General features: G+C 42.1%; 19 protein-coding genes across 20 annotated transcripts; 10 read left to right on the forward strand and 9 right to left on the reverse strand.

The window, feature by feature from the left end:
• Positions 1–103: 103 nt before the first annotated feature.
• On the forward strand, positions 104–11,955 carry LOC117370638 (rho-related GTP-binding protein RhoC-like). Its single transcript, XM_033966113.2, has 5 exons — positions 104–218; positions 7,262–7,419; positions 9,997–10,117; positions 10,249–10,379; positions 10,918–11,955. The coding sequence occupies exons 2-5, from the start codon at positions 7,264–7,266 to the stop codon at positions 11,089–11,091; spliced, it is 582 nt and encodes a 193-aa protein (XP_033822004.1). The 5' UTR covers positions 104–218; positions 7,262–7,263; the 3' UTR covers positions 11,092–11,955.
• mov10a (Mov10 RISC complex RNA helicase a) lies at positions 11,614–25,070 on the reverse strand. Its single transcript, XM_033966108.2, has 22 exons — positions 24,840–25,070; positions 22,795–22,900; positions 22,555–22,730; positions 22,024–22,265; positions 21,705–21,951; positions 19,764–19,904; positions 19,514–19,676; positions 18,285–18,436; positions 17,397–17,567; positions 16,987–17,134; positions 16,534–16,695; positions 16,108–16,211; positions 15,925–16,022; positions 15,744–15,842; positions 15,568–15,676; positions 15,332–15,449; positions 15,070–15,261; positions 14,933–15,004; positions 13,990–14,115; positions 13,827–13,915; positions 13,629–13,738; positions 11,614–13,540 (listed from the first exon to the last, which is right to left on the reverse strand). Exons 1-22 carry the CDS (start codon positions 24,962–24,964, stop codon positions 13,476–13,478), a joined length of 3,015 nt encoding a protein of 1,004 aa, XP_033821999.1. The 5' UTR covers positions 24,965–25,070; the 3' UTR covers positions 11,614–13,475.
• A 750-nt stretch (positions 25,071–25,820) lies between these two features.
• ncoa5 (nuclear receptor coactivator 5) lies at positions 25,821–35,058 on the forward strand. The gene is made up of 12 exons (XM_033966328.2): positions 25,821–25,922; positions 27,352–27,410; positions 28,896–29,157; positions 29,278–29,385; positions 30,099–30,162; positions 31,290–31,442; positions 31,521–31,633; positions 31,701–31,830; positions 33,312–33,514; positions 33,582–33,786; positions 33,858–33,949; positions 34,021–35,058. The coding sequence occupies exons 3-12, from the start codon at positions 28,989–28,991 to the stop codon at positions 34,569–34,571; spliced, it is 1,788 nt and encodes a 595-aa protein (XP_033822219.1). The 5' UTR covers positions 25,821–25,922; positions 27,352–27,410; positions 28,896–28,988; the 3' UTR covers positions 34,572–35,058.
• A 3,446-nt stretch (positions 35,059–38,504) lies between these two features.
• slc12a5a (solute carrier family 12 member 5a) lies at positions 38,505–190,105 on the reverse strand. Its single transcript, XM_055222141.1, has 25 exons — positions 189,895–190,105; positions 86,884–86,984; positions 86,266–86,403; positions 69,035–69,181; positions 60,602–60,656; positions 58,462–58,592; positions 54,081–54,328; positions 52,572–52,783; positions 50,363–50,530; positions 50,198–50,296; positions 48,628–48,685; positions 48,370–48,544; positions 47,903–48,021; positions 46,557–46,655; positions 45,978–46,097; positions 45,391–45,495; positions 44,792–44,960; positions 44,273–44,468; positions 44,022–44,191; positions 43,691–43,822; positions 43,354–43,461; positions 42,890–43,015; positions 42,148–42,338; positions 40,852–40,985; positions 38,505–39,576 (listed from the first exon to the last, which is right to left on the reverse strand). Exons 1-25 carry the CDS (start codon positions 190,103–190,105, stop codon positions 39,485–39,487), a joined length of 3,504 nt encoding a protein of 1,167 aa, XP_055078116.1. The 3' UTR covers positions 38,505–39,484.
• Positions 190,106–196,455: 6,350 nt separating this feature from the next.
• LOC117370634 (adenosine receptor A3-like) lies at positions 196,456–199,865 on the forward strand. The gene is made up of 2 exons (XM_033966110.2): positions 196,456–196,789; positions 198,959–199,865. Exons 1-2 carry the CDS (start codon positions 196,458–196,460, stop codon positions 199,623–199,625), a joined length of 999 nt encoding a protein of 332 aa, XP_033822001.1. The 5' UTR covers positions 196,456–196,457; the 3' UTR covers positions 199,626–199,865.
• A 2,742-nt stretch (positions 199,866–202,607) lies between these two features.
• LOC129456281 (uncharacterized) lies at positions 202,608–205,586 on the reverse strand. Its single transcript, XM_055222152.1, has 7 exons — positions 205,397–205,586; positions 205,182–205,330; positions 205,035–205,105; positions 204,865–204,951; positions 203,413–203,511; positions 203,201–203,339; positions 202,608–202,845 (listed from the first exon to the last, which is right to left on the reverse strand). The coding sequence occupies exons 1-7, from the start codon at positions 205,499–205,501 to the stop codon at positions 202,824–202,826; spliced, it is 672 nt and encodes a 223-aa protein (XP_055078127.1). The 5' UTR covers positions 205,502–205,586; the 3' UTR covers positions 202,608–202,823.
• A 2,332-nt stretch (positions 205,587–207,918) lies between these two features.
• LOC117370636 (probable N-acetyltransferase CML1) lies at positions 207,919–212,105 on the forward strand. Of its 2 annotated transcripts, none has more exons than XM_033966112.2 (2): positions 207,919–207,972; positions 211,268–212,105. In XM_033966112.2, the coding sequence occupies exon 2, from the start codon at positions 211,280–211,282 to the stop codon at positions 211,949–211,951; it is 672 nt and encodes a 223-aa protein (XP_033822003.1). In that variant the 5' UTR covers positions 207,919–207,972; positions 211,268–211,279; the 3' UTR covers positions 211,952–212,105. The 2 variants fall into 2 exon arrangements, with proteins under 2 accessions (XP_033822003.1, XP_055078126.1); XM_055222151.1 differs by lacking the exon at positions 207,919–207,972 and adding an exon at positions 208,092–208,142.
• Positions 212,106–212,786: 681 nt separating this feature from the next.
• LOC117370796 (probable N-acetyltransferase CML5) lies at positions 212,787–213,470 on the forward strand. The gene has a single exon (XM_033966331.1). The coding sequence runs from the start codon at positions 212,787–212,789 to the stop codon at positions 213,468–213,470; it is 684 nt and encodes a 227-aa protein (XP_033822222.1).
• Positions 213,471–230,155: 16,685 nt separating this feature from the next.
• LOC117370766 (1,25-dihydroxyvitamin D(3) 24-hydroxylase, mitochondrial) lies at positions 230,156–235,705 on the forward strand. The gene is made up of 11 exons (XM_055222145.1): positions 230,156–230,614; positions 230,730–230,920; positions 230,993–231,086; positions 231,536–231,629; positions 231,833–231,924; positions 232,096–232,207; positions 232,596–232,741; positions 233,157–233,323; positions 234,257–234,335; positions 234,543–234,740; positions 235,164–235,705. Exons 1-11 carry the CDS (start codon positions 230,333–230,335, stop codon positions 235,272–235,274), a joined length of 1,566 nt encoding a protein of 521 aa, XP_055078120.1. The 5' UTR covers positions 230,156–230,332; the 3' UTR covers positions 235,275–235,705.
• Positions 235,706–236,864: 1,159 nt separating this feature from the next.
• On the reverse strand, positions 236,865–237,351 carry LOC117370767 (transcription factor HES-5-like). Its single transcript, XM_033966297.2, has 2 exons — positions 237,272–237,351; positions 236,865–237,170 (listed from the first exon to the last, which is right to left on the reverse strand). The coding sequence occupies exons 1-2, from the start codon at positions 237,332–237,334 to the stop codon at positions 236,865–236,867; spliced, it is 369 nt and encodes a 122-aa protein (XP_033822188.1). The 5' UTR covers positions 237,335–237,351.
• Positions 237,352–239,659: 2,308 nt separating this feature from the next.
• LOC117370768 (transcription factor HES-5-like) lies at positions 239,660–240,263 on the reverse strand. The gene is made up of 2 exons (XM_033966299.2): positions 240,184–240,263; positions 239,660–240,082 (listed from the first exon to the last, which is right to left on the reverse strand). Exons 1-2 carry the CDS (start codon positions 240,244–240,246, stop codon positions 239,777–239,779), a joined length of 369 nt encoding a protein of 122 aa, XP_033822190.1. The 5' UTR covers positions 240,247–240,263; the 3' UTR covers positions 239,660–239,776.
• Positions 240,264–243,925: 3,662 nt separating this feature from the next.
• Positions 243,926–244,425, forward strand: LOC117370769 (transcription factor HES-5-like). The gene is made up of 2 exons (XM_033966300.2): positions 243,926–244,005; positions 244,107–244,425. Exons 1-2 carry the CDS (start codon positions 243,943–243,945, stop codon positions 244,410–244,412), a joined length of 369 nt encoding a protein of 122 aa, XP_033822191.1. The 5' UTR covers positions 243,926–243,942; the 3' UTR covers positions 244,413–244,425.
• Positions 244,426–250,067: 5,642 nt separating this feature from the next.
• On the forward strand, positions 250,068–250,567 carry LOC117371324 (transcription factor HES-5-like). The gene is made up of 2 exons (XM_033966980.2): positions 250,068–250,147; positions 250,249–250,567. Exons 1-2 carry the CDS (start codon positions 250,085–250,087, stop codon positions 250,552–250,554), a joined length of 369 nt encoding a protein of 122 aa, XP_033822871.1. The 5' UTR covers positions 250,068–250,084; the 3' UTR covers positions 250,555–250,567.
• A 1,164-nt stretch (positions 250,568–251,731) lies between these two features.
• LOC117370797 (transcription factor HES-5-like) lies at positions 251,732–252,235 on the reverse strand. The gene is made up of 2 exons (XM_033966332.1): positions 252,180–252,235; positions 251,732–252,103 (listed from the first exon to the last, which is right to left on the reverse strand). The coding sequence occupies exons 1-2, from the start codon at positions 252,225–252,227 to the stop codon at positions 251,732–251,734; spliced, it is 420 nt and encodes a 139-aa protein (XP_033822223.1). The 5' UTR covers positions 252,228–252,235.
• A 1,599-nt stretch (positions 252,236–253,834) lies between these two features.
• On the forward strand, positions 253,835–254,587 carry LOC117371258 (transcription factor HES-5-like). Its single transcript, XM_033966898.2, has 2 exons — positions 253,835–254,079; positions 254,186–254,587. Exons 1-2 carry the CDS (start codon positions 254,017–254,019, stop codon positions 254,585–254,587), a joined length of 465 nt encoding a protein of 154 aa, XP_033822789.1. The 5' UTR covers positions 253,835–254,016.
• A 3,143-nt stretch (positions 254,588–257,730) lies between these two features.
• Positions 257,731–258,483, reverse strand: LOC117371248 (transcription factor HES-5-like). The gene is made up of 2 exons (XM_033966887.2): positions 258,239–258,483; positions 257,731–258,132 (listed from the first exon to the last, which is right to left on the reverse strand). Exons 1-2 carry the CDS (start codon positions 258,299–258,301, stop codon positions 257,731–257,733), a joined length of 465 nt encoding a protein of 154 aa, XP_033822778.1. The 5' UTR covers positions 258,302–258,483.
• Positions 258,484–261,338: 2,855 nt separating this feature from the next.
• On the reverse strand, positions 261,339–268,258 carry aldh4a1 (aldehyde dehydrogenase 4 family, member A1). The gene is made up of 16 exons (XM_033966910.2): positions 268,074–268,258; positions 266,746–266,839; positions 266,577–266,669; positions 266,425–266,472; positions 266,184–266,339; positions 265,959–266,108; positions 265,806–265,880; positions 263,871–264,058; positions 263,437–263,510; positions 263,146–263,342; positions 263,018–263,065; positions 262,786–262,938; positions 262,507–262,628; positions 262,262–262,380; positions 262,020–262,178; positions 261,339–261,867 (listed from the first exon to the last, which is right to left on the reverse strand). The coding sequence occupies exons 1-15, from the start codon at positions 268,112–268,114 to the stop codon at positions 262,066–262,068; spliced, it is 1,671 nt and encodes a 556-aa protein (XP_033822801.1). The 5' UTR covers positions 268,115–268,258; the 3' UTR covers positions 261,339–261,867; positions 262,020–262,065.
• A 1,513-nt stretch (positions 268,259–269,771) lies between these two features.
• LOC117370776 (E3 ubiquitin-protein ligase RNF123) lies at positions 269,772–345,694 on the forward strand. Its single transcript, XM_055222140.1, has 40 exons — positions 269,772–269,918; positions 270,744–270,856; positions 271,356–271,437; positions 273,478–273,557; positions 273,677–273,774; positions 273,872–273,926; positions 274,214–274,299; positions 274,383–274,469; positions 274,620–274,687; positions 274,746–274,871; positions 275,034–275,148; positions 275,381–275,485; positions 275,559–275,684; positions 275,757–275,849; positions 275,943–276,016; positions 276,095–276,212; positions 276,299–276,398; positions 276,483–276,544; positions 276,620–276,691; positions 276,801–276,921; positions 278,157–278,258; positions 281,570–281,863; positions 282,647–282,792; positions 285,408–285,491; positions 286,046–286,153; positions 286,248–286,425; positions 287,442–287,516; positions 287,970–288,057; positions 288,299–288,386; positions 288,574–288,658; positions 290,522–290,661; positions 292,688–292,744; positions 292,847–292,978; positions 293,056–293,131; positions 293,462–293,546; positions 317,039–317,250; positions 329,753–329,847; positions 342,738–342,823; positions 344,956–345,041; positions 345,500–345,694. Exons 2-40 carry the CDS (start codon positions 270,775–270,777, stop codon positions 345,511–345,513), a joined length of 3,981 nt encoding a protein of 1,326 aa, XP_055078115.1. The 5' UTR covers positions 269,772–269,918; positions 270,744–270,774; the 3' UTR covers positions 345,514–345,694.
• amigo3 (adhesion molecule with Ig-like domain 3) lies at positions 305,709–308,478 on the reverse strand. Its single transcript, XM_033966310.2, has one exon. The coding sequence runs from the start codon at positions 308,212–308,214 to the stop codon at positions 306,559–306,561; it is 1,656 nt and encodes a 551-aa protein (XP_033822201.1). The 5' UTR covers positions 308,215–308,478; the 3' UTR covers positions 305,709–306,558.
• Positions 345,695–437,530: the final 91,836 nt, after the last annotated feature.

Raw genomic sequence — 437,530 nt, forward strand, 5'->3', positions numbered from 1 at the left:
CAGGAGGAGTGTCCTGTGTCCAGGAGGAGTGTCCTGTGTCCAGGAGGAGTGTCCAGGAGGAGTGTCCTGTGTCCAGGAGGAGTGTCCTGCGCTCCCCGCTCCTCCGCGGTGTAAATGAGCGCATACTGCAGAGAAGTGTCTGTGTTTGTGCCACGAAGAAAAGCAGAAAAACTCACAGGATAAAATCACATCTGAAGTATCGATCCGGCTCGTGAACGGTAACTATGGCGCACACGCGGCTCTCTGCGGCTCTCTGCGGCTCTCTGCGGCTCTGGAGAAGTTTGTGCTCGTTGTGGCTCAGTTGTTTTAGTCTTTGGAGCAGGAGGCGGAGGCTCGTCCAGGATTTGGGTTTTTTCCAGTTTAGATCAGAGTTTAATCCTCGTGACGCTGCGGCTCCGACTCTGGGTTTGAACAAACTGTTGATCCTGACCAGCTCAGGTCCTGAACAGCTCAGGTCCTGAACAGCTCAGGTCCTGACCAGCTCAGGTCCTGACCAGCTCAGGTCCGGGACAGCTCAGGTCCTGACCAGCTCAGGTCCTGGCAGAGGAGAGCTCAGGTCTGTCCTGGTGTGAGTTTTGTGACAGTTGTTGATCTTCTGAGTCTGGTCTGAGCTGTTGTTGTTGTTGTTGTTTCTCAAAGTTAAATCTTTTAGTTTGAACCAGTTTGTTGGATTGTGTTTGTTTTTCTTCTTGTGTTGTTGTCGTCTCTTTATTCCAGTGAACTCCAGTCAGATTCTTTAATGTTGATGCATCTGTTTATTTTGTCTGTAAATCCTCAGTGATGCAGTTTGATTCTTTTGCAAAAGAAAATGTCAATGTTCTGTCTTTGGACACATGTTTTTGAATCGATTTGATCCTGATTCATGAGAAAAACACTGAAAATCACACAATGCAGAATTAAAAGATAAAGTGAGAGACGTCCAGCTCCAAAATGACACTTCTCTATTATTTGAACAGTTCCACATAAATTTAAAACTCCTCGTGTGTGGCTGTGTGCAGAGGGAAACGCTCGTGTTCCTCTGGAGAAGGTTCAGGTCGTGTTCAGGGACAGGGTGGTGCTTCTTCTCTGTTCATGACTTGACTCATTAAACAAACGTGAATCATGGCCGCCTTGTGTTTTAGAGCGGCACGTCCTCGTCTCCGCTGGAAGAAAAGATCTGTCCACCACATGACGCACGACCTCAGACTTTTACAGCGGGAATCTGAGCGTTCAAACTGAAACTGTCCTCACACCAACGAAGGAACCGCGTTTATGTCACTGATCTGCTGTTTGAATCTGGAAATGCTCAAAGACTTTCTGGAATAATTAAATTCAGATTTAAGGTGTTTCCTCAAAGTGCTGAAGAACCTCAGACCCCAAACCCTAAGGCTCGTAGAACAGCAGAGACGCAGAGAGAACATGTCCACTTTATGTTTTTAGATTTTCAAATATTATCTGTGACGTTTCAGGCTTAAAGTTTCTATTTGTGTCAAACGTGTCACCTGCACTGCACATACTCTGAAGTATAAAGGATACAGTGGGGGCGTGGAGGTCACGCAGGGGTCAGAGAGAGTCCAGGACATTCTGCGTCCATCCTGTCCTCACGCAGAAGACGGGGACAAACAGAGACACAACTGAAAACACAATGCACAAAGTGTCATTAGAGAAATGATAAGTACATTTGTTTTTAATCTTGCAGGAAACTGGAGGTCACGGGGCGACTGAGGTCACGGGGCGACTGTGAGGTTACAGGGCGACTGTGAGGTCACGGGGCGACTGAGGTCACGGGGCGACTGTGAGGTTACAGGGCGACTGTGAGGTCACGGGGCGACTGAGGTCACGGGGCGACTGTGAGGTCACAGGGGAGGCCTAATCTGCTTTGGGTGGGACCTCGTTGGTTGGTTTATCTCACACTTGGTCTTAATCATGTGATCTTAACGTGTTTATTTTGGGTTTATAACGTCCAAACACAATGTAAAATGTGTTAAATAACAGGGTAAAGATCATTTTTTAATAATTTGATCCAGATTATGTGTTTTAAACTGCACGTGTGGGTCAAATGTTGTTGTTTTTGCAGTATTTCAGTGTATTTCAGTGTGTTTCAGTGTATTTCAGTGTATTTCAGTGTGTTTCAGTGTGTTTCAGTGTATTTCAGTGTATTTCAGTGTGTTTCAGTGTATTTCAGTGTATTTCAGTGTATTTCAGTGTGTTTCAGTGTGTTTCAGTGTATTTCAGTGTATTTCAGTGTATTTCAGTGTATTTCAGTGTATTTCAGTGTATTTCAGTGTATTTCAGTGTATTTCAGTGTATTTCAGTGTGTTTCAGTGTGTTTCAGTGTATTTCAGTGTATTTCAGTGTATTTCAGTGTATTTCAGTGTATTTCAGTGTGTTTCAGTGTATTTCAGTGTATTTCAGTGTATTTCAGTGTATTTCAGTGTACTTCAGTGTGTTGTCCCTCTGTAAATCTCTCTGTCGTCGCCGGTCGTGTCCCTGTGACGAGCCGCTCTGTGATTCGTGCCCGAGCTGTCAGCGTTAGTCAGATTAGGGTTTGCTGTGCGGGTTTAGACCGAGTGGACAGCTTGTGTCGGCTTGTCTCCGCTGCACCAGGATGTCTGCTCACTTCGCCGTCTTAGCGTTGGACATCTGATGAACTTTAGCCCATTTCTCACAGACTCATGAAGTGGAATGTAAATGTGACTTCAGGTTACAGCGACTTTGTGAATATTAGAGGAGAAAAAGGTCTTAACGTCAGGTGAGGGTTGTGTTTTTGTGATTGATTTGTGTCAGTTGTAAACATTAAATAGTGCGACTTTTCAACTGCACAGCAAAAAATACTAGAACTTTTACTATTACTCATGCTAATTACTGCAAATACAATGACTAGTACCACTAATCTGCACATCACACATCAAATCTGACACTTTTTATGTCAAAAACCCTATTTCCTACAGTTTTATGTTGCTATTTTGATTTCCACTGTCCACTTCTTTATATATTGATCTTACTATCTCGTCAAAACTGTACTTTTATTTGAGAAATGTCCTTTATATCTCCATCTAACTTCATTTCATCCACCCCCAGACCCAGTTTATTTGATAACTGCACCGTCACTTCCTCAGTCTTACAAAACACGACTGTAGGAAAAGCGCAGCCCCTTTTCCGCTTTTTCCAGGCTGTGTTTTTGTGTTTTGTTGATATTAAGTTGTACTAAAGGCCAGCCGCACCTCATGGCTGCGGTCGCACTCCGCTCGGCTCGCTCTGCTCAGCTTGTTGCATAACGACTGGCCCCTAAAGCCTCAGGAAACCTCTGAGAAGGAAGAAAAGAGGTGGTGTTGTTCATTAACGCCGCATTACTCACATAGTTGTACAACGTTGTAGCTCTTTCCCTCGCACATTATTGGTTTTAACGGCGGTGTGTGTGCTGTAACAGGATCCACGTTTAGTTTTACGTGTGTCAGAAGTATTTAAGATAATCACAATTATCCTCAATGAAATCGCCTCGTTATTCTGCTCAGTGACATGTCCCGCTGTAAAAGGAGATTAAACCAAGAGTCAAGAATGTTTTGCACCAGAAACTGATAACAAATGTCTTTTTTTTTCCTCATGGGACACATTTACACACAATTAACCACTTTCTATTTTTAAATCCTTCTTTTCCTCACGCACCGCAGACACTTTCACTTCTGTTTCTCGAAAGCCGCGGATAATTATTTGTCTTAACTTTTGTGGAGGACAGTGATTCATGACTAACACCTCGCGCTGATGAGGGACATTAGGCGTATTAGTGGCGGCCATCTTGACGCCCTCCTCTGTTGTTCCGTGTCATTAGTTTCCATTAGTGGCTTAATCGTCGCGCGGTTTGTTCAAACGTGACGGCGGCGTGTGGTTCTGTCTAGAGCTCGAGTCGTCAGTCCAGGTGTGATCCAGAGGGAAAGTTAAAGCTGTAACTGGACACATTGTTGTAGGAGCGAAGACGTTTAGCTGCTCGTCCAAGCCGCGGCTTGGACGAGCAGCTAAACGTCTTCGCTCCTACAACGATTTGTCGAAGGTTTGAACTTTGAGAGAGTTTAAACGAGAGAGAAATGTGAGAAAATGTTAACGCCTGTGTGAGAAAAGTGTATAAAGTGTGTGGTGAGGGGTTTAACAGACAAAAACAGAGAGAATAACTGTAAAAAGCTGAATAATTTGAGGATTGCGGGTTATTTTTAGAACATAAACCAGGGACAACTGAACACAGACACTGAAAACTGCTTTTGTTTACAGTTTGTATGTAGAGCGAGCCAGGATGCTAATAGATGTGTAGTACTCATCCAGCAGGGATGTCCAAACTATGGCCCAGGGGCTTATTGTGGCCCTCAGATCAGTTTTTATTGGTCCTGAACTGGCCCAACTGACCATAAGCAGCACTTTTAACAGCTAATTGAACTATTTCTCGCAGTATAACCTCAAACGTCACATCGCAGTTTGATACAGACCTGAAATCAATGAGTTTTGAGTTTTATTAACCCACAGCGGCTCGGTCAAAGCTGTGTTTAAAGCACCACGCTGCACCGATCCCCGTCTGTGGCTCCGCTTCGAATATGTTTAGAGAAATGGCCCTCGATAAAAAAATGTTGGGCTCCTCTGACATAAAGAGTTGTCTGAATGTGCTAATTATGAGGCACAGTGCTCACTTAATGTAGCTCAACAGACCTACACACAAACACAAACTCTAAACAAAAGCGGAGTCAGTTTCAGTGTCGTTAGCGCCTCCTTCAGACGGATCTAAGGCAGTGTCCAGCAGGAATCTGACCATAACTGAAGAAGCGGCAAAACATCTTGTCCAGTGACAGATTTAACTTTTGGCTTTTATAAATATTAAACTTTAGTGTTGTTTTTATCAAAGCCAAACTGAGCAGAGTCCTGTTAATCTAAACACTAAAGTATAAAACTGCACTGAACAACTAATTTCACTTAGATTTTTGTAAACTCTGCTTCTGTTACTGTCAAAGTGGAGAATCTGCCACGACCCGCCGCCCACGAGGAAGTGACATGTTTAGTTTTCCAGAGGGAGACTCCACAGAGGGGCTTCAGTCCGACTATGAAACTGTGTCATTTCTGCTTTGTTCACGTCTCAGTTTTTGTCTTGGACTCGTGCGGTGAGAAAAGAACATGAGGAATATGAAGATGTCACAAACCATAACCAGACTTTTCCACAAGAGAAGAAATGTAACTCATATTTCCATAAACTGTGTCTCACACGCCCAGTATTTCCTGGAAGGTTTAAAGTTACGCCAAGTCACACTCATGGAAACGACTTCCCTCACACTCGTCTCTCATGAGTCAATCTGCTGCACTTTTCTTTACTTTTCTCCTCGTCCTCCTCAAACTGAGAGAGAGAATTCATGATATTATATTAGACTTGACCAGTGTTGGCTGTGAAAGTCTCGTTAAATCTGCACTTTATGTGAGAAAATAGTGAAATAATTAATAATGATAAATAAATAATCAGTATATTACATTTAATGAAGCTTAAGCAGAAATTCAAGCCTCGAAAACTCAGCTGCAGCTTCATGTCCAGTCACCACCTCACTCCAGCTCCTCCTCAGTCCACACCAGTGCTCCTCCACCACCTCCTCCTCCTCCACTCCTCCACCTCCTCCACCTCCTCTTCAGCCAATCAAAGCCCAGTCTCTCACACTTAAACGCTCTCACTCAGGTGCTCTCCAGCTCCACTTTGGTTCTCCAGCTCTCGTTTGTCTCGCCCCATTGCCCTCCCCTGACCCCTGACCCCTGACCCCTGAGCTCTCTGACCCTCTCCTGACCTCCACCTGTGTCCAGACTCCGGGTCAAACAGCTCAGTGTCACATTCGCCTCCGCCGGGGTCTTTCTTGGAGTACATTTGTTGCCGTGTCGTGACTCGATGTGTTTTATGAGCTGAAATAAAACTATTGGCTCCAAGTTGAAATATTTGAAGAAAATGAGTGAATATGTGTGGAGTCCGTCCCTCTGGACGTGCAGGACAAATGAAGCTCAGGGATGTTTTTGACATCGATGGAAGTGATAACAGAACCTCAAGTCTTTAGTCGAGTCAGATTCACTCTGGATCTGTCCCACAGTTTTCCCTTTATCCCACTGCAGTTTTACACTTTTCCCTTTGTTTCGCTGCAGTTTTACACTTTTCCCCTTTGTTCCGCTACAGTTTTACAGTTTTCCCTTTGTCCCGCTGCAGTTTTCTCTTTAGCCCACACTTTGTCCAGTCTCGACTCCTGGTGACACTTCTAAACTGCACAGATGAAATGCAGTGAGGCTCATGAGCCGCTTCAGCCTGCAGCTTTCACAGATGAATTTGTCTAATAAGTGTCTGTCCCGGTGAGGAGGAGGAGGAGGAGGAGGAGCGCTGTGAGGAGGAGCGCTGTCAGGAGCGTCTGGCACAAAGTGGATGAGGTGAGGAGCCAAATGAGTTTATGCACAGCTGCTGGGACAGAGCCTCATCCATCACATCCACAGAGGAACCAGAGGAACCAGAGGATCTACTGCATAAACAAACACCACCTTTATTTGTTCTGGCTTTTAGGTCAGTTGTTAAATTCAAACACAGATGCATCAATTTTCACGACAAACACTGAAATGACTTTATAGCACGAGACATATGCTCACAATTTAGCACGCGGCGTCTGAGTAATTACACCGACTGCAGCGTGTTTACTCCACATAATTAAGTCCTTCCTCTGACATTGTTTTGTTTTTAGCCATTTGTTAAAAACTGGAACAAAAGCACCTGGGCCCTGAAGGTGTTTCTTGTGTTTTTTCTGCTTTGGGACCATCACCAGCTGCTACTTCCCAGAATACTTTGCACAACATGGCAGCAGTAAAGGTCCTGGTAGCACATTCCTTCAAGTTCCAGCTTGTTCTCTGCTTCTTTTCGTCTTTGTTCTTGATGGTTTTGCAGGATTTTTGGGGTTTCATTATCGTTGTGTTAAATATCGGAGGTGGACAGGTTATAAAAATGTTGTTTTGCTTCTGTTTGTTGTTGTAAACGTCCAAATACTGGACTTTTGTGGGTAAATTTGCAGTTTGTGATACTTAAACTTCAACTTAAAGACATTTTTATCAATAATATTCAAACTGTTTATTGTGATACGATTAAAAAATACTTAGACTTGTGTCGATATCACCAGGACACAGGTGAATATTTATATGATTCTGAATTTCCTGGGTAAATATTTGCATAAATGATCACACATTTGTCTTGCACATCTGTTATTGTCTCTCTTCTAAAGATCATCTTTGTTTTTGACAGACATGGCGGCCATTCGGAAGAAGCTGGTGATTGTGGGCGATGGAGCGTGTGGGAAAACCTGTCTGCTCATTGTGTTCAGTAAAGACCAGTTTCCTGAAGTCTATGTCCCCACTGTGTTTGAGAACTACATCGCTGACATCGAAGTGGACGGAAAACAGGTCTGTATACTCGAGTACGTTTACACAACGCGCCTCGATATGATTAGATCTGGAGATTTGTGCTAAAACGAACGAGTTTATGCTGAAATCTGTGAGAGGAGCTGTTATAAAGAGCAGAAGAAACGTGTTTGTTTGTGGCATCAACGTCACTAAACCTGAAGTGTTTGGAGTTAATGCACTGAGAAGTTTACATAAAAACTATCTCAAGTTTTTCTTATCACTCAAATAAGACCACACAGTTCAGTTTTGCAGCTGGATTAATAAAAGCCTTCAGTAAATCTAATCTCAGTGAAATACAAGTGTTCAGCTCGACGTTCAGCCTCTTTGTTCTTTGCTGCTGACCACCGCTGGATCACCACATCGCAAAACAGGAAATGACTCTACTTTCCTGCTTCCTGTTCAGACGGGAACAGGAGTGTCTCTTGGCAAAGCCCGGGCCCTTCCCTCACGACCCCCTCACTCCCCGGACTCTGAAACAACACCGGTGGCGTGCGGGACTTTTATGGGCAGGCAGCAGACGTGAGGAGGACGTCAACGTTTCAGCGATAACAGTTTAATACTTTTACACAAACAGTTCACATTAGTGTATTTATATTTGCTTATATTAAATGTGTATGTACTGAGACATTTGGAGTTAAAATAGAGAAGTTTAGTCCTGCTGTACGTAGTTTATTCATATTTTAGACACTCAGTACTATTGTTATTTATGTGATTATCATTATTCATCTGTAAACCACTAGACATGTGACAAATCTACACGTGTGATGCACTTACGACACAAAATGTACATTCATGAACAGACACAGATGCACCAAAACCACGTCTTTCCTGAATCGTCCTGTATTTCCCTGAAGCGGAGCAGGTCCAGAACAGCCACGTTTCCCTCTTCACTCGTGTAAAAGTCGTGTTATTCCACTAACTCGGTCGCTTCATAAACAGAAAAGCTCCAGTCGCACCGTCCAGATCCTAAACGAGCTCAAACTTTGATTAAACGACCGTATCTCTAACTAACATCTAATCGTATAAACATGAAGCTAAAAGAGTAATCTGTTGTCGTCGTTCGATTCTCATGGATCTATAGGATTTATTCAGCTCTGTTTGAAGCTGCTGCGGTCGCTCTAAAACACCCAGCTGACCTCTCTGTGTGTAAAAGCCGTGGTTGTTGAGAGTAGCACAACAAACACTGCGTCAAGCGGCGTTCCAAACCGCGGTGCTGCAGTTCGCTCAGTGTCCAGTAGGGTGTACTAAAGGACACAAGACTTCAACAACGCTTCAAACAGAAAGTGAACCGAAAATGGGATTATTTGGATGTATTTCGTGACCATTTAATTCCTTTTGACACACAGTGGTTTTAATTTCACTGGGTAAGCGCTGGTTGTTGTGATTGCCCTGACCACACACACCACACTTAATGGAGAAACTGTAAAGACGCTTCAGTCTGTGTAAAAGTTTAATAGCTGCTGTGGAAACGTGCAGCCACAGATTTACAGATGTTTCCATCTCGCCTCCAATGAAAGAAAGCACATCCCTGTATCCTCCTGTGGAGACTCAGACTTTTTCCACATCTCTGTCATTGTGTAATTCTGCAAATGGCAAAGATTTAAACAGAAACCCGGATTTCTCTGATGAGTTAAGAGGAACATGAGTGAAGTTCTGTGTTTAGTCTTTCCCTTGTGGCTAAATAACTCTTTGTTGCTCCTTCAGTGAATTGGACGGTGCCTAAAATAGCTGTTTTTTCTTCTCTCTTCTCATTTCCTCCCCACAGACTGCAGCTTATGCTCAGGCCAGTGGGAACATTAGCGCTGTGGCTCGCTCCAGCGCAGAGCCACCTCCCGTCTTCTGCCTCTGCAAACTGCTATTTTAGGATTTTTGACTGACGGTTGTGCTCTGTGGGTTTAGCAGCAGAATATTCCACGCACGTTGTTGTCGTTCGTCTTGAGTCAAACGTGGATGTAACGGCAGAGCAGATGCTGGTTGTGCAGGAGGCATCTGGTTTGATGCAGCTAATCTGCTACTTTGCCTAATTGAATTAATGGGTGGGGTGACGGGATAAAGCTCGTCCTGCAGTTCATTCCCACCACACTGACAACATAACGAGCTTAGGACGCCGCTCAGGTCAGAGCTGCAGCCGTAATGATTCACCGCAGTGGATCACGAGGGGAAATGGTTAATAATATATATATTTTGAGTCGTAAGACACAACCCCAGCTCACCTTTAAATATTGTTTTTATATATAAAGTCTTTATTTTGCTGCACCAGTGAACCAAAACTGAATAAGACACTTGGAATGCAGTTGCTCTTGTCATTTCCGTCGTCCTACATGAGTCTGAAAACTTGAATCACACAAGTGAATCACGAGTCTTTGTGTCTTAATTGCTCCAACAATAGGCCCTGAACAAACAGTTTTTCCTCTTTTCTACACGAGCAGGTCACATAAAAATGAGACTGAGGATTTTTAAATGAATAAAACCATCACTTTTGCTCTTGATAATGTTCCTCATAAACCAAATGCAGTTATGTGAAAAGCGGAGTGTGTAATGTAAAGTTTTATAAGTCTAATGTGTGTGTGGTTCCAGGTGGAGTTGGCGCTGTGGGACACGGCGGGACAGGAGGACTATGACCGGCTCAGACCTCTGTCCTACCCCGACACTGACGTCATCTTAATGTGCTTCTCCATCGACAGCCCTGACAGTTTAGGTGAACGTCATTTTACTTACATAATATTTTAATGTGACTAAAAACTCCTCAGCCTGAAGCTCTGGACGATCCATCACCACAAACTCCATCTCCTTCAGGATTTAACTCTCTTCTCGTTTCCCCCTGGACAGAAAATATTCCAGAAAAATGGACACCCGAGGTCAAACACTTCTGTCCGAACGTCCCGATCATCCTGGTGGGGAACAAGAAAGACCTGAGGAACGACGAGCACACGAGGAGAGAGCTCGCCAAAATGAAGCAGGTACAGGACGTCAGGAGGTTTTACACCATCAAGAGACAAAAGAAAGAGAAAGACGAGAGAGAAACTGACTGTACAGCAAGTTATAAGACAGGAATTTACAGATAACTCTTTTGGAAACAGGTATTTGGAGTGAGAAATAGTAAATAATTGATAAATGATTTTGTGCTTTGGTCAAATAATAAAGTTCTCAGACAGTAGTTCTTTAAATCTAGTCTAAATGTGTTAAAGTTTAGCTCAGTTTCCCTGGACTCGATGGCATAGACATGAGCTGAGAGGTAAAAGCAGCAGTTTTCTGAAAAGGCTGTTCGTGTCAGCTCCACCGCGTCAAAGAGAAGGACCAATAATGGGACATGTGGACAAAGCCGCGTTCAGACTCCACTGTCAGCTGTTTCTATGAGCTCAAATCCAGAACAAAAGGAGCACAAAGTCATCATTTCCACACAGACACGCACACGAGGGCTGAGCTTTGACACCTATCGTGAAGGTTTAGTTTTTACCGGTAAATACAAAAGTTTGACGTCTTTGTTTCTTTCCGCAGGAGCCAGTGAAGCCGGAGGAAGGCAGAGAAATGGCCACGAGGATCGGAGCCGTGAACTGCTTGGAGTGCTCCGCTAAAACTAAAGAAGGAGTGAGAGAAGTGTTTGAGATGGCCACAAGAGCAGCCCTCGAAGTCCGCAAACGCAAGAAGAGAAAGGGCTGCGTGGTTCTGTGAAGAGCCCGGGCCTTTCCATACGACACGTCAATAAGAAAAGGACTGTCCTTTTTACCAAATGACATGTTTGCTCTGTCTCTACAGACTCATGCAGAAGCCATGACACAGGAAATGGACATTGTCTCCAAATGTGCTTAGTTCATGTTGATTTTTTTAAACCGTCTTTGCAAATACTTTTTCTTTATACTTGTAACGAGGCAATGATAGATGCACATGTTTGTTTTTCACCAGCTTTGGCACGAGGTCACGCTAGCTTTCACATATTCATACGTTTTGTCTCTTGAACGATGTTTGTTTGTGCAGCAGTTAATGGAAAAAAAACAGTCTTTTCAGGTGCCTTCTCCTACGTTTGCACATTCTCGGTGTTTTCATAACTGCGGCGAGCTAACGCTTCAAACCACGTCGTACTGTAGCTCCAGCGATGACTGTTCTGTCTCCTCCAAACCCGAGCAAAGCCATACGCTCGGCTCCTGACGCCGTCGACGGAGCTGCGAGTTCATCTTCGTTCCTCCGGCATCAGTGTTTCCTTGACGTTTGCCATGTTTAGTCTGCTCCTGATGAAACTTGTTCTTTTGAGCGCAGCCTCGTCTCGTAACACGTCCCGGCTTCATAAATCGTTATCTGTGTAGTGGACCCAGATGGAAGGATCAGAGCTGTCCAGTGGTGAGACGCAGCCAGAATGAACTCAACTATGCACAAAGGCCGTTACAGAGCGCCGAGGCCTGGCAAAATGTCCCTTGTTTATTCATCGCGAGTGACTGAGTCGAGCTCTTCTTATGCCACAGTGAGTCGAGTGTCACACCCCCAGTTGGAATCTGTTTTGCACGGGAACGGTCGGTCATGGAAATAAAGTTGTTACCCATCGCCATGTGGATATTTCTTGTCAGACGGCATTCTTGAAATATCTCAGAGAAGCCTAGTGGTATTGGAGTGTTTTTCCGGAGTGTTCTTCCCAGTGCCTTCTCTGTCCTGTTGTGCCTTTGTGGACAGACCAGGTGCTCACTTTGGAAACTGGAGATGACTGTTTTTTCAGAGCCATACATTAGTGATGGGGTTATAAGCACATGTCTACTTAAGTTTTTATTCCCATAGTAACTTTTAAATTAGTTGTCCGTATAAAAAGCTAGAGAACCCTGGCATTTATTGGATTTCTGCGACGCTTTACGTGTTTCTCAAAGCGTCATCCTTTCACGTTGTGTAAGAGAAAGGCACAAAAACTCTATTGTCCAAAGTTGACTCGTACCAGACTCAAATATTGACAAAGGTGTGTGCAAATAAGACAACAGTCATGCACATAAGTAAAGACCAGAGACACAGGATTCCACATTGATGATTAATCTGAATATCACTGGAATTAGTTGAGAAATGCATCATGTTTTTGTCCTTGGACTTAAAAAAAACATTTGCTCTAAACGTCTGTGTGATCCCTGAGTCGTCCTGGTTTGATCCACAGTAAAAAAAACAACATTTAATTCTGTCAACTGGACAAAAAGTCGCACGCATAAGACAGACAGATATAAGGCAGTGTCCAGCAGAAATTTGACCAGAAACAACTTCACTCCTGCAACGTTTTGTCCAGTTGACAGATTTTAAACGTTTCTTTTGCTATAATTGGCCTATTTAACCATCTTCTCTTCCATTCAGACAATATTAAGACACATTTCATTAACATCACAGGGTTTTTGAGGGTTAAAACAGACAAGAGCGACGTTTTTTTCACTGTATAAACGAGCGGAGAAAAGGAAAAGACATTTGGCGTTTACCGTTTACCACTGGCACGTGCGGTCGCTGTGTTTTCTTAAGAAAGTTTGACAAATTCATAGAAACTGGGCGTAAACAGGAGAAAACAGGGCGTCGTGAAGGAGCGTTATGTGCAGCAGAACGACAGATACGGAGCACGAGTTTACTCCTGTGCTGTGGAAAACACAATGTGCCACGATTAAAACTTGACCTGATCCTGATGGTGGCGTCGGTGCAGTTCAATGGGATCTTCTTCTCAGTGTTCTACAACTTTATCATCCAGAAGTATTGATAGAAATGTACAAAAAAAGCTTATTCTAATGATGCTTTGTAAACTGAATATGTCGTAGTGGTGGATGTTTGATCCGACAGGCACATTGTTAATAAAATATTTTTGAAACAAGTGATTTTCTGATGTCATTTTAAAAGAAAAACAGCTGAAAAAAGTGTAAGACATGACAGTTATTAAACCACAGCAGGACTCAGAGCTGTGGAGGCTCTTTAAGTTTAAGTTTGTGCAATTAACATAAAATACATTCATTCTTCAGTTTTCATACAAGAAGCTTTTTTTTTTGTAGATTTTCCCATGATACCGTCGTTTGTGGAAGGCAGTGAAATACTAAACAGTCTTAAAGTTGAGCAGATTATTGCTCGTTTTTCCATTCGGGATCTACAAACCGCTGAAGGGCGCTCTCCTCCCCAATGACACCTGCGGAAAAAGAAACGCTTAAAAAAACATATCACTAAAATATAAGTCCGTAAGAGCAAAATGGTGCGTTTGTTTCTTTTGTACGTACGGTCACAGATTTTCAGGCTGGCCAGTCGAGACACAACTTCCTCTTCTCCTTCTGCGTTGTTGAAGTCAAAGCCGGTGTACGCCTTCTCGTTCACGCAGTAACTTATGAATCTGTCCAAAATGAGACGCAGAGTTCAACGTTTTCACACGACTCAACAAACACGTTTTGTCCATTTTCAGCAGGTTCATAATTTCTTACTTGTTCCAGGTGGGGTCTTTGTTTAAAATGACAGGATTTCCCACAACGATGAGCAGAGAGCGCGCTCTGGTCACGGCCACGTTAAATCTCTAGAGTAAAGAAGTAAAACGTTAAAATGAGAAGGTCGTACAAACTTAAACATGAAATGGGATTCTGCTCGTACTTTTTCATTGGAGAGAAATCCGATGTTGAAGTCCTTGTCCATCTTGACGTAGTTGATGCTGCTGCGGACGGTGGACACCATGATGATCTTTCTCTCCTGTCCCTGAAACTCCTCCACAGAACCGACCTGAACAGACGGGATGTTTCAAACTGAAGCAAAACTGAAGCAAAACGCACACGACAGAGCTTTAACGTAGAAAACAAGACACGTGACGCTCCTGAAGGCTCCAGGAAGTAACGAAACATGTCCAACAGGTAAACAAACGCTCCTGTCTAACAAAAAGAATCACTAGTTCTAAGTTTCAGGTCGTTTTCACACGTTAGCGCCCTCTGTGGGTCCACCCTGTACGCACTACATTTAATTATGTTCATTTATTTTTGGGTCAGTGTTATTCACAAACACCGAGGATCATTCACCACAAACATGAGCCACGTGAGAGTCCAGGAGCTGATCAGAAAACGTATTTCTATGACAAACACACTTTAAGCAGACGCCTCACTTCTGCACGTCTCCTGCACATGGGAAATCTTTATTTTTACCTAAACACATCGTAGAGACTGTGTGTGCTGGAGGTGGAGGAGAAATAGCTTTTTGAATGACACACAGACCCAGAGTCATCTGCGCAGACAGACCCAGAGTCACCTGCGCAGACAGACCCAGAGTCACCCGTGTTCACGCCACACTCGCCCTGCTCCAGAGTGCGTGTGGAACTGCCCTGACACTGCCTGTTTTAAGCTCGGAGCTTTTAATGTGGAGCAGAATGTCACTGTTGGGTCACACTGGCCCAAACGACTCAGACCAAATGCACTTTTACTTTGACCTGACAAGAGGCAGCGTGAAAACGACACAAAACTGAAGACAGAATGAACATTTACCACAGAAAACAGCACAATGTCCAGAAAGTGTCCACAAAGTGTTTAACGGGACATTGTAGTTCACAGACCTTCAGCTCTTTGACGTCGCTCCATTGACTCACTGCTTTGACAGAATTCAGGGCTTTTCGGATTTTTTCTACCTGTCAAACACAAACAGCCTCGTGAGAAAAAACGTCATAATTCACTGGGAACAACAAAGACTTACTTGTTTCCTGTAAGGAGCAATAATCCCAATGTCTTTGGCAGAGAGTTTTGGCAAACCCTTTTTCCCTTGTGTTTCAATGAGTTTGACCAGATAATCCATCAGAACTTCAATCTCTGAAACGTTGAAGAAAGACGGACTGTTGGCCTCTCGCTCGTCCTTCCCCATGACCCCGTGGAAGATTATAGGAAACCCCTACAGTGGAATATGCAAAGACCTGTTTTCAGATTCTACATTCACTAAACAAACTCGCAGGGTTCAGTACCTTTTTCGGGAGGTGAGTCCATTTGCAGTAAGTCTCACGCTCCCATTGATCAGCAAACACCTGAAGTTCATTTTCATAAAACATTTCATTTGGGACTTTCAGGATGGCAGCGTGAGACCTGAGTGAAAAAGGGACAAATGCAATCAATATTTTAAAGCGTTATTTACTTTTTTTAATAAAACAAATGCATTTATTTATTTATTTAGTATTTATTTAAGTAGCTGTGTAAAAAATACCTGTAGTTTCTGAGCAGTTTGGTGACAAATCGAGTGTCGAAGTGTCCAGAGTCAGTCGTTTTTTGATACAAATCATTCTGAGTCATGAGTCTTTCAAGCAGAGAAATGCCTGAAAATAAATTGATCAGATTATTAAACAACCAATTTAAGGTTAAAAGTGTTTACTTTTGTCTTACCGAGTCCGTACTGCAGAGCCAAAGGAGAGCGGAGTATTGGCCCGAGCTGTTTGGGGTCCCCCGCGAGGACCAGCTGACCGTCCCCTGGACTGAGGAGACCTTCAGAGGAACATCAGCAACGTTTTAAAACATTTTCACGATATTTCAGAAGTAAAACTGTACCTACGTGTTTTTTAACTACCTGCGATAGAAATGACACACTCGGGCTCCACGGCCTGGCCTCCTTCATCCACAAAAATATACGTGAAATGTCCGACAGGGACTCCACCCGACACGAGTCTTTTCACGAGAATAAAGCAGGAAAACAGTCAATACATTTCAAGAAACATTTGAAAACACGACTCTTAACTAAAACTGAGCCGACCTGCCCGCTGTGATCATCGTCGTGACAAGAATTTTATATTTCATCAAACTTTCTTTCTTTGGAAACACAAATGCGTCTTGGCGTTCATCCCAGTTGCAGTGTTTCTGTGCAAAAAAATAGAAAAATCATGAATCCAACTGCAACAAATAAGGCTTTGCTTTGTAATGATAAGAAAACGCACACCTTTTTCTCAATTTTCATCACTACTGAAGCTATACTCAACAACAAAACTGCAATTTCATAAAACATTTAACCAGTTATTCCCTCGCAAAACAGAACCACGTCAGCTGAGATCGCAGACGCTTCATCTAAACTCTAAATCATTATCCATAACGTACTAAATTACAGGATGTGTGCAAACAAGGAAACGTCGAGCGCTGGCGACATGTAACTCGATTTACTGCTGCGGTCCCAGCTGAGGCTCACCAGAAGCGGTTTGGGGACGGCGTTGGGGTCTCTGTTGCTGGCGTAAAGGCGATACACCTGATGTGGATCCATGTGCACGAACAGTCTCTCACAGAGCAGGTCACAGGCGCTGTTCGACGGAGCACAGGCCAAGATGTGAGCGTCAGGGTGAGCTCTGCTGACCTGACAAAACAAAACACACACGCTTGTACAGGACGTCCCGATCAATGCTCCGGTTTATGAATGTTTTAAATTACGTATCGACAAAAACAAATAGGCTCGTTACAGAGTTTGTTCTGGGGAATTACGAGCTGAAGCAAAAGCATAAGTCAGTCTGGTCTGAACTCGAGCCAGACACTCATTAACTTGAACCAAATCACAGTCATAAAACAATATTTCCTCCACATAAACATCGTCTGTACATCTGCACATGTTTGAATCACACCACAGACAGTGTTTAACGGACAGACGGACCTGATTCATGGCCTCTACCAGAGTGATCGTCTTTCCAGTTCCAGGAGGCCCAAAGACGAGGTGTGGAGCGGGTTTGGAGGAGCCGGCCACGATGCGCTGGACGGCGGCGTACTGCTCTGGGTTGTTTTCCAGCTGACGATTAAACATACTGAACACAAAAGGTGAAAATATACAGCAGAATTATTAATTAACCTGGTAAAAAACGGTTTAATTTCAGTATACTTCTTAAAACTGTTCTGTTTTAGTTTTGCTAAGTCAGAGGATGTGTACATACACTGAGAGTAAACGAGTATTTCCTCTGTGTTAAGACAGTACTTCAGTAGTTATTGTAGTACTGTAAGTGCAGGTTACATACAGAGACTTTAAACTTGTTCAAACTACATCCAGTCACTATTTTCAGCGTGACTCACCTGAGTTTGGGCACAGGGACAGTGCTGAGAGACGCTTTGGTTGGAAACAGCACATCTCCAAGTTTATTCTTCACTGCCAGTTCCACAGCTCGATGTTGCATCTTGATGGGGAAACGGTTGATGGTGAACTCCACATTAAACTTCATGTTGTTGATAAATGTCTGCAGCAATCTAAAACAGCGGGTTAAACTGGGGTTAAACTGGGGTTAAACGCGGGTTAAACAGCGGGTTAAACTGGGGTTAAACTGGGGTTAAACAGCGGGTTAAACAGCGGGTTAAACAGCGGGTTAAACAGCGGGTTAAACTGGGGTTAAACTGGGGTTAAACTGGGGTTAAACTGGGGTTAAACGTGGGTTAAACGTGGGTTAAACGTGGGTTAAACGCGGGTTAAACGCGGGTTAAACGCGGGTTAAACGCGGGTTAAACGCGGGTTAAACGCGGGTTAAACGCGGGTTAAACTGGGGTTAAACGCGGGTTAAACTGGGGTTAAACGCGGGTTAAACGCGGGTTAAACTCAGGTTAAACTGGGGTTAAACTGGGGTTAAACACGGGTTAAACTGGGGTTAAACTGGGGTTAAACTGGGGTTAAACTGGGGTTAAACGCGGGGTAAACTCGGGTTAAACTCGGGGTAAACTCGGGTTAAACGCGGGTTAAACGCGGGTTAAACTGGGGTTAAACTGGGGTTAAACGCGGGTTAAACTCGGGTTAAACTCGGGTTAAACTCGGGTTAAACTCGGGTTAAACTCGGGTTAAACTCGGGTTAAACTCGGGTTAAACTCGGGTTAAACTCCGGTTAAACTCCGGTTAAACTCCGGTTAAACTCCGGTTAAACTCCGGTTAAACTCCGGTTAAGAGGACTGGGACACACAGATGTTCTGGAGTCTTACCTCCTGGAGAAGCCCAGTTTGACTCTCTCCAGCTCCACTCTGTGAACATATCCATTAAACAAAGTGATGGGAGACGCCGTGTCCTCAGACTTGGACACTCTCAGACAGTCTCCTCTGAGGACAGAGGGACGGTTCTCAGCTACTCCCGGAACCTTTAAGAGAATCAAACAGTGGAGCTGTAGGTCTTCAGTCGTTCAGTCAATGGTTAAGGTTTATATGGGACAGAAGTTTATGAGTTTGATGAAGATTTGGTGTTTATAAATAAAAAGGATTCAGACCTATTTCTGTCTTTATATGAATAAATGATTTACTAGTATTTTTTCTGCATAAATGTTTGTTTTTGCAGGTGAAATCTGGGTCAGACACTTTAAGCTTTTTCCACAGGTGAAACCAAGTCAAGTCTCAAGTCTGAGTCAAGTCCCAAGTCAAGTCCAAGCTCTCTCCTCTTTTTAAAATACATTTTACCACCTAAAGAAGTCAGTTAAAAATAGGGATGTAACGACACTATAATTATTGTGATATTTTGCAGAGTCTAACAGAATTGTAGTTATTCCACTTTTTTTTTTTTAAGACCTTAGAGCAAATCATGACTGTCATAATCCAAAGAATTGTGATTTGAAAGTGTTTAATAAAACTTATTTCTTGATGTATTCTGCCCTGAAAGAGCGAAGGGCCATGGTCTGTGTCGTTCCTGTTTTTATCAGAGGAGCCTCGACTCGACTTCACTGTGACAGGCCCCAGTTTTATAATAAAACATCTGTCAGTATCACAGTATTTCAGTTATTGTAAATTCTCTCCTAACATGTTCCAGTTTGTTTCTTTAAAATGAAGCACCAAAGTATCATCTGTATAGAGAAAAGTGTTTTCTTCACGTCGTCTCAAATCACTGAGCTCAAGTCCTGAGTCACTGAAGTCCGAGTTTTATGAAGTCGGGTGTGAAGTCCTCGGAATAGTGACTCGTCCAACTCGTCAAACCTGTCAAAGACTTTCACGTCCTCTGGCTCCTTTTTATTCAACAACTCGACTGACGGGACACGTCTTTAGTCCAATACTAAATGGAACTGTACAGTCTCCATATCTTTTATCTTTGGCCTTTTTAATGGTAAAATGTCTTAAAATAAACTGAATCCAAACTCAACATCATCTAAGCACTGTTTTTTCACACAGTTTAGACCAAATTCTAAATCGTACATTCATTCATTTCAAAAACACATGTGGCTGGTTCTTACTTTGAGCACAAGCAGCTTCTTGTTACTTTTGTCCAGGATCATTGGTTCATTGCGCATGTCGTATTTCCGAATATCCACTTCCATTTGGATCTCCTCGAGGTACAGCAGGAGATGAAAGCGATGATCATAGTTCTTCATCTTCAGAGGGCAGCCTAAGAGATTCCTGCACAGAAAACTCATGTTACAGACTTAGTTTTAAGAGATGCATCATGTGCACGTGTGTAAATAAATATAATGATTGTGCCATTACTTTACAGCCTCCAGTTTCTGCCTCATAGCTGCAGAGAAGTATTCCGAGTCCTCCAGCCTCCGTAAAGCCAAATCCTTTATGTACAGAGGATATTTGTAGTCTCCTAACTTCACTGTTATTGTCCCAGGATGAGTCACAGTGCTGCCGGAAAACATCATAAAGAGGGTTTGTTATGAAGCAAACACAATAAAATAGCAAATAGACTAATTCAGTTTAGGCTTCACATACAGACAGGTCTTTTATAAACTGTAATAACTCTGGAATCGTGCTGCTACGTGTTCTTGTTCTGTCCCTGTTGTGTTCAAAAAGACAGAATTAGTCGTCACGTTACTGTTTGGACAGAGAAGTGGGACTAAATCCTGAGGTCCGGGGTTTAAAGAGTTCGTGCGAGCTGTGGCGGGTTAAACTGGGGTTAAACTGGGGTTAAACTGGGGTTAAACTGGGGTTAAACTGGGGTTAAACTGGGGTTAAACTGGGGTTAAACAGCGGGTTAAACAGCGGGTTAAACAGCGGGTTAAACAGCGGGTTAAACAGCGGGTTAAACAGCGGGTTAAACTCGGGTTAAACTCGGGTTAAACTCGGGTTAAACTCGGGTTAAACTCGGGTTAAACTCGGGTTAAACTCGGGTTAAACTCGGGTTAAACTCGAGTTACTGGTTGGACAGAGAAGCGGGACTAAATCCTGAGGTCCGGGGTTTAAAGAGTTCGTGCGAGCTGTGGCGGGTTAAACTGGGGTTAAACTGGGGTTAAACTGGGGTTAAACTGGGGTTAAACAGCGGGTTAAACAGCGGGTTAAACAGCGGGTTAAACAGCGGGTTAAACAGCGGGTTAAACAGCGGGTTAAACTGGGGTTAAACTCGGGTTAAACTCGGGTTAAACTCGGGTTAAACTCGGGTTAAACTCGGGTTAAACTCGGGTTAAACTCGGGTTAAACTCGAGTTACTGGTTGGACAGAGAAGCGGGACTAAATCCTGAGGTCCGGGGTTTAAAGAGTTCGTGCGAGCTGTGGCTTTGACAGCAGTGTCGTTTTGAGAGTCGTCATTTGGTAAGAAACACGTCTGAAGAGAACGAGATGTGTGCTTCTTACCCGTGAGTGCGACGCTTTAGGATATTTAAGTGTGTGAGTTGAACCGTCGTCGTTTATTGTTGAAAAAGTTGCCTGTACAAAGTATTTTCTGAACAGTGGAGATCGGCTGGTGGATCATGTTATAACGTTCCCTCGTCTAAAACGCGCCTCAAGTGGTTTGAAATATCAGAAATGCCATCATATCATTCATGCATTTTTTTGTGTAATGACAAATTTAAAGCGATAATCAAGGAAGAGGGATGTAATCTACGGGGCGACTGTGAGGTTGTTGTAGGAGCGAAGACGTTTAGCTGCTCGTCCAAGCCGCGGCTTGGACGAGCAGCTAAACGTCTTCACTCCTACAACGATTTGTCGAAGGTTTGAACTTTGAGAGAGTTTAAACGAGAGAGAAATGTGAGAAAATGTTAACGCCTGTGTGAGAAAAGTGTATAAAGTGTGTGGTGAGGGGTTTTACAGACAAAAAACAGAGAGAATAAAGATTTATAAAGGGTTATTTTTAGAACGCGACCCCGGAGATAAACCAGGGAGCACTGTACAAAAGAGCAAAACAAAACAGACAAAACCGAACACTACAACTTCACAAACTCTGCGACTCTGAAGAGGGAACAAGGGGAGGGAGGAGTGTCAAAAATAAAACTAAAATGTTTAATTAATTTAAAGTTTTAACTACCGGTAATGTGTTGTTTTCAGCAAATATGTCACTTTCAAAACAATAAAAACGGTTGATCGAAATGTGTTACGTGTTCATCAGTTTGTATTTTGTGTTAATTGTTATTTGCGTTTCCAATTCTCCTTCTGCAAATATAAAACTCAGGCCCTTAAATGCGACGTTGTGGAGTCCAGAGACGCACTGACCTCTCCGGTGGAACTCCGTCCACAATCACAGTGTCCACAGGTTTGTAGTTCACCGCTTGAAACGGTTTGTACGGCGCCACGGGACCCAGCTCCACAGCCAGAGGCGTTTTGGCGGCGGCTTCGATCTCCCGCACGATGCAGAAAGGCGCCGATCCTGGCAGCTCCGGGCAGAATTCAAAGTACAAAGTGGCAGGAAAATATCCATAGTGGCTTAACCTGTAGAGCACTTTCACTTCGTAGACTTCTCCTGCAAAACAGACAAAAAAAACACGATGAGCAGATTAGCGTATAGTCTGTGTCTGTTAACTTTGTGTCTCACCAGGACAAAGGAAGAGTGGACAGGCTCTGGTCACTCTCCGCTCGTCCTCCAGGGTGAAGCAGCGTATGCGGTGGAGGGCGGTGTAGTACGTGAAGTGGATACAGTCTGTGCCTTTGTTGAAGACGCTGAATTTGACGGTGAACAGCTCTCTCAGATGCTCCACAGTGAAATGAATCTTTCCGTCAGTCGCCGCCGGATCAGACGTGATCTCAATCCCGCCTTTATCGGCCGTCAGCTCCTTTCTACGAGGGGAAAACATTTTATTTTATCTTTTATTTATTTAAAAAAGGGACAATGCACATTAATCGACATCACAAAAAAATGTAAATGTGCCCGAGATGTAACAAGGCAACCTACAATTAAGAGAACATTTCATATCAAAAACATTCAAAGATAAGATCAACAGGTTTGATCATAACCGGAGCAAAGGCTGAAACAGAACTTATCACATCAATAAGTGATCAATTAACGGCTGAGAAGTGATTGTAAAAACGTCCGACGCGTCTTATTCATGAAGTATTCCTGCTCTACCTGTTTGATTTTAGTTTCTGAAGGATTTCGGTCACTATCTTCTTCTTTGGCGTGAGCACAGGTGCGACGGGGGCGGTCCCTAGGGGGGGTTCTGTAGAGACCCGGGGGCCAGAGCTCGGACTCTCGGGGTCTTTGGTCCGACGGGGACTTCTCCACTGGTCACAGTAAACACGGACCTGCCACACACGTCACGTCTCTTCATATTTAAGGACACTTTCACACACAGATGGCACACGTTACCTGAGGCCTGGCGTTTATGTAGATCTGACCCCGTTTTATGTTCACTTTGTTGAATTTGACCAGAGCAAAAAGAACTCGAGAAAAAGTGGAGTCTTTTATTCCTTCCCTGAAAGAGACACAAGAAATAAAATCACTGAAAAACTTTGTACAATCAGACTATGAGCCCCCTTCACACACTCTGTTTCACACACTCTGTTTCACACACTGTTTCACACACTCTGTGTCACACACACTTTTTCACACTCTGCTTCACACACTCTGCTTCACACACTGTTTCAGTCGCTCTGTTTCACACACTCTGCTTCACACAGTCTGCTTCACACACTCTGTTTCACACACTCTGCTTCACACAGTCTGCTTCACACACTCTGTTTCACACACTCTGTTTCACACACTGTTTCACACACTCTGTGTCACACACACTTTTTCACACTCTGCTTCACACACTCTGTTTCACACACTCTGTTTCACACACTGTTTCACACACTCTGTGTCACACACACTTTTTCACACTCTGCTTCACACACTCTGCTTCACACACTGTTTCAGTCGCTCTGTTTCACACTCTGTTTCACTCTTTGTTTCACACACTCTGTTTCACTCTTTGTTTCACACACTCTGTTTCACACACTCTTGTTTCACACTCTGTTTCACTCTTTGTTTCACACACTCTGTTTCACACACTCTGTTTCACTCTTTGTTTCACACACTCTGTTTCACACACTCTTGTTTCACACACTCTGTTTCACTCTTTGTTTCACACACTCTGTTTCACACACTCTTGTTTCACACTCTGTTTCACTCTTTGTTTCACACACTCTGCTTCACACACTCTGTTTCACACACTCTTGTTTCACACACTCTGTTTCACACTCTGTTTCACACACTCTGTTTCACACACTCTGTTTCACACACTCTGTTTCACACACTCTGCTTCACACACTCTGCTTCACACACTCTGCTTCACACACTCTGTTTCACACACTCTGTTTCACACACTCTTGTTTCACACTCTGTTTCACACACTCTGTTTCACACACTCTGCTTCACACACTCTGCTTCACACACTCTGCTTCACACACTCTGTTTCACTCTGTTTCAGTCGCTCTGCTTCACACACTGTTTCACACTGTTTCACACACTGTTTCACACACTGTTTCACACTCTGTTTCACACACTCTGTTTCACACTCTGTTCCACACACTCTTGTTTCACACACACTCTTTCACACACTCTGTTTCACACACTCTGTTTCACTCTGTTTCAGTCACTCTGTTTCACACTCTTTCACACACTCTGTTTCACTCTGTTTCAGTCGCTCTGTTTCACACACTGTTTCACACACTCTGTTTCACTCTGTTTCAGTCACTCTGTTTCACACACTCTTTCACACACTCTGTTTCACTCTGTTTCAGTCGCTCTGTTTCACACACTCTTTCACACACTCTGTTTCACACACTCTGTTTCACACACTCTGTTTCAGTCGCTCTGTTTCACACACTCTGCTTCACACACTCTGTTTCACACACTCTGTTTCAGTCGCTCTGTTTCACACACTCTTTCACACACTCTTGTTTCACACACTGTTTCACACACTCTGCTTCACACTCTGCTTCACACACTCTGTTTCACACACTCTGTTTCAGTCGCTCTGTTTCACACTCTGTTTCACACACTCTGTTTCACACACTGTTTCACACACTCTGCTTCACACTCTGTTTCACACACTCTTTCACACACTCTGTTTCAGTCTGTTTCAGTCGCTCTGTTTCACACTCTGTTTCACACACTCTTATTTCACACTCTGTTTCACACACTCTGTTTCACACACTCTGTTTCACACACTCTGTTTCACTCTTGTTTCACACACTCTGTTTCAGTCGCTCTGTTTCACACACTCTGTTTCACACACTCTGTTTCACTCTGTTTCAGTCGCTCTGTTTCACACACTCTTTCACACACTCTTGTTTCACTCTGTTTCAGTCGCTCTGTTTCACACACTCTTGTTTCACTCTGTTTCAGTCGCTCTGTTTCACTCTTCTCACCTTCCCTTAAACTCTGAGTTGTAAATGTCTCTCAGTTCCTTTTTGTCTGTAATAGAAACTCTGTCTCCGAGAAACTCTATAAAGTCCAGTCCACACTCCAAAGACTCGATTAAAACAGACGGCATGTTCTCCCTGTGCAGGACAAGTACAAAACATTCAGAACATTCAAAACATTCACAACATTCAGTCTGCACACGCTGCTTTTTCCGCGAAATCGAAACACGGAAGTTGATCAGCGCGTGACGGAATCTCACTTCCGGGTTCTCGTGCGTCTGTAACTTTTTGTAAAATCCTCTAAGAGCATCTGTAAAACATCTCACGGACTGCACGCATATTATTATGATTATGTTTAATAAATGTTAATTATGTTTAATAAAAACACATGACGTCATCCTACGCAGTAAAAAGCTCACGCGCGCAGCTCTGCACCGAGCCGCGAAAAGGATCGAGCCAGGGAGCGTCTGCATTTTACGTACCCGACGTAAACTAATAAAATATATTACTTCAGATGTCTGTATATAGTTTTAAAAATATATATATTTAGATGTTGTCATAAACACTACGCAGTGTTTATTTAATGATGTGGATGTGCGCAGCTGCAGCAGAGTTTGAATTCACGTTTTCACAGATACAGTTTTTGATGATTGTTCCTGACCTAATTTCAACAGACCCGAGACAGAGAAACCCCCCCCCCCCGTTTGTGAACTTTGTTCACAAACGATGGCAATAAAAGGATTCTGATCTGATTCTGATCTGATTCTGATTCTGAAACTCTAAAAATGACACAAACAGTGCGTTTATGTATCGACATCATTTATATATTTATATCGCACCGTCCAGCAGGGGGCGGACTGTACATACACACACAGTACGGCAGGGGGCGCACATACACACACAGTACGGCAGGGGGCGCACATACACACACAGTACGGCAGGGGGCGCACATACACACACAGTACGGCAGGGGGCGCTGTGGCCCGCGCGGCTCAGGCGGAAGTTGCAGCTTGTGTTTCATTCAACATAAAGAAAACCGCGCAGAGCCTGGTCTTTCAAGCATTTACAGAAGAAAACACGTAAATGCGGGTGAGTAAAGACTTTGTTCAGCACCAAAATGAACACAAATAATTTATACTCATCATGATTAAGTCATTATTTACACTGAACTTTTGAAATGTCGCCTTCTGTGTCCGACCTCAAAGACGTAAGCTATAAGGAGCTGCTAGGCTAACGGCTAACCACAGCTAACTAGAGCTAACAGCTAACCATAACTAACCACAGCTAACAGCTAACCATAACTAACCACAGCTAACCATAACTAACCAGAGCTAACTAGAGCTAACAGCTAACCATAACTAACCACAGCTGACCATAACTAACCAGAGCTAACTAGAGCTAACCACAGCTGACCAGAGCTAACCACAGTAACTCGAGCTCTAGAGCCGGTTTATCAGACTCACATCACGCTGCATGTTTGTCCTGTTCTCACACAGTCTTAAAGTGTTTAGTCTGTTTACTTTGTTTGAACTGTATTTAAACTGTATTTAAACTATATTTAAGCTGTATTTAAGGTGTATTTAAAGTATATTTAAGCTGTATCTGTGTGTGGATGGACCTTTGTACATAAACACTTCACTCATCGACGCCATGTTGGAAATATTTGGCTGTTTTACCCAGAGACTCCCAGAGAAAACAAACATGAAGAGAAAAAACAAGCTACAGATCTGTTTTTTAACATTTGCGTAACACATGCATTTAATTTGGAGATTCTAGATGAGATTAAGAACAAATAGTTAAACATTAAAATGCTCCAGTCCAGAAGAACATTCATGTTTTTGGTGAGTGGTGGTTTATCAGAAGCTGCAAAGAATAAATAAATGATGCCCCTAACATTTAAAGGATAATGTTCTTGTCTTACCCGTGTGTTTAACCAGGCCTCTGTTTTTAAGACTCTCTCCCTTTTCTCTGTGAAGTTCCTCCGGTCGGGCTGTTTAAGCTTTAATGTTTAGAGCTGCACTTGACTAAAGACAGGCCTTTTCAGTTGATGAAAAAATGGGGCAGGCAAAAACTCTGAAAACTATAACATCTCTATGTATCTGACCCAAAGTGTAAGACACGACTGTGCTGCAGTTCATCCAGAAAAAGTATTAGGAAATAAAGTATTTATATAAAGACAGATGAAACTGTTTTTGTTTCTGTCAAAAATGACAAATCTTCAGCTGACTCGCTCAGTATTTCCTGCTTTTAGCTGTTTGTATAAATTTATGTAACTAATCCTTGACTATTAAAATTTTAGTTTGACTAAGACACGATCGAACGATTAAAAAAAACATCTAAAGGCCCACAGCCCCAGATCAAGTGTTACATAATACAAGACAGTGACAGCGTTAGCATCACTGCACGTCTTACTTCGGTGATTAAAATAACATATTTGTGCGTATAACTTGTTTAGCTGAGGTCGACTGGAGCAGATTACAGGGGAAACACTGAACAGTGACTGCTCTTCTCTCTTCAGACACTGAAAAGACTGAAACTGGACAGAGGCATCGAAGGAGTGTTCTACTAAACACTGAGGTATGCACACGTCACAAAAAGGTGCATTTATATATTGTATTTTATTAATTGATGAGGTTTTTATGCATTGTACTTGTATTGTACTATTGTTTAAAAAAAAACAAAAAAAAAAACTGACATAATGGATTAAGAAATACAGCACAAAAGGTTATTTTAAAAAATACAAACACATGTTCTCAAATCGATTTAAGTTCAGTTTGCAGTTCCAGCTCAAAACTAATGACTGATATTATTGAAGAGGGATTTATGTTACTGCACAAATCATCTCACCTTTTAGTTTCAACTACGTCAGCTCTGGTTAGATTGAGATTTAAGATGTTAAATACCCGTCTCGTTCCTTCAAAAGTGTTCTGACTGATAAATATAAATGTGATGAATATATAAAATCGTAGCAGCTTCTCGGGTCGTTCCACGGCTTTTTTCTGTAACGTTGACATTTCATTTGCTAATTTATCCCTGAAGGATGGACAAAATGTCCATAAATATATTTAACGTTCAATCCAGAGGTCTACTTTTTCTCTCACATTCTTTGGGTCTAATTTCATAAAACTGGAATGGAAAATACACATTTGTATGCTTTCTTCTAGACAAAGTAATTATAAAAGTATCTTCAAATGGCTTGACATTTTGTTGTGTTTTATTTTTATTTTGGGTTGCCTAATTTTTACACCATTAGCAAAATTGCAAGATTAGTTTTTTTTTGTTTCCTTCTACGTTTTAGTTTGTTTTTATTTCATTATTTTTCTTTTTACAATTCACACAGAACCTAACTTCACTTCAAATTTTGGCTGCACAAAACTGTTTCTGTTCTGACAGTCTTCAGTTTCTTGGCTTTTATAAAATGCTTGGTAAATTGTGTTATTTAATATATCCACAGAAGATGTCGATGTTGTGCTTCAGAAGTCGAGTCAAATGTATTTTATACCAGGACGATAACCAAATGGTGATGAAAACTTGCTGTTGGAAATCAGGTTTAATCACATAAAATGTTGGAAAACTTCTGTAGGTTGAACATCAAACTTGTTCAGTTGCTATGACAAAAAAGATTAGAATATTCGAGGTTATAAAATTGAAGTCTTGCACCTGCAGCATTAAACAGCTGCAGTAATAATTAAAGGCCACGTTTGACGTCTAATCCTCAAAGTGTCATTTCCACAGAGCTGTGTGTGACGTCTGATCCACAGACTCTACACTGTTGATGTCTTATACAAAGAGGATTTGTAGCTTTTGTTTATATTTAAAACTTACAGATTTGGGGTAGGAAACGGGCTTCCCCGTTTCCCGTTGTATTTCCACGGAGCACTGGTTAAGTCAAATTGACTGATCAGTGATTTCATTTTAACGTCAATTTCAACAGCCATTTGCTGTTTTCCATTTTTAAAGTTGCGCTGTGCTTAAATTTGCAGTTTGCCTTCATAGCTTTGTGTCCATAATTTTACACATTTGTTCTTCAAGATCTTTGATTTAATTACTGCCATGTTTCAGGACCGGACAGAAATTTAAAGAAGCTTTTTGCGTGAAACCTATTTCCCTGTTTTTGAGTCGAAGACAGAAGATCTTTAGCCTCGGGGTTGAGTCATGTCTCGCAGACGAAGTCGCAGCTCATCACCTCCCGTCCCCTACCACCCGTGCAACAGTAGTGATCCACGAGATCTCGAGAGGCGCATTTTTGTCGGGAATTTGCCAACCTCTGAAATGGACAAGAAGGATTTAGAAGAGATGTTCCGCCCGTATGGAAAGGTTCTCGGTCAGTAATTTAAACACTTCGATTTTCCAGCCTTAAATTTCATCATCATAAATCTACATTTATCAGATTTCTCACAAGAACGAATTTCAGTCAATGTTTTTGAAATGTTTATGGTTTCAGGCGTTTCCCTGTTGCGTGGGTTTGGATTTGTTCAGTTTGATCGTGTTGAGGATGCCGAAGCTGCAAAGGCAGGCCATAAGGGTCGAATATTTAAAGGTTATAAGATAGGTAAGCTTCAACAGTGAATTCAGAAACTGTTCTCTGCCACGAGCACAACATTTACTCGGAAAAGTGTTTTACTGTGTGTCACATCAATTCTGAATCAAAATCCGCCGTATTTTCTGTAACTTTTATGTTTGGCAAATTTATTAAGAAATTTTGGGCTGCATGTTTTAGAAAAAGTGTCTTTTTCTGATAAACTCTGCGATTAGATTTGCAATTTATATTTTGATAATAGAATTCTGTTTTTTTTTTGTTTTGTTTTTTTCATTTTAAGAGGATCCAGAAAAAAAACTGAAATATAAACTAAACTAATACAAGAAATCACATTTCAGAACATGGTTGTACAGATGAAAATGACGGGGTTAGTTAAACAAATATAGTTTTTTGTGGGTGCGATTATTACAGTCACAGTTACAAAAATGTGATTTTCAATATTTGTGCAGCTCTAAAATTTTGATTTGGAAAAAAAGGTGAACTGTTATGTGCAGAGAATTAAATTAATGAAGACTATTCGCTTCCTCAATTTTCTGACGTGTTTTGTGACATTTTCTGGCACCGTTGCTGCATTTGGAACCGTCGGCCATCTTTACATCGTGGAGTTATGACGCCCATTTCACTCGGATGCTGGGAGTTTTGACGCGGCTCCTCAGTTCTGCTACGTGAACAGACAAATGATTTGTATGTCACTGTTTTCATCGTTTGGATTGATTTATTTTCAGATGTAAATATGGCTGTGGAGCGACGAAACCAAAAAGCACAAGCACAGCAGAGCCCCCCACGAAGGTAAAGTTAAGCAGAATGGGTCTGATGGACTTCCATCTCCGTAGATGCACATTTTAACTCGGCCTGTCCTTCAAGCAGCGATATCCACTAAACTACTCGTAACGCGACACAACGGACTTAGTCTTGTTCTTTACTGCACCGTCTATTTTACATTTAAACACCACAACTGTGTTGAAATAAAATGACAATTAAAAGGCACATTTAAGTGGTTTTGTATTCAATGTTTTTGACAGTAATTTAACATCAGCCTGAGCTGAAGTACTAAACCTGAAGGTTTATGCATTAAAATGATGAGACTAAATGGACTCATCGCTGATGAACCGTCATCAAGCAAAGCTGATTTTGAGGTCTTTGCTCACAATAAAATGATTTGAGATCTTGTTTCACAAAAACTTTGCATCCATCAACTTTGTCCAGAATTGATTGATTCCCCACACGTGTGTGCGTGAGAAGAGATGGTCAGTGACAAACCGTGACTTTACTTCTCTGGACTGACCAAACGGCTTCTTCTCAAACTGACCCAAGCTCCGGTTTGTCTTGTGTGTGAAAACAAATCTAAACTAAAGTTGCAGAAAAATGTTCACAAACTGCGGTTTGTTCCTGGATCGGGTCGACCTGCGTTGGAAGGTGAACCTGGTGAAATCGTGGAGGTTGAATTTCATTTTCTGTTTTGGAACTATTGCGCTAAAAAAAAAAGAACAAAAATGAAACATTTTGACATTTTCAAGTCAAATCTACGACTTAATTCTACACACGTTTGTTGACTTGTGTAATTTGACTCGGCTGCAGCGGTGAACGAATCATCTGATGGTTTGACGTGTTAAATGTGTCAGTTTTCATTCCTACTGTTGAGTTTATTTGCAGTGTTCACTTGTTCTAGTTCACACAGTGGCTAATATTTACTGAGCCCAGGACAAAATATTGGTGTTGATGGTTTCGTTTTTAAACACGTATCACTGGACTTTTCCAGAAGAACAATGACTCATGTATGAAGTGAATTTACAGGAATCTCACCTTGAAGGTTCAAAATGCTGTTGCATTTTTTAGTCCCTAAAGAAACACAAATTAGAATAGAAAAGATCACATCTACAACCTTCTTCCTCTAAGTGTTTTCTCCCTCCTCCCAGGCCTCCACCCAGTTCTTATGGAGGGAGAGACCCCCGCCCTCGGTCTCGTTCACCCAATTACAGTCGAGAGGGACGTGAGCCTCGGGACGGCCGCGATGCTCGGGACAGCCGCTCCAGCCGGGACAGTTTCCGCGGCTCTGAGAGCAGAGATAGGTAACACTTCAGATGATTTTTAATGTCAGAAAATCCAACAACACAGACTCATACTTCTGTTCACTTGTGTCATATCAGGGATGAGTATGACCGACATTATCGGGGCGCACCGTCTGAGGACTTTTTTCGTAGAAAAGAGGAGAGTTTCAGGGACTTCAGAGATCCGAGGAATGGACGGCGTGAGCTGGAGGGTACATCAGTTTGTACTTGTACATATGTTGGCGTTGGTACTTTAGTTAAACACAGTTGCTGTGACAGATGATCACATGAGACCAGAGGAGCGACGCCGCAACGAACTCTACAGACAGTATTATGAAGAACTGCAGCGACGCCAGGACTCGGAGCGGCCAGTCGACTGCTCCGTCATTGTGGTCAATAAGGCACAGAAGTAAGTACTAAGAAAAAGAGCGTCCTGCGTCGCCCCCTGCTCGTCTCCACGGTGACATTGTCTGGAATGTTCCCTGTATATGTTTTAGTGTTTTGTCATTACTGTTACCATGACACCTGCGTTCTTACTGTGGTAGTAATACACAGGTCAACTCTACCCCGCGGTCAGCCAGCGGGTCATGTAGCTCCGAGAGGTAAAGGGGCGGGTCCAGACGCTCAGTGAGTGCAGAAAGTGTTCAGACTCATGTTTCACTCTATTTCAGCCATTTGCTAAAATCATTTATTTAAGTTCATTTTTTTCCTCATTAATGTGCAGCACCTCACACTGACAGACACACAACTGTTGATTTTGCAGAATTATTAAAGAAAAAGTGAAATATCACAGGTTACTTTTGACCAGACCATGTGGGTTTTGGTGCGTCTGAGGCTTCTGTCGGTCACTCTGCTCTAAAGCCCCGACTGCTGCAGTGATGCTTGACTTTCTAGAACTTTCTCCCATCTCCCGACTGCATCTCTGGAGCTCAGCCACAGTGATCTTTGGGTTCTTCTTTATCTCTCACCAAAGCTCTTCTCCCCCATTTGCTCAGTTTGGCCGGACGTCCAGCTCTTGGGCGGCTTCTGGTCGTTCCAAACGTCTTCATTTAAGGATCATGGAGGCCTCTCTCTCTTAGAAACCTTAAATGCAGTGGACATGTTTGTATCCTTGAGCAGATCTGTGCCTTTCTGTTCTGTCTGTGAGCTCTTCAGGCTGTTCCTTTGACCTCATGATTCTCATCTGAGCTGCACTGTGAGGTCTGATATAGACGGGGGTGTGGCCTAATCAAGTCCAGTCAGTTTAATCAAACACAGCTGGACTGAAGGAAGGAGTCGAACCATCTGAATGATGATCAGAAGAAATGGACAGAACCCGAGTTAAATACAAGGCCCTGTGATATTTCAGTTTTTCTTTTTTTAATAAATCTGCAAAAATCTCAACCATTTAGTGTTTCTTTGTCCATATGGGGTTCAGTGTGCACATTAATGAGGAAAAAATGAACTTGATGAGCAAATGTCTGCAGTAAAACAGTGAAAAATGTGTCTGAGTCCTTGACCTTCTGTATGTAAGGCACAGTAAACCTCGCCTAACGTTTAACAAACCTGGACAAATCACCTTTGCATTTGCATGTTTTAACTGCAGTAAGAGGGAGACTTCATCCCTCTGCACTTTGAATCAAAGTCCCAAATGAAACAAGCAGAAGCAGCAACAGGGACGAGGAAAAGCACGAGAGGAGCCACAAGAACAGACCAGCTCAACTCTCCTCAAAGCCACATTATCTACAGTCCTATAGTTTTAACACATTGTAACTACAAAAATTATGTTCCAATTACATCTTTATGAGGAAAAGCAGGTGCCGGGCCCTCCTCCTTAGAAGTTACCCACTGTACCTTTAAAGTTACGTGTTCTTGATGAAAGTGTAACGTGTCTTTATGCTGCGCCCTCAGTCGGGAGTACGCTGAGACCGTTGGGAGGAAGGTGCGTGACCTGGGGATGGTGGTGGACCTGATCTTCCTGAACACAGAGGTGTCTCTGACTCAGGCTCTGGAGGATGTGGGACGATCCCGCACTCCCTTCGCCATCATCATTACCCAGCAGCACCAGGTCCATCGCTCCTGCACCGTAAACATCCTGTTTGGGACTCCTCAAGGTGAACACGTCCGGTCCGTGTTTTTGTAAGACGTGTTTTCCTTTTTTAAAATGGTTTATTTTTGCAGAGCATCGTAACATGCCGATGCAAGACGCAATGATGCTGATCGCCCATAACTTTGACACATACAAAGTCGAAAGCCGTGACAAGGAACGTGAAGAAATCGCCCGGAAAGCTGCTAAAATGGCAGATGATGTTCTGCTAAGAGAAGCAGACAGAGAGAGTCACCCAGTGTCTGCTCTCACTCCAATCACACTTCTGTATGAAAACAGGTAAAGATCATAAACTCAGGAGGTCAGGCTTTTATTTTGGAAACTGTTTAAATCTATATTACTGTTTGTAGATTTGTAACCCCAGAGGAGCTGGACATTCTCATTGCATATCTGAAGGACAAAAGGGCCCGACTGGGACGGCCCACTGTAGATACTCTCGCAGGTATGACTTTTTAAACTATTCATCTGCACATGAAATCAGGATAGAAGTGTAAATGTCCCTGTGTCCCACAGCCTCACTGGGAGCTCCTCCTCCTCCTCCTGCTGCGGGACAGCCCCCTCCGAGCCGCCCCCTGTCCTCTGTCCCAGGAGCTTCACCCTCTTCGAGTAACCAGCAGGAGCTGCAGGCGAAAATCCTCAGTCTGTTCACCAACAGCAGCTCCGCCGCGTCTGCGAGTGCTCCCCCTGTAGGCGCAGTACCCTCACAGGGCTACGGCGCCATGGCCCCTTCGTCTCATTCGGCCTCGTCTCAGGCCCCGCCCGGCCCGCACTCCGCACTGGCTCATTCTGCGCCGGCCCAGGGTTACGGCGCTCCGCAGGGCCGTTTGCCTCCGCCTGGGCACAGACCCCCAAACCCTTCAGCTGGGATTAACTTTGACAGCCCCAGTGTGCAGAAAGCTCTGGACACGCTCATGCAGAGCGGACCCTCCCTCAACCACCTGGTGGCTCCAGGAGCTCCACAGCACCCCCCACCCAGACCGGGCCCCGGCATGGGACAGATGGGACAGATGGGACAGATGGGACAGGCGCCCCCGCCCATGTCCATGTACCCTCGGCCGTACTGAGCCCTGGTGTAGACTGTGCTCCTTCTTTGTTCTTCTGAAATCTTAGTTGTGTTTGGGCCTGAATAAGACTAAAGTTTAGTGTTTTATTTTATTTTAAACGTTATAAACTGAACCTTGCACAGATCAGACTTTTGTCCATAAGAGGAAGTGCTGCATGACTTTTGTTTTATAACAGATACTTACCAGCGTTTGTAGTTTAACTGTTGGGTGTTTTTAATTTTTGGAACATTATTAAAAGAAACAAGACAATTAAAAAAATACAAATATACTCCACTGCTGTATTAAAATGGTATTGGTTTATTGCATTTTGTGCTGACAAATCTATAAAATGGAACGGGTATCGCCAGAAGCCATAGATACTGTATAAGCCTTTGAAATGTTAAGATAAAACTACTTTTTCCTCTTTTAATGTACCATGAAACACAATAGAGAATACATGTTTTTATTTGTAATATTTAACTTACACTGACAAAATAAACACCTCCACTAACTGTAGTTATTTACATATAGACCCCCACCCGGCCCTCCACCCGTCACAAAGTACAACACACTCCCACGAAACAAAAAGCACTACAGCTTCACCAGAAAACCAGGTGTTCAAAAGAAAAACAAACTAAATGAGTCAATTCAACAAACTCTAGATGGACTCCACCTGAACTCCACCCAGTGAACACCAGCTCCAGTGAACTCCACCCAGTGAACACCAGCTCCAGTGAACTCCACCAGCTCCAGTGAACTCCACCTACTCCGGTGAACTCCACCCAGTTCGTTTGCTCAGGTTAAATCAGTGATTTTATATTTACTGTTGATACATTTTCCAAATACAGAATATTTAAAGTGTAATTCACTGGAGCTTTGACAGTTTTTCTGTAAATTAAAATACAACACATTTACCATGAAGTGTTTTGATTCTATATTTATATTTAGTGTTAATACAGTGAGTGGCCAGTCCTAAGGTGAGCGTACAAATCATAATACAGTAAATAAATAAATACAGTCTAACTCAAGCAAAATACCTTTAGTACCACAGACACTCAATATTTGAATACACCATGTTCAGGGTAGTTTCATGCACTGAGTTACATAACAGCTGGAGCATGGCTCTGTATGAACAGCACAGACAGTCACCAGATTATTTAACACGCTCCCAGACACACAGTAAATATAGTGCTTGTTCTACTGCTGCTGCCTGGGACCTGTCCTTTGTCCAATTTGTCCTTATACTAAATATATTTGAGTGTTTTTTGACAGACATCCACCTCAGGTAACACGTGTGTTTCAGAGCCCTTTAGTGTCCATGTAAGGATGGAGACTTGGTAATGATCACCGGCAGGTTTGTCTCATGCTACAGTTGTGCAGGCGAACAATCTGATCGGATTGTGGATCAGTGGGAGAGGGGACGTGCTGACCTTTGTCTCATGGGGTCCAGCCAGAGCCACAGCCAGAATTGGAAGCGCAGGTTTATATTCTTTGATCATTTTCCAAAACAACACAGCAATCAAATGTAAAATCCACAGCTGGGTGTGGTGGTGGGTGTGGTGGTGGGTGTGGTGGTGGGTGTGGTGGTGGGGCGGGGGTCGGGGCGGGGGTGGTGGGGGGACGGGGGATGTCGGGGTGATGGGCTCAGGAGGGGTCAGGAGGGGTCAGGGTAGGCTCACCTCACAAATTCAGTAACAAACATTAGAAATGTAACGCTTGTTCTTTTTTGGAAAATTTGTCAAATTTAAAAGTGATGCATGCGTCATTAAATAAACACAGGATGCAAACACAGTCGTTGGTTTGTGGATTGTTTTGGATTATTGCAGTTTAAAACTGCAGCAAATAAACAGGCTTTTTGTTCTCAGATGTGAAGCACTTAAACGCCACCAGAGGTCGGCCTTGGACCGAGTCTACGCTCGAGTTTAGTGCTTCACTGCTCCAGCCCAGAATTTATCAATAGAAAGAATCCAGCCACTTTTGGGACAAATCCTGGTGTTTATGGCCCAAAAGACCAAAGAGAAACGACTCAACACCTTCAGTCACTGAGCAAAACTAAAGTGAGTACAATATTGCACAGAATTGTACAGAACTAAGACTTTCGTCCACAGTGATAAAACAGTGCACAACAAAAGACGAGATTACAGTGAATAAATATTTACAACGTGAGATGACCATATTTAAGATCCATCCATTCACAAAATAAAATCTACGACGTTAAATGAGACTATATGAGCAAGACTCAAGTAGAACAAGGAACAATATAGTCAACCACTCTTTTTTTATTTGCATGAGATTTGTTTTCAAGGTCTAGTCGTGTGTGTGGCTCTCGCTCCTGAGTTTTCCATAAATATATAGAACCCAGACTCTTTTCCACTGAACCTTGAACACTTATGTCATCACTATAGAAACCACTGAAACAAATATTGCCACATAGTGCCATGCAAACAGCGTTTATAAAACATTTATATTTCCATAAATAATATCATTTTCAATAAATTTTTCCAATAAAACATCAGATATCTTTTAATAAATTTAAAAGGCTCAGTTGATGCAGGCAATGTAGTGGAGACGATCTCAAAATAGCTCGAAAATAGTTCAACTTGACGAGAAGCAGTTAAAGTCTTTATAACTTGGCACTCAGAAGTCTGGGAGCGTCTGACAATAAGAGCGAGATTAAAAACTCCAACAGCACATGGATGATACTGTAAAATTGATTTTTTTTTTAATATTTTGAGTATGAATAATTGATGTGATTTGAGATAATCAGGAGCTTCATTAGGACGAATAAACTGAAAGAGGGACGGCCCTCGGGAGGAATATTGCAATGAGGACTTTTAATGTTATTTTAAAACAGAACCCTGTCCAGAAGTCTCAGGCCGAGCGTGTACAGCCTTTTGTTATTCAACCACCTCCTCTGATATGTTTGTCTTTACCCTTTTCACTTGAGCTTCACGTTGTTTTATTTTATTTACAGTACAAAGAAAGATATTGAGACTAGCAGCATTCACAACATATGGTCCAACATTCAAGCAACACTAAAACACTGAATATTGTTTTAAATAGATCTAGAAACTATTCTGTTTTGCTTTTTTATATAGTATATACTGTGTATATATATACGTATTCATTCTATTTATATATCTCTATATACTACAAGTGCAAATGACCAGAAACAGTTTCTCTGATAAAGAAACCAAGAGTTAAATGATTAAAGTGACAGCTGTCCTTGGTCAGTGAGATGATTCAGGATTTATATAATGTACATATACAAAATACAATATAGGCTATGTGTAAAAAAATAAATAACATGATCACATGAGTCCGGATTTTCCACTATTGCACATTTCAGATGCTCTTAATGCCTCTGTGAAAACTCGCTCGCTTGTCCGCAAAGTGACTCGATTCTGATCCCAGTGGAGGATCGAGGGCCTCGCCGAGAGTCGACTGCATAGAGGGCGCTCATGTGGACGCAATGTGTTTCTGAGCTACAGAAGCCATTGTCCTTTCTACGAACCGCCGCCGTCCGTTACTCTGACCGTTTCTACCGTTTGATCAACTTTAACACTTTAGGTCCCGGCCAAACCTTTTAGCGCTCGATTTAAAGCCTCGAAAAAGATTTGAACTTATGGCACATTTAAATTTGGCAAAACCACTTCACATCTTTGAGTCACAATCAAAATTATATATTTCCTATAATATATATATATAACTATGTGTTATTACTATGAATACATATTTGTTCTTTAGATGAAAAAGTTTGTTTTTAAAGTTGATGACGAGCATCAGTCTTTCACATGTCGCACAGTGGAGGAACAGTGCAGGTGCAGAGTGTGATCAGTGACAGAAGCATCCAAAGAAACACAAACAGATCAACTTTAAAAACTGCATTTTGTCTCGTCCTTTCTCAAGCGAAAGGACCGTCTTCTTTCCACGGAACGCAATTTTTTTTTTTTTAGAATGTCACAAAAATACAGTCATACCAAACACCGCGTCAGAGCTTGTACATTATTTACAGTGGTCCACACGAGGGGCTCGTCCTACGACCGTCTCCCCACTTTGTGTCACACCGGCCTTTCCACGAGTAAAACACACGATTCACAGTATAAGTACGTGTCAATCTCTATGAACTAAGCTAGCCTCGGCGTTGTTTTTTGGCACTAACAGTGGCTACGGGAATAAACAGCCACTAAGAAATGAGTAGTAAGAAAACACAGCATTCAACAGAACACATGGATCACACACAGTTAAGAGGACGTCATGCTGAAGGGGGCGGGGCCTGTGGGACGTTAGCGCGGCAGCTCGTTTTTTCACTCACTCTCGAGGAAGGTAAAGTTCTTTCAAGCTGGTGGTCGTGATGAGGGATCGTCTTCAGCCTCGAAACGTCACCACATTAAAGACTATCGGAGGTGTCCATTTACACGGGGAAACCGACCTTAATCTTCCAAACAGACGCCATCCAATTTTTTAAGAAAATAAGACAAGCGTTGGAGAGGTCAGGAAAACAAAAACAACAACCAGTGCCCATGCATACTGTATGTGCTCACACCTCCACCTCGCCACCGCCCGGCGCCGTCTCGGTGTGAGGTACAAAAGGAAAGTTATATAGACCAAAAGAAAAACAAATATAGGTAGTAGCATCTATAAGTCGACCTAGAGCCTACGTTGGTTATAGGAGCTGAATGACTACAGTGTGACGCCGCTGGGGTGCAAAAGCTGAGCGGGGTGAGAGGTCAGGGGTGAGAGGGCAGGGGTGAGAGGGCAGGGGTGAGAGGTCAGGGGTGAGAGGGCAGGGGTGAGAGGGCAGGGGTGAGAGGGCAGGGGTGAGGCGGTCGGCACACAGAGATATGTCGAGAGGATGGGAGGAAGAGGAGGAGGAGAGGATGAGAGAGGAGGAGGGGCTTCAGGGGGGGGCGGGGTCCTGGGCGGCTGGTTTTTCAGGAGTAGATGGTGATGACCTCCCGGCCTCCTCCACGGACCAGGAGCACCCTGTTCAGACCCTCGGTCAGGACTTCAAGGAATTCCATGTCTGAGAAGAGAAGGTTAAGAAAACTGCACAAACATTTCATCAGGAAATAAAAGATGCAGATTGTGTTTTGATGATGCTAATGTTTGATTTTGTTGGTTTTATGAATTATCAGTCGAGTACATTAAACACATTAAACACATTAAACACATTAAACACATTAAACACATTAAACACATTAAACACATTAAACGTCTTTGTTCAAAGTGTTCACCCTCTGGCTCCATCACCACATACATCTCCATTAGCTGCTTGGCTCTGGTGCAACTTTTATGAAAATAAACGATAAACGCCAAACAATTTTGTAGTTGGAGTGAAACTGGAAGTAGCACTGACTTCAAAAGCTTAAAAATTACACAATGTGAGGGACGTCAGGGCGAGGCCTCGTCTGCCGCTCCCTAAACTCAGAGAAGTGATTTATTTGATTTTATTTTCATAAATATATAAACATAAATATTCTCTCTTCTCTTTGTCTCATATCAGATCCACTTTGTTGAGTCACTTCTGATGTTGTTTATTGTGGTGGAGTTTTTATCCAATTATATTTCAGCTGCTTTTGTTGTCAGGCAGATTTCATTTTCCTGGAGCCTTAAACAGAGCAGGCCCCGCCCACAGAGCAGGCCCCGCCCACAGAGCAGGCCCCGCCCACAGAGCAGGCCCCGCCCACAGAGCAGGCCCCGCCCACTGTAACACTGTGACAGATTTTAATAGACAATCAGATTTCGATTCTGCACATCAGGACCAGACAGAAGGTCCTACGTGGACTGGGCGTGTCGTGTGATTGGATAATAAGACGGACAATAAGACGACAGTTTGCAAAACGTCAAATTAAACCTGCAGATCCAACAAATATCACTGTATTTTATATATTTAACCCATAACGGCTGAAGGAGGAGAGACTGATCTTATTTTCCTTTCCTCAGTGCTGCTGAGTCTGTACTGAGGTGATGTCATAATGTGTGAGTGGGACGTCACTGAAGGGTCAAGGGTCAAACGCACGACCCGACACTGATATATATTGTACAGTCGAACGTCCACGTCACACAAACACCCAGGTCTGTGTCAATAATAATGTCGTCCTGTAAATTCGGCTGTAAATTCTTTCTACTCTCTTCTCTTTTGTTTGAAGAAAAGTCGTTTTTTTCCATCTTAGTCGTTTTTTTCATCTTAAATTCTGCGTCAAAGCTCGGGCAGCGTGTTTGTGTTTCTCATCATTTTCCAGATTAAACAAACCACCCGCTCACGTTGGTTCCTTGAGTTTTTTTTTTTGAAGGATACAGTTCTCGTCTCCTGTCCGGTTCCGCGGCGGCCCGGGCATGTTGAGCAGGACGAGCTTGGCCTCAGCGGACTTCTTCATGATGACCTCGTTGAGCCTCAGCGCCGTGTGCATACGTCGGACGTTGGACTGGTTCCTGACGACACAACAGAAAGCGGAGGTGGATCGATTAGCGGCGATTAAAGCCCCGACACTGAGACGTGGTCGACGCGTTCAGTGATTCAAAGGATGAACATTCGCACGATGAGTTTATGTGGACTTCAATACTTACAGGTTTTCCCACTCACTGCAGCGTGAAAAGAGAAACACAAGATTAAACACAAGATTAAACACAAGAAACACACGACACACACTTTGTCTTTTACTCTTTTAGGTTAAACTCGCTGCATCTGTCCAGATAAAGTGACATTTTTAAAGTGTGTGTTCGGGCTCATCTCACAGACCTTCAGCTTCAAACACAAACTTTTACAGGCTTTTAATTATTGGACAGTTTGTTGATTTTGTTGAAGTCTGACTTTATCAAACTTAGCTCCGTGTTTGGAGTCAAAATGTGGACGTAGATTGTTCTTTCACAGCCTCATTACACAAAAAACACACAGGTTTTTCTCCTTGAAGCACAAACTTGTTTTCACCTTCATCTTTCTTGAAACTTTTCCTCTTCCTGAACATTTTGGATCGTTATTTTCAAATATTTGTCAGTTGTCATTAGTTTATGGTCAGTGCACACATTAAATCAGCAGAGACTTATTTTAAAATGACAGTCGTGCCTTTAATTTACCTTCTCATGGGCCACATAAAATGAAAAGGCGGGCGACATTTTGCCCGTGGGCCTTGAGTTTGACACGTGCTCTAGCGTCGCCTCGGTCGTGTTTAACCTCGTCCTGCACAGAGGCTCATCATAAATGTGCTGCCTGTTAAAGTAAAAAGAGTTTGACTCTTTTCTCCTCACACTCATCGTTTGTTTCTCGTGTAAACTCTGGAAAAATGACTCTCCATTTTACAAAAAGAAAACTCAAAATCTTAGTCACTTTTTTCACAGTTTAAAGTTTTTACAGAATCGCAACAAAAATGAGAAAACAGAAGAAGAGAAGAAGAAGAGAAGAAGAAGAGAAGAAGAAGAGAAGAAGAGCGACCAGAGCTGGAGATGAATGAGATTTAAAGTCTCTCCAGAATATGATGTTCCATTAACACGACTCCACCAACGCCACCTCCACCAACGCCACCTCCACCAACGCCACCTCCATTTCCACCACCTCCACCACCTCCACCTCCTCCACCACAGCTGAACACACACTCACGGCTTCATGTTGAAGATGTCTTTGAGGCCCTCGGGTGTAGCTGCTCCAGGAGGTTTCGCTGCTTCTCCGTCACACTTCTCCGTCCAGGTCATCTGGACCTGCGTCCCGGGACTCTGCACCTCCTCGGGGGTGAGCGGGGTGGCCGGGGTGGCGGGGCTGGCGGGCGTGGTGTTGTCGTGGATGAGCTGCACCTGCGCGGGGGAGGACACAGGGGGAGAAGACGACTTTGACTACGGGAGGAGGACAAGCAGGTAAAGCAAGCGGGACGAGAGCGAGAGGTCGAGGCGGGAACGTAGGACATGAGCGTAGGACATGAAGTAGGACATGAACGTAGGACGGGAACGTAGGACATGAGCGTAGGATAAGTTTGAGAGAGAAGAACGTAGGGTATATTTGAGAGAGCAGAGTAAACGTGTTAAGATGTTTGTGGAGAAACGTCTCATGTTCAGCGACAGACAAACTTGTTTAACTCATTTAAAGACGTCGCACATGGAGAATCCCTGATCACTTTTGTCCTCCATGTCCAAAATGAAGGAGGGAATAGAAAGACAGACACACGAGTCACAAACACTGACGTTTAAGCAACTGATGCACCGTCAGATGGATGTTTAGGAATTGTACCAAGTGAAGAAGTTGCAACAAATCATAAAACAGCTTCAGACACTGGACGCCACGTTTGACCTTCACATGAGCTCATTTCCACTGAAAATATTACATATGATTTTAGTGACTCTCTCCGTACCTCCTCCTCGGGCTTCTCCTCTTTGCTGGCGGCCGGGGGCTCCTCCGTCACACTGAGCTGAGTGGTGACCGCGGCCGGGTTCTTACGACGGATCGACCCACGGGACGAGTCAGTGATGCTCTGGATCTGTGCGAGGAAAGAGGCGAGAGGCGGCGTTAAAAGCTTTATGAGTCATGAGAAAATAAAGAAGAAACATGCAGTATTCATCGTCTTCTTTAAATAATCATTCTCAGAGGAAAGGATTTATTTTATTGCGGTCACATACGAGTTTAGTAAATATGAGACCGAAGCCCCCGCGCCGAGTTAAAGCTTCATCTCCAGAGGGATAAAGTGTCATGTTTTATCAAAGCAGCAAAGACGAGTGAGGCCTTCAAGCGCCGTCACGTTTGTTTGTGCGTCTTTGAGCCACGTTATCGACGCATAAACATAACAAATGAAAACAGCAGTAGTGGTCGTAGCCGTACCTCTCGCTCACGCTCGTTCTTAGTCAGGTTGATCTGTTTGAGCATCTGTGACCGCTGCTCCATCACCAGGGTCTTCTCATAAGTGTAGGCTGAGATGTCACTGTCTTGCTGCAGAGACAAACACAGAGTTACAGCCTCTGAAAGCTGAATTCACACCAGCATAAAAGCATTTTGAATAATTGAGGGAAAACTGCAAAATGCATGATGTCCTGGAAAAGGAAAATGTGCAAGTTCAACCATCGAGATCTGGAGAATCTGATGTTTTCATTATGAAATCTAAATCTAAAACGTGCAGTCTGTTTTACTGTGGCATTAAATCTACTCAAAAAGAGCTCACCATTTCTACGACTTCCACCATGGCGTCGATCCGGAGGTGGTACAGGAACGTGGTCAGGTCCTTCTTCATCTGAATGCTGTTGTCATCCATCTGAGCCACAGTGAAGATGCGCATCTTGCACTTCCTCCAAACCTGACGCACAAATGTCGAGTATTTACAAATCCTGTGTTTCCTGTATGTTTTTTATAATAAACTGCACATTCACTCGTCCTAAATCTCTGTCCTTAGACCGTGTTCAGTGACACATTTACGCCGCTGCTCTCCATCAGTGCACTTTGGTCCAGTGCACTTTGGTCCAGTGCTTGTTGTTGTTCTCACAGATGTGTTGTACCTTGTGCTGGCGCAGGAGGAAGGGCAGCAGCATGAGCATCCCTCCATCATGGACGATCCACCACACGTCGATGTGACCCTCGGTGAAGCGCTCGCCGTTGGACGGGAAGGCGGAGATGTTCTTGGGCACGAGCAGAGCCAGGTGAGCCGCCGTGGTTTCTCTGACGAGCTCTGCAAAGTTAAAGTGTCCACGTTTAACATAAGTACATCTGTAAAACAACATGTTTTTACTTTAACCCCGCGGTGACCGACCGATGAAGTTCCTCCAGTGCTGGTGCTCGTCTCCCTGTTTCCAGTTGCGTGGCCAGGACACCAGCACAGCGTTGTGTTTGAGTCCTCCCAGTCCACTGGCCTGGAGCAGGTGGGACGTCGCGTCTCGCAGGTTTGATGAGACGGTCACCTGACTGAAGCCCTTCACCTTCTCTGTCTCCATCAGTTTACGCAGCGCCTGAAAAAGACAAATGTGTCAGAGGAAACATGGATTCTGTCGACAGCAGGACGTTCATCAGCTCGAGTCTCCATGAAATAAAAGTCTGGTCACTGTTAAATTTAAATCACAAGTTGAATTTTCAGGAGGCAGAATCAACAAATCCAAACAGATTCACAGCCCGACGTGAGGAAAAGTCACGTTTGTCCTTTTTGTGCCTCAGGTTTTGCAGATCTTTGGTTGATCTCCATGACGTGTTTAGACCAGCTCTTATCCCATCACCATGTCCAAGGACAGAGAGTACCCGCTCTGCTCGCCGAGTACCCGCTCTGCTCGCCGAGTACCTGCTCTGCTCGCTGTGCCCTGTCGTGGTTCTCCAGGTAGGTTCCCTCCAGTGCGGTGCCCACGATCGTCAGGCCTTTTCCCGCCTTCAGCTGGTTGGTCAACGAGAGCAGACGCGGCTGCTCGATGTTCTGCTCTGAGTCTGTGCTGACCAGGACCAAGAGCTGAGGCCTGAGACGAGAGGAGAGAGAGGAGAGAGAGGAGAACGGGAAGAACGGGGAGAACGGGGAGAACGGGGAGAACGGGGAGGACGGGGAGGACGGGGAGAACAGGGAGAACAGGGAGAACAGGGAGGACGGGGAGAACGGGGAGAACAGGGAGGACGGGGAGAACAGGGAGAACAGGGAGAACAGGGAGAACGGGGAGAACGGGGAGGACGGGGAGAAAATAGAGGGCAGGAGATTGGAAAGGGAGTAAATGAGGCAGAAAGAAGAGTCAAATTAAGACGCCAGAAAAGAAACGGCTGAGCGGCCCAAGTAAAAGTTCTAGTCGGGAAAGAGAGACAGAACAAAATAACACAAATGTGGACGTGTTAATACGACTCACAGACGATTATAGAAATGGAAAAACAAAACAAACAGACGAGTCTTAAATCTCGTACCTCCAGTTCTTGGTGTGAGGTGGACCTTCCTCCAGACGCATCAGAGCGTAACGTGCGGCGCTCAGAGACAGACCGCGGATCCCGTCGCCCCACTCCTTCTCCGCCCTGGAACAAACACACATTTATTTTACAGATCAAAACCATCGCTCGGATTAAAGCTCATGAGATTAGAGAGAAACGAGTAAAACATGAAACTAAAGAGGATCATTGGAAAAGTTTATTTTTCAACTTTAACTTGTCAAAGTTCACACATTTGAGTGTTTACGAAAATGTTTAGGCTTCATCTATAAGAACACACACACACACACACACACACCCCCCACACACACCCCCCCCCACACCCCGACACACACACACACCCACACACCCACCTGGACACACCCCCACTCACACCCACACACACCTACCCCCTCACCCCCACACACACTCACACACACCCCCACCTGGCCACACACACCCCCACACCCCCTCTCACACACACTCACACACCCACACACACCCCCACACACACACCCCCACACCCTCACACACACACCCCCTCACACACACACACTCTAGGCCCTGAGTGCGTCTGTTCCCGCGCTCACCCTGCAAACTCGATATACTTGTAGATGGAGCCGGCGATCACCATGGCGACGATGGCGTAGTACCAGGAGCAGAGGAACATCAGAGTGAGACACAAACTCATCCCCAAAAAGGACAGAGCCCTGAGAAAAGACGAAAAAAGACGAAAAGACGAGACGGGACAGTTTAACCTCGACGGCAGGAGGCGGCGGACGAGCGAGGACAGAACTGGACATTACAAAAATGAAAGTGTTAATTTAGTGTGATTCATTTAGGATCATTGGCACAGAAATGATCCGTTTATTTTCTGTCTTTTGCAGGTTAAGTCCTCAAAATGGCTCCTATAAACAGGAAACGTAAAGTACAGCAAAACTAAAGCTGAAAGGAAAATGTGTGTTTTCTATTTTTTAAAGTTTTTTTTAAACTTGACTATCATCGAACACATTTGATTTAATAAAAGTCACAAGAGGAACATTACACCGTGTGGATCAAAGTGACAGAAGTTTCACTTTGTTTTGGTCATAAATGTTCATAAAACTGACGTGAGGATAATAACTAACTAAAGTTTGACACTGAGACACGTCTGGTCAAGCTGCACTGACCAGTGGTAGAACTTGAAGCGTGGTCTCCAGTTGGGCGTCCTCAGGAGAGTCTGAAGGGCACAGGCCAAGTTCACAAACATGTAGCACATCAGGAAGAACCTGGAGGAGGAGGAGGAGAAGAAGAAGAACAAGGAGAAGGAGAAGGAGAGACGAACATGAACTCAGAGGATGTCTGTGTAAACCTTCAGTCGTCCAGGTCTGATCCATAACAAACAACGAAGTTAAATCTGTCACTGGACAAATCGAGTGAAGACGTTTCACTGCTCAGTTCTTCAGAAGAAGAAGAGACTTGGACGAGCAGAGAAACGTCTTCAGTCCAGTGACAGATTTAACTTTGTTGTTTGCTCTGAACTCAGAGGACATCAGCAACATGAAAGACACAAGAACCATCTCAGACTAGAGGACTAAACCAGGACTAAACCAGGACTAAACCAGGACTGAACCAGGACTAAACCAGGACTGAACCAGGACTAAACCAGGACTAAACCAGGACTGAACCAGGACTGAACCAGGACTAAACCAGGACTAAACCAGGACTGAACCAGGACAGAACCAGGACTAAACCAGGACTAAACCAGGACTGAACCAGGACTGAACCAGGACTAAACCAGGACTAAACCAGGACTGAACCAGGACTGAACCAGGACTAAACCAGGACTAAACCAGGACTAAACCAGGACTGAACCAGGACTAAACCAGGACTAAACCAGGACTAAACCAGGACAGAACCAGGACAGAACCAGGTGAATCATCGTTTGAGTTTTGTTCAGTTTAAATCTCTCTCTTTCTTCCTGTAGATGTGACTCAGACCTCGACTTTGACGATGTTTAAATCCAGACTCAAACTTTTCTCTTTTAATGTTAATTTTCTGATGATTTATATTTTGATTTGTTGTTTTGTGATTTTAATGTCTCATTCTGTAAACACACAAACACACAAACACACAAACACACAAACACTCTGAACACACTGAACACACTGTGGACTTTGTGATGTATAAATAAACTCACCTTGATGTTTCAGTTACTTTTATCTGCAGAAGCACACACAGATCTGTTGGCTAATGTTTAGTTTGTTTTATAATTTTGAGTTAACGCCTTTTGAATAACCGTAAATTCGAGGTTGTGGTGTTTTGTCTCCGTGGAGTTTGTCGTAGCGGCTGATATTTATGAGCATGGACAGAACAGAGCAGCCCACTGGCCTTTCCTGTGACGAGTTAAATCTTGAGTCTTTAAAACTTGGCATTTGCATTGTTTCAGAAGTGGCAGGGGGCTGGCTGCTCTGATATCTGCCACTGCGGGGAGGGAAAGATGGAGCAGAAATAATGAGAGTGTTTGGGCGCTCACATGGAGAGAATGGGAGCCACCGAGTCCAGGGAGGCGATGAGGATGCCACTCTCACAAATACAAGCTGTCAGCAGCAGCGACCATGTGGGCTCGCCATTGGCCTTCCCGTGCCCGAAGATCTGCAACAAGAATACACGCAGTACTTTACAAACACGCGTGAACTGTGGCCTGAGAACATAGAGTAACATTAGGACCGGACGTAATTCAGTTTAATCAGTGTTTTCCATTTGATCTGCCGTTGTTTTCATGTTTATTTGACACTTTACTCATTGTGTTTATGTCTAAAAGTGTCATGAGGATTAAGTTTTAGAGGAATCTGAGCGAGACGTTTGGGGAAATCCAAGCACAAAATCTAAAAATCTTATTATTATTACATCAGTGAAACTTTAATAATAAAATTACATTCAGATTAGTAGAAAAAAGGTTTGTTTAAACAGAAAAATACATAAATCCTGACACAGACTGACCCTCAGCGCCGGCACTATCCCGTCTTTGGCGATGGCCTGGAGGAGGCGGGGAGCTCCGGTCAAACTCTGAAGCCCCGCCCCACACGTCGAGAAGAACGAGCCAATCACGATGACCCACGGAGACGGCCAAGCCAACGTCCCAATCACCAAGTTCCCATGGACCCCCTCACCAAACCTGAAACACAGACGACAACAACGCGCTCCAGAAAAACCATCAGACGCATCAAAGTTATAGGAATAAATAAAACAGCGACGTACTTGTCCCTGAGGACCACGCCCTCGATGCAGGCGCCGAAGAGGATCACACTGGACATGTCTGAGCACGAGCAGCGTTAAGGAACATTTAAACCTCAGGGAAAAGGATTTATGTGGCACGTTTTACTCTGGACGTTTTACTCTGGACGTTTTACTCCGGACGTTTTACTCTGGATGTCTGCAGTGCCACCATCCTGGTTCAGGGCAGGAATAAACAAAACATACACAAAACATACAAGAAACATACACAAAACAAGCACAAAATATACACCAAAACATAAACAAATATACACGATACATAAACGAAATGTACATGAAACATACACAAAATATACACCAAAACATACAAGAAACAAACACAAAAACGTGCACAAAAAAATGCACAAAAAAGGCACAAAATATACACCGAAACATACACAAACATAAACCTACATGCACAAACACACACACACACAAACACACACTTGTGCACTAAACACACACACACACACTTGTGCACTAAACACACACACACACACACTTGTGCACTGAACATACACACACACACACACAAACACACACTTGTGCACTAAACATACACACACACACACACACACACTTGTGCACTGAACACGTTGCTGGACACACAGGTAAACGTCTCCCTCTGAAGCTGTGACATAACTACGTCACCGTCCTGTGATGGAGAAACATCAGTGAATCATGTTTAGAAAAACAGCCCAGTTCAACGACACTGCGACAAACACGACGGCGCTTTATTAACTCGCCGTCGCATCGGCGGCTCACTGATGCGATTAGACGTCTTAATCAAATTGGAAATGGCTTCAATCTGATTATAGAGAGAAACATTGATGATCTAAAATGGCGGCTCACAGAGACTCACTTAAAGAAACACATTATCTCTGAGATGATGAGTGAGGATCAGGTTTTATCTTTGTGTTTTCAGTGAGTGTAGATCAGACTCTGTAAGAACATGTTTGTATTTAGCTCATGATTGAGACTTAACCTCATACAAGTTTATCATTCAGATCATTTATGCACCTTTGACCTGATTTACACTAGTTTTATAAAAGGGTTTTTCACGTTTCACAACACGCTGACCTTTAATTATGACGCTCCTCACAGCCCAATCAGAGCAGCTTTGTTACAGACAATGTTTCCCCTGCAACTGCACTCGACATGTTAGAGGCTTTTTCAGAGCATAAATGTGCTAAAAATGGATGAAAAAGGATGTTCAAAGTGCTATAGTTTGGGCACGATTAAGTAAAAACTGGGAATGTGACACGACAACATCCTGGAGGTGTCAGAAAAGGCTGTTTTGAAAATGCAAAACTGAATATCAGGTGCAAAAAAATGCTCAAAATGCAGCAAAAATAGCTCAAAAAATATAGAAATATGTTGATAGCTTCCACATAAAAGTATAAAGTATATTTCTGTACTTTTGTGTGTATTTGTAAAGTCTTTTCACTGTTATTAGATTCTTAAAAATCACCTTACACAGATTTAAACACATTTCTGTTGCTAAAAAAGGACAATAATTGATTTGTTCCAGCAGGGGGCAGTAGTGAAAGGATGCAGACCGTGGAGGTGGTGGTGATGGCGGCGATGGTCCCGATGGGGATGGACTTCTGAGCGTCACGCAGGTCTCCAGAGCGGTTGGATCCGGCCATGATGCCTGCAGGTTTATGTCAGAGTTAAATCGGACGCCGCCGTGCGAACGTGCGGACGATTAGCGCCGTACCTGTCACCGACGGGAAGTAGATGCCCACCAGCAGCGTGAAGAAGCTGGTGATGTCTGCGAGCACGTAGCGGTTTGAGCTGGTCAGGGGGTCGTCCACGTCCTCCGCTGACTCCATGTTCACTCGGGCGATCAGGTCTCCTTTCTCGTAGTACGTCGGCATCAGGTTCTCTGAGGATAATTATGCACAAAAGGAACAAAATGACCAACTGTGCATCATTTGACTTGATTATTTTTGTTCTGTTGGACTGAATTACATTTAAATTTTGAATAATAACATTAACGTTGTTCATGAGACGTTTTAGCACCAGTAGAGTAACGTTTTTAGGAGAATATTTGTAACATTATCATTTTTTATTTAATATCAGAGCCCTTTATAATATTTGCATTAAAATTCAACAAAAGCCCAATTTCAGCTCAATAATTTTGTATTTAAGTATCTTAGTTTGTATCTAAGTAAAGATGGAACGATAATAAAAACAATAATATCGTTTATCGTGATAAAAGGGGACGCAATAATCGTTCATGGGACATTTTATGTAATTGTGATTATCGGCAACAAAAATAATTGTCTTTATATTTCCAGAATGTGCAGAAAAAAAAAAAAAAAAAAAAAGATTTATCTACAGGGGTGTCAACACTGGGGGGGACAAACGGGTCAATTGTTCCGGGGGCCTAGCGTTTTAGGGGGCCCATAATTGTAAAACTTCTCGACTTGGGTCCCCAAATTTCTGCCGTGATATAATTGTTAATCACAATTATTTTGGCCATGATAATCGTGACACATCAACGTTGTTCATGAGACGTTTTAGCACCAGTAGAGTAACGTTTTTAGGAGAATATTTGTAACATTATCATTTTTTATTTAATATTAGAGCCCTTTATAATCGTTGCATTAAAATTCAACAAAAGCCTAATTTCACCTGAATATTTTTTTATTTAAGTATCTTAGTTTGTATCTAAGTAAAGATGGAACGATAATAAAAACAATATCGTTTATCGTGATAAAAGGGGACGCAATAATCGTTCATGGGACATTTTATGTAATTGTGATTATCGGCAACAAAAATAATTGTCTTTATATTTCCAGAATGTGCAGAAAAAAACAAAAAAAAACAAAAACAAAAAACGATTTATCTACAGGGGCGTCAACACTGGGGGGGGACAAACGGGTCAATTGTTCCGGGGGCCTAGCGTTTTAGGGGGCCCCATAATTGTAAAACTTCTCGACTTGGGTCCCCAAATTTCTGTCGTGATATAATCGTTAATCACAATTATTTTGGCCATGATAATCGTGACACATTAACGTTGTTCATGAGACGTTTTAGCACCAGTAGAGTAACGTTTTTAAAAGAATATTTGTAACATTATCATTTTTTATTTAATATCAGAGCCCTTTATAATCTTTGCATTAAAAGTCTAATTTCACCTGAATAATTTTGTATTTAAATATCTTAGTTTGTATCTAAGTAAAGATGGACAATACTAAAAACAATAATATCGTTAATCGTGATTAAAGAGGAAACAATAATCGTTTGTGTGACATTTTATATAATCATGATAATCAGTAACAAAGATAATCACCGTTATTATTTTCCAGAATGTGCAGAAGAAAAAAATATATATATATATATCCACAGGGGTGTTGACAGAGGGGGGGACAAACAGGTCAATTGTCCCAGGCCCCCAGGGTCTTAGGGGGCCCCAGAATTGTGAGATTCTTAACTCGGGCTCCCAAATTTCTCCCGTGATATAATCGTTAATTGTAAGTATTTTGGCCATGATAAATTTGAATATCGTCCCACGTCTATATCTAAGTGTATCGTCATGTTTTAATTATGCAAACTGACAAAGGACGGCTCTTTGGAGTGTTTAAAGTCTGTCTATGGGTTTAAAAATTCAAAACAAAATATAAATCTTTTGAATGTAAAAAAGTCGTGTAAATGTCGCACACAAAAGGAAGTTGGAATCCACGAAAACAACTTCCCCAGACGTCGAGCTACTTTCAAACTTTGACGCTATTGTGCAAAAACTTGTCAAACTTTCCCGTACACTGTTCTGAGTTATAAAATGTGACACACCAATATCCAAAGTCATTCGAAAAGCGGCGTGAAGCACAATATGGGAACTTTATGTGCAGATGTGAGCGCTTCCCTCGCCTCCAGGATGGGAAAAAATAACAAGTTTTGCATAAATCTGAAAGTAAACTGACCTGACAGGATGCCGCTGGTGACCCCCGGGATACCCTGGATCTGAGTGATGTTATTGGCGACGAAGTACTTGTCGCAGGTGGCGTTCAGGTACGGCGAATCACAGAACATCTGCCAGAGCTGCGTGGTCACCGTCCCGTTGGCCGTCTCCAGCGTCTTGGCACAAACGTCGAAGCCTTTCCACATGAGGGTGCGGTTCCCCAGCAGACACACTCTGCGTTCAACAGGCACAAGGAAGGATTTTTATCTGAAGAACTTTGGAAAAACAGGTACTTTGAGAAATACTTTTATTTACAGAACGATGGGCCTCACACAGAACAGCAGATCAGAAATTAGACGTTTAATTTGTGCTAAACTGGGGAGGACAACGTTAAAAATGTGAACTAAACATCTGCAGAATGAGCTGGGCCACTACTTTGAAACACGTCTCTCCAGTACAGGGCCGGTCCCAGCTTTCAGGGGGCCCTACGCTGAGTTTGTCTCTGGGGCCCCCTCCTGGCTCAGCTGTTGGTGATTCACATTTGACACATTCTGACTCTCATCACTTTGACCAGTTTTTTTGTGTTTATCTGAACAACACCAGACTGAAAACATCCAGAATGTCACAACTACCATAGATTTTTAAAGTTCTAGACAATTTTTCTTCATTTCTTTTGGATTTTAATGTGTTCCAGTTGTTGTTCCAGTTGTGACAGTGTTTCTTACATTTACATTATGTCGGGTCCTTGCTCCGGTGTAAACACAGAGCTGCCCTCACCTCTGCCCGACTCAAAAACAAACACAGCAGCAGATATTTTACGACTATAGATATTAAAAAAATGTGATTGTTTTAGAGGGATATTAAGGCTGTAAACACTCAAGCCCTGTGTCCAATAAAACTTGACATATTATATTATTTTCAATATAAATGTATGGGCACGTGGGGGCCCCCTGCTGGCGTTGGGGCCCCAAACAGCTGCTTAATCTGCTTATAGTCTGGACCGGCCCTGCTCCCATAATACTGTCCAATCCAAGCTCAGGGTTTAGCATCTTAAACTCGTCATTGGTTTAAGATTAATCTACACAAACAAACACAATCCTGACTCGAGCGCAAAGGTGAACACGACCTTCACCGCTCCAGGTCACACTCGTCTTTTGACCTTCACCGCTGCAGGTCACACTCGTCTTTAACCTTCACCACTGCAGGTCACACTCGTCTTTTGACCTTCACCGCTCCAGGTCACACTCGTCTTTTGACCTTCACCGCTGCAGGTCACACTCGTCTTTTGACCTTCACCGCTCCAGGTCACACTCGTCTTTTGACCTTCACCGCTCCAGGTCACACTCGTCTTTTGACCTTCTCCGCTCCAGGTCACACTCGTCTTTTGACCTTCTCCGCTGCAGGTCACACTCGTCTTTTGACCTTCTCCGCTCCAGGTCACACTCGTCTTTTGACCTTCTCCGCTGCAGGTCACACTCGTCTCATCCCATTTGTAACATTTTGCAAACGGGACAAAGGGAAATGCACTTACGGGAACTCTGGCGGGTCGATGGCGGTCTTGATGACTCCGGCGTACACGGCCAGGATGGAGAGGATGACGCAGGCCAGAAACACCAGGGCCAGTTTGTTGACGTATTTTACTCCGACAAACACGACGGTGGCCATGGAGGTCAACAGGATGGTCCCGTACACTCGCATGTTGTTGAGCAGCGCCGCCTCCGCCTCCGGACCCTCCAGACCCTCCAGAGGGAAGATGGCGGCTTTGGGCACGATGTAGATCTGTAAACACGGGGGGTGCGTGTTATCTGGGGCACAGGTCAAAGGTCAGTCTTTTGGTTCATTTAAAGAGTCACATGAATTAAAACTAAAATAAACATAAATGCTCCTTTTTCTGCGTTCTGGATATGAGCTGATGATTGACGTTTTAAATAAATTATAAGGTGATTTAGATTTCCGTATTTTCTGGATGATAAGTGTCACTTTTTCACTTTTTCCGTAGTTTGTCGGGGGGTGAGACTCAAACTCAGATGCGACTTTCAACATTACTGTAATTTAAAAGACGTCTGAGAAAAACAGAACAAAAACGCCCCTAAAAGAAAATAGTTTTGTTAGTTTTTTCTTCTTTATTTTTCTGATTAACTGTTAATATCTTACGTTAAAAAACAGACACGTGTTCAGTTCTGTCTGTGCTTCATGTTTGTGTTATGTAGCGGTCGATTATACATGTTACAGTTCACTTGTTCGACCACTAGATGGCACTGGTGTGTTAGTAATACCTGTAAGAAAATGTACTTGACTCTTTTCTTTTATACATTTCATATTTCATTTCCTCTTTTTATTTCCTCTTCATGTATCAAACCAAAAAGGTGATGATTTGGAACAATATTGTAAATGTTTAGTAAACTACTTCCTGTTTTCCGGTTCAGCCTTTTACGCTAATGTGACCTCTGACCCGACGGAGCACTATTTAAGAAACAGTTGAAAAGTAAAATATAAAGATTTAGTTTCAGCGGTTTGTTTACAGGCCAAAGTGTCTGTATATTTTATAGTTTGTTATATTTGATGTGTTTGAAGTAAAACTACAGTGAACATCAGTGAAAACAACTCTGGTGTTTCTCGTGTTTGTGGACGCACATGTTACGTTAGCGTAGCGTATCTGATTATTGTTTGTTGTCTGTGTGTTAGCGTTAGCGTTAGCGTGCTGTGCTGATATTCAGCCTGTTTGTCTCTATTTTATTATTATTATAACTTGCCTTTAAAGATAAAATGTCTGTCTTAGTCTTGGATTTTGCAAAATAAATATTCCTCAAAAAATGTGACTTATCGTCCAGCGCGACTTATATATGTGGATTTCTTCATTATTTTGCATTTTTTTCAACTGGAGGGACTTAAAAATATGTAAGTAAGTATTTTATTGGGTCATTCTGTTCAAAATCAAACATTATTCACTTGTATAAAGTTGTACATAACATTTCTATCATGACTGAAAGAGTTTAGGCTGAAGTAAAAACGACTTATAACGTCTAACTCTATTTAATAATAACGACGCACAAGAATTACAAGAAAAGCAGAATCAGTTCGACAACAAATGACTCGATATGTAACAAAAGAAAAAGGACAAACCACAGCAGTTCACCTGAATCACTCCTGAGTCCTGTAATGTTCAAAAAGTCGTGTTTTATACTGTACTTCTTTTTAAATGCTTTTATTGTGTAGGAGCTTTTTCATTTATCCTCCAGGTTGTTCCACACACTGACCCCTCGAACACAAACACAACCACGGTTTCACTGGTTCTAGTCTTACTTTTTTTTTAATAATCCTGTTCGTTTAAGATGATTTTGACTCTGTTTGAATAACATCTGTAAAAAGGGGCGGAGTTTATGATGATCTGCCTTAAACATCATCACGACTCAAATCAACATCAGACAATTTTACTCGTTTTAACTGAACAAAAACAGGATTTGTTGGTGAACTTTGGTAACGTTATCCAGTCACTCTAGTGTTACATTCTTCTAATAAAAGTTTGTTTGTGTCGTTGCTCAAGGGCAGTCTGAGGTTGTTTTGAGAGTTGAACTTTGCTCGTTCCTCATCACGTGTTTGGTTTGTACCGAGGGATCAGAAGTGGCAGCTCTGGGCCTTAAGGCTGGTCCTTTAGCCAAGTGTTTCTTTAATAGATTCTGTTCTGGGGACAAGGAAACATCAACAGGAAAAGAACGATGAAAATGGACCGACCTCCGGCTCATGAACCGATGTGGAGCTGAACGGATCTGCAGTTTAACACTTTATTGTATTTGCATAAAATGAGACTGCAGTGAGGTCAGGATTTCACTTTAATGGAAGAAAAGTTTGTACAAATAGAAGTAAACACGCATTTTAAAATATTAAACTGTGTTATAGAAAGAAAGAAGATATTAAACCAAGAGATACACGGGATTATCAGATTATGTGATTCAACTTTAGTTTACACAACGCTCTCCAAGTTGGTCTAAATATTTCTCTGATAAATGTTTAATTTTGTCACGTCCTGGATCTTTTCCTGCTCGGGTAATTTTGCCAAAAGGTATTTTCACGTACAGCACGAAAATCCGGCATTAGCATTTCTGCAGCCGCCGCACACGGCCGACTGAACGCTATTTAAATTCACGTTAATTAAAGAACTCAAGCATGGTAATAATATTTTTAATGAGGTGCCAATCTCTCTCTTCTACTATGGCTAACGCTAAGAATATTCCTACCACATATAAAACGGGAAAGCCCTAATTAGCCCATCAGAATCTGTCATCGTTTCAGATGATTCACGGCTCGCCTGTTACATAACCATGGGAGTTTCTGCGTTTTAATGATCAGCGGGATAATGACTAGGTAGCAGCGTTTATTGACAAGCAGCAGTGGACAGTGGCGTCTCCGTGGCGTCTCTGTTGTGGCTGGGCAGGCTAATGCGATGCTAAAAAGAGGCGTATCACTAGGCAAACAAGTCACCGCAAACAATTCCCACTTCCTAAAATAGAATCTCGGGCTTGTGTTCGTCGGTGGAAAGATTAAACGTATTCAAATGAGCCTTCACCAGATCCGCTCCTCGCTATTCTTCTGGGATTTTTTTTCTTTACAATGGAAAACTAAGCCAGCATTGACCCAGAAGACAGAATTAAACTGTGGGTAGCCATTAGAGGAATCCAGAGGAGCAGATGCAGCAGAGGACTGTGCGGAGCTTCCACTCTCAACTTCAAAAAAAAAAGCTTGTTTTTTGCTGACCGTGTCTTGATCATCCACTAACGCAGCACCAGTGTAATTATCCAGGCAAATGAAGACGTAGGGAGTGATAAATATAATCAGTTTCAAAGAGTTCATGATGAAAATAAGATGAAAGAACATTGTGTGCACCGGACAAAGCGTCGCGAGCTTCACTTAAGCAGTTAATGATCAGACATAACGGCCAAACATAGAGCCGACTCGTACAGCGACGCTCGGGCGAGTTACGCTTCATAAAATAAAGTTAATGGACGGGAAGGACCGGCACAACAGTCGGTACTTAGCACTTGGACGCCGCACTGATCTGTCCTCAGCAGACGTCTGGCTTTGTGGTGAGGACACTCTCCTGATTTTATCTCTTTTATTGAACCGTCTCCAACCAACGAATCGGAAAATCAGAACTGAAAAAACATGCAAAATTCTGCTTTACCTTAAAACATGATCTTTCCCTCATTAGAATCTGTTATATTTCCTCTCTGCCTTCGTCGTCGCTCATATTTGTCTAAAAAGCAGCGACCCACATAGAACTTTACATTTTTACAACATTTAGAACAATATCCCTGAAGATTCCTCTGTATAAACGTCACAACATCCATTTCCACAGTCGAATAATCGTGAACTGGCTCAAACAGAAGCTCTAAACCGTGTCAAGAGCTGAGAGAAGAGGCTTTATGACTCAGACAGATCAGGAATAGCAACAAAATGACACAGGGAATATGTAAATGTTGCGTTTTTGCTGAAAACACTTTGGTCTGTAAATATGTTCCACCCTGATGTTTTCACGCGGCTTCACTGCAGCTTTATCTCTGTAAAACTCATGAAAATCTCATATTTACGGGGCTTTTGTGGTCCAAATAACTAATAGATTAACTGGTGAAATGATCTATTAGCAAAATAAAGGTTTGTAATGATTTTTGTCTGTAGCTTATGTTTATTTTTATGTATTCAAGGAGGGAGAGCGCTCACATTTCCCTTTTTAAATACAGAAAATGTCTGTTAACATGATCTGATTGTGTGTAAATAACAAACTACCTCAGGACTATGAAATGACTCAAACGTTCAGTGGTTTTACGTCGAGAGCAGCCGCCTCGGGAGCCCGGAGCCGCTCATCTTCATTGATCTAAATCCAGGCGGGTTTTTCCCTGTAAAGATCAGAGTCTCACCAGGAGCAGCTCGATGGCTCCCAGGATGTACATGGCCCCGGCATAGGTGGTCCCCAGGTAGAAACAGATCCCCACCGCTCCTCCGAACTCAGGGCCCAGCGAGCGTGAGATCATGTAGTACGAGCCGCCCGCTGCACAAACACAACAGACAGAAGGTCAGCGCAGGGTCGGAGACGAGAGTAACGAGGCTGGTGGACGAAAACAGGAGGAGAGTTTGACCCAAAGTGCTTCTGGAGATAATCTGTCCCGTGTATTTAAAGCAGAGAGTCCATAGCTTTTCCTCATAAATCATTTTGAACTACTTTTCTAATTGTGCGTCCTGTTTTTTTCATCTTCATCCTCCGTTCGCTTTCGAAAAATCTCACCAGTTACTGCATTTCCATCCCCTTGTTTTATGATAATCACGTCCTAAAACATTTTTACCAATATACAATTTACTCCAAAATATCTTTTCATTTAAATTCAATTACTATTAAATTTCACTTATTTTTATTATTTTTTTAATTTATTTTTTTTATCTGAAACGATAGCGCGTCCACGTCTGATTGATAAGTGCTTTTATACTCTGCCCGGCCAAAACAAAAACAGTCAAACGCTAATATTTCCTTGGATCACTTTTAAAAAACGCTCTTACTTTCACTTTTAAACATAACGCTGAGTTCTACCGTTGTTTTTCTTCGTTTAAGTGTCGCCGATCTGGATTATTCAGGACATTTCTTCTAGTTTTTAATGATTCGTTGGACAGTTTTTACCCAATTTTAGTCGTTTTTGCGATCTCAGACAGAAAAAGATGAAGTTTAAGTGTGTTGTCGTAGAAGTAGAAGATGTTTGTCTGCTCGTCCAAGCCGCGGCTTGGACGAGCAGACAAACATCTTCACTTCTACGACGATTTGTCCATTTTACAGATTTAAACTTCGTCTTTTTGCTCTGGACCAGACCTGGATGACTTTTTTTTTGTCCGGGCAGAGTATTTCCCCAAACCCTGGACGCTGGAGCGGCTGTGCACAGAAACAATACCACCCTTCTGCACAAACCTATAATTTCTACTCAGTGGGAAGTTCAGTAACCCTTAATACATAAACCAACAAAACGGAGCATGTCGCACGTTACACAACTCAAGGAGGTGTCGCTTTGTCTTCAGGCGGCGCTGATTAATTAGAAGAACCGCGTCTAGTCGACTATTTAAATCATTTTGGTCATTGTAATAGTCATCTGGACTGAACAGACTTAACAACAGGAGCGAAAAGACGTGTATCACAAATCAAAATGGCAGAAAAAACAGTGTTGATCAATAATAGAGGATTTGTGCATCGTCTTTATCTCGTTAAAAATGTAGAATGTGCAATAGAAACACATGACGTGATGCACAGGCCCAAAAGTCACTGACACTTTTAAATCTTCAATATTTTCTATAATTCTTAAGTTAAACTCAAAAAATTTTAGCAGCAGATAAACTGAACCTAACGAGATTTTTGTCAATAAATACAGTTATAATTGTTCATTTACACTTGAACTTATCACGACTTAAACTCGGAGAAGTAAAAATGATCTAATTTCCAGTTTATGTCTCTTATTTGATCCTCGATGTCACGTTTTAAGTCGTTTATCGTCTGAGGTTTATTCACAAACACATTTTCTTTAAGATCGACCCACAGGAAGAAATCAGGACGAGTCAGGTCTGTGGAGATTCTGCCCCCTGTCTGTGAAAAACACTTATTATTCCTTTAGTGTCATTTACTCTCGGGGCGTCTCTGGTGTTAAAATGTTGAATTTGACCCATGTGACTCAAAGTTCCTCTGCACACTGAGGGTTTGTTCCTCGGTGCTGGATTTGCTCAGATTAATGTGGGAAGAGTCTAAACGCTCTGGAAAAATAAAATTAAAATATTTAGAAACAAAAGAGTTACACATTTTGTTAAACTGTCAGTGACTTTTGAGACGCTCTGTTCATCTCGTGTCAGGTGAACAATCCCAGGCTCAATCTGTTGTATGTTTTGGGCTCATGACGGGTTGTGTGCGACCTCACAACCCCACACACACACACACACACACACACACCCACACACACACCCCCACAGTACAGGAGGAATCCACAGCTCAAAAACAAAACGACGAGTGTGTGGTTCATCTGCTTCACTCACCTGGAACAACTCCATTAGTCGCGATGGCGCTCATGGAGATGGCAGTCAGCATCGTCTAAAAAGAAAAAAACAACACAACATCAGCCTCTAGACAATAACACACACACACACAAACACACACACACACCCCAACACACCCCAACACAAACCCCCCCCCCCACACACACACACACACACACAGTAACACAAACAGTAACAGTAAATTAATCAACTCAAACAGTTTTTTTTCTGTTTTTTTTATTTTTTATTTGTCTTGTCATATTTTTGTGGATAAGATGAAGTTGTTTTTTATTTTTCTAAACATTTGATGTTTTTGTGTCATTTTAGTTCAGCCATTTTGTAAATCACAATCTGTGAGACGAGGAAGTGTTCAGTGTAAATGTTCAGTGTAAATGTTCAGTGTAAATGTTCAGTGTAAATGTTCAGTGGCTTGGATGTTATCTCTAATATTGACTTGGGAGAATAACACGCACACACCCACACCCCCACACACCCCCCCCACACACACACCCCCTCACACACACACACACTTCTTGCCTGAGTGGAGCTGACACACTGCAGACCTCAGAGCCTCAGAGCAGAACAGAAGAGACAGAACTGAAGCACAACAGCAGGAAAAGGCACGAAAAGACACAGTGAACAGACAGGACGAGGAGGAGAAGGAGGAGGAGACAGAGGAGAGGAGGAGACAGAGGGAGAGGAGGAGACAGAGGAAGAGGAGGAGAGGAGGAGCAGACGAGGAGCAGACGAGGAGACAGAACTAAAGCACAACAGCAGGAAGAAGAAAAGACAGTGGCGAACAGACAGGACGAGGAGGAGAAGGAGGAGGAGGTGAGGGGGAGACAGAGGAAGAGGAGGAGACAGAGGAAGAGGAGCAGAGGAGGAGCAGAGGAAGAGCAGAGGAGGAGCAGAGGAGGAGCAGAGGAGGAGCAGAGGAGGAGCAGAGGAGGAGCAGAGGAGGAGCAGAGGAGGAGCAGAGGACGAGGCCTTTACTAGAGCTCGCCCTGATGCAAAACTGTATTTGTTATATTAGTTCACCTAGTGGTTTAAAAATGAAACTACAATCACAATAAAACCTGGTCCACAGATACACACAGACACACACACATACACACAGATACACACAGACACACACACACCCACACAGATACACACAGACACACACACATACACACAAACATACACACACACACACAGATACACACAGAGACACACACACATACACACACACACTCACCCCAACATACACACACAGACACACACCCACACAGACACACACACACACACACACACACCCACACAGACACATCCACACACCCCGTCACACAAACTCAGGAGCAGTGTGTGCAGCAGTGAGGAAGCCCCCTGTCTTTATTTATTGTCTTTACACATGTATCAGACTGAATCTCACTGAGGTGAGTCTCTCTGCTCGTCTAATTGGACAAACACATGGAGTGTGACCTTGGGGCCCCGTGGACAAACCGCAGACCCTGACGTCCCGTCTCTAATGTCCTCATAATGAGATCCACCCACAGCAGATAAGACTCTAATTATTTAAGTGTTTTATCAGACGAGAGCCGCGCACGCGCCGCCGGCCCGCGCACGCGCCGCCGTTAAGATTCAAGCCACACTCCAGCAGCCCTAAAACTGTCTCAGTGTTTTATTTTTTACACTCAGGTTCACGTTGTCCTACTTTTATTTCTCTCATCAACCTCCAGCCGCACAGACAGGAGCGCCGGACGCATCATCAATCACACGAGGAGCAGAGTTTGTCCCTACAGTCTGGAGCAGGTCAGTGAAGGGTTAATGAGGAGGTGCATGAGGAGGTGCATGAGGAGGAGGAGCATGAGGAGGAGGTGTAGAGGAGGTGGTGTAGAGGAGGTGTTTGTGTGAGAATGCACCTGGTTATGTCACAGTGGGGGGTTTTCTTCCCTCTGACCCACAGCCCGGGGCCTGTTTTACTGTCCCACTTTGAGGAGGTGCAGGTGAAGTGACGGAGGCTCAGAGTGACGGAGGTGACGGAGGCTCAGAGTGACGGAGGTGACGGAGGCTCAGAGTGACGGAGGTGACGGAGGCTCAGAGTGACGGAGGTGACGGAGGCTCAGAGTTTATGATGGAGGATAAAATGGCTCTATTCTGCCAAACAGGTCGATCTTTCATTGTTTTTTTTTATTTATTCAGTTTGGTAATTGTGTTTTGATTAGAATTATGCAAATAAATAAATTGCTTTTATATCATCTTTACAGACAGACTCTGGCTGCGCTCGTCTCAATAAAATGTGATGCTTTGTCTCGAATGTTCCGCATCGTGGCATTAATGTTTTTATCGCTGAAATGATTTAAAGCAGCAAACAGTGAACAGTGAACAGTGTCGTCTCTCCACAGATCTGACCCGTGCTGTGAAATATTCGAGGTAAATCAATAATATTTTCATAACATTTTATTATAATAGATATTTATACGTTTTTATATTTTTAATCAGTGTTTTATGTTGCACTTTATCGTCGAAGTTTCTAGTTTGTGAGTTGTGTCACTGACGATGGAAATAAAAGTCTGATTCTGATTCTGATTCTGATGGAAGCAGCAGTTCCAAAGGTTCCACAGAGCAGCTTTAAATAAATGTTTTTATGAGTTCAGTTTTGCTCGTTTGCTTTTACAGAGACAGTCACTTCTATTAAAAAACAAAACAAACCCTTCGTACAGGTGCATGAGCTCAGGGCACAGATCTTTTATTTCATTATAAACCTGTTTTTGGTCTGTTTTTTTTGTCTGTTTTTGGTCTGTTTTTGGTAAAGTGACCTTGCTGGACGTGTGTGTGCTGAATACTGAACCTGCTGCTCTGTGGCTCCAGGTCGGACGTTGCAGATGAGCAAACGTTCAACTCCAGGACAAACTGGGACAGGAGACTCCAGTCAGACAACAGGGGGCGCCAGACCCGCTCCAACGTCTTGAACCAAACTGAATGTGACCTTGAGACTGTGCATCCACTATACGGTGTTTTTCAAGATGAACCATGGTAGCACAAGTAAGCTAGTGTCTATTTATTTGCTTTTTTTTTTTGCCAGGTCGTAAATAAAGAATAAAGAGTAAGACACTTTATGGAAAAGATGCTGCTTTGCCTGAAAGGTTCCACAGTGCAGTGCTCCCTCGTTTATGGCAGTGGTTATGTTCTAAAAATAACCCGCAACAGGCAAAATCCACAAATTATCAGCTTGATTTTTTACATTATTCTCTGTTTTTGTCTGTAAAACCCCTCACCACACACTTTATACACTTTTCTCACACAGGCGTTAACATTTTCTCACATTTCTCTCTCGTTTAAACTCTCTCAAAGTTCAAACCTTCGTAGGCGTCTTTGTCGGTGCAGAACGTTTCATCGACATTGTGGGTTTTGTCGGGGAGAAAACAAATTGCAAACGTACAGCACTTCAGAGTCACACTGAGATCCAACGTTTATGTACTGTATTTTCCAGAGTTTAAGCACCAGCCAAAAATTGCATAATAATGAAAAAAACAACAACATATATTTCACAAATAAATTGCATCTGAGCATAAGTCACATCCCCCGGATAAACTATGAAACAAACATGACTTATAGTTCGGAAAATACGGTAAATTTGGCAAAACAAAATGGTGAACAGTCCCTTAGCCAATCAGGACGCAAAACAAAATTGCACAAAAAAAAAAAAAATAAAAAAATCAGTAAAACAGACGCGAAAGGTCTTCAAATCCACGTCTCACTTTTAGTCTCTTCTTCAAATCCACGTCTCACTTTTAGTCTCTTCTTCAAATCCACGTCTCACTTTTAGTCTCTTCTTCAAATCCACGTCTCACTTTTAGTCTCTTCTTCAAATCCACGTCTCACTTTTAGTCTCTTCTTCAAATCCACGTCTCACTTTTAGTCTCTTCTTCAAATCCACGTCTCACTTTGTCTCTTCTTCAAATCCACGTCTCACTTTTAGTCTCTTCTTCAAATCCACGTCTCACTTTTAGTCTCTTCTTCAAATCCACGTCTCACTTTGTCTCTTCTTCAAATCCACGTCTCACTTTTAGTCTCTTCTTCAAATCCACGTCTCACTTTTAGTCTCTTCTTCAAATCCACGTCTCATTTTTAGTCTCTTCTTCAAATCCACGTCTCACTTTTAGTCTCTTCTTCAAATCCACGTCTCATTTTTAGTCTCTTCTTCAAATCCACGTCTCACTTTTAGTCTCTTCTTCAAATCCACGTCTCACTTTCAGTCTCTTCTTCAAATCCACGTCTCACTTTTAGTCTCTTCTTCAAATCCACGTCTCACTTTTAGTCTCTTCTTCAAATCCACGTCTCACTTGGCCTCCGTTTGACCTTGGCGCTGAGTGAAATTACTTTTGACAGACACCGAGTTCTGCAGAAGCCCCAAGAGCACGTTTCATTAACACGCTTCATTACACAAACGCAGAATACTTTTGTAGTACAACTTCATCAGTTTGCGCGTTACACAGCAGCAGTACATCGCACGACTATTTTCAGAACGCTGTTTTTCATGAAGAAATCCCTCAGGGTGTGTGGCACAAGTGGAGTCAGGTGAAGGAGAGCAAAGATTTTTTAGTTTTTTAAAATAGAAATGAGAACAAAAAGTCACAAAAAAAAAGGGCTAACGGATGAGAGAGATGTCAGGAGAACAAAAACACAAATGTAGCTGCAAAGAATGAAAGAAATAGAGTAAAAATGTGAGAGTTTAAGTCCGACAGGGGGCAGGAGTGTCTGGATCCAAACACTGGAGGTTATAAAGACGACCACACAACAGACCGAATATTAAAGCTCATTTTATCTCCATCTGTGACAAGGCAGCGTTTGTTATTTGTTCTAAAAATACACTCTGAGGCATGTTGGGTGAAGCGCACTCCTCTCTCTGTCGCTTCACGCTTAATGCGGTGATGTGTCAGAGCTGAAACATACACAGGGACATTATTCATATCATAATGTCTCCAGAAAAGAGCTGAGAGTCTCGGTAATGTTCTGTCAAAACGCTGCATGACGGAGTAATAATGGTGTTAAGTGCAGACGAGCGAGAAAAACTGACTCACGGTTTAAGGAGTAAAACAGACGGACTCGCTGTATCCGTCGTTTTCTCCTCAAGAGGAATTTGCAGTTGAAAGTTTCCACTGAACGCATGAAGTCAGGTGTTAAATGCATAGTTAAAGAACGAGAAACTTTCAGTCCACGGCAGATGAGCCAACTGGAACTGAGCTGGACACCGGGCAACGACTGTGACGCGTTTAATCAGCTCTTCAAACCGTGTCGCTGCGAAAACGAGTCAGGGGCAGCGGCCACGACTGGCTCGGTTTCTCGGGATCGTGGTCCAAATGGTGAATCACACAGCCAGGACGAGAAAAAAAAGGCGTCACCCGGATTTAACTGAGCAAACAGGTCCGAGGGTATAGGTACGAGTCAGGTCTAGGTTCAGCTGACACCTGAATAGACTGAATGACCAGGTTATTCCATCAGTGGATTTTTGGGCATATTCCAAGACGACAATGTCAGGATTCATCGAGCTCAAACTGTGACAGAGGATCAGGAGCAGAGACGTCATTTTCACACATGGATCGTCCACCACAGAGTCCAGACCTTAACCCCAGTGAGAATCTTTGTGCTGGAGAAGCTTTGAGCAGCGTCAGACTCGACCATCATCAATGCAACAGGTGAAACATTAAAGCAACAACTGGATGGAAATAAATCTGTGACGTTGGAGAAGGAGGAACGACCAAATATTAGAGTGGGACGTTTGTTTTTTGGTAGCAACTTTTTTTTGGCCAGACAGTGAAGGACCAATTAGGAGGATCTGGACTCTGCTCATGATGCTTCCTGGACGTCCTCGTTAGGAGCATCTACAGCTGGAGGCGGAAGACGAGGTGGAAGTCGAGGTGGAAGTCGAGGTGGAAGTCGAGGTGAGGGGTCGAGGGGCACAGAAGTGATACCACGAGAACATGTTTAAATCTGTACGTGTTGCAGTAACAAATAAAATATAAAATACAGTTGTCCTTCGCTATATCACAGTTCATCTTTCATGGTTAGTCCAATTTTGCATGTTTGTTTTTTTTTTTTCAGCATATGAACGTCATTGTGTCGTGCGTCCTGATTGGCTGTTGGACTGTAGACCATTGTGTCGTGCGTCCTGATTGGCTGTTGGACTGTAGACCATTGTCCATCAGTCTCCTCCGTGCCGTGTCTCCTGTCCAGTACAGAATGTGTTCAGACAAATTTACATAAACGTTGGATCTCAGTGTGACTCTGAAGTGCTGTACGTTTGCGATTTGTTTTCTCCCCGACAAAACCCACAATGTCGATGAAACGTTCTGCACCGACAAAGACGCCTACGAAGGTTTGAACTTTGAGAGAGTTTAAACGAGAGAGAAATGTGAGAAAATGTTAACGCCTGTGTGAGAAAAGTGTATAAAGTGTGTGGTGAGGGGTTTTACAGACAAAAACAGAGAGAATAATGTAAAAAATAAAGCTGATACTTATTTTTAGAACATAACCCCCGCGTTAAACCGGGGAACACTCTAATGCAGGTATTTCTTCCTGATATTTCATCTTTCATCTGCAAAGTTCCAGTGTTTTCTGTAAACTTTTCATATTTGCACGTTCATCTCCATCCGCCCGAGTCTCGTGTCGTATTTATAAAACTCCCTGATACCAGCTTCAGGCCTGAGGAGCTGAAACGCGCTTTTTGCAGAGATTCCTTCGCTCGTGGCTCCCTGACGATGTGAGCGAGGCGGCGTCTGCGCGCACACGTGTGGAGTGAGACGTGAGAGTGAGCGGGGATGCACCCTGAGTCCCCTTAAGGCCCTTAGGTGTGTGTGTGTGTTATGTAAGGAGCTCAGGAGGAGCAGGAGGAGGGAGGTGGGGGTTTCACGCTCCGGCTTATCGCCCCGGGGCCCTGCTATGAGCTCTGTGTGACTGATAAGAGCGTGTGCGTGTGTGTGTGTGTGCGTGTGTGTGTGTGTGCGTGTGCCAGCCAGACCGAAATAGAGTGACAAAATGAAGCGTGCGGCGTGGGGAGGGCGCGGGAGCATACATGTTTGAACACGTGTAGCGGCGTCAGTGTCTGTGTGGGTTTGAGCCGCTGCCAGCTCCACATAAACCTGCTCAGATGTTCAGATGTTCAGATGTTCAGATGTTCAGATGTTCAGATGTTCAGACGTCACACACTTCTGCCTGAACCGCACTGCGCCTCTCTGCTATTTCCAGAACGAAAAAACCCAAACCGTGCTTCAGGAAATGATCTGATTTCCCGTGTAAAAACTCACAGAGAAACTATCAGCAGTGACTTGATTAAAGCCGATTGGTCTCGATGGCGTCACGCAGGTTACGCCGCCGGGGTGCGTTACACATCGGATCTGTGTTAGAGGCGAGCGTCATGAAAACAATTAGTGTTCTTCAAGGTCGTTTTGAGTCATAAAACACACACGCGCACGACTGAAACGTTTTTATTCTGCACTTTTCTGCTTTAATGTTAATTTTATGATGATTATTTGTGCTTATTTATGTTTGGCTTTGTCTGATTTTAACGTCTTTCTCATTCTGTAAAGCTCTTTTTGTACAAATTGTGCTGTACAAATAAACATCCAATAACAGACAAGCAACAACCTTTAACTTCAGAGTAAAAGACGCACGTGTTTGATGAGGTTTTGGAGAAATAGTGTATCAAACGTCCACCTCCTGCGCCGTTAGAAATGATTTTACCCTTTGACCTGATCACACTGAACATTCGCAGCTTCTCAAACGTTCTTGGTTTTGTATTAATTTGCTTTTCTGCTCGTCTTTGGCTCCTGAAGGCCGCTGCTTTAGCTCAGGGACAGTGTGTTATAGCTTAGATTTGGAGAGGGCTGTTCTATAAATACACTGTGAGCTGGAGGAGAGTCTGAGCCACACAAACACACACAAACACACACACACGACACACACCGACACACAGCGAGGAGTGGACATGACACACATTTACAGAACTCAATAAGACGCTGTTGTAGCTTTGATTAAAATAGTCAATTCCAGCTTGTTGCTCCTGACGCGAGGACATGACCGTGACCTAAATGAACCAGAGAAGAGGACGAACGCAGGAGTGTGTGAGGAGTGTGTGAGGAGTGTGTGAGGAGTGTGTGAGGAGTGTGTGAGGAGTGTGTGAGGAGTGTGTGAGGAGTGTGTGAGGAGTGTGTGAGGAGTGTGTGAGGAGTGTGTGAGGGTCCACCTGAGCCACGGTCGTCCTGACACGACCACGGCGACTTTAATCGGGGACGTCACGGCGTGTGCAGCCTCCATTTTGTTCACGGTGACGATAAAGAGTCTTTATCGTCACAAGGAAACGACAGGATTTGTGGCGACACGTAAACTAAACACGATGAGATAATAAACGGCGCATTACGTCTGAGTCTGTTCTTTATGTCTGAGGACACTCACTGTGGAGCAGCACATGAACACGATGATGAAGGTCCCGATGACTCCGCCGATGCCCACCAGCCAGGTCATTCTGAGGAAGAGGATGACCCCGAAGATGTTCTGGATACACGGCAGGTACACGCCCATCAGAGTGCCGAGCTGCGGAGCCTGTGCGAGAAAAGACATTAAAAAAACATTTACGAAACAAGAAGTTACAAGGAAGAAGAGCGAGTTTGTAGAGAAGAAGCTGCAGAGATGAAGATGTGCAGGTTCTGTTTGGGAAATTATGAGAAAAGACACAATTAGGGACAAAAATACGAGAGATCGGATCATAAATGTTTGATAAAAAGTCTTAGTTTCCATATTTACTTCCATCACAGACGCTGGTTTATCGAAACACGTCACAAATAATGAACTTAAACTGTAACTTCCTGCGTTCTCGAGTGTTTAACGTTCACGTTTCAGAAACAGGATAAGTGTCATGCGCCGTTTCGCTCCGAGGCTGAAGCAGAAGTGCACAATTTACTCTGTGCCAGTTACTTTGAGTTTCAATAAAAACAACACAAACACAGGTCCCCCGTGGCGCACAGAGGGACGCCGCTGATCTGACGCCGGTTTTGTGGTAAACCTGCGTGAATTATTCAGTGCAGTTCAAACAGAAACGCAGACGGTCAGAGCTCAGCCGACGGAACGAACGGCACCGCTGGACGCTGCGGATTCAACTTTATTACGACTTTTTAACGCGAACTTCTGCGAAACTGAGGCTATGAAAATCAATCAATCAACGTTTATTTATGAGCACTTTACAACACTCAAGGTGACCAAAGTGCTTTCCAGTAAAATCAAATTAAAACAAGTTAAAATCAAACTAAAACAGTAAAATAGGAGAATAAAATAGAATAAAATACATTAATACAACAAATTATAAATAATGATAATGTGTCACAACTTTACTAAGTGTTAAAGTCTGAATAAATATGTTTTAAGCCTGGATTTAAAAAGACCAAAGTCAGTAATGGTGCACATCAGGAGGACGTTTGTTCCAGAGTTTGTTCCAGCCACAGAGAAGATCACCCCAGTGTTTGGATTTAGTTTTTGGAACTTCCAAAAGGAGTTGATTAGACGACCTCAAGGCCCGGTTTGGATTTCGGACCAACAGTTCAGCCAAGTAGGGCGGGGCAGGGTCATTAAGAACTTTAAAAACAAAAAGTAAAATTTTAAAATCAACTCTAAAAGTAACAGGGAGCCAATGGAGTGAATAAAGGACTGGGGGGATGTGTTGGCGTCTGGATGTGTTGGTTAAAAATCGTGCTGTGAAAAATCATGAAAATATATAATGAGAGAGAAATCAGGACACAGGGAAAACACAGTCACACTGAGGACGTCACACGATTAACTGAGATGCTACGATAAACTGAATTAAGCTGAAGTTGTGCAGATTTAGGCGAGTTCCAGCTCCGTTTCCAGTCGTATTTTGATTTCTCACACAGGAAATTGTGTAAATAATTGAGGAGCTGGACGTGGTGAGGCGGCCTCTGGAGTAATGTGCCATTTTCTCCTTTTTGAGCTCATTTGATGCAGTGCTGCGGTTGAGCGTCGGGTGAATGGGGTTTATCTGTGTCACATTCAGAGCCTCACTCCTGAAGAAAACCATTCCCTGGAGATTTCCTGGTTAATTCACAGGAATCAGTCCAGTTTGTGTTCACCTCATGTGACTTTACAGTAGATGTGTGTGAGTTATGTCTGTGTTAAACCTGAAGGACACAGAACGAGCTGGTGTCAAAGCTCTGCTCACTCTGCACAAGGACGACCAGTGAAGGACAATTATGACCCGTTATGAATTATGATCCAGCTGTGGCCCATTTACAAACAGAAACTCAGAGAAAACGTGTGTGTGACGCAGCGACACGACACTTACACACTCGGGCTCAGTGAGGCTAAACGCAGCATCTACTACAGAGTTTTTCAATCATTTTTCAGTCTCAGCACAGGGTTTTTTTTGTTGTTGTTGAACATTTTCCAATTCAAAGTCCTCACTAAAATGCTTTTGTGATTGTGCCGTGTGTGTTTGCAGAACAGGTGGAGTTTAAAGTTTATTTGATCAGATGAATGAAGTGCGTTATGTCTCAAGGGAGTTTGTCCAGTACTTCAAGCCCAAGAAAAGTACAATTTATATTAGACTGGTCCTATAAAGACGTAACTCTTGTCTGTACACGGTCATAAATGGACATACTGTTCACTAAAACATACGTCTAGTCGCTGAAAAGATGGATTTCATGGTCTCTCATCATCCTGAAAGTCACAGGTTCCAGAGTCGACATGTTAAAATAATTATGTGTCTCATTTTTACTGAGAAACAAGTTTAACTCAACGTTTAAGACACAGAATCAGCACAAGGTTTAAAGGTTTAAGAGGAAAATGAAACAAAAATCACGCTTTCAGTGATCAAACCACAAACAGTTAAAAGCAAAAGTGTTTTAACCCCGCCCATGTCCTCAACGTCCACGCCTTAAATGTGTCAACGATGATTATTTTATTATTTTGTATTATTTTTCAGATCTGTCCCTCAGTCCAGGTCTGATCCGGAGTTAAATCCAAAGTTAAATCTGTCACTGGACAAAACGTTGTAGGAGTGAAGACGTTTGTGCTCGTCCAAGTCGCTTTTTCTGTGCAAAAATGGGGATATTTGAATGTTTTTGTTGGAATACTTTAAGTTTTGAGCTGTGGAGGGGTGAATAAGTCCCTTTTATGGCTAAATATTGGTACATTCTGCCGTAAAACCCAAAGTTAAATCAGATGTTTGTGCTCGTCCAAGTCGCTTCTTCAGCTCAGATCAGATTCAGATCAGAAGTTTTGCGCCTCACGCTTCAACTCAGCTCAAAATGAACATTATTTTGAGACGTCGGCCAATACCCAAAGGCTCACGAGCGTCCCACGGCAAACGGGTGAGAAAGGGTGAACGGTCAGGAGTGTTTTTCCCTCTGACCTGCAGGAGAATCAGCCTGAAGATCACGACTGCAAAAGAAAAACACCTCTGCAGGAGTCGCTGTTGTAGAAATAAGACCTTCTGCAGCTCTGATGAACGAAGAAGCAAAGACAAGAGTTTATTTGTTGCAGGAAATACGTCCGACAGGATCTCCCCCTGACGTCAGACTCAGACTGATGTAAATCTCCAGGTTCATACAGTTTGAGATGATCAGACGACACATTTCAAAGTAAAGACGCGACGCTCGTCCTGAGGTTTGGTCCGACGAGCTCCTGGAGGCTTCATGAGCTCGATCACCTCAGGAGGGAACATGTGGAGTTAGATAAGTCTGAAAAAATAATAATGTGGAGTTAAATACGTCTTTGGTCTGAAACATCTACGTTCACTTACACAAACGCATTTTAACACGATTAGCAAACAAAAGAACAAAAGCGCCGACATGAAAGGTTTTTGACGACCAAACCAAATGAGACACGTGATTTCTAATTTCTATTTTCATTTCCTTTGCAGTAATAGTAGTGGTACAAATACTATTCTCTCTCATTAGTGTATTTTCATATTTATCACAGACTTCGACCTGTTGAACGTCACAGTGGCTCTTCTTCTCTTTGTCCAATCAGAAACTCGCAGATGAAACGTTTATTCATATTTTTACACTGATCAAACACTGGAATATTTTGCACCGGATGAAACAACCACAGAACGTAGGATTAATAAACACAGCCCTGTGAAGAATCATCCTTTTCTTCCAATTCCATAATCGAATCTTTCTGACAAGCGGCCGACACGAAATGAAGAATCGTGTGCGCGTAAAGCCACAGTGCGGGATTTATCTGAAGAGGTTTGGTCCTGCGTTATAATAAACTGTCTGCGCCGAAGAGAGTCCGAGCAGATATAATTATATTCTAATTTTCTGCAGATAAACAAAGAAGCCGCACTCGCCGAACTGTAATTATCACGATTATCAGCGCGGGGACGGGGGAAACGCTGAAGGTTTTACAACGCCAGCGGACGCACCGTTTCTTTAAATAGCACCTTACATAAGGCCCACTCGCTTTTGTTTGCTTCCAACTAACAATAAATTATACGTCTTCTTCTCGCGCCTTTCCAGCGTCGTGTAAACTCGGCCGCACGTGGAGTTTGGCTTTAGTCGCACATACTCAGGGAAACGTCTCTGAGGTAAATGCAGTTATGTTTTATTTGTAATTGTTGCTGCCTGAAGCACATTTTCTCCGTGTTGCATCATGTCGAAAATATGATTTTTCCTGTTTCTTATGTAACAAAGAAAAAACAAAGGAAGTGTCTGTGGTGTCCTGGTTTTGTATTTTGTGTTAAACATCATAAAAATACAACATAAGTGAAGTATTTAGACAGTTATTTATCTTGATTTTGATTTTCTCATGTGTTTTTTTACCGTTGTGTGGTAGTTTCCTCCTTGTGCGACAAACACAGGTCCGTTATTTCACTACGATGTCGTTGGTTTTGCTCCTGCGCTCGGTTTAAGTCTCAGATTTATGTGAAAAAATCGGTTTAAAAAGTGAAGTTTAATAGAGACTCCAGCTCTGTGCTCAAACCGCTCGTCCACACCTCGACCACCGTCCAAACGGCGCCGCGCGGACATCGTGTTCTAGAACTCTCCAACGCACGGCCAGAAAGCAATTACACCGCAGCCAACCGCCATTACGCTCTGTGGAACGGCTGCTAAGGAAGAACCGCCGAAAATACATCAGTGTCACGTCACTCAGAGCTGCAGCAGACACTGGACCACACCAGACCACAACGGACCGCTCTGGACCACACCAGACCGCAACGGACCACACCAGACCACACCAGACCACACCAGACCGCTCTGGACCACACCAGACCGCAACGGACCACACCAGACCACACCAGACCACACCAGACCGCTCTGGACCACACCAGACCACACCAGACCACAACGGACCACACCAGACCGCTCTGGACCACACCAGACCACAACAGACCGCAACGAACCACACCAGACCATGACGGACCAGACCAGACCACACCAAATCAATAATAAACACATAATTTAACAGGACCACGTGGGTTTAGTTTTGATTAGTAAAAAATAAATAATTCTCTTCATTCTCTCGTCGGTTTAAAGTCAGAACTGAACTACAGCCCAAAGAACCGACAATCTGAGACACTGATGATTTTGACTTTACAGTTTAATAGAATAAACTAACAGACTCAAAAGACTCACAGATGAACACGTCTTTGATACTTTGATTTGGCCCAAGTGGACGTGTCCTGTCACGTGGACAGGTTAAGGACATGTTAAGGACAGGTTGTGGACATGTTGTGGACATGTTGTGGACATGTTGTGGACATGTTGTGGACAGGTGTGCTGTGCTCCGTGGGGCTGCAGTATAATGTGCAGCTTTACGGCTCCGTCTCGTCGGGGGGCGTCTCAAGCTGAAGTCGTACTGAGCTTTAATCAAAGATCACGTCAGGGCCTCCACGGGGAGGGGCCGCGGGGGCCGGGGGGGGGGGCGCGGGGGCCCGGGGGAGCGCACCTCGTCCATCTCTGTCGGATCACACACACACACGGTCATGTTTAAGAGCCGTCTCTCGGCGTGTCGTCTCACTCATGTAAATCACCCTGGGCCTCGTGCCCTTCAGTCTGTGGCACTGAGCGTTTTTCATCTGTCGACGTGATACAGATTTAATTCTGTTTAACAGAAGCTTCAAAATGGCTCCTGAGTCTAAAGGAAACAGGAAGAAACAGGAAGAAAAGTCTGACGTGTTAAATGTGTTTGTGATTCCAGCCAAACACAGGCTCTAAATATCAGACTGTTTATTTATTTATTTATTTATTATTGATTGATTTATTCTTTATTTGTCAGGGACCGTGTACAAATTCATTAATCTGAGAAAGAAAAGATGATTTGTACAGATTTATCTCCTGCCTCTGTCCCTCTGCAGGTGAACACACATTAAAACACATTTCATTACAGTTACATTATAAAACAAACAGTTCATCATTGACATCAGCAGAAAAATACAATAAATGTCCCGTGTCCAGTGCAGTGTGTTTCCTTCAGTCCAGACCCATTTAAAAAGTCAGTTCTGTGCAGGTTTTTACAGTAAAAACAGAACAAACAAAAAGACTCATGTGACACGTCTGTTTATCTAAAATGTTCTTTTACAAATTTCCAGTAAAGTTATTCAGATCTACAGTTTCAGAGTCTGGACCTGAGTCTCTGATGGTTTGAAATGAAAAAGCGACAGAGGGAGTTTTTCAATGTAGGTGGAGCTGCATTATTCATATTTTTAACTTTAATTAAAGGGAAACCTCACCTGTTCAGACTGGACTGTCCTTAGATCCTGTGTCCAAACAAAAACTCTACATACGTCTGATAACTGTTCCTCCTAAATAACCTTCAGAACATGAACAGTGCTTTGCTCCTGAGCTCTGACTCTACAGATCCATCCAAATTGTGTCTTAAATGAACATACGACTTCATTTAAACCATCGATCTCCTTCCTCTGCCCCTCAAACTGTGGCTGAACCGTCTGTAATTAAACGTGGACAGGAGCCCGTGGAGCCGCTTCAGGGACGTGGCGAGTATCACACTGTGGACGGTCAGGTGTTACGGCCAATAAGCTCCGCCCGCCATCAGCGCTTTGTAGTGGGCTGTGATAGAGCTGAGGCGGCACGATGAGGAGGTCAGAGAGGAAGAGCAGAGGAAACTCTCAGCATTTACATAATAACACGGTCAAAGTGCAGCCTAAACTTCAGCCGGGGCTCAACAGAACACTCCAGACGCAACGCTCCCAGGATATTTGCATTTTTAAACCATTTATACAGATTTTTTAATGATTGACTGTCGACGGTGAGGTTGTTTTTGCGTTTGCTTTTTATGGAAAAGAACGACGTCATCCCCGCGGCGTTTAAAAGGTGCGAGTCGCAGTGGAAGTGCAGGTGACATTCATCCTCAGAGCGTAGAGTAACCTTGAACCCGGGAAACAGACGAGCGCGAAAGAGGAAGTCTGGAAAGCACTCCACGACTGAAAATAATGATTAGAGATTACACTAATCTGCCCCAAAAAGACGTGTAATGCTATTGAGTCCGACAACAAAACGGCGCTTATGCCTCCGACACGCCGCAGCAGAGGAACATAAGCAAAGTAACCTTCTCCAGTGTGAAAAATGACATTTCCCTCTGTGCTCCCACACAATGAAGCGTAATCAACAGGCCTTGTGCGGCGTACGAGAGCGAGCGGCGTACGAGAGCGAGCGGCGGCCGACAGTGACGAGTTATAATCCAGATGCAACAATAAAATCCTCTGAATTACATAAGAGTTTATTGTGGGTTTACGCGGCGCTCGTGTCACCGACGCTATCTCCCAAATCACATCTTTATGCACTTTTCATGAGCGCGTTTGGAGTTTCTTAAGTGTTCGTGAAGCGTTCTCTGCGGCGGCGGCGGCTCGTTTAGACCGTGGACAGAGCTCAGGAGGGTCAGGGCGAAATGGAGATAAAGATGTGACAATACCACGTTTTGAGTCACAATTCACACATTTGACCCAGAATAGATGCATCGTATGAGCAGCTGTCACGCTCGTAGTCAGTCCAATGTGTCCTGCGGCTAATTACGAAGCGTCTAATAATCAGAAAGAGCGCGGTTAGCATGCTTGTTGTTAGAAATACATGGCAAAACTCCCCTCCGCTAGTAGTGAAAAGTGCTTTTAAACACATTAGGGTGAATAATTAAGCTACACACAAAATAAAAGGTAAGTGAGGAATAACTTTGGACGTCTACAAACCGTTTAGAATCAACTGTTCTGCTTTTGGAAGTGTCTGGGGTGAGGGAAGTCTGGGAGTCGCTGCTTAAACCGCTGCCCCCAACACTGAGCTACAGGGAAGAGGAAGAAAATGGATGGATGTTCTGTTTTTGATGTTTTTAAGACAGAAGTCGTGAAAGTCGTGCGCCCAAACAGACACTTTTTTCCTTCCGCTAATTGGTCAAACCTCTGGAAGGTTCAAAATCGTGATCTGGTGCAAAGAAAATGTCGTATTTCTGCCCACGCCGCGTTCAAGCGCACAAACTGAGAGGAGTTTCACGTGTGGACGAAGCCTAAACACACAGAAACACTGACGTATGCGTTGAATCTGCGTCTCTACAGGGAACAGTCTTCTTGGAAATATATCCATCTCTATTTTCACCCAGTTGCTGTTCCATTTGTTCCGCCGTGGACGTGGATCGCGCCGCCGTCCTGTCCTAATAGATGCATGTTTGTTATTTCTCTCTCGTTGCTGTTTGTTTAATGGGACCATCGCCAGCAGCTCTGAAGATTTCCCCCGAGAGCCGCGCAGAGCCAACAGGTATACAGGCCAGCGCCGAAATGGAAGGGGAACAGCTGCCCACAGCGCCCCCTGGGAGGTGCGGCCCATGCGCACAGTGAAGCGACGGCTCAGGTGTGTTCAGACAGACAACAACGACTCCACAAACACAGATGCACTTCAGGTTAAGGCACCTCTCACCACAAACAACCGACTTTACTGGTGTCCCGTGGGTGCTCCTTCTGTCCTGGCCACCGCTCAGCGCATTTATTTATTTATTTATCCATATTTACAAAGAGAAACCCAATGAGAGCGCTCTGTTTCATGAGTGTCCTGTTGAAAATCCCTTACAAAACAGAAAAACAAGCATAAATATGTGTATAAAACATTAAAAACAGGTGCAGATTTGGGGATAAAAGTTTGTTACCAGTGAAAAAGCGTTAAAGGAAAAGGGCGTCGCGTTAAACTGTTTTATTAAGTTGGGTCTGGGATAAAACAGGTTTCTACTTTAAGATGCTGATAGAGAGTAACATGCTGCAGAGTTACAGAGTGTTTAATGAGCAGAGCAGCCGACCGTGACTTCAATTTGGAAACTAATGAATTAACAGTGTGTTTTTCTAAGGGTCATTTTGTTGATATGGAGAGAAGAGTTTCTTAACAAATAAAGGCGCGAGTAAAACCACGGGCAAGATGGAGGAAAAAGGAGAGTGAGTCAGGAGGTAATATAAACATCAACTGTACATTTGACCCTTGACCCCATTACACATGATCTCATCACCTCAGTAAAGACTCGTCAAGAAACACTTAAGTTCAGGAGCTTTTAAACCAATCAGCAGCACTTCACCATTAAGAGAAGGAAACGAAGTTCACAGATACTGCCAAAAATAAAAACAAACAAAATGCCTCCAAAATGAAACAAGTCTGTCCAATAAACTGCACAATGTCGCCATTTCATATACAACACCAACCACACAATAAAATACAAACTATTCTGTGAAAATAAAGTAAACACAACAGCTAAACAGCAAATAACTGAAAATGTGGCGCAGCTGAGACTGAATAAACTTTAGTGCAGCTTTAACTGAGGCGACTTCAATGCTCCACGTTATTATTCACATTATAAACTCACTTTTCCTCAGTGGAGCTCCGTCTCCCTGCGCGTCGCTGAGCTGCAGGTCCACTCCAGTGTCTCTAAATGTTTTTAAACTTTAGCTTTAAGTGTCGTAGCCGAACAACAACAGAACAATCTGCAGCGTTTGTCAGAAGCTGTGACCACGAGGACCGTTCAGAGTCGCTCGTCTGACGGACAAACCCTTTTCCTCACAGGGACAGGTTAGCTACTGCAGGGGTTAGCCGACCTCTTCTCATAATATCCAGGTTTTTGTGAAAGGCCCGTCTTGAAAATGGCTTTTAGTTTGACATTCTGCAAAGTGCTGCCTTTCACCCTGTGTCCAATGTGTGTGTGTGCGTATGTGTGTGTGTGCGTATGTGTGTGTGTGCGTATGTGTGTGTGTGCGTATGTGTGTGTGCGTATGTGTGTGTGTGCGTATGTGTGTGTGTGCGTATGTGTGTGTGTGCGTGCGTATGTGTGTGCGTATGTGTGTCCAATCACAGGACACGCACACGTCCAGTTCAAGTCGGACCTTCTCACTGAATCAAGATCTGATTGTCAATTAAAACTGCATGTGTCTGTGTCATACAGTGGGCGGGGCCTGCTCTGTGGGCGGGGCCTGCTCTGTTTAAGGCCCCAGGAAAATGAAATCTGCCTGACAACACAAGCAGCTGCAATATAACTGGACAAAAACTCCACGACAATAAACAACATCGGAAGTGACTCAACACAGTGGATATAATATGATATATGTATATATATATATATATATATATATATATATATATATATATATATATATATATATATATATATATATATATATATATATATACACAATTTGGTGGCAACTTTGAAGAAAACATGACATGACACTGAGAAACTTGAGGTTGGATCAAAACATTACTTTTGGTACAACTGTTTTAACACAAAGTCTGGGTCAAGAGGTTTGAATTAACACCAGATGGAGTCTGATTATCAAAGCCAAAAGACGACGACTCCTCGGCTCAGCACAGCTGCCACTTTTACAAATCCAGTCTCTGAAAAGGGCAAACTCGCACGCACTGCTACACTTTGGTATTTTGTGCCCGTCTTTTACGGTAACACGCCGCGTCTACATGTCATTTAAAACTGTATTTCCCTTAAAATCCCCCACATAGAGATCTAAAGGTTCTACGCTTAAACTTATGAACTAAACTCGCCGCTCGGAGGTTGATTGCGGCGCTTATATCTCTACGCTCGGCCGACCAAACGCGGGCTGATGTAGCAAACGCGATTCTGCTCAGGTGCGTTGAAATATTGACGAGCCGAGAGCGGAGCCTCGCGCTCGTCTCTCTGCGGTCACTTTGTCGGCGTGTTCATGCATGTGCCGCGTATGTGTCTGAGAGCAGCTGTATCTGAACAAGCACCATTTCAGTTCCTCTGGGGTTCCCTGGCTGCACCACTTGAAAAAGCGTCTACATGTGTTAATAGAATATTCTAGGTTGAGAGACGGTGGCACAGAGCCCGATGTGTCACTCTGTTTAGTGCCACATTTTGCTTAAGTGTTGTCCGTGATGCACACGTCCCACTGAACGCACAAAGCTCTTATGTCACACCATCATCAGAGCAGCATAACTTAAGCGCTGGTTTTCTACATTCTTTGATGGCGTCGGTGGCAGAACTGTATTACTCGACTGAACTGGACCTTGGATAGTGCAGGACGCTGAATACACACCTTTATACTTCAACAAAGAAAAGAGCAGCTATTGTCCAGCTCAACGAGGCTTTAGATTTCATAAATCCATTTCGCTCTTGGTTGTGGTCATTTATATTTTTTATATTGTATTAACAGGACGTTCTGGTCAAAATGGCACAAAATATTGTGGTTTTGTGTTGAAATCTCGGGGTCTTGTTCACGAGTGAGGGAAGGATGGAGCGTGAGATTGACAGGCGGATCAGTGCAGCGTCTGCAGTGATGCGGTCGCTGTATCGGTCCGTTGTGGTAAAGAAGGAGCTGAGCCGGAAGGCGAAGCTCTCGATTTACCGGTCAATCTACGTTCCTACCCTCACCTATGGTCATGAGCTTTGGGTAATGACCGAAAGGACAAGATCGCGGATACAAGCGGCTGAAATGGGCTTCCTCCGCAGAGTGGCCGGGCGCACCCTTAGGGATAGGGTGAGGAGCTCGGTCACACGGGAGGAGCTCGGAGTAGAGCCACTGCTCCTACATGTTGAGAGGAACCAGCTGAGGTGGCTCGGGCATCTGCTCAGGATGCCTCCTGGACGCCTCCCTAGGGAGGTGTTCTGGGCATGTCCCACCGGGAGGAGGCCCCGGGGAAGACCCAGGACACGCTGGAGGGACTATGTCTCTCTGGCCTGGGAACGCCTTGGGGTCCCACCGGAGGAGCTGGAGGACGTGTCCGGGGTGAGGGAAGTCTGGGAGTCCCTGCTTAGACTGCTGCCCCCGCGACCCGGCCCCGGATAAGCGGAAGAAAATGGATGGATGGATGTGTTGAAATGATTAGCGCTCGTGTTAGTTGCGTTAAATATTTGTGTAATATTTGACGCACAGATTAAACTAAGGGCTTTAAAATAAGATTATGTCTCTGTAGAAGAAAGAACAGGACAATGAGAGATCCTGGTCCTGCCGTGAAGACACCAGGCTCCTCTCATCAGGGTAAATGCAGAGTTTTGATTTCAGCAGGACAGGATCTATCAGAGTTTAGTGAATAACTCTGCACCACAGTCTGACTCTATGACTTTCACGTTAGTTGTTTAGTTAATGTGAACTGTGGAGTAAGATTAAGTTTGTTGTTTGTAAAATCTGCAGTGTGCTCAGCCTGAGGTCTGCACCATACGGTCAATAAGCAGAATAAATACTCCTTATGTAAAATGTACACAGACGTTAACAGGAAAGAGTGAACGAGATAAAGGAGAACAAAATGTGAGCTCAGAGAAAGAGCAGGTTCCACAGAGTTAAACTGGAGCTTAACCCTGTCGCCTCAGAGCTGATCTGACGAGACAGAGTTTGTCAGTTTCTTTTCTGTTGTAGAAAGAACAAGAGCAAAGGCAAAGGATCGTTCTGTAGAGATTTACTGTCTGTTACAGCAAAACAGTCGCGTTAAAGGCAGCGGCCAGCAAAACTCACAGCAGAGGGAAAGAGAGTCTAAGAAAGAGAGTCTAAGAAAGAGAGTCTAAGAAAGAGAGTCTAAGAAAGAGAGTCTAAGAAAGAGAGTCTAAGAAAGTGAGTCTAAGAAAGTGAGTCTAAGAAAGTGAGTCTAAGAAAGAGTCTAAGAAAGAGAGTCTAAGAAAGTGAGTCTAAGAAAGAGAGTCTAAGAAAGAGAGTCTAAGAAAGAGAGTCTAAGAAAGAGAGTCTAAGAAAGAGAGTCTAAGAAAGAGAGTCTAAGAAAGTGAGTCTAAGAAAGTGAGTCTAAGAAAGTGAGTCTAAGAAAGTGAGTCTAAGAAAGAGTCTAAGAAAGAGTCTAAGAAAGAGAGTCTAAGAAAGTGAGTCTAAGAAAGAGAGTCTAAGAAAGAGTCTAAGAAAGTGAGTCTAAGAAAGAGTCTAAGAAAGAGTCTAAGAAAGAGAGTCTAAGAAAGTGAGTCTAAGAAAGAGTCTAAGAAAGAGTCTAAGAAAGAGTCTAAGAAAGAGAGTCTAAGAAAGAGAGTCTAAGAAAGAGAGTCTAAGAAAGAGAGTCTAAGAAAGTGAGTCTAAGAAAGAGAGTCTAAGAAAGTGAGTCTAAGAAAGTGAGTCTAAGAAAGTGAGTCTAAGAAAGTGAGTCTAAGAAAGAGTCTAAGAAAGTGAGTCTAAGAAAGTGAGTCTAAGAAAGAGAGGCTAAGAAAGAGTCTAAGAAAGAGAGTCTAAGAAAGAGAGGCTAAGAAAGTGAGTCTAAAGAGAGTCTAAGAAAGAGAGTCTAAGAAAGTGAGTCTAAGAAAGTGAGTCTAAGAAAGAGAGTCTAAGAAAGAGAGGCTAAGAAAGAGAGTCTAAGAAAGAGAGTCTAAGAAAGAGAGTCTAAGAAAGAGAGTCTAAGAAAGAGAGTCTAAGAAAGTGAGTCTAAAGAGAGTCTAAGAAAGAGAGTCTAAGAAAGAGAGTCTAAGAAAGTGAGTCTAAGAAAGTGAGTCTAAGAAAGAGAGTCTAAGAAAGAGAGTCTAAGAAAGAGAGTCTAAGAAAGAGAGTCTAAGAAAGAGAGTCTAAGAAAGAGAGTCTAAGAAAGAGAGTCTAAGAAAGTGAGTCTAAAGAGAGTCTAAGAAAGAGAGTCTAAGAAAGTGAGTCTAAGAAAGTGAGTCTAAGAAAGTGAGTCTAAAGAGAGTCTAAGAAAGAGTCTAAGAAAGAGAGTCTAAGAAAGAGTCTAAGAAAGAGAGGCTAAGAAAGAGAGTCTAAGAAAGAGAGTCTAAGAAAGAGAGTCTAAACAGAGTCTAAAACAGAGTCTAGGGCAGAGTCTAAAGAGAGTCTAAAGAGAGTTTAAAGAGAGTTTAAAGTGAGTCTAAACAGAGTCTAAAACAAAGTCTAGTAAAGTGAACAGAGTAACAAGGTGAGGTTGCCCTGGTGTTTTATGACGCTCCTTCGTGGGGTCACACATTCCTGTTTGGATCGAGGCCACAGATAAGAAATGTGGCCTTAAGCAGAATGAGCAGAGCGTAGCTGTTCTTCTCTTAGTGTGATCTAAAGCTTCTGCTGCAGCGAAACACAACATTTACACCTTTGTATGAAAGTAAGACACGGATAATATCTGTATGTTGTTTGAATTTGAATAAACAAATGTGCAGTTTACATAAAACCAGGTTCTACATTAAACACGTCCTGTTTTCCTCCTCATCTCCTCACAAACACAGAGCGGAGAATCGTCGGCAGATCAGCTGTGACTCGTTCGTTTCCAGACTGCTCCCTCGTGTTGCGCATCAACCCCATCTCTAATCTTGGCTTTCACACGACGCCGAAGAAAAGGCCCCGAACCCTCACTAACAACTCACTCAGCCGCTCACTCGAGGGACCCTTGATGAAGGCGATGGAGAGAAGGGAGAGCGGCGCGAAATGGAGAGGCAAGGTGATAGGGAGAGGAAGAGGTGGAGAGGGAGGGTGGAGGGTGGAGGGTGGAGGGAGAGGCGGCGGTGTGAGTGATAGAGCGCCACAGGCTAGCCTAATGAAAAGCCTCTCGTGGCGATGGAGAGATTGCCCGTGGAAGGGACTGCTGATTGGACGAGTGGCGGCTCGGTGTAGCACACAGACTAATTAAAGTATTGAAGGCATCAAGGTGACAGGGCGAAGATTAGAGCCGCTCCCGAGGTTACGCCAGCTGAGAGGAACTTAACAATACGCCGTACAGTTCAGCCAAAGATGATCATTTCCCCGAAGTGAATGCAGTTTTAGACGTCCAGAAGGTCTGAATGCGTTAGAAGCACAAGCTGATACGAGATGAAGGACTCAGACTAAAGTACAGCTGCTTAAATGGATTCCTGGCGTTTATTACAATTGGAAATTTATCTGAGAACAATTCTTCCATTTTGTGAACAGAAATAGATTAAAAGGTTGTTCTATAATTCCTGGTTGGGCTAAATGAGAGTTTGATTTTAGTCTTCGTCTCTTTACTACTGCAGTCATACATCAAATTTGTCTCGTTTAAGGAGATTTAAGTCGCTAAAACCTGCATAAAAAAGACCCTTTGCTATTAAAAATCCTCTATTTACGGACGGCGTGATAGTATTTAAGAACAGACTTGTGATATTTGTAACAGGTTTCACAGAAAGAACGAAACGAGCCAGGATAAAAATACAACAAACGAAACCAAGATAGAAACCACCCGAGCGCTGATTAGCTCTGGTAAATGTCAAACGCGCCGCCTAAACACGGTTAGCGACTTGTTGTGTTTTCGGGACAGTAGATAAAGTGACATCGTCTGTTTCCGAAGGCGACACGCTCTGAGATCATCAAACGCAGCTCCAGGGTGAAGTCCAGCGTGTGATCGACCTTGGCGGAGGGTGTACGCGCGTCCCGTACCGCGCGACGCTCTACCTGCTCCTCCTCGAGGTGAGACGCCGGACCTGATTGGACGGCTCCGGAGACACCCGGGGTCAAAGTTCGTAGACGAGCTGTCATCCTGTCGCTGTCACGTCCGCTCGCCGTTACCTGAAATGTTCCTCGCCTGACGTTAACGTGACACGCCTGACTTTTCAGACATTATCGTTTTATTATTAGTTCTTCTTTGTTATGTCACGTCTCGCGGCGCCGCTAACAACTCCCCGCAGGATTTAAACCACCTGACTGTCTGTCGATCTGCGGAATCACGGCCTCGCGAGTAAACTGTGTCTTACTCTATAGTTTCAACGGCTTCCAGCGGAGAAATGGAAGAGGTAGAAGGAGCTCATTAGTGACTGGCATTTAAAATCCAATCCGCCGCTATGAACAAGGGATTTGCAAAACCAACAGAAAGTGATTGACAGACAAAAAGCGGCGCGGCGTTTCAGAGTCTCAAGTGACTGCACAAGTGAAGAAGTGCACTATTATTGGAGCTGATGCACCTCGCACGCTAAACTACACGCGGTAAGAGCTAATGACGTTTCCTTGACAGCGTCTTTCCCCTGCGACGCATAATCATCCTGTTTCTGTGGCAGCTTTTATTTAGAACATGATTTTGACTGAAATCAGTAATTAAAACACACGACCTTTTGACTGAAATACGTCTGAATTAGTCCGTAGTTTAATTAACCAAAGCGGCGGCGCTCGGACAGATGGTGCACAGCTTTGTTTTGTGGCTGTAGGAGTCGTTATGTAAAGAGTCAGTTCTGATTTAGAAGCTTTTTAATTGTGTTTTAGTCCTGATCTCTGGGGCATCATTTACAAACACAGACCTCGGCTTAGCCCGGGTTTAATCTGGTTTCGATTTTATTTCAGGCCTGATTCTTAGTTGTATTACACTTGGTTTTGTTATTAATTTAGGTGTAAATGATCATGTGATCTGCTTTAAAGCCTCTCAAATGGAGGATTTTTAACGTGTACATTTGTCCCTCGCTGTATCGCGCTTCACCTTTCGTGGTCTCACTGTTTCATGGATTTTTTTAGTGCAAATTTGTATGTTTTTGTTTACAGTGTATGAACGTGCGTCCTGATTGGCTGTTGGACTGTAGACCATTGTGTCGTGCGTCCTGATTGGCTGTTGGACTGTAGACCATTGTGTCGTGCGTCCTGATTGGCTGTTGGACTGTAGACCATTGTGTCGTGCGTCCTGATTGGCTGTTGGACTGTAGACCATTGTGTCGTGCGTCCTGATTGGCTGTTGGACTGTAGACCATTGTGTCGTGCGTCCTGATTGGCTGTTGGACTGTAGACCATTGTGTCGTGCGTCCTGATTGGCTGTTGGACTGTAGACCATTGTCCATCAGTCTCCTCCGTGCCGTGTCTCCTGTCCAGTACAGAATGTGTTCAGACAAATTTACATAAACGTTGGATCTCAGTGTGACTCTGAAGTGCTGTACGTTTGCAATTTGTTTTCTCCCCGACAAAACCCACAATGTCGATGAAACGTTCTGCACCGACAAAGACGCCTACGAAGGTTTGAACTTTGAGAGAGTTTAAACGAGAGAGAAATGTGAGAAAATGTTAACGCCTGTGTGAGAAAAGTGTATAAAGTGTGTGGTGAGGGGTTTTACAGACAAAAACAGAGAATAATGTAAAAAATAAAGATTGCAGGTTATTTTAGAAGATGACTCCTGCGATGTATCAGGGACCAGTGTATTTCTGTGATGGTACTTTAAATGTGCAGCTCAGATTACTACAGTTTTTTAGAAGAAAAGCGGCGTTGATCCATAAAGAGCATAAATCAGAGTGAAGCTCGTCGTGGTCGTGGTCGTGGTCGTGGTCGTGGTCGTACCTTGACGGGCTTCTTGCGCGTCTCCGTCGCCTCGTTGTTCTCCGCCTCCTCGTGCTCCTTACTTCCTTGGGGCAGGTTGGAGTAGTTGGCCAGGCTGCTGAGCAGAGACGACACCATGGGGCTGGTGTCCATCTCCTCCTGCAAAAACAACCACCAAGAACATGAGGTTAAAAGGATTTGAAACGACGTCTGCAAAAAAAAAAAAAACATCAATAATTCATTTTGAAAAGCCTCAAACCACCGTAAGAGTTTATGTAACCTGAAGGTACGAGTCTGAGAGGTTTAGACTTTAAGCACCGTCCACTCTGCTGCTCACAAGGTTAAGAAGAGCTGAGAGAAGAGCTGAGAGAAGAGCTGAGAGAAGAGAAGAGCCGAGAGAAGAGCCGAGAGAAGAGCCGAGAGAAGACTGAGAGAAGAGCCGAGAGAAGACTGAGAGTGTGTGTTGTGTTGTTGTGTACCTCAAACAGAGCCATGTTCTTGTGTCGTACTGTTGGTGTGTGTATATGTGTATGTTGTGTATATGTGTGTTGTGTGTATATTGTTTGTTGTGTGTATATGTGTGTGTTGTTGTGTATATTGTTAGTTGTGTGTATATGTGTGTGTTGTGTTGTTGTGTACCTCAAACAGAGCCATGTTCTTGCCGTCGTACTGTTGGCTTTTCTCGGCCGTGGCATCGCTGCTGTTGATGAAGGGGCTGCTCTCTTTGGGGTTACTGTCGCCTGAAAGAAAAAAATATAAATTTAAACCTTTTTATTAAAACTATGAAATGAGAAAATCGTCACGTCTCAGATAATTGTTGTTTTAGTGAGAAAATACTGTACAGTCAATACTAAACATTCCACCTATTAGCATTCTGACGATCTGTTGTTCTATTGTTTCTCTTGTCCTCTTTGTTCCCCTTGTCCTCTTTGTTCCCCTTGTTTGCTTTGGGTCTGTGTCTAAGCTCTTCTTTCCTGTTCACAGATGGATTGTCTTAACACAAACTGCCTCTCAAACCATTTCTTCTGCTTTAACGTTTTGTCCATTGACAGATTTCACTTTTGTCTTTTCCCTCGTGGATCAGAGACATTTGTCTGGACTAAACTCTGGACTAAACTCTGGACATCGACCCCCCACGTGACGGAGGAGACGGGAAATGGGTTTGTTCCACGCAGACCATGTGAAAATGAGAATTATGAAGCATTAACAATTTAGGTCAACCATCGGGATTAACAACAACAACAACATGAACAACAACAACAACAACATGAAACATTATTTATCTGTTTCTCCGTAGATTCGACAGTTTGATCCACAGAATGAGGACGTCTCATCTGTTTTATCACATTGTCCTTGTGTGTTTGTTGTTACTTTGTGGTTCTGTTCGTGGTTGTGTTTGGTTCAGTGGAACATTCTGCACCACACGACCTGCTCCAGACCCAGGGGCCACGGCGAGCGCTGTCCTCGTCCCTCGTCCCTCTCCTCGTCCCTCTCCTCGTCCCTCTCCTCGTCCCTCTCCTCGTCCCTCTCCTCGTCCCTCTCCCCGTCCCTCCCCCCGTCCCTCTCCTCGTCCCTCTCTCTGTCCCTCGTCCCTCTCCTCGTCCCTCTCCTCGTCCCTCTCCTCGTCCCTCTCCCCGTCCCCCGCCTCGTCCCTCCCCCTGTCCCTCTCTCCGTCCCTCTCCTGTCCCTCCCCCCGTCCCTCTCCTCGTCCCTCGCTCACAGATTAGTCTTTGTCCTCACCGAGTCGCTCGTCCAGACTCTTGTCTGGAAATATAATTGAATTGAGAATCACTTTGTCTCAGTGAGACACAGAGGTCTTGGTGCAAAAGCACAGGCTCAGTGTAAATTTGTCTGATTTGCGCCTTCTCCTTCAAGTGTCTCTTTGGGGAGACGGCAGATTGCTCTCCCTCTGGCTCTCGGGGGCCGCCTTGGACCGAGCTCCGCGAGACTGTGGTATTTTTAGACACGTGCCGTGACGTCGGGACGGGCGGCTCCACAGACGCGGCGCAGTAGGATGACTCGAAATGGGGCAAAAGGATCAACGACAAAATGAACCTGTTCTTTTATCCCGAGAGCGTAATATATATTATTATTACGTTATAATAGTTCCATATCTCTTATGTAACGTGTAAAATGGAGCTCTTAAACAGACACTTACGTTTGTTTGACATTTACAGCCACAAAATAAAAAAGTCTTGAAAATCTGACACTAAAATTTTACTTTTTTGAGCAAATATCAAAACTGAAAACAATCCCAAAAACAGGCAGGATCTGATCTTTCCTGAACAGTTTTATCTCGACATTTATCAGAACAAGTTTGTGACATGAAGACGACGTCGTTATTTTGTGTTAAAAATGAAATCTATGAACTATGGGTTGAATAAACAAATGTAAAAAGGCCCAGGTTTATTTTAACAGTGTAAGTTTGGGTTTATTTTCCAAAACAGCTGCTCGTGTTTGTCGCCGTCGTCTGGTCCGGTTCAGGAAATGACCCAAAGACAAAAGTTCTGACAGTGAAATGCTGAAGTTTATGACAAAAACAGACAGAAGGTCCAGGCCGACGTGAGACTAACTCTGTTTTTGTGATAAATCCTGCAGCATTTCACCATCAGAACTTTTGTCTTTGGGTCGATTCCTGAACTCGACCACAGGACAGTTACTAAGAAACTAAAACCACACGTCTCCTCCTTCTCCTCCTCCTCCTTCTCCTCCTTCTCCTCCTCCTCCTTCTCCTCCTTCTTCTCCTCCTCGGCCCCGAGCTCATGACAGGATTTATTCATTTCTCTTTGTTATTTGGGCTGATTGGCATTTTAATCATTTTGATAAAACGTTTGAATAATAATTTGCAAAAACTATTTATGAAGACCCTGAAACAGCAACATTTGTCCTGAGTAAAAACAAAATGAGAAAAAACTATTGAGCCTCTTGGAAAAATGTGACTCATGTGAAGAGACGGGAGCAGGAGTCATGTGACTTTACAAAAAAAATAAAATAAAAAAACATTCTGAACATTCCAAACTCTTAAAAATGTTCTAAATTGAACATTTTCTATCGTTGCTGTTTTTGTTGCTCTTCTTCTTCTAAAAAACGACCCAAAATGTCCCATGAGGATAAAATAAATCTGGACCTTTGTAGATTTATTTATTCAACCTTCTTTTCCCAATGAGACACAAACCAGTTCATAGATTTAATTTACATCACAAAATAAAAAAACCTCCTTATGTCAAAGATTGTTCTGATAAATCTGAAGATAAAACTGTTCAGGAAATGTCCGATTCTGTCCCGTTTGTGTCGTTTCTTTCAGTGTTTATTTCATTTTAGTGTCTGATTTTCAAGACTTTTTTTTATTTTGTGGCTCTAAGCTTCAAACACGAGTGACTTTATGTTTAAGAACTGGATTTTACACGTTAAAAAAGAGACATGGAACTACTAAAATAATAATAACAATAAGAATTAAAAGCACTGCACTGTCCTACGTCCAAAGACTTAAACAGTTCTAGATGTTCTACACGTTCTATCAGTGTTTGGAACGTGAGCCTCTGAACAAACAAACGTGTTCAGATTATTGTGCGTTAAGATCTTAAAGGGGCGAGAAGACGCACAAGTAAATAGATTAATGTCGTACAGTTAGAGTTTGCTCCGTGTTCTGTTTTTTTGTGTTAAAACGATGGAAATGTGTGTGAAAAAAGAGAAACGACGCAGAGAAGAGCGTTCAGACATTTGCACACGTTCAAAAAACGAAGTGTACGATCGAATAAAGACGCGTTTTATTACGATTATTGCGGCGATGTGTTACAACGAGCATCACTTTGAAACGCCAAAGGATGAACGCAGCTCGATTAAGGACGTGCGAGCGCAGATGCGGCGTGTAGATGGATGTGGACAGAGACGAGAGCTTAGAGCCGCACAGGTAGAACAGATGGATCCGGACAAAGGGGAAACACGGCCGGACGTAAAAGCCTCGCCGCGCTCAGGGTTCAAGCGGCTCGGGCCCAGAGGTTAAAACCTACAGCGCGGCTAAAAGGCAGGGCCGTCCGCTCGGGGATTTCACAACACGTGGATCATTTAGATGTTTGTTTCGCTCCGTTTTCCCCCGGACGATGCACCTGCGTGACATAAAGAGCGGTCAGGGCTTAAACGGGCCGGTGCACACTTCAAAAAGCGGACGGACCGGTACAAACGCTGGGTTAGGCGCAGGTTTTCAGGTCGGACTCGTGTAAAGGCGACGTCTGAAGGTCTAAGATGAAGATAACTCGTCTTGTTTTGTCAGATTTCTTTATAACGTCCCTCTGAAACGTTCTTCTCGCCCGTTTGATCAGGAGACGAGACGTGAGAGCGATGGCGTCTCCAGTGTGGCATTTTGGTGGAAATGGTTTGAGGACATTACGGCGAATAACACCACGGGGAAGCGATCGACGCCGCGATGAAGACGGCGCCGCTCTCGTTCCAGCTCTGAAACGATGAAATTAAATCATATTGGATTCAAAAGTGACGCATGTCTTTTCGTCGCCGCAAATTTAAATTCCGATCGTTAAAAATGTGTGGAGGTAGAAAGGACGGCGTCGGCTCGGATGTGTCAGAAAAATGATGCTTCATGTGGGAGAAGTTTGCCTCCAGGAGAAAATATGAAACATGGAACTTTAAAGCGACGACTGTGTGAGACGTGGAAACAGAAGAACGAGGAAATCATCAGGTTTATTTAGATTTGATCTGAATAAACCGAGGAAAAATGAAACAAGAGTTTAAAGGAGGTAAAGACAAAAGGTCCATCTGTGTGAAAAAGAACAAATGATCCTTATCCTGCATTTGTGTCCAGGAGGTGAGACGACTGTAACGTCCTCGCTGTCCTCACTGTCCTCACTGTCCACACTGTCCTCACTGTCCTCACTGTCCACACTGTCCTCACTGTCCACACTGTCCTCACTGTCCTCTGCAAACGAGCCTCAAGTCTCTCCAAAGAACATCTCCCACATGAACCATCTCACACTGAGGACTGAACCAGGACTAAACCAGGACTAAACCAGGACCGAACCAGGACCGAACCAGGACCAAACCAGGACTAAACCAGGACTAAACCAGGACTAAACCAGGACTAAACCAGGACTAAACCAGGACTAAACCAGGACTGAACCTGGTGAATCATTGTTTGAGTTTTGTTCAGTTTAAACCTGGAACCTTCTTCCTGATGTGACTCAGACCTCGTTTAAATCCAGACTCTGTTCTGTTTATCTGTGACTTCTTCTCCTTTAATGTAAATTTTATGATGATTATTTGTGATTATTTATGTTTTGATTTGTGTGATTTTAATGTCTTTCTTATTCTGTTAAACTCTCTGAATTACCTTGTGTCTGTGCTGAAATAAACTTGCATTGTCCCTGTAGGACATTTGTCCAGTGCATTTGACCTTTAACTGCACAGCTCATCCTCTTAATCCAACACAAAACCAGGGCTCTACTTAAACTTGGACCAACTGTGTGAGATTTAAACACCACACACAGGGAGAACATGCAAACGTCACACAGAAAAGTCCAGGATTTAAAGCGTCTTTCACTGAGACGTGGTCCTGGTCTGAGCAGAATAAATATAAATAAATGAACAAACAATAGAGCCACTGGTGATGATGTAACAGCGTCTGTGCACCTGAGCAGCTCGCCGTCAGAGGGCGTGACTAATCTACTAATGCACGTCCAAATCCATAGTGTGCTTCAAATAACAGAGCAGCTCTCGTTTGTGTAAAACCCTGTAATACCAAATAAATGAGAGTTATGTAAGCGCACACCTACACGTCTCAAATCTCATTTCCACGATGCGCCAAAGATCGGCCTCGCTCTGCGTCGTGCGGTTATGATAAACGTGTGCGTTAAGTGGGACACGCAGACGCACTCTTGTCATGATCAAAGTAACGCGGAGTACACGGCGCACGTGGACGACACTCCGCTCGCCACGGCTCATTTCTCCTCCCTGTCGAATAATTAAAACGCCATCTTCAAACGCGTGATGGATCGTCCCGCTGGAGACGACTGACAGTGGCCCAAAGAGTTTTGCTCCGGCGCGTCCCCCCGAGCGGCTTATCCTCCTCCGATCTGATGCAATCCGTCCATCAATAGCTCGGCGTATCAAAGCCTCGCCCAATCTGCGGTCACATCCGTCGCTCTGCAGCCGCCTGTGATCACGTCCCGCACAACAGCACCAGCAGAACATGCAGATACGAGATTTGAAGCGACGATGTTCCGTTATTCAACACAAACGAGCGCAATAAAACAATCAGATCTGAGTTATTTTTATTGGAAGACAAAATGTGATATGAGCGGCGTCGTACGATAACCGCGTCCTTTTTATTCAAACTCAAATTGAAACCACTTGGATTTCACATTTATTTTTCCCCGAGCGAGAGAATAACACAGCGACTTCACAGGGACGTGCTTTTGTGTGATTGTACGATTCTATAATTCAAAACAGAACATTGTATTTGTGATAAAGCCGCGAGCAAAGTATTTGGTGACTGGTCTTTAATGAACCCTTGGCTCCATTTAACTTGGCCGTATCTTTCTGGCACAGAAACCAAAAACATAGTTGGATCTCGACCGTGTCCACGATCCAAGATCCATTTTATTTGCTTTATTTATAAATAAAATGTATTTTAAACAGCAGTAACATTTCTGCATCGCATCTGTGTTTTGACATCAGCAGCACAACTCGTCCATAACGGCGTCCGTCCATGTTCGTCCTCTTATCCGGGGCCGGGTCGTGGGGGAGGGACAGTCTAAGCGGGGACTCCCAGACTACCCTCACCCCAGACACGTCCTCCAGCTCCTCCGGTGGGACCTCAAGGTGATCCCGGGCCAGACGAGCGTTTCCTGGGTCTTCTCCTGGCGGGAAATACTCAGAACATCTCCCCGGGACGTCACTTGTCCATAATGACACACAAATCCAACCATGTTTTCCAGTTCGGACACAAATGCTCATGTTTGCAAACCTTTTCCATCTTGTTCAAACCCATTAAAGCCTCTTCCGTTCTTCAGTTTGCAGAAGGTGAGCGTCTCTGCGGCTCTACAGGTGCGAGTCTCATCAATAATAAAACTCTGAGGTAACAACATCCGGCGTTTTGGCCACAGACGCGTCTCTGAGGAGCCTTGATCGGACGCTCTCATTCTCAGGAGTCTAACAGATCTTTAAACGTACCCGGGCCAGATTACACGTCCAGGACTGTTTGACTTATCGATTGCGGCGTTGAGCTGGCGGCGTTGAGCTGGCGGCATGAGTGTTTGTTGCGTCGCTTTCTCTCTTCCCTCCCTCTCCGCTCTCCTCTTCGCTGTTCGGTGTCGCGCTGCCATTGTGATCTGTCTCCACGGACCAGCTTCAAGGGGAAACGCCACGGAGAAGCTGACTCGACACCCGGTGACACACTGGTTGATGCGTGTGTACATACAGATGGGTGACAAATTAGAGGAAAAATACATATGCATGTGTCAGGCACGTTCTTGGCAAAAGACCCAGAAAAGTGTTGTACGGTGGGAGCACAACGGCTGTGGCCAATTAATCTCAGTCTGGGCAGAGACGGCTGGAAATCGGCCATTTTAGGAGAAAGCAGGGACACATACTTTCTGGTAACTAACAGTGTGCTGTGAAAATATGGGCTTGCCTCAGCGCTCCCTCATGTACAAGTGTAAATAAGACAGTCCCAGCGTATGGCAACAGTAAACAGCCATTACAGTGGAATATTACAACTGTCTCTACTTTACGTAATGACAGTTTAGTATCGAGTTTGCAGACACTGAACCAAAGTCGTGGGTTATTCAATAATAATAATAATGCATTTTATTTATAAGTGCCTTTCAAAACACCCCAGGACACTGAACAAGACAAAAATGAGATAAAAACAGACAAATACAATAAAACGTGACAAAAAACTGGTTGATAAAAGACGTGTGATTGTTACAAGAGACAGGACAGACTGAACAGGGGAGTTTTGAGTCTGGATTTGAAGAGTGAAGAGTCTAAGGAGATCAGGAGGAGAGAGATCCAGAGCTGAGGGGCAGAGCGGCTCAAAGCCCTGGTCCTCACGGTCACACGTCGGGCAGAGGGGACAGTGAGCTGGACAGAGGAGGAGGAGGAGAGGAGGAGCAGAGAGGAGGAGGTCACATATGTATGAAGGGGCGGGGTTGTGTGTTGCTTTGACGGTGGTAATTAGTATTTTGAAGTGAATTCTCTGTTTTATGGGGAGTTGTAAACTTAAATAAACATAAGTGTTAATGGACGTGTCATGAGGCTGCAGGATGTGCCAGTCCATCCATGCCCTTCCTCTGATCAGGGGGCATCAGTCTAAACAGGGACTCCCAGACTTCCCTCACCCCAGACACGTCCTCCTGCTCCTCCGGTGGGACCTCACGGCGTTCCCAGTCCAGCCCAGACACATTTCAGATTGTAAAATGTGACGATGTCCTGCTCCAGACGAGGCCGAGACGCAGATTTCTCTTTTGTTTACGTCGCACTTTGTCATGAAATGTCTTTAAAAGGTAAAGTCGCAAATGTAAAACGTGATTAAACCCTCGTCCTCGCTGTGTTACAACAGAAATCTGCATTTTTACAATAATTAAAGGTTAAGATGCACTTTATTGTCCCTGTAAATGACCCAAAGTGCTAATAAGTTGGGAAAATAAAGGCAAAAACGAGGAGGATTCGATCACGTCTCTTACTATGGCGGTGCGTTCATGTTTTCATCGATATTTCATTTACTCGCTTGTTTGCAAATTCAGCCTCTATTAAATCTAGACAAATTCAGTGTGTTGTACAGTTTTAGAATAACACTGTCCTCTTTCACCTGAAGCTCACACACTGCAGTTTTTTCCAGCGAACTAGAGACAAACCATAAGACGTTTAGTTACAGACACCTGCATTTAGGGCTAAAAAAGTGAAAATCAGATATTGATCAATACAAAAGCTGATATTGAAACGAGAAACTCATTTGAGCAAATATCGATGCTGCAAAAACAAACAAAAAAACAACTAAATGTGCTCTTTCCTGAACAGTTTTGGTATAATTTGGAGCATTACCCGAGCTCGCCTGATCACACAAACACAGTGCTATTATTCTGTTTACGAAAATGACATTATATCACTAAAAAGGAGCGTTTTTATCTTCATTTTAGTGTCGTAATCGCTGTCGAATATTGAGTAAAAATACAGAGTGAAATCTTAGTTACGCCAAAACATCATTCCCTTCCCTGTGACACGGTCCATTCTGCTTTCCCCGCTTCAAACTCATCAACTTTGATTACAAAAACACACCTTTACGGCCTGGAATATCTCCGTCCCAAAGGTGCGATAATGACATAATCAGCTCTGTATTACCCTCCATCTGTTAGTGACCGTCATGTCATCTCCTCCATTTATTTGAATTGTCAATTTACAACAAGTTTGTTTTTAACAGCGCAAACACAATGTACGAAAGGTGAAAAAATAGCAGGAGCATATTGTTGGGAGCCCACGTCCTCCCACGCTCGCTGTCAGAAATAGAGGCTCTCCCTCCTTCCTGCTCCTATCATGGCTGCACCACATCAGAGACACAACACTCTTATATAACAGGATCTCATGCTCCGGGTTTTCTTCCCCGTCTCCCACTCGTCCAATTTAAACTCGCTTTATTTTACTGCCGCTTCTGTTACACACTGGAGTTATATTTATGACCAAAACATACGGCCGATGTGTGTAAAGAGAAGCAGAGGACGATCAGTATTCACCGCGCTGCAGGTGGAGCGCGCCGGGAATGTTAATGTAGTTTGTCCGGGTGGACCTGGAGCCTCCCTCATGTCTCTGGGCAAGATCCCGGCCGATTCCCCGCCAGGAAACGCACAAACACGGAGCTTTTGGAAGGATTTTAGAGAAAAGCTGCACGTAAAGGTAGTGGTTCAATCCTCACACAAAAGCACATTATGTTCTGTTCAGTCATCGACCTGAAGAACGACACGTGAAGGGCATCTGGAGTAAAATGTGCACGTCACATACAGGAAACAAAGTGCCACATGTTATCAAGTCACTGCTCATGTTTTTGATGAATGGTCCAATTTTCAGCCTCGTTTATGTTAAATGACACAAGGTGAAGGCATGAATAAAGAATAATATCGTTTATCGAGACAAAAACGATCGACAATAATCGTTTGTGGGATATTTTGTATAATCCTGATGATTGGAAACAAAAATAAACACTGTTATATCTCCAGAATGTGAAAAAAAACAAAAAACAACTTATCTACAGGGGCGTCGGCAGAGGGGGGCAAACGGGCCTGTTGTCCGGGGCCCCAGGGTCTTAGGGGGCCCAGGATTGTGAGAATTCTTAAAATTTCTGTTGACAGCCCGGGTTATCGTAGGTGTTTTCACTGACAACAAAGTACAATTATATAAAAGTTGTTTAAGCCTTGGAGTTACTTATAACATAAAAATGATAATTATCCAGAACATTTTTTAAACTATCAGCAACTTTAATCACATGTTTTGGCCGTGATGATCGTGATAAACGTGTCAGGCCCCACGATCTTTAGGGTTTGTTCATTTAAAAACTGGAGGGACTGTTTGATCTTGAGGTAAATTGTGTTTTTCTGTCGCTAATTTGACGCTAAAACATTATTCTGTTTGTAATTCACTTCAGTATCAAATTCAAACATATTTATTGTGAAACATTTGCAGAAACTAGTCACAGAACAATAACGTTCATATATTTATAAAACAGTTTCAGCGCTTCAAAGGAAACGACTGCGTCAAAAGAATATCCCCGGTTTGAGTCTGAGCGGGTGGAGCGCGGCGAGCGGGTGGAGCGCGGCGAGCGGGTGGAGCGCGGCGAGCGGGTGGAGCGCGGCGAGCGGACTCCCCGAGGTGGTGATTGGCACCAGAAGACCACCCGTGTGTGGAGGTACATGTGTCCGGTGTGTGTGTGGTGTGTGTGCGCCGCCTCGTGGGAGTCACTTTGGCTGAGCTGTAATTGTTGAGCCACGAAGCCGAACAGGGATGAAGAGAGAGATGAAAAAAAGAAAGAAAAAATGTAAAAATGTGTAGGCGGAGGAGAGGAGAGAGGGATGAGTGGGAAGAGAGGACAGTTTGGTTGGATTACACAGTGTGGAGGTAAATGGACGAGGAGCAAAGGTGAAACACACCTGAGATGGACAGATAAAGAACGACAAGGACACAAGGACGAGACGAAGAGAGAGACGAAAGAGAGGAAGAGGAGGAGAGAGACGTAAACACGAGAGGAAGAGAGAGACGTAAACACGAGAGGAAGAGGAAGAGAGAGACGTAAACACGAGAGGAAGAGGAAGAGAGAGACGTAAACACGAGAGGAAGAGGAAGAGAGAGACGTAAACACGAGAGGAAGAGGAAGAGAGAGACGTAAACACGAGAGGAAGAGGAAGAGAGTGACATAAACACGAGAGGAAGAGGAAGAGAGTGACGTAAACACGAGAGGAAGAGGAAGAGAGTGACGTAAACATGAGAGGAAGAGGAAGAGAGAGACGTAAACACGAGAGGAAGAGGAAGAGAGAGACGTAAACACGAGAGGAAGAGGAAGAGAGTGACGTAAACATGAGAGGAAGAGGAAGAGAGAGACGTAAACACGAGAGGAAGAGGAAGAGAGAGACGTAAACACGAGAGGAAGAGGAAGAGAGAGACGTAAACACGAGAGGAAGAGGAAGAGGAAGAGGAAGAGAGAGACGTAAACATGAGGAAGAGGAAGACGACGTAAACATGAGAGGAAGAGGACGAGCGTGATGACAGTCGCAGGTTTAACACTGAAAAATATTTGTAGTTTTGAAGAAAATTTGAGACGACCCTGAATGTCCTGAGTCTGATCTGATCGATAAGTTACAGATCGATAACTTTTAGATCGATAAGTTACAGATCGATAAGTCCATGAACAGGTCAGTCTCAGCTGGAGACAAAAGCTGTTTCAGTTTCACTGTGGACAGCCCCTCAGATTTAAGGCAGTGTCCAGCAGGAACCTGACCAGAGCTGAAACTTGGACGAGCCAAACGTCTTCACTCGATTTGTCCAGTGACAGATTTTCCTGCTTTTTCGTCCACTGCTCTGGTCAAACTCTGGTCAAACTCTGGGCTGTTTCTTTGTTTTATTTTTTTTGGCTCATGTCCATTTCATAAATTCACTTGTAGATTGTCAGGAGTCAGTGACCTGTGGCTCCGGAGCCGTATGTGGCTCTTTCATCCTCAGACTGTGTGGCTCGAGAAAATAGAAATAGTATTTCACTGAAGTACATTTTATTTGTTTAAATTACAGTTCTAAATTGGAAGATTATATTTGATTAAAAATATTATATTATTTTTTATTATATTATATTTGATTAAAAATAAGCGTCACAGTCGGAGAAGTCGTCACTCGTCACATGGTCACATGGTCACATGGTCACATGGTCATTTAGGCTCATACACGAACGGCACGGCTCTGAAAGCCCGAAGGCGACAAAAGAACGACGCTCAGGGGGTTTGTGTTTGGTACATGGATAAGATAAGTTCAGATTTTAATTCATTTGAAAGAAAAACTTCAGCTCAACTTATTATTTTTCTTTTCTCTGCAGCTTCAGTTTATACAAATGTAAAAGTAAAAACAGTAAATACAGAGTTTTCTTCTTTTTAGATTAGTATTTTAGTATTTGCGTCTCTGTTTCCTTTTCTGTGGACACGGGGTCCAAATGTCTCTTTGGGGTTAAAGGTCGGACTCTTGTTTTGTGTCCTGGTTGTTTGTTATGAATCGTTTATTCCACAGATTCTGGGACGTGGCGTTTCGCTGAGTCTGTGACACGAGACGCCGAGACGAAAGGAGAGAGAGGAGAACCTGGTCTGAGTCACAATATTCTGGGGAGGGACGGAGGATCCAATGGTCCAGATGGCAGCGATGCTTTATGGGACATGTGGTCCTGATCCAAAGTGACAGGACCCGATCCGTGCGGCGTCTCTGGGGTCGTCTGACGGACGCTGCAGGTGGAACTGGAGTCGAAAATGAACACCTGAGCGTGGGCTCCACCTCGCTCTGTGTCCCAGAAGCAGTTTATCTTAAAAATGAAGTGAATCGACCTTTGCACTTTTGAAAAATGATGCAGAAAAGTAGAAGTGATGCAAATCGAATGGACCTCAGTGGATTTAACCAAAGGGAAGAGAAGAAGAAGAAGAAGAAGTAAAGATTCAAACGGTGCAGGAATCGTGATAAAAAACTGAAATTATGATTTGACTCCAAGAAAATAGTGATGTAAATTTAATAAAAAACACACATTTATCCCATTTAAACAGGAAATAGGGCAAACGTCACAAAATGAGACTTTTCTTTTCACAATTAAGCCTCAGTGAGTCTTGACTAACTGATAATCTGATAATCTGAGAGTTTTATTGTTTGATTAATTAAAACTCTAAATATTTGATATAAATTGTAGAAAACAGACCCATCTGAGCCTCGGCTTCATTTCCCTCCAGACCTGGGCCAAAGCCGAGCCCGGAGGAGCCTGAACGCCTCACCTTCCTCTGGTTTTCAGTTCTCAGGTTGATCCTCCTCCCTCAGGCCTCTTCTCCTCCCCCACACTCCTCCTCCTCTCTCCTTCTCCCTCCTTTTTACACTTTCTGTCACCCTCAGTCTCTTTCTTCAGAGATGCAGACCTGAGCCTTGGGCGAGGTGCTGAGGTGCAAAAAAAGGACAGTTTGTGGAGGAGATGGTGTGAGGCGGAGGATGTGAAATAAACAACGAAAACAAGAGGACGGCACGTTTCTCTTTATCAATCACACATTTTTAACTGTTATTTGTGAAGGATCAGCTCCACAAACTCCACGTTTTAATCTTAAAGTTAAAGGTTGAACGTTGGCACCACTTTATGGAATTTTGTGTGAGAAAAATCTATGTTTGCTGAAGAATATAACAAGTAATAAAGTAAAAAAGTAAAAAAGTAAAACATTTAAAAAGTAATAAAGTAATAAAGTAAAAAGTAATAAAGTAAAAAAGTAATAAAGTAAGGCCGAAAAACAGCGGTGCAGTCGGGGGTGTGTCCAGGAGAAGTGATCGAGGTTTTGGACGAGGAACCAAAGTGAGAACCTGCTCCACATTTTATCTTCATATTTTTGTTTTTTCACCTCCGGGTCGTCTGAGCTTTAGTCCTGTGTTTGTAAAACTGTTAGGGACAAAGTCTGACCCAGAGCTCAGAGTTAGACTGAATTTGTCAGAGAATAAACTTTTATGGTTTTAACTTGTGGTTTTTGAACAGGCCTGACATTTGTTCATCAAACCATAAACACGTCTGAAAACGGCTCATGTCAAATAAAACTCTGACCTGCTTCATTTTAAAATAATCAAGAAGTTTGTGATTGACCAAACAAATCACAGGTAAAGTTTAAATATTCAGGCCTGGACTTTGCTCTGAATCTTGATTTGAACCGATACATTGTTCATTTATTCATTTAATAAACAGCATTTAGATAAAAATGTGAAAAATACTAAATATTAAATCAACTTTCACACATTTACTTGACGCCAGAAGAGCCACAGAAACGTAAGGAGCATAAATCAAAATCACTTGTTTTGTGAGAAGCAGCTGCATAAATTGTAATGATTTACACCGCGCCTCCTCGAACACGTGGAGGGGGGTCATTAGATTAATGCACTGGCCTAAATCACAGCCACACGAGGGGAGGAGGCACGGACCTGAGTGAGACGACTGGAGGTCTGACCTGAGTGAGACGACTGGAGGTCTGACCTGAGTGAGACGACTGGAGGTCTGACCTGAGTGAGACGACTGGAGGTCTGACCTGAGTGAGACGACTGGAGGTCTGACCTGAGTGCAGAGGACTGGAGGTGTGACCTGAGTGAGACGACTGGAGGTGTGACCTGAGTGAGACGACTGGAGGTCTGACCTGAGTGAGACGACTGGAGGTGTGACCTGAGTGAGACGACTGGAGGTGTGACCTGAGTGAGACGACTGGAGGTCTGACCTGAGTGAGACGACTGGAGGTCTGACCTGAGTGAGACGACTGGAGGTCTGACCTGAGTGAGACGACTGGAGGTCTGACCTGAGCTCTTCATTGTAAACAACTTAAAAAAACAAAGTAAAGTCAAAAAGACTCGGTGCTAAATGAGCAAAGAACAGACACAAAACATCTCAGAACCTCGTCCAGTTTCAAAAGCTCTGATGTCCCCACGTCCGACGCAGCGACGTCTCAGTGTTACAGTAACAGCGTGAATATGATTGACCTCGATTCTTCTTCACGTTGTAAATTGACACGAGTGGCGTTTTGACGGCGTCACGTGACTCAGGGCGAGACACAGAACTGTCCATAATGACCGAGAAAGAAGAGACGCAGAGGAAGAGACGGACACAGTCTGGGGCTCGCTGATAACACTGTGGCATTCTGGGAAATATCAGGTGACTCCTCGGCCCGTGCAGGTGCATTCTGGGTAACTCTATTTGTGACTTTTGAGAATCGCCACAAGAATAAATCTCGTCTGAAGGAAGTTTCTAGATTCACTCTGATAAATAATAGTGTGGATTGAGACGTAGAGGACAGAGGACAGAGCTTAAAGAGGACAGAGGACAGCTTTAAGAGGACAGAGCTTAAAGAGGACAGAGGACAGTTTTAAGAGGACAGAGGACAGTTTTAAGAGGACAGAGGACAGAGCTTTAAGAGGACAGAGGACAGAGCTTTAAGAGGACAGAGGACAGAGTGAGGCGTGTTTCTTAAACACTTCACAGATTTTAGACACTCATGATTTCATCTGCGTCTCAGAATGGACAGAAAAACGTCTTTTATTAAATGAGTAAACGCACGTGTCTCATCACAAAGGCCCTAAACAGGTTCAAAGGTCAAAACCACGGATTTGAACACGATACGATAAACACGATACGATAAATACAACACCGTAAATACTACACCGTAAATACTACACTGTAAATACTACACCGTCTGATCCTTCAGTACTTCAGTATTTATCAGGAGAACATTCTTGACGTAATCAGACTTTTTTTTTCTCATGTTTTGTACTGATGAGATTTGAGCTGCAGAGGTTTGATTTATGAACATTAATGACTCATTATAGACACAAACAAACTGCCCGAGTCCTGTGTTCTGTTATTTATTTAATGCAGTTTGTGTTTTTAGAAACATTTCACATTAAAATCTGAAAAATGACGGTTATTTTCATCTATATCTACTTCAGCGATGCATCGAATCCATCAGATTTCTTTGCGGTTATGGTTAGATTATGTTAAAAAGTCTAGTTATCTGTTTTTTTTTTCCTATAAAAAGAGTGAAAAGAGTGAAAATAAAAACAACAAAACAGTAAAAAAAAACAGTAAACTTACACTACACTTCACATCCTCGTCTTCTTTATATTTACCCAAAGCAGATGGAGCAAAATCAGTACAACGCCGCCGTCCTATTTCTGTACAGCCCTCCAGACGTGCGTGTTTGTGTGTGTGTTTGTGCGTTTGTGTGTGTGTGTACGTGTGTGTGTGCAGTGACATAGATTCTGATCTAAATGCGGATCTTTCAGCTCTAGTTGTGTGTATCATAATCTTGACACGTCGCTTTAAGAGTTTGATAAAGAAGTAGAACGTTCAGCTCGGCGCAGATTAAACCCAAAGTGAACAAGGGGAACAAAGAGAGCAATAGGACGCAGGAAGACAGCGTCCAGGAGTAATCTGACCGGAACTGAAGAAGCGTCTTGTAGGAGCGAAGACGTTTAGCTGCTCGTCCAAGCCGCGGCTTGGACGAGCAGCTAAACGTCTTCACTTCTACAACTTTACGTCCGTTTTGATTTAACTTTTTGTCTTTTTCTCTGGATCAAAGCGACTCACACTTTCACAATCCGGTTTTAAACGAATCATCTGACATTCTTACTCTGAGAAGGGCTGCTTTTCCCACAGATCTGAGCTGTAACTTAGTGGAATTCCCTGTTTTTTTGGGGTTTTTTTGCACAGATATAGAAACATTTAACGACATAATGTGTGTGGAACGTTCCCAGAAAAAGCAGTAACACGTTTAACCTCCTGAGACCCGAGCTCCTGCAGGACTTTATCTACAAAAAACTATTAAAAGTTTAAACACATAGATTTTGTGTAAAAAAAACAAAATGAGAAACAAATGAACAATGTGTCTCGTTTGTGCTGCTGACAGGTGCAGGAAGACGTGTGCCTTTAAATAAAAATACTAATTAAATTAAAAATAAAAAAATACATTAAAATACAATAAAAAATAAAATAAAAAATACATTAAAATATAATAAAAAATAAAATAAAAAATACATTAAAATACAATAAAAAATACATTAAAATACAATAAAAAATAAAATAAAAAATACATTAAAATACAATAAAAAATAAAATAAAAAATACATTAAAATACAATAAAAAAAATAAAAAAAATACATTAAAATACAATAAAAAATAAAATAAAAAAATACATTAAAATACAATAAAAAATAAAATTATAAAATACATTAAAATACAATAAAAAATAAAATAAAAAATACATTAAAATACAATAAAAAATAAAATAAAAAATACATTAAAATACAATAAAAAATAAAAAAAATACATTAAAATACAATAAAAAATAAAATAAAAAATACATTAAAATACAATAAAAAAATAAAATAAAAAATTACATTAAAATACAATAAAAATACATTAAAAAATACATTAAAATACAATAAAAAATAAAATAAAAAATACATTAAAATACAATAAAAAATAAAATAAAAAATACATTAAAATACAATAAAAAATAAAAAAATACATTAAAAAAAAAAACATTAAAATACATAAAAAATTAAATAAAAAAATACAAAAAATAAAATACAAATTAAAAAAAAAAAAAAAAAAATCCCTTGAACATGTTCTTGTTGCTGTTCATCTAAAAATTTTCACTGTGGCCTAAAAAACCCAAAATGTGTTGTCCACAGATGAGGACACCAGGTCTCAGGAGGTTAAGGAGACTGGCAGGTTTCAGACGTGTCGCTACCTGGAAATGTTCAGGAAGGATCTAGAATAAACATCTTTAACCTGGTAAATATTTGCGCCCGTTCTCTGCAGGAAACGGTCGTGAAAAATGGGTCGTTCTGGTGTTTTTCTGCCTCCCGTCGAAACAGAAAACGCAGTAACGTAGAGACTCAGAGCGCAGGACGGGAGACGAGACCCTGCTTTTGAAAAATGATCTTTGCTTTTTCCATTTTTTCCTTTTGTTTTTTGGCCCTCGTGGTATAAAAAAAGCCGGCGTGTGTGTCGTGTGATTAGTCCTGAGCGAGTGTCTTTTACACGGAGGTTTGTATTTACAGGTCGGTGGGACGGAGCCAGGGACTGCGGTGATACTGACAGTGACCGATGCCGCTGTGTCCTTCTCAGGCCGTCTCTCTCCGTCTCTGGAACGCACACACACTCACACACACACACACACGCCCTCTAAAACACACGCACAAACGCACACGTATGTACAGCTCAGCCGCAGAGACAGATACGAGTCCTCGCACGGCGCTCTCTTCTGCAGCGACACATCAACTCGCACCAAGGTCAAACTCTGTCTTCAACTGCATTTAGGGAGTTTTAATTAAGAAAAGGACACGTGGAAGCGGAGGGGGGGCGTTGCATGGCTGCAGGGGGAGATAACGCCGCAGCTACACCCGGTCCAGACGGTGTAAGGCGAGGTGCACTCAACAACACGCTTATTATGGTTTCACTCACGGTGCGGTGTTCAGAGGAGCAGGGTATCACCGTCTCTGGGCCGTTTAAAGGTCACGCCGGACGGGGAAAAGACGCCGAAGCAAAGAAAGTACTGCACACGGCGTCGTATTCTGACAAAAGTACAGTTTTATAAGAGTGTAGAGCGTCTTATTTGCGTCTTTTTGAACATCGTCTCATCGTGTTTCTCAAATCGTTCGACTCCTGGTCTGAATAACGACACTAAAAACGTCTATTTAATCCACCTTTTTCTCATGAATCCTGCCAAAACACAATATTTTTAAGCGTTGTCCGTCTCATTCTTGGACGGCGAGCAAAGGAATAACCCCCGAGCCTAAATCTGAAGACTTTTCTCCAGCTCTGGTTGGGTCTTTTTTGCTTCGCTTTTCTACCTTCACCTTCTGGTCAAACTGACACCGTCTACACTCCACCTCAGCGTATTTAAGAACGTGTTTGGACTTTTACGCAGGTTGCAGCGCACAAAATGAACTCCAGGGGGGGCTGTGGGGTTTGGCATATCTTTTTTTAACTTTACGCAAGCCCTTTTTTGTACTTATCTGGTGTTTTTATGTTGCACTTTATCAACAAAGAGTTCCTAGTTTGTGAGCGATAAACGTCTTCTGATTCTGGAGCTGAACAGTAAATTATCAGTGATCATTTTGTGTTTCTTATTTGTTCGATTGGCCGCTCTCCTGTGCCGCTTAAACACAACACACCGTCTCTGTCCGCTCTTTGTACGAGTCGGCTCTGCTCTTCTGATCCTCGCCCAACCATCTACACTTTGCTCTTCACGACCACCTGGACTTGGGTCTACAGCCAATAAAACCGTTAGATTTGGGAGCAGCCCGACTCATAACGCACCGTGGATGGATTTACGTTATGCAACACTCCTTTAATTTCATCTGACTTATGTTGGAGCATGCATCGTTTGGCAGTTTACTTGTGAATTCAGAGCTAATCCCTGCCAGCTCCGGAGGCACAGATGAATTGTGGCGTCTGCAGAACCACCCTGGAAATGTTTAGACTGAGCACAGAGGATTTAAAGACGCACAGACGAACTTTTTAGCCACACAGACTGTATCACTGTGTCTCTGGACTGGGAGCGCCTTTGGGTCCCGCCGGAGGAGCTGGAGGACATGTCTGGGGTGAGGGAAGTCTGCGAGTCGCCGCTTAGACTGATGCCCCCGCGTCCCGGCCCCGGAGAAGAGGAAGAACATGGACGGATGGATGGAGATTCAAATAAAATCATGTTTGTTTGTTTGTTTTTTGGACTGAAAAACACGCGTCCTTACTCTGGGCTTGCATCTCCACAGACATGACTCTTATTAAACCTGGAGGAGCGACTTATTCTGCGATATGATTCTTTTGGCAATAATGTCGTACAATTTTTTTATAAAATGTTTATTATTTTTTGGCTTAATAACTAAACTATAAACAAACATGTCGAGGAAAAAAAGGAATAAAATAAAATGATTTGTGCTCATTTTTACGTCTGCGTTTAATTTAGACTTAAATACATTTTAATAACAAATAAAAATAAATCACAACAAGGTGGTTTAAGATCAGACACTGTTCGGATCCAGAGATGAACAGTTTTCTCTTTCGTTTTATGCGTTCGTGCTGTGGACAAATCTAAATAAAAATATCAATAAATAAAATTAAGTGAAAAAAGGAATGAGGGGCTTTTATTCTGACTGCAAACATTTTTTTCGCAGATTTTAGGCCAGACAAAAAAAACTTCTTCTTGCTTTTTGTGCAAACCAAGCAAAGACGCATCATTAAGAATCAAAACCACAGATGAGGGAACAACACGATAATAAAAGAGGCAGATTATCACCGTATCTGTGGTTTGGACTCTTTATTTCCATGACGTAGTTTTAAGACGGAGCTGTTTGTTTCTTTTAGGAGGAGAACACTTACTTAAATCTAACCTTGCCGTGTTTCAGGAGGAGGCCAGTTTTCTGTGGACCGCTTCCAGAAATGGATCACTTTGATTTTCTTGAGTGCGCTGGAACGTTCGAGGATACGCATCAAGCTCGGGATTCCTTTCTTTCTTGAGCAAACACATCATCCATCAGTGTTTTTGTACGGCGGAGGTTTAGCGGCTTTAGCAAACCATTAAAAAGTCCTGAATGTTTGCGTCGGGTTAATCTTTCTTCAATGCGGCTGATTCACGAGCGGATGGCGGCTCTTGATTAGGACTAAATACAAGGCGTGTAAATATCTCTCTCTGTGCGAATCAATCGGGATTTAATTGTGGATTTAAGAAACAAATTAACTTCCAGGATGTGTACGACGTTTTTAGCGACAAACCAAAGATCTAGAATAAAAACAGTCCAACGTTCACTCAAGAAATGAAAACAAAATGTCAGATTTCTGTTCATTTATTCACGTTTCACAAAGCGGCAAAGGTCGACCGCTCTGGAGTGAATAAAATACTGTAGAGACGAGAGAGTCCGTGATTCAGCCGTGAGAAAACAGGCCGACACGTATAGACCGCGACAAAAGGAACCCATCGAGCGCCTTTCACAGAGACGTGGAGCCATCGAGATGTGCCCACCCCGAACACAATGCCGCCTTCACTGACAGTAAATGAGACCAGCGCCGAGCGAGCCGCGAGAATCGGACGAACAATACACCGCCGCCCTTTGTCCCGCCGTCTCCCGCCGCTACAAACGCAACGAGACGCAGACGCACGGCCCCGTGGACGAGGAGAAGTGCTGCAGTTCAATTAAAGTGGATTTTAAAATGTTTTTACATCACGTCACAGATAAAAATGATAAAGAAGTGTCTGTTATTTAAACACGTCACATTCAGCTGAGTGTGAGTCTGATCCATCTGAAGTGCTGCTCGTGTGTTTTGTGTTTTCATGTTTTAAGTTGATGGAGCGTGGGAGGAGCTAAAGGGAGCGGTGAAGAGCGTGTGGCGTTGGAGCTATGAGTGTGTGGTATTTTTAGAATAGTATTTGAATTATGTGACTGTGTAATATCACTTGAATTTATTTGTGATCTATTTATTTATTTATCCATTTATCTATTTATCTGTTTATCTATTTATCGCGGTTCATCTTTCGTGGTCTCGCTTTTTTTTATATGTATATGAACGTCATTGTGTCGTGCGTCCTGATTGGCTGTTGGACTGTAGACCATTGTGTCGTGCGTCCTGATTGGCTAAGGGACGTGCCGTGTCTCCCGTGTTCAGCCAAATTTATGTAACGTTTGATTTATTTGACGTATATTATTTTCTGTATTAACATTTATTTGGGTCATTAGTATTTTGATTATTACTTTAAACTTATTTTATTATTTATTATATTATGTTGGACACATTATTTACTTTCTTCATAATAATATTGGTTCCTACTTATTGTTTCAGTACAGCACATTTGAGGAGCGCACACGAGCTGTAACTGTCCTGCTGTCGGTCGATTTAAGCAAAGAAGAAGCAGGAAAATACATCAAATTAAATCTAAATGTGACAAACCACAGCCTCAAGAGACAAGAACAAAATATTAGAGTCAAATTTACATAAACGTTGGATCTCAGTGTGACTCTGAAGTGCTGTACGTTTGCAATTTGTTTTCTCCCCGACAAAACCCACAACGTCGATGAAACGTTCTGCACCGACAAAGACGCCTACGAAGGTTTGAACTTTGAGAGAGTTTAAACGAGAGAGAAATGTGAGAAAATGTTAACGCCTGTGTGAGAAAAGTGTATAAAGTGTGTGGTGAGGGGTTTTACAGACAAAAACAGAGAGAATAATGTAAAAAATAAAGATGATACTACAGATTTCGTCTATAGTGGGTTATTTTTAGAACGTGATAAATGAAGAACACTGTATTTACACCAACCTGCTCAGTGTAAATCTGATTCATGTCATAAACTTTCACCTTTCCTGATCTAATCTTTTTGGTTAATTGGTTAAAACGGATCTGTCTCTTTAGAAATAAAAGCAAAACGTTAAGAAATCATGAACACGATAAAGTTATAAGAGCTAAAATAAACATGACCACCAAGAGAAAGATAATCAGGAAATAAATAAACACAAACTAATTAAATGCAAACTATTCGTCCCATAAGCTGCAGAACCTCGCACCTTTTACTTTATCTTATACTTTTACTTTGAAATAACTTGACCTTTCAAAATATCGCTTTTCGTCGGCGTCTGTAAAATCCACGAGAAGAAACAGTCGGCCCAGTCCCAAACATTTAGAGCGATTAAATTGGTGTTTTAGTCCCACGCCCCATATGGCCGAGGTAAAAACAAAACAAGGACAAAAACATGGAGCTTTATTCACAAACGCTGCAGCATATGTGGCAGAAGTGAGCCGCATGTGCGTCTTTCATAAGAAGACACTGAGCCACGACGCATATGCACACACCAAACACACAACACACCAAACACACACACCACACACACACCACGCACACACCAAACACACACAACAAACACACCAAACACACACACCACACACACACCAAACACACACAACAAACACACCAAACACACACCAAACACACACACCACACACACACCAAACACACACAACAAACACACACAACAAACACACACACCACACACACACCAAAACACACAACAAACACACACCAAACACACACACCACACACACACCAAACACACACAACAAACACACACAACAAACACACACACCACACACACACCAAAACACACACACCACACACACACCAAACACACACAACAAACACACACACCACACACACACCAAAACACACAACAAACACACACCAAACACACCAAACACACACCAAACACACACACCACACACACACCAAAACACACACCAAACACACACCACACACACACCAAAACACACAACAAACACACACCACACACACCACACACACCAAACACACACCACACACACACCAAACACACACACACACCAAACACACACCACACACACACCAAACACACACACCACACACACACCAAACACACACACCAAACACACACACCAAACACACAACAAACACACACCAAACACACCAAACACACAACAAACACACACCACGGGCACATGGGCAGGGCCGGCTCCAGCTTTAAGGGGGCCCCACTCCAGCTTTAAGGGGGCTGAGGCTGAATGAGGCTCTGGGGCCCCCACTCCAGGTTTAAGGGGGCCCCACTCCAAGTTTAAGGGGGCCCCAGGCTGGATGTGTCTCTGGGGCCCCCACTCCAGGTTTAAGGGGGCCCCAGGCTGAATGTGTCTCTGGGGCCCCGACAATATTTGACACATTCTGACTCTGACATCACCTCCACCAGATTTATTTGTATTTATAAGACCAACATCAGACTGAACACTGGTGGATTTTAATGTGTTTCCGTTGGCGACAGTGAGCTTAAATTGACATAATAAAAGGGGGGTCCTCAAACACAGAGCTGCCCTCACCTCTGCCCGACTCAAAAACAAACACAGCAGCAGCAGAGATTTTACTACTGTAGATATAAAACAAATAATTATTTTAGAGGCTGTGTCCAATAAACTCCATGTTTAATTTTACTGCCATAATTTTGATTGACCTTTTATTTAAATAGAGTTGTTAACGTTAATGTTAGTGTTTTTATTTTGGTCGTCAGGCGGGAACTGTTGTTGTTTTGTTTGATTCCGCTGGACCATTTAACAGAAACGCACACCTGGTTTTAAAAAAAAATTAAGTTAATCAAAGTGCGTTAAAGATCATTCTAGTTTGGGTCAGCGAGCGTTTTATTTTATATTTCTAATGGTCATTTCCGCAAATTATTTTAGTTTGATTTGCGTTTGCATTGGTGGCAGAAGTGGTGAAGTTTACACCTTGAATTGAAGATCAGTCAAGTAAAATAACTCAAAATAAACGCACAGGCTCTTGGGGGCCCCCTGGTGGCCTCGGGACCCCAAGCAACTGCCGAATCTGCTCATACACTGAACCGGCCCTGCGTATGTGCGGAGAGTTTTACGATTATTAGAAATCAGAAAAAACGTGCAAATACAGATCCAGTTTGCAAATTTCAAGCTTTATTTGTACGAATGTGTTTAAAAATCCGACGTGTGAACGCTACAAATAATAACCGCTCGTCGCACCGTTCGTCGGGGCTGTGGACGTCCATAAAAGTCGTCATTTCCTCTTCACTTTGGTAAAAAAAAAAACGTGCTTCAAACCCGCTCCGCTGCATAAAAATATCAAAGTTTGGCGCCGCGTTCTCGCCGCGCAGTGAGTGTAGTATCCAGTGTGTCATCTTATTTTCACTTAGCGTCTTATTCATCGCCGTGACCTTTACATCGTGGCTGGGATCGCGCTCGTATAGATCGTCCGTGGGGATAGAGCCGGTCGGAGCCTGCAGGTGTTTGAAGTATCTGCGCACAAAGACTACGGGGAATAGTACTTTGAATGGAGAAAGTGTTAGTGCGGTTCAGATCGAGAAAACACAGGAGCGGCTCGGAAACAGTCGTACTTTTTTAAATATTTGAAAACTACGAAAAACTACGATGAGATATGATCATTCCCATTTAACGTCCGTGGAGGACGATGACGATGTTTATAGACGGTGTTTATAGACGATGTTTATAGACGGTGTTTATAGACTGTGTTTATAGACGATGTTTATAGACGGTGTTTATAGACGATGTTTATAGACGGTGTTTATAGACTGTGTTTATAGACGATGTTTATAGACGATGTTTATAGACGATGTTTATAGACTGTGTTTATAGACGATGTTTATAGACGATGTTTATAGACGGTGTTTATAGACGGTGTTTATAGACGGTGTTTATAGACTGTGTTTATAGACGATGTTTATAGACGGTGTTTATAGACGTGTTTATAGACGGTGCAGGACGTCGTCCTCGAGCTAAACTCATGTTCAAGTTTTTGTTCTGATGATGTAAAGTTGATGTTTAAATCACAACCTGCACCACTGGACTCTGCACTTTCACTTTCATTATAAACAATCCTGTCTCCAGAGGCTGCAGGAGGATTATAAAGACGCTTTGCGGGCGCTCTTTGCGGGCGCTCTTTGCGGGCGCTCTTTGCGGGCGCTCTTTGCGGGCGCTCTTTGCGGGCGCTCTTTGCGGGTGCTCTTTACGGGTGCTCTTTGCGGGTGGTCTTTGCGGGTGCTCTTGAGGAGGCCCGAGCTCCTTCCAAAGGATTTCTGAATGATGAAACTAAAATGTGATGAATCACCGCAGTAAAAGTCTAAATTTACAGACTAATAAATGAATAAATGTTTGTTTTTTAATCATTTCACTGTGTCCCATTTATTTTCAGATTCACTTAATTCCTCGCGTTTGGTAAAATTAGTCACTCATTTTTGTTTTGTAAAAGTTGATTCACTGTAGGAAAAAGATGGAGATTCTTGGACTGAGATGTTTAATGTTCAGTTTTATTTGCTGAATAAGAGAAAATAAAATAAATAATTCAGTTCATTTAGTCCAAGATGAGGTCGTCTTTTTAAAACATAAATGTCACGAGTAAAAGACGATGACGTTTAAATCCAGGCTCAAACGGGTCTTTTTCTCTGTGCGTGTGACTGACAGGGGTTTATTCTGCACTTTTCTCCTTTAGTGTTAATTTTATGATGATTATTTGTGATGATTTATGTTGAATTGTGATTTTAATGTCTTTTTTATTCAGTAAACACTTTGAATTACCTCGAGTACAGATTGTGCTGTACAAATACAAACCAAAGTTAAATCTGTAAACTGGAAAAAAAAAACTGAAGAAGTGTCTTGGACGAGCAGCGAAACGTCTTCTCTCTTTTGTCCATTTTACAGATTTAACTTTCGTCTGTTCTGAGTCTGGAATAAACATAAATCAAATCAGTTGAGATTTTTAGACTTGTGCCAGTGTCTCTGATGTGGAAGCGGCAGATTATTCACTTAAAACTGCAGTACCTGATTTTTATTTCCTGCCAAAGTCGACGTAAACGCCAAAAGCAGCGTTCTGATTGGCTGCGCTCGGGCTCGAAACTGAATGTGATCGAATGTGACGTGTTTGGCAGATTTAAATATAAACTTTCTCTTGTGCGGTTTGAAAATCAGGCTCAGCTTTAATAAACACGCCCTCGTCAGCGGTGATGTAACCGTATATCCGTGTAAAAGTAATTCCCTCGTATACTTTGTAGTTGGCTGGAGCGTGTAACAGCTGCTTATCTGCGCCTCTGCTCCCTGTTCGTTTGCCAATCTGTGGTGTCCAGCCTGCTGCCCTGAGCCTCTGGACTGGCGCGCTGACCGCTCCCCCCTCGCTCCGTCACACGCCACAGACGCTTCACCGCAGACGCAATTTTACCACAAACGCTTTTATTTTTTTGCGTTTTGAGGAATTAACCGGGTCAGTGACACTCGCAGACAGAGGAATCACAAATGGATCAATACGTTTTTGGTTGAATTTAGTTTTTTCTCACTAAAAATGATTAAAAAACAAAACAAAATGTGTCTTTAATATTACTCCATTTTCATTTCCTAAACATAAATATAAGACAAACTTTAATTAGTGCAGTTTAACACAAAAATAGTCACGTTTTCCTCCAAACTGCTGTCGACTTTTACATTAAGAAACAAAAAAACAAAAAAAAATGAGCTGATCACTGACGATTTGAAAAGGAAAGAGACACGTCCGACTTTATCAGCACAAAACAACGGAACAGAACAAAATTAACACGTAAAAACTAAACTCCACGTCTCAAACTTCACGTTCTCCACAATCGAGCTCGAAAAAGTAAATTATTTATTTATTTATTTACTTTGTCCCTCGTGACTCGATCATGAGGTCGTTCGTACTTTTATAGTGAAAATCCTGAGGAAATGGCCACAGAAAATCACCTGATGTCACGTGAGTTTATTCTGTCTGTGCTGAGTCTGCTCTGGTCTCCACGACGACGACGAAAACACCACATCACACACGAGAAGAAGAGCCACGAGAGTCAAAATGAGCCACGAGAGTCAAAATGAGCCACAGACTGAAGAGTGTGGAGGGTTTTGTGCAAAGAGGAAAAGGGCAAAGAGACAGAAGAGGAGTCAGAAGAGGAGTTAGAAGAGGAGTTAGAAGAAGAGCTTGAAGAGGAGTCAGAAGAAGAACGAGTAGAGGAGCCAGAAGAGAGAGAATGAGAAAAATGAGGAGGAAAAGTGAACGAAGAAATGAAACCTTCAAAACGACTTCAGCTCATGAGACTAAACACAAAGATAAGACTTAAGACGTAAGAAACAAACGTGAACAAGAAGGAGAGAGGAAACGAGCTCAGGCCTCCTCTGATTCAGAGTGAGGAGTTTTATTTTTATGCACGTTACTTATTTTTGCACATTTAAGTCCAGTCCGTGAAAGTGACCCCTGCATTATTCCGGTCTGTGCAAACCCTTGGCCTAAAAGACAAATTCCACTCGCTCTCAGTGTTTTTGCAGTTTGCGTTTGGTGCATTTCCGTCTCTGTGAACAATAACGCCGACGGTAACTCATCTCAAACTCCTCCGTCTCCTTCTGCACATCTTTCTTTCAGACTCTCCTCATCACAAAGGGGTAACTCGTCTGATGAACGCGCTCGTCTGCGATCATTTCTAACGCCGTTTTAGATGCTATATGTCGCTACACTTTTGGCTACCTGCGCCCAAACCGTGGTAATGATTTAGCGTTAGCCCGACGCGTTCGCTCTGACTGTTCGGAGCTAAATCGCGGGTTGTTATGCGCGACGAGGGAGCCGAGCGGCGGGTCCTTCAGTGTAATTTGGTGCAGATTAAGTTAGCGGTTGACGGACGGCGCGCTTTGGTATCCCGGGCACATCCTCTGGGCCGTGCTGACGGACGGGAGGTAGACACGGAGCTGCTGAATAAAACATGACTCTAGACACGCTGTCAGCAGACGCCGGCGATGTGACAGATATGAGCGGCGGTGAGTCAATACAGTACAGAGTCATCTTTACATTTGCATTAACGGGATTACCAGGGCGGCGGCGAGCAGCTGCGAGGCCAAACGTCTCCAAAGAAAAGCCGTTTTAATCTATAGATGCAGGGTTTGCTCAGGTAAAGTGGCTCTACGCTCTTTTTCTACGCGTTTTCTTCTCGTTCGAGCGCAGATTTATCGTAAAAGCGTCTGGCTCGGGACGCCGGGACGCTCGGGGGCATAACGTACGTGACGAAGAAAAGGTTTTGTTTGTCACGTTTTTAAGAAGCTCCTTTAATTGATAATCGTCGTTCACATCACGAGATAATCACAACAACTAAAAAATAAATTATAACCCGCACAATTTTAGAAGCACAAATCATTTCAGCTAAACGTGTCCCTCCAAAAACATCATTATGTGAATCTAATAGAACCTGCGCACGAGGACGAGGACGGACGTGTTTATGGCGTCTGTGAACAACTGTTTCATATCTGACATCTGTGAGGTTCAGATCAGCCGCTCGTGGATAAACTGCACAAGACACTGATCAGTTTAAACTTAGCTTCTGTCCACCTCCACTTTTCTGCACAAATGAGCAAGAAAAGACGGAATAATAAGACACAAAATCGTTTATCGTAACAATAATCGTGATAATCGCCAACAAACATCGTGGACATGTCGTTATATAAACTTTAAGAATGAATGGATTTTATTTTGGCTGTTCACATTAAAAAAAGACAAAACAAAACATTTTCTTCATTAATTACAACCAAAAAAGGACTGGGCTGAAGCGGCGTGTTTATGTGAGAGCGTCCTGACCATCACATGACACGCCACAGTCACATGACGCGCCAGTCACGTGATGCTCCACAGTCACATGACACGCCACAGTCACATGACACGCCACAGTCACATGACACGCCACAGTCACATGACCAGTCCACAGTCACATGACCAGTCCACAGTCACATGACACGCCACAGTCACATGACCAAGTCCATTTACTTAAATATCTTAAACACACGTCTTTATTCATATAAACCTACACCAATGTTTATGAATGAATTTATGTTTTAAAGTTCTTTTGAATTCAGACAGAGTTTAATTCACTTAAATTCATCTTTGATTCCAGAGTCTTATTCCTCAGACACATCTTTGTCACATTAGTTCTTTTATTTGATTCAAACCAAAGCTAAAGACCAAAGCTTAAGAGGTTTCTCTTAAGTTATAACAACTATCTCTTAATTTAAAGAAGGACTGATGCCGATGGGAATATCCTTGAATATATTCGATTTATATTTGATTTGATTTTATATCACGTGTGCAGAAAAGCTCCTTAAACGTGGTGTTCACTGCTCGATCGAACTTGTTTTCACTGATAAAAAAGTCCATTTATATAAAAGTTATCGGCCTTAAATCTCCAGCACAGGCCGATATTTAGTTTTGATCTGCTGCCTAAAAAAACACAAAGCTTCATATAAACAGAAGATATATATGTTATATATATAAACAGAAGAGACACCTGAGGACACTGCTCTGTTACAGCTTTGACATGAAAAGGCTGTGGGGCAGTTTGTGAATTTAAAACACATAATTTGGGGAAAATAATCAAAATGGGCTCTACTTTTCAGCTCAGGAATAAATATCAGCCGAGCTCATCAGCCATCGACTGCTCTGTGTTTAAAATATTGGTATCGGCCATGAAATAACCCGTCAGTCGATCCCGATTAAACTTATGACATTACAATTACAATTATTCATCTCCATAACATTTTTAAACAGTCAGCAACTTTAATAATGACTGTGAAATAATCATTAATCCACATCATTTATGTCATTATCGCCAGAAGAGAAACTTTACTGTTTTGACAAACATTAAAGAGACAGAGACGATATTTACGATACCAAAAACATTTACAAAAACAGGAAAATTTAAAAATCAGCCTGGCAGCGCACAGTAACCTCCTGTACATTCAGTAACCTCCAGTACGCGCAGTAAGTTGTGAGTTTCAGCACAGGTGAGTTTCAGCTCAGGTGAGTTTCAGCACGTCACAGAATCTTATTAAAACTTATTGCAAACAAAACAGTGTAAATCTTTATTCAAACTAGTCGGTTGTTAAAAAATACAGCTGTACATTAATTTATCTGTTTCAACTGTGAAAAACCAAACAAGACACAACGAGCTAAAACAGACCCTCCTCAGCACAGAGCCGTCTGCCCCGGAACCTTCTTCAGGTGCTCCGGCTCCTGGGGACACATTTGGCCGGAACACCTAAGATGGCCGACAACATGGGTGAGTAGAAATCCCAAACAATTCAATTACAATTCAGTCAATAAAACAACAATTTAAACTTCTTTGAGTCATTTTTTCCTGTTAGCTTCAACGCTCTGCCCGTGTAAAGGACCAACATTACACATTTATTTATTTATTTAATTGGGACAGTGCTGACACGAGACGACATGAACATAAACACAGATTATCGCCAAAAGATCATTTTCTGTTGTTTCAAGAGCTGGGGTCACAAAAGAGTCAAAACAAAATCTGCACGGTTTCCTTTATTGCACGTCATGATCATCGCGAAACACCAAATTATAATCATCAGTATCTCAGGACGGGACGACTGAGGATTACACCGACGTCCCAGGCCTCGTAACAACTCCATGAATAATCAAAGCAGCACCGCCGCGTACGAGCAACGTCACATCTAATCTATACGTGTGTGTTCAAGATGTTTGCAATTACACACACAGCAACTCGGAATTAAATATGAATGAGGAGAGCTACGGAAAATATCAGTGTCATATGTGCAGTACTTCAGTGCAGTGTACAAATGGTTACTCTAGGAAAGTACATTATGCAGTACACTGGGTGGAAAACACCAGCAGCAAAGTTAATCGACAGTGACAGAAATGAGTAAGTCCTGATTATGACTAATGCTCAGTCCACAATGTCCATACGTCCAACCTCGTCCACAGAACTCGCCCGCTTCAAATACTCATCATTCTAATGCACATTTTCTTTGTGTCTCGTTCTTCTGCTGGTGGAGCTCGTTTATTTCCACTCGAGCGTCCTTGTCTCGAGCACTTCCCTTATTGCACACAGATACTCCGACGTATTTGAACCGCTCCGTAAAACAGACCAAAGCCCGTCTTTTTCCGCGGTCTATACGGGATTTCTTTTGAATTTGTGACGATAAACGTAAATAGAGAAAGAGCTTAACAAAATGAAAGCTTTTTTTGTTTCTACCGTGACAATAGACTGTATTTTCTGGACGATAAGTGTGACTTTTTCCACAGTTTGTCGTTGGTGCGACTTATACTCAGATGTGACTTATATGTGAAATGATTCAAATCTATAATGTCACATGTTGGTTCTTGTCACAGTGACAGTCGTGCGAGGGGCTCTAGACTTGGACCAGTATCTACTCCTCCTGAACCACTCAACATTTAAAATATCAACATTACACTCATTTAAAAGACAAAGACAAACACTGAACGCTTCATCTTCCTCTGGAGTTGGTGGATTTGTTCAGAAGCGACACCGAGGATGAAGAATTCAATGGATTTATTGATTTGGAGTGAGATCCAGAGTAAACTTGTTGTTTTTTCTGCTTTATTTATCTGATTAACTGTTAATATCTTACGTTAACAAACCAGACACGTGTTCAGTTCTGTCTGTGCTTCATGGAGCTGAATAAATATAAATGTGTTACGTTAGCGTGATGTACTGATATTCAGCCTGTTGGTCCACATTTTATTATTATTATTAGAACTTGACTTTAAAGATAAAACGTCTGTTGTTTGTCTCAGATTTCCATACATCGTGAGCTCTGGGTCATGACTGAAAGGACAAGATTGTGGATACAAGCGAGTGTCCTCTGCAGGGTGGCTGGGCGCTCCCTTATAAATAGGGTGAGGAGCTCAGTCACATGGGAGGAGCTCGGAGTAGAGCCGCTGCTCCTCCACGTCAGGAGGAGCAGCTGAAGCTCGAGCGTCTGGAGGTGTTCATGTCCCACCGGGAGGAGGCTCCAGGGAAGACCCAGGACACAGTGTAGGGACTATGTCTCTCTGGCCTGGGAACGCCTCGGGGTCCCACTGGAGGAGCTGGAGGACGTGTCTGGGGTGAGGGAAGTCTGTGTTTAGACTGTTGTCCCCACGACCCGGCCCCGGATAAGAGGAAGAACAAGGATGAATGGAATTTCACCAAAACATGCAACTTATATACGTTTTTTCTTCATTATTATTCATTTTTTTGGCTGGTGCGACTTAAAATCCATAAAATACAGAATCTCATCTCGTTGCATTAAGTGTTGAATTAAAATGCAAAAGAGAAATGATGGAAAATGCAGAAATCTTAAAGACGACCCTCCTGAACAATATGTTTTACAGTTTTACAGCGTGCTAACATGTTCTCTAAGCGTGTACCATGACCACCAGCTCATTTTATCCCCCACTAACATTACACTCATTCGCTCTACCCATAATTCCCTGCTTAATGTGGCGTCGCCTTTATAGGGCTTTTCTTCCACTGACGTACATCGTCCTTGAGGCTGTACCGTGAGCTCTGCCCGACGCGCACGCAACACGGAAAAGGGCACTGCACACGCTTAGACCCCATCACTTTTTAAACGGCGACACTGGCCCCCGCGCCGCCCCGGACAGAGGTGCGTTTGATATGAATGTTCCCGTGCGCGTGCAGCTCGCTTTTGCCCTCTCCTGCTGCTGCCTTTGAAGATGGATGCCGGTGAAATGCTAATTATCCCGGGCCATGAGGCTGGACGCGTGCTCAGTTCAAAGGCGGAGACGGCTCCAGCGGCGGCCTCAAAGCACCAGGCCAAATCTGTTCTGCTCCGAGGCTCCGCAACTACCAAAGGACAGAGACAACTTCTGCCGCCGCTCGCCTCACGAGCGTTACAAATCCTCCTCTTGTGTGCGCGCTACGAGTGCCGTGGCTGAATGTGTTTTCTGACGATATGACAATAAGACAAATGACAATTTTAACTCAAAATTTTGCACAAAAGATGAAGATGTTTGTTTTTTCTGATGCAGGTGAAGGCGCCGTTTTAGATCTGTTTATTTCACTGCGCAAACTCTTCATGTGCGACGGGAATTATGGTAAATACAACGTGCCGAGTGCGGAATCGCACATGAACGGCCACTCGTGTTGGAGGACTGGGAGAATAACCTTTGACCTCTCGCCATGGCGGACAGCAGCGAGTGAAGAACATTTGTTTATTATCCTGCGTATTTTTGTTGTACAGTCGTCCCTCGTCATGTCGCGGTTCATCTTTCTCGGTCTCGTTGTTTCGTGGATATTTTAGTGCAATTTTACTTTTTTTTTTTTTTTACAGCATATGAACGTGCATTGTGTCGTGTGTCCTGATTGGCTGTTGGACTGTAGACCATTGTGTCCTGTGTCCTGATTGGCTGTTGGACTGTAGTCGATGAAACGTTCTGCACCGACAAAGACGCCTACGAAGGTTTGAACTTTGAGAGAGTTTAAACGAGAGAGAAATGTGAGAAAATGTTAACGCCTGTGTGAGAAAAGTGTATAAAGTGTGTGGTGAGGGGTTTGACAGACAAAAACAGAGAATAATGTAAAAAAATAAAGCTGATACTTCGCGGATTTGCCTGTTGTGGATTATTTTTAGAACGTGGCCCCCGAGATAAACCAGGGACAGTGTATTTACAAGTTTAATGTTCGTCTGTTCACACTTAATTAAACTAAAAGTTTATTTACAAAAAGCAGTTATTGTTTTCCCTTTTTTTTGTCAAGAAAAAGTGGTTTTCATTTTGCTATGAGCCCAAAGGCGTGAGTATATGCACCAGATCATTGTGAAAGAAGAAGAAGAAATAACTGTTTTACCCGGTTTGAAAAAAAAAAAACAACTCACAATAAAATTCTGTTTCTATTTCTTCCTTCAATTAGTAAATGTTTGTCTGAGTCTGTTAAACTGCAGCCACATAAACATGAGGAAAAGAGAAATATAAATATATAAATATAAATATGTCACAGTAAAAAGCAGAACTTTGAAACACACTGATCTGAGGTGTGAGGTGTGTGTGATGTTGTGTTGTGTTGTGGTGTGTGGTGTTGTGTTGTGGTGTGTGGTGTTGTGTTGTGTGGTGTTGTGGTGTGTGGTGTTGTGTTGCGGTGTGTGGTGTTGTGTTGTGTGGTGTTGTGGTGTGTGGTGTGTGGTGTTGTGTTGTGTGGTGTTGTGGTGTGTGGTGTTGTGTTGCGGTGTGTGGTGTTGTGTTGTGTGGTGTTGTGGTGTGTGGTGTTGTGTGGTGTTGTGGTGTGTGGTGTTGTGTTGTGGTGTGTGGTGTTGTGTTGTGGTGTGTGGTGTTGTGGTGTGTGGTGTTGTGTTGTGTTGTGTTGTGTTGTGGTGTGTTGTGTTGTGGTGTGTTGTGTTGTGTTGTGTTGTGTTGTGGTGTGTTGTGTTGTGGTGTGTTGTGTTGTGGTGTGTTGTGTTGTGGTGTGTGGTGTTGTGTTGTGCAGACACCAGTGGAATGAACAGCCACGACCTGATACTGCTGCAGTGCAGTGCTCTGCTGTGTGTGAGTGTGTGTGAGTTTGTGTGTGTGAGTTAGTGTGAGGGTGTGTGTGTGTGAGTGGGTAGGGGTGTGTGTGAGTGTGTTGTCGGGGTAACGATGTATGACAGGTAAATAGAGGTCACTTCCTGAAGGAGGGCGACAGAAGGATTCACTGGCACAAACACCACACACACACACACACACACACACCCCTACACACAATCCACACACACTCTACACACATGCACACACACCACACACACGCAGCGCCCCCTGGTGATTTATGAATCGTGTGTGCTTTGTGTTTGTGTTGGAGCTGGAGTTTGATGCATCGCTGTGGAGCTCAACACGTTTGTGTTGGGTGTGTGTCTGTGCACGTTTGTGCACGTTTGTGCACATTTGCGTTGGGTGTGTTCCGTGTGTTTTCCGTGCACACCGCGTGTTTATGGCGTTACATAAGGGCATCTCGTACGAGCGGACGCTCGACATTAGACCTCGCAGTGTCATCAATCAGAGCCACAGAATAATTGCACCAGTTTGCTGCTCCTGACAGTGGAGCGTCTCCACCCGTTTAGTCTCTCCACCGTGTGCACGCTCACGCTCACGCACAGAGTCCAAGAGCCGCTCACGACCAGCGACATTCACTTTTTATAAACTGTGACATTAACATGTTTGTGACCTGGACACGTTGGATCCTCTAAACATTTACTGCTGCTCCTGTTTTGTTGCTCATTGCAGAGAAAAAGTCCATGACCATAACTGAAGATAATTTCACATATTTAAAGAACAAAGACGTGTCGACTGAACTATTTTTGGCCGAGTTGTGTTACTGTTCAGTGTGTGTGACTAAAGCATAAGCGATGCTGGGATGAAGAGCCTGTGTCAGTCTCTGTTCTGCTGCTCCAGATGAATCTTTCATCGTTTCATATTTCACCTGTGTAAGTGTCAGCGTCTAATTAAAATCAAACGCATCGACAACCGCGGTACGAACCCGGTACAGGGCGTACGAACAGTGGGGAATGACACAACAGATCTGGAGACGCCGCATCCACTTCGACCCGCGCTCATCACGAGATCGACGTCTCCTTCACGGTCGACCGGATTGGAGCCAGTCGGAGTCGTGCGGTTCAAGACGAGCAAATTAGGCCCGTCGCCCTCAGCGCAGAAACATGTGGACGAGGGAATTTGACAAAGTACTCACAGAAAAGTTCACCTTCAGACGGAGCTTCACTTTCACCTGCCACGAGAAAAAGTGTAGAGCAACAAAAACTTGAACTGAATGTTCCCAAACTTTTAGAGAAGAGGGACAAACGTACAGCACTTCAGAGTCACACTGAGATCCAACGTTTATGTAAATTTGTCTGAACACATTCTGTACTGGACAGGAGACACGGCACGGAGGAGACTGATGGACAATGGTCTACAGTCCAACAGCCAATCAGGACGCACGACACAATGGTCTACAGTCCAACAGCCAATCAGGACGCACGACACAATGGTCTACAGTCCAACAGCCAATCAGGACGCACGACACAATGGTCTACAGTCCAACAGCCAATCAGGACGCAGGACACAATGCACGCTCATACGCTGTGAAAAAAAAGCATCTAAAATTGCGCTAAAAAAATCCACGAAACAGCGAGACCAAGAAAGATGAACCTTGATGTCACGAGGGACGACTGCACAGCCTTAAGTTATTTCTCGTCTTACATTCACACCAGCGAGTGAAAGGTTATGACAAAGGATTTAAACTTGTTGCAATGCGTCAGTTTCTATAAAAGTATGAAGAGAACGGGGATTATCTCCGTGTGACCTTTCTGTTTCCATCTTTGAGACGGTCACTGCAGATTAACAAAAGCCCCGCATCGTAAAACAAAGTGGAAACATACACTAAGATGTGACGGTGTCTTTATGGACTCGCCGTTTTTACCCTTTCTTCCTCCTTTACGACCCCCCCCAGTGGCTATTCATCAGACCGTACTTTATAAGACCTAAAGTAACTCGCCGCTCGCCACGCCGTTTATTCTCTGGTGATTAAGATTGTAAAAAAAAACAAAAGCGCTGCTGCATTTCGTCGGCGTTACAGTCGGTGCAGTAGTTCTCCGTTTGTCACCTTCATCACTGGCCCTGATTCAACGTGGCGCCGGGCCAGGCTTTAATCTGATGCGCTCCAGATAAAGGCGGAGTGAGGAGGACGGACGGGGGGGGCAGTTGCCAGGACGTCTCACGTAGTAACGGAGGTCTTATGCAACGCTCGTAGATGACACGGCAGATACAGGACAGTGGCGTTTGTGCGGCGGAGAGTCCTGGAAGTTCATTTTGTTTTGAGGTCGATGCCACTTTAGCGCCGTTTTAATGTTTGTCCCATGACGTGATCTGACAGTTTTGTTTCAGTTGATTCCCGCACGTCCGACTTCCTGCTTTTGACGTTTGACGCTCGGACAAACAGTTCTGACCTAAAGCGGAGATTGTGTCTGTAACTCAGGATAATAACATACAAATAATCACAGACAAATCAGACGCCTTCTTTCCCTGAGGTCACTCCTGCTAGCGTTAGCAACAGGTTTGATTGACAGCGTTGCTAAGAGGCCACACCCTCCAAACCAGTAAACCTCGCTCCTGATTGGCTCTTTGGTTGCTCTGTATGAAGGTGTCTGTGCAGACCCTCAGTCGTCCAGGTCTGAAGTTATGAATGACATATGAAGGTATAATTATTCCAAAAAGTTTGAACACGTAAATATTGATTTATTCACTGGCAAAGTATTTATTTATTTTTGTTTACACTTATAAATTTCGTTTTACGCTTACGACTTTTGTAATCGTTGTGAAAGAAGAAGAAGAAACGTTTAGATTTGTACAAGTTTTGAGACATTTGTTGTGCCAAGTTTGAAAAAAGTTTGAGCGCAGCAGCTGAAGCCCGAGGAGGCGGAGCTAGAGGGGCTGGGGTCGCTATGGCAACGGCTAAACTGATTTATAAACAGTAAAGAAGTTAATAAGTTTATACAAAGGTAAACTGTGTAGACAAGGCCAGTCTCACAACTCATTTTTTTCAGAAGACGACATGTTAGCATTAAGCTAGCTCACCAATCTTTGAGACAAACTCGCAAGAAATGATCGAAATTTTCAGATTTGTGCGTGTAAAGTGACAAAGTTGGAAGTGTAAAACTAAATTTATAAGTGTAGAAAATGTTGTGGTGATGTCACACTCACTCAGTCACTTCTTTGTAGCGTCGGTGGAAAATACAGATACAGGTTTGTCCAAGAATGATGCTAAAACTGTAGAAGTTAACAGGCAAACATCGACGTACAAGAGCCACGTTTACTTAAGTCTTTTTCAGTATCACGTTTTTTCCGTTATCTAATTTTGCTCAATCACAAACAGATGAGCGAGAAAATTCATGGAGCGGCGCTAAAATGTCCCGCGTATTAACCACTAAGACACAAACTCCTCTAAATGAGAAAAACAGAACATATTTCAAAAGTTCCATGAGATGTTTGTCCGTTTGTCCTTCATCCAAGTCTCCAAAAACTTTACACTTTTCTCACATTAATCAAGCGACACTTCGATTACGTTTTAGCTCATCTGTGACGCCGCACGTGGCCGTGGTGCACAAATCGACCTCCAGTGTGGTGATTTATGGTATTTTAGTCGCACCTCCTCCTCTTAAACCCCCTCCTCTTCCTCACTACGCTCCTCCTCCCTCCGTCATTATCAGAGCGGAGGACGGCCCCGCATCACAAACAGCGACGCTCCGCCATGATGGAGGTGATTCTATTAGACGCCGTCGATTCTGGCGTTAAGGTTTTAATACTGTAATGACGAAGTTAAACGGTCGCACTGGGGTCTGGTGAAACGTGGGCTGGACGTGGGGTCGTTTCGTGCGAGCGTTAAAAAAAAAAAACGTCGAGAAGAAGAGACTTGACCTGTTGTTAATCCATCAGCGGCAGGTTGATTGTTCTTGAGGTAAAAGAGAAGCGTTTTATCGCGGTGCACAGTCGTCGTACTGCAGCGAGCACGGCGGGGCGAGCGCGGCGGGGCGAGCGCGGCGGGGCGAGCGCGGCGGGGCGAGCGCGGCGGGGCGTGTCTGCTTCACTGTCTGAGAGCCACAGTGTCAGTTCATCTTAACTCCGCTCTGTGTCTCCTTGACTCCAGCAGCACAACAGACAAATGATAAAACGGCGTTCAGACTTTTATTTTCCTTTAGTAAACCTCAGGAAAGCACGTGTCAAACTCAAGGCCCACGGGCAAAATGTGGTCCGCCATGTCATTTTATGTGGCCCGTGAGAAGGAAAATTAAAGGCACGACTGTCATTTTAAAATAAGTCTGTGCTGATTTAATGTGTGCACTGACCATAAACTAATGACAACTGACAAATATTTGAAAATAATGATCCAAAATGTTCAGGAAGAGGAAAAGTTTCAAGAAAGATGAAGGTGAAAACAAGTTTGTGCTTCAAGGAGAAAAACCTGTGTGTTTTTTGTGTAATGAGGCTGTGAAAGAACAATCTACGTCCACATTTTGACTCCAAACACGGAGCTAAGTTTGATAAAGTCAGACTTCAACAAAATCAACAAACTGTCCAATAATTAAAAGCCTGTAAAAGTTTGTGTTTGAAGCTGAAGGTCTGTGAGATGAGCCCGAACACACACTTTAAAAATGTCACTTTATCTGGACAGACGCAGCAGCACAGACGAGTAATAAACACAAACAGTTATTTAACAAGTTATAAAGTGGTTATGTTTATTTTACGTGACATTTAGTGACATTTATTCTGCCACAGTCACATCTGGCCCCTGATGGACATTTTACTGTGTTTGAACTAAACCATCGCAAAATGTTCAGTTAATCCAGTCACATGGAAACAGAAATGTCCCACAGTGTTTCACAAACTACGTCTATGCCACGTCCACAGGGTCAAAGGTCACGTTTTTATAAAGCACTTTTACATCTTCAAGCGTGTTACATCAAGGAACGACCAGAGTACACACACACACACACCCCCCCACACACACACACCCCCCACACACACACACACACTGGTGAGGGGGGTCAAGTGTCCTGCCCAAAGACACAACATCAGTGTTGATCTGTGGAGCTGGAATCACACCGACAACCTGTGGATCAGAGCGAAACAACCTTTTGCGTGTCTTTTGCGTGTGTGTCTTTTTCATGTGTCTTTTGTGTGTGTCTTTTGCGTGTGTGTCTTTTGCATGTCTTTTGCGTGTCTTTTGCGTGTGTCTTTTGCGTGTGTCTTTTGTGGTCAGGAGGGGGCGCTGGTCCATCTCTCTGTTCCTCTCATTTTACTTGAAAGTCAAACTTCTGTCAGTGTCGACACAGGGGGCGCTCACAGCTCCATGAGGTTTAACTGGAGGAGGGTCGTCTCTGTGCGTCTCTGTGCGTCTCTGTGCGTCTCTGTGCGTCTCTGTGCGTCTCTGTGCGTCTCTGTGCGTCTCTGTGCGTCTCTGTGCGTCTCTGTGCGTCTCTGTGCGTCTCTGTGCGTCTCTGTGCGTCGTTGTGCGTCGTTGTGCGTCTCTGCGTTCAGGAGGGCCTCATGTATAAAACCTTACAGTCTTTATTCAAACATTAACCCTAATCCTTTTGTGTTTGTGATTAAATGACAGTTTAATCCGTTTACAGTCACAGTTTAATTACACATCGCGCTTCGTCTGGTCGTCTGTGACGCTCTAAGACGACTCGCCATTTTATGTTAAAAAAAAAGTGCAGTTTGTAACTTTTGTCCTGGAGAGTCGACTTCCTGCTCGTCTCAAGATGTTATCATTTTACTCAGAATGTTCCAGAGCTTCACACAAATGAACCTCTCATTTATGTCACTACAGGTGTTTTTATGAGCGGAGCAGCCTCTCCACAGATCTGACCTTTTCCTCAGCCCGGTGACATTACCTGCTCGTCTCTGTGAATAACATCTCCACAGACGCACAAACGGAGGATAAAGTTACACATTTAAACACCTTTAAACACACAATAACACGCCTGTTTTCTTTGACTTACCTCATTAAACATCATTTATATTCACGATCGTCACTGTGGGAATAACACATCCAGGTTATATATATTTATTATTTATTTATTTATATATTTTCCTCGTTAAAGACACTGGATTAGTGCAGATGACACACTCTCAGCTTTTGACGCAGGCTGAGTTGGCGCGAGCGTTCACTCTAAATCAGGGCCTAATGTCTGATCTGCAGCTCATTTGCACGTCTCACTAAACCCAAACTGCAAAGACACGGACAAAATTCAGCCGTTATTACAGGAAAACGCGCGGTTTATTACACCGGGCTGCACCAAAAAGTGTGCGCTCAGATGTGCGTCCTGACAGAAACGCAGAGTGTTTGTTGTTTAAATAGAATCCGCATAATGACACAGCTTGACATCATTCTTTTATCGCTCGACGTGCTCATCTTCCTTCCTCAATGCCGCATTCTTCAGCCTGGGAAAAATCTTTTATTTAATCACAATCTATAAATCTCTTCCTCCGTGACACTTCTCCCTCCTCCCTTCTCCTCTCGTTCCAGCTTTTTATCGCATCTTTTAAACACGTATCTTCTGATTCCTCTGCCTCCGCGCTCCTCCTCTCTCTCGACGCCGGTGTGACTGCAGTGTGACCTACTTAGCCGTGTTGCTCGCTGCTGACTGGCACGGCTTAAGGTTGGCAGAGCGGCGTGGTAACCGAACGGGCCGACTTTGGAGCGGGCGCCGACACATTCTGGAGCCTGGCGTCGAGAGAGAGCGATTATACGTGTGTGCGATCGCGCCGACCTCAGAATAGTGTATGATGAATGTGCACGGGTTCAATTATCACGAGGACACTGAGCCTAAAGGTAAATCGGTTTCATTTCGTCTCCGGGAGTCGCGTCTCGTTCCTTTTCAGAGTCGAATCGTCACATTCAGACTCGCAGTAAGTCAAAGCGTCAAGGAGAATGACCCTGTTTGGTTTGGACGTGCATATTGATGCTTTGGCCTGAAAATGACAATGTGCTAAGTCCATTTGTACAACCATCTGCAGCCCCCCAGTGTCTCAATCACTCAGCGGCTATAACTGCGAGTACGAGCAGCCCACAGCACGAACGAGCACCAACAGCCCACAGCCTTTATTAAAGAAGGAAAAAGACAAAACAACTAAAAAGACCTTTACAGGAAAAAGACTAAACAACTCACTAAAACCAGCAGCGGTCTGTCAGAGTCTGTTCTGCTGCATAAGAACAAGCTCAGAGGCTCAGGGTCGTTCTGTAGATGTTTAATGTTACAGTAAAACAGTCGAGTTAAAGACGGTACAGAGTGAGACTGTACCAGGGTCTAACAGAGTCTAATGGAGTCTAAGAGAGTCTAAGAGTCCAACAGAGTCTAACAGGGTCTCACAGAGTCTGACAGAGTCTATAAAAGTTGAGCTTGCACCAGTGTTTTATATAACCTGAAAAGTGTGAGTTCACATTCTATAGATAAGAAATTCAAAGCGCAGTCGAACAGTGTGATTGCATCAGTTTCTATAATAATAATAATATATTGTCCACAGGTACTATGTCCACTCCTCGGGGACATTTATATTGTCAAACATCTGTATTTGGATGATTATGGATGAAACAAACACACAAACAAACAAACACACAAACAAACACATCTTTGCATTAGATTTATCAAAAACAGCACCACAAATTTAAGCCAATTTTCAAATTTCCTCTGACGGTTGAGCTCAAATCCATTGGATTTGCTTTAAAACCCTGGAGGAAATACAATAAAAGGCACAGTATTTCACCTGTGTGGTCTGCAAAAGGTAATTCTAATCTAATACCCATAGATTTTTCCTCTGAAGGCACCAAATTATTTAAAAAGCGCCGGTACGTGACCAGTCAGTGACCCGGCGCCTGTTTCAGCTCCTCTACTTCTCTCTCCACAACAGTTGGAGACCTAACCCCTTTTCCTGGATTATTTTTGTCCTAACAGATGACGGCTCCTGGTTCTTATATTTGTGCCCTACTTGGAGCGGAGGGGCCAGGTGTGGCGCTAATGACACAGGAGCTGCTGCGGAGTGCACTCTGGGATCTGCTTCTACAATCGCTCACAGTCAGGAGCAAACACACCTCACTGGTCTAATGCACAGATATTTGAGTTAATGCACAAATAAACCACACAATCACTGCTAAACGAGGTTATTTGGGTGGGAACACATCGTGGTATTGATAATATCGTGCGTGGTGTTATAGGTGTATTGTTTATAGTTAAAAAAAAGTGATATTTCTGCACATTTGTGGGTCATTTTTATAATTCTGTCACTCGTACAGTTTCCACATCCTCCTGTTTGGATTGACAACAGTCTGAACATCGTTACTGCTCCAAAAAGCCAGATACATGTACTTATGTACTTATGTACTTCCACCCGAGTGATAATACTTCTGCTAAACGAGCCACTGTTTTCACACACGGCATAAAAAATGTTCCAACGTCAGTGATTTGAAAAACATCTGGATCCATCAGACACAAAACGTCCGTGAGAAAACACCTGTGCATCAAAGTCTTGGTAACTGCAGTGATAAAGAGTGATAGAGTGATACAGAGTGATGCAGAGAGATGCAGAGAGATGCAGAGTGATGCAGAGTGATGCAGAGTGATGCAGAGTGATGCAGAGTGATACAGAGTGATACAGAGTGATAGAGTGATACAGAGTGATACAGAGTGATACAGAGTGATACAGAGTGATAAAGAGTGATAAAGAGTGATAAAGAGTGATAAAGAGTGATAAAGAGTGATGCAGAGTGATGCAGAGTGATGCAGAGTGATGCAGAGTGATGCAGAGTGATGCAGAGTGATGCAGAGTGATGCAGAGTGATAGAGTGATAGAGTGATAGAGTGATACAGAGTGATGCAGAGTGATACAGAGTGATGCAGAGTGATGCAGAGTGATGCAGAGAGATGCAGAGTGATGCAGAGTGATGCAGAGTGATGCAGAGTGCTCTGTGTTTGTGTTTTCCTGTTTGTTTCTGGCGGCTCTGTGTGACCTGCTCCAGATGTTGTGCTAATGAGCCAGGACATTAGTGCCACCTCCTCATACCACAAACATTTATTTAACAGTAACAAAGCTCCACTTGGCCTTTTTATTTTCATGTGCACAGACGTTCTCACTCAGACTTTAAACTTATTTATTCACAACTATTAGAGTCAGACTTTAATCAGCATCAGCTGTTTTAAAAATAATAAACCTCATCTGCAGATTGTCCCGTTTAATGGAGAGACTGACTAAAGCCTGAACTGTGTGCACGGAGAGCATTTCACTGCACATATCTGCACATATCTGCACATAACTGCACACTTCTGCACACTTCTGCACACTTCTGCACACGTCTGCGTTCTGTGGGGTTAAATAAACGCCGTTATCACATGAATAATCACACACTTTGGGGACACATGTTTTATAGAGCACATGTGTGTGAATGACATTAGTCACACTGCTCGGGTATTCCCTGTATTTATGAATAAATATAGGCCGATAGAAGTCAATCGGAGATTCATTTGTACGTGAGAGGGAAGTTCTCACGGCTCAGTGCCTCCAGTGCAGGATTTACTCAGTTCATGCCTGGTTTCCCCGTGAACGCCCAACTGTCACTATCCATCTACACAGCAATTACACACGAGCCGCACACAGCTCGTCCTCTGTGTCATTACAGCACGATAACTACGAGAAAACTATTTTTAAAAACATGATTGACACGATGAAAGCCACAGCACAAACTGCAGATCTGTGAAGTGGTGTGCGCTTAGCCACAAGAGCAGGAGCACACACTGTACAGTGGAGTGAATAAAGGTGAGTGCTGTCCAATATGTGATGAGAATAATGAGCTGAGAGGGTCCAGAGACGTCCAGACGCATCGTTATGTCTGTGGGAGGGGTCTCCTGTCTGTGGGAGGGGCGTCGTGTCTGTGGGAGGGGCGTCGTGTCTGTGGGAGGGGCCTTGTGTCTGTGGGAGGGGCGTCGTGTCTGTGGGAGGGGCGTCCTGTCTGTGGGAGGGGCCTCCTGTCTGTGGGAGGGGCGTCGTGTCTGTGGGAGGGGCGTCGTGTCTGTGGGAGGGGCGTCGTGTCTGTGGGAGGGGCCTCCTGTCTCTGAGTTTATGGTTCCCTGTGCAGATAATGAGAAACAGGCTGATTTTGGCCGTTGTCTGTAAACTCCTCGTCTGACGTCCTGATGGATCCAGTGTGAGGAGGTCATTTTGAGGAGGTCATTTTGAGGAGGTCATTTTGAGGAGCTCATTTTGAGGAGCTCATTTTGAGGAGCTCATTTTGAGGAGCTCATTGTGAAACACATTTTATTAATTGCCGCAGGTCAGGTCCATTTTACCTGAGCCCAGAGGCATCTGTGTCGGGCACCAGAGGGAATCCAGCCGCAGTGGCGAGGCATTTCAGGACAAAGGAAGGTTGGCGAGGAGAAGCGAGAGTGAAAATTGATCAAAAACGGCAGGTGAAAAGGAATGCGAAGTCATGTTGCTATAGCAACTGGCCGTGTAGCCGTGGATCAGGACCGGAGTGAATGCAGCCTTTTATCCATCGCACCCTTTCATTCCACAAATATGCAGCGCGTCATTGACCATGTGAGCAACTTCCTTATGCTGCGGCCGAACAAACAACACGCCAACTGTCCGTCTGATGTGGTCCGGCGTTTCCTCACAGGCCACGGGCTCTTTACTTCTGCCACACTGAGCTTTCCCGTGGACAAACCCACAGCGTGTGAGGACGGATCACATGTGACCTCCTCATTGGTATGCACGAGACGAGACCGCGGCGACGTCATTTCTACAGTCTGCTCTGAGGGATAATACGAGAAGAAAACTGTACAGGCTGCACCAAATCTGCACAACGTGAACCTAATACTATCTGAACAATAAAATATAATCTGGAAATAACACAGGATTCTGCTGCAGACGATTTAAAGACCTGTCCAGTGACTCTTATCATGAACAGAGAGCTGCTTTTTCAGTTCTGACACGATGAGGATTTATTTTCTTTAAAATACAAACTGTATTGTTTAAAAAAAATGTGTTTGTAACTGTTGTTTATCATTTAAAGTAACTACAGAACAGTTTTTTGAAGTACTGCGAGGTGTTTAGGGCCAACAACGTCCACTAAACTGTCTATTCACACCAGTTTATTGATTAAAATGAGATATCGACCGACAATATCTTGAATCCACAACAGTTTTCAATACCAGCTCCGATACTGAATCCCAGTATCGTCTGGGCGCGTCCCAGAGGACTCACATTCAGATGAAGCACGTCCTGTATCGTTTGATGCCATCTGTGTCGTATTCATGAGCGTACAGCAGCAGCACTTTGGCCATGGGCGGCTTAATGAAGAATTCCACACTTAACTGACCATCACCTCAGCGTGATTGGATAATATACATCCCGCTGCTTTAAAATCCCAAATATGAACGTGATGGCCCCATTCCGTCAGATGTGCTTTGGCCGCACAAGTACCATTAATGCTGTCAGGCCTTGGGGCCCACAACACACCAAACGCACACTAATATTCCCTGGTGTCCTCTCTCCCAAAACACACGGCGACAGCTGCCATAGAGGAAACTTAACAAGGCCACGGGCAGATTCTTCAGCCTCCTCCTTCTGTCCGTGGACACGCATGTTCAACTATCGTCAGAAAAGATAAATAACTGCTTAATAAAGGCGTAATGCATAAACCGCGCTCTTGATGAAGCCTTCCTGGCAGCCATCTTGTGTGGAAACATCTGCTGAGGAGTCCTTTGGAGTGTCGTAGAGAAACCCTCTGTCACCAGCACATTTCTCTACTATGTGACAGAATCTTCATATCAAAGAGTTCTGTGCTGTACGTCTGAATAAACTGACATCCAGAGTGACCCAAACGATGAATATGAATGAGCTGCACGTAGAAAATGTGCAGTAGAAACTTAGAACGACATAAGAAGGACACAGCAGAATGTAACTGCACAAACAAATCTCATATATAAACATTTATTATGAGCTACTCCACAAAAGGGCGGAGGCTCGGCGCAGCTAAAGGGGCAGCTCCACTCCAAAAAGAATCCCAAAGACCAGTGTGGGACAGAGACGGCAGTGGGATAGGACGGATTAGAAAGTGTTGGGTTTAATAATCTAGACACACTGGAGGAAGATGACAGGACGGGAAAGGGAGAAGACCATAGATAGCAAATGAGGAAGGATCAGCGGTTGTAAGTCGAGGTCCAGGGATTATGTGATGGAGGTCACTGCTCTCACACTGTGCAGTCGATGTGCACAAATCTGCTCCTTACACACAGAGCTGGCAAATGGACTCAGGTCCCAGGGCAAAAACTTGACAGTTCTTTTAAGAATGATTACATTTCCTATAGAATAAAATGTACGAAGGCAAGAAACCTTCCACTGATAAATGATGAATTATAGGACTTCTATTTTAGGAAGCCGAGCTTTTATGTCCCCTGGCAAAAGGCTTGAAACACGTTATTGAATAATGAAGATTACAAGAACAGAAAAAGCACATTTAATAGCTCACATAGCAGCAAAGCACTATGGGACCAGAACTATAGATGCATTTCAATGAATTAAAATATTATGGAGAAGTTAAGTTTTGCCAAGACACATATAGACACATAAGTGGATATAAATGGAACTGTGCCTCGGAGCTTTTTAAATGTATTTATACGTACTGGCAGAGAGGAAAGAAAATGATAGAATGACTGTGAAGAGATGATTTCATTTCAATATTTAAATCTGTAGATGTATAAATTCATTCCAGTTCCACGTGCTGTAATTGAAAAGTGTTTTGGAATGATCAAACATACGGAGGGCCACATTAAACCCGCTCTCTCCAGTATTTCCAGGGCTCTCCAGTTAAGTCGCTCCATTTTCTGCGCGACAATAGCTGAATGGGCTCCTATTGAGGGCCTAGACGGGGCGCGGGGCAAGTGGTGACGGAAGGGCCAATTGACAGACGCTTTATTTCCATTTTGCCGAGGCAGCCTGATAGAGTCCGGACGGGAACGCTCCTCATATCAGACGAGACTCGGGCGGAACATGTCGCCTCAGCCGTTGTCGGGAGGAAATGCGAGACGCCGAGGACGAGGGAAGCGGCGCTGTGCCACGGCGGGCTAAGCGGTCAGCGTAGCCAAAGGCGGTACTTCACTCAGGGGAACGCTGCATGAAATTCATACCGAGTGACATAAATATTTGATGGTGAAATTACACGTCAAAGATCTATACGGACACTTTGCCCCGGTCTCTCTACCGACGGACGAATGCAGACGATTAAATGAAAAGAAATGAGGCGATTAAATGATGTCGACCTGAAATAAATGAGGAGGACGTGATCGTGCAGATACAGCAGCACGTGCTCCAATCGAGAACTTTAAAGACTTAAACCTTAAACTCGTCTTCTGGGGGATCCACCACCTGCTCATCTCCACGGACGAGTTTATCTTTGCACAGAATATTCATCGCACAGTGCAGAGGTTCACCTTTCGCACTGTTTAGCAAATGGAATATCGGCCTTAAATCTCCAGCTCTGGACGATGTTTAGTTTTGGTCGACCTGCTGCGTAAAGATGTGAAAGTTTATTTGAAAACTGCAAAGTGACGAGTGCATAAAACACGACTGCAGCAGCTCTGGCAGGTCTGTGGAGAAACAGGTTTGTGACAGAGAATTTAAACTACACAATGTGGGAAAACAATCAATATTGACCCAAAAATATCGGCAAATTTTGTCAGCCGTACATTTGCCGGTGACCTTTAACCCTCAAAGAGCCATTTGGACCTGGTCTCTACGGAAAAGAAAACACCGGGAGACACAAATCTCACGTTAAAATGAAGATAACACTGTATATATGTTTTTTTTACCTTTAAACTTTATATATAATTACATCGTTTTTTGTTTTTTTTCCAGTGTATGAACGTGCATTGTGTCGTGCGTCCTGATTGGCTGTTGGACTGTAGACCATTGTGTCGTGCGTCCTGATTGGCTGTTGGACTGTAGACCATTGTGTCGTGCGTCCTGATTGGCTGTTGGACTGTAGACCATTGTGTCGTGCGTCCTGATTGGCTGTTGGACTGTAGACCATTGTGTCGTGCGTCCTGATTGGCTGTTGGACTGTAGACCATTGTCCATCAGTCTCCTCCGTGCCGTGTCTCCTGTCCAGTACAGAATGTGTTCAGACAAATTTACATAAACGTTGGATCTCAGTGTGACTCTGAAGTGCTGTACGTTTGCAATTTGTTTTCTCCCCGACAAAACCCACAATGTCGATGAAACGTTCTGCACCGACAAAGACGCCTACGAAGGTTTGAACTTTGAGAGAGTTTAAACGAGAGAGAAATGTGAGAAAATGTTAACGCCTGTGTGAGAAAAGTGTATAAAGTGTGTGGTGAGGGGTTTTACAGACAAAAACAGAGATAAATCAGGGAACACTGTGTTGCATTAAACTTATTTTGTATTTACTCAGTTAAAGTTGCTAAAGAGACTTTGTGAAAACACTTTCTCAGCACAAGCAGATTGATGTTTGCTTCAGTAACTCCACATTCATTTTTAATCTTTTAATTTCTCCAGAGAACGTTCTTTCTTACTGGAAGTCGACTCGCCTCTTTGCAGATCTGACTTGTAACTTGGTCCAGATCTGTTTTACTTTGGAACATTAGACATAAACAGCTCCATGTGACAGAAGATGGCGTATTCTCCACTGGATATGATGCCGAAAAGTCCACGTGCTTTGTGTTTTAACATGACCGCAGTGAGTTTATCGTTCCCTGGTTTGAAAACGCCGCCGATGATGCACGACTTACGCACGACACTCGCATAGATCACCGCGTAAAGCCTAAACGCCGTCGGCCGTTATATCCGCGCACTTGCTCATCCATCAGAGCCGCTGTTCGTTAATAACATCACCGTCGTGCAGTATTTCTTTTCATTTACGTCCGATCTCCTGCGCAGACGAGCTCCGTAAACGACACCGCAGAGTAAAAGATGAACGCCATTTATAAACCGACATCTACAGCGTCACGGCGGCCCTGTAGGAGGCGCTCTCCGAGTCACAAAGCTGCAGTTTGTCCCGACAGAATTAGAAAACGTGCAGTGTTCTTAAAATGAATGACCATTTTGGTAAACGAGCGCAGTGATAGCTCCGCCGTGGAAAATGTTCAAATTATAGTGTTGGTCATTGTGTGGTCATAATGGAGCCTATTCACCAAAGTGTCACATCAAGAATTACACCGAGGGGAAGGACTGGAGCCTTTGGCAAATACACCGGGATATTAGATCTGAAATATTGATTAATATCTGTACGGAAATATTTGGTCAGTTTATGTGGATGTTAAAAATGTGATTAAATACGACGAGCGTTTGGAGGTCGCGCCGTCGCGTTCTCACCTTCTGAACCTGCGCAAACTATTAAAAATAAGGTAGAACTTAAGTTTGCGTCGCACCTTCCACAGACGCAAATCACAAACGGCTTCGTGCAGACCTAACGCTGCCTAATGAAGCTTTGGACTCTAATGGATGGGAACTAAAAGCAGAAACTCCCATCAGCAGCTCTGTGTGTTTTACAGCTGAAGCTAAAGTTGCTAATGGACCACTGAGCATAACTATGGTCAATCTCCTCTGTAAAAAAAAAGTGTCTCAGTGTCTGACGGCGTTTGCAGCGAGTGAAAAACACCTGCCGTTCAGATGAGAGATAAAAGTATAAACCGGTAAATTAATATTCAAAAACACATCCGTTTTGTCGTTAAGATCTGGATTATTCACAGCGATGCCTTACAGTGTTTTGTCATTAGTCTGTGAGTTTATGCTAAAATCTCATTACATCTTTATTGATTTAGCTCTAAGTGAATCTGAGAACATTGTTTATATTACGATAAGACTCGGGTAAACTGACAGACTCGGCTCTTTTATCGATTCCTCCGCACAATCTGCCCGCTCCCTGTGGGTTTACGGCTCAAACCGACGCGCGGCGATCACATTTATCCAGACAAATGCTTGATTAGACACAAATACAGTCAGATTAAAACTCAGACAATATTAGTTTATGTTTGTTCTATGTTTGAACGCACATCTGTGGTAAAACACGTTCCACTGCACATCATCAACACTTTATATTTGAAGGACAATAATCACATTTCAGTGACACAGACGCGTGTTCTAACTGCTCTGCTCGAACTAAACCGAGAAGAACATCTAAAAACACAATGCAGCTTTGTAATTAACCAAACAATGGGATTAATGAACAGTTCTGATTACATTTTTATGTCATATATTGTCTTAATAATAGGATTTTGTTTTATTGTCACTGGTTCAAATGATTCACCAAAACATTCTGCTTTTATTTATACTAAACTGTTTCTTGTGTTTCCTTGGCTGTGTCTCAGTTCGACGGTTGTGCTGTTTGAAGGACCGTCGAAACGTGCTCGTCCATCGTGAAGACTGTGCCGTACGTCAACCTCCGTCTCTGCGCTTACGTCACCGAGCAACTACGACGGCCTCTAACTAATGAGCTAAAGGAGTAAAACGGACACTGACGTAATTACAGTTTTACTTTTAATTCTTTATTATTTAACAGAAGAAGAGTCAAGGCGTCGTCGTCGCAGCCGTTTATTTCTGTTTGGATTGAATGAAGTGATGAATTATTCTTTCCCTTTGAATATCAACAGACAAATATAATGTTAAAGGTGATTGTTTTCCCAATTGTAGCGAGTTTTACATAAGTTCTAACAAAATATACTTGTTTCTCCCGTAGTAGAAGTCATGTGCGGTGCAAAATTGGATATAAAAGTGTGTGACGTCTGCTCGGATGCACGTTTTGTTCACGGACGATCTCCATGGAAACGCAAGGCACATCTGTCGACCGCATTCGCCGGTTGCGTGAAATGGGACGGGCCTCGTCGTGTGTCCTTCAAATGCGGCCGACGAAGTGTGAAACCGATGAACTGAGCCACGGCGTTGTGTTTCTGTGCCGTCTGTCCCTTCTGTCTGTGTCCGAGTCTGCACCTGGAGATTCTGGCACCGCCCACTCCTCACCTGCAGCCAATCAGCAATCGAGCTACAACCTCTGGAGCACGAAGAACCTGCTCAACTCCACACACGCCGCCACATCGTTAGTGTTTCTCCAGGTCATCCTCTGTGGTACAGTTCTGCTCGGGTCAGTCTGTTTTTTGGTCATTTTCGAAATACTTTTAATAATTTTTTTCTCGTTTTTTGCCAGATCCTGTTTCTTGGACTCATCTTGCACCTCTGCCTCTGACCCAGCTCCTCCAACAGCTTTCACATCCACGCGACTCTAATAAACTGTTAAACTTGTATCTGCATCTTTGCTGCTCCAGACGTTACGACATAAAGACTCAACTCATAATGAACAAATGTATTAAGAACATTTCAAACTTCGTAACTTCTTAATAATAATAATAATAATAATCTCCTAACTCTTAATGACTGAAGCCTGACTCTTAATAAACCTTTTGTTCTTTATGATTTAACTCTTTCTTCACGCTCCATTAAAGCTCTAAACGGTGCAGTTATTCAAAAGCATCACCAGATTTCTAAAGTTTTTAATCGCCAATGTAACAGTTAGTAAATCCGTACGTTCCTCCGCAGACATCAGTCCTGAATGATGATTTTCCATCTGCTCCATTCGTGATCACAGCCTCTATACCAAACCTAATGTGTGCACGGAGCATGATCGCCACAGCACTCGCAGTAACGCCGGCTGCAAACGCATTGATCGCTCGTTCGTCACTCCGCTTCAGGCTTCCACCGCCAATTACACAAGTGTACGTTTGATTTATGTTTGTTATGTTTTATTATTGTGATCGGTCCTGTGCTCTGGGTCTTAGTTCTATAGAAAAGTCTGTCCTTTGCTGTTTTGCCGCGGTTGTACGTCTCCCTGTGCCCACTCATCCCCGACAATTACGTAAGTGGCTTTAGCGTTTAGCCGCGTCGCTTCGCACAAACCGGGACGACTCCAGCTTCAACTGTAATTTCCTTAGTCCCTCGTCTTCACATCGCCGCAGCAGATACGCTTTAATTCAACTCATCTCATTATGTTTTCTTTCCTTCTTCAAATGTTACGAGACACTTGAAAGTCAGCGTCACGGTTAAACGTACGACACCCAAGGCCGACACAACTGTGCATTCTGTGGAACAACGCTTTTAAGATGAAAGCGAAACCCCCTTTTCCCCGTTTGCCTCATGGTTACCTTGGCGATTACCAACAAACAACTCAGCGGCGTGTTTTTCTTTGTTTCTGCAGAGCGAGCGCGAGGCGAGGGGCATCTTCTCAAAGTGGAAATCGTGACTTTTTCCCCCGTTTCATGAAAAGCGAATCGTCGTCTCCGTTAAAATGACCCGAGCGTTTCACCGACGATTAGAAACGTTAATGAATCCTCGTTAAATTAGATCAACTGCACGGCCCAAATTCAATCAAGGAAAAGCCGTATGCTCGCCGTTATTATGGCCACGTTTAACCCAAGAGTTCATACTAAGCTGCTACGTGGAACATTTCCAACTGTCCAGACTGTAACCATGGCAATCCTCAATATCTACTTGGTTAATTCTGTTTTTCGTGCCAAAGAAAAACAGCTTGATAAAATGGGATGACGCCAGGTTCTGACATCGACTAAGACACAAACTCACATTCACAAAAAGTCAGGATTCAACATTTTAATCTCATTGTCACAAAAAACAACGAAACGCTGCAGAGTTTTGATGCAAAGTCACCAAAAAAGTGCAAAAAGTACAGCATTTTTAAGCATCTGCGCATCTGTGAGAGCCAAAAATAAATCACATTACAAATTACAAATGTTTTAAGTGAAAAATGCGTGTGCTGTAACCGGGCAGAACGTGGTTACGGCGGTTCTGAGCGGCGAGTCCAGCTCCCGCCTCCACCTCCAGCTAAATCACCACAAATAGGTATATGAGTGAGAGCAAATCAATACGTGGCTTTTCATTACAGGCCTATCTCCTGGCACAAGTCGGCTCTCGGTAATGTCAGATAGGTGGAAATTGAGAGACTCATCATGGACTGAGGTGTTTTTAGTAAAAGGACCAGAGGGGATCCGCCGGGGAAGCCCACTCCTGACGCTTTAGTCACGGTGGAGAGGTTTGTGCTCCGTCAGAAGAGGCAAAAAATAAATAAATAAATACAAATAATTAAGCACGAGTTGTTTAATCATTCAGAAATTTTTAATGTATTTTTTTTAATTTTCAAAAATAAAATAAAAATGGATTTGTTTATGGATTTACAAGAAAACAGCCCAGTTTATTCTCCAAATGCCGTGATTTTACCGACTGACCTCTTCATTAAAAACACCCAAACGCATCATGACTAAATCTCCAGCTCGATTCAAACGTGTTTAATCGTGGAGCCGTCCATCCCTTAAACTTTACACTGACGATTAAACCCCTGACTCTAAACGTATCACCTCCGTCAGCGTCATTCGCCCGAAACATTTAAGCAACAGATAGTTTTTGTGTTTTTAGAAAATCAATAAGTAGAAAATGAGAGTAGAAAATGAGAGCTTTAACAAATGTCCAATTGTTCGACTATTTCTGATTCAGTGGATGAAAATAACCACGTAGGTAAGGTGGATCGCCATGGTTACAGTCTGTGCAGTGAGAAATGTTTAGTATATCTGCCGTCGAGATGTGAACCCTCCACACTAAAGACAGGGAAGCAAAAAACCTCCTCTTGAGCCAATTAAAGGCGCCGCTCGGCCGATATTACAGCACGTTTGGATCAGGTGAACTCTATTATAAAAGCACATGGTTCAGCTCTGTTTGGAGACGCAGTATTTGTGACAGTATTTGTACTTTTTTTTGCATTTCATTTGCTTTTTTAGTCTCTCATTTGCAAACGAGACCCTGAGATTCTGCCGTGATTCATCCTTTTCCTGACCTTTTCCCTCTGTAAAACAAGTCATCCATTTTAAACAGTTTACCTCAGAAAAATCCATCCCAGTTGTTGCTTCTGCCCTGACGCCACGTTAATGTCATTTATCAGAGCTGGACACATAAGTAATAATGACCAGTCCACATGAGGAAATTGGACGTGTGGAGATAAGGAGCACGGCTGCTTCTTGGACCTGCACATGTTTCTGTGGCTCACCATTGTTGGGATATTTTTATCTGTATGAGTCAACAGCCTTCACCGCAGAGTGTACGATCCTGCTAATTGACCAAAGCATAAACAAATATCTATTAAATGTGGACCCACACCATGATGCAAAGAAAGTCTAATTAGAAAGAAATGTATTCATCTGTCCCTGACCCTGGAGTCAGCACAGTCCACTGTGACCTGCAGGGTCTGTTAAAACCTTTGTGAAATGACATTAGTGTATAATTACTACAGCAAAGGACGTTTCTATGGAACGAGCTCAGTTTTGTGAATAACACGACGACACCTTTTCTACTTTTCACTGACATTAAGTAAATCTCCTGTGGTTAAATGTGATGGATATTTGTGATGCAAACGGTGAGCGCGGTGAAGGTAACAAGTGTCCTTGCCTGTTTGGTCAGCAATCTGTTTCACTTACTGCATTTGCAATGCCCTGTGCTCCATTCACAGTAGATGAGCTGCAGAGTGGGTAGACAGAGAATAATGACGTCGAGCAGCACAACAACTTCCTCCCTCGGCGAGGGCCCTCAGGAGCAGTTTGCAGTATTATGCAGTCAGCCATAACTAAAGCATCATTACAAGATTGTTCACAGCTTTGACCAACACGAGCCAAGAGATCGGCAGAGCCCATGATCTGAGCCTTTTGATTTGGATTCTCCTTCTGTATTTGTAAAGCGAGTAATGCAGCGTCCCCCTGCAGTCTGCACGTTACATAAGACACGACTTTAGCTGCAGGTAAGAGATTAAACCACAATCAGGAGAACGTTACTTTTCACTGTTAAATATGTTTGTAGATCAGAATATTTAACTGTACAAACAACATTAGGGTCTGTAGAAAGTTTGGAATCTCCCAATAAAAAAGTACAGACTCAGTAAGTTTCACCTTTCACATTAAACAGAGGTGAAACTGTCCATTATGTGTTTCTCTGAAAACATTAAGAGCTCCACAGAATAAACTGGTCATCAGCGACTGACCGGCTGAGACAATCTGAGCCGTTCTCATGAGTAAGACTCAATTATGCAGAATTTACAAAAAGCACTGACTCAATAAATCACAGACAGTAAACTGTAGTGACATGTTAATGAGGAGATGCACATAAAGACCTGATGCCACGGACAAACGTTTAGAGAAGCACAACATCGCCCTGGTGCTAACGAGACGCCGGGGTCAGACACAGACTTTTATGAGGATGAAACTGTATTTTCTGATCACAAGCAGCACTAGAGCCTGGACACAGTCTATGTAAAACAAGCAGGGCACGCCTCCCTTCAGCTGCATCCTCCAAGTGCACAACAGAAATAACCTTTCAGCAAACCTTGTCTCCTGCCACAAAGCCCCGCTCACACAGGACCCGACTCGTCACTGCTCCCACCTCCTCATTCTCCAAACTGACACTTCAAAGAGCAGATCTGGAGATAATTAACAATATGGTGCGAGGGCAACATGACAACTTATGAATATGCAAATGTGACTGCATCTAGTCCTTTAGACTTGTACGTTCTCTATCTTGGATGCAGAGGACACGTTTAAATTGGCCACAGTGAGAATGATGCCTCCACAGTGACACAGCTCAAGCCCGTGTCCAACGCCGCTCTCCTCCTGGCCTTAACCCAGCCGTGTAATGAAGGCTATAAATCAGCACCTTGGACAACGCCTCGAGCCCCCGGACATCCACACAGCCCAGTGGAGTCTCGCTGGAGGAGGAGGAGGGAGGGGATGCCGCTTTCAGCACCAGGGGAGAGTGGACAGCGACAGTCTCTGACATTCCTGCTCGAACGAGGCGGAGAGCCCTCCCTCTCTCGAGCGGCCTTGGACTGATGACTAAACAGAGTTATTCAGGTTGTTGCACCGCTAGCTAGCAGAGCTGTGATTCAGATGAAAGGGGCTGTGTGTGTGTGAGTGTGTGAGGGTGTATGTGTGTGTGTGTGTGAGGGTGTGTGTGTGTGTGTGTAAGTATAAGGTCCAATCCTAGTGACAGGACGACACACCAAGAGACAGAGGAAGATGTGCCAGCCAAAAGCAACGCTCTAAGAAAGTTGGGGATGCCTTTAATGCCACATGTATGGAACATTTCTCTCTTTAGTGTTTGTTTACATTCAATACTCAGCAGATAAACTTATATAAAGTGAGATAATACCAACTATTTACTATTTAGAAGCTGGTCAGACAGTCTCTCATTTCTTTCTGTTTCTCTTTTGCCGTGACCACTTCAGACTAACCTCCAACTAAAGCCATAGCGAGTTAAAGTTTGCAAAGGAAATACTGCACATTTATTTCCGTAAACAGTCTCAATGACAGTCATCGGCTGCTCCACATATCAGCGACTGAGTGGAAACAGTGATATATAGAAAGAGGGCACTTATTCCCCTTTCTGCCTCTCAGCGAGTCCCACCACAGCGCTGCACATTACATGCTATATTTGAGCTACATCCAACCAAATGGATCCAATATGGACAGTACTACAACCTACTTGGACTTTATATAACCAAATTAAACCCACACTTCTAAAATAGAGCACACGTGTTGACCTGCATGACGGCTCCTGACACACGCCGCTATTGTCTATGTAATTCACAGGATAAATGTGACTCGCAGTGAAAAGCAGACGCACACACTTACTGCATGTGTACACTCCTGTTCTCGGGCTTTACGTCACGCCTGCTAACCCGTCTGAGCGAGTTTCAAATCACCACTTACAAATGGGCCGTGCTTTAACCCTCCTGCCTCATGCGAGTGTCCGGGCGTCAGGCACAGTTGCATCAAACACTATTGTAATCCCCTCCGAACACAAAAAGAGGAAGCCCGCATTAAGTTAAATATTCATGTTCCCAGCTCTGGTCTATTTTTATCATTAAGCCCATCATAGGTAGAAGAGGAAGCACAGTGACTGTTCTCTCATCCGCATCCTGTCCTTCACTGGGGATCGTCAAGAAAAGATTGTTCAAATAACCAGAACAGCCACTTCTGGAGCGACGGTCATGTCCCGCTCGGATTTCCAACGCCACAGGAACGAACCACATAAAACACACCGTAAAGCTGCACGTACACAACATATCAGCGCCACTTGAGGAATTGTTGACTTTCCATTCCGTGCTATGGCAACCGGTCCATTTAAACGACACTTTTGCGAGCAGCACGCAAACCCAGAGCTGTACTTTTTCCCCTCCCTGAAGTCCATTCTGCTGGGACTGGCTCCTGCATGAGCTCAACTCCGGGGGATTGAGCGGAGGGGCATATTTTGACAGCTGGGGGTGAACGGATTAGCGGTGGTAGTTGAGCTAGTATCTGTAATTGTGATTGTGGTTACGTGTGTGTCCGTCCATTCTGTCCAGAGACTGTTTATGACGAATAAACGAACAGATGATGCAATGGATTGAGCTGGATTCCATCAATGAAAGAAGACAGAATGCGAAACAAGTGACGGTAAAATGGAAGCTCGAACGCCGCACACCGCACAAAACACGCCAACCCGACGAGCCATCTGCCCATACCCTCTCCTGTCTATCGTATGCAACGGGTGAGAGGCTGGTGAACCCATTACTATTCCTGTCACAACAGCCTTGCAGTAAGAGCAGCAGCAGCAGAAGCGGAGGAAGCAGGCCGAGTGCCGTACACCTCCAGAACAACCAAACCCACTCCACTAACACACAGACATTACAACGCCGCGCTCGGAAAACACTCATTCCACCTTTGTATGTCTGGCTGAGCAGATTTAGATGACCAGCTTGTCTTGCATAACCATGTGAATCTCCATATGCGCGCGTGTGTGTACTTGTGTGTGTGCGTCCGCCTCACACATCCCATCACTTACCCTGGCTTTGCGCTCCCCCGTCCCCCTCCTCTGTATCGGTCAGGTTGTTAAGCATCCTGCCTCTCCTCTCTCCCCCTGCCGCGGTTTGCTGCTCGTCTTCCTTCCTCTTCTGGTCGCCGCTGCGGAGCGATGTCACTGCTCTCGTTTTTTTTTTTTTTGGACGCACGCACCGTGAGATCCGCCAACCGAACGGCAGGCAAGGCAAGGCTGGAGTGTAAGGACTACAACGCCAGCCTAGAACCTCCTCGTGCCGCTTCGCTCTCCTCCGCTGCTGGTAGGATGCGCGAAGCCAGGCGGGAGAAAAAGAGGAGAGGAGAAGGGATTTTTTTTCCTCCCCGGTGTATGTAGATCCTCCTCTTGACGTCTCTTCTTTCGCTGGCTTGTAAGCGTGACTCTCCCTCTCTCTCTCTCTCTCTCTCGCTGTTGCTGCCTCGCTTCAGCAGGAGGAGGAGGAGGAGGAGGAGGAGGAAGCTGCAGGACTTTGGGAGATGATGGAACGCCTCAAAAGCTGCACAGTTTCATACATCAATGTTGTCTTTTTTATTTTCTATCTCGCAAAAAGAACACACTGCTGTGAGGATGTTGACCGGATGCATATTCAAACAGTGGGACGTCTTTGTAAATTCAATTACCCCCCGCCTCTCCCCGTCGCTCCGTCCCTGCGTCGGGGAAGGTGAATTGATGCAGTTTTAAAATGGCAGTGAACCCTTATTTTAATGTCACATGCAAATATTTCCTCAGATCAACAAGCTGTGGCGTGGTCCATGTTTAATGAGCCGCTCGTCATGTTCAGATATCGCAGGTTCTGAGAGCGGCTCCCTCCTCTGGATACACTTTCTCATTAAAGCACGTTTCATGGTAAAATTCACATTCGATCCGGGCTGTGTGAACCTGTGCACAGCGCCGCGCTGGTGCCTCACTGTCAGTCAGATCTGGTCTTGATCTGTGCAGATTCAGTTGGATTTGGATCGAGCCGTGTGCAAACGGCTCTGTGTCGTGATCATTATTCTGCACCACAGATATGAAAGTCAATCATCTTGGAGTAGATCTCAACAAAACCACTCAGATTAAAAATACTTGACCCTCACTGGATTATTCCATGTGTTTCGATCGTGGTTCAGTCCAGCGACACTGATGAAAGATACGAACAAATAAGAACAAACAGTAGTTTTCCAATGTGTCAAATCTCAAACAAGAGCCAAGATTTCTCCCCAGACACTGAACTTCAATCACAGCTGTGAAAATTAAATGCTAAATGTTTTTTTCAGTTTGAAAGATTTTATGTCTTGGGAAATCCATTGATCTTTGCAGAACTCAAAAACATATTTGTCTGTGAGATTAATCACTACATCGCTATTAGCCGAGCCTTTGTTAGCAACAACAAAAAGGCACAGTTCCTTCTGAGAATCTCACATTAAAGACGCTGTTGTGTCTGGATTGACTAAATATACCTTAAGTGCAAAAAGCTGCATCCACACAGGCTTAAATTTGGCCGAACATGAATAGTTTATAACCCCCCACAGTCGCTGTTACTACAACTCCAAAGTCTCATTTTGTTTTTAATGAAGAGGTAAACAGCTTTGAAGAAAACAGGACACATTCATTATTCACAAAGCAGAGCTGGTGCAATAATAGGGACATCTGGGTTTGAAGATCCGTGCACGACGCGCAGTGACCAGGGCACGAGCTCACACAACGGCAGAGTCGGGAAACAGGCTTTAAAAAGGAATTAGTTATAGTTACATGTTACTTTTCCATCACTATGATTAAACTCTTCTAAAACCACCAAATAATATTAAATGAGCTGCTCTTGTGATCTGTAGTGTGAGCAGAGGGCGGAGTCCACGATCATGAAACAATCACCTGTAAAGTCCAAACGCACACGTGGCTCTCGTTTGTACTCGTCTGTTCTCTCATCACAAAGACTCGCCAAATAATGACATCTATGCATAAAATCTACAAAAATCACCACATTTCCTCACGTGCGTTGAGTATTCGCCCATTTTTAGCTCTAAACCAATGAAAAGTCAAAACCACGGCGTTAAACTTAGACTCTGCACACAGAACCAGCGCACACGGTCATTTGCACGGCATTGATTAGTTGTAAACGCTGTCACTTGGACGATAGGAGACTAGTAAATGATTCACTTAATTAACTACAGTAAAGACGACGCTCAGTTCATGCCAAACACGACCATTTGTCTGGCGTCAGCAGCCTCAGGTTTTACATCGAGCCACGGTTTACAGACGCAAACATTCGTCTTTAACAGTGACACTTTTCTGGAAAAACTCAACAAGTCACATTATTTGTCCTGAGAGTTTCCTTCTGTGAGGTCGACCTGGACAAACAGATCCTGACAGAATCAACATAGTCACAGACACAGGAGAGAGACAAAAACACAGACGTTCGCTCTTTTCCTCGACATCAGGAGGGTCCAAACTTTTTTCACCGAGGGCCAAATTTTGAAACATATTTGAAGTGGAGAGCTACAGATGGTCATTTCAAAATCATTGCATTTTTTCACACAACTTCCTCTGTTTTACATCCATCCATATTTTTCCTTCGACGCATCGAATAACTGACTGGGAGAATCCTTGCGGCCCCTGCGCTCTGATTGGTCGTCTTCGAGGGCGACGTAAGCACATGACCATAATGACAGTGACATATTTAAAGAGCCTCGTGTCTCTGCTTTGAGACGGAAAGTCCACAACTGTGAGTCTGTCAGCGGCGAAAGCGTCCGATGCTATAAAGTTAATGAGGTTATAGTGGTAAAATGACTTAATTTTGCTGTAAAAATGACATCAGGAGGCTTTGAGGGCCAGTAAAAATTGGTCTGAGGGCCGCATTTGGTCCCCGGGCCATAGTTTGAACATCCTGGCTCTCACAGTGTGTTTGGACAATTCATTTGAAAACAGAGACTTATTAAATTCCGCTGCAGCTGGACTGAGATGTGAGCGTTTAGCGCGGTGCAAATGAAGCTAACAATTCAACAAAAATCTGCTTTTTCATCTTTCCCCAGTTTTATTTGGGTCAGGACCATAAAGATGTGACGTCATTGTTGTGATTCACTGTGGAACAAAATCCTCTGTTATAATCTGTCGTTTCAGTGAAGTCCACAGACAGAGGAGACATTTGTATTTTACACGTCCAGAATCATGAGATGAGCTGAAACATGTAAAACAAAGTGCTGAATCTTTCCCGGTGCTTCAGTTTCATTTTCGAGCCTCTGACTGTGACTCACCATAAACATTTGAGCAGATCTACAGTGAACATCTTTCCACGATAAAATTAAACCGTGACACGTCTCAAAGGCAATAATTCAATCACACTTTCTACGGAAAAGCGTCCGAGCGTTTCAGACGTTCCTTTGAGGTTAAATTATTTTAATGAAGCACAAAAGCTCATAGACTCAAACTGACCAGGTCCAGTAAAGGGTCAGAGAAACCGCCAGAGTCCAAACACCGATGATGACACGGATTAGAGCGCGGGCGTCACCGACCTGCAGCGACTGTGCGGGAGGAGGGGGCAGACGCAGGGGGTAATGGCGGGTGGCGATCCCTGGACAGACGGACCGTAAACTACACGAAGCCACGACGAGGGAACTTAAGGATTCAAACTTGGCCCAGAGTCAAGAGATAAAACCTCAGCTGTACTTGACCGCGCTCATTACTCCATCCCACATTATGCACACGGCGGCGAATAATCATCTGCTCAAATCAATGTGAATTTACATTTTTACCTTTATGATGGATGAGGATCACTCTGCAGGTTTATGTTAAGCAGCTGAATTAAAGTTGTGCTGGAAATTAAAACATAACAGTTTAATCCAGTATTTTTAACATAAATCAAATGAATAAAATGACCCTGGATCAGTTCAAAGTTCACTCTGTGTCGACTGTTTAAAGGGACAGTACGGATTGTCTTTGATAGAAATCTGTCCTGCTCCAGTACAAACATACTGTGCATAAGCAGCTCTAATAATCAGGAAGTGCTCAGTTAGCATTCTAATTGTTGCTGGCTTCACTGAGATGTCAAAACTGCTCTAGTCTGAAGGTCGTGAGCAGAGACGTGATGATATATGATAAAAAGGTTAATCGCGATCAAAAAAGGACGCAATTAATCGTTGAAACTCATTAGCTTCTGTGCGTGTGGCTCGTGGCTCGTGGGCAGTGGATCTGGATCCGGATGACTCCACACATTTATATCCTCCACTCAAGAAGGTGAAGTCTGATGTGTGGAATTATTATGGATTTGAAAAACAAGAGCAACAAGACGAGCCACCGATCAGAGTCTGAAGGAGAAAAGATACGGCTCAGAGGGGAAACACGAGCGACAAACACGAGCGACTCACAGACGCACATTTACGACACAAACATCTGCATCGTTTGACAAACTTGAGCTGAAAATCTCCATCATAAGAAACACACCATGAGAAATAAACTATTGACTGTAGTTTGTGTTAGTTTGGATTTGTGTGAATAATGGCACGTGTTTGTGTCAACTTTGCTATCGCTAGGTTAGCATTAGCTGAACAGCATTTTGCACAGATGATTTGCTGCAGCGGCACATGGTTTTACAACAATCATGAATTAATCTGAACCTATAACCTCACAGGACCTGGCACGGTTTGGTTTGTCTCGGCCACAATACAATTTTGTTTCTGTACAAGGTCCTGGTGTCCACACATGAGGACAGTGTAATGTCCTCATGTGTGGACACCAGGAAAACACATGAGGACATTACACTGTCTTGGTTTAATAATTATCGTCATGATATCATTAATCGTGAGTCTAAATTTTAATATCGTCTCATCGACTTTCTGTGGTGAATTAGTCTGATCAGAGCTGGACAGGGCCGGCACGAGCTCTTCTGTTGTCCTAGGTCAGATTTCTGATGTGGCCCCTCGTCTCCACCCACAGTGATAAACAGTCGAAAGTTGTTGTTTTTTCTTTTGTTTTGCCCATATCTTTGTTGGCTTTAGTCCATGATTTATGGGAATCAAATCCTGTATTGACGTTGGAGCAGGTCATTTTAAACTCTGGGGGTCTGGGGTCCCCCTGGGAAATTTTTTTGACAAAACAGAAGTAATTTCCTGTAATCTAGGGTAAATTAAATCAACAAATCAATTTTTACAGCAGTTAATTTCTTTCTGCTCATGATGATTGAAGGTTCCTCTGAAGGTTTAAAAGACGCATCAATATTTACTCGATGACAAAAACAACCTTTTTTATACAAACTAAAATGTAAATGAGTTTATTTCAGACGTGTGAACTTATAATAAATCCTCCTCTGTCTCAAACGTCACTTTAAACACAGCTCTGAGTTTGAACATGACGCTCACCTCAGACGCAAATCAAAACCACGTCTTTCCTGAAACCTCCTGTATTTCCCTGAAGCGGAGCCAGATGTTCTTCCACATGTGTAATAGTCGTGTTATTCCACTAACGTCGTCGCTTCATAAACAGAAAAGCTCCAGTTGCTCCGTCCAGAGCCTCCATTTCACACAAACGAGCCCCAAAACGAGCTCACATTTTGATTAAACGACTGCATTTCTAACTAAAATCTAATCATTAGAAACATGAAGCTAAAAGTCATTTTTAGTCACTGAAAGTTCGTATCACGAGACAAAAACACACGTGAATGAGACGTTTGGAGCTGCAGTCTGCTCAGTGTCCAGTAGGGTGTGCTAAAGGACACTGTGACGCTTCAAACAGGCAGAAGTGAAGAAAAAACTGAATTATTTGGATATATTTCGTAAGTACTTCATACTTTTGACACGCGATGATTTTAGATTCGATCAGACGAGCTCTGCTGACCCGCCCTGAACACACGTCTGTATTTTACACATTCTGCTCATCTCTGCACATGTGTCCAAATCATGTGACTCAGGGGCCCCCCTTTTCTCACTCGAGGAAAAACAAAAAACAAAACACAACTGTGCCCACTCCAGTCCGTCTTTCTGAGCGCTGCCTCGGAGTTTCTTAGAACCTTAAGGTGAATTACTTGTTTACTTGGATGTAAAGTTCAGCCCAGACCAGGGGAAAGTTTTACACTTGACTGATCTATAGATTTAGTTTATTGAGGCAAATGATTTCAGTTTCACTTTTTAATACGTTAAAAGTCGTGTGGATGTGACTTTTATGATCCTACAGTGAAAAGACTGATGCATTTTTATTATGTTTCCACAGTGATTTTATTACATCTGTATTAGTGCCACATGTTTCTTATAAATCTCTGTCTTTTCAGCAGGAAAATGTTCCGCGCTCGTCTTTAAACTCTGTGTGACCAGAGTCCTGCAGTTTTGGTTGATAAAAGACGCAGTAAAGACGAGAGGACAAGCACTTTTTACTTTTGGCACGAGCAGCTGGACCTGCCTCCTGCAGGAGACGAAAGACCTGGACACGAGCCAGATCATTATGGCTCATGTGAGCACACACAGACCCATACACACAGACACTGACACACACACAGCCCCAGACACACAGCCCCATACACACAGACAGACACATACACACAGACACATACACTGACACACAGACCCATACACACAGGGCCCACAGCTCCATACACACAGACACTAACACAAACACATACACACAGACACACAGCCCCAGACACACAGCCCCATACACACAGACACTGACACGGGCACGAGCAGCGAGCAACAATGTCAGAGCTGCAACACAGGAGCCACTGCAGTCACACAATCACACAGGAGCCACACAATCACACAGGAGTCACACAATCACACAGGAGTCACACAATCACACAGGAGTCACACAATCACACAGGAGTCACACAATCACACAGGAGTCACACAATCACACAGGAGTCACACAACCACACAGGAGTCACACAATCACACAGGAGCCACACAATCACACAGGAGTCACACAATCACACAGGAGTCACACAATCACACAGGAGCCACACAATCACACAGGAGCCACACAATCACACAGGAGCCACACAATCACACAGGAGTCACACAATCACACATGATGATGAACAAATAAAGATCAGGTTATAAACAGATTATTTAACCTGAGACCAGAGACAAACGTCCACAGAGACAAACGTCCACAGAGACAAACGTCCACAGAGTCAAACGTCCACAGAGACAAACGTCCACAGAGACAAACGTCCACAGAGACAAACGTCCACAGAGACAAACGTCCACAGAGACAAACGTCCACAGAGACAAACGTCCACAGAGACAAACGTCCACAGAGTCAAACGTCCACAGAGTCAAACGTCCACAGCTGTGTCATTCAGAGACACACGGTCGACTCCTGCTCCTCCAGCTGCAGGTGGAGAAGCAGATGCTCCAGAGGGAGGTGAAAACCACTGGAAACATCATTGATCTCTCGGACATCGCCGCTGCGCCGGACTCACTGCTCCCTCAGGGGGCGCTCCCGTCCCGCTCCCGTCCCGCTCACGTCCCGCTCACGTCCCGCTCACGTCCCGCTCCCTGCCTGCTCCACCTGCTGCTCTGGAAGCTCCTCTCACTTTCAGACCAGAGTCCAATGACTAACAGCCTCCACCCCCAGGCCCTGTCTCCTCCACGAGCTCTGCCCTCTTAACCCACCTTCCTCCACCTAGATCCCCCATAATCCTCCACTCCCCGCCCCCGCCTCAGCTCTGGACTGGAGTGACACGCTGTACCTCAGTGTGAATCTGTTTACAGAGTGTTTGCTCTGATACTGACACGAGCCACGAGACAATAAATCACTGAATCTTAAATAAACTCCTCTGAAACCTGCTCTACTGTTTTACAATGGTGTTTAGTAGTAGTAGTATAGTATTTAGTAGTAGTAGTAGTATTTAGTAGTAGTAGTAGTAGAAGAGTATTCTCAGAGCAGAGTGTGTATAAAGCCGTGGACTGAGTCCCACAGCTTCAGCTCTAAATGAAGCTCATCGAGGCTGGAGCAGGTACAGGGTCGATCTGGAGCAGTTCTATATTTGGAATTCCGACCACAAGTGTCATAGCAACCAAAGAGCCAATCAGGAGCGAGGCTGCTGAAGGTAACGCCGAGCGGGAAAAGGACCTGATTTGTCTGTTATTAATGTTCAGATCTTGATTTACAGACACAATAGAGAAATAAAAACCCCAGGATCATGTAGAGGGTTAATACGAACATTTAAGACCAGAATGAGTCTGAAGCAGCAGAGACAGAGAGAGGACAGTTTTCAAAATAAAATAAAAAAATAACTCAAAATAACTAAAAAACCAAAAAATAAAAAAAAACCTTTAAATAACAATAAATAAATAAATGAACTCAAAATAACTGAAAAAAAAAAACTCAAAATAACAAAAAACAAATAAATGAACTCAAAATGAACTAAAAAAACTCAAAATAACAAAATAAAATAAAATTAAATTAAATTAAATTAAAAATAATAACAATAAAATAAACAATAAACTCAAAAATGACAGACAGTGGTGGAGTGCAGTGGTTCTGATGGTTTTAGCACGTCTGAGATAAAACATGTGATTTGTCTGTTTTTAATGTTCATATCTTGATTTACAGACACAATAGTGAAATAAAAACCCCAGGATCATGTAGAGGGTTAATACGAACATTTAAGACCAGAATGAGTCTGAAGCAGCAGAGACAGAGTCGATGGAGCTGAAGCTGATGATCACTTCCTGTTTGTAACGCGGCGGCTCACAGGTTCACTCTGCGCATTTGCAGTTTATGACCCAGAGTTGTTTCAAATGCCCCAAACACAAACAGTATAAAATGGGCTGTGCGGGAAACGAACGCAGTAAAAAGTCTGAAAATAGGTTTTAAAAGAATTTATAAAAACCTGTGTCAGATTCTCAAATTGAAAACAGATGCCGGAGCATTTGTAGTTAAATAATGCAGCAGAGACTTTCAAAATGGTCCAGAGAAAAGCTTTTACACAGAGACGTCCCCAGCCGTCATATCCTGCGATAAACTTTGCAAAAAATACTGGGTTGATGCTTTTTCTCGTCCGGTTTTATTTCCCACGTCACGTTTCTGCTGCGTTATTGGACGAGCCTCGTGATAAATCTGATTGAAGCCTCATTGTGTTAAATAATGCATTATTTTTGGTTTTGCTGTTGAGCCACATCAGCGCTGAAATATTCAAATACTTACATGACATCGAGGAACATTTAGGACGGCCGATGGAGCGGTGCATGATGGGAAAACGGACTGAACAGGAGCTTTGTAGAGAAACAGACGATTTACCTGAGATTTCCCCAGGGACATATCCACTTTTGGCAGTAAATCTGATCACGGTGGAGGCAAAGAACAACAGGCCAGGACTCCAATAAACCCGTCCTACGGTTTAACCACGGGACCGGCCCACGGGACCGGCCCACATGAGCGGCCCACGTAAAGACATTTGGATTCTGTGTAGAAGCGAGTCACAGTGAAACTACATCCATTTATTGTTCAGGACGTGTCGGATCGATACGTTAATACTGTATTTTCCAGACGATAAGTGTGACTTTTTCCACAGTTTGTCGTTGGTGCGACTTATACTCAGATGTGACTTATATGTGAAATGATTCAAATCTATAATGTCACATGTTGGTTCTTGTCACAGTGACAGTCGTGCGAGGGGCTCTAGACTTGGACCAGTATCTACTCCTCCTGAACCACTCAACATTTAAAATATCAACATTACACTCATTTAAAAGACAAAGACAAACACTGAACGCTTCATCTTCCTCTGGAGTTGGTGGATTTGTTCAGAAGCGACACCGAGGATGAAGAATTCAATGGATTTATTGATTTGGAGTGAGATCCAGAGTAAACTTTTTTTTCTGTTTTTTCTGCTTTATTTATCTGATTAACTGTTAATATCTTACGTTAACAAACCAGACACGTGTTCAGTTCTGTCTGTGCTTCATGGAGCTGAATAAATATAAATGTGTTACGTTAGCGTGATGTACTGATATTCAGCCTGTTGGTCCACATTTTATTATTATTATTAGAACTTGACTTTAAAGATAAAATGTCTGTTCTTCGTCTCGGATTTTGTAAAATAAATGTCCCCCATTTCCCGACTTACATATGTGTTTTTCATTATTATACATTTTTTGGCTGGTGCGACTTATAGTATTTTCCGAGCGCTCTGGAGTATAATAGTCAGGAACTTTTTATTATTATTTTTATTGCAATGTGTGTTGTTTTTTTTAACATTGCACATTTATTATTCATATATTTTTAGAAATAATTCTACTTAAGAGATTTTGTGTCCGAGGCATAAATTAGTTTTAATATTATGTTTATTTTCTTCAGTATTTTTTCATATTTCTGTGCCATCGTGACGAGTCTAACACAATAACACATTTGACAGTGTGACATAAAGGTACAAAACTCCCTCAGATGTGTATGAAAATGTAAAATGACACAATAAAAGCACTAAAGCAGAATGTTCCATGTAAAAGCTTTTTCTACTCAAACGTGTCGTTAAAATTTCACTGAAACATGAGCTGCAAAAAATAAACTGCAGAATTATGTGACCAGTCTAGATCAGTTTTATCTGCGTTTATATGTTTTATCTTTATTTATTTTATTTATATTTTTATTTTATTTTATGAAGAGAGAGAGGAGAGAAAGAGCTTATCAGATAATTAAAGTGAGAATGGCCTTGGCCGTCCCATAAACACACACACACACTCACCCCCACACACACACACACACACACTCACACACGTCAGTCCTGGAGGGTGTGTGTCTGTGTGCCTGTGTGTGTCTGTGTGTGTGTCTCCTGCTCCTCGTTGGCACAGAGACGTGTGAGTGGATCAAAGTGTTGTGTAGATGTTCTGACGCTGCAGCGGTGCGTGTGTGTTTGGGTGTGTGTGCGCGTGTGTGTGTTCGTGTGTGTGTGTTTGCTCTAAACATGTTTTATCTGATCTGGCCCGTCCTCTTCTCTCCACGTCGTCTTTCTAATCGTCTAATCCCTCAGCAGCACGAGCACCTGACACACACACCTGACACAGCTGTCAGACACGTCCACACACACACACACCCCCACACACACACACACAGCTGTCAGACGTGTCCACACACACATCGTCACGGCTAAAACACACATGTTTACTCTGACATAACACAGTCTGTCCATGTGTCAGTCAATCACTGAACACACGAGGGCAGACTCTTCCTCTGGGGGTTTGAGCACCAGGAGGTCTGAGAGGAGCACGGTTTAGTTTCACCTCAGATCTGAGGTCCTGCTGCTCCTCTGTCTCTGCTTTTTATCATTTTAATCAAACTCATGGAGATAAACAATTATTTTGTCAGTGTTTATGAAACTTAAGGCCTAACTCGGCTCAGACAGTGGACGTGTTTCTGCTGTAAGACGAACATCTAATTAGGCTTTAAACCTGCACTGACCCTGACTCCACCCGTCTGTGTTTAACAGGACAGAAAAACAACAATCAAACATTAAAAAATCTGATTTTTTTCTTTTTTTCTTTTGCCCTAATGAGACATTTTCCTCTTTGATAAAATTTAAATAAAAAACATTTAACCTGCTCATTTCTATTCGTGACTAAACCAGAACACGTTTCCATCCATCCATGTTCTTCCTCTCCCTTTCACATGTTCGTCACAGGGGCATCAGTCTAAACCGGGACTCACAGACTTCCCTCACCCCTGACACTTCCTCCAGCTCCTCCGTTGGGACCCTGAGGTATCCCCAGGCCAGAGAGACAAAGTCCCTCCGGTGTTTTTTCTGAGTCTTCCCCGGGGCCTCCTCCTGGTGGGACATGAACATCTCCCCAGGTTCGTGTGTCCTGAGCAGACGCCCGGGCCACCTCAGCTGCTCCTGTCAACCTGGAGGAGCAGTGGCTCTACTCCGAGCTCCTCATCCTAGCTCTAAGGGAGCGCCCTCCACCCTGCGGAGGAAACTTAGATCATGACCCAAAGCTCATGGTCAGATCAGATCTCGTTACATAACACAAACGATTAAACTGTCCGACCTTCACCTGCCCGTGTGTCTTAAACGTTCCAGTCCTGCAGGAGGCTGTGGTGTGTGTGATGTTGATCTTAAACCTGCTCTGTGTGGACGGCTTGTGTCTGTGCTTCTTTTTGAGTGAATGTAACAGAGCTGTTGAGCCGTGGCAGCGGGCAGCTCCAGCTCAAAGCCCTGAAATGTTAGATAAAGACAGCAGCGGGGAAAAAGCTTCTCTGAGACGCACCTTGTTGGATGAAAAAAAAAAAAAAAACAACACAATAGTGGATCAGACTCAAAGAGCGCTGGAGATATGTTTCAAGTGCCTCTCGGTTAAGTGCGACGGTGTCAGAGCGCCCCAGAAAGTGAGCGAATGACCACGCTCCTATAGCACTTCCCGCACATGCATTCGCTTTCACATCTCCTTCCATTTTTTCTGTTTAAACCGCAGCGGAGAGAAGATATGACCCAGTTTTATTCCCTCTGAAGACATGGTTGCAGCAAAAACAGAAAAAGCGCAGTGAATGAAAGAAAAGACAAAAGCGCCGAGCAGGACATAATGAGAGCTCATTTCTATGCACGGTCCTACATACTGGCCCTGATAAGCACCGGGTCCACCACAACAACACAACCGCTCCCACAGAAAGAGCTTCAACGTCCACAGAGGTGAAAAAGAACAGGCGAAAACAGACACGTGTCCACAGACCTGCACAAAAACACAACAAACTCTGCAACTCCACGTGGTAATCAACTCCGTCAAACTGTAAGAGTAAAGACGGCGACAGTGAAAAAATATTGAATTTATTTAAACATGTCACACTTGAGAAATGTCCAATCCAGAATCCAGTGACGTCTGACCCAAACGTGCCTGTTCTAAGCTGCTTTTGAGCATCTCTGTCCATCACCGAGTAAAAAAAGATCAGATTTATCCAGTGTAATACAAATCAATGTTCAGTTTTATCGTGGGATTATGTTTCGTAAGGACTTGGCTGGAGTTTGAGGGGAATTTGTAAAAGTAAAAGCCCATCATGTAAATGTTTTTCCATCAAGGGACTGTGTCTGTGTGCAAGAATGAGAGAGGAGGACGTTTATTAGATGATCTTAGACCTAAAAAAGGCCGTCCAGTTGAGTATCTCTGTGTCTTTGTCACATGCAGGTCGTCATTTATCATTACCTCAAATTTCTGATGTTTTCATGATGTTTTTTGGACGTCAGCTGTGACTAACAAGGCAGAAAGTCACTGTGTCCTCTGTGATATATATTAACGTGCTCAAGCCCATAGTCTGCTTATATAAAGGGACATAGCTAACCTGCTAGCCGCCGCATTCCAAACAGGAAGTGATCATGGCCCATCGCTCCAATTCACTTTACATTGAGAAACTGTCTCCTCTCTCTGTCTCTGCTGCTTCAGACTCATTTTGGTCTTAAATGTTCGTATTAACCCTCTACATGATCCTGGGCTTCATTTTTTTGAATTATTGAGGTTTTTTTTTTAAATTTATTTTGAGTTTGATTGTTTTGTTTAAGTTATTTTTATGTTTTGTTATTTTTATTATTTTTATTATTATTATCATCATTATCATATTATATTATTATTATTTATTTATTATTTATTTTTTGTTATTTTGAGTTTTTTTAATTTTATTTTGAGTTTGATTGTTTTGTTTTTAAGTTATTTTTACTTTTTTATGTTTTGTTATTTTTATTATTGTTATTATTATTATTTTCTTTATTTTTTAGTCATTTAGATTTTTGTTGTTTTTGTTGTTATTTTGAGTTTACTTTCTGCTAATTCACTTTCTGTGTATAAACTGTGTCCTCTCTCTGTCTCTGCTGCGTTACCTTCAACAACCTCACTCCTGATTGGCTCTTTGGTTGCTATGATACTCACGGTCAGAACTCTAGATTAGCCGCTATAACTGCTAGCTTCATTTGGAGCTGAACGCTGCGGCGACACTTTCTCCAAATAAGTGCGTTTGTAGAAGCAGTTTGTTTTAGAAATGTTTGCCTTTACATTTTGTTTGATTTTTTCTGTTTGAATGTGAAGAACATGAATAATAATCAGAGAACATGATGCTAACAAGCCAAGAACGCACTACTCACACATCCAGACGACCTTTGACCTCTCTTTGATCATACAAACGCAGACACTGTATTATTAGATTAATAAAAATAACGAGCACAACATCAAACGGCGTTACATAAGACGCGCCCGGGTATTGAACCACGTGCCGCGTCTCTACCTACAGCGGTCAGGTGTGCTCGCCGCCTGTTTAACGCACCATTTCTCACACAGAGCTGCAGGACGTGAGACCCGGTCCACCGCGGTTTAAACGACCATCGCCGATCTGCTCCGACCCGGTGCAGCTGGACTCGTTTATGGACCGTGCACAAACGGGTCAGACATCACGAGAAGAAAAACGCCGTTAAGGAGGAAAACACGCAAATAAAAACAAAAAAAATGATTTGGCATTTTAATTTGTCAGTAAAATCTGGAGCGTTGTTTATTTGTGTACTTAAAACATCATCTTCCATCAGCGCGGCGAAGACGGCGTCCACGTGAAAGGTCAGCTCATTACCATTGCCACATTAAGCCATGTCAATTTTATGCCACATTGACCTTTGTTTCTCTTTCTGTCACGCGCCGCCGCACCTATAGGCGACTCACAACAAAGATGACATTTTCAACAAAAACACCCGACTGTGTGCGGCCGAGCCACTTAGCTCAGGCTCAGGCGCGGCTCGTTAGAAAAGTCCGACGTTACAAGACACGCGACAAACGGCCATTTCTGTAACCTTTAACCAGAGCGACGCCACACGTTACCACGACGCCGTACTTTAGCTACAGGCGACAAACGCTGGAGAACATGTGAGGAGGAGAAGGAGGAGAAGAACATGAAGAAGAACAAGAACATAAAGAAGAAGAAGAACATGAAGAAGAAGAAGAAGAACATGAAGAAGATGAAGAACAAGAAGAAGAACCTGAAGAAGAAGAAGAACAAGAAGAAGAAGAACAAGAAGAAGAAGAACAAGAAGAAGAAGAAGAACACGAAGAACATGAAGAACAAGAAGAACATGAAGAAGAAGAACATGAAGAAGAAGAACATGAAGAAGAAGAAGAACATGAAGAAGATGAAGAACAAGAAGAACCTGAAGAAGAAGAAGAACATGAAGAAGATGAAGAACAAGAAGAACCTGAAGAAGAAGAAGAACAAGAAGAAGAAGAACATGAAGAACACGAAGAACAAGAACACGAAGAAGAAGAAGAAGAACAAGAAGAACATGAAGAAGAACAAGAACATGAAGAACAAGAAGAAGAAGAAGAACATGAAGAAGAAGAACAAGAAGAACATGAAGAAGAAGAAGAAGAACCTGAAGAAGAACAAGAAGAAGAACAACAACAAGAAGAAGAAGAACAACAACAAGAAGAAGAAGAACAACAAGAAGAAGAGTGTTTTTCTAGCGTTGGTGAGTCAGTTGTGGCTCTGCTGAAATTGTCTGACATCTTTTTGTGATTTATATTTGATTTGGATGTTTCAAACCAGATGTTTTTTGTATCTTTATCTGCGCTGGTTTATTTTTATTTACTACAGTCGTCCCTCGTTACATCGCGGTTCATCTTTTGTGGTCTCGCGGTTTCGTGGATTGTTTTACTGTATTTTCTGGTTTGTCCAGGGGTGCGACTTATATGTGAAGTATATGTTTTTCTTCATTATTGTGCGACTTTTACTCTGGAAAACACGGTGCATAAAAGTTTGATCGCAGTGACTCTGAAGTTTTCTCCCCGACAAAACTCACAATGAAACGTTCTGCACCGACTTTTATAAAAGCATCATTTTTATTTACAATACAGGAAAACTTTTATATTTTTATTCCTTAAACAAATGTTTGGGGCTGAAAACAGGTCTGATCTTTGGTTTTGTTCTATAAAACTGGACTTATTTTTTAAATCTACGAAGGTTTGAACTTAGAGAGTTTAAACGAGAGAGAAATGTGAGAAAATGTTAACGTCTGTGTGAGAAAAGTGTATAAAGTGTGTGGTGAGGGGTTTTACAGACAAAAACAGAGAATAACTGTACAAAATAAAGCTGATACTGTGTGGATTTCTGCTATCGTGGGTTATTTTCAGAACATAACCCCTGAGATAAACCGGGGACCACTGCACACTCTCAGCTGAAGTTTACCTGCAGTACCGTACGCGTCCAGCAGGTGTTTCCGTCTCTCCTCTCTGAGCTTTAATTAACTGACAAAGGGAGAGGCGCACATCACTCGAGGAACAATGTGATTGGATCAATTGACACCTCTGGCTCGTGATGTGTGATAATGTTGTATTTTGAGTGGATAATGCAGAGGTAATCTGCCCCGTGGAGATCCCCATCACCGTCCAGACCCACCTACTCTGTTAACTGCAGATAATAAGATTACGTTTGGCCCGTGGCTGATACAATTACAGCTGTATCACGGAGGTGAATCATACGAGCGACGCCACCACCAGCCGCCGCTTTAAACTCATTGTTTTTATTACAATTCAAGACAACAAATACCTGAACGACGGCAGCGCCAACGTCTGCTGCTGTTGGACGGTAAAACAGTAAATGTAAACGTTCTAAAAATAACCCTCGACAGGCCAAATCCACAGTATCAGCTTTATTTTGTACAGTTATTCTCTGTTTTTGTCTGTAAAACCCCTCACCACACACTTTATACACTTTTCTCACACAGGCATTTCCCTCTTGTTTAATTAAGAGTGACTCAAGTGTGTTTCTTCGCGCCTCTTCGTGTCGCTGCCTGGTTTTGTGTCGTCCGTTAGTTTTACTTGTGGATTTTTATTGAAGAGAAAATTCACAGCTTTGCAAAATCCTTTTTTACAGAATTAATCAAACCGAGTCTCAAAAATAAACAAAACTACAGTGAGAAAAAACCTTTGTCTCCGTGTTTATGCGCCGCCTCAGCTCGTTTCTCAGGCGTGTGCTCTTTGCCTCGTGCGTGCTGTCGCTCTTAAAGTGACGGTAACATATTTGTGTAAAACTTAAGATATTTGAACAATATTCCTGTAAACATAACGCAGCATTTATAACAAAATATCAACACTGTATTTTATATGAGTTAAACTTGTCTCTCACACATTCTGAGATCGAGTGGCGGGGGTCTGCAGTGCCTTGGCCGGTCTGGACGCCGAGCACAAAGCACGCTCACACTCTGTAAAAAAACTGTACTTTAGGCGTACTTTTTGTAGTACAGATTGAACTGAAAATAGGTTGATTGGTTGATGATTACCTTTTGTCCTCTGACCTGAATTTCGACTGATTAACCAAACTATTCTGACATCCCTAAAACTGTCTGCTTGTTTTTAATCTGAGGATAATTAGCTAAAAATAAAGCTCAAATAAAGAGGTTTTACTTTTTTATAATCACTACTGTATTTTAGATTAAGTGAGAAACAGAAGCAAACTCAAACATTAAAACAGAACAAAATGCACAATTCCCTCATGTTTTCTTTAAATTGACTGAGTAAAGAAAAGGTCTGGAAACATTCGTACTCCGGCCAGAAAAATAGTCACGGCGACTCACAAGAAAAAGCAGCACAACTAAAATCATCTCACAGGTACAAAAAAAACAATCGTATCTATATAATGTTGACTCTTTTTTACAAACAGATATCGTTCTTCACAGGTGGAGCTGGAGTCGATGTAGAGAATGTGGGTTTCTGAATCTAAATGCTGTGATCTTATCTGTCCATCGGAGCAGAGCAGAGACACACAGCTCCAGCACAAAGACGCACAAAGATCAACACAACACCACAACACAACACCGCAACACTGGGGTTATACCGCAGGACCCTGGTGTGTGCAGAGCCTTTAAGACACTGGAGGCTTCTGTGTCACCACGAACATCACAGGTGGAGCGGAAATCAGGAGGCGCAGCGGACCTCCCCGTCTGTAGGGGGCAGTGTGGGAGCTCGTTTGACGTTCGAGCGACAAGACGCTGCACAAACTCGTCACTTTAAAGGAGAGCGTCTCACAACACTAACTCTTTCGACGGGTTCACACTTCGTAGGCTGCATTTGAAGGGCACTTGCGTCACTTCCGGCGCGACGAGGCCTGTCCCGAGATCAGCCGAGAACGAAGGGGCGCCATTTCCCATCATGCACCGCGTGTCACTGCTTCTACGGGAGAAAATGGAGCCCGCGGGCGCTCTGGAAAACACTTTTAAATGCAACTTACAACAGCGCTACATGAAACTGTGAAAATATGAATGAAAAGCAGCCGTCACAATTGCGTGGCAACAAAATGTAAGAGCGCAGACGCAGGTGACGTGTGCGCAGACGGCAGGTGATGTGTGCTCTGCGGCGCGGTCCACGGAGGAGCGCCCTTCGTCAGTCGGGTACAATTGTCCCTCGCTACATCTCAATTCACCTTTCGTGGTTTTGCTGTTTTGTTTATTTTTCTAGTCAAATTTTACATGCTTTTTTTTTCACAGCATATGAACGTGCATTGTGTCGTGCGTCCTGATTGGCTGTTGGACTGTAGACCATTGTGTTGTGCGTCCTGATTGGCTGTTGGACTGTAGACCATTGTGTCGTGCGTCCTGACTTTGAAAGTGTTTAACATTTTCTCACATTTCTCTCTTGTTTAATGCACAAACTAACATCAACAAAACAAAACAACTTCCTCTGGCTCCTACAAAATAAGACGAAAAGAAGAAAAAATTAAATGTATAAAACCTGGAGCTGATGATATTGACGTAAAATATGTTTTGAATTGATATAAATTATTGAATATTACATTTAAAAGAATAGACTATAAATCCACCAACTTATTGCACAGTTCAGATTATTATTGTGAAACATAATCACTCAAATGCAGCAGAATAAATCGATTTAAACACATTTGGAGACGTTTTTGTACATCAGACTTTGTATAAAACCCCTGAAAGAGAAGCAGGACGACGGGCTACGGGCCACTGCGTCTCAAACTGTCCCAGCTGATTTCAGATCCCCGCTGCGCCTCTGGGTAAATTCTATAGTAACCACTGAAACGGAAAAAAGAATAGTATTTAGACGAATTTAGCAACGTAACTATTGCTATAAGAGAAAATATCAACACTACCTAAAAGTATTAACATGTCTAAACACTAAATACACATACTACGATAAAACGTCACCGATCGACTCTTTAGAAAACCATAAAATAAACTTGGTGCCTTCATATCCACGTCCGCCCTCGCTCTGCTCTTTTTCCATCATAACGTCGACAAAAAAACAACCTGCATTTGGCTCTGAATTTGGGGCCGTGCTGCTCACAGAAGCTTGAAAGGAGCCTCGAGGACACAGACGGCTCCTCACACGAACATGATGTGAGCCGGAGTCAAAGTGACACAGTGAGGTCACCGCTCGCCGCCCTCCAGCGCCACCTGCTCCACCTGAGACGAGCACGGCCCCCGAAGCAGCTGGAGAGAGCAGGGGGACGCAGGCCAGCCACGGCGCGGGGAAACACGCCACGGGTGAGCTAACGTGAAGCTAGGACACAGTTAAACACGCTAAGGCTGAGCTAATGTGAAGCTAGGACACGGTTAAACATGCTAAGGCTGAGCTAACGTGAAGCTAGGACACAGTTAAACACAAGGGCTAAGCTAATGTGAAGCTAGAATGCAGCTAAACATGCTAAGGCTGAGCTAATGTGAAGCTAGGACACAGTTAAACACGCTAAGGCTGAGCTAATGTGAAGCTAGGACACAGTTAAACATGCTAAGGCTGAGCTAATGTGAAGCTAGGACACAGTTAAACACGCTAAGGCTGAGCTAATGTGAAGCTAGGACACAGTTAAACACGCTAAGGCTAAGCTAATGTGAAGCCAGGACACAGTTAAACACAAGGGCTAAGCTAATGGGAAGCTAGAATGCAGCTAAACATGCTAAGGCTAAGCTAATGTGAAGCCACGGCACGGGGAAACACGCCATGGATAATGTGAGGCTAGGACGCAGCTAAACACACTGGCTAAGCTAATGTGAAGCCAGAACACGGCTAAACACACTGTTGCTAAGCTAATGCGAAGCTAGGACGTGGCTTAAAACACAGTGGCTAAGCTAATGTGAAGCCAGGACGCAGATAAACGCAGATGGAGGGTTAATATTAGGCAAAAGATGACGAGTCAGGGCGAAATGTGAGCCTGAACCATTTGGGCAAAACATGTTTTCACAGATCTAAACCGTACGTCTAAACTGTACGATTATGTTTTTATGCAGAATAAAACAGGACATTTTGTCGTTTCCTTTGGATTTCGTCATTTCGTTTTGATTGCGATCACGTTTTGCAGCCGTCGCTTTAAGGGCAGTTCACTAACCACTTTTTCTACCCCCTAAAAGTCAAAGTTTAATAATGAAGGAAGATGATGTAATCCATCCTATAAAACATGTCGCCTTGAGCTCATTGTGCGTCAGAGAAAGCAGAGCGCGGTCATTATTTAAGAACGAGTTGACACACAAGATGTTTTTAAGATTATTTTTAAAGCCCATGTGCAACACACTGAGGTTATCTCCATATTAAGGCTGATTAATGTATTTTTAATGGATAGAGTTTGATATAAAATGTGTTTTGGAGCATGTTGTAGATTCACACTCATGATGAGGTCTATTTGTTGTGGTTTGAGATTTGTCAATACCCCTGAAGTGTCTTTCGACGGCGGTATGTGGGGTAAAAGTCAAACCAATGAATCAGGTCAGAAATTAAGTTGAGCGTCTTGAGCCTCGTGCCAACACCTCCGCCGCCTTTACCACTTTGTCCCGTCACTTTGATGGATGAGACGGCCCTGAGGCAGAACGTCCCGGTGAAGGAACGCAAAATTTACAAAGAGAAAACGTTTGCCTTCCCGTTGCAAACTGGCTCTTAAAATGTTTAGAATGATTTTGGGCACATTGTTAACGTGGAGGTGGAGGACGATCAATCCAAACATAATAAACCAAGGTCAGTGTTAGAAAGAGTTCATTTGTGGATTTCTCGCTCGTATCCAACCTCCACGACTTTATAGAACGACAATAATCAGCAGAATGTGTCACCTTTGAATTCACTCCACCTGATCCCGACACACTCAGTCTGCACAGGCCATGGCTCTGGGTTTATACATCTGCATATTTCATTAAATGTTTTTAATTAATGTTTATTATTAACATGAAAGACCATGATAAAAATACTGTGAATGAAATATAGAAAAAATATTAAGTGAGCACTTATTATTTTTTTAATTAATGAATGTATTTATTTAAATAATCCTTACATCTGTAAGGCGTGATTTTGTATATTTATTACTATTATTTAATTTTTTATTGTATATTTTATTTATTTATCTATTCATATAATCCCTACATCTGTTAGGCATGATTTTGTATATTTATTATTATTATTAATTTTTTAAAATTAATTTTTAACCTTATTGTGTATTTATTTTTTTTATTTATTTTTTTCTCTTCTTCGTATATGCCCATCAAAAGTGGATCTCGGGTAAAACAGGTGGGAGATGTGGGGTTTAAAAAGAGGAAAAATTTAATAAAACTGTATCTTGTTTAACTGTAGATCAACACTCAAAAAAAATATATATCACAAAAAAACAAAACAAATGTGAGCAAATATATCCATAAATAAGACAATGCACGATTTAACATTGTAAATGATTGTAAATAAACAGACTCCTCTTTTAGTCCACTGTACACGTGACGCAGGCGGAGGTGAGGCGTGTGAGGCCTGGTCACTGAGGAGGTGAGGCGCGGTCACTCGGGAGGTGAGGCGCGGTCACTCGGGGCAGGTTTAGTTGTGTCGGGGGCGCTCTCTGCAGACGTGTGTGAATGATTGAACGACAGGAGAAAGAGGAGGGGCTAAGTGGAGTGTTGGAGGAGGAGTGGGTTTAAAACACTGGGGTCTCTCTGTGGAGGTGTGGCGCTGTGGGGAGGGGGCCGTGGGTAATCCATGATCCAGGAGCGCAGCGGGGGACGCGGGCTCTCAGTTAAAGTGACGCTATGCTGAATAAAAATAGCCCCGGGAAGTCGGGGCAAGAGTCGACCGTGATGAATAATACACAGGACAGTAGTGGGCCGCACGGGAGCAGATAATAATCTCATTTATTAACACAATTATGATTTTTCATCACCCGCCACCCTCTGTTCTGCTCTGACAACGACAAATTACTACAAACACTTGTTTATTTCTACGCACAAACATATTTGAGAGTCGCAGGAGAGTCCAGGGCAGAGACCAGAGGGTGTAACGACACAAAACCATCAGGATCTAAGTGTAGAAATGTGGAGCTTTTATCCCCAACTGTACGGAACGAGCCACCGGGAGACGCTCTATCAAATATTCACACAAGAGTGAGCCTTTGTATAACACAGAGCTGGAGAAATGTGCATTTAAACTCAACAGAAGAAAAGGTTTAATGTGTCTAATGTGAAAATTATAAGTTCAGTTGTGTTTTTTTATTTACTTAATGCAAGACGCACAAACACAGTGACTGTACAACACGACTGTACAATAATGACAAGACAAACAAGAACTTAACATGGTTTGTGGACATAACAGCTATTTACAAATATGTAAGAGAGACAATAAAGATGGGAAGAAAAAAATATATAAATTAAAAATAAAAAAAATAATTAATTAATTAAAATAAAGAAATAATAAATTCATAATAAATAAATAAATTAAAATAAATAAATAATAAAAAATAAATAAATAAATGCATAAATACATAAAATACGTCCATAAAAATAATAGTAATAAGTTAATTGTTTAATATAGCCTTGTTTGTGTTGATACACCAATGGGAGATATAAAATTAACTATTCTTACTGTAATGTTCCCTGGAATAACAACAACAACAACAACAACAACAACAACAACAACTGAAGGGCCTTAAGCCACTGCCATCCAAGAAGAGAAGAACAAAAACAACCCAGAGAGTACACAAACATCACTCCAGGATGAGACAAAGGAGGATTTTAGGTAGTTGGGAGTCACAAAAAAGAAAAAAAAATATTACAAACTTACAAATGAACAGCTGAATCTTGCACCAAAACAATGATCTTTTCCTCTTTATGTGTGTGTATCTGCACAGGATAAACCCATAAACACACGTGTGAAAAGGGTCACAGTGTGCTCTCCAGAACATCCCCCACTGGAGCTAAAACCAACATTCAAATATTTAAATGACAATGTGGCTGTGACACTGAACCCTTTTAACACGTTTATCAAGTCAAGAGGAAAGAACCGACGAGTCAAAGGTTTAAGCCCCTGAAGAGGAAGAAGCACAGAAAAAAGAACAGAATGAACACACTTTATAAGAAACAACAGAATAAAAACACTGACAGTTTGAGGGATTATTACAGTGGGAAACATTTATCTAAACCTGTATAATTTGTTTATCGTGTATTTATTTGGTGACACTAAAACTGAACAAATGCAGCTTTGGTAAAGGTTCTTTCTTTCTTCAGTTTAAACTTGGTGCTTCTTTTCGTCCGAGCGTTTGTTTACCTCATTTACATGTTTCAGCTGTTTCCTGTGTCGTTCCTCAGAAGCGTCTCGTGATGGTGCAGTGACTCAGTTTCACCAGAGGGGGCGTCAGCTTCCACTACTGTCACATCTCTAATTCAGTTTAAATGCACTTCACACATTCTACAACTTTTAAAACGTTTTTTTTTTTTTCCGTCCGTGTATTGATTTTGTCGCCAGAGGTGTTGATAAAATTAAATTACAAAACTGCAGACTCAACAGAGCGTCATCCAAAGAGTCAAACACTGGGGCAGGAGTTTTCAGGAAAGGAAAGGTTCAGTTCTGTCCCGTTGGTGTTTTATTTTTGTTTTGTTTTTTTGTTTTTTTTCCAGGACTGATTCTGAAACTTGATAATATGAAATGACAGTTTTAGTTTGGGTCTCATTTTTTTGACAAACCTACAGTGCAATGTTTAAATAAAAGGTGATTAATTCATTCAAAAAAATATCTTGAGACGAGCTTTTTTAGGTTTTACTGACACGGTGCCATCGTGCCCATGGGCAAAACACCATCAACCCCAAAAAAGCACCAAAAAGCAGAGTTTGTATCTTCCCACAGCCAAGAGCGACCGATCGTTCGTATTAAAAGTGTTAAACCTTCACTTTACTGTATTTGTCTGGAACAAAAGTCTGTTCTATCAATGCGACTGTAACGAACCCAAACGCTCGGAGAAACCGGCCGTATCGTTTCCACGTTCTTAGCGTCGCAGATAATCCCAGCGCGCACTAACGGCCTGTTTAGAGCCGCCTCTTTTTCTAGTGTAAATCAATGCTCTGTGTGTTGTTAAGTGGGTGAATTGGCCTCTGTGGACTTTGATCAGGGCAAACACTAAACAACTGTAGGCGCTTTGTTTCCACTGAAAGCCCGCGCCCTTGAATTCCACATCCAGCGAAGAAGAGCCGATAAAAGGTGCGTTCAGAGCTGCAGCGTTGTGTCGCAGTCGTGTGTGTGTGTGTGTGTGTGTGTGTGTGTGTGTGCGGTCGCTGTAACCTGGGGCCAGCCCTCGTCCCGTTTAGTGAAACATGGGATTTTGGCCGTTCGCCGGTGGGCTGGGCTCGTAGTGCCATATTAGCTGACCCCAGATGTGGACCGAACATCAAATCCGAGGCAGTAATTCCGCTCAGTGCTCCAAATACCGTTTGAGGGCTGCCGGTTACTATGGCAACAGCACTTCTGTCCAATATAGAGAGCGGTGCGTCTGCCAGTCTTGTTTTCTCTTTGCTTCCTTTTTTTTTCCTCGTGCTCCTTCCTCCGGTTTGTGTCTCGGTGTTGCACGTGTAAAAAGGGCACAGCAGATGAATCGTTTGTTCTGTCCTGGTGAATGAGCGCGGCTGCAGTTCATCTGTTCGTGCTGAAAGAGTCGGTCTGACGGATTTTACACAAGCCTCCGAGTCTGGGCTTTTACTGAGCTTGATGCGATCAGATCAAAATGAAACATTAGCATTTGACTTCAACTCAATTTGCCACAGAGATTTGGGGATAATCAGATATGTATTGGCGAGCGCCGCCTTTATCCGAGGGTGAAATAGAAGTTCAGCGACATTTAACATTTGGGTTTGATCGGAATCAAAATCAGAATCAAATCTGCTTTTTGGCAATACACTGGTCCCTGGTTTATGTTCTAAAAATAACCCACAATAGACGAAATCCACGAAGTATCATCTTTATTTTTTACATTATTCTCTCTGTTTTTGTCTGTAAAACCCCTCACCACACACTTTATACACTTTTCTCACACAGGCGTTAACATTTTCTCACATTTCTCTCTCGTTTAAACTCTCTCAAAGTTCAAACCTTCGTAGGCGTCTTTGTCGGTGCAGAACGTTTCATCGACATTGTGGGTTTTGTCGGGGAGAAAACAAAGTGCAAACGTACAGCACTTCAGAGTCACACTGAGATCCAACGTTTATGTGCTGAATTTTCCGGAGTACGAGTCGCACCAGCCAAAAAAAAACGCATGATAATGAAGAAATAAGTCGCATCCTCGGCCAAACTATGAAAAAAAGTGGAAAATATAGTCACCTAAACACCTTACTTAGCCAATCAGGACACAGAACATGATGTACGTTCATATGCTGTAAAAAAAACATGCAAAAAAAGCACAAAAAAATCCACAAAACAGCGAGATGAACCGCGATATAACGAGGAACAACTGTATTTTAACTAATATTTACATTTCTCTGTGCTATTATTTTTGTAGGAACATACTTTAACGGCAAAACTCTCGTAGAATTACTCATTGTCAAACTGTTAACGCTGAGTATCTGGACACTGTTGTTTACACTGAACAGTCCTGACCTGAACAGCCATAAAATCAGGTGATGAATGAATATTACTGAAGCTGGCACATTATATTACACGTGTTTTTACATTTATTTATTTATATCTGCGTCATAGATCAACCATAATAAAGAACTTGATGTTACGGCGGTTCCATCTGACAAAACTTTATATTCATATTAAACATTACCACTACATTTATCATCTTGTTTGCCAGAGGCTGAAGAATTATATCGTCTAAACCGTCCAGAGCTCTTGATTTCCTGGTGCGTTCATCAAACTGGCGTCTTGTGCTTGGCTGCCTGTCGCGCGGTGATGCCCAGCGCTCGGGTTCTGGCTCTTTTAGTCCACGCTCCCGTCTCCGTTTTAGCTAAAAAAGGTCAGATTTAACTCGGTTGTTTCATTTTGAGCTTTTATGCATGATGCTAATTGTCTTACCAAGGCTTTGGAACTGCCAATTTTTTGCGTGCGACTCGTGGCGGCGTCGTCTACAAGCAATTTTCCACTTACCGCACGCTCGTTTCATAATATTGAACAGCTCTATTGTCGTTATGCATTATTCATTACTGTGAATAAACGATTTTCCGCGCTGTTTTTTAGCATGTAGCTCCTCCTGTAAATGATAATAATCCAGGCGGTTGGGACTTGGCAATTTCCTTCTACTTGATTATTGTTTACGGCGACTGGCTAAACGCTAACTTTCATAATTACAAGTCTGCGCACGTCTGACTCGCACACACATATGTACAGCGATATAAAGAGTATTTACACGCGGCACCTCGACGGGCGGCGCCGCTGTTATAACTCAGTGGGGTTTATGTCTTTCTCTGTATTAGGATTTACATGGACTTACGGCGGTGTAAGGGCTATTCACAAAGCAGCGGTACATCACCTTATTATCCCACTGATGCAGAGCTGTGATGTGTGCGTCGACAGGAGACGTCTTATACCTTATTCATGAAAAGAAACAACGAAGGACGGCAAAGGTTTACAAATCAAAGCTATAGTTTGTACAGGACGGTCACATTTAAAGGGGAAGTTACATCTAAAACAGGAGCGTCAAACACATTTTCACCGAGGGCCACATCAGCAAAACGCTCACTCTCAAAGGGCCACGTGTAATGTAAATAAACCACTTTTTTAACTCGTTCATTAAGTGTCTCTGTGTTTATTTCTTATTTGAGTTACAAATATTACATATACATTTCCATAGATGTAAAAATTTGGCTGTATAACTGAGTATCTCCTGATAAACTGACATTTTTAGACAGTCAAAACTTTTAATTTATCTTGTGGGCCACATGAAATGACGTGGGGGGCCACATTTAGCCCGGGGGCCTTGAGTTGACACATGTGTTCTAAAAGCGGTTATAGTTCGCAGACTTTCCGTTTCCGTAACTCCGCAACCGATTGTGCGATCACGTAAATGCAAACGGCGTCTCAAAACAGGCGTGGAGCTCTTTAAGGGACAACGCAATGACAGTAACATATTTAAAGATCAATCAGAGCGCGAAAGGAAAAATAAGGATGGATGTGTAAAATAGAGGGAGTTGTGTGAAAAAAGGCAAAAGTACAAGCTGATACTTCCTTTAACGTGATTTTTATGGCCAAAAAAAGAGCTACAACGGTCGATAACGTGCTCAGTTCTTAAAGGACTAATGGTCTACTGACTAGCTCTGTTCTCTTTGTTTCCTTTGTTTGCTTTGGGTCTGAGGATGGAGTTATAGATGATTTTGAAGGCCCCATTTCGTGTTCGAAGATGGAGTGTTTAGTGTCTTTGAGATGGAGATGTACAGCAGACTGTGGTCCTGAGCTGCTCTCTCGACACATTACTTTGTTTATGTTCTTATACTTTTAAATTTCATCTTTCTTTATTGAAATTAAACGCCTCCTTACTGTCCGAGCAGTTGCATCTGCACAGATCTGACCCACTGCTACTTGGCTTCATGGCGTCAGCTGCTCGTCTCCTTGGAGTTGAATACGTTTAAGTACATTTGTGTACTTTAACACAATCTAAGGATAAATCTGAAACGTGTGATGATAACACAACGACTTCATGAAATGGTCACCTAAAAAACACCAAGCTGCACGCTGAAGAGGAATCAGAGATATTTTTATGAGTTTTTACAGCTGTAGTTTGAGATCTTTACATTGTTTTAAGATACATTTGTGGACTAAGCTAAATACTGATATTGGCATTGGTTGTCGGACGTAGCAACACGCCAAAATAAAATCTAAATGGTGATCTAGCTCCAAGAAAACTGATATTTTTGGTATCATATACATAAACAACAACTCCTTAAATGTCCTTTCACTCGATGTTTAATCACGTCACATTTCCATTTTGTCGTGGCTGCAGACTCGAGGGTCAGAGGTTCGTCCGCTCATGTTTTCCAGCCCAATTCCGTCTACTCTTCGCGGCCTTCAGGTGTAAGTGCAGCTTCAGGTCATCATCTCCGGACAAATGTTTTGAAGCTCTCACATCGACAGGCCAATGGGAATATCAAGAAAACACAAGCCTCGTCTTAATCTGCTTTCACAGCTAAGCATATTTAGCCAACAGGATTACAACCATGACCATCACAGCATGCACATGTCAGAGGAGAATATACAATCAATGTTTGGCGAACACATAAGCCTCTTATGGCGCCGCATGGGAAAAGTAAACGAAATTATTTTGAGTTGTAAGTGCCGGTGTCCAAGTCAGTTTGGTATGGAGAGTTTAGCAGCACAGTGTTTAGTGTGGCTAATTAATCTGCCAATAATTAACTTTGTCGAGGGATAATAAATGAGTCTTATGGGACGTATGAGGAGGAGGTCTGAGGTGAGACAACAGCATCTTTTAAAAACATATTCAGTATCGTGCAACGGATTTGACCTGGATGATTTGTGTGATAAACGAACACGGAGCAAAACCAAACATAGATGAGGTTTTGGTTTCACACGGACGGCTAAAAAGACACAATTTAGATTAGAATTTTGTCTCTTTGGGTCAAATGCAATGAGTAAAACATGTGCAAAATGAAACTGCTAAACATTAAAACCATAGAAATATCGGTTCTACTGCATCAAATGCGTCAGTGCTTCTAAAAAAGGTGATTAATTCATTTAAAAATAGTCTTAAGTCTTACGATCAGCTGCATCCACCCTCTAAATAATGCTAAAGCTTGTCCTGCAAATATGATCATTAGTAAAACGTCTTTTATTGAAGCTAAACTAAGCTAGCATTGACTTCCTGGAATCCTAGCTCCTTCTAATAATAGCGCACAGTGACGTTGATGCTGCTGTATTCTCTCGCCCGAAAACAGAGATGGAAATGTGCATCTCATATAGACTTTTCCTCTCCCCAAAGGCTCTTAAAAGAACAAGAATATAAAATGCCGGGGCACTATCGAGACTGTCCGGAGTGAATGGACAAATCCATAGTTCAGTGCTCCGATGGCGCTTAGAGCTGATGACGTCTTTGTCAATAAAGAGGGTTTTTTTTTTCCTTCTCTGCAGCTCGTTGATGCATCAGGGAGAACGCACGCCTTCACAGCTGCACCCGGCGCTCAAATCTGGAGTTTGGACGTGTGTTTAGAGGCGTGTGACACAGAGGAGGCTGTAAAATCTCTGTTAAAAAGGAGGATGGGGTTAAAGTGGCATTAGCCCCTTTGGACATGAGTCTAATATGGAAGCACAGGCCTCCACACGCTCCACAGCCTCGTCACACTGGCACCGCACACACTATTTCCCACTCGTACCACCTACATAAAGAGAGAATAAACACGAGAACGGCCGAGCAGTCGGACACAATACATAAAGCAAAGTGTGAAGAGAGAGATGATACTATAAGTGATGCCCGTGACGTTTAAACAGCCTGACACAGACGCAGCGGTTTCACAAAGTCGTTACTCGTCTTTGATCATAAGGAAAAGACTCGATACTAGACACCAACTTACATTTTTCTTTTACTTTGTGGTTTTAGAGTTACCGTATTTAAGTCGCACCAGCCAAAAAATGCATAAAAATGAAGAAAAAAACATATAAAGTTGTTTCTCGCTATATCGCGGTTCAACTTTTGTGGTCTCGCGGTTTCGTGGATTTTTTTTTGTGCAATTTTATATGTTTTTTTATATGAACGTGCATTGTGTCGTGCGTCCTGATTGGCTGTTGGATTGTAGACCATTGTGTCGTGCGTCCTGATTGGCTGTTGGACTGTAGACCATTGTGTCCTGCGTCCTGATTGGCTGTTGGACTGTAGACCATTGTCCATCAGTCTCCTCCGTGCCGTGTCTCCTGTCCAGTACAGAATGTGTTCAGACAAATTTACATAAACGTTGGATCTCAGTGTGACTCTGAAGTGCTGTACGTTTGCAATTTGTTTTCTCCCCGACAAAACCCACAATGTCGATGAAACGTTCTGCACCGACAAAGACGCCTACGAAGGTTTGAACTTTGAGAGAGTTTAAACGAGAGAGAAATGTGAGAAAATGTTAACGCCTGTGTGAGAAAAGTGTATAAAGTGTGTGGTGAGGGGTTTGACAGACAAAAACAGAGAATAATGTAAAAAAAATATCAAGAAACGTTCAATTTTGACATTACTTGTGTGATATTGAAATATTGTTACTAAAAATATCTAGTTTTAGTATCAGTTTGTGTATAAATATTGAAACACCCCAAACCGACGGAGCTTTTTACACAGAATTTAATCTATGAAAGTGGATAAATGTTAAACACGCCGATATTCTCCACAGTGAGTTTTTAGTGGTGAAGCTGCAGAAGGCACTAGCATGCAAAGGAAGATTTACAGATATACACAACATGGCCGACATTACAGCAGCAATACTGGAAAGAAAATCAATTTCAATTAAATCCCATGTTGGATAAGACGAGCCGCCATATCTGAGCTTCAACGGGGCAGATAACACTGACCCCACGCCGTCCACACGTAAACGTCTGGGTAAAGAGGCGCGAGGGGCGTGGCTTAAGCGACGCTGAGACGATGGAAAATAAAGTGTAAAAGATCTGCTTTAAATGGAGAGAGTTGTACGAGCGATCAGACGGGTAAAGTGCTGAAGATCCAGTCCAGAGGTGGAGATTCAGAAGTGGTTTGTCGGGATAATCACTATATCGACGTACAAATGTATTTTAAGGCTCAAAACTGATCGTGGAGCAGATTCTTTGTAAAACTGAGGAGATCTGGGGTATTTTTGTTGTAATACGATAAGATTTGAGCTGTAGAGGGTTGAATAAGTCACTGTTCTGGTTAAATATTGCTTCATTTTGCTGTTAATTTGCTGCAGCTCAGGCCTTTTAATGATAACGATTTAAAAATGGTTTTCTGGGATTATCTTGTGTTAGTGGCATAAAGTAGTTTGAATATTATCGTTTATCGCAGTGTATTGTGTTATCGTGACTAGTATATAGTCTTAAAAATAAAGAAAAAAATGGAAATGTGCAATAGAATCTTCCAAACATCACAGTATCTTGGCTATAATGTGATGTTTAAGCATTTTTGTGTTGAATTTTCAACACAAAACCAAGACATTTTCAGGGACGTTTTGGCACAATTACACACAGATTGCTTTAATATTTGAATATCATGATCAGGATAATAAAATAAATATATATTACATTACATTTTGTCTATCGCCCCCAGTCCCACGTTAACCCTCAGTCTTCAAACATTAAAAACTAGATTTAAATGACTAGTATCTGAACAAAATGACTTAAATACATGGTTTTCACTAATAGCTTTGGTCATTAGTTTGTGGAGGTTTCCACGGCTCATTTATTTGCGTTTAGAATTTAATTAGACACTTTCCAACGGCTTTATATCATTTGGTGAAGATTAGAGCTTCATAATAAATAAAATCTGTAACGAAAATCAGACAAGAAATAAACAAAACAAACAAAATCATTAAAGGTCAAATAAACAGGGGCCTGTCACCAATCGATGAGATTATAAATAATAAGAATAATCAGAAGAAGAAAAAGAGCAAGAAGAAAAGGAAGAAGAAGAGAAAGAAGAAGAAGAGCAAGAAGAACAAGAAGAGAAAGAAGAACAAGAACAAGAAGAGCAAGAAGAAGAATGGAGTCAATCCTGGAGTCAACATAATATTTAATCTATTTCAAATGTGGTAAAAACAGCAGCCACATGATCATGTGACACAAACACCGCACTGGAGTTTATTAAACCTGTTCCATATTTACACTAAACTCTTTGTTCCAGTGAGACGTCCACGTTGACCCATGTCGCCTCGTGCGGCGTTGGCGCCGTTAGCGCCGTTAGCTGTCGATCAGACGCGTCACATGACACATATGTCACGCAGCATAAGTGAATAATCGTGCAAACTGTGAGCGGCATTTATCTGTTCTTCAGGGGACACAGACCGTGACCTTTGGTGGCGGTGGGTGGTCGTGTTGTCATGCACCTCACGTCAAACGAGAGGGAAACCCACCCTCTCCTCCCCTGGAACATCACACACACACACACGTGAGCAGGACACACACCACACACACACCACACGCACCACACACACACGCCACACACACACACACACACACACACACACACACACACACACACACACACCACACACACACACCACACACACACCACACACACACCACACACACACCCCACACACACCACACACACACACACACAGCTTTGTTCACACACAGAGAGAGTGCCACGTCCCAATCATGCATTCCCTTTCATTAATAAACTATGCCTGCGCCTGAGTGGAGTTCAAGCATGAAAGACAAAGGCGTTACGTAACATATACATGGAATTCTAAATCACTGGCTGAGCTTTGGGCTTTTCTAGTGGGTGTGTTCTCCTCAAATAGCTTGGATTATAAGGAGGGGAGCTTCACACTGGCTTCATCTCCGCCAATCCTGTATCCCTCTGAGCTGGAGAGGGGGCTGGTGCGCCGTCAACGAGCTTAGCACAAGAAGAAACGGCTTCTTATTAAACATGGAACATTTGTCAAACGGAGGAACTAATACTTTTTTACAATAATAAAGCCCAATCGAAACAAAACATCCGGTCCGTTCATGTAGTTCAGACGTCTACAAACCCTGGAGTCTTGCAGTGGTTTATCAGCTCCTTCTCTTTTATAAACATGTATTACAAGTCTAATCAGAAATGCTAATCGTTTTTGTTCCAATAACAGCAAAAATGGCAATCAAGCTCTTGGAAAAACTGGTAAATTCTTTCACTTTTGGTGCAAGAGATTAGCAGTTTGGTCGGATCTCGAGGAGTAAAACAGATTCTGTATCAGCCCCTGTGAGAATCTTCAAATCCAAATGCAGTTTTTTTTATATTTTAAAAACACAGAAGCACGAGAATCCCCGACACTCGTGGTCCTTTAAGAGCCGACGTGCTGCTGGCTCTTTACAATCCCCAATTACCCAGTGTCCCTCGCACAGATCTGACTGAGAAGCCCCGAGCCAACCGTGTGAATATGTTATACAATGGTCTTGAATAATACAGGACAAAGCTGTTGAAAGATGAGACGCCGTTACCACAATGCCGATCTGTTGCGTTGCCCAGCTGGGTTTTATAACGCCGCAGAAAAATCCCTCATCAAATATATGTTTAATCAGAGCTGCCATGTGCGGGACTGATGCTGAAACTATGTCAGTGGCCACCTGCAGTGTCCTCCGCTCCGTTTAGCTGTGATAGATGACACACAAAAAACACAGAAAAAAACAAAAAACACCGGTGCTGCAAAGATCTATGGATGTGTTTTTCTTACAAATGTGAACGATTCATCATAAACTGGTTTGAGTTTTGGAAACCTGCGAGCAAATCCACTTTTTTATTATTATTTTTATGTCTATGGCACATTGATTTTAGGTAAATAGATTTGTTTGAGCGCTCGTCCAAACTGTCACTGCCTCGTTACTGTCTGGAATAATCCACTTTAATCGTGGAGTATGTGTGAATAGTTTAGTCCAGAGGTGCACAAACCGAGGGACACATCTTGAAAAATATTCGACAGTGATCAATACAGTGGAGGATTCAGACGGGATTTAACATAGTTTTGACTTTATACTTTAAATAAGGGTTTAAATGTTAAGTTTAGGTCTGTGTGACAATGAAATGTGATGTAATTTAGGTTATTACTCAAATTTGCCATAAAAAAGAAGGTCTGAGGGCCAATAAAAACTGGTCTGAGGGCCGCATTTGGTCCTCAGGCCGTAGTTTGGACACCCCTGGTTTAGTCCGTTGAACTTCCTTAGATGTGACTGAACTGCCACTTGATTTTGTTTGAAAAGACGATGTGATGAGGCTGTGAGATCCTCCACAGAGCATTTCAGTGTCAGATTTGTCACTTCTGTCCTTTTTGTCCTGCACCAGGCCGTTTTGTTGCAGCCAGCGACTTGTGGCTTTAGTGCTCAATGTTAAACTTTTATAACGTTGCTATTATTTGCCGTTTTCCCCACATTTCCCTAAAGTCTCTGCAGAGGCTGCCAGGAATTTTAATATTGGATCTTTCCTCTAGATTGTGCCAAAAGGAGACGGCTCATACTTTGATTGGACGATGCAAACTCAGACCAACTGCTGCATTTACGTTTCATGAAAATGTCCATGTTTGGGTCGACGGCTTGAAACGGTCACCTGAGACATGGCAAAGAATCAGACTAACTAAACTAAACAGACACAGGTTGCATAACAGTCGGGTTACGCTGTTCTTTTTCTGCACAATCATGAACAGAACAGTCCAGATGCAAAATGAAACAGCAAAGTAAATCATACGGCGTGGAACTTTTGACCTCGTTTGTCCCACTTTATTGGAATTCTAATATGAATTTGATGAATTCTTTGATGAAACAACAGGTCATTTAAATAATGCAAAGGCCTAAATGCAAATAGTCCACAGCGCAGAGCAAATACCACAGAGTCACGTAAAAGAGCGCAGGGAAGGGAGACCTCGACTGCCAAGGCTGTTGTGCCTCCGATGCCTCCGATGTGGTAGTGGAGCCTCTGCAATGCACCAAAACTAAGAGGAGAGAGTCTGTTTAAGCACACGGAGAGAAGACAGAGAGGGGGAGAGGGGAGAGCCTCGTCCAAAATACAGGGGGCAACAGCAATGGCACCAACGTATCAGAGGATGAAGACATGAAAGAGCCGGACATGAAAAGAAGCAACACCATGCACCATCTCTGCAGCTTTAGCCCCGAGACCAGCAGCGGTGGCAGAAACGGGATTATACAAACGTGTCTTCAATGTGTGGATGTTAATCATGACCTAAATGCAGGATTATAGAGCAGGAGTTGTCTTCGCAGGCAGTGAGAACTAAAAAGTAGGACTAAATGAGCCTACGCCAAAGAATAAAACGTCACAAAAGAGCAGAGACAGTTATCAGATTCTAAATATACAGACTACAGTGCACTGGAGAGTCATAAACGGGGAAAGTTTTCAGCAAATGATAAGACTAAGGACGGGGCGATACACAAAAATATGGTTTATCGTGATAAAAAGGGTCGAGGATAATCATTTGTGAGATACTTTATATAATCGTGATAATCGCCAACAAAGATAAATGTCTTTATACGTCCAGAATGTGCAGGAAAAAATACTTCTCCACAGGGGCGTCGACAGAGCGGGGACAAACGGGGCTGTTGTCCCGGGCCCCAGGGTCTTAGGGGGCCCAGAACTGTGACTCTTCTTGACCCAAATTTGTGTCGACCGCCCTGTTTATTCATGATATTCACAGTTAGATCGTACTTGTTTTCACTGATAACAAAGACAATTATATAAAAGTTGTTCAAACAGGGAACTTATTAATAACAATAAAATTCTACTTATTCACACAGATTTTCTTTAAACTATCAACAATTTTTTGCAATTATTTTGGCCATGATAATCGTGACACAAAATTGTAATATCGTCGAAAACTGCCACAAATAAACCAGATGGTGTTTAAATACAACCCAGCGAGAGCAGAGCGAGTTAAAAGAACCGCACATGTAAATATTCATGTGTTTAAGTGTAATTCTGTGGATTTGTAAGATGTGATATGACAGACGTGACTCCTTTTTCACTGACAGAAATAAAATGTGTATCTCAGGAGCTAATGGATGCGCTCCAGTCCGTCAGTATTCACTCCTCTTTCCAGATTTTCAGTTTCAAACAAAGCGCACCTCTTTAACAGCACGAGATGCAAAATCTGCTCCTGCACACACCATTAGCACTGCCAGCCAACCACATTCACACGCCGCTGAATTTGGCCATCTATTTTGTGCACCAGACACGCAAGACGCCCAGGGCTGAAGAAACGTAGAACACAAACAGAAAAAAGACGTGTTAAAAATGGAGAGGATCCGAAAAGGTGCCGTGTGTGAGAATCACACTTAGAGATGATGGAGAGGAGACATTAGCAACAAATCAGACGGACGCACGATGGAGACGGATGGAGCCTGGAGCAGAGAATGTGCAGCTCACCTGGCCACATCAGCACGTGCTGCGCAGACAAATGAGGAGGCAGCAGGAGGCTCGTACAGGAGGCTCACGGTGCAGGAGGCTCACGGTGCAGGAGCCACGAGCCCCTGAACAGGAGCTCACACAGACGTGGAGGTGCAAATGCCACTGAGGGGAATATAATATAGATCTGTGTTCCCTGAACCTCACCACCTCTTTGTGATTCACAATAATCACCCGACAAACAACAACAAACGCACAAACACAAGACAAAGAGGAGAGGGGAGACCCTCAAACAAACAACACTGCTCCTCCTCAAAGACGAGCTTCATTTTACAAAATCACTTAAAGTGTGTGTTCAGCTCAGACGTTTCAGTGGAACATTCATCCAGACCATGAAACCTGCTGGAGTGAAACGTTTAGGAGGACGGGGTCTGCAGTGACCCTGTGCCTTTGCAGCAGAGCTGTGGCGTATGCTGATTGTGATGGAGTGTGTAAAGCACTCAGGTGCAGCCACACACACAACCTGTGGACACTGAGGTCCAGTCTGCCCAGGGCCAAGTCTGGTTTATTCTGCAGTAAAGTCAGACTCTCGAACAAATATAATGAAATAAAACACCTCGTATCACAACTCAAACCTAATTACTTGGTACATCTCACCTTTTCAAATGATTAAGTGGAGCCATCACAGCCCTGATCTAAACTGGTCCTACGCACTGAGGACAAAAACAGCGAGGAGGTCCCAGGGGACAGGAGGTCTGCTGTAGTTCCTGAAAACCAGCCCCATGGGGATACGTGACCTGTGTGTTTGGCCGCTCTGCTTCCTCAGTGGAGAAACTGCTCCACACCAGACCAAAATAACAGGCTCCTCTCTCTGAACTGGAGGGTTTTACATCAACACGTCCTACAAATGATCAAACTGACCTAATATATTTGTCCCACTAGAGCTCGAGTTATGTCGGAAATGCACTGGAGAGATTTGTTCTACTGCAGCAAACGTGTCTAAATATGTAACATATGAATATTCTCACAAAATAAAATGCAACACAAGATAAAGACCTAAAGTGGTGACATGTTTGTGTTTTAGGTTGAGTTTGCATCATTTTATATCGATGCTTTTCAAACTTGTAGCTCTGTTAGAACTTTCCCTCGTCACAAACACGGCTCTACCTGGAGCTGTACTTCTCATGTTTGTCACTTGTTTCTTTTGTCCGTTTTAAAGATCAGATTTCTCTGATCACGCCCACATTTCATCAGATTGTGACGAAATAAATGTGAAAAAACAGAGTCTGAGCATCTGTTAAACACACGGACACGTGTTTCTTAAATCGTTTCTAAAAGACATTTTTAATGGTTCATTCCTGTTGCTGTCAGCAGGTGGAGCTCTAAGGCAAATCATATCACTCTGTCTCACTCTGTCTCACTCTGTCTCACTCTGTCTCACTCTGTCTCACTCTGTCTCACTCTGTCTCACTCTGTCTCACTCTGTCACCCTGTATCTCTATGAAAGACAAATTCCAAATTTACCAAAAATAAAAGGCTAAATGTCACGTTCACTTCTGCCCTGGTTCTGTTGATATGAGGAAAAAAAACAAAACCAAAGTGTCTGAAAATCTGTCCTGACGTCTCTGCAGCTCCATCGTCCTCAGACGGTTTTGTTGTGTCTGATTTGAGGAGGATGTTGTTGATTATTGTTTGAGTTTGTTTCTGACAGACTGACACTCTCTGCTCTGGTTCTGGATTCTCCTCGTTGCTGTTTGAGTCAGAGGTCTGTCCTGTGTCTGAGGGAGACTTTGTCAGTTTGTATAATTCTCACTGTGACCTTCACTCTGTCCCAGACTCTATATATTTACACTTCTCCTCCTCCTCTGCACAAATCCACACTGTAAAACCAGGAACGCAAAATTGATATAGGCCTGTGATTTACCTTTAGTAAACAGTTGTTTACTGTAACAACGTCTGTACTTTATAGTATCGATGTGTACGTGTGTGTATTTACAGCACATGACTGTTTTTATATTTCACTTCTGTCAGTTTGAAGCATGTTTAAAGTGTCATAGTGTCTTTAGCACACCCTACTGGACACTGAGCAGACTGCAGCACCGCGGCTCCAAACGTCTCATTAAATGTGACATGTCAGACACTCTTAACGTGCACTTTTACCCCCGGACACACGGGGGGTTTACAGGATGAATAAAGCCCACGGGGGAATCTGGAGGAATCAGACTGATACGATTCTATGACGTGTGTTTGTGCAGCAGGAGACGACCGCAGAGCAACTTTCAACACAAATATCGAACAATCGCTCTGTTTTAGCTCCATGTTTCTAGTGATTAGATGTTAGTGATACAGACATTTAATCAAACAGTGAGCTCGTGAGTTCAGGCAGGAGCCTCTGACCTGTGACCTGTTTATGAAGCAACAGTAAAAGAATAACAGGACTATGACACATCTGTGGACGAACATGTGGCTGTTCTGGACCTGCTCCACGTGGTTTTGATTTGCGTCTGAGTGTGATGTTCAAACTCAGGGCTGTGTTTAAAGTGACGTCTGTGACACATGAGGCTGTTACACGAGCACCAGTCTGAGCAGGTCCAGGTTTGTCTAATCTGACTCTAAAATGTCGTACTATAAAAACATTCAATGTGAGTAAAAAGTAAATCTACTACTGCGCGATGTAGTTTGTATAAAAAGTGGCCTTGACTCTGTATTGATCCAGCCTGAGTCGACTCATAAAAGTGACCGCACGCTGCTGAATCACAGTAATGCAACTGTCCAGCCCTTCTTCTCCCAGAATGCATTGTGATTTACAGAACAGTTTAGTATAAACAGTGACGGTGTTGGAGTTCGGCGTGTACAGTGCAGCTGAATGCGTTTGCAGACTGTTACATAACCACAGCACTGGGCTGAAGCAGCTCTGCTTCTGCAGCTTTTATCTCCACTTTTCTCCTCACACAGGCCACACCCCCAGCCTCAGATTGTACGCTCACTGGGAATATTCTGAAAATGCAAATGCCAACACAGTTTGCAGACTGTTGTGTAAGTCTCGGATCCCCCTCATGGCAGAGAATCAAAAGTGATGTAGTAGATGCTGCTCGGGTTAAAGCTCTCGAGCGCCCCCTGTTGACAGGATCAGGTCTGTGCTTTGGAGATATTTGTTTCTCACCTCCCACATGTAACGATATATTTAACAACAAATAAGGCCGAGTTTAAACATAAAAGTATGAAAGGGTTGATTTAGGACAGAATGAGCCTGTGATTATTTTCAGACGTGTAAACACATTTTTCTATAGCACTTTTCCACCTTCAAGGCACTCAAAGCACTTTACAACAAGGAACCACTCACACACACACACACATTCACACACCAGTGTACGCAGACACTGAGGGCGAGATGGGTGTGTCTTGCCCAAGGACACAACGACAGCATTCATCTGTGTGAGCTAGAATCTGACCGCCAACCTATGGATCAGTGGATCTGATCACTCAACCAATGATGTTTATGTCGAGAGCGGGATTTAAACTGCCAACCTTCAGATCAGTGGACAAACACTCTACCAACTGAGCCACTGTCGCCCGTGTGAAGTGTCCTGTCCACATGTGCACAGGACACATGTGCACAGGACACATGTGCACAGGACACATGTGCACAGGACACATGTGCACAGGACACATGTGCACAGGACACATGTGCACAGGACACATGTGCACAGGACACATGAAGGAGGCCGTGTTCTTCTGATTCTCATCTGACGTCAGGCTCTACATCGATTTACTCCTGGTGCTGCTACACTTCAAGTTTAGGGTCAGTCCACGTCTACATTTGACCCATCCTCCAGTGACCCTGACGCCACGGCTGGACTAAGCTGGAGGATTAGTCGATTGTGCATGTTTAGGTTGATGGGGGAAGCATCTCGACCCAGAGAAAATCCAGAGAACTGAGCACAGAGGATAAATCTGAGCACACAGTGGGTCAAGAGCTTCTCACTGACACGACTTTGACGATCGCTCACACTGTACTTTTTGTTCTTACTGTCCAATATTTATGTTGTTAAATTGACCATTTCATGATTAGAAAAGCTGCACTGCCCCTGGAGTCCGTGAACAAAAATCTCACAAGGATTAAAACGACACTGGGATTAGATTTACGACGATTCACTGTCGGATCTGAATTCACATTTAAAACACCCAGGAGGAGTAATACGTTTGGAGAAAAGAAGGTTAAACTACAAAGATCCCACACATTTTAGAGCCTGTTTGTAGAATCTGCAGGTTATACAGAACAAGAAATAAGAATATGTGTTTTCTGCAGATGAAATGATGCAGTTTAACGATGATGTTGATGTTTGTGTTGTACCTGCAGCTGAACAGACCAGAAATGTGCTTTAGAAATGTGGATTTAAATTGTAAAGCCGTGACTGCCCTCTTGTGTCCTCTCCACGACACTACACCACCGCAGTCTGCACAGCTCCATTTATCAGATTGAGGCGTTTGTTGAAGCTGCACAGACATTGAACATACAGAACGTGCTCTGTGTAAGGTGACGCTCAACACTGTGTGAGTCGTATCGATTTAAACTGCACTGATGATTCTCCTTTGACGGAAAAGGGAACAGCAGGTTGAACGATGTACAGAAGCGATGGCATTTAACGACCAGGCCCATCACAAATCAATAGCTTTTCCGAAAGAAAAACGCAGCGACTAATGGTATCCCAGCAGCGGAGAGACAGGAGAGAAAAGGGAAATGTTAATATGGAAGAAAGTTTCATAAAAAGGGACTATTTTTTTACATTTGTGTTTAAAATGTGGGTTTATGTGCAGAGTGGGACGTTATGACACTGAATGAGGCAGATTTTTACACCTGTAGATCAGTTTTCCTCATTAAGTGAAAAGCAATTCTCATTACTTCATGTTTATTATTAAGTTTTAAGTGGGTTGGGTATCACTCAAATGCTCATTACTTCACTTTTGACTTCCTGAAGCAATAAACCCACTGACACGTAGAGATGGGACGATAGTCAAATTTAGACTCTAGACTAGACTAGATTTTATCACAATAATTATTAAATCGAGGTTTACAGTTTCTAAAAACATCAATTTGCAGGTGTCTGAGCGATCACTTTTATTGTTTTTTTTTAGCTGCAAGTGAAATAAACAATGAATGAATAATAAATGTGTCACTTATAAAACTCTTGACTTTAAAAAACACATGAGCCAACCTGAGAAAGGCCCAGCTGTTCCGCTAACGCTAACGCTAACCTAGCAATAGCAAAGTCTCAGTCTTTTCTCCTTCAGACTCTGCAGATCGGTGGCTCGTCTTGTTGTTCTTGTTTTTCAAATCCATAATTCCACACATCAGACTTCACCTTCTTGAGTGGAGGATATAAATGTGTGGAGTCATCCGGATCCAGATCCACTGCCCACGAGCCACACGCACAGAAGCTAACGAGTTTCACTGCTATGACAGAGCGCCCCCTTGTGGACAAACACCAGAACTAACATCTAAACATTGTATTGAAACTGAAACATGAGTCAGTCTGGAGCCGTAAAGACGATGATCACGATTATTAAAAATGCCACGAACGATTAATTGCGGCCATTTTTTATTGTGATTAGTGATATTATTGTATATCGTTCCATCTCTACGGACACGTTTGAAAATACAACACTCGACTCAAAATAGGCGTCACATTATGAGGCAAAAGACCAAGTTTAAATCTGTCAAATGGACAAATTGTAGCAGGAGCCAAACGTCGTCACGGCTTAGAACGCAACGCCCGCGATAAATGAGGGACCACGGTAAAACAAAAACACATTAAATCTGCAAAAAATAAACTCGGCGATGACGAACAGACAGATAATGGATCGAAAGTTTATATAATTTAGCACAACCAGTTAGAAAATACTTGAAATATGATACAATATGTGTTGAAGCGATCGCTAAAGTCTGGGCTTGGTTAGTATTTGCACAGGAAACCAATGCGGCGATATCAGACGCCACAGTGAGGAGCTATTGGCAAAACTGTTATTGTGTCCTCGGGCAAGACACTTCACCCACGTGGCCTCGTACGACTGGAGTGTGTGAGTGCAGGTGGTGTTCAGTCTACACCAGAGCAGCTACAGCAGAATGAATGAAGGATTGTGACGTGAATGTGAGAGTCTGGAAAAGTGTAACACAAAACTACTGCACTTTTATTATTACGTGAAATATGGAGTGAAATTATAGGATCAAAAAATGGGCCAAGAGAAAAAAGCCTCGACAGAACAAGGATGTGACGGGTGCAACTCCATACTCGTGTTTGTTTAGAGATAAACTTGGATGAGTGGCCAGACTAAATATATAAACGATTGAAACAAGTGTGTGCAAATGTTTGTGTCAAATGCAGTCGGTTCCGTTTAACAAAAGTACAAACGTGCAGCCAAACGTCGTCACTCCTACGATTTGTCAACAGATTTAAACTTTGTCTTTTGCTCTGGATCAGACCTGAGGGATTAAAACAAACATCAACAACCAAACGGACCAATCAGATCAGACAACACTGACAGAAGAATGTGTTAAAGAATGTATTAAAAGGACCCGAGGAATCATGGAACAAGGCGGTTCATAAAAAGTGCCATCCAGACGCTAACGATGCTAACGAGCAAACACCTGCAGGTCGAGTGTTTATTCCGACGCAAGACTCGTCCGCACGTTAAAGAAAATAAAACCCTCAGACACCGACTCAGACCAAACACACGGGTCATTTTCACCCAGAACACGCCAAACCTGCAGAGAAACACGCCGCCGTCAGGAGATCAGCAAGTGCTCGACATCACCATGACGACCATTAAATAGATGTAGTGACAAGAGCGTCCACCAGACCCAGACCAAGACCAAGACCCAGACCCAGACCCAGACCCAGACCGCCGTGACCTCCGTCCAGCAAGAAGACGGAAAACACAAGAGAAGTGTGTGAGGGTGAGTTTAGACCTGATCTAGACCTGGTTTAGACCTGGTTTAGACCTGGTGTAGACCTGGTGTAGACCTGGTGTAGACCTGGTGTAGACCTGGTGTAGACCTGGTGTAGACCTGGTGTAGACCTGGTGTAGACCTGGTTTAGACCTGGTTTAGACCTGGTTTAGACCTGGTTTAGACCTGGTTTAGACCTGGTTTAGACCTGGTTTAGACCTGATGTAGACCTGGTTTAGACCTGGTTTAGACCTGGTTTAGACCTGGTTTAGACCCGGTGTAGACCCGGTGTAGACCCGGTGTAGACCCGGTGTAGACCCGGTGTAGACCCGGTGTAGACCTGGTGTAGACCTGGTTTAGACCTGGTTTAGACCTGGTTTAGACCTGGTTTAGACCTGGTTTAGAACTGATGTAGACCTGGTTTAGACCCGGTTTAGTTCTGATCTAGTCCTGGTTTAGTTCTGATCTAGTCCTGGTTTAGTTCTGATCTAGTCCTGGTTTAGTTCTGATCTAGTCCTGGTTTAGTTCTGATCTAGTTCTGGTTTAGTTCTGATCTAGTCCTGGTTTAGTTCTGATCTAGTCCTGGCTTAGTCTCAGTTTTAGGTCTTTATTTTCAGACTTATTGCAGCGTTAAAGACAAAGAGACGGTTCATTCAGACACAAATCGATGGACAAACTGAAACGTGGACCCTGAGCCTGAAAACAAAACAAACCTAATAATTAATAAATCCATGTGAAAAAAGCATCAACAACGAGACAGACGAGAGAAACTGAGTGCTCTTCATTATAAAGCCGCGGTAATTAGACTTTTTCAATTAAAATCACCTGATGGAAAACACTGGAGAGGAAAGACTTTGAACAACAGAACAAACTGGAACCTTCTGCACTTCACTGTTTAAATGATCCTCACAGGTGAAGCTCCTGGTCTGGAGTTAAATCAGACACAGATTTTCAATGATTGTCTCAAACTTGATCAGTTAAAAAAACAGAAACAAAGAGACAGAAGTGAGTGAGAGTCACAGAGGAGAAGTGGACGAGTGGAGAACATGGACTGGACTCAAGGCCTATAATCTCACTCATTTATGATCAAAAACAGCAGCGATAAAACATAAAACCATCAGGATGTTTGTAAATGCAGCGTGTCCAGTGATGAGGTCAGCCTCATGTGCCGACGCCTTTAAGACGCACTGGGCTCGAGCACAAATCAAAAATAAATGAGTAGCAGCAGGAGGAGCGTGTTTAATCCCAGGAAAGACCCAGATCCACTGGAAACGGCACAAACAGCGCACAGTCTGAGTCTGGCGTCTCAACCACCTGTGCGGACTCACTGCGCGTGTTCGGTGCCCAGACCGTGCCCTTTGCGCCTTTTCCACATTCCGCTCTCACATCTGTCCTGGAGTGTTCAGTGTTAGCTCATAGCCCGCTGCTAACCGCGCATTTACCGGTGACACAGTGATTTGTACCTTTGACAAGCACGAGCACCTCGGCCCCGGCTGCAGCTGGCTCTCCTCGCGGCTCTCCCGGCTCTCGCGGCTCTCCTCCCGCTGCACTCGGCTCTCCTCGGTCGCTGGTTCCGGGCGGGTCGTCTCCTTCAAACAGCTGGTTCACCTCCCCCTGGATGGATGCGGGCTGCTCGTCTCCGCTCTTGGAGACAGTGAACCTCTGGCCGCTCATGGTGGCGCGGGTGGTGCGGGTGGTGCTTCTTTTGTCGCGGTCAGACTCTTGGCCTCTGCGGTGTCCGGCGGAGCCTCCGGTGTCCGCTCTGAGGCTGTGGTCAGTTCACACAGACACAGACTCGTGGCAGGACTCGGTTCCTCCGTTAATTCTGCGCGATGCTCGAGACGAGCGTCTCATCAACCGGTGTGTGGCGCAGCTGGCGCAGGGTCCTAGCGCCGGAGCCACGTGTGCGCATTTAGAGATGTGCAGATGTGCGCCTGCGCAGATGTGCAGATGTGCGCCTGTACATATGTGCGCATTTAGAGATGTGCGCCTCTGCAGACGTGCGCCTGTGCAGATCTGCGCCTGCGCAGATGTGCAGATGTGCGTCTGTGCAGATGTGCGTTCTGAAAAAGCATAGACTTTTGGACTTTAACAACATGGTCAACCTCAAAAACCTCCTTGTCTAATTCATAAGGTCCTTCACTCCCTCGACCACCTCCTTTAAAGGAGGACATTAAATATAAAGACAATCTAGCAACGACCACACGAGCCACCGCCAGAGGTGACCTGTGACCCCACAGACGGACCACCTTTGGTCAGAATGAATCTGACCAAGGGGGGAACCAGTGGAATAGTCTCTAACCCTGAGAGAATGTCCCACAGACACTTCTTTAAAAGCTCAGATGAGGTTATGGTCAAACCAAAAACATGCATCACCTGTAGAAGCAGCAGTGTGGTCTGAACTGTCCACAGAGACATATTTGCCTGTGTGGACAAAATATGAAGGGGGTGGGTTCAGAATATGCCTGAATGGGCCAAACTGAAATAATGGAGACTGTGTCATGACTGGAATATGCAACATTTTGTATGGAGCAACCATGGGAACTGTGCAGTGAGTGTAATGTAATGTGCAATTTTTAACTTGACCCTTTTGTGACCCCTGCCCCTGGGACAACAGATGGAAATTAACCTTTGGCTCTAATCTGGAGTATTTATATTCATGTTGAATCATGTCTGTTCATCAATATGCACTGTCCCAGACAAATAAATACATAAATAAAAAATAAATACATTTGAGTTGATTTTAGTTGATACGTATACACACACACACACACACACACACCCACACACACAGACACACACACCCCCACACACACCCCGACACACCCCTACAGACACAGACACACACACACACCCCGACACACACACCTACACACCCCCACACACCCCCTCCTACAGACACACACACACACACACACACCCACACACACAGACACACACACCCCCACACACACCTACAGACACAGACACACACACACCCCCACACACACCGACACACCCCTACAGACACAGACACACACACACCCCCACACACACAGACACACACACCCCCACACACACCGACACACCCCTACAGACACAGACACAGACACACACACACCTACACACACACCCCCACACACACCCTCCTACAGACACACACACACACACCCTCATGTTGTGTACTTTATAAAAGTGACTCCAGGTCTGTGCAGAGGCTCAACTTAAAGGACAATGTCAGTTTGATCAATAAAAACAAAACAAGATCAACATCATCTCCAGGGAGAAAAGTCTGTTTGGACCATTGTCTCTGTGCGCCATCTGCTGGTGAGGGGTGAAAAAAATGGTTAAGTGAGCCGCTTTAAGAGCCGCTGTAAGAGCCGCCTCAGGATCATATATTAATATTAAATTAATATTTCTCAGTTCTATTATAACGCCTCCTGTCCACAGTTTAAATGTGAATCAGAAACATTCAAGTCAAATATCGAAGCACAAATGTAAACACATTTAAATACTAGATTTCCTTTTTCTTTTATTTCAGCACAGACTTTTACTGAATATGACATTCACTGTTACATCTTCTTGTCTCTGTTCTGCAGAAGACAATGTTTCACCAGTTCCAAGGCGTCCAGGAGCAAACACATCGTAGGACACAGGAGCCTCACATGAAGAAAGACTCAGGCCTGAAAGAAAATCAACGTTGTTCAAGTTGTTGCAGTTTCTGTGGACGAAGAACACAAGAAACAAACTGCTGTAAAGATGCACGTCTTAAAAAGTAAATCCAGAACATTTGACCATAGTCAGTGTGAAACTGCAGAGGTTTTGTTTGTTTCAGACGCGCCTCCTGTGTCTCGACCTCTGACCTCTGACCTGTTTCATACAGACTTTATGTGTGGAGTATTTTTTACAAACAGAATGGGCTTTTCTTTAGGTACAATGTGATATATTTTGAGTAAGAATAGTAAGATCACACATTTGAAACTTCTTCTGCACATAAATGTAAGAGAAATCCAGATCCTTCTGTTAAATCTCGCTCTTATCTGAACGTTTGTTGTGTGTCTGTTTTAGGGCCTGATGTTTATGTTTTCATGTGAGGAACAAGTATTTTGAGAAAACAGCCTCTGAGTTTACACTGTCCTGAATGTGCAGATTAAATCACATCATAGACTTTGTGTCCTTAAACATGTTTTATATAAACGTCTTACAGAGAAAGTGTGACACACGGCTCAGTCTTTAACACCAGACAGAGCAGCTGCTGTGAAGTCGAAGTGTTTTATCTGTTACAAATACACACAACATCACATTTACAACATCACATTTATAACATCACAACATCACATTTATAATATCACAACATCACATTTATAATATCACAACATCACATTTATAACATCACATCATCACATTTATAACATCACATCATCACATCAGACAACTGCACAAGTGACACAGAGGATGGTTTTGTCCTTCATGTCTCGTCTGGACAAACCCCTGATCTGACCTGTGTAAATACGACCTGCTGACCTGGTGAAATGTGTTTATGCCACAGTGTCTGACGTGACATCTCAGGGACCTGTCTGAGGTTTGGTCACTGAAGTTTGTCTGAACAGAGACACTGCAGAATGGAGACTGTGGCCTGTGATATGATAATGAGTAAATCAAATCTGTTTGTATTTAGACAAATGTCCCGTGCCCGTCTGTCCCCCGTCCAGAGTCTGTGAGGAGGAGCTGGTCCTGCAGACGAGCTGTGGGACGTCTGTGCTCCGTCCCTCATGTCCCTGATACTGCAGTGTGTCTGTAAAGTTTAGGTCCCACTTCACTAATTTCTCGCAGAAGTTAAAAATATTTCATTTGAATGTAGAGAAAAGAAAGTTTCCTTTAGTCTTTTCTGAAAAACACCAAAACGGTTTTGTCACTGAGGAAGTGGACCGTGGTCATGTTTCAGTTACAGGAAACAGATTTGTACTTCACATCTGAAGAGTGAGACAAAAAGCAGAATGTTTAAAGACCAAATACAGTTTGTCCACGACGACCACGAGGTGATTAGTGTTTTAATGATGTTTGTGTTTTAATTTCTGTTGCTTTTGATCAAGTTGAGCAGAGTTCATGTTTGTAAATGTGTTTTATTTTGCCACGTTTTACCACAGTGAATTCACATACATTTTTTGTTGAATGGGAGTTTTTTTCTACTTCCACATTGACCAGTTTCCTCTCATGGCCCCAAACACGACTTTTATTTACATCATTTTATAGATATCTTTGTCAGTCTGTTCTTAATAACCTCACAGTAAACACATTTCCTGTACAGAGACGACTTTTACCCCATGTTCTTGTTTGTTTTAAATCATTTTCTCGTCACTCCCCACAGTCGGGGCACGAGCTGAGAGAGCGCCCTCATCTGTTACGTCTGGAGCATCACTGTTCACTTTGATCAGACACTGGACAAAATCCTGCCCTTTTTAAGAAGATCTGCAGTATATTTACAGTGGAGCAAAAGAGTATAAAAGATGAGAGAGATCTGTCATTTTTATCATAGTTTCACTTCAACTATGAGACAGAATGAGAAAAAAAAGAACCCAGAAAATCACACTGTCTGACTTTTAAAGAATTAATTTGCAAATTATGGTGGAAAATAAGTATTTGGTCAATAACAAAAGTTCATCTCATACTTTGTTATATTCCCTTTGTTGCAGTGACAGGTCGTTTTCTGTCTCCAGAGGTTTTCACTGTTGCTGTAGTTTGGCTCATTCCTCCTGCAGATCTCCTCCTCCCAAACACTCCTTCGTTGCCCGGGCGATGTGTTTGGATCATTGTCACACTGAAAGACTCAGCCACGTTTCATCTTCAATGTCCTCGCTGATGGAAGGAGGTTTTCACTCAAAATCTCACGATACTTGGCCCCGTTCATTCTTTCCTTTACATGGATCAGTCGTCCTGGTCCCTTTGCAGAAAAACAGCCCCAAAGCATGATGTTTCCACCCCCATGATTCACAGTAGGTCTGATGTTCTTTGGATGAAACTCAGTATTTTTTCTCCTTCAAACTCGACAAGTTGAATTTTAACAAACAGTTGTATTTTGGTTTGATCTGACCATGTGACATTGTCCCAATCCTCTTCTGGATCATCCAAATGCTTCTGTCAAACTTCAGACGGGCCTGGACATGTCCCGTCTTAATCAGGGGACACGTCTGGCACTGCAGGATTTGAGTCCCTGGTGGTGTAGTGTGTTACTGATGGTCCCTTTGTTACTTTGGTCCCAGCTCTCTGCAGGTCATTCACTCGGTCGTGTGGTTCTGGGGTTTTTGCTCTTTGTTCTTGTGTCATTTTGACCCCACGGGGTCAGATCTTGGTGGAGCCCCAGGTCTTGGTCTTGTTCCATTTTCTAATACTTGCTCCACAGTTGATTTGTTGACTCCAGCTCTTACCTGTTGCAGATTGAGTGTTCGGGGCCTGGTGTCTACAGTTTTGTTTGTGGTTCCTTTGCTCTTTGGTCTTGTCCATAGTGGAGTTTGAGTCTGACTGTTTGAGGTTGTGGACATGTGTCTTTTATACTGAGGACGAGTTCAAACAGGGGCCATTAATACAGAGAACGAGTGGAGGACAGAGGAGCCTCTGAAAGAAGAAGGTACAGGTCTGAGACACAGATCTTGCTTTTTCATAGTTGACCAAATACTTATTTTACTGAGGAATTTACCGATTAATTCGTTGTGATTTGAATGTGATTTCCTGGATTCTTTTCCCTCATTCTGCCTCATAGTTGAAGTGAAACTATGTTGAAAATTACAGGCCTCTCATCTTTTTAAGAGGGAGAACTTGAACAGTTGGTGAATGAATAAATACTTTTTTGTGTATTATTTTTCCACTTTTTCCCACAGTGAATTTGAAAACATTATTTGTTGAAGGGGAGTTGTTCTACTTAAGTCCACACGGCCCCAAACAAGACTCAATTCCCACTTATAATTACATAATCATATAGATTTATTTGTCTTTCTGTGCTTAATAACCTCACAGTAAACACTGGGGCTGGATTTCCCGTACAGAGACGACTTTGACCCCACGTTTTCTCGCCAAATCCCCCCAGTCAGGGCACGACCTGAGAGAACGCCCTCTGTTCCGTCTGTGGAAGGTCGAGGTGCTCTGTGGAGGCTCTGGACACAACATATTTAGATTTTATAACCTCAAAGACGAATAATGTAAAGGTCCTATCTCCTGTAATGCAAAAATCAAACAAACAACAACAAAAACTAACACTTTTAACCATAATGCTGTAATGCCACGTCTCTTTACACTTTTGTCCCTCATTGAATCAGAAGTTTGCACGATGTTGTTTAAGTCCACACCACTGAGGAGTTTGCATGTTCTTCCTGTATTCAGATATAGTACATATAGAGTTGAACAGTTCTTATGTAAAACCTAAAGCATAAATCACTAAACATGAGATTTAGGGAAAAACAGGTGGAATTTGGGGGAATTTTAGGTTTATGTTTTTGGAGCTTTCCCTAAACATTTTTTACGCTCTGGAGCTTCACTGTTCACTTTGGGGAAAAATAAATTCTCCAGATGATCATCGACAGAAGCTGAGACACTGTGGACCTGCTGCAGACGTGAGGGATCACAGAGGTTTAGGTTTGGACAGTTTGCCGATTAATCGTGTCGTTATGAGCTGTTACTTCTATGGACAAAATCAGAAAGGCTTTTATATGGACTTGGAGGTTGGTCAGAAGTCTCTGCGTTTTATTAAAGGTAAACAGATGAGAACATGTCGCTGAGATCAGGCTGAGGACATGACTCTGCTGTGGGTGAAGTGTTAACACGTATGTATTTTTGGAGATCTGTGGTTATTGTTTTGACTCTCCTGATCATCTGCACATCATATAAATCGTGTATAAATAAGTGTATATAATGTGTTTGTGTTTGCTCTGACACTTTCGGTCGTGTTCTCTCTGCACAGGAAAACCACAGCTGTGTTTGGTGAAAAACCAAACCATATGGTTTATTAAGAGGCGACTGTTTCCTGATGAGTTTCACTTGTCGACAGTGTGACAGGATGGAGCCGGGTCAGGTGGTGTACGCTGTGATGGAGGTTCTGATCGGTGTGTGTTGTTGTGTGGGGAACGTGCTGGTGATGGTGGCGATGTGGTGCAGTGGGAGTCTGCAGCAGGAGCCCACGTACTGCCTGCTGTTTTCCCTGTGTGTGGCAGACGCTCTGGTGGGGGTCGTGTCCGTCCCTCTGTCCGTGATGGTGGACGGACACCTCTTCACCTCCTTCGGCCTGTGTCTGTTTTTCGGCTGTGTCCTCCTGCTCCTCACTCTGGGCTCCGTGCTCTGCCTCACGGCCATCGCAGTGGACAGGTACCTCAGGGTCTCCATCCCCATCAGGTAATAAGTGTGACTCAAGTGTTCAGTAAAAACACAGAGTTTTATTCTTGTGTACAAAGTGTTTTCTATGTTGACCAGAGCACATGTGTCTTTGTTCTAATCCTCTGTGGTCCGTTCTCACTGTCGGGCTGTGGTCTGAGCCCGGTGTTGTTCTGGTGACAGACGTGTTTTGGTGATGCTCTCATGGCTCATGGCTCAGTCGTGTCTAGTCCAGGATCAGCTCTAATTAGTTTAGTTTATTATTAGCGAGTTTACCAATGAAGTTATGTGCACATTGACATGTTCTAGTTGCAAAAGAAGCAAAAAAGTGTCCAACATGTTTGTCCTTACTGTGGTTTCTTAGAGGGTTCATCCTCGACCTTTAGGCTTAGTTTGGATCCACTGTAGATATTGTGTTATTGCTCTTTTTATTGCTATTGCTATTGTTTTTTCTGACGCACTTTAAACATACTGAGGCACTTTACTTACCTCTTGCACTTTAAATAATACTGATACTAATACTATTTTATTGTTGCTTTATTACTTGTTTTATTCGTCTGTTAAACACTGAATAATCTGTACTTTTGAATTCTTGCACTGATCTGTACTGTATTGTTTTTACATTGTTCGTGTTAATTGTTGTTTTAATTGCTGTTATATTAGTTGTTGTTTTAGGACGACATTATGCTAAATCTGGTGCAGCCATCTTTTAATGTAACTGCACATTGTCCTTTAAATAAATAAATAAAGTAAAGTAAATAAAGGAAATATATTCAGTGTGAAGACTGAAACCTGTGGGGAAGTGATAATGTTTCTCTTTCTTTGATCCGCTTGTAAACCAGAAAGAAAAGTCATGTGTAAAAGTCTGTTAAACTCTGGGTTGAAATCTAGAATGAACGGATGTGTTGAGGGAAATGTGAGCGTCAGAATGCATCTTTATTTTTTATTTAACTGGCTCTACATAAGGAGAAAATCTGCAAATGGACTTCCTCTTACTCTGAGTTGTTTTGTTTCATTTCTGTTTGAGTATTTTGCACTGTGCTGCGTTCAAGGCTGATGGTAACTCTCACAATGAGTCACGTCTCTGAAACACTAACGCAGCTAAACACACGTGTTTTTGGAGAACGCAATTGTTTTCAATGCAGTGAGTTTGTCGACAGTGGCGTCTGCAGGTCAGTGTTACTTTACTGGTCCTATGGTAGTTTTTTTTTACAACAATAACTAAATGTTTTTATTGTTATTTCCTCTTGGACGTGTTTAATTTTGTTTTGGTTCTGTGCATCTTGACCAGGATTTCACAACCACAACATTTTTTTGCTGCAGAATTTATCCAATCCACTTTATTTATAAAGCACATTTCATAAACAAATTGTTTCCAAAGTGCTGCACAGAGACAAAGTGACATAAAATAAAAAGGAACAACAATCAAAAATAAATAGGTGCTCATTTAATTTGACTAAAAACTAACTGTACACAAAATCAATAAAACACATAAAAATAATTTAAAAAAATAAACCACAGAGGACCACACAACTCACGCGGTGTTAAAAGCCAGAGAATAAAAGTGGGTCTTAAGACGAGACTTAAACTCTCTACAGTGGAGCTGTTTGAACGTGGGGGGGCAGGGCGTTCCACAGTTTAGGTCCAACCACAGAAAAGGCCCTGTCCCCTCTGGTTTTAAGTCTGGTCTTAGGGACCACGAGCTGGAGCTGGGCCTCAGACCTCAGAGCGCACCGGGGTGTAATCTGGGGCCAGACCATTCAAAGCTTTAAAAACAAACAATAAAATCTTAAAATCAACTCTAAAATGAACAGGAAGCCAGTGCAAAGACACAAGAATTGGTGTGATATGATCGTGTTTTTTGGTTCCTGTTAAAAGTCGTGCAGCAGAGTTTTGGACTAACTGCAGTCGGTAAAGTGAGTTTTGTGAGAATAAAGTGCATTGCAGTCGTCCAGGCGCGAAGAAATAAAAGCGTGCACGACTTGTTCAAAAAGTTTAAAAGATAAAAACGGTTTGACTTTGGATAAAAGCCGCAGATGATTAAAAACTAGATTTTAAAACACCATTAATATGTTTGTCAAATTTAAAATCGCTGTCTATGGTGACGCCAAGGTTGAAGAATTAATATAAATAAATATAAATAATGTATGTAATATAAATAAATGTGAGATTGTGTTTATATTTCCACAGGTACAAGACCACAGTGACTCAGAGGCGCTCCTGGTTGGTGGTCGCCGGATGCTGGTTGGTTGCGTTTCCTCTCAGTTTCGCGCCGATGTGGGGCTGGTACAACGAGGAAACCCTAACCCGCTCAAACAGCTCCATTATCTGCTGTCGCTTCCAGGACGTCATCCCCATGTCTTACCTCATCTACTTCTACCTCTTCTTCTGTCACGTTATTCCTCTGTTACTCATGACTGTTTTGTACTTCGCCATTTTTAACACCATCAGAGACCGACTGAAGGTAAAACCGGGCGACGTCCTGAAGCTGTCTCAGAAACACATGAAGAAAGAGAAGCAGCTGGCGTGTTCTCTCCTCTTTGTTCTCTTTCTGTTTGTCGTGTGTTATTTGCCTTTGCACGTCATGAACACCGTCGTGCACTTTGGCTCACCGCCGTTTGTTCCAGCAGAGGCTTTTCACGTGGGCATCCTACTTTCACACGCTAATTCCGCCGTAAACCCGCTGGTCTACGCCTTAAAAATACCCAAAATAAAGAGAGCGTGCGTGCATCTGTGGAGCAAGAGAATGTCACGTAAAGCAGAGATTCAGTCCACAGACGTTCAGAGCAGTCAGAGTTTGGAGAACAACGCCACGAGTAACGTCACGATCGTGCAACAAGACATTTGTGCAAAGTGAAAGTGAGTCGTGTGCAGGTCTTTGGACACTTTTTTAATCACTGACTGTGTATAAACTTGTTAAATGTGCTGTTTTTTTCTTTGGATATTTAGATTAACCATATTATTTTGTTGCCTTTTTTGCATCTCACCACGTTCAGCTCTGAGCATTTACACAAGAAAACACAACTCAAATGTTTCACCAGAGCAGATACGTGCACATGAAACGCTCTAACTGCAAAAGAAACAGCTCAGCAAAATAAAAGCGTCCAACATTTTTGTCATTACTGTCGTTTTTTAGAAGGTTCATCCTCGACCTTTAGGTGTAGTTCAGATGTAAATAAATGAAATGTATTTACGTGATGTGTAAAGCTCATTGTGAAGTGTCAGTGCTTCTGTTTCTTTGTGGATGTCTTTGATTCACTTGAGATGTTCTGGTGTAATAATGACAAAAAGATGAAATGTTTGTTTAATTCTAATGTTTAAAAGTCGCTTCATTCTCTGTAAAGTCTGGAAGAATCGTCAGATGAGTTTGTTTAAATGAGTCCATTGTTTTTTGTAGCACATCTGGACTGTTGTGTTTTGTTGGTGTTTTCATTAAATTCAATTTTTTTTTTCAATTCATTTTATTTTGTAACGCCCAAAATCACAACCACAGTTGTCTCGAAGGGCGTTCATGTTTTGGTTGATGGGGGAAACCGGAGTACCCGGAGGAAACCCATCCAGACACGAGGAGAAACATGAAAAACTCCACACAGAAAGGCCTGGTGACCCGGGGATCAACCAAACACACAAAAACACAACAACACACAAAAACACACAACACACAAAAACACAACAACACACAAAAACACAACAACACACAAAAACACAACAACACACAAAAACACAACAACACACAAAAACAAACAACACACAAAAACAAAACAACACACAAAAACAAAACAACAGGAAAAATCAGACAAAACAAGAAAAAACGGCCAGGTGAGGAGGAGGAGAGGGTCCACTGTCATCGGGGCATCTGACAGAGATACACTCCACAGGGGGAGTGGGACAGGGGACAACATGTGAATAGCATTGCTGATGAGAAAATAGGACAAAGCAGAGGATAGTGCTCAGGTTGCCATACTTCCCCCAGCTAGTTACTCCTACTGCAGCCTGTCTTATCCCGGGTTTGTCCCTAACTCCCTCACTAAGTAACCTGGTCTATACCGAAGAGGAAGGTTTTAAGCCTGGTCTTAAATACAGAGACTGTGGGGGCCTGTTTAACATCAGCAGGGAGTTGATTCCATAGCACAGGAGCTTGGTAACTGAATGCTCTCCCTCCCACTGTACTTTTGGACACTCTAGGAACCACTAATAGTCCTGCATTCTGAGAGCGGAGTGCTCTGTTTGGCTGGTACGGGACAATAGCATCTTGCAGATAGGATGGGGCCAAACCGTTTAGGGCTTTGTATGTCAGGAGGAGGACTTTGAATTTGATTCTAAGCTCGACAGGAAGCCAGTGCAGATATTTTAGTACAGGACTGATGTGGTCTCTTCTTTTAGTTCCTGTTAGGACTCTGGCCGCTGCATTTTGGACCAACTGGAGGCTCCTTATAGTACTTTATAGTACTTTATAGTACTTTATAGTACTTTTGGGGCAGGCGGCGAGCAGAGAATTACAGTAATCAAGTCTGGAAGTAACAAATGCATGGATGAGTTTTTCAGCATCGTTTTTAGGTAAAATATTTCTAATTTTAGTTATATTTCGCAGGTGAAAGTATGCGGTTTTACAAGCTAGGTTTACATGGGCTGTGAATGAGAGATTTTGATCAAATAGGACTCCAAGATTTTTTACAGTAGAGAAATCTCTTTGACCTTTGGGACCAACGACAATGACCTCTGTTTTTTCAGGATTTAAGAGCAGGTAATTCAAGGTCATCCAGGTTTTGATGTCCTTCACACAGGCACTGAGTTTATCTATTTGATCAGTCTGATTTGGTTTCATTGATAAGTACAGCTGAGTGTCATCAGCGTAGCAGTGAAAATTAATGCCATGTTTTCTGATAATGTTACCCAATGGCAACATATACAGAGTAAATAGGATTGGACCAAGCACAGATCCTTGTGGAACACCACAGGCTACTTTAGAACAGGGAGAGGTGCTCTGGTTTATACTAACAAACTGGTACCTATCTGATAGATAGGATTTAAACCATTTGAGGGCGGTCCCTCTGATTCCAATGTCACATTCTAACCTCTGCAGTAGAATGTTGTGATCAATGGTGTCAAACGCTGCACTGAGGTCCAGTAGGACCAGGACTGAAGCCAGCCCGTTATCAGCAGCTAGTAGTAAATCATTTGTTACTTTAAGCAGTGCAGTCTCTGTGCTGTGGTGAGCTCTGAATCCAGATTGAAATTTTTCAAATATATTATTGTCCTGCAGGTGGCGGCAGAGCTGTTTCACCACCACTCGCTCTAGACTTTTTGAGAGGAAGGGAAGATTAGAGATAGGTCTATAGTTGACTAATTCATCAGGATTTAGGTTAGGTTTTTTCAAAAGGGGTTTAATCACAGCAAACTTAAAGGACTGAGGAACGTAGCCATTTTCTAACGACATATTTATTATGTTATGGATGGAATCTATTATTAGGGGGAGGGCTTCTTTGAGGAGTCTGATTGGAATAGGGTCGAGCAAACAGGTTGATGGTTTTGACGACACGATGACTGAGGTAATCTCCACCTCATCAACAGGAGTAAATTTATCTAATATTATTAGAGGATCCATGTGGGATATTGGCACAGACTGGATTAGCTCAGAGCTAAGGGCTCAGCATTATTTTTACACAAGACACAATAATAAAATAAAATCAATCGATGGATCATGTAAACCAGAAGGAACTGATGTGTGTGATGTAAAAATGTGTTAAACTCTGTCAGGTTCTAGGATGAAATCCAGAATGAACGGATGAAACGGAGGGAAATGTGAGCGTCAGGGAGGACACACATCAAACTCTCGTATCAGAATGTATTTTTATTTTATTTTTATTTAACTGGCACTTTTTATATAAGTCGAAAATGTGCAAAATGAGTTGTTTTTGTTTCATTTCTGTTTGAGTTTCTTACACTGTGCCTTTATTTAAAAAGAAATGTTTGGATATGAGTAGAAAAACAAGACACAATACGATGCGTTAATCCTTTATTGTTTCCCACGGGAGAAACGTGTTGGGGTCAAAGGTCACGCTTCAACCTCAGAGCCACTAAAAAAGACAAAGACAAAATTTAAAACGATTGAAGTATTTAGAGATGAAGCACGTTTAGAATAAAAATACACAAAGCTACAGGATAATAAATAACATTTATGGACACAAAAAAGTAGAAAAGCCTGTTTGAAAAGTTAGAACGAAAACAAATAGTCCAAATGTTAAATTAAACGAACATATAATCACCTAAAAACCGACATCACGCAGCTGGTGCTTTGTTTTTTTGTTATGATATTTTTCTTGAATAATAAAAACTGTTTTCAGCAGATTGGAGAAAATATTTGTCCAATGCAAAAGGCCGTGTGTGTGTGTGTGTGTGTGTGTGTGTTAAAGTGTGAGGAATGATACACACCCTGGTTTAATCAAAGAGTAAACGTAGCGGACGAAGCACTGGATCAGCTCTCGCAGAAAGTCCTCGGCTCTTTTGATGAAAACGTCACCTTCTTCTGACGTGGGCTCGTCTTCCTCTATGTCCTTACAGTTTGACATCTCTGTGGATAAATTACATGTGAAATCAAGTTTTTTGTGAAAATTTCTTTAAAAAGTAAATCCAGAACATTTTACCGTAGTCGTTGTCAAACTGTTTAGGCTGTGGTAAACCCAGACATGAAGCTTGTGTCTCAAACTCCTTGAGGTCGGCAGCGTCGACGCTCGGCTTCCGACCTGAAACAGAGAGTTCAAATTTATATTTATATTGTTCAAATTTATATTCTGAATGTTTTGTGTATTTTTACAAACAGAACACGGTTTTCTTTTACAACACAACTCCAATAAGTAAAACAAAAAAATACAGAATACAACGATCTGCAAATCCTTTTCAACCGATACTGAACTGAATAAACTACCACAACCAACACTGAATGACCGTGACCTTTGACCCCTCAGGTGGACCATCAGGATTGTTCTCATGGTTCATGGAGAACGTCTGTGGAGGCTCAAACATAAACTTCCATCAAGAAACGTCTTTTTCAGGGACGTCCTGCTTCAGCGAGACAAAGCCACATTCTGCAGGAGTTACCCCAGCGTGTCTTTGTAGTAACAGAGTGCAGTACTGGACAGAGCGCAGTACTGGACAGGGCGCAGTACTGGACAGGGCGCAGTACTGGACAGAGCGCAGTACTGGACAGGGCGCAGTACTGGACAGGGCGCAGTACTGGACAGGGCGCAGTACTGGACAGAGCGCAGTACTGGACAGAGCGCAGTACTGGACTGTCCTGTCTGTCCAGACCTGTCCCCCTGAAAAGATGAGGCTCATTATGAAACACAGAATATGACACTGGAGACCCCAGACTGACGAGACACTGAAGCTGTGCATTTGTGTTTCCTCCTGCAAAACTTCAACAGTTCGTGTCCTCAGTTTGTGTCTTCAGTTCGTGTCATCAGATCGTGTCCTCAGATCGTGTCCTCAGTTCGCGTCTTCAGTTCGCGTCTTCAGTTCGCGTCTTCAGTTCGCGTCCTCAGATCGCGTCCTCAGTTCGCGTCCTCAGTTCGCGTCTTCGGTTCGCGTCTTCGGTTCGCGTCTTCGGTTCGCGTCTTCGGTTCGCGTCCTCGGTTCGTGTCTTCGGTTCGTGTCCTCGGTTCGTGTCTTCAGTTCGTGTCTTCAGTTCCTGTCTTCAGTTCGTGTCCTCAGTTCGTGTCCTCAGTTCGCGTCTTCAGTTTGTGTCCTCAGTTCGTGTCTTCAGTTCGTATCTTCAGTTCGTGTCCTCAGTTCGTGTCCTCAGTTCGTGTCTTCAGTTCATGTCTTCAGTTCGTGTCCTCAGTTCGCGTCCTCAGTTCACAAACACTTATTGATTGTTGTTAAAGTTGATGTAACGCAGTGGTAAACATGCCCCTGTGCAGCTTTAATGGAACATGCTACAAACATCAAACTGAAAATGAGTGAATATTTGCATAAACACAATAAAGTTTATCAGTTTGAACATTAAATATCATGTCTTTGTGGTTTATTATAGAGTTTGAAAAGGATTGTAATCGTTGTATTCTGTATTTTTTATAGTAATATACGTGTTTTCTTACTGTAGAGTAAAATGATTTTGGTGAGTCCTTCAGTCTTCAGGACAGTACAGTCCGAGCAGCTGCTGGGCAGTAAGTGATACTTGTGAGCTGAAACATACGGACACAATACTGCAGTTATACTACACAATATAACACTGAAAACACACAATTTACACAAACTTAACACTTACGGAAACTCGTGTAAGTCAGTGAGGTCTTATCAAATGAATACGCTTCCGTGTCATTCATACAAAATGACTGTCTGGAAAATAAAACGTGAAAAGGATTGTGAGTTTTCAGTTATGTCACTGCACACAAAACGACACTGAAGCACGTACATTTTAAATGTAGTAACCACTTCAAAAGTCTGAGCAGTCTCAGAACGAACGGCGTCCACCATGATACTGGGCTTCATGAGAGTGTGCATTAAATGTGAAAACGCACATGAATCTGTGGACATGGCGTGCAAATACCATCTCCCTGCAAACTGAAATAAAAGAGTAAAAAGTATTTAAATGACACAGACCGCGGCTGTTTGGTTGTTTGGTCTTACATCGAGCTCCTGGTCTTGTGTCGTGAGGAGCTGGTCACAGGTGAGAGGAGCAGCTCTGCAGACTGAGAGCAAACCCAAACACAGCACTGCACACACGGCCTTCATCTCTGCACTGCCTCCGCCGTCCAGAGCGTCGGCTTTATCTCCGCTCACTGACCAGTTAAAGCGCTCGGGTCAGCGACGCCCCTCTGCCTCACGCCAGTTCCTCCTGTACTTATGAATACATGTCTATACTACACGGATAATGTGTTTTAGTAGTTTAGTAACAGTAAAGTAAACATCAGGGCTGGACTTACGGGACAGAAGTGTCTTTGACCCCATGGTCCTGAGGTTTTGTTTGCCGTCGTGTATAAATCCTCATAGTTGAAACATATTAATCAGAGAGAACGGCTCCGTCTGCCCTGTGGCCTGGACTCCTCCTTCAGACTTGGAGCCGAGTCAGACCGAGTCACATTAAATCAACCCTGAATCTTTCCGCTGATATTCATCTTAAGTCCACATCTGCAGCTCGGATCGTTTTAGAGCCACAGTCGAGTTTAAAATCAGGACAGCTCCAGACTGAACCTCTCAGTCACGACTTTGTTCTGTCCGTGTACGTTTGACCAGTGATGGAGCAATCTGTCCAGGGTTTAGAGCCTTTACACAAACTTTACTCCAGGACGAGATCCAAGTGTGTGTAAATGTGTGAGACAGACACACAGAGAAAGAGCCGTCAAAGAAAGACCTCAGAGACGATCAGGCCGAGCGAGTCGTCCTCATGGAGTATCAGTCTGGACATGTTTAAATATTTACTCTGCTACATCCCTGTAGTTTTATTATTATTTTTATTTTTATATTTATTGATCTTGTCTCTGCTGTTGATGGTTTGACATTCATTCATCTCGCCGTGATTCGCCCACAGGCCACAGACGACTTCACTGAAAAAAGAAAATGTCTTGAAAAACCTGCGTTTTTCTTGGGTCTCCACAGACTGAGCTGATGTTCTGCTCCATGAACATCAGTTATTGTCCAAGGCTACGACATAAAAGAAAAGCAGAGGTGGATCCTCCACCAGGTCCACCACAAGATCCTCCACCAGCTCCACCACAAGATCCATCCACCAGGTCCTCCACCACAAGATCCTCCACCAGGTCCTCCACAAGATCCATCCACCAGGTCCTCCACAAGATCCATCCACCAGGTCCTCCACAAGATCCATCCACCAGGTCCTCCACAAGATCCTCCACCAGGTCCTCCACAAGATCCATCCACCAGGTCCTCCACAAGATCCTCCACCAGGTCCTCCACAAGATCCATCCACCAGGTCCTCCACAAGATCCATCCACCAGGTCCTCCACAAGATCCTCCACCAGGTCCTCCACAAGATCCATCCACCAGGTCCTCCACAAGATCCATCCACCAGGTCCTCCACAAGATCCATCCACCAGGTCCTCCACAAGATCCTCCACCAGGTCCTCCACAAGATCCATCCACCAGGTCCTCCACAAGATCCATCCACCAGGTCCTCCACAAGATCCTCCACCAGGTCCTCCACAAGATCCATCCACCAGGTCCTCCACAAGATCCTCCACCAGGTCCTCCACAAGATCCATCCACCAGGTCCTCCACAAGATCCTCCACCAGGTCCTCCACAAGATCCATCCACCAGGTCCTCCACAAGATCCTCCACCAGGTCCTCCACAAGATCCATCCACCAGGTCCTCCACAAGATCCTCCACCAGGTCCTCCACAAGATCCATCCACCAGGTCCTCCACCAGGTCCTCCACCAGGTCCTCCACCAGGTCCTCCACAAGATCCATCCTCCAGAGCAGAGAGTCCAAACTACGGCCTGAGGGCCAAATGTGGCCCTCAGACCTTCAGCTGAACTGGCCCAACTGATCATAGTCAGAACCTTTTATATAAGTTTGTCTAATCCACCAACTTAACGTAAATAACATCACATTTCATTGTCACACAGACCTGATGTTAATATTTCAAGACTTATTTAAAGTATAAAGTCAAAACGATGTTAAAAGCAACGAATCATCCACTGACCCCTGACCCCTGACCCCTGACCCTCTGTGTCCCATGTTTTTAAAGATATGGCCCTCGGTGAAAAGAGTTTGGCCCCTCTGCTCTAGATGCACCAGGTCCTCCACCAGGTCCTCCACCAGGTCCTCCACCAGGTCCTCCACCAGGTCCTCCACCAGGTCCTCCAGGTCCATCCTCCAGATCAGCTCCTCTGAGCTCGGCTGGTGCAGTTTTCAGAGGCTGATATTCGAGTAGTTTGGTCGATACTCGAGTAGTTTGTACAGCCTGAAACTGTGACCTTTAACCCCACAGCTGCTCCTCTCATCCCTCCAGTGGCTCCTCCTCTCATTCCAGCTCCCCCTCTTCCCTCCTGCAGCTCCTCCTCTTCCCTCCTGCAGCTCCTCCTCTTCCCTCATGCTCCTCCTCTTCCCTCCTGCTCCTCCTCTTCCCTCCTGCAGCTCCTCCTCTTCCCTCCTGCAGCTCCTCCTCTTCCCTCCTGCAGCTCCTCCTCCTCGTCCCTCCTGCTCCTCCTCTCTTTCACTCTGTGTCCGTGGGTCTTTTCACGGTGAGTTCTTGTGTTTTTCTTGTTTGATTCCAGGTCACGTGCTCCTCGTGTTTCTCAGAGTAAAAGTAAAATGGAGCCGCATCAGGAAGAGAAAAGAGAAAAGAGAAAAGAGAAAAGAGAAAAGAGCCAGAGACTCAGAGCCAAGAGTTTAGCGCAGTGAGTTTACCGCGGTGAGTACTTTTAACGCGGTGAGTACTTTTACCGCGGTGAGTACTTTTACCGCGGTGAGTACTTTTAACGCGGTGAGTACTTTTAGCGCAGCCCCGGGCTCCTGGTCATTTGTAGCGACAGCGTGAGTATAAAGTATAAAGTACAAAGTATATAGTATAAAGTATAAAGTACAAAGTATATAGTATAAAGTATATAGTACAAAGTATATAGTATAAAGTATATAGTATAAAGTATATAGTATAAAGTATATAGTATAAAGTATATAGTATAAAGTATATAGTACAAAGTATATAGTATAAAGTATATAGTATATAGTATAAAGTATATAGTATAAAGTATATAGTACAAAGTATATAGTATAAAGTATATAGTATATAGTATAAAGTATATAGTATAAAGTATATAGTACAAAGTATATAGTACAAAGTATATAGTATAAAGTATATAGTATAAAGGATATAGTATAAAGTATATAGTATAAAGTATATAGTATAAAGTATATAGTATATAGTATAAAGTATATAGTATAAAGTATATAGTATAAAGTATATAGTATATAGTATAAAGTATATAGTATAAAGTATATAGTATAAAGTATATAGTATAAAGTGTATAGTATAAAGTATATAGTATAAAGTATATAGTACAAAGTATATAGTATAAAGTATATAGTATATAGTATAAAGTATATAGTATAAAGTATATAGTACAAAGTATATAGTACAAAGTATATAGTATAAAGTATATAGTATAAAGGATATAGTATAAAGTATATAGTATAAAGTATATAGTATAAAGTGTATAGTATAAAGTATATAGTATAAAGTATATAGTACAAAGTATATAGTATAAAGTATATAGTATATAGTATAAAGTATATAGTATAAAGTATATAGTACAAAGTATATAGTACAAAGTATATAGTATAAAGTATATAGTATAAAGTATATAGTACAAAGTATATAGTATAAAGTATATAGTATATAGTATAAAGTATATAGTATAAAGTATATAGTACAAAGTATATAGTACAAAGTATATAGTATAAAGTATATAGTATAAAGGATATAGTATAAAGTATATAGTATAAAGTATATAGTATAAAGTATATAGTATATAGTATAAAGTATATAGTATAAAGTATATAGTATAAAGTATATAGTATATAGTATAAAGTATATAGTATAAAGTATATAGTATAAAGTATATAGTATAAAGTGTATAGTATAAAGTGTATAGTATAAAGTGTATAGTATATAGTATAAAGTACACAGTACATAGTATAATCGAGGCTACTCTAAACCCATGAAACACTCAGGAGATAAACTCTTGACTCTGGCTCAGATTTAACGTTTAAAGCGAAAGACAAAAACTAAACTATTTAGATCAGGTTTTATGGACCAATTGAACAAAGTCCACTTTAACTACTACTACTATTACTACTACTATTAATACTACTACTGCTACTATTACTACTACTATTACTACTACTATTACTATTACTACTACTATTACCTGCCCCTGCTGTGAGGCAGGAGTCTCTCTGTGAGGTGCAGGTTGTTGTTGTGGTTGTTGTTGTTGTTGTTGTTGTTGTTGTGGTTGTTGTGGTTGTTGTTGTTGTGGTTGTTGTTGTTGTGGTTGTTGTTGTTGTTGTGGTTGTTGTTGTTGTGGTGGTTGTTGTTGTGGTTGTTGTTGTTGTTGTGGTTGTTGTTGTTGTTGTGGTTGTTGTTGTTGTGGTGGTTGTTGTTGTGGTTGTTGTTGTTGTTGTGGTTGTGGTTGTTGTTGTTGTTGTTGTTGTGGTTGTTGTGGTTGTTGTTGTTGTGGTTGTTGTTGTTGTGGTTGTTGTTGTTGTTGTGGTTGTGGTTGTTGTTGTTGTTGTTGTTGTGGTTGTTGTGGTTGTTGTTGTTGTTGTTGTTGTGGTTGTTGTTGTTGTTGTGGTTGTTGTTGTTGTTGTTGTTGTGGTTGTTGTTGTTGTTGTGGTTGTTGTTGTTGTTGTGGTTGTTGTGGTTGTTGTTGTTGTTGTTGTTGTTGTGGTTGTTGTTGTTGTGGTTGTTGTTGTTGTGGTTGTTGTTGTTGTGGTTGTTGTTGTTGTGGTTGTTGTGGTTGTTGTTGTTGTTGTTTGTGTTTGGTTGTTCTCTCTAGTGTCTGATTAAAGCAAAAATAAAAACAAATTAAATATATTTATTTAGCCCATGTGTGTTTATACACACACACACACACATACATGTATATATGTGTGTACATGTATGTATAAAAGTCTCCTCCTCACCCTCCGTGGTTGGTCTCTCATTCTCTCTTTTCCACGCTGGACCTCAGGTCCAGAGGCCCAGGACCTCAGGTCCAGAGTCCTGGGAGCTTGAGGGTTCTACAGTGTCTTTGCTGTTCCTGCTCTTTTCTGGGCTGATGTTTTTCCTGGATCTGCTCCAGTTTGGGGGTCACTGCCCCGAGTGTCCGATGACCACGGGCTCCACTGAGGCCTTCACCTTCCAGACCTTCTCCGGCTCTTCTTTGAGCCCCTGGTATTTCTCTAGTTTCTCATGTTTTTCCTGATGTTCTCTTGGTTCTGTGATGTCCAGCTCTTTGCTCTGTCGTTTCTCCACCTCCACAGTGTCCAGTTGGTCCATTCTGTCTGTATCTGTCCCACAGGATCTTGTCCCATTCTCCTCGACCTTTGGAGGTGTTTCCACCTTGACCTCGGGGTCTCCAGTCCGTCTGCACAGATGTTTCCCTCTGGCTCCTCTTGGTTCTGTCGCTCCATGTTTGTTTCCCTGTGGCGTCTCACAGCTGCAGTTCTGTGCTGGTCTGGAGCCTCTTTGCACAGTCTACACTTGGGTCTGGTCTGGTCTGGTAGATCTGGGCCTCGCTCTGGTGCTCAAGGCTCCTGTCCCCAGGATGAGCCTCTGTCCTTCAGTCCAGCTCTTTCTCGAGACATCGGGAGGATTTCTTGATATGACACTGCACTGTCTGAGGCATCAGTTACCCAGGAGGAATCATAATATGTGTGTGTGTGTTGGGGTGTGTTGGGGTGTGGGTGTGTGTGTTGGGGTGTGTGTGTGTGTGTTTTTAACCTTCTAATGCCTCCCTTCAGTTTTATTCACATGTTGTATTTTGTCTTCTTTTCCAGCTCGTTGTCGTCATGCAGCTGCTCGTCCGTCGCTTTTGTCCCTCAGACAGAGACAGAGTGTGTGACCTGTTCAGTTTGGGGATTAAGGAGCACATCGGTCCATGTTTCTACAACGCCATGAGCAGCCGTCTCCACCTCACCATCACCTCCACCCTGTTTGCCGCTGGATACTGCCTTGGATCGTGGTTGGGGGCTGTTCTTTTACCGGGGCTGTGGGTCAGTGTCGTTTTCTACTGCTGCCACGAGATCTATGCAGGCTACGTGAGAAACAGACTCCAGACCGACATGAGGGACATTCCCGGGAGCTTCATGAGCAGGCCTGGAGACTGCTTCTGGGTGGCTGAAGCCGAGGTGGAGGGTCGTGCTCAGATCCTGGGGACCGTGGCCGTGGTGGAGAAAGAAGACGGTGGACAGAGGTTTGGTGAACTGTTCAGGATGATCATCGCTCCTTCGTGCAGGCGCATGGGCCTGGGCCGCAGACTCACACAGACTGTGGTGGACTTCTGTAAAGACAGAGGCTTCTCTAAGGTGGTGCTGGAGACCAGCTCCACCCAGGCTGCAGCTGTGGCTCTGTATGAAAAAATGGGCTTTAAATTAATCCTTACACATAAAAGAACAGAGGCAGGAGTCTGGATCACACACGTCTCTCAAATCACAATCCTGAAAATGGAGAAATATATATAACAAATTAGACACATGAGTAAATAAACATTATTCTAATAAAAATCAGCTTCATGATCAGAGTAAAACCACTGCACTGTAGACTCTTTATAAAATCACTGTGATTTTCACCTCATCAGGGTTGTATTTCATAAACTGAACACTAGAGGGCGCTCTCGGATCAAAATAAACTGAACTGTGATTGTAGACAGACTTTGATTAAGTTGTTTTTTTATAGATTTATAAGAAAATATAATAAAAACTGGAGCACTGATGATTTTATTTGTGTTTTTTATATTTATATCATTTTCTATTTCCACTGGAAACAGGAACCTGTTTTTTACATTAGGTCTAAAGTTTTGAAGTTGTTTTTTTTTTTATTATATTGAATGAATGAGTTTTACAGAAACATGATGAACATAATAATGAAATATGCAGCAAATATGGAGTAAATAAGATCTTTTTCAGTAATGTTCAACCAGTGTGTAAAGATACTGATTAGTGTCAGTTGTGCACTTGAAAATTATGTAATATTGTGTATGCCCATACTCTGCTTTTATCTTAACTTTATGGTACTTCGCCCCAACAGAACTTATCTGTAAAGTGTTATGCAGCGTAGTAAAATGCTTCTGACTGTAGTGGAAAATGAACTTTACTGTGCTCATGTATTTTGCAAACACTGCAGTCGTCGTTGAGGCTTTCGACTGGGCTTATTGTGGGTAAGTTCTTTCTCAACAGAGAGTATTTTATATTTATGTATCAGTCTTCTCCTTGTACATTTCTGAATAGGACTTTAGTTTTACCTGATGCTCCAGTGGTGAATTTGTGCCATGTCTGTTTCGCTCCAGCTGCTTTAGTCATGAAGCTGGTGATTCGTGAGTTCCGACCGTCAGACGAGGCCTCGGTGTGTGACCTGTTCAGTTTGGGGATTAAGGAGCACATCGGTCCATGTTTCTACAACGCCATGAGCAGCCGTCTCCACCTCACCATCACCTCCACCCTGTTTGCTGCTGGATACTGCCTTGGATCGTGGTTGGGGGCTGTTCTTTTACCGGGGCTGTGGGTCAGTGTCGTTTTCTACTGCTGCCACGAGATCTATGCAGGCTACGTGAGAAACAGACTCCAGACCGACATGAGGGACATTCCCGGGAGCTTCATGAGCAGGCCTGGAGACTGCTTCTGGGTGGCTGAAGCCGAGGTGGAGGGTCGTGCTCAGATCCTGGGGACCGTGGCCGTGGTGGAGAAAGAAGACGGTGGACAGAGGTTTGGTGAACTGTTCAGGATGATCATCGCTCCTTCGTGCAGGCGCATGGGCCTGGGCCGCAGACTCACACAGACTGTGGTGGACTTCTGTAAAGACAGAGGCTTCTCTAAGGTGGTGCTGGAGACCAGCTCCACCCAGGCTGCAGCTGTGGCTCTGTATGAGACGGTGGGCTTCAGTCTGGTCACTACAAAGAGAAGAGCAGAGGCTCCACTGTTTCTGCCTCTGATGGCCAGAGTCTCAGTGTTAAGAATGGAAAAACATGTAGAGCTTCACCTTTGACCTGTTCTCCTCATGAGAATGTTTGTCTTTACAAAAGTTACATTTAAATAAAAAAACCAAAACTTCTTTACTCAAAAGTGAAACTGTCTACATGTAATTACAGACATTATTACAACCATCACACAAACCACTGAGTCATTATTACATTTGTATTAAATAGAATAAAACATTACCCAACCTGTAACAAAACATAAAAACATTCAGTTAAACACAGTGCAGTGCACAGACTGCACCAGCAGAGGGCGGCGTTTCATAACAGCCCCTGAGGCTGACCTGTATTTTCATGGTTAAATAACACTGACATATTTAAAGGAGCTTATTACCACTTTAAGACAAGATTATTACTGACCTGAGAGAATGTGCAGACCCCAGACCCTCCAGAGGCTCGGGGTGTGTGTGTGTGTGTGTGTGTGTGTGTTTGTGCAGTTTATTTAGTTGTGAATGAACAAAAGTAAAAAGCGTCTGAAAGAGCCGTGGATGTTGGAGCTTTAGTGGTGCTCAGGACTGACCCACACTACAGTAAACCTGCATAGCTCTCATTCCACTTCATTTGTCATGGGAGGCCTCTTGTGGCGATGGGGCTGTTTTCACTCGCACAAACTGTGGTCTGCACCGCTCTTTACATCTTCTGGCAAAAACAAGTGACTTCCCTCTCCGAGCCTCACGTCTTTGGAGGAAAACACTCACATCCACATACCTCCTGAATGACACATGTGGTTCAGGCCGTGAGGAGGTCCACGAGATCAACAACAAGCAGCAGAACAGCAGAACCGTCAGTGCAGCCCACGGTGATTGGGTTTGATATATTTGAGCAATGGAAAGAAGAAAACACAACACAATAGAACACAATGGATATTTGAAGTTTCAGAACATGAGATTTCACATGAAAACAACTAAACAATCCAGTTTTATGTGCACTTTTCACAAAAATCACCTTATAAACCTGATAAACTTTACAATCTTGTGATAAACACGACTTGTATTTGTTGAATTTTAAGCTTAAAATTTTACTGAAAAGTGAAATTTGAACTGTTAAACCAATTTTCAGTGAGTTCTAACTGATTTACACCATGTTTTTATTAATTATGTCAACAAAATGAACGAAGATGTGCAGCATTTGTCCATTTTTACACATAAAATGCCTTATGTGCGAACACTTTACACGATGAAACAAACGTCTGACACATTTTTCTTCTTTTTCTGCCTCGTTAATTCTGCAGGATCCACAGTGTTTCCTCATATTTGTCTTATACGCGGCACCAAACCTGTTTAAACTCTGGGAGATTCAGACTCACATCTTCATAAAAACATCACTGGATTATAAGTAGAAACGAGCAGGAAAATGTGGGTAAAACTCAAAACAAATACAAATAATAGAAATTTCCCGGACTCTACGATAAGTGTGACTTTTTCCACAGTTTGTCGTTGGTGCGACTTATACTCAGATGTGACTTATATGTGAAATGATTCAAATCTATAATGTCACATGTTGGTTCTTGTCACAGTGACAGTCGTGCGAGGGGCTCTAGACTTGGACCAGTATCTACTCCTCCTGAACCACTCAACATTTAAAATATCAACATTACACTCATTTAAAAGACAAAGACAAACACTGAACGCTTCATCTTCCTCTGGAGTTGGTGGATTTGTTCAGAAGCGACACCGAGGATGAAGAATTCAGTGGATTTATTGATTTGGAGTGAGATCCAGAGTAAACTTGTTGTTTTTTCTGCTTTATTTATCTGATTAACTGTTAATATCTTACGTTAACAAACCAGACACGTGTTCAGTTCTGTCTGTGCTTCATGGAGCTGAATAAATATAAATGTGTTACGTTAGCGTGATGTACTGATATTCAGCCTGTTGGTCCACATTTTATTATTATTATTAGAACTTGATTTAAAGAGAAAATGTCTGTTGTTTGTCTCTGTGACTTATTGTCCAGTGCGACTTATATCTGTTTTTTTCTTCATTATTGTGCATTTTTTGGCATATACTTCTGTAAATAGATATTATCAGTAGAATTTGAAGTATTAATGGTGTCACACGTACAAGTCCCAGTAGTATCATGTGTACAGTCCGTCCAAAACACTGCGTAGAGTCACATTTCGCTCTGGTATTGCAGTATTCGGTCGCCTCGTGTGGTCCCTGTCCTGTACCACAGAGGCAGCGGCTCTTGTTTTGAGTTCATCTCTACTCACTTCTCAGGTGAATGACACTTGGCCGAGCTCCAGAGTAAAGAGTGCGATTGAGAAAGCTCATGTTATAACACTTGGCACAGTGTTTGTGTGCTTTATGTGTCCGTCAGAGGCTGCGGGTTCAACGCTGTGACAAAACGCCAAACAACACGCCGACCGTCAACGTATGTCACTATGGGGGAGTTTCAAACAGAGATGAAAGTCAAATTCCACTTAAATGAGCTTAAATTTGGTGGAAGACATCAAGTATTATTATTATTATCATTATTTTAACTTAGAAAACAAAACACCTGTGCACTTTTCAACCTTTATTGCCCGTTAAGTTTTATTTTAACTTGAAAAAACTAAACAATTCCGTCCTGATTTCTGCGTTAAACTCTACAGTCGCTAAAATCAACTTTAAAAACATGTAGGTGTCACCACAGGACGCACATTTACCCCCCGTGATTTTAATGCAACGGCTAAAAGTTCAAACCTTAAAGTTATTTGCAAAAGGTTAAAAAACAAGCGTCTTTCCAACACATCAAAGATTACTACAGTTCTTTAAACAATGAGTAAATCAGCAAATATTTGTGTCCAACCAAAGGAACAACAGGTGACATTTCACAAGTCGGGGCCTTTTCACAATCCTGGCGACTTAATGATCGCTGCCAACGTGTGTAAAAACTATCGATCGGGTCACGTTGACAGAACAAACCTGTCATGATAAACACAGCGCCCCCCGGATGTGACGGTTTGACCTGTTTTGTTTGTTGAATAAGTTACACATCTGCATCAGAATCATTTATACCAGAGATGAGCCTTTGGAGCATGAACATTTATGTATTTACACCGTGTTTGAGCAGAAGTGGCTTTGTTTCATCAGAAGAGGGCGATGTGGAGCACTGCGGTTTGTAGAAGACTGTCCATGATGTGCGTCCTGATTGGCTGTTGGACTGTAGACCGTTGTGTCGTGCGTCCTGATTGGCTGTTGGACTGTAGACCATTGTGTCGTGCGTCCTGATTGGCTGTTGGACTGTAGACCATTGTGTCGTGCGTCCTGATTGGCTGTTGGACTGTAGACCATTGTGTCGTGCGTCCTGATTGGCTGTTGGACTGTAGACCATTGTGTCGTGCGTCCTGATTGGCTGTTGGACTGTAGACCATTGTGTCGTGCGTCCTGATTGGCTGTTGGACTGTAGACCATTGTGTCGTGCGTCCTGATTGGCTGTTGGACTGTAGACCATTGTCCATCAGTCTCCTCCGTGCCGTGTCTCCTGTCCAGTACAGAATGTGTTCAGACAAATTTACATAAACGTTGGATCTCAGTGTGACTCTGAAGTGCTGTACGTTTGCGATTTGTTTTCTCCCCGACAAAACCCACAATGTCGATGAAACGTTCTGCACCGACAAAGACGCCTACGAAGGTTTGAACTTTGAGAGAGTTTAAACGAGAGAGAAATGTGAGAAAATGTTAACGCCTGTGTGAGAAAAGTGTATAAAGTGTGTGGTGAGGGGTTTTACAGACAAAAACAGAGAGAATAATGTAAAAATAAAAGATTGCGGGTTATTTTTAGAACATAACCCCTGCGATAAACCAGGGACCAGTGTATTCCAGATTCTAAAAACACATCTGCATTTTACTTTACTTCATGAATTCTATTGAAGCCTTTGAGAAAAACTAATGTGGATATTATTTATTTGTTTTTGTTTCAGTTTTGTTCAGTTTAAATCTGGATCATTCTCCCTGAAGATGTGACTCAGGCCTCGACTTTGACAAAGTTTAAATCCAGACTCAAACGCTTCTGTTTTTCTGCATGTGACTGACTTTTCTCCTTTAATGTTCATTTTATTGTGATTATTTCTGTTTTGATTTGTTGTACTGTGAGTTTATCGTGTTTCTTGTCGTGTAAAGCTGTTTCTTTGTGTATAAATTGTGCTGTACAAACACATTTGCCTTTTCTTAAACATGCACTTTGTCCTCCTCTGGACAATGTCGTTACATTTTACACAGGGTTTGACCGACTGGTGTGAGAGTTTGGATAATAAAACTATCACCCTGTGCGTAAGGGATTTATCTCAGAGGGTTTAATCAAGATCAAGTGTAGCAACGTTTATTTATCATTAGATTTACATCGAAGTTAAGCCATTTCTAAAACAAACAAGTAAAAAACTGTCGATCTAACATGAAAAACCGGGCCGTACTGTTACTTTCAGCTTATTGTTTTTAAATCTAGTCTTACACTTGAGCTCAAAAGCTGCTCACGGGTTCAAACGTGTGAAAACTTAAGTGTTTGGAGATGATTTTGATTAAAACACGACTGCAGTCAGGTTTGGTGCTAAGTGAACACAAATGAGGCCCGTTAAGAGCAGCCCCACAGAGTCTTTTTACACCGCTCCTCTGCACAATATGACTTCCGTTGCCGTGAAATAATATTTACCACCCAATAAATGTCAATGTTGCATTATTAAGACTCACTACACCTCACAACTTTTACAAGGCAGTTTTACAGAGCCACTGATTCTCCCAGCAGTTAAACTCTTGAGCGATTATACACAGAACCACCGGGATGCCTTTGACAAACACTTTTCTTTTTTTTTCATCCCTTTTGCAGAAGAGAATAACAAGTTTACAGCAAAAGGGGATCAGAGTCCTCTAGTGGGAGACCTTGAGGAGCCGGTTCATGGAGAAATCGATGGTGTGATCTGAAAAATACACTGGGCAAAAAACAAGCGTTACGAGGCAGAGGCAGAGAGACGGGTGCACGGGGTAATTACGCACTGCACCGAGGGGTTAACGATCAGATGGGTGGCCTCATCCCGGCAGAGGTCAGTAACTTGGTGGCCTCACAGACCCCTGGGAAGACAAGAGCGTACACACAAATGCACACAAATACACACAAGTACACACGCACACAGGCTCAAACAGGTACTGAACCTGCACCAGAAGAAACTGGACTCTGTGTTTTCTGATTTATAATTGTCATTAATTCAGTTCTGTGCATTTTCAGTGGCCAAATTCCTCAAATGTCAGTTTATATTCAGACATTGAACCTGCATTTTTCTACCTGTTGAGACCAGAACACTGAATATTCATGGAAATAATTAATAAACTCAAATCTTCCCAGTCGTAAATTCATGAGTATCTGATCTTTAATAGAAGAAAACAGTGTCGGGTTATTCAATATTTGTATTTATTTATTTCCGGGAGAAGAGATACAGCAAAGTAAATGACAACTTTTGCATTTTGTTCCTTGTTTTCTCACTTTTCTGACACATTTCAAGCATCGTAACTGTTCAGTGTAAAGAAGTTTTGTCTTTAACTGTGGATAAAGGAGTGAACTTTCTTATCACAGGTACAAACTGAAAAGACTTTGTTTATATAGAACATGTCCTACGTAGATGCAACTCAAAGTGCTTCACAAACACAGGTAAAACGTCCAGATCTTTGTTTAAAATGGAGTATCAGAGTCAAAACAACATGCCTTTACAATCAGGACTTTGTGCAAAAATGAGTGAATATTGTGGTTTGACAGTTTTATGCATGTGCTCCACACTCTCCACACTATGACCATAAAACACACACAGAAACATGATAAGAGACGTCTCCACCCCCATAACTTCAATCTGGGAGGTATCGTGTGCGATCAGCGTCTGATCAACATAACACAGCTCTGAGGCCGCTCTGAGGGAGGGTGCACCACTTTCCACACTGATGGCACAGGCGAGGTCGTCCGGTGCATGTTTTTTAACTCGCTCACTCATTTACATAGCAGTGCCTTTCACCTCCCACACACATGTAGAGTGAGTTTAACACAGGGTACAGAAGAACCCCTCTGAACCCTGAGGCTGGCTCTGATCCAGGGAATATCTCAAACGAGCCGTGCCCTCTTTACCTTAAAACATAAAGCTTCCCACAAAGCGCCGTAAAACACGGGTTGTACAAAAGATTCACTACCTCGGCTGTACAAAACAAGTTGGATAATCCGTTCCCGGCAAGTGCACCGGTGTTTGAACCACTTTGATCCGGCAGGATGACCCTGGGGTTCTATTCTGACTTTGGCACAATAACACACAAGTACAAGCTGCACCCTGGCACCGGCGCAGGACAGATGTTGTAACAACCAAAAAAAAAAAAAAGCACAAATGAAGTTCTGAGCAGTGACATTTATCTGAGAAGATGAAGTAAAGTTCTGTCTGGATGAACAAAAAGGAGACCTGAAAAAATCCATTTATCTGCACCATCCAGGAAAAGAAACAGACCCACAGACCCACAGACCCACAGACCCACAGACCCACATCCACAGACCCACAGACCCACATCCACAGATCCACAGACCCACAGACCCACAGACCCACAGACCCACATCCACAGACCCACAGACCCACATCCACAGACCCACAGACCCACAGACCCACAGACCCACAGACCCACATCCACAGATCCACAGACCCACATCCACAGACCCACATCCACAGACCCACAGACCCACATCCACAGATCCACAGACCCACAGACCCACAGACCCACAGACCCACATCCACAGATCCACAGACCCACATCCACAGACCCACAGACCCACATCCACAGATCCACAGACCCACAGACCCACAGACCCACATCCACAGACCCACAGACCCACATCCACAGACCCACATCCACAGATCCACAGACCCACAGACCCACATCCACAGACCCACAGACCCACATCCACAGACCCACAGACCCACAGACCCACAGACCCACAGACCCACATCCACAGACCCACAGACCCACATCCACAGATCCACAGACCCACAGACCCACAGACCCACATCCACAGACCCACAGACCCACATCCACAGACCCACAGACCCACAGACCCACAGACCCACATCCACAGATCCACAGACCCACATCCACAGACCCACATCCACAGATCCACAGACCCACAGACCCACAGACCCACAGACCCACATCCACAGATCCACAGACCCACATCCACAGACCCACAGACCCACAGACCCACAGACCACAGACCCACAGACCCACAGACCCACAGACCCACAGACCCACAGACCCACAGACCACAGATCCACAGACCCACATCCACAGACCCACAGACCCACAGACCCACAGACCCACATCCACAGACCCACAGACCCACATCCACAGACCCACATCCACAGATCCACAGACCCACAGACCCACAGACCCACATCCACAGACCCACAGACCCACATCCACAGACCCACAGACCCACATCCACAGACCCACAGACCCACAGACCCACAGACCCACAGACCCACAGACCCACATCCACAGACCCACAGACCCACATCCACAGATCCACAGACCCACAGACCCACAGACCCACAGACCCACATCCACAGACCCACAGACCCACAGACCCACAGACCCACAGACCCACATCCACAGATCCACAGACCCACATCCACAGACCCACATCCACAGACCCACAGACCCACATCCACAGATCCACAGACCCACAGACCCACAGACCCACAGACCCACATCCACAGATCCACAGACCCACATCCACAGACCCACAGACCCACATCCACAGATCCACAGACCCACAGACCCACAGACCCACATCCACAGACCCACAGACCCACAGGTCACTCCTGACGTCTGGGCCCTGCAGATCCTCACACAGATTATTTTACATCTCGGCTGCTCTGATTATTCACAGTGAACAGATTTTATGTTTTTATAATCAGTGATGAGTCTGTGATGAAGCTGCATTGGTCGAGTGACAATCGTGTAAAAGGGAATAAATGAATAAATGAATAAATGAATAAATGAATAGAGTGGCCGGGCGCTCCCTTAGGGATAGGGTGAGGAGCTCGGTCACACGGGAGGAGCTCGGAGTAGAGCCGCTGCTCCTACACGTCGAGAGGAGGAGCTGAGGCTCAGGCATCTGCTCAGGATGCCTCCTGTCCCACCGGGAGGAGGCCCCGGGGAAGACCCAGGACACGCTGGAGGGACTATGTCTCTCTGGCCTGGGAACGCCTTGGGGTCCCACCGGAGGAGCTGGAGGACGTGTCTGGGGTGAGGGAAGTCTGGGAGTCCCTGCTTAGACTGCTGCCCCCGTGACCCGGCCCCGGATAAGCGGAAGAAAATGGATGGATGGATGGAATAAATGAATAAGGGTCCGGATACAGGAAATACAGGAAGTAACAAAGTAAAAGAGACGAGGCTTTATCCTGTCAGATTCTGTTTACATCATGTGTGTCGCAGTAAAGACTCATCAAAGAGGCTACACTTCTGTGGGCTCTTCTTTGCTAAAGCGGACCACATTTAGACGACCATGACCATGACGCCTTTTGTTGGTTTGAATATTTGTATTAAAAGGTGAACGTCGTTTCAGTTTCGTTTCTGACTCAGTCCTGTGCAGGGAGGGCCGAGCAGAGAGGGCCCCGTGTGGAGTTTGAGGAGCGTCTGAATCACGGAATCGAACACTGAACCTGAAGGTTTGAACAGAACCAGTGAGAGATCAGTCAGACATGAAGGAACGATCCAGAAGATTAATATAAAGTAACTTTACAACACGGTAGAAAGGTCAAATAAAGTAGATTTAGCCTAATACCCTGTCATTAAATTAAAGTAAATCTGTTGAGTTCATTACTGTTGGATTTTATCTGATTGTTTTGAAACACTTCTTTCTTCCATCTAAACCTCTGTCGACACATGAGGAGTTATGGTCGTAGCAGTAATGTCAGCGTGCTTCTAGTGGCTGGTGTAATCGCTCCCTCGGGCCTCCACAAAGGCTTTTGCGGCGCTTATGTGAACTGTTCTGAATTGAAAACACCATCTGCTGAAAGTGAGTGAGAAGAGGTAGACGGCCAGTACTGATCAAAACACCATGGAACTTCACAGGAAGTTGGAAAGTACTTGAAGTTCTTGCCCTGGTTTCCCGTAAAAAATTCCCTGGCTGCCGAATGGCGGGACAGCACTGTCTCCACATGCAGGTTTGGATGTTTTTATCCCAAATCCATCTCCCTAAGGTTTACTACGTCACTGTGAGCAATGTACCTCTGTTCACAAAGGAACCTGATACTGTTAGTGCAGCTCAGGAATCTGTTTCACCTCGTGAGTGCTGGGGTTTGTTGCTGTCTTTTCCTCGGCACCTTAAAAGTCTTGTTTGAGGCTCCACTATTTACCCTTTTTTCTTTATGAATGAGTAGTAACATAACACATGCCACATGTCCGGAAAAATGAACTTTTCCCCCCAAGAGTGATCTGGATGTTGTTCTAACAGCAGTTAAACTGTCCATCACTGCAGTGAAAAACACATTATGAAACAATAGATCTCCAGTAGCCTGGATGGAGATACAATGTTCTCATGGAATTAAACTATAGACAATAGTTTCTGTTTGTTTCAGTGTGAGATTAAGCCAGAACTGACTTACACAGAACTTTAAATCATTTATTCACTACAGCCACATCTGGGAAATCACATGGTTAAGATGTTTTCAGATCTTTTACTTTTACTCTTTTACATCAGCAACTGAAAGACTTTATGCTGTTCATCATGAGACCCACAAGATTGTATTATTAAAGTCTCACTTTCTTAAAGAAGAACTAAGTAACTTTTAACAGCAGAGCTCCCTCTACAGCTGCCTCAGGAGAATACACTGTCAGGAACAGACAGAACATTTATCACATGTAACTGGGACAAAAAATAAAAAATAAATAAAAATGAGCCATGTTTTCCTAAAAGAGCCGTCGTCGGGTCGAGTGTCTGTCCTGTGTGTGACACAGAAACAGAGAAACAGACGCTTCAAACATCCTGGAAACACATTTAACCATCAGAAACAAAGATGTTTAATAAGATAAAAATATAACTTAGTTGTGTTTTAAATATTTAAATGGACGTGACACCTCCACTTTACTCCTGCTGTGAGTAAATCCACGATTTACACTTTTATCACATGAAACAAACCAATAAAATCCATCAAAGCCACATTTATGGACATATTTATTTACTTAAACCTTTTTCCAGACAAAACATTACACCAGCACCACCGAGATGTTTATTTCGCAACAACTAAAAAGCAGAACATAAGGAGAAAAACATGAGTCACCACTCGACAAACAGCATCACAGGGCCGGATTAAAACAAAAATCATGTACATGCTTCAGCTCTAGGCAAATACTTTTCATCTTTGAGGCTGAATCTTATATTTTCTTGTAGTATGTTATTTCTGTAAAGTTAAAGAGCTCATTTTGACTTTGTCTTAAACTGCAGCTTTATGACGAGGGAGAACCTCAGAGATCCAAAGAGCTGAAACCAACTGTAGAAAAAGACACATTTGCTTCTTTCCTCTGACATGAATCAGACTGAAGTTTCCTCTTTTAGGTCAGTTAGAATTTACTAAAAGCCAGAATAATGAGAGAAGGAGAAGTGAGAAGTTTACACATAGTAAGATCACTGTGCCTTTAAACTATTTCCTGATTGGTTTATTGACACATTTGAGTAAATCACAGACTCTCACCTGAAACACTCTGCTTCTCTGTGTAACGTCATGAGAAAGTCAAAAGAATCAGCCAAAACATCACAAAGAGAAATGTGTCCCAGAGACAAACGAACTTTGGTCTGAAATGATCAACACAAGAACAAAAGAAAAAGACCTGGAGAAGAAGCTGCTGAAGCTGTACGAGTGTGTCATTATCCACAGTGAAACGAGGACTGAGGACATGGACTGAAAGGACACTCTGCAGGAAGAAGACATGACTCCAAAAGAGACAGAAAAACACAGAGGACAGTTTGTAAATGCACAGGGACAAAGAGCTTCATGTTTGGAGACATGTCCTGTGTCTGAACAAACTGAAACTGAACTGTTTGACCAGAATGAGCCTCGTTACGTTTGGAGGACAAAGGCCTGAGAAACACCATCCCGACTGTGAAACACGGGGGTGTCTGCATCGTGTCGTGGGGATGTTTTGCTGCAGGAGGGACTGGTGCACTTCACAAAACAGATGCATCAGGAGGAAAGAACATTATGTGGAAAAACTGAAGCAACATCTCAACACATCAGCAGGAAGTTAAAGCAACAAATGGACAATGACCTGAAGCATACGGCCAAACTGGTGACAAAGAGGCTTAAGGATAACAAAGAGGTTTAAGGATAACAAAGAGATAAAATAACAACAGTCAATGTTTTGGAGTTTCTATCACAAAGAACTGATCTGAATCCTACTGAAAACGTGTGAACAGACCTGAAAAGGCCTATGCGAGTGAGACGGACACAAACTGGGCCCAGTTTCACCAGTTCTGTCTGGAGGAAGCAGCCAAAGCTCCTGCCAACTATTGTGAGAAGCTATCGTCATGCTCACCTCCACACACAGTTTGGTTTCTAGATCCTAACAGTTCAAAAGCCATTGGGTGATCCATTTCTCTGCCGTTGTTTACAGGGAGAAACAGCTGCTGTGGTTTTGCTCATTGCTCCACAGCTCAGCCGCCGCATGTTGGAGTTCTCCCAAGTGAACTAGAGGGTTTTGTCCCTGCGCCTTTGGATCAGGGACAGGTCTCTCACTGTTGTGTCCAAACAGCAGTGCAGAGTACTCAGCTTTCATGGAGTCCCTCAGAGGGGTTCTGGACAGTGCACTGGTCGTTCTGGTTGTTTTACTGCACACGTGGGCAATAGTGACGCCTGGAGAGGAGTGATCTGAAACTGAACCTGAGCTCTGTTTTGTTTCTGACGTTTGTGCTTGTCACTGTCCATAGCAAACCCCATGTTTGAGCACAGGGGTGTTCTTCAGGGCATGTGTCACCAGGACACTTTAGGCCAGAGGTCAATGTAGTGTCATGACTTTTGACTGTGTGTCCTGGTGCAGAGGAGCTGTCAGCTGATCATGACCTGGTGGTGAGAGGAGAAAGTCGTTACAGCCTTGACAAACCCAAGCATATCATGAGGGTTTGTTGGGAACATCTGGTGGAGCCATCTGTTTGCAGGGTCCACTCCTCCAGACTGAAGACATTGAGTCCGAGTGGGTCGTGTTCTACACCTCTCGTCTTGTGGCTGTGATTGGCAGGTCTGCGGTGCTTGTCACAGCAGCAACCCCTCTGGTGGCTTTCAGAAATACAGGATGCTGTCAGGCTGAAGAGGGAGTCTTATCAAGCCTGGCTGACTTGTGGGATTCCCGAAGCAGCTGACAAAAATCAGCAGGCCAAACGTAAGTGAACTGCAGCTCATGCAGAGTCTCTGAGGTGTTTGACAAGCTCCTTGGAGGTAAGGCAGAGTGTCATGGCTGACTCTCGGCTTGAGTTTGGACCAACCACTCCACATGAGCTTCACACATCTGGACTGGACATCGGGCACTCGACTATGTCCCTGTTGATGTCCTTTGGGGGATGCTCTGGGAGTACGGGGTCCGGACCCTAAGGGCCGTCCAGTCCGTGTACGATCGTAGCAGCAGCTGCATTTGCAGATGATGTTGTCCTGATGGCTTCATCAAGCCAAGACCTTCAACATCCAATGAAGCAGTTTGCAGCTGAGTGTGAAGTGACTAGGATGAAAATCAGACCCTCCAAATCCAAGGTCATGGTTCTCGACCGTAAACGTGGCGTGCCTTTAACCAGGTGGATGGAGAGTCCCTGTTTCAAGTGGAGGAGTTTAAGTAACTTGGAGTCTTGGAGAACTTGGAGAAGACTGAGGGACCGATGTTATGTAATATTAACATACAGATCAGTGCGTCTGTAGTGATGCTGTCACTGTACTGGACGTTTGTGGTGAAAATGGAGCCAAAAAGCAAAAACAAAGCTCACATTCCTCCTCTCACCTATGGCCATGATCTTTAGATAATGACCATAAGGACACGATAGTGGATGAACATGGTCAGAATTAGTTTTTTCTGCAGTGTGACTGGGCAGACTCTTTGACAGCTTTAAGGTGAGAAGCTCAAAACTTGGACCTTGGAGTAGAGCCACTGATCCTCCACATTGAGAAGATCCAGCTGAAGTGCCTTGGGCGTCTGTTCCAGATGATTTTTGGACACCTCCCTGAGAAGGTTCCACTAGGAGGAGGTCCTGGGGAGGGCAGAATGTTATTTTAGTTTTCTCATTTTGGGGTTGTAGTGTCTGTGGTACAGTCATGTGCACAGTTTCCTTAAGAAGAATCTGAATGACATGTAGTTCAAATCTAATGAAGACTTTTATCTTTGGTTTGCTGAGAGAGAAATGGACAGGATGTTGATTTTTGAAAAAGATCTGGATCAGAACAGAATTCACTTTTGCTCCACATATTTCAAATAACTTTTACAACATTTTATTCTGAATATTTAAAAACATCTGTGTGAGTGGAGCCAGTTTTATGGGTAAATAATGGTTTGTTTTTTGTGTCTCCTGTAATGATTCAGAGGCCTGAATCTCGTCATGCAGACAGTACATCAGAGCGTGATGACATCCACTGGAGCTCTGTTTAGAATGATAAGATAACAGCAGCGGGGCGCTGGGTTGATGGGGTCATCTGCATACAGTGTATCTGAGGGTCAAATCGGACAAATTTACTTCTTAAGCTCAGGTCGGTGGAAGGGTTAAAGTGTACCGCTTTGTGCCAACAACAAGTTGACTGAGGCCATGGCAGCGACCGTGACATAACCATCAAACTAGGGCTGACATTCCCCTGGTGATACAACAGAACGAAGAAATATCACAATACTGTATTTAACTGTCTGTATCATGTGTCAAACTCAAGGCCTGTGGGCCAAATGTTGCCCGCCATGTCATTTTATGTGGCCCACGACGAGGTAAATTAAAACGTCTGACTGTCTCAAAATATCAGTTTATCAGGAGATAAACAGTTACACAGATGTTTTTTTCATATTTATGCAAATCCACGTGTAATATTTGTAATTTGAATAAGTAATAAATATAGAAATGTTTAACTAACAAGAATTATTTTACATTAGGTCACATTTTGTTATATTTATACTGTCTTACACTTACATCTGGCCCTTTGAGAGCAGCCATTTTGTTGACGTGGCCGTCTCTGAACATGACGCCCCTGGTCTGTCATCTATAAGAACCACAAGAACATTAACACAAAAGATATAAGATATAAGTAATAAAGAATCGTAAACTAATAAAATATCTTACATTCTGGCCAGATTCTATGTTAGACTAAGACGTGTCTACACCAGAGGAATGCTGAACCCGGTAACCGAGGTTGACAGTCTCCAAGAATGTCCAATAATGTCCAGCTTACCAGAATTTCCCTAGTAACCGTTGCCCTCGTCCAATACTACTGCCCTGGTTGCACTCTTAAAATGTGCAGACGCTCATCTGTGTTAACCTATTGGCTCCATGTCATCAGGGACAGTGGGGAAAAAATAGGCCAAGCGTAAAGTCAGGTTTTCTTGAGCAGTTCTCCCGTATCAGGCCTGTTCCCCAACTGTGGTCACATGGTTCTGTCAAAGACCTTCAGAGCAAACATCAGATAAAAGAAGTGACGGCTCCTCAGGTTGTGCGTATGACCTAGTTCTTGTCCTCACCTGATCAAAGTATTTCATCGTGCTGCTTGACATGTAGCTGCTGCTTTACTAATACTTAATATAAATAACTCTTTCTATTCTGATCAAACACAGATCAGTAATAAAAGTATGTAAACTTTGTAGCTCTGAGTGCTGCACAGAGCAGAACAAACCAACAAAAAACGTCTTATAACGTCCACATTGGGGCCCTTAAACGTGTTTGTGCTTTACAGTGCACCTATCCCTGAGTTCTCCTGTCCTTTGTTAACTGTACTTCGACTGACCCCCGTGACCCGGACGTGTAAACAGTGATTCACACCGGTCGCTCCCGTTTCAGACACTAACGGCTTTAAAACCTGTGACACACATCAGCTCACACCTGGGCGCTTGTAAAGCAGCAGTTGTGGCGAGTTATGACCCTCACACAACATGGAGTTACCAGATAACACGAGAACCTCACTTATGGCCCCAACGACTTGAGCGCGGCTGAAACCAGGGGAATCCTGCTCCATAGGCCCCTGTGTGAAGTGTAAAACAGGAGGGTCAGTGGGTTCGTGGAGGTCTTCTTCTAACAAACACAGACCTTCCTCATCATTTTCATTTAAACCCAGTGTTGGAGCCGTTTCAATAATCTATAGACTATTGTTTATCAGTGTGTCAAACTTTATGCTGAATGATATCAAACCTGGCCTGTGGCCAAGAATGTTAATGCTTAATGAAGGCACAGAGAATGTGCAGTGAGTCGTGTTGCCGCTGACGGGCGGAGTGCCACGTACAGTAAGGTTAGAACATGGTGAGAATCTGGACCAGGCTTTGCTCAGTGAACCCGGCGCAGTGGCTCTCGGTGCTGGGCTCTCGGTGCATTACTTCACTCTGACTATGCTGTAAATATTTTCATTCTTGGTTTAAGGGTGGGCTTTGGGGAAGGGGCACCTCACATTCTAGGTCAGTGCCGTTATGTGACCACTTACTGATGTGACTGTATGTGCTGCTTACATCCCCACTGTGAGTGTAAGTCTAAAGAGAACTAATCTCCTCTTCTCTGGCCTCCACATTATTTTTCCAGCACGGTGGTCTGTGAGTGCACATGAATGTGGGCTTGAACTCAGGGTACATGCATGACTGTGTTTCTTTGCATGTGCCTGGCTGATGTACAGAGGAGCTGCGCTCAGGGCCGAACTCACTGACCTGTCAGTCAATCTGGACAGCAGGCTGCAGTCATGGGGTTTGTGTGGCCCATCCGTCTCTAGGGTCAGCCTCCCTCAGTGCACCTAATCACATATCTGTCTCCGACTGAACCAGGACAGAGCTCTCTCTCGGGTTTGGGACTGTGATTTAGATTTACTGTAAATAGAATAAAGTAACATTTACTCAACACAGTTTGTTTTATTCTGCTGTAAATCAAAGAGTGAGAGTTTTTTGTGTAAAACATCCAGAGAAACATGTTTTGATGCTTTGTGTCTGGAGTCGAGGCTGCACTTTCCTCTTTCATCACAAATGTGTTCAACAAAAATAACTGAGCATTTATCAGAGTTTGACACTTTGGCACATTTTACAGAGAACATCATTTAGACTTTAACTTTTATGTTTTTCATAATGAAATAGTGAAATTCTTCAGAGGTCTCCTCCTCATCTGGTCCTCAGTTGTGTTGTTGTTCTTGTTGATCCTGTTGTTGTTGTTGTTGTTGGTGTTGTTGTTTTTCTTGTTGTTGTTTTTCTTGTTGTTGTTGTTTTTCTTGCTGTTGTTCTCATTGTTCTTCTTGTTCTTCTTGTTCTTCTTGTTTTTCTTGTGACACTTGAGGATGATGGTTTTCTCTTCTTTAAAATGATCCAAAGGACACAAAACACAAACACATCGCCCACTCCACAGCTCTCACTCAAATATTTGCCCCTGAGTGTGGCAGTAGTATTTGCTTTGCCAAAGTTTGTCTTTTTTTCATTGCGGGTCGCGCTGAAACACGGTTCAAGCGAACCGCGTCACCTCTGCCTCTGTGTGTTTATTTATAAAACTGGCCACTTCCTCTCGGTCTATCTGGGGTCATACGATCCTTTCAACGTGGATTCATAAATGAATGGTGGGCTCGACGGCCACACCATGGCGCACAGAGCTCTGATTGGCTGTCTCTGCCTATATATATTGTGGCAAGGTGTGACACTTCCAAGAAACGACAAGAGCAACACAACAAAGACTCACGAGGCTCTGAACGATGCGAGCGCAGATACAGAAGGTTCCTCAGATCGTGGAGCTGCTGAAGAAGAAGTCAGTGGGACTGCAGCACTTTAAACCCACGTCCTCAGTGTGTGTGCTGGAGGAGAAGGATGCTGTGGAGACAGCGCCGCTCTGTCCTCACAGAGCGCACACTGCAGCCTCCAGAGCGCACTCTGCGCACAGCCTGGATGCCATCCCTGGCCCCACAAACTGGCCCCTAGTTGGCAGTCTGGTGGAGCTTCTGCGTAAAGGAGGACTCACCAGGCAGCACGAGGCTCTGGTACAGTGTCCACTCTGTGAAACCTCTGCATGTTTCTCATTTCATTCATTTTTGGAGACAGTGACTTTACGCGTCGTGATATTATCTCATGTTTCTTCTTTCCTTCTTTTTTAAGGTTGATTATCATAAGAAGTTTGGTAAGATCTTCCGGATGAAGCTGGGCTCGTTTGAGTCCGTGCACATCGGTGCGCCCTGTTTACTGGAGGCTCTGTATCGGAAGGAGGGCAGTTACCCCCAGAGGCTGGAGATCAAACCGTGGAAAGCTTATAGAGACCTGAGGGACGAGGCGTACGGGCTCCTCATCCTGTAAGTGCAGCATCTGAAGAAGAAAAACATTAACCAGAGTCTGGATTAAACTGTGATTCAACCGTTTGACAGAGAAGGAAAAGACTGGCAGAGAGTGAGGAGCGCGTTTCAGCAGAAGCTCATGAAGCCCACAGAGGTGGTGAAACTGGACAAGAAGATCAACCAGGTGAGCTGCGCTGTACACACACTTTATACACACTTTACACACACTGTACACACACTGTACACACACTTTATACACACTGTACACACACTTTACACACACTGTACACACACTGTACACACACTCTGCACTGTACACACACTGTACACACACTTTATACACACTGTACACACACTTTACACACACTGTACACACACTGTACACACACTTTATACACACTGTACACACACTTTACACACACTGTACACACACTGTACACACACTCTGCACTGTACACACACTGTACACACACTCTGCACTGTACACACACTGTACACACACTCTGCACTGTACACACACTGTACACACACTGTACACACACTCTGCACTGTACACACACTCGACACACACTCTCTGCTCTTCTAGTCTCCTTGTTTAAAGTGTTGGCTCATGATCTTTTTGTTTTTTTAAAGGTGCTGGTGGATTTTGTCGGCAGAATTAAAAATATTAACAAAAATGGAAAAATAGAGGATTTGTACTTCGAGCTGAATAAATGGTCGTTTGAGAGTAAGTCATGTTTTATTTTGTGTTTAAAGTTTCAAACTTGTGGATGTTTTCTTAAAGATGCTGTGTGTTTAATCTGAGCTTTGCATGAGAATCTTTGAGTAACTTGAGTCACCTGCTCATCATACGTTTATTCGATTAATCGTCTTCTCTAATACAATTTTTTTGGGGTAAATTGTTCTAACTCAATTTGTTTTGCTTTGTAGCGATTTGCCTGGTTCTTTATGACAAACGGTTTGGTCTCCTGCAAGAGAAAGTCAACGAGGAAGCTATGAACTTCATCACCGCAGTGAAGACGGTGAGAGCAAACACTTTGTCTGGTCCAGCAGGTTCACGCAGGGCCGAGGTCAGGACCGAGTCAGACTTTGTGATTGTGTTTACTTGGATTTACAGGAACAAGAGATAAGAGAGAGCGGCGTTACAAAAGGTGTGACGTCTGTGATTGAATCTTCTTGTTTCTTCTGTGCAGATGATGAGCACTTTTGGCATGATGATGGTGACGCCGGTGGAGCTTCACAGGAGCCTCAACACCAAAACATGGCAGGACCACACCGCCGCCTGGGACCGCATTTTCAGCACAGGTAAACACACAGATCTGACCTGGTGTTTCTCGTAAGAGGTGGATGTTGCTCGCTCTTGTTAGTCGTCACATTAAGATCTGTAGTAAAACAGATGTGGGGAGTGTGTGCCAAGTATTTGTACTATCTGGAGCCGTAAGAACCATGTGCTTCGACGCAGTTTCCACAAACACTCATAGACCTACATTAAGCTGCGGAATGTACACAACTTTTTACATAGAAAACAAACCAGGCACACACAGTTAAATCATTTGAAATGGACCCAAAGCACCTCCTACTGGTAGAAAACGATGGAGAAAGTCCCAAAGACGTCACACAGTATTGGACTGAAAACAAAACGCCTCACGTAACAGACTTTAAACAGCGTCGTGTCTGCTCTTCTTCTCCTCAGCCAAAGTCTACATCGACAAGAAAATCAAGAGGAACGCAAACAGAGCACCTGACGACCTGATCGGAGACATCTTACATCACAGTTGTCTTTCCAAAAAGGAGCTGTACGCCGCCATCACCGAGCTGCAGATCGGAGGAGTAGAGACGGTCAGTGACATTCAGAAACACATTTTCACACTTTATAATAACTGCATTTTACTTCAACTTAATAAGACATGAAGAAAGTCTTATTTTATGATGAACAAACGGCTTAATCACGACTCGTTGTGTTGAGTTTTCATCAACCAGTGCATCAGAGTTTTAGTTTTACCTTTAGACTCTTTCCTTTTGGTTCAAACGGTGCATGGCTCCTTAAATAAACAGGCGCTGCTCTTCTAGTCCCTGAAAAGTGTAAAATAAATGTGGTGCGAGTGTAACTGAGCTCCTTTGAGGACCCCTCAGTGGAATGTACTCTGACTAACTGCTTTCCTAAGTGACATCTCTCTCTGCTTCATTTCCTCTTCGGTTTTCCCGCTGGCTTCCATGGCACCGCGCTTGAACTCCTCGTGTTTACGTTTCTCAGACCGCCAACAGTATGCTGTGGGCTATTTTCAACCTGTCACGTAACCCCGGCGCCCAGAGAAAGCTGCTGGAGGAGATCCGAGCCGTGGTGCCCCCGGACCAGGACCCGTGCGGAGAACACATCAAAAGCATGCCCTACCTCAAGGCCTGCCTCAAGGAGTCTATGAGGTACAGTGGAGCGCTCACACGTCCACATTCCACCCGACGGGAAGCTCAAAGGGTGATGTCACACAGGGGAAAACGCTTTATGATCCACGGGGGGCAAACTCTTAGTCAAATGAATTAGGCAAGACAAGGCCTGCAGAGAGGTGAAGGATTTAAAACACAAAAAGAATGAGGAACTAAAGGTCAGAAGCAGAAGTATTATTCATTTATTCTAATGATTTTGCTCTTTTGGGCCTGAATCCTCCTGAATAAACGAATAAAACCCAAACATCTGCATCTTCAGGGCGACCAACAGAACAAATAAAACACCTGTGGTTCAGCTCGTTTCATTTGCACATCGGGTCATTTGATCAGATTAAACTAAACACATACAGATTGTTCACTGTCACTGAGGATAAACTGTTATATTCACACTAAAACATGAAGGTGCCGGGCTCAGAACGCAGAAAAACGGCGAATGAAGCTGCACCATAGTAAAACGTACCTAAAGTATCTATGTCACCGCAATAAGTACAGTAAAATCTGATTATCGTAAACGGTCAGCAGTTTTACATCACGCTCAGATTATGATTTCATCCAGTACCGCCCGGACACATGACTGTCTCCAAAAACACGCTCTTTCAGATCAGCGTGACTTACGGCTTAAAATGCCCCCACCTGCTCACGTTCAGGTGACTTTCCTGTTCTCATTGGTCTTTTTTATCTGGCGCAGTCACAAGTTGCCTTACATGTTATTTACAGCTAATACTTTAACCATATCAACGAGGGAATGTAAATGACCTGTGACTGGAGATTATATCACCTCATATGCCCCAGTGAAAAACATTGAAGTATGTTTAGCTCCCCTTCTGTTAAACTACTTAAACATGTGTGTGGCATGTTACACGATCGCTCTACAGAGGCTGAATGTCCATGTGCTTCTGTAAATTCTTACAGGTTGTCGCCGTCAGTCCCATTCACAAGCAGGACTCTGGACAAAGACACTGTGTTGGGAGATTATGCCATTCCCAAAGGAGTAAGTGGCTTAGTTTTATACATGTAATATGAGCAGATTATATACTTGTAATAATTCATTTGCCTAAAGGATGAGAATTACAAAACTGTTGCATGCTTTACAAAATCAGTCATTAACAGCAGTGGACTTTCGACCTGTAATACGATTTAAACTGTGCCATTTTGATTTAACGTTTACATTTTTAATGCTCCCCTTGTCCATTCACAGACAGTTTTGATGATTAACAGTCATGCACTGGGCTCCAACGAAGAATATTTCGACGATACCAAACAGTTCAAGCCCGAGCGATGGCTGCGGGAGACGAGCACCATCAACCCCTTTGCCTACGTGCCCTTTGGCATCGGAAAGAGGATGTGTATTGGACGGAGACTCGCCGAGCTCCAGCTGCAGTTGGCAATGTGCTGGGTAAGAAATAGAAAACCACATTGGTTAGAATGACAGTGCCTTTAATCAAACTAGATATTTTTACGAATGTGCAAAATACAACATAGACTTGATGAACTGTCAATATTCACAAATATGTGTTTGGAAGAAAACACACCTTGCTCACACCTACTTCTGTTACAAAACAAAACACGTACAAGTACAAAGCACATGAAGTACTACAAATATCAGTCTGTAAAAATACTTTTATCACAACTGGAGCGAGGTTAATGTCATAATCTGAGAGTTTACGAACATCAGTTACAAACAGAATTACTTTCAGATGTTTCAAATTGAATTTAGTTTGGTATAAAAATAGCTCTATTAGTCGTGTATAAGTCGGAGCTGTAGCGTCTAAACTCTGGTCACTTGATGAGTCGAGTGACTCTCTGCTTTTTTCTGCAGCTGGTTCGAGACTTCGAGATCGTGGCGACTGATACTGAGCCTCTGGATGTGATTCACTCTGGACTTTTAGTCCCCAACAGAGAGCTGCCTGTGGCCTTCATCAGGAGATGAGGTACTGCACCTGTGTATTTATACCACGTACATAAAGTAAAAGTACGACTGACACTGTGTGTCTCCTCCAGGCTCGACACGACGTCTCTGATGGTCATGTGACTCCTCACTTTGCTGCTCTGTAAATAGAAAAAAAAAAAACACAAATGATTTTAGTTTTTACCACAGATACCTCAGACATATTTAAGACTACTTCTACGACTACATTCTGTGATTTATGGCTGACCAAAAAGTGAATGTTGCACCTCGGCAGCTTCCCCCAAATCTTATGTAACTCACCTCATGTATGTACATGACCCGCGTTTACTGTATATATTGTAGTTTATGTTCACTGTGTGTATATACATGCTACTCTGTATTATAGTACTTTGTTTTACATAGAAAATATTTTATTCAACTGAATTTTAGCATGAATAAATGTATTAACTCCAGTCTGTGCTGGTTTCATTCCAACAATGAGATTTAAGTTCTGGAATTAAAGGTGATTAAAAGGTTTAAAAAGTGTAAAAGTTAAATAAACACTGACGTATAAATCTGAGAAAGTGGCACTTTGGTCCATATACACATATATCTGCAAAAGTACAGGCATTACACACATCAGTATTATATATATATTATATTATATATTATATATGTTCTGTCTTAAAACATTAACAACATAAACACCACTGCTCCAGATGTAAAGGATTTAGAATTAAAACACAATGAACAGTTCCTTTCAAATAAAAATGATGCTGTGCTATAATTATTTTATTAAATCCATGTCCACTCTGAGCCAAAGGGGCATTTTCCCCCTGTCCAACAGCTCCCCCTTGTGGCCTGTGGCTGTAAACAAACATCTAGGTTCAATAACTTGTCTTTCTTGATGAAGAGTGACTTGATTTACAAACAGAAAACACTGAGCCTCTTATGGTGAAGAATGAAATGAACTCAGGTGTGATGGTTTGGATTTTTTATTTTTGTAAAATAAATAAAGAGGAAAAGTCTCAACATGAGATACAAGAAACATCCATCAGACATGAGTCTAAGACACATCAGCTCAGAACGAGCAGAGGAACATGAGTCTTTATAAAAGACACAAGCAGCTCGACACAACATGATCATTTATGAAACACCAGACTGACCCATGAAACATCAGACTGACCCACGTCCATCACACGAGGACACAGGAAACTCAACAAATACAAAGAAAAATCCACAAACAGGATCAGAGCAAAGTCACAGAACACACGGCTCCACAGTCTTCAGTTCCTCAGGAAACAAAAATAAATAAATGTCCACAACAAGAACAATGTCAGATCAACATGATCTGGAATAAACTGCTCTGAATGAGAAAGAGCGACATGAAAATGACAGACACATTTTCACGCAAACATTAAACACAAAAGTGGCCCCAAAACAGGCCCAAAGAGTCACTGACAAAGACCAACATGGTCCGTCTGACGCCACGTTTCCACTGGAAACAAAATATTCATATTTTATATTAGAAAATAAATTTCTACAGAAGAAAAAGTCCAACAGAACTGAAACAGAAGATCTTCTGTTAAACTGCAGAAGTGTCCCAGAATAGAATAGAGCTCCATCTGCAGGTCACCAGGGCCTCCAGGGGGCGCTGCTCTCTGCTCTCTTGTCTTTGCTGGTGCTGCTCTGTAGACAGAAGAGCGCCTCCCTGTGGCTCTGCTGAGGGCTCTTCATGTGGCTCTGGGACATGAAGTGTGTGTTGTTGTGCTGTTGCAGACGTGTGAGCACAGTGACGGTCATCTCCAGGACGTCTGCTTTCTCCAGCTTGGAGTCTGGCTGCTGTTGGAGGAACTCTGCACACAGGAGAGACTTGAGCTGCTCAATGCTGCTGTTGATCCTCTCTCTGCGCAGCTTCTCCACCACAGGCTTTCTCAGCTGCAACAACAACACACACATGAGTTGATTTGTTCTACACAAATGACTCAAAGTGCACAGGCCTGATAAAAGCCTCAGTAGAAGAATCAAAGTGTGTTTACCTTGTGAGAGACGCTGAGGTGGTCCTGAGAGGGGCCCATTGCTGCAGTGATTGTAGGAGCCATGTGTGGAGCTGTAGAGCTCTGTGGAGAGAGTCTGCTGTGTGCTCCTTCAGCCTCATATTTATACACACACATCTCCATATGAATGTGTGGGTCTAGGTCTGGGACCAGTTTCTCACACTCTCAGCCAATCACAGAGCTCAGAGGGACAATAGGACATGTGGAGCGCGCTGAATGCTCCTGCTGCCTCTGGGGACAATAGTGAGATGTCGGTGGAACAGGTGGAGACTGGGCCCTGATGGAGAGATAGACACAGAGACGGAGCAGCTCTGGGAAAGTGGTGACCCTAAGAATCAGAAGAGCTGCTGTGACACTGCAGGATCAAGTGATAAAGATTAACCTTAAACCGGGCTTTAACCGCACGAATAAGAAGCTTGTTTTTAATCTTAATATAAGGGTTTATGAAATATTAAAGACATTAGATAATTGCAGTTTTATATTAACCCTGTGAATGTTCAAAAATGTAACATAAAATCAGCTGAATACAGGAGATTCTTTTTAATTTTCTGTGCATTTCATTTTATTTCAGTTGTTTTATTATTGTAGGACTAAACATATTCATCACATTATTTCACATTTCTCACACCCTTTTCCCTCTAAACCAGTGGAACATACTTGTGTGTGACCTCAGACCTCACAGGCCTCTCCAGAAGTGTGCCTCTGTCCCCTGAGAGCGAGCGCAGGGCGGCGGGCGCTAATCACACACCAATGTGACTGAGGTCTGCTCTGGTTTCCCACACTCGGCTTATTGACCGAGCACACACTTCACAATAGACACGTGCCCTGTTAAATGGTAACACACACAGACACACCCACACACACACAGACACACACACACACACACACACTGCAGCAGCCTGTAGACCTCTGTTTGTCTCAGGACGTCAGTAAAAGAATAAAAACAAACATTCACCTTCGTCTCTTTACTTTTCTCAGGATCAGGCTCAGGTTTAGTTTTGTGCAGAAGTGAAAATGTGACTCAGATGTTGAAGTTTTGTGATTTGGCTTTGATATTTTCCAGTAAAAGTATTTGTATCTTCAAATAGTAAAAGAGTATAGTTCTAATTCTCAGAGGAATTCAGTTAAAATGTTTGATTTTTTGTCCACCTCTGTGCACATGTGAGCAGATCACTGGGGTCATTGATGAGGGCAACTGATATTGTCCCTGTGAGCCTCTGTGAGTGTGTGTCCTGCTCTTTCCCACACTCTGCTCCAGGGCCGAGGGGCGGGGGGGGTGGAGCGTGTGGGGCAGGGGGGTGTGTGGGGAGTGTGGGGAGTGTGGGGAGCGTGGGCCTTAATGCATCACATTAGTTCCAGGCTGTGAGCAGCGTCATAAAGAACAGGAAGCACAGACACTTGATAGAGCCACACGCCCCGTGCACACGCCCCGTGCACACGCCCCGTGCACACGCCCCGTGCACACGCCCCAGACACATGAAAAGTGTTCGTTTAAAGGAGGAGCCTGAGGTCACATGACACAGACGTGCACTTTCCTCACGTGCACATTACAAAGAAAATCATCTTTGTGTCACTGTGTCAGGTTAAATGTTTCTGAATCAAAAGTTCTTATTTGTAGAGAGATAATTACAGAAGAATTGAACATCTATTCCAAAGATTGACTGTGTAATTATCTTTAATAAACCCAGTGTGATTCTAAAGGCTCTGAGGCTCACGAGGATTTTATTTTACAACTGTCTGTGTTTTTAAATAGGACTAAAAGTGACTGATTATAAATCTCTAGAGACGACAACTGTCTGAATTAAATATATGTTAAAATGTGTCACTATAAACTCTGCACATAGAAAGTGAGTCAGATCATTATTATGATTATTCATGTTTATTATGATTATTATTGGACGTGTGACGATACGTCACATCACAGTTCAGACGAGTCTGAATCACATGAGACTCAAAGAGTCCAGGAGGAAACATTTAGACAAATGAACAGTTTAAAATAAACTAATATTTGCATTAAGATAATGCACAGACACAAATCTCACAGAGACTGAGCTGAAATCACTGGCCCTTAAACAAAAGAGCCGGATCCTCACAGAGAATCAGAAACACTCAGTGTTTACACAGACACAGAGACGAGCAAACAGAGATCAGACTTTCAAATGAAAGAAAAAAAACTCTACTGTTGTTTTCCATAAAGAAAATATAACAATAATAAAAAACGTCACAAACAATAAAACAGAGTCATTCAGTGACAATAATGAGACAAATCTTAAAACAGATTAAAAAATCACTTGATCAATCAAATGAAAAGCAACTCCAATGAGTCGATTGATTAAGACGAGGCTTGATGAGCAGATTCTTGTGGAAATGGCTCATGGAGACACATGGTGAGGCCTTTTTAACGTCCCCTCATCTTTCTGCTTCTGTGCTCAGGACTGAAACACTGTCGTCTTTTCAAATGACCAAATACATTTGACCAGTCCAGTTCTACCAGGGCCTCCAGGGGGCGCTGCTCTCTGCTCTCTTGTCTTTGCTGGTGCTGCTCTGTAGACAGAAGAGCGCCTCCCTGTGGCTCTGCTGAGGGCTCTTCATGTGGCTCTGGGACATGAAGTGTGTGTTGTTGTGCTGTTGCAGACGTGTGAGCACAGTGACGGTCATCTCCAGGACGTCTGCTTTCTCCAGCTTGGAGTCTGGCTGCTGTTGGAGGAACTCTGCACACAGGAGAGACTTGAGCTGCTCAATGCTGCTGTTGATCCTCTCTCTGCGCAGCTTCTCCACCACAGGCTTTCTCAGCTGCAACAACAACACACACATGAGTTGATTTGTTCTACACAAATGACTCAAAGTGCACAGGCCTGATAAAAGCCTCAGTAGAAGAATCAAAGTGTGTTTACCTTGTGAGAGACGCTGAGGTGGTCCTGAGAGGGGCCCATTGCTGCAGTGATTGTAGGAGCCATGTGTGGAGCTGTAGAGCTCTGTGGAGAGAGTCTGCTGTGTGCTCCTTCAGCCTCATATTTATACACACACATCTCCATATGAATGTGTGGGTCTAGGTCTGGGACCAGTTTCTCACACTCTCAGCCAATCACAGAGCTCCGCCACATAATAGACTGTGCCACATGCCGCACAATGGGCGTGTGTGTGCTTGTGTGTGTGTGTGTGTGTGTGTGTGTGTGTGTGTGTGGGTGGGTGTGTGTGTGTGTGTGTTGGAGCAGGTGGAGGACTCTAGAGTCTGGATGGATCTGTGAACACAGTGACCTACATCACATCAACTGTGACCCACTGAGGATCAATAACAGACTGTGACACTTGAGTCTGTGCACAGAGTCAGGCTTTTTATACAGTTTTATGTGATTATATCTGTTACTAAATATATTTTTAACATGTATTTAATGTTGTATGACTCATGTTTAATCCGTTGTTCTGTAAACTCTACATTTGTGCCACATGAGGCTGTGGGGTTTTATCTGCTGTTTCTAGTTTTATAAACAGAAAAGTAAACAGTGGATTAGGCATTTTCACAAACTGCCACTAAAAGAGGATTATCAGGTTAATTTAACAAAACAACAAGAGCTCAGATTAACCTCAGATAGTCACATGTGTTTATGTTTGTGTAAATGCAAAAGTAAAAACTATAACGTGACTGAAGTATAAAGTGACTCTTTTATGAAGAATACACTCTGTCAATAACACTACATGGAAAATATACGGTCAAATATATTTAATTGGTTCGTTGTGTCCCATTTATTCTGTTTCTCTTGTCAGTTTTTGAGCTGATGTGATATTTTTGTGTGCTCAGGTCGGGTGTCTCCAGGTCACACGCCCCCCCCCTCCTGGTCCCTCAGGTCGGGCGTCTCCAGGTCACACCCTCTCTGTACCTCCAGGGCGGTGCTGCTGGGGGCGGTGGAGGCTCAGAGCTTCCCACACTCTGCTGCACAAAGGCCGGGCTCGTTCCCAGGACACTGACACTTTAATCACTGGAGTAAACACACGGGACGGTGTGGACGGGTTAAAGTCACAATACTCCACATTATCTGCTCTCATTGAACACACAAATACAACTAAAACATTCAATTAAATATAATCTTTTATAATGTAAAATAAACGCAGCATCATTTCAGTCAGTTTCCCTCATGAGTCTTACTTTTTTCCATCATTTTCTTTATGGCTGTGTTGTGTTTTTTGTTTTGTTTTATTTATCACTGTCACATGTTTTTTTTCGTGTGTATTTATCTTGTGACAGTTTATATAGTTTTCAATATAGTAATGATTATAATTTAAATATTTGCATCATTTATATTTTTACATTAAATTATCTTGTGAGAATGAGATTTAAAAAACCCTTATCCTATAAAAAATCCTCTTAAATATGTGTGTATTTTTTCTCATGCCTGGTTCATAATATATTCCATGTGAACCGAGATGGTCAGTGGTCCTCATGCGTCTGCAGAACGATTCCCAGGACATATTTGGCTCAATCTCATTGACATATGGCCTAATGAACAACATCCCACCTGTTCTGGGTGACAGCCATTAAATCCCGTCTATTGTGGCGTCCTCGGAGCGCTCTGATTGGCTGAGCTGCAGTGAGGCACGACGATGAGGAGCATAAATACTGAGTGAAGTGTGAGGGTAAAGCATCAGCTCGACCTCATCTGAACTGAAGCAAACTCCTCACGAGGACAAGGACCACCTCCTGAAACATGTCTCAGTATTTGGACCTCGCTCTGCAGGACAGTGTGAAGGAGCAGCTCTTCAGGTGAGAATCATGTCCTCAGACGAGTCGTTTGATCCATGATGATGGTGTTTGTGTGGATGGTGTTTGTGCTGATGGTGTTGTGTCCACTCACTGACCTCTCTGTCTCCTCAGGTGTAAGCTGCACATGTTGGAGAGGAAGTGCACTGTGGGGGTGGAGAAGCTGAAGACTCTGCTGCTGGAGCATTTACACAGTGGGATCCCGGTGTCCGAGCTGCTGGACAAAACTCTGTCCTTCATGTCCCTGAGGAGAGCCCTGCTCTCACATAACGGCTACTCCAAATACTCCCGGGACGTCCTGCGCCTCTTCCCTGACGCGGAGGATGATGTGGCTCCACTCTGTTTTTAAAAACATGGACTGTTCCTCTGGAAATGCCTTAAAGCTGCTTTTTAAAAGCTAAAACACTGATTGCACATTATTTTTCTGAAGATGATGCTCTGCGGTCTTTGGTTATGGTGTCAAGTGCATTATATGCAGTTATATGAGCAGTCGCTCTGCAGGAGCAGAGACTTAAACACGCGTGGCCTTCTCACACTTTGTAGAGTAAAACTGTAAAACTGTAAACTGTAAACTGTAAACTGTTCTGTAGTCGTCAGAAGGACAGAGTCTCCTGAGCGAGTGCTGGACACTCCCTCAGAGCAGGTTTCCTTTAGAAACTTTCACTTATTTGATTATAACTTAGTTTATATTTTCAGACTGTATCAGTTATTTCTTTAAGTTTGTGAACCCTTTAATTAAAAGGGATTATGATTTTGTTTATCTAAACATATTGTTTAAGTTGATTTGTGCTTTATTCTATTTTTATGGTGCAGACTCTGCACCACGGACCAAATGATATTGTTCCAATAAACAATTCAAAACAAAACCTCTTTTCTTCATCTCTTTATTCTGTTTAGATTTTCTGTGCAAGAATAACTCAAGTTTTCTGTTTAGGCTCATTATTTAAATATATAATCTATTTTCATAGGATTGACTCAAATGTCATCAAACTGTTCAGACATTTTCATTTTCATATAAATGTTATGAACCTGTTATTGGACTTACACTTTATTCTGTTCTTTATATCGTCCAGAGGAAAACGACGAGGCCGAGCTGCTCCATGTGACAGCGGCTGATGTCATATATTTACAGAGTCGAGGATAAAACTCATGTCAGAGACGAGTTGGAGGGAAAGCGGTGACCAATGGCGTTCTTTCCCTCCATGTGGTGTTTATCTGGGCCTCAGAGCCGCTCGAGGACCTAATGGCCTCAACACAAAAGGTCCATTCATCGTCTTTAGAGCAACACTGATCCCACACTCTGGGAACCTGAACTGAACGCTCTCCCCACTGGAATCCAGCAGGACGCCCCAAACATCTGCCCCACAAACATCTGCCCCACAAACATCTGCCCCACAAACATCTGCCTCACTTCTGTGGGCACTGACATTATTCAGGATCCAACCTAAAACAGACATAAACCTCAACATTTTAACACATTTAATTGACAGCTGATGTTCGTCGTGTAGTTGTGGACCTTGTAGGGCCCAAAGACACTGATGTTTGAAATAAAATGAAACACACAACACGACAACACAAACCATTAAACCAAAAGTGTGTTTGTTCAAAATCATCAGCAGCATTTTGTCGTTAACGTCACTGGGAGGACTGATCCTCTCCATGACTCTGCTGCTCCACCTGTTCCCCTGAGGCCTCATCATTGTCCCTTGAGCTTTACAATTAAGAGCATTCAGTCCCACACGGCCCATTGTCTTTTATGAGCTCTGTGATTGGCTGAGAGTGTGAGAAACTGGTCCCAGACCTAGACCCACACATTCATATGGAGATGTGTGTGTATAAATATGAGGCTGAAGGAGCACACAGCAGACTCTCTCCACAGAGCTCTACAGCTCCACACATGGCTCCTACAATCACTGCAGCAATGGGCCCCTCTCAGGACCACCTCAGCGTCTCTCACAAGGTAAACACACTTTGATTCTTCTACTGAGGCTTTTATCAGGCCTGTGCACTTTGAGTCATTTGTGTAGAACAAATCAACTCATGTGTGTGTTGTTGTTGCAGCTGAGAAAGCCTGTGGTGGAGAAGCTGCGCAGAGAGAGGATCAACAGCAGCATTGAGCAGCTCAAGTCTCTCCTGTGTGCAGAGTTCCTCCAACAGCAGCCAGACTCCAAGCTGGAGAAAGCAGACGTCCTGGAGATGACCGTCACTGTGCTCACACGTCTGCAACAGCACAACAACACACACTTCATGTCCCAGAGCCACATGAAGAGCCCTCAGCAGAGCCACAGGGAGGCGCTCTTCTGTCTACAGAGCAGCACCAGCAAAGACAAGAGAGCAGAGAGCAGCGCCCCCTGGAGGCCCTGGTAGAACTGGACTGGTCAAATGTATTTGGTCATTTGAAAAGACGACTTTTTTCTTCTTGTAGGAGACGTGTGTCCACAGCTCTGAGCTGAATCAGTGACAAATGTTTGATATTCAAACTGTGTTTTGTTGAAACAAAGTAAAATGAAACTATGTTTAAAATGATCAACATGATCAGAAATGTTCCTTTTCTCACATTTAGAAAGTCTTGATTATTTTGTCAGTGTTTGTAATTGTTCATAATGAATAAGCAGAAGAGTTTTCACATTGAAAACTTAAATCACTGTGTGACGTGTGTCTGTTCTGAGCTTTAAGTTTGATACAGTTTGATTGTTCTGCTCTTTGGACACTGCTGCCTCCTGTGAAGGCAAATAAAACTGAACTCAATCAAAAGTATTTATGTGTTTTATCTTGAATGTCTCGGTTGTTTTATAAGTTCATATTGTCCTGCTCGCTCAGAGAAGTTTAGACTGATGTGATCATGACGGAGAAGCAGAGGCTGAAACATGGATCAGACTTTGACACTGTTCAGTGGTTGGTCTGTAGTTTTACTGCTGCTGTTTCCTCATAAAAACGAGCTCACACGCCGCTCCTAACGCCATGTGCAATAAGACACACTTCTATTGTTCCTGTCATGAAAGGCCTGAGTGTGGGAAACCAGAAAACACTCAGGCCCAGAGGGACAAACGTGCAGACATCTGCCCCGAGCAGCTCACAAAGCTCCAGATACAGTTTCATGTCTATTATGTTTGTATTTTGATCATAATAGTGGTGTTAAGAGGAATAATAAGAGGTATTATTCCTCTGATCATTATGAATAGTTCATGGTTCAGTATGAGATGTGTGTCGTATTGTACTTTTGTGTGATATTTAGGGCAGGGGTCTCCAGGAGCTCTCCACCTGCTCCAAACAGCTCACAGAGGGATTTCTGAATCATTCGTATTATTCTGACTCAAATTAAATTCATTAAATGTGTCATTTGATGGTGATACATTGATCATTGTTTATGTTTCAGAGACGTCTCACTGTTTCCATCGAAGGCTCTTATATTTACTCAGGTTCTTTTTGCGTTTTTTAAAGGAAACTAATTTATAGAGTGAATATCAGAGGGAAACTACACAAGTTTCAGCTCCTGTTATGTGACATAACGACTTTTCACCTTTTATAATACACTGCCCGGACAAAAACAAAGGTCCCACACTCTAATATTTGGTCGTTCCTCCTTCTGCAGCGTCACAGATTTATTTCCATCCATTGTTGCATTAATGTTTCTCCTGTTTCATTGATGCTGGTCGAGTCTGACGCTGCTCAAAGCTTCTCCAGCTCAAAGATTCTCACTGGGGTTAAGGTCTGGACTCTGTGGTGGACGTGTGTGAAAATGACGTCTCTGCTCCTGATCCTCTGTCACAGTTTGAGCTCGATGAATCCTGACATTGTCGTCTTGGAATATGCCCAAAAATCCACTGATGGAATAACCTGGTCATTCAGTATATTCAGGTGTCAGCTGAACCTAGACCTGACTCGTACCTATAGCCTTGGACCTGTTTGCTGAGTTAAATCCAGGTGGCGACTTTTTATTTTGTCCAGGTAGTGTAGTTGTTTTTCTGTCATTAGTCTGGATAAAACAGGACGCTGTGCAGAGAAAAGTACGGAAAAATGAACAAACATCGACATCAATTTACAGTTGTTTTCATATTTTACCAGCACAATTTCAAAAAGATCAGTCTTAAAGTGTCGACAGGAGTCAAACCTTTATGTCTGACTGTTGTTTGCTCATTTGTTTTCCTCTTCATCGTATCGTCAGCGACTGTTTTTCCTCTTTATTGTGTTGACTTATTGACTAGAATCACATGTCTAAACAGTTGGACCGTCCTCGCCGCTGCTTTCACCTCTTCATTCTGTGATGTTTGTCTCAGTAAACACTTTCTAACGAGTTCTTCTGTGTCACGGCGACGGGAGGAGCTGGTTTTATGGGGACGCATTTGCATTTGACAGGACACGTGTCTATTGTTGTGTGGTCAAAAGGCCGAGTGTGGGAAAGCGGTGGAGGACGCAGTCACAGAGCAGCGTGACGAGCGCCTTCCACCGGCCGCTCCCTCGGGCGACACGGCACACTTCACATCACTGCCATAAACCAATTCAACTGGGAACAAAACGGATGTGGAGCTTAAAAAGAGGATCATGAAGGCAGACGAGGCTCTTTGTTGTAAGTATAAATTATAAATGACCAAGTTTTTTTCATAAAACACATTTAAAAACAGACAGAAGACAAACAACAAACAGAGACGATGAGTCCGTAGCACACACCTGCACAGGTCAACAGGAAATGTGGGTTTATGGATGAAAAAAGACAAGAAGTAAACGCTGAAGTTTGTAAGACACTGTCCCACAATGACATTATTACTGTAGGACAACAACATTTTTCAGAAAATGTCACTGAAGGACAGACCTGTACAGTAATAATACAACCCAGAGTGAATAGATCACTGTGTTCTTATTGTTCTGAGAGTTTCATGACTAAAACTGAGACACATTTGATGCAGATTCCTGATGTCGTCACTTACACAGAGCTCTTATCTTAAACTTCTGCAGAGCGTCAGAAGATTTTTCACCAAAATATTCAAAGTTGAGCTGACGACGGCTCAGGATAATGAACTATTATTAAAACAATATTGTCTTAACTGCTCTACAGTCTGTCTGCAGTCTGCTGTTTACACAAAAAGGCCTGTACAGAGTTAAACCGGCCAATCAGACGCCTTCCCTCCAGATGGTGTGTGATGTCACGGTCTCAGTTACTCCACCCGCGCCGCATCTGTCACTAAAGCTCCACTGTGGGGCTCTTTGTGGAGGAGCGTTCAATGAGACGTGTGGGAAAGTCAGGCAGGACGTGCACTCACAGGACGGACAAGAGACACATCTGCTGCAGCTGGACACACTAGAGCTGTCCCCACAAAACACACACACCAGAGCAGTCCTCACAAAACACACCAGAGCTGTCCTCACAAAACACACACACACCAGAGCTGTCCCCACAAAACCCACACACACCAGAGCTGTCCTCACAAAACACACACACCAGAGCAGTTCTCACAAAACACACCAGAGCAGTCCTCACAAAACACACACACCAGAGCAGTCCTCACAAAACACACCAGAGCTGTCCCCACAAAACACACACACACCAGAGCTGTCCCCACAAAACCCACACACACCAGAGCTGTCCTCACAAAACCCACACACCAGAGCAGTTCTCACAAAACACACCAGAGCAGTCCTCACAAAACACACACACCAGAGCAGTCCTCACAAAACACACCAGAGCTGTCCCCACAAAACACACACACACACACACCAGAGCTGTCCCCACAAAACACACACACCAGAGCAGTCCTCACAAAACACACCAGAGCAGTCCTCACAAAACACACCAGAGCAGTCCTCACAAAACACACCAGAGCTGTTCTCACAAAACACACACACACACACACACCAGAGCTGTCCTCACAAAACACACAAACCAGAGCTGTCCTCACAAAACACACACACCAGAGCAGTCCTCACAAAACACACCAGAGCTGTCCTCACAAAACAGACCAGAGCTGTCCTCACAAAACACACACACCAGAGCTGTCCTCACAAAACACACACACACACACCAGAGCTGTCCCCACAAAACACACACACACACACACACACACACACACCAGAGCTGTCCCCACAAAACACACACACCAGAGCTGTCCTCACAAAACACACACCAGAGCAGTCCCCACAAAACACACACACACCAGAGCTGTCCCCACAAAACACACACACCAGAGCTGTCCTCACAAAACACACACCAGAGCAGTCCCCACAAAACACACACACCAGAGCTGTCCTCACAAAACACACACACCAGAGATGTCCCCACAAAACACACCAGAGCTGTCCTCACAAAACAGACCAGAGCTGTCCTCACAAAACACACACACCAGAGCTGTCCTCACAAAACACACACACACCAGAGCTGTCCCCACAAAACACACACACACCAGAGCTGTCCCCACAAAACACACACACACCAGAGCTGTCCTCACAAAACACACCAGAGCTGTCCTCACAAAACACACACACCAGAGCAGTCCTCACAAAACACACACACACCAGAGCTGTCCCCACAAAACACACACACACACACCAGAGCTGTCCCCACAAAACACACACACACACACCAGAGCTGTCCTCACAAAACACACCAGAGCTGTCCTCACAAAACACACCAGAGCTGTCCCCACAAAACACACACACCAGAGCAGTCCTCACAAAATACACACACCAGAACTGTCCTCACAAAACACACACACCAGAGCTGTCCCCACAAAACACACACAGAGCTGTCCTCACAAAACACACACACCAGAGCTGTCTCCACAAAACACACACACCAGAGCTGTCCTCACAAAACACACACCAGAGCTGTCCTCACAAAACACACACATCAGAGCTGTCTCCACAAAACACACACACCAGAGCTGTCCTCACAAAACACACCAGAGCTGTCCTCACAAAACACACACCAGAGCTGTCCTCACAAAACACACACACACACACACACACACCAGAGCTGTCCTCACAAAACACACACACACACACCAGAGCTGTCCCCATAAAACACACCAGAGCTGTCCTCACAAAACACACACACACATACACACACACACACCAGAGCTGTCCTCATAAAACACACCAGAGCTGTCCTCACAAAACACACCAGAGCTGTCCTCACAAAACACACACACACACACACACACACACCAGAGCTGTCCTCACAAAACACACACACACATACACACACACACACACACACACACCAGAGCTGTCCTCATAAAACACACCAGAGCTGTCCTCACAAAACACACACACACACACACACCAGAGCTCTCCTCACAAAACACACCAGAGCTGTTCTCACAAAACACACACCAGAGCTGTCCCACGCACACAAAACACACACACACACACACCCCAGCTGTCCCACGCACACAAAACACACACACACACACACACACACACCAGAGCTGTCCTCACAAAACACACACACATGTCCAGCCAAATGAAAGTTTTGAGGACGCAGCAAAATGACAGTGTCTTTTCAGACTTTTTTTTTTTTACAAAGTGCTGGCTTCTTGTTTGTTATTTTATTATTTCTTGTTTTATTGGATAATATTGTATAGAAATAAAATAAAAGCTTGAATCAGAATCTGTTATTTTCAGAATCAAGTGTTGAGCTTTTTTCATTGAAAATAAATAAATGTATAATTATAATAGTCCCACAGAGGCTGGGTCTGTGTCTTTATGAGTCCGACTCACTGCAGCTTCTTCATAATCGACGAGAGTAAAATGTCACAGAGTCAGAGTCGGGGTCTGTGCCCCTGGTATTGATCAGGTCACTCTCTTCCCACATTCACTAAGAGCACGCTCCATCAGTCCTCCACCTGCTCCTCTGGGATCCCCCCCCCCCCCCCCCCTCAGACCTATTCAGAAGCTGCTGCCCGCGGAGCTCTGTGATTGGCTGAGAGTGTGAGAAACTGGTCCCAGACCTAGACCCACACATTCATATGGAGATGTGTGTGTATAAATATGAGGCTGAAGGAGCACACAGCAGACTCTCTCCACAGAGCTCTACAGCTCCACACATGGCTCCTACAATCACTGCAGCAATGGGCCCCTCTCAGGACCACCTCAGCGTCTCTCACAAGGTAAACACACTTTGATTCTTCTACTGAGGCTTTTATCAGGCCTGTGCACTTTGAGTCATTTGTGTAGAACAAATCAACTCATGTGTGTGTTGTTGTTGCAGCTGAGAAAGCCTGTGGTGGAGAAGCTGCGCAGAGAGAGGATCAACAGCAGCATTGAGCAGCTCAAGTCTCTCCTGTGTGCAGAGTTCCTCCAACAGCAGCCAGACTCCAAGCTGGAGAAAGCAGACGTCCTGGAGATGACCGTCACTGTGCTCACACGTCTGCAACAGCACAACAACACACACTTCATGTCCCAGAGCCACATGAAGAGCCCTCAGCAGAGCCACAGGGAGGCGCTCTTCTGTCTACAGAGCAGCACCAGCAAAGACAAGAGAGCAGAGAGCAGCGCCCCCTGGAGGCCCTGGTAGAACTGGACTGGTCAAATGTATTTGGTCATTTGAAAAGACGACTTTTTTCTTCTGTCAGAACTTTTATTTAAGTCTCTGTCTGAGGCTGAATGTTTGACATGTTTGAGATTATAACACAGTGTTTCCGTCGTGTGTCATGATCTGAGACATTTATGCAAAACTTTTTTTTTTTTTAATTTCTATTGAAATAATGTAAAGTCGTTTAAAGAGGCAGTGATTTAAACTGTGTGTTTCCTGTGGAAATGAAGGACCTGAAGAGACATGAGCCATGTTGGTTACTCCTGTAACTGGATTGTTTTCTTTTCTTTGGAAATTGTATTTTTTTCAGGGAAAGAAACATACTAGTCTTCTCTATATTTTATTGTTTTATTTAAATAGAATACCCAACCAAAGCCTGTGACCATAGTTTTAAAAAGTAAAGACCATGTTCTTGCTGTTTGAGTTGTAGTTAATCATTACTTCTATGAAGTTTTTACTTGTCACTGTGTGATGTTTACAGTGTTACATGTTTGTTACATGTTTGTTTGTTACATGTTTGTTGTATAAAGTCTGTGTTTTCTGTGAAGGAAACGTTTGTGAATCTGTTAAAGACACGTGTCCAAACTGTGACGCCTCACTGAGCTCTATAAAATCAGACATTTAAAAAAACATGGTCTGATCCTTTTCTGTTGTGTCTTTGTCCTAAACACACAGTGTGTCCTGTGTCGTCACTTTGTGTTGTTCTTTTATTCACACGTTCATCCTCAGGTGCTGTCCATGGTCCTGCTGCACTTTGGTCTTAATCAGGATAAAGGTGAAGTCCATAGAAGATCTGAGGACCTGGTCTGGTTTAAGACAAAAAAAAAAAAAAAAACAAAAAAAAAATGACAAGAGCCAGGTTTGTGCAGGAAAAACATTTAGATGAAGGAATGTTTAATATTTATTTGACAACAACATACAAAACTAAAACTATGAGAACAAGAGATTTTATAGAGGAATGACAAATACAAAGCACCTGAAGGCGGCCGAGCACCTTTATAAAAGGTAAATATAAGAGGCCCCTGTGTTCTGTTGGCTACACTGTAGACAGAGTTTATGAACACAGACTCACAGCACGTGCACAGAGACAAAGCTCAACACAGAGACAAGCTTCAAGTCCACACATCCTGAGACATAACAGTGTCCTCCTGCACTGACATCACCAGGGCCTCCACAGCGCCTGTTTGTTTGTGCTGTGCTCGTCTGCGATGTGTCTGTGCAGAGCAGCTCTCTGGACCACGTAGAAGCGCTTGATCTCCTCCCTCTGCGCGTGCTGCAGGGGCGCGTGGAGGGACAGATGCCGCAGTGTCTCCTGGAGACACTGGGAGAAGCCCTGAGAGTAACTGGGCACCGCAGACGCGATGGCTCTCTGCCGCAGGAAGCACACGGCCATCTCCAGCACGTCCGCCTTCTCCAGCCTGCACGGGGCCCCTGAGGGCTCCTGCTCCTCCAGGTTCAGTAGAACTTTGAGCTGCTCGATGCTGTGATTAATCCTCTCTCTTCTGACTTTCTCCACAACCAACTTCCTGAGCTAAAACAAACAGAACAAACATGAGAGAGTCGCTCCGACACAAACAGACCGTGCTCCTCGGGCCCGGGGCTTTTACCTTGTTGGGGATGTCCAGACTTTTGTCCTTGGATCTTCTGTGGGTCATAGGAGCCATGGCTGAGTGTGTGGTTCCTCTGAGCGCGCCGCGGTGCAGTGTGTCCTGCAGACGCGCACGAGCTCTTTATAAGAGCCAGAGGAGCCGCACTTTGGCGCCTGGTGCGTGGACTCCTCACACCTCAGACTTTCCCACAGTCCAGACCTGTCATAAAGTCACGACTACAAACACGTCCACACCCCGAGAAGCTCCAGGGACCACCTCCACATCACCTCCACTTCCTCTGAGCTGCAGGTGTGACATGAGCCACGGGAGTGTGTCCACGGGAGTGTGTCCACGGGAGTGTGTCCACGGGAGTGTGTCCACAGGAGTGTGTCCACGGGGTCCACGGGAGTGTGGCGCGCGCCAGTCACGTGCTCTTTAATCACACACAAACAAGAGAAGCCCGTGTTTGTGTCACACGTGTGTGTGCATCAGTGAACAGGACAATCCCACGACACGAGACACATCCACAGAGTCCTGCACACACACTCTGTCTTTAGATCTGCACCAAAGTGAGAAGAGGGGAAGCAGAGGGGCAGAGGGGCAGGGGGGCAGGGGGCAGAGGGGCAGAGGTGTGAGGTTTGCACCTCAACAAAAGCCTCCAGGACACAGGCACGAGCAGAGCCGCGTGCACGCGCCGCTCTGCGGGACTTTAACGAGACGCGCGTGAAAATGAACCAGGGGCAATGAAGGAACATCAGCCCTGAACACAACTGCCCCAGAGTAACACAACTGCCCCAGAGTAACACAACTGCCCCAGAGCAACACAACTGCCCCAGAGCAACAACAGAGAGCTCTGTAAAGAAACTGTTTTTACAGTAAAGTGACCTGTGAGAGCCCACGTGCCCCACAGAGCCCACGACACACAATGTGACAAAACCCCCCAAAAAAACACATTTTAAAGAAATGATTTGGGGCAGATCAGATTCATCTTCAGACTGAGTTTTGCTTGAATAAAAATCACAAACCTGGAATTTTGTTTAAACATAAAAGAATAAAAACATTTACAAACGTGACATTTGGCCTGAGCAGTGAAACAGAAATGTGTCACTTTACTGAATGTGACACACGACATCGACACAAGAGCAGCACAAAACAAAAACACAACAGCCAGGTCTTATCTTATTTTCTGCATTTCTAATTTTAATCCTGATGTGATAAACAGGGGGCGCTGTCGTGTCGTGTGCAGGGACAGGGGGACAGGGTTTATGGGGGACGTGTGTCGTCTCCCCAGAGGAAAAACAGCCACAGAATCATCAGCTCTGACGACCCTGAGCTCAGAGTCGACCCTCAACAGACAGATGAACAGATTATTTCTCTGGACGTGTTTCAGTCTGTGACTTTAAAGACTTGGTTCTGTGAAACATATTTGTGTTTATCCAGTGTAAGAGACGTGTGTGTGTGAACGTGTGTGTGTGAACGTGTGTCTTATCTTTATGTGTTTGGCTCTTATCAGACACACTGTCTCTGCACATCTGCAGCCAAATGATCACATGACACAGAGGGAAGGTTCCCAGGTAATAAAAGTGTAACAACCTGCTTGTGTCTGTACCTTCACATATCTGCAGCAGCACTCCCTCCACTCAGGCCATGGGGCCAGTTAACCATGAGATAATTGATGCCTCTCTCCTATTGTTGTGTCGGCCTCGCCCACTGGCCTCAGAGTGTGGGAAAGCTAATCCTGCCTGGGACTCATGGCTTTGTAATGCTAATGTCCGCCTATAAATAGGGCAGAGGGATCCTCAGCCAGATCACAACTCACTCTGCTCTCCAAGAGAAACATCTCAGCTCTGCTCAAATGGCTCCAGCCTGCACCAGAGACTCGACTGTTTCAATGCTCTCAGCCAAAGACAAACACAAAGTAAGTCCAGTTCACATCGGTCCAGACTCTCGTGACCATCAGTGTCACTTTATCTCATCGTGTTTTCAATCCACACGTTTCTAACCCTCTGTGTTTTTTTCTACAGCTGAGGAAACCGGTCGTGGAGAAGATGCGCAGAGACCGAATCAACAGCTGCATCGAGCAGCTCAAGGTCCTGCTGGAGAGGGAGTTCCACAAACAAGACCCCAACGCTAAGCTGGAAAAGGCCGACGTCCTGGAGATGACTGTGGTCTTCCTGAAGCAGCAGCTGCAGAGCCCGTCCTCTCACGCCGCCCACATGGAGGGCTATTCTCAGTGCTGGAAGGAGACCGTGCACTTCCTGTCCTCATCCTCCATCAAGGACATGTCCCTGTCTCACCTGCAGCGTCTCCGCTCTCCTCAGCCGCTGTCCCAGGACGTGTGTCCCACTGTGGGCTCTCCACTCCACAGCCACGGTCCAGTCAAGCAGCCGCCTGCTCCTGTCAAGTCCATGTGGAGGCCCTGGTAGAGGCCCAGGTCGAGGCTGAGGCTGAGGCCCAGGCCGAGGCCCTGGTAGAGGCCCAGGTCGAGGAACTGGTAGAGGCCTCAGACTGTACAGATGTTTTCTTATTCATAAAATCGTTGCTTTGCGTCTCTTTGAGGTCCTGTGACCTGCTGCAGGCGTTTGACTCCTGTGGAGTCGATAAATTAAATCAAACTGATGTAATACATGTTGTATTGTTCATCCTCCAGGTGGAGGTGTGTGTTGTATTGTTCATCCTCCAGGTGGAGGTGTGTGTTGTATTGTTCATCCTCCAGGTGGAGGTGTGTGTTGTATTGTTCATCCTCCAGGTGGAGGTGTGTGTTGTATTGTTCATCCTCCAGGTGGAGGTGTGTGTTGTATTGTTCATCCTCCAGGTGGAGGTGTGTGTTGTATTGTTCATCCTCCAGGTGGAGGTGTGTGTTGTACCTTTTATAAAGGAAAAGTATTTGACTGTTTATATTTTTATGACTTGGAGATTCTTCATTTTTATAAATAAATATTTTCAAGCTCATAAAAGTTTGTGACTCTTCAGTCGTGGCTTTTAAACACAAACAAGAGAGAAATGAAACATGTGAATAAACATGTGAATAAACATGTGAATAAACATGTGAATAAACATGTGAATAAACATGTGAATAAACATGTGAGGCGTTTCATAACAGTTTTATCTGTTTATGGCTCAATTTACATCAAAACGAGGCTTAAGTTTCTCCACGTGTCTCATATTTTTGGGCTAATGAGGTTTGATCACAGAGCTGCTGGGCCTCGTGCTGGAGGGCCTCAGAGAGCCACTTGTGTGTGTGTGTGTGTGTGTGTGTGTGTGTCTGTGTGTGTAGGGGTGTGTGTGTGCTCTCTTCATTTCGAGCTAAGCCTCAGGCTTTTGAGCAGTGCTCTGTCGACTCGTGTTTCATCAAACAGCTGGTGATCTGGGCTGGTGCGGGGGGGCGGCGGTGGTGCGGGGGGCGGGGGGTGGTGGTGGGGCTGTGGGGTGGTGGTGGGGTGGTGGTGGGGCGGTGGTGGGGCTGTGGGGCGGTGGGGCGCACCTCCCCTGTGTGGAGCCTGCCTCTGCACAGCTTTCCCACACTACTGAGCCTTTCTCCCCCTTCATCCCAGGACAAAAGAAGTGTGCCGTGGAAAACCATCCTCCTACCGCCACAGCAAGAGCCCCCTGACCCTCATCATGACCCCTGACCCCCATCATGACCCCTGACCCCCATCATGACCCCTGACCCCCATCAGGACCCCATCTCTGACAAATCTACACCAGCTTTAGGAGGGAAACTCCACTTCACTTTGTACAAGCAGATTTAGCAATGGATGGAGTATTTATGTCAGATTATATTACCATGTGTGAAAATACTGTGTACTGAGCTCAGTCTAATGAGAATATGCAGTAAAACAGAGTAAACGTGTTTACAGACTGAAGGTTTATCCTGGGCTGGACGTGGCTTTGAGGATCAGGAGTGTGTGTTGACACAGACTGTACTTTTGTAACTGGATCAGTGTAAAACGTGGGAAATGTGCCCCGTGTTTGGGGCAGGTGGTAAAGGGGCAGGTAGTAAAGGGGCAGGTATGCAAAGGGGCAGGTAGTAAAGGGGCAGGTATGCAAAGGGGCAGGTAGTAAAGGGGCAGGTATGCAAAGGGGCAGGTAGTAAAGGGGCAGGTGGTAAAGGGGCAGGTGGTAAAGGGGCAGGTGGTAAAGGGGCAGGTGTGTCCCAGGTGCAGATTTACACATGGAGTAAAACATGGATCTGATATAAATAAGTCCAGACCCTGAGCAGGACAAAAGGTTCATCTTCTGTTTCACAGTTACACAAAATGAATCTGCACCAACACGAGACTAAACAGAGGACGACTCGACTCACAGCCCTGGGACTTGAGTTGGACACGTCTCTGTTTGGCACCAGGTCTATTTTGTAAGAAAAATGATGAAAAATGATATTAGAGAAAAAAAAGATCCTTTTTATGTCTCATGTTTCATCCCCAGTGTCAGAGAAAACTTTGAACAAAAAACATTTAGACAGAAAACTCCATTAAAATATGAATAAACTCAAAGATCTGAGACAAACTGATGTTTAAACTCACACACGGACACAATCCTCATCAGTGAACAACAGTGTGTTGTTTTTATGCAGAGTGTGAAAATATGTTTAAACTATTGTAAAAGTAAAATATGTTTAAACTGTTTGTGTCTATGATTCAACCGACCACAGAAAAAACTGCTACGATAAAACGGACCCCAAAAGTGACTCCATTATATAACTCCACCTGTATAACTCCATTATATAACTCCACCTGTATAACTCCACCTGTATAACTCCATTATATAACTCCATTATATAACTCCACCTGTATAACTCCACCTGTATAACTCCATTCTATAACTCCACCTGTATAACTCCATTATATAACTCCACCTGTATAACTCCATTATATAACTCCACCTGTATAACTCCACCTGTATAACTCCATTATATAACTCCATTATATAACTCCACCTGTATAACTCCACCTGTATAACTCCACCTGTATAACTCCATTATATAACTACACCTGTATAACTACACCTGTATAACTCCATTATATAACTACACCTGTATAACTCCACCTGTATAACTCCACCTGTATAACTCCACAGACTCGTGATGGAGACACGGGGCGTTTCTATAAACAAATATAAAGATAAGACAAAGACAGAATCAAGTTTTTAAAAAATGTATTTTTTAAAAGAGCATGTTGTAGTTTCTCTTTAAAGAGAAAAATATGAGACTTTAACTTTTCACAGAAAAATTTTCATACAAAGTGTCAACAATTTAACACAACAAGAATCTTCACAGAAGAAAACATCAGACGTGATTAAAGCAGCACGAGAGCAGGACATGTTTGCACAGCAACTAAATAATAATAATAATAATAATAATAATAATGATCCACTGTAAGAATCGATGAGCAGTGAAAACAGAGTTTCAACACAAACTGTAAAACAGCATCTTTAAAATATTCTTCAATATGAAGAAATGTCAAAGTCTTTTTTAAAAAGATCCATTTTATCAGAAATCCTCCGACAGAAATGATGGAAACACCATCTGCACAGTCTGAGGCCTCGACCAGGGCCTCGGCCTGGGCCTCTACCAGGGCCTCCACATGGACTTGACAGGAGCAGGCGGCTGCTTGACTGGACCGTGGCTGTGGAGTGGAGAGCCCACAGTGGGACACACGTCCTGGGACAGCGGCTGAGGAGAGCGGAGACGCTGCAGGTGAGACAGGGACATGTCCTTGATGGAGGATGAGGACAGGAAGTGCACGGTCTCCTTCCAGCACTGAGAATAGCCCTCCATGTGGGCGGCGTGAGAGGACGGGCTCTGCAGCTGCTGCTTCAGGAAGACCACAGTCATCTCCAGGACGTCGGCCTTTTCCAGCTTAGCGTTGGGGTCTTGTTTGTGGAACTCCCTCTCCAGCAGGACCTTGAGCTGCTCGATGCAGCTGTTGATTCGGTCTCTGCGCATCTTCTCCACGACCGGTTTCCTCAGCTGTAGAAAAAAACACAGAGGGTTAGAAACGTGTGGATTGAAAACACGATGAGATAAAGTGACACTGATGGTCACGAGAGTCTGGACCGATGTGAACTGGACTTACTTTGTGTTTGTCTTTGGCTGAGAGCATTGAAACAGTCGAGTCTCTGGTGCAGGCTGGAGCCATTTGAGCAGAGCTGAGATGTTTCTCTTGGAGAGCAGAGTGAGTTGTGATCTGGCTGAGGATCCCTCTGCCCTATTTATAGGCGGACATTAGCATTACAAAGCCATGAGTCCCAGGCAGGATTAGCTTTCCCACACTCTGAGGCCAGTGGGCGAGGCCGACACAACAATAGGAGAGAGGCATCAATTATCTCATGGTTAACTGGCCCCATGGCCTGAGTGGAGGGAGTGCTGCTGCAGATATGTGAAGGTACAGACACAAGCAGGTTGTTACACTTTTATTACCTGGGAACCTTCCCTCTGTGTCATGTGATCATTTGGCTGCAGATGTGCAGAGACAGTGTGTCTGATAAGAGCCAAACACATAAAGATAAGACACACGGCACGAGCTGCACCTGTGACTGTTTAATCATTTAGATCAAACAACAAAATGATGTGTGAGCAAAACTTTTACAACTAATGAAATTATTCTATGAGTAATGAGAGACCCAATAATAATAATAATAACAACCATAATAATAATCTAATATATCATATTTAATATTTATATATAATATTTCAATCATTTGAAATAGATTCTAGAGATTTAAAGCCTAATGGTCTTTGCATCTATTCAGGACATTTTGTCTGACAGCGCCAGAAAGTCCAGGGAAAAATGGGCCGAGGGGCTGAAGACACATTCCAAAAGCAACTGTCAATTAAACACAATTATCCAGTGTCCTGTGGGAAGGCACACTTCTATTGTGTGACACCTCCGCCCCTTCAGCCCCCTCACCCCCCCTCACCCCCCCTCACCCCCCTCAGCCCCCTCAGTCCTGCTTTACTCGGTCATTTAGGGGAATATGTAATAAATGGAGGACAGAGTGTGGGAAAGGAGACCGGGGTCCAGCTCACAGCCTCCAGTCAATATCTGACAGACCCCCCCCCCCGTCCCACCCACAGAGAGTCTTTCAACCTGCGAGTCAGATCACAGGCGCCGCCATCAGGGCACGTGTGTGGAGCTCTGCCCAGAGTGTGTGTGAGTGTTTGTCTGAGGGTGTGTGTGAGTGTTTGTATGAATAATCATGTATGAAGTATTTTAAATGTGATGTTTAAATAAGTGTAAGACTGATGTGTCTGTGCTGCTTTTAAAGTGTGAATCCATTTTTGTGATTCATTTTGAGGTAGTTTTCTGCCAAATGAAAGATATTTTCTTATATATTTCAAAGTATATGTCTTGTTTTTATAGTCAGTGTGTCAGATCTGTCCTAACGATCGTTAACAAAACCTGAGACCACACGAGCGACAGATGGAATCGTCTTTCTCCTGATCCTCACATTTATGAGACGTGAGCCATGACACAAAACTCAGATGAAAACACAGTTTGGCCCCGAGACACATCCCAGTGTGGACATTCTCTTCTATCGATAAACCAGGACCTCATGGTGAGGCCCACGGCCACACACACACGCACACCCCCCCCCACCCCTACACACACACACCCACCCCTACACACACGCACACACAGTCACACTGCTCCCTCGTGCTCACATCGTGCCACAGGTCTGTGTGGCTCTGACCCAGATGCTCGTAGTGTGTGTGAGTGTACGTGTGTATGTGTGTGTGGGGGTGTGTATGTGTGTGTGTAGGGGTGTGTGTGTGTGTACCTCTGTGTGTGTAGACTGTGAGCTCTGAGCTGCTCCTCTTTCCCACACTTAGGGCTCCATTCAGCCCAGAGCCCCACCCGACTGCAGCCACTGATCCTCCAGTCCCTCATTATTTTCTGTGCTCAATGGGCCATCTGGACCTCGACCAGGGCCGAGGTCCCACATCCGCCGAGCACCTCCAGAAACACATCAGGACAGAGAGATGGTCAAACACTGAGTCTGATCTGACTTTATAAGAGAACAGTGTAAATACATGAGCAGAGATGTGACTTTCCCATGAGGCCTCTGTTCTCCCGCCTGACTCCAGCTCTGAGTCTCATCACATGACACTTTAAAGCTGAACACTGGGCACTCACATGAAGGACAGGGGGTGGCTCTCTGGTCTCTGAAAAGGGGTCAGCTTTTTCCCAGGTTCTGTGAGAGGATGTTGGAGTCACATGGAGACTTTCTGAAGGCACGCACCTGCCCCTGTCTTTGTGGCCCGGGCCGTGCCCCCCGAGCGCCCGCGGTCAAAGCCTGGTTCAAGACAACAGCCTGAGGAATGCTTTGTGTAGAGACGACACGGGAAACAGGGACCTGCAACGGAAATATTTACATTAAAACATGATAGATCTACTGAAAAAGACATGTTTTGAGCTCACAATAGTCTCAAAATCGCCTCATGAGCCTGTAAACTGTGAGAAGCAAAGGGGAAATCGGTTGTTTTACCTCAAAGTGTCTAACGAGGCTGTAAACTGTCAATAAATGAGTGGATTTAACAGCAAATCCAACATCAGTTTAAGTAAAATAAGAATTTCTCAGGTGGATAAAAGGACATCACACTAACACAACATACTGTCTACATGATGATGATGATGATGATGATGATGATGATGATGATGGTGGTGGTGATGATGATGGTGGTGGTGATGATGATGGTGGTGATGGCGGCACAGAGGTTTCCCGCCTTTTACGGGCCCCAGCTGCTGCTCCTTTCTTCAAAGGCTTTAATCCCGTCAGCCTTGTTGCCCCAACTTTCCCACAGCACACTTTGAGCAGACACACAATAGACGTGTGCCACATTCAATACAAATTAGTCATGGCCGAGCGTCCACCGCCCCCGTCCCAGGAGACGCTGCAGAGGACACTCATTCATCTTCATTAATCAGAGAAACAATTAATAACACAAACATGGACATTTACTGAACATTAAAATAAAAACTATTCTTGAAACCTTTAAATACCCACAAATACTCAGGCCTGTATAAATTGACAGTGATATAAATAATTAGGCCTACACTGTAGGACTATGATCCCGTGTTTTATAATCAGAGCTACTCATGAATGAACAGATCAGATTTAGTCTTAAAAAGTCTCATACCTCCATGTGTTTCAGACAAAAACAAAGTCAATCATAAGAATGTTTTGTTCTTTATTGACAAAAATATTATATTTAATTTATAACAGGCACAAGTGTCATTATGTCATAATCTGCATAAACCAGATGATATTTATCTAAAACAGGGTCAAGAGTAGAAAATTAAAACTCTTATTAGACTGAAGAATAAAATGTTTATGTTTAATTCTTGCAGTTGAAATGTTGTGATTCTACCAGTCCACACACACAAATAAAAAATGTAACGTTCAAAGACAAAGATCTTTAACTTAAGCCCTAATGGTTTTGTAACAAAACAGTGAACAGATCCATGACCCACGACTCGATTATCTCAACATATTCACATGTTGAAGATATATTAAAAAATACACTAATGGCCTACATTTAAATAATTAAAATATACTTTTATTTTTAGTACAGTTAATATGATGTGTAACCTGAACCGTACAGGACGTTTACAGAGAAAACGACGAGCAGCCGGACGAAAGGTTATCCATGACATTTGTAAAGTTCATCTTTATCTTTGAAGGACGGGGTAAACCTTTGTTACTGTAAGTACAAGTACAAATATCTGCTCGAATCACATTTGTTTGGAAAAACAATCAAAGTCCATGATCAGTGCAAATCTGTGGTAATTAAATGAATCTACAGAAAGTCAGAGATATACAGTATAATGTCATCTTTAAATGTGTATTATTCACCCAGGACGGAGAATACGCCGATGTTTCTTATGTTTCTGGATGTTGTTTAAGTCATGTAGGAGTACTTCCACTCGGTCAGGGGGACATGCGTCTCCTTCACAACCTGAGGGGACGTCCATCGTAGAACATAGTGTGGTCCTCCTGGTTTGTCATTTGTTCCTTTGTAAAGAAAAAACATGAGATTTTATGTAAACGAGTGTGATTTATGTAAGGTTAGATTTGACCTGCAGATTTTCTCTAACCTGAAGCTCTGGCGCCCCCAAATGGCTGCTGGGCGACAATGGAGCCAGTGGATTTGTCATTGACGTAGTAGTTCCCTGCAGCATTTCTCAAAACTTTTGCAGCCTCCTCAATGACATTTCTGTAAAAACAAAACATTAACGCTTATGTGAGTAGATCTGCATGTCCCGCTGTTAAAAAGTCTTTCAGTAAATTTAACACAACGTGGCTTTAAATCGAAAACAGGCAAAAGATGGAGACGTCTCACTTGTCTTGTGCAAACACTGCCCCCGTGAGGGCGTAGGGAGATGTGCTGTCGATTAGACTCAGCACTGTTTTGTAGTTTTCCTCGGGATAAACGTACACTGTGAGAACTGGCCCGAAGATTTCCTAAAAGTTGGATCAAAATATTAACAGTTCATTAGTCACATCTGCACAAAGCGACGGCCAAAAGACAAACTTCATCTGGGACTTGGGGCGCACAGGAGACTCCAAATGTCCCAATGCAGTTTGAGCAGAAAAATCAAATAAAATCCAACGTGTGTACCTCTTTCATGATATTGTCCTGTGGGTCTTTGGTCTCAATGATTGTCGGTTCCACAAAATATCCCTTTTGGTCGTCGCAGTTTCCACCAGCGACGATCTTTAGGTTGGGGGAGGACTTCGCGTAGTCAAGCCACTTCTTTATGCGACCAAATGACTGGAGAGATACAAAGGTTATTTTTCCCCCTTTTTGTATATAACAGACTTTTATTACAATTTAAGAACAAAATAAATACCTTGTCGTCAATAACAGCAGAGAAAAATGTACTCAGGTCCTGAACAGGCTGAGAACATAAATGGATTTTTAAACAACACATTTTCTTTGTATTTATTTCAGTATCTAGTTTAAATACTCTTTACTTACGTCTCCTACTTTCATCTGTTTGTGCACAGACAGAAGCTCCTGTTTGATCTGTGGCCAAAGTGAATCAGGGACATACATCCGTGAACAGGCGGAGCATTTCTGACCCCCGTACTCAAAAGCTGAGCGGATCGTCCCCATCACTACACTTTGAACATCGGCCGACTTATGGACAAAGTGAAAGTTTTTTCCTCCACACTCTAAAAATGTGAGAAATAAAAGATTACAGTTTGCCAGATGTTTGTTTTACTGAAAATCATAAGCTTACTTCAGTATGAGAATCAGAAAACAAACCTCCTGCTATCCGTGGAAAGTTCTTGTATTTGTCCAAATTCTCACCAACTTGTTTCCAAAGACGTTTGAATGTTCTGCAAAAGCAACACAGGTTTTTATTATAATCAGTATAATGTTTCAAAGCACAGTCACCATTTATTTCCACAGTTCCATAGTTGCACATTACACTCACTGCACAGTCCCCGTTATGTCAGTTTGGCCCATTCAAGACAATAACATTTTATATCCACTGATGCAAGCTATTTGTGTGGCCACAGCTGCCCTGGGACTGACAATCTGTGCCACTGGCTTTTCAGACACGTGCCAATCACATACGTACACGCCACATTCACACAGATTCAAGGCGCCGTGCCCTGATTTGAACGAGCCGCGGTCGACCTCTCGTCTGCCTTTCAAACGGAGTGATTTGTGATGATGTTGGAGCGTGTTCTTACGGTACGCTGCCTGTGAAGTTGATGCCTGCGAGGTGCTCGGACGCAGTGACGGCGTCTCCAAACACGGGTCCGTCAGCGGGTAAGAACTGGATGATGTTCGGGGGCAGGCCGCACTCCCGCAGGATCTTATAGACGGCGTAGCTCGCAGACATGGCGGTGTCGCTGGGCTTCCATAAAACCACGTTACCCTGCATTTTTAGCACAGAGGGAGTTACTCAGGCCACATTCACCAAGACAAACTCAATCAGGATTTTTTTTTTGGACAGAGTGAACATAAATACTTACTACTACTCAGAGATGTGTTATATTTATCTCTCATCATTAACAGGCTAAAGTTGACATTTTATTTTGGACTCGCTTTTTAGAACATTTTCACGTCACTTCTGTCTCACTGATTATTGATGAAATCTGATTTAGTCCCATATTTGAGAGTGGTCAGGGTCACACTTTTACCAGGGGGATCCAAACTATAACCCAGTGGCCAAATGGAGGACGTACCATGAGTTTTCAGACGTCTGCTTCCTGCTCCTGAAGAGTCAGACGTAAACCTCGCTCCTGCTGCTTCCTTCTTTACTTTGCTTTTTAATCATTTTAACTCTCCCAGTGTTGGGAAATGTGTCTAGTTATGATTTTTTTTTGAGTAAATCAAGACTTTTAAACCATTTTTATATTTTTTAACAAAATTTCTGACGAGCCAACGACATGTCCGAAGGAAGAAACTAAATGAATTCTTTCTGTGAGCGCTGTCGGAACTATCAACAACAAATCAGTGAGCTACACGCACGGATATTTGTTTTATGATCTGAAAAAGGACTTCACCGAACGCTCCCTGTGACTTCCAATGGTAAGCAGCCCACAGTTACAGAGAAGAGGGTGAAAAAACTGCTACTTTAAACCTAAACCTGAGTGATACAGTGTCTTTTCAAAACCTGCAAAAAAGCGGCGGCAGACGTGTGATCTGTGCTAAACGTCAAGGTCAGAGAAATGCTACTGTTAGGAGACGGTGCAATCAGAGACAAGAGCCACAGAGGAAACAAGCTCCTATCCCAGTCACACCGTTTGAGATTAAAAAACTCCAGCCCAAAGTTTTATCAACACATCGAGGAGTTAAACAGCTGATTGTGATTGTGTAAACCGGGACTAAACCGGGACTAAAAATGGAGAATCAGTGTTTGAGTTTTATGCAGGTAAAACCTAAAACAGATGTGACACAGGCCTCTAATTCGACAAATCCAGGCTCAAATGTTTAGCTGCATATGACTGAGAGGGTTTTATTCTGCTTCTTTTCTTTTAAATGTTGATTTTATGATGATTATTTATGTTTTGATTTGTTGTATTGTGATTTTGATGTCCTTCTTATTCTGTAAAGCACTTTTAATGACTTAAACTTAACAGGATATGTTATTCTTTGCTGTTTGTCTACATGGAGATGGATAGGTGTAATGCCATACTGTGGTATTTTCCAGACAAAGCAAAGACATTTCTGCGCCTCCATCGGAAAAGTTACATAGATAACCTCAATAACAAACATTTTGGTGTGATTCCGTTCCCATATTCACATGTCTGGATTATATTTACAACAATAAATTTCCAGACGAGTTTGGAAAATAAAGTGTGTCTAAAATCAAATATCAACTATGTTTTATATTAAACATAAATCATATTTTTATTATAACATAACCTATGGAAAAAGGAAGGCTGAACCACTGCACTTCCTCTTCTACACATCAGGCCATTTCACACAAAAACTGATTTGAGTCACATATTTGCAACGTGAAGAACTGAGTGACCTGCAGAGTGAAGCAGCTTAAAGCCAAACCTTTTTATACAATATCTAATAAAAAAAAAATTTCAGTGTATAAAGACATGCGTCATATTCAAGAGAATAAAAAAGGCAAATGGTTCATATTTACATTTTGATGCTTTGACACTTACCATCAGAGCTGGCGTACCGGCAAGATTCCCACCAATAGCAGTAAAGTTAAAGGGGGCGACAGCAGCCACGAAGCCCTTAAAGAAATAAAGACTTTATATATGGAGCTCTCGCTTCAGATTTTTAAAGGTAGAATAAGGTTTCCAGACACTTACCTCAAGTCCACGATAGAGCATTGTATTTGTGCTTCCTGGAGCATCGATGGGCTGCTGTGATTGGAGCTCAATGGCATGTTTGGCATTGAATCTAAAAAAGTCTATTAGTTCAGCTGCAGCATCAATCTCGGCCTGAATGACGGTCTTAGCCTGTAACAAACGCATCAGAAAATATAAACTAATTATAGAAGACAAAGTGACTATTATATAAATGACATTTTATACCTGTCCAATCATAGTCTTAGCGAGGACCTCTGCTCTCCTGGGCCCACTGATGACGTCTGCTGCTTTAAAGAGAATCTGTGCTCTATCCTGGACAGGCTTTAAGTCCCATTCTCTCCTCGCAGCAACAGATGCCAGAATAGCTTTATTTATCAGCTCCTACATAAGAAGAATTGGCAATAAATTCAAATGACTCTTAAGAGAGAAGAAGGAACTGAGCATAGATAAAAACTTGTCAGCTCACCTTGTCAGCGTAACAAAACTTGGCGACTTTGTGTGAATGATTGAATGGCTAACAAGACAAATAAGAGAGAGAAAACCATTCATATTCATCAACCATGTAATATTATTTTACTTTATCAAGGTCAGCAGTTGACTCTAAATGTTTCTACTCACTGATAACTGATATCTGATGTCTTTGGTCCAAACTTGTTCATCTCCAACCACACATGGGATCTCCTCTGTTTTTCCGTGCAAATTTTGTAAAGCCTGAGAAAATCACCTGTTAAAACACTTGTCTTTGAATTGCATAAGAATGTTGTGCTTTTTAAATGTTTCACCTGACCTGCAAGAGTTCTTTTCTTTCTTGGCTTCCCTCTTTAAATCCTAAAATGGGCTCATTCTTTACCTCTACGGCAGAACAAGAGGAAGTTTTAAACCTGTAAAAGATAAAAATGCATTAAAAAGGCAGAAAAAACAGGTCTGAACTGGTACTAGATTGTACTCTGCTAACTTGTGTTTCATAAGATTTGTTTGCAAAGCCAGCGGCATGACCCACTGACTGAGCTAATATGTAACTCTGTCTGTTATTACACCACTATAAAACATTACAATAACCTGACCCTACAAGACCTAATCACAATATAGACTGGTACTAAATCATTCTCACTGCTGCTAAATAATCAAACACAGCAACTCTTCCCTTAACGTGGCAACTTCACAAATGTGTTTTTCTTGAAATTCTGGTTGACCAAATTTAACCTGAAGCTACACAGACCTGCAGGAAGCATGGGAGTTAAAACAGATATTAAGTCAACATCAGTCCAACAGAGAGAGAACCTCATGTGGAGAAAGCACATAGAAAGAGCACACAGAGAGGCCCGTGCACACAGAGAGGCCCGTGCACACAGAGAGGCCCGTGCACACAGAGAGGCCCGTGCACACAGAGAGGCCCGTGCACACAGAGAGGCCCGTGCACACAGAGAGGCCCGTGCACACAGAGCACAGAGAGAGAGACCCATGTGGAGAGAGAATATGAACCATCTCACACTCTGAGGACTTCAGGGACAGGCCTCCTACTGATGCCCAGAGTCAGGACTGAACCAGGCCTGAACCAGGACTAAAGTGGGACTAAACCAGGACTAAAGCAGGACTGAACCAGGACTAAAGCAGGACTGAACCAGGACTAAACCAGGACTAAAGCAGGACTGAACCAGGACTGAACCAGGACTAAAGCAGGACTAAAGCGGGACTAAACCAGGACTAAAGCGGGCCTGAACCAGGACTAAAGCAGGCCTGAACCAGGACTAAAGCAGGCCTGAACCAGGACTAAAGCAGGACTGAACCAGGACTAAACATGGGCAGCACATATTGAGAGAGCACACAGAAAGAGCACACAGAGCAGCTTCATGCTTCAGTCCATGTTGTCACAGGTGCAGTTTCACTTGGTTCCTGCTGTTAATGCTCTCACCAGGGAAGAAATGCATTATGTTACATCCTACATGAAAAATAAACAATGCACAAACAAGACAAGCAACATAAATCCATTCTAGCATGTGCGTTTGAGAAGATAGTCCAGATTAAACTCAAAATAAAGTGTTATATTGCTGCTGTGCCTGTGCTAACGGCTAAACTGAAGGAGTCTCGTGTTCGCTCATGTGAAACAGAACCTACCCTCTCCAAGACTGCCACACCGCCCCTCTCAAACGAAGCATATTTAAACCTTCACGAATAAAAAAAGGACTGTTAAATTAAACCACAACTTCAGTAATCAAAAGAACTGACAGCGCGGAATAAAGTAAATTAAGAAAATGTTGGGTGCAGAGGAGGTTTGTTTAGAAGCGACTACAAACTGGACTGAACCATCTCGTGAGAGGAGGGGGGGACAACAAGTGCAGTTTGGCTTTTTATTTTATTAAAACTTTATTTTTATATTCAACACATAAAATATCAAATTCTATATTATGAATTGTGCATTTGTTGTACGAAATAACGTTTAAATAAATCACAAAACCAGCTAAAATCGTACTTCCCTGTTAATGGAACATCCGAGAGGCGGGTCTTCTGTCGACCAATCAGCGAACAGAGATTTTCCAGCCAATCAAATGGAGGGATATTTTTGGCAGGACTTTATTCAGTCACTGAATCTGACCCATGTGTCTGCTGCTCTGTTATACAATCATTGTTTGAATTTATTTTATGCCTAACCTTTATCAGACCTTGATTTGATACATGACAAAATAGATGAAGTTAGAAAAAAGGCAAGTTTATTTGTACAGCACAATTTGTAATTCAAAGTGTTTTGCGTTAAAATCACAATACAACAAATCAAACCATAAATAATCACAAAGAATCTGAATAAATTAACATTAAAGGAGGAAAGTGCAGAATAAAAAACTTTCAGTCATATGCACAGATAAAGAGAACCGTTTGAGCTTGGATTTAAACATTGCCAAAGTCGAAGCCTGTCTCACATCTTCAGGAAGAATGTTCCAGGTTTAAACTGCCAAAAACTAAAACACTGATTCCCCATGATTAGTCCTGTTTTAGTCCTGGTTTAGTCCTGTTTTAGACCTGGTTTAGAGCAATTTTAGACCTGGTTTAATCCTGTTTTAGAGCTAGTTTAGTCCTGTTTTAGACCTGGTTTAGTCCGGGTTTAATCCTGGTTTAGTCCCAGTTTAGTTGGTTCATATGGCTCTAGCATGTGGGAGATGTTCTTTGGTGCACATGGAGGCAGCATGTAGATGAACTCAGACTGGTGATGATCCCTGGGACAGTTTTGTCAGTTACAGGGGCAGAGTGAGTTGCACCCTTCAGTTCAATATTAGTAACACTATAACAACAGTGAGAGTTGAGATAAAACATATGCATTACACCAGAGATTATTTCAAATAGTGTGGAGTCGTTTTAGTCTTTTCCCGATCGCAGATTCCATGAGACTGTTTTGTCCTAAGCCGCGCTCCGTAGAATCCTTTTTTTTTTTATTAAGAAAAAAAGGAAAGAAAAAAGAAAAAGAAAAGAAAAAAAAAACGCGACGTAATGACATACATACAAACAAACAACAAACACGAGGCACACAGGCACAAAACAAAATAAGGCGCACACCTAACCGTAGAGTGTGTTTTGTCCTAAGCCGCGCTCCGTAGAGTTTTTATTAATTTATTTTTTATTTTATTTATTTATTTTTTTATTAAGAATATTACAGAAAACCCGGGAGGTAGTGGCATACAAACAACACGGGGAACACACAAAAAAACAAAAATATAAGTAAATAATAAAAAAGGAGCTCACCATACCGTAGAGTGTGTTTTGTCCTACGCGGCGCTCCGTAGTGACTGTTTTGTCCTACGCCGCGCTCCGTACAGAGGCGTTGACGCAAACTGTTGTGGTAGAAAATAGTCTTTTGCATCACCCGCGACAGCAGTATATGTAGCGCATCTTTTACTATTCACTTTTAGTAACAAAACCCCACACAGACCAGGACTTACAGAGTGTCTGTGGCTAAAGTCGTGCGGGCTGGTGAGTGTTTATCTGCTGTTTATCCGCTGTGTGCTTGTGTTCTGTCTGTTCTGTTGCTGTTTCGTCCTGTCCTGAGGGTTAGCTTTAGCACCAGTGCCTTTTCCTATGTTAAAATAGTTTGTGCATGATTCAATCACACAGTGGTAATAAATAAATGTTTAAATGTTACTCTTGTGGTGTTGATTGCTCGGTCTAAGGCGCAGGCTCCAGAGACACTTCTGTAACATCAGTCTTATAGTTTAAAATCCCTCTGTACTATCTTTTCCCCGGAGGACCTACTGTTTATTTAAAAGGAAACAAAAAAAATAAAAAAACAACCCAAAAAACACACAGACAACAAGAGTGTCTTTCATGTTAGTGTATTTTAAAAGTGCACGGCTGCTCTCAGTTCAGTAGAGCTGCAGTATAAAGTAACATTAGTGTGTAATAGTATACACTGAGGAAAAGGCAGGTCAGATGATGTCCTGAGAAGCTCCCACAAACATTTTCTTGTGCAATTATCTGTCAAAGGACAATGGTTTTTATTAAAATGTTTTATCGTTTAACTTTTTGCTTGTACTAATACTACAACTATTAAGCCTAATAATGATGATAATCCTTTACATTTGTATTGGGTTGTATGAGCACTGCACTATACTCACTGTGTGCCATAGCTGCCCTAAGCCAGAGGCTGCCAATCTGCGCCATTGGATCCATCAATCACCCTTCAGTTGATAGACCCTAAAATTTGAGCTACGAAAATAATAAGATGCATTATCATCTAAATACAAGTCATACAAAATATCATAATCATAAAAGATAATTAACATTTGTTTCTTTTGGCAGTTTATGGGCGAGGAACATCTGCACAAGCATCATGACATCTAAAGGAGGTGGAACTACGCTGACACGTCGTAACTATAGATTAGCTTCAGACACAGACAAACCAAAAGCCACAGGTTGTCTTTTAATGAGTTCTCATTTTTTTTAATACATTCTTAAAGGTACAGTATGTAACTTTCTGGAGATGGCACGTCACCTGCATGATTCCATGGAAACTGAAAGTTAAAACCATACTTTGGAATATTTTCCATTGAGATATTGACTCCATTGACTTTTATGCCAGTTTTATGTAAAAGATTATTGCCAAAAGATGATTTCCATGGAAACAAGCAGGAGGAGCGCCTCCTCCAGGCCAAACAAGAGTCAGGTTTGTGGAGATGCGAGTGGAGGTGTTATTCAGTGCAATGAAAAACAACCAAAATGAAAAAAAAAAAGCATGCTTAGATTTTTGTCTGTTTTTGGCTAAAAGGTTACATACTGTGGCTTTAATAAATTATATTCAATCACTAAGAGTAATGTAAATCATCACATTTTAATATGCTAGTCGTATGATTAATTGTTTGCCCCCACATTTTTTGTGTTTGAAATTTGATAAAACATTATTTTCTGTTTCAGGCATTGTAAGTGAGAAGCTCCTGAGTGATTATCTTCATCATGTTTTTCCTTCCACTTCGGGGCCGGCTGTGGCTTCTCTCAGGTGTGTTTTTATACAGTATTTTTGATTATTCACATGGTATTTATTCCTCTAGGGAGGCTATATTACACTGTTAATTACTACATTTATGAACTACATTTCCTTTCAGTACAAACATTTGTTATCATTTGGGAAATATTGCTGTTTTTTGCCTAATGTGATATAGATGCTCAGTTTAGATTGCAGGCTGGAGGATTTTTTGCAAGTGTTTATAGGCCTTCATTTTATGAATAATGCCTATAATGACTATTTCCTGCTTCCTTGCTCCTGCTGCTTCCTCCTTACTTTGCTTTTTTAGTAATTTTACCTCTTCCATTGCTGGGAGATTTGTTTAGTTATGATTTTCTCTTAAGTAAACCAAGATTTTTAAACCATTTTTACATTTTTAACAAAATTTTTGACGAGGTTTTAGACCCCACCACAGCACTGAGACTGCTCTTATCAACGAGACAAATGACATCCGCCTGACACTGATGCAAAGTCTCAGTGTTGATCCTGTTAGATCTGAGTGTTTCCTTTGACTCTGTGGATCATGGGATCCTCTTACAGAGACTAGAGGACTGGGAGGGCATCTGTGGTACTGCACTAAACTGGTTCAAGTCCTATTTAGAAAACAGGGAGTACTTTGTTGAAATTGGAACATGTATATCAGATAAAATGTCCCTGACCTGTGGGGTACCCCAGGGTTCAATCCTGGGACCCCTGTTCAGTCTCTACATGCTGCTGTTAGGACAGTTAATACACAACAATAATGTGTCACACACAACTCTGCAGACGAGTCAGATCTATGTCTCACTGCAGCAGGTGAATCTGGACCAGTGGATTCACTGCATCAACAGATCAGTGTGTGGAGGAAAAACAACTTTCTCCAGATAAACTCAGACAAGACTGAAGTCATCATCTTTGGCCACAGAAACATAGAGAAAGTGTCAGCGTCACCTCCAGTCTCTGTCTCTAAAACCTTCAAATCAGGCTAGAAATCTAGAGGTAATAATGGACTCAGACTTGAACTTTAACAGCCACATCAAATCAATAACATCTGCAGTTTTTTACCACCTAAAGAACATTGCAAAAATCAAAGGTAAACTGTCAAAGCCAGACTTAGAGAGACTTATCCTGCATTTGTGTCCAGTAGGTTAGACGACTGTAATGTCCTGCTCACTGGCCTCTCCAAACGAGAGGCCAATGAGCATGGAAACATGGAGAATCAGTGTTTAAGTTTTGTGCAGCTAAAACCTGGAACATTCTTCCTGAAGATGTGAGACAGGCCTTGACTTTGACAATATTTAAATCCAGGCTCAAAACGGTTCTGTTTATCTTTGCAGACGACTGAAAGGTTTTTATTCTGCCTCTTCTCCTTTAATGGTAATTTTATGATGACAAAAGAAACATGGACTGATGGACTTTTATTAGACAAAGTAAAGTGACAGGAAAGTTTTTTTGTAAAGTAATGGGAAAATTCTTAAACTGAGCAAGGCAGTGTTTAAAGAGTGAGAGAGAGAGTTTTTAAAGGTACAAACGAGTGGGTGAGAGAGCTGCAGATTGGATGATTATTTATGTTTTGATTTGTGTGATTTTAATGTCTTTCTTATTCTGTAAAGCACTTTGAATTACCTTGTGTACGAATTGTGCTGTACAAATAAACTTGCCTTGCCTTATGTGTATTTACGTCATGATGACCCAGACTAGACTCTGACCTCGAGCTACTGGCCTATTTTCTAAAGCCAGGCAGATTCATGTTACCCTCTGGAGTCTATACATAGTCCCCTGCAAACACACGTCAAGCCCCTTCTCCACTATGGGTCGACCTGTTGTATGTGCCCCATAAAAATAACCGGCATCCTAATCCTAAATTATATGAGGAATGAGGAAGGTAAAAATTAATGACCTTGGCAAGTTGGCAAATTACCCAATTAAGTGCCATCCATTCTGTGTTTTTATTTGTGACCATAACCAGGTCAAACACATTCTAGATATTTTAACTAAAACAAAGTCAAAAGTAACTAAAATGCATCATATGTGTCTTTCTCTGTTCATGCTCAGGAAACCCCTTGGATTTCAGGATCTTGGTGCTCATCTAGAAAGATTGCTCTGTGAGGGAGAACCCACAGATGACAGTAAAGGTACAGGACACGTGAAATATACTGTGTTAGAAGACAAATATATGGTCTCTCTTAGATGTTTATGCTAGGATCTTCTTACACGTCTATGATATAAGTGTGTGCTTCCGTTCTTACTTCAGATCAGACTATTGAAGGACGTTTGGGTCCCCAGCCTGTCGTCCTCGATCACACCAGTGGGTTTGAGGGTCTATTGTTTGTTGATGACGACCTTTTAGGCGTAAGTATTGTATTTTTGTATTTTCTTCAGTGCTTATTACTGAGGAAAACGTATAAATAATTTGTATTTCTATTCAAATTGTTTTTTTAATTCTTAGGTCATTGGCCACAGCAACTTCAGCTCCATTCGAGCCACGACATGTGTTTACAAAGGTAAGGAAATGTTTGTGGTGGCTCAGGAGATGTGTTTTATGTTTATTAAAGTATATAAATATTGTAAGTATGACCAAGAGTTTGCTCATGGTTAACTCCAGGTGGTGTCGTTTTTTACAAAAATCTTGAAAAGTAAACGCATAAAAGTTTATTTGAGACATGAGTAGGCCAATAAGGACCACACTCATATTAAAAACACTGGGTTGCGAGTCGGGTAGAGCCACAAAGTAAAGCACATAACTTTACTTGCCTTAGTTAATTTGTCATTTTCCTCTGGTGTTTTGTAGGGAAATGGGCGTATGAAGTGCTAATCTCCTCCCAGGGTCTCATGCAGATTGGGTGGTGTACACTCAATTGTCGCTTTAACCAGGAGGTAAACACAGGATTATATTTATCAATTTAGACATTTTATACAAATTGTTACTCACATCTTTTTTAAAAATTGCTTTATTGTAGGAGGGAGTGGGTGATACTCCTGACTCTTATGCATATGATGGAAACAGAGTGCGCAAATGGAACGTTACAACCACAAACTACGGAAAGGTAAAAATGATCATAGAGTGGGAACAAATATAGATCCTAAAGAGGCAGATAAACTTGAAAGAAGACTTCAGGTGTCTTCTTTTACCTCACAAAAGCACCTGTTGGATTTATTAACTCTTTCTAACTATTATGTATTGTCTCCTTTCACAGTCATGGGCGGCTGGAGACATCGTCAGTTGTTTGATAGACTTGGATGAAGGAACCATTACATTTTGTTTGTAAGAATGAACACAATTTTTCATACTAAGGACATCACTAAATACATTTGTTTTCCAGGAACGGGCAATCTTTGGGAACTGCTTTCACTGATATTAAAATGGGCCCAGGCATAGCATACTTTCCTGCCATTAGTCTCTCCTTTAAAGAGTCTGTGGCTTTTAACTTTGGTAGCAGACCGCTTCGATATCCTTTATGCTCTAATCTGGTTATATTTTATACTTATCTGCACTTATGTGGCTTTATGTTGTAGTAGTGCTGTTAATATTATTGATTACTTTGAAGTGTCTTAAAGGTATCACTTGGAACTCTTTTTTTTTGTATGTGCCTTAACTCATTTTGATTCACATATCCTGTGGATGGATACATGCCACTTCAAAATCAACCTACGGCAGATCTGTTGAAAGCGCACAAACTTCTAGGCTACGTCAAAAATGTTCTGGCTACAGCTCTGGATTTACAGGTAACAACTTGTCTAAATCCAAACGACATTTTGGGCTGAATTCTGCTTCTAACGAGCTTCTTTTTCCTTCTCCTCTTATGATGACATGTTGTTAAAAGTCATAACCACAGCTTTATTATTCTTTGCTTGTTGCATTTGTTTATTAAGTGTGAATAAGCCAACAATTGCAATTTTATTTTCCTCCATAATTGAATTAAAAAAGACCATTTGTATTGTTTGTTTACTGGTATAGGAGGAGCGATTGGTAGAGAAAGACATTTCACTGTGGAGGCTTAATGGAAACGCTACAGTCTTAATAACACTGGCTCACATATTCAACCACTTTGCTCCATTAATGGTAAAACGCACATCGTTGACTCACACACTTGTAAATGTGCGTACGTTTATTAATCGCCTGTTTGCGTTGGCAGTGTAAAGTTTACTTGGTGGAGGACGTGCTGATGAACTTTCTGCTGGGCATCCTGGAGGGCGGAGGTTCAGTTGATGAACATCCACTCATTCAGCAGCTGCTCGACCTCTTCTGGCTCCTTATGGAGGTGACGCTGATTTGACTTTTTATCTTCAACCGTTTAGACTCAAGTATTGACAGTTATTGGTTGAATTAATAGGACTATGAAGTCAATGAGTGTTTGAAGCAGCTGATGATGTCGTTGCTGCGGGCCTATCGTTTTTCCCCCATTATACCTGATCTTGGTTTCCAGGTAAAACGCCACATGTTCTTGTCTCATTCATTCATATTCACAATAGAAATGAATCAGCCGCACTAACGTAGAACTTGACTTGTTTTGTTTCAGATTCATTACTTGCGTCTGACCACTGCCATCCTGCGGCACGAAAAATCAAGAAAATACCTCCTGAGCAATGTGTTATATCCTTTATAGTTTTCATTCTGAAGGATTAATGAATTAAAGTTTAAAAGACAGTTGAGACCTTGACAGATATTTACATTCGATGTGATGCGTTCAGTTGTGTTTTTCTACATCAAAACTCCTCTGAGAGTGAAGGAAGCGGGTCTAGAAGAGCTCATACCAACAACCTGGTGGCCAACGCACTTTGACAAAGAGGTAACACTGTCAACAGAGCATTACTATTATTATTATTATAGTTTGAGTAGGACTTTTCTATTATAACCATGAGTATTTACGTGCAGGGAAAAGATGAGCGAGAACCCAAAGATGAAAGTGCAGATGAGCGACTGAGACGGCGCGCTTACGAGAGAGGCTGCCAGAGACTTAAAAAGAGGATTGAAGGTAAATCGTCATCTGCATTTTAATTATTTGGTGTTTACACTTCAAACCTGCATCTAATCTAACCTCGACGTCTCTCTTTTATAGTGGTTGAGGAGTTACAAGTGCAGATATTGAAGCTGCTTTTAAATAACAAAGATAAAACAACAGTAAGTTGTGGTGATTGAGACGTGGACCGTTTCTTGTCCAGTTATTTATTTATTTATTTATTTATTTTTGTTCAGGGGGAAGCATCACGATACATCTTTCTAAACAAGTTCAGGAAATTTCTTCAGGAAAATGCCAGCAACAGAGGGGTAAAATACAAATTAAACAGAAAACACTTATGATTCTATAGACAAAGGTTGATTGCTTGTTTTTTTTCTGGTCCAAACATTATTTTAAAGATGGTTTTACTGTTTGCAGCACCCGACGGCTCTGTGTCCACCTGAGTACATGGTTTGTTTCCTCCATCGGCTTATTACAGCTGTGCGAGCCTGTTGGGACGACAGCAAAAGAAAAACTCCAGGCACCATTAACAGTGAAGGTGAGGCTCTACTGAACAGTAAAAAACGAAAGAAAAATCTGTCACTGGACTAGAAGTTGTTGGAGTGAAGACGTTTAGCTGCTCGTCCAAGCCGCGGCTTGGACGAGCAGCCAAACGTCTTCACTCCAACAAGCCGCCTCTTCAGTTCTGGTCAGATTCCTGCTGGACACTGCCTTATATCTGTCTGAAGGAGGCGCTAACGACACTGAAACTGCAAACAGCTTTTATTTATAGTTTCTGTATGTGTGTAGGTCTATTGAGCTACACTAATTGTGCACTGTGCCTGAGTCATAATTATGGCTAATGGCTTTATTTATAACTCCCAAGCCGTAAACAAAGTAATGTGTCTACTCCGTTCAGTGTAGAGTGCAGTGAGTGTTACACTGGAGAAACTAAACAGACGCTCCATAAGAGAATGAACCAAGAGAGAGAGAGAGCAGCTCAGGACCACAGTCTGCTGTTCATCTGCATCTCAAAGACACAAACCACAAAAGAAGAAGAGAGAGAGGATCAGATCTGAGCCAGAGGAAAGAAACAGTTTGAGAGGAGAGTTAAATAAGTGATTTTATTTAGGAAAGACAATCCTTGGGGACCTTAGAAATCACCTGTCCTCCATCTATAACTCCATCCTCAGACACAAAGAGAACAATAGCAGGGTCGTTAAAGGTTGAATAGGGTAATTTCAGCTGAAACTGGAGACAATAGCTGTTTACAGTTTCTCTGTCGTTAGCTCCTCCTTCAGACAGATATAAGGCAGTGTCCAGCAGGAATCTGACCAGAATTGAACAAGAGACTTGGACGAGCAGCCAAACGTCTTCACTCCTACAACGTTTTGTCCAATGACAGATTTAACTTTGTCTTTTACTCTGGATCCACTGAATCTGGCTGAAACAGTCATTTGTACCATGACAAGTTCATTATAAAAATAATCACTATTTTAATGATCATTAATTAACACACGACAAAAGATGTTTAATAACAAAGTAAATATACACTATTAAGAAGTCTTGAGTTTAGCATATTTTTCACTTTAATTGGCTAAAGTGTTCAAATAGAAATAATAGTTTGACAAATAAACAAAAAACTCATTGACTAGTGGAGTACAGGATATTATTAGTTTTAGCTCTGATACAGAATGTGTTTAAAAACAGATGGTTTGAACAGATGTGTTTTTTATCAAAGGATAAACATCATGTTTGACTCGACTGTGCTCTGACGTTTCTGTTTGTTCTCAGAGGCCTACGTCCCGCCCCAGCTCTTCTACAATGGGAAGGTGGATTATTTTGACCTGCAGAGACTTGGAGGACTCCTCTCCCATTTGAAGAAGACTCTTAAAGGTTTGTTATTTCAACATCGGCGACAAACAGATCTGTTCCAAACAATAAATGCTTCATTGTTGTTTTTAAAGAATACATTTACCCTGTTTACTGTCCACCAGGTCAAGTAACAGCTCAGATCTGTACAGAGGCGAGCTACTCACAGTAACAGTGCATATTTTTCAAGCCAATAGTACCTTTTATAATACCAGTAATAATACTTCTAATTGAATATATACCAGGCAGAAGTTTAATGTCGTACTGTGCAGCATTCCAGACAAAGTCCAGCTCCTCGGAGACGAGCAGATGGTGCACCCTGCAAAAGAAAAGTTTTATTGTGCACCTTTTACCTTTTATTCAGAGAAAAACTTTAAATAATGGGATTCATTGATTTTCATGATCTGTTTTTCAAGATAACCAGGCCCAGGAGGTGATTTACAGGCTTTTTGTTTGCTGTTCCTTGGCTCCACTAGGGGGAGGTATTGCTTCACTATTACAAATTAGAACATGTTTTTAACTCTGGGCAGGGAAGAGCTGAGTCTGTTGTTGACTACACAGTTTAAATAGACTTTTCCTATAATGATTACTTATGGTATATAAAGTATTTAATTTAAAATACATACACATAAATATTTGTAATAATGTATGCACTGCAGGAGTATTTGTACTTTACATTATTCTACTTTAAGAACAGGTGGTATGCCAATATTCAGCCTAAACACGGGCACTGATGGGCTGCTTTGTTTACACGAGCCGTGCTGTTGTCAAATTGAAGAACTAAAGCGATGTGTTTGTTTGTCGTCGTCAGCAGATGCAGCAGACAGGTGTGTAATGTAGACTGATAATGGCTTTAGAAATCCACCGTGCAGGCAATATGTTCTTCATTCAGTGCCAGGGAAGACTGAGCGGCAGAGCTGAAATCAATTACGTGACACAATAGGTAATTTGTTCGTATCTTTAGTGCTAAAACACGTCCAGAGTTTAGTTTAGAGAAGCTCTGTGGGAGGTTAGTGACCGGTGTGTAACTTAACCTTTCAAAATGTGCTGCAGTACAAGGGCTCAAGGGACATTTACATTTATGCTGAGGTCCTTTTATTTTGTGACTAATCCAAGAGTATTTTTCATTTCATGCAAAGTCACATTCACCGATTCATTGTTCATAATACATATATCATCTGTATTGACTTAATTAATTTATAAATAAGTAAAACAGATTTGCAGCTGGTCACCTTTCATTATTCATGTAGTTTTCTGTTAAACATTCACGTAGAATCAATGTATAAATGCGCTAAAGATTCATGACAAGAAGCCCAGACAGTATCACCACTGTCATGTCCTCTCCAAATACGGTTTCTGAAATTTCGATAATCTGCAAATATATACAAGCATCTGTCTGCTATTTAAAATTATTCCTGGTGTTGCGAGTCTTCCCCTAAGAAGGTTTGTCTCACGGAGCTCAGAAAAAACAACTGGAGTCAGTAGGGCGCCCTCTAGAGGAGAGTGCAGCGCTCCAAAATGTAAAACCTCTTTGACTAAATCGTCTTTCACTGTTGCTGCTCTGAGTCGGTGGAAGAGTTAAAGCCAAATGAGATTAGAACATGCACAAGTTTTCAAAAGTTTAAACATGTGACAAAGAAATGAAAGAGTATTTGTATATCTCAGTTGCTGTGGTTGTGTGTTTGTGTACTGGATGTTTTTATAAATGTCGTATTCGAGAGTGAGATGTGTTGTATTAGACGTATGTACCAGATGTTTACAGTGTCTTTCATCCACCTACACCAAACTGTTTTTCTTATTTAATATCAGTCTGTCCAGGGACGACAGGTGGAAATTACCGTAAAATTCGGACTATAAGCCGCGACTTTTTTCCCTACACTTTGAACCCTGCGGCCGATACAACTGTGCGGCTTTTTTATAGAATTTTACTGGATAACGGCCATGGGGGGGCGCTGTCTAGCTGTAAGCGTAAAAGTGAGACAGACGTGGGGAAAGATTATGCTCTGAAGAATTCACTACCGGTAGTTTTGATTTTGAACTGTCACTTTGTGCATCATGGAAAACACACACGAAGAAATGGATATGATGCAGTTTTTAAGATAAAGAAGGAAATAGAGCCACTGCACGTAAGTTTGAACATAAAAGAAGGAAATAGAGCCACTGCACGTGAGCTCGGCATCAATGAATCCAACTCGGTCGATGTAAAAAGACGACAAAAGCTTTCAGAGGAAATAAAAGCAGACGGTCCATGTTGGTACAGCTTTATTCTCTAAACCTGCAGATGTGATCGTCCCGTGTTGTTGTCGTGTCGGTGCCAATTTTTAGGCACAGTTTTAAAAAAAGCGTGTCCATGTACCGTCTTTCTGTGTAAATATCTCATGTTACAATATGAATACAAAACCTGCGGCTTATATTCAGGTGCGCTCTATAGTCCCAAATTTACCGTAGTATTTTTGCTATAACTTGGCACTAAACATCTTTCCTGTTGTTTTTTTAAGGTCAGTGTGTCGTTGTGCACTGCCCCTGTCCAAAATCACAATCTTTATTATATTATTTTACATCTTCATCTTGCTTTTTGTCCCTTTCCTGATGGCGTCGCTGCGTCCTGTGCCGGCTCAGCGCTCATGTGCCTCGTCAGACCTGTGCATACATTTAAGGCTTGATTAACACAGCCTCTCACGTAGCTCCATAAATCCTCTGGCCGTTCATTACTCCGGCCGCTCACGTGATCCCGTGTCATCCGCTGTTAACTGGGTGTGACCTCATTTATTGATTGATCAGTGTGATTGAACGCCGGGCGGAGCTTTTCCATCTGCTCATAGGGATGAAGTCAGGGGCACGAGGAGGAAACTAACGCACCTGATTTGTAAGTGGCAAACACTCCTGAGGTGCTTGTGTTTGCAGGGAAGCAGAGAATGTGGGAGTTTAGTGAGTTTGCAGTTCAGTCGGGGCATAATGAGCATAATGTCTTCTGTTTTTTTAAGCGTCAGAACAGAGGATGTTGCAGGGATCTTTTCAAGAACAACTTTTGCCAGAGCTTATGGTAAAATAGTAAAATGTATAGTGCCCAGTTCAGATTTCCAAATTAGTTCAGATGTTGCAATGAGTTTTGAGTTTATTTTTCATTTGCAAACCTGATGTAAACCTTTGGCTGCCTTACAAAGTGTCTGTTGTCTTGACATTATTTTAAATTAAACATTGCAGCATTTTATTATTAAATAAATTACGCAATCTCTTTCAAACCACTGCTTAATATTGCATAATGTAACAGCTAAAACGTGCAATCTTTTATATTGTTTGGTGTAAATCATACGTTTCTTCTGCTGTTTCATCAGACGACTTGGCCAGTAAAGCTAACGTCATCATCGACCCTGCGGAGATTCAGGCCACTTCTATGGACGATCTCGACGAGGACGAGGAGAACGGAGCCGCTCAGAGGCCGTTTGGTGCTGCAGCGATGGGCGGAGCTCTGGCACGGCCCAGCTGGTTAAGTTCTCCAACACTGGGGAGAGCAAACAGGTTTCTGAGCACGGCTGCTGTTAGTCTCATGACCCCGAGACGACCTTTTACGCAGCCGGAAAAAGTTAAGGTCCGAACTCTTGCTGTGGAGCAGAGAACTGAGGAGGATAGTAAGTACTGGTTTACTCAAAGTTTAACACTTTTCCCCATTTAGGTCATACCCTGATGATTGAGTGTATGCTATGGACACGTTAACGATTAAATTACTTTTTCTGATGTATTTAAAATGTTAAATGTATTGTAAGATTCCCTTTTAAATTCATTACCTTTGTTACTGATTCAGGGTTTACGACGGTTTAAACCAGGCGTGGGCAAACGTTCTGACACACGGGCCACAGTGGGTTCTAAAATTTGACAGAGGGGCGGGGCCAGGATATATATACCTGTAGATATGACATTAGAGGTTTGGCAAAGCCTGAATATACAAGGCTCACTGTACAAATCGTTTTCCAAATGCATTATTTTAAAAACTCGCCTTCAAAGAAAGGCTTGCTAGCTTTTGCTAATTTGAATGCCAGCAAAAAACGTCTTGGTACTTTGATCGGACTTCGGTGCAAAATATTTTGTTGTCCACTCCGTATTAAACACTCAGGACTCACTATCCACTTTTCTTTTCTTTGATAAGCTCATTTTTTGCAGAAGAGCTGATAAGAGAATAAGAGAGTAATACAAGGTTGATGTAGCGGCATAATTTGGTCGTGTTTGGGCCGGATTAATAAGCCCAACGGGCCGTATATGACCCCCGGGCCGTAGTTTGCCCACCCCTGGTTTAAACTAAACTCTGAATGTGGTCATGTGATGTACTGATGCATCCTCTTACAATTTTCAGACTAAACAAAATGCACCTGGCCTTGTGTTATGTGAACTTTTTTCTGCTCCTTTTAACTTTCAAGTCGAGGGAAGCCATGGTAACGATGGCCTGTTGCTGGGGAGACCGATGGAAGAACCCGAGCAGCCAATCGCAGACAAGTCCCTGCTGGAAATTGTTGATGGAATTGTGATGATGTACAATCTCAGTGTTCACCAGCAACTTGGCAAGGTGGGTTTAGCCTCACAGAAAAGGGCTGTTCAAAAAGATGATTTAAATACAATGTGCACTCGATCTGGAGAACTCCCTCAACACAGATCGCTCCATTTGTATTTGTATTCATGAGGGATATTCTAACCTTCATACAGGGCTCTGTCAGCTAAAGCACCTATAAATAATAAAATCTGATCCGACAAATGCTACTGATACTGTTTTATAAGCCTTCATAGGTCAAATATAGTTTCCTGTTTTTATTTACTTTAAAAACGTTCTTTTTGTCTGAAGAGAAACACATTTTAAAGTCGATGAAGTCAGTTTTACCTGATCAATGTAATTATTATTTAAGGTCAGGGAAAGTTTTATAATTTATTAAGTGTTTTAGTGAGAGAGAGACACTCACTGATACTTTAATAACTTGTTTTGTAGAGTATGTAATAGGATCTCCTCTTTCTTTTACAGAAAAAAATACTTTCTCTAAATCTTTGGTTCAAATGCACCACTTAAACTACCCAACAAAGTGCTATTCTGTGTTCTTGTGCCCATTTTCTCATTTCACAACTGTTTTATCTTTGTCATTTCGGTGTAATCCCCTGAAGTGTTGAGACAAAGATTGGCCTTTATGTCAACAAAGCCCTTTGACCCATCAGATATTGTGTTGTCCGTGTTTTATTTTAAAGATACGGCCAGCAGTGCCCTCACTTTAACAGCTTTTCTAGCCGTCAGTTTGCAGCGCCCCAACTGACATTATATCTGATATTATATTCTTCAAGGGATAAATGACGTGACACATAACCTTTTACTATTGTTATCATAAAAGGTTTTGGGTAAAATAGGAAAATACTACATTGGTATTAAGTGTCATGAATCACGGATTAACGAATTCTTTTATGTTTGTTGTAAAAAGGTTCCCAAAGAGTCCAAAACAATATAATAATGTAAAGCAGAGAGCTGTGGAACAACTCCATTAGCAACTGGGTCACTAGTGCTTTTTTTTTTAATATAATATGATATAACTCCAGTCACAAAGCCCAAGGCCAGTGATTTACGTATTATATAGTTATCTAAGTGTGATGGTCTTCCCGTTAGATCAACTCAGCATATGCCCCTAAAAGATTGTGTTAATGTGTCTGACCACTGTGCATGAAGTGAAGGCACGGTCGGAGTTTGTGGAGCTCTGACCAGGACAAGGCACGTTTATTTTTACAGCACAATTTGTACACAAAGTTATTCAAAGTGCTTTACAGAATAAGAAATACATTAAAATCACAATACAACAAATCAGAACAAAAATAATCACACATAATCATCATAAAATTAACATTAAAACAGAAAAGTCCAGAATAAAAGTTCCGTCCCGGTTCAGTCCTGGTTTAGTCCTGGTTTAGTCCTGGTTTAGTCCTGGTTTAGTCCCGGTTCACTCCCGGTTCAGTCCCGGTTCAGTCCCGGTTCAGTCCCGGTTTAGTCCTGGTTTAGTCCTGGTTCAGTCCTGGTTTAGTCCTAGTTTAGTCCTGGTTTAGTCCTGGTTTAGTCCTGGTTTAGTCCTAGTTTACTCCCGGTTCAGTCCCGGTTCAGTCCCGGTTCAGTCCCGGTTCAGTCCCGGTTCAGTCCCGGTTCAGTCCCGGTTCAGTCCCGGTTTAGTCCTGGTTTAGTCCTGGTTTAGTCCTAGTTTAGTCCTGGTTTAGTCCTGGTTTAGTCCTGGTTTAGTCCTGGTTTAGTCCTAGTTTAGTCCCGGTTTAGTCCCGGTTCAGTCCCGGTTCAGTCCCGGTTCAGTCCCGGTTCAGTCCCGGTTCAGTCCCGGTTCAGTCCCGGTTCAGTCCCGGTTCAGTCCTGGTTTAGTCCTGGTTTAGTCCTGGTTTAGTCCTGGTTCAGTCCCGGTTTAGTCCTGGTTTAGTCCTGGTTTAGTCCTGGTTCAGTCCTGGTTTAGTCCTGGTTTAGTCCTGGTTTAGTCCTGGTTCAGTCCTGGTTTAGTCCTGGTTTAGTCCTCCTCAGATGGTTCTTGTGGCTCATGTGGGAGATGTTCTTTGGTGCTGGTCCATGGAGAGACTTGTTCACACTGAGCTGCTTTAAAGTCTCTGAGCCACAGGAGCCACAGACCTGAGCCACAGGAGCCACAGGACACATGTGTGAAGTTCTTCCTGGTTCTAGTCCTGACCCGAGTAGCAGTGTTCTGGATGTTCTGGATGTTCTGGATGTTCTGGATGTTCTGGATGTTCTGTTCTGTCTTAAGGCTCATTTGGAGAGTCCAGTGATCAGGACGTTACAGTCGTCTAATCTACTGGACCCAAATGCAGGATAAGTCTGAGTCTGGTTTGGACAGTTTACCTTTGATTTTTGACGTGTTTTTAGATGTAAAAAGTTGCAGATGTTACTGATTTGATGTGGCTGTTAAAGTTCAAGTCTGAGTCCATTATTACCTCGAGATTTCTGGCCTAGTTTGAAGGTTTTAGAGAGAGAGACTGGAGGTGACGCTGACACTTTCTCTATGTTTCTGTTGCCAGTTGTTGTTTTTCATCCACACACTGATCTGTTGGATGCAGTGGCAGAGTCAGTGAACCATGAAAGTCTTAAGAATGTCAATATGAACCCTTCCTTTACTATAGAATAACACATTTTTGTCTTTATTTCAGATGGTGGTGGTCTCAGATGATGTTCATGAGTACGCTGTAGCCCTGAAGGACACAGATGAGAAGATCGCACGCTGTCCTGTGAGAGTAAGTTAATAATAGCAATTGTTCTTATCTAAAATAATTTCTTTCTTCTCTTTTTTTGTTTTTTTTATCATTATCCTTCTCATCACTGGTAGAAAAAGACAGATAAGACAATAGTTTTGAGCAATGAGTTCATCTTGTTCTGTTTTTTCATGGCTAGTCTCACCTAAAGTATTAACTGAGATGCTGTTTTTATCTCCACATTGTGCAGGAAGAATGACATAACATTTTGTGGCAAAGTTTACTTTAGGGTTTGCAAGAGCTGAATATAATTAGTTTTCTTTGTGCTGTGTTGAAGGTAATTGTCTGTGCACCAGTCAGCACCACTGTCAGCCATAGTGTGATGTTGTCTCATTACTGTAGCACCTTGGTGTGTCACTAGTAAACTTAACAGTAGGATAACAGTCTGGTGCAAATACACAAATGTGAAAGGACCATTGCCTCACTAACATCTGGCATCAATAATTGCACACATGATATTGTTATTGCAAAACCACAAACTAACAAGATGCATTTAAGAAAACTAATATATTTTAATGACATTGTGTGACCTTTAGAGACCAGATATTTTGGAGGAGCTGCAGAAAAGCCAGAAGGTTTTTGCAGAAAAGCTGAACCACCTCAGTAGAAGACTGGCCTGGATTAACGCCACCGTCTACTCAAAGGTGATTTTAATCTGTGCATGTACAGTCATCGTCTGAACTGTAAACGGCCACATGTTATGTTTTATTTATCCCTGTCATGTTTGGATTTCCTCAGGAGAAGATGTTGGACATATACTGGCTGCTGTGTGTATGCATCCGGACCATTGAACACGCTGACAACACTGGGTCTTTGTTTGCCTTTGCACCCGAGTTCTACCTCAACGTCGCTATGAACGCGTACAGCGCTCTGAAGAACTACTTCAGCCCCGCCAACAGCATGGAAGAACTACCAGGTCAGACATTTGGAGCTTTTTAAGATGAAGCACGGACGTGTTACTATTCAGTTATAGTTATAAAGCTCACAGGTCTTTGAAATGTTTTCCTGTTTTGTAACATAAGTGTTTAATACAGTGCGTATTATGTATTTTATAATATGCAGTGTATTTTCCAGACTTCGTCGCTCTGGAGTATAAGTCGCACCAGCCAAAAAATGCATAATAATGAAGAAAAAAACACATATAAGTTGCACTGGACTATAAGGCACATTTTTTGGGGAAATTTATTTTGCAAAATCCGATGCTAAGAACAGACATTTTATCTTTAAAGTCAAGTTCTAATAATAATAATAAAATGTGGACCAACAGGCTGAATATCAGTACATCATGCTAACGTAACACATTTATATTTATTCAGCTCCATGAAGCACAGACAGAACTGAACACGTGTCTGGTTTGTTAACGTAAGATATTAACAGTTAATCAGATAAATAAAGCAGAAAAAACAACAAGTTTACTCTGGATCTCACTCCAAATCAATAAATCCATTGAATTCTTCATCCTCGGTGTCGCTTCTGAACAAATCCACCAACTCCAGAGGAAGATGAAGCGTTCAGTGTTTGTCTTTGTCTTTTAAATGAGTGTAATGTTGATATTTTAAATGTTGAGTGGTTCAGGAGGAGTAGATACTGGTCCAAGTCTAGAGCCCCTCGCACGACTGTCACTGTGACAAGAACCAACATGTGACATTATAGATTTGAATCATTTCACATATAAGTCACATCTGAGTATAAGTCGCACCAACGACAAACTGTGGAAAAAGTCACACTTATCGTCCAGAAAATACATTACATTACACTTCATGTAAATAATGCATAAAATAATAAAATAAAATGATTAATAATAATATCTATTACATAATTTAAACCATTTGTGACCATATCAGGTTTAAATTGTTATGCCAAATATCTTTTTTACACATTTAAGTAAAACACAGGCATCACTGTCGTCTAACTCTACTTTTATTTCCCCAGGTTATGAGGAAACCCTGACTCAACTCGCTGCTATCCTCGCTAAGCACTTTGCAGATCCACGTATCGTTGGAACAGGTAACGTTCAGGTTCATGTTTGTGTTCTGAACTCACCGCGGTCCAATTATAACATCAGACATTTTCTTTTCTTAATTCACGTCGTCTGGTGCCTCATTTTCTTTCCCTTCGGTTGTTTTTGATGGTTAAACTTTCATCAGAATTTGCAAAGACACTATTTTTGCTTCTCTTGTGAGATATAAAACTTCACCCAGAGATATTAAATCAGCTGTTTGTACTTATTTGTTCTATATTATGCCTTAGAGTGATGCTTTACTCTGCAGTATCATATTAATTAAGTCACCTTTTGTAAAAAATGTGCTGTGACTGTACAAGGATTTATTTCTCCGGTGTGATGTGTCTTTTTTGTTAATTATCTGATGAAGATGTGAGGAATAGGAAGCTCTTATTAACACCTTCACCAAGTGCTAATCTGTTCCCGTTTAAAAATATCCTCCAATATTCTCCTTGCAGACATTAAAGATTCTCTGATGCAAGCCCTGGCCAGCTATGTCTGTTACCCACAATCCCTCAGGGCAGTGGAGAGGATTCCGGAGGAACAGTGAGTGCAATATGTTGTCACTGCTTTTATCATTATGCAACGCTTTTAAGTTTAAGTTTTTAGTTTTTCTGTGTAGACCTGTCAAAGAAAACTGAAACACAAACTTTATCGCTACATATTTCATCTAATTCTGGACTTTGGAAAGACTTGCTTTACATAGTTTTCCCGTTAAAATAGCATATATATTTGCTGAAGGAGTTGTTATGTTTGTGTGACTCTTGACTGTTTTTGAACGTTGTAGACGAGTTGCCATGATGAGGAACCTGTTGGCTCCTTATGAACAAAGACCATGGGCTCAGACGAACTGGATCCTGGTCAGACTCTGGAGGGTAAGACTCTTAGCAACTCACTTTGGATTAAAACAAAGAACAAAACAGAAAAGAAATAAAACGATTGAATAAAGCAACTAAGTAATTCAGTTCTCAAATCTCCACTGCTGTTGTTGACTAGTACAACCCTCCTGTGTCGTTGTGTTATTGTGTTATTGTGTTATTCATGCAGCGCGTTGTTTTTCAGGGTTGTGGCTTTGGATACAGGTACACTCGACTGCCTCACCTTCTCAAAACCAAACCTGAGGATGCCAATCTTCCCAGTCTGCAGAGTAGGTCCCACACTTTTCAAACCCTGTGCTTTTTGTGCGTTTGTTTACCCACTGCCTGCGCCTGGGCTCGTTCTCGCAGCGGTTTCTCTGCTCTGTGTGTTTGTGCAGCAGTAATATTACAGAAAGAAGAAAACAACAATCTCATTTCACAGTACAGATGAGAAAACCACCAATTTTTGCACAAAATCAAACTAAAACACTGATACTTTGAGTTTCAGACAGTCTTTATATCAAGTTTAAATATATTGTCTGTTAAAATTAAGTAAGAATTTACACTTATATATATTTTCACACTGTTGTTTTGTGTGTGTGTGTGTGTGTGTGTGTGGGGGTGTGTGTGTGTGTGTGGGGGTGTGTGTGTGTGTGTGTGATCGGTGCTGGTCGGAGGAGTCGATGGCACAGATCAATCTCCCAGTGAAACTACAGAGTGTAGAATGGAGGAATAATTCACACAGTTCTAACTTTGAGCCTCTATAAAAGTGCTAAAATGGAGCTATAAAAGACTAATTCATTACTATTATTGTTATTTCTAGTCTCATTTTAAATTATCAATTGTTTCCAAGTTTTTATCTTTCATTTTATAACCACTTTTGTCACACCTGAAGCTGTACTGTTCTTTTATGTGTGCATGTTTTGCTTTTTTCTTATTTTTTTCTTATTTCCCTTCCCTCTTTTGTTTTCTCCTGCATGAAACTTAATTTGTGTGACTTTTTATTTGCATGCACTTCAGGGGATCTATCCATTGCTAGTTTTCAAAGTAAGTTTCATTTATCCCTCATAGTAGTAGCTCTGTCTTTGGTAACAAGGCTGTGACTTTATTAAACTTCCTCAGTGAGTAGTTATTAGTATGAAACACGGTGTCAGCGATAAACCCTCGACAGGGCGAGAGTGCAGTCCCAGCGCTCGTGCATTATTTACACATTTAGTGCATGTTTTGATGTTGAATCTGGCACCGTCCTTATCTCCTTCTGCAAATGTTTATTTTTAAATGAAGTCGTGATAATGATTTATTAGAAGTGGCCTCTCGCAAAGTCCGGCCACTTGAGCGTTTAGAGGTGTTTCACTGTTCTGTGCTGTTAATTGGTATAATTTTCACTCTTGCTGACTTTGCCTCGACCTCGGTGATTGCATTTTTTTTGGGATAATGAACCCTCAGTAGTAGCTCGCATACTCCCAGGCAGATGAAGTGGCATTATTCTTGTGGGAACCCAGAGGAGACACAGGGCAGAGAGGAGGAGGGAGGAGGACGAGAGGGAGCACGATTATTACACGACTAATGAACACTTAGCTCCAGTGTGTTCCCATCACGTCCCCCAGAGGAGCCCAGAGCATTACACAGCTACACCTCGTCTCTGCCCAACTCATTCCCTATTTTACTCTCATCTGTCATATTTGTGCACTTTATATTTTCCCAGATTAGGCATTTTCCTTCCCTTTCCCTGTTGTCTGCTGCAGTATTTCTCCTCGTGCTTTCCGCGGTGCTTTTCCTTCTCCTTTTCTTTCATGTTAGAGAGCAATGGGGACAGTACTGAGCCAGAAGCAGTAAACTCACTAACAAACAACATAAATAGTTCATAACAGTAAAAACACCACAATTATATATTATTTAAATGCACTCCTGACTGTTTATGAAGCATATTCTTTCACAAATGATTAAGACATTACATTTTGACACTGCAGCTGCTTCATTTTCTGCAGAATATGGTAAATAATTTCATGAATAACACAGTTCAGCACAAGTTCAAGGAACAATCTGAGAGGTTTGTGGATGATACGTCAAATATCGTTTAGGTTTTGCTTTTTATTTGTGAATATATTAGTGAAAAATGTCTCAGCGTGCTTTCTTCTGGTCTCTTTAATTAGAGCCGTGCCCATCGCTGTTGCTGCAGAGACACATGGCAGAACTGCTGAGCTTGGATAAGGACATGGCCGCCTCTTTCCTCAACAGTGTCCTGAACCAGCTCAACTGGGCCTTCTCTGAGTTCATAGGGATGATCCAAGAGGTAACCACAAAACATACACTTAAATTGATTCTATTCCTGTCTGAAAATGCTGTTCCAAAGCTATTAGTGCCCTATAACTCTTGCATGTGAATATCAAGAAGTTTGTGCTAAAGACTAGTTAGCTTTAAATACTTATTTTTCATGATTTGAACATCAGGTTCTCTAAGATTTTGTGTTGTTTTCTCATCAGCTAATCTCAGAATGTCATTGGTGAGATATAATTCAATCTTTTCTATTATTCATGCCCGATGTAGAAGCGATCTGCCGGTTAAATAAGGTGCATAATCCAATATCACAGTCATTAGAGATGCTCAAAACCATGACGCACACGCAGGAAACTACTGCATGCACTTTACTCAAGTATCGAACCAGAAGTCATTGACTGCTTATCAATTTGTCTGACAAACCCACACGGAGGCTCACTTTACTTTACTTTACTTTACTTTACAACAATATAATCTACTGTTTTCTTTTTGTGTAACTAACAAAGTAAAACATTTTATTAGAATGTGCCACATACAGATACTAGGGAATAAATCTTAGGTCTCAGTGATATTGACAAAAATGAATATCTCAAGATTTTTTCTGGGTTTATCCTGATGGAAATGTTTAGACAAACGTTTGTTTAACACGAGTTCATCGTCTTCTCCTCTACACCAGTGGCTCTTTCATCCTCACACTGCGGCTCCGTGTGGCTCGGGGAAATAGTAACAGTATTTAATTTAAGGGTATTTTATTTGGGTTAGTTCTTTTTTAAATTGTATCTAAATTTGAAATTTGATTATTGTGATCTTGAAATAATAAAATCAAATTATATTTTATTATTTTTTGTCACTCAAAATAAGCATCACACTCACAGAAACTGCTCCACGCTCCAAAAGCCCAAAGGTGATTTATCTGGGACCTGGCGTCCTCATGTGGACAACACATTTTGGGTCGTCTAGGCCACAGTGCAAATCTTTAGAAGGAGAAACAGCTACAAGAACAGCAACAATGCAAACATATTATAAATATTCATTTTTTAACAGTTTAGAATGTTTAGAATATTTAATTTAATTTTATTTTTTTCTTCCTGCTCCTGTCTCTTCACATGAGACACATTTTTCCAAGAGGAAAATTGTTTCTCATTTTGTTTTTACTCAGGACAAATGTTGCTGTCTCAGGGTCTCAATAAATAGTTTTTGATCATTATTCAAATGTTTCATCAAAATGATTAAAATGTCACATATGAGGACATTTGATTTACATATTTTTTTCTCAGAAACTACATAATGTAAAAAGATAATTCTTTGTATTTAGACTCAGCCCAAATAACAAAGAGAAATTAATAAAGCCACAACATGAAAGAGCTCGGGGCCTCGGAGGGTGAGGAGGACGACTCTCGGCATTTTCTCTTTGCTACGTGGAAGATTTAAGTTCAGTTTTTTAATTCATTTGAAAGAGATCTTCAACTCGGGGTGTTTTGTTTTTTTTCAAGAGTTCACAATGTTCAAAATGTGTTTTGACATAAATAAAATGTAATTTTATCTGTAGCACTTCATGGATTTCATAAACATCACGCTATAGTTGTTTATACAAAGTGTAAATGTACAAACAAAACAATATATACAGTGTAATCTAAAAGTATTTGCAGATCCAGTGTTTTCTGTCTCTTTGGGGGTTAAAGTTGCCGACCCCTGATCTACACTTTTTTGAAAGATTGCAGTTTCTTTTGTTTACTTTTTGCACCTTTTTAAGCAGCTTCTATTAAAATATACGTGACAATTCTACTTTTGCATCTCCAAAGCAACGATTATGATATTATCCATTTTTCAAACTGATCCATCTCAGCACTGTACCAGATTTCAATATTGTTTTTGTCTAACATGTTACTAATCTATTAATTACACTTGTCCAAGACATTTATGAAATTTAATAACAGCTTTAGTCCTGTAAAGTGCTCTCTTGTCGTCTCGAACATTGAATTTAGAAAATCTACTCTACAGAAAACCAAGTAAAATCTTTTCCTTTTCATTTTGTGTCCTAGATTCAGCAGGCTGCAGAGCGCCCGGAGAGGAACTTTGTGGACACCCGTCAACTGAAGGTACCCGAGGGCGAGTCGGTCCAGTCGTTTTTTTATTCCGAGGCACATGTTTAATTCAAACTATGAAAGTAATAATATTCTGATCTAATGTTTGGTCTGCAGGTGTGTGCCACGTGCTTCGACCTGTCGGTGAGTTTGCTGCGTGTGCTGGAGATGACCGTTACGCTGGTACCAGAAATCTTTTTGGACTGGTCACGTCCATCTGCGGAGCTCCTCCTTCGACGACTGGCTCAGGTATTTTCAAACAGGAGAACAAAATAAATGAGGCGGCGTTCATGCTTTTATAACTGTTTTCTCTGTCTGGTTGTTAGTTGTTAAACCAGGTGCTGAACAGAGTAACTGCGGAGAAGAACCTTTTTGATCGTGTTGTAAATCTGCGACTTCCAGGTAAACTTTCCTTTTTTTTCCAGCAATATTTCTGCTTCGTAAGTGGGACTGTTACTGCACATTTCAGTTACAATAGTAGATCGATTATGAGCAAGGACGTGTTTTCTGAAATGGCTTTTTGTTGAGAAATGTTTGCAGTCAGCAGCTCTCACAAATTCTACATTATTTTCTTGTCTGTGTGTTTTATCGATAGAATAGAAGTGTTTTTGGGGTTGTGCAGGTTCAGACCAGCGTTTTTTCCTAAATGGAGCCTGTCAATTGGCTGATGCAACACGATCCACAGATGCTCCTCTACATCAATATTAATATTAATAAGTGTTTCTGCTGCAGGTCTGGAGAGCGTCGACCATTACCCCATCCTCGTGGCTGTTACCGGCATCTTAGTCCGAATTCTAGTGGATGGAGAGAGACAAGGGTAAGACTTTTAGAGGAACCTTTTAAAGTATTTTATTTTGAAAAACATTGAGTAAAAACTAGACAAGCAGCAAAGCATTTGTTGATTTAATTAGATCTTTTTAAAACATAAATCATCAATAATCATGTTTATTAAGGTAAGGCAGCTTCATTTGTCTTTCCGTGTCCTAATTACAGGTGGATGATATTGACATTTTTAGATTATGCTCATAACAATAATCAGGTGGCATTTCTTTGGAAGGTTACACTTGTGTTTTTCCAGTTTGATTCTGAAAAAATGTTGGTACCATAAATATTTTGTCTGGTTTGTCCTGGAGAACGCAGTCGCCACAAATGAAAGATGAAAGTACAACATTTATTCAGAGTAATTGTGTTTTAATCAATGAACATTAGGATTCTGATTGTTTTAAAGACTGAAATAGGTACCACAAAGTACTGTTAAGGTTTATGGTACAAAAAACATGATTTATTCAAGGACTGACACCCAAAAAACACTGACAGCTGCACAGCCCTCATGAGGAGTTTATAATCATTTATCATAAGAATAAATCCACCCTCTTTACAGACTTTTCTATAGTTTTATTTTTCCAGTTACAGAAAATACTTAACGTTTGATAGATTCTTTGTTATATCTTCAAACTAGGGCGGATTATTTTGGTAGTTGATTATTCTTTTGATGAATCGATGGCCTGTGAATGAGATTTTTTATTAATTTAACCAAGATGAAACTAAAGATTTGCCGCTAGAAACCATTATTATGGCATATATTAACAACAAAATGAGTTGTTCATTAAAAACTACATTCAGTTTGAGATCATAGAACATTTTCTTTAAGCACAATGCATGTTTTGATGTCCAGAAAATGACAAACATATAATATAATCTTGTTTCAAACCTATTTCAGTGTGACATAGTTGTGTATATTTCGCTCACCTTTCCTCTCGTCGCTTCTATTTATGATGCAGATGCTGTTGGTCGTCATATTCACTTAATTAAGATTTAATTAACATGGCTATTTCTCCTGTGACATGGTGGGCATGATGAATCCAAACCCATTACCCCTCAATAACTCTCAGACTCAATTACACTGTGAAGGTCTGTTGACAGCTGTAGACGCAGCGGGGAACGACAGATGACGAATGAGTTTAGGTAAAAGGTCCGTCCAACAGTTAAAGGACATGAACCCTTCGCTTGTTTGTTTCTGATTTAATTTCCTTCTCAAAAACCTGCGTCTGGGGCATTTGTCTCCGTAGCTGAACAAATGTCCGATGATACAAACGCGGTCTTGACGTTACCTTGATCTTGTCGTGTTTGGTTGAGTGTTTTTGCGTGGTTTGCCGCAGCCTCGCTCACACACGCTGCACATAATCAGGTCCACAGTGGGGCATATCACACAGTGTTGATAGGCTTCAGTGTGGAGGAAATTTAATTACCAGATGATAAAAGCTCCTGCTGGTGCCATGGAAAACCACCGAGAGTCAGGAAACGCTGACCGACGGCCATGAGATTCTGGGACGGGAGCTTCACTCGGTTTGAGCTTTGACTCGTTTTATTTTTGGATGTTGATTCTGACACAGACCTGTGCCGTGACATTTATGCTTTGAAACAACTGTCAGAGAAAAACCTAATTATACTGAAGGGCTCCTCTGTGTTTTTAAAGTTCAGCCAGTTTGAAATTTGAGAAGTGACATTATCAAACTGGACAAACTACACAGCGAACTTCAGTGTTTGTAGCGGCTATTTTTAGTCTCACTGAAACAGCCTCACCGCCCAGTGCATCAGCAGGATCAGCTCTTGTGTTGTTTGCTGCTTTTTTGAATATATCCTTGCATAATGTTCCAGACTTTTACATTATTTTAAGTCATACAGCCTGAAAGATCAAGGTCCTGACGTCCGTTTGTGACACCGACACCAGATTATTGAACGTCTGTCTCTTTAAGTTCGCTGTTTCGTTTTCTTCTGCTGTTTAAATTGTTTGCTTTTGAATTTCTAGTCGTGTAATTTGGAATATGTGTGATTTTGTGGAGTAGAACTGGAGATAAAATGGCACAGCTGCTGTTTGTTTTACTTAATTACATTTGTTGGTAAATCCCTCTGTGGTGATTTTGAGAATGACCAGTTTTTGTGGCTGTATCTTTTTGAAAATCCCCCTTTGGACAAACAAAAACTAATGACGAGCCTTTGCAGAGGGAGGTGGAGAGGATTAGAGGTGGAGAGGTGGAGAGGTGGAGAGGTGGAGACAGTGTGGGGTGGAGAGGGTGAGAGGTGGAGACAGTGTGGGGTGGAGAGGTGAATCACTGAAGCTTCCACATTTCAGAAAACGCTTCTCGATCGACTGAGTTTTACATAAATTAAATTTTGCTCCGGTCGACGTTTCACATTGACACAAAGGGGCAGTTACTGAAAACTCAACTTCAAACTTAAATGGAGATTGAACGACTCCTTTGAAGACATTTTAAAGTTATTTTTGTTCTAATATGACTTTATTCTGTTTAGTTTGGCTGCAAAAGAAGCTTGATGATATATTCAATTCAATTCAGTCCAGAATCACAGCAGCAGCGTCGCCTTTTTGGGCCGAACATGAGAAAAGATTTAACCAACAGAAAGTTAGAAAATCAACAATGAAACAGAAACAGACAAGCAAATTAATCAACAGAAAACAAGCAACTGGAGAAGTGTCTTTAAACCCTAGTTCTCTGCAAAAAAACCCCAAAAAACATCCGCACTTGTAAATCCGTACGAGCTTTAAAAGTTTGTGTATTTTGTGCTGAGCGATAACTCTGACCTCTTACTCCGAGCTACGGCAAAATGTAAAACAAAATGAAACGATGATGAAATGATCAGATGAAAAAGAACCCGTCGTGTGTCTCGTTCCTGCTGTAATTGTCGTTTCTGAAATGCGCCGCAGACGGATCGCAGACGTCTGTTTTGAACATTTACTGGGAAATTTAAGTAGAACAAACTTTCAGCTCTACTTCGTCTAATTAGGATCATTGACGGAGAAGAAACACAGATTTTTGAAGAGCGTGGCAGTTGATGTTTTAGTTTTCTTACGTAAACCCAGAGTTTAGTGTCGCGATGCCGAGCTGAGTTCATGCCTAATTGGTCTCCAGAAGTGGCGTGCGGATCAGAGATAATAATAATAATAATAATAATAATAATAATAATAATAATAATAATACATTTTATTTATAATTGAACAACAAATCTCAAAGTGCTACAGTGCAAAAAAGACATTAAAACAGAAGACAATTAACATTAAAAACAGAAGACAATTGGTGTAAAAGCAATAAAACAGATGATGTGCGGATCAGAAACGCGGCGGAGTCCGTGCACCGCTGGTTAACAACAGACAGGAAGTGACGGCCCCTGATGGATGTTCTGACGTTAATGTAATCGGTAAAACTAATAAACGTATGGGTGTAGTGACCAGCGCAAAGATAAGAGTGACTGACGTGAGAAATGGTCAGACTTTATTACTCTATAACTCTATTATCGTTATGAGACGCTGCGTATTTTTAGAAACGTCTGTACAGTGTGTCGTTTAAAACACTCGGGATGCACAATATGACAAAAAAAGGCAATATTCTACTACGATATTTTAACATTTCTAAGTTCGGTTAAATTAAACGTCATTTGAGGTTGACGTTTTTGTGCTAATCTTTTATTTTCTACTGAAGCGCGTGAAAAAAGAGCCTCGTTTTATGCGGTTATGTGGTAAAAGCTTTCTGCCCTTTCGATTTTGCGCGACCGTAGCATTAGTACAGACATTAGTTTAGCGGTTCTCTCAATGATCCGATTCCCATCAAGGACGAGCTGCACGTGCACAGGTCTGCTCCCATAATGCACTGCGCTCTCGGTGAACCGTAAGAACAAGCACGAGCGTTAGTTTGTGTTGATGTACTTGAGATTTTCCTCGCTCGAGCGTTTGTTTGCAGCTTCTGTCCCGCTGACTTCATCAAAAATCCAGTTTTATTGAGAACAACGGCGTATACTGGCAAAATGGTTGTTTTGTTTAACGGCGTAGTTTATTTACTTTTATTTAATGCTTATATTTGTGAGATTCTGCGTCAGGACACATGTTTTAAACTTGGTGATGGAGAGATTATCCAATATACACAGCCTGGCCAAAAAAAGGCAAGGCAAGTTTATTTGTACAGCGCAATTTATACACAAAGTAACTCAAATTTACAAAATAAGAAGGACGTTAAAATCACACAAATCAAAACATAAATAATCACAAATATATCGTCATAAAATTAACGTTAAAACAGAAGCGGTTGTGTGCAGCTAAACAGAACAGTTTTGAGCCTGGATTTAAACATTGTCCAAGTCGCCACCAAAAAAAAAAAAGAAAAAGGTCCCACGCTCTAATATTTGTTTGTTCCTTTATCTTTGATCACGTCACATTCTCTGTGTCATTGTTTCGATTTCGCTTCTCCAACGTCACAGATTTATTTCCATCCAGTTGTTGCATTAATGTTTCTCCTGTTTCATTGATGATGGTCGAGTCTGACGCTGCTCAAAGCTTCTCCAGCTCAAAGATTCTCACTGGGGTTAAGGTCTGGACTCTGTGGTGGACGTGTGTGAAAATGACGTCTCTGCTCCTGATCCACTCTGTCACAGTTTGAGCTCGATGAATCCTGACATTGTCGTCTTGGAATATGCCCAAAAATCCACTGATGGAATAACCTGGTCATTCAGTATATTCAGGTGTCAGCTGATCTCACTCTTTGAGCACAGACCTGACTCGTACCTATAGACTCGGACATATTTGCTTAATTAAATCCGATGTTGGTGACTTTTTTTTTTTTTGTCCAGACAGCGTAATTTCACCTTTTGTAACTTGCTGCACACAACTCACTTAAGTGTTTCTAAAATTCAATTATATTTAGCCTTGAGCGTTTGTCCGTGAAATATAAAATTAAAAACACGGTGTCATTTATTCTGTATTCTACATGTGTGTTTTTTACCATTTGAACCACATTCTGTCCTTTACACTTTCACTTTATACCATTCACAGAACATTATGTATCTGATGTTTTGTTTAACTGAGCAGAGTAGTGGCTTTTACATCATCTAAAAGTAAAAAAACCCTAAACTTTGCATGCTTCAAAGTTAAAAATGTAAGGGTTTTTTGGCATGTTTTAATCCTGGACTCACCAGACTTGCCAATTAGCTGGAGCGCTGTGTTTCTTATTAATTGGCTGCAGTGACATGTTTTACCCTGCGCCTCTACAGTCTGAATATTAATGAAATAAAACCACCGCACAGGCGTCTTGTCCTTCACGTCGCCTTTAGCTGTGTTCTCCACTAATTTCATATCCTGATGCGTTTCATACAAAGCCCACTTTACTAATAGACTGCGGCCGGTGGTGGGTGTTGAAGTGTTTGCATGTAATAAATCAGAGGAGCAGTGTTCCATTTACACAAAGCCTCGGGTAAACTACAGGAACCAGCCTCAGTCACAAAGAACCGCGTCTGATCCAACACAGAGCCCTCTGTTTGTGAGTCACTTCACATCTGCTCCTGGCGTTGGTTCAGGTACAACACAGACAGCCAGAAAATCAACTGAGCTGGATTAATTTGGGAGATTTGACTGCAAAAGTTTTATTAACAGTGATGTTTAATGACCCATTTCCTCCACCTGAGGTTTAACTCGACCAGTGAGCGCTGGTGCTTTCTGCTACAAACACCTGAGCCTCACTTTGATCAGGTGAGCGCAGAAATCAGAAAAAACAAACAAACCAATAACTTAAAGTAAGGCACATCTCGGTCCATACAGTTTATATTTCAACATGTTTGCAGAGCTTAGACGATGATGTTTGCAAAGGAATGTCTGTGTCCATCAGCCGTCTCCCTCCCCGTGTCCACATCAGGACTATTAACGTTTCTCGGGTTTGTCCGCCTCCCACTGTACTGAAGAAAATCAATGGTGCTAATTATTGTCCATTACCTCAGGCTGAAAGACATCAGAGGCAGCTCGCAGTCATCCAGAGATTAGATTGAGACCAGCGCTAATTAGCTTAGCCTCTTTGGACCAAGAGAGGCCTCGACTCCAGGGATGTTGGGTTTTTCTACTCTAAGCTCAACCCGCTGTGATTTTTATTACTTTTGCAATAGCTGTTTTTGTGGCTGATTCTTCTCAGTTGGAAGTGATGTTTTTCAGTGTATTTATGTCCCACGGAGTCACTTTATGTTGGTAATACTCCTTTTGTCTCTTATATGAGCGTCAAAGACCACAAAGGGAGTGTAATGTGTTTGGAAAGAACTGAGTCACTCTTACTTTTTAATGTCAGCTTTAATTTAATGCAGAGTTCAGTCCAATCGTCTGGTCATGAATTTAACAACAAAAAGTTCACCTCAGTTTGGATGCATTATTTACGAGTCAGCCATGTAGTTGCTGGAGTTTCTGCAGCTGGAGAGTTCAAGGTAGAAGGTAGAGCTCGTCATTATCACTCCTGGCACCGTTTACTAATTAATGAACTCGCTTCTGAGAGGAACTTTTGATGCATTTATGTCGTTGCTTATGAGACAAAATGATTTTACTTTATTACCTTTAACCACCAAAGTTAACGAAATGTTAAGAGCTCAGTGCAGAGATGGACTTCATCACGTTTTTTTAATATACAAACTGTTATTTTATGATTCAAGCTGCACGATTTGTGACTCTGAAGTGCTGTACGTTTGCAATTTGTTTCCTCCCCGACAAAACCCACAATGTCGATGAAACGTTCTGCACCGACAAAGACGCCTACGAAGGTTTGAACTTTGAGAGAGTTTAAACGAGAGAGAAATGTGAGAAAATGTTAATTCCTGTGTGAGAAAAGTGTATAAAGTGTGTGGTGAGGGGTTTTACAGACAAAAACAGAGAGAATAATGTAAAAAATGAAGCTGAGTAATTTATTTTTAGAACGTGAACCCCACGATAAACCAGGGACCACTGTATAGCAACTATGTCATGTGCAAATACTGACCTAGATGCTCACGCCGAAAGTCAATACAGTCAGTGCTGGTTTATGGTGGCGACACGTTCTAAAAATAACCCACAGTGAGTGAAATCTGCGACGTATCAGCTTCATTTTTTCTGAACACATTCTGTACTGGACAGGAGACACGGCACGGAGGAGACTGATGGACAATGGTCTACAGTCCAACAGCCAATCAGGACGCACGACACAATGGTCTACAGTCCAACAGCCAATCAGGACGCACGACACAATGGTCTACAGTCCAACGGCCAATCAGGACGCAGAACACAATGCACGTTCATACACTGTAAACAAAAACATACAAATTTGCACTAAAAATCCACAAAACAGTGAGACAACGAAAGGTGAATGAGGGACACTGAATAACGATGAGGGACAACTGTACACAATAAAACACTGACAATGATATGTATTTGGAATCAAAACTATGGAGATTCTAATATTTACAGGCAGTGTCTGTATAAAAAGCCTTAGACCCAGATATATTAGAGACTTGTATGAATACAGTTTTATACATTATTTAAATTTATACCATTACAAACTTACACAATGACCTAAATATCAATAATACCTCAACTAAAAGTCGAGCTCTTCTACCGTTTCCTATTTAAAATGCATGATAAAAACACAAAACAAACAATATTTTTTAATTTTTTTATTACGTTATTTGATTGATCGTACATCAAAATACAAACTTACAAACATGTTTTAAATGATGTGCATCAAAGACTCATAATACACATGTGTAATTTAGACAAATAAAATGATAACACTTAACCACAAACTCCTCCTATGCAAAGATTTAATACTGAAACAGCTTAAAACATAAATGTGCATTGACTGTTATTATAGAAAACACTATTTCCCTTGTTCCTAATGCACAGAACCCCATCCATGGTCGTTTTGTGCTTCTTAATAATGGTCATGAATGAGTCGTGCCGATCATTCAGCAGATTCAGTCCATAACGTGCGGATGTTTGTGCTGCAGCGTGTGTGCGTTCTCCTCCGCGTGCGTCTCCATCGGCGTCGTCGTAGCAGATTTTCAGACGTCCTGGTGGTCTTCTGTTACCGTGGAAACCGCAGAGGCAGCCACGACCGAGGCTGGACACGGGGCGGGAGAAGCCAACAGTTATCCAACTCGATGGAGAGGAAATACTGAGAGAAGAAAAGCGAGGAAACGGGAGGAGAAGTGGATAATGATAATGAAATAAAAAAAATGGAAATGTAAAAACGGTGATTTTTAGGTTGCGGAGGAGACGTTAGATGAGTAAATCTGAAGAAGGAAGGGTTAAATTATAAAACACGTGCAGTAAGGGTCAGGTGAAAGGTTGGAAAAGTGTAGGGAGAATAGGAAGTCGAGAGTAATTATTGAAAAATGATAAAAATACATGTTAAAAAGTCTCATATCCTAATTTTCCTTCCTAGTGAACAACTGTATACACGATTCTATAATGTAATCTAATCCCCAAAACATCTGTCCACCGCATTTTTCCCCCTTTTACGTTAAAATGCAGATGAGCAGCGTTGTACAAATGCAGATAAAACTCAGATCTGTTTTCTAAATATATTAGATTTGTGTCATTCGTCTGCAGATAGGATTAGACGTTGATGAGACTTGGCACGGCGGCTCAGACTGGCTCTGGAAAACTCAGGACAGATGGAGGCAGTGAACAAGCTAACAAACATACACAACACACACAAAACACACACAACACACAACCAACACGCAGGTTTATCACATCGAGTTTCACTTTCATGTTCATTTGCTCACTTAAGACTGATTACATTAACTTAACAAACCACATGGCTCGTTTATAACACTTATGTTCAGTGAGAAGAAATATAAGTGAGTTGGATCTTTGTGGGTCGACAGCACGTTTGTTCTGTTTGTTCTGTTTGTTCTGTTTGTTCTGTTTGTTCTGTTTGTTCTGTTTGTTCTGTTTGTTCTGTTTGTTCTGTTTGTTCTACCTGCCTCTAGAGCAGATACTGTACATGTGGGATTATTACTTCCCTCGTTACTAAAGTACATGTGACTCTTTTATTTTGTCCGATCTTCCCGATGTTATTCTGATTCTGATGCTGTTTGTGTTTGATGTTTGTCTGAGCTAAAGATGTGTTTTTTCACACCAAGGAGAATGATTATAACACCATCTGAAAACAGACAGACAGTGAAATTCAGCTGAAGTATTGTTGTCATTGTTGTCATTGTCACATTGTGCAGCTTTAGTGTTGATGTTTATGAGACGACGTTTGGAGAAATGGGCTCTGCTTTATTTTCTCATGAATTATTAATAAGAAATATTTACTCAAATGAAAGTGATGGCAGTGTTATGTATTTTCAGTGATCATTTGTGAGTTTGTTTCTTATATTAACCTTCCTCATTTTGTGATTCCTAATGGCACAAACAGAGGTGTGTGTTTGCTGAAGTGACTTGGTTTTTACCTCTGTCGTTTCTATTTTGGGTTCAAAGACCAGACTCTTCAAAAACTTCACTTATGTTCTTTCCAAACCCATCGCTGGAGTAATTGAGCGCAAGAAACGTGTTCATTAATATAATATATTTGACAACATAATTACCAGATTTGTGTGCGTCTGAGTCTTTGCTAGAATTAGTTGTGTAATGAACTTGATCGTTATTTTACAGCTTCATCTAAATGTTGACTTATTTTGAAGTGTAAGCGAAGCATGAGGGAAGACCTTTTAAATATTTAGTAGTTGCTCCCCCTTCGTCTTACATAAGTACTTCTCTGTGAGAACATAACTATACTTCACATTTGGTTCACATTTATTGGGCTTTAACCTTTTGCTCAGGCAAAAACCGACCTCACGAAAAAGATGAAGAGCTATACTTTTTAACATGAAAGATTTAAGCAGGTTGTGTCTGCGCCCGAGTGTGGCCTTAAACGAACCCTCTTTGGTTTAAGTGCTCACTTTGACTGTTTTTAAAAACAATATCTGTCCACTAAGGCTCCTGTGGACGAATTCATCGTCTCATCACTTTAAACTATTGCTGGGAGCAAACTGAATCTTCTTCCACATTTTTAGTGTGAAGTGTAACGTGTAGTAAAATGGCATATTACGTCTTAATTGAAATCATTTCTGTCTCTGCTTTATCTCCTCTGATCGGCCTCATGCTCCACGTCGTTTTCAAATGTCTCTGTTTTTCTCTCTATTTGCCTCAGCGTCATTACTGTGTGGGCAAATGTTCTTTGTAATAATGGTCATTATTCAGTGGCTGTACCTTATAGGAGCTGCATAGTGATCAGTGATTTTCGATGGTAATTTATGGAGGTGTGGTGCCTTTTGTGATAATCTGTGATATCATGTTGATTTGAATAATGACATTAAGGCGACACAGGAGATGAACAGTGGAGCTGTACAGGGGAGATTAATGGTGTGTATCCTGGTGCACGTTTAGTGGATGAGGGTTTGTGCCACGTTTTAAGATCTCAGAGAACACTCAGCTTTTCACTTTATATGGAATGTGAAGAGATACTTCCACATTGTGTTTCTAACATAACGAGCTGCAGTGTTTTTGTTTAAGCAGATCCAATTTCCTCTGAGACAACGGGTGTTTTAACAGTTATGCTATTGGAATATATTTCCTCTCACACCAATTACTGAAATGTTTACATTTTAATCAGTATTTTTACTCCCAGAAATGAAAATGTACAGGTCTAAATCTCCTCTCCTGCAGGGAGGGCCTAATTAGCCCCTATGCATTCCTCTCTGTAAAGCACATTTTGTTGAAAATGAAATGAAAATGGTGGGATTGTATAAAGTGAGCTTTATCTCTCTGGTGTAAACAGGAGGTTGAAGGGGATTTTTATCCCACAATCTGTTAAAACTGCTGTGCACATAATGAAATGGGCTCAGATGCATTGACTGCCACCGGTGTGAGAAATATAAGAACACTTGAGAAAATGCAAAACAAATAAATCTTAACTTATGGCAGGTAATAAACTGGCCTGTTGTTTTTAAACCATATGTGCAATTTATTCTCAGTGTTTTCCCCGGTGCCTTTCAGACTGATTTATAATCTCTCTTAGTGTAACAAACTCTTTACTTTGCCATTGTGTCTTGTAGTTTACAGTTATTCCACACAGAAAATGTAAACTGCTGACTATTTACTGAATCCTATAAAACCTCATGCTTCTTTTGAACAACATTGTGATTTATTGACACGTGTGTTACATAAGAGCAGCAGGTCAGAGTCTTTAATGTTTTAAACTGGATCTTTTGACTTTCTCATCATATTTGGTCTATCACTGAAAATATTTGAATGACCTGATGTTGACCTGATATAATAATGTGAGATATGTTCAGAGGTTTGGACCTTAGACAGTTAAAGGCCGGAACCATCCAGCGGCTGCCACCATCATCATCATCATCATCATCATCAACGAGGCCGCAGGGGCAAACATGATGAAAACAACAGGCTGCAATGAAAGTAATGCTGCTAATTATGGCAGCAGCAGTCACAGTGATATCAGTAATATGATATTATGAGTGATGTAAATAACCCAAAGCAGGTTCTAATCTTATTATCTATATTAAATGTTCAGGATTAAATCTGAGCTGTAAAACCATAAGAGAAAAGGACAGAACTGTGTCAAATATCACTGAATTTAAACTGTGCCAACCCAGAGTGTTATTGTTGGCAACTGCAACATCAGTGGACACGTACAAAAGCGAGTGATTTACAGAGAAGAGCCGGTTTGATAGTGACATTTTGCAGGTTAAAACTGAAAACATGACTTTACAGACTTCTGCTGTCTGGCATTTCTTTCACAGATCCTAAAGTGACAGTGCATGCATTTTTCAAGCAACAATAGACATTCTTTTTATTTTGTTACAAACAATAACAAGGCAGACATTCATCTGGAAGGATACACGGGTTTATTGACATAGGGAAACAGACAAAATACTTGAGGAGGCATGAGGAGCAGAAGGTGGTGCCAGGAAGAGAAAGATGCAGTGGAGAGAGTGTAGACAATAAGTAGGAAAACAAACACATCTTTCCTGATTGTCCTGTGTCAATCCTTCATAAATTTCACAGAAATTATGCAGTTCTTTTTGTTTTCAGTGTTCTACCATTTACATGTCTGATGAAGAAGAGCAAAATATTACAATTTCCAAGTGAATATATATCCAACATTTACTTTGCATCATCACATCTGAACAGTTGGAACAGTTTTCGTTTCAATTCCATTTTGTTTTCCAGATTGTGACTACTGAAGACAGGGATGCAAGGAGAGAGGGAGAAGGGAGGAGGGCTTTAAAGTCAAACCTTAAAAGAGTTACTATATTTACTCACTGAAAGCTCATCTGCTTGTGTCTACTCTAAAACATTTTACTTTGAGACTGAGCTACACTATGCGATGCTGTTTGGCTCCTGTCGACTGCCACTCTGAAAAATATAAAAGCTAAAATGCTTACAAAAATCAAGTCTATCTCTATACGAGACAAAAAGGCATCTGAAGTAAATATTATCTTAAAGGTAGAAGCCGTGCTTAAAGGGACTGCTCTGTGCTCTGTTTTTAGTCCATACACGTTCTTCTTTAAATGCACTTCCAGCCATGTCTGTTTTTAATGAGATTTACTACACCCTTTTCACAAGGCATTCTCTCACTGTGATACGGGTGTAAGTAGTCGTAGCCTCTTCATTTTCGGGATTTGGCCCTGATTTTGCGCTTAAATCTTATTATTGAAGTGCCTCTCAGATCTCTGTGTGTCCACTGCTTTGGGTTCTGTGTAATCTCTATTCACTATGATGTTCTTTCAACAGGAGATAGCCTTTCACAGTGCGTTGGTTCTTGGCTGTTGAGTACGGTTTGCAGACCTGGACTAACAGAAATATATCCTTACGCTTCTCTCTTTTGAAGTCTGGCACTTAGCATCAAAGCTTGATCACTTTAGTGCTCAGGTATAGTGCTGTGGGAGGTGCTGAGGAGGTAACTGACAGGCAGAGGAAGAGTGAGCGAGAGGTGATATTAGTGCCATTCCGACTGCTCTCATTGCTACGGGATCATGATGGGTGTGTCTGAGAAAACTGACATTATAGAGTCTGTCTCCCCTGCTTTCTGCTGGGATTGGTTTGGGAGTTTTGATTGCTGCTCTGGTCCTAAAAGTAAACCTGGTCCCAAATGTCCTTGTCCCGTCCCAGTGCCCTGTCCCGCCCTTATTCTCCCGTTCTGCTGCTCTCGTATGGGCTCTAAAAACACCACATGTTTGTTGGTACTAACCTTGCGACCAGGGCCTTCAGTTGTCGTTGGAGGAGTGGGAGTGAGAATAGAGGACTGGGCGCTCCCCGCTCCTGCCTCATTAGTCTGACCTGGGGTAGTGGCAGCAGGAGGAGGAGGAGGAGGAGGGGCTTTTCGACAGGGAGGGCAGCGGCAGGGTGTCAGATAGAGGTACATGAGGACTAGGACCAGGCTCACCACGCAGCCCAGCAGAGTGGTGAAGCCGGTGTTGAAGGATTCGTAGGATTCTTGGCTCTGATGCGTTACCACAGTCAGATTCACTTCTCGGGTTTCGTTGCGCTGTTGTCGGTCGTCCACAGCCATGCACCAGTACATGCCAGAATCTGCTGCACGGGCGTCCCTGATCTCTAAGCTGCCGTTGCTGTACATTTTTAAGGAGTCACTGTTTCCCGGAGGTGCCACATACTCCTGATTCGGCGACACCCAAAAGAAGGTCACGTGTTGTCCTGTTAAGTTAGTTACACAGTGCAGCAGAACAGCGCTCCCAGCTTTGGCCAAAACGCTCCCCTCCTGCTCTGCGAGGGGTAACTTCATCCCAGTGAAGTCGCATTTTTCAAAATAACGGTCATGCTTAAAGAAACGTACGGTGCCTTTTTGCATTCCATAGACGAGACACGTGTGCTCCTCTTTGTAGTCTGTTACCGAAGTAAAGTTTCGCTCTGCCCATTTATGGAACAGTCCGTACATAGAACAGTCACACACCAGGGAGTTGTTATGAAGGTAGAGTCCCTTCTGGATCGTGGTGGGTAAGTTTGATATGTCCTCCAGGGGTAGCTTAGGTAGTCGATTTGATGACAGATCAAGCAGAAGCAGCTGCGGATGTGTGTGCTTTTGTATCGAAAAGAAAGGGAAATCAGTGAGACGGTTATGGCTGAGGTAGGCCTTGCGAAGGTTTCTTAGTTTGGCAAAGGCTGAACTTTCAATTCGAACGATACGGTTGTTGAAGAGCAGTAGTTCCTCCAGTCCTGGTAAATCTGCAAAATAATGTTGCTCTAAATCGCACAGATGATTAGCTGAAAGATCCAAATGTCTGAGCAGTGTTCCAGAGCTATTATGAAACGCTCTTGGCGCAATAAAAGTCAGCTGATTATGTGATATCCGTAATATTTCCAACCGAGAAAGTCCCAAAAAACTATCTTCCTTCAATTGTGCAATCTGATTATGGCTGAGATCCAAAGTGACAGCGGAGACGGGCATTTCTTTAGGGATTTGCTCCAGACCCAGGGCAGTGCAGCTGAGGATGTCCGATGTGCAGAGACATCGTCCCTCTTGGGCAGAGCCATTTCTAGACTGGCAGATGCTTGGTTGGAGGCAAACTAACAACACGACTGGCCACCAGAAAGAGGATGGTGTTAGAGCTGTTGGTACGACCACACCATGCAGAAAGCCTTTTTTACCTTCAGCAGATGACATTATGCAGCCAGCAGCATTGATACGTTTTTTATGGCTTAATACATCGATCCTCCTCTTTGCTCTTCAGCGGGTGATAGAAAAGCCATCGTCTCTCATTTCACGTACTCCATAAATATGTTGTGGTACTACGTGTTCTACTAGATGCTCTCTCAGCTTGATACTTGTGATTGTTTTGTCAAACCTGGTTAATTTTGAGCAGGATTTGCATCTTAATTTTCCTGCCATATGGATTGGCTTCATGAAAAGGCACAGTTTCTGAGATGCAGATTTAGTTTTTGTTTTAGGTTTGGATGTTCCCTGTAAGTAAGTCTTTCAAACAATGGATATAAAAGGTATATTAGACTAAAAAAGCCTTTAGGACTGACTTTAATTACAGCTTTCACTCTAAGTTGTCAGTAAACATCTTGATTCTTTTTTCCTCCAGTAGAATAAGTTTTCTTTTCACATCACGCTGCATCAGGACCTTTGCTTCAGCTGCTGTACGCCTCCTTTTCCACATGAGCACACAAACGCACACACAGAGTTGCTGTTATTGAGCTTGTATCAAAGCGAAAAAAAAGGTCCTCTTAGTTGTTGCATTGCTTGTTTTCACGCCAAGTCGAGTTTTTTTGAATCACGGCCCTCGCTGTCTGACGCCCACAGCCTTTTAGCCGAGTCGAAGATCAGATATTCAACCAAGTCAGCATCCTGTCCACTTCACCCGCACGGTGGCCATTTCGAGGGTTCACACATCACGCACACAGATTGTTCTTGGTCTGTCACTCCTTCGGCAGAATCCTTTCATTTTGTTGAAGCTGTGGACGGTTATGTTTGCAGACGGTTAAATAGTTCATCTTTTGTGCTTACTGGAACGCATATCTCTTCATCCGACGCTCAGAAAGAAAGCAACAACACACCCATGCGGTCAAAAGTTAAGCTTAGTCCGAATACGGAGTGTCCGAAGTTGTTGGCGCCGGGTTATGCACGCCGTCTAATGGTCATGTGTCTGCTCAGCTGAGTTGTGAGTCCTGTCTGTCGCTCTTGGTGCTTTCCCAGCTCTTCCTCTCCTCCTCAGCTTCAGACTGCTCGCTCCTCTTCCTCCTCCCTCTCCGCCCACTTCAGCATCCTCCGCCCTTCTCAGACAGCAACGATGTTTGCTCTTTTTTCTCTACGAGCGGCTCGGGCTGCACTCTCTCCCCGCATCCGTGTGTTTGTGTTCTGTGCTCACACTTGGTGGTTTTCATGTGGCTCTCTCTCGCTCTCCCTCTCTCACGCTCTCCCTCTCTTCCTCTTTTGCACGTCTCTCGTTCTCATCTCTCTCTCACGTCCCCTCCCCTCCGTCTCTCTGCTTTTTGACCGAGTGGATTATGTTGCCAGAGGAGGCGCTTCGGAGGGTGATTCTGAAAGTGTCTGTTCTTTTTTAAGCCTTTGTGGCACTACCTGCAAAATCATGTCATACATTACATTTTAATTTACAAATATATAAAAGTATAGATATAATTCTATATTATTATGCAAATCCAACTTTTTTCTTTCATTGTTCAGGAAGGAAAAATAAATAAATACATGAAAAATGAGCCAGCAGGTTTTACCCTCAATCTGTTCTAATAAAAATAGTTTATTTTTTGGAATTATTGACCTATGATACTTTGTTTTCTTGTCTAATCTCTCAAATTCGAACATTCTAAAACTCTCAGTGAAACCTGAGTGCAGTTTGCTTAGATAATGTGTCACTCCAAAGGTAGACGCTTCTGGCAAACATGAGTCGCTTTCACTGTCATTATCAGCACAGACTCTTCAAATGTTTAATACTTTCGCAAACATGGCCTTTTGTGTCAGTCACAAAGGCCATTGTTTAAAACAGAATGTTCAATAAAGTAAAAACAAATATGTGCATGTGTGTGTGGCGTCATTTATATTGTGTGATCTGTGTTACAGGCGTGACTCGAATGTCTGGTGTGACAGATGGATTGGATTTTATTGTAAATTAAAGGAGAAAAGCTATTTTTGTAATCACATTTGTGAATTTACCTTGGACATTTCATGGAAAAACACGACGCTAATCTATAGGAAAAACTGGCTCTTGCCTCAATCTGGGGGAGAAGACAGAAGAAGGTTGTGTTGGCCAAAGAAAATCTAAAACAAGAACCGGTGTGAGGTGGAGATAATAGAGACTTTAGAAGAACAGAACAAACTGATCAAAACAGTGACTGAGACATAAATATTATAATAAAGTTTAAGTAAGGTGAAGCATTAAGTTTACCTTTTGGAGTCTTGTGTATGTGCGTCCCATTTGTATTCCATGAAATGGCAGGTTATACTTTGCCAGAGATTCTCTATTTTGCCTAAATCCCCAGGCCGTCTGTAGTACGACTAAAATGACCAGGCAAAGGAGGAAATTAATCAATATGCTCTACTTTGCCCAGGCATTCAGGCAAAGTATAGAAGGCCCAGGCAAAGTTGAGAATAATGATTCTTTTCCTACTTTTCCTGGTTGTTTCACCGTTGCCTGCAGCATATACACATGATTTAATTACATTTGAGAGAAATTACCTCTAAAGTTATGAACAGTGTCTCTCTCCACATAAACGCGGTGAAGTGGTGGTACTTTATAACGTTTTGGAAATTCAGGTTCACATTTCTTGACAAAAGAAGATGAATAACAGCTGTGACCTTTGGATAGTTTTCTGCAAAGACAAGTGTCAGTGTGGGATGCAGAACTTAGATGAAATGGAAAAGCTAATATAAAAGACACAATAGTCAGGTACACTAATGCAGCACAGACTGTCAGATACGGTTAATGCACAGACATTACACAAGCGCGTTTGTGCGGTTCAAAGGAGCCCGTGTCATTTGCAGATGACATGTTGATGCTAATGTGCCGTCCACAGTTGATGCACTTTTGCTTTGTGGCTAGTTTGTGCGTGTATAAATTCTCTTCCAGCCCATTTTACATTCTCAGTGGAGGCGCCTGTTCTTTGCCGATCTCCTGTCACAGAGGATTAAGATCAGAGCCTCCGAGCCACAGACATAAATTTAACTAAAAAAGTGAAAACCCCAATACACCACAATTTTCCGTGTAGAGATCTGTCAGTATTATGCTGTCGTTTGATTACCCAATTCTGAATTTACAATGACTTCATTAGACGTGTGGATGTTTAGTCAGAATAATTTACATCTATTTGCTTTGTTTTCTGTGATTTATGGATGCACCCTGATGATGACTGAACACAAAAACTGTTTAGAGTTTGCAGTGATTTTTAGCATTGCCTTTATTGTGACTTTACTGGCTGCTTTGACAGGTAAATATTTATCATTTATAGTTTATAGAGTCGTGACATAATTATGTGTATTTGACCAGTAAAACCTCTCACTCGTGCAAGACACTTATATAGTATGTGTTCAACCATTTAAGTTCCTTTATAAGTAAATTTGAACACTTATTGTGTGTAAGGATGGGACAATATTAAAATTTAGACTCATAATTATCACGATAATTATTAAACTTAATTTTACAGTTTCTAAAAAAAGCCAAACATCAATTACCAGACAGTTTGCAGGTGTCTTTTGCTGCAAGTGACATTAACAATGAATGATTAATAAAAATGTGTCAATTATAAAACTCTTTACTATTAAAAAACACATGAAACAACCTGAGAAAGGCCCAGAGAAAGGCCCAGATAAAGGACACGATAAAGGACGCGATAAAGGACGTGATACAGGACGCGATAAAGGACACGATAAAGGACGCGATAAAGGACGCGATAAAGGACGCGATAAAGGACGCGATAAAGGACGCGATAAAGGACGCGATAAAGGACGCGATAAAGGACGCGATAAAGGACGCGATAAAGGACGCGATAAAGGACGCGATAAAGGACGCGATAAAGGACATGCATCGCAGCCATCACATTATTCACACAAATCCAAACTAACACAAACTACAGTCAATAGTTTATTTCTCATGGTGTGTTTCTTAAGATGGAGATTTTCGGCTCAAGTTTGTCAAACGATGCAGATGTTTGTGTCGTAAATGTGCGTCTGTAAGTCGCTCGTGCGAGTCGCTCGTGTTTCCCCTCTGAGCCGTATCTTTTCTCCTTCAGACTCTGCAGATCGGTGGCTCATCTTGTTGCTCTTGTTTTTCAAATCCATAATAATTCCACACATCAGACTTCACCTTCTTGAGTGGAGGATACAAATGTGTGGAGTCATCCGGATCCAGATCCACTGCCCACGAGCCACGAGCCACACGCACAGAAGCTAACGAGTTTCACTGCTATGACAGAGCACCCCCTTGTGGACAAACACCAAAACTAACATCTAAACATTGTATTGAAACTGAAACATGAGTCAGTCTGGAGCTGTAAAGACGATGATCACGATTATTAAAAATGCCACAAACGATTAATTGTGAACCTTTTTGATCAGGATTAGCGATATTTTTGCTATGGTTTATCGTCCCATCCCTAATTGTACGTACAAAATGAATGTTGGTATTTTGGTTATCTTCTCAATGCATCAATCACATTATATTTTTGTAATCGAAAATGATTTAATAATATACAGCAGTTTAAACTTTTAAACAGTTTAAATCAACATTTAAATCAACATTTTCAGCTTGTTCAAAATTCAAACCAAGTATAAAACTCGATGCTACGCTACATAAAACTGTAAATCTCTTCTTAAACCGCCCCATGGCTCCGGAACTAAATTTCCCATTCATTTTTCTCATAGACTTTCTGTAAAAAAATGTTCATTAGAAGTTTGAGAGTTTGCCTGGGGATAATCAGCTACGTGGAAACTCATGACCACGAGACCTGTAATTTAATTTAACTTTATAAACCGTGAAGTTAATAAAACATGTAGCTGAGTGTTACATTTTAAACAGCCTTTTTCGACTTAAACAACCGCGTTATGGATGTAAGTTTAGCATTTAGCTGGTTAGGCTACGCGATGCCTCTTAATATTTGAATTTTCCGAAAAGTCTACGTGAAAATGAATTGAAAACGCACTTCTGGAACCTGAGCGCTGTCTCTGTCCGCTCCATTAACTGTCAAAACATAGATGTCATTATAAATTAATTAGAATTAGATTTGAGGACTCGTCTTGCTATGCTAACGTGTTTTATAAATGCGCGCTCACACAATTCGCTAACAATTTCCCTTGTCAATCTAAAAGCGTCGCTCTTTTGTTAGATCATAATTAACGTCTGACACAATGGAGACGTAACCGGTGACATTTTCCAGCCCCGTGCTCCGACTCACGCTGATCTTCTTTCCAACGCTCCGGAGCACGATCCCTTCCCATTCTTTTCCTCCCCTTGAATGAATCATTTCGGTACGGCGAGGATCAATCACACATGGATGCATTATTAAAGCTCAACAAGAGGAATGCACGGAGGGACGAGACGCGGCGCTCGTCAAAGGGCCCGGGGAGCGCCTCTGTGTGAAGTGTCGAGTCTCGCTGTGGTGATAAGGTCAGAATACAATTTTTGAAGGAAAATGTCAGTGCGTCCCCTCTGCGGACGGGCTGGACACAGGCCGGTAGTGGACACCAGTCGTCTGTCAACACCGTGTTTTAGGTAACATGCAAAAAATGAGACAGATAAACAGAAAAATGTCCATAAAGGCACATAAACTGGATTTAGATTGATTTATTTAAGGGGCAGTGCATAAACATCCACTGTAAATATGTTAGAATAAGCCTTTTGGTTATTTTCCATCTGTCCCGGGGCGTCAAGACACGAGAAAACAAATAAAACTGTACGTATTTTCACTAACAAACTATAAACACAGACCGTGCGTTAAAAAGATGTGAAGCATACTCCATTTTTACTGAAACTCTCAGTCCAAAAAGCTTAAATGATGAACTATTTAATGTAATGTCGATGTTAAAAGGTGCTGTAATGAAGAGCATGCGTTTATTTGTCCTCCCTCTGAGGTTTGACGGACGTTTAGTTGAACTTTTGGAGACGTCACTTTGCTAAAAAATGTCAAATTTATTGTACACAACTGTTCCCTTTTTAGTGTGATAATAATCTTTATATTTTTCTAGTTATTGTCCGTGTGTTTTAACTCACAATAGACTGACGTAAAGTGAATTATGCACAATTTTGCAGGTACATTTGCGATTGTAAATGTGTTTTTTTTGTCACTGTTGACCCTTAATTTATATAATCGGAGTGGAAGGGGCTGTCGACCTGAGGAAGGTCAGAGGAACCGAAACGTGTGAATAAAAGTGAACCAAGAGTGACCCAAGAGTGAGACAGTGTGCCGGCATTTTCTTAACCTTTCAGATCAGATACATTTAAAAAAAGACATGCGGTGTGTTTATTTTTGGGTCCATATGGCTAAAACACTGTACATAAGGATCATTGCGCCTCTTGAATAAGTTGTTTAGTGTTTTTTTTTTTAAGTGATGAAGAATTAAAAAGATTCAAACTATAACGAAACCTGTTTTTATGAGAAGACTTTTCAATTTTGGCTGCAGCTCAAATCAAATATACAGACTGTGTTTTTGCAGTTTTACATCATCAAATATGGGTCTGGACGTTGACACGGTGACTTTATTTCTCGTATGATCGTCGCGCTCCGTCTCACGCTGGGAAACTGTGAGAATAGTGGGCGGTGGCTGAGGTTTAGCTCCAACATGTTTGTGCGTTTACATTAGCAGTACACGTGTATCTGTGTGAACGGAAATATAAACGTGTTGGCCGTGGAGAAGTAATTGTGCCTGAATAATCCATATGTTGTTCCATCCATTCATCCAGGGGGCAGCAGTCTAAGCAGGGACTCCCAGACTTCCCCCACCCCAGACATGTCCTCCAGCTCCTCCGGTGGGACCCCAACGCGAAAGACATAGTCCCTCCAGTGTGTCCCGGGTCTTGCCTGGAAAAGAAAACACCTCCCTTATACAGTTGTAGTTGTTAATAATATTTGAGTTGTCAGTTTTTTGAACCAGACACTGCAGCATGAAACCCTTTTATCCCCTTTAGAACTTAAGAAAATACTCAAGTCGGTTTTCTCTTTGTGATTACTGTATTTTCTGGAATATAAATCTCTCTGGAGTATAAGTCGCACCAGCCAAAAATGCAAAATAATGAAGAAAAAAACATATATAAGTCACATTTTTTGGGGAAATCTATTTTACAAAATCCGAGACCAAGAACAGACATTTTATCTTTAAAGTCAAGTTCTAATAATAATAATAAAATGTGGACCAACAGGCTGAATATCAGTACATCACGCTAACGTAACACATTTATATTTATTCAGCTCCATGAAGCACAGACAGAACTGAACACGTGTCTGGTTTGTTAACGTAAGATATTAACAGTTAATCAGATAAATAAAGCAGAAAAAACAACAAGTTTACTCTGGATCTCACTCCAAATCAATAAATCCATTGAATTCTTCATCCTCGGTGTCGCTTCTGAACAAATCCACCAACTCCAGAGGAAGATGAAGCGTTCAGTGTTTGTCTTTGTCTTTTAAATGAGTGTAATGTTGATATTTTAAATGTTGAGTGGTTCAGGAGGAGTAGATACTGGTACAAGTCTAGAGTGAAATTATATATTTGATTCATTTCACATATAAGTCACACCCCCGGACAAAAAATAAAGCTGAAAAATGAAAAATAGTGCCACTTATAGTCCTGAAAATACAGTATATATCCAATCGAGCAGGTGGGTTTTCACAGCTGTATCAAAAGTCATTTACATAACTTGTCATTCTTTCTTTCCGTTTCCACACGTGTCCATTTGTATTTAACAGATCACTGCAGAAAACGAGAAACCTGCGTTCTATAAGTGACACTGAAGGCACAAGATCAATGCAGAAAGTGCGTGGACTTAGATCGAGGTATATCTGAAGGACGGCAGAGAAAAGAGGAGTGTAAACATGCGGAGAAAGACAAAGGAGAGACTGGAGCTGTTTGGAAAAAGCCAGTGTGTGGGAGTCAGGTCCTGTGGAAAGCCCCGCTATAAAAGATTGATGTGTAGAGGTTGGATTGAGTGGCGCCGCAGGGGAGAGAAGAACAGAGGGGAAAAAGAGAGTTAAGGAGGGGGCTTTCATTAGCGAGAACACCAGTGATTGAGTGCTACATGGATCGTGAAAAAGACCATTGGTGAGAAATGGAAAGTGGAACATAATGTTTGTTTGCACGTGTTTGGATTCAAAGTCAGACGGGCAGGTGTTTGATGAGAGAAGAACCAACCAAGTACAGAACGAGATTATGATACAGAGTTTATTTATGCAGCGCAAAAGTGGTCGTATTTTAAGTGTATTTCAAGTTATGAACACAACAATTAACATGGTGGGTGTATTGATTTCTGTGGCCAAATCGAGCTGACGTAGTGACATTTTAGTTGTGTAAGATGTTGTTTTTGTTGCGCAGAAGATAATGAGTACGTCTAATGAGCGATGCTGTTTTTACCTGCTGCTGAGCAACACTAATGCCCATTACAGCTGTCCCAACCTCCTCCAGAGAAAATCTATGGGGTCAACACACCGGTCTGCTCTAGTGGTGTTCACAGGCCATTATCCCCGAGGTCTGTGCTGTGAGGAAGACTTCACAGGAATAATACGAATATCCCAAAAAATCTACAAAGAAACATTAAAATTGCAGTGTGAAAAGTGGTATTTCAGTATTTTTGTGTTTTTGTGTTTGTAATATTAGACTCTTAACCACAACATTTATCTGCACATTTCTGATATACTTTATGAATAATATGTATAATTTTTGATATTTGAGGTATTAACTTGTTGATATTTATTAAAGCAAATCATTATTATCATTTTCAGTTTCCTAAAATACGACTTTAATCACATCGATCTCTGTTTTCTAGGACATCACGAGCTGCCTCAGTCCTGCTCTGTGACCCCTGCTTCCAGCTCCACTCCATCCAGCACCTCTTAGGGGAGGGAGGGGAGTCCTCCTCCTCCACAGCCGTGACCTCCACCTCTCTGCCTGTGGTGGGGTCTTTGAGCCCCTCTGTCACTCCCCCTGCAGCCACAGCACCTGGCTCGACAGAACGCAAGCACTTTTCTCTTCATGCATGTAAGTAAAGCCATGATACGGGCTTTTACTGAGACATTTTAAAGATTTGTTGCAGTCAATTTATGGGGGGCGGAATATTGAGGGACATTAAGTGGCATTTTGCAGCTGCTAAATCGTAGCTGTTTTGAAGAGGCATTAGGTCAGTCAAGATTTCTCCATTTATCTTTAGGAGCATTTGCTTATAAAGTCAGTTTGGCAAAGTTTGTACTTTGGATCATAGCCCAGAATATCCCTAATAAGATTTAGAATGCACTTTAATTCTGTTAAGGTCTGTAGTGGCATTTGTCATGGCGCTGTGCTCGGCCTGTCCAGAAGACACTTTCCTGCTTTGCATTCACTCGGTAAAGAACCGAGGCCTTGGCTCATATTTAACAAACAAGACAAATTATCTGCTGGAGTTTGGACCATGAAACATTGATTTAATGTTTCAGGAGCAGAATCACAATTACTTCAGACGTCTAACCATTCTGACAGTGAATGGGATTGGAAAATAGTTTCCGAAATGAAAAACAAAACTTATAAATGACTGAAATAGAAACCACAATATGATCCAATCTGACAGTATATCCTCCATGCATCAAAACGGCTCAGTACAACCAGAGGATTTCACTTCGGAATCAGAGCAGTTTTTTTTTTTCCATTTAGTTTTAAGGACGTGTGCCCTTTTTTATTTTTTATATTTTGTAAAATTCGTCTTGTCCCAGAATAGATATACTGTCATATATTAGAGTGAATCTTAAACTGTTCTTTTCTGTCTGCCTCTAATTATGGAGCGAAACAGGAAGTGCGTCATTAGCATGTTAATTGTTGTTATCTTAGCTGTGAGGGTAAACTCTACTCTGGCCTCTAAAAGTCATGAAAATCCCTTAAAAACTGATCAGGGTGAATAATTCAGGTGCCGCTTTAGGTAAGTGAGCCGTACATTTGTGTTGCTGCAGTAGTTTTATTTTTCACATTTTTCCCACAGTAAAAATCAGGCCCAGCACTTTTCAAAAATGTTTTTACTGAAATGACATTAAGGCGTAAGGGTCGTTCTGTATTTACATCCCAGTTTGTGCTTTGTTCACAGTAATAATTTATATAAAAAAGGCTTCCGTTCACCCACATTCAACCCCCCGTTGATCTTTTTGTTGAGATATTTAGAGAAAAACTTCAAGGCTTCCAGAGATAGAGCCATGAATAGAGGAGAGTGTCAAAGAGGCTGATCAAGTGGAACAGCGAGAGACAGATGAACCCAAAAGAAGCTGAAAAGGCAACGCTGAGGGAGGAGTGTGGTGCAAAAAAGTTTGAATATAATGTAAATACTGTCATACAACTCATTTTTAATAACAGCGAAGATACGGAATATGCAAATATAGATCTGTCACATTCAACACCATGTGATGTCACGCATTTAGCATCCAGAAATAATAATAATATGCACAGTATCTCTGGACTTTATTATGAAAGAACAAGTGCACGTGTGTCTTTGAGAAGTGCAATATACATACACACAAAGCACACACAAAACACACACAAAACACACACAAAACACACACAAAACACACACAAAGCACACACAAAACACACACAAAACACACACAAAGCACACACAAAACACACACAAAACACACATAAAGCACACACAAAACACACCAAAAAATCTAATCTTGCTTAAAGGTTTGATCAATATTTCAATAAAACACAAACTCCAAATAAAAACAGCTTTAGCCTTTAGCCTTTAGCTTTTAGCCTTTAGCCTTTAGCCTTTAGCTTTTAGCCTTTAGCCTTTAGCCTTTAGCCTTTAGCTTTAGCCCATGTAAGTATAAATCCATAGTATTTATTTACAGTTACGATCTGCAGATATTTGTTTTGTTTTGTTAGATTTTTTGCCGCCCAGTTGCCCTGGAGTTGAACTGTCAGTGGCTGATCAGACCTGGTCGCTGTGCCCCGTTTCCCACTGTCATGGAGACTGTTCCCATGGCGACCTTCACAGCTTCATGGCACCATCAGGGGGATCGTCCCGTCTTTTCAATGTGGGATGACATTTTTCATTAAACAAAATGTGATTCTTCAGATCAGTTTGTTCAAGCTGGTTTACTTTTTCGATACCAAACGGTTTAGTTGATCCTTTTACACGTTTCCCCCTGGATTTGACCCTGTATGTTCTTGAATAAATGCAACTGCAGGATGTGGTAACAATCAGGACGATGCCATGGAGGGCTAACACCTTCTGCTGTTAATAACCAGGTCTGTGTCTTGGCGAGGCTTCTCCTCCACATGAGAACGTCCAGGTTAATGACGGAGGAGGAGAGACGAGTTCAGACCTTTCTGAAGTGTGAGACGATCCAGACGCTTCACCTCTACGAGTTAATATGCATTTTAAAACATTGCGTAACACAATTTGCAAGAATTGTAAGGGGTGTGTATATTATTTTTTCTTATCAGCCTTTATTTGTGCCGTTGAATAATTCATCAGAAGATAACGCCCAGAATACTCCAGCTGATACCTCAATGAATGACGCTTTTGCTTTGGGCGTAAGACATTCTTATCAAGGACGTTACTCAAGACTACAGCCTTTTGTCAGTGTCTTATGGGCACTTCTACTGAACGTGAACATATTTTACACAATTTAAAACAAGTAAATAAACAATTCAGATTTGAATTCTTGTTGAAATGAGTATAGATCTAACACGGCCAGCTCGAAACTAGGTCAAAGAACATAACATGGACACAAAATAAATCTCTGCTCTCGAGGAACATTGTTTCTCTGTCGCTCTTGTCCCTGAATCATTCACAGGATTATTCAGTGCACATTTAATAAAACCGACGTAATTGCATCTCGTTGCATCAGCTAATGAACACACGCTGGCCCGACATGTTCAGACTCATTTTCCCGACGCGCATCTCAACTTCTGTGGACGTCAGACTCACACGTGGATTTGCAGAAATGTTCTAAAGGATTTGGAACCTGCTGACCTGTGGTGGGGTCACTGCTGAGAGCCTTTAAATCTTCTCATTACTGAATACGTTTAGAATGAGGTTATGTAAAGGAAGCAGCAAAATATACTTCACATTTTTATTTGAGTGAGAGCCCCTCGAGTCTGTGAAACTTGAGCAGAAACACAGCTGTTTGATTGGTCTTATTTAGAAACTTTAGAAACTTATTTTAGAAACTTTAGACTTAGGTTTGTATAAGTATCTGTTATTTTTTCATATACACACTGGTCCCTGGTTTATCGCGGGGGTCACGTTCTAAAAATAACCCGCAATAGGCGAAATCCGTGAAGTATCAGCTTTATTTTTTACAATTATTCTCTCTGTTTTTGTCTGTCAAACCCCTCACCACACACTTTATACACTTTTCTCACACAGGCGTTAACATTTTCTCACATTTCTCTCTCGTTTAAACTCTCTCAAAGTTCAAACCTTCGTAGGCGTCTTTGTCGGTGCAGAACGTTTCATCGACTACAGTCCAACAGCCAATCAGGACTCACGACACAATGGTCTACAGTCCAACAGCCAATCAGGACTCACGACACAATGGTCTACAGTCCAACAGCCAATCAGGACTCACGACACAATGGTCTACAGTCCAACAGCCAATCAGGACTCACGACACAATGGTCTACAGTCCAACAGCCAATCAGGACTCACGACACAATGGTCTACAGTCCAACAGCCAATCAGGACTCACGACACAATGGTCTACAGTCCAACAGCCAATCAGGACTCACGACACAATGGTCTACAGTCCAACAGCCAATCAGGACTCACGACACAATGGTCTACAGTCCAACAGCCAATCAGGACTCACGACACAATGGTCTACAGTCCAACAGCCAATCAGGACGCACGACACAATTCAGGTTTATACGCTGTGAAAAAAGCAAAACTGCACAAAAAAAAAAATCCATGACACAGAAAGACCGCGAAAGATGAACAGCGATATAGTGTCGGACAACAGTATATATGTATTAAAACACACACACACACACACACTGCACTATAGTGTTTATATTTATATGTATCCAATGCTTTAATAATGTCCATTTTCACTGTAGATTTGGATATTTTTACAGTCCCAGTTTTGTCATTTAAACAAACGTAGGCTGTCCCTGGCATATTGATGTTGTTGTTGTTGTTGTTGCTGTTGTTGTTGTTGTTGTTGTTGTTCTTCTTCTTCTTCTTCTTCTTCTTCTTGCTGCTGCATTATCTCAGCATCATCGCCGTGTCTGTGTAAACTGTGTCTGTGTAAACTGTGTCTACACCGTCGGCCGGACTGACCTGAGTGTGGGAGTTGGTGTTAATGACTCTACTCCACAGCGTGGGAAAATGAGCGACCTTTACCCTGTGCGTTTACACGAAAACAGGTCATTCTAAAGTCGTTAATAGATTTTAACATCACAGTCACGTTGGAACGTCTGTAGATTCCTGTTGTGACATTTGATATACTTGAATAGAACTTTAGAGCATCATCCAGATTCTGAAATGAGACTTTAGAGTTTCTGTGTGTCCATCATAAACATAAACTCATTTCACTTTTATTTGACCATCTTTACTTTCTGCTGTTCAATAAAAAAAAAGCAAATTTCAATAACACAAACACAGAAATTCCCTGATAACTAAAGTGTAGCCCTGTGTTTGAGCTAAAAGTTTCTAAATATTATTGTGGAATATACAGTTGTACATCTGTTTACATTCACTGCGATGTTCAGCTTTTCACGACACTCTGTTAATTTTACCATAGTTGTATAATCTGTTTACATCCTGCAGCTGCTAATGATGTATAATGAAACAGAACTAGGAAACGAGTATTGCTAATTACGTCGGACTCAATAAGAACTGCTCGAAATGCAGATTTTAATTAGAGTAACACATTGGTCCGAAATAAACATGGTCAAAGAGCGTGTGCTTGAGCTCTTCTGTTCTGTTGTTAACTTCATTTACAGTCATTTTTTAACTCACTCCGGGTTAGTTCTTGTTTAGAAATAGTGTAGTCCTATTTTAGGCCTGGTTCGGTCCAGTTTCAGACCTGGTTTAGATCTCGGAGGGTTAAATATTTGTATAGATGGCACTTCTGTGTAGATCCTCTGGTCTAAACCTCAGCACATGTCAGGTCCTGTGTCGGCCGCAGCGTCTCGATCAATTACATCAATTTGCTGAGTTTCTTTTCTATTTCACGCTTTCTGTTCTGTCTAATAAAGTCTACAGGCCTAATGTTCTGCTTTTCAGAGCAAAGTTCCCTGATGTTGAATGTTAAAAACTTCCAGATGACAAAATGATTTACTCTTGATTTACACTTTGACTGAAAGTTTTGGTTTTGAGGGAGAACAAAAACAGTTATTACAATTTTAATAACAAAGTGCTGTTTTTAGTTTTAGTTTACCCTTCGCGGTCTCGCTGTTTTCCGGATTTTTCCAGTGCATTTCTACATGCTTTTTTACAGTGTATGAACGTGTATTGTGTCGTGCGTCCTGATTGGCTGTTGGACTGTAGACCATTGTGTCGTGCGTCCTGATTGGCTGTTGGACTGTAGACCATTGTGTCGTGCGTCCTGATTGGCTGTTGGACTGTAGACCATTGTGTCGTGCGTCCTGATTGGCTGTTGGACTGTAGACCATTGTGTCGTGCGTCCTGATTGGCTGTTGGACTGTAGACCATTGTGTTCTTCGTCCTGATTGGCTGTTGGACTGTAGACCATTGTCCATCAGTCTCCTCCGTGCCGTGTCTCCTGTCCAGTACAGAATGTGTTCAGACAAATTTACATAAACGTTGGATCTCGGTGTGACTCTGAAGTGCTGTACGTTTGCGATTTGTTTTCTCCCCGACAAAACCCACAATGTCGATGAAACGTTCTGCACCGACAAAGACGCCTACGAAGGTTTGAACTTTGAGAGAGTTTAAACGAGAGAGAAATGTGAGAAAATGTTAACGCCTGTGTGAGAAAAGTGTATAAAGTGTGTGGTGAGGGGTTTTACAGACAAAAACATAGAGAATAATGTAAAAAATAAAGATGATACTTTGCACATTTCGACTGTTGTGGGTTATTTTTAGAACGTGACCCCGAGATAAACCAGAGACCAGTGTATTCATAAAAGTAAAGCTCATGTAAACCCTCTGGCTTGTGTTGTTGTTGACACACATCGGGCCTCACACATCGGGCCTCACACATCGGGCCTCACACATCGGGCCTCACACATCGGGCCTCACACATCGGGCCTCACACATCGGGCCTCACACATCGGGCCTCACACATCGGGCCTCACACATCGGGCCTCACACATCGGGCCTCACACATCGGGCCTCACACATCGGGCCTCACACATCGGGCCTCACACATCGGGCCTCACACATCGGGCCTCACACATCGGGCCTCACACATCGGGCCTCACATCTCGTACAGCACAAGTGGGTTGTTTACATAGAGCACATTTGGCCTCAGCGTCCACTGGGCAAAGCCAAAACAAATTGTCCACTTAGGTCCTCATTGTTCCTATATGTGTCTCCTCTGCATCCATTAAACTAAACTGCTGACTGTAAAAACACATTTGATTCTTTCCTGCTTTTTTTTTTTTTTCTGTGCATAACCCGGATGTGAGTTTGAAAAATGTCTCGTTCACGTTTTTTCTTTCATCATCTCGTAACATGTCGCAGTGGTTTGCTCAGACCAACATGGCAGTCGTCCAATGAGCCAATATCACGGTCCAGACTGAGGATATTCCACCGCTCCGACGCTGAAAGAGGATCTGTTTGTTGGCAGGACGGAGAGGAGAGGAAGGGTGGTGTTCAGGGTGAGAAAATGGACAGACAAATCGAAAGCCATCAAGTGAGAGCGAGAGAAAGGAGCGAGGGAAAGAGAGGAATAAATATGGCCGACGCTGTGCAAATGTTAAAGGAAAGCAGCGGGATGAGGAATCACAGCAGAGAAGTACAAAAGTAGCAGGGTGAGCTTAAGTGTGTTTTTTGTGCGGTGTTTGCCAGCAGTGAATTTCCAAAAGACTGGTGCTTTTAGATCCAAGTGGGAGTGCACTTTAGAAATGTAATAATAAAGATTATCAGGGACTGTAGTGATTGTGCCCCTCAAATCTGTTCACCAAAAGCCAAATGGATGTGGAAAAATTACTGGGAAATGTGAGAGATTGTTCAGTTATTCATGTAAATGCTGAAAAAATAAAGTCCAGAAATGTTAAGTGCAGGTTTTATAATGTGGTTTATTAAAACTCAACTGGAAGAAGCTTTGTGTGATGGATTTGTGTGGGGGAACTCTGCGCTTCTTGGATGATGCTAACACTTTATTTTGGGCTTGGGGGATCTGCTCGTCTCACCTAAAGAGATCAGGGAGTGTCCATAAAGATGCATCTGCCAAAACAACATTAAAAAGTAAACAAAAGAGCCAAAAACAGCCTCCTTTACAGCAGGGCCACTTTAACATTAATTACACTAAACATTTATGTGAACACGGACTCAAGTTGTGTTTTAAAGTCTGCAGGAATTTAACATCAGACTGAAAAATCCTATGAAGTGTGAAAAGATGATCTTTTTACATCTCAGGATGTTGCAGCAACAGAATTAAACAGAAAATAAAATCATATTTCTGCATAAATCAAATAAAGTAGTTTTATACGTTTGTCGTTCTGTCACAGCCTCATGAGCTGAAATGTGCAGTTTTTGTTTTTATCTGTTGTGTTGTAACTTGTGGCTGCACTTTGTATCACTTAGATTTACAGGGTTCCCTCTGATTCACAGCTTTACTTGTATTTTTTTGTCTTTATTTCCTTTGATTTTAGTGTTGTACATTTAAATTGAACACAGCTGAATTTTAACACAGCAGACCTCCCTCCAAAACTGTTTCACACTAAAATAGTTTTTGTTTGTCTGTTTTCTCAGTTTATTTTTACTTTTGATTTCTGTTTTTTCAGTTTTCATTCAAGTACATTTATTGATCCTGACACCATTTCATTTGTAAATTGTTGATAAATAAAGGATGTGACTTGTGGCCAGAGCTCACTCCTGTCCTCACAGTATCACAAATGATGGGCTATAGTGACAAAGTCAATGAGATGTGAAATCAAGTTTGGACAAAAGTGATGATGGATGTTTCCCCTGAGCAGAAGTGTAACACGTGTCCTGGTTTCTGTCTCTAGGAAGCCCCTTTTTAAAAGTCCATGTGCCATGTTTATAAAAAGACCTGCCGACACTGCAGCTTGTAAAACGAGCCAGATGGATTGGATCATACAGGTTTTATAGGATTTCTAACACCTATGGTATCCCTGTTGTTCATTTATTACAAATATAACCTTTTTATGAGCAGACAAATCCTACGTGAACGCCCCGTCCCTCTGTGCCAAACATATTTAATTAGTTTTGGCAGAGAAACTGTCAGACCAGTGAGCAGCCTCGATCTCCTTCACACCCGTGCCCTCCACTTTACCCTTCGGAGAGTTTCCTAGACTATTTGGGTAGAGCTTTGCTTTGGGGGTTTCCCGTACACAAAGCTAATCCATCCTCAGGGACGTGTGTGACTCATTTAGCATGAAAGAGTTAAGGAGGCCATTACTTTTGGAATTGCATCGGCTCAGACCAGAGCGGCAGGGGCAGTGGTTGTTCATATGGCAACGTCCACACGGTCCGTTCATTCATATATTCAGACGTATTAGACATTGGTCCATTCTGGAGGATAGTGTTTTTTGGGTTAGCGCAAGAAACCTGATGGAAATACAGTGGTCCCTCGTTTATCGCGGGGGTAATGTTCTAAAAATAACAAGCAATAGGCGAAATCTGTGAAGTATCAGCTTTATTTTTTACATTATTCTCTCTGTTTTTGTCTGTAAAACCCCTCACCACACACTTTATACACTTTTCTCACACAGGCGTTAACATTTTCTCACATTTCTCTCTCGTTTAAACTCTCTCAAAGTTCAAACCTTCGTAGGCGTCTTTGTCGGTGCAGAACGTTTCATCGACATTGTGGGTTTTGTCGGGGAGAAAACAAATTGCAAACGTACAGCACTTCAGAGTCACACTGAGATCCAACGTTTATGTAAATTTGTCTGAACACATTCTGTACTGGACAGGAGACACGGCACGGAGGAGACTGATGGACAATGGTCTACAGTCCAACAGCCAATCAGGACGCACGACACAATGGTCTACAGTCCAACAGCCAATCAGGACGCACGACACAATGGTCTACAGTCCAACAGCCAATCAGGACGCACGACACAATGGTCTACAGTCCAACAGCCAATCAGAACGCACGACACAATGGTCTACAGTCCAACAGCCAATCAGGACGCACGACACAATGGTCTACAGTCCAACAGCCAATCAGGACGCACGACACAATGGTCTACAGTCCAACAGCCAATCAGGACGCACGACACAATGGTCTACAGTCCAACAGCCAATCAGGACGCACGACACAATGGTCTACAGTCCAACAGCCAATCAGGACGCACGACACAATGGTCTACAGTCCAACAGCCAATCAGGACGCACAACACAATACACGTTCATACACTGTAATAAAACATGCAAAAGTGCACAAAAAAATCCGCAAAACAGCGAGGCCATAAAAGTACGGCTAAATACAGTGAGAACATGCAAACTCTAATCAGAACGGATCGTTATTGAGGAATCAAACCTAAAACCTTCCTGATGTGGCGTGGTCACTGTGCCGCCTGAGTCTTGTGCACAGATTGCAGGCTCAGTTAAACAGAGGACAAGTGGACATTCTCTTCGGACTCTGGAGGTGATGAGTTGCACAGTGACATCAGCGCTCTGCTTTAAATTAGACGAGATAAGTGGACTTGACCACAGTGTCAGGTAGTGGAATAGACGCTGTCTCCTCCGGCGAGCCCTTCACCGCCGCTCTGTCGATGCAGAGGCACAGCGGACATTCTAATGCGTCTGGTCTTTTAAACTCACCCATGTGAACGAGGGGCTAAGTGCATTTAAAACCACGCACAGAAAGACAGCGGGGCAAAGAGTCCACGTACTTATCCAGGAGTTATTGTGCTACGTGAAGGCCAAAGTTCTGGACACTCTCCCAATGAGCTCAGTTATTTATTTATTATTATTTATTAAGGCAAACGTGAGCGTGCAGATCGTTACAGCAACCAGGGTTTGAGCTCCTAGTGTTTAAAGCTCAGGAAGGAGAAGCAAATACGTATTTTTCTTATTGTTTTTCTTTTTCTTCCTATTTTCCTTCTTTTTTTTCTTCTTTTTTTCTTATTATTTTTCTTCTTTTTTTCTTAGTTTTCTCATGAAGTAGAAGCAAATACATATTTTTCTTATTATTATTTTTATTATTTTTTTCCTTTTTTTCTTCTTCTACTTTTTCTTCCTATTTCTCTTCTTTTTCTTTGTTTTTCTTCCTATTTTTCTTCTTTTTTTTCTTCCTATTTCTTCCTATTTTCTTTTTTTCCTTTTTTCTTCTTTCTTGTTCTTTTTCTTCAACTTTTTCTTCCTATATTTCTTTTTCTTATTTTTCTTTCTTTTTCTTCCTATTTTTCTTTTTTTTTCTTTTTTTTCTTATTATTTTTATTATATATATATATATATATATATATATATATATATATATATATATATATATATATATATATATATATAATTTTTTTTTTCAAGGATTTTACATTACACAAATAAAAAGGCACAAACACAACGACATTCAAACATTAAACAAACAGTAGATTCACATTTAGAGTTACACAAAAGGATCAGACTCATTCTGGTCTTTTAAGCTGAATATATTATATTATATTATATTTCTCTTTCCATTTCTCCTGGATCTTGTCATATTTGTCCATTTTAAGTCTTTTGTGCGTCGTGATCTGTTCCACGAGTTGATCAGGTTGTGCCAGTCGTCCAAGTGCTGCTAAACTCACCAAACAAACATCCCTCATGAATATTATTTTTATCATAAACATAAACTCAATCCATTTTATTCAATTCAGTTTATTTCTGTAAAGCCCAAAATCACAGCAGCGTCGCCTTTTTGGGCTGAACATGAGAAATGATTTAACCAACAGAAAATCAACAATGAAACAGAAACAGACGAGCAAATTAATCAACAGAAAACAAATAAATGGAAAATCCCCGTCCTCAGACCCTCCTCCTGCAGGAAAAACTAAAAAAAAACTGTGGAAAAAAGAGAAACCTGGAGGAGAAGCTCAGTGAAGGAGAGATCCACTTTCACACAGGACCTTCAAATTCAAACTTTTTGGCCAAAAGATTCATCAGCCCCATAAAATCAAAATGAGAGATTATATTAACATTTATCACATTCTCTTAAAGCCTCTTTGTCGACAGATTTACAACAGAGTAACCTCTAATATAAAGGACATTTGTGTCACTAAAACAGTCGCACGTGAAAAATCATCAAATTCCCAGTTGCTTAGTGGTTTAAAGTGTGAGACAAGTTTATTTGTACAGCACAATTTGTACACAAGGTAATTCAAAGTGCTTTACAGAATAAGAAAGACATTAAAATCACACAAATCAAAACATAAATAATCACAAATAATCATCATAAAATTAACATTAAAACAGAAGAGGCAGAATGAAAACCTTTCAGTCGTCTGCACAGATAAACAGAACCATTTTGAGTCTGGATTTAAACATTGTCAAAGTCGAGGCCTGAGTCACATCTTCAGGAGAATGTTCCAGGTTTTAGCTGCAGAAAACTGAAACACTGATTCCTCATGTTTAGTCCTGACTCTGGACCAGCAGGAGGCCGGTCCCTGAAGTCCTCAGAGTGTGAGATGGTTCATGTGGCACTAACATGTCAGAGATGAACTTTGGACCGAGGCCATGGAGAGACTTATACACAAGCAGAGCTGATTTAAAGTCTCTGAGCCACAGGAGCCACAGACCTGAGCCACAGGACACATGTGTGAAGTACTTCCTGGTTCTAGTCCTGACCCGAGCAGCAGTGTTCTGGATGTTCTGGATGTTCTGGATGTTCTGGATGTTATGGATGTTCTGTTCTGTGGCTCGTTTGGAGAGTCCAGTGATCAGGACGTTACAGTCGTCTAACCTCCTGGACACAAACGCAGGATAAGTCTGAGTCTGATTTTGACAGTTTACCTTTGATTTTTGACGTGTTTTTAGATGTAAAAAGCTGTTCTTGATTTGATGTGGCTGTTAAAGTTCAAGTCTGAGTCCATTATTACCTGGAGATTTCTCTCCTGATTTGAAGGTTTCAGAGCGAGAGCACAGGGGCTTGTCTCCGTTGCTTTGCCTCCTCCGTTCGGCTGCAGTGGGATCATTGAACTTGAGACTAAAGTTTCCCAGGCCTCATTTCTTTCTCAAATCCTGTGTCAGTCGTGGTGTCGTTTTCCAGAGTAATGACAGAGTGCACAGTGTGTTGGTTTCCCAGATAAGGATGCACTTTGACTCTTCCTGTTCTTGTTTTGTTGAATCATTTTATTACACATGTTTTATTCATTTTAGTAAAGAAATTGTGTCATGTTCTCGCGGTCAGATCAATAATGTTTATGTGTGTTTTCTCCACAGATACAGACTACATCAGTGACGAGGAAAAGCATAAAGTGGAGCTGATGTTGACGTTCCTCACTGAAGAATCCAAACAAGCCGCTGCCAGTACTGCAGTAAGTACCAGGACATATTAGCGCATTTAACTAGCCTTTATTATTATTCATATACAGTCAAAAAAGTTTAAAAAGGGTTCTTGCAAAAGCTTTATTCTGCAGAACAGCTCAGAAAAGCACTTTGGAGTCTCAGAGGTATCTCCAGACTGCAGAACACGACAGGCTCTTCATTCTAAGTTAAAATGTTGGGGTTTTGAAACATTTAACGCCGTGAATCTGGATCCGTTGCCCTTGAAGGTGAACCCGCGGAGCACAGTGGTCAGTGCGACTTCCTCCGCTCCTCTTCCTGTCTGCAACGGGAACCTGATCGTTTACTTTCTCCTTTAGACTCACCACACAAACTGACCAGAGAGCAGATCTATTATTTATAAAGGAAAAGAACAGGATGGGAAAGCTCTTCACTAATCACGTTTTTTACTACGCCGTACTTCAAACATCCACCTTTCCAGCTCTTATTGTGTCTTTAATCGACGCAGCTTACAATTATAAAAATCTTAGGTTAAGAAGTAAAAGTAAAGCTTTTGTTTTATACGAGCGGACAGCGTAAGTGCACAAGTCGTGAGTATATTATCAGAAACCTAATGGGTCTATTGTAAGCGCTCCACTTTGAGCCTGGAATAGAAAAGTGCACTGGCTCTAATGGAAGGTTCACTACTTGATTGGAAATGATTCTTAAAATGATTTATGAAATGAGGTTTGTAGCGCTGTCCGCCTTTAGTCGTTAAGCCAATTAATCGATCGGTGGTGTCTTGTAAAATTCTCATTTGTCTCTAATTATTTTATTGGGATTTTAGTGGTTTGTATAAGCGCAGAAGGCTTGTGGTGAGTCGGCTGGGGATTTGGAAATGAATTTAATCTCCTTTTTTACATACAAAGATGCTGTTTTCTTGTTTGTGGCTGAACTCTTGAGAGCTTGTGGTGCATTAGGATCATTTGGATTCTGAATAACGCCCATTTTTAGCCAAATAATCGACGCTCAGAGCACGTCTTTCGTCTTTATTTCTTCAGTTTATTTTGATATTGGTATGGGCAGTACATCCGGACGTTCGTAGCTTTTTCATTGAGATTAGCAGAGCGTCGTTTGCGTTTCTTTGGCTAAACTTTACTTTGTGTTGATGCGGTGAGTGTGAATTGGTCAGAGTCAAAACTGTGGTCACGTAATATTAATTTTTGTTTATTTCCTGATGCGAATATTCAGACAGTTTTATGGCAGTCCATCAGAAATATCCTGGATGTGCCTGGAAATTTTGTATCTGAGCTTCAAATATTACACAAAATGTAAATAGTCTGACAAACCTTTTTGATTTAAGCACAGACTATTGAATATTCAGTCGTTAAATTTTGCATATCTTTACCTCTTGTTCGATATATTCTCTGGGTTTCAATCTTACCATTCTACGTGCATGTGAATTTGCTTATTTAGAAACTGCAAAATGGTCTCAGCATCACTCTGACACTCTGACACTCTGACACTCTGACACTCTGAAAAGCGAATGCCATATTTAAATTATGGATGGACGGAGTAGTTATCGCGCTATAACAGTAAAAAAAAAACTACTCTTCAAATACTTCAGCCATGGGCAGCCAGTGAAATGAATAATGAATCATTCAGACTTTTACCATCGTGGGGTCAAACGGCCGCTGCTGCTGTGGCTCTTCTCAATGGACTGCGTTTTAAAAAAAGGTTCAGTTTTTTTAAAGAGATGTAAATGTATGCAGACGCACAGGTGTTTGGGGTAAAGTAGAGACTAAACAGTTAGGATTCACAAATGTTTAGCTTTTTCAAACTGTTTTCTAGTAAAGAAATGTCAAGTTCACAGTATTATTAACCTTCAAATGGAGAAAAGAGCAGTGTTTTTGAATATTCTGCTGGAAATCAACCCTCCGTGGACAGTAGCTCTCAGTGGACAGTAGCCCTCAGTGGACAGTAGCCCTCAGTGGACAGTAGCCCTCAGTGGACAGTAGCCCTCAGTGGACAGTAGCCTTTAGTGGACAGTAGCCCTCAGTGGACAGTAGCCTTTAGTGGACAGTAGCCCTCAGTGGACAGTAGCCCTCAGTGGACAGTAGCCCTCAGTGGACAGTAGCCCTCAGTGTGACGTTTTGGTTCAACATGAGAAACGTCAGTGACACTTGTTGGTCGTTTCAAATCCAGATTGTAGGATTCTTGGCGATTTACACAAAGGGACGTGAGAGGAGCACAACTTTTTGCAGTAACATTTTGACATGATGTGATCCTGGACACTGCCTGACCAAAAAAAAAAAAGTCAGCTGACCTCATTCTTTGAGCACAGACTGATGCTGAACCTGGACCGGAGGAGACGACCTGTTTGCTCACTGATCACTGTTGCTTTTCTTTAACAGAAGTCTATAAAAAAGTAGATAATTTATAATAATAATTTAGAGTTCAGACGTGTGCAGGTGTGGATCAAACCCTACGTGTTTTTCTTGGACACTAATCTAACTCTCAGCCGCGATATGAATGCCACCTTTAGCTCCCGGCGTTTTATTAAATCATTAGGTTGTTTGAAATGCTGTCGGGTTGGTTAGACTCACGTGTCACAGTCTGGATTTATCCCTAACCCTACACTACGCAGGATTTAGTTTAGAGGAATAAAACCCTGTGCACTCATCTCGTCCAGGAAAAGCAGGTTTGGATGTCTTTGCCAACCCAATGTTCCTCACCGGGCGTAGAAGATCTAATCATTTTTTTAAAAGCGGTGCGGTGCTGGCAGGTGGGACAGGCAGCAGAGGTTATGGCGATGACAGATACAAAGTGTGTGCGTTTGCCGGGGGTTGTGTTGTGTTTGTGCGTATCGTTTGTGTGCGCAATGTTCTGGAGAAAGGCACAATAATCTGGTGTCTCATGACAACAATGGGGTGACCTTTTTGGTAAAGCACCGGGCTCGTCTGTGTAAGCTCTACTTAACGTGATGAGATATGTGGAGTTTATCAAGCACCACATCCATCCGCTCGTTTGTAATTTAAAATCGACAAAGTTTCCAAGTTTATATTTATATTTTCTAGGGGAAAGATGGTGTATTTTGTGATATATCGCTCGGTGGCGTAACCTTTACCTCGGGGTCACGTTTCCATTACGAAAGCATCTACATTTGTTATCATCTCCCCAAGAGCGCGGCCTTCGGGTCCCATTACCGACCAATCAGAACATGACACGAGAAAATAGGCTCTGAACCAGAAGGTCAGCGCAGGGGAAGAAGAATCGTTACTGCCTTGTTTAGCTTTCGTCACTTCAGTTGCAACGTACCCCCTGCACCTCGAGTTATTACACCATCTGATCCAAATCTTAGCAGTGTATTCCACAACTACCATCATGTTTGTGCAGTTATTAACTCCATACTAGAGTGTTTAATATTGTATAACCAAAAAAAACACAGTGTTGTGCCCAGCGTTTATTCTTCTGATAGTTAAAAGTCGTCTTTGCTTGACCAGAAAGGCAATTTGTCTCAGCATAAAGAAGAAAATATCTCTCTTCTCATCTAAAAAGTAGCTTTGAGGTTGTAGATAACCTTTAATTATTGGACTGCACTGATCTGATGATGTGAAATAATAATCTTAAATGTTAAAAATGTGCGAGTTTATTCAAAGACACTTAACCAAAACAAACGAGAAGCTGCAGACAGTGACTTTACGAGTATTAAATATAGACTCTAATGTGAAACAGACTTTAATTATGTCGGGCTCTACGTCTCTACGTCGTGTCAAACTGCGGAGCTGAAGAACAGTGTTTCCTCGCTCATGTTCAGAGTCACAGGTAATCCATTCTGCTTCAGTGGATCACATTGTCTGGCCTCACCTTTGTGCTTATCTTTCGTGCGCTCATCATGACTTTGACCGGGGCGCTGACCTTTCCTCCACCGATTTGCTTAACTCTGCATAATTACAGGCTCAAGGAGGAGGAAAGTCCAGGTTTTTAATTATAAAGCACAAAAAGCCTGGGAGTAAACAGCAAAAAACAGCGAAATGACCTGGATTATGATGTTTAAATACAGTGTTTTTTATTCTGCCTTTGCTCTGCCGAACCATATTTTCACAGATTCTCAGTACACGGACACTGCGCTTTACTTACCGCGAAAAGAATCTGCTACTCGCAACCGTGAACTGTAGGCAGAGCGGCTCTTTGTTGTGACGATGTAGTGTAAAGAGCCGCAGTTTTCACCCAGCTGTCGGCAGAATTTCAGATCAATATTGCAATTTCAAATATCTAAAATGATCCACGTGTATCATAGATTATAACTATACTGCAGATAAACGCATACTACGCACGAACTTTGAATTTTTAGCAGTTTTTCTCCCAGAATAACTCTTTTTTTTCTCACATTATGCAAGTTTCTTCAGCAAAGCGCACTCACAAGTCACAAAATATTAAACATTTTCACTTTTCTCTGTCACTAGAGGTCGATCAGTTTGGGTTTTTTTCACGAGCGATGCAGACACGGGTTGTTTAGAATCCAGAGAAACGGCCGATTAACTGGACAAACCTTTACCAGAGCAGTTCAGTCACGTTTTGCGCAGAGAAAAGTGTCCAAATAGAGCTGAAATCATATTGTTTAGGAGGCAAACAAAACATATGCTGGAGATTTGAAGCCAATAATCAATAATCAATACTAAAAAGTGCAAATCCCTCCAATATTTTAGTGTCCTGCTGTTACTTTTGGCCAATAACTAAACTTCTTTCAGCTCCATGGCCATTTGTTTCACTCCTGCCATTGGCGTTTACCCGTCCGTCCTTCATGAGTCGCGACACTTCTTAATTTGTCGCACACTTTCGTACACTCGAGACCAGACACATTTTATTTTTTCACCCAGATATTTCAGGATTTGGCTGATTGCTGACACCTACAGCTCCCAGACTGGCCTCATAACCCCTGCTCTCCTGTGGAACCTCCTACTCTCAAAGCGTCTGGCGCTCGGAGGACATTTTTGGCACAGTTATTCCGGCTGGTGGTGAGGAGGTACTTGGACTGATAAACTCTAACTTTGACCTCCATCTTCCTCCCTCACTTCTGCGCCTGAGAGTTGTGCGTTTGTGTGTGAGACTGTGTCATGTTATTTATTTTCTCCCAGGACACGACTCTGTGCTGTGAATGCGCTCGAGTCCTCGCTCCTCGTTTAGAGCTATTATTCAAGTGGAGACTCTATACTAATAAATAAAAGGTCTAAGGTGTCACAGTATTGTACAATATAATAATATAATAGTAATAGTTTCATCTTTTACTCATTGGAAAAGGCCGTGTTGCGCCACATCCTGTCGTAACATTTAAATTTAGCTTTTTGTTGTAAAAGTTCATGACAAACGAGAGTAATTCTAGGTTTTGCTTTGACTTTCTTCTTCAGATTATGTGTGGGATGGTAGTTGTTTATAAACCTGACATGGGCTTTTCGTTTTTGATTGACACAAACTATAATGAGAGAGAGAGGAAGGAGAGACTTGAAGCAAATGGCTGTGGCGGCTTTTGAAATGATGAAAACAACATGGTTACGCTCCATTGAGTTTAATTCTATGCATATGTTTGTGTTTTATCCACTGATGCCTCTCTGTGCTGCATCTTTTTCATTTCTCTCTGTCTGGTTAGGCTGAAAATCCCCAGCTCACCCCACTTTTTCCATTAGCCTTACGTTTCAGAACTAATGCTGATCATTTGTCTAAGATGGCGGGCTGCCCACAGGGAAGAGCTTCTATTTTTGCTTACACGCTCACATGTGCTGCAAACTCCAAACTCCACACGCCTCTGGCCTCACACAAAGGTCAGTCATCACGGCGAGCGCGTACCTGCAGCCACATATCAAGCACACGCAGCGACTGTGCCCATTCCACCCACAGCAGGAGGATGTGGCGTCTTTAATCACTCTGCTCCTGGTCGTCTGACAGGACAGGGACACTTCAGGGACTCTGCATTTGTCTCTATGAGATCAGCAGTTGAAAAAGTTTAGGACTTAAAGGTTAATGAGGCCCTTATGACTTAAGCCGCCTCCTCTTTTATGATGGACAAACAGAGTTAGAACAAGGACAAAATAATGTTCATGCAAATCAGATCAGTGAGGACTGGGTTAAACTTTGGCATATGGAAGGTGGAAAGAAGCTAATAGAGTTAATAGAGTTAATAGAGTTAATAGAGTTAATAGAGTTAATAGAGTTAATAGTGTTAATAGAGTAAATAGAGTTAATAGAGTTAATAGAGTTAATAGAGTTAATAGTGTTAATAGAGTTAATAGAGTTAATAGTGTTAATAGAGTTAATAGTGTTAATAGTGTTAATAGAGTTAGTAGAGTTAATAGAGTTAATAGAGTTAACAGAGTTAATAGAGTTAATAGAGTTAATAGTGTTAATAGAGTTAACAGAGTTAACAGAGTTAATAGAGTTAATAGAGTTAATAGAGTTACTGTGTCTGTACTGAGTCACAGCCTAAACACGACCACAGTCTGTGGACGTAGGATCATGTTTAGTTTTTACAGTTTACCCCTGAAACACTCAACCTTTTCTCACTTTGTTCGCCTTTTTCACTCGACTGGCAGAACATCTTTTATTACAGTTTTTGTTCATCTGAAAACTCCTCAAACCAAAATCTACAGACTTTTTGTAAAACCAAGAAGAAACCCACAAAGCTGAGTCTCAATTTGCCTCATTGACTGAAGGAGTCGGCCGACAGTGTTCACATCATCTGCAGAGCCCAGCTGTGTGTGACTCTGTGTGTGGCTCTGTGTGTGGCTCTGTGTGTGGCTCTGTGTGTGGCTCTGTGTGTGGGGGTGTGTGTGGCTCTGTGTGTGGCTCTGTGTGTGGCTCTGTGTGTGACTCTGTGTGTGTGGCTGTGTGTGTGGCTCTGTGTGTGTGGCTGTGTGTGTGGCTCTGTGTGACTGTGTGTGGCTCTGTGTGTGACTGTGTGTGGCTCTGTGTGTGGCTCTGTGTGTGGCTCTGTGTGTGGGGGTGTGTGTGGCTCTGTGTGTGGCTCTGTGTGTGGCTCTGTGTGTGGCTCTGTGTGTGGGGGTGTGTGTGGCTCTGTGTGTGTGGCTCTGTGTGTGGCTCTGTGTGTGGCTCTGTGTGTGGGGGTGTGTGTGGCTCTGTGTGTGGCTCTGTGTGTGTGGCTGTGTGTGTGGCTGTGTGTGTGTGGCTCTGTGTGGCTCTGTGTGTGGCTCTGTGTGTGGCTCTCTGTGTGTGTGGCTCTGTGTGTGTGGCTCTGTGTGTGTGGCTCTGTGTGTGTGGCTCTGTGTGGCTCTGTGTGTGGCTCTGTTGGCTTCCAGGAGCAGAGCCTTTCATTTCCACCAGCCAGAAAAGCCCATTGAGAAACTGGCCTCCATCTGTCTCCCTCTGCGTCTGATCTTTTCTCCCTTTGGAATTGGGCCTGACTTCTGAATTATCTCGGATTTTCAGATCTAAATTAATTACATTAATATTTAGTTGGAAGAGCTTCATAAAAATGTTTTCTTTGTATCGGTATCAGATTTGTAAATACTGTATAAATTGTATTTGAACCATGAAACGGCCAACTGGACTGTCACAGTTCTGTTCTACTGCGGATCATTCAGTCGAATATATTTGAGAAATGAACTCGCTGCAGGAGGAAAGGACACGGCTTTGGTTGTAGGAAAAAAATAATAAAAAACTGCGTCTTAGATGACAGTGATGTTCTGATTTATTATTAGTTCTTATTCCAGTTAGAGTTTCTGTTAAATGTTATACAGAATAAGGCAACAAATTAAACTTTTCTTTGGCTCTATTTGAAATATGTTGTAAAAACTATTTTTATTTTGCCTCCCACTCCTGTGTTTTTTTTGGGGCTTGTTAAGTTTGGAAATGGGCCGGCTGACAGCGCACGCCGAGCCACAGCAGGAATAAAAAGCACTGCCTCCGAAAAGGAAGTACATTTAGAATCTTTGGGAATGAACTCAAAACACAGCAAAGTTTTTTAAGTAATCATTTTTTTAATTAGTAGTTTGTCCTCTGAAAAAACATCGAAATGTAGTATCGTGTAGTTCAACGTCTTATCACTCTGGGACGTTGTTTATTTAACGTTATATTTTTAAAGTTTTAGCCTAAAAATTTTAAAAAAGCCGTTTGTTTTCTCTTGTGCGACTTCGTCTGCACAAATGTTCAAAGGCCAGTGCCACGTCTTTGTCTCATGTGAGTTCAATAATCTTTCTTTGCATGTTTCAGTAAAGTTCTATGTTATGAAAACCTCATTTAAATCTCTCTCTCTGGAAACTCTGGGCTGCACCGTGGCCTTAAGCCCCAATCTCTCACCAGAGACTGTGGAAAAACAGAGGATTTATTACAGGGAGCCGACACCAAAGGGCAATCAAAGGCACAGATTGATTTTTACTCAAAGTAGCTGCTCCTCGACTAAACACGAGCTCTCACGTTTATTAATATTACGAGTTTTTATCTGAGGAACGTCTCTCGGAGCAGAATGCATCGGATACATATGAACTATTGATCTTTTAATCACTTTAAGCTCTTTTTGGCCAAGTTTCACCGCTGTAATTGGGCAAAGATCCAAGAGAAAAGATTTAAAAAGGTTAAAAAATAAAATAAATCCAATCAAACCAATGGACAGGGATCAGGAAGTTTGGAATAACGATGATTAACTGATAAATGTGCACTGCCAGTCAAAGGTTTGGACACACACGCTCATTCAGAGTGTTTTTGTGTTTATGACTTTATACATTTTATAAACGCACAGACGGCTTTAAGTATATGAAGTAACATGTATGGAATAATTATGGAGCAAAGACAGAACAGTTAAATATCTCGACTACGTGTTTTTGGTCTTCTCTATGAGCGTCTTGGATGGTTTTCCAGGTCAAGAAATGCCAAAAGTGCAAAGGAAAGGCTAGATATTATTAAAATTCAAAAATATAAAACAAGTATTGTGCTATTTTGAGTTTACTTGTTGTTTTTCTACTTTACATATGCGTCCGTTTATAGTTTTGACGCCTTCAGAGAGAATCTACAATGGAAATAAAGAAGAAACGTCAATGAAAACACGTCCAAACTTTTGACTAGTGTGAAAAACAAAACAATTACTGCGCTGCACATTTGTAAAAACACTGTGACTGTTCTATTCAGTGTTGATTTTTGGATGTAAAACTAAAGCAACTGACCAGAATCAGAAAAGACTTTATTGCTAATGACTATGAACCTGTCGTATATGGTTTGTGTACTTGGCACAGTAGGTTTATTTATAATAATTTTAGCGTCTTTCATCGTTAAAATCACCAAAGTTGCCCAAAACTGATTAATGTATTAGTTTGACAGGTAATTTTGTTATATAACCAACCAGTTTAGGCCTCCACTATCCATCATTTACACAGAAATGTTTCACACTGTGCGTTTACATACATTTATTATATTGTGTTATACTTTTATTTGGTCAAAAATACCCCGAGTAGTTGTAGTTCCTCAGTGTAAAAGTGTGTACCAGAGAAAATATCAGTATAATAAGTTCAGCACTGGAAGAGTCGGAATGAGGAAGTCAAACTAGATGGAAGTGCTTGAAAAATCTCATGTTTATGTGTGTTTGTGTGTGTTTTGCGTGTGTTTGATTGTGTTTTGCGTGTGTTTTGCGTATGTTTGCATTGTTTGAGTGTGTTTTGTGTGTATTTATGTGTGTTTTTGTGTCTTTTGCGTGTGTTTGAGTGTGTTTTTGTGTGTGTTTTGCGTGTGTTTGCGTGTATTTACGTGTGTTTTACGTGTGTTTGATTGTGTTTTGCGTGTGTTTTGCGTGTGTTTGTGTGTGTTTTGCGTGTGAGTGTGTTTGATTGTGTTTTGCGTGTGTTTGTGTGTGTTTTGTGTGTTTGATTGTGTTTTGCGTGTGTTTGAGTGTTTTGCGTGTTTTTGTGTGTCTTTTGCGTGTGTTTGAGTGTGTTTTGCGTGTTTTTGCATGTATTTGCGTGTGTTTGAGTGTGTTTGATTGTGTTTTGCGTGTGTTTGTGTGTGTTTTGCGTGTGTTTGAGTGTTTTGCGTGTTTTTGTGTGTCTTTTGCGTGTGTTTGAGTGTGTTTTGCGTGTGTTTTTGTGTCTTTTGCGTGTATTTGCGTGTGTTTGAGTGTGTTTTGAGTGTGTTTTGCGTGTGAGGATAATTTCATCAAACAAACCAGGAGCAGTAACGTGTTGATAACACGCGTGTGAATGAGGCAGGTTGAATAACGACTCGATGGTGAGATAATGAACTCCTGGTGAGACGGTGACACCAGAGACAGATCCAGGAACAGGAAGATGGAGAGATGTGAACGAACAGATGGAGAAGTGTTAGAGTGAAAATTATACAATGCATTTGACGTGAACCAATCACACGGCAATTTATTAGTCTGATGTTCTGCGGAGCTGGAAGTCGACTGGAAATTGTGGAGTTTAGAAAAGAGAAGGTGACACTTTTGAAGGTAGAATATAGAGCTTCATTCTGTCTTCAGTTTAAACTTAGCTTTAGTGATTCTTACATGTTCCTGTGGCGTTCCTCAGAAGAGTCACATGATGGAGCAGCGTCTTTTCAGCTGCTTTAGTCCAAGTGTCTGATCCAGCGATGGTATTTGTCGTGGTCTTCAGAGGCATCAAGATCCACAAATGACTGACTGACTGATGTAATGTTTAATATAAAATAAATATGACAGGTTAAAATAAGAAATATTCAAATACCGTATTTTTCGTATTCTATAAGTTGCACTTTTTTCACAGTTTTTCCAGGGCTGTGACTTGTACTAAGATGCTCCATAATTATGCATTTTTTGGCTTGTGCGACTTATACTCCAGAAAATACAGTAGATGCAGGTGGAAGTACAACTAAAACTGTATATCCTGACCTTTATTCAACAAGACAATTATGTTTGAACACAAAGACAGTTCTGCCTTTTCTTTTACACATTTGTAAATTGACCCTTTAAAGTTCGAGTTAGCTCACATTTAAAAAAACATGTTCATATTTGTAACATCCAGAATGTGACGACTGGAATGAAATTATTGTGAACAGCTCATGTCACATAACTAATAAAAATCTATTTTAAATGCATTCAGTTTATTACAACATTTAAATAAAATACATTTAATTTACGACATAGATGCCTAAACCGTATTTGCATGTGTACAGGTTAAAGTTCATTAGGGCTAAAGCAGGAGCGCTACTGTTCTGTGGCGTCTGTTAGCTCTGATCGGGGCTGTTCTCTGACGTTTGTTAGCTCTGATCGGGGCTGTTCTGTGGCGTTTGTTAGCTCTGATCGGGGCTGTTCTCTGACGTTTGTTAGCTCTGATCGGGGCCGTTCTGTGGCGTCTGTTAGCTCTGATCGGGGCTGTTCTGTGGCGTTTGTTAGCTCTGATCGGGGCTGTTCTGTGGCGTTTGTTAGGGCTGATCGAGGCTGTTCTGTGGCGTTTGTTTGCTCTGATCGGGGCCGTTCTGTGGCGTCTGTTAGCTCTGATCGGGGCTGTTCTGTGGCGTTTGTTAGCTCTGATCGGGGCTGTTCTGTGGCGTCTGTTAGCTCTGATCGGGGCTGTTCTGTGGCGTTTGTTAGCTCTGATCGGGGCTGTTCTGTGGCGTTTGTTAGCTCTGATCGGGGCTGTTCTGTGGCGTTTGTTAGCTCTGATCGGGGCTGTTCTGTGGCGTTTGTTAGCTCTGATCGGGGCTGTTCTGTGGCGTTTGTTAGCTCTGATCGGGGCTGTTCTGTGGCGTTTGTTAGCTCCGATCGAGGCTGTTCTGTGGCGTCTGTTTGCGTGGCAGATTGGTGAAGTGAAAAGTAGCTGCCAAGGGAACATATGGGTCGAGGAGAGCGCTGGGAATGCAAGGCAAAGTGTGAAGTTTGGGTGTGACGTTGACATCTCGAGAAGCGTGTTTCCATTGGCCCATGTGGTGTTAACTCCAAAAGCCCAAAATGCAAGTGGGGGGTAAATGTGCTAATAATAAACACGGGGAGTCCTCAGGCTGTATAAAACCTGACCCTGTGATAATCTGTGAATTACTGAGGTTGTTACATCAGTGTTTTTATTATTATTATTATTGCAGCACCACAGATTGTTTAAAGAAGTGGACTAAGTTTTCAGATGAACAAGAATCTTAAACAAATCATTTAATTCATTTCCTAATGGAAGGTACAGGTGGGATTTAAAGTGTTTTAATATGTTTCCCACTCCTTTTCGATCTTAAATCAGAGAATTTGTGAAATGTGCGTTAAGTATACTCGATATATCTCCTCAAAATAAATAAATGATATGAAAATGAAAGTGTGACGTCACCCACAGCGTTCTGCTCCAGTCAAATGAAGCTCATCGATGCTAGCAGTTGTAGCGGCTAATCTGGAGCCGTATGTGGAATTACGAGTATCATAGCAACCAAAGAGCCAATCAGGAGCAGGCTTCACGCCGCCGCACCGCTGGTTTAGCACAGAGCAGGCACTTAGCAACGCTGTCAATCAAACCTGTTGCTAACGCTAGAAAAGAAAGCGTCTGTTATTAATGTTCATAGCTTGATTTACGGACAAAGTTGCAAAATAAAAACCCCAGGATCATGTAGAGGGTTAATACGAACATTTAAGACAAGAATGGCGAGTCGCGGTGATTAGCTGGAGTTAGCTATGTCCATTTATATGAAGAGTCTATGGTTCCTTTTGGTCGTCCTCTGTCGTGCTCTGAGTGACAGGCAGATTTGACCAATCACAGTGAAGGGAAACACTCAGAGGAAATGGATGATAATGCATTTGATAAAGAGCAAATAAAGAGAAAATCGATGAATGTAACTATAAGTAAGTAGATTAATATCTTACACTTTAAAGTGGTGTGAAGCTGCCTTTTGCACCTGAATCAAAACTTTCTTAGCCTGAAAATCTAAGAAACTGTTTTTTCAAGACAGATTTTAGGGGGTCACTTTCATAAATCTTGTTTCTTTTTCCTTGCAGCCGACCAGTGAAGAAGACCTCTGCCCGATCTGCTACGCTCACTCCATCTCTGCCATTTTCAAGCCATGTTCCCACAAATCCTGCAAGTGAGTAACAAACACACACAAACACACACACACACAAACCTGCGTCTCACAGATGTGCCTCTGATCTTCTATTGGATCCTCAGAAAAACATCATACATTTTGAAAAAGTTTATGGATTAGACCTGCTTTTGAAAGTTTCTCTTCGGTTTAATCAGGTGGTGGTGGGATCCTAAGATGAACTGCTTTGGTTCTGAGACAAAAACGAAAGAATATGAAAAAAAAACCAAGCAAAACGACGCTTGGCTAAACAAAACAGAACAAATAAATAAGAACGCAGCTGCAGACTCATCAGTTTTTCAGGCCTGTAAACAAAAATGTTAATCCACGTGACGACTTTTCAAGTGTTTTTCCCATAAAGTGCATATTCTTCAGACTTAAAGCAGGTGTTTCTATTTCTATACACTCGCCGCTGACTATACTACGGTTCATCAAAACTGAATATTGCTTTTCTGTTCGAAGGAGGTCTTAAGGGTCAAGGGAGGCTTTGAATTGTTATAGTGACTCAAGGGCTCTCAATAGATTCCAAGGAAACTCTGAAGGACAGGATCCTTTTATCATACTCCGCTTTGACGTCCGTATGTGCAATGCAAGAAAGAAAGAAAAAATACTCCGCGTGCCTTCAATTTTAGTCTCCCTTGGAATTTAAATGAGTGAATAATCAATGCGCGTGTTCTCTTTGTGGATAGTTCAGCCATTATCTGCTGTAACTGGTTTATCCACAGACCTTGGTAAAAGAAAAAGGCTTCTCCTGCTGTTTTCTTCAACATGTTTGAGCGAATGTGCCTTCATGTATTAAACACAACTCTCTAACTCCCCGAGCGCCGCCGTCTCTCGCTTTCATTCATCTGTGTGCCCCATTGATTTAAACAATTGACAGCACGAAAACACAAATAAACCCAGTCTACCAGAATCTCTCACTGCTTTTCTCCAATCGATACTTTAAAAAAGCTTCAGACGAAATATGTTTGTGACTCTGGTCCATCTCGTGCAGAATCGCAAAAAAAAACCTCTGTGTGTGTATTTATATTGAATATTTCATATGAAAACACACACACAGTTGCACGTGTGTGAGTCAGCTGTTTGATAACTGCTGACCGTGGACAAACCCGCAGCTCCACCAGCGGCTGACCTTGGTCCAATTCGTATCCCGATGTGCATATTTCATGTTATCCTGGAGCTAGGTTTGATTTAGCTCGGCTGGCACGTCAGCGCAGTCGCCTTATGGATTATTCTGGGTTTGATTGAGAACTCAAAGTGTCGAGGAGTGAAGTACAGCAACATGAGCTGATTCTGCACACCTGCACTTTTGAGATATGTAACTAACTCCATTCAAATCTTTTTAAATCAATTTTAAGCAACAGCAGCATTTTAGAGCGATTTATTTTGGAGAGAAACCAAGTTATTAAAGTAACATGTTTGTGGAATGAAAAGTCCAGTCCAAACATGTGTGAACATTTTATTGGACTTTTCAGCTCAGTCTTTTCTAAACAGCAGCAGCGTGTCAGAAACAGTCAAATATTAAAGTACAAAAATGTAAAACTGAGACAAATTCATGGGACAAACTCAATATTTATAAAAAAAAATTGCCTGTACCTGATGTGTAACGTTTAACCTTTTCATCTGGAAACAAACTTATTTCTGCTTAAACACAAAATCTGGAACAACTCGAGCCTGATATTACAAACATATGAGAAATTCAATAAAATAAAAATAAAAGACACATCAGTTGTGTTAATTCTTTATTTAAATAGGTCTGTAGTGATTAATTTGGCCAAGGAACTAATGAAAAATGAAATAGTCACAGAAAAGGCGGAGCTCTTCTCGACTACAGTGCACTAGCAAAGCATTCTGGGGTTTGTAGTATTAGTGGTGCTTGAGCTGTACACTGCACATTTGATATGATCTCACAGAACAAATATAATTACACCCTGGGCCTGAGTTGTGTGATTTAGATGGTCAAGTGCATTTACTGTCACTGTAAGAAATGATAAACTACAACATCTACCACGAGGAGCTGTGTTCACACTAAATAAACTGTAAACATGTAAATAATATGCTCCATCTTTTTAACACACTTGGCCTCGTTGAAATGACATTTCTCTCATTTGTTTCATTTCTTTTTTTCTGCTCAGAGCCTGCATCAATCAACATCTGATGAACAACAAGGACTGTTTCTTCTGCAAAGCCACGATCACAGGAGTCGAGGACTACAGCAAACCTCAAGGGTCCTAACAGAGACGGAGACACACGGAGACACACGGAGACACACGGAGACACAGACAGAGCCAGAGACACACACAGACACACACACAGACACAGAGACACACATGGAGACACACAGAGACACAGAGACACACACAGAGACACAGACACACACAGAGACACAGAAACACACACAGACACAGCAAACCTCAAGGATCCTAACAGAGACAGAGACACACGGACACACATGGAGACACACAGAGACACACAGAGACACAGAGACACACACAGACACAGCAAACCTCAAGGGTCCTAACAGAGACAGAGACACACGGAGACACAGACAGAGACAGAGACACACACAGACACAGACACAGACACAGAGACACACATGGAGACACACAGAGACACAGAGACACACACAGAGACACAGACACACACAGAGACACAGAAACACACACAGACACAGCAAACCTCAAGGATCCTAACAGACATAGAGACACACACAGACACACAGAGACACACAGAGACATAGAGACATGCATAGAGACACACGGAGACACACACACACACACAGATCTATAGGACGTGTACAGTTCACTCCAAACTCAGTTATGAAAAGCACTTCTCTCTGACATATCAATAAACCCAAAGATTTTACACGTCTGTACTGTATGTACTTATATACTGTACGTACTGTATATAGTGTATGTACTGTACTGTATGTACTGTATGTATATATACTGCATGTACTGTATATACTGTACTGTATATACTGTGTACAGTTTGCACAGTATGTACTGTATATACTGTATATACTGTATATACTGTATATATATATGTACTGTATATACTGCATGTACTGTATATACTATATATATATATATGTACTGTATGTGATAGTTGATGAAAGGGATGAAGTTGTAGTGAATCAAACTGTAGAATCACAGTCTGTTTGAGTTTGTGGTAAATGAGCAGCTCATGAAAAAGTCTAAACTCCACGTGTTTGTGACTCTAGTGTTTCGTTTACTCCTGGAGCCGTCGTTATAGTTTATGTAAAAATATAAAGTTTAAACTGAACAGTACACAGAACATAAGACTTTAAATTGTACAGGTTTATATAAATGACATATATAAATATGTGTAAAATCATCTAAACTTTTATCTTCTATTATCGACGTAAATGCATATTTATGTACAGGACCTCATTGTATGTAATGGTCCCTTTTCTATTATGAATCTGCATAAATAGTTGAACTTGTTCAGTTTACAAAGGTCTGCTCTGGTTAAAGTCGTTAAACATCTTAAAGCTGATCATGAGTCGTCCACAGAAGCTCCGCCCCCAGGGTTCGGTCGCACAGAAATGAATCTGCAGATCGATCTATTTGAACTGGAGTAAAGCGGCTCCCAGCAGCCGGACTCCAATTGATTTAAAGAACAACAGTTTGAGTTGTTCTCCATAAGAGCAGCAGTATTTTTACATCAGGTTATTATCAAAATGTCAATAAGGCTGAAGATCATTAGCTTAATTGTTCTGTTCTTGAGCTAAAAACCTTGTCACGTGTCAAACGAGTCCTTTCCTTTTTGGTTTTTACCCTTAATTTTGATATATTTTATCAATCTGCTGACTCTTTCTTCATTTTACTGCGTCGCTGCTGGTCGGGGTCAAATTGAAACATGGCTTGAACGTTGCTTCTCGCTTGATTCAGGTGTTTCTCCGGTTTTTACGAGACAACAAAGTGATTTATTGCTGCGTTAAATAGAAAGCCCCCGGTGTGAGGGGACGCACTGTTCCCTCGCTCTAAAGACACGACCCTGTATGTTCCTCATAAACAGTCTGGGCTGATGGGACCACAGCGCTGTCCAGTCAAACGACGTCATATTTACACAACGTCTCACCCCAAACTGTCAGCGCCGTGTTCACCGTACTCTGAAATACACGCCGCCTGTACTTCGTGGAACGAGTTTACAGAACATCCATAATAAACGTCATTCATTACAGAGCGAGGAGGAAGTCAACAGTCGCTCTAACTGTATAAACAGGACGATAAACAAGATCGATTAGGCCTGCGTCTGAAAGCCTTTGTAAACAGTTTAATCAGAATATGTTTGTGTTCATTTGGACTTTTACGCGTTCTCTTTAGCAGGTCCGTCGCAGTAACAGGTTTTGAAGTACGACACACGATGTACTGCGATAGACGATGAAACTGAAACTACTTTATGCCACTGACACAATAACAATAACACTGGGTCACAAAAAAAACATTTTTGAAAGTCGTCTGTGTTTTTTCAGCTGAATTAGGATCATTTAGCTGAATCCAAAAATAATATCCATTTTTCTCAGTCAGGTCAGGTTTTTATACTAATTTAATTACAATTTTGTGACATTATCAGTTGATTTTCTTTCATATTTCTCATCCAAAAAATGTTTTAGGAGATAAAAAATATTTTTCCAACAGAATGTATGAATTAAATGTTACGTTAATTAAAGTTAAATAAAGGTAAGTACATGTAAATTGGAACGTTACGTCATCATTGTGTAAAATTCAGGACGTGAAAATACTCAACAAAATCAACAAATATGTAGCTTAGTTCAGAAAGTTGACCTGATTGAGCAAAACCAATGTGATTTTTGGATTCAGCACATCAAAATGATCCTAAATCAGCTAAAAAATCTTAGACAATAAATAATTTAGTGTTGTCCAGTGTAATGTGAGATGATCCCAGTGCAGTGGTTTGTTTCAAAATAATCCACAACAGGCCAAATCTGTGAAGTATCAGCTTTATTTTTTACATTATTCTCTATGTTTTTGTCTGTAAAACCCCTCACCACACACTTTATACACTTTTCTCACACAGGCCTGGTTGTGTGTCGTCCGTTTCAGTTCCTCATGTAATTTTATTGAAGAGAAAAAAACTTCCACCAGACTCCGATGTAAAAAGAGAGTTACAAAATTTAACTTTTTTACAGAAATAATCAAACCAAGTCTCAAAAATAAACAATAAACAATACGACGGTAAAAAAAAAAAGCAAAAACATGTGTCTCCGTGTTTATGCGCCGCCTCAGCTCGTTTCCCGGGCGTGTGCTCTTTTCCTCGTGCGTGCTGTCGCTCTTAAAGTGACGGTAACATATTTACGTAAAGCTTAAATAATAACAGTTGTAAGATATTTTAACAATATTCATGTAAACATAAAACAGTATTTATAACAAAATATCGACACTCTGTAAATCTGCAGCATTATTTTATACGAGTTAAACTTGTCTGAGGACGCAGAGCACGACGCAGGTTCATACTCGTAGAGCGTAGAAGCGAAACAGCGAGACCGCGAAGGATGAACCGCGATACAGCGAGCGACCATTTTAAAAACACAGTGTCATTCAAAAGACGTGAGCTGCAGCAAAGAAACAACAGAAGAAACCAAAAACCTGCTGTAGAAGTTTGTTATTTGACGCTCCGCAGCTCAAATTCGATATAATAATCACGATGATACGTCCGCTCTTTGGTTCCACTGTAGCTTTTTGTCTTTTCAATACGACAGACGGCTTAGAAAATCAGCTTTCAGAAACAAAAAGTCCAAATAAAGCTGCATAATGTCGCATGTGGAGGTAAAAATAATGTTTTGACTTTGCTCCCGGACACGTTAAAGACCAGGGCGAGTCGAGAGATTAGATCAGTTATTGTTCTGTATTGATTTTATGCCGTTACAAGGTGATGTTTAAAGACGAGTAAACTTCTGTGGTGTCCGTTTGCAAAGTGCGTCCGGACGAGTAACTCCACACCAAAGTATTGACAGACGTGTGTTAGTGATGTTGTACGTTTACACTATTAAGGCTTTAGTTTGTGTTTGGTTTTGCACTGACAGATCATGTGATGTCGTCAGAGATTCTTACGTTAGACCCGCGCGGCGAAAAGTGGATAGAATTTACAGAAAAAAACACAATTTTCACTTACATTATATTCACTTTTTCTCTGTAACGCTCTGAAATAACACGGTGAACTTTAATTTTTGTGGCTCCGCACGGAAAAACGAATGAAGCTGAAACCGTGTCTAAACTTTGAAAGGTTTTGTCCGAGGGGAAAAGTTGTGTACGTGTTGGTCGGTGGCATGTTTCCACTTGTGTCGAGAGTACACAGTGGTACTTTAATAATAATATATATACTCTAAGCATGTATTTGAGTGAATGGAGTGCATATCATTGGGTTTACAGAGTGCTCTTGTTGTCAAATGATTGTATAACGGCTGCACTAAGCAATATTCAACAGACTATTGTGTTTGTTTTGACTTTTTTTGGGGGAACTTGGAGGGAACTTGGGTTTAGAGGAGACGAGGCTCATACCCGTCTCTTCGTCGTGAGTGCACAAAATGTATGAACTGTGTAACTGCATTAAATTATTTATTCAAACCAGCCGATGGCCCCCACGTTTGGTATTTTGTTTTAATTGCAACAAATGATCGAAATAATGTTTTTAACCAGTTCTAGCGTCACTTGACATCATCCAAAAACCTCAAAAGAGTCGTTCCACTGAAGGACAAGTCTCATATTTGTCTCTTTGTCGTGAGCGTTTAACCAGAGAGAAGGAAACGTCTCAACTTCAGCTGTAAAACTGGAAGTATTTTCACAAAAAGACAACCTTATCTTTTCACAACGCGACTGTCAACTTTCTTTTCTTGTGATTTTGCGTCTGTGTAGTTTATTTTGGCGCCAGGTAAAAGCAAATAACTGCAGTGACATTAGGATGACATTTAAAAGTCTATCATTAAGCCTGTCACTGGGACATGACAGCTGCTTTACTTCCCACATTGTGTTGTTTTTTTTATACTAAGAAGGAAGTGCGCTGTCCAACACATCTCCAGGTTTGGATTTACGTCAGTCATTTGTTCTATCCACACGTTCTGATGTAGAATTTGAGCGTTTTTCATCATTTGTGACTTTAATTTACTAGTTAAACGTGACATACTTTCAATTTCCATAACAATTTGAAAGAGAATCCCACATAATCTGAGTCTCAAACGATAAATGAACGTAAAAGTCCATATTTTCGTTGAGTAATGTTTCTGAATCACTTGTTTTTGAGCGACAGATGAGACCCCAGACCCCCGTGTCCCTCTGACGCCCCTCACCCTTTGGGCTTTCCCCTCCCTGAGCACAGCTGAGCTCCACTGGGAGGAACTGCATCATTGTCTATGTTTTTAACACAGACTCCCCCAGCTGCGTCTGTCCAAGTATCTGTCCTTTTTCGTTGGTTTATTATGGGTTTGTTTACTTGATATATCTGTAAACCCCGTGAATATTATCCAAGCTTTTTGTGTAAATGTTGGAAATAAAATTGCTAGAACATTCAATTAGCAATTATTGAGTTTTATGAGATTGTGTAGCCACTTGGTCCAGGGCTGGTGCCACGTGACGAAAAGCTTTAAACCAGACGTAGAACACAAACAGAAGCGTGGAGAGGCTTATTTTTGCACAAATTAAACAACTGGATAACACAAAAATAAATGACGAATAACTAAAAAGTCGATCTGATGGTGGCGACGGGTTTTTATGTCAGTGGCAATCGACTTATCCGTCTCACATTTATTTAAATAAAGGTGTTTTTCTTCCTCAAAAACACCTATTGTTACTGTGAGCATAGACCTCTCCATAGACCTGACCTGTAAACCTGCCCGGTAACACGACCTGCTCGTCTCCATGGAGATAGATGCATCTATTGTCATCCTGGGAAGTGCACGATTTCACTCTCTCGTGTTTTGTGTCACCTGCTCGTCTGATCCAGAGCGAACACAACAGCCTGACACCGAGTCCAGCGTCCAGTTTATAGATCGGAGATAAAAATAGCGGCGAGGGGACGCGAGATGGCAAGGAGGCGTCGACGGCACAAAAGAGCCGGGCGAGCGGAGAGTCGGAGGAGGAGGACTGCACAAGGGCATCGATAGCAGTGAGTATTTATAGTGGAACAAGAGCCTTCCTTTTTACCCCAGATCGATGAAGAAGCAGAGCGGGACACGACCTGGACACAAATGGACACAAATGGACACAAATGGACACACGCTGAGGGTCCCACTCCAAACAACAGAACTGGGTCAATGTGAAATGGGTCAAAGAGTTTCGTTCAAAACAGCAGAATCTGCACAGGTGGAGCTGGTTTACTCTCCGTCTTGTTTACGTGATTTAAAATGCTCCACGCGTCAGTGGATCTCAGTTCTACGTTACTCAAATCAAATATAAAGTTTTGAAAAATGTTCCGCAGTTTGACAGCAGCAATAAATCTCAAACTTCAGGACGAGATAAAGTGACATTCAACTTCGTTCTAGCGACACACGGACGCTGGACTTTGTTCCATTACTCAGTCGTTGTCAGTGACACTTTGGTCGTGGCCACAGCTGCCCCAGAGTGTGGCTGCCGGTCTGTGCCTGTGGTCACTCATCAGCGCAGTGTCGCTCTAAACAAACTGTTTTTAAGGCTTTATATTGACTCGTTATTGAATGTCCAGGTGCATTTTTGGAGACATATTTTGAATCTCGTGATTGATTGGACTTTCTGGGAAGCGTCAGGTTTATGTGTCAATAAAACAACAAGGACTTTTGGGAATCACAAGCAGCTTATAATTTAAAATGTTCAATAAAAGGCCACTTTCCAAAACTGTAATTACCACGCCACGCCCACCGAGCTCCGACGCCACGCCCACCGAGTTCTTAGGCCACGCCCACCTTGGAACTAATAAGATTCATGAGGTTTGTCTGAAAATCCTACACAGATGTTTCCGTCGATGCTGTTGTTTCAGAAAGTGTCTTAAATGTAGATCATCTTTGTTCTGTCACAGTCGCCTGTTTTGGCTCTAAACTCAAATCTTGAATCTTAATCTTGATATAAACCTACAACTTCAAAACGATTTTTAGTGTTTTCAAAAAAGATGTGGAAATAAATATATATACGTATTGAATCTAATCCTAATCGTCTCAAAATATCAGATTCATTGTTGTAAATTTTCTAACCTGAAACACAAACTTACTGTTTTTAAATCCCTTTTGTTCAAACGCAAAAGCTCAAAACAAAAGCACAGAATTTGTAATTTAAAATGTACAACTATTTATTTATTTATTTATTTATTTATTACATTGGTTTAATATTCTTGCCGTGTGAATATAATATAATGTGATTCTTAAGCCTCTTGCCGTTGTTCACTGTTTATATATTTGTATATTTGTAATTAATTTAATTTAAAAAAAGTGCAAAAAAAAAAAAAAATCTCCAGACACTGAGCCTTAGGACGATTTAAACTGGAGGATTTTACCAACTCTTTCTACTTTTACAGAATAAAAAAGACTCCCCTGACACCGAACCTCAGAAACACTGATAAAACATAAAGTATTATTATATTTAAAGTATTATTATTCATTTATTAGAGCAATTTGAGCATCTAAACCGACAAATGCAGCGATGAGAGCCATGAGATGAAAACAGGATTTATTATTTTATTATTATTTAGTGTAATCTGTTCAATCTAAACCTGTGCAGCTCCAGAGACGCTCGATGGGGAAACTCGAGTGAGGAACCTGCAAACTCAGCTCAGATAAACCAAACACTGGCCCACTGCAGCGTCTCAAATATCACCTGAACACGGCGTAAACTCAACATCCTCTCGTTTTATGGCTCACATTTATTTAAACTGATGCCACGTTAAAGTCCAGGGATCAGTTTAGTTCAGGTGCAGACGACTCGGGCTTTGGACAAAACACTTGGCCTTTTAAAATCCACTCAGAGCTGCCCGTTCTTTCCACTGAACAGACATTTCCACATCAGTGCAGCAGAATGAGCCTCACTCTGCACTTAAAGCTCTAGAGCTCTTCAAATGAGGATAATTGTGCTGCATTTAGTCTCTACTTTACATTTACGCACATTTTTCATCACGTGAAAAACCACAAAACAAATCAGCAGGAAAAAAGGAAACGTCCAGTCAAAAATGAAACTTTATCATGTGAACAGATTTAAAATGATAAATGATAAAATGATACTTGGACAAATGAGAAACAAACAAAAGAAAAACAAACAACAAACAAAAGAAAAACAAACAACAAACAAAAGAAAAACAAACAAAAGAAAAACAAACACGTTTATCGTCTCTTCCTTCATCAGTTGAATCATGTTTCTGTTTCTTTGCTGTTGTTAAACTGTCACTTTTATTGTCATTGATGAGGAGAGCTCTCCTCCACCCACAGCTCCACCCACAGCTCCACCCACAGCTCCACCCACAGCTCCACCCACAGCTCCACCCACAGCTCCACCCACAGCTCCACCCACAGCTCCAGCGCTGCATTATCCCTGATGTAAAGGTTTGTGGCTCATAGTGACTCTGTATTTGAGCGCACATTTAAAAGGACAGATGTTTGTGCAGAGTGGGTTTGTTCTTATTGGACAGGACCAGGTCACCAGCAGAGCCTTGAGAGCCTGCGACGGAAAGAGCCATAAGCTCCACCATCACTGCAGGGTGGAGGAGTGTGAGGGCAGAGGACGCTCACGGTGGTACATGTGTCTCTGTTTGATGCTGCACAAAGGTTTGTAGCATCGACACCAGGACACGGACGCCCCCTAGTGGAAGATTCTACTTTAACAAATGAGAGAAGAAGAAAAACAAGTGGGACATGATCAAGTCAAAAACCTTCACTGATCACAGCTGTACTGCTGAGTTTGTCTGAATCACAAAAACATCACACGTGATCCATGTTCTTTATGTTTTCATTTTTCAGTCCCGTCGACCTCATGGACCAGAGCCAGTGCAGCCTCTGCAGCTTCAATCTGACTCTTTATTTCAGACTCATGCTCCATTTTTAAAAACAGACGAGGACAAAACAAACTGTGACATTTATGTTTTAAAAAGAACCAGACCAGTGTCTCCCCCTGTGGGACAGAGACTGCACTGCACCTTATGTTTGAGTCACTTTATTATTTCATTTTCTTTTTAATCTACAAATAAAACTGCACTTTAAGTTTTCAGTCGATCTGCAACAAACATCAGATCAGAGTCAGACTTTTATCATCAGTGACACAAACTGGAACTTTCTTCAGTGATAAAGTGAAACATAAAAACACTGAATAATAATAATAATAATAATAATAATAATAAAAATAAAATATAAGTTAAACAAGATGTGCTTAAAAAAAAACAGTCCTAGAGGTAAATGCAGAGAACAACAGAACAACAGTGAAACACACAGAGCACCCACACGGAGCGCCCACACAGAGCACCCACACAGAGCACCCACACGGAGCGCCCACACAGAGCACCCACACAGAGCACCCACACAGAGCACCCACACAGAGCACCCACACAGAGCACCCACACAGAGAGCACCCACACAGAGAGCACCCACACGGAGCACCCACAAAGAGCACCCACACGGAGCGCCCGTAAAGCTTCATCATAATCCTCCTTCAGCCTCTGGAGATGTGATTTTACATGAAGAGTCCAGTAGGGGGCAGTGTTTAGTGAAATGAAATGATTTAAACATCAACTTCACATCCACAGAACAAGAACCTGAACATAAAAGTTTGCAGTTTGGGTTTTATTTTTATTGAAACGTCCCTGAGATGTGCCCAAAACACAAAACACAAGTAAAACACAACAGACACAACACAAAACATACAACATGATGACAAACGTGTGTCTCTGCAGGTTCAGACATTTAAACAAACAAAAACAAGTATAAATGATGTTTTTTATTAAATTAACATGTGACATCTTAAGTATAAACACAATAATCGTAGTTACCGATTAAAAATAATATTCAAATGCCATTATTTGTTTAGAATTATATAAAAATACTACTAAAGGATGTACATTTTTAAACCACACATCCATCCTGAGCTTTTCACGTGACTCTAACGCCATCTGGAGGATCATAGAGTCATTACAAGTCAGAGAAAAGAGAAAAGGCTTTATATTTAAACCTAAATGTTGAATATAACACAATATAACACAGTCTCAGGACGACTCAGTGTAAATAAAACACAACCCTCTGTGTGATTTCTGTCATTCTGCAGAAGAAGAAACATATTTTACCAACGTGTTTGTCATTTCAGAGACGAGGGGCCTATTTTTGAGCATCTGTCCGAGCACAATTACATTAAACGGTGTAAAGCGGCGAGTCTTTAGCCCCGAGGAGGATGTTCTTTAACCGTTTGATTTCAGAGACGGAGGATTATGACCGACACCGACCTGCGGGCAACCTCCGAACCCACGACCTCACGATAGAAAGAGCCATAATGTGATTGTAACCAAAGCAATAACTGCATGAAACCATCTAATCTTCTATTATGTTATGACACAGATGGAGGCAAACGTTTCCCAAAGGAATTACAGCTCGAGCGAAAAAGGAGGATAACTGTCACAAATAAAGAGAGAGTTGATAGAACATGTTTTATTTCTGCGAGAAAAACTGTCTGTCTTTTAAAAGTGCATGGATACTGTGATAAATCATGGAGAAACAACGCTCTTTTCTGCAGAATCAAACATTAAATCAACAATATTATCAGTTTTATCAAAGCTTCAACTGCCCTGAGACTGTTTCTTTTCACAAATAAGCTCTGAACTTCCATAAACATTCTGTATTATTTATGATCTGGTTCTGGTTCAGCGTCTGGTCAAACAAAAACTTAAATGTCTGGATTTGCAGCTTCTGAATTTCACGTTTGAGTTCAGCAAAGTTTTGTTTTTCTTTTGGTAGTTGTTTCTTTGTCAGAGTCAAACCACATCATCTAAATCGACCTTTTTGTCTCCGGTTTGGTTAAATTTCATTCTATTTCTATTTTAAGCTGCACAGTTTGAGTTTGTGGACTTGATTCAGAGCAGGAACAGACATGAACGACTCTTAAATCTGCCCGAACTATTCACTATTTATGTGTAAAAAGATAAATATAAAGAGTCTTGTGAGTTTGTCCTGCTCCACACTGTCCCCGTCCTCCACACGTCCACGTCGGGACAGCAGATGGGGGTGTTGTGCTTCACTGAGGTGGAAACAGTCACTATTTTCCACTCTTAATAATTCATGTCCCTCTTTTGGTGCTGCTCGTTCCTTTCTGCCGTGTGAAGCTACATATTGAACATATTTTTGTGCATTGTTTACTTTTAATTAGCTGCTGCGTCACTCGGATTAAACATCATCTTTTATCCCACATCTGAGCTTGGATTTGTCTTGATTGTTGTTCTTCCTTTTCCTTTTCACTGAGCTCTTCGTGGACTGTGCGTTACATTGTGCTTCATATTTGGGGTTTGTCCACAGGTTTTTATCGTCTTTATGTCGTTAATTTGAATATATAAAAAGATCCTCCCATTGCCTGAGGAATCTCTGTTTCGTCGTGTGTTTTTCGGAGCAGTGTTCGTCAAATCAAGGCGACTTTATGAGCTGTTTCAGTTTGAAAGGTCTGAGCTCCAACGCCGCCGAGAGGAAACCTGTGCTCAGCCTCAAACCTCACGACGGGAAACAAGAAGGTGTTTGTCTATTTTTCTAGTCATGGTTGTTTTTGGTTTTAATTAGAGCAGAGACTTAAGTTTAACATCAGAGCTCATTTAAAACACTGGATCTCACTTATTTTATTCCATTAGAGGCTGAGGTTGAATATAAGGAGCAAAGAAACACGTCTGCTGACTCTGCGTTTATCTTCTATGGGTGAAGTGTCTTGCCCAAGGACACAACTACAGTCCACAGTGGTGGACCGTGGCCTCAGGACCTGGGCCAGTTGTCCATATTTACAGATACATCTGTCCGCAGGCCCAAAGTGACCACAGCCTCTCACCTGAGGCCCTGGAGGCGGGGCTTAGGAGGCGGGGCTTACACAGATACACAACGTTTACTCTGACCTCACTACGACAACGAGAAAGAACATCATCAACAACAACTGGACACAACGATTATGGACATGTTTTGACTTTTCTCATTCAAGTCACTGCCCACAGACCATGTGACACCAGCCCCTCCCTCACCTCTGTCCTCGAAGACGACGACCCTCACTCGTTCTCGCCGCCGTCCTCGCCGTCCTCTGTGTGGTCCAGACTTCATTCTGTTTCAATAGATCCATCAGTTCATTCTGTACAACAGCGAACAACTGTCACATCTGCACTTAAAGAAAAAGCAGCAGTTTCACGTTTTGACACGACGTCACGTGAGAGGACGTCAGAAGGACATCATTTCATCAAACGTGATACAAGCAGCAAAGGACGATCTGTCCACTTCTGCACATTTGTCTGGACAGATACAGAATCTACTGATGTTTGACCAGAGACACCGTGAGGACGATGTCCAGCACCGCCAAGAGACACCGTGAGACAACTACTACTACTACTACTACTACTACAGGAGGGAAAAGTCGTGCTAACAGCAGCGTAGCCTCTGTCTCGACACTCGTGCTGTGGGTGGATCCTCCTCTGATGTCATAATTCTTCTTCATTTTTACATCTTGTTATTTCCTGATCATTTTGTGATATTTTCACGTCATTTCATGATCGTGTCATAAACAGATTTTTTAAATATCAGCTCAGGTTGGACAGTTCTACGTCGCAGCTCCATGTGTCAGTAAACTCTTTGCTAACAGGGCAGCTGTTTTTGTTGCTCTTCTGAAAGTTTCAGGACAAATAACTGAGGAAACAAACACAAACTGCTCCTAAAAAAACTCCATTATTTGTCCAAAGAGAAAGTCCAAATAACAGAACAGTCACCAAAGAGAAACACTGACACCATGTTATTACTCTATTTAAAATGTCTCTCAGAGTCTGGACACAGATCCTGTCTCTGTCTCTGATGTGTGTGATTGACAGACCAATGAACCAATCAGAGAAACGTCGTCATGTCTAAACAAGCAGACGATTATGAGTGAAAAGAACCAAATAAGACAGAAACAGAGCAGATTTGTGCTGAATCAGTGATTCTAAAGTGTAAACCTGAGACAAACATGTTCTGTTCTGTTTTGAACGTCAAACGTTTGAGACACGGACAGCTGTGACTGGACTGTCTCAAACCTGGATGTTTGATGAGCTCTGTGGGTCCAGAGCCTCGTCTTTGTCTCACCTGCAGAAGTGATGACTGTGTCTTATAATGAGGCGTAAATCCTGTCGTCCTTTTCTGATGTACAGTTGAGTTAAAAACACAAATCATTTTTAAACTGTGGGGGGAATATCATATTTTGTAGCTGGTAAAAAATCTCAACACTAAACGTTAAATGAATCCAAAATCACAGGTAAATGTTTACATTTCAGACGCACAGATGGAAGATGGAGGTGTTTATGAAGCCGTTTATTATCTCAGGTTTAAACTGGATGAATACTCTGTGTAAAGTATAACTACATATGGAAACAGCTGCGACTCACAGAGGAGAGAAAAACACTGCAGCCTCCAGCTGCTAAAGCGCCGACCGACAGGGAATAACACGAGTCCAAGTCGAGCAGAGGACGCAGCAGAGACGGAAGAATAGTCCAGATTTACAACGTTTGGGAAATGATAAAGTCTGTCAACACTCAACTCCATAAACCTGAATGTTTACAGTCACTAGGACAGTGACCAAAGAGATTCACAATTTAAAACTAAATATAATCTACAGTATTTTGGTAAAAACTCCAACAAATCGAGCAGGAAGAAGCTGAAACCCATGAATAGAAGGTCATAAAAAACAAACAAATAAAACAAACCAAACTGACTTCATTTTCTTGCTGAAGTTATTTTTCCAGTAAAGACGTTCTTCACTGAACAGGTTTTGTTTCCTCTCACCTTTTAAATCGACACCATTTTTGAGAAGTTGTAAATTTATCTTTGACTTTGTGATTGACCTCGTGGGATCTGACGAGTCCAAATGTTTCTTCTGTTCGTAAAGAAACACCAGGTTCAAAGTCTTCACGGCGTTTCGTGTTTGATGTCGTACATATTTCTGCATAACCTCATCACCTGTTTAGACTTTGTGTTTATTTCCACGTCTTTTATGTGTAAATTTCAGCGTGTCGTTCCTCGTGGTTCTGTAACTCTGTACGACGCCGAGTTACGCTCTCTCTCCTGCTTCGGCGTTTAGTCTGTGCACGTTTTCCTGAGCCACGCTCCTGTTTCTGCCGTAAAGGAAACGTAGAGATGAAAGCCGGGACCCGATCGGCAGAAAGGTCATAATCTGTGAAATCCAACTTTTTCTCCATTTTCAAAACCGTCACGTAATGCCTCGCGGACACAAGGTCTGCGGTGTGTGTGCGCGGAAACTTCACTGTTGATGGAAATCAGCTGAATACATGAAAGACAATGAGTGTGTGAGCAGCAGGCACGAGGGAGAAACATCTACTGCACATCCCCCAGACGACACCTCCATCGACACACTCCAGCAACGAGACGAGCCGGAGCGTCGAGAGTCACACCTGAGACACGGGCGTCGTTAAGGAGGACGCCGACGATACATCCCACTAATGAACGGACAATAACCCACGACTCGTACTTCTGAAGACGAGGTTAACGAGTCGACAAACGGAACACGACGCCGCTGTAGCTTCTCAAATAATAAACAATCTGCAAAAGAATTTAATGAACCCACAGCAATCCTTATGTGTGACCCAAAAAACAGAACAACATTTTCAAATAAATGCACCAAACGTCAAAAATCCAGCTTTATTTATCATATTTTCTGGATTATAAGTCGCACTTTTGTTCATATTTTGTCTCGGTGCGACTTATACTCAGAAGAATTCAGTGGATTTATTGATTTGGAGTGAGATCCAGAGTAAACTTGTTGTTTTTTCTGCTTTATTTATCTGATTAACTGTTAATATCTTACGTTAACAAACCAGACACGTGTTCAGTTCTGTCTGTGCTTCATGGAGCTGAATAAATATAAATGTGTTACGTTAGCAACAGAATCTATAGAAAACTGCACAAAACTCAACACTGATTCACCCGGTTTAGTCCTGGTTTAGTCCTGGTTTAGTCCCGGTTTAGTCCATGTTTAGTCCCGGTTTAGTCCCGGTTTAGTCCCGGTTTAGTCCATGTTTAGTCCCGGTTTAGTCCCGGTTTAGTCCCGGTTTAGTCCATGTTTAGTCCCGGTTTAGTCCCGGTTTAGTCCATGTTTAGTCCCGGTTTAGTCCCGGTTTAGTCCAGGTTTAGTCCCGGTTTAGTCCCGGTTTAGTCCCGGTTTAGTCCATGTTTAGTCCATGTTTAGTCCCGGTTTAGTCCCGGTTTAGTCCCGCTTTAGTTCATGTTTAGTCTCGGTTTAGTCCCGGTTTAGTCCCGGTTTAGTCCCGGTTTAGTCCCGGTTTAGTTCATGTTTAGTCCCGGTTTAGTCCCGGTTTAGTCCTGGTTTAGTCCCGGTTTAGTTCAGGTTTAGTCCCGGTTTAGTCCCGGTTTAGTCCCGGTTTAGTCCCGGTTTAGTCCCGGTTTAGTCCCGGTTTAGTCCCGGTTTAGTCCCGGTTTAGTCCCGATTCAGTCCCGATTCAGTCCCGGTTCAGTCCCGGTTCAGTCCTGGTTTAGTCCCGGTTCAGTCCCGGTTCAGTCCTGGTTCAGTCCTGGTTTAGTCCCGGTTCAGTCCCGGTTCAGTCCTGGTTCAGTCCTGGTTTAGTCCTGGTTCAGTCCTGGTTTAGTCCCGGTTTAGTCCCGGTTTAGTCCCGGTTTAGTCCCGGTTTAGTTCAGGTTTAGTCTCGGTTTAGTCCCGGTTCAGTCCTGGTTTAGTCCTGGTTTAGTCCTGGTTCAGTCCTGGTTTAGTCCTGGTTTAGTCCTGGTTCAGTCCTGGTTTAGTCCTGGTTTAGTCCTGGTTTAGTCCTGGTTTAGTCCTGGTTCAGTCCTGGTTTAGTCCTGGTTTAGTCCCGGTTTAGTCCCGATTCAGTCCCGATTCAGTCCTGGTTCAGTCCCGGTTCAGTCCTGGTTTAGTCCCGGTTCAGTCCCGGTTCAGTCCTGGTTCAGTCCTGGTTTAGTCCCGGTTCAGTCCCGGTTCAGTCCTGGTTCAGTCCTGGTTTAGTCCTGGTTCAGTCCTGGTTTAGTCCCGGTTTAGTCCCGGTTTAGTCCCGGTTTAGTCCCGGTTTAGTTCAGGTTTAGTCTCGGTTTAGTCTCGGTTTAGTCCCGGTTTAGTCCTGGTTTAGTCCTGGTTTAGTCCTGGTTTAGTCCTGGTTTAGTCCTGGTTTAGTCCTGGTTTAGTCCTGAGAAATACTTCATTTGTTTGTTCATTGATTCTGGAACATTTACTCCCACATCACGTGACTGTATGAGACGAAGGACGAGCCGCAACAAAACTGAGACGGGAAACAGGTTTTTAGCCATTTTAGCTTCACAAAAATGGAACAAACTGTAAGGAAAAGCAAAACTGGAGACTTTAGTGACGCAATCAAAATGTAATAATCTGGTAGCGAAGTTTTATCCACAGACCTGCTCCTGTTTTTAATGTTTTATATGGACTTGTTTTTCTGTTTGTATTATATTTTAAACAAGGTGACCATGAAAAAGAGCCCAAGTGTCTCATTGGGTTCCCCTGTACGTATAAATAAATAAATATATACATTCATAAAAAATAAATAAATAATGAAACAAAATAAAATAAAATAATAATAGCAAAGTCTCCAGTGCAGTTTTCATGAAATTTGTTATTATATTATAAGTCATTAAAATCTTAAAAAATAAATAAATAATGAAAAAAATAAAATAAATAAAAAGTAAAATTATAATAATAAAAGCAAAGTCTCCAGTGCAGTTTTCATGAAATTTGCTTTTATATTATAAGTCATTAAAATCTAAAAAAAAAAATAAAAAATAAATAAATAAATAATGAAAAAAAATTATAATAAAAAATAAAATAATAATAGCAAATTCTTCAGTGTAATTTTCATGAAATTTGCTATTATATTATAAGTCATTAAAATCTTAAAAAAGAAAATAAATAAATAAATAATGAAATAAATAAATAAATAAATAAAAAATAAAATAATAATAATAGCAAAGTCTCCAGTGCTGTTTTCATGAAATTTTCTATTATATTATAAGTCATTAAAATCTTAAAAAATAAATAAATAATGAAAAAAATAAAAAAATAAATAAATAAAATAATAATAATAATAGCAAAGTCTCCAGTGCAGTTTTCATGAAATTTGCTTTTATATTATAAGTCATTAAACTCTTAAAAATAAACATATACTGTGACACATCAGTGATACTCAGCTGGTGTTTGACTTTCTGGACTGTGTTTGACTTTGGACCCAATCAGTCCATCAGAACTGAAGACCAGGAGCCAGAATGTGCGCCAACGAGCTGGAGACGCTACGCCAAGATTTCCTTCAAACTGGCTCTGGGGTTTCATTAATCTTGCAGTACAGATCCACTTTCACATCAGCTCATTAAACAGCTGCTGTGATTGGGCGTTTGGATTTAACTAACCTCGTCACGGTGGGATATGTAAAAATCTGTTTTAGCTGCTTCCCTGCTTTCGGGTGGAGCTACGGAATCAGAGTTATATGAGGTAGCATTTTAGTAAAAAAATAAAATAAATAAAATAAATAGGACTCTGTATTTAAAGAATTTGTAAAGACATAATCGCAAATATATATATTTTTTTACTGACCTGAGCTTTAAGCCACGTCAGAATGTTATTACCTCATAAAAACACACACATGTTTAACACTTTATTATCAGTCTGTCTGCATCTCCAAAGCTCAAAATGCTCTGTTCCACCTTGTGATGTCATCAAGTGGTAGTTTTCAACAGAACACCTACTTGTTTTTTTTTCCTTTTGTCAGTGGAGTTTGGCAGTTCCCAGGCTCAAATCATGCAAATGATTCTAGTGAAGTTGTATAAAGTTTTAAAAACACAGTGGAGCACATTTCTGTATCACCACATGATGACATCACAAAGTGGAATAGAGTGTTTTTTTTTAGTTTGAGAGAAAAATTCAGCCTAAATCTGCAGGTTTGTGTGTTAAACATGTGAGAAACAAAACACAAGTCCAGGTCTGTGTGTGACGAGAAAACAACATTAGAACAGAGATAAAAAAATAAATAAATAGTGTAATATGGAGCGTTTAAGTGTTGGACGTTGGGGGCGGGACAGGACCTGGTGTCACATGATTGGACATTTGAATTGGACAAAAACGTTAGCGTGATGTACTGATCTTCAGCCTGTTGTTCTGTTTTATTCTGATTATTATAACTTGACTTTAAAGATAAAATGTCTGTTCTTGGTCTTGGATTTTGTAAAATAAATTTCCCCTAAAAAAGCGACTTATCGTCCAGTGCGACTTATATGTTTTTTTTCTTCATTATTACACATTTTTTAGCTGGTGCGACTTATACTCCAGAGCGACGTTTAGTCCGGAAAATACAATAATTGAAATAAAATGAAAAAACATGAAATCATTTGAGCAAAGTTGACCTGACTACATTTTATTTTGCCAGTAAATTTGTTCTTGTGTTCACTTAACGGGGTTTTGTTTTCTCTCACCTTTTGAATAGACGTAAGTTTTGAGACGTTGTACATTTATTTTTGACTTTGTGATTCATTTCCTGGGATCTGACAGGAGTCCAAAGTGCAGGTGAGTTATAAATCTCCTAAAAACGAAGCTAGAATGAACCATAATAGTGACTAAAATTTATAAAAAATGTCACAAGGAACATGTTAGAAATCACGTCAAAACTTCACTTCCGTCTTTCGTCTCGTTCTCACTGACCCAATCTCGCCTTGTGGAAACTCTCCTCATAATATTCATAATAAAACGTAACGACCAACACTTTATAACTACATACATGCCCGATTAAAGCCCTTTCACGGTTTATCTCCAACTGCACATTTGGTTCATCAGTTTCAGGCGGTTCCACTTCTGAACTGGTCGACTTATAGATTTCTTCAGTTCTTGTTCTGCAGCTTCACGTCCCCCTTTTCTTCAGAAACAACCTGGGAAATAATCAATAAAGTCCTGAGTGATGATGTGTGTGTGTCGCATGAGGGAGGCTTTCTCAGCGTCTCGCCCGGTGCATTCCTCTCTCCGTAACAGCCGCCATTTTGGAGACTGTGCAGAAGATTAATGGGCCAATGATTAGAGGAGTGGAGCAGAGAAGAGGTGGGCTAAGAAAGAGCAGCAGAGCAACGCACGGAAAATGAACTGTGTGTGTGCGCGTTTAAACACTTAATAAGACCAGAGCGACGCAGGAAAAACGAACATCAGTTTAAAGGAATAACATTACGCAATTGTACGAGTTGTAATGATTTTCATTCATCATCGGCTGAGTTGGAGCGGAGTGAGCTTTGACCACTGTCCCAGGGCTTTTGGTTTTTTTTTAAAGTTTAGATTTCACATCAAGTATCAGCAAAAAAAAATACACTGCCTCCACCTGGATTTAACTGAGCAAACAGGTCCGAGCGTCCTGCAGTCGGTCAAGTCGAGGTTCTGCTTTATCATCTGTGGAGTCTCCGTATTGATATTCATTTTGAAAATACAATATAATCAAACAGAACGTCTGCCCCCATCAGGACAAGTGATGTCACTGCACAGAAGATCTGGAAACAGACGATTTACACTAAACAATACACTGTCTGGACAAAAAAAAGAGTCTACACCTGGATTTAACTGAGCAAACAGGTCCGAGGCTAAAGGTACGAGTCAGGTCTGTGCTCAAAGAGTGAGGTCAGCTGACACCTGAATATACTGAATGACCAGGTTATTCCATCAGTGGATTTTTGGGCATATTCCAAGACGACAATGTCAGGATTCATCGAGCTCAAACTGTGACAGAGGATCAGGAGCAGAGACGTCATTTTCACACATGGATCGTCCACCACAGAGTCCAGACCTTAACCCCAGTGAGAATCTTTGTGCTGGAGAAGCTTTGAGCAGCGTCAGACTCGACCGTCATCAATGCAACAGGTGAAACATTAATGCAACAACTGGATGGAAATAAATCTGTGACGTTGGAGAAGGAGGAACGACCGAGAGACTAAGAGTATTAGAGTGTGGGACGTTTTTTTTTGGCCAGGAAGTGTATGTTTTTCTGGATAAGCTGCTCCAAATAAGATGTCTGTGTTCCTCAGTCGTCCAGGTCTGATCCAGAGCAAAAGACGAAGTTTAAATCTGTCACTGGACAAATTGTTGTAGAAGTGAAGACGTTTAGCTGCTCGTCCAAGCCGCGGCTTGGACGAGCAGCTAAACGTCTTCACTTCTACAACTTTTGCCATTTATCACGCTCCAAATAAAGTTTATATCAGATCTTTGCAGGACAAAATCATGACTGATCCATAGTAATTCCAGAAAAATCTAGATACTACACAAACAAAACCAACAGTAAACATCAAATCGCTTTGAATCAAACAAAACCGAAGCCTTTTTAAGAGTCAGACGTCATCCCCGAGCTGCAGCCGTCCTCCAGTCGCACGTAAAGACTTCACCTCGGGAGTACGTCGCCCGCAGACGCCTCATTCCGCGACCTTGCTTTTCAAATCGATGGGTTTGATTGACACGCCAACCAACCACGTTCCAGTCAATACAAAGTCCCGCTGGGCGACAGGCGTTGTACTGTCAGCCTGCGCTTTGCACTTTTTTATTTCTATTGAGTGTAAAGGACAACCTGACGATAAGTGTGTGCAGCGCTACAGCTTCTGCGTAAGTGATTTTGAGCAGGTGATCAGGCGGAAACAAACAAACAAAAACGACAAACTCAAGTGTGATTTTGTGCTTTATCAGAACCAGAAGGTGTAGAAGTCAGACGTCCGATTGTCTGGTTTTACACATCCATTCAGACTCTTCAAATGTGACGTAACTTTCTTCTTTTCGCTCGTAATCGCTGTTTTCCTTCCAAAATCGGTCTGACCCTGAACCCTTCTCTTTCGCCGCGTTCGACCACAGTTTTGTCAATGCCCCGGATGAGTCATATGTTGTGTAGGTGACAGAGAAACGCTCCGTCAGTGACAAAGACGCGCAGACTCACAGCCAACACGAGGCAATTATGATGCTGCCACAACCAAGGCTGGACGTCTGATTCATGAGAGCGAAAGTGCTGTGCCCGGTTCTACAAATACTTTGGATACCAGCCTGTGCGTGCATCAACACCACGAGCACGTTCATCTATACCACAGTGAACGACGGCTCAGAGTCTTTTGAAATAGTGAAATAAATGTGGTGTCCTTCGACTAATTAGCCCGGTCGAAGTTCGCTCAGGATTTAGAGAACGAAAAAGAACTCGTTTCAATGATTTTAGGAGGTTCGTTCGTCAGATTTTGGGGGATTCTTCACCAGATTGTTTGCTCGCTCTGTGCTGTAGGTTTGCACAAGTTCAACGCAAATAGTTTCCAGAAAGTCACATGAGAGCACATTATAGATCAGTACAGCTCACACAGACTCACAAAAATCATATTAAAGGAAGTATTAGCCTGTACTTCTGCCTTTTCTCACTTAACTTCCTCTATTTTACACATCCATCCTTATTTTTCCTTTGACGCATCGAGTAACTGACTGGGAGAATCTCGGCGGCTCCTGCGCTCTGATTGGTAACGACAGCGACATATTTACTATTTTGCCTCTGCTTTGAGACGCCGTTTGACTTAACACGAAGCACAATGGGTTGCGGAGTTACGGTGATGGAAAGTACTTTGTAAAATCCTGCTTCTGACTTTGTGTTTTACTGTGATATTCTCTGGACTTGTGTCTGTTTAAATAGGACACGGCTGCTCCTCCTCTGTAAATCTTACCTGTGGGATCATTTAAAGTTTAATTTAGTCTTGACTTTGCTCAGTGACTTGCTCGGTGGCAGGTCCAAACTGACTCAGGTGCAGTTTAGTTTCAAAGAGGTGCAAAGTCAATACTGTTCCATTAAGTCTGCAAACCTTTATAAATGACTTTAGATTAATAAATAGCTTTTACATACCCAGAATGTTTAAAGTCACTCACCAATCTCTAAACTCTAGTCTTAAATCACGTCTTCCATCGTGACCTTACCGCTCAAACAAGGACAGAGGTAATAGTGCTGTTCTGTGCTATTCACTTAAAAGACTCATTCTTGTAACCTTCACCACTAAAGTCTTCATCTCATTGTAGTAAAAACACACTTCCTACAGCTGAAGGAAGGTGTTTGAGTCGAATGTCTGAAATGTTCTGCTGAAAAGTTTGCTCTGTAGTCGTCGTCGTCGTGATTAAGGCCTGTAAAGGACAAATTCATCTTTGTCAGGCTTATTTTATGTAAATATTGTGGGTAAATGTGCAGATAACAGCGTCACCGCAGTGAGATTATACTGTGACATTCAAACTTATCACAGAGTCAAACTGTATTTACAGATCTCAGGACTAAACACTGGTCTTTATGAGGACGACAGAGGGTGTAAGGACACATCTGATGACCACAGTGGACGCTGGAACACACCTGACAACCTGAGACTTTAGCTAAATGTCAGCAGATAAAACAACGAGCGGTCACAAACACGAAGGCGAAAGCTCAAATGAATCATAATAATAACACAACAGAAGTGTCATGGCGGCTGCAGTGTCTTTTTATTTAAAACATTAATAAGTTTAGTGCCCAGAAAAAGGGAGGAAATAAAACACGAGGATATAAAGCAGTGCTGTTCCTTTGGGTTAATTATCCAGAGGAGACTCCCAGACAGATACACAAACATGAAACGCACACAAAGTCCTAAAGCAAACAGAGGCCGATATTTATCATCATTATTTCACTGTGTAAAGGGACAAGAGGGTTCAGGTTTAGCTAACGCTGCTCTATGGGTCAGACATTACATTAACTAAAGGTTTATCTGGAAAATTAAGTCGTAATAACACAGTTTTTTTTTAATTGCTTTGGCTGAATTTCTGAAACTTTGCGTAAACTGGTAAATCTTTGAGAGAGAATCCTGCTTTTTATGTCGTGTGATGGAGTCAGAGCTGTAGGACCAGGATCACACGGTTTTTAATGGTTTGAAAATGAGATAAATGTTCTTAATATGTGCAAAATGTTACACTCATTTAGGTAAAAAAAAGCACAATTTTCAAATGTCTTGAACCTCAAAGTGTCTGAATGGAAAAAAAAAAACAGCCAAACCAGTCTCTATTACAGGTTTGTTTAATCATTTTGACACTAAAATACACATTTTCTGCAAATAAAAATGTCCAAAACTTGTCACTCAAGGAGCAAACACCCAGTTCATATCGTCACATCTTACATCCATTTTCAAACCTTAACTTTATATCAAAACTATAAAACACCTTTTGCAGAATCTAAAGTGAAACAGTTTAAACACAGTCTGCAGTTTTAACTCTCTGGACACGTCTCTGTACCTAAATACTGCACAGTCTCATCACAAAACATCCAACAAAGACACAAAGGACAAAAACTGAACACACGGGCATCGGGCTGGAGATTTTATAGACGGAAATCACAATGTGAAAGCCTCCTGTAGTGAAAACCTGTGTGCACCAGGTCCAAGTCAGACAGTTTAGATACTGACACGTTTGCATCCACACACAGTTTGTGAGGTGTTTTCTAGCAGCGCTACATCAAACTGGTGTCTTGATTCACTAAGAGAAGGTCATAAAACACTCACCTTGTTCCACTTTGCTTAAAATGTCTTAATGTAACACCACACACCTCACACATTCACTGACACAATAAAAGCCGTCACATGCACGTCTGAGGACTCTCTTCATTGTTCACTTCACCTGCGTGGAACTCCTTAAAACCCTTTCTGACATTATGTTTCAGACTCTTCATCCTCTTTGATGCTCACACCACAAACGAACATTCTTAAGTGCACCGTTTTGCACTGTTTCATCCCACATTGAACTCAAAATCCTTCTGTTGACCCATAAATGCATCACTGCTCAGGCACCGCCGTATCTGCACGACCCCGATCGCTTTACAATCCTCAAACCCTCAGATCTTCAGGCGGCTCCTTCAGGTCCACGAGGCTCCGCACGATGGAGGACGGAGCTTCTGTTCAGACTCTGGACCTGCCTCCCTGAAACACACAGACTGGACTTTTTAAAGCTCAAAGTAACAGCTATTTGCAACTGTATGTGACAAGTCTGTGCTGTGTGCGTGTGTGTGTGTTGTGTGTGTACCTGTGTGTGTGTACCTGTGTGTGTACCTGTGTGTGTGTTGTGTGTACCTGTGTGTGTGACATCTCTGTGATTTTTAAGGAGAGGAAGGTGAAGATGGGAGAGGAGAGTGTGAGGATTTGTCATTTGTAAGTGAGAAAGGGAAGGTATAGAGAATATAGATATGAAGAAAGAAAAGAAGAAAAAATATGAGTATTGTTATGAATGTATTATTATTATTATTATTATTATTATTATTAATTCATTTATTTTTTAAAGCTAATCTAAAGACCTTTTTATTTAGTAAAGCTTATTGTTGATGTTTTTAAGCATTTAGCAATTAGTTTTGGTTTAAAGTTCTTGTTTTATTGTAGCACTCTGAGATTTAATGGAATGAGGAGTGTATTAAAAATAAAATGTATTATTATTATTATTATTAAGCATTACAACATTTACCGCACTCAGACCAACAGACACAGTGTGATCCTCGTCCTGCAGCTCTGACTCTGAATGATCGTTACGTACATTTATAAATCTAATAACTGAAAATGATCCAAAGCAAATGAAAACTATAACAAACTGTGGAGTCTGAGGAGGAGAGCTCACGGGAGAAGCTGAGGTGTAGCACAGATTAACTTTCCCGTCATGTGCACTGTTGAGTTTGATCACGGCGCTGACGGTCTCTAAATGCATTTCCTACAATGAACAAATGTCAGTACGTTGAGTGGTTTTCTTTTTCTAAATGTCAGCTCCGTCCTTTGACTTTTTCACAGGGCACCTCCTCTAAAGCCCGTAATTGTTAAAATACAATCTCACCTTTGGATGAAGATAATTGGAGTAACATTTTCAAATCTCTTGTTCTTCTGCAGTTTAAATATCTTCACTGTCCCACAACCTGCACAAGGATAAACAAGTAATAATAAAGTCATTTCTGAAACAAATCGCATGAAAAAAACAAAAAATGGAGCACATGTTCTTAAGTTATACATGTTGTTTTGATGAAGTACAAAGAAATAAATCATATAAGTGCATTTATACAATAAGAAAAGAGCTCAAAGGTTGAACTCTAAGCTCTCAGCCGCAGAGACGTGGAGGTATGAGGTGTTTTCTCATTCAGGTGTCACTCGTTTCACTCGTTCAGCTGCTCCTGTTTGTGCAGACGCTCCTCTCTCTAAATGACTCCTCATTGATTGTGGAGGGGCTGTGCCTGGCGGGGATCCAGCCTGAGCGTCGTATTACTCCATGTGATGTGGAGTGACGGGCTGCCACTGTCGATAAAACACAGAATTACATATAGAACAGGGACGTCGTAGAAGGATGTCGACTTAAACATATGCACACGCCTCAGGGCTGTGCGGGTGAGCGCAGCATTTACTCTGAGAACGTTTGACATCAGTTGAACTTAACCCTGATAAATAAATTCACTGTTTCGTGCAAATGTGTTTATTAAAGTGCGACAAGAGTCAAAGTTTAATATTATTCAAAGATTTAACTGTTTTTTGTGAAGGTTTCTCATTAAAATCTTGAATTACCAAACCGTTTGAATCCCTCAGATGTTTGTTTTTGACGCATGACGCCTGCCGCCACTTTGAAAAACATCGTTCACGGTTTCGTTTTGAACAAATAAACTGAGAAATACAGGTTTTCTCCCATAGCCGTAGATTATAAATGCATACTTTTATTTGCATTACTCCATGTGATGTGGAGTGACAAGCTGCCACTGTGGATAAAACACAGAGTTACATGAAGAACAGGGACGTCGTAGGAGGACGTTGACATATGCACATGTCAGCCTCAGGGGGGCGTCACTGAGCACAAGTTACTCTGACATTTGACTGTATATTTCAAAACTTCATCAGTTATTGGAACTCGGAACTTTCCCTCCTAAGCTTTTCTTCTAACTCTGATCCCATCCGTGCAATTAATGATGAATAAATTAAACGTTAAATAAAATAAAAGATGAATCACTGCGGTAAAGTCGATATTATCAGTCCAAGTGTGTTTTATAAGAGCAAAAACACGAACTCTGTAACGCAACATGGAAACTTCACCCCGATGAACTTCTGCAGAGTTTATACATCGAAGTCGAGCGTCAAACGGCCGCGCTGCATTAGCCTCGTGCAAAAAAAAAAACGCACATTAAAATGGAGAAACAATTGATGAACATGCATAAGAACACCGCACACAACTCCCACCACAGTGACCTTTTCTGAGGCCAGATGCTAATTGCTTGTTTTGCTTTAGCTGGTCAGCGCGTTCCCCGCCTCCTGCCGCACCGCGTGGACGCAGAGATACGGAGCTGAGGTCCGGCTGGTCACCGAGTGTGGAGAAGGCTCAACTCATTATTCACTGTCTTTTAAATAGATAAATTGTCGACCTCTTTCCAATTTGCACTTAAAGTCTTTGCTCAAAGTCTTCGCCCATGCAGCTCCTTCTCCAAATCCCACACCAACGCCTCATAACATCGTGAAAATACGAGTTATCTTATTATTAAACATGTTGGAGTCACTTGTTTTCAAACGCAAATCCACTGACCTCGAGTGAAACGTCAAACGGGCTCAAACGGACACGATCTCAAGTAAATCTCCCTCACGGATTCTCTGTTGATTGAATGAACTCGTGATGTATCGTATCGTTTGAGCTGAACGTCAGGACTGTGTGAAAAGACTCAACGGTGTAAGAGCCTGGAGAGTTTCTGCAGCGTGTTCTTCAAAATGGAAACATCTGTTTACATTGTGCGCGATAAAAGTGTAAAAATTCTGCGTTGGGTTTATTCCTCCATGTTATGTTTAGTATGGAAAAATACTGAAATAATCATATAAATTCATATATATATATCGTACATTTTGGATTATAAGCCGCTACTTTTCTCCCACGCTTTGAACCGGTGCGGCTAATTTATAGATTTTTACAGGCTAACGGCCACTGGGGGGCGCTCTCTAACAGTAAATGAACTGAGACAGACGTGGGGAAAGATTCTGCGCTGAAGAATACACGAGTTTTGATTTTGAACTGTCATTTTGCGCATCGTGAGTACAGCCTCATCGTGGAAAACACACGAAGAAATTAGTAAAAGAAGGAAATAGAGCCACTGCACGTAAGTTTGACCATTAAAGAAGGAAATAGAGCCACTGCACGTAAGTTTGACCATTAAAGAAGGAAATAGAGCCACTGCACGTAAGTTTGACCATTAAAGAAGGAAATAGAGCCACCGCACGGAAGTTTGGCATCACTGAAGCGATGCTGCGATGTTTGAGGCGGCAGCAGGAAGAACTTAGTCAATATAAAAAGGCGACAAAAGCTTCAGAGGGAATAAAAGCAGATGGACCGTGTTGGTGCTGTTTTATTTTCTAAACCTGCAGGTGTGTTCATCCCATTTTTAGGCACAGTTTAAAAAAAGTGTGTCTTAAATTAAAACAAAGAAAACCCCTCTGTTTACCGTCTCTCTGTGTAAATATCTCAAGTTACAAGTAAAAAAAAATGGTGGCTTATATTCAGGTGCGGCTTATATTTGTACAAAGTAGATTTTCTTTTCAAATTTAGCTAGTACGGTTTATACTCAGGTGTACTTTATAGTCCGAAATGTACGATATAATTAAACGTGTGTAAGATGAGAATGTCTACAGTTACATTCATTCACAGGCAAATTTGTTTTTACTGCGTTGAAACAAAAAGTAGTTGCTGTAAAAAATATCAGAAATATTCAGGTCTCACATTATCTCACTCTGTCCACAGACCGTTGCATTCCAGTTTTTTTTCTTCTGTGAGTAATCCATTTTGTGTTTTTCTCACAAAACTCTCAAACCCAACATAATCACTGCAGACCTGATGTGCAGATAGCATCAGTATTGTTTCCAGAGTCAATTACCTCGTAGCACGATACCATCTTGTCATTATTTAAAGGGTGTGTTCCTCCCCATGGCCCCTCGCTATTGATTACCGACTCGATGGAAAATCTGCATACTTTCTCCGGAAACACACACCCAGACAGACAGTGCAGAAAAGAAATACAATATTAAAACCAGGGAGAATTACCTAATCAGATTGAATCACGCGGGGAGCCGGGGCTGCACTTTCAGGAGTTGTTGATGCAAAGCCGTGTGCAGAAAGTGGCTGACGTAGCAGATAACTTTAGCCGGAGTTGTATCAGATTGTTGGATCGTGCTGGAAGGAGTCATCGATTCTGAGCAGAAAAAAAAACAAACACCAGAGCTCGGCCTTTCCTTCCTGTTCCTTTCCCCCACTGACCATTCACTGACATCAAGGATACGGATAAAGATATTTTAATACCGCGCAGGCCGGGTTCTGCAAAATACAGAAATGATTGTGACGCAGAGGAGAAGGTGTGAGCTGAGGAGAGTGGGCAGTTTTAAAGTAAACACTAAGAACAACAGGAACAGTTTTTGTGACTGTGTCTGTGCCATAAAACTGTGGAACTGTCCAAAATGTATAAAAACAATATAAGAAGTGAGTTATAATAGAGCTGAACAAGTACTGTCAACTGTTCATCCCTCCATGTTCTTCCTCTTATTTCTCTTATCGTAAGTTTAAGCGGGGGCTCCCAGACTTCCCTCACCCCAGACACGTCCTCCAGCTCCTCCAGTGGGACTCCGAGGCGTTCCCAGGCCAGAGAGAGACATCGTCCCTCCCGCGTGTCCTGGGTCTTCCTCAGCTGCTCCTCTCCACGTGGAAATGTCAAATTCCATTTTGTTGATAGCAGGAGTTTTGTGCTTATGTTTTTGTATGTCCCAGGCACAAGACACGGGTTTGACAACGAAATATGACTTCATCCCACTGCGTTTCAAGCAAAGAGGCTTTAGTTTTAGAGAAAGTATAAACAGACGTGAAAGGAAAGTGTTAGCAGACGTTTAATGAGTTGTCTTTGGCGCTCAGACGTGAAGGGCGTGGCCAGTTACATGACGTTAAGGAGATGACGCAGAAGTGAATGAATGCACGAATGACGATGCGCTGGCGAGGCGGTGGGCGTGGCCAGACCGGGAGCTGTTTGGATGAAGAGGAGGTGGGTGCGGTGAGCAGGTGAGCAGTGAGGAGGAGCAGCGCGAGGAGGCGATGAAGGCTGAGGAGCAGGTAAACTCTGGAGAAGCGGTGAGTAGATAGAGTGGAGTTAGTTCTTCCAGGCCACGCTGGCTCCAAATGTGTCTACGTATGAAAAATGATCCTTGAACAGCTGCTCCAGATAAAATAAATCAGAAAATCATCAATGTGCTGTTCAAAGTTATGAAAAGAATCCAATATCAGATATGAAATGTTTTAAAATACACTATTACCTCTGGTGTTAACCTGCTGAGACCTGGTGTCCTCATCTGTGGACAACACATTTTGGGTTGTTTAGGCCACAGTGCAAATTTTTAGAAGAACAGCAACAAGAACATGCTCAATTTTGAATATTTTTAAGAATTTAGAATATGTATTTATTTTTTATTTTTATTTGTATTTATTTTTTATTGTTTTATTTATTTATTTATTTTATTTTTAACCATTTTTATTTTTTTTTATTATTTTTAATTTTATTTGTTATTGTATTTAAATGAATTAATTTATATATTTTTATTTTTATTTATTTTTTATATTTTTTGTATTTTTTTGTATTTTAATTTATTTTTTTCATTTTATTTATTTATTTGTATTTAAAGGCATATGTCTTCCCTGTCAGCAGCACAAATGAAACACATTGTTCCTAGACACACAATTGTTTCTCATTTTGTTTTGTTTTTTACACAAAATGTATGTGTTCAAGCACTTAATAGTTTTTGCAACTAAAGTCCTGCAAGAGCTCGGGTCTCAGGAGGTTAAGGGATGAATCTGTGCTTCTGTGTTTACATAGACACTACAGCAGACACTTTTTACACTTTTTATTCTATCTTTGTTCTGTTTTTAATGTAATTCGTTGTTTCTAATTGTAGGATAGTGCACATCAGACACTGCTCAGAGTCTCGATCGAGTCAACAGCCTCCCCTAATGGACAGAAATGGAAAAAACAGAATGAATATAGATATTTAAGCAACTTTACATCAAAGGTCTTTAGAAGAGGAGAGGATTACCATTGTGTTTCAAGTGAAATGCACTTTTTTTTCCTTAGGATCTGAACATAAATCCATTTTATCTACATATCTGATGATGCTTTTACTTCGTGTTGCACAGGGCTATGATTTTACAGCTGTGATAATTAAAATGAATCAATCTTTCAGATGTTCCTGTCTGTTTAGTTTAGTTTGTTTATTATTGTGTCTTTCATACAAAGATGCCGAGCCCTTAAATGTGCTTATAAGACATTAACAAAAATACAATAGTCCAGACGTGTGATACAACAAACAAAAACAAAAGAAAAAACAAAACAACAATAAACTCATTTAAACAAACTCATTTGCCGCTTCTTCCAGGCTTTACATAAAAATAAAACCAACTTGTAAACATTAGAATTAAACAACCATTTCATTTTGCTGTCGTCATCACACCAGAACATTTCATCAAATAAAGGATTTCTAAATTCATTATAAAAAGGACAATGCAACAGAAAATGAGCTTCACTTTCTACTTCGCCAAACTCACATAAACCACAAAGTTTCTGTTCATGGGCTTCAGCTTCTTATTATGCAGAATTTTGAGATGGTTTCACATTCGACAGATGTAATGTTTTGTTTTAAATTGTTAATCACTATGAAAATGGATGTTATTTTAAGATAAGATAAGATTTAATCATGTGACTGTAAGAAAAAGCTGTTTCAGTTTCAGTGTCGTTAGCGCCCCCTTCAGACAGATATAAGGCAGTGTCCAGTAGGAATCTGACCAGAACTGAAGAAGCAGCTTGTAGGAGTGAAGACATTTAGCTGCTCGTCCAAGCCGCGGCTTGGACGAGCAGCTAAATGTCTTCACTCCTACAACAATTTGTCCAGTTGACAGATTTAACTTTGGCTTTTACAGCAGAATGTACCAATATTTAGCCATAAAAGGAACTTATTCACCCCTCCACAGCTCAAAACCTAAAGTATTACAACAAAAATACCCAAACATCCCCATTTTTGCACAGAAAAAGCGACTTGCACGAGCAGCCAAACGTCTTCACTCTAAATCTTTTTGTCCAGTTAACACATTTAACTTTGGCTTCTCCGATGAATCATTCTGAAACCCAGGGACCTTTGGTAAACATGTGAGACACTTGGGTGAATATTTCGGCAGACTTTTTTGCAGTTCGTTGTGTACAGTAGTTATAGGGCGGAGGAGTAGCCGTGACCTTCTCGATGGGGGTTTTGGCCTGACCGGTCCCGGCCCAAACACGAGGCGATGCTGTGATTGCCATCTGGACTGTGTTCAGTGATTTCCGGGATGTGGTTGGACGGCAAACAGAGCAGAGATGACCGCTGACTAGACACTGGCACCAAAATGTGTCTGTCTTTTGTTTGTGCCACAGTGTATCACAGGAGACATCTGCCCTCAATGATCTGACCTGGAAACTATATGTGTTTGGAGACCGTTATGGTACAAGCTTCCAGTATTTACAGTGCAACTCACCAACTGTGCAACTCGACAGACACCATTTCTATTTTCTGCTCCTGAAAAGAAATGATAGAATACTGTATGTCCCTTTTACAATGTATTAGATATAATCAGTTGGCAATTAGCACTGACTGATTCTGTATAGCTTCAGAGTATAATTAAAAGGACTCAATTTTGTCTAGTTTTCCATTTTTTGGGAGAATGAGTCTAATGAAAAGTCCCCTCACAGAAAAAAGACAAACCAACGACGAAACAGCGCTGTATGTTTGCAAACGGTTCTGCGCTAATCCCGTTCCAGTTGGCAGCTCCGGCCCAGCTGTGCACACACCTCTAATGGCTGAAGCAGAGCCGCATAGACTTTGTGAGTCCGGAGGCGCCTCACTTTTCACACTGACTCGTCTCTTAGTGCAGCCCCCGACCTTCATTGGACGGATCATTAGCTGACTCTAAAAGGCAGAGGTCTCGCTGGACTCCTGTCACCTCTCTGACATGTGATGGGCCAGCGCTGAAGCAGTTAAAAAGAACTGCAGGCCAGTTAAGGCAGATAAATACGCTGGGTGCCCCGTGGACAATAACTGTATTTCTTTTCACGCCATAAATACCTCTGTAGGAGAAATCAATACGAGGAGGAGCGGGGAGCGATCCATCTGGAGGTTCTGGGTGATTGGTACCAACATGGCTGTGTGTTAGGTGTGTGTTAGGTGTGTGTTAGGTGTGTGTGAGGTGTGTGTTAGGTGTGTGTTAGGTGTGTGTTAGGTGTGTGTTAGGTGTGTGTTAGGTGTGTGTTAGGTGTGTGCATTGGGCAGTGGCTGCATGGAGGTTGTCCCTTTGGTGCCTATTACAGAGGATTCTTGTCCTGAAGCTGCTACGAGGCCCTGCAAAGCCCATCGACCCAAGTGTCTGTCTACAACAAGGGGCTGAACCTAAATTTTACTGTTTGGTTTTGCTTACATTTTGATTAATAGCCTTTGTTATTGTTGCCAGCTAGCGCACACACAGTCCTACTGCCTGTCGGCTTTCTGAGACTCCACTCATGATTTACGGCGTCATAACTGTGTGAATAAAACGTCTGCAGTACATCAGCATCTTTGACATGAGGTCAGAGTGTTCATCTGGACTTTATTGGGTCATTTTACGATACTTAAAAGAACAAGGACTACAACTTATCTGTCCATTACGCCTTGGCTTCCCTCCATCTCTCCGTCTTTGGACCACTCCCACCTCTCCCTCCTCTGTCTGTCCTTGGCCTGTAGTTGGGATTCAGCTGTCTTTTCACGGAAAACCTCCCCTGGCTCTCCGTCTCTGCCTCTTTCCATGCAGTTTTTCACCTCCAAGTCATTGATCCATGGAGACTGTGTCATTACTCTGTCTGGGCACCACACTGAGGAAAGCCAGATGTAGGACGGGGAGGACAACGTCCAAATGACGAGCATTTAAGTGTCAACAACTGGCATCACATTTAGCGTTTAGATTAAACTAATTAACATATAGTTTTGATTCAGGTATTTTTATGGTATTTTATGACCATATTTGTTGGGTTTATTAAGGCACAAAAAGCTAATTAATCCCTTTATTTACATATGTTGTAATGTGCAGTTGCGTTTAGTCAACACTTGGTGACGCTGTCCCAAGAAACCTCAAACAGTTGAGCTTTCTTCCAGGACGCTTTTGTCTGTGTCCAGTGGTGTTGTGACCAGAAGCAATGTGCCATGTGTCTCTGTCCCAGTGATCTGCAATCGTCTGCTTCGCTCATTTACTTCGCTCGTTTACTTCGCTCGTTTACTTCGCTCGTCTGCTTATTAGCTTAGGAATGTTTTTTTTGTTGTTGTTGTTATTTTTTTCAGGATGCAGGCCACATACAGAAAGTTCCATGCTGTTGCTTTAGCTCAGGGCCAATTAAATCCTACTCAACAAACAGGAAACCCAGGGTAACATGGGACGGAGTTGAACCTTCCACCTGACTGATCACTGAGGACTGGATATTTACTAATGATTCAACAGAATCCTCGGTTTATCTCATTTTGAGAGGGTAGGGACCTTATTTAATAACAGTTTGTGACACACTTTGGAACTGGCCCAGTTTTGACGATGCTAATTTCTCCAGATAGTCTCGGCGTCTTAAACAACAGCTGAGGACTGTGCCTGTACAAATGGGCCAGAGAATCCCTTCTGGAGCCAGGAGGGTTTGTTTTTCTTCTGTTTAGTTGCAGAAAGACATTTTGGCAGATGGAGACTCAATATTTGCATTGGAAAATGTTCAAAATGATATAGCGGTGTAACAGTGTTGGTGAACTGTACTTTCAGAATGCACGGGCTACAGGAGAGATCTGCTCATTTGTGCTAATTAGGTTTATTTTGATTGTAACACTGCACTTAAATGTTAAAAAATCCATTCAAAACAGTAAATACAGCAGTGAAAATAAGAAAAGGACCACTGACCATTTGATTTCTTCAGTCACAAATAACACGACCTCCACAATCAGCTCAGAGATAAAGTGGAAGATGCATTTGGCAAAGTAAAAGTATTTGTACAGCACAGTTTGTACATAAAGTAATTCAAAGTACTTTACAGGATAAGAAAGACATTAAAATCACAACACAAGCAAATTAAAACATAAATAATCATCATAAAACAAACATTAAAAGTGCAGAATAAAACAGAACCGTTTGAGTCTGGATTTAACAGTCAAAGTAGAGGCCTGTCTCACATCTTCAGGAAGTGAGACAGGTTTAAACTGCACAAGACTCAAACGATGATTTGACCTGGTTTAGTCCCGGTTCAATCCTGGTTTAGTCCTGGTTCAGTCTGGGTTTAGTTCATGTTTAGTCTTGGTTTAGTCCTGGTTTAGTCCATGTTTAATCCTGGTTCAGTCCTGGTTTAGTCCATGTTTAGTCCCTGTTTAGTCCATGTTTAGTCCATGTTTGGTTCATGTTTGGTCCTGGTTTAGTCCTGGTTTAGTCCTGGTTTAGTCCCTGTTTAGTCCTGGTTTCGTCCTGGTTCAGTCTGGGTTTAGTCCCTGTTTAGTCCCTGTTTAGTCCTGGTTCAGTCTGGGTTTAGTCCCGGTTTAGTCCTGGTTCAGTCTGGGTTTAGTCCCTGTTAAGTCCTAGTTTAGTCCTGGTTTAGTCCTGGTTCAGTCCTGGTTTAGTCCCTGTTTAGTCCTGGTTTCGTCCTGGTTCAGTCTGGGTTTAGTCCCTGTTTAGTCCCTGTTTAGTCCTGGTTCAGTCTGGGTTTAGTCCCGGTTTAGTCCTGGTTCAGTCTGGGTTTAGTCCCTGTTAAGTCCTGGTTTAGTCCCTGTTTAGTCCTGGTTCAGTCTGGGTTTAGTCCCTGTTAAGTCCTGGTTTAGTCCCTGTTTAGTCCTGGTTCAGTCTGGGTTTAGTCCCTGTTAAGTCCTGGTTTAGTCCTGGTTCAGTCCTGGTTCAGTCCTGGTTTAGTCCTGGTTCAGTCCTGGTTTAGTCCTCAGAGTGTGAGATGGTTCCAGTGGCTCTAACCTGTGGGACATGTTTCTTTGGTGTTGCTTTAAGTTGTTTTCACACTGACACTTCTCAGGTCGATGTAAAAGAGAATTAGTTTGACTTTGTCTGATGAGATAATTTCGCTCAAATCAATATCGGCGAGTCTCCTCCTGCCTCCGTCTGTGCAGGTGAGTCTGTGTGTGTGTCGTTCCAAAAGCGTTTTGTCGTCTGGACTCACAGGGCTCCGGTCACTTGAAGCTCGTTTGATGATGAGCTGATGACCTGTCACATGACTCGTGGTGTTTGGGGTGAACGACGTGCGGTGTGTGTGAACAAGATCAACCCAAAGTGAAGTAAACAGAATGAAGTCTCGTGCACACTGGTCCACAGAGCCACTGACACGTGTGAAAATGACCTTCAAGTCTCGTCAGGACCGGAGCAGCAGCGTTCTGGATGTTCTACAGCTGTCACAGGAGTTAAACCCACTGGAGACAAACGCAGGATAAGTCTCTCCAAGTCTGTTTTAGCCAGTATATATTAGATCTTTGCAATGTTTTTAGATGGTAAAAAATGTTATTGTAATCGTGAAGGAGGAGACTGCAGACCAGGTAGAGAGTTGAAAGAAGTTTATCTGATCAGATGAATGAAGTTACAGAGCAGCACATGCGTTACGTTCAGAGGAGTTTTCCAGTACTTAAAGCCCCTTCACGGTACTATCTATAGAAGGCAGGACTTATAAGGACTTAACTAATTTTACAAACTGTCCGTACAAGGTCATAAAGGGATGTATGGTTAGCTGTTTACAGAGAGGGAGAATATGTCACTGTGGGGAAGCTGGCCCTATCTGTCTAATTACTCCGGCTAAAATACTCTCCTGCACCAGAAGCTCCTCCCCCGGTTTACTCCATCTCTTCTCCAGGGGCTGTGGGTGTAACATGAGCAGTATTTTCCATATAAAACCATCTCTCGGGCCCAAGTCCCTTTACTAAAAGTGTTTAACAAAATAAACTATAAACACTTATATCAATGAAACAAAAATACACAAGACATTAACACAAAGAAATAAACAAACTTAAACCAGTTCTCCCGCCACATGGTCCGGCCCACGACCCTCTCAAGTCTATAAAATGGCCGACATAGGCCACGCCCCCTCTTTGTTTGGACCATGTGGAGATGCAGGTAAGAGGATTATTGGATTGAACTGAATAACTAAATAAAATATATTTTAACTAGTGTGTGTGGTGATGTAACTGATTGAAAACTAAACAAAACAAACCCGGGATATTTCTATTTAGTTTAGTATTAAAAGTTATTGAAAATGAACAGACATGTGCACAAACCAAATTATAATACTATTAAAAGGGACAAAGGCCCCACTTTGTCAGTCACTAAGAGATGCTGCAGTCACTAAAAAGATGGATCACTAGACTCGTGTCATCCTGAAGAGGAACACTAGTATCATGTGACCAAAGCGACTGGTTCTAGTGGAGACGTCCTAAAATAAGTTTGTGTCACTTTCTTACAGAGAAACAAGTTCACCTCAATGCTTAAGACACAAAATAATCAACTCAAGGTTTAAAAGTAAAAATCATGCTTTCAGTTATTGATGTGATGAAGCTGTTAAAGTTCAAATCTGAGTCGTTTCCTTCACTTTTCTTTCTCATCTGTTCATTTACATCAGGAGCAGCTGATCCTCCATGTGACAGATGTGATCACACACACGTCTTGATGCAAATGTCCTTGGATTGCATTGTGCGACTTCATAAAAAGACGATTTGTGTTTGGTCATTTATCAATAATAATACTGACCTGACACAGTAGAAGTGCTGGTAAAGCCTGTTTTGGACCTGAGCTTCGTTTGTTTTGTTTTTTTGCATGGAGAGTTTCTGCTGCAGTCACACGGGAAAAACATCTGAAAATAACCAAAACACATCTGAACTGAGACAAGACACACACACAGGCAGATCAGTCAGTAGTTTAAGGCCCACCATCCATCTTCTGCTCCCATACGCTGAGGTGAAGAAAGTAGGTCATGGTTACACCGCTGTGCCGAGCCAATGGGCTTTTTTGACCTAAACTGGAGACATTCTCTTGGATTCTGCAGGTTCTCCGGCATCAGGACTTTACCATTGTGTAACTGAAAAAATAAAGTTTTGCTCTGAGATATAAATAAATATTTTTCATTATTGAAGCAAACCCGATTTGCCTTTCAAGTTGGGCCATAAATGATGAGACAGTTATTCAATAAGTCACTGCTCCTTATTAGATATGTACTCCCTGATCAATAGAAACACGCTCAGTGAAAGGTGGTCTGCTGGATCGGCCCATCGCAAGTCTCTTCAATTTACCACATTGAAGTTGGTGTAATTTGTTTAACTCTGCAAGAGTAGAATCCATTTTGGTGAATGTGAAAGGAGTGCCCTGAATGTCAGAGTTTCTAGTCTTAGTTAAACCTCAGAAAATGTCTCGCACCGAGCCACAGACTGAAGAAAACAACTGTGTCACATACGGACTATCGACCGCCTTTGACATCTGTGAAAATGGCTCAAAAGTCTCAGGAAAAAAAACAAACAAGAAAACTATACAGCTTTATATCACCCTTTTTCTATTTTTATTAATCGTTATCATAAAAATAACTGTAGAAAATCATAATGAGATACTTTGAGCGCAGAGTCAATATGATTCGATGGTTTCATTCTCTGCTGCGGCTCCTTTTTCAATAAGCACTTCAGTTCTGTTCATAATTACCCCAACAACCTCTGCAAGTTGTCACTTTTTCCATTCATTCCAGAGTTGGTTTGAAAAGATGTGGAAATTACTGACTGAGCTTTTATTTCACTAATGTTAGAGGCGATGCTCTGGCCTTGCTCTTCAGCCAGCGTGAGACTTTCTCTGAAGAATCAAACACTGTGGGGGCCTCTGTGGAGGAAATCAATGGCAGTGTAGAGGCGGCGCTAACGAGCCGACGACTTGATCTTAACCTGGTTAGAAAACGGCATTTTCAACCATATTAACACAAATTATGAAAAATGGACCTTTTAAAATCATCTTATGGAGTCGTTCCCTGATCAAAAACATACTTGAAGTTGTATTTTGCTTCTTTTACGCTGCTTTCAAACATCCTGTACGTCTGAACCTTGAATATTCCCAGGATTGTTTCGTCACAGGTAGAACCGCTTTTTAAATCCATAAATCACAGCCACCATTGTTCAAAGCATTTTTTCCGTCAAATCATTTTCATTTACATATCGACTCATTATTAGCTAAGATCGTGTTTTCGTCCTGCTGCCAGTAGAGAGCGCCGTTTACAAGATTCCAGCGTGGGGTTCAACGTATGATCATTATTTTAAGTTCTTTTTAAGACATGAGACGAGACGCTAAAGCAAAAGATACTCAAGAACACGCCTAAAGGCCGATTTGAATATTTATGGTAAAGTGAGTACACGGCGAGTCAAAGTACTGCACACATTACTACACCCACATAGTCTGAATGTGGTGTGTGTGTGAGTGTGGGTGGATGGCACAGATTGGCAGCCTCATGAGTGTGCCAGGGCAGCTGTGGCTACAATAGCAGCTTGTCATACATATAAATCCATTGCATTATTATTTATTATTCACAGTGGCAGGATTACGTGTTTGTGGCGCAGTGTGTGACGTAAAATATTCTTGTTTTGAGATGAAATTCCGTGCTGCTAATTGTCACTCAGGTTTTAGCTTTGATTTTTTAATTTTTTTTTCAGATTCAGTTTAATTCCATTCCATCCCAACACTTTTTAAAATGAAGATTATTTACGGTTGTTGTGCCACAGACATCGAGCATGATGTTCGTCCTCTATGATGAAAGAACATAGTCATTTTGAGTCTATTATTTCACATTTTTACGGTGCACAACGTTGAGCTTTAGGTCCCACTTTAGTTCAAGAAGGAATACATTCAAGTTTATTTCTTGGATATATTTGTGTGCAGCCGTGTGTCTGGAGGACATGATTTTTCGTCTTTGCTTTCAATCTGCTTGAGTCAGGATTTATAACGTGATGCTAGACTTGTTCACCATTCTTCATTATTAAATACTTTTACTATAAGGCCGAGGTTTTTTGAAGTGAGAACACGCCGTGCCTGAGGTATTTACAGTACTAATACACAATAATACATCCACTGTACGTTTGCCTTCATGAAATAACTGATATATCTGGAGTTGAGATGATAAATAAACCAAACTAAAGTGGTTTATTTTTGGCGCTCATCTGTTTTTTGAAGCTCTGATCTCTAACGCTGCAGTGGGATTGAATTTCTCGGCTGGGATGTTTTCTGGAGATTTGGTGCGAGTCCTTTCTAAATGTCTGATGGTCAATTATGTCCAGCCCAAATTGGTACAACAAATCAATTTAGAAAGGCCTCCATAGCCAGAGTTTGACAATGACCATGAATGACAACGAAGGATTAGGACGGGCACACAGACACACAGACACACACACACAAGTGGTTTCATGCCACAGTTAAACGTGAAGTTACTGTTTGCACATTTACACTGAATATTTAGGAAGCAACAGCTTGTTTCCAAGAGCAGATGATGAAGAGCATTAGAGTTAATTATGAATGTGTTACAGACGCCAGAATAACTCAAGGCCGACACAGCAGAATGTTTAATGAGATTTATTGTCCAAAAATGTGCAAAAACAGTAAATGGGAGCAGGAGAAGCAGGGCACAGGTGACACGAAGGCGGAGATGGAGAAAGCTGGGACGACTGAGTTCTGCACAAAAGGTCAAGGCAAGTATTGAAAAACAGGAACAGAAATCAGCGTTTTAGAGCCAAAGAGCGTATCACAAGAGCCGAAATGGGACAAGGAGCGAACTCCAACCTCTGTCTGTGCACTTGGAGAATGTGTCACTGGTGAAACGCCCATTCTCCCTCCTCAGGTAGATAAAAATTCCACCGTCTGCTCGTCGCAAACTAAAAAGCAAAAGAATATTCTTAAATAAGGACAAATATTAAACATTACGACAGCTGCACTAATAATAATTCCACTAATCGTTTGGTCAGTTACAGCGATCAAACCCAAATGAACAGGACGTCACTGAGAGTCGCCTCATACGTTACTTACATTTGAACGTGTATTGCGTAGTGTACTCCATTTTTGTCTCGTTTTTTGCGTAGGCGCGATGCATGATGGGATAGAGCGGTGTGCAAAGTCTCAGATGCACGAGTCGGGTACGGTCGATCTGACGGAAACGCAGGGCATATTTTCTGCTGCGTTCGTCGGGTGATGAGTGGAAAAATGCTGAGGCGTCTTATACTGGAGCAGGTGAGTGTCGGTTTGATGATCTGCAGGTGTGTTAAACTACTCCAGGTAAGACTCCACCCAGCTCCACCCAGAGGAGACGGGGGGAAACCAGACACAGGAGGAAGAAGGAACTAAACTCCTTAACTCATTACCAGTAAAAATAAATAATATAATTTGTCGATATAAGATTCATTCTGCATTTTCACATCTGTTTTTAAGTTAATCTTCCAATCGACGTTTGTTTGTTTTAAGTAAGTCTGATAGAATAAATCAAACTAGAGTTAAACGAGTCCAAATGAATCTCTTTGGAATATCCACGCGTTCCCAAAATTGCTTTGAACAAATACGACTTTTGCATGACCCAGTTACAATCTTCTCGAACAAATCCACCGTTAAAAGATCTCCTGCCTACACCACAAAGACGTTCTAGCGCCGAACCAAACTGAATGTCCACAAAAGGCATTTCCTCAGCTTTCATTAGTCTATTAACGAACGGTTCAATCGAATGAGTAAAAGCAAACCTACGGACGGTGAAATGTGCGGTGCGTTCACAGCACTAGAGGCGGAGTGTCGGATTTGTAAACAACTTGGAGGCGGCTCAAACTCGTGGCTTTTACAATATTTGGAATAAAAAGCAATTAGCTTTGTTTGGTTTGCCACAGGGAGAGGTGCACGCTGCATGACAACACATAAGTTTCTACATCTGTTTTATTCTTCTTACATCTTATTGTGTGCGTAAATAAACTACGTGCTGTATTAGAGACGCCTTCCACGTTATTCTGTGCCTGTTTTCTGAATCGGCCTTGGTAAATGTTGTTCTCTGAATGATTGACAATATGTTTGTTGTGTTTTGTGTCAAACTCGCAGTTTGTAGAATTATAACAAAACAAATTGAAGCTTATCTTGAGTACCTGGGCGGGCTGGCTGTAAACACAATGAAGAGTAATTCTCTTGTTCCATTACAAACATAAGGCCAAGAGGCAATCGAAAAACCGCTCACACACCTTCCTGCCAGTTCAAGATTATTTTCCAAAGTCATGTTCTTTTTCTGTGCCGTTTATTTGTCCGGTTGGCTTTGACAGGTACATCAAGTTTTTGTGTTTTACAACCACAGAGACCTATGAATCTGTGGGAATGACGGCTGTTTCATTTCAAATCTATGTTTTTTGGTGGCCTGTCCACTCCACAGGTTTTCAAAGAGCAGTGAAGCGAAGATTTGTGGCCAACTGGGATCAAGGTGGTGATCATTTATTTCTTGACAAACGCCTGTTGGACCCATATTTCCTCCATTTGAACCAAATTTACTTTGACGAATGGTTGGTCCTTTATGGCCAACGCAGGGCCACTGACCACCCTTCTCAATAAACCATGAAGAAAAGATGTGTGGGTGCTTAAAATGCAGTGTTATGATGGACTTCAAACCTTACAATGCCTCTTTGGAAAGTAGAAGGAAACGATTACACGTTCGTTGACTTTTCTTTATTCCTGGTTAAAAACAAACATGTTTTTTTTGTCCCTGATCCAAGTGCACGCAGCTTTACTGGTTTGATAGACTTTGTTATTAGCTTGAAAAACCAATCAATGAAATAGTCTCACTCTTCGCTCACATTATCCCACTGAGGGCAGAATGTGAAGTGTCTTGCCCAAGGACAAAGCGTCACAGTTCAGCTACGACACTGTCACGACCCTGGTTAGCAAGAAAACATTTTACCAACTTTAAATTGTTGAAAATGGCTCTTTTTTGGGTTGTATCATTTATTTGTCATTTATTTGCTTCGATTTTTTACAAATACACGAAGGCAAAGCTGTAAAGGATTAGAACACACAGCCAACGCTATAGATTCATGCAATTTTGAAGCAGATTTTTCAGCGTTGTGCCGGCTGTGCGTGTGACATTTGTATGCCGCGCTGTATGTTCCCTGGTCCCTGTGAAATCCATCGCTTTAAGGTCCAACGACTGATCTGCCGTCTTCATGCTGAGGGCAATCTGACCCACGTGTGACCTGTGAAATTGCCACACATACTGATGTTGTGTCAGGGTGAGAGTAAGTGGAATTGACACCTTGCACATACGATATTGATTTTTGCCTCGTCTAATGCATCAACACACACAGCGCAAACTGGAGAAAATCTGATCAAGATGAATTCTTTCTGGATGACGGCTAATGGAAACGATGGTAATTAAAAATCCTCTTTACAAATGCGTTTCCATGTAGTTTGAATACGGTACTTCTTTTTTTTATGTAGTAGGTCCCCAAACGTCTGATAAGGGGCTGGAATACTTCTTTCTTTTAGCCAAATGTTCACTCACACAAAGTTCAAGGAAGTACAAAATCCTCTAAGGCAGTAAAAGAACAAGTAAAGACTTTTCTCTGGCTCCACTCATTGGCGTGCGCATCTGGGCCGGCCCATAAGAGCCAGTGTTAGATCTTAGAAGCGCCAGTCCGTCCTCCGTGCTGCAGTAGCTAATAATGAACCTGGTCAATACTAGGACGATGGAGGGACCAAAGACACAAGGAAACAGTTCAACACAGTTTATTTGCAGATGCATGAATGTGAGTGAAGACAGAGCAGTTGGGAGCGGTGTCATAGGCGTCGTCTTGGAGCAGGTCGTAGGTCGCAGGGTCAGAGGCTGAGGTGTTTGTACCGGTCATGGTGAGCTGGGTCGTAGACGGAGGAGCAGAGCGGCTCCCAGGAGCAGGATCACGGACGAATAAACTGGAACGTGACAAGACGATCTGGCCCAGAGTGTCCGATCCTCAGTCCTTTTGTCCTCACAGATTTGTCTGATCAGAAGCAGGTGGGTGGAGGTGGTGCTAGAGTCTCCGCCCCCAGCTCCAGGCTCAAACACAAGAGGGAGGGGGGAAAACAGCACAGAAAACACACAAAAAAACAAAACAAATCCTGACACTTTTGAATCCTGTCGCTCTCCTCGTGTCAATAACGAGTTCTTTTACTGGTGGTTTGATCGCTCTTTTCATTTGAATATGTAAATTCCTCCATCAAACTAAAGTAATTGACATAAAATACAATTAGAAATATATAATAATAAAAGACGTCAAATAAAAACATGAAAAGTACAACACGTACCTCGCCGACTGACCCAAACTTAGGAGGTAGAATGACCTTTAATACACTTCAACACTTTTATCTTAGCTTTATTTTGCTTGGATCACCGACACGCTGCACTTCTGCTTGTACTGGGTGTGCGTCTCTGTAAAGTGCTCGAGTGGAACCAAACAAAACAACAACAGTTCCCACCTGAAAAAACACTAAAACATCATAAATCATAGTAAGATTATTTTAATAAAAGGTAAATAAAAATTATAGCAGTAAAAAATCCACAAGGGAATTCTAATATCCTCAGGTTTCATCCCAAACATTTTACCACTGAGCTGTGCAGTGTAACCTTCATATCTGTATTTTATTTAAAAGTGACATAAAACCAGTGTGTGGTGTTTGTGGACCTGCTCGAGCATCCACTGAAGAACCTGAAAAGCCTCGTTTAATTTGTATTTTCACTCATTATTTGCTCTGTCATTTGGTTGATCGCTTAAATAATAATAATACAAAATCTAATTGTCTGAAAAATTGGAGGTTATATAACACAGGCCAGCTCTTTTTCTTTTCTTTTCTTTCTCAGTTTTATTTCTGTTACAAAATGAACATCCCCAAAACACAGTGGAGGCCCAGATCAGACCACGTTTTTCTTTAAATCCCAGTCCAGCGCTGCCAGTTTTGTTTTTCAAAGTGGTGAAGGAGATGAATTGACTTGTCAATCTAAATGTTTCATACCGACTTTGACTCTTCAGACTTTTAAGTTTGACCGGATTTGTCTCTTCACCTTTTGTAATTGAACGTCTGAGTCGCACACACTAAATCCAGCTCCATGGGACATTTGTATCATCCCAGTGTCAGCTGTTCTACACTTGAATAACACAAACTTGGTTATTCCGACAGCGCCAGACAAGAGGCGGGTGTCAGTCAGGGAGGCGGCCCGGAGGAAATTCAGTTTTCCCTAGACTGATTTTTCCAATATGGCTTAGCATTATTGAAAAAAAAAAAAAATCAAAATAAAACCTGAAGCAAATCGGGGTGAGTATGTTTCTCTGACTAACCCCTCGCTGCTCCAGCTGCAGGTGGACAAGCCCAGAGGGAGTCCAGGTCGTCTCAGCTTATGTTTACACAGAGATGAGCCAGTAGCAGCTTGTTAGATGTGTGTGGGGGGGTGCGTGGGGGTGTGCAGGTGTGTGTGTGCATGTGTGTAGGTGTGTGTGTGTGTGTGTATATGAGGCGTGTGTGCATGCGTGTGCCTGTGTGGGGGCGTGTGTGTGTGTATGTGCGGCGTGTGTGTGTGTGCGTGCATGTGTGTGCATGTGTGCGTGTGCCTGTGTGGCGTGTGTGTGTATGTGCGGCGTGTGTGGGGGTGTGTATGTGTGGCGTGTGTGTGTATGTGCGGTGTGTGTGTGTGTATGTGCGTGCATGTGTGTGGGTGTGTGTGTGTGTATGTGAGGCGTGTGTCTGTGTGTGCCTGTGTGGCGTGTGTGTGTATGTGCGGCGTGTGTGTGTGTGCCTGTGTGGCGTGCGGGGGTGTGCCTGTGTGTGTGCGTGCATGTGTGTGCATGTGTGTGTGTGTGTGTGTATGTGCTAAACAGGATGGTGGATCTTTCCTGACTGGTCCCATCTGCTGCTCAAGCCCTGACAGCTGGAGCCAAACACACGCAAAGTCAAAACATCAACACAAGTCTGCAGGTTTATTAACCTCGCTCAGAGGATGGATTCTCACGAGTTCACAAACTCACGAGATCCATCGAGTCGTGCTGGTGCAATAGAGTCCGACAGGTGGTCCACGGACCAATCACTGAGCAGCTTTGAGATTGTGCTGAAGCCAAAAGTGAAGCGCTCGAGCCAATCAGAATGGTGATGCTGACAGACGTTCTTCAGCCAATTTTAGCGTCAGTAAACGATTTTGTTTGTGAAAAACGTGCAGAAGGTAAGTGTTTTTTATGGACAGAGAAGACGTCTGTGCTTTTCATTCACCTGGATGTAACAGACGTTAGATTTTTTGTCTTGTTTCTCTGGTGTCCACAGATTCAAATAATTGTCATGATGTTCTGCGTTTTCCAATTCTTTCAGCGCGAGTCGTCTCAGATTGAAAATGTGTAGAGCTCGATTCAGAGCGACACACGTGTCAGTCTGGAGTGAGGCAGGTGCTTCATGTCACTGACAAACCTCAGACACTGTGTGACGTTTGGGAAATGTGTGATTCCTGTGGCGTCTTGTGCCCTGCAGACAGCTCCCCTCATTGACTGAAAAATAAACAGATCAATCAATAAACTAATCTGCGTGAGTCTCGTAAAATTACATGTTTTACTTTGCTGTTTGCCTTTGGGCTCATTGTTCAGGACCAGTCAAGCAGTGACGTGTAATACACTGCAGATAAACATGGAGGCTCCAGAGGGATTTCCCTGTTCAAGAGTTAGTCCTGATCTGAACGCAGAAGGATCAGGGACACTTCACTCTGAGACACTGTTTGATGGTGCAGTTGAGATTAGTTTAAACTTTTAAGAAGAACATCCAAATTGCAACCAGGATTTTCAGTTTCTCTGACCTGAGCAGCTCAACTGGTGAATGAGAGTTATTTATAAATGGTTTTACCTCAAGTCCATGCCTTTTGTGTTGTTTTTTGCTTGTGTTTATGTGGGAAAAGTCCATCGAGCTTTTGTCTGCTTTGCATTCTTCTATAATAGAGTGTTGACCTACGCACAATGAAATAGCTCCGTATTCTAATAAATTTAAATATTTATAACTTACATCTGTCTTTTCAAGCCCTACGAACCTGCGTTTGCCTTTTCTGTATCACGGGGTAAATCTGGTCCTTATTAAAAGCCACAGTATATCACAGAATAAAAATATTGCTTTTAAAAGTGCTGGTTGTGTTTATTGTGCTGAAAAACATGCATCTTTACACTGTGAGGGCTTGCGTCTCCATAAACCTGACTCTTAGGACTCTTAAGCTGGACGAGAGCCTTATTCCTTATTCATTTTGGCTCTAATCCTTCACGATATGGCATAACATTTAGTATTTCTTACTTATCACCGTGGAGAATGTTCACAGGTGTGATTTTAACTTATTATTTCTGTTGAAGCGTATGATTCTGTGCCACCTCTGGGACGTTACATCTAAAAATATGCCAATTATTACTTGTTTGGCTCCTCTTTAGCTCTGGGCATGCATATTTGTAAAGCAGTAATTACATGTATGCTAGCAGCTTTTATTAGCAATTAAAGCGACAAAGTTATACCGCTAAAGCCATACGGTACTTCCTGTGTCTCTTGACCCTTTTCGCCGCTAGTGTAGACTTATCTAAATCAGATTATATGTTTCTATATTGCGTTTGTGGCTTTTTCTCTCCTCTTTTTCATGCTCCGTCCCAGGCTGTACAGGAGCATTACAAAGACAACCCCAGCAGCACAAAGCCGTTAAAGTAGATCTCTCCATTATCCTGCAGCCATTTGTCTTCTACGAGAGCCCACAGCCAGGACCTTCCACAATCCTAATGTTTTATTCCACTTTTTTACCTCTTACTGACCGTTCCTAGACGTTCACTCCACTATTACCTGCATGTTTACGCAACTTTCCACGCCGTGTGTACTCATTATTATGTCACTGTCTCCTGTGGGGCGTGGTCTTTGCTGCACGAGTGAGAGGATCGATATTTATGAGAGTCGTGTCTGACTGTGGTTCAATAACAAATCATGACTATTGACAAATCTTGACAGTGTTTTACTCTGCTGACGACTCACGCTTCACTTAAACTGTGCAAATTCATATGGGAAATGTATGATGAAAATACAGATAAACACAAACGTAATTAACAATCGCTGCCTTTGTTATGTCAAATAGTTGTTTTATAGGAAATACAGTTTGTCCCTCGCTGTGTCGTGGTTCATCTTTCGCGGTCTCGATGTTTCACGGATTTTTTTGCCGCAAATTTACATAAACGTTGGATCTCAGTGTGACTCTGAAGTGCTGTACGTTTGCGATTTGTTTCCTCCCCGACAAAACCCACAATGTCGATGAAACGTTCTGCACCGACAAAGACGCCGACGAAGGTTTGAACTTTGAGAGAGTTTAAACGAGAGAGAAATGTGAGAAAATGTTAACGCCTGTGTGAGAAAAGTGTATAAAGTGTGTGGTGAGGGGTTTGACAGACAAAAACAGAGAATAATGTAAAAAATAAAGCTGATACTTCGTGGGTTTCGGCTGTTGCGGGTTATTTTTAAAACACAAACCAGGGACGACCAAAATACAAAAGGCAAATGTAAATGGAGGACAAATAAAAGCGACAGAATTGAAAAAGATGATTAAGAACGACTAATAGGAAACATCTCATTTTGATTTTTCCGTCGAGCACCGTGATTGTGATTTGTTTTAATAATAGGATTCTGTTTAAAGTTCACATTTTAATCTCAGAACATGTTTGTACAGATGCAAATGGCAGAGTTTATGCAGAATCAGACAGGATTATTTGTGAAAGAAATTGTGGTGCTTTAAATTTGTCCTAATTGCGTGGATTCAAATTGCAATTTTGATTTGATTCTGATTAACGGTGCAGCCCAAATTTCCACAAACCGGACTGTAACTCTGCATTTAAACTTATTCTTTTATCACAGTATAGTCAAAGATAATAACTCACCACAAAAAGTTTCTCCAGTCGGCTCACTTGAATGTTAAAAGTTTCACCGTGGAAGCTACTTTAACACTTTTACCAATGTCCAGTCCTGGTTTTCGCTCCTCGCCTGAATAGGACTGAATATTCCTGTTCTCTCGGCCCCCCATTATTTTGAAGAACAGCGAATGGCATTTCAAAGTCTTCCTGGGTAACCTTCAGGTGGCTGCTCGCTTATGCCGTGCTTTTACTACGGGCTGTCAGAGAAGTAAAATACACTTTATGAACTGCAGGGATGATTGCTTTCACACTTCCCAATGTGAAGACCTTGGCATTTGCAAAGAAAATGTTAACGGATTCCGACTTCTTTTGCATCCGTTGCCAGAATATAGAAAAAACATTTTAGTTTGGACTCACGAGGGGTTGTGTCTCTAAGCATGATTTGTTCAGAGTGCATTTCTGGTGCATAAATATAAAATAAAAATGGTCTCAGGGCTGTGTGTGTGTGTTTTTGTGATGAAGCGTAGCACACACATCGCCCAGAACTCCTCGTATCGCAGCAGTCAAGTGACGGCAGATATATCTACAGTGACAGGCCTTTAACAACAGGCGAGGAAGATAAGTGAGGTCGGCAGGAAATATGATTAAAGCTTTTCCTACGCTTTGATTTGGGAAAGCACGGCGCAAAACAAGCCCTTTCTTCCGCCCACAAGCAACCCCCGTGCACACAGGAGCACGAAGTCCGACACTCTGAAGGGGGCCGGAGATTTAAAAAAAGATGGTGCAGGAATAAAAGAGCTTCCTCAGCATTTTCGCCGAGTTTGTAACGTGCGGGCGGATTTTATTTTCAAGACTTTCTCTTGACACATGGAAAACAGTGGAAGTCGGTGCAATGGCCTTAAGAACAAACGTGCAGCTGCCAAACGTGACTTTAGAGATGACCCAGTCCGTCCCTTTTGTCGTGTGTCGAGTTGAACTGCACGATATTAAACTGTTGTCTCTTTTGCTGTTCTACTGTTTGCTGGATTTAGACCCACAACTTGGAGCAGCGTTATACACCTCACCCTTCAGCGGCCGTGCAAACATCTGCCTTTCTTACCACGTTGGACCTTTTTGTTGGACGTTGCAGCAGCAGTGAGGCTGAGGGTGAGTGCTTCTGTTGTTCACCTGGACGGGCTTCTTCTTGATTGTTTCTGGACCGTGTTGGTTGTTTTCTGTGTGATCGAGCGCAGCTTTGTTTCTGCTCTGTTGATTCAGTATTAAACCTGTGATTGCTCTGAGCGGCCATTTTCCTTCTTTTCTATATTTGTACAGATATTTATCTGTGTAGCGGCTGCTCATTGTCCTGAGCTGCTTCAGTGTTTTTGTTTTTTTTAATCCTTTTTGGTGTTGGTGATATCCAGCAGTTCTTTACTGTTCGCCTTTGGTTTACATTTTCTGTTTCAAATCATTAACATCTTTTCCAGTTTGCTCTGATTCGCACAGAGTTTATCTGTCACAGGTCGGAGTTCAACATGACGAGAATATCTGGCACAGGGGACTCGGTCTCCGGGCGTCAGCGACAGGCACAGACATGTTTTGCAGCTGATGGCAGTGAGTCTGGCTTTGGAGAATTTTCTTCCAGTTCTGTGAAGCACATGTCAGAGAGCACCAGGCAAGTTTGGAACATAAAGTAATTCAAAATGTTTTACAGAATAAGACACAGTCACAATACAACAAATCAAAACATAAATAATCACAAATCATCATAAATCATCATAAAATGAGCATTAAAAGAGAAGAATACAGAGTAAAAACCTCAGTCATTCAGTCACCGCTGGGGTTCAGCCATTTGGGCGGCTCCAGGTGAAACTGATGTTGACTCAGTGACTCCTTGTTTGGGCTGGAGCTCTGATGGGGCTCTGGTGGGGCTCTGGTGGGGCTCTGGTGGGGCTCTGGTGGGGCTCTGGTGGGGCTCTCCAAGACCCTGCCCTTTAGTCGAGATCTCCAGCTGGAACGGAGACTTCACCCAAATCCAGATCAGGCAGAGAATGAGAGAACTGCCTCTGGATGGATCAGAGCAACATGAAGACACCGAGTCAGTTCATTAAATAGTTTTTTTGGTTGTGACTTATCCTTTTGTGATCTAGATAATACTTTATTGTCAGATCAGAGATCTGAAATTTGTCTTGCACATAAAAACAGTGGCTCCGTTGCTACACATTAACATCACACATGCGACACAGACACGATACAAACATTAATTCAAGTCACTTTCTAGCACTTTGATAGCTATGGATTAAGCTCCTTGTTTATTTTAAGGATTGACTGATGAACAAAAGAATGCTTCAGCCTAACCTTATTAAATCGTGGAACACTGAACCGTCGCCCAGATGGAAGCAATGCATATTCACAGTTCAAAACATGGTTAGAGTCAGAAATGATGTTTCTTGCCAGTCGTATTGTGTTATTGTGATAGGCAGCCTCATACTGACCTTCTAATGGCTGACCCACAGTCTTGGAACAGAAGACTTTACTGATGTGGACAAGCAGCTGTACCACACAGCATTACAGTACTGCAGCACACTGAGGATAACAGCCGTATAGAACAGTAGGAGGATCTGACGAGTGGCTCCAAAAGATCGTAGGCGACGGAGAAAGTACAGTCTTTGTTTAGTTTTTTTACAGATGTAGTCTATATGATGTTTCCATGATAAGGTGGCATCAATCATAACACCAAGATATTTGTACGATTCTACCCGTTTGATAATTTCGTTGTTGATAATGGTGGGATTTGCAACTGTCAGTTTTGGGCTAAACACAATTTCTTCAGTTTTCTTTGTGTTTATTTCCAGAGAGTTGTTTTTACTCCATGTGACTATTCTGTTAACTCCCTGTTGGTGCAGGTCAGGGCTATCCGAATCATGCAATAAGGTTAACAGTACAGTGTCGTCTGAGTATTTTAGAACGTATTGATTGTTTGAAGTTGCTCGGCAGTCATCTGTGTATATTGTGAACAGCAGAGCAGAACTAACGCAGCCTTGAGGTGCACCGACATTAGTCAAAATGGCAGAAGAAAGTGCCCTATTCACTTTGACCAGCTGGACTCTGTTTGTAAGAAAAGAGGCATACCAGTGAATCAAGTAGGGGTTGACTCCCAGGCGAGACATTTTAGAAAGTAAAATGTCAGGTTGTATTGTATTGAAGGCTGATGAATAATCTAGAAAGAGTGCTCGTGCATAGCTATGAGATTTATCTAGATGTTTAGTGATAATGTGAACTAATGAGGCAACAGCATCTTCAGTGCCACAACCAGTTTTATATGCAAACAGGGATGAATCCAGTTTGGTATTAGTTGTGGTTTGTAAATGTTTGAGCAAAAGTCTCTCTAGAGCCTTCATGATCACTGAGGTCAAAGCTATGGGTCTGAAGTCTTTATATTCTTTCGGACTTCGAGATTTGGGAAGTGGTTTTATGTGTGAAGTTTTCCATGTTATTGGAACTGTATGTATGTCAATTGAGAGTTGAAACACTGGTTGCCATGCTGGTGCAAGCTCTGTTGCAAAGTTTTTTAAAATGAAAGGACTGCACTTATCTGGCCCTTCAGCTTTTTTGGTGTTTGTAGCTTTAAATGTTTTTCTGACTTCATCGACAGTGATTTTAATTCTGTCTGAAAGTCCTGGTTGAATATTTGTGAGAATTAAATTACATTTCTCAAAGCTATCAGATAATTCAAATCTTGTAAAGTAAGTGTTTAAGTCATTGGCAAAACTATGGTCATTATCTGTTGCAATAGGTTTAATGGAAGATAGCATGCCTGTCATTGATTTCATGGTGTCCCAAACCTTTTTGGAGTTATTAGTTTTGAAAGTGTTTTCTAGGTCTTGTCTATGTTTTAATTTTGCTTCTCTTAATTTAAGCCTTAATTCTTTTTCTGTCTGTTTTAGTGTTACGGTGTCTTTGTTGTTAAAGGCCAATTTCCTTTTGTTTATGACTCCTTTAATGTCCTTAGTTACATATGATTTGTTATTTGGGTATATTTTAATTTCTTTTGTGGGGACGACCAACAACGATCTAAACCGTTGTCTATGATGTGAGTATAAGCTGGTTATGGAACTTCTCTTTTTGACATTTGCTGGACGAGACAATGGCCCGTGAATGATTCAGAGCATTTACAGAAGTTATAGAAGTTATATATGCGCAATTATGCAAAATGTCAGCTAATTTTCAATGTAAATGTATATTACATAATTCAACTTCGCATTCAGAGCCCACAAGAAACATCTAAATGACATGATCCAAACTCAAATGCTAAACATGACTCATTATCTAAGATGTGTAGCCCGTGGGCTTGAAAGAGAGAAATATGCTGTGGTTGAAGTTTAGTGGATCTGTCAGTCTGACCCTATACGAGCAAATATACATAAAGTACATAATGTGTGACCACAGGCACAATTTATACAACTGCACTTCTCAGAGGAGTTTTCAGACTCTTCAGTCAAAGCTTTGGTTTCTCTATAAGTGACAAAATCTTTATGTTGACAAATAAAATGTGTTTCTTGCACTGCTCCTTCAGATATTATTGATATATATTATTTAATGTTTTTCCCATCCATCTACATTAAATACAAATGATACATCTGATGATCCAGACTCTTATGTGACTCTTACTTGAGTATTTTTTGTCTTCACTATTTTGCAATTCTTGAGTAATATTTTAAGAGTACAACTTTCTGCATATTATAACATAAAGAATTGATCAATTTAAGCCCACGTTAGTCAATGGAAAAAATGTCAAGAATTAAAAAAATATCTTTCTCTTATATCCTACTATACTACTTTCTTTATATACTGTTCTCTTCTGTTGTAAGATTCTGGATTTTTCAGTCTGATTTTTACAACTGATTGTTATGTGTTAATTTAGTCAAATGTCAGTGAGTCGCTGAGCCCGGGCGAGTGTAGGACACTGAAGAGACAAAGGCCCCGACGGCTCATTCTGCTGAGACTCTCCTCAAGACTCAGGCCCTGCTGGAAGTGGTTTAATAATTGGTCACCATATTTCTCTTGCCTGGGATCCAGAATACTCACTTGTTCAATAGTTTATGAGGAGGTGAGTCTGGTCATGGCTGAATCTCCCTGGGTCCAGATGGGTGTGACACAGGGGTCTGTCCATATCAAACAAATCCAGCTACTGATGAGGAAAAAACATCACAGATTTATACAGAATGACTGAGCAAAGCACGAAACTCTGAGATGAATCTGACGTCAGAGAAATGTCACATTATTCAAAAAGATGAGTGACCAATGAGCCGCTTTGTTTCACTGGAAAAAACAAACAAATCTGATTCCACGATAATGTCATGTTCTGACTCGAGACACGACAGAGGGAGCGGCGTCAGACTGACATCCCTCCGTTTAAAAAAGACAGATATAATTCTAGAGTTGCCGGGTAAATATTTCTCTGCCTTACGACTCCAGTTTGGCTCTTTACAGTTTATTAACACAGATGTGATTCATAGCAGAAGACAAAGTTTAAATCTCTCAACTGGACAGATTTAAACTTGGTCTTTTGCTCTGGATCAGACCTGGACGACGGAGGGATGACACAGACATTGATGTGACTGTGGATTAATAGACTGAAAATGAAATAAATAAATACACGTCGGTCACATCGAACACTTCCATCGTTATATTTAAAAATGAAAAAAGATCTCATTGGCTGTGTGGATGATGACGTCACATTCTCGTCACATGTTCAGCCGTTTCCTTTCCAGCTTTACTCCCCACATCCTCCTTGTGCCTCTGACTTTACGATCACCGTCGCGATCGTCCACTCAGGTGTCAAGAACTCTTACATAAGCTCGACGATAAAGAATATTATTACAGTTTATTTTAGCATCATCATCCTCCAGAGGATATGAAAACAAAAGTCAAGTCTGCACCAAACAGAATCGATAGAGTCCTATAAACCGTAAGCACTGCACCTAAAACAAACGCTTTAAGAATAATGTGCAATCCATAGCACTGTTTTAGTAAGTAATTATAAAAATGTCACTGATTCAGCAGGTTCAAATACCCCAGGCATCCATCCAAAGCCCGGGGCAGTGGGAAGGAAAAGTCTATCACCATTTGTTCTCGGCTAAACTCTGGGGACGAGTAAAGCTAATGTAGACAGATCATTTTAAATATTTTTTGTAGTAGACGTGCGAAGGAGAAGTGGCGTCCATCTTGTCCATCGCACAGACCTGTTGTACATTGTCCAGGTAAACTTTTTTGCAGCTTGTAAACCCATTCAAGACGAGAGTTTTGGAAACATCTTGAGTAAAAATAACGTTCAACCTCTGCATTCCTTCAAAAATGATGATATAATGTTGAAAAAAATGACTGAAATTGTCTTTAGCCTCCTGAGACCTGGTGTCCTCGTCTGTGGACAACACCTTTTGGGTTGTTTAGGCCACAGTGCAAATTTTTAGAAGAACAGCAACAAGAACATTTTGAACAATTTTGAATATTTCTAGGAGTTTAGAATATTTATTTTTTATTTTTTATTTATTTTTATTTGATTTGATTTTTAAAAATTATTATTTATTTGATCAGATTTTTTAGTTTTTAATTTATTTTTTATTTTATTTTAATTTATTTATTTTATTTATTTATTTTTATTAGATTTTATATTTTTGTGTTTTTATTTGTTTTATTATTTTTCATTTTATTTTTTATTGTATTTAAATTAATTTATCTTATTGTATTTATTTATTTTTATTTGATTTTATATTTTTGTATTTTTATTTGTTTTATTATTATTTTTATTTATTTATTTTTTTTCATTGTTATTGTCATTTTGCTTTTTACAATATATGTGTTCAACCACTTAATAGTTTTTGCAAATGTCCTGCAAGAGCTCGGGTCTCAGGAGGTTAATCAGCAGAATCATCACATGTGCTGTTTGGAGGTAAAGGATCAGGAGAAATAAAAACGTGACAATTCGCCTTGATCTGATCGACCGGGACTGGCGTTTATTCCGGTAATAATCCTGAAAATCTAACTGCTTTATCAATGGCGCTTTCTCTTTTCCCTGAGTCGTACAGTGTAGATCTCTGCATGAACTTTTGCCTCACTTAAATAAACTCTATGGAAACTGCACACCTCTTTAACTGGATGATCGAAAGTTTGTTGTGCTATACTGTGAAAACAAATGAATTATTTATCAGTCGATATCATACACCAACACCACTATACATATAAATTATGCATTGGAACCTTTCTACCATACATCTTCATTTCCTGGTTTGTGTTTTTCTGCACGAGCTTTGGCCGACGCACTTTATTTGCATCCCTAACCACTTTTTGCGGCGTTTTCTTGCCACGCTCTCATGAGAAAAATATTGTAAAAGATTTTCTGCCTTAAATGGATTACCCAAAGTGGTGCATTGCTACACTGCAGACGTTTCCACTATTTTTTATTTTCCGTGACATTACGCTTCCCCTGTGTGAGTCTGTGCGCTCTGGTTTTTCTTGCTTTCGTCAATTTGCGCCAGTAATTCGTCTAAATCTGCTCCAGTGCCACAGGTAGGCATTTACGCTTACAGTGAATGCGAGTGGATGATTGTACTCTCGCAATTTCCTACTTCCCCTGCAGTTATTGCCGTATCTGTGTGTCACTGAGGAGGCATGAACGGGAAGCCACAGGGAGCGGTTTCTAAAACAGAGTCTCTACAGGAGCGTGTGCAGTGTCACTGTATTTAACCACATACAGCGAGCTTTGTAATGACGATCGCACTCACGGCCAACGGATGATGAAAAAAACTCAAATGACTCATATCCGGAAACGCAGCTGGTCCTTTTTGAAGCTTTAATAAGAAAAATGCGGTGCTTTAGTCAAATATTTCTTTGTGTGTCGGCGTTATATCATCCATAATCTGAAATCGTTTGAATCTATCAGATGTTGTTTAGATTTTACAGTTAATGAAATCGCACTTTAGTCTGTTTGGTCTGAGCCTGGATAAATCAAATAAACATCAGCAAAATACAACTCAAGGTGTGTTTTTTGCATCTACAACTGGCACAAGCTGCAAATAAATGTGTTAAATGCAGTGGAATATATTTGTGGACAATATATTTTAACTTTAAAGAGGTTTTATTCTTCACATATTTTGGTCACTGTCATTTTATTTATATTATTTGTGTGGTTTTTCATGTTTAGTCATTAGGTTTCACTATTTTTTATTATTATTTGGATATTCGAGCCCAGTAAACATCTTAACCAATCAGTGATCAGCCCTTCACGCTCCTCAACCAATCAGGATTCATCAGCCGCCGGTGGAACTTTTGGTAGTCAGTTTTCCCTCTGTCCTTTCAAACGTCAGACTTTCTCTTTCATTTTATCTACAGTTGTTCATGTGTCCTTGTAATGTCCCGGAGAGCAGCCCGAGCAGTTTAACGAGGAGCAGAGCAGAGACAGTTTGTCCAGAGAAGACACAAGTGCATTTACTCTGACTCCAAAAATATTTACAGAAACAAGGACAATTTTAAAAGAATGAGCAGAATCAGAATCCTGTACATACAGCACTCTTCACTTTATCCTCCTGAGACCCGAGCTCTTGCAGGACATTTGCAAAAACTATTAAGTGGTTGAACACATATATTGTAAAAAGCAAAATGACAATAACAATGAAAAAATAAAAATAATAATAATAATAAAACAAATAAAAATACAAAAATATAAAATCAAATAAAAATAAATAAATAGAATAAGATAAATTAATTTAAATACAATAAAAAAATAAAATGAAAAATAATAAAACAAATAAAAACACAAAAATATAAAATCTAATAAAAATAAATAAATAAAATAAATAAATTAAAATAAAATAAAAAAAATAAATAAAAAAACCAAAAAAATCAAATCAAATAAATAATAATAATTTTAAAAAATCAAATCAAATAAAAAAATAAAAATAAATATTCTAAACTCCTAGAAATATTCAAAATTGTTCAAAATGTTCTTGTTGCTGTTCTTCTAAAAATTTGCACTGTGGCCTAAACAACCCAAAAGGTGTTGTCCACAGATGAGGACACCAGGTCTCAGGAGGTTAACACACTGACGTTTGCTCCTTTTCTAGAGCTCCTCCCTCACAGGTTGATAAAACAGTTGTCAAAATAGAGCTCTACATTTAATTTATCTGTTTTAACCGTGAACACCAACTAGATAAACAAAAATCTAAAACAAAAATTTGACATCCTCCTTGTTTACACACAGTGGTCTGCCCCCGGAACCTTCTTAAGCTGCTCTGGCTCCCCGGGGGACTCATTTGGCTGAAACACCTAAGGCAGACAACATGAGTCAGGTGAAATTTACAGCAATTTAATTACAAACAGTTAGCTGATACAGAAACACTTTCATCAATAAAGTAAAGTAATCAGTAAAAAACGGTAGAGTATGAAAAAGTGTCTGGTCACTTTGTTCTGGGGGATTGTGGACACTAGACTCGTCCTAAACACAGTCCTTTTCTGAGGTTTAAGTTTAAGTTTCCTCTTTTACAATCACCATGTTTCCCTTTGTTATTTTGAAGATGTTTTATTTCACTTTCACTTTTGTTTTTGACGTCCTGTCTCTTCCTTTTCTCTCCCTCTTCAGGCTGATGTCACATTATAATCGCTGTGCACTCCACTAATGAAACTCCTGCACATCACGCCAGGTTTGTGAAGTTGTAGTGTATTGTTTTGTGTCCTGCTTTGGTTTATTTATGTAAAACTGCAGTGTGGGATTATGGGTGATGTAGTTTTGTGGACGGAGCATTGGACAGAACTGTTCTTCTAACTATAAGGAGAGAGTTCTGCCTCCACTAGTGTTTGGGAGCGACGCTTCACACACAGTGAACATTTCTCCTGTTTTCATTTATTTATCTGGAGCACATGTAAAGGGTGTTTTTAAAACACATTTCACAAATGAATCCTTATATAAACTCGAAAAAGGAAAAAGGAAAAAGGAGTGGGAAGAAGAAAACTCATCCCACCTCTATCTTCATTTAAGACATAAATTCAATGCTTTGTTGAAGCTTCATATACAGTTGAAAAAGAAAATAATATACACACATACATACATACATACATACATACATACACACGCATACATACACAAACACACGTACACACATACATACATACTTACACATACATACATACACACCTACATACACACACACATACATACACACATCCACACATGCACACGTACACACACACATACATACACACATACACACGTACATACACATACATACACACACATACATACACATATACACATACACACACACATACACGCACACACACACCCCTACATACACATGTACACACACACCCACATACATACATACACACACACCCCTACGCACACACATACACACACACCCCTACACACACACATACATACATACACACACATACACACCCCCACCCACCCCCATACACACATACACACACACACACCCCTACATACATACACACATACACACACACACCCCTACATGCATACACACACACACACACACCCCTACACCCATACACACACACACACACCCCTATGTACACACATACAAACACCCCCCCCCCACATACATACACACATCCATACACACACACACTGTTACTGTGAGGACCATATACATACACACATACAGACATACACACACACACAGTGTTACTGTGAGGACCATGAGGCTTTTCTAAATTGCAACAGAGAAAAAAAAAAAAAACAATCGTAAAGAAACAATAATCATAAAGTAGAACAAACACTGAGACAAAGTGCAGTGTGACTTTATGACTTTTTATTTAAACTGGCCTCTCTGTGTCTTTACATAAAAACTTACTTTTATATCACTTTGTCATTGCTTTTGTTTTAAATCCACAGTTTCACCACAGACACAGTCACACACACTTTAACGACTGTTTGGAACATGAGGAACTATAAAACTAACATAGTCTCTTAAATTATAAGTTCTCTCTTTAAGAACAAAACACTTTTGCACGTTACTTGGTAATAACTTATTGAAGGCTTTGAATAATATGATTCAAGAATAATATTTTACAAGATCAGGAAATTTTAATAGTTTGGCCTGGATGAAAAGATTGAGAGTTTGATCTAAACCACCGATGTGAATGATCCGCTGCTCGTTTTTGCAAAAAGAATAACGGGTAAATTGAACATTGATCATTTTTCCCCATATTTCAACACAACACATGAAATAAGGCAGAACCAGTGAGAGTAAAATGCACAGAGAGCATCGAGATCAAGATGTTGTTTTGTTTTATTTATAATTTAGAGGCTCATGGTGATTTTATTTTTAATCTGCTGGATGTGGCTTTTCATTGATACTTTGCCGTCCATAATTACTCCTAGGAATTTATTCTCAGACACGTTTTCAATTTGTACACCCTCAATATTTATTTGTTAGTCTGGGCAGATGTTATGGTCACCAAAGTTCATTACTTTGGTTTGACTTCGATTTAATGAGTTTATTTGTATCGTCCATTGTTTTATTTTATTTATTTCCACATTCAGTGTCTACAGGCTCATTATAATATAAACTACTATAAAAATATTAGTGTCATCAGCAAAGAGGATTAGTTTTAATGAATGTGATACATTGAATATATAATTTATATAAAGACTGAAAAGTATGGGCCCCAACACTGACCCCTGGGGAACACCATAAGCAAAGCCAATGTATTCAGATAAATATTCTCCCATTTTAATAAACTGGACTCGTCCTGTGATGTAAACTCTTAGCCAGTCCCAAGCTCCTCCTCTGATACTGTATTTTCAAGTTTATAAAACTGTAACAGACAAATAAATATCTGCATATTACAGTCATGTTTGTATTTTCCTATAAACAAATATTATGCAGCGCTACATAAAACAACTTATATATTATAATATAATATACGCACAACATTAGCTTAAAAGCAGCTATAGCTAATGAAAACATGTGTAAAACTGTTGATTAGCATCGTGCTAACATTAATGGAAAATGCCATAGACATGCTAGTGCTATTAGCGTCTTCTATTTTAGTGTGAATATACAGTGTAAATCAACTTAAAGTGCCTCAAATGAGTTTATCGAGCGAGCTAACATGTTATAACGTTACAATCCTCACAGACAGATGTTTGCACGGGGCCAAATGAGTTTACAGGCCTTAAACACAGAGAAAAAACACACAACTGGTGAAAGTCTGTGACAATATGGCTGCTACGGTGGCTCTGAATAGACAAAACACATGAACTCAAAACAGAAATATCTTTGTCCACTGGGGGCAGAACAGAGAGTGTGAATAGTGCCCAGGACAGATCTCTAGATGACTCAAACATGCATAGATTTGGCTCCACAGGCAGGAGCCCAGTGCATCCTGGGCTTTTCATTTCCTCCTCTGGATGCAGCTCTGGCCTTTGTTTGATCGAGTCGTTTGACCCTGTTTGACTTATTCTTTTGCACTTCTCTGTCAAACACTTTGTGATTTTTATCTGTGAAAAACGTTATGTAAATAAATCTGACTTCTTACTAAACCGTCTTCAGGCGTGTTTTTGATGAGGTAACAACATTATAAGACGGTAGAAAGCTCCAAAAAGTCGATTTAGCCTTATTCCCGCTCTTTAACTTCTGTCATCATCAAAGTCGTGGCTGTTGGTCGTTTCATGAGAAATTGACTTTGAAATGAGACGTAAATGTGTAAATAGCCTCAACACGTCGACTAATGAGTTTAAGGTGAGGCTTGTGCTGAAGAGAAAACTGTCCAAGATAACATTTGGTTTTATTTTATAATATAAAATTGTAAAGAGTCTCATTAAAATATATTAGGAGCTGTAAAAAGTATTGCCTAAATTGTAAAAATAAAAAAGAGGCTAAACGTCACGATATCGCTGCAGAAACATGCTCAGTTTTGTCCTTTTATTGCCGGATCTTTCTTTTTAACATCTCTACATTTTTATTGTTTTACTTTTTTATTAAACCATCTGCAACTTTGTACTTCTCTGTTTATTTTTCTCAGCTTTTGTGCTTTTCTTTAGGACTTTATGCCGCATATAAACTTATTAAACGATAACATTTAGTGATAAACTATTAAATTATTTCACTGTAAACCACAATATAGATACAAAACAATGACTTCATTAAAAAAAACTACACCCAGCCCTTACATTCTGTTTAAATCCCGACTATAACTGGTGTGAAAATACTCAGGACGGGCCAATCACAGATGCTAACTTGTGGCACTAGTCTGTATGCCCGTCATGATAACACATTTTGAAGCACAAAAGAGAAATATACCGATAAACGATGATATTTAAAGTACTTTATGCCACTGACGCAGTAACAAAAAAGCTGGTTAATCCCAATAAAACATTTTTAAAATAAGTCGTATCATTAAAACGCCTGAGATGCAACGAATGAATAGTAAAAATAACCAATATTTAGCCACAGAGGTCACATATTCAACCCTCTACAGATCAAATCTTGTCATATATTACAACAAAAATAAGAAAAATCTCCTCATTATTGCAAAGAAAATCTGCACACGATAAATATTGAGCCTATTTTTGGGAGATAAGATGCAGTTTCAGATCAATGTGTATTTAAAGTACCGTATTTTCCGGAGTATCAAGTCAAAAAATGCATAATAATGAAGAAAAAAACATGGTTGTCAGGTTGTCAGTGTGACGGAAATGTGAAATTAAATCCTCAGATGTGACTTTTATTTGTATAAATCACACCCCGACCAAACTATGAAAAAAAAAAGTGTGATTTATAGTCTGAAAAATACGGTAATAATTGTTAAAGCATGTGGGTTTAGCTGGGAAAAACGCAGGCTGCACAGTTTTTGTTCTAATATTCGCTTCTGTAGTTAGTAGAAGTTCAACAAAAACACAAAGAGCCTTGTGTAACTGCGTAATAGTGACACGTACTTCATTATTATACATGCAAACTCTAAAAATATACTTTTACTGCACCGTTGCATCATCCTCCTGCACAGTCAGAGCACATTGGGCCACTGAAGTTTAAAAAGTTACTATGTTCTTTCCTCTCAACTGCTTCCATTTCACATTTGTCTGTCCGCCGCTCATCGTTCGTGCCAACTGTCAGTCTGCTCCCCTCCGTTTCCCACAATGCTCCTCCCTCGACTCGACACATGCAGCTTTATCCATCCACCTCAGAGTTTTTCTTCGTCCGTCCCCAAGGCTCTCAGGCCCAGAGAGCGGCTAACTCTACTTCTGCACTATTTTTGTCATAATTTCAACTGGAAATTTGAGGAAAAACGGGTTGCTGTGAGACGTTGGAGTCCAATTTAGACACGGAGACGGTAAAGATGATCCTGTAAATCTATTTAATTATAAACATCTTGCGTTTTAACCTGCGCAAAAGGAAACTGAATCCTGTCAAGTGCACGAGTCTCGAGTTTTTCCACTCATCCAAGGAGCTTCTTCAGATACAAACAGGTCCTATTTTGCATAATTGTTCCTGCCCCTAATGTGTGATCTGCCTAAATGTCGTCTGCTCCCCAACCACAACAAGCATTCTGCAGTCTGCTCTCCAGCTGCAAAGTTTTCCTCATTACCGCAGTTTCTGTACCATTAGTTATCAGTATCGCTGGAGACAAAAGTTCTGTTGGACGAGTTCTTTCCTCCCACCTCCCGCTCGTGTGTTTTATCCGACTATATCTGAAACTCTGCCTCCATCCTCACACATCCTCACTCTGCACTGTCCACCTACTCTTCTGCTATTAAAATATAAAATCACTTTACATTTTCATTTGTTTAAAGTCTCATCGTCCTTTAAATGTGGCAGGTTCTATCTAAAGCGTGACGTTCTGTGTTCTGCAGGACATAAGCCCAGGACTGACACATGTGCAGAAGTGACAGTCTGGAGTCGTGCTGCTGTTCGGGGTTTGTACGATGTAAAAGTAGAACATTGTGTACAGGGCCGGTCCGAGCTTTCAGGGGCCCTAAGCTGAATGTGTCTCTGGGGCCCCCTCCTGGCTCAGATATCGGTGATTCACATTTGACACATTCTGACTCTGCTCTCATCACTTTGACCAGCTTTTTGTGTTTATCTGAACAACATCACACTGAAAACATCCTGTAGACCATTGTGTCGTGCGTCCTGATTGGCTGTTGGACTGTAGACCATTGTGTCGTGCGTCCTGATTGGCTGTTGGACTGTAGACCATTGTGTCGTGCGTCCTGATTGGCTGTTGGACTGTAGACCATTGTCCATCAGTCTCCTCCGTGCCGTGTCTCCTGTCCAGTACAGAATGTGTTCAGACAAATTTACATAAACGTTGGATCTCAGTGTGACTCTGAAGTGCTGTACGTTTGCAATTTGTTTTCTCCCCGACAAAACCCACAATGTCGATGAAACGTTCTGCACCGACAAAGACGCCTACGAAGGTTTGAACTTTGAGAGAGTTTAAACGAGAGAGAAATGTGAGAAAATGTTAACGCCTGTGTGAGAAAAGTGTATAAAGTGTGTGGTGAGGGGTTTTACAGACAAAAACAGAGAGAATAATATATATAATAAGCTGATACTTCGCGGATTTTGCCTATTGTGAGTACTTATAATCTATAGTCTGATTGTGTAAATAAGTGAGATGACGGATCAGGACAAGACGACCCAAAGCGGGACAGGTGACCTTCAAACTAAAGAAATAGTTTAGTTTTCAAAATGACACGTCTGTGAGTGATTGTGACTCATTTTCATCCATATAAAAACTGCATTATGGTTGAGTCTGATACATTCTCTGTGGCGGGGCTTTGTTCACTGGATCATCGGGGAAAAGTAGATTTTCTTACCCAATCACAAAGCTCTCACACCTGCTCCTATTCACCGTGGAGCATGTCTCGCACTCGTCTGCGGCGCCTGGTCCGCTGGCTCTATGCCCCTCACGTAACACTGCTGCACACTGGAGCCTCCTTGTGCCTCTTTTACCCGGTTTTACCCGTGGGAGAGTTTGCGGTGAACTGAGGATGATTGAGATGGATGTCCCGGCGCTTAAGTGAAGGACAGACATGAGATGGAGCCGGCTGGGGTTCCCATGATAGTCAGCGCAGATTCACAGCCCGGTTAGGCAGCCTGATGTCAGATGGATTTCTGATTGATGCTGTTCAGGGAAAAAAGTTTGGATAAAGCAGAGCTGGTTTGTTTTGTCGTTTACTTGTCCTGATGTCTGTGTAGACCCTCAGTCGTCCAGGTCCAGAGCAAACGATGAAGTTAAATCTGTCAACTGGACAAATCTTGTAGGACTGAAGACGTTTCTCTGCTCATCCAAGTCTCTTCTTCAGTTCTGGTCAGATGCTGGTGGCCACTGCCTTTAAATCTGTCTGAGGGGAGGGGCTAACCACACTGAAACTGTAAACAGCTGTTGTCTCCAGTTTCAGCTGAAACGACCCTAATCAGCCTTAACGACCCTGATATTGTTCTCATTGTTCTGGGTCTGAGGATGGAGTTGTAGATGGACAGATTATGTCTCAGGCTCCATTTCTGTTTAAGGAAGGATTCTCTTTCCTAACAAAAATCACTTCTTTAACTCCTCTCTCAAACCATTTCTTTTCTCTGGCTCAGATCTGATCCTCACTCTCTTCTTCTTTCGTGGTTAGTGTCTTTGAGATGGAGATGAACAGCAGACTGTGGTCCTGAGCTGCTCTCTCTGTGTTGGTCCATCCTCTTATGGAGTGTCTGTTTAGTTTCTCCAGTGTGACGCTCACTCTTCACTGAATGGAGTAGACACATTACTTTGTTTATGGTTCGGGGTTTTGTCCTTAGGGTGAACCAATTTTTGCCTTAAAGTGTTTGTGGGTTTGAAAAAGACAGGAATCTCATACTGTCTGAAGATTCTCTGAAGTTTTGTAGACACGTTTTGAAGTTTTGTAAGGGATGGTAACTCTTTCCTTCTAGGTTCAGATTCCTTGTTGTCCTGTTTTTTATCTCTCTTAGATCTATTAAAGGCCCATTTTGGATCTCCACAAGCAGAGAGGACTTTGTCCACATGTTGCTCCTCCTTTACTTTTCCCTCTGTGTTTGTAGGCACCACTTGAGCTCTGTGTTGTAGATAAAGATCACTCCGAGTTTGTGCTGTAGTGGATGGTGTGAATCAAACAGCAGGTATTGGTCTGTATGTGTGGGCTTCCTGTAAACTTCTACCTGGAGTCGTCTGTCCTCTCCTATTGTTACTGCACAATCTAAAAAGGCCAGTTTGTTCTTGGCTGCTTCCCGTGTGAACTTGATGTTAGGATCCACAGCATTAATCTGTGCAGTAAAAAGCTCCTTGTCCATAATTTGGTTGACGTTCATGAGGCTGTGATGTTCTGGTAAAAGCGTCTTCAGCAGTTTGTAAACATCTAAAATCATTGTTCTGTAGTAAAATTAGTCCATCATTGAGTTTTATGTTGTTTCTATATTTACACGGCAGATCATTGCACTCTATTCACTTCCTGATCCAAACTGATGAACTGAGATCTCGTCATGTTTCACCGTCACAAGCAGCAGATTTTCAGCGGCGTGTGTGTTATGTTAAAAATGGAGATGTGACATTTTTAAACCCGACATGTTTGACCCGTAGTCTGAGTTTGTTTGTTTGTTGAATTATTGCTCGTATGCACAGGTGAGTGGGCGGGGACAGGGGGCAGATGAAAACTGAACTTTTCTCAAGCCTCAAGTGCAGGACATCAGGATTATTCATTCATGCAGAATCGATCCCCATAAATCATGAGAAATCTAATTTAAAAGCTGATGAAAGTTGATTTTACATAATCTGCCACATTTAATAACAGACCTGCCTCAAATATCGTTGGACACGTTGGTTTTGAAGGATTCTGCACAGAGTGTTCTCCGACAGCCCAAAGCCGCTCCCCACACTGGCCCATGTGTCAGCTCTGGGTAATTGCAAAGCAGAGCTGAGGCTGAGCACAGCTCTTATTGATGGAGGTGCAGCTGCTGCTAATGTGTTGCTGACATACTGCTTCTGTTGTGTCCACAAGGTCCAGGGATTACACTCTTTGCCCTGTATTTATCTTGTTTCTGCTGATTAACGTATTTTCACAGTGCCATCTCAAGTAATCTGTAGTTTAGAAACAACTTGTTTGCAGATTCAGCAGATTTTAGGATGGTTTATTAAACCTCGAGATATAAAAGCGTTTAGTATTATCACAATTAGCATCTGTTGTTGTCATCAGTCTCTGGCACACACCACACGTACATCACCCAGACACTGTACTGCTTTTTATTCTACTGATTTATTATGATTTTTACACTTAATAGTAATAAAATAATCTATCGTATTGTTTGAAAAAAAGTGGTCCCATATTTTCTGGACGATAAGTGTGACTTTTTCCACAGTTTGTCGTTGGTGCGACTTATACTCAGATGTGACTTATATGTGAAATGATTCAAATCTATAATGTCACATGTTGGTTCTTGTCACAGTGACAGTCGTGCGAGGGGCTCTAGACTTGGACCAGTATCTACTCCTCCTGAACCACTCAACATTTAAAATATCAACATTACACTCATTTAAAAGACAAAGACAAACACTGAACGCTTCATCTTCCTCTGGAGTTGGTGGATTTGTTCAGAAGCGACACCGAGGATGAAGAATTCAATGGATTTATTGATTTGGAGTGAGATCCAGAGTAAACTTGTTGTTTTTTCTGCTTTATTTATCTGATTAACTGTTAATATCTTACGTTAACAAACCAGACACGTGTTCAGTTCTGTCTGTGCTTCATGGAGCTGAATAAATATAAATGTGTTACGTTAGCGTGATGTACTGATATTCAGCCTGTTGGTCCACATTTTATTATTATTATTAGAACTTGACTTTAAAGATAAAATGTCTCGGATTTTGTAAAATAAATAGTCCAGTTCGTCTTATATATGTTTTTTCTTCATTATTAAACATTTTTTAGCTGGTGCGACTTATACTCCAGAGCTGTATTTGTGCAAAACATTTCAATATGTGATCTACGTAGAAGAGAAATCCTTTTTAAGCATGAAAACACGTGTCCTCTGGCCTGTATTGTTTATTAAGTGTCCCGTGGTCACAGTGACTCCCCAGAGCGTATCATTACACACGCTGCAGGTGAACTGTACGATGTCATTACAATACTTCGCTTTAACACTGTATTTTCTGTCAGCGACATGTAATCCACTTTACAAGAGAGGTGACTTTTCACTGCTGAAATAAATACAATAGACTAAAAATACTGAGCTGCCGGAACGAGCAGAATATATGAGAGAAGAAGATAATACATTTCTTTACACCTTCATCCCATATTCATTTAGCAACTTAAACAAGTGCTGAATCGAACTTGAGCGGAGTGCCACGCTGCCCAAAACCAATTTCAAGCCGTGATAGACTTTTAGTTAGACCGCGGTGTGACATTTAGCAATATTTGTTTTGATTTATGTTTGTTGTTTTACAGAAGTAGATTAACAAAACACTTTTAAGATGGGAACTATTTCACTCCTCGCTGGCTTTTATCTCTCTGCGATCATTGTCCTGCCTTCTTCATAATCACTTTTTGATGAATGTTTAAAACCCGGACACAAGGTTACGTCCGGGTCCTGCTGCGTTTTACTTCATTAAAAACAAGTCTTAATTTATGTGCTGCTGATTCAGAACAATGTGATTATAACTAGTGGAAGACAATGATGTGAAAGATTATTATTTTGTGTTTCATTACTATAATCCAGCGTCAACACTGTCGCTTTTCCATCAATTACTTTCAATATAAACCGGATAATCAAATCAGCCGTGAAGGTAAAATTAAAACTGCTAACGAAAATGAAAAATAAGTGGTTTCACGCTGAGGATGTAGAGTCAGGCCTTAGTCTTTTTTCAATATAAATAACTCAAAAAAAGGCTGCGGCGTTGATAAGAAACCCACGTTGCTGTTTGGACATGCACACTGTGGAATCATCGCCACAAAAATATTACAAGAAAATTATTGTTTACATTTCCTCAGGACTAAAAAATACATGGACAATCTGTTCTTTGTTGCATTATAATGAAATTCTTATTTTGCGTTCAATTTGTGATTCAAAATGATTTTCTGAAGACTGAAAGATGTTTGTTTGACTCTCTCAAAGTTCATTCTGTTTTTTTCACACTTGCACAGCCCTGAGTTGAGTTCACTCAGGTTCTTATTGATTCACGATGTTGAAACGTGTCGTATATGATGTTTTTTTTCCTCTTTTTTCGTCGCTTTTCCCAGATATTAAGCGGTGAAAGCAGCACTTTAATCAGATGCTCACTTTGTTCCTGTAGCTTTACGTTTGTGTTCTGATGTGGGCTGGACGCAGGAGGTCGACGACGTCCCTCACATTTGTGCTCTCTCTGCTCTTAAGGTGATATGTCTCTAATGATGGTCTGCAGGAGGCTTCATTATTACGCCGTGATGGGCTTCTATACAGGAAATGGACTTTGATGTGGGAGCAGCAGGAGGGCTCGGGGGCTTCTCAGCGGGAAAAGTGCCAGGTTCAACAACAAAAAACATTTAGGAAGAAATATAATAAGACATAACATCGCACACATCTGAGGCAATCACGGTCTGGAGGCTCCAAGAAACACGTTGTGACTTTGCTGTGTGATGTTCACTTGATTATTTTCTTATGAAATCACAGTCACGTCGCATTTGGTCAATAAAAACAATAGAGTTAGCTTTATGATCCTCTGTCGTCTGTCAGAGGATCACAGTCATGGAGCACATTACCGGCCCATGTCAGGAACTGTGGGTCCTTTTCAACCTTCAAGAACAAGACTCTGAAACATCGGTTGAAAAATAGTCAAACATGCTCACACATCTAGATTTGTTTATTTATTGTTTCTTGGGGCATCTTAAACTCAGAATATGGTCTATTGTGGTTCACTTGTTGTCGTGTCTTTGTGCACTTTTGTCTCGTCTGTGTGTTTCTCTAAATGTTCTGTTTCTGATCTGCCTTAGGACGACGGATGTAAACTCGCTATTGTGCTAATTCTGGCACATTTACATTGATGCTGTTTGTTGACATGTTGATTAATATGCACTGTGCTAATTAAAATAAATAAATAAATGTTAGTGATGATGGATGCTAACGATGCAAACGTATAACTGATGCCAAGTAATAGTGAGGAAAATGCATTGCAGTTTCATGCTTTAAGTAGAGACCACGTGTTTATCTTCTCTCCAGCTCGTCTTGAACTAATCTAACAGTCGTCTGTGTCATCCCTCTGTCGTCCAGGTTTGACCCATAGCAAAAGAATAAATCTACAGAGTGAAGATGTTTGGCTTCTCATCCAAGTTGCTTCTTCTGTTCTGGTCAGATTACTGCTGCTGGTTGACGCTGTCTTAGAACTATCTGAAGAACAGAGCAAACGCCACATCAAATCAGTAACATCTGCAGCTTTTTATTGTCTAAAAACACGTTAAAAATCAAAGGTAAACTGTCAAAACCAGACTCAGACTTATCCTGTGTTTGTGTCCAGTAGGTTAGACGACTGTAACGTCCTGATCACTGGACTCTCCAAACGAGACTTAAGACAGAACAGAACATCCAGAACATCCAGAACATCCAGAACATCCAGAACACTGCTGCTCGGGTCAGGACTAGAACCAGGAAGTACGAGCACATGTGTCCTGTGGCTCAGAGAATAGACTAAACCAGGACTAAACCAGGACTAAACCAGGACTAAACATGTACAATCTGTTTCAGTTTTCTGCAGCTGTTGTTATTAAAAACTATTTCTTATTCTGTAAATGACTGTGAATAACTGTAGAAATAAACTTACCTTTTCTTTACTTTACTTCTGTTTCTGTAATTGTATAAAATGTGATTCCTCTTTGCTTCTTGTAAAACAGTATTGTGGTTTTCAATAAACCAGGTGTTTGCAGCAGTTTGACGATTGCATCATTGTGCTTCGGTTTGTTTCTTCTACGTGACATAATTTTTCCTGCAAATTTCAAGTAGCTTAAGTTCTCGGGGCGAGTGAGGAGTTAGTCGTTTGTTTCATCATCGCTTCGTGTACTTCCATTTGTCATCGTGGTGTTTGGAGCAGGGTAGAGGTTAAGAATGGTCGCCTCATTTGTTTGCAAGTCCAAATTCAATTGTGGCTACAGAAGTTTGCAAATTTGAAGAGCGCAGAGTAGAGTGATCATGGAAAAATGTAAATTGCTTTTGGATAGTGGAACGCACAATGTAAATTCAGTTCAGTGCAAAGTAATCTCATTGCTCGACAAACTTTTATGTTGGTTATGTCTCTGGAAAGTTGTGTGGAAGAGGAGTTTTATATTTGCAGTACATGCACGATAGACTTCCTTATTCTAGCTTCTCAGGCCAGTAACTTCAGATTGAAATGGACGGCGGATGAAACTTCTAGATTTCAAAAAGAGTTGCCGGATGAGTAGCGTCGAAACCTTTTCTTCCACCACTGACCTTATGAAAAAACAAAACAAAAATGGCGTTACTTTCATGTTTGTCTAGTCCCGAGTATTGGATTCTAGACGCCTAATGCTCACACGATAACAAAGATCCTCTCTCCGCGTCAATCTCCCCCATCTCTCATCGTCTCAGCCGGGTGCTTCCTCGCCGCGATCACGTGAGCGGCGAATGCGCTTCAGACGGCTGCTGTGGAAATAGATGCGCGCTCATAGAAATACAGCCTTTTGACAAATCCTCCGTCGCCGTAATCCGCTCGCTCCTACCTGCCGCTGAATCACAGAGCCGTGAGAATCTGTTTCACTGTCACACTGCGGGTTTTCACAGATAACGCTCCACACTTTGCGCCCGTGTCTTGGGTGTAATTGTGGATTTACTAATAGAGTATAAAGAAAATAAGTCAGCGGGAAAGTCAGATAAGGCGTGTGCGATAAACTGCGGGAAGTGGAGTGGCTCGGTAAATCTGTGATTATCAGATGTGCCAAATGGGAAAATGTTTTGTATTCATGTTCTTCTCACTGTTTCGCTGCTTTAAATCGACTTTTTTGATGCATGAGAGCGGGAAGGGAGAGAGTGGGTTCTGCTCTATAGACACAAATGTAGAGATAAATGCAGGTTTATAGTTTAATTTGGTTTAAAAGTAGAAGTTTAGACGCTACACTCCTGAACGGTCTATATCAAACATAGAATTTGGAACTCTTTAGTGAGTGGATCGCAAGACATTCCCCCAAAATAGACGCAAAACAAAACAAAGTCAAGCTATCGTCTCGTTAGCTCCAGTTTATTTCTATCTAAACTTAAGAAAGGAGATAAAATGAGTGGAGCTGGAGCTAACACTTTCAAACTGAATGTAACAATGTCATATTCTTCCTTCCTCTCCTTTATTCCCTTTTCCCTTTTCTTTGAGTGAATAATTGGATAAACTTCCCCACATCATTCCTGCTCGATACTCACGCTTAAAAGACGGGCCTTTTGTGAGTATTTCTACAGGAAAAAAAAAGAAAACAAAAGGAAAGGTAAGAAAGAAAAGGCTCTGATCACTGTTTTATTTCTGTTTCTTGTCCTTTGTTTGTTCCAGGTTTGTCGTGTTCTTGTCTGTTTCTATCTCTTGTCAAGTCCTGTTATGTTTTGTGCTGTACTGTTCTTTTTTTTCATAAATGAATAATAAAAAACAAAACAAAAACAATGTCATATAAGTGCGTTTGCCTCATCCGAAAAAGGGAAATGTGGAGCGGCATTTTGGACTCTTCACAAAAGTCACTTACGGAGGAAAAGTACCCAACGTGAGGAAAAGCACTTCCTCCTTGACTGTGTTTTTCGGCTCCACTTATTTATGCGACTCAGACTTTTCCCACATGAAGATCATTAAATCCAGATACTGTTCCACCTGAGCTGATGATCATTTGTGCTCGATTCTGGACAACAGGAGCCATTCTCTGGACTGTGGACGTGTCAAGATCTCAGTCTGCCTTGTGTTTTGTGCTGTTTAACTCCTCCCTTCTGTGTCAGAGCCTGGCGCTGGACGGAGTCTCTGGCTCCTCCCACACACGCCCAATAGAGTATATATTTCTCCACTGTTTTATTGTATTGTATTTTTTACTCTTGTTTTTAGGTGGACAGTAATTCTGGCATATTTACAGAAATGTTGATTAAAATGCACTGTCCCTGAAATAAAAAAATAAAAAACAAAACTGCAACTAATCACTAACCAAGCTGCACCTGGAGGACAAAGGGACCGTGGACCTGACACTCAGCGCCAGATCGTCCTCGTATCCACAGTGGGACAGCTCTGCTTGGCTCAGTCTCATGTTTTTGCATTTTGTTTCTCTTTTCTAAGTTGGATGTTTTTTGCTCCTGGTCAGACCCCGCCCCCTGGACCCGCTCAGCTCCTCTGTCTCCGACCCAGCTCACCTCAGGTACAGCTCACCTCGTCTCTGACCCCACTGCCCACGATCTACCCCTGGACTATTACAAACAACCCCGCCCCGCTCTCATCTGTCTGATACCTTCATTTGCACATTTAAAAACTAAATAAACATTGTTAAACTGTTCCCCGGCGGCCTATACAACGGTGCGGCTAAGTTATACATTTTTACTTGCTAATGGCCAAAGTTCATCCCGTGTTGATGCCGCGTTGGTCCTGTACTGTCGATTTTCAGGCACAATTTGGAAAAAAAATGTCTTAAAACTCCAAAAAACCTCCACGTACTGTAATTATCTCATGTTACAAAATAAAAAAACCTGCAGCTTATATTCAGATGTGCTCAATAGTCCAAAATTTACAGTAACTGAATATGTTTAGCATTTTATAATAGGCGGTAGAGCTTTTTGGTCATTTTATAAGTAGATCCCATGTTGAAAATTCTGCATATTATAAAACACTTTAAGTTAAACCGTATGTTCAGATGGCGCGCTACATTTACACCCTTTTATTCTGAGATATAACTCTATTTTAGACGTCGGTCGGAGCCGGTTGTGCACAGACGTGATGGTTCCGTCCCTCTGAGTCCTGCTGAGAGGATGTGAGAGCACGGTGACCGCTCAGGACATCTGACCCATGTGAGGACGGTCACTGCTCTGATGGGCACAGACCGCACACAAACACAACACGAGTCAACCCGCTGCTCCATTTCTGCTGCTTTTCTGTTCCTACGCTTCTGTTAAGGCGCAGGATTTGTGGGACGAGACCTGGGAACAAGTAAATACTTTAAAACACAGGTACAATGACTTTAAAGATGCACTATGTCACTTTTTTCAGGCGGAGGTCGTGTCATCTGCTTGTGATTCCTTGGCCTAGATTGTTCCACAGTGAAACTAAACTGGTCTATATCACATTTATGCACTAACAGGTGTTTATTGCTTCACAAATACCAAGAAAAACATGCACGAGCAGGGTCTCCTTTCCACAGATCTGAGCTGTATCTTGGATAAGTGAGGATATTTGTTTGTCCTCATGGAAACAGGCTAAGTGCCGTACTGTAGAACATGTCTGTGGAGACGTGCACGCATTTAATTTATGTTCAAATGGAGGATAGGGGTGGGATTTAATACGTTTTCTTCTTCCTGCTCCTTTTCGAGATGTAGATGAACAAATTTGTGAGATGTGTTTTGGGTGTGTCTGATGTGTGTGCTTGAAAATAAAAAATAAATGTATAAAATGAAAATAAATAAATAAATAAATACAATAAAAATAAATACATAAATACAATAAAATAAATACATAAATAAAATAAATAAATACAATGAAAATAAATGCATAAATAAAATAAATACAATAAAAATAAATACATAAATAAAATAAATACAATAAAAATAAATACATAAATAAAATAAATACATAAATAAAATAAATACAAATAAATACATAAATAAAATAAATAAATACTATTAAAAATAAATAAAAATAAAATAATAAAAATAAAATAAATACAAATAAAATAAATAAATAGTCATGCCCTGTACCAGAAAGTTTCGTTAGCACCTTTATAAAATAAAATAAAATACAAAAAAAAAAAAAATAAAATAAAATCCATAAATGACCGTAAACATTTAAGATGGGCAGTTGCATTTTCTAAGTTTTCTTTCCAGTTTTAGAGAAAGGCAGAGATAATGGAGCGTCAGATGTAGTGTACACTGAAGCAGTGGATGATCCCATAAGAGCAGTTTGTCAGCTGACAGCGTAAGTGTCAATATGTTTACACAGAAATATCTCAGAGGGACCACAACATCCTCAGACAGTAATAGAACACAAAGTAGTTTTCTCAAGCCAAATATACATAAAGGTTTTCATCCGGAATGGAACAGTGATTTGGCTCTTTGTATGCAAATGACACAGGCTCGACGACAGATTTGAAGAAGCACTTCTATTTTGTATTATTATTCATCAGGGAAAGTGAATTACACAAAACAGAATTATGATTGTACTTTAAACCAGTTTGTGTATGTGAGCAAGTCTTAACAATACTGCGTGACATATTACAAAATCTTGATCTCAATTAAAAAGCTGATTACTTTCATTATTGTACCACATTTTAAATTAGATACAGGGAAACAAAACCTTTAACAAAACTTGTCTGGAAAGAAAATCACCCACAATGGAACAAACCGTGATCTATCTGCTGATCAAGAACATGTTTTAATGAATTTCAAATTACACTATTATAGAAAAACTACCAAGGGGTTTGTCTTTATAAATGTTTAATGCAGGACTTTTTATGCCTCGCAGTTTAGATTCACAGCTTTGATATGTCTCATTTAGTTTTAAATATAAACACGTCAAAGTGCACTCAAGGCAACAACAGCTGCGGAGCCAAATCTGTGTCAAATTTGGGATGCAACACCTTCTCAGCCATGAAATTGTGTCTGTGGGAGATTAGAGTGAAGGAGATTTTTAGCAGATGATCAGGGCAGGACCCCTTTAGGTCATGATGAGGCACTAATTATCTTAAACACCAACCAATTTTCCATAGACTCTAAATACACGCTTTAGTGCGCCCAGAGGTGGATGGGGCAGGTATTAGAATCACTTAGTGGTGTAACATAATGGCTTTTATTGTCTGGGGGCTCAGCCATAGTCACTAAAAACAAATAGAATGAGCTGTGAGTTTGAAGAGTGATACAGGTGCACCTCACGCTGTCGCCGAAAGACAAAAGAAACTGAACTCACAAGATCTGGATAATCAGACAATCAACCATATTCCTCAGTCGCATCTGGTGATGAGAATGTGGCAGTAATTACACCTACACTGACTCAAACACCCGATACACAGCTGTTATATTTATACGCACGCCGCAAAAACTGCCAAGAGAAGCATTCAACTGCACAGAGCAATAATCGAACTCTTAGCCCCGTTTGGAGTTATTCTGGAGCGACATGTAAACCTGGGACAAGAGTTTGACTGGTCCTCAGGAGAAATTATACATTTGTCAAGATCACAGTCTGTCCTCGTCTCGTCTGTTTCCTCATCTGGAGCTGGGCGGAGACTCTGGCACCGCCCACTACACACCTGCAGCCCGTGAGCGATCGAGCCTCCACCTCAGGAGCACAAAGGGACTGAGGATCCCACGAATTCTGCCAGATCGTCTGTGTATCCGCCGTGGTGCAGTTCTGCTTGGCTCAGTCTAATTTTTTATTTTATTTAAAAAAAAAAACATAACAGGACTTGACAAGAGATAGAAACAGACAAAGAAACAAACAAGAAAATGACAAACCTGGTAAAAAGTAAAGGACAAGAAACAGAAAATGATCAGAGCTTGGGGCGGGTTGAGGGGGTGGTGTTGAGGGGGCGGGTTGAGGGGGTGGTGTTGAGGGGGTGGTGTTGAGGGGGTGGTGTTGAGGGGGTGGGTTGAGGGGGTGGGTTGAGGGGGTGGTGCTGGGGATTTACAATGAGCTAATGTTTTATTATTGAGCAGATAAAATGAATGAACGAGTGAGTTTAGTTATGAAGTTAAAACTAGTATTGACATTCAGTTTCAGGGTTGAGTCTCCATTCTCTTTTATTATTGTTTCCTTTTCCTTTCTTTTTACTTTTTTCCTCTTTTCATTATTCCTTTCCTTATTGCCCTTTTTTTCTCTTTGACTCAGTCTAGTTTTCATGGTTATGGTCTCAAAACTCAGCAGTTTTTTCTCGTTTTTCACCAGATCTCGCTCCTTTAAACTACCCTGCACCTCTGCCTCCGACCCAGCTCTCCACGACTGGAAAGAACACCTCCGCCTCCGACCCAGCTTCTTACAAACAGTTCGATGACGCCTACGACCTCGCTCTCTACCTTCTGCTCTGTCAACCAACTTTCACATTTTCCTTGTTTGTAATAAACTGTCAAACTTTTACCCCGTGTCTGAATCTTTGATCCTCCGGACGTTACGACATTAACTGGACGTGGTCGTAGTTTCACTCTGCTCATGGCCAAAGCAGATCGAGACACTGTACTACCCCAGAAACATGAGTCTCTCTGAGTGCACAGGTCTGTATTTCTGCATAAAACAGCTCTTCACTTCACATCTTTACAGAAACATGTTGAACTGTCGCTGCAAACACGTGATTTTTCTACAAATACAATGAAAACAAACAGGTCTGTGGCTGGTGTAAAGTTGAAGAGAGGAACTAAGGGAAGGAAAATTCACTCAGTTTGTCTTTTTAATGAAAAAAATAAAAGAGCTTAAAGTATTTTTTCTTGATTGAAACATAACCAAGTACAAAAGAACATGGAGCATAACTTCACCTGCGACTCTGACATTATAATTTCTCTCTGTTGAGTAAGTTTATTTGTGTTAATATTGTAGTCCCTCTTTAACTAAAATACAGAGTAGAGTCTAACACTTGCTCTTCTGAAAAGCTTTTGAGCTAATCGGCCCAGGGCAGAAGAAAAACGTTATCTTTTGTACTTACTGACAGCTAAATTGCCATTTCTTCAATACGTCTTGCAGGAGCATTGAAATGCAAAACACATGACGGAGACACAAGTTTGTTCATATAGTTTAGAGGCTCACAGCTTTCAGTGTTTCTTTAAGACTAAAAGTGCAGGGTTTTCTTTAAAATTCAAATACATTTACACATTAGCAGAGTCTCTAGTGCATTCTTCAGTCTATTCTGACCACTAGACTGAAGCAGGAAACCCTCTTCTTTGCCGTTTTGTGCACCAGTTGCTGTGAGAAGCCCCATATAGACCTTGCGGATCATTTAAACCCATGCAACTCAAGTGTGACCTCAAGAGTCAATTTGCCTTAAGCACTTCCCGTCCTATAACCTGCAGGCTTCTTGACTTTTCCTCTGTATTTAGGACACACGTTACAGTCTCCATACAGTTTTATCCAGCTGGAATTCCTGTTGTCTCGGGAAGGCCCTGATTTGTAGTCAGGACGTGAGGATGCAGAGGATCAAAGCCTCAGACACGTGCTCTATAGCTGCACAGTACGGCTCTATAATGGTGCTGTCGGAGAACGCTTGTTTACACTTTATGGACTGTACAGTGAACGGAGCGGGGATTTTACAGTGTCTGACAGAACAGAGAGCTGAACTCTGAGCCGACATCATCAAATATTAGTAGTTTATGCTTCGAATATGGCGATCAGTGTATACGCTCTGCTAAAAGATGAATGCATGTACAGTTGTCCCTTGCTGTATCGCGGTTTATCTGTATTGTGGATTTTTTTAGTGCAATTTCACATGTTTTTTTTTCACAGCATATGAACGTGCATTGTGTCGTGCGTCCTGATTGGCTGTTGGACTGTAGACCATTGTGTCCTGCGTCCTGATTGGCTGTTGGACTGTAGACCATTGTGTCGTGCGTCCTGATTGGCTGTTGGACTGTAGACCATTGTCCATCAGTCTCCTCCGTGCCGTGTCTCCTGTCCAGTACAGAATGTGTTCAGACAAATTTACATAAACGTTGGATCTCAGTGTGACTCTGAAGTGCTGTACGTTTGCAATTTGTTTTCTCCCCGACAAAACCCACGATGTCGATGAAACGTTCTGCACCGACAAAGACGCCTACGAAGGTTTGAACTTTGAGAGAGTTTAAACGAGAGAGAAATGTGAGAAAATGTTAACGCCTGTGTGAGAAAAGTGTATAAAGTGTGTGGTGAGGGGTTTTACAGACAAAAACAGAGAGAATAATGTAAAAAATAAAGCTGATACTTCACAGATTTCATCTATTGTGGGTTATTTTTAGAACGTGACCCCCGTGATAAACGAGAGACCACTGTATTTCACTTATGTCCTGCAAACTGATACGTTCTGCTCTGTAATAAACTGCTATTTATACCAAACTAATCGTGCCATTCAGAGGCATTTTTATCATACCTTGACAGTTTCGGCTGCGCTCTGCTTCTTCCTCAGATGTATCACGTCTCTGGTCATCGCCGTTGTCCTCCGACTTCTTGCAGAACTGTAGAACTCGCCAAACTTCTTGCAGAACTGTAGAACTGTATCCCAGGTGTGAGGCAGTCGGTCCGCCCCCTCATCCCGGTTTATCGTCTGTTTCTGTACGTTTCTGTATCTCTACGGCCTCACTGATCCAGCGGTGGTACTTGTTGTTCTCTTTGCCCGTGATCTCTCTGGATTTACTTCTCGCGGAGGTTTAACATTTCAAACTTGAGCTTGTTTCTGTGGGGCTTTGCTGCTTAATGGCTCGAGTGCATGTTTTGGCTGTTATTTTTTTAGTTTTGTGTTATTTTTCCATCTGTTGAAAGCTCATACTGCCCCAAGTAGGAAGACATTGCCAAAATCTGTATAAAAGACAGCAGCGTGCAGCCGAACGTGTCCAGGTTTGATAAAAACAAGGTCTGTTTATAAGGAACTAGTATATTTATATGTGAAGAACCTAATTGACTATAAACCAGGTGTACAGTTTTGTAACCAGCACAAAACTGGCATGAAAAAGATTATGAAAACACTCTTAAAGTATGTAAGATAAGAAGTACAAGATGGAATACTTACAAATGTGTTTTACAGACCTGTTAGGCTTGTGGTGAAAGCCTGAAAGTTGTTTTTTTTTATCGCAATAAGACATAACTTCAGTCATAGTTCACCTGTGTGTTTAGATAACCAAGCGTTAAGCCCAAACATCCAAACTAAACTAGGCTGTTCCCTGATGTTACTCTTTATTCGTCTGTGTAAATCTGCTTAAATGGAGCCTGGAGAAAACCCATTCCCTCCAAAAGCTCCCAGCAAATGTGTTATCAAACTTCTGAGGCCGTCAGACCATCTGTTACCTTAAAACCTCGCCGTAGCAGCTTTCTATCCACCTCCCTGTTCCTGTCTGATATATGTGCTCTTCACTTATTCACACACATACTCGTGAGCTTAGCTAACGGAGGCAACCGAGTCTCCAGAGTTTTGTTTTTCTAAAAGCCAGATAAGCCATCAGTCTGCTTGGGTTTGTTGCGTCCCAGAATGTCATCTTTTTACAGCAGGTCTCAATGGCAAAATTTATCTCCACAAGACGATATAATCTGAGTGTGGACTAAAAGGGAGCGAGTGATAGCTGACACAGAGGAATCCAGCGGGTGGAGAGATGCACGGCTGGGCGCTCGAGTGGCCACGGGGATGAGGAGAGAGAGAGAGAGAGAGAGAGAGGGGCTGGCAGATGAAAAATGAAGCGTATACGGGGAAAATGTAATTATGTATAGAAAAAAGGGACGGGTGAAAGATGAAGGGGCTTTTGAGGTGAGGGGACACAAAGGAGGGACAACCAGGTAAACAGACACTATAGTCCTACGGGTACAGACCATATTTACATATTTTGGGCGTTTTTGACAAACGTTATAGCCCCGATGTGGACGTTTTCAATCATTTCAAACGGATTTATTTGACTATGGGTGTTTTATAGAGGTAAAAACATGAAAACAATGCACCTTTTTGTGAGGGGCTTTTTTAACTTTTGATAACTTGTCCTGGCGGATGGTCGTTTGCTGCTCTCGTTGGACATGTTCTTACTTTGCTTTGGCGCTGCGTATGGCATCTGTCTCCATGTACAGCACCACACATGCCTGTTTCTTCTGTAATGTGTTCTGGATTAGGAGAATGGTGATAAATTCATGCATTTAGTGACACAAATATGGCTCACATCGCAAAATATGTTACTAAAATAAACCTGGCATGGCATATGAGTCGTCTATTCAACTTAAAATTGCGTTCTTTCCAGCTGAACGTCACGCTTTTTCCTTTATAGATCATACTGTTTTTTGTGAATAGTAACATTATAAATGAATCACAGGCTTCTTGGTGCAGTTCAGTCGATCGTAGTGATGTGTCAGAGTGATCGCTTTTATTGTTAGTTTAGTTTTATTTTGACTTAATGCTATTGTCACTTTTTTTTCACTGTTTTCACGTTTGTACCTGTTTCGATCGTAGTCACAAAGTGTTTTCAGTGAGTTAGTTAAATTGAGTGGATGCAAAGCAGTTCCAGTATGTTGATTTAGGGTCTCATAACGCGACATTCCACCGTGCAGGTGCTCTTTGTTAATCACCAATTACAGCTCGTTGAAAGCGGCGGCAGCAGCAGTAATTCTGAACAGTAGTGTTGTGTGGAAATGTTGCTGTTTGTGCCAATAGCAGTGAAAGAAATTCAGAAAAACTAACTATTTTCTGTCGATTCCACTACTTTCCATCAGCTTTATATCAATAGATGTAAGAATACTTCTAAGTTTGAGTGAAACACAATATAGTCAAAATGTCCTGAAAGTTGTGTAGGAAAGTTTTTAATTTATGAATTCTGCCATGTAGAAAAGTTTTACTCCTTCAGCCATTTTGATCCATTTTGCATTAGCCCAATGCTTCTTGTTGGATTCTGTTCTAAATCACAGCTCGGGCTGGAGCAACGTTATTTTTCTCTCCGGCCTTAAATTATTATTCACATTTCATAAAGTTATAACAAACTCCTTGCTCTCTTGGCTCTGTTGACATACAGTCATAAAATAAACCTAAATATATCGGCTCTGTGTAGTTTATTACTTTAACGTCCATGTTTGGCTCAGGTCTCTGCTGACCGTCACTGCGCTGATACATCTCTGCTGTCCACCTGTATGAGGATGTGCTATGGAGCCAAAGCGCTGTATAGTGAAACTTTAGTTGTCATGGTAACTGCTCTTTCCCAGAAGGCAGAATCCTGTGGAAAGTGGAGAAGAAAAGAAAGAAAAGCTGCAGCTGAGGTTTTACATGGATGTGCTCTATGGGTGTTTGAGAAAACACTGTCTGGGGCTCACAGCAGAGAAATGTACACGAATACTAATACTACTCTACTAATACTACTCTACTAATACTACTCTACTAATACTACTCTACTAATACTACTCTACTAATACTACTCTACTAATACCACTCTACTAATACTACTCTACTAATACTACTCTACTAATACTACTCTACTAATACTACTCTACTAATACTACTCACACACCTGCTGCAACCGCCAGCTCAACTGCTTCTAATTCTAGTTTATATTTTATTTCTAATCTGCATGTTGCTCATCTTGCTGTCACTCCTTTCACATTCACAGGTGAGATTCATGCACTCGTTTGTTTATCTTTTTAATATCTAAACTGAACAAATCTTCTTTCTGTTGTAAAGCAGGAGTTATTCTGACATCATCATCATCAGGTTGGTGTGTGTATGTTCAAGTCCTGTCTCTTTTCCTTTGCTGTTATACCTTGTACCCTGATATACTGTCTAAATATATAGCGGTTCCACTGGTGAGTTCCTTCTGATTTTTTGCAGACACCTCTGTGATTCGAGGGTTTGCTTGATTTAGAATCTATATCGTCCTCATTAAGTTGAGTCTGTGGTTTCCCTGTAATTATCCAACTGGTGTGTGACCTGCAGTGCAAAATGAAACTGACTGTATTGGATCCAGGCCAGAAAGACATAGTCCCTCCAGCGTGTCCTGGGTCTTCCCCGGGGCCTCCTCCCGGTGGGACATGCCCAGAACACCTCCCCAGGGAGGCGTCCAGGAGGCATCCTGAGCAAACGCCTGAGCCTCAGCTGCTTCTCGACGTGAAGAACTGCAGACGCAGATCCAACTGTCAATCTCACGCTCCATCCTCCCCTCAGTCGAGAACAAGACCCCGAGATACTTGAACTCCTCCACCCACCTGGACTTTATAACACAAAGATTCAAATCAGGTTTAAGTGTATTTCTTTGCATTAACTACACAAAGTTTTATTTACAGACATTTACATCCGTTGCTATAGCTGCTCACTTCCCGCTGTGGCCTCTATAATCTTACACTTGATTTATGTTCTTCCAAACTTTTAAAACTCTCACAGGTTAAAGCTAAAGTCACCAGTCTATCCTTCTGCTTCCCTTACTTAAAAATTCGGACTGTTCTGCATTGCAATAGCCGTATACTTCTCCTTAATGCGTAACTGTATGACTGCCCTTGGTTGTGGCTCCGTCATCACCTATTGGGTATCAAAGTGGCTCTCTGCTCCCCGTGCGGTCCCCATCCATCACGCGCCGCCAGTGGGTGCCCCGGCGACACTGTGTTTATGCAACTTAAAGAGCTTTTCTCTGGCCCGCCACAGTGATGTATCGCCCGCGAGCCCCAAACAGATGATGTGTGCACTGGGAGGAAAGCCAAATGGATGAGGGGTGTGGGGCCGCCGGCGAGCGCGGTGCACCTCATACAGAGAATTTGTCAATATTCATGTTAATAACCAAGAAAAATGGACAGTTTCGGGTGGAATGGGGTTGGCTGATGTTGGGGTTTGGTTGTAACGGGGCTTCTGTGAGTAGTTTGCTTGTTATAGCGCAGTGGGAGAACCTGTCAATATTTATGCGAGTACAGAAATATTGGGGACCTGGGAGATGAAATTGACTTTGGTGCTAAATGTTTTGATTCCAAGCAGCTTTGAGTGGTTGAAAGCAATAAAAGCGGCAGGAAGAACAGGGTGATTAACAAAAAATGTCTTGTTTTCGTAGCCAAGAAAAGGCAACGCGCACTCTGAATTTGGAGAGTTAATCCCACCTTGTTCTCACATTCGCACAGTGTAATTTAGATTTACAACCAGAGAAATGTGCAAATTTGAAATCGGACTAATAATGCAAGATCATAACAACACAATTATGACTAGATTTTATGATTCTCTGTAACTGCTGCTGTCAGGCTCGTTATTTTGGTCTTAAAATGTTGATATTAACCCAGTCTACATGATCCTGGGATTTTTATTTTGCTGTTGTGTCCGAAAATAAAGATGTGAACATTAATAACTTTGAGGTCGCTCCCCTCAGTGTTAGCAACAGGTTTGATTTACAGCGTTCCTGCTAAACCAGCGGTGTGGGCTGGAAGGGGCTTTACCTTTAACAGCCTCGCTCCTGATTGGCTCTTTGGTTGCTATGATACTCCCGGTCAGATTTCCAAATAGGGAACTCAACTTCTCATTCGCCCTATAACTGCTGGCCTCGATGAGCTTCATTTGACTGGAACCGAACGCTGTGGATGTGTCCCAATTTGCACAGTTTGAAGTACCCTTCGATGTACCGTTCGAAGTACCATTCGAAGAACCAGCCCGACGAAGGATACTCCTCTGTGTAGCTGCGTTTGTGCCGAAATGGGACATGGAGTGTACCTCTGTCTGTGCGCTGGCGGAGAATTTAGCACTGGTGCCCATTCTCCCCCTCGATGCTCCCTAAAGACAAAAGAATATTCTTAAATAAGGACGATAATCAGGGATAATGTCAGGGATAATTCCGCTCATGTTTGGTCAGTTACACAGAGATGAAACTCAAATGAACTGGACGTCCCTGAGAGTCGCCTCAGACAGATCTTTACTCACATTTAAACAGCTCTGTTGTAAACGACGTGTATTGTGTAGCGTCTCTTTTCTGCGTAGGCGTGGTGCATGATGGGATATAGCTGTGCGTGAAGTCTGCTTGGATGCACGCTTTGGCTACGGTTGATTTCCATGGAAACGCAGGGCACATTTTCAGTCGCATTCGTCGGGTGCGTGGAATGGAACTGCACTTGTCTCGCGGGAAGTTACATAAACCTTTAAATGCACCGTTCGGACGGCGCATTTAAGGGCACTTCGGCGAATTGGGACATGAACCGTGCGTGACGTCACACTCACTTGACACTCCACTTCTTTATACAGTCTATTGTTTAAACATGAATCTATATAAAAACACTCTTTTCTTGCATATAGAAATACTCATTTTCATTTTTTGTTATTCATTTCTGAGTTTATATAGTGCACGGTATGACACACACACACATATTTGGTGGTGCGACAACAGTTTAAATCATAACATTACAGCCTCAAATAACCTAAAATCACAAAAACAAGGTGAGATTGAGTTGAATTGAACATTTTGTTGACAAGACCGACCACTGGAACAATTAATAAAGACTAACTTGTTTGGGTTTAATGTACTAAGATTGATTGTGTGCAAAATACAATTAGCTTCGCTCTGTGTAACTTCTGCTGCCTTGAAATGCTTGTTGGCCCTTCCCTATAATAGCTCACTTTGGAATAACGTTTGCTCTTGGCTTAGCGTTTTATGAGTCTAAATACACGGAGGCAGCTTTGGGCTTTTGTTACTCGCGTTTCTTTAAGTCTTTTTGCCAAATAACCTTCTGAGCCAACACTGCACGAGTGTTGCCGTTTGAAAGTTGGTGGAAATCCTCCTCCTGGTTAAATTGGAAAGAAGTCGGGAAAAGGATTTCTGGTGTTGGTTATTTCAGTGGGTTTGGGGTTTATAAGGCTGCAATCTGGCTCAAATCTGACTCAATAACTGGATTTAAGGATTTTCTGTGACAGTATTCTCCTCAATGGTAGAACAAACCCTTTTCTGAGTAGTTCTCGATTCTTGCTGTTCCATCTGTGTCCATTTCTCCAAGTATTTAAAGGTGCACTGTAGAGACGCTGTGGAGATACAAAGCTTTGCCTGGAATATTCCGCAGTACGGCGTTAAACTTTCGACCTCTATGAAGAAAATCAGCCATGTTCTTCAAGGTATTTTAGCAAGTAGAACACCCAGTTGATTAAATAAAAGATGTACTGTATGCCATACTGTGGAACATTTTAGACAGAGCAGTGTTTTGGCAATAGAAGGTAATGTTCCACACGATGTAGTAGCACAGTGGTCCCTCGTTTATCATGGGGGTTATGTTCTAAAAAAAAAAACGGCAAAGTATCAGCGTTCCGATTATTCTCTCTGTTTTTGTCTGTAAAACCCCTCACCACACACTTTATACACTTTTCTCACACAGGCGTTAACATTTTCTCACATTTCTCTCTCGTTTAAACTCTCTCAAAGTTCAAACCTTCGTCGGCGTCTTTGTCGGTGCAGAACGTTTCATCGACATTGTGGGTTTTGTCGGGGAGAAAACTTCAGAGTCACAATTACTCACACATTTATGTACTGTGTTTTCTGGAGTATAAGTCGCACCAGAAAAAAAATGCATAATAATGAAGAAAAAAAGCATATTTCACATATAAATTGCATCTGAGGAGAAGTTGCACCCCTGGACAAATAAAAGTGACGCTTATAGTCCGGAAAATACGGTAAAATACTGTACAGGAGACATGGCACGGAGGAGACTGATGGTCTACAGTCCAACAGCCAATCAGGACGCACAACACAATGCACGCTCATACGCTGCAAAAAAAAACCCCAAAAAACAAGTGAAACTGCACAAAAAGAATCCGTGAAACAGCGAGACCGCGAAAGATGAACGACGTCACACTGAGGGACACTTGTACTTTCTTTAACGTCACCACGTGGTTCAGATAAAGATCAAGACGATTCTAAAAGTTCAGGAAAGGTCCATTTTTGTCTTCTGCATGATTTTATTGTTTTACCTGTTATGATGAGCGACTAATTTCTTGTTTCAGTTTTGATTAGTATCTGGTTTTCAACACTTTTGTCAAACGACCAGCTACAAAATCTTGCCACAACAAACAACCGACTTTGACCTCGTTTGAGCCGCGCGTCAAACCCGTCCCCCACCTCCACCCGTCCCTCCGCAGAAGGAAACAGGACTGAGGGCAGACACCGTTCTTTGGCAGCGGGTTAATAACTTGCTTTGCTGTGTATGCCTTAAATTGGTTTTCATTGACACCTGCTATCTCTCGGGCTGATAGCAGCGAGCACCTCATCAAGTGTAAAGACGCGGAGATGATGGCGGTGGGGGGGCGATGGCTTTCTTTCTCTAGCCACCGGTACTGTAACTGTCCGCGGCGGCGTCTGATTCCTCCCGCGGTGATGGTGTAGCCTGATGCCTCGCCAAGATACACCATTCTTTTCCATTCAGTCCTGTTAATTGCTTTGCCATCAGCTTTTCGCTTATCTCCAAATTACACGTTCAGATATTGAAATATTTGTCGTTACCGGGCGTCGTCTCTTTGTCAGGAGAGACGGATAATCTCGCTCTGGACAGTCAAGGAAACAAAAGCGTCAGGTAAGAAGGCCAATCTGTAGCTCAGGGGCATAATATCGCAGAGTTTAGACGGCTGTTAGTGCTGGAGTGAAATGTTGAAAGTTTTAAAAGTTTTACGTCAGTATTGTTGTGGCAAATGTTTTGTTTTTACGTGTGCATGCCCTGTCATATATGTAAGAGTTTTCTTTTCTGCAGGTATTCAGTCTTTACGTCCATAGAAAAGGCTTTAGTACAACTTTACGACTATTTAAAGGGATTGCCCCATTATGAAGTCATCCGTTATGCTCCTGTCACCTCTAACTCATAGAATTGGGGGAAAAAAGGTTAAAAGAGTTAATAAAAGTATTATACTGGGCTATACTAAGGTTATATATTGCAATAAACCATCTCCATTTATTGGTCTTGGTCAGTTCCAAAGATTGGGTTAGGTTCAAATTATTGCGAGATGCAGCAGTGCAGCGACTTTTAGAGGAAAGGTAGAAAGCAGAGTCAGGGTGGTCATCGATATTTAGTCAATAATATAGTAACTCTACATTTTATACATTGCAAATTAGGATATACATTTTTACTGACATATTAAATGTATCTGCAGTTTTGGAGTCACATCAGTGAAGCCAAACCTGCAGAGTTTATTCATATTTGTACACACTGGACTATATTTGACTCTCAAACAGTCTCCTCAGTGGAATATTTGTTTATTCATAAATGTGTCCCACCTCATTTATACAGTTGAACCTTCAGTACTATTTTTATCTACGTGATTATCATGATGCATCTATAAACCATAAGACGTTTGACAGCTCTACACACATGTGATGCACTTACTACACAAAATGTACATTCATGAAGAGATACTCACAGCTACAGTGCACAGAGCGGACAGTTGGACTTATAATACAGCTTCATGTGTCACAAACGTCACTTTAAACACAGCCCCGCGTTAGAAGATCACGCTGACACTCACTCCTCACAGATGCAAATCAAAGCCACGTCTTTCCTGAAAGTGAAGCAGGTCTAGAACAGTCACATGTTCCTCCACACATGTGTAAAAGTCCTATTATTCCTTTACCACTGTTGCTTCAAACGGGTTCCAAGCTGAACTCGCCGCTGTCACTCCACAGCTTCACACACACGAGCCCTGACACGAGCTCACTGTTTGATTAAATGACATCGAACGTCTAATCACTAGAAACACAAACGATCCTACAACAATGGCATTTTTAGACACTTGTGTTGAAAGTCGTAGCTGCTGTTGTCGTCTCCTGCTCCATATGCTGCTCAGATGTCAGATTCCTCCTGATTCCTCCATGAGTTTTATTTTTATTTACGCGCTGTGTGAGTCTCCTGCCTTTAAAACAACCTGCCGACTTCTCCAGCTGTAAAAGCACATGTAAAGAGTGTGGAGCGACATCCAGGGCAGACATCAGTCACACAAGTTACGGACGCACGAGGAGCCGCGGTTGGTGCAGTCTGCTCAGTGTCCAGTAGGGTGTACTAAAGAGCACTCTGACATGCGTTAAACAGACAGAAGACCAGAGAAAGGAGGATCATTTGGATATATTTCCTAATTATTTGATTATCCTTTTGACACGCGATGATTTTGATGGAGCCAACATCTTTAAGTATAAAATTACGGATGTATATAAGTAGAAAACGATGTGATAGAGGTCAGACGATGATGGATGACTTTTATGTACCGTATGAGGACGCCTGAAGGGAAAATTATATAGAAAAATATGTCATGGCTCGGCAGCATGTTGAATTGTTCTGTGCTGTGCCATTATGGGCCTCTAATGGCTGCCATCAGTAACGATACAGGCCTATAACATGTGGTACAGTAAACAGCTCAGGAATTACACTGTTTAAAGAAGAGTAATGGCCAGAGTTGGTGAAAAAGTTCTAGAGAAAGTAAAAAGGATTGTGGGGGCGAGGAGCCGGTGGCAAAGGAAGCAGCAGAGAAAGGTACAATTTGCCACATAAGCAGCGCCTCAAGTCACTGCCCCCGCCTCTATCCATTTTCACTGTAGTCCTGTTTCTTAGTGCGAGATACAATCCAATCTCTCTCTCTGACAGTGTAGAGCAGGAGGACATGCGGCGAATGAGCCAACGGGCTTGTCTGTGAAAGTTCCCATCATTCACGGGCCATTCCAAAGAGCGCCAAAGAGACAGAGGAAATAGAGACGAGGCTGGTGGCTCACTAATACCCCCGACTCCAGGAAGTGTTTACAGGGTTTTTACTGCAACTTACTACGACTGGGCAGTGTCTGAGCCACGTGTATTTGTGTAGTTTCTATTGTGAATAAAAAGGAAAGCAGCTAATACTATTCATACATTTTGTCACACACTCGGGGCTCTTTTTGCACTTATAGTTCAGTCCAGTGTAAGACATTTGGATAAAGTACAGACATCTGCTGCTGAAATAAGCCCGTTTTCCATGAGGGTGATATGGAGGAGATTGGTGCAGTCTGGATCATTATGTATCAGTAAAATCTATTGTTAAAAGAGACTTGTCCTGCATCCGAATAGTACAAGGTGTTCTCTTAAGAAACGTTGTGTTTGGGTGATGCTGGTTCCCCACGTCGCAGACAAAGAACAGCCCAATTTGGTCCAGAAATTGATCCCAAATCTTTCTTGTTATGAAACAGTTTCTCAATAATGGATCATAAGTGGAAAATGGGAGAAAAAAAACACACAAATAAACGACTCACTTTCAATCCTTTAGTTTACGTGATGTTCTGTCATTTGCATCCAAACATCGTTTATTTTTCCCCGTATTTCCTCAAAGTCTAAACTCACAACAAATGATGATTATTGAGTGAGACAGTCCTCGTCGGGCTCCTCTGCCTCTGTCTGTAAGCCTCTTTCTCAAACTCTGATAAGAGCTTTTCAATACAGATTCACACAGCTAACCTTCGGTGTCCAATTAGATTAGTCGCCACCAAACCAATTAGTGTTTCGGGAGGGAAGGAAGAGATGCCAGTAGTCATATTAGGCCTGTGATATCCCAGCAGCAAGCCAACGCGCTGACAAAGCACTTCATTGGCCACTGCGGTGGAAAATGCAGCCTCTCTTTTCTAGGGTGAAATGGGGAAAAAAGTTTGGTTAAATTTAGAGTTTATAACAAAAGCATTCTCTCTGGTTGGGTGCAAAGATTAATGGAAAAACTGGCTCCTGGTTACTGACAGGAATAACAGTTTGACCCCGAACAAGTCCATTACTATTTTGCGCTACAATTGCATAGCAACGAGTGAACCGGTCAGTCGCTAAAGGGTTTTTAGTAATAAGACAATTTGTAAACTGTCAGAGCGATGGGCAAATTCTGAACCAACATTATTTTTTCTTATGTTTGTATGTTTTATGAATGTTTGCATGGAGGAAACCACAGAAAGGCTCTACCAAGAACAACTGTGTCCTTATCATTGGGAGATGATGAGTTAAAACGACTAAAAATACGTGAATATGTACGATCCATCCATAAATTATTGCACGTTTAGCCAAAACACTGACCAACTGCAGTGACTACTTCATAAATGGATGTTCACCTCCCTGATATAGCACCGGCACATTCGGCACAGCAAACCTTCACACCATTAACGCTGCTATATGAACGGACTGTAGCTCTGATTAGGGCCCCCATTCGCAAGTTTAAATAAGCTCTGGCCGCGTCAAAACACATTCTGATTTCCTGACGAGAAAGCTGGGCCGCTGCACATCTCAATTTGTCGAAGGTCTGGGCTGCTCAGGTGCCGATTCTTTTGCGCTCCGTCACATTTTGAGTCTGATGAATCGAGGTATTGTCATTCTGGACCACGCCTGCACCACCAAGGATAAGAAAATCCATTAATGGAATAAAAACATGGTAATTCATTGTGTTCAGAAGGTCATCTCTGCACACATCAACACTGTAATCATCCAACGTGAAACTCTTAACCGTTTGTTTAGTTAAATACGAGTGCTTACTTTGGACTGCGACTGGCTTATTGAACACAGATTTTCCGCGCTTATCACACAAAGATGCGGTTAATATGAAAAACAAGACTCTTCTTCTACTTGTTTATTCAAGAGAAAGCATTACAAAAACAAACAGGAATGAGTTTTTGTTGCGTCTCAGCTCTAAATCGCTTCATAAAACAGCGGGCCTGATTAGTATTTCAGTATTGAGTCGATTTAACATTCTATAAAATTGGACCCCTGACAATCTCCCATGGTTAATATGGCTCATACAATGTCAATAAGAGGTGTTATCAGGCAGAGCAGCCCATATGTTAATGTGGTGGAAGAAGCAAGGAGGGGACACGATTATGCAAACGAATGCAAGCTGAATGTATCTGCATGTCTGCGCTCACTGATTAATAACACTCCGACGATGACAATAGTTATTTTAGCACCTAGATATAAGGAGCGGGAGTTCAGATTTATTATTATTGAGTCACCTTGCGGAAATGTATAGGATCCAGAAGTTCAAAATCACAATAAAAGGATGAAATTGGAAGAAAAATGTCACCATGTCACCTCAGGACAGCTTCTGATTAAGCTGGTAAATAATGAGAAGTAATCACTGCGAGACAGAGCTGAAAGAGTTTAAAGCAGAGGGAAATTAGTGGCATGCATGGAAAATCTTAATATGTTGGTTGGCAAAGGTGAAACTTGATTAGTCCACATGCAAGGTGCGCTTCGGATCTTGAATTGGGAGTCAGACACTAATAAAAGAGACAGAATTCTGCTTGAGGCCTAGAATCCGTCACCTCGCCATCGCCAGCCATTACCCCCAAGCATCAATCTGACACGCTCCCTCCTTCTCGTTTCATTCTGTCCACCTAGCAACTTTGGACAAATGCCTCCGAGTCTCCTGGGTATGATTAATTACCCGTCAGGCTTCCCAATGCATCATGGAGAAGTTGGCCAAACGGTCGTTGCGTGAGGAGGACAAGCATCATATCAGCAACAAGGTGAAAGTGGGAGACCTCTGATTAATTCCCGCTTTCTGAGAGTGGATTTCACAAGAGGCATCATTCTCAGCAACTTTAGCATTGGGAATAAAAGGAAAAATCGACTTCTTTCTGTAGATGCCTCTGAGCCAGTACAGTTGGTAGATTGCCAGAGTAAGGGCACGGCAAAGGGCAAAACAGATAGGGACCTCTCTCCCTGTCTCCACACTTAATCTACTCAGGAAATGGCAACTTATCTCAATGCCGGAGATAACGATTCCTTGAATGTTACAAGGGCCAAAGTGAACTGGCACTAGCCCTGCAGTGTGCGTTTGGAAGAAAAGGCGTAGGTCTATAAGGGCAAACTGATTGGTACTTTAAATCTTTCTTCAGCCAAACCATTCGGTCGTGTTCTTGGGCAAGACACTCGTGATACTGATACTTCCTGTGTGAATGTGTAAGTGTGATCGGTGGTGGTCGCATTTCTGTTACTCTGTCCAGATTCATGACCGTTTAGTGCGACTGATGGGTCAAAGAATAATGTCATGCAAAGTGCGGGTCGTTTAGGTAAAGTTGACAGCTGACAGTTCCGTTTACTCGTGGGACATTTTGATTAGTGAAGGAAAGTGGAAGAAATCACGTGTCTCTGCGAAGTACTGTCCTACTGTGCACCTTCTCCATGCTTCTAGGCCGCGGTAGGTCCTGGACAGGCCGCGGTAGGTCCAGGACAGGCCGCGGTAGGTCCAGGACAGGCCGCGGTAGGTCCAGGACAGGCCACGGTAGGTCCAGGACAGGCCGCGGTAGGTCCAGGACAGGCCGCGGTAGGTCCAGGACAGGCCGCGGTAGGCCCTGGACAGGCCATAATCCACCTGTCGTTGCTTTTTGGTAAAACTTACTCAGACATAACATAAGGAGTCACAGCTCTATTATTTCGAGGTGGATTTGAACAAACACTGAAATGACACAAATAACAAACAGATTCTCAGATGAATACGTAAAAAAAATAACCAAATACTTTTTATTTCATGTTGATACATTCTTGGACAACACCACAGAGTAGTTGCATGAGTGGCCAAATGTAAATCTCTCCAACAACATTGGCACATAAGCAGCAAGGGCAACATGAATATACTTAGTACAAACAGTAGAAAACATACATGCTTTCTTTTTTTTTAGAAGTATTTTCTTTTTTAAATATATACTCATCTTTTTTCTTAACTTCCCCGTTGTTTCCAGAAAAAAACATGAAACCAATCAAAGCCATATTCCGCTGTGTGAGAAAGAGGAATCAGTTACATTAAAGGAAAAGGAACAGAGCAAAAC

This window comes from Periophthalmus magnuspinnatus, chromosome 5 (genome assembly GCF_009829125.3).
Source record: "Periophthalmus magnuspinnatus isolate fPerMag1 chromosome 5, fPerMag1.2.pri, whole genome shotgun sequence".
Classification (NCBI taxonomy): Eukaryota; Metazoa; Chordata; class Actinopteri; order Gobiiformes; family Gobiidae; genus Periophthalmus; species Periophthalmus magnuspinnatus.

Bases quoted from the DNA above. Each gene is read 5' to 3' on its own strand.
- LOC117370638 (XM_033966113.2), top strand. From the start codon at position 7,264: ATGGCGGCCATTCGGAAGAAGCTGGTGATTGTGGGCGATGGAGCGTGT. The intron at 10,118-10,248 runs GTGAACGTCATT...CCCCCTGGACAG, and splicing joins CGACAGCCCTGACAGTTTAG to AAAATATTCCAGAAAAATGG. The intron at 10,380-10,917 runs GTACAGGACGTC...TTCTTTCCGCAG, and splicing joins AGCTCGCCAAAATGAAGCAG to GAGCCAGTGAAGCCGGAGGA.
- mov10a (XM_033966108.2), bottom strand. From the start codon at position 24,964: ATGCCGTCTGTTTTAATCGAGTCTTTGGAGTGTGGACTGGACTTTATA. The intron at 19,677-19,763 runs GTAATGGCACAA...TTTTCTGTGCAG, and splicing joins CAGAAACTGGAGGCTGTAAA to GAATCTCTTAGGCTGCCCTC. The intron at 16,023-16,107 runs GTCGGCTCAGTT...TCTCGTGAAAAG, and splicing joins ACGATGATCACAGCGGGCAG to ACTCGTGTCGGGTGGAGTCC.
- ncoa5 (XM_033966328.2), top strand. From the start codon at position 28,989: ATGTCTCGCAGACGAAGTCGCAGCTCATCACCTCCCGTCCCCTACCAC. The intron at 33,515-33,581 runs GTGAACACGTCC...TTATTTTTGCAG, and splicing joins CCTGTTTGGGACTCCTCAAG to AGCATCGTAACATGCCGATG. The intron at 33,787-33,857 runs GTAAAGATCATA...TACTGTTTGTAG, and splicing joins ACACTTCTGTATGAAAACAG to ATTTGTAACCCCAGAGGAGC.
- slc12a5a (XM_055222141.1), bottom strand. From the start codon at position 190,105: ATGAGCGGCCAGAGGTTCACTGTCTCCAAGAGCGGAGACGAGCAGCCC. The intron at 60,657-69,034 runs GTGAGTGTCCTC...TTTTCTTTTTAG, and splicing joins TGTTCATGTGCTGCTCCACA to ACGATGCTGACTGCCATCTC. The intron at 50,297-50,362 runs GTACGGCGCTAA...ATAAACCTGCAG, and splicing joins CTACTTCCCGTCGGTGACAG to GCATCATGGCCGGATCCAAC.
- LOC117370634 (XM_033966110.2), top strand. From the start codon at position 196,458: ATGGAGCCGGGTCAGGTGGTGTACGCTGTGATGGAGGTTCTGATCGGT. The intron at 196,790-198,958 runs GTAATAAGTGTG...ATATTTCCACAG, and splicing joins AGGGTCTCCATCCCCATCAG to GTACAAGACCACAGTGACTC.
- LOC129456281 (XM_055222152.1), bottom strand. From the start codon at position 205,501: ATGAAGGCCGTGTGTGCAGTGCTGTGTTTGGGTTTGCTCTCAGTCTGC. The intron at 205,331-205,396 runs GTAAGACCAAAC...CTTTTATTTCAG, and splicing joins CACAAGACCAGGAGCTCGAT to TTTGCAGGGAGATGGTATTT. The intron at 204,952-205,034 runs GTAAGTGTTAAG...CGTATGTTTCAG, and splicing joins ACTGACTTACACGAGTTTCC to CTCACAAGTATCACTTACTG.
- LOC117370636 (XM_033966112.2), top strand. From the start codon at position 211,280: ATGCAGCTGCTCGTCCGTCGCTTTTGTCCCTCAGACAGAGACAGAGTG.
- LOC117370796 (XM_033966331.1), top strand. From the start codon at position 212,787: ATGAAGCTGGTGATTCGTGAGTTCCGACCGTCAGACGAGGCCTCGGTG.
- LOC117370766 (XM_055222145.1), top strand. From the start codon at position 230,333: ATGCGAGCGCAGATACAGAAGGTTCCTCAGATCGTGGAGCTGCTGAAG. The intron at 231,087-231,535 runs GTGAGCTGCGCT...GTTTTTTTAAAG, and splicing joins TGGACAAGAAGATCAACCAG to GTGCTGGTGGATTTTGTCGG. The intron at 231,630-231,832 runs GTAAGTCATGTT...TTTGCTTTGTAG, and splicing joins GAATAAATGGTCGTTTGAGA to CGATTTGCCTGGTTCTTTAT.
- LOC117370767 (XM_033966297.2), bottom strand. From the start codon at position 237,334: ATGGCTCCTACAATCACTGCAGCAATGGGCCCCTCTCAGGACCACCTC. The intron at 237,171-237,271 runs GTAAACACACTT...TTGTTGTTGCAG, and splicing joins ACCTCAGCGTCTCTCACAAG to CTGAGAAAGCCTGTGGTGGA.
- LOC117370768 (XM_033966299.2), bottom strand. From the start codon at position 240,246: ATGGCTCCTACAATCACTGCAGCAATGGGCCCCTCTCAGGACCACCTC. The intron at 240,083-240,183 runs GTAAACACACTT...TTGTTGTTGCAG, and splicing joins ACCTCAGCGTCTCTCACAAG to CTGAGAAAGCCTGTGGTGGA.
- LOC117370769 (XM_033966300.2), top strand. From the start codon at position 243,943: ATGGCTCCTACAATCACTGCAGCAATGGGCCCCTCTCAGGACCACCTC. The intron at 244,006-244,106 runs GTAAACACACTT...TTGTTGTTGCAG, and splicing joins ACCTCAGCGTCTCTCACAAG to CTGAGAAAGCCTGTGGTGGA.
- LOC117371324 (XM_033966980.2), top strand. From the start codon at position 250,085: ATGGCTCCTACAATCACTGCAGCAATGGGCCCCTCTCAGGACCACCTC. The intron at 250,148-250,248 runs GTAAACACACTT...TTGTTGTTGCAG, and splicing joins ACCTCAGCGTCTCTCACAAG to CTGAGAAAGCCTGTGGTGGA.
- LOC117370797 (XM_033966332.1), bottom strand. From the start codon at position 252,227: ATGACCCACAGAAGATCCAAGGACAAAAGTCTGGACATCCCCAACAAG. The intron at 252,104-252,179 runs GTAAAAGCCCCG...TGTTTGTTTTAG, and splicing joins GTCTGGACATCCCCAACAAG to CTCAGGAAGTTGGTTGTGGA.
- LOC117371258 (XM_033966898.2), top strand. From the start codon at position 254,017: ATGGCTCCAGCCTGCACCAGAGACTCGACTGTTTCAATGCTCTCAGCC. The intron at 254,080-254,185 runs GTAAGTCCAGTT...TTTTTTCTACAG, and splicing joins CAGCCAAAGACAAACACAAA to CTGAGGAAACCGGTCGTGGA.
- LOC117371248 (XM_033966887.2), bottom strand. From the start codon at position 258,301: ATGGCTCCAGCCTGCACCAGAGACTCGACTGTTTCAATGCTCTCAGCC. The intron at 258,133-258,238 runs GTAAGTCCAGTT...TTTTTTCTACAG, and splicing joins CAGCCAAAGACAAACACAAA to CTGAGGAAACCGGTCGTGGA.
- aldh4a1 (XM_033966910.2), bottom strand. From the start codon at position 268,114: ATGCTTCGTTTGAGAGGGGCGGTGTGGCAGTCTTGGAGAGG. The intron at 266,840-268,073 runs GTAGGTTCTGTT...TATCTTTTACAG, and splicing joins GTGTGGCAGTCTTGGAGAGG to GTTTAAAACTTCCTCTTGTT. The intron at 262,629-262,785 runs GTACACACGTTG...TCCAACTTTTAG, and splicing joins AGGACAATATCATGAAAGAG to GAAATCTTCGGGCCAGTTCT.
- LOC117370776 (XM_055222140.1), top strand. From the start codon at position 270,775: ATGACATCTAAAGGAGGTGGAACTACGCTGACACGTCGTAACTATAGA. The intron at 275,149-275,380 runs GTAACAACTTGT...TTACTGGTATAG, and splicing joins CTACAGCTCTGGATTTACAG to GAGGAGCGATTGGTAGAGAA. The intron at 276,692-276,800 runs GTAAAATACAAA...TACTGTTTGCAG, and splicing joins AAAATGCCAGCAACAGAGGG to CACCCGACGGCTCTGTGTCC.
- amigo3 (XM_033966310.2), bottom strand. From the start codon at position 308,214: ATGTCATCTGCTGAAGGTAAAAAAGGCTTTCTGCATGGTGTGGTCGTA.